General features: G+C 40.0%; 47 protein-coding genes, 2 long non-coding RNA genes, 2 other non-coding genes and 1 pseudogene across 96 annotated transcripts; 29 read left to right on the top strand and 23 right to left on the bottom strand.

Annotated features, from left to right (window-relative positions):
• Positions 1 to 17,529: 17,529 nt before the first annotated feature.
• On the bottom strand, positions 17,530 to 18,868 carry LOC121502376 (uncharacterized). Of its 2 annotated transcripts, none has more exons than XM_041775777.2 (2): positions 18,468 to 18,868; positions 17,530 to 17,949 (listed from the first exon to the last, which is right to left on the bottom strand). In XM_041775777.2, exons 1-2 carry the CDS (start codon positions 18,726 to 18,728, stop codon positions 17,869 to 17,871), a joined length of 342 nt encoding a protein of 113 aa, XP_041631711.1. In that variant the 5' UTR covers positions 18,729 to 18,868; the 3' UTR covers positions 17,530 to 17,868. The 2 variants fall into 2 exon arrangements, with proteins under 2 accessions (XP_041631711.1, XP_070140865.1); XM_070284764.1 differs by lacking the exon at positions 17,530 to 17,949 and adding an exon at positions 18,290 to 18,406.
• A 5,496-nt stretch (positions 18,869 to 24,364) lies between these two features.
• On the top strand, positions 24,365 to 29,882 carry vri (nuclear factor interleukin-3-regulated vrille). Its single transcript, XM_017176602.3, has 3 exons — positions 24,365 to 24,891; positions 26,402 to 26,779; positions 26,983 to 29,882. The coding sequence occupies exons 1-3, from the start codon at positions 24,747 to 24,749 to the stop codon at positions 28,728 to 28,730; spliced, it is 2,271 nt and encodes a 756-aa protein (XP_017032091.1). The 5' UTR covers positions 24,365 to 24,746; the 3' UTR covers positions 28,731 to 29,882.
• Positions 29,883 to 30,018: 136 nt separating this feature from the next.
• Positions 30,019 to 34,403, bottom strand: LOC108081457 (carbohydrate sulfotransferase 11). 2 transcript variants are annotated; one of them, XM_017176647.3, is made up of 4 exons: positions 34,196 to 34,403; positions 32,866 to 33,420; positions 32,739 to 32,794; positions 30,019 to 32,283 (listed from the first exon to the last, which is right to left on the bottom strand). In XM_017176647.3, exons 2-4 carry the CDS (start codon positions 33,345 to 33,347, stop codon positions 31,487 to 31,489), a joined length of 1,335 nt encoding a protein of 444 aa, XP_017032136.1. In that variant the 5' UTR covers positions 33,348 to 33,420; positions 34,196 to 34,403; the 3' UTR covers positions 30,019 to 31,486. The 2 variants fall into 2 exon arrangements, with proteins under 2 accessions (XP_017032136.1, XP_017032137.1); XM_017176648.3 differs by having other exon boundaries at positions 34,200 to 34,403.
• Positions 34,404 to 35,956: 1,553 nt separating this feature from the next.
• Ncoa6 (Nuclear receptor coactivator 6) lies at positions 35,957 to 47,814 on the bottom strand. The gene is made up of 6 exons (XM_017176566.3): positions 46,778 to 47,814; positions 45,487 to 45,670; positions 44,082 to 45,425; positions 39,343 to 44,010; positions 38,631 to 39,158; positions 35,957 to 38,568 (listed from the first exon to the last, which is right to left on the bottom strand). Exons 1-6 carry the CDS (start codon positions 46,790 to 46,792, stop codon positions 38,507 to 38,509), a joined length of 6,801 nt encoding a protein of 2,266 aa, XP_017032055.1. The 5' UTR covers positions 46,793 to 47,814; the 3' UTR covers positions 35,957 to 38,506.
• A 128-nt stretch (positions 47,815 to 47,942) lies between these two features.
• Positions 47,943 to 48,691, top strand: cype (cytochrome c oxidase subunit cyclope). 3 transcript variants are annotated; one of them, XM_017176517.3, is made up of 3 exons: positions 47,943 to 48,085; positions 48,293 to 48,472; positions 48,528 to 48,691. In XM_017176517.3, exons 2-3 carry the CDS (start codon positions 48,300 to 48,302, stop codon positions 48,589 to 48,591), a joined length of 237 nt encoding a protein of 78 aa, XP_017032006.1. In that variant the 5' UTR covers positions 47,943 to 48,085; positions 48,293 to 48,299; the 3' UTR covers positions 48,592 to 48,691. The 3 variants fall into 3 exon arrangements, with proteins under 3 accessions (XP_017032006.1, XP_017032008.1, XP_017032007.1); XM_017176519.3 differs by having other exon boundaries at positions 47,993 to 48,085; positions 48,296 to 48,472; XM_017176518.3 differs by having other exon boundaries at positions 48,072 to 48,142.
• Positions 48,692 to 49,016: 325 nt separating this feature from the next.
• LOC108081364 (acylphosphatase-2) lies at positions 49,017 to 49,961 on the bottom strand. The gene is made up of 3 exons (XM_017176516.3): positions 49,651 to 49,961; positions 49,322 to 49,448; positions 49,017 to 49,269 (listed from the first exon to the last, which is right to left on the bottom strand). The coding sequence occupies exons 1-3, from the start codon at positions 49,712 to 49,714 to the stop codon at positions 49,155 to 49,157; spliced, it is 306 nt and encodes a 101-aa protein (XP_017032005.1). The 5' UTR covers positions 49,715 to 49,961; the 3' UTR covers positions 49,017 to 49,154.
• Positions 49,962 to 51,141: 1,180 nt separating this feature from the next.
• Positions 51,142 to 60,990, bottom strand: fusl (transmembrane protein fuseless). Of its 3 annotated transcripts, none has more exons than XM_017176601.3 (5): positions 60,682 to 60,990; positions 52,366 to 53,501; positions 52,141 to 52,293; positions 51,900 to 52,083; positions 51,142 to 51,813 (listed from the first exon to the last, which is right to left on the bottom strand). In XM_017176601.3, exons 2-5 carry the CDS (start codon positions 53,095 to 53,097, stop codon positions 51,476 to 51,478), a joined length of 1,407 nt encoding a protein of 468 aa, XP_017032090.1. In that variant the 5' UTR covers positions 53,098 to 53,501; positions 60,682 to 60,990; the 3' UTR covers positions 51,142 to 51,475. The 3 variants fall into 3 exon arrangements, with proteins under 3 accessions (XP_017032090.1, XP_070139592.1, XP_017032089.1); XM_070283491.1 differs by lacking the exon at positions 60,682 to 60,990 and adding an exon at positions 60,368 to 60,443; XM_017176600.3 differs by lacking the exon at positions 60,682 to 60,990 and adding an exon at positions 57,994 to 58,313.
• Positions 60,991 to 62,025: 1,035 nt separating this feature from the next.
• Positions 62,026 to 65,861, bottom strand: Acsf2 (Acyl-CoA synthetase family member 2). 2 transcript variants are annotated; one of them, XM_017176599.3, is made up of 3 exons: positions 65,615 to 65,860; positions 62,353 to 63,805; positions 62,026 to 62,292 (listed from the first exon to the last, which is right to left on the bottom strand). In XM_017176599.3, the coding sequence occupies exons 1-3, from the start codon at positions 65,683 to 65,685 to the stop codon at positions 62,026 to 62,028; spliced, it is 1,791 nt and encodes a 596-aa protein (XP_017032088.1). In that variant the 5' UTR covers positions 65,686 to 65,860. The 2 variants fall into 2 exon arrangements, with proteins under 2 accessions (XP_017032088.1, XP_070139591.1); XM_070283490.1 differs by having other exon boundaries at positions 62,026 to 63,805; positions 65,615 to 65,861.
• Positions 63,686 to 93,163, top strand: nompC (no mechanoreceptor potential C). Of its 4 annotated transcripts, XM_017176500.3 has the most exons (18): positions 63,686 to 63,815; positions 67,958 to 69,268; positions 70,853 to 70,954; positions 76,144 to 76,245; positions 79,085 to 79,201; positions 80,993 to 81,085; positions 82,337 to 82,550; positions 82,630 to 82,925; positions 82,989 to 83,291; positions 83,349 to 84,776; positions 84,845 to 85,381; positions 85,915 to 86,121; positions 86,250 to 86,943; positions 87,398 to 87,484; positions 88,801 to 89,012; positions 90,788 to 90,916; positions 91,597 to 91,705; positions 92,140 to 92,647. In XM_017176500.3, the coding sequence occupies exons 2-18, from the start codon at positions 68,885 to 68,887 to the stop codon at positions 92,409 to 92,411; spliced, it is 5,286 nt and encodes a 1,761-aa protein (XP_017031989.1). In that variant the 5' UTR covers positions 63,686 to 63,815; positions 67,958 to 68,884; the 3' UTR covers positions 92,412 to 92,647. The 4 variants fall into 4 exon arrangements, with proteins under 4 accessions (XP_017031989.1, XP_070139588.1, XP_070139589.1 ...); XM_070283487.1 differs by lacking the exons at positions 87,398 to 87,484; positions 88,801 to 89,012; positions 90,788 to 90,916 and having other exon boundaries at positions 92,140 to 92,360; positions 92,515 to 93,163; XM_070283488.1 differs by lacking the exons at positions 87,398 to 87,484; positions 88,801 to 89,012; positions 92,140 to 92,647 and having other exon boundaries at positions 91,597 to 91,695.
• Positions 89,012 to 308,409, bottom strand: Hel25E (ATP-dependent RNA helicase 25E). 2 transcript variants are annotated; one of them, XM_070283492.1, is made up of 9 exons: positions 308,265 to 308,409; positions 307,790 to 308,046; positions 307,495 to 307,718; positions 307,223 to 307,406; positions 307,036 to 307,154; positions 306,273 to 306,404; positions 305,814 to 306,216; positions 305,684 to 305,744; positions 89,012 to 89,021 (listed from the first exon to the last, which is right to left on the bottom strand). In XM_070283492.1, the coding sequence occupies exons 2-8, from the start codon at positions 307,986 to 307,988 to the stop codon at positions 305,731 to 305,733; spliced, it is 1,275 nt and encodes a 424-aa protein (XP_070139593.1). In that variant the 5' UTR covers positions 307,989 to 308,046; positions 308,265 to 308,409; the 3' UTR covers positions 89,012 to 89,021; positions 305,684 to 305,730. The 2 variants fall into 2 exon arrangements, with proteins under 2 accessions (XP_070139593.1, XP_017032038.1); XM_017176549.3 differs by lacking the exon at positions 89,012 to 89,021 and having other exon boundaries at positions 305,614 to 305,744.
• Positions 101,455 to 101,525, top strand: TRNAG-CCC (transfer RNA glycine (anticodon CCC)). Its single transcript has one exon. It is a non-coding gene; the product is annotated as a tRNA-Gly (tRNA).
• Positions 117,397 to 122,546, top strand: LOC108081377 (uncharacterized). 5 transcript variants are annotated; one of them, XR_011444321.1, is made up of 7 exons: positions 117,397 to 117,530; positions 120,124 to 120,358; positions 120,408 to 120,489; positions 120,572 to 120,723; positions 120,784 to 121,503; positions 121,571 to 121,742; positions 121,987 to 122,151. It is a non-coding gene; the product is annotated as an uncharacterized lncRNA (long non-coding RNA). The 5 variants fall into 5 exon arrangements; XR_011444322.1 differs by lacking the exon at positions 117,397 to 117,530 and adding an exon at positions 118,912 to 118,928; XR_011444319.1 differs by lacking the exon at positions 117,397 to 117,530 and adding an exon at positions 122,532 to 122,546 and having other exon boundaries at positions 120,007 to 120,358; positions 121,987 to 122,477.
• Positions 144,965 to 161,672, top strand: H15 (T-box protein H15). The gene is made up of 7 exons (XM_017176643.3): positions 144,965 to 145,159; positions 145,628 to 146,053; positions 148,980 to 149,470; positions 149,779 to 149,912; positions 158,032 to 158,317; positions 158,989 to 159,233; positions 160,504 to 161,672. The coding sequence occupies exons 2-7, from the start codon at positions 145,747 to 145,749 to the stop codon at positions 161,048 to 161,050; spliced, it is 2,010 nt and encodes a 669-aa protein (XP_017032132.1). The 5' UTR covers positions 144,965 to 145,159; positions 145,628 to 145,746; the 3' UTR covers positions 161,051 to 161,672.
• LOC138929527 (cilia- and flagella-associated protein 410-like) lies at positions 155,746 to 157,125 on the bottom strand. The gene is made up of 3 exons (XM_070288961.1): positions 156,967 to 157,125; positions 156,422 to 156,882; positions 155,746 to 156,359 (listed from the first exon to the last, which is right to left on the bottom strand). Exons 2-3 carry the CDS (start codon positions 156,755 to 156,757, stop codon positions 155,985 to 155,987), a joined length of 711 nt encoding a protein of 236 aa, XP_070145062.1. The 5' UTR covers positions 156,758 to 156,882; positions 156,967 to 157,125; the 3' UTR covers positions 155,746 to 155,984.
• On the top strand, positions 207,449 to 208,076 carry LOC138929633 (uncharacterized). Its single transcript, XR_011445864.1, has 2 exons — positions 207,449 to 207,698; positions 207,759 to 208,076. It is a non-coding gene; the product is annotated as an uncharacterized lncRNA (long non-coding RNA).
• mid (midline) lies at positions 215,322 to 222,274 on the top strand. Its single transcript, XM_017176514.3, has 4 exons — positions 215,322 to 215,783; positions 218,003 to 218,474; positions 219,794 to 220,079; positions 220,427 to 222,274. Exons 1-4 carry the CDS (start codon positions 215,594 to 215,596, stop codon positions 221,252 to 221,254), a joined length of 1,776 nt encoding a protein of 591 aa, XP_017032003.1. The 5' UTR covers positions 215,322 to 215,593; the 3' UTR covers positions 221,255 to 222,274.
• On the top strand, positions 281,246 to 282,313 carry LOC108081455 (uncharacterized). The gene has a single exon (XM_017176645.2). The coding sequence runs from the start codon at positions 281,342 to 281,344 to the stop codon at positions 282,311 to 282,313; it is 972 nt and encodes a 323-aa protein (XP_017032134.1). The 5' UTR covers positions 281,246 to 281,341.
• LOC108081456 (mitochondrial import inner membrane translocase subunit Tim21) lies at positions 282,354 to 283,361 on the bottom strand. The gene is made up of 3 exons (XM_017176646.3): positions 283,164 to 283,361; positions 282,687 to 283,105; positions 282,354 to 282,629 (listed from the first exon to the last, which is right to left on the bottom strand). The coding sequence occupies exons 1-3, from the start codon at positions 283,291 to 283,293 to the stop codon at positions 282,453 to 282,455; spliced, it is 726 nt and encodes a 241-aa protein (XP_017032135.1). The 5' UTR covers positions 283,294 to 283,361; the 3' UTR covers positions 282,354 to 282,452.
• On the top strand, positions 283,451 to 285,221 carry LOC108081434 (zinc finger protein 271-like). Its single transcript, XM_017176616.3, has 2 exons — positions 283,451 to 283,543; positions 283,601 to 285,221. The coding sequence occupies exons 1-2, from the start codon at positions 283,536 to 283,538 to the stop codon at positions 284,934 to 284,936; spliced, it is 1,344 nt and encodes a 447-aa protein (XP_017032105.1). The 5' UTR covers positions 283,451 to 283,535; the 3' UTR covers positions 284,937 to 285,221.
• cl (thioredoxin domain-containing protein 17 clot) lies at positions 285,577 to 286,684 on the top strand. The gene is made up of 3 exons (XM_017176617.3): positions 285,577 to 285,863; positions 285,951 to 286,032; positions 286,430 to 286,684. Exons 1-3 carry the CDS (start codon positions 285,719 to 285,721, stop codon positions 286,581 to 286,583), a joined length of 381 nt encoding a protein of 126 aa, XP_017032106.1. The 5' UTR covers positions 285,577 to 285,718; the 3' UTR covers positions 286,584 to 286,684.
• On the bottom strand, positions 286,600 to 289,120 carry Vps52 (vacuolar protein sorting 52). The gene is made up of 7 exons (XM_017176615.3): positions 288,884 to 289,120; positions 288,220 to 288,821; positions 287,949 to 288,164; positions 287,732 to 287,887; positions 287,559 to 287,677; positions 287,375 to 287,495; positions 286,600 to 287,308 (listed from the first exon to the last, which is right to left on the bottom strand). Exons 1-7 carry the CDS (start codon positions 289,026 to 289,028, stop codon positions 286,679 to 286,681), a joined length of 1,989 nt encoding a protein of 662 aa, XP_017032104.1. The 5' UTR covers positions 289,029 to 289,120; the 3' UTR covers positions 286,600 to 286,678.
• Elp4 (Elongator complex protein 4) lies at positions 289,433 to 291,162 on the top strand. Its single transcript, XM_017176548.3, has one exon. The coding sequence runs from the start codon at positions 289,699 to 289,701 to the stop codon at positions 291,034 to 291,036; it is 1,338 nt and encodes a 445-aa protein (XP_017032037.1). The 5' UTR covers positions 289,433 to 289,698; the 3' UTR covers positions 291,037 to 291,162.
• Cap-D3 (Chromosome associated protein D3) lies at positions 291,250 to 301,204 on the top strand. The gene is made up of 7 exons (XM_017176541.3): positions 291,250 to 291,956; positions 297,630 to 297,916; positions 297,979 to 298,797; positions 298,868 to 299,031; positions 299,107 to 300,290; positions 300,350 to 300,612; positions 300,692 to 301,204. Exons 1-7 carry the CDS (start codon positions 291,251 to 291,253, stop codon positions 301,085 to 301,087), a joined length of 3,819 nt encoding a protein of 1,272 aa, XP_017032030.1. The 5' UTR covers position 291,250; the 3' UTR covers positions 301,088 to 301,204.
• On the top strand, positions 292,123 to 293,022 carry Cox11 (Cytochrome c oxidase copper chaperone COX11). Its single transcript, XM_017176550.3, has one exon. It carries the CDS (start codon positions 292,236 to 292,238, stop codon positions 292,959 to 292,961), a length of 726 nt encoding a protein of 241 aa, XP_017032039.1. The 5' UTR covers positions 292,123 to 292,235; the 3' UTR covers positions 292,962 to 293,022.
• On the top strand, positions 293,276 to 295,895 carry LOC108081387 (glycosyltransferase 25 family member). The gene is made up of 2 exons (XM_017176543.3): positions 293,276 to 293,632; positions 293,692 to 295,895. The coding sequence occupies exons 1-2, from the start codon at positions 293,427 to 293,429 to the stop codon at positions 295,346 to 295,348; spliced, it is 1,863 nt and encodes a 620-aa protein (XP_017032032.1). The 5' UTR covers positions 293,276 to 293,426; the 3' UTR covers positions 295,349 to 295,895.
• Positions 295,844 to 297,437, bottom strand: Coq6 (ubiquinone biosynthesis protein COQ6, mitochondrial). Its single transcript, XM_017176547.2, has 2 exons — positions 297,418 to 297,437; positions 295,844 to 297,359 (listed from the first exon to the last, which is right to left on the bottom strand). Exon 2 carries the CDS (start codon positions 297,348 to 297,350, stop codon positions 295,929 to 295,931), a length of 1,422 nt encoding a protein of 473 aa, XP_017032036.1. The 5' UTR covers positions 297,351 to 297,359; positions 297,418 to 297,437; the 3' UTR covers positions 295,844 to 295,928.
• tomb (tombola) lies at positions 301,144 to 301,984 on the bottom strand. Its single transcript, XM_017176551.3, has 2 exons — positions 301,827 to 301,984; positions 301,144 to 301,764 (listed from the first exon to the last, which is right to left on the bottom strand). Exons 1-2 carry the CDS (start codon positions 301,978 to 301,980, stop codon positions 301,199 to 301,201), a joined length of 720 nt encoding a protein of 239 aa, XP_017032040.1. The 5' UTR covers positions 301,981 to 301,984; the 3' UTR covers positions 301,144 to 301,198.
• On the bottom strand, positions 302,097 to 305,680 carry LOC108081388 (glycoprotein endo-alpha-1,2-mannosidase). Its single transcript, XM_017176546.3, has 5 exons — positions 305,552 to 305,680; positions 304,905 to 305,481; positions 304,239 to 304,834; positions 303,165 to 303,393; positions 302,097 to 303,095 (listed from the first exon to the last, which is right to left on the bottom strand). Exons 2-5 carry the CDS (start codon positions 305,265 to 305,267, stop codon positions 302,823 to 302,825), a joined length of 1,461 nt encoding a protein of 486 aa, XP_017032035.1. The 5' UTR covers positions 305,268 to 305,481; positions 305,552 to 305,680; the 3' UTR covers positions 302,097 to 302,822.
• A 79-nt stretch (positions 308,410 to 308,488) lies between the features above and the next one.
• Positions 308,489 to 312,373, top strand: Lam (Lamin). Its single transcript, XM_017176542.3, has 4 exons — positions 308,489 to 308,631; positions 309,226 to 309,707; positions 309,853 to 310,556; positions 310,615 to 312,373. Exons 2-4 carry the CDS (start codon positions 309,233 to 309,235, stop codon positions 311,314 to 311,316), a joined length of 1,881 nt encoding a protein of 626 aa, XP_017032031.1. The 5' UTR covers positions 308,489 to 308,631; positions 309,226 to 309,232; the 3' UTR covers positions 311,317 to 312,373.
• A 438-nt stretch (positions 312,374 to 312,811) lies between these two features.
• Positions 312,812 to 316,460, top strand: Oscillin (glucosamine-6-phosphate isomerase Oscillin). Of its 3 annotated transcripts, none has more exons than XM_017176623.3 (6): positions 312,812 to 313,131; positions 313,994 to 314,098; positions 314,159 to 314,286; positions 314,531 to 315,072; positions 315,376 to 315,441; positions 316,181 to 316,460. In XM_017176623.3, the coding sequence occupies exons 2-5, from the start codon at positions 314,001 to 314,003 to the stop codon at positions 315,427 to 315,429; spliced, it is 822 nt and encodes a 273-aa protein (XP_017032112.1). In that variant the 5' UTR covers positions 312,812 to 313,131; positions 313,994 to 314,000; the 3' UTR covers positions 315,430 to 315,441; positions 316,181 to 316,460. The 3 variants fall into 3 exon arrangements, with proteins under 3 accessions (XP_017032112.1, XP_017032111.1, XP_017032113.1); XM_017176622.3 differs by having other exon boundaries at positions 312,813 to 313,131; positions 315,376 to 315,436; XM_017176624.3 differs by lacking the exon at positions 315,376 to 315,441 and having other exon boundaries at positions 312,817 to 313,131.
• Positions 316,461 to 316,708: 248 nt separating this feature from the next.
• LOC108081370 (uncharacterized) lies at positions 316,709 to 318,073 on the bottom strand. The gene has a single exon (XM_017176523.3). The coding sequence runs from the start codon at positions 317,807 to 317,809 to the stop codon at positions 316,811 to 316,813; it is 999 nt and encodes a 332-aa protein (XP_017032012.1). The 5' UTR covers positions 317,810 to 318,073; the 3' UTR covers positions 316,709 to 316,810.
• A 498-nt stretch (positions 318,074 to 318,571) lies between these two features.
• On the top strand, positions 318,572 to 319,999 carry LOC108081369 (uncharacterized). The gene is made up of 2 exons (XM_017176522.3): positions 318,572 to 318,860; positions 318,980 to 319,999. The coding sequence occupies exon 2, from the start codon at positions 319,135 to 319,137 to the stop codon at positions 319,840 to 319,842; it is 708 nt and encodes a 235-aa protein (XP_017032011.1). The 5' UTR covers positions 318,572 to 318,860; positions 318,980 to 319,134; the 3' UTR covers positions 319,843 to 319,999.
• A 2,021-nt stretch (positions 320,000 to 322,020) lies between these two features.
• Positions 322,021 to 323,208, top strand: LOC108081368 (transforming growth factor beta-1-induced transcript 1 protein pseudogene; annotated as a pseudogene).
• A 1,557-nt stretch (positions 323,209 to 324,765) lies between these two features.
• On the top strand, positions 324,766 to 345,716 carry Ret (Ret oncogene). Of its 4 annotated transcripts, none has more exons than XM_070283536.1 (7): positions 324,766 to 324,984; positions 329,848 to 330,290; positions 339,984 to 340,762; positions 342,563 to 342,728; positions 342,796 to 344,504; positions 344,663 to 344,803; positions 344,868 to 345,716. In XM_070283536.1, exons 2-7 carry the CDS (start codon positions 330,212 to 330,214, stop codon positions 345,714 to 345,716), a joined length of 3,723 nt encoding a protein of 1,240 aa, XP_070139637.1. In that variant the 5' UTR covers positions 324,766 to 324,984; positions 329,848 to 330,211. The 4 variants fall into 4 exon arrangements, with proteins under 4 accessions (XP_070139637.1, XP_070139638.1, XP_017032083.1 ...); XM_070283537.1 differs by lacking the exon at positions 324,766 to 324,984 and adding an exon at positions 327,945 to 328,037; XM_017176594.2 differs by lacking the exon at positions 324,766 to 324,984 and adding an exon at positions 327,957 to 328,094 and having other exon boundaries at positions 339,987 to 340,762.
• Positions 333,130 to 334,887, bottom strand: cona (corona). The gene is made up of 5 exons (XM_017176598.3): positions 334,711 to 334,887; positions 334,255 to 334,332; positions 333,885 to 334,184; positions 333,646 to 333,821; positions 333,130 to 333,569 (listed from the first exon to the last, which is right to left on the bottom strand). Exons 1-5 carry the CDS (start codon positions 334,822 to 334,824, stop codon positions 333,524 to 333,526), a joined length of 714 nt encoding a protein of 237 aa, XP_017032087.1. The 5' UTR covers positions 334,825 to 334,887; the 3' UTR covers positions 333,130 to 333,523.
• A 979-nt stretch (positions 345,717 to 346,695) lies between the features above and the next one.
• Positions 346,696 to 349,276, bottom strand: Mcm10 (minichromosome maintenance 10 homolog). The gene is made up of 2 exons (XM_017176597.3): positions 347,952 to 349,276; positions 346,696 to 347,888 (listed from the first exon to the last, which is right to left on the bottom strand). Exons 1-2 carry the CDS (start codon positions 349,129 to 349,131, stop codon positions 346,696 to 346,698), a joined length of 2,373 nt encoding a protein of 790 aa, XP_017032086.1. The 5' UTR covers positions 349,132 to 349,276.
• bur (GMP synthase burgundy) lies at positions 346,774 to 355,617 on the top strand. 2 transcript variants are annotated; one of them, XM_070283539.1, is made up of 10 exons: positions 346,774 to 346,795; positions 351,932 to 352,039; positions 352,135 to 352,439; positions 352,686 to 352,986; positions 353,053 to 353,149; positions 353,337 to 353,706; positions 353,767 to 353,954; positions 354,013 to 354,419; positions 354,497 to 354,688; positions 354,755 to 355,617. In XM_070283539.1, the coding sequence occupies exons 2-10, from the start codon at positions 351,950 to 351,952 to the stop codon at positions 354,854 to 354,856; spliced, it is 2,052 nt and encodes a 683-aa protein (XP_070139640.1). In that variant the 5' UTR covers positions 346,774 to 346,795; positions 351,932 to 351,949; the 3' UTR covers positions 354,857 to 355,617. The 2 variants fall into 2 exon arrangements, with proteins under 2 accessions (XP_070139640.1, XP_070139639.1); XM_070283538.1 differs by lacking the exon at positions 346,774 to 346,795 and adding an exon at positions 349,541 to 349,894.
• LOC121502517 (small Cajal body-specific RNA PsiU2-38.40.4) lies at positions 352,470 to 352,606 on the top strand. The gene has a single exon (XR_005991035.1). It is a non-coding gene; the product is annotated as a small Cajal body-specific RNA PsiU2-38.40.4 (non-coding RNA).
• On the bottom strand, positions 355,573 to 356,485 carry LOC108081405 (uncharacterized). The gene is made up of 2 exons (XM_017176564.3): positions 355,925 to 356,485; positions 355,573 to 355,843 (listed from the first exon to the last, which is right to left on the bottom strand). The coding sequence occupies exons 1-2, from the start codon at positions 356,345 to 356,347 to the stop codon at positions 355,613 to 355,615; spliced, it is 654 nt and encodes a 217-aa protein (XP_017032053.1). The 5' UTR covers positions 356,348 to 356,485; the 3' UTR covers positions 355,573 to 355,612.
• A 384-nt stretch (positions 356,486 to 356,869) lies between these two features.
• On the bottom strand, positions 356,870 to 362,065 carry mAcon1 (Mitochondrial aconitase 1). The gene is made up of 4 exons (XM_017176559.2): positions 361,927 to 362,065; positions 358,041 to 359,678; positions 357,474 to 357,977; positions 356,870 to 357,414 (listed from the first exon to the last, which is right to left on the bottom strand). The coding sequence occupies exons 1-4, from the start codon at positions 361,957 to 361,959 to the stop codon at positions 357,226 to 357,228; spliced, it is 2,364 nt and encodes a 787-aa protein (XP_017032048.1). The 5' UTR covers positions 361,960 to 362,065; the 3' UTR covers positions 356,870 to 357,225.
• Positions 362,066 to 362,172: 107 nt separating this feature from the next.
• LOC108081401 (5'-3' exonuclease PLD3) lies at positions 362,173 to 363,862 on the top strand. Its single transcript, XM_017176561.3, has 2 exons — positions 362,173 to 363,529; positions 363,586 to 363,862. Exons 1-2 carry the CDS (start codon positions 362,306 to 362,308, stop codon positions 363,853 to 363,855), a joined length of 1,494 nt encoding a protein of 497 aa, XP_017032050.1. The 5' UTR covers positions 362,173 to 362,305; the 3' UTR covers positions 363,856 to 363,862.
• Positions 363,863 to 363,901: 39 nt separating this feature from the next.
• Positions 363,902 to 364,532, top strand: LOC108081402 (NADH dehydrogenase [ubiquinone] 1 alpha subcomplex assembly factor 2). Its single transcript, XM_017176562.3, has one exon. It carries the CDS (start codon positions 364,010 to 364,012, stop codon positions 364,460 to 364,462), a length of 453 nt encoding a protein of 150 aa, XP_017032051.1. The 5' UTR covers positions 363,902 to 364,009; the 3' UTR covers positions 364,463 to 364,532.
• Noc2 (Nucleolar complex protein 2) lies at positions 364,478 to 366,943 on the bottom strand. The gene is made up of 2 exons (XM_017176560.2): positions 365,867 to 366,943; positions 364,478 to 365,807 (listed from the first exon to the last, which is right to left on the bottom strand). Exons 1-2 carry the CDS (start codon positions 366,887 to 366,889, stop codon positions 364,533 to 364,535), a joined length of 2,298 nt encoding a protein of 765 aa, XP_017032049.1. The 5' UTR covers positions 366,890 to 366,943; the 3' UTR covers positions 364,478 to 364,532.
• Positions 366,944 to 367,007: 64 nt separating this feature from the next.
• Positions 367,008 to 369,546, top strand: Nbr (exonuclease mut-7 homolog). The gene is made up of 2 exons (XM_017176606.3): positions 367,008 to 368,932; positions 368,995 to 369,546. Exons 1-2 carry the CDS (start codon positions 367,171 to 367,173, stop codon positions 369,120 to 369,122), a joined length of 1,890 nt encoding a protein of 629 aa, XP_017032095.1. The 5' UTR covers positions 367,008 to 367,170; the 3' UTR covers positions 369,123 to 369,546.
• Pld3 (Phospholipase D family member 3) lies at positions 369,538 to 371,524 on the bottom strand. Its single transcript, XM_017176607.3, has 2 exons — positions 370,145 to 371,524; positions 369,538 to 369,880 (listed from the first exon to the last, which is right to left on the bottom strand). The coding sequence occupies exons 1-2, from the start codon at positions 371,360 to 371,362 to the stop codon at positions 369,620 to 369,622; spliced, it is 1,479 nt and encodes a 492-aa protein (XP_017032096.1). The 5' UTR covers positions 371,363 to 371,524; the 3' UTR covers positions 369,538 to 369,619.
• Positions 371,525 to 371,745: 221 nt separating this feature from the next.
• On the top strand, positions 371,746 to 372,983 carry Coq3 (ubiquinone biosynthesis protein COQ3, mitochondrial). The gene is made up of 4 exons (XM_017176637.3): positions 371,746 to 371,877; positions 371,938 to 372,117; positions 372,178 to 372,710; positions 372,772 to 372,983. Exons 1-4 carry the CDS (start codon positions 371,849 to 371,851, stop codon positions 372,891 to 372,893), a joined length of 864 nt encoding a protein of 287 aa, XP_017032126.1. The 5' UTR covers positions 371,746 to 371,848; the 3' UTR covers positions 372,894 to 372,983.
• On the bottom strand, positions 372,903 to 373,609 carry Mpp6 (M-phase phosphoprotein 6). The gene has a single exon (XM_017176638.3). It carries the CDS (start codon positions 373,469 to 373,471, stop codon positions 372,974 to 372,976), a length of 498 nt encoding a protein of 165 aa, XP_017032127.1. The 5' UTR covers positions 373,472 to 373,609; the 3' UTR covers positions 372,903 to 372,973.
• Positions 373,610 to 374,696: 1,087 nt separating this feature from the next.
• On the top strand, positions 374,697 to 376,790 carry E2f2 (E2F transcription factor 2). The gene is made up of 5 exons (XM_017176515.3): positions 374,697 to 375,194; positions 375,264 to 375,373; positions 375,641 to 375,899; positions 376,051 to 376,390; positions 376,457 to 376,790. The coding sequence occupies exons 1-5, from the start codon at positions 374,826 to 374,828 to the stop codon at positions 376,558 to 376,560; spliced, it is 1,182 nt and encodes a 393-aa protein (XP_017032004.1). The 5' UTR covers positions 374,697 to 374,825; the 3' UTR covers positions 376,561 to 376,790.
• A 708-nt stretch (positions 376,791 to 377,498) lies between these two features.
• Positions 377,499 to 381,698, top strand: del (deadlock). Of its 2 annotated transcripts, none has more exons than XM_070286000.1 (3): positions 377,499 to 377,714; positions 377,784 to 379,007; positions 379,077 to 381,698. In XM_070286000.1, exons 1-3 carry the CDS (start codon positions 377,568 to 377,570, stop codon positions 381,555 to 381,557), a joined length of 3,852 nt encoding a protein of 1,283 aa, XP_070142101.1. In that variant the 5' UTR covers positions 377,499 to 377,567; the 3' UTR covers positions 381,558 to 381,698. The 2 variants fall into 2 exon arrangements, with proteins under 2 accessions (XP_070142101.1, XP_017032119.1); XM_017176630.3 differs by having other exon boundaries at positions 377,500 to 377,714; positions 377,784 to 379,025; positions 379,077 to 381,697.
• Positions 381,699 to 381,966: 268 nt separating this feature from the next.
• On the bottom strand, positions 381,967 to 383,956 carry pths (probable ATP-dependent RNA helicase DDX47). Its single transcript, XM_017176636.3, has 3 exons — positions 383,671 to 383,956; positions 383,355 to 383,613; positions 381,967 to 383,152 (listed from the first exon to the last, which is right to left on the bottom strand). Exons 1-3 carry the CDS (start codon positions 383,875 to 383,877, stop codon positions 382,056 to 382,058), a joined length of 1,563 nt encoding a protein of 520 aa, XP_017032125.1. The 5' UTR covers positions 383,878 to 383,956; the 3' UTR covers positions 381,967 to 382,055.
• A 397-nt stretch (positions 383,957 to 384,353) lies between these two features.
• Positions 384,354 to 394,086, top strand: Dap160 (dynamin associated protein 160). Of its 2 annotated transcripts, XM_017176587.3 has the most exons (12): positions 384,354 to 384,465; positions 384,721 to 385,182; positions 385,293 to 385,703; positions 386,210 to 386,652; positions 386,713 to 386,986; positions 387,050 to 387,197; positions 387,254 to 387,520; positions 387,578 to 388,492; positions 388,953 to 389,216; positions 389,315 to 389,588; positions 389,732 to 389,905; positions 393,674 to 394,086. In XM_017176587.3, exons 2-12 carry the CDS (start codon positions 385,019 to 385,021, stop codon positions 394,030 to 394,032), a joined length of 3,693 nt encoding a protein of 1,230 aa, XP_017032076.1. In that variant the 5' UTR covers positions 384,354 to 384,465; positions 384,721 to 385,018; the 3' UTR covers positions 394,033 to 394,086. The 2 variants fall into 2 exon arrangements, with proteins under 2 accessions (XP_017032076.1, XP_041631578.1); XM_041775644.2 differs by lacking the exon at positions 388,953 to 389,216.
• Positions 394,087 to 394,089: 3 nt separating this feature from the next.
• Positions 394,090 to 425,174, bottom strand: Nhe2 (Na[+]/H[+] hydrogen exchanger 2). Of its 23 annotated transcripts, XM_070285572.1 has the most exons (23): positions 425,022 to 425,173; positions 424,723 to 424,884; positions 417,023 to 417,522; positions 415,191 to 415,425; positions 413,120 to 413,383; positions 410,845 to 411,044; positions 410,628 to 410,748; positions 410,202 to 410,340; positions 409,914 to 410,131; positions 409,559 to 409,851; positions 409,372 to 409,497; positions 408,868 to 409,055; positions 408,127 to 408,265; positions 407,542 to 407,556; positions 406,314 to 406,370; positions 406,096 to 406,182; positions 405,942 to 406,023; positions 404,919 to 405,041; positions 403,844 to 404,059; positions 401,608 to 401,820; positions 400,217 to 400,577; positions 398,777 to 399,049; positions 394,090 to 396,738 (listed from the first exon to the last, which is right to left on the bottom strand). In XM_070285572.1, exons 3-23 carry the CDS (start codon positions 417,398 to 417,400, stop codon positions 396,249 to 396,251), a joined length of 4,218 nt encoding a protein of 1,405 aa, XP_070141673.1. In that variant the 5' UTR covers positions 417,401 to 417,522; positions 424,723 to 424,884; positions 425,022 to 425,173; the 3' UTR covers positions 394,090 to 396,248. The 23 variants fall into 23 exon arrangements, with proteins under 23 accessions (XP_070141673.1, XP_070141706.1, XP_070141768.1 ...); XM_070285605.1 differs by lacking the exon at positions 424,723 to 424,884 and having other exon boundaries at positions 425,022 to 425,174; XM_070285667.1 differs by lacking the exon at positions 425,022 to 425,173 and having other exon boundaries at positions 404,919 to 405,011; positions 424,723 to 425,014.
• Positions 425,175 to 426,155: the final 981 nt, after the last annotated feature.

Below are 426,155 nucleotides of genomic sequence, written 5' to 3'. Positions count from 1 at the left end.
CAGACAATTATCGAGGGGAGAGAGAGGTTAAACAGAGAGACACTCAGGGGGTGAGAACTGGCACTGTGGTCACAAAATGAGCTTTAATTAAATCAATTAAATTTGAGTGTGATGGAATTATAGCACTTTGAGTTTGTGATAAAAAATTAACACAAAATTTCCATCAAATTAAAAATACAAATCGAAATATAAATTAATTTTAAAACCTGCACTTGTAATTTTTAAAGAAATCCTTAACATTTTCGCAAAAACGGTTTCCAACATCTATGATAAGTATACTTATTAATATTAAGTATACGCCTGATGGGTTTTCCAAAACCATTGTAAGTTCATTTCTTAACGCTTATATTTAAAAACAATAATATTCTTCGGTTAACTTAACTACCCAAACTTCCTTACTTGTTAGATTTTAACTCCTAATTTCTCTACTTCTGCCCACTGTGCCACGGTTGGTCGCGCAGGAATTGCGGCAGACGGCAGCCGGTAGACTGGTAGATGGTTGAGTAGGGTGTCGGGATCGGGATCGGGAGTATCGGGAGTAGTCGACGGAGTCAGCAGGAGGAGGAAGAGGCAGCAGTGTTCCCGGCAAGTGAACGAACTGCTGTGCGTAAGTGTGCGAGAGAGGGTGTTGTTCGATGGCTATGATGATGTGGATGTGACCGTGGAAATGGATGTTGCTTCTGGTCCCTCTTTGCCGCCGTCGCCGCCTGTGAGTGTTGTTGTGACTGTGGTTGTGTGGCTCCTGCCCAAATGTCATTGCACGATGGCGACGCCAGCCGAAGACTTAACCTTGAAAAGTTTAACTTCGCAATAAAGGACGAGAGCAAGAGAGCAAAATGAGATGAGATGAGAGAGCGGGAATGCTTATGAGGGGGGAAATAGCGACGCACACGTACTATATTATTTTTTTAAGCGTGTGAGTGAGCAGACATCTAAGCATGTAGGCCCGTACAGTGGTACCTCGGTAACTGAGTAATTAATTTTGGACTGGAAGAATTATTTTCATTTATTATTTCTTTGAATTTATTTAGTATTTCATATAACCTTAAGCGTTTCTTTTAAAATATTTCAGTTTTATAATAAAGATATCATTTAGTTAGTCCTTTAATCGAAGGATACCTGTATGCATATTTAGTAGCAACTTGTTTTTAAAAACAATCGTTGACTCATGATCTTCCTTAGGATATAAATATGCATAAACGTAAACCTTCAACCATAAAGCCACCCATGTCTATGGTTTCTTAATTTCGGGCCAAAATCTAGGAAAACCGCTCCAAATGGCCCAAAGATCATCGAAAGATTCGAAAGAACTTGACGGGATCACAGGGGTGAAGTGGAGTGGGCTAGCTGCGAACTAAGCGTCAAAACATAGCGCAGCATATCAATTGACTTGGCCAAAATAAAAAGAGAAAGCGGGCCCCGTTAAAGAACACGAATGCCAAACAACGGTAAGATGGGGAACATAAGCGGCGTAACATAAAAAATCCAAAGCCAACAGGCCAACAAAGAAAAGAACGAAACTGGGTCGAGCGAGCGAGCCGGCCGACATCAAGCATACGACACGTTGCCACTCAAAATCCAACATCCAACTTGTTGGCTCCGTTCGCTTAGCATTGAACTTGTTCGTTCGCCGTTGACTCTGAAAACTGAACTTTGAATAAATTGCAATTATGTTTGAGCTTCAACTTCAGGCTTTTTAGAGACTTTAATTAAATAAAATAAATGTGCCTTTAATCATGTAGATTTTTGAAATAATACTTTAGATAGACCAACAAATTTATATTATTTTAATATTTATAAAGTTAGTTATTGTGATCTGCAATAAATGCTCTTTTTTTAAAATGTAAATTAAAAGATAGTTACAATTTTTTTTATTTTATATTTACAGGAGAGATATTCCTCTTTCTGTGTTCTATTAAATTCTGAAATGCGCCAAAGGCTCACCAAAGTTGCTCTCTCGCGCTCTCTATCATTCTCTTCTGTCGCTCTGAGAACATTTCGAGACCTCTGCCCGCGTCAACGCCAGCTGCGACTGCAGCGTCAACAGCGACGCCGACTGAGACTGAGCCGGCCTGCAGCCAACAACAATTTTCAGTTTCGATTCAACAAACAACAACACACACACGTCAGCGGCAACAACAAAAACTGCTCGAAGATTCTAGCCACGAAAAGTGAAATTTTGTTTTGTGGCCAAGAAAACAAAAATTAGCAAAAACCGAAAAGGAAAGGAAAGGCGCATAAACCGAAAAACAAAACAAAACAAAGCGCAATATCGAAAAGATCGAGAATTTCATAACGGCAGGCAGGCGGCGGCCGCGCCTTTCGTATTTTTGGTAATTTCTTTTGTAATTTGTGGCGCAATTAATGAAATTGAAATATGCAATTGCTCACATAAGACCGTTTGTATGTATGTACGGATGTTTGGGTGCAGAATTTTAAGAGACGCAAATAAGCAGCATATACTATATAATATATACTAGTATACGAAATAACCCAATAAACAACAACACGCCGCCGGAACAAATACGAAAACACATTAAAACGACGCGATCAAAACAAAAAGCCAAAAAATTCGGACAACAAAATCAGGTAAGTTTTAAGGATAGAATTGGTTAATACCCAGTAAGTAATGTCCAATCAAGTTTTATAGAATTATCTTAGAAAGAACTAGGGTTCATAACGAGATAGGATCCCGATCCCATGATCCCTATCAATGATCATATCATTAAAAAATTATTTAAATAAAATTGCCATCACAGCACAAAGATTCATTTTACTGATACGTTCTACTAAGTCACTGAAATTTATGATTTATGATTAAGAAAATCCAAGAAATAGTTATTTTTAAACTCAGGTCTTATGACCACAAATGTTTAATGAAAATGTACCAGTTTTTGATCAACGCAGTATCATTGATTCATTGAACCATTGGTAATACCCCATACTAAGGCCAACCAAATATAAAGTATACGTTATATACCCAACAAATTAGAGGGTATAGCAAGCAAGTCTTTTAATTTTTGGCTGCGCACTCTCTCCCCCTTTCTCTCTACCTCTCTCTCGGACTTTCTTCCGCTCACAATTACTGCCACGATCACGGGCGTGATGATCACGACACATGTGACTCACGTTATCCGAGGCCTTTTGATAGACACACTCGATTGTTTTGCAGTTTTTGTTTTTTCTCCTCTTTTTGTGCGCTTCATTCATAAACTTTAAGGTTTACGCGCTGCTCTTCAGATAAAAGCGAATCAGCGAGCAAACAAAGTACACAAAACTAAATACAGGTGCGTTTCCCCGTGAGACACCGAGATAGAGGGTACCATTAGAACGCACTGCATTTCAGAGGGGATTTTTGCAAAATTGCGCGGGATTTTAAATGCGGAAGTCATCGCACTTGGACAACAACAACAACTAAAGTAACTATCGCCAATAAAAGAAAAAAACGAACAACAACAAACAGTAATTGCAATTACAACTACGAAGTTGCGTTGGCGGTCACATCGCTCGCTTACATACATACTATATTATTCGTATTGCAACTGAAAAGTTGTTTCTTTGTTTTACCGTAAACTTACATACACGAATGTGTATGTAAAAAATGTATCTATATAAAAATGTATCTATATAAATGTATATAGATACTTAACTTTGTAAAATCATCGTTGAGACAAGAGTTGGTAGGGTAAGCGAAATTTGTAATACCCTGCAGGATCGGTTACAGAGGTAGTTCTTCTTTATCAATGTCAAATTTAAGATTCTTAATTATTTTTAATTAAATAGTAAAATTAAATAAATATAATTTCTAATTTCTAACAAAGAATTACATATTGTCAAAATAACAGCGATTTTATGCTTTTAATATTCAGAAGGATCCTCCTATAACATACGAAATCTCATTAAAAAATCACAAAAAATATACAAAATAACTGTTACATAAATAATAAAAATAAAAAACATCGTAAAATGTATTTAAGCTTGCCAATTGACAAGTAAATTTAAAAAAAACACAAAAAAACTTTTCAGAAGTGTATAAAAATTTAACGGATATTTCGACGCACACACCCACAAGAGCAAAGCAGAGCAGACAGGAACACCGAGAACACTGGGAGTGAGAAGGAGAATAATGATGGATGGCTGGAGAGGAAGAGGGGGCAGTCGGTCTGACAGACAGCAAGTGCAAGCGTTCCACTACTCACGCACACACGTCGCGTATCTCTCTGTATGTGAGTGGGGGTATCAGAATCTTTTTTTATGCAATCTCCGGTTGTATTTAAAACCAGAATGGCATGTCGCCGGGTCTAGACCATGTACATAGACGACATATGTATTTACCATTCAAGACAGTATATAGCTTAATTACCTTACACTATATATAGTTTTCGACTGGAAGAATCCTTTGTAGTGGAGCTGAATGGCTTTCAAGCTAAGCAAATATTATACAGGCAAACATTTATGTACCTATATCGATGACGAATTTCCGGTTATTCGATTCTTAGGACGCTGAATCACCTTCATAATTTGAGTGTAACTGAAAATATTCTGTGGGATACCAGAGAAGGAACTTATTACTGTAGATCCAAAGTGAGGACAATTTAATTCCATATTCTCCGAATTTCAAGAATCGTGTAATTGAACTTTACTGAAAGCATAAATCTTAATAATCTGCAAAGAGGTTAAATTGACATGTCACTTTCTTGGTTTTATCCATCCTGGAAATAAAAATTAACGGCTTATTCTTTGTGTTCTTTGGGTACTTCTTTTGTTTTAAACCGAATTAATGAAGAAAATTCTTTAAAAAAACAAAACTACCCCACTTGTTTCCGAAATGCTTAGCAAGCTTAAGTTTTTTTCAACGTACATTTGACACCCCAGTCTAAATATAGTTTAATAAAAATGATTAACTATTAATTTGTGCGTCAAGCTGCGAAAGCCACTTAGCAAATCGACGCATTTAAAAATCAGATTACGCATGACATTGGAAGGTTATATAATATTAAGTATAGCTTCGATCATAGCAACAGATCGTTTTTGGGCTAGAATCATTTCTAGATTAGTAACGAATCCGTTTCGGATTGCCCATTTAAGGTGATGAATATTACGCCAAATGATTCATTCGAAGATTATTCATAGATTACTTAATTAACGCCAATTAGAGGGAAACGTTTCTATATACAAACATATGTACATATATTCAAATGTGTAATCACGAACGTAAAAAGTGATGCAATAATATAGCTTGCAATATAAAGTGAGCGAGTTTGCTTTCCCCCTTTGACCATCCTTGAACCCAAATGGGGTGTTGTTGTGAAATTAAATCTTATTTTGCTGTCTTATCGGTCAGTTCTTCTGAAATCCTGCACTCGTTATTTGATAAAATTTATAGGGTTTTCCAACACAAACAAAAATAATTGATTAATCAGTTTTATAATTTTAATTTAAAATTTGATTAAATCATTTTCATTTTTAAAAAATATGTTTTTTTTGCTCCACTTAATTGAATAATTACACTTTAAATAAAAAATTGGAATCTAGATGTTATTAAAAATATTAAAATAATATTTTCTATGTTTATTATAATTTAAAACCTGGTATTTCCGATATTTAAATATGATATATATGCTAAGTAATTTTTATTTTCTGTGCAGTTTCGGTTTTTTTTCGAATTACTTCGGTATAAATGTTGAAACAAAGGCCACAGCTGACGGCTGCAATTCTCCCCCATCCGTTTGTTTATTTACATACGCATTTATGTACAAATTGGGTGGTGGCACTTATCGGGAGTGATAAGGCGGAATGCATTCGTAATCGCCGTACGGCAACAGACCCGGAGTCGGAGCCCTGAATACATGGTATACGGGGGTGTGTGCAGAGTGCAGAGGGTAGCAGAGCAACCAACTGTTGGCCATGGGCGATAAGCCTGTACTAAACCCCGCGAACAAACTCAAATATTGAAACCAGCCAGCCGTCAAAACAAACCCAAGAATATATATTACCATTAAAAGAAATCTAAACAGAGTTTTGGCTTTGTTTTTTGATACTCAGATCTCATAGCTTCTTAAAAATGTTGTGAATACTAAATGAGAGTCATTGGGATATACATTGATAAATATTGAAAGTAATGAAAATTGTCATAACAGTAAACCTAATGCTTCTTTTTTGATCTGAATATATACATTTTTAAGAACCGCATTTTGAAGTACCTTCCTAAGGGCTTTTATCAACCTGTAACTGTCTCAATTTCTGCCCAAAATGGAGGCTTGGCAAGACCGAAAAATATATCATAAAACTGGATTATGTCAGATTTGAAAATCGATGTATTTTCAGTTAAAATTACCCTTTCGAAATGCGATCAGCAGGCGAGGAAAAACAGTTGTTTTGTGGGTTCGAGAGAGTTGGAAAGAGATTAAGTGAGAGAGGCCGGTGTTGTAACAGGGGAGCGGAACAGAGACGCCAGCGTAGACGCCCCAACGGCAAGAAACGATCTCAAGGACAGTTTGTGTATCTGTGTGAGTGCAATGTTGTGTGGGGTCAGGCAAATACGAATACACACACGCGGCAGGCGAATGTGAATGGCAGAACAGAACCAACAACGGCGAGAACAAAAACAAAACGCACGCTCAGTAAAAAAAATGAATTGAAGTTTTTTCTTTTTTCATTTTTTTTTTATAACTCCCCACTCATCGGCTGGGCATCTGAGTGTGGTGTGAGTGTGTGTATCTGTTTTGCAAACAAACTGCGATCGGTAGGTTCAAGGCCAGCGCCTCGAAGGTTCAAAACAGTCTCCGTTCCAGACAAAAAGAGTGCTCGTCGCGTATTCATAATCGCTTGCCTGTGTGTGTGTGTGCTTGTGTATATACCACGCCCACATGTGCATATGCGAAAGCGAAACTTATCGCCTGTCGCTTCTCCGATTGTCGCTTATGTAATACAATCCTTCATGGGGGTGCCCAGTACGAGCACGAAGAAGTGGAAGAAGAGCAACACTCAGTCACAGGGTATATACAGTGGGTACTACTTGATCTACCAAAGAATTTCCATCAGTTTTAAGGATATTTTTAGATAATTGGACTAATTAATAGAGTATTTATAAAAGCTTTAATAGTTACGCCAAGAGATAGGCAACACATTTTATGACCAATAAGGATCAATATTATTTGTATCTCACTAATTAATAGATTAACAAAATTATGTATGTACGCTCAATCCTCCGAAGGAAGTCGCACTGTACTCTGATGACAAGACAGCATTCTAGATTACATAAAGAGCAAGATCGGCGGATCGAGGCGAGCGAGGAATGTGCAGCCCAGAACGCAAAACTCCCTCTCTCTGTCAACCCCCCACCCGCAATCCCTCTGCCCACTCCGACCCTCGGTCACTGGCCACACAGATACTCTCGCACACACACACTCACAAATATTAGCACCATTGCGTATGCCATTTTGGCCGTGGGGCTCTGTGGGAGCGAGTGGGACAAAAGGTCTGCGAGAGCGGACAGAGCAGCCGCCGGCGGCTTCGCAGTCGCAGCGCTGCCCGCAGAGTTAATGCACTCAAAGAGAAGTTCAAGGCTGAACGAATCAGTCGTTGGCTTCACTCGCCTTGCTCGCTCTTTCGGCGCAGCCCCTATACACACCGCACACTCGAGTTCAAGAGAATGACACTAGGGGTTAATATCATTCAAAGAATGTCAATAGAATTCACCAATCTAAACAGATAATTAATTTCGTTTTTCGCTTATCTATTCTAAGGTAAACAAAGAGAAAGAGAAGAGTATTAGGAAAAGTTCAAATTTAAACAGAGTTTTTAGGTAGAATTTGTCTAGGATGATTAATAAATTCAAGAATATTTAAACCTAATTTCCTTATCTTTTTTTCTTCTTTATTATTTATTCTTTATTTTTTAATAGATTTATTAGGCAAATTTAATGTTATTATTTATTTGTTGCTATAAATTTCATACTAAAAATATTGATTTTATTTTGTGCTATTATCTTACCGCCTACTGTATGCGTATGCTTGTGAGTGGGTATTCCAATAAGATCATTTCGGTGGCGAAGCAGTAAAATAAAAACAAAAATGATACTCGCATTATTGTTGTATAAATTAGCACAGCGCCCAGTCTGTGTGTGCATTATAAAAAAAATGCGCAGCTGGCATCGTGGGGTAGTCGCATTTTCCTCCGCTCCACTCCGCCTTCTTTCTTCCCTTCACTTTTCTCCTTGTTTCTGTGTGTTTTCTTCCTCTTGTTCTATGTAAAGTATGCAGGGTAATGTAATATGTAAGTCTGTATCTGTGAGTGAGTGTAGGCCCATAAACTATGGCGATAGTAAAACAGTTGAGATATTTATGCATACTTAAAATTAAATTGATATGTATATGTACACAGAACAGCGGGTATCACTCTTCCTCCCCTTCTTCTTCTGGTGCGTAAACAGGCTTAAAGTGGGGAATAAGTGCATATTATCACACATGACATGACATCCGTAAACTGCGATTAGGCTGGTCTTTGGGTGTATTTAACTTAAGAACACTGTACTATTTATTATGTTTTTATATATGAAGATTACGAGGAGATAACTAAAGATATCTGTAAAAGTTTCATCATAAAATAATAAATATAACAAAGTAAAATATATACATAAGTTATTGCTTCCTCAAGTTAAATGACTTTCTTATTATCATGTTATTTAACTTTAAACTCCATTTACTTTTCGTTTAAATATTATATTTTACGTAAGAGCCTTACAGTAATATTACCCCATAAATAATATTAACACCTTACGTCACACGAAAACAGGTTTTGTGCTAAATACAAAAACATTTTATTTAAACATTGTAAATATCGCTGAAATACGTCACACTAAAAAGTAATGTTCGGCTCAAATTACTTAATCAGAACTTAAGGAAATGTGTGAAGTAGTCATTAAGTAATTTGTAATTATATATACTTATTTAAAATAAATTCGAATTACCCGAAAAAAAAATATATATTTAACTTACATTTTGTCACAGAGTTGCAGTTAAATATGTTTTACATTTAAAAATAGCAAGACCTGTTGAACTAATATTTAAATTTCTATAATTAAAGAGGAGATATTGGCAGTTTCATTAATTATATCCGACAGTTGAAGAACCAGCTTAATGGAAATTTATGAGTAGCCAGTTTACTACGTATGTATGCAAATTGGCCAACGAGAATGATGTAAATTCTGTTAACGATTTTGCAATCTTCGGTTTCCTTACAAGCAATTTCCGTTTTCCTCATTTCTTTAGTGTTCCCGCTTTTCACCTCTTGAGAGCTCTTTTTTTCAGCGCAGTGACATCACATGCATTTCCCATTAGTCAGCGAAAAATGGCTAATTAAGCGAATGATGAGTGAAATAAATTCTCGGAAGAACTTTTGCATAATCGAATAATTTTTGACGGGGGAGACAAACACAACACTGCGATTATTAGGATAAAGTTCAAGTGTGTTGCAAGCAGAGTTCAAGTTTCTCTCGTCAGAGAGAAAGAGATATAAAGAGAGATCGTTTATGACTCGTATTATTCATTTTGTTGGTTTTTGTGTCTGCAACTGCTGCGCAAATTGCTTAACAGCGAGGCGAAAGAGCGAGAGATATGACCAATCAACCTACTTAGGGGGGCTTGGGGGCTGCTGCCTGCTGTTGGCGCTCTAAATTTAGCATTTCTGAAGAAGAATTCTTCTTGTGTTGAGCAAGGCGCTGCGCCGTTGGCATTTTGCTGCTATAAAAGGGATAATACGTATACAGCCTACTTGACAAACGTAGATACATATATACATACTTATAGCTACATATATGTACAATATACATACATATATCAGTGTGCTCTGCGATCCTATTCTGGCGTGCATTTCGTTTTCATTCTTATTCCTCGTTTATTTCGTAATAATCGCAACATCCGCTGGCATCGGTTTCGATCGCGACTCGGGACTTGCGACTTGGGTTGGGTCTTCTTCCACATCGTCCTCCTCCTTCACCTTCATCTCCTTCACCGCCTCTTCTTTCATTCTCTCAGAGTTCTCCCTTTGTTGGCAGAACGATCTCGGCGGCCCCTCTTGTCTTCTTTGTCCGACGTTCTTCTGGTTTCTTCATAGCCTGTCTTCTCGGTATTTGTGGGTGTGTGAGTGTCTTTTTTTTATCACTGTTGCATTATATAATTGTGATTTACGCTGACAGTTTTATATAACCCATGGGGCGTATGCTCTATGCACTGTGGTTTTATACACATTACGTATACGCAGGGGATGGCTTTGATTGTTTAATTAGTATTATCAAAGGGATTGTTTTGGGGTATTTGGGAAGGATTAAGTAAAGTGATTATATTTAAAAGTTCATTTCTGATTCGATTAAATTATATTTTCAAGTACTTGTCTTCTACTTTTTACCATAATTTTTAATTCCCCATAATTGTCTTGAACCAATTCCTGAACGGAACTTCACTTATTTTATTCATAAATACGTTTTCACCCATAAATATAGTTCTTAAATCTAGTTGCGACCATTACACCAAAGGTTCCACGCCAAGTTTGCAGCTATTTGCAACCAGGGCAAGCACGACATTTATCTTAATTGAAGATCGCGCGAAAGTCTAAGTGCAAATAAGCGGTTAGAGTTTTCTATTTGGCAACAACAACAGCAACAATGAGCAGTAGCAGAAGCAGCGGTAACTGTGGCGGTACTATCAACAACAACAACTTGGCCATGGCCAAGAGGAAAGCAATTTGGAAAGTTGTAACTTGCCCGAATGCATAATTCATTGGGTTCGACATCGGTACAGGTACGAGCAGTACTCTCCGCAGTACAGTTGACACATTAGTCGTAGACAAAAAGCGTTAACAATTGCAAATGGTTGGCCAAAAGAATCCACAAAGAGTGCGGGCCAACAAGATAGCCAGATTGCACTTTGAAAAATATCATGATCATATTAGAGAATTTAACACAAACACTAACCATTTCTTTGGTTAATTATTAATTAAAGAAAAAACTTAAACCATATAGAGATAATATCTTCAAACACTACTTAAAGATCTTTATTTATAGAATATATACTTTTAAACCTCAAAAAACAACTTCTAGGCTTTGTTTTGAAACTTGGGTTTAGGAACATACATTTTTTAGATTTTCTACATTTAATTCGGGTGTTTTTTTAAGTGTGAAAGCAGCAGAAGCTGAAGAAGTTGTCAAATGAGCAACAAATGAAACGCATTGTGCAAAACTTTTACTCTGTCGGTGGCCCCGCGCTCATATTTGTTTAGTTATTTGCAATACTCTGGCAGAAGGTATTTTTACTATAAATTGCCGTTATCATAAATACAAATATTATGTCTAAACCAATTTAAGAGATTAAATATCTTGTACTTTTAAGGCTTAATAGTCAGGGAAACTAATAAGATAATAAGATTTAATCAAATTAAAAGTTCAATATAAAGTAGTTAAATTTGTATATCCTAGAGATGCATTTCCAGCACCTACTAAGCAAGAGTATTAGTTTATTCGATCTCCCCAAGCATTAACGTTTTTCCTTCTCAACGTTATTCGTGCAAGCTAAACTTTTTGCCCATGGTCATTGACATCTGGACATGGACTTGAACATGAAACATTGGGCCACAATGCGAGGTGGTTGCTTCTTCTGCCAGAAGAAGCTCGCCAGCTAGCTAGCAGTAAGAAGCAGAAGCTGAAGAAAGAAAATTAATTAAACAATCAATTGGCGTAACACTTTCTCTTCTTGAACAATAAAAATAAAAATAGTAAAAGATTTTTATGTGGCTCGCTTGGCGCGTTGCTCTGTTCGTGGTTGGCCGTCTTTAATGAGCCGCAACGGGCGAGGCGTGAGTGAACGTTCTAAACCGGTGTTTAAGCCAGGCCAACAAGAAGCTAGCGCACGACACGATGCACTGGGGAAAAATATATATATTTTTATAAATTACATCTTTCTAATGCCGAAACAAAGCTCAGGAATATAATTTATTTCCTAATATAATTTAATTTTTTGAGAACAACAATTTGTAGCATACTTTTCAACGCCATTGAAAAGGATTTTCAATCTCCAGGAAGAAGACGAGACTTTACAGTAAATTAAATTTTTATAAATTAAATATTTTCTTTAAAAAAAGTTATTATTTTTCTTTAACATTTTACTACTTTTGTAAACTTTACCTTTCATAATACTCTGGCATTGTAATAGACCCAATCTCCTGAGATCTTAAATCTCTCTCTGAATAATTTTCTTACCTTCGTAATGATTTTCTCTCCGTGCACCTACTGAAGTTTTCACCCATCTGGAGTTGAAGAAATGTAGAACAGTGCAGAAGAGAGTGCCGGAGGGAGCAAGCAGTGGAGCATGTTCGAGACGAACCTGCATGAAAAACGGCCACTAGGTGAGCAGACCAACTGATCGCGGCTTTTAATGCTCTCTCTCCGAGAGCAACCGGTTTCTTCTGCTCTGAATTCAAAATTCGGTTTGTGTGTTGCGAGTGAAGTTCGAAGAAGTTGTGTGTGGGACAGCGGGAGAAGGGGCGTCCGAAAGGGGGAGTGGCAGTGGGGGGGGCAGTGGAGTAAGCGATGACGCAGCTTGTTACGTTCTTTTGCTGATCTTGCCTCCAACTCCAAACAAAGAGAGCGAGCGAGACCGAGAGAAACAGAGGGGGCTAACACAAATCCGTTATTTGACCCAATTCTAAACTGGAAATGAACGAAAATGAACACCGAAAAAAATATGATACTTTTGTAAGAATCGAATTGAAAAGGTTTTTTTTAAAAGGGATGCAAAAATAGTGAAAGTATTAAAACTGTAAACTGATTTTGATTTATAATAATGATAAGAATGAAAACTAGATCGGGAATTAACATTTAAAGTGAGTCAGATTATGCTAGGGGATTGGAAGAATTGGAAGTGGAAGAAAATAAATAGGAAAAATGAAGTTTAATTAGGATTAGATTTTACAGATATTAGCAAACTGACTGTTATACAATATAACCAAATGCTTAAGATAATTTATTTTTAAAAAACATTTTAATAATATTTTTGGTTATTATTATTCATAAATTATTAATAAAATCCATGAATATATACATATAGTCCACAGGTGATAATATAGGTTGTATAATATAATTTCAATATAAAAGTAATTTCTTTCGGTGCATTGAGCCCCAAAAGAAGTTGCATCGAGAACAGCACTCGCGTGTAAGTATGTGTGTGTCTTCCGAGTGCCTGAGTGTTTGTGGGTCTTGCGTGAAAGTTTCATAATTACATGACAGTATCTCCAGTCTTCGTTCCCTTCTTTTCCAACATTTTGTTGGTTAATATCGCTGCCTCTGCCTCGGTCGCTGCCAACGTCGTGGCCCACTTCTGCGGAGAAAGTAAGAACGCTGTGCTCACCGCTCCGTGCTTTCTTCATTATCATTCTTCGTGTAATTGATTACATAAGACAAAGGGGCCAGAAAGAGAGGTGCAACACACGAATCTTTCGAATGCTGTGTGTGCGCTCTTACGGTGTTTTACTTTTTTCGGTTCTTGGCTTTTTTCGGGGGTTCTCAATCGGGGGCCTAACGGTACTGTGGCCTAATATTGTAACACACTCGTTTGTGCCTCTAATAATGTCGTTTACCCAATTCCAAAAACTTGTTTAGTTAGCGTTTGTTCGTTCTGGCGTAGCATTCTTCTTCCCTTTCTTGCCCTTCTTCATCGTCTGCTTAGCTCACCTTTCTTCCCTTTCCCTGTTGCGTTTATCACTGTCTTTTCGTTGTGTATCATTTGGTTTCTTCGCAGCCTGGAAATTTTTTGGGTAGGTGGCATTACATAATTGCTTGTCGGCTGTTTTTTGGGGCCTGCTTGCGGCCCGCTTGTTTTTTGGGTTAACTTTTACGGATGGTAATTTGGGAAGAATGTTGGAGTTATGCCTTGTAGAAAGAAGATTTGTTAAGAACTTGTGAGATAATGCTAATGCAATGGGTTCTAGTCATTAGCGGTAGAATTAATATTGGTGTCAAGTAAGCAATGATTTAAATATAAGGTTTATTCTTCAAAATGTAAATATTTCTATGTATAATATAAGAACAATATAGAAGATTACTAAATTCTAGTCATGATCATGAAAAGTCTTTCTTAAAGCAAAACCTACTATACCAAGATCAAAACCTACTATAACTGAAATACCAAAGATTATGCTTTCCAGAAAATTAATATTCTTGAAGAATGGGATTACCAAATCAACCTTAGGAGCTTTTCACGATCTACGATCACTTAACAAGCATTCATTACAGGTTTCTAATCTCCAGAGATCTCCGGTCTTCATTGAAGCCTGACTTTCTCCATGCGAGAAGATTCTCCGCATTTCTCTGTAATGCACTAATTGCTCGGCGTAACGCTTAAATTTCTATAGCTCACGAAGTGCGATCGACAGGTTGACAAAAGCTAAGCTCCGTCGAAAGGTTTTCCCAATTAGAAAGACTTGTATTTTGACGACAACTGGCATTATGTGAAATTCTAATAATTTCATTACGAAAATGAAAAAAAAAAAAAGAAAGCAACACAATTGTTGTTGGCGCAGCTGCAGCGCTGTCGACTTCTGCGCCGCCGCGTGCATTGACTTTCCCATTCTGCGTATGTATTTGCTTTCATTATTCTAATTTCGTTGACCAAAAACGAAGAAAATAATGCTACAACAGCCCCAGAAATTGTTTATCAACGGCGCTGAGTAAATAAATGAAAACAAACTCATAAATGAAATCAAGTTGAATGCACACACACACACATGAGCCAGTAAGCGAGCGCGTATAACAAAAATTATAAAATTTTATTATATGACGAATTTCTTTCGGATACTTATAACAACAACGCAAAAGTTGCACGATAAAAAGAAAGCAGAAAGCGTCCGCAGACACAGACACAGACGTTTCTACATGTGACGCGTGAGTTCTGCAAAAAAGAGCCTCTGGGGCTCTCTCTCTCGGTCTTTCAATCTGTCGATCCCCAACCAACCCGTCCCGCTTGCACTCTCTCTTTCTCTCTCTCTCTCTGACTCTCTGGGGAGCTTTTTTTGGCTTTGCAATCGATCATTGAACTTTGGTTGTGAAAACTAGAGCAAGACCCAAATTTCTTCACCAACTTTGTTGCCTCTGTGCATCCACAAACACACTCACAGGTGGGGTCAAAATTTTAGGTATTAATTTGTAATTTTATTTAGAAAATTAAATTTATAAAAATAAAATATAATATATTTTTGAAAATAGAAATGCTGTAAGCTTCTAATTTTATGATAATAACGTTGGTTTCTTTAAATCGAAAGATCACAATGTTGCTGAATAAGAAATCCATTAAAATATTAAAAAATATTTTAAGATATAAAGAATACGATATTTTAATCGTTTTAAATACATATTTATAAACTTGTCTTTGTTTTTATTAATTTTTTTTTAAAGCTCACTGTATAGTATTCTTTCGGCCCCAACTGTATTACACATGTGTGCGTTATCAGCTTCTCTTTGGGGCTCCCACTCGGCTATGGCTTTCTTTCTTTCTTTCTTGCTGGCTTGTTTGCTGGCTATTACCGCTTATGTTAAGTGATTTCTCAAGTGCTTTGTCTTACGGCCAGTAATGAAACCAAAGAAAAAACCAAATGGATTTCTTAGCCGTTCTGATAAGGACCCATATGGGTGAGCGTTAATGTGTCACAAGGTGAAACGCAATAAGACTCCCAAATCAAATAAATTTGTTATAACAAATCATAAAGCAATCTGTGAATCATACGAAATGGGGTAAACTAACTGCGTTTCATAATCGAGTATGTTTGTCTATCATTTATGATATGAGGAAGGAGAGAAATCACATTGCGTATACTTGATAAACTATGGGGAAAGTAAATAATTGTTTTAATCAACGTAACACTCGAAATTCTAAAAAAATCAAAGGGATTTAGTGTTCTTAGAAATAAATTATTTTTATAATTTTTATAGCTTCTAAGACATATTAAATAAATTTTATATATATGTACATTTTTGAGTATAAATAAATTTCTGAACAGCTGCAAGTGATTTTTTTTACGTAAATGTATGTTCTTGGAATACTCACATTTATTTGTTTAATCTTTTGGCAGATCGTTAAATTGCAAAATATAGCAAACAATAAAAAAGTGAAAATATTTATATTTTATTTGTTGCTTATAAAATGGAAACTTTTACTTTAAAAGTTTAATTGAATTCCAAAATACAAACCTTTTACTTAATTAAGCTATATTAAATGATAATACACTTTTTATAATATCTAGATCTTTAGCAAAGATAATCTAATAAATCCAAATTGACTACAATATCTTTCGGTATAAGCAGTAATTACTATACTGGAGATTATAAAAAGATTCCTATCTGTTAGATAGTATTTTCTATATCTAAATATCCTTAATAATATTACTCAATATTCTCATTATTTTATGAGAAGAGCTCAAAGATCGCAATAACCCGATGATTCACATACATACATATATCGGCCTTATTATCTGTCTCTGGGATTAACTGTTAAAGAAAGTCCACAACATTTTTGGGGTTCTGCATAATAAGCGGGGCCGCCGTTATCGGCGTGTACAAAATTTCGGTTTCGTTTGCCGCTTAGAACGGACTGATATACACAGGCGTATCAAAAGTTGGTTTTTTGGGGGGCGGGGATTACCCTGGTTACTGGTATTGCGGGGTCGGGGTCTCCGGGGCCTTTCACATGTGTGTGCGAGACGTTTCGATGCCTGATGGTCGGTGTGTGAAAGTTGTAAGCTCCGCGAGAAGAGAGCCAACTTACTGTTTTTTTTTTCTGCCGCTTCCGAGATTTTCGAGGGCGGAGGAAGCGTGCGTGCGAGCGAGAGGGCTCTCCACTGCGTGTGCGTTTGCGTCTGCGGGAAGTTCATTCACATTTGCACTCATTACGCGGCCAACGTTGGCGTCGACGTCGACGCAGAATCAGACGGACGTCGCGGCTGCCCCCGCACGCTAAAATCTAGAAATTAACGCTGACCAAAAAGTAAGGCAAGGCGCCATCTAAAGGGGTGCTCTCGGTGGGTTTTAGAGGGCGGATTGTCAGAATTTTAATATTTTTAATTGGAATTTAGATAAAATTGTTAATAAATTAAAAAGAACATAATTAAATTGAAGTTCGTAGGGTTTTTCTATCTTTATAACGTTTGATTCAAATTACATTCTATAATTCAGTCACAATTTAATTGGAGAAAGTGAAAAAATATATTTATTGTTCTTTATTATTTTGTATATACAGGTTAAAATATACTTTGAACCTTTTCTAGATAAAAGAAAGCTGTATTTTTCCATGGAATAATTTCTATTTAATATTGCGCAGCCAAATTATGAATCATCTATTTATTGGGAATCTTTAAGCAAAAAATTTGATTATTGTATACTTTTTTTTAAAGTAGTATGGTATTATACAAAAATAAATATAATTAAAATCATTTGTATGAGAATATTTATTGATATATTCTGAAATATTAGGAGTGACCTCAATTTTAAAACTATATTTAACAAAGTTTAATTAAAAAGTTAACAAACTCTTCTGCTCTAAGTAGACACCAGACATTTATTCATTATAAATACAGGAGTGCCCCCGGGACTAATGACTTTAACTCGAAATCCAATGAAGGGGAAAATATGGCTAAATATTTCCAAATCAATTAAACTGCGACTTGACCCCTTAGCACTTGCACCCCTCGTAACACCCCCTTCCTGCTTTGGGTGACGAAATGCGGGGCCCTAGCACGCTTCTCATCACGTTGCCGCTTACAGGTGTCCGATTGATTGCCGTATACCTGCCTACACGTCTCCCTCCAAACAATTGTTGCTCTTGGCGTTCATTCGTTCGTTCGAATTCGTTTGCGATTCGTTTGTGTGTCATGTAATAGGCACAACGAGTAATGTGACTTTCGAGTGCGCTGCAGAGAAAAAAATATAAAAAGTACACAGAAAACAACAAGTCACCTTATTGGGTGTAGATTCTTCTGATTATACTTTATCCAAATAAACAGTTTAAGAGTTTCCAAATATCTGACCAAAATTATAGTAACCAATTTATACAACTCAATTAAATATACTACATTTTAAATTTTAATTTAAACAACAAAAACAAAATCTAAACCCTTACAATAATTTTCTGTGTGCACTCTGCACTTCTGTGGCAACGTGCCTGGGGCCATATACAATGTTTATCGTTTGAAATGGTGTAAGCACCGCCAAACAACCACCCAACCGCCCCCCTTTAACCCCTGAAGACCCCCATCAAACGCTCAGTAGGCCAGGCAGAGGCAGAAAAAGCAGTCACTTGGAGGAGGTTCGAGCCCCAGTGTCACGTTTGCCGCTCACGTTTTCCCAGCAGCGCTGCCAGCGTCGCCGCTTCGAACAGGTTGGATGTTGCATTGGGGTCTGTGTGCCAGCGTAACACTTTGGGACTTACCTGGTCTGGAAAATGTGAGCCGGCCCAGGTGAGCCCGGTGAGGTGACTCGACTCGACTTTGGCGGCTGGCGGGTGACGTCCATTCGTTGCTGTGGTAATCACACGGGCCGCCGCTTCCTCACGTTGCACGGCCAGGAGCAAAGGCATAAACAGACGCAGAACCACTGGCAACACTAAAGGAAAAGCGGGAAAACCGGGTAGCCGGAAAATTGTGATGATGCTGCTGCAGCACTTTGAGGTCAGGTTGGCCAACGGCGTCATGGAAAATTTAGTCCAATAGCGGGGAAAAGCGTCGTCTTTGTTTTGGGTAATTAGGTGGAAATGCTTTCAGGCTACAAGAATATAATTCTAATGAGCATAATGAATTATTATGGAACTTATTAGTTAACTGATATTTTCGATTTCCGGTAAGAAATTAATTAATTGTTCTTGTAATATTTATCAAGTTTATTGCAAAGGTCAAGGACTTGACAAGTTTTGTAAGAGGTAGTGAAGCTGAGTAAATTTTCCAGATATAAATAGAGAGAAAAGAATAGGAAAAGATGTGAAAATAATTTTATTTTATAGGGAAAATAGAATGATATTGAACACTACAATCTTTTAATTGCTAAAAAAGCTATGCATAATTTTTATATAATTATTTTTCTGACAGTTAGAAGGGGTTAAAAGCTGTATTAGAAGACAATATTCTATAGGTTGAGGTTCAGTTGAAATACTGCCAAAACAAATATTTGTTGCCTTCTAAAACATGCTAACAAATATTGTCAATTGCTAAAACAAAATAGAATCAAAATAAAAACTTGAAAAAAAAATACATTTGCTCAGCGGCTGAGCGAGCGAAATGACATTGCAATAATTACATAATGATTGCGACTTGAGACGGGCCTCACAGCGGCTGATCGTTCAGAACAAAGAACGAGTCCGAATGTAAGTCAGCATTCAATAATAAATTAAAAACAATATTATTTTAATGCAGATTTCATCATACATATGGACATTCGTGTTGTTTATATAAGTGTGTGGATGTTTACCTTTCCAAAGGCTGGGTATACGCAGATTGAATTAAATATTGAATGCTAAATAAAAAACTAATTAATTAAGAGCTTGATTACTTACTTAGCATTTAATTGTGGAAAATAAAATGTAATAAAATCAAACCGCATTTGAGTGCAATTAACTGGAATTATTAATATGGACTTTCATCGTCTCGCTAGCAGGCCTGTTTATCTTCCAAGTGCCAAGTGCATTTCCTAGAAAATTCTTTTCCTAAATGACCTATACCAAGATTAGAGACAATAGCCAAACAAAAAGGGTATGTTGGAATGTATGTAAAGGCTTTAAAAATACCCTATAATTTATATATTAAAGATTGAATGATAAACAACCCTAAGAAGTACCTTTATTACCTTTATAGCTTTATAATTATTATTTTATAATTATATAATTTAACAGAACCTTTTCTCATATATTTCATTTATTTGTATTTCCATTCCCACAGAGCATTTCCCTATTCGTTCAAATTTCCCTTCTAATTCGTTCCCGTTAAAACGTAAGAATTACATACTTTGACAATTTCAACTACAATTACAGCAGCGGCTGGCGAGCACGTTGCCAAGTAACAACAACAAGCTTGAAAATTGAAATCAATGCATTTCAGCGCCTCTTTTTCCTACCCTCTTTACCCCTCAACAGTGTGCAAACAAAATTCTTGCGAAGATTTGCATTTTTCTAGACGAAAGCCCCCCGCAAGCACCCAGCATCGATAGGAGGGTGTTATGGAAAAAAATAATGTTATTACAGCAAAGGAGCTGGAACAATAATATTACAGTGGAACGAGGCTAAAGGCGACTTTAAATCCAGCTGAGCTTACTTGTTGTAGTAATGCGTATACGTAATATTACTTATACGCTGTTAAGGTGTTGAAAATATTAAGTATACGCAGTGTAGGATTGATCAGTTTTCTAATCGGTTTTAAAAGCAAATATTTTTAAATTATTGTTTTAGTAATGCGTATACGTAATATTCCTTACATGAGGAGTAAAAAAAATAACGTATGCGCAGTGTAGGATTTTAATATTATTATAAAGCCATAGATGTTTTAAAACAAAAATTACGATAAATTTAAACATAAATTGGAAGTTTTTAAATAAGTAAATTAAGGCAACCAATTAATGTTCTAAAATTAAAAAAGCTTTCCTAATATTACCAGAATTAATATAAAAATATTTCTTATTTTAAATTTGTATAGCCCGTTTAACACATTTCCTATTTCGCCAATCTCCACTGTATAATCGAGGGAATTCTAAAAACAATCGCAATAAGTGGGTAACACGTTAATTTCCATTTGGCTTGCGTAGCCCCGGACTCGAGTCGCCAACATGTGAGCCGTCGAAAGCCGCTAACCGGGAGCGTTGCACTGCCCGCCGCTGCTGCCAGCATTGCAACGCCGTCGCTGGGCACATTTTCCGACACGTGACGACCGCTCGAGTGTCGAGCGTTCAGCGTTTACCGCTGAGCGTTTTCCCCTGTTCGCCTTTCGGCGGCGAGTCAGCAGCGGCAGAGCGCACGCCTCTCCTCTCGCAATGAAAATATAAATAGCAATACAGCTTGACTGCTGATGTATGCAGGGGTGGGTTCTTTCTTTAGTTGTTGCTGGAAATTGCAACGACGACGACTGCGAAGGCTGAGGTGTTTCGTAACACCTTTTAGTGTTACACACACCCGCCTCCCTTCCTTGACTGATTACCTTATAGTTGTGTTGGAACTGAAATAGCTGAAATGTTCTGTGTCGGCGGCGAACACTCTTACACAGAATTTGATAAGGGCCAGGCCGGCCAGACTCTACGTATATTTGCATACTGATAATAATGGCCGGGATTCGAGACTGGGTCTGGTTCAAAAAAACGGATGTGACTATGGGGCTTTGGGGGATACACACGATTGGTTGGGACACGTGAATCCAGCAGCTCACGTGGATATCTCGGAGCGATCATGTAATTGGGGATTTGCTCAGCGATGATCATAGGGAATTAGTATCAAGCAGCAGATCGAATGAGTTGCTAATAGTTAATCCAGATTGCACTAGTTTGGTAACTGAAGCCAGAGCATTAATTAAGAGTGTTTAACATATACAGTGAGCGGGTCAGTTATACTAATAAGATACAAGTGGGTATTAAAAAAACGTTAATTTAAGGTCTGATAAACTTGTTAAATATAATATGATCTCGATAAATACCCCCACAAACAATTGTATAATCAAATAGTTCAAGAAAATAAAGGTATTATCAAAGTAGAGAAAAAGCCAAAAAAATCTAAAAATATGTAAGCTGAATTTTGAGTTTTTAAATATTGAAAAATATCGTAATCAACTTTATATCAATATCGATATATTTCCAAAAAATATCGGAAAACTAGTATATAAATTATTCCTTATCAGATTTTAGTGGCGCGATATATAAAATAAAATAAAATTGAAATATCGAATTTCATATATCGACTTTTGCTGCATTCATCGATATAGTATTAATTTTATATCCAACAGGCAGGAGGCACACTTACAGTATGCACAGAATGTGAACAACTACCATTCTAACATACTTAAATAAATGTCATCATATGTCACTATTATGCATTTTTCCTTATCTCTAACTTAAACAAATATTTCCCTTAAGTAATATATCAGTTATTGCAGCATAAAAACAACCGAGTTTTACATAATAAACCACCGATAGCATTGCAATGAAGTTTTCCTGGTTTAATAATAGAACTTTTCCGGGGAAGAGAAGTAATCCAAAAAAGATAAAACCATGTACAACACTTTATCAGGCTTTGTTATATGTATTTCCTCAATTACTCCTTGGTTTTGTATACATTACTGTGTTTTTTTTATGACATTTTGTAATCATCCTTGAGACCGTCGTCGTCGTGTTAATGCGAATTCAATAGAATTCATTCTTTCGATTGGCCCCTGTGTTTATTGTGAGCTTTCCTCTATTTGTGATTCAGCGACGATGGCGGAACTTACATAATGTGTCCCGACCTTACTTTTTACTTCCAAGTCGTCCCCTTTGTTTGTCATATGAAGTGGCTTTGTTTATACAGCTATTCTGGGTCTTGTTCCTTTTGTTTTTAACTGCAACTAAGTTGATAATGCGCTTGATAAGCGTATCTCAACCCCAGGCCCAAGTGTTTAATTATAATTTATATAAGCTCTAGAATGGTTTTGTAATGCCGCACCAGACAGTTTGGTGGCTGCAAAGATATCGCCGTGACTGGGTATTATTTACTTACATACCTTGTTTAGTGTACAAACTACAAATATCCAAAGTTACAAAAGCCACGTGATCAATCGAGGGGCACTACCTCTATCTCTCTATTGGTTTTCCGAAGTTCACGGGGACTAACTATATTTTTTAGTTGACTGCTTATTTTGCCATAATTGTTAGTTGGAAGCTATATATGGAGTTAAGTGTTTGGTCTAGACGGCAGGCAGGGATTTTTTATGAATTTTCCAATTGAGTATGGGAAAACAAGAAATTTATTTTAAGGTCAGTCATAAAGTCAAGGGTTTTTAATCTGTATTTAATTCCATGTTAAACTCTGAAATGGAAACCTAAATCGTATAATTACTTTTTAGAAATATTTAAAACATACAGTATAGTCTTCTTTAAATTTTAATAAAATATATGTAGGCAAGATCGCCTTAAATAATTTAAAAAATATATACCAAGAATGCCTTTCCGACACACGCGCAAATAAATTATTATTTCACATTTACATATATTTATTTTGTAATACCTAAAACTGTGTATTCATCAATTTTTTTGGAATTCCATATGGCCACGCTTATTACCATAATGATCTCTTGCTGGCACTTTTTTATTAATTTTTTTCGTAGCAATTACAGAACTGCAACAACAATTATGTATCTGTATGCAAATGCCAAATTCGTAATTATTATATTTTACACTTACAGAGGGTATTAAAAAAATGGTTATTTACGTATTATATTTTATACATATTTTTTAAATATACTTTATAAAGTGTTATTGTAAATTAGGTTATCTTATAACCAAAAAAGAATTTAAAATTATTTATTTGTATTATAAAATATATTGAGGATAATATACATTATACATTATATTAAAACCTTGTACTTTTTTTATAGATAATGGTTTTTAATAATTTGGAATATGAAACATACAATATATTTTTAGCCTTAAAAACTCTGTAGTTCTCAAAGATATCACTTCAACTTCCAAGTGTATTCCAGGTTTCGGTTCTCCCAGTGTTCCATTTATTTCTGGTTAATAATATGTTTGTTGTTTTTGCATTTGTATTTCTCTGAACATTTTGTGTAAGACGCTTGCGTCACCATCAATTCCAATTGGCACACACACACACAGACACACAAAGCCACAAGCCGAGAATCCGAATTGGAATCAGAATCAGAAACAGAATCAGGCTGAAAACTCACGCGGCCAAAGCTAGTCACCTGTGTATGATATGTGCGAGTGTGTGTGTGTTTGAGCGTCAAGAGCGACGTCGCAACCCCCACCCTCCCCAGACCTCATCCAGCCAAATCACGTTCTAGTTTCGAATGTGCAGCTCAGAACGATTTCAGATTGCGCGCTCGCTGATTACTCAACAACGGCAATGTGATCGCTTGCAATCCAACTCGAACACCAAACCAGGTCCGATTGGACGCCCAGTTGGGAAATTTCACTTTTACCCGACGCCAGGCAACCAACGAACACGTCGCAGCAGTGGTCGCAACAGCGGTCGCAGCAGTAGTCGCAGCAGCGGTCGCGTGTAGCGTGTGCGTGCAGCTCAACGTGACCGAGCAGCCAGCAGCGCAGTTCGGCGGAGAAATGCTTTTACAAGTCCAAGCGAAGTTTGTTAAGCTCAATTGCGATTCGGCGTTCTATCGAAGCGGTTGTGCTAGCTCTCGCAAAGCAAACACAGATACAAAGATACAAAGAACATATACAAGGCAAAATCCGATCGGATCGAGATAAGAGTTCCGTTTTTCGTTCGGTCGTTTCGAGAATTCGTTTAAAAGCATTTCGGCCAAGTGCACTAACCGCAGAATCGGCGCGCTAGCCAACAAAGCCACAAGAACCATTTGAAGAAAGTCTCCCAAAAAAATGAGAGCACATAAAAAGTGATTCTAAAAGTGATTAATTATCAAGTTGAAAAATATTATTGAAAAAATAAATTTTAAAAAAAACATACATTTCGCTTAATGAACGTCATGCCAAAAGCGTAAAAATAAACATTATGTCGATTGTCTGCACGCTGGAGCAAAAAGTGAACTTTTTCAAGGCGGCTGCAACGACCAAGAATCTGTTGATACTCAAAAATAGTACGGATACCAATTACCAGGATAACACCAACTCCAACAGCAACAACAAGCAGATACAACGTAGGTGCCACAAACAACAGTTAATAATACAGTGTTCAAGAACAATAACACAAGCAACACGCCAAAGTTTGCAACGCAAAACAAAATTACCCAAAAAAAAAAAAAAAAAAAAAATAGCAGTGAAAACATGCGGAGAAAGAAGGGGGCTCCGCTTAGTCATTTTGTTTTTGTGAATTTTGTCAAGACGCGCGAGACTGCAGCGCTGCCGCTCTCTCGCTGCCTCCCTCGCTCGCTTAGGGGTTGCCGGCAGCTGCGCGGCCAGCGTCGACGCCGGCAGCGTCTGGCCGGAGTGCGAGCACATTGAACTGTAAATGCCAATTCGATGGTCACGGTGAGGGTGAGAGACAGAAAGAAGGAGAGAGTAGAGTAGAGTGGGGGAGAAGAACACACATACGCACAGAGGGCCACAAAATCTGCGAGTGTGATTTCTTGTTTACGTTGCGTCTTTGTGTCTGTGTCGGTTCTATGTTCTTTGTTGTCCCCCGTCTAATTTTCGCTCTCATGCTCTCTCGGTGATTCTTGCATCATTGGCCGTAATCATTGTGTAAATGCTTGCGCTAAAAACGAAAGCAAATGCTTGGGGAGCAAGAGCAATGGCGGCCGTGGGGCAAGGGCAAAGGCAAGGGCAAGGACCATCGAACAAAGAGAGTTCTCTGTGTGCGTGTGGCGCTTGTTTATGTGTGCTTGGGCCAGACAAGATCGCATTAGACATTAACGGGACTTGGCATCTGGACTGGAACTCTTTTTTCAGGCAATTTTGCGATAAGGGAGAACTACTTACTATATTTACCTGTATTTATTCGCCATGTGTGACATGAAGCGAGATAAGAGTGCTTTTGAAAGAAATGCCATAAACAAAGTGATAAGTGAGAATTGTTATGGTGGCAGGAAAAGAGATATTCGGCGTAATCTTTGATTTCGATTTGGGAGCAAGGTCTTATTTGTTTATTATTATTTTGTAGTTGCCAAAAAAAGAAAACAAATAAAAAGCATTGCCTGCCTCTAGGCGTAGGAAATGAGTCGCAAAATGGGGTTATTAGTCATTAAACAAGAAAAGTAATAGTTTTTTTAAATTAATTTGAAGATACTATTTAAAAGGAAAAGTATATGTTTATAAAAATTATAAATATTTTATGATTCACATAAAAGCTTATATAAAGTTAAGAATTTATGGGAAAATGAAAATAAAAGATATGTATACTGTGCTGGGAACTTTAATCAATCCAAATTGTTTTTATGGCATCTGTAGAACTTTATTAAAATTTATTAAAGGAAATAAGTTATAAAAATTTTTTTTTCTTACGAACTCTTTTAAAAAACAGAAAAGACTTAATAAATTGGTAACATATAGAACGTAAAATACTATGGCGTTATAAATAAACATTTTAGGAACAAAAACTTAATTTAAAATACAACAAAATAATACTTAGTAATATTAGTAATAATATATTTAATTTTACAAAACAATACAAGTTTACTAACCAACCCACCTTATTCTCTTCCTTTACAGTTCCCCGCGTCCAGCAGCATCACAGCAACAACAGCGGTAGCAACCTGCACCAGCAACACCAGCAACACTTGCAGCAGACACTCGCCCAGTTGCAGCACATCAGCCAGCAGAAGCTAAACGCCGGTGACTTTAGTCCTTACGGACCACGCCCTCATACCGGAGGCAAGGAGGAGTCGCTTCTGTTGCTGGCACCGCCAGCCAAGCTTTATCCGGAGGCAGCAGTGGCAACAGCAATGCCCGAGGTGCTCAGCGCCACGCCCACTAATAGCCACAACAAAGCCATCGCCAGCGCCTCGATCGCCATGATGAACAATGTCCGCTTAACCAACATCTCGCCGACGCTGTCGATGAACGGCAGCTCCAACGAGGCCACTAATTGTGAGTAATATTTAGAGATTGCAAATGCGAAATTCTATAAATTCCCGAGATTTTTTCAAAGAAGAATGTCGAGTAATTAAATATAAAATTAACTATTTAGTCAAAATTCTTTAAAAAAAAATTCTTGGGAAAGAAAGCTTGAGTTTAAAACTTTTTAAATTCTAAAATCCAAAACTAATTTCTACAACTCTTCTCTGTTACAGTGCATCCCCTGTCCATGTACGGAGGTTCCATTAGTCCGCAGTCCAATGACAGCGGCATGTCCGACAGCATGGGCAAGTTTGCCCCCAGGAACGGCTACGACGACAACATGATGGGCAAATCACAGAACGGCAATGGACCCCAGTCGGCCATGACAGCCGCCCAAAAAGAGCTCTTCTCACAGCGGAAGCAGCGCGAATTCACACCTGATAACAAAAAGGACGAGAGCTACTGGGATCGGCGGAGACGCAACAATGAGGCGGCCAAGCGAAGCCGAGAGAAGCGACGCTACAACGACATGGTCCTCGAGCAGCGCGTCATCGAGCTGACCAAGGAGAACCATGTGCTGAAGGCCCAACTGGATGCCATTCGCGACAAATTCAACATCTCTGGCGAAAACCTGGTCAGCGTGGAGAAGATCCTGGCCTCGTTGCCCACCAGCGAGCAGGTGCTAAGCAACACCAAGCGCGCCAAGATTAGCAGCAGCGGTGGTTCCTCCTCGGGATCCTCGCCCTCAAACAGTGGCTCCGGTGGTGGCTCATCTCCGGGTGGCCACAGTCATAGTGGTTACCCCGTGGGACCGCCACTCTCTCCGCTGATCTATGGACCCAACGCCAATGCCCGGCAGGAGGCTACAGTGAAGAGTGTGCATCACATACAGCATGCGGGTGCCCCGCTTCAGGTGCCTCCAACACCACCGCACATGCAGACCTTAATTGTGCCCACGCCCCAGCCCCAGCAGCATCTCTACCAGCCACAGATCCCGCAACAGCAGCATCAGCTCCCTCCTCACCAGCCACAGCACCCGCAGCAACAGCAGTCGCAGCAGCAACAGGAGCCCAGTCCAAGTGCTGGGTCAAGTTCGCCAGCCGTCTCCGATCCGCACAACCGTCCGCCCACCAGCACCATCGCCAATCTCCAGGTGCAGCTCCAGCAGGCGCTGAACAGGAATGTGCGACCCGAGGATTTGGATAGTCTGCGCAAAGCGGTGGCCGCCGGAGCCCTCTACAATGCGGCGGCTGTTGTGGGAGCCGCAGCTGCTGCTCCTCCACCGCCACCACCCGCTGGATTATATGTCCCAACGCCCAGCGCCTACAAGGATCACCTGGAGGCGGCGGCAGCTGGCTCCCCCTGGAGTCACAGCGTCGAGGCTGCCGTGAGCAGCAGTGCCGTGGATGCGGTCAGCAGCTCATCGGTGGCCGGCAGTGCGGCCAGCGTGCTGAATCTATCACGGCGGGCGTGCTCACCCAGCTACGAGCACATGCTCTCCTCGACCACCTCCTCCTCCGCCCTATCCTCCGCCTCCTCTTCGGGTGCCGTCTCGGGAGACGATGAGCAGGAGCACGAACCAGCGCACTTGGCTCCTCTGCAGCTCCAAAGGAGCAGTTCCCAGCAGGGCAGCGATGCCAACAACTGCTTGCCGCTGAAGCTACGCCACAAATCCCATCTGGGAGACAAGGATGCGGCGGCCACGGCTCTGCTCTCGCTGCAGCACATCAAGCAGGAGCCCAACTGCAACAGGGCATCACCGCCGGCTTGGAACGATGGCGGTGACAACTCCAGCGATGAACGCGATTCTGGGATCTCTATTGCCAGTGCCGAGTGGACGGCGCAGCTGCAACGCAAGCTGCTGGCCCCCAAGGAAGCCACCAATGTGGTGTCCAGTGCCGAGCGCGATCAGATGCTCAAGTCGCAGCTGGAGCGCCTGGAGTCCGAGGTGGCCAGCATCAAGATGATACTGGCAGAGTAACTCGGCTTGGAGTGGCGAATTCGCAGGAGCTGGAGCTGGAGCAGGAGAGAGAGCGAAGAGACAGAGAGACTTTGAAGGGATCAAAGTAGCAGGAGCGGAGAGTACAGAGTTGAGAGTTCCATGGCGCCAGTACACACACACACAAGTTTTAAACATAAGCTTAAGAGTATATATATAAATATGGGAGTCCAAAAAGAGTGTTAACTATTAGATATCGATGAATGCTTGTCCCTATCTCTATGTATAACCTGGCTTAGACGTATATCTATCCACTGTATTGAGTCTTGTATCTTGTATCTATTTATATGTGTATGTTTAACTATATAGATCTCGTCGAACTCGGAGCTAAAAAATCCTTAGGGTCACCCACCCACAAGTAGAATTTCATATTTAACCTCTATTTGCATAGCTATTCACATCCGGTGACCTCTTGTATGCATCCCAAGTTTCCTTAGCACAGCGGAGAAAGAAGTTAAGTTACTGTACATATTACACAATTAATATTACTTACTATATATATATATATATTATATATATAACCATACGTATTCCTATCGTGTACATAATTTTAGTTGCAAGCTAAACTTATTATTATTATATTAAATTAGTAAAGCAAACATATACTTTATATTTAAGGAAAGAGTAAAGCACATAAAAAAATGAAAAAAGTGAGAGACGAAATAAATCTGAGAAGAATTAAAAAATATTTACATAAATATATATTCTGCAATAAATAACTTTAAATATCTTACCTTAATGTTTGTCGTTCTCAATTTATTTATTGTTTGCTGCTTTGGTTGCTGTCACAGCGCTTTAACTAAATGTTATGAAAAAGTTTAGGAAACACACAAAGCATATTAGCTGGTAGATATTATTGATTCAACAGATGTATTAGTGTCGAGCATTCACTTTTAAAGTTGTATTAAATGCTAAAGCATAACCATTTACATTTACATTAAAAACAAAAAACAACAAAAAAAACAAGTGAGGAAGCACACAAGAAAAATACATATGATTATTACTACATTACTATGAATATGAATATATGAATATTTAAATGATGTGAATCTATACCAACTAAATATATATATATATATAACTCGTTTGTGTTGATCAATGAAAATAAAACTATTTATAATGATGAAAAGAAGAGTAACTGAGTTTTATTGAATTATTGAATCCATTTGCAAATGACTCATGATTATCAGTTGCATCACGGTCGCCACTAAAAGAAATTACATCACTTTACAGTAAGTACTTCCCCCTTGTTAAGTAAAAACATTCTAGCTGAGTGGTAAAGAGATTATTTATTCTTAATGTTGCCTTGTTATTCGTACAACGAAAAAAGTTTTGAAAATTTAAATTTATTTAGAATAATATCGTGTTGTTGTTTGTTTGTTTTATCATTATTCGAAATACAGTATAAGTATAATAATTAAATATTCTCTGTCTTTATAATAAATCCTTAAACATCACATGAAAAGTTTTTCTTGTTGTTGGGTTTTTTTTTCTTTATAATTTTTAAATACTTTCTATCCTTTCTTTGGTATCATTCGGTTTTTGGTTGTCGAAAATTTGAATATCTTTCGTTTGTTTCGTTATTAGCCTAGGAAAAACGAATCTAGTCCACAAAAGTTATAGACTTAGATCAAGACCTGTTTATAAATTTCGTTTATACATATATATAGATATATGTATATATATAATAACTTAATAATAGTAAGTACCATATGTTGTGGTTTGGTTGAGGGCTTTGGTATCTTATCTTTGGGTTGGGATCTTGGTTGTAAATATATGTAAATACAGAATTTTCTTTGGTTTAAGACGATTTCTCACTTTGTGTTTTCTTTTTTTTTTGTTTTGTTTTTGGTTGTATATAACTCCCCAGCCTTGCCTTGAAGAATAGCTTTTGCGATATTTTGGTGTAGAGGTCTGTATATATATATATATATCCTTTATCTATATTTAGTATATATAGTTTTCGTTAAGTTTTCTGTGTTCTGTTTTCGATTTCGTTCGGTTTGAGAGTGCGCAACTGTAAATTGTAGGTACTTATTAACTAACTACAAACACAACACATGCCGCCACGCCATGTAAAATTTCAGGGGGGGGGTTCGTCTTCCGAATTTTGGTGGCTGAAAAAATCCATCAAAATGCTAAATGTTCTAACTAAGTTTCCTTGGGTTCTCCTTCTTTACTTGCTTTTTTTTTTGTTTTTTTGTTTTTTTTGGCATTATCTAAGAGAGGTCAAGAGTGTTTTTGTTTTACTTTTTGGTTTTGCGTTTTTGGAAAACGTTGATTTGGCCTTAAACTTTTTGGTAGATTTGTTAGCTTCGGTTGGGTTCTGTTTATAGTGTAAGTGTTTGTGGCCAGAGTTGTGTTTTGTAATTTTCACTAATTATTTTTTGTTAAAATTTAAGGAAGTTATTATAGCAGTTTTGGGTGAGTGCCCCGTTTTGAGCATCATTAGGTTTACTTTCATAATGAATACGGTATAACGACAATTACTTAGAAGTTTCTCTATCATATAAATAAGTTTTAAATAAAATAATGCTTATGAAAAATAAACTACAATTAATATAAAATTTTAGAAACCTAGACTAAAAAAGATCAACTGAAAAACCCTATTCCTTACCCACAACTCTGGTTTGTGTTTGTGTCGAGTGTTTGGTTCGAGTTTTCGTGTAAAAAGGTACATGATAAGATTGTTTCACGACTCATCACTCCCGAGCTGGCTTGACTTCTAGACTCCAACTCTACGTCACTTGGTTGACATCCCCTACATTGCCCGCCGAAACGGAGACCGAGGCCGAGGACATGGTGGCCGTTGTGGTTGAAGCCTGGACAGCCATCACAGCTGCCGCCGCCGTGGTCTGCTCCTGACTCCAGGGATGCACCATGTCATAGTACTTGCGGTAATCATAGTCAAACAGCTCGAAGTCGATGCGATATATCTTGAGCAATTGGTCCAACGTTGAGCGATCGAGATCGGCGAAATAGCGCTCGACCAGGACCTCCGATTTAACGCCACTGCGCGCCTGGTTGCCAATCTTGCGCTGCTTCCTCTGAGGCAACTTACCCAAACCCAGCAGCAGCGATTCCAATCCCGCCTGTCGAATAATAAACTCCGAATCGCGCTGAAATGTCTCCGTCTTGCCTATGATGGTGAAGTTGACGCTGCAGGGCGTACAGAAGCTGTACACAGGAGCCCAGTGCTCGTCGAATCTCTTGCCCGCTGCATGTTCAGCGATCAGGAAGCGCACAAACTCCTCAAAGGTGGGTCCACATCTGGGCCAAGGTCCGCCCAGCTGGCGATTTCTATAGCGATGCACAATCTTGGTGCCCAGGGCCTTATAGAAGGTGTTCTTGTTGCCCTCCAGTTTGTTGCGATAGGCGCTCAGTATCCGCTCGAAGGGATCGCGCACAAAGAGAAAGGATAATGCACTGGGCAGGAGTTCCATTAGCTCAGCGAGCTCCGGCCGAGGGAAACGCTTTCGCGCCAGCTCCAGGGGCTGTGTCTCTGTGCGCTGCAGATACTTCACATCGTAGCCAGCTGAGGGAATAAACAATAATTTAAGATAAAGAAATGTATTAACTAGCAATAATGCTAAGTTATTCTGTAAAGGTATTAATTATAAGGCTACTGGGGCCTATAAAAACTGTTTAGATATACTATAAAAAAAGAGTAGGTTGCAGGAAATAATCTAGATTCCATAAGAGGGCTTTACATATTTATAAACGTAAATTCTGTAATTTTCTATAATTTTTAATTTGAGAGGGAGAAGGTATAGGATGGGTGATGAGCATAGGAGATAGTAGGGCTTTATAGCTAGAAAGTCTGTACTTTAACTGACTACTTTTTTCGAAGTAGCTTGTAAATCTATTTTACTATCAGAAGGACAAATTTACGAAGTTATAAGTACGGATATGTATATATATATAAGTATCAGAAATTTTAAATCAAAGTTCTTGCTCTGTACTCTAAAGGCGTACCCCTGAGATACCTACCAAGTATATTAAAGTAATACATCCACGTGCTGCTGGCTGCCTTGAAGACATTGCACCTAAAAAAAACACATTACAGCGTTAATACACATAATAAAAATAATATTATTAATAATTAAATTCCACTAACCAAACAAGATTGTTATGGCCCGGTGAGACGAAGAATTCCCAGGGATTCGGTGGGTACTTTTCCTGCAACTTATAGCGTTCGCAGACGGCGGCCAGGTGTTCGCTTCTCCGCTGCAACTCCCGCTCAGTGCGACTGTGCAGCTCCTCGGAGTACTCGTAGACGGGATTCAGAGTGCTCACAGGCAGCGACGGCGGTGGAGGTGCCGAAGGCACTGAGCTGGAACTTGAGTTGCCGGCGAAACCCTTGCCCTGCTGCTTGATGAGCAATCTCTGACGCTGCAGCTGCTGTCGTTTAAGCTTGAGCTGTTGCTTTGAGGGCTCCGCGTCCGCCTCCAATTCGGCAGCGGTGGCCCGTTCCCGATGCTCGTAGGCATTGAGGGATTCGCGGAAGAGAAAGGCAAAATAGCAGAGACCCACCAGGACACAGGCACCTATCTTAAGATAGGTCTGCAGTCGTCTTCCATAGCGCAGGCGGATGAGCATTGTTTCTGGGAGTATTTCTACCACGACGGCCTGTGGCGAGATCTAGGCATGTTCTAAGGATGTGATAGGGGTTCTGGAAGAGGATTAATAATTAATATTTAAGATTAGAATTAGATTAGGGACTAGGAAATATTTTGTGGAGAAAACTTCTTTCCTAATTAATTAGGAAATATTTTATAGAGGAAGCTTCCTTCTTTATTAATTAATTGGGGAATATTATATTGGGAAAGTTTCATTATATGTTCCAGTTTCCTTTGGCCCCCTTGGCGCATACTTAACGTCTTTTCAAGGCACAAAATATAAATAATAAACCCAGTTTGCAGCTTTCTGCTTTCCACCCCCCAAAAGCAACTCCTAAACTTCCTTTTTGGCGCTTTCGCCACTTGTTGGTGTGTATACACAGCAAACTACACACACACACTCGGCGACACACATTCCTACTCTTGGCAAACTACGTCATAGCCGCACACAGACACCCAAACTGGGACACTTGAGCGAAAAAGAAAAAAAAAACTGAACTGGCAACAAACATACACTCGGAAAGTAGGACGTCATCCTTAAGCGTCAACACTTGCCACTGCAGTTGCCGCTGCACGAGTAGCTGCCCCTACTTGCTGCCTGTCGAGGAGGGGGTCATTTGCTGGCCGGACTGGGAATTGGCCGCTGATACATATCTATTTCCTAGCACGAAGGCTGTAAAGTATTCACAACACCTCTGAGACCACTTGAGGGGCATTTATAGCTGCCCTGGACGACCCCCGTTGTCGCCAGGACGCCTAGTTAACCCATATGTCTGTCTGGTCCTCTTTAGCTCGATGGGAAAGTAATTAGCTTGCAGGATAACTCACTCACTTGGCAGCGCGACGGGCGTTTTAATTTTGATTGCTATTTTTCGGTGGCTCCCTGCGCGTGTATGTATATACAGCACTGAAAGCCTATGGCGCCCGCTCCACGCTACCCTCCTCCGCCTGCTCCTCCTCCTGCGGCTCTGTTACGTGTTGCGTTTGGCTTCGGGGCTCCTGCTGCCTGCTCCGCTTCTGCCGTGCTGCTCACGGCGGCCACTCGCTCTCAACTGCCAGTCGGCGGCTGGCTGCTGGTCCTGTGTTCTGACTCTGCTCCTTCGGAAGCCGACAATCCCAGGCATAGCGCCTGCGCAGGGAGAGCTGCCAGAGTTACACTGGGTCGGCGGGAATGTTGCTAGCTGGCCACCGGGTGAAATCACAGGATGTTCCGGGGCTTTTATGTGATCATCAACAGGGGCAGAAAATAATTTTTTATTTCCATTTAAAAGGTTAAAGATTTAACACTTTAAAAAAAATTGTAATGATGCAAACCTAACTCTTTATTTTTTTACTTACTCAAATTTTCGAAAGTTTCTTTATATATTTTAAAAATTTATTAAATTAAATTCTGATCAAGAATATATATGGGAAATGACTCCTTGATAGACTAAAGATCTGAAATATTTGAATTTAAATATTTATCAATATATTTTTTATTAGATAAATAGATAGTTTCTTGAACAAATCAAAGCATTAAAAATCTATAACCAAGTCAAAATAACATAAATTTTAATTCTAAATGCTTTTTTTTACTATTACAAAATTTAATTTTTGAAAAAACTAATTTTTTTTTAATTGTTGAAATTTTTAATGATGTAACCCCTTATAAAATTTTCATATTTTGAAAAAAAAGTAAAAATGTATTTTTTTTTTAGCATGGCTAGATAGATTCGCCTGTTGATGTTAATTTATTGTGTCGGAAATGACTCCTTCGCTGCGTTATTCTTCTAAAAGCTTATATTATATTATTTTTAATAAAGATTTTAAGTTGAAAAACATTTTTTACAACCGCAATGCTTGAATAAATTGAATTTTTGATAGCTCTCTTACCTTTGGCTATCAGCTTCCATTCCTTGTTGACTTTCGTCTTGAAACTGAGATTAAAATAATTAAAATCTTGATTGTGTCGTGGCCTTTCGGACGGGCTTCTATATTTCTGGGATTTCAAGTACTAAAAAAACCTAAACAAAGAAATTTTCTTTTTCAAAGAAAATATTCCACAAATATTTATAAAAGCCAAAAGTATTTTCATCTGCGAAAAGAAAACAACTTTGTTTTATTTTTTGTGTATATTAAATCTTTGTATTTTTTCCTTTTCTATAAATATTTTACTTTAAAGTACAAACAAATTATTAATAATAAACTTCTAATACTACGTTTTTAAGACACTTTCGTTTTTTGTTGTTGTTGTTCATCTTGTGTGGTTTGTTTTTTCTTTATACTCTTTCATTTTGCATTTGCATTTAAATATATATATTATTTTGTTGTGTGAGTGTTGCTGTTTCTGAAGCGCTATATAAATGATTTATCCATTTTTATACAACTTTTCCATTAACTTTGCTGAGTGTGTTTTAAATCGGGCTTATTGCAGCTGCTCTCGGTTGTTGTGAGTGTGTGTGTGTGTGTGGTTGTTGTGGCGGTCCGAAGAAGTGTGGTTCAAACAAGGATCACTAAATATGCTTCAATTTTCGACACTGGCTGGATTATGGATTCCGGGTTCTATATACGTCTATCGGTACTATATGGTACTATATGCAAGTTATGCTAGGGGCTTACATTTTGTTTTGTTTTTTTTTTTTGCCTTGCTTTAAAGTAAACATGTACAAAGTATCAAAAGAACTATTTTATGTAGCAATCATCATACAATATATATAAGATAATAATAATATTGAACAATATATATATATATGCGTGTGAAGAAATATATATATATATATATAATGTTGTTTTGTTTTGTGTTTTTGTCTAGCGCTTTGCCTTGCTTTGCTTCAATTACTTTACTCTTTGTTTTCCCCTATTTGTTCAAATAACATTTAGCAAAAATAGAGCCTGCCTTATATACAATACAACTTTTTTTGTTTTCTTTTGTGTGTGTGTGGTTGGTTCTCCTTCACGATATTCCCTTTTAGTTTTGCAAAATATATAACATTATATACGGTTTGTTTCTGTACTTTGTATATATATAATATATATATATATATAATATGTTCTTTTCCATTCACGACAAATACTAGGCGACTGATTCTCAATATTCTCCATTCTCCACTCTTTCTACGATCTCATTTTGTATCTTTTTTTTTTTTTTGTTGGTTTTCCATGTGTTTTTCATTTTTTTCTGCTTGGTGCTTTTTACACTTTTGACTAACTTATTGCATAGGTTTCGGGTTTCCATGTGCATTATATATATGTATATGTATATATTGTTGGTAAAGAATTCGCCTTAAGATTACTGTGTGTCCTTAGGCTAGAGCATTTAAAACTAAAAAACAAATTTTTCGAAACAACGCAAGCTTACGGAAACTATATATAGGCTATAGATATATCTGTATATGTACTGTTTATATTCATATTTTATAAGGTTACAAAAAAAGGTTCTATAAAACCTAAAAAATAAGGGTGCACGTGAACTGCTCTGATCTGCTGGATCCAATGGATCAGCTTTTGTTTCTCTTTTCCTATAAAATTAAAGACTTTCGACTTGGCGCAGCGCGTTAAAAGTAGGACAAAAACTAGGGATGTGCATATATATCGGGAAAAAAATCGATCATCATATGAGAAAATATCGTACATTATTTATGTATCGAAATTTTAAATATCGAAACAGTATTTCACTTTAAAATATCAACACATTTTTGATTTATCGAAATTTTAAATATCGAAACATTGTACCTAACTTTAAAATATCGATACAAAAAAAATGTATTTTATTTGTCGTTTTCACCGATAGCTTATATTAACCCGATATATAAAAGATAATATCGATTTATCGGTAAAATGTCAAATAATATATCGATCATCGCATTATATATTTTACCTTATCGATAAATCGATATTTTCTAACTTCCCTAAAACAAACTAAGCCTAAAAATGGGGTGTTCATAGGTTGCATTTATATAAAAAAAATTAAAGAAATAATATTTACAGGTGGAAATCCGATTTAGAAATTAAACTATGCCTGGTTGAGAGAGAGAGTGGGTGTGTGTGTGGTGTTGTGTTTCAGCCAACTACTTTGCCTAGTTTTTTTTTATTCTACTTGTTAGAGTTTAGGGGAGCTTCTCGAATACGTTAACGTTTACTCAACTAATTTGTTCAATTTTCCTCTTTTCTGAGCTATACATTAAATTGCCTGTTTCACTTGACTAGCAGATCATTTCCAATGGTTACATTTGGGGCGAGCAGTGGCGGTGCCAGAGATGAGAGATATATATAATAGGTTCGAAAAAGAAAATGTAAATGAAGTTTAAGCGGCGCTTGCATCCGTCTGTCTGTGGGTGAGTAGTGTGTGTGTCTGGGAGTGTGATGTTGCTCGCTATGAGACGCAACATTATTGCAACTTGTGGCTACCACTAACTATACAAAAGATCCTCAATCGGAAACTAAGAAGCTAAGAACTACAAACGAAAGCGTTCGGTATCAGTATCAGTGCATGTGATATATATATACAAGTAGCCGATCGTCTCCTTCCTATGCCAGCTGGGGCGAGCTGCTGTTGGCGGAGCGCTGCTCATCAGCTGTCGTTTCGCTCGCAAACTCCTGGAAACTCAAGCCCAGATCGTTGTTGAGCTGCACAATATTTAGCATGTCGCCGGCCTCGCGCCAAGTCTGCTGCTGCTGATGGTGATGATGATGAGGTTTTCTTACCAAGCCGCCGCCTCCGCCACTGTCGTCATCCTCCTCGCTGAGTATATTGTTCAGACAGAGGTTGAACTCATCATAATCCACAAAGTTAGCACAGTCCAGGGCCGTGGCATTGGCCAGCTCTGGCATTAGCACCTCATCCACATCGGCGGCGCTGCTGCTGCTGTGGTAGGACAGCAGGTGATCGGCTTCCTCCATGTAGCCACCGGCTGCTCGCGCCAGATTCTCGTACTCGGTCGTCGCCTCTTCACCGTCCTCGTCCTGCGCCTGGGCTAAAGGAAAGCTGCTGCTACTGCTGCTGCTGCTGCTGTGATTGATCTCCAGCTGTTGCTGCTGCAGCTGCTGCTGCTGCTGATGCGGCTGCTGTTGCTGTTCAAAGTCTTCGAAAAGCTCCAGCAGATCGTCTTCATGCGCATCGCTCGGATGGTTCAAGCCTTTAGCCAAGGCGCAAAACTCTGGTCACTTGTAGTCACGCGACGTTCTTCTTCGACGTCCCTCGATCAACATGGACTCGCCAATGACTAGGAAAGGCAGTTAAATTATAAATAAATATATTTATTTTATTATTATTATAATAGCTCACCTGCACTGCGCGTCTTCCGCCTGGCCTCGGCCACGCTCTCTATACTCCCAGCATTGGCATTCGCTCCTGCCTTGCCTGGTGTGCCTTTTGGCTCGGCTGCCGCCGCGGCTGCTGCAGCAGCTGCTGCTGCATTGCTACGACTGTAAATGATCTTATTGGCCGCTGCACTGGCACGCACACTACGCCGCGTGCCAATCTTCTCGTCCGTCGGCGAGGTGGCAGAGTTTACATTGTTGTTGGAGGCTGGGTTCGTGGTGGTGGTGCTGCTGGCCGCTGCAGCTGTGGCTCCTCGGGTGGCGTGCACTACGCTGGTACTGCCTCCGCCAATGCTGTTGTTTTGGCTGGTGACCACCACAGCTCCGCCAGGCGTTGTTGTGGGGGCTACAGAAATGGGCACACTAGGACTGCTGTTCGCATTGTGATTGCTGTTGGCGGCAGTGGGATTACCACTAGGGGCTTGAGCCTTGCCTGTTCTGGGTGTACCCGGTGGCGGAGCGGTGGCATTTAAAGCCAAGTTGTTGGGGGTTTCTAGAGGGAGAAGAGGGAAAAGGAAGATTAGTATTGATATATCAAACTCTTTTGTCATCCCTATGTGCTCTAATATTAACCCTCGCCGATCAATATGCAAAGCACCCGGCTATTATTATCAACATTCTGCTAGAGTCTAGACTTTGGCTAGACTCCCAACCCTTTAGGTCAAAGTCCAACTTACTGTGCTGCTGCTGATGTTGCTGCTGCTGCTGGGCATTGCGTCGCGTCACGTGCTTCTCTACTGCCGCTGCTGCTGCATCGCCTGCCTCCACCTGGGCCTGCTTGGAGTTGCGCACCTTGCCGGCCACCTCGATCAGTGGTTCATCCGAATCGGATGACTCAATCTCCATCTTCTTGGGCAAACCACTTGCAGCAGTGGTGTCAGCTTCTCCCACATTGTTTGTAGACACGGTGACACTGCTGCCACTACTAACTCGAGGTCGCTTCATGTTGCTATCGCCCAAGTCGGAGGCATCGTTGCTGCTGCCACACTCAGACTCCTGCCTGCGCCGCTTGTTATTGTTGTTGTTGTTGTTGTGATTAGGTGTGGGCGTTAAAACCCTTGGGCTGGCGGTGGAGGAGGAGGCGCGGGATAAGCTCTTGACAGTGCTGGGTGTGCTGGCTGCGGCTGTAGCAATGGCTGCGGTGGGTTCAGGACTAGCTTTCGGCGCATCCAAGGGACTCTCCAAACGACTACTGGCTCGCGTTCTAATCCTCGGCGTTTCCCCATCCACCTGGGCAGGTATCTCTATAGAAATGGGTTGCAGTGAAGAGGCATTGGCTTCGTTGGCTTGCGGCCTTTCCTGCAGCTTCTCCTCCTGCTTGAGCTCTCCTGCTTTTGGCTCCTCCACTTTGGGTTCCACCTTGAGCACTGGCTTATTTGCTTGTTCCTTCTTGATGGTCAATAGTGGTGGCATCTCCTCCAGCTTCACCTTCACTTCAGTGGTCTTGACCCCCGGCTGCTTGCTCTCTGTGAGCTTCTTGATGAGATCATCGTGTTCGAGTATATGGTGTTCGCCATTCAACTTGACGCTGCCTAAGCTACTTGTCTTTGTGATTGTTGTGGCTGCCACTGACGACGTGGTTACAGTGGCCAGTGTCGTCGCTGCTGGTAGCGAGTTCTCCAGGCTGTTGAGGAAGACCGACCCACTGGAGGCGCTGGCACATTCACTGGTCTCCTTTATCATCGACGACACTATGTCCTCGAGATCATCGGGAAAATCACCCTCCATCTTGGCCAGTGCCTTTTCAATCTCATCGTCTGCTTGCTGTTTTTGTTGCTGCTGCAGGGAAACCACTCCTCCAGGAGCTCCAACTGCTGTAGAGGCTACTGATACCGTCGTCGAGCTGGGCGCCATCACTGACGTTGTCACCGTCATGGCCGTCGTAGGTGTGCTTCCCTGTGATTGTGGCTGCTGCTGCTGCTGCACCAAGGTTCCCGCCTTGCTCACCTGAATGGGACTGCTGGAGGAGAGCTGATGGGGACTCTTCTCGGACAAAGCATCCATTGACTCAATGCCGCTATCCTCGCCGCCACCATTGTTGCCATGACCGGGTGTTCCGCTGCCATTGCTGGCTGGCGAGTTCCTCAGAGTGTTGGGTAGCGCTGCTGGCGAGGAGGTAGAGGTGGTTATAATGGACGCTGATGTGGAGGAGGTTGAGAGTGAAGCAGCAGCAGAGACGGGCGCCGAGGCGGAGGTGGCCACCACCACCACTGCAGCACTGTTGACCGCGGTCATGTTCGGCATAACCACTGGCAACTTTCTATCACAGATCAGCTGAGTCGTTGGCGTGGTGCTGGTCGTCGTTGGAGCTAGTGTTGCCGTTGCCACTGCTGCCTGAGCTGAGACTATGCTCGGAGCCTGCTCGCCTGTGACCTGCGGCGTCGTGACCTTGGTGATCTCCACACGCTTTAGGGTCGTCGCACTGGGCAACATGGTTACGGCCGCCGCCAGTTGTCGCTGCTGTTGCTGCTGCTGTTGTTGCTGCTGCTGTTGTTGCTGCTGCTGTTGCTGCTGTTGTTGCTGCTGCTGCTGTTGCTTCTGTAGCTGCAGCTGCTGCACGGCTGTGATGTATGGCGGCGGCTTATGGTTTTTTGTCATCGGCTTGCCACCCACAATGGGTGTAATGGTGGCCGCAGTCTTGATTGGATTCTTCATTGTCATTAGCCGATTATTGTTGTTGTTGCCGCTGTTGGCATTATTGTTATTGTTGTTGCTGTTGATGGCACTCAGGGTGATGCTGCTGGGCAAGGAGGTGGCTATCTTGCTTAGCTGCTGCTGCTGCAGGGTAGTGGTCGTCGTCGGCGTGGTTCCCGTATTGGTGGAGCCCACAATGAGCTGAGGATCGCTGAGCGATTGCTGGGCCTGGGCTTGAGCCTGAGCCTGGGCTTGAGCCTGAGCCTGCGCCTTGTGTGCCGCCTCCACAATAGCACTGATTGTCAGCCCATTTTTGCCCGCCACAATTGTGGTGGTCTTGGTGGTGGTAGCTGCTCCAGTCTGCAGGGGCATCGCTGGTGTAGCCGTCGTCTTCTGAATCAGTATAGGCAATCCATTGACATGAGGCGGAGGCGTGAGCTTGGCCTGCTTGTCTCCGCCATCTAAAAGTAGCTGCTGCGGCGGTTGCTCGCTAAAGCTACGTTTCAGCTGACGTTCATCATTGATGGTTCCCTCCTGGTTCTGTCCGCCCTTCTTGCGATCCTTGCGGGTGTTCTTCACCACCACATGGTTCTTGCCACGCAAACGGATCTGCAGGGGAGGGACACGAGGCTCGTTTAGACCTGGGACAGGCTGGGCTTGCTGCTGCTGTTGTTGGAAGTTGGCGTAGACAGGATGATGTTGCTGTGGCTGCTGGAGCGGCTGCTGTTGTTGCTGTATCTGAGTTGCTGGCTGCTGCAGTTGTTGCTGCTGCTGCATCTGAGTTTGCTGTGTCAGTTGCTGCTGCTGCTGCTGCTGTGTCTGCAACGTGAGCAGCTGCGTCTGCAGTGGCAACTGTTGCATGTGATTGTTGGCCACCAGGGGCAACTGCTGCTGCTGGTTCACTATAATCTGTCCCTCGTAACCTGCTCCAGCTGCTGCTACTGCCCCCGTCTCCACCTTGTCCAGCTTCAGCCGCAGCTTGATCTTCTCCTCCGCCGCCTTTGTCTTGGCATTGCCTTTCGCTCGCTCTCTTTTCGGCTTGGGCGTGGCAGGATCCTTGGCCTTACGCTCCTTGACACCCTGCTGTAGCTTCTCTCTTAGCAGATTCGGCTTGGCCTTCTTATTGGGCGCTCCAACAGCAATTACTGCATTGCCGCCACTCACTGATTGGGGTGAGTTCAAGCCAATCAGCGGAGAACTGTTGCTGGAACGTGGTGAATTCTCTCCAGCAATCAAGTTGCTGTGGTTCGCCTTCGACACGGGTGTCTTCCTGGCCCTGCCTGAGGCTGCCGATTTGTTAGACGCCAAAGAGTCGCGGGATCTCTCCTGGTCACTGTTGATGGCCATAGGCAGCTGCTGTGCCGAATTCGAGTCCTCTTCGGAGAAGAGATTGTTGGGCAAGAGCATGTCATTGGCCGGATTGAAGTTGAAGTTGCCCAGGCCACCGCTGGTGCGGAATGGCATCTGCGAGGTTTCCTGTTCCGCCTCGGTGTCGCTGTCATCGCTGGCCATGGGTTCCATGTCGCCGGTGTGGGGATTAATGATGAATTGCTTTTGGGGAGGCCTTTGCTGGTGTTGCAACTGCTGCTGTTGTTGGCGTTGAACCATTTGCAGCTGTTGTTGCTGCTGCTGCTGTTGTAGTTGCAGATGTCGCTGCATTTGCTGCTGGTTCTGGCGTTGCTGCAACTGAGCAGGAATTTGCAATTGCTGTCTCTGCTGTTGCATTATCATTTGTTGCTGCATTTGTGGTTGCTGCTGCTGTTGGAAAGGCATTTGCAGCATTTGTTGCTGTTGCTGCTGCTGCTGTTGTTGTTGTTCCATGGGCGCCTCTTGCAGCGTGCTCAGAGCTTCACCCACATCCATCCCCACCGCCGATAAATTGTCCTCGATCAGATCCAGGTCCAGATCCTTGGCATCCTGCAGCAGCGATTCCAGCTCGTTTTTATCTTCAAGACTGAGCGTCGAATCCAGATCACAGTTAAGAGTAGGCAGCAGGGCATCCAGGTCGTTGGTGGTCAGGGCATCCAGTACGGACAGCGATATTAGGGAGTCCACCTGACCCTGAGCCTGGCTCGTAGCCTGTTGCTGTTGCTGTCCCTGCAGTTGCTGCGTCGGCAGCGTTGGAGGCGGCAATTGTTGTTGCGCCTGTGGCTGTTGCTGCTGCAGCTGCTGCTGCTGTTGTTGTTGTTGTTGTTGACCAGGCAGGTTGACTTGCTGCTGCTGCTGCTGGAGATTGTACTGCATCTGGTAGCGCGTGAACTCCTGGAAACTGCTCTTGGTGGCCGAGTCCATGGGCTTATTGATACCGGCGAGGGGCCAGCGCGAGTTGGCTGCCGCCTGGTTGTAGTCTGGCGGTGGCGCTGCAGGTACATGGTGAGCGGTAAGCTCGCTGGACGCATTGGATCCAGGCGCAGGGGCAGGCGACATCATTTGCGGTTGCTGCTGCTGCTGTGCCATTAGCGGACTGTGCATCGAATGGTGACTGGAGGCGGGCGAGAGTGCAGGTCCCAGGGGCGATGCTCCACTCATGAACTGTTGCTGCTGCGGTGAAGCCTGCGGCATTTGCAGGCTCATCAGGCGCTGCTGCTGCTGTTGAGGATGAGGTGGCGGTGGGGCCAAAGGCAGTCCGCCAGGTCTTAGTTGCTGCTGCTGCTGTCTCAGCTGTTGCTGCTGTTGTTGCAAGGGACTCATGCCCATGTTGTTGAAGCAATCTGGTGGGGCAAAAAGCAAGAAAATTAATACAGATTCCTTGGGGAGAAAGAAAATAAACTGAGGCACTTACCAGGTGCAGGCTGAAACTGCTGCTGCTGCTGTTGCTGCTGCGGCGGCATAAATCGCAGCTGCTGCTGCCGCTGTAGTTGTTGCTGACGCAGGGCCACAGCCTGCGGAGACATTTGCTGCTGTTGCTGCTGAAAACGGTGCGGGGGAGGTGCCTGCTGCTGCTGCTGAGTATACAAATGATTGCCATTGCCGCTGGGACTGAGCATAGCCTGCTGTTGTTGCTGCTGCTGCATACTCCGCATCACAACGGGCGGCGGGCAAGGAGTAGCCGACGCCCCTTGAGGCGTTGTTGGGGAGGAAGGCACCACCGGACTCAGCACATCGCCCATGAGGAAATCGCTTGGGGTCGCCGGACCAGAAGAGCGCATCGGAGAGTTCATCAACTGCGCTCCACTCGGACTCATGCCGATCAGCGGCGACTGCTGCTGCTGCGGAGACTTGAGCTGGTTCGGATTCGACATGGCATTGCCGTCGTTCTGCAGAAGATTCACCAGCAGCGGCGACGATATGGCAATGTTATTGCTGCCCGTCGACGTGGCCGTGGGCAGCGGATGCGGCTGATGCTGATGGGGTTGCTGCGTATGCGCAAGTTGATGCTGATGCGGATGGGGATGATGGGGCAGCGGGCTGGAGACGGGAACAATCGCAGGCTTGGCACTTGCGCCCGCTATGGCAATAGATGAACTACCGCTGGCAGCTGTGGTACTAGCAGCGGCCACCGTGGCAACTCCCAATCCCGGATATGGCGGCGGTGGTGGCTGGATGAACTGAGATTTGCTGCCGGGCGGCGTCGTCGCCACCGTCGTTGTCGTTGGCGTCGTGGGTGTTAATTCGCCATTCTGTGACGTCTGCGGTGGATTCTTCAGCACCTTCAGCGTCACGTTGGGCGGCGGTGGCGGACCCAGGCCGCCCGCCTCCCGACCTTGCAGCACTCGCGCCTGCCGCATGCTCTCGAAGGGAAAGTCTCGCGGCACTCCCGCCGTTCCAGAGGGCGAGGGCAGCAGCAGCGGCACCTTGCCCTCCATCGGGCACACCGTATTGGGGGACTTGAACACCGGCGGCGTTTGCTGAGGTCCCGGAACCTGCTGCTGCTGCTGAAGCTGGAGCTGCTGCTGTTGTTGTGGAGGCATCTTCTGCAGAGCCGCTCTCCTTTGCTGGAGTGAGATTGCATCGCTGGAAACATTCTGCGGCAGTTGCACAATCCGCTGCTGCTGCTGCTGTTGTTGCATGTAGGCGGAGGCCGCCTTGCTGGTGCTGGGGCCATCGAAACCCGGGGCCAGAGCCACCAGACTACTCTTGTTGCCGGAAGACGAGCCAGCCGCCTCAAGTGTCTCGTTTACATTATCTGCGGGCAGAGTAAGGGGACGGTTATAGGGGAGTTAAGGAGAATATCATAGAGAACTCACCCTTGGTTATCTTAATATCTTGTCCTCCAACTTTCAAAGTTATCACAGAATCGCCCTCGAACTGCACGGACTGAATGTTGAGGGCGCGCAGCTCGGGATTGCCCTCGGCGGCCAGTTGGCGCAGCCGTTGCGCTGCATCCCAGGGGAGCGACACCAATATCCGCACCAGTGACGGTTCAAGCTGCTGCAATGGTCCGAAATCGTTGGTCATTTCGCAATTTTACGGCATTTAATTAACATTTAAGGAGCCCGCAGGAAGAGGAAGAAAAGACGGGCCAGTGAAATTGGCTAGAGATGGCATACATTTTATCGATATATCGAAACTAGCCACAGCTGCTGCAGCCCTGGCGTACACACACACAAACGCACCGAGTCGTGTATTGGAAAGCACATTGCTACAGCCAAACAACGTATTTAATATTATTAAAAACATTCCCAATGTAAGCTAGAAGATATAAGCTTTGCCCGCTTTATTGGTTTTGCCTTGCTTTTAATCCAATTTCCTTGTTTTGGGCAGCTGCCTCTGGGCTCTGTTGCGTGCGTGAGGGAGATGGCTATAGGAGACTCATTGGAAATTCCAACAACAATTTGTTCAACAACAGGCAATAATCTATGCGTTCAGCTTGAAGCAGCCCAAAATTAAGTAACCATAGCGCTTTTCAGCTGACTGCATTTCCACGCGCGGCAAGTGGATAGGGTGAGGGGGGGTTGGGGGTGCCCACAGGTTGCATTTTCACATGCGTTCGTGCGTTTTCCTACGTCTTTTTTTGTTATCGATACCCCGACGTCGTCGCCATTTTTCTTCTTGGCCTCTTGGAAGGGTGTGCGAGAGTGTGTGTGTGTGTGACTGTGTGGCGAGAGAGTGTCTGTGTGTTTGTGTGAGTGTGGCAGAGGGAAAAGGTAACCAAAATACTTGCCCAGTATTAAGGCGGGGGGTAACAAAGGGGCGGGCCGATTAATAAAATCACAAAAATGGAACAAAAAGAGGAACACACACATGATGAATGCATGCATGTTTGAAATGGGTAACTGATGCTGTTTTTGTTGCCCGTGTTGTGGTTTTTGGTGGGAGAGAGATTGCGTGGGTGACGCAAGTGTTCAATGGGCGACCGCGACCCTTCCTCCCCCCGCCGCAACCAAACTCAGCACACTCCAAGCCCCCCACCCCACTCCCACGCTCAGTGGATGGGATGTGAAGTGCAATAATCGCAGATCAGCTGTTCGGCAGAAAACGTCGAGAAAGGGCAAGAAAAGGGCCTCCGAGAAATGCGCGACTTAACAACTAACTCACCTGTTTAAGTGGCATATCATCACACGACAATCGCACGCGTCGTAGATTTAATTGGTAGAACGCTGCTCAATTCTCGCATTTAGCTTTTATGTCCCCGCCGCTCGGGGAAATCGGTGGCAGATGATTCAGGTGGCGTCCTTTGCGTTTAAACAATTGCATGTTTGCATTACACACGAGATTTTTTGTATTTTTCGGGAATGGAATTGTTTTCGATCCGATCCGCCGATTTGGGATCCACCGTACATGTATATGTATGTGCAGCTGGGCTCACTCGCTAGTTTTTAACCTCTGCGACTTTGTTTTTGGGCATTTTCCACCGCTGCCACTTTTTTCTTTTTCCTTTTTTACTTTTTTTTTTTTAGTAGTAGCCTCACTAACACACTTGCACACACTGGCACACACCACACACACACAGTGACAACGTGCGGGGCGCGGGCAGGGCTCCGCTGCTGCTTTGCTTATTCGGATACGGATTTTCCTGCGTCACTTTTCAGGCGCTCTTGTTGCCACAAATCGCGCTTCCCCGCTGGCTGTACTATGTTCAGGGGCTAATTAATAGGGCTCTCGAACTTATTGCGCCCTCACTGTTCTCCATTTCACGCACGGCAGCCCAATAATATTGCTTTTCACAGGCGCTCGAAAATTTTTCTCGCATTTGGGCAGCCAATTCGGGGCATAATTTCACACGGTTCGCGTGCGCTGAAACACTCGGTGGACGCACTCGGATGCGGCGGAAGGTTCGCGGTAGATTTTCAGCCTATTGCTGTCGCTGGGGCGATGTGTTTTTGCTGTTTATTTTGTACAAAAAACTTCGAAATTCCACGAACAATTACAATAACAACCGCCATTTGCATTCAGTGGTAGCCATTTTTATTTTCCAGCCGGTGTTGCCAATCGGTCGCGTGCGGTAATTTACTAAATTTCCCCGAATTCTGTGTTTCCAGGGCTGCACAATAAAGGGTGTTGATCAGCACTGGCTTTTATCGTGACTTCTGGCAGCGCTAGTTCATAAGGGTTCTAAAGAGATTCATAGGTCAGTCATTTGCGACTTTCAGAGCTTTTTGTTTTAAATATCATGCTTGCTAAAATTTATCGTTAAAATCTAGAGACATATGCATTAAAACGTGAAAAGAGCGATATGGCAGCGCCAACGACATGCATTCAGTGTGGCCAGCTGCTGGGGAAATGGCAACGCTAGACTAAAATATCGATAAAAGTATCCGCAGAATTTGCAATTTTTTTTAGGAGAAAAGCAAAAATTGCATCTGGCAACACTCATCTCTGAGGCACTGAATATTTTCTGCAAATGTGAGTACATAACTTTACCCTTTTAAACAATTTGCAGACTATTTTGGAGTAACACAAGTACTTATTACATTTTAAAAACAGCCCCTAGCGACAGCTGATTATCGCGGGCGACTGTCCTACCCTTTAACCCTGTTCTAAGCCAACCCCCTTCGAGCACCTTACGTAACTGGTTAAATTCTCATTTAATTCCTTCGATTTTTCCCACAGCAGCGACATGGCCAATCCTCCAGCAACCTCCAGCAGCGCCGGACCCGTGCTCCGCGGCCTCCACAATGCCTCCATCAAGCGCAACCTGGCAATCTCCCTTGGCTTGACCGCCATCGTGACCGTCGCCTTCAAGCTGTTCGTCAACGACCCCAAGAAGGCCGCCTATGCCGACTTCTACTCGTAAATATTCTTGGCTAATGATCTAAAGATCTTTTATTAATGGTCTGCCTTGCAGGAAGTACGATGCCAACAAGTCCTTTGAGCGCATGAAGGCCGCCGGTCGTTTCCAGTCCTGTTAGGAACCCCAAGCACCATGTAGTCTAAGTCAAAAGATGTTGCTAGAGCAAGTGTTACGCTTCTGTATTGAAAACTAAATAGATTTCAGTCTACGTATGTGCACGAAGCTGTTTTAATGTTGGCTATAAAGGCTTCCAGTTGCAGGGGAGTCCTCGGTGCAGGTTTTAAGCAGGTCGAAGCTGGTGAGGATTCTGTTGTGTGTTTCTCTAAACGTTCAATTAAAAGGCTTCTGTAATAGATACTTAACACTGAAAAGAATATATCAATTTAAAATGAGCCTAAGATTACTTTTTGATGACAGAAATTTGTACCAAAGAAAATGTAAATGTTACAAGTCATTAATTTCAATATGAATCTATATTTCGATCATTTAATAATTTCCTTTTTAATTTCAAGGCCTTCCTGGTGTATTATATCTATCAAAAAATTTAAATTTATTATAAATTTCTTTATTTTTTACTCGATATTTACAAACTTATAGAAATAATGCACATAACAAACACAAAACTGAGCCACACAAATCATCAATTTTATATAGATGATTGCTTGGTGTCGGTAAACACATCTAAAACCTAATGGCAAAGTCCTTGTAGTCCAGTCGGCTGAGGTTGCCTTGGTTCCGGAGTTCGCAGCGCTCGATTTGGCAGCCGGGTGAGCCTTCGCTGGACAGCCAGGTGATCCTGCGGGAGGAATATATTAAAGTAATAGCTCTAAGTTCACTGCAGTACCCACATTTTGTCCACCTCCTCCTTGGGACCCTGCATTTTGCCGACAATGGTGCCCTGCTTGCTGTTCTTTACCCAGCCCGTGATGCCCGCCTTGGTGCAGCGATCCCGGGTGTCTTTCGTGAGATTCAGGCCTGGCGGATCATCAGAGAATAATATATGCTCATATTATATTATTTAGTCTAGCGAAAGTGGAATGGGGCGTGAAACCGAGTCAAGGCCAAGTGGGGGGACCCAAAGTAACCAGCTAGCTACTGTGGGTTATATTTTTAGCTTTTCTGCACTTGTTGCCTTGGGTTCTGACCCCAGGATCCTTGATCCTCAAACTGTTGGCACCTTGCACATGGCCATAGACCTCAAACTCCAGCGTAACCAGCAGCCGGATGTCAGGAATGCCCATTTCGATTACCAAATGTTAACTTTTGGTTATGTAAATTTTACTGAGACTTTGAGTCGTTTTTTAGTCTAGCTTTTTAACACTTTTATTTTGATTTAAGCTTATGCAGAGAAGGTTTAATTTGATGTGCACACACTGGAATCCTTATTTAATTTTAAACAATTTTTTCAAGCGGAAAATTTGTGGCGCTCGCGATTTTGATATTCAGCAAACCGTCGCAAAATTCAAACTAAAATGCCAAGTTCCTACAAATTGGCGCTCCGCTAGCATATCAATTGCTTTCTATTTTGCGTTTTCGATTTGTATTTGCGTATTTATTTTAGCCGTCCTATGCATTCTGTCTCTTGCTTTTAGTTGTTGCCACGGCTTCTCTTGTTTTTGTTGTTATTTGTTTAAAATAAAAATAAAGAAAGGAAGGAATGAGATACGAATCTTTTTGGGGGTTTTGAGTAGCCTTTTGGTAAATGCACTATATGGGGTTTATTGAGGAAAGTTGGGATCGAAAGGAAAAATCTAAACGATCTAAAAAATATTGAATATATCGTAAACATCTATATACAAAAATTTTAAATATTGCACTTAATGTTAACCCAGCTATTTCATATATAACTTATTTATTTTCTTCTTCAGTTATTTTGGTACGGTTTAAAAAACCGAATTTTAATTTAAAGAAAATTTATCACAGTAACAAAATATAGGATATCGAATCTCTTTTGGGTTTTACAATTAGAAAAGTATTTTGATAAGATCCCGGTTAGTTTCTAAAGGGTTTAAATATATATAAAATAAATATTATTATATTATACATATTCTAAATCTTTATAAATGAAATATACCCTCTTGAAGATCGCTTTCTCTACTATTATTTATTTCTTTCCCAAGTGCGCTGTCGTCTCATGCCAGACATGCCCTACAGGTGGCTTTTATCTTTGTACTATATATTCTGCTCAATATATTGCTCAATTTAGCCACAAATTTGGCATTTTCTTTGCCTTCTAGAAAATGTACTGACCCAGAACAATGCAGAGACTTTGTTTCTGCCCCCTTGATTTCGCTTTCGCTATATAAAAATCACCTTTTTGTGCGATGCCAGGAATGACAAGTTCACAGCAGGCGTATTCGTTGGGCCATGAGACTTTTATAAGGCGAGACGACACTAAGTATATTATTATCTGATTTGTATATTTTTCAATTCGATGAAAGGGAAATTTAAATTTTCAATGCAAAAAATGTCTACTATTCACGAGTGTTGTCCCTGACTAGGTATTTATCCTTTGCTATTCAGATAAGATAGATCAAAATAGGCAAAGCGGAAAACCAGAAGATAAATATATATATATAAAATAAATATAATCACTTCCCATTTATCTTAAAAAACCCCTAGTTAAAATAAGATTTTATAGTATTTACAATCTTTTATTTATATATATATTCTTGTGATATATGAAAATATCAATGTACAATGTTTATACTCGTATTGTTTATTAACTTAACTAGCTGTGAGTGTGTGGGGTGAGTGAGCCTTCGTCACCAGGTTAAAATTTTTGATACGTAAACCTGTTGCGGAAAATGCAAATATTATTCTTAAGGTCTAGGATCGTTCTGTACAGGTCTAGATATTATGGAACTACTACACCGGGAGACTACGGGGATAATAACTAAACATCGGACTCTTAAGTAAGCTCGGTAAGATTAGGCTTAGGCGATTATAACTAGGTTAACATCTAGACATAGAAACGATTTAAAGGGTGCCCCACAAGATCACTAAACGATCTGCACGGCGGAATGTGGCCTCTCGATGAGGCTGCTCTGCGCCTCCTTGTCCTTCTCCGCAAGCCGGCCCAGCGAGGCGTGCTCTGGCTTTAGATAATAGTGCGGCGGTGGCGGAGACTTCGAGGACTCCGCGGAATGGGCAGTCTTCTTCCGGCGTTCGCGGAGGAAGTGCAGGCGCACATAATTGATGGGTATATCGACGCTCTCGGCGCCTACACCCTCGCCATCGATGAATACTCCGCGCACCAGGATGGAGTTGGAGCACTTGATGGCAGCCAGCAGCAGGAAGGGAATAAGGTGTGTCAGCCAGAAGCTCAAGAGCTTGTTTTCTGTGAAAATGAAAACAGGAAAACATTAAAATTTTAGAAATTAAATCAAGAGAAATTGTGGCAAAAAAACCCCTTTTAATCCTCACCTGGATACAGATACACATCCAGCAGATTCCAGATGCCGCGCCAGGCATTCACCGCCCCAAAGAATGTCATCAGATAATAAATGTCGCAAATTATCAGCTTGAAGATGCCGCTAATCCGACGGCACACGTACCGCATCAACGGATGAATCAGGAAGGTGACAGCCACCGTGAGATAGCCAATCATCTGTAAATAATTTTCAGCTTAAGATACTTTTCCAGGAGATAATAAACCAGTACTTACCAGCGAACCCCAAGCGGACTTGGCCTTATCCCGGGGAAACAAGAGCAAGTCAAAGATGCCCCAGACACCGCGCCAGGCGATGACCACCAGGCTGCCAATGACAAAGACCGAGAAGAGAGTGTCCAACACATACAGGCCAGGTTGATGAAAACCCTGGAGAGGAATGGGAATTAATTGAATTTCAGGATTAAAATTAATTCAAGAAAATTGTAGACTGCAACTCACGGGTATCTTGAACATGGTGTCCACCTCGAAGTAATCGCTCTTGTGATCCATGGTCACGGTATAGGGGGCTGCGCCCAGGTTCCTCAGAGTCCTTGTGGCCACTAAGAAGATCAGGGCGATGGCCGTGACCACAGAGACTATGATGAGGGAATCCACGCTGGTCAGCCAGTCGCAGAGTAGCCAGGCACCGCGCCACATATTAACGCAGACAATTCCAAAAATGGCGGTATATATCCGCGACACCGTATAGTAGGTGAGGCGCCGCCTATCCGGATGGATGTGCTCTTTGAAAAAGTTCTGCGTTATGGTGAACACAAAGTGTCCCAGGCCGCCAATTAGGAAGCTGGCCATCGCAGACAGAGGCAGGCTGTTGGGAAAGAGATACACGCCCATCAGCTCCCAAGTGCCGCGCCAGTAGGCGATCACGCAGGGTGCCACCACCAGACAGGAGAGCATCATGTCCAGGATCTCGAGCAGGAGTTCATGGAGATCCCTTCGCGGAGTCTCCGCTTCCAGGCGCTTGTTGCAGGCAGGTGAGTGTGTGTGCTGGGGCAGGTGTGTGCTTGTGGGATGCGTTCCAGGATGTGCTGGATGTCCGGCAAGATGCAGGTGATGATGCTGCAGGAGCTGCTGATCCGTTGCCTGGCCATGGCAATGAGATTTCTGCCCCTGCCGGCTGCTCACTATGATTGGCGTGGGCCCCATTGGCGTGCCCTTGTCCGTGGCCAACATGTCTCTCTGTATGTCTGAGTTTGTGTTTGATCTAGGGTCGGGATCCGTCAATGGGTTCCCCTCTTAATTTCGCCTAATTACTGGCAATTGGCACTCCGGATATTTTTAGGCTGGGACGACCTGGGCGCTCCTGCTCACTGCTGCGGTCGGTGGCGGCTTTAGAACTGGCGGCGGCTGTGGTCAGGTAGCTGGGTGCATTCCGTAACCGGAGAGAGAGCACATACACGGGTCCTCTCCGGAACCGTCACCGCTGCATCGCCGCTGCGGTGATAATAATCTGGCGCTGATAATTAAACCGTCTATCTGGGGTCTTCTCCGCTCCTCCGCCTGGCCTCAGTTGCATAATCCGCATCCACTGTCACAAGTACAACCACATCCACGTCTGCGTCCACGCCATTTGCCGTCTGGAAGGGGATAAGTATAGGTATGGTATAAATAAATGCAAAGAACCATTAGGAGCTTAAGCTGCTAAGCCCGTCTCCTTATCACATTTTTGCACTGACTTCAATTCCGGTTATCAATCTTTGCTCTGCGACAAGTCAACAAAAAATGAATCCTAATAAATGTTTTATAGTTTATTTTTAAGTTTTTATTCTTTATAGTTTATAGTTTGTGGCAGCTGGCTGAAAAAGCGGCTTATCGCCATCTTAGTAACAGACTGACTGTTTCCAGTAAGATCTGGACCTTGGGAACTGTACTTGCGTTTTTAGTAGTAATATTAAGGCAGGCTTAGTATAAAGAATTAAGTGATAACTTGTCTGTCATCAGTCATCTGTTGCTGATTAATTTAATCTTTTGTTTTATACAACTAGGGTCTTCCTTTATAGTATTCAATATTAATTCAGGGTTTATAGGAAGTCCCAGATTAAAGAGTCTTCGAGTTAGTTACTTGATTATCAAGCGTTCAATAGACTTCAGTCAAAGTATTGATAAGTAAATAATAACAAGATTATAAATATTGTTAAATAAATATCTAAACCTTATCCCATTGAAGAATATTTTGTAAATTAAATGTAAAAATTCAACAGAAATGGGTTGAAAATCGTTATTACTGAAGAAGAAAATAATGAACCAGACATATCATGGATGGAAATCAATATAAAGATATAAAAAATGTAGTTTAAAAAGTAAAGATAAGTTAAGCGAAAATTGTCAGATATTATTTTGAATAATGTCAATGTTATTCAATATTTTAAATCGCGATATTTATAGTCATTATGTTTACTATTATTAAAAATTGGAAATGCTGAATGCAGGAAAGATAACGACTCGTGATTTTAAGACAAATGACCAAATCCCATAAAGAGCACAAGAACTCGTCAAGTGTCAACTGATTTGGCTTAAACTACAACATACCCAAGCCAGTTATAATATAATTTTTATACCAGTTATATTCTTTTAATACCATTCAATTAAGATATTAAAGCTTCAAAGATTTCACAACACAAGGTGCCGAAAATTCGGGGAACTTTCCTCGCATGTGACTCATTAAAGCATTCCCTTAAGCAAATATTTAAGCATTCATGGCAATCTCAACAATGGCAGGCCTGGGAATCCTTTATTGTCTTCAAATTGGATGCTATAAAAACACAAAGAACAAAGAATCTTAAACCAGATGTCCCACATTTTTATGGAGAGATCACCTGAGAAAGAGAGAGAGTCACACGGGACTCTTTTACTGATAGCTCAACGTCAACGTGACAATTGTGCGTTGAGTGGCCCGACACTCGACACTTAAGTCCCCTTCGGGCTTATCTCAAGTGACTTAATAGATCCAATTGAAGAGCCCACGAGAGGCACAAGTCCAGGAGCAGCTTTGATTAAACGTAACCAGTGAAAACAAAAAGCGAAAGTGATCCGCCGACAGTGGCAGTGCCCATCGAAAGTGCCGGAGTCTTGAACTTGCGGGCCACTTGAACTTGTCACTTAAGGGGCCAGGTCAGGGGCACACTCGTGTCCAAGTGGAACGAAGGGATTCCGGATACGGATTTGGATTTGAATTACAGGGAGGCCAGGGAATAAGGCAATGTCATAATAGTCAGTAGACAGTATGAGTGTTTCGTTTTTTTTAGCTTAAAAATAGCCTTTACTCTTAAGTGAATTGGTGGGGGTTTTAATTTAATTTAATTGTTGTCATTAATTGAAGAGACATTTAAGGAAATTGTAGGTATCTATGTTTGGGGTTTAAGGTTCTACGTAATTTTTATTCCATAAATTAATCTTGAATTAGGAAATATAGATAGTTAAACCAGATAATATAATATTGTAAAATAATAGTGTAAAGTATAAAATATATTTCCTAAAAATGGTATCATTCAGGGATTTATACGTTGAAATTCAATTAAAAAAAAATTGCTAAGCTTATATTTTAATTGAATTTCAAAGAACAAATCTCTAAATCTCTCTAAAAAAATCTCTTAAGTGTGAGGCTTTGCACTCTTTTTCTAAAATTTAAATGCTGGAATAATTAATTCAGCTGTTACTCATATTTATACATTTCTCGTAAGTCTCTCAATTATAAACTGGCGGTGTCTAATTAGTCGTCGCCCCCATAAAATTAGTGCAGGATGTTTGTGATTTTCGCGTTTTGCTTGCTTGCTTGTCTCTGCGATGGCCAACGCGGCGTATGCGCGATAATTAAACACACAGAACTTGCGCAAGGTCCAAGAGCGGGTACAGGGATGGGGACTCTTTTTTTTGCCGTTTCCCCTTAGATTGCTGTTTGGGTCAAGCGCATTCGCATTTAAAACCGAGTGCTGGATTTGCGGGCTAAATGGACAGCCCGCTGGGCGCAGCAAGACTTCCTCGTTTTGGGGGATTTCGTTGATGCAGCAATCTAAATTGAGATCAGAGGCGGAGAACAGAGAGGCGAACAGAGAGGGATCCCTACAGAATTCAAGTTCAAACTCCCCAAGTGGGCCAAGTGACTGCGTTCCAATGATGCTGGATGCAAAATGCAAATGCTGCATGCCCCATTTCGCTGCCACATTGTACTCCAATTATGTCGGCTAATTGACAAAGAACGGGTGACAATTCAAATGCCAAATTGGACCACTGTGCGACTCTCTCCCAGTTCTCAGAGCTCGGTTCTCAATTTTTTCGCAAGGTTCTCGACAAAGTTCCTCCCGCGAGAGTTACGACTTCTGGGCGGCCGCCGTCAGCTAATTAGATTTGCCAACGCATCTGTATCTGTCTCTGTATCTGTATCTCTGAGCAAAGATAGATAGCTGGCTGGATAAGGCCAAACATAAAAGTACCTTCCCCTCTGGCTCACTTTATGATCGTTTATGATCGGCTTGTGATTGCTAATTTGCCTTTGACTGATTTGAGAGCGTTTCTAGGCGCGATAATGGCTAGTGTATATCTCTTTACAGCTCGCCTATTGTTCAATATTTACTTGGTTGATTACCAGCCTTTAAGTGCTCGTTTTTTTGTTCGCTGTCATTGTCAAGTTGAATAATCGGTCGATCTAATTTATAAATACCTATAAATTTATAAATATATACGGGAAAACCTTTCGGCTGTATTGATCTTCTAGCACTTTATGATTGTAACACTTAGGATCTGAATGGGGAGTTCTTAGAAACTGCGGCAACTGGATAGTTAAAGTTAACAATGAGGAGGATTTAGCTTTGGAAATATTCAAATTAATTATAAATGGTTCTACATAAATCTGTTGTTAAATATTTGGTTTTAAGTTAACTTTTATTAATAAGATAACAAGCTTTACACGAAAACCTTAAATGTAAATTTGGCGACAGAGCCTTGAAAATACTTTTCTATATTTAAGAGAAATCACAATAAACTTAGCAACGAACCATAAAATCAAGGAACCATAAATACAAATTTTAACGGTTAATTTTTCTATTTTTCTCAAATTATAGCGTTTTTTTCTGATTGGCTTCGCTTAGTTCTTAGTTCATTCTTAATATAAGGGCGAATTCTACTTGTTTTGCTGGTCAATTTTGTATAAAAATCATGGAGATTGTGTTGCAAAAAATCTCACATGTGCGCACATATAATTCCCAACTGGTTCTATCATTCCCGGAATGAAGTCATAGGTATAGACAGTGGCGAGTGTGTGTAAATGTTTGTGCTATTATGTGCTATAAGAGGTATTAAATGATTCTAAATATATGTTATTACAGAGTTACTTATCCTAAACGAAACTCAATTTCTTCTAAAGTCAAAAAAATAAATATCCTTGTATAAATTACCTTTAAATTAAAAAAATCTAGAAAATCTTTCTAAATATAATAAGCTAAAGCTAATATAGCTTATATTAGCTTAAAAGGAAAACTAAATTTTTTCATTTGGCCAAGAAAAACTTAAGTGAAATCATGTTGCTCCCAAGTGCCAAATAAGAATGAAGCCATAGTCGTTTAAATTAAAATTTTTAATATTTAAAAACATTAAAAGCAGCTCTTGGTGTTTATTTATCAGCCGGAGAAGCTGAACTTTAGACTTTAATAAAACAAAATAATCTATAAATATCCACATAGCTCTAAATATAGAAACACAAGCACACGTCCCTATTTAACTACAACCTATTCATAAACGAAAATCTGTCACATTTCCCATAATAACTAAAATATATTTTTACTGCCAGTAAAATCAAATTAAACACTCTTATATTTTCCCAACAATCGCGCCACATTTCCCAATTGCTTCGATTAGATAGAGTCGCCGAATCGAATAATCGCCTTATCAGTTATCGATTTACAAAAATATATTACAAAATTGTATTTTGAGTGAGCGGAAAATGCGTGCAGGCCAGAGAGATAAACACAACAAACACACACACATAACACTCGCACACACCAAGCTGGCACACACAGGCGACACGACAGCGATGGACTGTAATAAATTTATGCAAAAACAAAAACATGGGATTACCGTTTAAAATTAGCAGAGCTTGCTGCCGCCGTTGTTGTTGTTATTTTCTTGTATTTTATTTATTATTATTATTTATGTTTTTTTTTGTTTCTCCTGCTGGGTGCGTGAGTCGCGAGCTAAAAAGCTCGGTTTTATTTTTTTTACTTCTACAACAAACACGCAAACACACACCGGAAATGATTGGGTTTTATCGAATTGCTTCGATTACAAATGGCTTTTAATTTTCGATATTCGATTTCTGGTTCGTTCGATTGGCTTCGATTGCGAGACCGTTAGACGTAGACGTCGGCCGTAGATGTTTGATGCCCGAATGCGCGTAGCCGACTTCTGGCGCTACTATATATATGCCTATACTCGTAGGAATTGGCTAAGCTCGGTCACACAAACACACACTCACACCTTCTTGGAGGGGCGCACAATCTAGTTTATTTGCACGGTTGTTTGAACTCGGCGGTCCGACGAACTGACTGAACTGTGTTTTGTGTTTGCCCGCCGTTATATTTCGTTCTGATCACGATCACCTCGTCGTCAGTCGCCGGTGGCTGCAGAATCTGAACTGGAAGCCCGGGGAACCGAACTAAATCTGCCTCGGATTTGGGTCTACGGATCGGACAGATGAGCGAGAACTGAGCCCCCGAAAAAAGCCCCATAGCTTTGGTTTATCACATCCCTTGGAGGGTCCCCCGAGCCGTCGAGTCTAAGTCCGAGCTTGAGCTTGGCATAAAATACCGCCTAGCATCGATAGCGATATCTTTTCTATAGATTTTCAAAATTTTCCCATGAAAATGTCTTTGTTTCTTTGGTATTTTCCAACAGTTGTGAAACTGAAAACTATTTTCTATTTATAATTGTGCTGGAAAATATTTTAAAATTGTCAGACCTAGTAAGAGCTTTCCCTCAGCGATATTTCGATATATTGTATGTAAGCTTTTCTTTATTTTAGAAGGTGACAGCTCTTTTTCCTCTGTTTAAAACCACCGTATGTAAATCTTTTTAATTCATCAACATTTCTAAAATAATTTAAATGCATAACATTCCTTAAAAAAATTATATAAAATCCACAAACATTTTTATTCCGTTTTAAAAAAAAGTTTGACTTTATAATAAGCCATTGATTGAGGTTGTTTTCTATCAGGTGTTCCCTGATTTGTTATAAATTAATTTGAAAGTGATACATTTGCGTCAACAATATTATAAATGCAATATTACAAATTATACAATAAAACGTCACAAAATCAATAGAATTAAATTAATAAATAATTTATTCAGTGTGAGAAATAGTTCAGAGTGTCTGGAAAATGCTTTAAAAATCCAATTTGCGCATCAATATTGGGGAAATCTCATGAAAAAATCATCATTCGACTTTATTTTCCAATCAGTTTATAATTGCTTTCGGGCCTCTCGTAACCAATTCGAATGCGAACTTAAAATTGAAATAATTTCGTACTTAATAAAGTCATAAAAAAACGTTGCAAGTGCAAATCTATAAATATTCAATTACGCCTGGGAACTGGAAAGCTTACTCTAAATCATGGAGAGTTCATACTTTCCCTTCCCGCATCGAACTCTTAATTTATGCGCGAATAATTTTAGATAAGAAAAATTAAATATTAAGATTTCCTTGTTAAGAAATAAATTCAATAAGCAACGTTTTGACAGTTGGAAGATTTATCATGCGATTGAAATGAGTTTCCCACTCGGTAAATAAAATACAAATAATCCTCAATCTGTGAGCGTGATTAGATTTCCACGGATGTTTATGGGTCTATCGTGATTTTCTTTGTGTGATTATCACAGATCAGGCGTCACAGATATATATTTTCTTAATGCTAATGGCTATTTATGGTTAGACCTTGAAAATGCCTTTGATAGAGCAATTGTTTTGCCAAAAAATAAGTTGAAGTGCCTGCTGTCTGGGCTCAAATGGTTATCAAATGATTTTATCAGTGGGAAAATTGGCCATAAGTTTGTCACAAGTTTGAGGCAATTAATAATTCCATTCATAAAATAATATTCAAATTATTTACAAATAATTATTAGTAAACATCTGTATATATGAATAATGTATTCATTTTATTAGCCTTATGGAAATTTTTATATAAACTTTATGGTTATTCTTTGAATATCAAGCACTCAATTATTATTTACATTTATGGCACCATCAATTATCAATTTTATTGGGCAAAAAAAAAAAACAGAATCCTAAGATATGTTTACACAAAAGTAGCTCTATAAAAAAGTAGCTCTATACAAGAACTTGATTATAAAATAAACAAAACTACATCACAGTTCACACATGTCTTGGAAAATAACCACTATTAAATATAATCTTTTAATTCCGACAAGAAATTGCCCAATTGCAGGTATATCTTACCTATGTCCAGATAGCCACTATCAAATTGGTAATATAATTGAGAAACTTTGAGAGCCTACTGATACGTTTTTAAAGCCGGTCGCTATATTACTAACCTACCACAAAAATCAACTAGATCCAACTAGAGACATAGTTCGCAGAAATTCGATTTGCTTTTTATTTTGTATATTTATATTTTTCATCCGAGATATTCCAATGTCAACGGAGCCAGGTCAGAGCTATGCAAATGACCTGGGTCTAATATCACCGAAAAATCACCGAGTCACTGGATTATTTATTAATTTTATTAATTAGTCCAAGCAATATTTACATACGTCTCTCTTGAATACGTCTCCGTTTCGAACTCGTGTTGATCACAAACTGAACTGATTCGTTGCCAAATATTTGGACCTTTCGTCAGGCGTCCAACTCGGCGGCACAGCAGCGTTATCGCCGCCAAAACTGATAAGGCCCGATCCGAAAGGAAGGTATTATTATGGGTCCATTCCACTCCCGCGAGCTGTTTGACTAGCCTCTATTTCACTTGGGCAGTTTGACGATTAGAAATTAATGTAAATATCGCTTGGAAGCCGTCTTTTCTTGCGTAGTTTTCCGCCATAATCGCAGAATCGATCCGATTCCCGTTCTCAGCCATAATGTCAAATGGCAGAATAGGCTGCTATCGGGGAGGGCATTGCGAAAACACAGACATAGAGGCCAATCAGGCGGCGTTGCCGGGTCGTAAAGATCGAACAATGACTGGCCCATCGGCTCTACGATGCTACGATTCTTTGATTGTTTCGATTCTACGATGGGGTTTCGCCTTTTCAAGCGTTTTAAAACGCGCGAAAGTCGCGTGCAAGTCGCTAGCGTTTTTTGCGCGTCTTTTGTCGCCTTACATTTTTGTTTAATAATTCAATTCTTTTCTTATAATTAGGACCTACATATATTAATAGTTTATAATAATAAACATTTTTATTATGTTTATATATATATTTATATTTTTTGTATATTTATATAAATATAAAATATTTTTGATTCCCCAAAAAGCTTGAAATGCTATCAAATATAACTTTTTTATTTACAATTTTTACCTATAATAGGGATTGTTATTATTAGTTTAACATCTTAGAAGTTCTATCGTTTTTTTTGCTTTACATTTGTTTTCTGAATTATAGTTTAGTTATATTTTCCTAAATTAAAACGTTGATCGACATTTGAAAAATTCGCAACAAATTTATAATCTTTTCTTTTTGGATTAGATATGCCCTTTACATTTTATAAGTAAACACAGCGAATGTTTGTACAATATTGTAATATATATTACAGACAAAAGAACGCTATAAAATAAATTGTAATCAAACAGAATGAAATCCTATAAGTAAGCTACAAAATATTTAATGAAGAGGCAATAAGTATGCTGTATAAATAAATAAGAAGGCCACAAAATGTGAGTTCTGTGTAAAAAAACCAACTGCAAAGTATTTATCAATAAATATTATGGTTAAATACTCGTTTAAAATCATTTTTATAAATTCTAAATTATTTAAAAACAATTTTAAACTTAGAGATTGATATTGTTTGTTTTATCTTCAACTAATAAAATACAACGAACCTTTTTTTATATAAAATCTTAATTTATTGTGTCGATTTCTAAAAACTACAAGTAATATTGTTTACTAATTCTCAGCTCTGGCGGTCTTGTGTTTCTTGTCCAGACTTTCCTTGAACATCTCCACCAACTTAAACTTCTGGATCTTGCCGGAGGTGGTCTTGGGGAATGCTTCGACCGTAAACACATATCTAGGAATCTTGAAGTGGGCCAGCTTGCCCTTGCTATAAGCCTTCAGGGTCTCTGCGGTAAAGGAAGAGGGATCAACGCCCTCGTGGAGGCGAACAAAGGCGCAAACCTCCTCGCCCAGTCGCTCGTCCGGAACACCGATCACCTGGAAACATAAGGTAATTAATTTATTTTTCAATTTATTTAACCTCTTCAAAATACCCACATGAGCTTCGATAATCTGCGGATGAGCATTGAGGAAATCTTCAATCTCTTTGGGGAATATATTCTCGCCACCACGGATTATCATCTCCTTGAGGCGGCCCACGATCCTTCCATATCCGTTTTCCTCCAGTATGAACTGGTCGCCGGTGCGTAGCCATCGATCTTTGCCAATCGTTTCCCGTGTCTTATCATCGTCACCGTGGTAGCCCAGCATGGTGGTATAACCGCGAACGCACAGCTCCCCGGGCTGGCCAAAGGGCACACACCTGCCCTCGGCATCCACCACCTTGGCTTCAATGTGATCCTGCAGGTGACCCACTGAGTTTAGCACAATATCGTCACTATCGCCGGGCAGGGATTGGAAAATGACGGCCGTGGTCTCTGTCAAACCATAGACACTGTGGACGGTCTCTACGTTGAGGACTTGTCGCACATCCTTGATGAGCTGCGGCGACACAATGGCTCCGCCAGTTATGGCCTTCTTGATCTTGCCGAGGGGAACCTGCAGCTTTCGTTGAGTGTTGACCAGATCCACGTACATCGTGGGCGTGCCATGGATCACAGAACACTTTTCCTTGACGATCGCTTGCAGGGAATCCTTGGGGCTGAAGCCAGCGGCCGGAAGTACCAAGGTGGCACCTTTGGTTAAGCCTGCCATTATTGTAATGACAACGCCAAAGGCATGGAACAAGGGTACTTGTACACAAATTCTCTCTCCCTCCAGCTCATTTCTATTGCCCACATGAATGCCATTGTTCACAAAGTTGTTATGGGAGAGGCACGCCGCCTTGGGATTGCCAGTGGTGCCCGAGGTGAACTGAATATTGCAGCGGGACTCTGGCAGGATATCCTGCTGGATCTTGGCCACCTCCTCGCGCTCCGACTTATTGGCCAGATCCAGAAGATCGTCGAAGCGGAGGGCACCCTTCAGGCCATCGTTGCTGTCAATGATCACGGACTGCAGATGGGGGAACTTCTCGCTGCGGATCCTGCCGCCATTCGCATCTGCCAGCTCTGGACAGATGCTCCTCAAGATCTCGTAATAGTTTTGCGTCTTGAATGTCTCCGGTGCAATGATGGCCTTCACATTGACCTTGTTCAGACAGTAGGCCACCTCGGGTCCCTGGAAAGCGGGATTGATGCCCACCGAGATGAGTCCTGCCCGGGCGGCTCCCATCATTCCTAAATACCAGTGCATGTAGTTGGGTGCCCACAGACCCACGGCATCGCCTCGCTGTAAGCCCAGTTTGCGGAAACCCGCTGCCAGGGCATCCGCCTCCTGGATCAGACTCCGGAAGGTGTAGCGCTTGCCCTCGTGACAGGAAACTATGGCCTCCGTGTCTCCGAATTCCGCTGCCGAGAGCTCCAACTGGTTGCCAATGGTGCGATGAACCAGGGATTCCTTGCCCACATGGTGTCTGTGACTGATGAGGATGGGCATCGACGTGGAGATGCTGAAAGGAAGTAAGCAATAAAAGGGATTAAATGAAGATATTCCTTATAATATAGTTTACCGATTTATATTGACTTTATTTAAAGCTTTTTTAAAAAATCTTTATTGGTTAAAGTGTATAATGATGGCCATTCTGATGTGGATTCAGCTCAAGCTGGGTTTTGAATATTCAAAGCTTTGCCAATAATTAGTCTTCAACCAGCTTAATGTGATTAGTCTAAGACGAGGTTTGATATAGTAAAGACGTGTTTTGAAAGTCTATACGTGTGTGATATTAAACAAACCTTTGTAAATGTTAATTAAAACAGTAATATAAAATATTAAAATTAATTAAATACTGAAATAAAGAAGAAGTAAAGTAAAGAAGCAGTTGCTTAAGCTTTTTAAAATATTCAGAAAGTAAATTCTGGTTAAACTCGTAAGCACTTCTTCGTACAAACTTTAGAAATAATATTTAAACAATTAAAAGTGCCAAATAATTAAAAACTAAATATATTTATGAGTGTTTGATAGTTCTATATACCCTTAAAAAATCAATTTGAGATCTTGATCCAGTGGCTTAGTCAGTACTTAGCGGCAGGTTATTATGCTTATAATTTTGTTTTTACCTTATATTTATCTCCTGACTCCTGACTTAATTGATTTTTTATACATGAATCAATATAACCTTGAGCCTAATCAGAAAAAGATATTGAAATGACCAAAAACAAGTCCCCAAAAGCACACACAAAAAAACTTTTAATCATTTAAGAGTCAAAAGGTTGATTAATGATAATAACAGGTTTTAATTATGATTGACTTAGGGGTTTCTCTCTGTGCAATTAAGGAACTTGAAAATATTTATTTATTTTACATATAAAATAACTACAAAATAAATGTAAACAAAATGAAAATTTATATTTCATATATATCTGTTAAACATTAATTCTAGTAAACCCAAAAACTACAAAACTATTTTTCTACAAACTCTATTACGTGTCAAAGAAACCGTTAATGTATTTATTAAGGTTTATTCTCCTGCTAGTTGGGTTTGTATTTTCGCTAAGTGTGAAAGCTTTTGTTAAAGGCAAAAAGCTTTTAAAAATAATAATAAAATAGTCTGCCTATATATAAACGCGTATGTTATCACTTGATTTATTATTTGCCGGCAGACAGATTGTGCTTACGATTTGTAAGCGTGCCTTTGATACCTGTGAAATGGGTGGAGCGTGCCGCAGAATGTTTTTGAAAATATATTTTTATATACATATAATTATCAGCGAGTAATTACCGGTTATTACACCTTACAGCTTGTTTTAATTAAATCAAGTTTAATATATATTTTATATTTTTGTAAAATCTGTTAAAAAGTAAACATGAATTATTATTATCTGTTGACTTGGCACTTGACTTTGCTGGCAGCCATAAATTATCAAGCGAGTGGAAAATTCTCAAAGCATTTTAACGTATCTCTTGAAAGTCACCAAAATTAATAGACGATAATTAAATATTTGATCAAAAATAGACACTAGAATCAGAGGAGCCACGCCCCCTTAAGCTGGGCTTTCAACTTGAAGTAAACTTAATTGTTTATTTAATTTAAATTATGTTGAGACCTTTGTGGCAACTGTACCCCTCCTCCATCTGGAATCTAAAATGTTACGCAATTCTCCACCCAGAATTCTGAGGGGGATAAGGGGGGATTTATAGCTAAAAGAAAATTAAATGCTGCGCAATTAGCTGGTGGAATATTTTACCTTTATTAAGATAATAGATAAAACCACAAATGACCTTGTGGTAGAGATAAATATCCTTGAGGGTCCTTGCTTACCTGCGCATGGATTTGAGGCCAAGGTGCTGCCTCAGCACATGCCTGGAGAGGATCTGCAGCTTCCTGTTCATCTTTACTGAATATATATCACAGACTTTCACTTGATCTTATATTTTAAATCTTGTATATTAATAATTGCTCATAATATGTCCCGTATGCACTTCCACAGGTTCTTAATTATTTATTGTTAATGTGTTTTTTTCTGAGGAACGTCCGCAGCCCGGCGAGTTCTGATATCAACTGAACGGGGAGGTTTTTTCAATAGTCGTCCGCTGTCGTCTCTCTGCCTTTGCTGCTGCCTTTGTGTGTGGTTTTGTGTATTTTTTTTAATAGTCAGACACGATCTTTGCCAGAGTTTGTTTTGCTTTGTGTTTCAACAGTTTTATTTTGTTTGCCTTTTTATTTTTTTTTTCTTTCTTTTGCCTCGGTCACTGTCTCTGCCTTTGCCAGCACGTGTGGCTTTTTTAGTTGTTGGTTTTGCATTTGTTTTGTGTTTATATTTTATTTGTTGCGCTATTAAGTTTGCTCGTCTGGTTAAGATTCGAAGCGAGCAGAGGCGTAGATAAGGGGGATTGTGCAGGTATTTATTTAAATTATATATTTAAACTAAATTATATATTTAAACCAGCTTTGGTTATACATTTTATAACTTAATATAGAAAATATATCATATAAATATATAATAAAAATATAATTATAATTTGTATTATTTTTTTTTTCTCTGTAATACATTACCATATATATTTCTATGGAACTATGTTTTACACATTCCAAAATTTCAATTTCTTAATATTTATAATTTTTTTTCTATTTTATTATAAATAATATATTTTCCTTCTTAATCCCCTTTCTAAAATACTTCTGCCTACGCCTCTGTTAATGTTTGAAGCTTTTTTTCAGTGTGGCGTGATTCGCAGTTGTACAATCTCTCAGGAAAGTGTGTTCTCCCACAATTATACTATTTCGCCAGCTATGGGAGAACGATTTAATGAAAATGTGTTAATAATAATATAATATAATATTGATAGAGATTTCTTAAAGCTTTTGACAGCTGTGTAATATGATAGTGTGGAAATCATTGATAAGGTTCTAGTACTGACTGATAGTCAGTTTCAATGGAATTGCTTCTGGTAAACCCATTCAAGTGGTTATTGATTGTTTTGTTTATAGGCAGTAGAAGAGGGCCATCGAAATGTTTTTAAATAACGAAAAACAATGCACAAAATATTGTTTATTGCTAAGCTGCATACTTAAAAAATACTATTGTATTTTTGGAACTAATTAATCTGATAAAGTTTATGTTTTTACAGAGGGGTCTCATGATTGCCATGTTTGCGTGTGCTTTGGGTATTGAAAAGTTTACTTTTTTAATCTTTTTATTTTATAACTTAACTGATAAGAGAGCAATCCCCAATCGATAAGAAAAGTTACTGAATCATTGACTCCCCGGCATCCCTGATAAGTTGGCAGACATAATTCGCTTGGCTTGGAAGTTTACTTGATGTTATCACAATACTTAGAAGGGGTCTTATCAAACCACCATGAAAAGGAGCGTCTACATTTGCGGAATAGCAGACTTCATAGATCTTTATAAGAATTTTATTCGATTTTTTAAATTGTACGCATGTAACCCTTATAATGCAATATGAATAAAATCTAAACTTTAGATTCTAAAGGAATAATTAAATATTATTATTTATTTATATTAATGTTAAATGTTTCTCAATAATTCAGATAAATGTTTATATAAAATAATAATAATATAATAAATATTTACTGAACGAAGACTGTCACTAAAGATTAAAGCTTATTTTACAGGTCAGATTTTTAGCAATAGTGTAGCTTCAACCAGCATAAAATTCCCTATTTAATTTGAGAGCATTGTTTATATTATTAAATTCTTTAAAATTAAAAACTGAAAGCTGACCGGCAACCAATGGTTAACCTTGGGGAGAAGTTTTAAAAAATCACTTAAGATAAATTAAGCATATCTTTGTCGAGACCCTGTGGAAACTCAATTAGGTTTTCCCATTTGGGTAATTCTAACGAATAAAATGAGTCCCATAAGACACGCTAGCAATAAGCAAAGAAAGGGTTGCCAAAACCCGTAAGAATTCCGGCAGTAATATGTACAATTTAATTCGAGCTTGATATATTTTTCTTTTTCCCGATTACTCCAAATTATTTACATTAAATCGCGTACATTTTTCATTAAAATATTACAAGAAATACGTACAAATACTAAACTGAGAAAACCAAATATTAAGTTTATAATTATGATAATTTACCTGTGGGATTCCCACGACTAATCCATTCCCATCTGTACTTTTGGATTTCCCACAGCCACTCAACGACGATAAGAGGGAAACCCCAACGAAGCCTGAGATTTTGGCGCGAAAACTCCGCTTGGGATTGGGGATTCAACAATTGTAAACAAACGCTTGCGCGGATTGCTCCTTTGGCTCTTTTTCGCGGTAGCGTCTTCGTCCTTCGACGTTTTGGGAGCTTCGTCGTGTTGCCACGCTACCAACAACCGAGTGGCAGGCCGAGTTTTCCTTGGGAAAACGGAAAAACTCTGAAGCTCTGAAACAACTACTGAAAACTGGCTGGCAGGCAAATCAGAAACTCGCAGACGCTCGTGGCAAACGGTTGTGCTTTATACTTGTTGTGGCTACCAAAAAAATTCAGAAGGAGACTCTTTTGGCCAAAAAAAAAAAAATATATATACATATATAAGTATAAACAGGGAAGAAAAAGGGGGCACTGCCGTTAACGCACACGCAACCGAAGCCATAAAAGGGGCTAAACATATAAATTTGTGTAGTAAAAGTGAAGAAAGCGAAAGAATCAAAGTGGAATAATAGCAAGCGGATGTGTTGGAGCAATTTTCTGTGTGTGTTCGAGTGTGTTTCGTTGTGTGTATGTGTGTCTCTCTCTGTTGCTGTTGCCGTTTGTGTTGCCAATGAAAATGCAAATTGTTGGTAACAAATATTGGTAAAATGCGGAGGCCGTAGGAATTTGTGCAATGCGAGTGCGAAGCAGCGGAGGAGGAGCCGCCAAGTATGCAATCCCAATCCCAAGCCGTATCCCCGAACCGAATCAATAATAATACAATAATAACCGACCGATATTACAAGGATAATGGCAGCATAAACCAGTTAACAGCCGAAAGTGTCTTTGTTTAGTTTCCCAACCCCCCGAAACCCAGCATAAAAGCCCTCCCCCCATGATCTCCGCTTGATTTCGGAGCAGAGATTCGACCACCCAAGGATGTCGCAGCCCCGCGCTGGCCGTGGCGGTCGAGGCGGCGGCGCTGGTGGCGCCGGCGTTGGCCGCAAGACCCCCTCCTCGCTGACCGGTCCGCCGGATGACTCGGCCACGCCCAGCGAACGTGCAACGCCCGCCAGCAAAGCCGATTCCGATCCCAAGGACGACAGCTCCAGCAATGGCGACAAGAAGGACATGGACTCTTTTCCCGCCCCCAAGCCGCCCAGTGCCGGTGCCTCCATACGGGACACGGCCAACAAGGTGCTCGGCCTGGCCATGAAGAGCGAGTGGACACCCATCGAGGCGGAGCTAAAGAAGCTGGAGAAGTATGTGGCCAATGTGGGCGAGGATGGCAACCACATACCGCTGGCCGGAGTCCATGACATGGTGAGTGCTGTACTGTACGCCGGTTTTTCGCGGTGAAAAAATAAATAAAACAAAATTTGTAAAATCAATTGTCAAGCAGAGAGAGAGCGGGATTCAGTATCGAAATAAGTACAGGAACAGGTATTATGCACTGAGGAAAATTTGATAAAAAACTGTTTATTTTTATATGAAAAAGCTGAGGGGCCATTAATTTCTAAAATATTTTTTTAAGCTTATGATTTTAGCTGAATTCTTTCCAATTAGCTCATATTCATATGTAATATTTTCTAAAATAGGTTTGTTTTTTTGTAGATTTTCTTTTTTTTTTCATTTACTTATTTAACTCAGGGCTTAATAAATAAATATTTTACAAATAATAATAGTTAAAATTAATACACAAAAAACGAGACTCGACTATATGTCAAATCATATTCATGTTTTGTTTTGTGAAGCCATTTCTTTGGGTTTCTATGTAATTTAAAAATTACTAAAAATTCCCCAATTACTTTTAATAAATTCTAAAAATTAAACAATAATTTATTCAAGTGTATTTGTCGGATGTACAAACGTCGCCCTTATCAACGTCGGCGGCATTTTCCGATTTCTGGTTGTTTACCAGCCAAAATAACGACACAGAGCCGCGCACAGGAGCTGGCGGCCAGAAAACAGAGCAGAATTCAGAGCTCAGAGCACAGAAAATAAAAGTCAGAAAGCAAAAAAAGCAAAAGCAGAAAGCACTAGCAGAAAACGGCGAACGAGCAGAGAATGTTATTTGATAGCGCGGCCCAAATGTTTGGCTGCCAAGGCGATGGCTTTTCCGGGACTGCCGGGAGTCCTGCCACAAGTTGCGCTGACTACCAGCCGACCGATAAACTCATAAAACATCGAAGAATTGAAGCGCTTCGATTTCAATTTACCATAAACGGTATGAAACGGAGAAGTCGTTGACATAAAATTAGCGTTGCGACGTCGACGGAGCCCCGCTAATGAAATGCGGCGAGGCGAAAAAAAAGGGTTGATGGGGTCTGGGACTTACCTTGGATCCCAACTTTCTGTCATAACTTCAGGCTGTGTCTGTTCTAGCCAGACTATTATTGTTTTTACAGTTATTGTTTTTACTTGATTACAGAATATTTATTTTAACATTAAACTTCAATCCATTTAACTTGCAACTTTAGTCCTTATCAATCAGTTTCCTATGCATATATTGTATAAACATTCCCCCCATTGATGTGAATTATAATCTAATTAATTTCTTATTAATGAACTTAGACTGCATAGTTGGGCCTAAAAGTATTTTAATCAAATTATGAATTGTTAAAACCATTACATGACAATTCAAAAATTAAAAGATTTTAATATTATTTTATAACAGTTGTTTCTACAATTTGTAAAACAAAACTGACTAAAGAAACTAAATTATAATTCATATTAAAAGGGAAGTAGGGAAGTAACCAAAGAAGATTTTCCTACTTTAAGAATATAAAGAAAAACCTGAGAAAATAAACCAAAAAATTATCTGTACTATCAAAACTTTTCCACCAAAAACCCAGTTAAATAATAAAGTTAGTTAAATAAATAACCCCAAACCATTTCCTTTTACAGAATACCGGCATGACGCCGCTGATGTACGCCACGAAGGACAATAAGACGGCCATAATGGATCGCATGATTGAGTTGGGCGCCGACGTGGGAGCCCGTAATAATGTAAGTCTTGGACCAGGTTTATTCTGGGAATAATTTAAAGCTGCTTGGACTGGCCACCTGCCTGGTGGGTAGCCAAATATAGAAACAAACCCAGCTGTTTTGAAGCCAACTACTGTGGCGGCAAACAAAAGCCGCTAAAATTGTGTCAAATCAATAAAAACCGCATAATTAAATCTGAAGCGTCGGGGCGTCGGTGGGTGAACCCGTACATACACCCACGTCTACGCAGGATTTGCACGCACTTAATACTTGAATGCTTCAATATTGCCGGACCTCAATGGGTCAACCGAACCGGGCTTGGCCAACGGGCTCTGGAGGGCCAAGAAAAAAAACAAGGGAAAGAAACCACAGCACGCGAAAACCCAAAGGGGATTTCCTAAGGGTTTTTGGGAATTGAAAGTGAGGATTTTAGTTTGTTTTTATAACTGAAAGTTGGTTAAAATTTATTTTGGGAAAAGTTGGAATGTCTTTTTAGCCAAAAATGTATTTAAAATATTTAAAAGGACAGTCTTTGATATTTTTTATTAACATTATAAAGACAATAGGAGGTAGAGATGGGTATCCGTTCTACTTTCTTATATAGAAAATAAATAAAGCAGCAGTTAGTGCTACCTTTGCTCTCTATATTTCTTAGATAGTTTTTTTAGAAGACTTGTTATTTATTTATAAATCCCTCAAGCTATCAAGCTACCCATCAAAAAGTTATGTTAATAACTTTAAGCCTTCAACTATTTACCCTCCGACAAAAGCAGGTTAACAAGCGAAGATGAAAGGTCAAAGCTGATGTTTATCCTGATTTCTAAGCCCATTTGCCATCGTGATTATTGCCAATTCTCGTTTGGATGTCAGCAGCGACCAGGTGGCCAGGCCATTAGGCCAAGTGACCAACAATTGGCCGAATTCGTTGGCCAGTCTTTTGCATGCCGCAATTACTTGGCACGTTTCATTTGGGCTTCATCGGGCTTGGGTTTTTCTTTTCTTCACATGTCCTTACGCCTACAAACAATATTTTTGTAGCGATAAAAATCCTTGACCTAATTACAAAATAATTGTTGCCAAACCACCTAGGCTCAGACATGGCGAATTGAATTACCAAAACAAACACAGAAAAGTTTAATTTTCTTAGGGAAAACCCCCTCTTTTCCGTTAAAGAGTGTGTGTGTTTTGGAGAAAATGTTAAAGCTAAATTTAGACATGAAACTCAAATAAAACATGAACAAGCTGGAAAATACAAGAAATTAACCATGAAAATAACATGAAGAGGGGGGCCAGGTATTAAATGTTATGTCTTTGGGGCAGGTAAACTCTTTTTTAAGGTGTATTATAGAAAGTCATAATTTAATGCTATTTTTTTGTAATTTCTAAGCTAAAAATTGTTTCAGGTGCCTTTAAGAGAATTGGAACTTGTACACAGAAAAAATGGTAGAACGAAAAAATCAAGAATATTTTTCTTGATTTTTTCGATGTGGTGGATTAAAATTTTTAAGTACGATTCGGGGTTAGACAGTCGAGTTAATCCCGTTTCGGGATTAAATGACAAATTAAGCCTAAAAATTCTTGAATCAATCCCGTTTCGGGATTAAATGGCAAATTAAGCCTAAAAATTCTTGAATCAATCCCGTTTCGGGATTAAAATTACCAATTAAGCCTAAAAATTCTTGAATCAATCGCGTTTCGGGATTAAAATGACAAAATGAGCGTAAGAATTCTTGAATTAATCTCATTTTGGGATTATAGAGGCATAATAAGCCCAAACATTCTTGAATTAAGCCTAAATATTCTTAAAAATTTGGTGAGAGCAGCAAATCTATTTTTAGCTCAGAGAGAGAGATAACATTTTTGCTCTTTCCTTGAAACTGTATGTATTCGGGTTCCCGACATTAGCTTTTGATTTGACTCAGTGGCCCAGTTGGTAAGCGGACGGTCTGTGATTTCTGAGACATGGGTTCGAATCCCGACCGGGAACTAGGAAAAGTAAGTTTAAGTGGCTTTAAATAAGATTTATACATTAATATAATTAATTTAATAACCATTTGTAGCTTTATAATTACAGATTTAAATAAAAACTTCTCTTTCACTTCTCACTAAGAACTTTAGAGGGATTAAATCAAGGGTTTTTGGGATTAAAATAATTAAGAATTTCGGGGACTAAATCGAGAAAAAAAAATTTTTTTTTTTTAATTAAATTTAAATTTAAATTTTTAAATTAAAATTTAAGAATTTTTGAGATTAAATTAAGAAAAATTGGGATTGAAATTTTTAAGGTTAGCGGGATTGAATCAAGAATTTTCGAGATTGAAAAAATTAAGTATGTTCGTTCTTATATTAAGAAAATCCGACCTTAGCTCGAAATCATGCCCACTTGGGATTGATTTTGGCGACTTTATCCCGGATTTTTTTTTCTGTGTAGATATCGAATTGTATGATTTCAGGTCCCAGGAGATTTTAAGTTACCAGGGTTTTTTGGTTTATTTAATTATTTAGAGGCATCTGGCTGACGGTTTTTTTTTTAGTAATCTTATGTTTTAGTTACATTTTCCTAATGTATAATTACATCATATTCATTTGATTAAATACTGCTCCTCTCCTTTAGAAACTAACCTATTTTCAAGAAGCTTATCACTAGGCCCTACCTTATCCGAATCATTAGTCTTATTTTTAGTTAAATGTCACGTCGTGACCAACTCAGATAATTTCAGTTTACTGCCCGCCCCTCTTGGCCCTAATGAATTAAAAACTCTTAGCTTTTGTGAGAGGGAAATGTTTATTGCATTTACAATTCGCAACTTATCTAACTGTCGGGCAACGGGCCTAAGTAATACCCACTCAACACGACATATTATGGCCATTATAAAGGATATACGTGCATGATGTAACGACGCGGCTAATTAACATTTTTAACTTTTCAAGGAGTATTTTTTTAGAGGCGTGTTTTTAGCAACACCTCCTTTGCAACTTAAAAGCCAATTAATCAAGCACATGACTCCGATGTACGCCCTGAGCCTGGCCCAAACTCCATTTGACCTTTTGCGAGTGGCCAAAAAAATACACAGAGACCTCGGACGTTGGGCTGTGACTTCCGCTACATTTTTATGGCCCTGTAATAGTGGTGGTGGTGGCGTCATTAATATGCAATTTTAATTAAATTCAAGCGGCGTACTTCACGCAGTGACCTCTCCTCCTTTACATATGAGTAAAGCGATGACAGCGTGAAATAAAATGTGGAATAAAAGAGGGATTCATTTGTCAAGAGCTCCTAGAGTGCGTGAGAAAATCTATTCTCCCCTACCAAAAAAAAGGAGAGAAAGAAACAAATTAATTAACTCCATTAGTGCACATGCAAGGATGTGGAGTAATCCAAAATGAGCTCCGTAATGAGGACTTGCAATTATTCTAGAGCACCCCTCAGGAAGGTGTGTGACATCGGCCCAAAATGACTTCATCAAGGTGCCAAGAAATCCACGTGCATGACACAAACACACACACACACACACTCCTCGAGTGTGTATCTCTCTTCCCGTCTATAAACACTATAGTAAACACCCGCAATGAAACTGGGTCGCCCCACCTCTTGGACTTCACTAAGGCAAAGGCAAAAATGTGCTGGAAAATTTGCGCTTCCGTTTTGGTTTTGTTTCCGGTTTTTCCTTGCCTTTGCTCTCCTTACCTTTCCTTTTTCCCAGCAAACACAGCACGAGGCTCCAAGTCGAGTTGCGCTCAAAAGTATGCAAAACAGCGCGTGAAATATTATCTGTCTACCTTGGGCCCCTTCTTGAGCGCCAGTCCACTTTGGCCCAGAGTTTACTTAGGCTTTTCTTTCGGGCCAACTTCTTGGATTGGCTTTCTGGACATGTGTCAAAGCCGTCGACTCGGAACGGCGGGCTGTATGCAAATTAGCAGGAGCTGCGGCTAGAAATAGTCGCAAATAAACCACAGAAAAACCACGAAAATTTCGCACGAAACGAAGCCCACACACACTTACTAAATGGGGGAAAATCCCATGGGGTATTACGTGGGTCTTAAAGGAATATAGAAATATGGAAATTTGTGAAAAATCGAATGTTTTTTTAAGATTTTCGTTGTGGCATCGTTAAACCGAGAGTTAATGTTAAATATGCCTCTTCTTGCACTTAAATTCCCTTTAAATTTGAATGAATAATTAAAATAAAGCTTAGCCGTTGCTCTGAGGTAAAATAATATACAGCATTATTTTAATAATTTTTAAGGGGTTTAAAATCTATAAAGTACTTCAAACACTTAGCTATAATTACTTTATATTAACCAGAAGGCTTTTAATTTTCCACAAGATGACTCATTAAGTTAAGTTTTTGTTTGTGGAAAGGATAAATTAATGTAATATTAATATAATAATAGAACAATAAATTATATTTAAACTGTAAACTAAAAATTCTTATTTTGAATAGCTTAAAATTTTCTAAAGAATATTAAATAGTTATTTTATTACAATTTTAAACAATTTCCAGTCTTATGCAAAACCCTATGCGACTGTACTCCATTTAACACATACTTCCCCTTTACCTGAACCAACCTGATGACAGGGCAAAAAGACCTCTCCTTTTTATCCAGTTACCAACATATACACACACACACACATATACATATATACAAAACCAGTTCACTTCCGTTTTTGGCTGAAAACGATGGGGAGGCTTAGTTATAAATTAAGCCCATGGCCCGGGCTGGGCACACGGGGCGTATGTGTAACACGTTGCGTTATGGCTTATTATATAAGGCAATAAATATCGCCGCATGCCCCAATTCACATGTGAGTCACTTGTAGTGATTTTCCCCGAACTTAATACTCCATGTTAGACGTTATCTTAAAGTACTTTTCTTTTCGCTTCGTTACGTTTCGGTGATTTGTTCAGGGTTACATTTTCCTCTCCTTTTTTTAATTTTTTTTATTTTTCGGTTTTCTTGGGAGCATTTGATGCAGTTTTTGCATGTGAGGCTCTTGGCCATTAAGAGGGGTTCGTAAGTGAAAGTCCGCATGCAAGATTGTGGCTTAAGTAATCAAGCGCCGGCCAAAAGCCACACCTCGCATGCAAAAAATCCCACTGACTTTGACCCATTGAACTGACCCAGATGGGCCAGTGTGAGGGCGTGGGTTTCCTGCCAATGAATTGCAATTGATTTCTGCCACTTCTCTTCTCTCTCTCTCCTTTCAGGATAATTATAATGTGCTACACATTGCGGCAATGTATTCGCGTGAGGATGTCGTCAAATTGTTGCTAACAAAACGCGGAGTGGATCCCTTCTCCACCGGTGGCGTGAGTATTCCTAGGGTTCTTTTATATAGTATAGATAGTGTATTTCGAATTGGGGAATAATTGCTCTAATAGCACAGGAACACAAAATTAAACTTTGTGAAATTTCCACGAACCATTTCAAGTTTTCCATGATATTTGGGTGCTCCTGAGTAAAAGTCCCATACAAAATTATTTTCCATCACCTACAGGTTCCGCGGTATACCTAAGAATACAAAAAACCTATGTTTGACGACATTTTGAATTACGTGGCCTATATAATAGGACTTACCTTTATTATTTTCGGTAGGACCTACTCTCAATACATCACGGCACTACTAAAAAATAGTCCCAATCGTGGACCATTGCCCATGTCTTTGGAATTCGACGCCAAAGTTGAAACTCCCAAAATTTTCAACATTTCTGTGATGAAAAAACAATTCTGAGAATTAAATCTTATATGGAACTAATTTTAAATATTCATTGAATCTATTGTTCATTGTATTCTTTAATTTCGGTTTAAAGCGTTTGCATGAGGACATTTTATTGGATTTAGTAAACGAATAAAACCGCTTTTTTGGTTTGATTATCTACTACTATTTTCTGTCAAATTTCAAATAAGTCAAGGCAACCTATAAAATAGTAGTAGATATGTTTCTTTTTATATATAATATACATTTAGTTTTATATTAAATAAAAAGGTCTTCCGAACATAACATTTTTAAGACAGCTTAGTAGCCAGCGATAATCCTTACATATTTAAGTTTAGTCAAAAAGAAAAAATGTATAATATATATAAAAAGAAACATATCTACAACTATTTTATAGGTTGCCTTGTCTTATTTGAAATTTGACAGAAAATAGTAGTAGATAATCAAACCAAAAAAGCGGTTTTATTCGTTTAATAAATCCAATAAAATGTCCTCATGAAAACGCTTTAAACCGAAATTAAAGAATACAATGAACAACAGATTCAATGAATATTTAAAATTAGTTCCATATAAGATTTAATTCTCAGAATTGTTTTTTCATCACAGAAATGTTGAAAATTTTGGGAGTTTCAACTTTGGCGTCGAATTCCAAAGACATGGGCAATGGTCCACGATTGGGACTATTTTTTAGTAGTGCCGTGATGTATTGAGAGTAGGTCCTACCGAAAATAATAAAGGTAAGTCCAATTATATAGGCCACGTAATTCAAAATGTCGGCAAACATAGGTTTTTTGTATTCTTAGGTATACCGCGGAACCTGTAGGTGATGGAAAATAATTTTGTATGGGACTTTTACTCAGGAGCACCCAAATATCATGGAAAACTTGAAATGGTTCGTGGAAATTTTTGGCTGTGTACCTGTGTAGTTAGGCTCAAATTTCTGCAGTTTCAAGTCAATTAATTTCCGAGATTTCTGTCAGCCTCGATTCTTGGGCAATTTGTGGTCATTAGACGCATACTTCAGGTGGCTTTAAAAATATATAAAAAAAAAAACCAAAAGGTCAGAGTCAAGCGCGGAGATGCAACTTTGTGGCTCGCATGTTGCATGTGACTTTAGCGGGCACCAGCAATTAACTGGCGACAAGGTTAAGATGGTAATGTCTAGGCCCCTCTTAGAGGCACTGCACTGCCACTGCACTTTAACCAAGTCGACTAAGAGGCGACCCTCTTCAAGGTAAACAAATTTAAAGGAGGGTTCAATGTAGTGGTTACCAAGTAGCTTAAATTTTATTTACAATTTTCCAGGGTTTACACTCTTAAAAATATTATTCTATAAGAAAAATTTAATATTTAAGAAAAATCGCCATTAAAATACGAAAAATGATTTACAATTAAGAAAAGGTTTTCATGATTTTTAAATTTTCGCTGTACATGAAAATTATATTTAAATTGAATTGATTTGATTTTATTTATTACATTATTTTCGAGGATTTCAAAATGCTAATAATTTCGATGACGCATTTTTTTGGCACCTTTAATACCTAAGACAATACAATTTATTTACTTAAAAAATGTTATTAAAATATGTATATTAAACATAAGAAAAGTGTTATAAAAATAATAACCTGTGCTAGCATTAATTTACATTGAGACATTTCAAATACCGCAAACGTCCCCTAGGAACCCCATAATCTTCCTAAAAATAAACCTATTTAGGATAATCACTATGTCGAGTCCTTTGCAGGCAATTATTTTGTTTTCATTTCTTTTTTTTCTCTTCATTTTTTTCATGTCGCCATTAATTTGGTTTTTCTTTATTCTTCCGCGGCCGCAATGGGTTCAAGACTTGGTGACGTAGGGGGCGTGAGCGTTGCCAAAATTACTGATGGTTATCAGAAGAGAGCTCTGGGGGCGAGTGGAAGCGAGACGGCCAGATGCCAAAACTTTTGTTTTAGCAACAGCCAACTTTGAAGTGTTCCATTGGCGTGTGTGTGCGTGGCTAAGGGACTCCACCAGCACCTCCACATCCTCAGCCAACACCTGGCCTATGTTGCCTACACCTGCTGCTGCTCCACACCCCGCGGGTTGCTTACCTCTCGCTCTTGCTCGCAGCAGGAGTCGTCCTTTATTATGTTTTTTTTTCACTTTTTTTTGGGGGGCTGTCAATCTGTGATATGAGCGAGAGAGAGGAGAAAAAGAAAAATGACACGAAATGTGCTTATAAACGCAAAAACGAGCCACTTGCCTATTCAGTAGCAAATGGGATTTTGAAGCGAATGGGAACAACCAGTTTGCTGGCTTTCAGGTGCGAACATTAAGAGTAGGACCCAAAAAACACACACAAAAGTGTGATCTTAGCCATAAGTGCGTTGGCAGTGTTTACTGTATCCATTTAAGTAAAGATATAACTAATTAATAATCTATATTTTCAGTCGCGTTCGCAGACTGCGGTCCATTTGGTGTCGAGTCGGCAAACTGGAACAGCCACCAATATCCTGCGAGCTCTTCTTGCGGCTGCTGGCAAGGATATTCGCTTAAAAGCGGACGGCGTAAGTGTGACTATGTATGCCAAGTTATCTGTGTGTTTGAGTATCAGTGTGTGTGTGTGTGCTGGAGAGCCACAAGTGTTGCCAAAACCAATTGATGCCGCGTTATCTCCTCTGGGCCATGTACAAGTTCGCTACCCAAAAAAGTGAGTCCCTGTAAAGTGAAGTACTCTCGACTGCGGTGCCAGGCAGTGCAAACGTAAACAAAGACTTAATAAAAATCACCAAAATAAAATATATATAAAACAGTAATAGCAACAACAATAGCATCGAGACGAGCTAGTAACATAAAGCAAACAAAATTTGTGGAAAAATCGATATGCAAAACCGACCAGGGTAAATGCATTTCGACTGGCTGGTAATCAGAAAAGGCAGAAAAAAATAAGAAATAATATTACACTGTAAGGAAAAATAACAGAAAAGGGTTCCTAAATAATTACAAAAATATGTTAGTGTTATTTTTTAATAATAATTATAATTATACTGATAACATAATGTTTTATATAAATTCCGAGTGCTGAAAGTCCTTAAAGTAGTTCTTAATTTCTTATAGCTTAAAAAAAACTTATAAATTTAATTATATTGATACAGCATCTATTATTTAAATTTCTAAATCCAATTAAATTTTTTGCTTAGTTAGTATTTAGTAAATATTAAAAACAAACTCCAAATGGAAATAATTGAACAACAAGTTATCTTCACTTTTTCTTTGCTAAACTCGTTCTTACTTTAAACTTACTTATCTTGATCCCATATTCAATAAACTAAATTAAATATTAGTTATTTGGTTTCTACCCAAACTCACTCCCCTTTTCCCTCACTGTATCCATGAGAAGCTCTCACCGCAGTCGCTAAGGTTAGCCCCGAGACGGCGTTGAATTACCGTCAGCGTCGTCTTCGTCTGATTAACTTGCAACGGCGGGGCAGCCGAAGGCGGAAAACACAGAGGTGCTCCTGCAGAAGGTGAAGCTTCTCCCCCCCCCCTCAGGAAAATCTCAACTAAAATGCGGAACTATTTGTCGCATCACGTGCACGGGTGCAAATGCACGGGCGATATTTCCATTACGCACGCGAGGAGAGCGCATAAATTTCCACCGAATTGCCATCGAGTGATTGAGAGAGGGGGGCTGAATATTGGGGGAGGAAATTGGGGAAAATCGTGGAAATCGGGTGCCACCGATTGATTGTCTAGACAATGGGCATACTCTGGCTTGCGGCAAATGGCAAACAGCAACTTGATTTAAATCAATTAGAGAGAGGTGGAATGGCACTGTCAGGCGAAATTACCCGGATGAAGTATTTAGCTTTCGATGCCATTCACAACAGTTCAGTTCCGTTTCGATTCGATTTGCTTTCCTTTTTCTACGCGCACCTTATCCCTGAATATATATCCTGGCAGGCCTATGGCGAGGGCGCTCAACTCGTTGCCAACAACAAACAACAAATAACAAAGGAAACTATACCGAAAAAAAGGGGGTCAAGTCCCTGTACAACTTGATTTACTCGCCTCTGTTAGAGGTAGATAGGGATAATGACTCCCCGTCACGCCCACCTTTCCCCTACTCCTCCCCTCCGCTGTCAGTTTCAAAGTTGAAGCGCCAAAGTTGCGAACTTGGCTAAAAATAGGCGAGGAAGCGAGCGAAACATGTAGCCATTAACACTTGAGGCTCGAATTGGCTAATTGGTTATTTATGATTATGTGTTGTGAGTCTGTGTGTATGTGTGTGTTTGTTGTGGTCGTCCTTATCTTAATTATTTGGCATGCCCCCCATAACCTATCTCTCCCATCGCTAGCGTGGCAAGATCCCATTGCTCCTGGCCGTCGAGTCGGGAAACCAGTCCATGTGCAGAGAGCTGCTGGCGGCACAAACGGCGGACCAACTAAAGGTGAGTCTATCAGCGAGCCAGAGAACTAGATCTCTGTGTTATTTGGAGCTTTTAACACCTATAAATAGCTTGAATATAATAAATGACTTTTCAGCTTTTGATAATAAAGGTTTTTGACAGCAATTAAGCGGAAAGTTTGAAGAACGGAAATACCCTTAAAATATAAAGCAATATATTTGGGTTTAAAACGGAAAGGGATATTAGAACTCTTTAAAAAGTGTCTAAAAGTATGCCATGATTTGTGATTCCTACACTAAAATTCGTGGTAGCTCTTACACAACATACTTTTAGATACTTTAAAATTTTTAAAAAGTTCTTTTTATAATCCTGCAATTTCTAAAATCATTTTCCGTTACGCCAATCAAAATGTCTCCGCTTCGACAACCGGAAAATGTCCACCTTAAAAACCTTTAACTAAAAAATAATGCAAATATACTTCACAAACTACGCACTCAGCTAAAACCCCTGAAAACTAGAAACACATATCAAACTGTAAGGCTTAAAAAAACCTCCACGAACTGCCTATCAAAGTGTCCAGCCAAGCCAAGCTGTCAGAAAATGTCAACAAGGCTTTTCAAGCCTTGAACTGTCCCAGAGCCCAGGCGTGTAAATAAATCAAAAAATGCAAATTTACCTGCCTCAGCCTACGCACCTGGGCCACTATGCACCTGAAAAGTGCAACAGTGCGCGACATTGGCAAAGTTTGTGCGATTTTCAATCAGAAGTTGAAGTGCAACACATGCCAAGAGCAGTGCGTGTTGATTAAATTAACCAAACGTGGGGCCAAGGGTTCAAGTTAAAGTTAAAGTTAAAGTTGACTTTGGCCGCTGGCTGAACACGCAATCAGCCGGCAAAAGCAGCCACAAACTGGGTCACCAACTCGGGTGAAAACGCAGTGAAAATTGGTAGTTAAAACTGATTTGCATAGACCAAAAATAAAATGTGTTAAGGGGAAAAGCAGTTGTAAACAATACATAATACAAAAACTCTATTATTTTTATTTAAACTTTAATAGTTATTTAATTTTAATAATTCTTTCCATAAATAAAAAGACCTGGCTTTACAAATGCAAACCAACAAGACTTTGGCATATTTAAAAAATAATGAATTACTTTTTCTAGAAATTTGGTAAAAGAAAAATAATTTCTTCTTCAAAATTTTAAAAATTAAGAACGTGATTTAAAATGTCCTTCGTTCTTTTTTCTTTAAGTGCATGCCATCATGCTCAACTTTCCTTCCCTTCCACTGCAGGCAACGACGGCCAATGGAGACACGGCCTTGCATTTGGCCGCCAGACGGCGGGACGTGGACATGGTCCGCATCCTGGTCGATTATGGAACGAACGTGGACACGCAGAATGGCGAGGGGCAGACGCCGCTCCACATTGCGGCCGCCGAAGGTGATGAGGCCCTACTCAAGTACTTCTATGGCGTGCGCGCCTCAGCGTCCATTGCGGACAATCAAGGTGAGTCTTTGCGGTTAAACTAGGCCAAGGGTAAAGCCAGAAATTAAGAAATTATATTACTAATTATAATCCTTTAAAGATCGCACTCCGATGCACTTGGCCGCCGAGAATGGGCACGCGCACGTCATCGAGATACTGGCCGACAAGTTCAAGGCGAGCATCTTCGAGCGCACCAAGGATGGCAGCACGCTGATGCATATTGCATCTCTCAATGGCCATGCTGAGTGCGCCACGATGCTCTTCAAGAAGGGAGTCTATCTCCATATGCCCAACAAGGATGGCGCGAGGAGTATCCACACTGCCGCCGCCTATGGACACACGGGTATCATCAATACCCTGTTGCAGAAGGGCGAGAAAGTAGATGTGACCACCAATGTAAGCTGGAGGAAAACGTATTTCTTAAAGAAAAACTTAGATTTATATTATATCCTTTCACAGGACAACTACACGGCTCTGCACATAGCCGTGGAGTCGGCCAAGCCCGCCGTTGTGGAAACCCTGCTCGGTTTTGGAGCAGATGTCCATGTCCGGGGTGGAAAACTCCGCGAGACCCCACTTCACATAGCAGCTAGAGTCAAGGATGGCGACCGGTGTGCCCTCATGCTGCTAAAATCGGGAGCCAGTCCCAATTTGACGACGGATGATGCACTTACACCGGTTCATGTAGCTGCCCGCCATGGCAATCTGGCCACGCTGATGCAGCTGCTGGAGGATGAAGGCGATCCGTTGTACAAATCAAATGTAGGTAGAGTCTAGAAGGAGGAAATATAGATATTACAAAATACCTCTCTTTTCCAGACGGGTGAGACCCCCCTGCACATGGCCTGTAGATCCTGTCACCCGGAGATTGTGCGCCACTTGATCGAAACGGTGAAGGAGAAGCACGGTCCGGACAAGGCCACCACGTACATCAACTCGGTGAACGACGATGGCGCCACGGCGCTGCATTACACCTGCCAAATCACCAAGGAAGAGGTGAAAATCCCCGAGTCCGACAAGCAGATTGTCCGCATGCTCCTCGAGAATGGAGCGGATGTCACGCTGCAGACGAAGAACGCTTTGGAGACTGCCTTCCACTATTGCGCCGTGGCTGGCAACAATGATGTGCTGATGGAGATGATCTCCCACATGAATCCCACGGATATCCAGAAGGCCATGAACCGTCAATCTTCCGTGGGCTGGACCCCTCTGCTGATTGCCTGCCATCGAGGACACATGGAGCTGGTGAACAATCTTCTGGCGAATCATGCTCGAGTGGATGTCTTCGATACGGAAGGCAGGTCGGCCCTGCATTTGGCAGCGGAACGGGGTTACCTGCACGTCTGCGATGCCCTGCTGACCAACAAGGCTTTTATTAACTCCAAGTCCCGTGTGGGACGCACAGCCCTCCACCTGGCAGCAATGAACGGGTTTACGCATCTCGTAAAATTCCTGATCAAGGATCACAATGCGGTAATCGATATCTTGACGCTGCGCAAGCAGACGCCGCTCCATTTGGCAGCGGCCAGCGGGCAGATGGAGGTCTGCCAGCTGCTCCTCGAGCTGGGGGCGAATATCGATGCGACGGATGATCTGGGCCAGAAGCCCATCCACGTCGCCGCCCAGAACAACTACTCTGAAGTGGCCAAACTCTTCCTGCAGCAGCATCCCAGCCTGGTGAATGCCACCAGTAAGGATGGCAATACCTGTGCCCACATAGCCGCCATGCAGGGATCCGTTAAGGTGATCGAGGAGCTGATGAAGTTCGATCGATCGGGTGTGATTTCGGCGCGGAATAAACTCACGGATGCCACACCGCTTCAGTTGGCCGCCGAGGGTGGACATGCGGATGTGGTGAAGGCTCTCGTTAGAGCTGGTGCCTCCTGCACTGAGGAGAACAAGGCAGGCTTTACCGCAGTCCATTTGGCAGCCCAAAATGGACATGGACAGGTCCTGGATGTCCTTAAAAGCACGAATTCCTTGAGGATTAATAGTAAAAAGTTGGGATTGACGCCGTTGCATGTGGCTGCCTATTATGGCCAGGCGGATACGGTCCGAGAACTGCTGACCAGTGTTCCGGCGACTGTCAAGTCGGAGACGCCAACGGGACAAACTCTATTCGGTGATCTCGGCACGGAATCAGGAATGACGCCTCTGCATTTGGCAGCCTTTTCCGGCAACGAGAACGTGGTGCGATTGCTCCTCAACTCGGCGGGTGTTCAAGTAGATGCGGCGACCACAGAGAACGTAAGATTAAGGATTACTCCTTTATACATAAGAGACTTTTATTAACACCTGAATATCCTTTTTGGCAGGGCTATAATCCACTCCATTTGGCTTGCTTCGGCGGACACATGTCAGTGGTTGGTTTGCTCCTGAGTCGGTCGGCGGAACTCCTCCAGTCACAGGATCGTAACGGCAGGACGGGCCTGCACATCGCCGCCATGCATGGCCACATCCAGATGGTGGAGATTCTGCTTGGCCAGGGCGCGGAGATCAATGCAACCGATCGGAACGGTTGGACGCCACTGCATTGTGCTGCCAAAGCCGGCCACTTGGAGGTGGTGAAGCTGCTGTGCGAGGCGGGTGCCTCTCCGAAATCGGAGACCAACTACGGCTGTGCCGCCATTTGGTTCGCGGCCTCGGAGGGACACAATGAGGTCCTGCGCTATCTCATGAACAAGGAGCACGACACCTATGGCCTCATGGAGGACAAACGATTCGTCTACAATCTGATGGTCGTCTCCAAGAATCACAATAATAAGCCCATACAGGAGTTTGTTCTAGTCTCGCCAGCACCTGTGGATACGGCTGCCAAGTTATCTAATATTTACATCACTCTTTCCACGAAGGTGAGGTGTTTTTGGGGGATTTCTTATTTTATTATTATACCTATATTTAAATAATTCCTGAGATCCTTAATGGATATATGTAGGAAGTAAAAATTCTCTGGTTGGTTTTCTTGACCTTTTCTGTTTAAGTAATTTTGAAGAAGTATTTTTAGTAATTTTGTTTTTAATTTTTAAAACTCTTTATAGGTTTTATTTATTTTTATTATCTTATAATTATTATGTTCTATTTTTAAGGACAATTTTAAAGTTAATTTTACATCAAAAAATATATATTTTAAAGGCTGGTTTTATATTTCTATAAAAGACAAGCAAGTATTAAAGGTTTTATAAACAAAATGCATGTTAGTTTGCTTCTGTGTGCTTAGCCCAAAGAACTTATGGAGAATGTTTAAGCAAGCTTGTAAACGTGGCTCTTTGTTTAGATTTATGTATATTTTTAATATATATAATTATAATTTTGACATATTTTTTAATAATATATTTTAAATTTAGAAATCTCCACTAATATCTTAATATGTAATTCATCTTCTCAGGAGAAAGAACGCGCCAAGGATCTAGTTGCCGCGGGCAAACAATGTGAAACCATGGCCACAGAGCTCTTGGCTTTGGCAGCTGGCTCGGATTCGGCGGGGAAGATTCTTCAAGCCACCGACAAACGGAATGTGGAGTTTCTAGACGTTCTGATAGAGAATGAGCAAAAGGAAGTGATTGCGCATACGGTAGTGCAGCGTTACCTGCAGGTGAGTAAAATATTTTAAAAATAATAAAAAGTCCTCAAAATTAATTACTTAGTTATCCTTTAATGAATACTCTTTTATTTTAAATAATAAATCTTCAATATAATCACTATATTTTCCTGTTCTTATAGGAACTCTGGCACGGCTCCCTGACCTGGGCTTCCTGGAAGATCCTCCTCCTGCTGGTGGCCTTTATTGTCTGCCCGCCCGTTTGGATTGGCTTCACCTTTCCCATGGGCCACAAGTTCAACAAGGTGCCCATTATCAAGTTCATGTCGTACCTCACCTCGCACATTTACCTCATGATCCACCTGAGCATCGTGGGCATAACGCCCATATATCCCGTCCTCAGACTGAGCCTGGTGCCCTATTGGTACGAGATCGGACTGCTGATCTGGCTGAGCGGCCTGCTGCTGTTCGAGCTGACGAATCCCTCGGACAAGTCGGGATTGGGTTCGATCAAGGTGCTGGTGCTGCTGCTGGGCATGGCCGGCGTGGGCGTCCATGTGGCGGCCTTTGTCTTCGTGTCCAAGGAGTACTGGCCCACCCTGGTGTACTGTCGGAATCAGTGCTTTGCGTTGGCCTTCTTGCTGGCCTGCGTGCAGATCCTGGACTTTTTGTCCTTCCATCATTTGTTCGGACCCTGGGCCATTATCATTGGAGATTTGCTGAAGGATTTGGCCCGGTTTTTGGCCGTCTTGGCCATCTTTGTGTTTGGCTTTTCGATGCATATAGTGGCGTTGAATCAGAGTTTTGCCAACTTCTCGCCGGAGGATCTGCGCAGCTTCGAGAAGAAGAACCGAAATCGTGGCTACTTCAGCGACGGTAAGTCCAAACGTTTGCTATGCTTGATTCCAGTCTACTTTTCAATTTTTTGAGTTGGAAACTTTTCCCTCTTGTTTTTGTTTTTATTTTCCGTTTGGAATGTTTCTTGCAAAACTTCCTCTTTTTTGAACGTTCACAATGTGTCTTGATAAGTATCTGTGTCTGCCTTGAATGAACCAAAAAAGCCATCTAATCTGTGTGTGCTCGATGTTTTCACGATATAAGTAAATAACAAACCAAAGAACCAACAACTACAACCACATAATACAACAATTGCATGCTCAACAAGTACAAATAAAAACCAACCCGAACCTCCTCCAACCTTGATGTCGTAACCCCTGAAAAACCTTCAACCCCCGAACCCCAAAAACCGAACCCGAACACGTATTAATAATGTTCTTCCTCTGATCTTGACTCCAATCTCCGATACGTATCCAAAATCCAAATGGAACAGATGACATGCCCACGCCTCGACCTCCGCCCGCGGAGAATTATGTCGATAGTCGCTTCAGCGAATTCCGGCGAAAGCACAAGGACGACCGTAAGTCTCCTCCTTCCTCCCCACCCCCAAAAAAAAAAGTCACCAAAAAAACCACTCTGCAAAATCCTCCTGCATTTGCATGGTCCCTATATACATATATATCTGGGGCCTGACCCTTAACCCCCCTAATACCCCAAACTAACTCCGGTTCCGCCCATTTGGAATCGGACCCTGCCGTTGCCGTTGCGTTGCCGCCTTCGATGTTGTGTGCGTAAAGTTTTATTGTCGTTTGTTTTTCCAGTTGTTCTCCAAGTTTGGAAAATCCACCATCCGCACACTCGCTGCTCGAAATCCCCCTCTCGCCTTGCTCAGTTCTTTCAGTTCCTTTCGTTTTGAGGCATGTTCCCGCGCGGTGAATCCTCGATGTTGTGGATCTGTGTGTTAATAATAGGTATCAAAAAGCTAAGAATTATTTTTTAGTGTGGTTTTTTATGACCTATTATTGTATTTTTTATGTAGTTTCTTATTTGAATTTGTTTTTTCCATCTTGATTTGTAGGATTTAAGTGGATAAAAGTTTAAAAATTTGTTAAAATATTATTTTATTTTAAATATTTTTAAATAAAGAAGTTTTATCTATAGGTTTTGCTTTAATTTATTTCTTACTGTTATTACCATATGCGTTTTAATTATTTTAAAGTTTTGATATATGATTTTATATGTTTAATTCAATTTAATTTTTTTTTGTAAAATGTATAATTACTTTTCTCTAATGATTTTATCTTCTTTTTTGCGTTTCTTAAGCGATTTTAGTCGATGTGTAACTCAAATGATACCCATTAGAACCGTGTACTTAAACCAAAAACTGCATGTTGATGTTTAACCAAGTCAAGTCAATCAATCAATCAATCAATCAGCATAATCTGCCTGCCTGGGGCTTTCAGCTTGCGCCGCTTGCCCACCACCAAAAATTCTGCACAATCGAAACAATCGAAACCGATCGAATCGAATCGAATCGAAAACGTAACCGCTACTGGAAAATCGGTATCGATACCGATAGACTCGATATTCGTGAGACCGTGCGATTCGAACTGCTCAGCTGCTGCAGCTGCGAGATGCTGCTTTTGACGTGTTTAAACGCACTCACCCGCACTCTCCAAAAAAAAATCCACCAATAATATTGTAAACTTTCCAAATAATATCCAACAACAATATCCAAGCTCGCACAAACGCCTGTGCCAAGCCGATAAATATCCAAATATATATTCGTATATGTGCTAAAAATATATATATATTGAGCTAAAGCAAAGCCCCCCAAAAGAATAAAGATTATTGAGAGAGAGATTGTGAGTAACGTACTGTTCGGACCCATGTTAGGACCCATGACGCCCTTTCTGGCTTTCGAGCGTCTCTTCTTCGCGGTCTTCGGACAGACGACCACCCTGGACATCAATCCCATGCGACACTTGCGTCCCGAGTGGACCGAGGTGCTCTTCAAATTTGTCTTTGGCATCTACTTGTTGGTGTCTGTGGTTGTACTCATTAACCTGCTAATTGCCATGATGTCGGATACTTATCAGCGCATTCAGGTTTGTATCCCCCGACTCCACCACTAATCAGTATTTTCTCTCTGCTTTTCCCTCCTCTTTTCTACGCTTTGTGTTATCTGTGTGTGTGCGCTTTAAACCCCCCGCGAAAAACCTCGAAAACAACCCCAAAACTGACCGAAAATTCAATCACATTTGGCCACAAAACCAAAACTGGGGTTGGTTGATCGGACAAATCAACGTAACGAATATCGTATATATCGTCGCATCCACCAACCCGGAACTGGGCGTCCGTTATCTTTTTATTTTTCAAAATAATATCCACGCGCCGCCGGCCAATATCCAATGCGTGCTGTCCGGGGGTGTCTCTACCATAAAACGTATTCCGTATTCCGTATTGTATCTATATCTGTAAATGTATCTATAAATGTATCTGTAAATGTATCTGTAAATGTAATGGGGGCACCGACGCGCAGTGCGCATGCATCCGATAAACTCATTCGAGTTGTTGTTCTTCGCCGTGTTCGGACAGACGACGACCGAGCAGACGCAAGTTGACAAAATCAAAAATGTAGCCACGCCCACTCAACCGTATTGGGTCGAGTACCTGTTCAAAATTGTCTTTGGCATTTACATGTTGGTGTCGGTGGTTGTGCTCATTAACCTGCTGATTGCCATGATGTCAGACACCTATCAACGCATCCAGGTAGTATTGCTAAAGGCGCTTCCATATAATCCCACTTATGACCTCTATTTTATTACTTAATCTATATTATTTAGCTGTAAGTTAAGTATTGCTTATATTCATTAACTACTGTATACTAATCTTCAAGTCTTTTTCAGCGGGGAAGTGGGAGAGGTGAAGTTATTATATTATCTACAAAGATTTATAAGCCCAGTATTCGCCAGAGTTTCAGAGCTTTCAGAATAGATATTTGTTGTCCGTTTGTTTTTGAAAATGAGCCACTAACTTACAAAGATATAGATATTTATCTTTAATAGGTTGTATCTTATAGTCTTGACTCTCGACTACAATATATTAGCTACCAGCTGTAGTTTATATTCTAAGGGACCTTGGCTTTATCTGTATATCCATCAACTGCCCAGACTTGCATCTTCCAGGTTTTTTCAGGAACTTTTGAATTATAATTTATCTAAGGGATACATTTGTTGCAAGCCAGCAAAGCTGTATCTCAAGGATGGAAGATGTAGCCTAAGCCAAAAACAAAGCCAAAATCCTAGCCAAAACCTTAGTTAAAACTCAAGCCTCGTTTTAGTTTTATTTTTAGAACAGTTCAGACTTAGCTTAGTGTTGATTAGAGCCTAAAAGTATGTCCTGCTTTTGTGACCAGTGTTAAACAAAACCAAACAAAAAGAGTGTGGCCAAAGCATGCTTTTGAAATACTAATCGTTATAAATATATAGAAATTGTTGCTGCATGTCGTCTATATTTGTGCCTGTGTTTGTCCCTAGGACTTAAGTCTTCTCTCTCTTCACAGAGAAAGAGATACACCAATAAAGCGGCTAGGTTTTGTATGTCAATTTTGTAGTTTATTTAGAGCTAGAAACTCTCCTAGAAAATTGCCATCCAAAACAGGCTTCTAGATTTGTGTATCTCTATTAATAATTACCTGATTTTCGCAGCTCTTAAGTTACGTATATTAAAAAAAACCTGTAAATTCCGAGGCTTTAGTTCACAAAAACTCATCTCGTGTATACCTTTGTTCTTGTTCTCCCCAAAAAAAATATATATCATGTCATATCATCGCGCACCTGCTAAAAACAAAAAACATACAAAAAAACCTATGAAATACTAGGCCCAATCCGACATCGAGTGGAAATTCGGCTTGTCCAAGCTTATACGCAATATGCATCGCACCACAACAGCGCCCTCGCCGCTTAATTTAGTTACCACCTGGTTTATGTGGATCGTCGAGAAGGTCAAGGTAAACTCTCAGGTGACAAAGGCCGCCTCCCAGCCGCTGTCGCTCTATACTATATAATATCCTGTATACTATATACTACTATATCCTGTACCCTGTGCCTATATCCTGTTTCTGAATCTGAATCTGTTGACTTTCTGTGCAACTACCAGAACCGAGCCTGGAAGACCGTAGTTGTTGCTGACCTTTTCCCCAACCCATTTAAAGCAATTTGGCAACAAACCGCAATGAGTTCCACCACTGTGACTGCTTTAAGTGTGTTGTTTACCTGTCGAAAAACACACCTGTGGCACCCTATAGCACTATTTCTTGATTTCCAAAAATGCATTAAGTGATCGAAAGAAGATTTACAGATTTTTTATTGAATAAAGGGTTATTGATATTGGTTATATATACCTATAATTTTTTGCGGTATAATATTTTATATTTATGAAGTAAATAAATATAAATAATTCCCCCTTTTCGATCACTAACTGCATTTGTACACCAAATGTCCTGCACTTGGCACTCAACTTGCTTTCGATGTGTTTACCAAATATGCTGACTGCGTTTATGTTGTGTCTCTTGTCTTGTATGTGATCTATGTCCCGTGTCTAATGCGCCTTGATATAACCCACAAAAATCTGCAAATCTGCAAACCTACAAAATCCTGCAACAATCCTGCAATCCTCGCCAAATATCAGGCACGCATGAAGAAAAAGAAGCGTCCAAGTCTGGTTCAGATGATGGGAATACGTCAGGCCAGTCCGCGAACGAAAGCCGGGGCCAAGTGGCTATCGAAGATCAAGAAAGGTGAGACAAGTATGTATCGCTGCTGGGCTAAGCCAGGCCAAGACCCCGTGTATCCTGGGAAAAAAAAAGAACAAGAAACCCATTCAAGGGGTTTGGTAGCTAACAGCGTGTCAGCCCAAGTGTAACTCTCTTTTCCATACAGTCTGTCTTGCTTTCTTTCTCTACTCTATACTCTTTTCTATACTTTCTCTAAACTCTGAACATTTATTGGCTCGCTCTAGCTCCAAATTCTTTCCTTTCATCTTACGACTTTTCTTTACTTGCATTGAGAGAAAATCGCCGGGTGTTTTTACAAGTTTTCCTTAATCAAAAATAAGAAATCTCTACTGTAAATTCTGGAAATAATTTACCTAATCTCTGGCGATTTCATCTCAGTGCATCTTCTTGGAATATAGTAAGCCAATCTAATGATATTTTCCCCCTAAAATCCCCAGACTCGGTGGCCTTGTCTCAGGTTCATCTGTCACCGCTGGGATCCCAGGCCAGCTTTTCGCAGGCCAACCAGAATCGCATCGAGAACGTGGCCGACTGGGAGGCGATCGCCAAGAAATACCGCGCTTTGGTGGGCGACGAGGAGGGTGGTTCGCTCAAGGACTCGGATGCGGAGAGTGGATCCCAGGAGGGCAGCGGCGGTGGACAGCAGCCGCCGGCACAGGTGGGCAGAAGAGCCGCCATCAAGGCCGCCGCAAAGGAGACCAAGAAATAAATCAGAACAACACACCCAACACCCCGGACACCGACACAGACACACTCTCTCTCTCCACTTCCTGCGTTTTTGGATTGGCTAATTAATCACATTTCGATTGCAGGTCTAAGCTTCAACCTCTTCAACTTTTCTTCCAACTATCCAACTATCCTGAACTCTCCTCCTCTCTCTTCTCTTCTACTCGACTATCCCAGAGTCTGTCCTTCTGTACTCCTAAGCCTAAGTCTAAGTCTAAGTTTAAGCTGTCACTTTCAGGCATGTCCTTATTCTCTATGTAAGGAAGCCCTCCCGAAATCCTTAAGCTAAGCAAGCACTTCCTAAACTAATTTTAGCTAGAATATTGAAATTGTTTTGGGTAACTTTCGACATTTATTTTGATATTTCCCATTTTGAGTGTGTCGGCGATAAACGATTAACGATAAACGAAACAACAAAACAAGTTTTCCATGTTTAAGATTTTTGAAATAAAAATAAAAGTAAGTGCAGTCGCCAGTTTTGGAACTGACACCTTTTTTTAACATCTCCTAGCCCTTTTTGTATTAAGCTGACAACTCCCGCGTCTACCGGATCGACCATAGGCTTAATTATAATTAATTATTGTAGCTTTTAAGTCTTTAACTATAGCTTCAAAGTATAAATTTTATAAAAAAAAAAGAAACATATCGCATGATCTCATTGTTTTCCCGGGTAAACTTTGTCGTCCAGTAACTACATCCAATTTATTTACTAAGCTTGATTCATTTTTTATAAGAATTGTACGCCTAAAAGAATTGTTAATTGTACTTGAATGTAAATAAATAAGACATATTTGAAAATAATTGTAGATTTACTTTACTTTTTTATTATTCAGGAATTTAATAGAGATTTTTAAAATTCTACTTTCTCTGTTTTTTATCATTTTTATAAAAGATGAGGACTTTGTTATTATAATAATATAATATATATAGATATGTATGTCTTAACTTAATAAAAAAAATTATAGAGTTTTGTTGTTGAATTTTATACAGTTTTTTAAAAGCATTTAATCTGAATTAAAGTCTAGTAAACGAATATTCTATTTTAAAATTTTTGAAAAATAACTTCACTTACAAAAAATATTTATAAAATAGTTTTTAGCAGCTTATTAAGTTTTTTTTAATGTTTTATATAAATTATTTCAAACTTTTTAGCCAGTGTACAGTAGCCTCAAAACTGTTCCTTGAATGTAAAACTATTCTACTTTCAAGAGTTCCTCACCAGATGGCGCTTAAAATTCGTTGAACTAAAGTGAACAGCGCCACCTAGCCTTTTGAGAAACGTATAAGGTAGAACAAGTTAATAAGTCTGGCAGCATTGGACAGATACGTTAAATTTGAAATTAAAAACGTAAATTGTTACTTATTTTAATCAATAACATTTTTAAACTTTTTTAAAATTTAAACCTAAAAACCAAATATTTGTATCTTCATTTTCGCTTTTTCATGTTAAAATGCAAGTAAAAATAAAAAAAAATATAAAAAAATTACCAAATTTATTATATCCGGCAAGAAATATCCCATTCAAAAGTTCATCCGTTTCTTAAAAATATTAAAAATATTACTTTTCAGTACACATTTCTAGGACGAACAGGAAACTTTTACTTAAATTCACCAAAAAACTTATAAAAATTCCTTTAAGCCTTGTAACTACCTCTTAAAAATTGTTTAGAGTCTTTGCTTATCTCTGCTTAATTTATTTAATTTATTCCACCAATAGTCGCAAGCCAGATTAACAGATTACAAGGAGACACGGCAGGCAAGGCTTACATTAGCTGGGGAAACTGGGAAAACAGAGAGAAAAAGAGAGACAGAGCGACAAACCGCATCGGCAAATTGACCAAGGTGTTGAACTTCGGAAATTGCTTTTTAATTTGGCTCGAAGCAGCGGCTGCAGCTTGCTGGCTGTCACGATTGCAGGTGTCACAAGGTGTTGAAAGGCTCAAGTGGTCACTCGTACTTATATTGTTGCACTTATTATTGTAAATAATTGCCCAAAGTTGCTGCAGTTGCAAGCATGATCGATATAAACCGAAACGCAAACGAGTTTTGGCCAAGGTTTATGGCCACAAGCCAGTGTCAATTTAGTCTGCAATTATTTCAGTTAATAAATTCAAGGATTTTGCAGGGGAGATAAAAACTAAAGAAAGATCGATCTTGGCCACTTTTTCGGTAGCTCTTGGCCCTCATAATGAATTCAAATTCAAACACAAATCGATCTGAGGCCCTGAGATGTTGTCCATCATTCATCAAAGGTGGGATTCCTCTGACCAGGAAGCATCCGGGCCAGCAACATGTGTGTTGTGCGGTGTGTGTCGGCACAGCAGGTGACATTTCCAGGCCGAGATCGGGGGAAATGTAAATAAATGAACGAACACCCATATATGCAACGCGACATGGAGCAAGTTGTTCCTGGGCTTGTTATGTTTATGTTCATGTTGCCCGTTTGCCGTGTTGCCGTGCCTGTTGCTGTTGCTTTGATATACAAAACACTTTTTCATATCGAAATTTGTGATAGGCCGTGATTAATGGCGAGCGACACAAACACTTAATTTGACGCCAGGCCCGTAGCTGGCGCCTTTGGGGAAATGGCACCGATCCCGACGAGAAACTACACGGTTGCACAGGGAGAAATAATGGTAGGAAATCTATTAATTTTTAAAAAATGTAATTCTTTGTTTTTTAAACTATTTATAAAATGTTTCTTCTTTTAATAAAGTTGTAACAAAATTATAAAGATAAGTATTTGGGTATTTTTCCAGTGTAAAACTCGAATTTGCTGCTGGTTTAGCTGGCGGGAGAAACAATAATCTCGGGCAAGATTAATTATTGTAATCACATCAACAGCAGAGCCATGCGAACGGATTCGGCTTCGGATTGGGAGTCGCATTCGGATTCAAATATTTGTATATACGGAATGGGAGTCACAGGGAAACGAGCAAGAAAATGATCAATGATCATCAGACGTCGCGTTCGTTCTCTGTTGATTTTTATAGCGAACTGCGATCTCTTCGGGGCCTGGGTTACACATTTCATTGGCTAATCAAGATGCTAATTTGAAGAAGATTAATTTGTGTGCGAGTTTCTGACTCGCCTGCCTACCCGCCAGGCATACATATAGCCCAAGATTCGACTCGCGAGATTATAATCTGGCTAAGCCAGAGGAAACTGAAGGCTTATTATTAATACAGGCCAACAACACAGCCCCCCAAGAAATGTGTCTTGTATTTAATTAAATATGCGAGCACTTGAAGAAATTAATCAAGGAATTTGGAGTTCCAAAAGAAAATATATAATTATAATTAAGTTCTACAGAAATTCTAAGAATTTCTCAGTGAGAAATTATAATATACAAAATATAAAATATAAATATTAACATTTTTCATAAAATATATTTATAAGTATATATTATTTCCAGTGTTTTTGCCATTTAGCGTTGCTAAAGAAATTAAGAGAGACTCGACTCGCTGAGAGTGTGTGCTTGTTGCCATCCCAGTGACACGCAGATTAATTGAAATTTTATGAGTAGCGCAGACGTAAACAATCAGCGAGACCACCTTTGCCAGCCCCCTAAGGTCATAGGAGCGAAGCGGGTCTCTGTCCGCCAGATCGCGTATCCCAGGATCGCCGATGCCGGTCCGAGGCGACTAACTGGTCAAGTCGGTGGACAGCTGTGGCTCACCAAACGTGGCCAAAAGCTGCTAGTGGCATTATGAAATATGGCCCACAACCATGCACAGTGGGTTGGTATACAAATATTCCAGGAAAATGGTAAGAAATGCCAATATCATGGTCTTTTTAATAGGGATTTTTAGAGATTTTAGATAAATTTAAAGCCAAAATGTCAAATATGATATAAAAAGTTATTTATTAAAATATATTATACAATTCAGCTTCAGTTAAACGTCATATTTATATAGAAAACCTATAGTTAATTACCACATAGTCCCTGATTATACCACTGTTCCTTCTTGATCCTGCTGACGCGATCGCCACGCTAATTGATAGACTGTGAAATGATTTACCAACGCCGGGAAAGCCAAGCTGCCAAGCGTGGCCAGGTGGGTCAGCAGCAGACCTCAGCACCAGCTCCAGGTCCCGGACCTGGTCATCACTTCTTGGTCGGCTTTCTGTTTGGTCTTGGTCTTTGGTTTGTGGCCGCTGGAAAGGAGGCCTTGCACTGAACTCAGGCCTAAGTGAAAAGTGTTAAAAAGCGCGACTCACGGCCGGGGCTGAGCAGACAAATGAGCAGCGGCTCTTGACATTTGCGAAATTTGAAATGTCAGCCGAGGGAATGGGAAGCAGGAGAGCCTGCTCCCTTTGACGAAGGTCCCGAGGATGGGAGGTCTCGGAACCCGGATCGGTTGCGGAGAATTTAAATTAAAACCCAAGGTGAAAGGTTATTAATTTGCAAGTGGAACTGGGGCGTTGCTCCAGCTCAAGCTTAATATTCGGATCTCTCCGGCTCATTTGGGTTAATGTTGAGGGTACTTGGTCTGGGATGATGATCACGATGATGCCCGCGGCGTTGTGACAGACAGCAGTTGAAATCTGGTGGATTTAATTAATAAGTGTACTTAGGGAAAGCTTTTATTTTGAGTGAAGAAATTAAGGCGATTTCTTGCTAAAAGTGTGGGACATTAACATTATATAATAATACAGAAAATATTATTTTAGCAAAAAGAAGGCTTGCTGTTTAAACTAGAAACCCTTTTCTAGCTCCCTTAGCAACCCCTTGAGCTATCCATCGATCTTTTAACAATATTTTCCAGCTCACAGATCCCACAGATATCTATAATATCAATATCTTCGGCATCTCTTTGTTACTGGCAGTTGAAGTGTGAAATTTGCTTAGCCAAGACCCCATAACTCTGGCAGAGATCAGGGATCGGATCCCCAGCTCTAACTTAGGGCCCACGGCCTGGGCTGAGTTAATTCGAGGAACTCTCTGATAGGTAGCCAGGCGAAATGCCAACGAGCCGTGGCCATTTCCACTTGGTAACGGTAAGCGAGGGAAAATTCAGCACGCACGACACACAAAATGTGGTGGACCCAGGGGGGTGGCGGGAAAATAGCAAAGGCAACTGTGTTGTGACCATAACTTATGCGCAAATGATTCGATTTGGAGGCGTACCGAATGCAGATACCCCGTGCCCAGCTACCCAATAATGGCCGAGTGGAGTGGCTTCCTCTCTACCGAAGAAGCTGTGAAAGTTGCACTGCGAGCCGCAGCGGGAGAAAGAGTGGCAAATTTGTAGAAAATTGAATGCCACCTTACCTTAGTCATCATCGGTAGCCGGTAGATGAGATGGTGGAAAATATGAATCCAAAAAATAACAACTGACCACGTAGGCGGCACACGGATGCCGATGTGTAATTTTTTGTGAATTTATTTTATTTGGCAACCGTGAATTCACTCGAGAAACACTGAGAAAAAAGTAGTAAATGGTTTTTTGTTAATATTTGGGGATTTATATTTAAGATATTTTATATTAATAGAAAATACAAGTAAGTAAAGCTACAATTTATTGACTTTTTAGGGAAGAAACTATTTAAAAATGACTTTAAAATATATTTTGATTATTTTCAACCTAACATGAGTTTTCAATTAATTTGTAATGCATTTAAAATTTCAAAATACTCCATTTTATATCAGTTAAAAATTCGTTGAATTATTATTATAGTATTTGAAATAAATTAAAATAATTTTCGCTTGCTATAACCAAAGATATTATAATTAAAATTAGGGAAAAATTATAATAAATCGATCAATATATAACTTTTAAAATTGAATATTTAAATAAAACATTTGAATATATCACCAAATCAATTATTTAATTTTTAGATTACCTTTTCTCCAAGTGACTTTAAAAATCCGCAAAAAAAAGAGTCAGAAGCATCAGCAGCAGTCCCAGAAAATCACAGCAAAATAATTGGCAAGTGGTGGGAAAGATTTCTCCCTGGGCACTTCGTCTAATTGAAATTCCCATGCTCATCGCTCAGCGCCTCTAATGGCGACCCCAGCTGCCACACACACACACAATCTGAATCTGGCCGGGACCCAGGCCAGGTTTGGGGGCCAATTTGAGCCAAATCGTCCAACGACACGCACTTTTGGCCAAATGCACGCACTCGTGGACTAGAAAAAGCCAAAAAGGAGTGGGACTTGGTGGGTTGTATAGCCACGGCAGGACACAGGGCCACCACTCGACTTGCATTCAACAGCCATTTTTGGTGCTTTTAATTGTCAGTAGCCAGTGTCCAGTGACCAGAGAGCCCTTCTCTATCTGCTCCGATTGCTGCATGCGAAATGGTTCTCATGTGACCCGAGATTTTAATGCTGCTAACGAAATTTAATTGGCCTCTAAATGATTTTAATTGTGCCACTGATGTTGGCCATAAGTTACATCGCAAATGGCCAGCCATTCTAGATGCCGGACTGCCAGATAAAGCCATCGATGTGTTGCTCTTGAAAACGGTGCTGAAAAAACAGGAACGTAATTGTTGGAAATTTTCAGGAGTTCTTAAAAGCTTTTATTTTCTTTTTAAATGTTAACTCTTTTCTTTTTTTCTTTAAAATTTTAAAGTCTTTTGTTTTATAAAATTTAATTATTACAGATTTTTATACCCTTGCAGGGTATTATAATTTCAGTCAGAAGTTTGCAACCCAGTGAAGGAGACGTTTCCGACCCTATAAAGTATATATATTCTTGATCAGCATCAACAGGGGAATCTTTCTAGACATGTCCGGAAGAAATCGATTTTTTGGCCATTTTTGCAAAAATTGCCAAAAATTTTGATTTCTTAAAATTTTTAATTTGGTATGCAGTTTTTTTAAATTAATAAATACTAACACAAAACTGCTTTCCGAATCGAAATTAATGCATTTTTGGCTTAGTTATGATATATTTTAATTGTTACCTGCAAGGGTATACAAACTTTGGCTGGCCAAAGTTAGCTTTCTTTCTTGTTTTAAACTATTTCTATCCTTTGTGTTCTTTATGATCAAAATTATGTACCTATAAATTAAAATGTATAATATTTGTTACTGCAAAATGCACATCCTTTTCATTATTTATAAAATGTGTGAATTTAATGAGAAAGTTTAAGGTTTTTTCAACCTAAAGATACAAGAATAAGATAAGTATAATTCCAAAGATACTTGGAAAAGGAGATACTTTTGTCTTCCAAATAAATGATATTCCAATAGACACAAAGCTCTATCATCTCTTACTTCTTGGCCATCATTCTAAACTTTTTAGCTAATTTATTTTTAATAAAATAAAATGATTACCTTAATTATTTAACCACTTATCACTCTTCAACTCAAACTCTTTCTAAAAAAATACCTAATCTCCCTTTATTAAAAATAAATATGATAATACCTAAATACTTAGCCATCTAAGACATAAAAAAATACACTACAAAGCCTTAAGTAACGATCAACGCTGGCGCAGGTCCTCAGATCACCAGATTGGTCCGCATCCGCTATTGCAGAGGTATATCCGCGAAACATCCGCACCGACATCCGCGTCGGCGTTCTCGTCGCTGTCTTTCATTTCCTTTGATCTTGTAGCGCCGATCAAATCGATCAAATGTAATTTTCGCAGCACGAACGTGCGGCATGGCCAAAGGAGGAGGCGGCGAGCCTTCCTCTCCACCAAAACCCAACGACGAGCGCCAACTACAAGTGCCAGCAGAGCCCTCTGATAGCTTCACCTACCCCTCGCCTAAGCTCGTTCCTGTTGCGGCCAAGTACATTTACACCAATTGCACTGATCGATCTGGGTGTAAGTTATACGCCACGGCAGCAGCGACCGTGCCAAATTCTTAATAGTTGGCGGGCCTGCTACGAGAGCAGGTCTTGGGTAAGTTGGGGAGAATCCACCAAGGAGTCAGTCAGGAGAATTGAGAATCCGAGAGACGAGAACCGAGAAGCGAGATCTGAGAGTAAACAGCCAGCGACAGGGCCAAGACCATCACGATGGCGTTTTGTGGTTAAACTTGGGCTGGGAGTTGAGCCTAAGCTGGCAGTGGGGAGCTGCACTGGAAGAATCTTTTACGGAAGTCTTAAAATATTCATATTAAAATTAAAATTAATTAAACTTTGAGATACATTTGATATCGCATATATAAAAATTCGATGTACATCCCTCGAAATAAGTTGTGTTATTTATTTTATTAATATCCTAGTACGACAAGGGCGTTTTTATATTTATTGCACAACTTAAGACTATGAAAGTTTAATATTTTAAATATAAATATTATTTATTAAATACGTTCCTTTTTCTCAGTGCAAGAACAAATCTTGGTCGCTGGCGGTTTCGCTATAATTAAGGACTTTGGTGTAATTTGTACACCTATTTAGGATCGCGTTGATTACAGGCCGGCGTTTTATTGCTTTTGACACCTAAAGGGAAACCGGCTTTAACCCGCTCTGCCTCCTCTTAACCCCTTGCACTGGGTCTTGGCCCATTTGGAAGCTGTGCGAAAAGCAGAACAGAACTCCCGAGAGACGAGCGAGTGAGATCCCTCGATTGGCGCACACTGAAGTGGATTTATTGGCTGACGTGAGTGTTTAGCGTTGACGGCATAGAACAAAAGGAATCGCCAGTTGGCCTCAAAGGCCTCCGGCAGCGGCATCGGCACCCAGTACCTCCTTCTCATGCCTTACTCCTCTCCCAGAACTCCCACCATTTGCAGACCCAATCCTTGATATCCTCATTCACCGGACATCCCCCATTATCACGCTCAGCTGGGCCTTTGGGAGAGCTTTTATTGAGGTCTTCGAAGGAAATCAAGGCAGCCAGCTGGGCGACAAGCAGTTTGAGGAGTTATTCTTTTGAGTTTTAGGTTTATAAATCAATTTTTTGTATTTTTATTAAATATTTTATTTATTTTTATCCTTTTTTAATGAAAAATATCTGCATAATCATATGTAAAGGTCCACTCTTTTTCTGTTAGTATTTCTATTTGTTACAATTACTTTATACTTTATGTTTCCAAATATTTCTGCCTCCCACAACGAAGCATCGGTGGTTCAGTGGTAGAATGCTTGCCTCCCACGCAAGTGGTCCGGGTTCGATTCCCGGCCGATGCAAAGGATGTACTTTTTTTAGTTTTTACATTTAATTTGTGATATTTTTTTTATGATTTTTTATATAGAATATATATATATATATTTTTTTTTTGTATTACCACTTCATAGCTGAAACAAAGATCAGATCAGAATTAAGGCTTTGTACTAAGTCTGCTTTTATTATTTTTATGGCTTTAAATATTAGAATTTAAATACAAAATATATATTGTATTATTTTGTAATTAAGTTAAGTTAATTTTAATGAAGCTTACATTTTATTGAGATTTTAATACATAGGGTAAGGTGGGGTAAAGCCGACAGTGTGGGTAAACCCGACCCCCCTCTGTTTTCGAAAATCGGAAGCACTACGCAAAATAATATTAGTGTTGTCGTGTAGAGCATCGAAAACAATGAAAATGGTGGTATGACACCATTTTATTAGTCAACATTGAGATGGTCAAACGACGACAAGTTTGTTTTCACAATTTTGACTTTCATTTTTGTGCATTTAGATTGGATTTAGATTCTTTGAATAAAGTCCTACAAAGTGCATATAAGTTTGGTTCATTTTTTTTCATAATTTCTTTTTTAATTGCGTTTTTATGAAAAATTACGTCGTGGGGCAAATCCGACCTCTAAATAGTGGGGTAAATCCTGCCGCAAAAAAAGCCAAAAAAACAACAATCACACAAAAACCATCAACATCGCAGCCAACCAGACGTTCAACTCGAACCAAAAAACGCCAGCAAGCTATTTGAGTAGCGAATCAGATGATACTGATTAATTATTTTGCTATTTTCATTTTTTTAATTCTATTATCTTTTATTACCATTATATAACATAACTTTGATTGATATATCATTGCAAAACCTATATTTAGGTTATATCTGTACTAAATCAACCAAAATCATAGGCGGTCGGGTTTACCCCATCATTTTTGAACATAGCAAAAATGAACTTTTTCGTAAAACGCTTGTATCTCAAAACTTTTCAAAGGTATGAATAAAATGCTATGCATAGAAAGTTGCGCAAAGGTCTAACCTTTAATTTGGTATATATAACGACTTGATCCGATGTAAAATAAGCATTTTATAGCCAAAACCATTTACTAGGTCTGCTTTACCCCACCTTACCCTAATATTTCTTATTATTTAAATATCTTCGGGAGATAAGAGGATAGGCATTAATGGGGTTCGTCCGGCAAAGGGCCTACATAAAATTCTTTCCTTTTTAAAAGCTTTGATAGTATTCATCTACAATAACATTTAAAAGATATAGCTTAAAAGTTTTATTATAATTTAATCCCCAATCTAAATAAAAAATAACTTTATTTAATATCAACTTTTGCTAAAAAGGTCACTTGTTGTGAAGGCCACCAAGAGCAGTCAATCGTGGCCCAAAATAATTAAATACCAGACACCACTCAAATATTATTCATTATCGCGTTCGCAGTGCCAGACTAATAGTGGTAATTTGTCTAGCCAAAAAATGAGCGGGCTAGCCACAAAATTTATATCATAAATAATTTGTCAGCAGTTTACCAAAACCCAAAAGCGAGAGATAGAGAGAGCCAGAATTATTGGCGGCAATTAGTTGCCAATGGGCATTGCCACTGCCAATTGCAAAATTCGAATGCAAATCGCATGGCGTGGGCGCTGCGAAAAATCCGAAAATCAGATGCCGTCGATGATGGTTATCGGCGTGAAAAACAATCGCCCGTCGACTGACTGACTATTGAAAGCATTTGTCGTCGCTATTTTTCGGGGGCGTTCCGGGTGCCAGAAATTTCTGCGGAATAACGCCCACGCAAATTAACGGCTGCTTGAACAAATTGCTTTGACACTTTTTCCAGCGAACACTGAGCTGGAGCTTGGAGGATGTGGATGGGGACTTGGATGGGGATTGAGTTTGGTATTGGGGTTCTCGAGATCGCAGCGGGTGAGCCAGGCTTTAAGCCCGGCTTCGACACTTGAACGCATGCGCGGGCAGCTTGAAAAATTGCGGATATGTCACACGATTTTATGGCTATATACGGGGAGATCCCAAGAAGCTGCAGCAGCAACTGTAGAAACTGCAGCAGTTGCTGGACTGTCTCCGCAGGCGAATGCTAAATCATCATAAAAATGTTGCAAATCGCAACAGGACTTGCCTTGCCATCGGTCCTCCTCCAAGCTTCTTACTCTTGCACCTTGAAACCTACCTTTAGCCTACCTTTACCTCATCTATACCTCACCTTACCTTCACCCTTACCTGTTTTGTGATCTGTTCTGGACAAAACAGTCAAAGGCATTCCTGATTACTTGGTGGGGCAGGCTAGACAGTGGTGCAATTTGCATTCATTTGGAATCATTTGAGTTAAAAAATATATTTTAAAATATTTAAAAATATATATTGCATCTGAAATGTTTATAAAATGGTTATACTATGTTATTTTTTCACGAGCTTTTAATAAATATCTAAACCTAATCTTGATTGATTTCCATTTATTTTAAAGCCGATTACTTAATAAATAGTTATTTAATCCAAACTGCTAGCCATGTAAAATTTTATGACTTGAAATGATTTTAATAAGGCATTCGTTTCATTTGCATATAAAGTGCCTTGCATGTAAAGGAAATTTATATAAGGCAAACTGGTTCATGTCCACAAAAAGCGATTAAGTGTACATATAGTGTGAGTTAACTTGATTAGAAAGAATCAGAGCAAATATATATATGAAAATCAGAGAATTATAAATATTCTTGGAATAAAAAATACAATAAATGATATCTGAGCTTGTGGATATTAATATATAAATTAATGTATAACCCACTTATCAATTCGAAAATAATTCAATAATTTTTTATTATTTGTTTAAGTATATTATTTTGCTGAAAGCTAAACGAATGAATTTATTCTTTGAGATAAGACCTAACTGACTTTATAATTAAGATTTTATTTTTTTAATATACATATTTTTTATTTAAAAGAATGTCCAAAAACTTAACTCCATAATTGAGATTTTACTAATTACATGTTCGGGGTTTATAAATAAATCAATCCTCTAAAATTGAAGCTTGGACTTCTTTTTAAAATATTCAAAAATATAATACGTGTAATTTATAAAGTTTTATATATATTTGTTTTTGATTTTTCCAACCTTTATTTAAAATATACATATTATCTTGTATTATTGCCTTCTCAAACCCCAAACCACTGTCCACGTTTGTGGCCTTCCACTTAGTAGGCATTCCTGCTGCTCACTTACGGCAAATGACAAGACGGTTTCACACCTCGGGGAGTCTTCGCCCAGGGCCCCAAAAAGCCCTCCATATTTTCCCCCGCATCTGGGGGAGCATGTTCATCCAACGATTTTGGTCTAAAAGCTAGCACTCGTCGTCGTGTGCAGGAAAATCGAATGAATCCCAGAAGGGAAGGCGAATGAATGCTCCTTCCTCAATGTAGATTATGCAGTGCAGAGAGTGGCGGTGTGGCTTACTTGATTCGCCTGCGGGCTGGCACTGCATAAAAGTTATGTATTAGCGCTTTTATTGGTGAAATGCACATGTTGCATGCCAACTGCCCATTCGCATTTGCCACATTCCAGTATTGATGTTGGTAATTAAACGCGCTCGATCTCGAGGGGGTTCTTAACGCAAACGCAATGGAAAGGCAACGCATGCCATCTGGGGAAATCTCGGGGGAATATCGGATGGGAATATCGCTTAGAAGCGGAAAATAAAAGCTCGCTCAAGTGGTAATAATAAATAGTTGGAAAGATACTCAATCCCAAACACGTTGATGGGCAAAAAAGAGTTATCAAAGCTGTTGTTGACCGAATACAAATTACACACGGGACGTAATTTAAATTCGCAAATGAAGTTCGGACAAGCGAGGTTGTTTTGGGCACTGCAAAAAATATATATAAGTTTAATATTATTTATTATTAAATTGCTAGAAAGGTATAAAAAAGAAAGAGTTACTACAATAATTATAAGTTACTGGCGTTTCTGATCGGAAAATGCTTAAACTTTAAGGTAAACATTTTGAAAGACTTTGTTAGGGACAAATTTCTTATGTAAAATACTTCAAAAAATCTAAATAAATTATTGACACCTATGAAAAATATTTAATTAAATTTTTTATTAAATTTTGTTCTTTAAAATCTTACATATTTATTTTCTTTCTGTGCCATTCATCTTTCGAACCTTGAAGCTGCAGCTTCTCAGCTCCTCACTTCAATCAGTAATCACAAAAAAATTTTCTGGCTGCCAGCGAGGAGGAGCGAAAACCTGTACCACGTTTGGCGGCAACTTGGCAAAGGCAACTGGGGCCTCCACACCCTTGGTACATCCCCCCTCTCCCCATGATACGATGGCCGGCATCCTTTGAGCCTTTTGCCAAATTACCGCGCATTTAATTTCCACTTTGATGTTGCATGCGGCAGGCAGTTTGCCACAGCCTATGTGTTTGGGCATTTTTTCTTTCAGCAAGCGAACTGAAAAACTCTCAACAACAACCACAAAAAAAATGAAAAATAAAAAGGGAGAAAAAATCCGATTTGCATGTAAATTTTCCAGCTCATCTCTCGATTTCTTGGCCGCTGCTGTTCGCTCATAATTACGGGGCACCAAAAAAACGGAGAGCTTTGATTTTTGGGCCCAGCCAGAGAGTTCAATTGTGTGTGTGGGCCAGAATTTATGGACACTTTTTGATGGCCCACAGACGACGTCACAATGCCAGCGGCTGTATTTTCGTATATTTTGTATATTTTGGAAGATAGCTCTCCTCCACTCCACTCCACTCCACTCCACTCCAATCCACTCCTCGGCGAAGCCGTTGACAACATGTTGTTGGCGCATTTCGAAGCGGTATTATGATAATTTTATGGCAAATCATTTTGTTTACAATTTTACAGCCCCACGACCAGGGCGGCACGCCCAGATTAAGACAGCCTATGTGGGCGGTGCACAAAAGTGCTGCGAATGATTATCGATTTTACATGGCAAATTACAGGTTGCTAAGCCAAGTCAAGCTTTTGCTTTGAGTGTCAATTTAGATAAACATTTTATCTCATCGGTAAGCAAAGTGAATTTAAGCGTTTACTATATAGGTTGTATCTGAATGGGTTTAGTTGGGGATTACATACATGGTTGGTGGTCTATAAAATGTGGATTAAAATGGGGTTTTTTGAGGTGTAAGAGGTGTTTTTGGGTAAACTTATTTGTGGTAATTTGTGAAGTTAAATTGTAGTTAAATTAATAAATAATGGGAAAATAATACTGAATTAATTAGTGGAATATATAGATCTTGTAGACTTATGACTGGTCTTTGACTAAGTACTTCTTGTTCCTTTTGAAATTATTAGAAAATCATCTGAAAGATATACAATTATTTTAAAAAAACCTTTATATTATTATAGCTTAACAACAAATTTTAAGCCTTTGGTAAAAATATTTGAAATATTGTTTTAAGAATTATTATAAAGCCTTTACCTATGTAAAAACATTTTTAAGTTTACAAAATAAACCATTAATTTCTATTTAAATTCATTTTTTATATAAATAATAAATACTTTTTAATTCAATACTAAACCTAAACAAAGTTTATGTTTTATGTTCTTCTTTTTGTCTTCAAAAACTTGTATGTATTTATTATTCCCCCAGTTAATCCCCTTCAAAGCCTCTCCATTTGCCAAAAGTTTTGTGAATATAAAACCCGTCGGTGGATCATCGCCTGGCGATTTCTGGTGGCCTTCTGGTCACCTCCGCCTCCGTAAAAACTCAGCTCGAAACCGGCCTCGAAAGTGGGCAGAGCCACACAGAGATCCACTCAAAGAGGAGCCACTAAGCCAGGCCAACAGTGCAGCTACTCTACCCAGACAAGTACATGCCCCCCGATCTGGTTTTATTTTTTTTTTTTGCTCGCCAAGTCGAGAGGGAGGTCTGCTTGTTGGTCCAACACTTTGGTTTTGGGAACGAGCGCTAAAGAGCTGCTGATGCTGATTTGGAGAAAAAAAAAGTAAACGAAATACGAAAAAACGAACCAGAAGAAGCCACCCGAAGACGAAGACTGCAGCAAACCAGTTCCACGGCGAACGAGTTGTTGGCCAGCGAAGATTACACTTAGTGGTTATTTCTCCTTTTTTGGTTACTGGCTTTTGGCTTTTGGCGAGCCGAACGAATCAGTGCCAATGAGCTTGGCATAGAGATGGAGACGGGGCCCAAGAGCAACGCCCACCAAAAGCTGAGCCGGAAAAATGGCTGCTTATAAATGTTTTCAAGTTCAATGAGGGCCTCAGTGCAATTACCAGCCAACAACTCTGATCGATCTTGCATGAGCAAATTGGTATTATATCAGAGATACCATTTTGGTTACCATTTTGGGGCTAAACAATTATTTTAAATGCAGAAAAGCGAGCATAATTTTTAAAGGTTGAGTTGCTGGGAATGGTTTTTGAAATATTATTGAATAATAAAATACTTTAGTTATATTTTATGAAGCTTTAAAAACATATAAACTACTGTACCTTAGATGATTTTTTAATAAACCTTTATAAGAAAATAATAATAAATATTTATCACAACTTGTAATGTTATTCATAGCTATTCTTTCTGTATGACCTTTCTTCTCTTGAAGATAATGAAACAAGATCTGCCATCAACTTACTTGTTTTTAACTCCAATGAAGCGGAAAACCCTAAAAGAAAATTCTCTCCAACCCAAAGTATACAATTAATTTTACTAAAATTACCTAGCTCCATTTGTGATATCCCTGAAATGGGATTACCCTAGCGAAGACACACCACTGATGGATGTGTGTGCGTGTGGTTTTTCACACTTTTTTACAGTACTTCACGCCTTGCTGCACTTGTCTATAATGTCTAGGAGTGGGCGTGGTTAGTGTCATTTCTCTGGCAATTTGGTTCGCTTCTCCGGGGTCTGGGTTGTGGGATCTGGGATCCGAGCTCAGCGATGCGAGTCCCATCCAATTTCCCGCTGAAACAGAAACTTTCTTTACAATTAAGCACGCTTTCTGCCCAATTTTTTAAACCACGAATCGCCACGGATCTCATGTAAAACGATGCCACATGTGTGCGTATCCGTCTCTCCAAGTATCCTAAAGTATAAGTATCTGTGACTGCTCACGTTAAGCGGAAGATCGGTTTTGGCTCGCTTTTCACTCGGAATCTTTTTGGGTATCTGTCTGTCTTTCTTGGTGTTCTTTTTTTTTTTTTAACAAATATGAAATTATCTGAGCTGGGGGAAAGTATTCGTTGTGGTTTGCATGAAATTATTTTGGATTTTCTTTGGTTGTTACAAATATGAGAGGGGTTTCAATGAGAGAAAATGCATTAAACTGTAATGTATTGTATTGTCTTGCATTTATTAATATTATAAAATTTGTTTAGCTTAAAATCTTTGATATTTTCTTATAAAATGAATTCCTATTTCTTTTTAAAATATTATAAAAGTATATTAAAAGTATCAATATCATAGTTTCACTCCATTTTTAAATCCCCAAAAAATCCTTTAAAAATATAAAACCAATATTTGCTTGGTGTACACTCATCCTTTTCCCTTTACTTGATCATAATCTCGGCTTTTCCCTTTCGTAGAAGAGGTTGCATGCCAAAAAACGTTCCCCCCACTCCATTGTCAATTTGCATACCAATTGCATTCGCCTGGCCACACGTAGTACATATGTACATATATGTCAAAAAATGTGAAAGTTTAATATAGAAAATGCAGAGACCGTAGACCCAAGTGGCGACCAAGCCAAAGCCAAAGCTCCCTGCCAGGCGGAATGCCAATCCATTGACTGACAAGGACAACTCGTGTGCGACAGTTGACAGCTGCTGCCTGGTGGCTGCCACCGTTTGAAGCCCACCTCCTCCTCCTCCTACCTCTCCTCTGGCTACTCTGCTACTCCGACTCCCATCCTGGGTGGTCGCCACCACGGGATGTCCACCGTACAGTAGTCCCAGATGGGTGGCTGCTGATGGGAGCAGAAGTGGTGGCGGGATCAGCTTGAATGGCGCCAAGCGGAGCTGGACAAATGACAGTGGACGACTCTGACTGCAACTGATGAATTTATGCGGAAGCCGCGATGAGAAATGCATTTTTCATAATAAATTGAAGGCGAGTGGGGTATGGTGGCAGACGCAGGGAATATCTGATTTTTCAATTAATATTTATATAAAACAGTGGCTATCAGTAACATGTAAATTTGTGCCTTTATTTAAAACATTTCAATGAAAAGTAGAATACAAAAATATGATTATTATCATTTTAATCAGAGTGATTTCCGACCTTTACATACCTTATCCGGTGTAAATAGAATGTTAAGGAAAGTTTTATGTAAAGTTTTATTTACTTTAACATAATAATTAATATAATATTTAATACACAGAAAAAATTCTGGTGGGTTAAATGAACAATTTCTTTTGGTTGAATAACAGTAAACCTACTGTATATGTATTTTGTTGTTGGATTTGGTGACTGCACGACAGTTTATATGACAGTCAATTACAGTCACCCTTACGTACGAGACTCGGTGTGTTTTTTGTTGTTGGCTTTGCGAACTGTCGTGACTGTCAGCTGCAGTGAAAATACTGTAGGTTTTTCGTAATAACTTTTATGTATTTTTTGTTCTTTTTTGGTCTCGGCTATGTATTTTTGCATTCCCGAGCTAAGTAGCAAATAAATTATAAGCTTTATCGACAATTTTTTTTAATTTTATTAAATTTTTTATTAAAATCCAGAACCTTCTTGCCCACTAAAATACTTTCTGGTATAATTCTGGTATATATTTCTAAACTTCTAGTATTATGCAAGCGTTTCTTGAAAAAACGATTTCGGGCACACTTAAATAGGTTTTACGAAAAAAAAAATCTATTTTTAGCTCAGAGAGAGAGAGAGATAGATATATTTTTGCTTTTCCCTTGGTATTGTATGTATTTGTGTGGCCCAGTTGGTAAGCGGCCGGTCTGTGAATTCTGAGACATGGGTTCGAATCCCGGCCGGGGATCAGGAAATGTAAGTTTACTTGGCTTTTAATAGGATTTATACACTAATTTATATAATTTAATAACCATTTGTAGCTCTATAATTACAGATTTCAATAAAAAATTCTTTCACACAATGGGTGCAGTTTCTACAGTAAAATAGTGTATTTCACTATTTTCGTGGTTTGGCGCTTTTTAACCGCAAAATCGTGGTTCCATTTACTGTAGAGCAGTACATGTTACGTAACGCGTTACGTCGTTATACTGCAGCGTACAGTCCATGGAACCCAAGATTTAGGTTGTTGCCTTTTAACCCACGAAATGGTTGGATTTACCCACGATAATTTTTTCTGTGTAGTATATCATTTTATGTACCTTTTGCAATCTTTTTTTACAGTTTTCAGAACCTTTTTTTCCCTCACCCTATAGTTTCATGTTCTAAAATATATCCCTTCCTTAATATCTTATTGAATATTCACTCAAATATCTTTTCGGGAGGCCTACGTATCTCCAGTAGTGGGCAATAAATTTCCACTAAGTGGAGAGGGGTTTAAAAAACAAACTGTCAGACATTTTTATCAGCAATTAATCGTGTTAATCAAATGCCTTGTCAGCATCATTTACCAAGAAACGGATTTACGTAATGCCCGGCGATCCATTACGGCTAACAAGAGTTGAGTTGAGCCCGGGAGTTGAGTGAAAAGCTCTTTCGAAACGAAATGAAACGCCATAACCGATGGCCAATCAATCAATGACAGAGGCTGAAGTTCAAATTGAAGCCAACTTAGTGTTAGAAAGAAAACTCATTGCACTCGCCCCGCCGTTGTACACCCTCCACGAATGCCATACAAATTGTTGAAATTAAGCGCACGAGTCACCAACATGATCACAATGGCGTGAAAACAAGTCAAAGTTGAGTTCGGTGCTGACTGCGTGACCGAAGATTTGATGTGGGGGCCTGCAGAGAGAGGAAATTTGGGGGTACTTTAAGTTTTTTGGGAATTAAATAATTTTTAATAATAAGATAAAAGAGTCTTTTTTGATAGTGAATTTAATATAATGGCCTTAAATATTTCAAAGACTTTTTAAGACTTGCGAGATAGTCATTCTCTCCGCCCAGCCTCTTCAAGAATTGTATAGACTTTAAACCTTCATTTCCCTTAGTGTAAAGTTCAAATCAAAACTCTTGGCCAACACTGGCTTAGGGCCACAAAAAGGTTTTCCATGCTCGTGCCAATAGAAAGCGGCTGTCCTTATCGCGGGCCCCTCATCTCGAGTTGTCATGTCAACGCTTCTGATTCCGATTTCTGGCTGCATTCCCCACATGTCACAGGGCTGAAAGTTTCGAGACCCAAGACCGCAGATTGATGCCCCCGGCACAGTGGGATATCTCCGAGATACATGGGTCGCATACGCATCTGAAAGATACTTGGGATGCCTGCCTGATGCTAACTGATGGCTGGTGGGCCTGGCAGCTCCTCAGTGTCAGCATCAGTCGACCAATATCATCAACCACGTCGCAGTCGTCAGCGTGATTAATTTGCTGGTCTTGTAACTTGCGACTTGTAACTGCCAACTTGGCTGGATCCCCTCCCCCAAACCCTAAACCCTTTCTTTCTTACCTTCTCGCGGCCGCTGGCTGGCATTTATTAAATGCGGATTTAGTTAATGGGCTATTTTTGGTTGGATGTCGCTGTCGGGGCCATAAATCAGTCGGGCCCGAAGTGCGGGTTTCGGTCAGGGCTTAGTCCGTTAATATGCAATGATTAAAAGTGTCATTTGTTATGGCTTCGAAAATGGATTGAATACAATGCCAAATGAGCTGGATGGCTTTGGTAGCAAAAAGCTAATGTTGGCAGAACCTTGGTCTACTTTTCAGAAAGCTAAGCTCAAAATATTAAAAATCAAACACGAATTTATCAAAACTTATTTATTTATTTGGCCAAGCCTCTCCTTTATGTGGTTCTCTCTAAAAATAATGTATCCAGTTACCAGAAGCTACTGCGCGATTTTTGGTCAATTCTTTCATTGCGCTCTGCAAGCGTTCCATGGGGTCTCCATAAGAACAAGCCCAAATAGCGAATATAATTAGCAATAAGGCGAAGCCGGGTAATACGGAGTTGCATATCTGAAAGAGTATAATCAATGGCTTCCACAAGATGTTCAGTATTTGCTGCTTCCGATTGGCAGAGATTTCCGGCGAAATTTCTGCCAAATCTTCTTGCAAATCTTCTTGCAAATCTTCCAAATCTTCCAAATCTTCCTCCAAATCTTCTTCCAAATCTTCTTCCAAATCTTCTTCCAAATCTTTTTCCAAATCTTCTTCCAAATCTTCTTCCAAATCTACTTCTAATTCTACTTCCAAATATTCTTGCAACTTTTCCATAATGACTTTTAGGTTTTCATAAACATATATCCATTGAGTAGTCCTCGCCTGCTGTTCAATATTAGTCTCAGTTGTGGCCATATCTTCTCTTATGGGTGTCATTTCCAAATTAGCTTCAGTTGCCTGGTCTAGCCATGCTGGCCCTGTAAACTGCGAAATTTCGATGGATTCTGATGGTTGTACTAATTCCATTATACAAAATTTGATTATATAAAAGTCACTAGAGTTTAGAAAATGTCAAATATTTCCAAAATTTATGTAGTAAATTTTACGTTGCCCTTTCGACTGAGTAAATAGAAATAATAATGCTGACCAAAATGTATACGAGTCTATAGTACAAGGAAATGAAGTATAAAGCCTAGACTTACTTAGGGAATATCTGAATAAAAAACAGGCCTACTGTTTAGCAAGATTTTTATAAATTTCTGATCTACTGAGTTTCTTATTTTATAATAATAAATATTATTATAATTTACTTAAAATCTAAATGGACCTTATAAGTAAACCACTCAAAAAGCAATAGCAATCATTCCTTAAAAAAAATTTAAAAATAATATCTATATCCCAAGTGATCATGGGAATCATTTTCATGAAGTTCCTTATAATTTTATTGTCTCCATAATTAATATTCCGCAAATGACGCAGCGAAAAACGGAAACAATTTGTCGAAAGGCTCTTGCAGCGTTGGCAAACAAAGCGTTGCAAATTTCATTTTTTAAGCGTCAGATCTGCCAAAATAATATTTAAAATTAATGCGGGGACAGTTGCTGCTGCACCCACATGCTGTCGATCTCTTCACACCTGTCCGAGAGAGGGAGAGAGAGCGAGAGAGTGGTATTGTCAACATGTGGTCAGAAATTCTCAACTGGGATTCCCCGCTGGGCGCCGTTTTTGTATCGAAATCTTTTTGGCAGGCACTGTGTGCGTTGTGTGCAAAACAAAACGACGCCGCTTTGTCTCCTGTTGTTGTCCAAAGTGACAGGACACAAGGCAAAACACAAACATACGAAGGACAAAGAGGCTGGAGGACAACGGGAAACAATCCGAAAATCGAGAACGCAAAAAACCAGAATGCAGAATGGAGAATCGAAAGGCAAAGTGGCAATTTTTATGCCCCGAAATGTGTCCATAAATATAGCTAGCCATAAGTATGGCTTGTTTATTGTGCCCGCTGGTGTTTCAAGCAGACAGACGAGGTCAAAATAGTAGTGCTGCAGATTGGGAAATAATTTTTGGGCAAATTTAAGTTTAAGAAAGAAAGTTTAAGAAATAACTAAGTCAAAAAAGCGTTAAATTTAATTCAAAAAATTTTTTTATGCAAATTTTTTCAAGGATAACTAATCTGTAAACTGAATTTAAATTTGTAAGAAATCAAAAGTATTGTCAATTTTTAAAATTTTATATTTTATGTACTTTAAATATCAGAAAAGTTAATTTATTTTAAATTAAAATTTTTAAATACAAATCATTGCCATATTATTTAACTTAAACTTCCTTGTTTTCTAAATCTCACTCTTCCTATAATCTCAACCGCTGCTGTGACCCCTTACACATGGCACATCCTTAAAGGATATTTACTTGTGGCTCTTGTTGCTTATTAATGACTTCGCTTAGGGTCTCATTGTCTGGAGATTCGCCGCAAACTCAGCCTCTCTGCCTCAGCGGATGTAGTGTGTGTGTGTGCTCCTTACCGCCCCCCTGTTGACCGTTTTGAGTCCTGTTCGAATCCCGTTTGAATTTAGCCGCTAAATTATCGGAAATAACGGTTCGTTCGGGCCGTCCACTAACGGTACCCAATGGCTACTGTGCGCGCGCCGCTTTTAACTCTGAATCTTTATTATCCTTTGCGGTTAGGGAAAGGATTCCCAGTGTCCCACAGGTGAAATCCATGTGAATGAAAGCAAATAGCAAAGTTACCGAAGGGAGTTGTGGGAATAAGGAAGGTAGGCAGGTTCTTTTAGGAACAAAGAAAAAATCTGGTTAAATTAATGATTGGTTTCTCGTAAGGGTTTTTATATAAAGGAAAATATTTGAATATTTTTAAGTTGTTTGTTTGTTTTTCTAATCACAAAAGCTTTTAAATTTATATAAAAATGGCTTATAATATTTCCCCAACCCTTACTGGTGCAAGACATCTCTCTCAATACCTTTGGATACTTTTTAGCTCAATATCAACATTTCAATCTTTATAAAGTTGATTAACAGCAACCCTTTTCGGAGTTTCCCCTTTAAAAAAACCTTTCATTTTATTCATAAATATCACATGCAGCTAATTCAAGTAATCTGCATTTATTAAGAAACACTTCATCACCCTTTCGACTGAATTATGTTCGTTATTTCGGTTATTTTACCTTTCCAATTGTGTAATACATGACGGGAAGCTAAAGGGTAATATATATACACTTTTTGGTTACTCAGTTGCCCCTTTTATATCGCGGCTGAGACCTTATCATTCACAATTTATCGGGCCGCGGAGACGTTTGGTGTCAAATTTGGGTGTTGACCATATGGCCGTGTACATGGCAATCAACGCCAAATTATTTCTTTTGTGTGCCACCGCAGAACGCCCCACATTTTGGAGTGGAGTGAAGTGGAGTGGAGTGGAGTGGTGCATCCTTCCTTCCTTTTCCGCTGGACAACGCCGTTGCGGCCGCCTTTGAGGCAGCTGCTCTGGCCCCGGCAATTATTTCAGGTAGCCATGAGGAATGCGGTGTGTGGTTCTATCTATGCTATAATTTTCGGCTTGCAAGGAAATCGAACGGTAAGGCTGCACGGATAAAAAATATGGAGAGGTTTAAAATAAATATTGAATAAATAAATACCCAAAGAAGTAGAAGAAGAAATCCTTATAAATGTATGCCTAAATCTATAGATCCTTTCTCTATTATTTTAACATTTATCAGGCATTTAAACTAACAAAAAATCCTTATAAACTCCTAACTAAAACCCGTATTACTTTTCTCCCAGTGCCTGGTCAGGTCGCATATCGAAGGCGACACCTTGCGCCATCATCGCTCGGGTAGATTACCACTGTAAATATTATTAAGCGCGATTACAATCGCCGCGGCAGACGAAACCGTTCATTAAAATTATTATGCGCACATACAATATAAATATAACCAAAAAATAAATACGCTCATATCAGATTCCGTGTGTTTTTTTTTTGGGCCAAGTTATTCAACCAAGCTGCGCATGCGCAATGGAATGGGCTCCGCGATCCCCGGAGATCGCTTGATGGAATGAATGGCTCCCGGGGCTGACAATGGACGATGGGACATTTTACGCGTAATTGACAAGCTTTCTGGGGCCTTGCTTTTATGCGGCATTTAAACCGACTAATTGCAGGCCGAAAAAAAAACACATTTCCCTCCATGTGAAAAGTTTGTCGTCCCATGTTTAATTATTTCCACATTTATGTAAATAGTTTTCCCTCCCGAAAAAAGGTAGAAAAAAGGTAACTCGGAGCACTGTTATGCGTACAATTAGATGGCCGAAATTGTTGCGTGTGTTTAGGTGCGCGTGAAAAAAACACAAAATTACCTTTTAGGAGCCTTTATTCAGGGGCCCAATGGATTCGTAAATTATTCAACAAACTGTCACGCAATATTCCCAACTTTTTGTTGGAAATCAAAGCAAGAGCGTTTAGCCCAGGTGGACCACACATTTGGCCAATTGAAAAGAATGGCAGATAAATCCACAGACACACACGAACCCCCTTACCCCTTAACCCCCAAAACCCTATTAAATGTCCAACAATTTTTGACAATTAGCGGCGCTTTTCATGTTCATTTCGATTTACGTATCGAGGCCTCCGTCATATTGACAATTTGAGCGCAAATTTGTTTCAACATTCAGCGGCTCGTCGGCGGTTCAGCGATTGAAAGCTGAAAGCCGATTTCGGATTTCTGATTACCGAAAATGCCTCCACGCAAATGTATTTCCATTGTTAACGAATCGAACACTTTTGACATTTAAATGACATTTGAATTGGCTTAGAAAGCAATTGGCCAGGCCGACGCGTCGCTCAAATGGGCTTTCGAAGGCAAAAGGCCCAAAAAGTGTGAGCATGTTGAAAGCCAAAACGGTGAGGTACATTTCGGTGATTTGGTAAGATGAAAAAGGTCTAAAAGAAGGTCACAGATGATAGATTTTATAACAGTTTTTTCAGGAAATATTTGTACAGTTTTACTGGAATTCTAGTGTTCTTAGAAGCATAAGAAAATGTAAGGCTTTAATGACATATTTCCACCATTATTTAATTTGGAAATTACACATCGATCTCTGTACCGTCTATATAATTACCATAAAAATCGCCAACCATTGACGCATTCAAAAGTGACTCAAAAACCTCCAAAAGAAATGCTTTCCCCTTTGCAGAAAATAAAAAAGAAAATAAGAAGCCAGAGAGGAATTCATCGTAAAATCTTAAGCCATAAAAATTGTACGCAAATTGTTCCGAAAAAAAAAATACAACAAAGAAGCAAAAAGCCGAATCGCAGATGGCATAATGAATATTATCAATTTCTTTTGAAATTTACTGCCAAAATGCTTAAGCATGGCGTCGATTTGCTTAAAGAAATTCCATTGGCTGGCCTCTCGGAAACTGAAAAACCAGAAATAAAGGAGATCAAAGCGAATGGCGGGCGGGCGGCTGGTGGGTAATTTTCAATTTTCCACAATTACAACGAACAACATCGGAGGGAGGCTGCGTGTTTTGCCACAAAGTGCAGATAAAATTAATTAAAATTTAATTCAATTCAATTCACTTGCGCCAGCGCAAACACAAAGAGATTTATCGCTGATAAACGCGCCTAGAATGGCCAACTTTTGGCCGGGCCACAGGAGTGGGGGAGTGGGAGTGGGCCAGGAGGTGGCGCACAAGATCAATGGATCGGATCGCTGGCAGGCCCAGAGTGGGTTCGGGTCCATTCGCCCGGCGCAATGGATCACGCCGTTGATTAATTCCCTGTTGTTGGCTAGGCCGGCCATTAAAAGGCCATAAAATTATTAATTAAGCAAGTGCACAAGGAAAAGCCACTTGCCAGATTTATGGCCCAACAGCAGCAGCAATGGAAAATAGGGGGGCATGGAATCGGAGTTCAATTCAATTCAAGGAAAATATACGAAATATGAAAAGCATTTTTCCCCTGTGTGTGCAGTCGCATTTCCCGAGTGCCGCCTCAAGCATTATGGATTTTTAACGAGTTTTCAATTTATTTGCGCGCCAGTCGCGGAAAAATCTTTCGAGTGCTTTTCATACAGACACTCGAGCATCATCAAGTGGCTTTTCCCTATATCGGGCATGTGCGTTGTATATATGTATATATCTCCTGGCATGTTGTTTATTTCATTTCAGCAACTGAATCAGCAACTAGTCAGGGAAATGGTAGCTGGAAAACCTCGAGCATTTAAAGGTAAATACAACCAATTTTCAATGTTAATTAGCCAAAGATACAAAAGCCGGCCCGTTCAAATTTATATGGCATAACCCCGTGGGCCACAATCGTGCCAGCAAATAAAAGCCGCCAAGACCAAGAAAGCGGCAAATGCAATTCAAGTCAAGGAAAAATCCAAAGTCTCTGGGCGTAAAAACAGCAACAATAGTCAATAAAACATGCGGCAAATCATGTTTATCGCATTGATTTATGCATTTTTAATGTGTTCGGTGTTGCTTATCGGCAATGCGCCTAAATCAACGGGGTTCCAAAAAAAAAAAAAAGGAAAAACCAAACCGAAACCCCCGAACACACTTTCACTGCTATGCCAAAGTCGGGCCTTCCTCCGCCAAGGCATTGGAGCCATCCCAAAACTGCAATGTATATGTGTATATAGACAGTACTAGGCTCGGGAGAGACGGCTTGGCTCTGCTCCTCGCTTTGAGCCACGTTAATTTTTAAATCTCACCGCCTGATTAGTTCGCTTCGCGCCAAAGAGCCAACGCCATCTTGATTAGACCGCCGGTTTTGAAGTCGGGATGCAGCTGAAGTTGCCAACGAACTATGGCAAAACTGAGAGAAAAATGCCATTGGAAAGGGTTAAATTCCTAAAAAAGGTTTATATATTTAAATTATAACAAATAACATTTATTTAAAAAGAAACTAAGGACAGCAAAAATGTGTGTATATAAAAACGTTATTTTTTATGTTGGAAAACCGAAGTTTCAAATGAGCTTAATTAAGCAAAAAAAGCATTAATTTCAATTTGGAAAGCGGTGTTATGTTAGTTTTTATTAGTTTAACAAATCTGCATACTGAATTTAATATTTTAAAAAATTAAAATTTTTGTCAATTTTCGAGAATTTTAACGATGTAACCCCTTATCAAATTTTCAGATTTTGAAGAAAATTTTTAAAAATTGTATTTCTTTCCGAAATGGCTAGGAAGACTCCCCTGTTGATGCTGATCAAGAATATATATGGTTTATCGGGTTGGAAATGACTACTTCACTTCATTGACATCGTATGACTGAAATAATAATATAATTTTTAGTCCTACGTTTATATTCTTATTTAAAAGTTGACCCATTTTTATATTCTGATATTATAAAAATAATTATTTCCAGATTTTATTGCCAGTGTTATAATTTTTTGTCTTAGCCCAGCACAGCATCAAAGGAGGCCGCCTTTTGCCGCTGCCTTTTGTCTTATTAATAATTCACATTAACGCTTTGCGAGTGCGGCCAGGTTGCCGCCCGTTTTTGGGTTGCCAAACTCCCCGAACTTGGTTGGGACAGGACAGAGAAGAGGACCCAACCGTGGGCCAGTGTGGCCAGCCCCCTTTAGAGAAGTGAACTTATCGGGGATGCTGCATCTCAAGTCGCGGTTGGGGCCTTTTCGAGTCGCTTGACATAAATGCCGAAAGCGCACGAAATGCGAGCCGGTCTCAAATAAATGGTCAATAAATAAGGTGTGAAATAGCCAAGTGGGCTGACCCAGGACCGGGGACCAGCTGAATCCGAAACCGTATCAGTTTTGCAGGGCAGACAGTCAAAGCTGCAATGAAGTGCTTTAGATATTTAACTTTCCATCCTAATGTTATTTATTTTAATTGGCTAAAGTCCCTTAGGGTGATGTGGAAATTACCAAAAAGTCAGCAATTTCTATATTCCCCTCTTTGGTTATGTCTAAAATCTACTGAAGAACCCAATCCAGGGAGTTTTTGAAATATAAACCAAATAATTCCAAATTTAAATAACACAAAATAACATATATACATATGTATTTGCAATAATTACCTATCTTTTTGAAGGATGTGTACAGACTATGATCCGGAGTCTTGCGCCCGATGTTATTCATTTTGGTGTCTGGGATTTGGAGCTATTTTGTTAGCGATCAATGTGGCACTTATTATACTTATTAGCCGCGGTTCACAGCCAATTCTTTTCGGGGAACCTGCCATTTTGATAGTTCAATTCGCTTTCGGCATATTGACTGCCTTAGCCAGTATCATCGCTGGAATTCTATTGCTTCTAGGAATGAGCCGGGTAAGCTATCAGAGACAGATATTTTTAATATATTAACATTTTTTATTAGGACAACCGCAAGTTGTTTAGAGTTGGAAAGATCATGAGCTATATAGCGCCTATAGTGTATTTCTATTTAATTTTTCCTATAGGTAAGTAGCCACAAAAGATGATAAAAACAAGGTGTTATTTTAATAAATTACAATAAATTTTCTCTCTTCTATATACATATAGTGGTTCTTGTTATAGGCGTGTTGAATCTTAGTGAGTACAGGGATGAGCGTTGGCCTTAAATTATTGATTCCCAATACAAATAAAGGAAGATAATCATAATGTTTTTACCTGTAAAATTTCTGTGTTGTAATCCCTCGAAAATTTCAAAATATGTGAGTATATTAAGCTTTTGTAAATTGTTTTTAATATGTTTCTTTTTTTATTTCCAACAGAATGGTAACTTTTTCAGATCTTCAAAGTTTCAGTGACTAATATCTGTAGGTACAACTAAAGTAAATCCAAAGTCGGTTAATTGTACAAATGGGTATTAGACCGATACTAAGCTTATAACTAAAGAACAACTTTTATAAAATATATACATACATGTCATATACATGCCTTTATTTTTAATTTCTAAACTGAAATGTCGATCGTTTTCCATAAATCACACACGTCTGCACCCCTTTTCTGGGTGATATTTCCTGCTGGTGATATTTCCATTTCATTTTTCGATTCCGGCGAACGTCTGTCACATTTGCACGCCGTTTGGTTTGTTTGCCTGGCTTCATAATTGCCGCAGCTAGCAGGGATTACCAGTGTCAGGCCCCCTAATTTGCATATCCAAACAAGGACAACAATGGCGGAGGGAAGCCAAATGCCTGGCTAAATTATGACAGTCGCGCATGTGTCAAAAAGTAAACAACTCGTCATTTGCATAGGCAAATTAAAAAGTGGTGGTTCTTTATTGGCCTCAGTCGAAAGGTAAACAATTTCCCTAGGCATTAGCTGGAAAGGGAATCCTTGAGCCCCTCAAGAGATTGGATTGGATTGCCATTTCCTTGCCGGAACGTGCCCCAGCCTGTTCGAGAGAGAAGCGAGCTGTCCGCCCGGGTTTATGGCCGCCAAAGGTGGATACGCTTTCAGAGATCCTGACACGCTTAATTGCCCCAGCCGTGAGTGTAATCAAGGCGAGAGCCATCCGGCCACGTGTGTCCTTTTGATTAACAAAGGGTTCGCCAGCCTGCATTTTCCACCAGATTCGCTCGTAAATCTAGCCCAGAAATTAATACGGACGAGGGAGCAGTCCAGTGAGCTCCATTCATTGCGGTCATGTAGCGTCTTAGCCGCATATCCCTTAAATGATGTACAAAAGGAAGGACCTTATGGTAAAGGGTCGAATATTTGATGATGTGTAAGTATAACTGCTAAGTAAATTTATAAGGATATGCATTTTATATCGAATGCATCTTTTTATTTAATTTCTTATTAAAAATGTGCTTTTAAAAATATAAAGAAATTGTAATAACTAAATTCTAAAGCAAATAATACGGTTTAGAGCTCAATAAATGTCATAAAATTCATATTCTAAGCTTAAAATTTTTTTAATATACTTTGGGCTTATTAAAATATTTTAAAATATATTAATATATTTTCAGAAATTTTAAATACACTAAAAATGACCCTATTCCTAACCACCTCAAATCCCATCATACCATATGTTCACCCTCCGTCCGAGTGGAATATAAAAAGTAGCTCTGGATGAAGAAATACGAGAAAAAAAAAAGAAAATGCCTGGAAAATCGTAGAAAAAAAGGCCAAACGATGGCCATAAATGGATCAACTCGCCAGTGAGCGCACCTGAGGCCACGCAGGATGGCAGGATAACGGAGCAGCACCCCATCCTGCCCAAGAGCAATAATAGCCGGCGAGAGTGCCGCCGTTTTATGGCCCAAACATGCGTCCACATTGCTGTCAGGAGGAGGGTTTCCGCATTCGCATCCACAACCTCAACCCTCGCCAAAGTCCTTCGCTTCGGTTTCAGCTGCAACAAATCAGTGCAAGGATTTTTTTACGATTAACTGCGTAATTGAGTCGTTTGGCTAAAGACGCCGCAGCAGGAGCAGCCACAGGACAAATTCCGGCCAGGGTAAATTTAATTAAACTGTAATAAAGCAAATCCCACTTCTACTTCCTCCGGCAGCCCCCCGCCCCTCGTTATGTAATGAGGGCTAAATCAGGCTTAAGCAGCCGCCCACTAAGTAAGCAGAAAAAATTGACATAAAACTTGTCTTTCATGAAGTGGGGCTTGAGGTGAGCTCCCCGGGTTTTGGGTTGTGGCAAATAAAGCCATAGGCCAGCCACCCCCCCCCCCCCCGCCTCGATATGGGCAAATTGAGGCAGATTTATCAAAGACAACAACAGTGGGTGCCATAAAAAAGTTTATGTCTGGCGAGGAAGGTGAGTACGAAGCGGAAAGAAATTGCGGATAAGCACCAAAAGATGTGCCAGGCTAAGAACAAAAAAAAAGGGAGAAAAAAAGCGGGAAGGGGAGAAGAAAATGCAAAGCATTCGTCGAACTTCGGGTGGGCGGAAAATGGCAGGAATATGACAGGCGACAAGGGGGGCAGGTGGGAGAACTGTGCCGTGGAACCGCAAAATGGCTGCTAAACTGACAAGCGAACTTTATTATTTGTATTTTTTTTTCGCTTTTCCTCTTCTTTTTATTTATACACCGGCCAAAAAAATTACTTAATTTATTATAAAAAATAATTAAAAGGGTTTTAGAAAGCTTTTTTCTTACAAATTCGAGCCAAGCTTTTAAGATTTTACGTGTTTTCCAACTGACTAACCCCCTTAAAATATATATTTATTACTAATATAATAACCAAATTTAAATAAATTACTTTGCATTTAATTTTTAATAAATTTTAAATATTCAATCATTTAAATATACAGATAATTTAATCGTTGACAAATATCACTGAAAAATTAAGATGAACTTATAAAATTTTTCTGGGTGCACAAAATAAGTTGTTCTCCTTTTTTTTCTGTAAAGTTTCCGGAGTTTCCACCTCACTCCACTCACGGCCAGGGATTTGTTTCAATATGAATGTGGAACGTGGCGCTGGAAGGACGCAGCTGCTCCGGCTAAATTGCTTTGCATGCAGCGCTTAAGTGGCAAGTGGGTGGATTTCATGTGGGCGGGGCTTTCAACCTAAGGTCTTTCCAGTTCAATTTGCTGCGAAAGAAATCGCAATGTGTTTATGCGTAAAGATGTGTGTGAAAGAGCATGAGATACATAATCTGAGATACTAGACAACATGGATAAAGATACAAGATGGTCAAAGAAGGGATATCCGAGAATTAAGATTAAAAAACTGAATTAAAAACTTTATAATTAAGAATGTTCGTTCAAAGTGACCCTAATCTTAATACCGTTTCCAAGATGCATGCAGTTGTATTATTTTCTAAAATAAAATTACAATTAATTTTTACTTCCCTTATAAATAAATACAAATACTTTGAATACCTTTTGCTATTGTAATTTATTCCCCAAGAACTGGTGTAATAACTGCCTTAAAAGTGACCTAACTTCTCACAGCCCCCACTCTCTTTGCATACGCTTTATGACACTCGGCAATTAATGCAGATTTGCCTTGCCATTTGAATCTTAATTGCTGGGCCTTTCGACACGGCTGACATGTGGCAACTTCCTTGAATTATGCAGTATACTAGGCTATAGTGTCTACCGTACAGTTATCTCTCACTTGGCCATAATTTTGTACGCTAAGTTGGCAACACTTTGCAGTTGGCAATGCGTGTGTGCCATTGCCTTTGTATGTTTATTTTTTAATTGCCGCAGCTTTTCAATGGAAATTCAACTAATTACAGACACGCAGCAGGCTGGCAAAATTGTTGATAATTAACAGGTTTTCTCTCTCCGACATCAGCAGAGGAAGTTTTCTTCTGCGAGTGTTGAAAAATGCATTTCACATTCGCAATTGCAACTGCAGTTCACAATTGCATTCACACACGACTGACGCCGCTCTGGAAATGGATACCCATGGGTAATTGTCGGCGCATAATGAAGAGTCAAAGTGCTGAAATTAAGAGTAGAGGCGTATACAGGGTTTTTGCATCGAAATTATGTCATTATTTCGGTCAGAATTAGTTTGAAGAAATATTTTTTTGAGACTTTGTTTGGAAGGAGGTCCCAGAAAGGGTCCCAAAATTATAATATAATAAAATAAAAGCCCCAAGAATTTACTAAAATTATTAAACATTCAAATTCAAGGAACTTTTAGCGAAATTATTCAAATTTACCATCCGACATCGAGCTAAACTAAGCACAAATGATTAAGCAGCTATATCAAACCCCATAAATAATCTCCGATTCCCTTGGACTCTACATATTTCCTCTGGCACATTTACACACCTATCAAAAACAGCTTTGTCTCCGCCGAGACTCTCTCGGAGATCCGTGACCGAAATAAGCTGTCAAAATAGGAGAAATCCCCAGCAGATGTATGGCAACTTGCATGCTGGTCAGTGAACACCACAAACCGCACATAAATTAAATACTCTTGGGGCAAAAAAACAACCGAAGAAAAACTCCAGACTGAGAAACGTTTAGTGGCGCAAATTAATTGAGCAACATTAATTTCGAACCGACCGAAAATAACTCACACGAACGCCAACGAAGTCGAATTAATAACCGAAAATTGTTGAGTCCCAATGGCGGTGTTTCACAGCTTAGAATTTTTTTTTAGGAAAATGTGGCCACATGCAAGTCCCCATGAAAAAGTCCAAGCACCGGAGAAGGATGGAGAGGCAGGAGGAGCAGGAGGTGCTGGAGGAGAACCAACCACATTTTTTGACGCCTGCTGCCCGGTGCAAGCGAAGCGACGCCAAAAACTTCATTTACAACTTAATTTGGCGCCATCAACGGGCTGCTGCTGCCTCTTGTCCCGCCGCCCAGCTCCGCCGCCGACTGCCATAATTATGGCAAATTAAATGCAAAATGTGTTTAATCTTAAAACTCCCCGCAAAACGAACCACGAACGTTGAACGTCGAACGCTGCACAGGTTCTGTTTTTTTTTTTATTTTTGCACTTTGATTGCGCTGTAAATTTGTCTGCAGCTCACCGCTAGGCAATTTTCGTAGGCCAAACAGGATACTAGTAGTGTATATTAGCTTGTGCATTAAATTTGTTAAATATTACATAAGAATATAAGGTCTTAAACTCAAAAAAATAACTTTTAAAAAAGCAAGGATAATCTATAAAAATATTAAAGTATTCAACATGCCAAAAGTAACCTCGATAATAATATTTTATAAATTATATTGAAAGTATTTCCATCTTTAAAATATTCCAGAAAAGTTAATACAATTTTAAACATAATTTTTAAGCTGTATTTAAATAAAGTATATGTTTTAATTTTCTATTTTTATTATTTCTAATAAACCTGCATTTTTTTTACAATTTTCTCCAGAGTATCTGCAACTCCCTAGGTGTAAAAGCTTAAAATTTTCCTATATATTCCGGTTGGAGTTGCCAAGAATCCCATGGACGTCGTCGTGCTTATAGTTGTTGTCGTCGGTAATTATAGCGGTCGGCACACTAATCAGCGTAATGTGCGAGCCATAACTATAGGCAAAAGTCAACGCATGAACAGGCAGAGGCAGAAGGCGGACCTGGAAAAGCACTCGACTTTGATTGCACGCGAATGGTGGCCAGGGCGACCAAGGAGACTGACTTATTGAAAGGCGGCGAGGATACACCGACACCGAAACCAAAACAATAAAATACCCAACTAATTAAGGCTGAGATGAGGCCACAGCTGCCATGACAGGAGGATCGGATCTATATAGAGTCTGCTCCCATTCTCGGTGTATAATTTATGGGCAACTTCACAGGCCAAGCGAGAACATAAACAGTCATTTTTCCCAAACCCAGGATCCTGGCGATCGCTACGAGATCTGTCACTCCCCTTTCAGGAAAAGGATCGTCGTTGCCGAGGTTGGGCAACAATTGACTTTGAAACACAATTGCAGGCAGGGTGTGTACTGTGTACTGTGTGTGTGTTTTGGGCCATTTTATGGCATTTGCTCATTAGTGCAAATAGAAGAGGGCATTCATTGGGGAGGCCCGAATTCACGGGAAACTTGTTTGCGGCTTTTTGTTCTGTATTTACACAGCTTGCCAAAAAGGCAACGATGAAGGCCAAAAGGTGTTAAACTGGCAAAAACTCACTCCGATCGGTGGGCAGTTTTTCCGAGATGAAAAGCTGAAAATCTCCCTGTTGTTGTGATCTCTTGTGTGGTTTTTCGGGTCCCGGCCACTCGAGAGTAAACAAAGTGTCCCAGGGTGATGAACAGCGTGCCACATTCATTTATCACAGTTGGACAATGGACAGTTCTCTTTATATTTTTTTTTGGCACGATCTATTGGGATAATACTTTGTTTTTTGCTTTGCCACAATGCGGTTAAAGTGGTGGCCTAGTATGTTTACTTACTTTAAATATATTTTTAAATTACAAAAAATATAAAATTTCCATTACATTTAACTTTCAAATAACCCTTAACCTATAGATACATTTTACAACCCTCTGTATTAAACAGAAGCTGCACCTTTTTGAAATGAATTTAAATCGACCTTTGTAGTCCCGCCTCCTTTTTTATTCCCTATAATTTTCAGCTTGAGCTCACCCACGATCTCGGGACTAAATGATCTTTATCGCATTGTCCTTGCCTGGTTTTATTTTGACCGCGACTTGCCAACAAATGAGACTAATTTGTCAAAATGACCGGTGAGAGAATTTCTTTTTTTCGAATTCCCCTCCAGTTTCATTCGGAAATTCCTTTCTTTTCAATTTCTTATACGAATTCCTGGGCTGCAGGCATGAAAATCCATTTGACAGGCGTGTGGGGCTTGTTATTAATAAGTCCTGATCCCGATCCTGTCAACTTATGCGGCACATGTCGAAGGCAGGCAGGCAGGCCAGCAGGAAGCATTCGGGAATACCGTTGGCTGGACAGTGATTAAGCGAGAATTAAATGTCAGGCGGTAGCAGCAGATGAGGGATCCAGATCCCCAGATCGCCCAGATCGAGATCGGAAACGGGAAGGGGTACACGATCCGGCCACTAGGCGTGAAGAGTTGAGAGAAGATCTTGACTAATATGCTACGCCCCGAGCCACGATCACCACCAAGCCACCAACTGTTGGCAGTAAGTTTTGCCAGAGAAAGAGACCAACCAAGAGACCAATCCGAAACCAAAACCAACACCATATAAAATATGCAGAAAAGTGGAGAAAAAAGCAACATTTTAAATGCGAGACGTCAATCAACGCAGCGTCAGCTTCCAACTGCCAAACTGCCAACTGCTAACAAAGGCCAAAAATGAAATGATTAAAAAAAGATTATAAAGTTCGCCAGCAGGGTGAGTGCAGAGAGAAAAATATAAGAGGAAATTTGAAAAATTACAAAAGATAAATTAAATAAAAAGGTATAATAGAAAAACTGATCAGAAAAATAATTACTAAAAATACAAATATGTAAATGGTAAATAAGTTTAACAATGTGTAAGTTAGTATTTCTAAGGACAATTCTTAATAATAGGTATATATTTAAATAAATTAATTAAAATAAATGTCATATTTGAAGTAATTAAATCTTATAATATGTTCAGTACCAAATAGTTTTTTAAGAATTAAAGTATGCTAAATATATTGCCCCATCTGTTTAACAATTGCATAATAATTGTTTCCAATGTTTCATAAATCTAAAAATATTTTAAAAATAAATCTAATTTCACTGTGCACGCTTATTCGATGGGATATACTATATTCGCTTTTATGGCTCGTCGTTCACTCAACTCCCGGGACTCATTAAGCAGCCATGACGAATGGAATTGAAACTGATATATGAATGCCCCGACCAAGTCTGGATTGAAGACACTTACGATCGCCTTATATGGCAGCTGGTTTTGGCCCTCGTTCACTGTACAGTGATCACTGTTGGCGATGTCAATCGACTGGGGTGGTCTCTCTCTCTCTCTTGCTGATTTTCAGGTGACTTGGCGTGAATTTGTTAACTTTTACTGGGGACTTGGATGAGTTTCAGTTGGGAGATTCGGGTGTGAGTTCAAAAAGCTAAACAGAAAAACAACATTCAGGTTTATTGTTTGCTTAACTTATGAAATTAAAATGCTTAACTTGAAGAATGTTTGTGGAAATAATAATTAAAATACACACATTTTTCTTCTACAAATGTGACTTATCTAAGTTTATTGTATTAAATAGTTACAGCTTTATTAAGCTACTTATTTTCTAAATATTTATTCACCCAAAAAACAAATAATTCCCCCTCATCTCTTCATAAAATCCCTGCTCACTTAAGCCTTCCACTAACTCAAGCTGTTGTCCGGCATAAATATTTCTGCGCCATTTTCCACATCAGGAAAAAAAACTGTCCTCTAATGTGCCTAAGCTGTGGGCTCCCAAGGAAAAAAACCCAAAAAACGCAAGCCAAATGTAATCAAATCAGGTAAATTTGTCATAAAATACCACACAACACAACACGATATCAACGAGAAAGGAAAAGATGAAGGAAAAACTAATTTTGAAATGGATTTCGTACGCAGTTTTGAGCACAAATGGCCCAGGACTTTGGACTCGGAGTCGGACTTGGTCTTGGTCTTGGGTGTCCTGCAAATTATGCGAAACCATTTCGAAATTGAACGCATGACAGGCAGCGCCATACCCTAACCCACAACCACACACACACACATCTCCACCTTCCCTTTGCCTTGGCATTACGACATTGGTCAGCAGAAAACTTGCAAGTCAGGCGTATGGTGGCCGACTGTGTCCTGCTGCTGCTGCTCTCTAATAATAAAACAGCTCGGGACAAAAGAAAAACTAATAAAACAAAAGTTTCCCCATTGCCCTCGACCATTTGTTGTTTACCTTTTTATGTTAAATCACCGCAGCAATAACAAGAACAAGGATATCGCATATATAACATATGCGACCCGTGTCTGGACCAATAAGCGGTCGCAAAAAGATGAACTTTCTTATACAGTTGGGATTCGGTAAGGTGAACTTAAGTGACAAAGATAAATAATATATTTTAGAATGTGTGAAACTTATATTGCTTAATTTTATTCATCAAATTTAGGTACAAGTATTTTCTACATTATAGAAAAGTTAACTTGAAAGGTAAAGAACATTTTTTAAGTTAGTTGAACATATTAAAATATTTAAAAGCCTTTAAAACTATAAAAAATATTACTAAATATGATAATACCTATTTCCCAACCTATTCTTAAGCCTAAGATTATTTTTAAGTTCCAGTATCTAAACCTATAATATATTTGAATATTGGCTTACAATAAATAATATACCAAAATTTTGAATAAAATCCTTTTGTAAAAATCCTTGTTTTTTACTTACAGAACCTCCCCTGTACTCCCATCCTGTGTCCACCTTTTCGAGATCTCCGCTTGGGTTGTTTGTGGCCTGGGTTCGTGATTTGCTAAACTTATGAAATTACTTTACGTGTAGCCCCGGCATATCACCTCATCCCACATGTGGCCTAAGCCGCTCAAGTTTTTTGGCCCTGTCCCGGCCATTTGGTCAATTCCTGCGGCTGTCATTGTGCTATTCCAACGCCTTATCTCTTCAGGATTTACATAACAGCCGTGGGAGAAGGGGTTCCGTTCCCCCTGTGTTCATTTTTTTTTTCTATCTTTTGGTGCAAAAGTTTTACGCAAGTCCATATGTTGGATTAGACGATGTGTAAGGGAGAGAGGAAAAATTCCCATAAATAGAAAATCACATTAAGTTTTCTGAAAACTCTGCTGTCCCCCCATTGTTTGCATATCCACAATTTCTCTGCAGATAAGCATTGCCAAAGTTTAGGTTTATGGCCGCCACGTTCCTTCCATCCTCAAAAACTTTATTCCTTTCTTGTTTTATAAAATTTTTATTTCGTTTAGTTCTTGCGGTAAGTTTTGTTCGATGGTCAAGCTGAGATTGCTAGCAAAATATATAAAAAAAATTGCAATTCAGGCTGGTAAAATTTTTAAAATATTTTTCTTGAATTATTCTGAATAAATACTTGTTTTTATTATGGACTTGATACTTTTTTCTTCAGTATTTTCGCCTGCCAAAAGGATACGCTTTCTTAGGCCTGACTTTGGGCAATTTACGAATTGACATTCTAATATTTCTACGCAATTTACGCAGAGAAAAACTGCATGAAAAACCCCTTCAACTGGGTTAATAAAAACCCAATGGAGCGTTTAGAAAAAGCAGTTAGTGGTTCCCAGACTTTGATTGAGAGTCAGGAGGCAAAAAAAAGCAAACAGGGAAAATAAGAAAAATAAGAAAAACCCAAACAGTTCAATAACGAAAACTGTCGCAGGAGAGGAGGCCTCTTAATTTGGGCAAATATCTCTGGCAGCGTGTAATATTGACTACAAATGCATGTGCAAATGTTGCCACGGTTTGAAAGGATTCCAAAGGATTGTGGAATAGCAGCGGCTGTGACAACGTCGATTTCCCCTACCCCCCTTTGGCCGCCCACAAATCGCAGCTTGGTAAAAAATCAGGCAAAGCAATTTAAGCCAGAAAAGGGTGTCACATGTGGCAAATGACTTTTGCGTGTGGAAATGACAATGATTTCTGCTATGTAGACAATAACGAAATGCAAACAAAGGACAAACAAACGGTATGGCAGCGTAAAGGCGGTGGCAGGACATCACGGCAGGACGAGTTCATAGAGCGACATTTGCATTTGCCTGCCATATACGTAAATGAAATTGCGAGTTGGCTGGGAGGAAGGAGGGTGAAAGAGGAGACAGCCAGCAACTTCAAATTAGTTTTTGGCCTCAAAATAGTTGTCGCTGCCAAGGAAATGATTAAGCCACCAAAACTACCAATTCCCTGGTCTCGGTTAGCACTGGGAAAAATCTGTAGAGGCTTTTAAATGACACAATGAGGAGCATTTGAAATTGATTTATTTATTTATTGCTTTCTCAAAATCTATATTTTCTTAATTTTTGAACAAATTAAAGCTTTAAAACCTTATAACCCTTTAAAGATATAATAACTTATTGTCTGCTTCTAATGCTTCTAAATAAACCCTTTTAAAAAATCTAAAAAATTATAGTTAAAGCCACATTAAACACATATGTACATTGCTTATACTTAGTTCCTTCCGTCTCCCCAATTTCTCTCTCTGCTTAGCCGCCCCATCCTGTTTCCTTGGCAGGACGCGTCACATGTTGGCTCATAAAGCTGTCACAAAATGACTTTACAACTTAATACACGGACATGGCCCAGAGCTGGGCTTGGAGCTGGCTGGCGGATCGAGCTGGAGACATAGACATCAATCACATTGACTGCCGCAAAATATAAACGTCAGGCCAAGTCGGTGAGGGGGCGGAAATCCCCTTGAACACAGCTCCAAGAATGGCGTGATACCAGCTCCTCATCCGCGGACAGACGGACAGCTGGTGTCCCTCTAGATGCCATTAGGTGGGAAACATTATTTTGACCGCAACGAGCACCAACTTTTTGTTTAGAGACCGCGGCCCGCGAAATTGCATCTGGCAGCTGTCTAAATGTCTCGCGCACTTTTTGCGACATTTGTCGCGGTCTAAAAAGGATCCAAGGATTCGATTAAGCGGAGAAAAACAGACGGGATATCAATGGAAGGGATATCAATTGTCGATCTGCCAAATTTCCAGGCTAATTTGATGTCGTGGTGGCATGGAAATTGAGAGGTTCAACTGTTTTTAAAGTTTAAAAGAGGATAAAAATGCATTTCGATTTTTATAGGGATTTTTCTTAAGGATTTCTGTTATTTTCTTTAATTGCAATTAAGCCTCTCTCTTATAAGTTTTGAGGATAAAGTAAAATAAGTCTACTTTTAACTGAAAACCCCAGGACAAAGACCTTTGTTTTCTGAAATATTTCAAATCCTTGAAAGAGTTTAATGATTTGCTAATTTAAATTAGTTTTAAACATATTTAGGATACAGTTTTCCCCTTTTATTTTACCAATTATTTAATTACATTTAACATCAGCCGATGTTTAGCATATTATTATCTTTAAACACAAACCAAATTGAACGCAAATAATTGCCAGTGGTTTTTCAGTATCATTTTCCCTTGACAACCATATATTTCAACATCCATTATCCAATTGATTTTACAAGGTTCAGCACAATGGGCACTTGGCAATTTGGCAACAATAGACATCGACATCGACAACGACATCTACTTTTTGAAATGGCTAATTTCGCCACTAATCCACGTGTTGTGCATACATATATTTGTCGAAATATAATGAAATCGGGCAATTAGCTGGAACAACAAAGCGGCAACCAGACGACGACGCGACGATTAAGCCAAATGATGATTAGTAACCCTCGGAAATGATTGTTTCCTTTACATATATATATTTATTTTTCCATCGTAATGGCCGTCCCATATCGCACATTTACACTCCTCCAATGGTGCTCGTTGCATGTCAACTATACAGATACTATAGTATATATAACTTGATAAATAATCAAAGTCAGGGGCGGAGTTAGATTGGGGATTTAGTGGGGTGTATTGGGAGTAATTAGGTTTAGTTAGAGGAGAATTTAGAAAAGGTAACTTAGGTTAAAGAGACTTTAGAGATAGTTTCCTCCATTTATATAAATTAAAGCCAAGTTGTTGATTAAACTACAGTCAGTTTATGCATTTTTAAAGCTTTAATTTATCAAATAAAAACATATTTAATTATATTTAGACTCCCAAAGCTATATCCTTCTGAAAAAGCCCTAGCCGAGCCCCTGATCAAAACCCAAAACACTGAAACCCAAAATTATCGAAATGCAAACCGTTTGCGCTCTAATTACATGGCAACCTCCAGCGGCAAAATAAAATTGTCACCTGATGGTGGCTGGTGGGGCTGTTATTGTCCCAAGCCGACCATGTGTGTGGGAGGCCATTGTTTTACCCCTGCACGTAATCCCAGCAAATATAATTGCCATAAAAAGCAGAGAATAAAACCACGAAATGAAAAATTGTTTGCGTGAATTTGTTAAAGTTTAGAGCTTCATTTTGCATTGGGCCCACACACTAAAAAAAAGGGGAAAAAAACTGCGAGGCAAAAAGCAAATGTCGCGCACGAACTTGGCCATAGTTAATTGCTGCCTGGCTGCACCTGCTCAGAAGAGGGCGTGGCCCACGCCCGCCCCTCCTTTTCCTTTCCCTTAAAAAAAAAAATAAATAAAGTCGAGCTATTTGAGCTCGCTCACCAGATCCCGTCTGATTGCATCTTTTGTCGCATGGGCCAAGCCCCGAACGGATCGTCGGACCAACCCAGTCCATGTAATTTGCCATTGACAGGTTCATGTTGATTTTTATTTTTGTTGGTGGGGGTTCCAGGGATAGCCGACTGGATTCAGGAATATGTATATATATATATATAGGTGTATGTTAGAGTTGTGCATACATTGCATGGCTTTCATATCCGCATCGCGTGCTGCATGTCAACGCGTGTGTTCCAACGTAATTGTCGCTGACTTGGTGGCCATTGCCAAGATGGCGGCGTCCTCCGCATCCAGGTGAAAGGACCATGGGCTGAGGGTCTTGAAAATGTTACTAAAATCCTGAATTATCATTATATTAAATTTAGAATTACATGGAAAGTGAGGGAATATTTTATAAAGGTTTTAGAATCAAGAGTAATTCATATTTCTATTTAAAATGTTATTTTTTTTAATTTCAAATATTTTTATATATAGTCTAGTGTTTAAAAAATATTTTTTAATATTTATAAATGGAAAATATTAGACTCTTCGGTGATTTCTATATAAATTTAAGATTAATATTGTTGCAGATAAAATATTACTTACACTTCCTCCATCAATCTATTTTATATTACTCTTCATAAAATTCCCAGAATTTTCTTTATAAATTTCACAAATTCTCATCCCTAATCTCCCTAGAATTTCCCCATTTTTATTTAGATTTTCACCTCTCCCGCCCACTGTGCAGTGATAGCAATTTGCGCCGCCTGCATCCGAGAGGAGCCGGGGAGCGTGCTTAGGCGGAGCTTTTGCACCGCCCTGTGATTAATTGCAATAGGCGCTCGCTCGGCAATGATTGGTTCCTGGTAAACTTCGCACTGTCATGCCATCGAACGTGGACACGGAATGCAGATGCAGGAGAGATGGCGGCTTCTAGGAAACCAAAACCAAACAGAGATCCAAATCCCGAACCCAAACCCAGTCCCACAGAGTGCCAGACAAATCAGCGTCAACTTGCTTAGTTCCTGGGAGACAGAACGGAGCTGAGTCGGGCCGATAAGATCACCTTGTGCGTGGGATGCGACTGCTTCGGATGGGGGAAAACTCTCCGCCTTCTCCTCGTTGATCTTTCACACCTTGCGCTGCGCCTGGCATCAGCTTCCTCTGCAAGTGAACAAGTCGCATTGTTGTCAAGATTTCCATTGTTTTCCGCACTTGGCGTTTTCCTGGGATCGGTTATGGGTTATGTCCTGGCGATATAAATCGCATTAATCACTCGGCTAGGGGACAATAGGCCAGCAAGGTGTGATCACAGTTTTGACAGCGGCAATGACAAGAGACTTTTATTTTTTATTGGCCAAGATGAACAACCTGTGTCCGTGTTTACCCCGCTTCTCGATTCAATAGAATACCTGACATAGTCGGAGCTGACATTGTGTCTGCCCTTTTCCTTTGTTTGGTTTCGGTTAAGATCTCTTTATCCCCTCCATCCTCCTCGAAATCCAACTCCGAGTCATTCGATGGCAATTTATTAATATTTAATAAGCCTCGACGAGAGTTTGGTGTTCTCCGTTCTGTGAGTTCTGATTGCTTCATCGTGTGGGTGGCTTCGATGTGGGCACATTCTTCGCTTCCCATTGATGACTCTGATCCGATCTCTGTGTGTGGTTCTTCCCACCTCGGGTTCTTCTTATGATATATATTCTCTGTCTACCAAAACCCCAGAGAATACGGCAGCCAGGTTCTTGTTTGCTTTGATCTAACCGTTTTGTTTATGTTGAACAAGCAATTTGCAGTTATGACAGAGGGAAAAAATGGGGGAAAATGCTTTGATAGAAAATGTAGAAAGTAAACTATTCAAATAATATTTATTTTATTTGGGTTAGACTTTAATTTAAATAAGAATTATTGTACATTTGAATGCTTTAAGTCATTCTTAAATTATGAAACACAAAAAATATTATTAAAGCCTTTCAAAAACCCATTCAATGGTTCGATAAAGAGCTAATTTCACAGATTTCTCTTAGGTTATAGGTGCTCTACAATTTCCCTCAGTGCACCAATTAACTGTCGCAACGTATATCATCGACAACAGCAGCAGCAGCAACAATTGCTGCAAGTTGAGCTCATAAATTTTGACAGCAAACGGAACGCGTGTTAATAATAATTTCAATTGCCGCCACCACCATTTGATCTTCTCCGCCTCGGTGGGGGATTGGGGACTGCAGAGATTCCCTCGGCCAGGATGTGGTTTTACGCCAACGATCGTTAATCTCCTGGACTGAATCGGGAGTATAGGATCGGTTTGGAGCTAGCACATTTGATGTGGCAATTACCATGTGGCAGGAAACAGTCGTGCGGCCGAAAACAAATGCATCTGCATATCTACGTATCTCAGCCATTTGTATCTGCATCTCAGCATCTCGGCATCGGCACTGGCATGGCAACATGGCAACATGGCAACAGTGGGCGTGCATCATTGGCAATTTTACCATATTATCAACGCATCTGTGAGCCGACAAAGTGTTTTCAACGCTTTCGGTAGTTGGAACAGCTTGGGAATGTTGCTGCTGCTGCGACTGCTGCAACTTGCTGGTTTCCAAGTTGCAACTTGGCTGGCTGTTGCAGCTGGTAGGCGTTGCCGGAGCCTGCGAGCCGCGCTTCGATCCCGATTCGATTAATTTTCGCATTAAGCCCGGGCACAGCTCCGCCCTGGCGATGGGCAGAAAGGATTTGCTTTGAATACACTGCAAATGAAAGGGGTAGCTTTTGAGACAAATAAAGATTAAGAAAGATTATATAAATAAATTATATTATATCATATTATATTATATAAATTATCTCTATAATTTATATATTTTTTTTAAGTATCTATATATTTAATATATATTTTTCAAGTGCACAATTCTTCGCAGTTGTGGGCGCAGTAATGAAATCAAATTAGGCAGAGATCTCCTTGTTGCTGGCGGCATAATTGATTTGCTTTGCTCCTCTGCCTGCTGGTGATTCCAATCATTCCGATTCCGAATCCCAAACTGTGACTCCCTCGCCCAAGGATAATTGCTAGTGTCCTTGGCTTTTGTATAGCATCGCTGCAGCACCTGCGCCTTCAGGTGACACGCTCCGCTCGCACTTCGCCAGCTCCTATGGATGCTCAAGGATGGCCGTAAGATAAAATTGTTTGCAATTATTATTTTTCTCTCTGAAATCAAAATTGAAACCACATATTTCAAGCAAGAACAACCCTTTTATTCCGAGATGTGGAAGCTGAAGAATTCTGTAGTGGGGTACCGATAAGAGAGCCAGTAAAGTGGTAATGATTTAGAATATATACCCATTGGACTCATTGCTAACATTTTTATTTATAAAATATATTTCCATTCGCACACTGACCATTACTCATTTGTATTGTTATTTTTCGAATTATTATATTATTATAATTTTTTTTCTTTATAAAAAGTACAAAACCACTTCTTTCTATTAAACAATTATTGACACAGAATGGTTTCAAAATGTGAACCAACTTCGGGAACGCATGACTAAAGATCATCGAGTTGTTTTTCCCTTGCGCTGTCTTTTGAGTCGGAACAAAAAATGTCCTTGGTGGGGATGTAAGTCAGTTATTCTTCAAAAAGTTATGAAAACCAACTTCGGGAACGATTGATAAAGTTCTCATCGAGTTGTTTTTTCCTTGCGCTGTCTCGCACGGCAGGTCGAACTCCGGCATTGGCAAAGCTAGTCCTGTATAGATCGTCAACATTGTCGGTTTCGTCAAGGTCCTGCTGGGCAGCGATTCCCACCAGCAGCAGCCCGAACACAATTCCTAGCCCCAAAAGTCGCAGTGCGTGCATTGTGAAGTACAAGAAGAAACTGAAATCGAATTTGAAACCAAGTACACAGAAAAAATGGTAGAACGAAAAAATCAAGAATATTTTTCTTGATTTTTTCGATGTGGTGGATTAAAATTTTTAAGTACGATTCGGGGTTAGACAGTCGAGTTAATCCCGTTTCGGGATTTAATGACAAATTAGGCCTAAAAATTCTTGAATCAATCCCGTTTCGGGAATAAAATTACCAATTAAGCCTAAAAATTCTTGAATCAATCGCGTTTCGGGATTAAACTGACAAAATGAGCGTAAGAATTCTTGAATTAATCTCATTTTGGGATTATAGAGGCATAATAAGCCCAAACATTCTTGAATTAAGCCTAAATATTCTTAAAAATTTGGTGAGAGCAGCAAATCTATTTTTAGCTCAGAGAGAGAGATAACATTTTTGCTCTTTCCTTGAAACTGTATGTATTCGCGTTCCCGACATTAGCTTTTGATTTGACTCAGTGGCCCAGTTGGTAAGCGGACGGTCTGTGATTTCTGAGACATGGGTTCGAATCCCGACCGGGAGAACTAGGAAAAGTAAGTTTTAATATAAGATTAAGATTTATACATTAATATAATTAATTTAATAACCATTTGTAGCTTTATAATTACAGATTTAAATAAAAACTTCTTTCACTTCTCACTAAGAACTTTAGAGGGATTAAATCAAGGATTTTTGGGATTAAAATAATTAAGAATTTCGGGGACTAAATCGAGCAAAAAAAAATTTTTTTTTTTAATTAAATTTAAATTTAAATTTTTAAATTAAAATTTAAATTTAAATTTTTAAATTAAAATTTAAATTTAAATTTTTAAATTAAAATTTAAGAATGTTTGAGATTAAATTAAGAAAAATTGGGATTGAAATTTTTAAGGTTAGCGGGATTGAATCAAGAATTTTCGAGATTGAAAAAATTAAGTATGTTCGTTCTTATATTAAGAAAATCCGACCTTAGCTCGAAATCATGCCCACTTGGGATTGATTTTGGCGACTTTATCCCGGATTTTTTTTTCTGTGTAGTTCGAGCAAGAACAGCTCTTTAATTCCAAGACGTGGAAGCTGAATAATTCTGGAGTGGGGTACCGATAAGAGTGAGAGAAATTGATTAAGACTCATTTTTAACATATTTATAAAATATATTTCCATGCCCCACTGGCCACTGATAATTTTAAGAATTTTTTTATTCTTTTTTTTGTTTTCTTTATAAGTACAAAATCACTTCTGTTTATTAAACATTTATTGACACAAATGTAAGGCAGTTAAGTACGTAGTGCAAAGGGGTCTTCAAAAAGTTATAGAAGTTAGAACCAACTTCGGGAACGATGCATAAAATTCTCATCGAGTTGTTTTTTCGTTGCGCTGTCTTTCGGGTAGGAATGAACTCCGGGATTGGAAAAGCTAGTCCTGAATGGATCGCTAACATTGTCGTTTTCGTCAAGGTCCTGCTGGGCAGCGATTCCCACCAGCAGCAGCCCGAACACAATTCCAAGTCCCAGAAGTCGAAGTGCGCAATGCATTGTGAAGTACAAGAAGAAACTGAAGTCGAACTCTCTCGATAAGTTAATGCTTACTGAGTGGCTTACTTGGCTTAAGATCATTTGTGGAGTTTGGTTTCGGCTTTTATAGCACACAGAGAACTCCAAGTTGTGCAAGAAAGAGTCATTTTTAGCTTCTTTGTCTCAATCGGTTTACTTCTGATTGTGAATAATAAATATTTGCTTTTACTGGCTCGTGTTTACTTTACTTAGTATACTTAATATGTATACTAAATCTTCGTTTCACAAATTGAAAACAAACGCTAAAAATAAATAATTTATATGTTTCTGAGAATAAGTGCTTTATAAGACATTTTGATAAGTATAAATAATATTTATAAACGCAGAAGTTAGTATGGTTGGAGGACGATTTCTTAGGCCTCAATTCCGGTCTCACAATCCAGCGCTCCAGACCAGGAACTCCGAGAGTCGGTGTGTCCAGTACTTGGATTCAGCTCTTGCCCAGAGACCACCACCAAGTTGAAGCCAGAGCAGCCTATTTATTCCGAGATATGGAAGCTGACCAAGACGGAATTTGCTACCGATAAGAGAGCCAGTAATGTTGGCATGCGATAATGACAGAGAACATTTATAAAAATATATTTGCATGCGCACATGGAGCCATGCTTATTTGTATTGATACTTTAGAATTTATTTTATTCATTGTATTTTATTATTTTTTTTTGTTTCCTTTATAAGTACAAATTCACTTCTTTCTATTGAACCTTTATTGACACAAATGTAAGACAGTTAAATTCTAAATGGGAACCAACTTTGGGAACGACTCTCCAAATACTTCTTATAGAGTATTTTTTTTGGTACCCTGTCTTTCACGGCGGATTGAACTCCGGCATTGGCAGAGCTAATCCTAAATAGATCGCCAACATTGCTGGTTTCGTTAAGGTCCTGCGTGGCAGCGATTCCCACCAGCAGCAGCCCGAACACAATTCCAAGCCCCAGAAGTCGTAGTGCGTGCATTGTGAAGTACAAGATGAAACTGAAGTGGAATTCTCTCGATAAACTAATGCTTACTAAGTGGCTCAAGCACAATTGTAGAGTTTGGTTTCGGCTTTTATACGATTTTGCAAAAAGCACAGAGAAAGCTCCAGGGGAATGTAATCCAAGTGGTGTAAGTGCTCCAGGAAAGAGTCATTTGTAAGTTCTTTGTGTTAATCGGTTTAATTCTAGTTATGAATAATAAATATTTCCATTTGCTTCTCAGAGCCTTTACAAAGTAAACTTAATATATATACTTAATAATATACACTTAATATATATACTTAATATTTTAAAAAATGTATACGTTTCTGAGAATAAGTGCTTTATAAGACTTTTTGATAAATACAAGTAATATTTATAAACTCAGGAATTAGTATTGCTTGGAGAACGCTTTCTTAGGCCTCAATTCCGGTCTCACAAACCCAGCGCCCCAGACCACGAGGAACTCCGAGAGTCGGTATGTCCAGTACTTGGATTCAGCTCTTGTTTTCTTTATACTTATTATTAAAATACACATCTTTCTATTAAACATTTATTGATAAAAACATAAAGGCGATTATTCTTCGATAAGTTGCAGATCACCAAAATATTTTCCAAGTTCGGGAAAGCTTTGATCAATCCTTGGCAAATGTAATTTTTGATTCCTGAGTCCTTAGTGGGGAGGCAACATAATCGTTTTTGCTTATCTCTGACTCAAGGATAATTTCAAGTGTCCTTGGCTTTTGTATCGAATCGCTGCAGCACCTGCGCCTTCAGGTGACACGCTCCGCTCGCACTTCGCCAGCTCCTATGGATGCTCAAGGATGGCCGTAAAATACAATTGTTTGCAATTATTATTTTTCTCTTCAAAGGATTAAGGATGCAGAGAAAACCCAAACAGAAAAACAAAACAATTCGCTACGCAATTTGTATGCAACAATAAGAGGATGAAGACAAAAAAATCTCTGCTCTCGAACGGAACACACATGTTGTTTCGATTTCGGGCGGCAATAAAATTGATATATCCTTTGGCACAATATGGCCACCGCCATATGCATTTAGATGGCCATGTCCTGACACGGCTTCCACGGCTTCCGTGGCTTAGTTTCCGCAATTTTTTCCCCTCGCTTATTGGCCATTTAGTGCACGTATGTAGGTAGTAGTCGTAGGCAAAAGGAGCAAACGCAAGGAAAATAGTGAAATTTGCCCAAAAATAAAAACTAATGGCCAGCGGGGACACCGGTACAGGATTCATCCTACGACCCACGACGACGACTTTGCCGTAATCCCGTCAAAGCGTAAACAAAAATTTCGGTTATATAGGAAAGCTGTTCCTGCAGATATTTACTTGATTGGCTTTTACCCCTTCTCCGAGTTTGTATTTCTTTGCCGGAATTGGTTTAGTCATAGATCTTTGTTTGTACATTTTTCCAGTGTTGTTCATAAATAAGTTTGAAGTGTCTTGTTTTGATTTTCTGGTTAGGAAAGCGTCATGCAGGTACATTATGCAAATAGCTCAAGGTACAATTTAGGGGAATCTGTTTTTGTTAGCAAGAAGAGCAGGGCTATTTTTTCAAAATTTTTTAATTAATAATTTGATGTACTTTAGCTAAAGTTGGTAAGAATATATCAAAAATATTAATGTTAAAAATATTTTTTGAAATATTTGAAATACCATTTGTACCTTACATTTTAAAATTTATTTATTTTAGCAAATAATTAAGTATATATAAGTATAAACTTAATCTTAATCTCTTCATTCCTTCTTATTTAAAGCTTCATTTGTAAATGAACTACCAAAATATAAGCTTTTCTAAGCAAACAGATTATAGAAAATTCTCTAAACATTAAAAAAACCCCCCTCCACACTTCTATCAACTTAATTACCTACAAAATTTCTACAAAAAACTATTTAAAGAAACGACTATTTAGAGAACACGCCCTCTTAATTTCATTAAATCAAATTCAAATTGCCCAAGAACCGACAGAAACCAAACCCAAAAACAAAGCGATTGCAATTTTTCACTCCCCCCCAGGAAAATATATAGAAAAACAAGGAGCGCAGGAGCCACAAAATAAAACAGAGAGAAAAAAAAACAGGAAAGTTGAAAAAATATGGTGGCATATGCAAATGAGATTTCAGGGCAGGAAACAAATCATTGAAAAATTGTCACCGAGCCGCGACAAAGCAAACAAAGCGAGCAAAGGGCCAAGGGCTGGGCCCAGCCCCGTCTGAGTTCCTCCCGGAATCCCGCTCCTTTCCGGGGTCTGCCTAGCTCTGCGAGCTGTGAGCAACTCCCTCCACCGATCTGGCCACCATCAACATCACCATTAGTGGCTCAATTGTGCGCCACATCGGCTGGCAACCACGAATCGCATGCAAATGAAACCGCAGCCACAAAAACAACGCAGACACTCGAAAAAAAAGGTTTAATTTAAATATGAAATACATTTTGAGGGTGTGCAATTTATTTTATTTATAAAAACCCCTTTAAATCTTCACTTATATCTAATTTAATTAGCAGAAGGGGAAAAATATTTATTAGAAATATAAAAAAATTTGTCTGGGAGCTCGAAATGGGGTCTTAAAAGAATGTACAATTACTTATTAACTTATTTTTATAAATATAAATCGATTTACATTTAATTAATATCTTCAAAACATATTTTGATGATTAGTTAATGTATTTTAAATAAATGTCACAAGTTTACAAAGTTAACATGAATTATTTAAATTTTCTTATTTAAAATTATTCCTTTTACAATCATTTTAAAACGTTTAAAAAAATAATATTCAAGATTAAATCTTTGTAATATATCGTAAAATAAAATTTATATTACATTACATTTATTTGCAAATAAAATTTAAAAAAGGATTTCTTATACCTTACAAGTTTTTCTCAGTGCCTGGACAAAAGGACATCATCCTGGGAGGACGCAGGGCGCAGCTGACGAATTGTGAAAAAAGCCTGTGACGGAGGGAAACAAGATGGTGGCTCCACCACCACCCCGACCCTCGCATGCCCCCTCTTTTTTCCCGTGGTCTCTATATAATTTTCTGCTGCGTTCACACGCCATCGTCGCATTTTTTTTTTTCCTCTACTCCGTCCATCTTTTGTTTGGTTCTTTTGGGCAAACATTTAAATTAAAAACATTTACATACGATACGAAGGCGGAGAGATACAGGAGGGCTGAGGGAGGTGTGTATGTGTGTGTATGGAGGAGTGACAGGAACCCAGATATTCAATTATGATTTTTCAATTGGAGGACTGCGAGCGCACGAGACACTTTCTCAGATAAGTCGCTGCCAGTCGCAGGATGTGAGGGGAAGTCCGGTCCTGGGATCGTAATATTGAATGTATTTCAAGACTAAAATTATTTAAATTTTAAGGAAATTTTTGAAGATATATATTTCTCTTTATTTCTGTGAGAACTTAAATGCATAAATTGAGTTAGGAAAAGAAATTTAACCTTTTTATTTAATTTGAGTTTAATTTTCATGTTTCACTAGATGCAATACAAATTATATAACTTGTATCTTTTTTAATTAATTTAATATTTCAATTTAATAATTTAAAATAAAAATAAGAATTGTAATATAGCTTAAATATAATTTATTATTAAAGGAATATAATTATTTGTATATAAAATAAAGTAATTTTAACATAAAATCTTCGAAAAATATCTTTAAACTAAATTTAATATTCTAACATTAACAAGAACATTGTGTTTAAAAATACATTATATATATTTTTGAAATTAATTTTCCTAAAATATATATTTTTTATAATTTAATATTGGTAATTTTATATATTTTTAATACAAATAAACAAAACGAATACTTTCAATCCACAAAATAAACCCACTCGTATAACTCAAAAATGTATCTCACTCATTCTCAAAACCCACTCAACTCTAGTGTGGTGAGTAAACGAAACGAAATGGAAACGGAACGCAGTTGAAAAGAACCGTAAATTGTTCCACCAGCAACCAACAAAAAAACAAAAAAAAAAAAACTCCACTCACCATGGCAACAACAAAAGCAACAAAATATAAGAACTGTCAACAGCCAAAAACAAAATGACGAATTTATGAACTTCTCTGCGCCGTCTCTTTCGCTCCCGCTCTCTCTCACTTCCGCGTGCGAGCGAGATAGCCAATGCACTCAAATACCGCTCTCCACTCAACCGTCGACACTGGTTTTATCTCGCTTGCACTCATGGAGTGCTTATGGCTGGCTTGCTAGCTAGCCGGTTTGAGTGCATGGGAATGTGTTCGAATTGGAAAATGGAAAGGGATTTGGGGAATGGGAAATGGAAATGAGTTATATGCCCCGGCATCGCTGCTGGCGTCGGCGTCGCTGCCGGCTGCATGGGAATGCGACAGCGTTTGTATGACCATCTCGCTTGCACGACCAAATCGCTCAAATTGTCATAATTGAAAAATGTCTCGTTGTTGGTGTTGTTCTTCCTTTTGCGGTTTAACGTGAGATAGGATTACGTGACGTAAGGGAGTGACGTAATGTAGGATATATATTTTTGTATGTTTTAAGGAAAATATGTTTGGAAAAATTAATATATTACGCTAATTGAAACGTTTTTGTTACGGCAAATGTCTACGTAGTGAGCTACGGTGTGGAAAACCCTTTACTACGTCATAACGTAATCGACATCAGCTGTTGTTGTTTCTGTGTTTTGGGGGTCAGTTGACGTTGCTGCCTCTGCCAACGTCGCAGTTGACGTCGCTGTTAGCTTCGCTGTAGTTGTTGCTTTTGTTGTTGATTTTTGCGTTGCGTTTTTGCTTTTTTGTTTTCTTCTCAGTGTGTGTGTTTTTTTTTCGGTTTTGGCTTTGGCTTTGGCGCTTTTGGCGTTTTACATGGCGAAAAGCGAATTGGGATTCATTCAATGGTCAGCTGCGTGACTGTGAAGCAGCGACGGCGCTCCGGCATTTCTATCTCTCTTTTTCCCTTATTCATAAATCCCGGCGAGAAAATACGGAAAAATACGGCGAAATACGAAGATAAAGTACGGACGTTAAAACTCGAAAACTCGTCTAAGTAAAAGTGTTTCGAAGCAAAGAATACAGCAAAGCAAATGTGGTCTATTACAGAAAATTATTTAAAAAGGTTAACAAAAGTTAAAAATTAAGTAAACTTGGAAACGTTTTAAAAAAACACACATTTTTTACAATTTATTTCGATATTAATATATTTTAATACAATTTAGAAATAAACAAAAATTAAGGCTGTTTACAAGCCAGTAAAAGTGTTTGTTTACAAAATATCTAACTTGATGGCATTGTAATTCTCAAAAGGATTAAAATATCTAAAATCTTACATTTAAATATCTAAATTTTAAGCCTGAAAAAGGTGATATGAAAAGGCTTGATAAAAGATTCCGTTTATGGATTAAAATGTTCCCATAGCTTGCCCTTTTGTCAATAAATTTATACCAAAATATTCTAAAGATATTTATAATAAATATGTAAAATATATTAATTTGAAATACAAGTTTTTGGGGCTAAAACTGCAAAGATACAAGGCCTGAAATAATATTATCTCCACATAATAAATTTTAAATCAACTTTCAAACAGCTGATTCCACACCCAAAAATGTTATGAATACAAGGAACCAATTTAATCTACCGAAATCTAAATAAATTCTACAAAAAATCGGGAAAAGAGAAGAAATACAACTAAGTATCGGCCGCAAAATGCTTTTGAGCAATCAGCCGGCAAACGCGAAACCCCAGCAGCAAACGCAGCCTTCGTCGCCGTCGCAGAATTTCAAGTCGAAGCTGCAGCAACAAATTGCTAGTATAGCCAACGGCGGCAGCTCTCATCATCATCATCAGAGCCACCAGCATCAGCATCATCATCATCCGCTGGACAATCATAATCATCATCATCAGGCGCAGCATCAGCACAACATTTCCTTCGCCACGGATTTCTCAATTGCCGCGATTATGGCGCGCGGCGGAAACGCCCCGAGCAGCCGGGAACCTTCAGAACGGAGTCTGAGTGAGTAAAGTAATTTCCAACATCCCCTAAAATAGCCCAAAAAACTGAAGATACTCCATATAAATAAATGGAAATTGGCATAGATATTTGCTCCATTTTTTGTATGGGAAATCAGGAAATCATTGGAAGTTGCATATATTAGTGAGGGGTAATATATAGATTTACTTATAATTTTAATAAACTGAAAAAGAGCTTCAAAAGTTAATATAATAATATATAAATAACAAAGTTTATAGTTAAAATTTTAATACATAGGTTAGTCTAAAAGAGATAGCTAAACGTATTTCCTTTAATTCCTTCTTAATTTTTAATTATTAATAATAAATTGAATATGACAAAATTTTGTCTAGTTCTAAGGTTTCCTGCCTAAAATAATACTTATTTATTAATAATGATTATTGAAAATAATTTGTTTAATTCAACAACTGATCATTTATAAAGGCTAAGCCTTAAATTGATTGCTTTACGTTAGCTTAACAATTATTTACTTAACTAAGGCCTTATAAAATAACATTAATTCTACATTATTTAATGATCTTGACACATTATACTATTTATTATTAAAAAATAAAACCCCAAAATGGAAACTTATCTTATTTATGACTTGAAAAGCAAAACTTCAAGTATTCCAGGCAGTGAAAATAAGACAAAAAATTAATTTGCTTTCCCATCTTATAATCCTTGGCCATGACTAATACCAAAACTGGGTTAAATACAACACCAAGTAAAATAATAAATATGGTTTTCGCCGAGGAAAGCCCCAGCTACCATATTTTCTAGCTGCTGACGCCAGAAAAACAGAAACTCAATTAATCGATTGCTTAATACTCATACTCATTTTACGCCGCTGAAAAAAGTGTCGCAGCTGCATTATATTTCTATATTTTCCGTATAATTTTTTTCCGCCATTTTTCCTGCTGTATATAAATTATATATTGATGACAATGCAACGTTGATGACTTGATAATTGCGGCAAATGCGCGGCAATAAAATAATCAAAGCCTATTTGAATTCACGCGGCGGTGAGTGGCAGGGCGGGGTGGGATTTCAGTACATGACAGCGGGTCTGACATATATATATATGGTGTATATACGTGAATGCAAAACTATTTAGATGCCATAATTGGGTAGAGACAGCAGCGCAAACAGATGCATTCATTTGGCACATACACACACGCGCGGGAAATTAACATACGAAATTGCATTTTGTGCAAATAATTGAATTTTTTGGCATTATCTGTAAAATGCATCTGGTCGTGAACTGAATTCGCGTTTGTTCTCTCTGTGTTGCTGTGGCCGTAACGACTCATCAGCGGCAACATGCAACATGTTGCCGGGCAGCCAGCAGCAACTCCCACATATTAACTGGCCCCACTTTGATGTCTCTCTTGGCCACATCTATAAACACTGAGAGATTGATTAGGTATAGGAAACTAGGAGCATTGGGAAACCAGTTTTCGAAAGATTAATATTAAATAAAACATCTGAAGTTTAGTTATATTAAATATAATAAGATTTATCAAATGGTTTGGTATTTGATTTAAATATTTTCTAAGATTGTTTTAGGTAACACTCTGGTTTTTAATATATTTCTAAGCTAAGTCATAATTTTTATAATCAAAGCTTTTAATGAGTTGTGTTTATCTTAACAATTTGCATTTAAATTAATTTACTAATAGTTGTCAGCACTCATTACCTTAATTTCGATGCTAATTAAGCGGATATAACACTACACCTGGGTTTTATAAGCTAGCATTAAACAGCTTAACAGTTTTACAATTTTTAAACATTTGTTTTATCTATTATAAGTTATTTAATAAAGTTCAGAATATTATAAAAGTCTTTAATATAAGAAGTAATATAAGAAACTAGTTTAAAGAAAAGAAAGTTTAAGCAAAATTTGTATAAAACAAGAAAGGAAGCTAACTTCGGCACGCCGAAGTTTGTATACCCTTGCAGATTGGTTTTCATATTTATATTATAAATTATAATGCCGAAAACAGACACTAAACGGAGTTTCATAACATTTTACCTATACTTATTATGTTTACAGTTTGACAGTTACAGTTTACATTCCCAGTTTTACATTTTCTCTACATCTACGGATCACTTCTATGGCAGCTATATGATATAGTTCTCCGATTTTCATAATATCGTTACCAAAATTCTGAAATAATACTAAATGCTCATGTCTCAAAGTAGATGAAAATACGTTGAAAAACAACGAAGTTATAATTTTTTCTATCGTTTTCCCTATCGTTCCTATGGCAGCTATAAGATATAGTAGTCCGATTTTCATTAAATTTATACCAAAATTTTAAAATAATTCCAGAAGCTCATGTTTCAAATTAGATGAAAATACGTTGAAAAACAACGAAGGTATAATTTTTTCTTTTACTTTCCCTATCGTTCCTATGGCAGCTATAAGATATAGTAGTCCGATTTTCATAAAATTTTTACCAAAATTCAGAAATAATATATAATGGCCAAATCTAAAAAATTGTGCAAAAATGTTGAAAAACAGCCAAGTTATAATTTTTTTTCTAAAAATTTATCGAACATTTGTATGGCAGCTATATGATATAGTCGTCCGATCCGGCCCGTTCCGACATATATAGCAGTGAGAGTATATAGAAGACTATATGTAAAGTTTCATTCAGATAGCTTTAAAACTGAGGGACTAGTTTGCGTAGAAACGGACAGACGGACAGACGGACAGACGGACAGACGGACATGGCTAGATCGACTCGGCTGTTGATGCTGATCAAGAATATATATACTTTATAGGGTCGGAAACGTCTCCTTCACTGCGTTGCAAACTTCTGACTGAAATTATAATACCCTGCAAGGGTATAAATATTACACATTTCCATTTATTTCCTACATTTCTCATATGTAATCTTCCCATATTTTTCTCTTCGTGCAGGTCCCGCATCTGTGGAGCGATATTCCGGCCAGGATGCGGACGATGATGTGGATGTTGACGTTGATGTGGTCGACTGCAGTGACTCGGAAACGCCGACGGCAACATCAGCAGCAACTGCCACAGCAGCGGCGGCCGCAGCAGCTGCAGCAGCAATGCAGGCGCAGCAGCAAGCGCGTCAGGCGTTGCGTGTTGCACAGCAACAACAACAGCAGCAGCAGCAGCAGCAACAAAGGCAGCAGACACATCACCATGCCACAGCAAACAAGCAACAACGGCAAGATCACAATCATCACAGCAGCAGCAGCAACAATGGCAACATCAGCAACTCCAGCAACAGCAACTCGAGCAGCAACAATAACAAATCAAGCGGACATCGAGGGCGTTCAGCTGCCGCAATTGGAGGCGCTGCCACGCCCTCGCCGCCACCGCCCCCGCCGTCGCAGAGTCCCGAGGAAAACGAACGCCTGTCGCCAGAGGAATCGCCAGCGCAGGTAACCATATAAACCAGACACTAAGGGAAATAGTTGTACTTAAAGGGAGTTATAAAAAATTCTAAAAAATATATAAGGAAGTACAGGAATTCCCTTTCATCAATAGCTTTAAAAATAAAAGCTTAATTTACCAGAAAATAAATAGGACAAAGTATGAAATAAATCTTATTAAATTTTGATATTATATTGAAGTCATTTTTTTCTGTGCTTTTTGAGAATCGCGCATCTCCTCAAGCGTTTTTTACTAAAATCTCCTCCTTATTCTCTCCACCCTCTTTTTCTTTTCTCCCCTCTGGCCACGCCCACAGCAGCCCACGCCCAAGATAGTGGGCTCGTGCAACTGCGACGATCTCACGCCCGTTCAGTGCCACCTGGAGACCAAGGAGCTGTGGGATAAGTTCCATGAATTGGGCACTGAAATGATCATTACCAAATCGGGCAGGTGAGTAGAGTCATAAAACCATAAATACATAAATTACAGGGGCTTACCACTAAGTGAGTTAAGGGTTTCAAAAAAACTACAACAAGAAAATGTAGAAAATGTAGAAAATGATATTTTGCATGCCCTGATGCCTTCATGAATAGTACTTAAGTATCAAAGAATCACTTTGTGGTAGGCTTTTTAATGATAAGAGACATGTAAAGCAGACAAACTTGTGATTAAGATACATTATAAACTACAGAAAAAGGTATATTATTAAGCAACTAAAGTTCTTTAATTATATACTCATATAAAATTCTTTAAAAAGAGTACAACTTAGTCTCCAAGGGAGCTAAAGACTTGCACAACTTTCCATTATTATCCAAGCAATTTGTGATATTCACTTATCGACTGAAAGATATTTTCCGATAATCGATCACATTTGTGTTTGCCAAATCCCCGGGCAATGCACTTTGTGCATTTTATTTCATTAAACTTTCGTTGGAATTCAATTTGCCAAAGGCCTCTGGCCCCCCAGGTGAAAAAAAAAAACAACACAACAACGATTGGGGGAGTGGCACGGGGCAGTCCGGGTCATAATCATAATGACGCCTTCCTCCGGCTATCGGCCACCAATCAAGCCCACGACGAATAGTCCTCCAACGGCATAACAATCAATATAAAACTTTAATGCGCCTTTCACCCATCGACCATACAGCCGACTACCGGCCACGCCCCCATTAACGCCCCCCTTTAGCTCTTAACTGGAAAATATCAACAACTTTTCGGTTAGTTCTCCTCATTTACATGCCCAGCAATATATTTATTTTTTGTTGTTTGATTGACAAGGCATCGAAATAATTTGCCGTCGATTTTCGATTAGCAGAAAAGCCAAAGAAACACAAAAAAAAAACACGAAAAACACCTCGTTTCGTCAGCTGTTTTTGGCTCGAAAAAGACCCTAAAAACAAGCACATATACATACACTTGGTAAAAAAAAATACCGGGTTAAACGACTTTTCATTCGCAACTCAACAAAAGTTGAAGAAATTATTGCTTGACGATATATTCTCGATAGGATTCTCGGGCGGGTAAAAAGGGGGGGCGAATAGAAGGCAGCCTGAAACATAAAAGTTGTATTTTTGGGGGTAGAGGGAAAGAGTATACTTTTTGCTTTCTGTATTCTGTGTTTTGTAGTTTTTTGCCTTTTTACCTTCCCCTTTTCTCTTTCTTCAATAACATGCGAAATGCGCATTAGTCGCTAGGTGGTAGTTAGGATCGGGATATCTCTCTCCCTTCTCAGTTGTTTGGTTTATTTTTGAGGCTATTTTTAGAGAACAGGGAAGTGATGGAATTTTGGTAGAGAAATTAAATATTAAATAATATTTGCAAGGTTTTTTAAAAACTTAAAATTAGTTTTCTCAAATTTAATAAGAAGAAACTAGTAGATTTTTAAGTATCAAGACTTAAAAATATGTTAAAAATATATTTGGGCATAAGAAAATGAAAAATTATATATTTTTTTGGATTATCTTTTAATCAAAATTATTAGAAATAATGTATAAAATAGATGTATTATTTAAATAATAATTAAAATAGGGAATTTTCAAATTTAATAGACCGAAAATCTTACAATAAAGGCCTGAAAAAGTGGGGTACCATCTAGTCGACTATTGACAATCATAATGCGTTCATATTTTTTATTGTTTTGCCTCCGTGTTTTTACTTGTTTTTCCCCTGGTAACTTTTGTTTGTTTGGCTTTGGTGCTGCCCTAAACCCTTTCGCTGGACGTCAACAGTTGGGCCCCAAAAAGAAGAATATCTAACTGCCTTGCCAAGGCTTCTTTCCCTGCCACCCACTCGCTTTCCTCACCCGCCCGCTGTGCGCATTTACGACACATTAACAAATTTACTCCTTTGCGAGGCTACCTCCCCCCCTGGGGGCCCCCAAGAAATCCACACAAAGTATAAATTGCAATGTAATAGCTGCCGATTGTCGCGCTAACAACGCATTTGCATGTCCTTTGGCTTTTTGGGCCCATTTCGTTTCGTTCGTGTTGTTACGTTTCTGTTTTTGTTTTCTGTGTTTTTTTTGCCCTGTAATTAGCAAAAGGATACCGATGAGCGGTCGACACTTATTTACATTTGTGCGGGTTTGACGAACGCATGCAACACCATTGCAAAAAAAAAAAAATAAAAAACAGAAAAAGGTTGAAAAATACAGCAGCAGCAGTAGCAGCGGCGGCATTATAATCCCCATTCCCTAGCCCGATATCCATTTATGTCAGCACGTCGTTTGCTAGCTAAACATGTCCACGAAAAAATAGGGGCGGCAACACCAAGTGGGTGTGGCCATGCGGGACTCTGTGTTTTTGTTTGTAATTTTTTTATGTGAGTGATACATTTTAAATTGCAAAAATATGGCACTGAAGTCGAGCGAATGGCATGTCTTGTGGCATTTTGTCATGGGGAAAGGGGTTTGGAGGGGAACTATCCAGAGAAATGTTTGACTTATATGTATTCCAAGACTTGTAATTTATTGTTTTGTATTTTTTATAAAAGTATTAACTCTTTATAAACGTCTTATCCTCACTAAAAGATGTCTTAGGCTTAATAAATGATAATAATTTAGAAAGATCTTACACAAAAATATTAATAAATTTATTTGTTAGTACTAAAACAAATGTGTAGGATCCTTATAATCGTTCCTTTGGTTTTACTTATATTTCAAGACTTGTATTTAATTGTTTTCTATTTTCGTAATAGGTTTCTTAAGAGTATTAACTTATTTAAGATGCTTTAACCTTACATAAAATAATATTAACATTTCCCCAACCCAACTTCCTCAGCTCTTCCCTAATAAACCCATAAGTTTTCCCCCTTTTTCCGCTGCACTGTGAAAATGTTGCCTCCACATGCAAATGCGCATGCGTGGCTCTCATCAGAACGAAACCGTGAAAAGTGCACAAAAACCGCCTCGAATTGCCAACAAACATACACATTTGGTGGCAAAAAGTCTTTACTTTTGTGGATGATTTACAACCAAAGCAAAACGAAAAGGCAAAACACAAAACTAGATATATTTCTTTTACCTGTTACGTGGTCTCTCAGGTTAGTGGGATTCTGGCCTTTGTTGTGCGGTTGTTGAAATAAAATATCACGTGGTTTGCGATTTTGTCACGCTGTCAGCGGTTTTGAGGTTGGCATTTTCCTTAGAGAGAAAAACAAAAGGCAGGAAAAGTCAGGCAGCAGTCTGAAAAGGCGGGCTAATTGTTTGACTCCGCCGAATACCCGGAGTTTGTCAATATTTTGCGACAAACTCTTCACGCATATTAGGGCCGTGAATTCCTTGCCCCGGCAGGACATTCGAGGACAGTAGCCTGGCCCCGAAGGATGCATGGCAATTGCAATTTCCACGGTGCAACCCCTTGCAGGCCAACACCTAGCATATATATATACATATATTTTTCTCTCTCGATTTTCCACAACTTTATTAATAGAGGCAGCTGATCTGGGCCAAGTCGGGGATCATTTATCAGCTGGGAATGGTCATCGGAACAAGTTAATCTCCCCTCTGAAGGGCAGGAAAGGTGCACTGGGCCTGAATTATGAATTAATCAACTAATAAAAGATAGCCAAAACTGGGGGAGTGTTGTCAGCCGGCGATAAGATCAAAGTTATATAGTATTTTTTTGGGGTTGCTTTTTAGTTTCGCTTTGTTTTCTCTTGCTCGTCGTCGTCGCCGCTAATTTGCATTTTATTAATTTAGACCTTGCGGCTTAATTTGCTGTAACAAAGGTGTTGATAATGAATTGGCCGTATATGCCAACATATTCCTAATTGAAAGCAGCCAACAGCAGCAACCCCGAGAAATATATTCCGGCCACGACTACGTCCAGGGCCCTGGCAAATGGTGTGTAAACTTCATAATTGTAACCTTTGGCACCTAAGCTCTGCCGCCGCGTCCAAGGGAAACTGAGTAAAAGCCATTTCCCTAATTTTCCCATAAACAAATACATAAAATCCACACTTAGAAGCTTGGCCCGCGGGGCAAACTAAGCTCGACACAAAACCAAAAAAAAAAATAAAATAGAACTGGAACTGAAACTGGGCAGCGGTGTTGGGGAGTGGCTCTCGCCTTGGCTGCCCTCGGGCTGCTCTCTCGGTCTCATAAAATGTATGTAAATGCTGGAATATGATTTACGACATTTCCGCCTATGTAGCAACGCAAAAAAAAAATATAAGCGCGGGGGCTGCTGCATTAGATATGGCCCATAAAAACGGGGCGTGGCTGTTGCCCGGACTTTCACACATTTATGAGTCCCATTAGCAGGTCGCTATATATGCGCAAAAACCCCAAAATAAAAGGGATAAATATTTCGTACAAGAAGGAAAAAGAGTTTCATTAAATAGGAAACACGAGAAAGTAATCGAAAAAAAAGTATGAGTTAAAGAAAATATCGATAATAAACGTAATTTTTAAACGTTGTGAAATGTGTATATGAAAACAAAGAGGTTATTTAATTTTTATACCCTTGCAGGGTATTATAATTTCAGTCACAAGTTTGCAACGCAGTCAAGGAGACGTTTCCGACCCTATAAAGTACATTTATTCTTGATCAGCAGGGGAATCTTTCTAGACATGTCCGGAAGAAATCGATTTTTTGGCCATTTTTGTATAATTTTATAAGGGGTTACATCGTTAAAATTTTTGATTTTGATAAAAAATTGAATTTTCAAAATTTTTAAATGAAGTTTGCAGATTTATTAACTGTAGAAAATCTTGCACAGAATAGTTTTCCGATTTAAAATTAATGCTCTTTTGGCCGAGTTATGATATTTTTAATTTAAAAAAAATCAAGAAGTTTTTTAATATAAAAAATCCGATTTTATAATACAAAATAATATTTTTCTAAGTCAAGGAATCATTTCCGACCCCATAAACCATATATATTCTTGATCAGCATTAACATGCGAATCTTTCTAGACATGTCCAGAAGAAATCGATTTTTTTGCCATTTTTGCGAAATTTGATAAGGGGTAACATCATTAAAATTAGCAAAAATTGCCAAAAATTTTGATTTCTTAAAATTTTAAATTTGGTATGCAGTTTTTTTAAATTAATAAAAACTAACAGAAAACTGCTTTCCGAATCGAAATTAATGCATTTTTGGCTTAGTTATTATATATTTTAATTGTTACCTGCAAGGGCTGGCCAAAGTTAGCTTTCTTTCTTGTTATTCTTTATATATACTTGTGCATTTCCCCATTATTTTTTTTAGAGCGAAGTGTTCCCTTTCCCTTATTATTTACACCTCCTTGAACTTAGTTTCGTTACATTTCGCGAGTTAAAAACAAAATGGTAGCTTCCGGTTTGTTGGCTTCCGTTTTGAGACCCAAGTTAAGGTGGTCTTTCAGGCTCGAGTGCAGCTACTGTAGAGTGCAGAGTCCAGAGAATATATATGTGTATCCATAGACCGCGGTGAGCTAGTCAGTTATCCGTGCAGATATCGAGATAAGCGGAACACGTTAAATGCCCGCTACAATGGTGCTAATTGCGGCATGCAACTCGTAAAAGTTCAGCTGAAAAGGCTTACAGCACAAATTACAATTACAATTACAATTACAGGTGGATTCGTTTTGGTCTCTGATTGCGGCTGTGACTGACTGCAATAAATAGCATAACTCGGCCATAACAGTCAGGGCCCAGATGTTGGCTAAAACAATCGTGGTGACACTCCCCCAGCACAACAATAATGGGCTGTAAACATAACTCGAACAAACAAGACTCGTAATTCAAGTGGGCTAGAAAGGTGCAAATGGAACTAGAAAGTAAATCTTCAATTAAACCAGCTTAGCTACAAAATGTATATTCGTGTTACTTCAAATTAAGATATTACATATTAAATTTGTTTTTGGTTTGAGCGCCGAAACATACAATTATGTTCACAATTTTAAGTTCAAAAAACATTTTCCAAAACATGAAAATACTTTTTTCCTGTTTTGGAAAATGTTTTCTAAACTCAAAATTGTAATTTGGAGTAAGTTATACTGCGTATAAAAGTAGGTTCTGTGTTTCTGAGGCTTTTCCTTCTAAGTGGGCAGCTTCACTCTATCTTGAATGGCGCGGCAAAGTACCTCCAGAGTGGAGGCATCCATTTCTCTGACCAGGGCCAGGGTTCCCATTAATAGGCGAGCGTTCCTGTCCCTACACTGCAGCTCGGGGCCAACTTGATAATATTGGGATATATCGTCCTTGAGCTCTTGCTCCCGGCGGAAGGTGATGGCATCAACGCAGGCCGATGCCGAGGCAATGGCCTTGTCTCTGGGGGTGGTGCTTCTGTTATTTCCGGGTTTTCGTTCCGAAGGAGCCAAGCACTCCCTGAACAGCCACTCTAGGCACCACCGCGGCACCACGATGGCACGGTATCCTTGCCAGAATCTCGCCGACCTCCTCCAAAAGTGCCCCTGGAAGTAAGGGGCTAGGCTTTAGCATACGTCCTGGTTGGAAGAGGCTGGGGAACAGTTACCTGATCCACACTAGTCTGATCGGGAAGGATAACTTCCGGCTCTGAAGAGAGTAGCCGCCGCTCCTTGTGGGTTACGCGTTGTTCGTCCAGCGTCTTGAGCTGCGGCAGAATGCGCAGTACGCTGGATCTATAGTTACCGCCAGCTGCTACCGAACAGGGATTTTCAGCAAGGATAAGAGAGTTCAGAGATTTGGCATCCTTAAGATGCTGAAGTTCTTGGAGGTCTGCTATTCGGTTCTTTCTTAAAGAAAGATGATTGAGATGAACGCAATTCTTTAGCGATTTCAGCGAGCTGATCTCATTATGTCCCAAAACCAAAACTTCTAGTAATGGCATCTGAAGGATTAGGGTTATATCGGATAGCTGACAGCCCCATACATTAAGGGCCTTAAGTTTTTGGATCTCCGACGTCTTAGTCTTGCTCTTTACCAAATGTTCGGATAACTTATGTTGTTAAGAAGCTAAGGAAACAAAAGATTTGTGAGAAATGTATGTACCATATATACCAGAAATTAACATTTTAAAATGGGTAATGCCAAACTCACCTCAGAATGTTATTAGAGTTATTATAAATATGTAATTATATTTTAGATAACTTTTAGAAAGATTGGAAAGTTTTGTAGCTAGTTGTTATTTGTTCAAAGCGTTGAGTTGAACTGATCTTTGGGAATTGATTGTAGACCAGCTGGGTGTTTCAAGGCCTACTTTAGCTTAGAAACTTATAATTTTGTTTAAAAACAGCATACTATGTTCTAGGGATTTTTAAAAAGAATTATTTACATTAGTAGTCCCTCCTAAAAGGTTAAAGTTCTCCCTTAATAATAACATTTGCCTTAACAAATGTTGCACAATTAATTTGCCAAAGCAACTGAAAGCAAATCAATTATAATTAACCCAAACACAACAACACGGAGTTGGTTATGATACACAGTAGACCGTCGCTTAAGACAAATGACAAAAAAAAAGCTGGGACTGGGGCTGGGTCATTAGCGTCATTTACACTTACCTGCGGCCACAGAAACGAAAAGGAGTTTTCTTTTTTATTTTATGGGTGGAAACGGAATGGGAGGAGGCGGAAGGCACACACCCCTTAGACCGCCCGCTGAGTGAATGTCCTGCGTTCAGGACGACGACATAGCTTGCGGAAATGTGTCAAAAACGTGCTAAAAGTCATAAAATTAAATATGCGTCTTATTTACATACTCTGCCACCTCACCACCTCTTTACCTTTTTTATTTTCTTGTTTTTTTTTTGCTACCGCAACACAATGGCGGTCAATAAAAAAAATAGTTCACGATATTTCTACGTTTTTGTGTGAGTTTCTGTGGCAAGTTGAGGTATTAATTCGACGTGTTCTGAGTATATAGGAAACAAGTATATAATATAAGGCCTCGATCTGAGGATTATTTTAATGTAAATATTAATTTTAATAAAAAAAACTATTATTATTAATAATTAAGTAAACTATTTTAAGGGGTTTCATAGGCAAGAACTTGTAGTAGTTGAAATTTCTTGGCACAAATTCTTTTTTATATTTTAAATAGTTTTAAAATATTTAATATTTTTATTAAATAATAAACATTTTCTTTTAAATTTCTTTCTAATTTTAGACGCATGTTTCCCACCGTTCGCGTGAGTTTCTCAGGTCCTCTGAGGCAGATTCAACCTCCCGACCGGTATGCCGTTCTTCTGGACATTGTGCCACTGGATTCGCGACGTTACCGCTATGCCTACCATCGCAGCTCGTGGCTGGTGGCTGGAAAAGCGGATCCACCGCCACCCGCCCGCATCTATGCCCATCCGGATAGCCCCATCAGTCCAGAGGCGTTGCGCAAACAGGTCGTGTCCTTCGAGAAGGTGAAGTTGACAAACAACGAGATGGACAAGAGCGGACAGGTGAGTCAAGTGGAAGAAAAATATGGCTAGAGCAGGAAAATCTAGGTGGGAAATATATAAGCGAGAGGCCATTCCAAGTTTATTAAAGTATTATACGTCAATTTAAAACTCAAATGTAGCAGAAAATATTTTAAAAACTTTTAATAATTACCCAAAATAAGTTTAAGAGAAACATCCAACCCAAAATGACTTGTTTTCATTCTTATTTTCCACCAAAACCTCCAGGTTTTTGTGCCAATTTATGTTTTTAAACCATCTCAGAAGTTGGTTATGAATATTTTAGGCTGAGAGACAAACACATAAACTGGCGGCATTGTCTTGCACTTGGCGAGGACTCAGGATTCAGTGGGTTCAAACGGGTTCAGCCCGAGTTGCCAAAGGAATGCACATATATGCAAATGGCATTGGGCTCGACGCGCACAAAAATGAATGAAAATTGTTGGCAATTTGGTGGCAAGCAGCAAGATCTTGTTGGCTACCGTATATATATATTTTTTTTTATCACTGCCATAAAGGATGTGGATGGATATATGGATGCGAGGACAGTCAAAACAACCGTCGACTACTTTTTTATGGGCGTACATTTTTTATAAGGCCGGGCCACAACAAACGATTCGCATTCGGGGAATTTCCACTTCAAGTTTTTCTCCTCTCTCTCTCTCGACTTGCAGGTCGTGCTGAACTCAATGCATCGCTACCAGCCCCGGATCCACTTGGTGCGGCTGAGCCATGGACAGAGCATACCCGGCAATCCCAAGGAGCTGCAGGATATGGACCATAAAACCTTCGTTTTCCCGGAGACCGTGTTCACGGCCGTGACGGCCTATCAGAATCAATTGATTACGAAACTGAAAATCGATTCGAATCCGTTTGCGAAGGGATTTCGCGATTCGTCGCGTCTCACCGACTTTGATAGGTAAGTTGTTGCCCCATTTACTGATCTCTGCCGGGCTCCTATAGAGGTAGTTGCTCCCGTTTTCACTGTTTATGGGGTCATGTCTGATTTATGGCCTAATTTATGGTGCCCCTGCTTGAGTCGTAAATGCGATTCGGTAGCCAGAATCAGAGGCTCTCAGAGTGCTGATTAGCGAAAATGTGTGAAAGTGTTCGGTTGGATGCCATTCCTGGCAGCAACTTTAATTAGCGGGTAACGTGCCAGGAGGCTGAGTGAAGGGATCAAGAGGAATATAAGTCGATTCTGACATAAAAAGAAGCTATAGTTCCTTAAAAAATAACTTATTAAAAGTTTATTCAAACTTAAAAACCTTAGTAATTATCATGAACATTAGATTAAAGTTATTTATCTCCACACATTTGATCCACATTCGATCTCTGAAAGCTATTGCCACTCAATTAAGCCTGGAAAAAGTTAAAGAACTTGGCTTGGCTGCTTGGAGTTTGGCCAGAACCCGATGAGCAACTTGTTGGCTGCCGCCACTTCAGTCGGGGCAATAACATAATTACGTTGAAAGTAACTGCCAATTGCCGACACTAAACAACAGGAACAACAACAACTACAACAACAGCAGCAGCAGCAGCAACAACAACAAACAGCAACAAGAGCCACACATTCACTCATTATTTTCGTGTTTTCATTTCATGTACGAATCGGCATCAAAGTTAAAAGCGCCGATCTGTAATTTACGCCACTTAAGCCGCCGCCGTGCCGGCTACAACAGCAACATTGCTCTTTGAGTTGCTGCTGCTGCTGCGGCTGATGTTGCTGCTGCTGCTATGTTGCTCGTGTTGCTGTTGCTGGCGGCTGAGCATTTGCTGTCTTAATAGTCGCTGCAATACTTTGAAGTCGCTGTCGAAAAAAGGGCAGCAGCAGCAGCCCTAAAAAAAAAAAAAACTAAAAAAAAAGGGTAGCCCGCGGCCTGATCCTGTCGGGAGTCAGGGGAACATGTTGCCGAAGCTGCTTTGCAGACAACATGTTGCCAAAGCCAGGAAATGTTGCAGGAACAAAGGGAAATATTTGTAGAAGAGCTTCTTATTTTAAAATTTAATATTTAACTAAAAGAACAATAAAAAAGCAACATATTAAAATATTTTAAAATGTTTTGGAAGTACATTAATAAATTATTTATATTTAAAATTTAATTTAAGGCTTTCTGCTATGTTTAAATGCTTTACAAAAGAGCTTCACTTTCTACAAACTGAATATTTTACTCATTTTCGTATTCCAGAGATCCCATGGATGCATTCTTTTTCGACCAGCATATGCGAGCAGCTCCCCTGCGCTTTTTCCCCGATCCCCTGATGGCCCAACTGACGCCCCAGGAGGCAGATGCCGCCTCCTTGGCCCTCCTGGAGAAGGCCCGCCAGCATTTGCAAATGTTTGGCCGATCGCCGTACACGGAGATGTTACTACCACATTTATATCAGCGATCGGCAGCGCCACCACCTCCACCACCCGCTCCCCACCTGAGCGCCTTTCAGCTGGGAATGTGGCAGCAACAGTGGCCACAGCTGACGGCTGGATTTTTGGCTAGTGCCAATCAACAGGCGGCCTTGGCCTTGGCGGCGGCGGGTCAGGCCAATAGGACACCACCTCCACCACCGGCGGCAGTGGCGCCACCGGCACCAGCCACGCCCACATCCTCGTGCGGCTCGGCATCGCCGGATCTGAGAATTAGGCCGCAGCTGGGTCACTATCCGCAGCGCTTTAGTCCGTATCAGGTGCCGCAGCATCAGGCCTCGCCACCAGCCTCAAATCGGGCAGAGAGTCCTTAGAAAAGAAATTGATAACTAAACCACCCAAAAAAACTACCACTAAATCCCTAACCCCACCCCAAGGATAAGCCAATGTGGTTCTTGAAACTTTGATAGTTAAAAAGAAATTTTATTTAATTTTCTCATCTTTTAAAAAGATAGTTCAATGCCAAGTTTTGATTTTTAAAGAATTTACTAACATAGAAAATTGATTTATTTAATTTTAAATAATTTAAATATTTAAATTCCAAGGATTCATTGACCACATTGGTGTACCAAGCGAAATGTATGTGCAATGTTGTTGAAAAAAATATGAAAGTAATATCCATTATCCCCTGTAAATAACATCCAAAGATACACATTCGATGTTGCATGTGATGCTAAGGATAGAAAACCGTATCCACCGGTTTCACTGTATTGTAATTTCTCGTAGCATTATAACAGTATTAGTTAATTTAATTAGGCCTAGGCAATAATATATGCAAAACTATTCACAAAAAACTTTTGCTGTGTATTTTGTGTTTCGTTGTCTTTAGCCTCCCCCCACCCAAATGTGTGTTCCTAAAACTGCAAATTATTGTGAGAATTCCACGCTGAATTAAATCCCCCTTAGACACTCCCCCGTAAACCAATGCAAAAAAACAATTACTATAAACACTTATTTAAATCATGTGCAAAAAATTAAATAAATGAAAGATAAAACAGAGAAGGAGCGAAACTGAATAAACAATTTATAACACAAAGCGTGCAATTTATTTGTTTGAACTTTATTAATACTAGTGTTGTTTTTTTTGCGCCAACATGCAATGGCGCTGGACAATAAATGTTTGTTTTTTTTTTTTCAAAAAAATATGGCCAACGATTAATAAAGTCGGGAATAAAGTCTGGGCTTGCTGCAATGGCAGTTGCAGTTGCAACCTGCAGCAGCAGCAGCGGCAGCACGTGATGCGCAGTCGCGCATGGCCACACTGACATTTGAGCAGAGGGCAATGAAATATAATTTATAGAATTTTGTGCTCTTTACGAACGTCTAATTAATTACTAGTCCATGTTTTAGCTGCTGCCGCTGCTGTCGAAAGGGTTGCATGCTGCTGAAGTTGCACGCGACATGCGTCATCAATTTCTAATGATGTATGTCTGCTCCATGGACGTTTGTTGTTAATTTCAGTTGCCCCGCTCTTACACGGCCATTAACATTATAAAGTGTTGTTTATTAATACAAAAACAAAACAAAAAAAAAAAACCGTTTCACATGGCAAAGAGATAAAGGTAAAGTTGTGAATGGGAATTTGAGTGAAGCTAAACTCTAGAATGAATTATTTAATAAACTTAATGGGAATAAAGTGAAGCAGTAATTTCCGACCTCAAAAACAACACATACCTATATATTCTTGATCAGCATCAACAGGGGATTCATGCTTTCTTCTCGTTGACAATCCCCTCTACCAAAAATCAATCTCTCAATCGTCGCTAATCACCCATAGGTGATATACCACACACAAACACAAGCAAGCCAATCACATAGATACAATATTTAATAACTTAATTTTGAGGCCCATAGGCCACGTTCAAAAATTCAAATGGGCCTCGGTAAAAAAGAGGGTCAGAAGCTAAGCTTTGACTCGGGCGGGCGGCAACATTTAAATATGGCTTACATAAACCCAGAGAGCTGAGGCCTTTTTACCTAACCGATAACTAACCAATAATTATACACTTTGTAGCTTACAATTAAAAAATCGTTTTTGAGCCAACGAGCCAAGTTAATTTCTTCTCTCGGCCACTTTCCAAATGTCTTAATTAACGGAGTTCACATACCAGGTGGCTGGGCGTTTAGGAAAACTGTGAGAAAGTGTCATATTGTTATGAAAAATAAATATATCAACGTTTTTCCCAACAATAATTACAAGTTTAACGAGTTTTTTGTATTGGTAACACAGAAACTGGCAGTTCGATGGGTTAATTATAGGGAAGAGAAAATAATTAAAGAGTGATTTTGGGAAAGGTTTTGGTTTTGGGGAAGGGAATTTTGTTTTTAAGTTAAAAAGAATTTTTAAAAAATCTACCACCTTTCGTTTCTCTAATATATTCCTGCTTTGAGACATAAAAACGTTGTTATCTTCCTTGGCAAAGCGTTAAAAATTGTGTATTCCCATTATAAACACAGAAAAGGCTAAGCACTTCGGGTTTGTCCATGAAGATACCTTAAATTTTCTCACTCACTGCGACAAAGTCGTACACAAATTATCTCGCCACTAAAAATTTGCCTAATTTCCAACATAAATATGAAGGAGACTTATCTCAAGCGACCGATCTGGCAGGCTGACTAATTTTTTTGTGTTTCTTTTTCGGGGCACGGGACAGGAGCTACAAAACACCCCCAAAAAAATTAGGATGAGTCCTGGGATCTTGACCAGGCGACGGCAGGCGCTAACAAATTTATGTCTTCTTCGGGCTTAGACAGCATGAAAGGTGCTACTCAGGGCGAGGGTGAAAGTCAAGGGAGAAACACATCGGAAAACACAGAGAAAAAAAGGTAAAGGTAAAGGTGGACCCCGCTTAGCTCATTACACACAATTTGCAGTTAGGTGCGAGCATATAAATTCCTGTGGTGGCCTTATCAAAAATTATGTTTACCTTTTATCTAAATTATTTTTGTACAGCGGTTTCTTCTGGCAGATAAATTGGATTTATTTGCAGTAGCTCTAGTACCTTGATTTCTTTTGAAAAATATATATTTAAAAACAATAATTATCTTTCTTGTTCATGGCTAAAATATCGTGATCCACTTAGGTGTTTTGATGCAATGACAACTACACATTTAATGACGAGGGCGGGGCCCGTACACATTAGCCATGAACATGAGTTAATTATACCATAAAATTTATTCAATTTATCAAAGAGCCAACATGGAACAAAAAAAGAAAAACAACGCTATAAACGTCAGCATGTCAAATGAAGATACCCAGTGTACATTTAGCTCCATGATTTGGCAACTTTTTGTGGCGTTTTCATTTCTGAGTGGTATATACCACAGAGTGGCTATGAGATGATAAATGATTGTTATTGGATGAGAATTTTAGAGAAAAGAGAAGTTCTAAAAAATCTAGAAAACAAAAGGTACATATTCAAGTTTTCTTATAGGAAATATAAACAGATTTATTACAATATTCTTAAGCACTCTAATTACTTTTTAAGCTATTTTTAAGGTTCATAATTAGCCCAATCACAAAATACCCTAAAATAATATACATTTTAATTACGGGCTACAGTACTGGTTTAAGTACTTCTTAAAATCCAAAAATGAGTTTTAGAAAGCCACCAAAGTGCTGTGCAAACTAGCCGGTATTATTAGGCCTCAGGCGAGGCCTGTTTAATTATGGTAATTTGAGTGCACATACACACTTTTGTATATTAAATAAAGAGCCCGACCGAGTGCAGTTTTTAACAAGAGAGCAGAGAGTGTGGAGAAATTAATTTCACGACACAGAAATGTGCCAAAGGCCCCTTGGCCTGGCCAACAACAAACGAAGCCTACATCACACTTCAACACAATCGGGCAATTTCATCGAATGCCATGGCGAAAGCGGGGGGGTTGAGCTGGGAGCGGGGTGTCTGGATGATGGCCCCAATTGCATTTCACGTTGCGCCAGTGAAAATTTCCACCTCCCAGTAGTAGCTCGTCCTGCAATCCTGCGATTCTGGGCAGGCAAGCAGGCAGGCAGGCAGGCATGCATGTTGTGCTTGTGTCTGTCTTTGTCTGCATATTGAAAAGTTGCATGTTTAAGCATATCCTTGCCAACACTTTCCAGGCTGGACACACTAACTACATGTGCTATATACTTTGTATGGGATATATATTTATATCCAAGGCGTCGTCCGTGTCCGTCCGGGCATTGTTCCGGAAGTGCTCGCAGTTTAAAGCTTATCGCTGCAATTTAAGTTGCTCCTGCCAGGGCTAAGAAATAGCGATACCCAAGGATTATGACTAGGAAGAGGGGTATGAATGTTATAGGAAAATATATATATATCAAGACATTAGCTTATCGTGGATATAATTACATAAATTATTATTATAATAATCAAGTAAATACATAGAGTAACGAAGATGTTAACCAACTCTTTCTTAGTAAACGTATTCCTAATTCTATAAATGTAATTTCAAACCTATTAACCATCAAAGTAAACCCCTAAAACCCTTTAAAAATACATTCCACCCTATAAAAAATAAAGAAATTATCCCTTAAAGGGTAGCAATTAAACCACAACTCCGGATTCCCTAACCCATTTAGACGAAAGTAATGCCATTGTAAATTAGTTTCGCAATTTCGTGCACGCTGCCGCCTGCTTCTGAATCGTTCAATGAACTTGCCGCAAAAGGAGGTTGTGCTTTTGAAAGGTTCATTAGCAGCTGTCAACCGGCTAATGAAGTGCCCAAGAAAAGATCCTCAAGATAATCGGGTAAAATACTATATATATTATATGGGCTAACTGTTGCCAGCAAATGAACTGTCTGCTGATTGATCTACTGAAGTCTTCATCAATATCAGGCAGGGAAAACTTGACAATTAATAAATGACAAGTCTGCATTAACAAATGCAATGAGGCTATGAAAAATGTACATTTCATTTGGAGCCAGATGCAAAAACACCAGCAGAACAACACACACACTCAAGCGGCGAAAGTATCTGTCAGATATGAGTGTGTACCAGTCTCTTGGTGTTGACATTTGAGAAATTTGTAGCTCATCTTTTGCTTGCATATCTGGATGCCAGGCGGCGCACAGGCCAAAATTCAAGAACGGAGACAAAAACTTGCCACTAATTACAAACAAGCAGAGACACACGCTTCCACACACACACACACACAGCTGGAGTGGCACATTTGCACATGCGACCGCCCAGAATGAAATGTATCTTGCGGATATATCCAGGCATCTGCTGCTGCTTCGTCAGCCTCACCAACTTGGGGTTCTGTGGGGGCGGCGTCAGCTGCAGCCGACTTAATTGCCAGGCTTATATCGTTATTGGCTGTAATAAGATGTCAACGCTGCGCCAAACAATTTTCCGCAGTTCCATAAAATCCGAAAACGTCGGAGAATTACGTGTATCTGAGGACCATGTGATGTATCTGTGTGATGATTACGTGTATCTATTACTATTTCCTTTTATAAAAAGCATCTGGAAAATATTATATTGATAGACATAGCGGAAATGTATTATATTTAAGCAGTTTTTAATTTTTAATAAATTATTTAAGGAATTTATAATATGTGAAATATATAATTTTACAGTTTCTTAATATCTAAGCTTTAGGTCCCCTTTTAATATAAATCTGCTAAATCTTAATTCTTATTAATCTTATTATTTATATAAACAAAATCTTGAAGAAACCCCTGCTTAACTTTTTCGACTAAATATTCTTATAATTTTCCATCATATCTCTTTTTTTATCACTCGCACGCGCTTCAATGGGCCACGAAGTGATTTTAATGTCCGACAGGTAAAAATAAAAAACTATATTTTCCATCATAAATTTTCCTAGATCTTTTTTTCTTTAGTGGCCTTCGCGTTTTTCGTCGCCTTTACACATTTTTTATGGCCTGTGAATTATGTGCGACGATGCATGGAAAATAATAATCAAAATAATCAGCGAGCGAAAAAAAAGGCCAAATAAAATTTAATATTAATCAGGTGCGAAATATGCGACAAGCAGATCAAAGTGTATGATATTTATATATAGTTTTGGGATCGAAAAGAAAATATCTACATATGTATAATATCTGAATTTTTAACTTTTGCTGATAATATTTTGATTTTTCTTATAAATTTATTATATTTTTCTTTAATTTAAATTTTATTTATGCAAAACATATAAAATTCCCAAGAAGTTTACACATTTTTAAGATATTATACAACATTTTATTAAAAATTTAGAAGGAATATGTATTCACAAGTTTAATTTCCATAAAGCAAACACATTTTTCTAGTTTTGTCTTATTTTTACACACTTTAATTTAACTAAAGATGCTAAATAAAACCCGTAGGAAAATCGAGCAGGGAATTTCCATGCGAACAGCCACTGCGACGAATGCGAAATGAAAGCGAAGGAGCAAAAAGAGCGCAGGAATGGAGAAAAGCCCCAGACGACGGGTTTTTTGAGTGAGTGCAAAACTTGCTGGCGGCCATTTTGGCGGGGGGAGGCCGAGGCCGAGGTGTGTGTGTGCGTGCGACAGAAAGAGAGATAGAAAGAGAGCCACTTCCAGTGAGAGGGGAAACTGAGTGCAAAATTTTGAGTGCTAAAAAGCGGATGATTGAGGGCGTTTCTTGGCGAAAATGGCAGCAGAATGTTGAAAGCTCTCTAACTGCGGCGCGCACGCACTCCAAGGTAGGGGAGAGCGAAAGAGAGGGCAAGAAGCTCTCAGGCGAAAGAGAGGGCCTGATAAGGGGCTTGCAGGTGGGGGTGGGTGGGCGTTGAAAGAGAGGGTGGCCGAAACAAGATGGTAGTTGCAGCAGCAGGAAAGCAGACAACTTGCAACTTGTCCGTAGCTTGTTAACAATTGCAGCACTCAAATAAATGAGCCACAAGGAGCTGGGATTGAGTGTGTGTGTGTGTGTGTGTGCTGGTATGTAACTGTGTGTGTGATTACACTACGAAAAATAAGAACTACATCTAAGTTAATAATTAAAATTAGAAAGAAAAGTTTTTGTGTTAAAACTTGGTATAGATTTGGAGTTAAAGAATCATATTTTTGACTATTTTTCGATCCAATAACTTTTTTAATGGAATTTTTCTACAAATGTACTTATAAACTCTAAACCATTAGGCAAAAATTAATTAATTTTGAAGAGTTGAAACCTTAAATATTGTCTTTAAAGTACACAACATATAATAAAAATGATTTACCTAAATAGTAGATTAATTATTGCTTATACTTTATTTTACAATTTTTCTAAATTTTCTTTTTGTGCACGAAGAAATTAGTTTTTGGCCCAAGAAGAAGCAGCAGATGTTGCTGCCTTACTGTTGCTGTTGCTGCTGCTTGTTGTTGCTGTTGCCGGTGCTGCAGGCAATATACTTAATTAAAAGTCGCACGAGACAAAAGCCGAGCAAAAACCGATTAAAAAGAGCAAGATTTTTGCCCAACTGCTGCAGCCCTCTTCGAAAACTCCTCTCCTGCAACCTGCCACCCTTTGATTTTAACCCCCAGGGGAGCACTACCTCCCCCTTCTTTCCCTTCTCCTGTTCCGCCTTTCACTTGCAATTGTTTGTCACTCAACAACGTTGTTTCTCTTTTATTTTCCCTTTCAGTTGTTTTCTTTTTTCTCTTATTTTTGGCAGGACTTTTTTTTAGTTAGCACATCAAAGCGTCTTTTCCTCTGTGGTTGTTGTCGTTGTCGCCGCCAATTCTGATTATTCACATCGATCGGAATTCGTGAAATTTTCACGAATTGACACTTTTAGCCACTTGGGTGGCTCATGTCGCTGGTTCTAAATTTACACGCACCTTGTGCAGCTGCAATTGTTGCAGTTGCTGCTGCTGCTGCGGCAAGTAGATGTTGCGACGACACAGGGCCTGATGCAATGACAAACCAATTGATTCGATCGAAATGCCAACAATTTATTCACTTGTGCAAATGTATTTTGTGTGGTCTAAACAGTGGCCAAGAGAGGTGAAATCGTGGGAAAAAAAAATAGTAAACACAGATTTTTCGATGTGTTAGAGTAAGATTAACCCTCTAGTGCCCAAGACCGCCTCTAGACGGGCAATGTTAAAAACACCGTTATTTTATTATTTTCATTCCTTTTCACACGGTTTTCCGTTTTTTCTAATTCAGGAAAGTCCAAAAATTAAGTTCGTTGCGTTTGGAATACATACTAGAGCTAGCGCAAGCTGCTGTATTCATTTGAAGTTGAAAATTTGTGCAAATCGGACAAAATAATTATTTTGTAGGTAATGCGACATGTAAATACTTTTTTTTAAAATTCGAAAAAAATTAGAACAAAAAATTGTACTGTGTTGCTGACAGTCTCAATGACATTTACAATAAACATTTTAACAAAAAAAATTTTTTACCTAATTTTTTGTTGGCCTATCTTTCCAGAACTGCCTTCATGCGGTCCAAGGTTTTAGTCGTATAAAACTCGATCCGAGCAAAAGTAAAATTTTTTCCAAAACAAACATTCACTTTTGATACATACTGAATCCAAAAATAATTTTTTTTTTGAAAAAAAAAATTTGGGCACTAGAGGGTTAAATATTAATCAAATTAGCGCTTGAATTTTAATTATTTAAATAATAAAACAAACTATTTAAATAAATTGTATTGCTTTTTGAAGAGCCATATAAAACTACAACCAATTTAATTAGCTTATCAAATACACTAATTTAATGAGTATTTTTCTATTGCTAAAAATTCCACGAATAAAAGTCACAACCCCGAAAATAATCAATTAAACTAGCCTCAAAATGACTTTTCAACTTTGTTGCCGCATTTTTCCCGCCGCTCGTGTTGGCCCAAAGGCACCTGTTCCGGTGTTTTTTTCTTTCTTTCTAGAGGACGTCATGCGGTTTTTCCAGCTAAAGCGGCTACAGATCGATTCCCCCTGAATTTTATAGGGCGCGTGTTGTTTTGAACTGTAGAAGCCAACGGTAGGCATTAAATTATAATAGTTAACAGTCGACTTTAATTAATTACATAAATATTTGTTCAAAAAGCCAGTGCTGCCGCTCTCAATGGAGAGACAAATTGATAAATGAACGTTGAGGGAAATTTATGTGCATTTTCAGAGCGATATTCACCTGCTCCACCAAACGAGGGGGAAATACGAGAGGAAAACACATGTCAGGATGATGAACACTCCTCCGATGTCTATAAATACTTTTCGACTCACACAAATCGCGCTTGATTAATGTCGCCCAGTTAGTGCAAAATTAGATGAGAAATTGTCAAATGAAACATTTATGGCCACTAACCAAATAAATTATTATTTATGCCTCTCGCAGGCAATGTGAAAAGTGACAGGCAACAGCACAGCCAACATATATACACATCCATATGGCAATATCGGATTTCAAACACGGCCATTAAATTATTATGAAAATGTTCTGCTGCTTATTTTTTCCCCCTTCTATTTCTTTTTGTTGTGTTTGTGGGTCGTTTTGCGCACGAGTTCTGGAAAATGTTGCCATTGAGTTTTGTACAAAATTGTCAAATCTCCAGGCCACACAGGTGGCCAGCGAGCGAATATGAGAAAGCCATGCAGTATTAAGCAAGCAGGTGGCATACAGGGTGCTAAGGTGGTGTGGGATGTAACAAAAGATATATATGTATATCTAAATATATTTAGCAATCAGAATGTTTTCAAAAATCGTATTTTTACGAACCTCATAAGTATTTTTATAACAGATTATCGCTGAATTTCTACTTGAGAATTTCACGTACAATTTAATAGATTTTAGAAAATGTTCTATAATATTTAAAAATTAAGTAATTCATTTAATAAAATTACTTTAATCATTGTTTCCCAACATAATTGCTCTATAATCCCTTTCACTTCCATCTACTAATATTAACACCATAGATAAAACTTCAAATTTCCGGCTAATAAAACCTAGTTTACAGCTCTATAAACTCACTCTCACTTCAATTCAAAGCCCACCTATATTATATAGCTGCCATATCCTTATTGAAGTGTATAAATAACCGACTTGGACCGCCAACGCTAATGAGCCCGTCGAAATTTATGACATTCCAGCGGAAAGCAGAAAAGGCAGCCTGTTTGTGCCTCGCATAATTCTCACACTTCGACAGGCCACCGAAAATCCAACACAGAAACCGAAACATATTCAAATTGAATGCCTTCCGCGCCCCCTTGTGATTGCCAACACATTGGAAATGTCAAATTTAGTTGACAATTAATAAATTATGCCAACGGAGCAGGGCGCTTAAATGGCGCCACATCGGGGGGAGCACAGGACGTCACATTTTTGTATTGTCATTAATTTTAAATAATTACGAAGAGAAACAGACCGAGAGAGAGGAGAAATCAAAACATTCCCCATTGGGTGGGCCATGTGTGTGAGCTCCCTTAATTAACTGAGAGTCCCAGATCCTGGCCACAAATTGTTCACACTTCAACGTTTTCCTTGAATCTAGAGGGACTTGCCGCTTTCCCACCTTCTGGCTTCCCCAAAGCACTAACCATATAACATATAGACTGGTCATTTCATGCCCTGTTCCTATCTCAGTAGATGAAATTTTATTCATTCGAATATATATGTACATATGCAACACACTTCACTGCTGCCACTGATTTGAATTGTAAACAAATATGAAATGTATGCTGAAACATTAAGAAATGTATTATAACATATAACATTCTTATTTTTATCATTAACCCAATAGCGAATATGCCCATATTGTTAGGGTACCTAGCGCGAAAAGTAGCAAAAGACCAAATATTCTTGCTGGCCCGAAATGAAACGATCGCACACATGCACCCGTGTACGTGAATGCATGAACACGCATACATGTAAAGGCCTGATGCTAACAGCTGACAGCTAACATGGGACGGGACGCTAACAGCTAAAATCTAACAGACGGTCTGTCGCTAACAGCAAACAGTTAACATGGGACCGCATGTTAGGAAATTTTTGTGTCCATTTTCGTTGTATGAAATGACCAGTCTATATGTTGTATGGTTAGTGCCCAAAGGCAGCCACGTGTTTGAATTTTGTTTCGAAAAAATCTCCTCCTCAGAGCCCCAAGTTTTTTACTTTTTTTGGGGCATCTAATTGACATGTTAGTGACACATGTGCTGCCGCAGAAACATTTTCAGGGCCCCGAAAATGTGCAACTCCTGGGCGAGGACCTCACACGAAAGTGTCAGCGTAATACGAGTCGATGATATATGCTTAGGGAGCCACGGTTCGTTAGTTGGGAATTATTTATACGGAAATCTTCTGACATTGACAGAGAGAGCCAGTCAGGAAAGGAGGGGGAGCTTTAGCTTTAGGTTTCGCGTAACAAAAGTCAGGAGAAATGAGGTGGCAATGAACTTGGAAAGGCGATTCCAGGGAAAGATCTACAAAAAATGTTTAAAAATGTAAAAGGTGGGTACATTATTAATAGAATATTTGAATATCTAGAAAATATATGAAACATGGAAGAAATTATAATTTTATTAACATTAAAGTTTTGCTTTAACTATTAAATGAATTCAAACAAAGTTAAAACCCAATACCCCGTAGATATTCGAATTACAAGCAAGCTCCTTTTGATATTAATTAAATCGAAAAACAATCTAATCCGAAAATGCCTATAAATAGGGCTTAACTTCCTGTGTAGGCTATATAATTTCACTTACAAAACCCCGCATTGCACACTTCCTCTACGTTTGACATTCGACTCGTAACACTCGTAACACACACCCCTCATCTGAGATCCCCCCTTAGAGACATTCAACCTGACCAACGCTCGCTCATCTGCGGTAATCCCAAAACAATCCCCGCTTTTCATAGACCATTAAAATTAACAATTATGTTGTTTCCGACGGATCTACCATAGAAACTACTCTGGATGGGAAGGGAAGCGAAGGGGAGTGGCCCGGCTAAGCCGCATTATGCGCAATGCCAAATCCGTTTCTAATTTTTAAAAACCAGTGAAGTTCCGGACATCGTGCGATAATCGCCAATGGAGCGCCGGGTGTTTGGTGGCTATATCTTAGTTATAACTAAGCCACTGACACCCGCCCACTCACTTACACACGCACACACGTGTCATGTCCGTCCTGCCGGTTGTCTGTCTTTCTGTTCCACTGACAGCTACAAATTGTGCCGCAAGCCGGAGTTTACACTGAGTGGAAAATGTTTTCTTGGGGATTTATTTATATATTTTAGAAATGTAATTTCATTTCTGAGCAATATTTGTATCAATAAATAGCTTTCTAAATATTTTTCTTTTGATGCCAGCTTTTTTTAAGTCCTATTATTAAGTTCCTTGATCTGCGGCCTTAAATACACATATAAAATATTAAGAAAAATAGTTTTTGGCAACAGTTTGGTTCTGTAATAAAATCCAAGTAATGTACGACATGTTTCCACTTTAAATAAACAATTTAAATTAGCTCAACCCGATTTTTTCCAGTGCTAGTTGGCTTGGCTTTGCTTTTGTCTTTTTGGTGGGTGGGGCTTTTGGGTTTGGACACTTCCCCGGCTCTTGCATAGACACTTTACTCTCGCCTCGCCTCGAAGTGGGCCCCGAAAAACAGACAGAGAAAAAAAAAGTACGAGTAAACGTCAACGCCGACGCCACGTTCGTGTAACTTTCAGCATAATGACCCAGACACGTGGCTGTCTAATGTGGCCAGGAGGAGAGTGAGAATGTTGGCCCAGAGAGATAAACTCCCCGGCAGACCAAAGGGGGAGGTGTCTCTACAATCCGCCGCCATTGTTTTTCAACATTTTTATGGTAAAATGTTAAATGAGCAGGACGAAAAGGGGAAGATTTGATTGTCTGGCCCAAGCCACGCACTCGTTTTTAATACATTTTATTGCAATTTGGGACCTCGGCTGGTGGGTGCCATCCTGTCAAGGATTTGCTCCGGATTTCGGTGCAATTAAATGCGTGCCAAATTGTTAGACTAATTGAAATTGCCCCCAGAATATCCAATTAAACTAAAAGCATCTTCTGATTTCTAGTTGCTGGTCGCTGTCTGAGATTGGTGTGAAGTGTTTACTTTAGTGAGGAGAAGTGGTTTCAGAATGGTCAAGAGAGGGGAGTTGCTTACTTTTACCTACCTAGTTAATAGTTTCCTGAACTTTAATACTAGTTTATTTATATTTTTTGTTAAGGTTAAGGGAGTAAAAACATAATTACCCTTCTCGAGAATCTCTAACAAATGTATAATAAAAACTTCTACATTTTCGTACTGTTAATATATTTTATATTATATTTAGTAATTACTTTCCTGCCGAATCCCTTACCTATTTCTTAATTATAAACAAACCGATGTCCCATTGTCTTCTTGGCTTCTTTTCTATGACTTCATTAGCCTGTTTCCCCGCCTCTTTGCCCTCCAGATGAGTTGTCATTGATATGGACAATCCATCAATCATACATCGAGTTCGGGTGGTGGTAGCCTAGATTCTAATCTTCATACTTGGGCCAAAAAGTTAATTTACTTATAATTGCCGAGTCCGAGAGCGAGTTGCCTGCTCGTTCGGTCAGTTCGGGCGGCGGGTAATGACTTGTAATTCCGCTAATGAGACCCCAGAGCCGATCCAGGGAGGGCACCTGGTGGCGGTGTATCCGTTGGTGTAACATGTGTAGAGTAAGTGTGACGCTGGCGATAAGATAGATAGATACTAGAGAGTCTCTGGAACGCTGCCCGGAGTCGAGCATTTCAATTAGAGCGAACGGAATCGGGAATGGGGATGTGAGTAGTGGCGGGGAACTGGTCCTCCACGGATCTTGTCTCTCTCTCTCTTCCTGTCGATATTAACGCGCAATAAATTAGCACAAGCATCGCGGCGGCGAGGTGAGAGAATGTCTCATCTCAGGCATTTCCCCTCACGTTTCTCCAACATTCTCCCCGCCACCAGAGATTCTCCTCCAATCCATCGGAATCGCAAAACGCGTCTAGCATGCAGAGGCAGTGTTAGCGTGCGATGCGGTTAACATTTCTGTCCCTCAAAGGCACTCAAAAAAATTGTAGTAGCTCTATAAAGCCCCTAGAAATCTTTGAAAATGCTACGAAAAAGGTCTGTATTTTATATACAAATTATTAAAATATAATAGTGCTCATCCTTTCCCATTTACAAGCCGGAATAGAATACGGAAATATTTAAATTACAATTATGATAATTACTACAATAAGAAAAACTAAAACTATATAGCTTAATTTGCCATATTTAATTTTTATTATATTTTTTTCATGTGCACTTGCCCACTTGCCCGCTTCTCAATCTCGATGCGCAGCGCATAATCTCTTCCCGACTCTTTCGACGGTTAATTTCAGTTTGAGATAATTATAGAGCGGCTGACACCAAAGGCGGAGGCTCTGCCCCTTGTGCCCCATCGAGAGTTGGTGGCAAACTCTGCCGGTTGCAAGGTGCCGTCGAGAGGAGGACAAGGGACCAGGGACCAGGGAGTAGGGAGTAGGGAGGCCCAAGGTGGCATGCGCTTGCACGCGCTTGAATTTATTATTAGCCATCGTCCGTGGCTATCTGACCGATTCCAGGGCCCGATCCCGATCCCGATCCCTACACCGATGCTGCCTCCGATTCAGCTTCGAATCAGATCGCGGGGCGTTGAGTGTAGTAAGTGATAGTGGGCTCTCCGGAACGAGAAGTCGAGCGGAATCATCAGCAGCAGCCGCCAGTACGTAATTATCCATGGGGATGGGTCGAGGGCATATTGAGTATATGCAAATGGTTGTAACAACTAGAATATGGCGTGATTACAGGACGTTTAGTCGGGGTATAGGGGATTCATTCAAATCCAAGTGGAAATTGTATAAAGAAAAAAAACTGGGAGGTAGGAATGTGAGTTAGCGGCAAGTAGGGTTTAATATATAGCTTTTAAAGCAGCTTTAGCAGTTTTAAACAATTTTTAATAATTAAATAAAGTATATATTTAGCAAGGACTGGATTTTAAAAGTATCTTTTACATGAAAACAAAGTAAAATATTTTCTTAAAGACCTTTTAAAAGAGTATTTCCGCATTCCACAAGATATCTCTTACTAATATCCCCTTTCTTATTATTTTCCCGTATCGGGTGCATGTTTTATTTTGTGTTTCAAAAGCCAAAGCCCAAAATACCGACAGATATCAAAGTCATACGCAACCACGCCCTCATCGCTGGCATGTTGATCTTCATCAAGATCGCCCCGAAAACGGGACTGAATGGGCCAACTTTTGCCTCCATAGAAGCTAATCAACAATTTTCTCACCTCTTTCCCGGTTGGGATAAAAAATAAAGAAAAAACTAAGAGAGAACTCTGCGGTAGGCGTTTGCCTTGCTGAATGTTCTGTCTTCAGAGTGGACCCAACCAACAGATTCCCCGATCTCGGATCTGGGATCTCCTCCGATCTCCGACTTTGCCGGCAATTTGCAGCCGCCTTTGTTTTAAGCCGCGCTTTTTCGATAATAAGACCCCAAATTGAGGGCCGAACCTGTTGCATGTCGGCAAATCGGGTTAATCGATTTTAAATCGCTTTTATGTTTTCATTTTGATTCATCGGACCCAGGGTCCCAGGTCCCCGGTCTAGTTGTCGGCAAGATTAATCTGCTGCAACTATTAGAAGTTCGTTAGACCATCTCTCGCTTGAGGTAAAAACAAACAATAAATTCTAGAGAGAAACGGGGTGAATTTGTCGCGTGAAATATGGAGAACGATTTGGTCTGCGGTCAGCGGCAATTTAAATCAATTGGACTCGTTAATGGAAATTTATTCCTGCAGTCGCAGGACCACACATCCGTGCCTGTGCCACCAAATAAAACAGAAACTGAAGCTGAAATATTGATGGACAGGAGCTCTTGCCTTGTGCCAGCAGGTAGGCTTTATTTGGCTCGAGTATTAATAGCTGCCCGATTTTTGCTGATTTTTCAAATCCACAAGCTGTTATACACTTAAATAAATATTTTGAGATTTTGTAGGAAATTTTATATATTAACGAGAAAGGAAGATAACTTCTACAAGCCGAAAAATAGGATTTCTATTAAAAGAAGACTTCTGACTAAGATTATAATATCCAGCAAGGAAAAATTACTGGCTTAAAAAAGAAATTAGTATTGTACATAAATATCAATTTGAATTTGTATCTTAAAACATTTCTTCAAGTGTTGCCAAGCTCTCTACTCACAATAAGACAGTCTTGGCTTTGGGCCCAATCTCTGCTCTGCCTTCGCACATGTAAAGCTTAAAAAATTACGTTTTCTCAATAAGTTTTGATAAAAATCAACATCATTTGTGTGTTGGCACAGTTGGGGGGAATTCCGATATGTGGTAGCTGCTGCCCCCAAAAAAGCAGCAGCAGCCACACTCTGCGAAAAAAGGGTTCAACTTGAGTGGTACCATTAATGAGCTACAAAATAATTAAATAAATATTTTAAAATATAAATATTCACCTCATAAAATACTAAATTTAACTAAATGATTTCCTAAATATTTTTATAAATTTATTCATTTAATTTATACTCTCTAAATAAACCCGTGTAGAGTAACCACTTCCATACTTCTCATTAGCTTACGCACACTCCTCTGCGAATTGAAACCAGTTAAAACGACAGACTGATCTGCGGATGCTTTCTCCCGCTGCTCCTCCCCGACTGCTGGGAATGGGATGTTTTTGTCAGCTTAAGTTGGTAACCGCTGAGCCAGAGCCACCGTCATGGGGACCACATCTCTCGTGTCTTACGCTCGTCATTTGCGCGATTTTTAAGCTGATGATCAGCGACAAACGATCTTTCACTGGCAACATGATGGATTCATACCACCAACAAATTTGCCACTGATGAATGGATTTCTGTCCGTCTCTCCCCCACCCCCTCTGATCCTCCCCGGCTACCCATCCAATCTGATCCAATCCGATCCGCACAGAGCTGAAACAGGGCGAAACGAAGCTGCCACCAACATGGTGGAGATACCTTGTGCAGCTCCTGGAATGCGTAGCAAGTTGGAGCCAAACAAAGTCAGACATCAGTCGGATGAGTGTAACGCATTGTAACAAATTGGACTGGCATTTGTAGCGACAGCCAGACGGGATTTTTTTTTATTTCTTAGCCGGGAGATGGGAGTTGGTTGAGTAGGGAGAAAGGAATGAGGCTAACGAAGGTTGGTAGTGGTTGGAAAGAGGGTTAATACCAAGAGAAAAGGGATTCAAAGTTTTCATATTAAGAAGTTTAATTTAGGAATTATTTGGTACTATTATTTTATTTAGAAGACAAGTACAGTGGGTTATATTTAAAGCCTTTTTCGCTTTACTCCCCACAAAATTCATTAGTAAACTTTGCTAAAGTTGACCTAGAATTTAGATATTTATTTATTTATAAATTGTATAAACATTTTTCCCCAGTGTCTAAACAAGAGCCGTCTTAACCACTTCGAGGTGATTGATTTGCTGAGGTTTTCCTCTAATTGGTGACCCCATTTTGCTTGGCAAAGACCACCGACCGACCGACCACCCATCTGGCCCTGTGTATAATGACACTTTTCTTGAGTTTTCCGTTCCCTTTGATATGGTAATAAGGAAAATCCCCTCAAAAGACACCGGCAATTGTCAATTGATATACGAAGAAGCGATGGCTGTCACAATGAGTGATATGGAAATGGAAATTACCAGCACCAAGACACACCACACACTCGTATAATCGCCACTTTAGTCAAATGTGTCAATCAGTTTTTTTTTGGGGGGGAATATCCCCATCTCTAGAATTAGTAACGTTTCCAATTACTAGCCCCGGAAAGCACCAGGCTCGCGTTGACGTGTCAGAATTTTCATATGCATGTCAAGTGTCCGAAAATGATTCCTTCTTTTCCCCGCAGGAAAAACCACAGAAAATCACGCCCCTACAAAAAGCGCTCTGCTGATTATTGCGCTTGTGATTTCCCTTTTTGATTCGTTCGCCTTGTCATGTCAGTTTTGACACTTTCCGCGCTGGAAAAACAAAGGGAAATGCTGGTTCTGCTTAGCTTCAATTAGGCGGAATTGAGGGTTTCCTTCACACCAGTAGGGCAGCCTCTGAATCTGGAATCGGAGTAAGGATCGTCCGTTACGGCATTATAATTGCCATTGGATTAGCTGTCAGCCGGAGGCTCTCTTTTTTGGTTGGCTGTTTGATGTGACATTGATGTGTCAGCCCGTTAAATGAGCAAATATGACAGGACATCAGTACTGGCTTGTGTTTGCGGTTGCCTTTTCGTTTTTGTTATTATATTTTTTTGAGGGTTGCTGCGCCTTCTTGGGGGATGTTCAGATGAAATCACATCACACACACATCACCCTGCTGTGATGATGAGTTGCATTGTTTGGCCGAGCGACTTTCTCAGGATTTGTCACTGATTTTGAGTCTGAATTTGATTCTGATTCTGATTCTCTGTTGTTATGGTAAAACTTGACTGCAGTCAATTCAGCCTTGACATTGACTCTCTGAAGGCAAAAGTTAATTGGAGTTCAAGAAATCGGTATAGCGAAATTAACAAAGTTCTTGAACCATAGGGATAGGTTATACATATATAAGAAGGCATACAATGCCTTGTAATTACTTGTTTTTTTAAATTATTTCTAAGTTAAAAAGGTCAACAAATAATAAGGAAAATATTCTTGGGAAAAAATATTTTTATTTAGAAAGAAATATGTATGTTGGTTTAAAATGATTTCTAAGACTTAAATGTATATATTTAACTTCCTAATTTTATTATCTCTTACAGCTAATTCCCTTTACAAATTCCCAACCTAAATCAATAATTCAGATATTCGTTTAAGCCACTGCACCCGCCACTGGCCCTTTCCCTTACACATTCCCCCTTTTCCCCCGATTAAAAGCATATTAGATAACTTGTTCCGAGGCATGAAAAATAAAGCAGAAAATTTCGATTTCATGGCGATAATCATGAATCGTGATTTATTTAGCGGAACAGTTTGTCAGTGCGGTGGCGTTGGCCCTAGGGCCGAGAGTCCATTTCAGTTGCGACTCCGGTTCAGGGGCGGAAAAGGGGTGGAAGTGGCCGTGGTTGTTGACTTGTGAGTGCTTTGCACCCGGGCACCGGGCACAGGGAACATAGAAAACCCAGGACACGAATACGGACATATACCAGGGTATGCACTGGGAAAGAATTTATATCATTTATAATTGATTTGAATTGTTAAAAACTAAACAAATTTATTTTTGTAATTTATTTAAGGATAATTGTAAAATCAAATTATTACAAAATATATGTTTTAGGTTAAAAAAAATATGTAATCATTTGTTAAAATTCGGTAAAAAATAATACAAAACCATGAAAAGATATTTTTAATTATTAAATGTGAAAAATATGAATTGTGAATTTTCCTGGTTAAAGTATGATACCAAACTTATTTCTTTAAAAGGATTAATTTATTTTTTAATTAAAATTACATTGAAAATATTATTCAAATATTTTTTCTCAGTGCCTGAACTGTAGTTGCCTGGGTAAAATTCGCGCAACTATTTGTGAAATTCGGGTGGAACATAAAATTGCGTTATCTATGGTCTCATTATCGTCAACAGACGGCGGGCGAGGATGCAGACAGGATACCAATCCCAATCCCAATCCCAGGCCCAAATCCGAGTCCCGTCCGGATGCAGTCAAGTTGAAAATTAATTTTGTCACAGTTGCGCATCGGCGGAAAGTGTCATTATGGATATCGCGATATATATTCCCACTCCTACTCCCTCCCCCCCACCGCCCACCGCGTTGATTCCGTTGATGATGAGCCTGTCGTCCTTGTGTCTGTTTGTATTTCCGTACATTTCGTTACGAGTCTTTTTGAGTTTAGCTGTGTGTTTGAGGGTCGCTTTTGGTGTTGCCAATTGGTAAGGATAGTCCTTTTCCTCTCCCCCTGCTTGTCTTTTTTTCCCATCCCGCAAATTGAAATTAGTTAGTTGTGGCAGACGGCCAGTCGCGTGATTTGCTTCTTTTTTTAACAGTCGATTTTTAAGCAATTCGATTTGCTGGCAATTTGTTGGGCAGACTTTGGGGTAGGACTTCTAGGGATGTAGAATATGTTTATATACAAAACGCCTACGTGGGAATTTGTAAATTAATTTAAATGAAAATTGAATTTTATTAGCTGTGACAATGGCGGCACGGTTTTTAACTAGGCGTGGGAATTGTGAACTATTTTTGGAATCTAGGTCGCTATTTATATATTAAAGCATTCATAAATCTATAATGATCAGAATATATATAATTTATATGGTTGGAAATGACGTCTCCACAGTGTATATATGTCAAGTATATCCTTTCCCCTACTTCCCCACCTCGAGCTCCCTTTCTTAACCCACCTTTATGAACCTTAGCTTAACCCCATTGAACTCAAGCTCCCTTCCCCCAAGTCTTGGCTAAAAATCAAAGAGTTTTCCATCAACAAGTCGGCCGGAAGGGAAAATCCGCTCAGCCTTGACGGCCCGCTGATGTCGGCTCGTGAGTGAGAGCCGGCTCAAAGAGCTGGCAACTACTTTTCACTTTGCACTAATCGCATTTAATTTGACAGATTTACATAAGGATTAGGCCAAGGGGACAAAGAGCAAAGGGGCCAAGACAGCGAGGCAAGGGGGTCGCTGCTAGTCCCCGACTTACCGAGGTGATGGAATGGCCTAAGTACATATTGATGACTTGACACTGACTGACTGTCAAATGTCACTCGCTTAGAAGGATTAATCTGGAAGAGAAGATATGGCCACGAAGGAGAGAGACACTGACTTTTTTTATGGGCCTCAAGTGGGCGTTCAAGCCCGGAGAAATTCACACTTTTGTCACGGACAGTTGACCCTGTGCCGAGAACAGAATCGAGTGAGTGTATATACGGTATATAACCCCATCGATCCAATGCGATGCGAGCGGATATTGATGACACAATGCAGCACATTAAGTCATTCAATTCGAAATGTTGCGCAGCTGTGACGATTTTTAGCACCAGACTCGGCGACTACCGGGCCGAAGGCAGCAAATCAACGACACATCAAGCGCGAAAAACAAGGGGTTGGGTTGGGTTAAGTCCGGTTGGGAGTCCGGCACTGAGAAAAATGTGCAAGTAAACAAAACAATTAAATATAAAAAATATAGAATATGTAAAATAAAGAGAAATGCTTGAAGAAAATCCTACTTAAAATAAGTAGAACACAAAATCGTTGAAAGATACATTTCTATAATTACTTTTGTCAGGATATCTTTTGAGCTGTTATTATTTTCAGTATCTTATTGCCACATTTAAGTTTTATTTTTCTTTCAGTGCTATGTAGTAGGGGTTTCCGAGACAGACTCTGCATTTTGGGGGCGCGGCGGCGACTTCATTACTCTGCGTCATTAGGCACTCAAATTGTTGCCATCGTGTTTAACTCTTTCACAGAATACAGGGTATTTGTAGAGGTATATGTAAGGCAGATTCTATTGAAAGACAGATAGGAAAAGAGTCCCAAGAAGTACGATTAAACCAAACCCAATATTTGAAGAGCATAAAAAAAAAAAACAAAAAAATATTTAATTTAAATAAAAGTTGTTTAAATCCAAAAAAAAATCTATATCTGAAAGGTTTTAGCTTCTCAGATCCTTACGCAATTTATTAAATTAGAATTTCCTTATTTTAATAGGTATTTCCTAGTCTTAATCCCTTCCCCACTCTTTCTTCCTACTTGTTTAACTCTTTCGATGAAATTGAAACGGTTGCGCTTCAATGCCAAACGGAAGTCGGCGTCAGCGTCTAAGGTGCGTCCATCACCTCGCCATTCTCTCGATAAAACCACCCTCCCCCCTTGAAATCCCCCACCACTGTCCTGGCCCATCTATGAAGTGACAAAAGGTCGCGCTTGGTCAGCGCCAGGTTCGGTGCCATTCAGTCAATCGATCGATCCATAACATTATCGACCCGCTGCGAACTGTGCTAATATCGTCGAGTTAACTGCTGTGCAGTTGTTCGTAATTTGCTTTTAATTTTTATGACCGTTGCACCCTTTTTTTTCCGCCATTCAGTGGAAATTGAACTGGTATTGGTACACGGAAAATAAAATTATATATAAATTAAAGAAGTGTATGATTTCATTTATTAAAATTAAATTAAATAAATCGCGAAATATTTATACATTTACAAATTATAACGATTTAATAATGATTTCTTAAATAATCTTAACTAGCTTTCTGTGACATATCAAAAGTATTTTTAAAATAGATTATAAATAGCTTACATTGCATTTTATATATAATTTTTTTCGGTGCACAAAAACAAAAACTGTTGAAGCGTTGCCATCAACGCGCCGCGCTCTTTGTCGCTGCAAATTAAGAGCGCTAATGATCGATTTTATAGCTGGCAATCGATAGAAGCTATATCCATAAAAGTGCCAAAGTACACATGCACTTCTGTTGCATGAAAGGGTTCAAAAGGTTGGAACTTTCTATGGGTTTTGGCTTTGGCGTTAATGAGATGTCCATATGACATGTCCAAGGGTTTGTATTTTGGGGGTTATATATGTAAAAATATAGTTACGAGTTCATTAAAGACCAGACATAGTTTATTATTTTTATACCCTTGCAGGGTATTATAATTTCAGTCAGAAGTTTGCAACGCAGTGAAGGAGACGTTTCCGACCCTATAAAGTATATATATTCTTGATCAGCATCAACAGCCGAGTCGATCTAGCCATGTCCGTCTGTCCGTCTGTCCGTCTGTCCGTCTGTCCGTCTGTCCGTTTCTACGCAAACTAGTCCCTCAGTTTTAAAGCTATCTCAATGAAACTTTGCATATAGTCTTCTATATACTCTCACTGCTATATATGTCGGAACGGGCCGGATCGGACGACTATATCATATAGCTGCCATACAAATGTTCGATATATTTTTAGAAAAAAAATTATAACTTTGTTGTTTTTCAACATTTTGGCACCATTTTTTAGATATGACCATTTTATATTATTTTTGAATTTTGTTAAAAATTTTATGAAAATCGGACGACTATATCATATAGCTGCCATAGGAACGATCGGGAAATTAATAGAAAAAAAATTATATATTCGTTGTTTTTCAACGTATTTTCATCTACTCCGGGATATAAGCTTATTTTATTATTCTAGAATTTTGGTATAAATTTCAAAAAAATCGGACAACTATATCATATAGCTGCCATATAAACCGATCGGTAGATGTATACAAAATGTAAAGCTGGGAATGCAAAACTGTAACTGTCAAACTGTAAACATAATAAGTATAGGTAAAATGTAATGAAATAATATCAAGGGTATACAAACTTCGGCGTGCCGAAGTTAGCTTCCTTTCTTGTTATTATTATTGTTGAAACTTCTTTCTTATTTTCTTTATTTTATTTTACATATAAATTCCACTGGTACCTGAAAGCCCGACCTAATTTCTTCCAACTCTTCTGAATAAAGTTGTTCACTCTATGTCAAGTGGAAATCATATTAATATTGATTTTTATATGCCCCACTTTGGACACCTCTACTATAGTTTTTCTTTTTATAATAGATAAACCCTGGTCCAGCCTGGATTCAATCAAAACCCGTTCCTTCGCAGCTTCTGGTTTAGTTTCGGTGTGTGGCAACCGGTTGGCATTCAAAGTTTCGATTAAATGGCATTGAAACTCTAGGAAGTTTTCAGCAGGCTCGAGTAGCTAGAGCCCCTAGAGGAGCACGATAGTCTAATTTGCAAGACACGTACCAAAAATTAACAGCAGACTGTGGCCACAAGAAGGGGAGAACTCTGTCTGCCATCATTTGCATTTTGTGCAAAGGAGCAGCTGACAACTTTATTTCGTGGCCATGCACCAAAATGGCCTCAAATTACAGGCCCCCAGAAGAAGCTTCAAGTGGTGGAGCCTGGCTTTGGCAATAGAACTAGATTTTGGGTCCAGATGAGAGAGGAGCGAAGTTGCCTGGGAGTTAGCGCCCCATTTATCATATTTCCAGCGTCTGTCTGCGACTCCGGTTGAATGACTATGTCATGAGGTTGGATTCCTTAACCATCTATCTTGGTCTCTATTGCTGAGAGATCTTTTTGGTACCCTAAAAGAGGGTTTCAAAATTTTTCAGAGCCTTTCAGTCTAGTAAACTTTAAATTTAAGACAAATTGAAGATGTATTATTTCAATATTAAGTGTTTAAAAATGTATTTTATGAAGATAAACCTTGAATATGTTCTATATATTTAACTTGAATTTCTATATTTGAGGTATAGTGAGTCACTTACTTTAGCGAACCTTTAACTTCTCTTTTAGCCTTGTTAGAGACCGTCTTCACCCATTGTGGCTTACTGGCGCCCAAATCCAGTTCTGAGACGACGGCTCCTCGTTGAAATCATGTGCATTCGCTTGTCTGGGCCTTCACAAAGAATTTGTGTGTGGGGTCCCGAGAAGAGGAGCGAAACTGAGCGAGAGATGGGAGGGGGGATGGATCTCCTCCAGAGCTCGTCTCCGTTTCAGGTCTCTGTGTCTGGAATCCAGCACACAATGGGTGGTGGAGCGCATTGTGAACGCCACTTAATTACACGGAAGTTTGCCCGAACTGAACCGAGTTGCAGCAGTTGCAGTTGCCAAGCTGCCAAGTCGCGTCATCCGGCTCACTGGCCAAAGAGGGAAAAGTGGGAAGTGGAGTGAAGAAAAGGGTAACTACTGAGCCAGATTTAGGGCCTTCAGATCTGAGCCCAGTTCAAGGTTGGCTCAAAAGGTAAGACGATACGCCACGGTTACTCGCTGGGTGGTGATGCAAAAACTAATTGCAACAAGGTTGCACAAGCACTGGTGAAAACAATTTTTATACGAGAGAGAAAAATAAGAGAAATAGAGTCAAGATTTAGTAGTTAATATACAAAAATTCAATAAGGTAAAGATGGGAAAACTTTTCAAAAATATTTAAAAATGGATAAGCAAAGAAAATGCAAATTCCAGAGGATTAGATCTATTATACTTTAATATATTTCCACTTCAGAGATTCAAAATCCCAATTAAGATACAATTAACCCCTGGTTTCTATATTTTTTGTTTCACTATACTATTTTCCCTCAGTGATCTACAGCTTCGCTCCCCAAGTGTCCCTTAAAAAACACGCATATGGCGTGCCAAGTGCAACAAGCCTCAGTGGAGGCTGCTGCCAATAAATCAGCAAATATTTCAGCAATAATTCAGAGCGAGAGGTGCTAGCTTGTTGACGATGGTATTCACGCCTTGAGCACGCGTCTCCCGGAGATGTTCGCTGGATCTTCAGCTTGAGATCGGGATCGGGATCAGGATTGGTATCGTAATTAATAAGAGAACCAGGAGAGCTAGGAAAGCATACGAAAAACGAACGGCGATTAATCAGAATATCCAGCTGCGCGTTTGACATTGGCTTAAAATGTAATGATTTAGTTGCATATTCATAATTAACATGCAGCCTGAATGAGTCATGACTCATAAGACTCAGACCCAGTCACGATCGCACCTCGGGGTAGACTCAGTCGTCGTCTCATTAACTCTCGACTAAGGCGGCCTTTTGTCTTTTGCCAAGTTTTTCTTTGGGGTTTTTTTTTGCCTAATTGAAAGTCGGCTTTATTTGAAACGCATCTTCTTTTTTTTATAAGGTATTTTGTTTTAGGGTGGAGCCAAAAGTGGCTTGGAAGTTTGCCGAACTTGGCCTGCAGTGCACGAGGAGTAATTCCGGTGTTAATTTGTACGCAAGATGCCCATCAATCATGGGGCAGGGCAGGGCAGGGACCATCCGCTCACAAGTTTTATTTTTGGGGGCGTTGGCGGCTAAACTTTGAAGGAGCAGCCCCTGAAAAAAAACTAACCAATCGAGCTGGGAACGTGAGAAAAATGATTGGGCTAAAAATATGGACATTAAGCTTTGAAATTAAGCAAGATGTTTAATAATATGTAGTAAAGTTATGGCTAGAAGTTCAAATTTCATGTTTTTGGAAGCTTTTTTGGATGAAATTTGTTCAAAAATTTCTAATAATAATATCTAGAAATAAATTCTGTTTAAATTAGAGCTTTAATCGGCCACACCTTTTCCTTCCAACAGCAGCTGTTTTCGTGTCAATGACAATATGACACTGCCACACACAGCAAACCCAACATTCATTCATGTAACTCGAATGAATCGCCTTCCCTACAGAGTCGCAATCAAGCCAAAATAATTAAACGCTTGTCAGACAAAGCAGAACAAGCTGGAGGAACTACATATGAATATACATATATTCCTACAAATCCCCTTCTCCTTCTCCTAAAGTCTGAGGCCCACACACACCGAACTGAAACGAAAACCAAAAACAGTTTGACACAATGCCGCGATAAATTTGCTCATCATTCACTCATTCAGACGGTAAGTCATTCACGATCACACCTAAAAATACACAAAATAAAAGCAGCGCGCCTTCCTCCTCATCGGTCTTGGTGAAAAACTTGCGGCAGCCAGCGAGGCGTCAATGGAAAACTCCCCGAGGAAAGCTAGCCAGTCGAGGCGACAATTTTCTGGCTTCCTCATGCCAATTTGTGGTGATCATTCATGTAACCGTAACAAGATCATTTCCCCGATGTCTTGTCCTGGTGTGTGGTAAAGTGTCAACATTTACAATGTACAAATGTCAAAGATGACAGCGGACAGAATGCTGGGGGGAAAAGAGTAGAGGGGTCTTCGGATATGGGGCAGAAAAATAGCAGCAACTGTGGCAGGTCTTTTTTTTTTTGGGAAATTTTTGAAGGCACGAATGGTATTTTGTTTTTATACCCTTGCAGGGTATTATAATTTCAGTCAGAAGTTTGCAACGCAGTGAAGGAGACGTTTCCGACCCTATAAAGTATATATATTCTTGATCAGCATCAACAGCCGAGTCGATCTAGCCATGTCCGTCTGTCCGTCTGTCTGTCTGTCCGTCTGTCCGTCTGTCTGTCTGTCCGTCTGTCCGTCTGTCTGTCTGTCTGTTTCTACGCAAACTAGTCCCTCAGTTTTAAAGCTATCTGAATGAAACTTTGCATATAGTCTTCTATATGCTCTCACTGCTATATATGTCGGAACGGGCCGGATCGGACGACTATATCATATAGCTGCCATACAAATGTTTGATAAATTTTTAGAAAAAAAAGTATAACTTGGCTGTTTTTCAATATTTTTGCATCATTTTTGAGATATAGCCATTTTATATTATTCCAGAATTTTGGTAAAAATTTTATGAAAATCGGACGACTATATGATATAGCTGCCATAGGAACGATCGAGAAATTAATAGAAATAAAATTATAGCTTCGTTGTTTTTCAACGCATTTTTATTTACTCTGAGATATACGTTTTTTTTATTATTCTAGAATTTTGGTATAAATTTCATAAAAATCGGACAACTATATCTTATAGCTGCCATAGAAGCGATCGGTAAATGTATAAAATATATAAAGCTGAGAATGTAAAACTGTAACTGTCAAACTGTAAACATAATAAGTATAGGTAAAATGTAATGAAACTCTGTTTTGTGAGTGTTTTCAGCATTTAAATCTATAAAATAAACATCAAAACCAATCTGCAAGGGTATACAAACTTCGGCGTGCCGAAGTTAGCTTCCTTTCTTGTTAAACTTCAAGTAGGGGAGTAAGTTTCTTTTTAAAAAATATATAGAAAAAGTTCTAATAATCTCTATTTTTAATAGTACAAAAATTATATATATTTAATATTTTAAATATTTTCCGTAACTCTAAAATTCTCTTTAAATTTTCTCTCGAAAAATTTTCTTCAAGTGACTTTCCCAGGTAATAGTTACATCAAGTTAACCTTTTAATTACGGGCCATATGCTGCACCCACTTGCTTCGACTCGATTTGATATTATTCTTATTTGTCTTGTCTTGTGTTTTTTGCATTTCCATAAAAAATTACAACTTTTTTCACTTAATTGTTTCTGTCCCCCCTCTTTTTTCAAGTGAAACTGACTCTGGGGCATGTCAAACAACTGTCAGTTAGTTCGTCAGCGGCGTCTGACGACGGGGAAAAGGAGAATACGAGAAAAAAACACAGAGAAAAAGCGAGGAGAAACAGCAGCAGCAGACTTCTCCGATCGACGATCATGATCTTGGCATATGATTAATTTGCATTCGTTTTATTCTCCTTTGTGTCTGGCTTTGTTTAAACAATATATTGACTCATAAGTTTGTTGATTAATTCAATTCAATCAATAAATCACAAATCTGTTCCACACAAAAAAGAGAAAATTCCCAAAATAAAAAAAAAATCAATATATATATACAGAAAATATCCAAATCGGAGACAGAGAGCTTCAACACCGTTGGCAGTGTTGAAATATTGACACCACAGGTGATTTTATATGGAAGTCAAGGGGTCTGGTCAGTGTGTACCTTAGATATAGGCTCGATCATCTGGAACCTTTTTCTGGGGATTTAAATCAGGGAAAACAAGAATAATAATGACTGATTTTGGGATGCGGGCTTAGGGGTCAACAGAGAACAGCGGAAGTTACCTAATGAGGTTAGTTAAGTCATAGTTAAGTGTGTGTTTAAGGGGTTAAAAGGGTCTACAGGCATACAAAATTCACAGATATAATTTACATAAATTTATTAGCAACCTGAGAATTATTGCCAGCTTTCCACAAACCAAAAATTACTTGCATTTAGTTTGTTTCCCAAGAACTACTATTAAAGTAGTTGACTTCCCCGAAAATCCAATTTACTGAGCCAGCAGCTGCTTGGTCTCCCTGATTTTCCCGGGAAAAACTGGAATGAAAAATCGGCAATGAATTTTTAAAGACTTGCCAAAGTCAGTCGCCTGTCGCAGGGCTAATTTTCTCGCGATTTTGCATTGAAATTTTGAATAATTCAAGTGGCGCAAATTGTCCATTGTCCACCTGGTGGCTTCCCTGACCTCCTTGCTGCCCCTCTCTGCCTCTGTCTGGTTATATAACGCACATGACAGTGTGACAAATTTCACATAAAACAATTGCCGCGGAGGCGGAGGCAGCAGCAACAACTGTCGCTAAATAACAAACGACAGGCAGTCAACGAAAAAATATTTAATTGAATTAAATTGTTCGGCATGTCGGCCGCGGCTGTTACCAATCGCAATTGGCCAATTTGGCCTGGCAAAGTAAGTAGAAATTGTTAGCCAGAGGATAGTCAAGTGCCCCTCTAGCCGAAAATGCAAAAGAAATTCCCCCGTTTTAGATGGAGGATTTGGAGGCGGTTGTGGATGTAGAAATGGAAATGGGAAGTGGAAAGTGACAGGCGAGTGTCGCTTTTATTGTTTACTTTCAATCACTTTTCGTCACGAATTCGTTGGATAGGAAGAGTAGCAGCATAAATAAGCAAACAATGCCCCCCGAAATGGTGTATTTCAATAGAAATGGGAGGGACTTGGACTTGGAGATGAGAAGAGCTGGGACTCTGGTCATTTGCATGAAGTCAGGGGCTTACGCTAAGAGTTTTTGGGAGGTTCAAAAATACAAGAGAAATAAAAACTGAGTTAAAAATAAATGTATCAATTACTTTTACATTGAAGAAATATTTTAAATAAAATATCACTCTCTGAAATGTATTTGAAAAGTTTGTAAAAATATAAATTCCATTAAAAATATGTTTCTTTAATATTCAAAACCCCTCCAAAATGTTTTTAGATATCCCTCTTAAATCTCTGCTAGCCCCACCCCTGCTTAGTAAGCAAATCACGGACACATGGCTGACTGACTGCTTTGTGGACATTGTTGACAAATTGCACATAATGACATTAAATTGAAAATGATTGTGTGCAATTGTTTTTTTTACCCATCTCACCCCCATCTACCTAGCTCTTTTATTTTCGTTTTAGCCATCTCTTTTTGGCTCACACTGACCAGCCGCTAAATAAACACGAGACGAAGGCGTTTTGCGTTTACGTTTGACGCACAAATTAAAATTAATGGCGGGGCATTGGTGCGTAAAACACGGCACAAAAAAGCGAAATTCAAGCCCAGCACGATACATCAAACACACACCACACCCACATAGAAAAAAAAGGAGAAAAAATTGAATTGAAAACAAAAAGACAGCAGCACAACACACGTGCGCCCTATAAACAGAAGCTGCACTTGAGATCTCTTGCCACCGGATGGGTTTTTCTGATTTTGGATTTTGATTTCTTGGACGTATGCCCCTGGATTTCCACTTACAGGGAAAATCGTTTCACTTTGCCTAATGTGCAATTAGAAAACGCATTTTCATTAGTTTTATCGCTGGCATTTAGTTTCAGCTGCTCCTCTCGATAAGCTTTCAATGGGGGCCTCCAAAGTACGCGAGTATCTCAAAAATGCGCTTAATTTTGCTTATCGGTTTTTGGTTTTTGTTAGGAAAATTAAGAGGAAACTTGGACAGAAAAGCAGATGACTAAAAGCATTTGGCGTCTGTAATGATGATGATTATGAGATGTTGGCTGCCGGAAGAGCCTGAGAGGGTGGAAGCCATGTGCTGTAAGTTATGGATCTATAGGAAGTCTTCCAATAAAATTAGGAAAATAAAGCCTAGATTGATATACATTACAGGTAATTTAATAAATATACTCTTAATTATTTAGTAGAATATTTAATAACAAGGTATTTTGTGAGTTTTCTCGTTTTTAACAATATTAAAGCATCGCTATGCTAAAAATAATTCTTCTCAATATTGTATGCTACTTCTAGACCTCATTATTTCACTATCACTCTCCAATTTGAATTTTTCTGTAAAACAAAACCCAATTTCATAATTTCTAGCCTGCTTACTCAACTCGTACACTCTCATGAACAATTTCTATGCACTCAATCATAGATCAATCGCTCGAGCAACCGTTTTTTATTCGCGTTTTTAGCATATAATTTCCACATTTACTTAATTACAGGCATCTGCTGCTCCAATCGCTGGCAGTATGCCATTTTCATTTCAATTTCCCGCCGAGAGTTCATTGTCTTCTCAGGCTCAGCAGCGGCTACTCTCACTTTGGCAATAACATATATGTATATATATATATTCGAATACGAGTACGAGTATAAAGTCAAAGTCAAAGTCGAACAGCTTTCGCCAAAGTAGTTGGCAAATTAGCAACAGCCACCACAATCACAATCGGCAGAAAGTTTCGTTATTTATTTGCGGCCATAACACCAATGTCCGCTCAATCATGTGATCGTGTGAAATGATTTCGATCATTGGCCATCTATCACTGCTTCGTTTCGTTTCGTTTCGATTCGTTTCTATAATGAAACCCAACGGCTGCCAACGTTTAATTAACTTGATAAATCGTTTGTAAATTTCTTAATTATTACGTAGACCCCTAAGTACGTTAATAATTTAAACATTTTTGCCTTGCCATTCACCTTAGCCATTCATATTCATATTAATATTCACATTTTATTAATCTCTAAATGTGTAATTTATTTAATATGCGACGACATACGAAATCGTGGCTTTGAATTAGTCGCCAATGTCGCTAATTGTTTATGAGGTGCACACCAGAGCGAGGCAATTATATGCATATCTATTGATATATCCAGTATACGCTATTGAGAAACTGTTAACAAGTTAATTAGATAATTGAACAAAAAAAAATAATACAGCAAAAAAAAAGCCAAACGATTTGCGATGTTAGCCGAGAGAGACTCGGAAATTGCTCGCCGTAATTGGTCATTCCAGTAATTAGTGTGTTTAGCCTAGTCAGGCAGCTAGTTCTAACTGCTAAGCGCTGCTAAATACACAGTTGAAGATGCTTTGATTAATCGCAGCGGGTTTACTGTTACTCTTAGGTAATAAATAGATATTACTTGGAAGAGAAATTACTCAAAAACATGCATGGGCTATGACTGATAAATAAAATAAAAAATCAATAGGGAGTGCAAACCCTTTTCAAACTTTTGATGGCAGCTACTTTAAGTTTTGCCACAAGTGCAGCTGCCAAAAAGTTCGACGAGGAAGGACAAGGAAGGATGCCAGGGTGAGTAATTAATTAAAAGCCAGCCCTAAGAGCTCCTCTCGAGTGAGTTCCTGGAGCCAAACTGCCTTACTAAGCGCCTTGTGATCCTTTCTTAATTGAAAAATGTCGTCACACAAAACGAAGGCGAATGGCAATGGAAAGCAGTAACATTCAGCAAGGAAAATCCCTGTTAATCCGGCACTGAAATTGGAAAAACCTTGGCTAGGAGACAAGACAAGGAAACGTGGCTCGTAAAACTCTCTTCCTCCCTCTTGAGCCTCGGGAGACATAAAATTGGACAAATTATGTAATAAATGCAACATAAATTTTGGCTTTGCTCCGCTAATTGGAAAGCAATGCAGCAATATTCCCGAATAGAACCATTTACGGATGCTAAGCGGAGCTCAGAGCCTGTATTAGCATTTCCATTCTGATTCTAATGAGAGTGCCACAGGGCAGGGCTGGGCACACAATCAAAAGTGTCACAATATTACACTTTCACAGACAAACGCGCAGCGGGAAAACAAATCGTTTCGACTCCGGGATGACTCACAAACAACACCCAGTCCCCGGGTCCAGCTCCAGACTCTGTGTCTATAAAGTATCCGCGTTTGGATCTCTCATTCATAAATCGCCCCCAGCGTTATCGTATCGCTCCGAAATCGTTTGGGGCTCACAAACACACACAAAAGAGGTCGTCACACCTTTTGGAAATCAATATCCGGACAATGGCATTCAACTTCCCCGGGCGACGGTCTCCCATCCACGGGCTTGGTACCATAAAATTTCTTTTCAGCAGTTTCAGCTGACACTTTTTATGGCCGAAAAGTTTTCGTGAAAAGTTGGAAACTGGCCGCGACAAATGAGACCGCCCGAGTTGGACCGCCGTCGTCGCATTGTCTAAGCCAGATGCTGGTCATCTGTTCCGGGTCCCCAAAACTAAAAAAAAAAAAGAATAAAGCTCCAAGGGAACCGGGCAGTGATGTCAACTATTGGTTAGAAAAAAGCAATGAAAACTAAATAAAATTATTAAAGGAAGCTAAAATTAAGCAATTTTCTTGAACTCTCAAACAATTTGTATAGGTAAAGGTGATTTTTGAATTATAAATTTTTTCAATTAATTTATCTACTTAAATAAATATTTCTTCAAAGTAGCTAAAAACCAATCCAAAAAACCCTCTAAAGACTCACTTCCATCTAGAAATCCCCCAAGTAAGCACCACTCTCCCTAGTAACCAAAAGATTTACCATTTATGTCCCACTCATTTGCATGAAAATTTGTTGAAAAGACATTTAAACGAATATCGAAATATCAAAATATCGAATGCCTTGGCCATTGGCAAGCGGGGAAACGGTAATTTGTTGACCAGTTTAAATGTGTTATTAGCACCGTTTATATGCAAGTTACGCCCCTAAGAAATCGGGCCAAGCACTGATGGATATCTAAGCTGGATATCAACTTAGCTGGATATCAATTCTATAGCCGAACCATAGATGGAACTGCCCTAATTTATGTATCTGGATGTGGGCATTCAACGGCAGTGTTATGTCTATATCGGTGTCTGTTTAAACTGCAATAAGCGAGTAACTAAGACTGATCTATGAGCGGGCTTAGGTTAGGGATTTAGTTGAATATTGATGGGATTTCTGTTTTTTTGTCATCTGAAATGGACTGAGCTGTAGATAAGCGGGGGCTAAAGCTTTTTCTTTGACCATATTCGTTCCAAAATTGAGCAGTCTTAGGAATAAATATTCAGCGATAAGTGTTGAGCTCTGGAAATTGGAGACAAGTCTTGGTTAAGAGAGAAATTACCAAAAGTTAAGAGTGATCTTGTGATTAAAATTTGTAATATTATAGTTGAAAGGAATGTTGTCAAGAATTATAAGAGGAAAGTGCCTTAAGTTGCTTTATGTTGATCTCAAAATTGTCTTTTTCAAGGCTTTATAATTTGTTAATTTGGTTAAGAGGAACCAACCCATAAAACCCCTTGACAAACAAGGCAACCCCATCGAGTTTGTCACGCTTTTCAAATGCCTCAACCTCCAGCGAAGAAAAATAAAAAAACAAGACCGGCGGGATCGCGATCTCCAGCCAATTGTCTGTAGACAAATGCAGCTGGAACCATCTTTTACATGCAAATGGTTGTGACTTGGGGCTATAGTAGAAAAAATAAGCCAACCCAACCCACAAAACCCAGAGACCAAACCCAGAAAGTCACCGTCACAGTCACAGTCAACCGAGTCCCACTGAAGCCTCGTAAATTTGCAGCTTATTGGCAATAACTGCAAGTGGCTTGTTAACAATTTAACACGTCTTAATCGTTAAATTTGTGGATGCGCAAAAAATACTACGACTCGCAGTCCGTCTGAGACTCTGCTGAGTCCGAGTCTGGGTCTGAGTCTGAGTCTGAGTCCCAGTCCGAGTCCGAGTCCCAGAGCCTGAAAGGTGAGTGTTGCGAATGCCTGCTAAATGCCAAACGCATGACACTTTTGTAGGTGTGAATGCCAAATGGGTGGCTGGTGGTGGGGACAGTTCTGAAGGTTGAAGCAGGAGGTAGGCTCCCGACTTAATGGCAAACCGGTTGCCGCCGATTCGGTACCACTTCGATCTGTTTTAATAATGATATTTTCAGGCTCAGATGCGGATCTCCAGCAGACTCCGAGCCGGGTTCCCGTTTGTCTCCCCATCCAAGTCAGAGGCAAACAAAAGACTTAAGTCATAAACTTTATGACATTTTGCAAAGATCTCGCCAAGAATGTCATCAATGAAACAAATCGATTTGTTTACATGCCAACGTCTCCGGTGGAGCTGAGTGCACTGAGAGAACAGGAGTTTGAAGTCAGTAAATAAACTTTATGAATTATTTATAAAAAGCAAAGATAAATATTTGTATTTCAAGAATTCAAAGTTACTTCTTTGGGGAGGTGATACCCATGGCCTAATCTTAGTTTTATGCGGATAAATCTATTTTTTTTAAATTTATTCAAGGCTAAGTTTTCTAATTTAAATATTTTTAGAAACTTCTACTTTTTAAATTATATACAAATGATTTTAAATGTTGTAAGACTATTTCTAAACTATATTTTTTGCTTTAATATTTTTTTCTCTGCCTTGTTTTAGCCAGTGTCGTTGGCTGTCTGGCCTCCGTCTCTCATTGGCAATATCGATTTGACTCCTTTTGGCTGGGACCCTGTCTGCCACCAAGTTGCTGAATTTTGCTGGCTCTGCCTCTTGGCTTTGTCCACACAACAATTCTGAGAAGATTTTAATCTTACTCACTGCAGTCGCAGTCGCAGTCTGGACTCCTGATTCTCCCCCTCTTCTCGAGGCAAAGGATATCGGGGCATTCGGTGTGCGGTTTATGGGTTTTCGTGTCTGATAATTTTCTGATTTTAATGTGCGAAATTAAACATCACATTTTTCAACACGAACGTTTGCAAAGCGTGTATGGATAACTCAAAAAAGGAAGAGGGGCTCAAGGAATAGTTCAGAAAAATATAATAAAATTTGAAGAATACCTATAAGGAAATACAAAACAAATGTTTTTAAAAGGAAAATCATGAAAAGATTAATGGTTTCCCTAAATATAAACCTATTACTATTCTTCTAAAAATTATCCCCCAAAAACATAACCAATCAACTACCAAACTCTTCCCTTTCCCTTGTCCCTTATTACCAATGTTAACATATGTAAAACCATAAGTAAAAAAAAAAATAACTTCATCGCTGGCGTAGCTGTCACAATTTGTAGAAAATTAATTCCAAGTGGCCAAAGTAAATAAACAGGCACAAATTATGCCCAAATTAGCAAACAACCAACCACTGGCAGAGGCCAGGCCAGTGCCACCCCCGGCGCGTATCCTTTCGGGCGGCGTATCTATCAGATACGCGTTACATGTGTAGCACAAATACAAACACAATTACAATTACGGGGGACAAGTGACGGCAAAACGGGCAATAAATACAAACCGCATAAAGCGGTGGCCTAATCCTTCGAGCTTGTGTAGCTGTATGGTGGGTGGTTTTGGCTGCAGACTGGAGTCACCCCCCGGGGTTATTTATACACAGACACACACACACTTACACCCCCGAAAATTCAGCAACAGCAGCAGGACCAATTACTCAACATGATTTCAATGAAATTACCGCACACAAAACAAAGCCAAGCTGGTTTTGAAGGAGAGAGCTTCTAACCCTCAAACATAACTGGATGGGAGGTGCACTTGTAGAAAAGTTTAAGGGATGTTTTATTTTTATTTTAATTAGAACAAGAAAGGAAGCTAACTTCGGCACGCCGAAGTTTGTATACCCTTGCAGATTGGTTTTGATGTTTATTTTATAGATTTAAATGCTGAAAACACTCACAAAACAGAGTTTCATTACATTTTACCTATACTTATTATGTTTACAGTTTGACAGTTACAGTTTTACATTCCCAGCTTTATATATTTTTACATTTACCGATCGCTTCTATGGCAGCTATAAGATATAGTTGTCCGATTTTTATGAAATTTATACCAAAATTCTAGAATAATAAAAAAACTTATATCTCAGAGTAAATAAAAATGCGTTGAAAAACAACGAAGCTATAATTTTATTTCTATTAATTTCCCGATCGTTCCTATGGCAGCTATATCATATAGTCGTCCGATTTTCATAAAATTTTTACCAAAATTCTGGAATATTATAAAATGGCTATATCTCAAAAATGATGCAAAAATATTGAAAAACAGCCAAGTTATAATTTTTTTTCTAAAAATTTATCGAACATTTGTATGGCAGCTATATGATATAGTCGTCCGATCCGGCCCGTTCCGACATATATAGCAGTGAGAGCATATAGAAGACTATATGCAAAGTTTCATTCAGATAGCTTTAAAACTGAGGGACTAGTTTGCGTAGAAACAGACAGACGGACAGACAGACAGACGGACAGACAGACAGACGGACAGACGGACAGACGGACAGACGGACATGGCTAGATCGACTCGGCTGTTGATGCTGATCAAGAATATATATACTTTATAGGGTCGGAAACGTCTCCTTCACTGCGTTGCAAACTTCTGACTGAAATTATAATACCCTGCAAGGGTATAAAAATATTGTCAGACCATAAAAAATAGAAAATCAACTTAAGATAGCCTTAAACTATTGATGAACAGAATTTACTTAGATAAAGTAATGTTTTTCATACGCACATTTCCTTCTTTTCTTAAAAGAAATCTAAACCTAGAAAACAGTAACATATATTTTGTAATAAAAAATAATTTCAAAATAAAATTTTTAATTTTTTCAAGAATATAATTTTCGTTCAAGTGCATCAACAGCAGCAACCCAACATCAATCTCAATAACAATTCATAATTCATGTTTAACATGCGCCCCCGTTGTTGAGCAATTTAGCAGGGAATCCACCCAAAAACCACCCCCCAACCTTGCAACCATTCAACCCTCCAGCCACCCCCTCGCCACCACCTCAAGTGGCCCACTCATCCTCTCCCCGCAGACGCATAAATTGTTGATTGTTTGTCTATGCTGTGGGATGTATTTATGACACTCGGGGAGTGAAGTCAACTTGTTTCTTTTTCCCATTTTTTTCTTTCGTGTACGGAACTCAATAACAAATGGCACCCCAATGGGGTGGACCGACGACAACTCAACTCCGTCATCCATCCACCTGCCACCCTCCTGTTTGTGTGCTCCGTGCTGCGATGATCATCCCTAATTGGTGTTGAATGGAGTTTGCCTTGTGGCTGGTGAAATTTTCCGCTTTCTGGGGTGAAAGGTGGTAACCCTGAAAGGATGCTGCCAGTGTCTGTTTCACTTTTTTTTCGAAGGGGGCGATTTAAGGGATGTGCATTGAGGATTTGCCTTTTGCCAAATCTCGCGGAAGGGCGTGAAACTTATTAACATAATTGAGATCTTTGTTTGTTTTGGTTTGGGTGAAATTATGGGTGGTAAAAATGAAATTGGGGAATGAATTAGATGGGTTTATAAAGGGAAAAAACCATTAAGGATTAGTGATAAGAGAAAATATAGAATTTATACATTACAAATTACAAGTTATGTTTAATATTAAAGTAATTTCCTTTACTATAATTTTAAGAAACTTTCTTAAACCCATCTCACATTTTATAAACCCTCAAGAAAACCTGTTGCAATTGTCTGATAATTTTAAAAGTCTGTTAAATTGTATTTTGCCAATTTTAATTTTACAATTTTATGTGTCAGTTTTATGGACACGAGTTTAATTTTCTGATATTTGCATTGCGGACAAGGGGCCGCCAAAGAAATCGCGAGAATGCGACGACAAACTCCACAGGGGAGCTGGGCCTCTGAAATTAGCATACGCTTAAGTTATAATTTAATTATAATTTATTGTTTTTAAACGGAGATTTTATTTATACACCCGATCGAACGTTTTGCGGCCGCGTTGAAGTTCGACTTGTGGGCTGCTTTATGAGCTGTAAAAATGTGGACTTTATGGGGCACTTAATTTGCCCAAATAAGGGGGACAGAATTAAGCAGAAAGGAATATAAAACGAACCGATGAGTGGCAAGAGGTTTTCCCCCTTCTCCGGAAAAATATGCCACTCCCACACTGACGACGGCCAGTGTGACCATGTGTGACCAAAAAAGCAGGCGAAGAGCGCTGCCAACTGGCGGCGAAATATATAAAGTGCCAACCGCTGCCACCCAATTACCAAATGACATGACAAAACCGCTTTAAGGCGTCGTCGTCCATGTCTCCATACAAAATTGCAAATTAGGAGAGCCCCTCCAACCGTCAAGTGGAAAAAATTCAGCGAAATAACAAAGCAAACAGCCATAAAACTTAAATGCCAAGAACAGAAGGAGGATTACCATGGAGGGGACGGGGAGGTAAACTGGAACAGGAAACCGGAATTGAAGCAGAGATAACTGCCAACATGGCGGCCACAGGAAGCAGGACAAAGGACGAAGGAGGGAAGGCTATACAAAAAATAGAAACAAATAACATAAAATGCAGGCAATAAAAAGCAGCCAAGCAGCGAGCAGCGCGGAAAAGCATGAAATCTAACAGACAAAAATGGTAAAAGCAGATAGAAGGCAGTCAAAAATGGAAGAGCATGAAGGGAACGAAGCTTAGATACTCTGGAGATTGTTAAATAAATTTTTAAAAATATTAAAATCAATAATTATTAGATAAAAATAATAGATTTATATGTTTAAAATCATCTTAACTTTATTTATACATTTTTTGTTGTATAAAAAGCTCTTCTTTGTATTTTATAACTTCCATAAAGGACTTCTCCGGCTGATGCCAACCCATGTACCCCTCCTAAAAAGCAGGGCATGACACATAAAAAAAAACCGCGTCCTGCTTGGGTTTTGTTATACTTTTTTTTTGTGTGAGTTCGCTTTCGCTTATCTTTAACTGCCATCAACAAGATGGCAACTTCCGTTCGCGCGCCATAATGTTTTCTCTACACAGCAACGATCCTTGGCACACACACACACACAAGTCACGCACAGCGGAATAACCGGTGGGGGGGGGAGGTGAGTTGGGGAAATGGTCACCAGGGCGTGTAATTGAGTGCTACAGGACCCTTTTAACATTTTTATTTGCACATTAGCGAGGGTGGAAATGGCGAAATTTGCGCCCAAAGTGACAGAGCGTTGAGTGTGGGCGGCGGCAGCGTCGAGAGGATAACGATATCGCGACGGGCATGGGGTTGGCCTTCTGTGCTAACCATTTCCTTATTTCCTTATTGACTTCCCGTTACGACTGTCAATATGTTGTTTGGACCAAAGTCGTAGACAAATTTGTTTGTGGTTCTGAATGCGACAGTTGCCGAAAATGGAGAATGGGGGAGAGCTTAGAGCTCGTAAAAAGGGGAGTGGCTGGATACTTTTGGGCTTCAAAACATATGCCAAGATGTCACAAAGAACAGACAACGATCAATTCTTATTGAAAGGGATATAAAAATTAAGGGGATGGTGGAAAAAGTTAATTTAAAACGTTAACGAGAGAGAAATGGCAAGGAAAATGTGTTTTAAAATTGATAATTCTGATTAGTCAAAATTTTAAGTAAAAGAAATACAAAATTATATTTTTTTAAAATTGTACAAAAGGAAAAACAAGAAAACCTATAATGTAAAGGAAATAAAGAAGAGATATACTTTATTTGAGAATTCTTCCTATATTCTGTTAAAATCCTTTAACCACGCTACCAAACAAATTCATAAATACATAAAGACAAAAGCTTTCCTGGTAAAAACCCAATTCCATAGCTACTACTTCCCCTTATTTCCTCTTCTTGCAAATCTTTAAAAAAACAAATTCCCTTTTCGCACCACATTCTGAACTACATTTTCCGCTCCATTCCGGGTAAAAGCAAGGCCAACACCATTTTCCAGATAAAAACCAGGGGAACCGCAATACGCAAAAACCAAAAGTACGGGGCCAAAGGCAGACAGAGCGGACCCTTTTGGCCCATAATTCAAACGCAATAGGCCAAAATGGCAGCCATTTTGGAACCCTTTTCATACGCGGCGTATGAGTAACATGCGGAATGGCATGAATAATTCCAATGCCGCACTCGCAAACGCAGTCGCAGCTGATGATAAAACACGAAAATGGGCAAACATAAATCTAGAACGAACACACAATACACACACAGAGGCAGAAGATATGCCATAAACAGCCCAGCTAGGAGCCTTAAATATTTTACTCTTTATTAAAGTGAAGCGGCAGGAAAATGGCATGAAAACCACCCACACTTTCACTGCCATTTCTGAGCCAGAGACAACATTTACATCAACAGCAGTTGAAGCATCAGCTTCCACTCAGCTCGTTTCGCTTCTCGTGGTCGTTTGGGCAAAGTCAACTTTCGTTTAGCTTGTAAATAGCTCGTTTTCGCAGACTTCGTAACTCGACGCCATGTTAATATATAACAATTAATCTTAACTAAAAGTATCTGACGCCCACCAAGGACTCCTTGGCATTGTGTTTGGGGTTTATGCGGTGGAAATTGAAGAAAACTAACTTACGCTTTCTTGAGCTCAGAATTCCCAACTTGAACTTGGTGCGGATTCTACTACTAAAAGAAGGATATATTCATGCCGAAAAATTTGTATTTTTAATACCCAATCTTGTCTTAGTTTATTTTTAATATATTTTTAAACGTTTAAATAACAGCAAGCCCCGCAATTTTTTTTTTTAATTTTACACACGCATAAACCTTTTATTTCAGGCGCCTTTTCTGCATGGCAATGAGCTTCACTCGGACCACAACTACAACTACAGGGACGCCATGTTGTTTAACCCCCCTCTCCCCCTCCAGACATACACACACACACACCCACCCAGACTGACACACAGACAGAGGAACACTTTTTGCACATTACAGTGTTAATGTGCCTCACTGCCGCAAGTAAAAACCCAAGTAATTTAAGCAAGTCTCGCACAAAAGGACACCCAACCAGCCACCCAACGCCCACCGAAAACGAGGGACAAGGATGGCAAGGACTCAGTCTGTGTGTGGGTGTGTGTGTGTGCGTGTTAATGATTTTTTGCACACAGCTTCACAACTTGACGCTTTGGGCTTGTCTGCGTTGTAGCTCCTTGCCTCTCCTTTCCCCGGGACCTTTCTCTTGTTTCCTCTCTCTCTCTCTTTGGAATCCTGGCCCTAATATTGCTTTACATATATGTATATATGACGTGTGTGGGTGTACGTTTTTGTAGGGTATACTATATATATAGAGGGGCATAACTTTATATGGGTTTCAGGGCTTGCCACGTGCATTCAACGCTTGGGGTTTTCGTTGAGAATCCTTCGCATTTTTATGGCCGCTTCCGGTCACTGAGATGATAAACGGAATTAAAAGAGGAAAGTAAAGGAAAGAGGAATTGTATATATTTTTAAAGGATATATATTTGAGAACTGAAGGATTTTTGATTTTTAAAAGGGAATTAAAATAAAGTCAGATCAGATAAGAAACCTTCTTTCCGAAGTGAAGCTCTAATTATACAGAATAAAACTTAAAAATCAAAAGTCTGTGATGAAAAAAGAGGTATACATTTGAAATACAATATAAATAATAATATTTGGTATTATAAAACAATTACCTTTGATATTTGGTTAATTATTATACGACTTTAAACTCGGTTTATTTTAAATCTTTTATTTTTGTGACTCTAACCTTAAGAACAATTATTTATTCAACTTGGTAGTCTAACTATTCACATATCTTAAATCTCATTGCTTTCCTCAGACTTTCTAAAAATAGCATAAGCCCACTTTTTGCTCCCGTTAGCCGCATAATTCCCCCAAAACTGTACCTTACGCACCCATTAAAATGTACAGTAAACAACCTAGTTAGCCAGCAAAGCCTGAAAATTTGGGTTTAAATATTTTTCTCCCGGCACTATCAACACATTTTCATCTCTGGCAAACGCAAAAATGGTAAAAGAAAACCCTGGCAAGTCACGATGTCAAGACCAACGAACGGAATGTGTCAAGTGCCAATCAAAAGCTCAGCGGGAGATGTGCATTAACCTTAACCCAACATCCTTGACGGTTATTTCTTCATTTGCAGGTTGGTCAAGAAAAACTGTTTATCATTTTTTGGTGTTTGCCTAATAGAGGCGTCACCTTCCTACCTTCCAAATTTCCAACCATTATTAATTACTCTATTTTCCCCCTCTGGCTGGACGAGGGAAAAGTGAAGGAAAAGCGGAGAGGGCAAGTGCCGCCCATTGACTTTGAGAGCTGACCGCTCTCGGGCTTATTACATTTTAATTGTTTTACAATTTTGTTTTTTTCTGTTGGGTGGCGCCTATTAGCATTATTATTTTTTTCTGTTTTTTTTTTTTTTTGGTGGAACCACGTGGTGCAATTCCCAACAAATGGTGGCGGCGGCAGCGTCTGATTTAAACCATAAATTATGCAGATAAGCATAAGTGTCGGTCGGTCTCTATGCATGTCTGCTGTTTATACTTGTCTGTCTCACAATTTTTTCGCTTTAATTGTTTTTCGTTGGTCACGGTGGTTGGGTGGCGAATATGAAGGGAGGAGGTGGGTTTAACCACCATTTTGTTAAGTGAACAGTTTTTGGGTGTATTTTTGGGCTTGAGAAATGCCAGGTAATTGTTGCAATGTAAGGTTAAAATGAGGTAAGCTTTGGGTTAATTGCAATATTGTAAAACACAAATTGTAATTTGTTTAAATATAATAAGGTTAAATATTAAGAGATTTATTTTAAAGATTTTAAGACTAATTTTTCTTAAAAATAAAACTCTTTAAAGACTTTTTAGAGTTTATAAAAATATTAAAATAATTTCCATTGTTCTAAAATAATATTCACCTTATCCAGACTAGACTTTCTATTGTAGATTTTCCTGTTAGATAGAATAATATAACAATCTCCAGGAGCAGGCAAAACTTCTCGCTGATTATGTAAGCAACTCAGCGCCAGGCAACGAAAACCAATTTAAAATTCACAGCACATTTTCCGCTGCTCAGTAACAATATTGTCAAAAAACACACACACACAGAGACAGAGAGAATGGGGAAATGCCCAAGAAATGAGAGCAGAAGGAAAAGCTGGGAATGCTGCTGCTTAAAATTCCGTGAGCATCGTTTCACAACTTTCCAACTTGCCAAAAAATCGAACGGAAAAGGAGAGAAAAATGCAGGAGCATAAATTCCCCAAGGGCGAGAAAAAGACAGCCACCATCCAGAGAGAGAGTAAGAGAGAAATAGATAAAGAAAGAGACCGAGAAAATGTGAGGAAAATAAATGAAAATGCTCCAGAGCTCGTTCACAAGAGTGCTTACGGCATCCGCAAGGAGCTGTTGAAGTGGCAAATTTGCGCAGAGCGTCGCAGGACACTGGCCCTTTTTTTTTCTTTCTCTTCCCGTTCCCCCAACACCAAAAACCTCCTTCTGCCGCCGCCATTTTCCCCCACAACCCAGCCCCCAAGACTTTCCTCGTTACTTACAACAACTACATGCCAGTGTCAACACATACTTGGCCATTCAAGTGGGCAACCCCAAGGAAGCTGGAAGCTCTGGCGACGCCATATTTGTTTTGATACCGTTACTTGGGGGTATTGCGATTTTTAGAAGGGGTTCGGAGAGGTAATAGAGGTGTTATTAAAGGACCTGTAGGATATATTAAATACTATTGATCAATAGCATGAAATGTATATAGTCAGGCTTTGTAAGTCCTAGAATGCAAGATACCTTTAAGATCCAGGCATTTGTATCTTTTGCTTTTTTAATCTATAACGCTCCTCGTTTATCCCCAAAAATCTAAGTGAAAGCATTTAGGACTCATCGTAATGGCAGGGTATCCCCAGTTTCCTTCTCCCAAAGACCAAATTTCTCTTTCCTTCAAGTCACCCTACGACTTGCCTTTCTTTGCCGAAAAACACATTTTATGACTCTGACATAAAAGCCAAAAGACACCAAATGACATTTGTGCTCTCGTTCCCTTATTTTGCTCTGTCTATTTTTCGCTTTGTGTAATTAACCCGTTTTTGTTTTTATTTTTATATTTCTCTTTTCCAGCTATCTTGTACTGTGAGACAATAAACTTTTGTGACAAAAGGCTTTTAATGGCTTGGCGACAAAGTTTCGCCATTTTTTCGCAATTTGCCGCCACAACAATTTGCGTTTAATTAACCAAAAGTTTTGCTCCAACCCCCCCGAAAAAAGCGTTTAGGAATGAACCTAATGAGGGTGGCTGTGGAAAGTTTTTGCCTGGCCATAAAATTAATTTTGATGAGCTTCCAGCCAAGTCGGTTTGTCATAGGGGTTAATGACAAACGAAATTTGTGGGAAGTAGGTTTCCACGAAAATAGCTAAGCCCAAAATCAAATTAAACCATAAAAGTTCTTAAAAAAAAAGTAAATACCCATAAAACTAACAACCCTCCAAACAGTTCAGAGATCAACTGTAATCGGAAAAGCGGCGTGTAAATGATGCCATCATAATATTTTGAGCAGCATCAGCGCAAGCCACATCGGTTACAAGGGGTTAATAAACCAAAAAAGGGGGAAAAAAGGGAGGGATTCTTCCCTAATCACATTCGACTTGGCGGCGGCATAAGGTGCACATTACTCATAATGCGAGCGTGTGAGATTCCGGGTGTATTTTTTATATACACCTCCGAAAGTGGAAAGCGCCAACTGGCGCACTAAACTCACTCACTCACCCCTGGGCTCATCCTTCTTTGAAAGTATCTGTGTCCGTGTAGACCCCCTGAATTGGGTTCACAAAAAGTGCACTGAGAAAACAGGTTTAAATATAAAATACAATTTTCATCGCAATTAAAATTATTTTCATATTTATATAAGCATATATAAAATTGTTTAATACGCTAAAAAAAAGTATAAAATATACAAAAATGCTATCAGAATTTTAATTTTTAAACCCAGTTCTCCTGATTTTTTGTCAGTGTTCTCCCTCTCACACACACTGACACTGCCACCAATCAGCCTAATCGCTTTGGTTGCGCCGCAGAGCTTAACTTTTGTTGATGTTGCTGCTGCTGCTGCTGCTCCTGTTCGTGCTGCTGCTGCCTCTCTGTTGATGTTGCTGCTGCTGTCGTGACTTGTTGTCGCCAAAGTTGAAATTGTCCTGATATACACACTCCTATATACCCAACACTCACTCACTCCCCCCGCTTTCCAAGCCCAGACAAATGATAAGCCAGCCCCAATGCCGCCCCTCATCATCATCATCATCATCATCTTGGGCCGCTTTTCCCCTTTGCAACACGTGTGTCGCCATATTTGCTTTTATTGCTCTGGTTCCGTTTGTTTATTATGTGATTTTCCATATGGCCAAAAATGCTGTTTCTATGTGCGTGCGACAACGACAACGACGACGCTTCGAGTTAATCGCACACACACAAATTTTTATGTTAATTTTCATAAATTTTATTGTCGCCCCAGAAAAGGTCTTTTTAATTAGTTTTCCTGTGTGGGATTTATATTTATTGTGGTGTGGGGGAGAGATGGTTGGAGCTGCTGCTGCGGTTTTTTAAGAGTTGTAAGTCATAAAGTCGAGAACAAGCAAATATACACCAAGGCGGCGGCAGTCAAGTGTCAAATTATCCAAAGGCGCTTGGGGAGTTGTAAACGTTTAGTCAGCGAGTGGGCTTAGCAATAAAAAAAAAAAAACATACAACAAAATAAAAGAAAGGAGGAAAAACAACTAAAAAGGGGCATTTCCTCGGAGGAATGCCGCGCGAGAAAGCCAAGGGAGCTAAGTTATTACATTTAGCGGGCACTAAAATGTCGAACAATCGCTATAAGGTGGCCTTTAACAAATGGGAAATGCTGTAAAAACACACCGAGAGCTGTGTAGATCAAAATCGTAAAGATTACAGGAAATTTGATATGAATTTCATATGTTTTTTGGTAAGAGTTTGCTAATTGGAGTAGGTTTAGGAATTTATTATACGAAAATTTAAGAGATTTGGGGTTCGAAGAGAATATGTAGATATTGTATTTAAATAACACGAAATATTTATTTATATTTATTATTATATTATTATTTAATAATCGTAAAGATTCAAGGAATTTTGAAATTAAGTTCACATGTTTTTGGAAAGTGAATTTAGGAATTTATAAAACAGTAAAAGAGTTTTAGACTTAAACAAAAAATATTTCGGTATTACAAATTACCAAAGAGAAATTTATTAAATATTGAAAAATATTTATAAACAATTTCAAATTAAAGTCTAACTCCTAGAAATAAATTAATAAGCAAAATCCAGGCAGACTGTCAAAGGGAAAATTGTCTACTTCAGCTAAATGTGTGATCAATCATCTCTGGATTTCTAAATTTCTGGGTGGCAAATCTAGGGGCACACACACAGAACGGGCCCAGCAGACCCGACCCAGATCGATCACCCTGTGATTGACATTGCCACAAACAAACAAGCTAACAAGGATTCACAATATTTGAATAAGGTCGCAATTGTAAACATTTCCGCTTTTGTTTCGTCTCGAAAAGTGTCACAATTGAAGCACCGCAGCTGTTAGTTGATCGAATTTTCGGTACTACTATTATTTATTATTATTATTATCCCAATGATAGATGGTTCGAGCTATTTGAGTGAGTGCGCGGCGGCGGCGGCGGTTAATTTATCGAAAGGCAGCAGGAGCCTTGCCGGCGACTAATGTTATTACCAAAGAGAGTTCAGCTTAATCATTTCATCTAATTGCCCTGCGGCCCCGAAGACTTGACCGATGAAATAAAAAAGCGCTTAAAAAAAAAAGAAGTCTGAAGTGGGCCCTGGGGAAACGGGACAAGCCAATTATGCTGATGGTAAACAAATTGCGCACGTACCACGTTCCAGGGCATCAAAATTAGTACAAAAAAAAAAAAAGAGCACACAAAAACCAACAGAAGAAAGCAGCAGACATTACAGGAGGACACGCCAAGCCTGTAACTGTAACCGAACTGAGCTGAAAGATCTAATTACGCTAATGACACGAGTCCTGCGTCCTGTGCCCTGCGTTCTGCGTCCTCGTTGATGCAATTAAACGTTTCAATTGAGCTGCGTGCAATGACGACATAAGGTCAAAGTCAGCCCAGCTCCAACGAGAGTCAGCTGGCCAAATGAATCGAACGCAATACGAATTCATTATCCTTCGAAAACGAAGCTAAATGCAACGAAAACCATTTCAACTCGGGCTTCTGTTGGCACGCAAGCTCTCAAAAAAAGAATGGTATTTATTTATAAAAGAACACTGAGGGAAAGATGGTGATAAACACCAATGCCTTTAGTGCAAAAACTCTACCAGCATATTGTTAAATTAATTGTTTATTTATAAAGATTTTCCCTTTCAAGAACTTTGCCAAATAAAGCCTTAATTTTCACAGTGTCAAGGAACCCTGCGTATAGCCGTTTTCTGCCTTCACATTTTAAGCGGATTTAGCGCCTGTTGACGCCTCTCAAATTTCTTGAGACCGCACACAACGCTTCATTAGCAACACCTACCAAAAACACCGAAAAGAGGGCACTATACATATATCCTTTTTTGGCCATTGCATCATCAAAGGGTATAGAGGGAGGAACAAGCCGAAGAAGACGAAACCCTAGACGTGCAACACACACACACCAAAAACATTTCGAGGGCGTTGCAAAAGACCTCACATGAGGCCAGGAGATTAAGGCTTCATTGGCTTCATTTGAATGAAGGCGAACGTGTGAGTAAGGATAAATGATGCCAAGGGTAACACAGGATATGTACTTAAGGTTTTTGCTTCGAAATATATGACAGAAAGTTATTTAAATATAAAGAAATTAAATATTTAAAGTCTTAAATAAATGACTAATAAATATATAACATCAAAATCCTCAACAATAAATATTAAATGACTCAAAAAGAGGATACACCCCTTCCATATCAATCCCGAATCTGTCACAAAGCCAAGAATGGCAACCGTCTTGGGCACAACCCAAAAAAAAAAAAGAAAGAACAGCATCCAGAAAACCACACACAAGCGGCCTAATTATGATTGATGTGGCACCGATAGCACCCTGGGCGAATCTATGGAGTGCTCATTAAAACCGCATCACAAGTCTAACGAACAATGAAGGGATACATTTTTGAAAGGATACTGTCTCGCTCAAAATGCAAATCAAATATGAAATTTTTTAATATTCTGTTGGCACAACACAACAAATTTCAATATAATGCCCAAGGCGAGAGAGAGAGTGAGGGACGCACAGGCAGAGCGTGGAAAATGATCTATTGCCGAGACACCGAGAACAAGGACCCTGAGCCTGATCTTTTTCTGGGCAGATGCAGCAGCATCTTCGAGAGTTTCTTCCCCTTTCCCTTACAATTTGAATTCAATTTAGAGCAAACGGTTCAGCTTGACTTGACTTGTGCCTTGTTTGTCACAGAGAAAAAGGACATTTGGCTTGTTTGTTTCTTTACGTCTCCCTCCTTGCCTTCGGTTAAATTTATGACAAAAGGACATGTGCAACCTTCTGCAGGCTGCCCCGTTTTCTATTTTTTTATGATCCTCAAAAACCACCATTTTGTTAAGATACAAAACTCCCCAACACGGGCTGCCATTAATCAACCGCTGCTGCACGTGTTCCAGGCGCTAAGAAGTCAATCTATATAATCTATATAAATGCCAGGACTACCGCCCATTTTCCTGGCTTAGAGAAGGACCTGCAATTAGACGCCGCCCTCAATTATGTTGTGCAATGAATGAAAGTGAGATTGCGGCAAGTCCAAAGAGGTATCTCTGGCTGTGTGCAGGACTTCCTACTTTCACACTTTTTCGGCAGGATTAGGCTGTGTGCACCTGTGTACAAAAAAAAATATAAATACCTACATGAGGCCGAAAAGGATAATTGCACCCCTCACTGAGGTGGGTGTTGCGCCTTTAGCGGCTTAGCTAGCCTTCGGCAAACAACTTAAATGCTGCTCGGCGGTCGAGTTCAAATGGCAAAAAGGATATGGGACCTGTTGTAATTGACACCTTAGAGTCTGAGGTCGTCCTGGAGGAGGCAACCACACTGGTGGACGATCTGTCAAAGGTCGGCCTGTCTTTGATGATGCCCCCAGGAAGTGGCAGAAATTCGCAGAAATTGCCACTACAAATGTGCCGCTTGGAGGGGCACATCTAGCAAGGATTAGCATAGGGAAATTATGAATAAGAAGGGATCCTTTTTATACCCTTTAAAACTTACAAAATATTTTTACAATTTAAAATAAACCAAACCTTGTATACACACAACCTTGTACTCAATTTCAACATCTTTCTGCTCTTTAATACCTTATAAAATGTATGAAATTTCATCATTATTTCGCGATTTTCTCTCCCTGAGGGATTGGGCAATAATTGCCAGCTTCAAGTGATCCCCTTTCGCCTGCTTCAATTATATGGACTCTTTCTTGTCTGGTTAATCTCCGACATCTTGGAGCTGGAGCTCCATCCTCCAATCTCCAAAGTTTGCGGATATTTCGCAGCTGCTTGCTGGGATTTGCAATGTGAAATCGGCAGCTGTAATTGGGCCATAAAAAGCGAAGAACTCTGTGGCAAGAGCCGCTTCCAGCTGGCTATGTAAATTTAGTGTTAAGGTGCACAAAAGGGGCGTGGCACAGGGCGGTTAGTGAAGATTAAGCTCCAATTGCAGTGAGGAAAATGAACAAAAAATAAAAAAGGCCAACAAAAAAAACCGAAAACCAGGCGTTGCCCGACAATGACATAAATTTTTTTTGAGTACTAACCCAAAAAAATAAAGGGGGAAAACAAATAAATAAAACAAAAGGACCAGAGGGGAGGACAAAGGGTGCTTCAAGTTATTTAACAAAATTACGCATCGTTTAAGTTGTGATTTATGTGGCATAGACAGGCCGAAAACCCTTCAGAAACACCACAGACACAGGGCCAGACCAGAGATTGAGGCTCGGATTCGGATTGTTAATGAGTCAAATTACACACATATATATACGGTATATAGTGCACACTGTGGTTGGGTTAAGGATAAGGGGGAAGGAGGAAAGGGAGGCTGCTGAGTGGCCGCCGAAAGGTGTGACAATTGTTACTGCGCACACAGATGCACTGGGAGAAAATTAAGCACAACAAAACAAATTGATTTTGAATAGAAGAAACCAGTAAATTTAAAATTTATCATAAAACAAAATGTACAAAATAATTTTTGGCTTTATATGGTATTTATGTAATCTTTGAAAATCAAGTATTTCCTGGAAAAAAATGTTTAAAACTTATTAAAAATTTTCTTATATATAGAATATATATTCCGTTTAAGTCTTTATTTATAAAATTAATTAGAGTTCTCAAGTCTTTCCTCTATTTTCAAGTGTAAACATTCAACAAACACACAAAATCCCATGCAAAGAGCGAGAACTAGCAAAGATTTATGGCAAATGCAAAAAGGAATTCCCAGAAAATTTGCAACAATTCCTTGCGGTCCAAACTCCCTTATTTTCCACACCAACTCTCTGTGGTTTTTGTTTCCTTTTTTCGTATATTTTTTCAGTAAACAAATTACACGAAAAAGAGAGCCCAACTTTTAGCGGAATTGCTACCGGGCCACGAGGAAAAGTAAGGGGGAAAATATTTGAGCCCGGTAGCCAGTGCGGGCATTTATCAAAGCGTCGGCTCCGGGTTTTTGAAGATGCACCCAAAACAAGGAGAGAAAAACACCAAGCCAAGTCCCCAGGGCAAAGCCCAGAAAGCAAAACCCAACCCAATGAGTTTCATTAATAAATTCCAGAACAAAACAACCAGAAAAATACATACAACAAGCACACAAAACCGGTTGCCGCCGCCCAGAAATCATACATATATTTTTTTTTGTGGGCGTACAACTGAAAATAATGGAAAATATTTGGTAAATATTTGCAGGCTGGCCAGGACAACAAAAGATCCTGGCCACAGGACATGAGGGAAATGCGTGAAAGATGCAAGATGATTGGCAAATGTCCTGGCCAGACAAAGCGGCACCGAAAAGCGGGAAATGCCTAATGTGATTTGAGAATCTTAAAGAATTTACTTTATAATTAAATTTTAAGACTTTAAAATGCTTAAAAGATTAGTTTTATATTTTACAAAATATTTTAAATTCATGTAAGCTGAAGGTATAGAATTTCTTCCATGCAAGGCACACATGTTGCTTTAATTCCGCCTTATAAATAGAAACTCTTTAGTGCTTGGCTTGCTTCCGCTTTTAATGCTTATCGGGCAGATTGGAAATTGAAGCAAGTGCCAAGCGGAAACTCACCGCTGCTTCCTCGTCTTTCACCCCCCAAAAAACTGAAAATGAGTATAAAAACGAAATAAAAATAAAAACATATAATATGAACACGTGCCCCCCACTTGAAACCCTCTTGATAGAGAACCCTTTAAAGCCGAAGCCCCGCCAAGTGAACTTAAGAAGCGGAAATGCTGCAGACAAAGGGAAACGAAGGGAAACTCAAGTGAGCAAAGTGAAAAATGAAACAATTCCAGCGAGAAAATGGAAATTCAATACAGCTCAAAACATTAGCTATCTCTTATTAGTCATCATTAATCTTGGCATTACAAAAAAGGGTAATTATTTTTAATATTTTGGGTATATTAGTGTGATAATTATTTTATAAAAAAAATAAAAAGATATAATCTTGGTTAATTTCAATGTTAGCCTCTTCAATTTATTAACTTAGAAGTAATATTTAGAAGTTAAGTATTTCTAAGCTGAATTTCAAGCTAAAAAAAATTATTTTTATAAAGAAAATCCTTAAATAATATAGAGAAAAATCCCTGAAAATTCAAGTACATGCTTTTCCTAACTAAATCATAGCATAAATCTGTCCTTTTTCTCTCTCTTCTCGCTGACCAGAGATAATTCCTCAAGTCTCCTTGCGGCCAAAATCAAAGTGAAAGTGTTCGATTACCCAAAGAGATCGTTAAAGATCGCAACAGGACAGCAACAAAGAAAGGAAGAAATATGTACAAAACCCCCATATATACTATAATTTTGCCGACAAAGCCAAGGGCCAAGTATTTCTCTCAAGTACTTGATGTTCAGCATAACAAGGAGAAAGTCAAACGAGGGCAGTTAGCCGCACTAATTAACAAGCAAAATTGTTTATTTTTACAAGTGCCAAGTGGCCTTTCGGCTTTCCCTTTGTTTTCCCAACTTGTGTGTTTCCTCCGCTGGCTTTTTGACATTTTGGTGACATACGCGACTGCCACCTAAAAAAACACACACTCACACACACATATGGGGAGGAACACACAAGACGCATTTCCCCGGGTGAAAGTGTCACAGTGACATGCCCACTTTGTACAAAAGAAAATGTCTCAAATTACTGAAATCACACATCAGGACACAGGATAAGCGGGATTAGTTAGTTGGGACCTCGTTGGATTCTTTCCTTTAAATTGGCGTAATGAATTTGACGAACTGTCTGTCAGTTGGTGCGTTTTCCCAACGAATTTTCCTTGGCTTTTTATTAGCAACTCAACTTTGGCGTTCCAGGTTAATTGGCACTGACAAAGGTCTTGACTTGGGCCTGGGAAATCCAACGATTTGTTGACATCTGTAAATATTCCGGGGAGGTGAGCCCTGTCACAATATGGTAATTTCAAAAATATGCGTAATTATGGCAATACGATTGTATTGATGGGGCGTTGCAATATATAGAGGAGATATCCCGGATCCCTGTTATTTGTTTTTTAATGGTTCCGCTGCAGGGAGTTTAAGTTATTCGGTGGTTGGTCGCCATAAGTGAAGGTTTGCTTAGAAAGAGGTAAAAATAGAGTGAAGGTAGAGCGTAAAAGGGTGGAGGGTTGGTTAGGTTTTGAGTTGTTTATAATGGGTTCACAAATATATTAAAATAAATAAAAATTATTGTAATTTATTTGCTTCTTTTGATAAATTTTCATTTTAAATTTATTAATAAAATTTATAAATATTCCAATTTAAGGAAAAGGTACTTTTATGAAAGGCCAAGTTCTTATTATTTATTAATAAAAACAAGGCTATTTACTATTATTAAATAATGTACTTTCAATAATTTCAACATAAGAAATTTATTTTTAATAATTTTACCTTTTTTTAATTATAAATGGATTACAAATTCAGAATTTATTTATTTATGAAAATGTAATTGCATAAATTTTGAGTTAGTACTAGATTCTCAAATGTATTTTTTAATAAATTCTGTTTTTCTTTATATAAAATGTGTTTTCTAATAAATGAATTAAGAACCTTTAAAATAATAAATACAAAATTTAATTGATTTCAAATAAAAATTAACTCTCAAACTGCATAAAACTGTTATAAATATTGCCCGCATGAGATTGCTGCGGGGTAACCTTGACTCAAGGTCCATGTCCTTGCAAATAAATAAATGGGGAAAATGGTAAGAAAAAAAAGAAGATAGAAGGATGCAACTGCACAAAAAATCAGCCAAATCAAGCCTCCAACAACAAACACAGAGTCGAAAATAAACTCACTCAAAAACATCAACCGAGTAGGAACGTGTTGGAAAACAAGTGAAACACACTCAGAAAAATAGGCAAGACGAGGAGGCAACTTGGCAAGGGCAGAGAGACAGAGAGGAGATAACAGGAAATGGAATGCGACGACACGGCGAAAAGTTGTCTGTAAAGGAAAAAAATACACAGAGCGTAAAAGAAATGAAGAAAAACCGCAAGCGAAACGTTGGCACTTCATAAATGCGCCAGAGCGGGCGAGCAGATACAGATACAGATACAGGGCGCGAGCAGGCCGGCAGATGATGTGCGACAGAGAGGGTGAGTGCGAGAGAGCCGGCGAAGCGCCGACATTTTTAATTGTAAATGAGTTATGACGCGCTGACAAGCTCTGTCTCTCTCTGTCCCCCGCTGCTTTTCCAATTGGAAATCGAGAGAGCGCTCACTCCGATGACTTTCCACTCGACCCAGTATACAGCTGTCCTGCTTGCACTTGCCTAGGCCTGGCGGATGCAGATACAGATACACGGGCCGCTAGAGTGTTGTCCCGCTTGCTCTGCCGCAGGGTAGGCATGAGGGAAAACTGGTTTCCCGAGTTTTGCCTGCCTTCTGCCGTCGGACGTCTTTTTTGGCTTCTCAGCGGCAACACGTTCCTGACACAATTCAGTTAGCCGTCGCCTGCCAACCGTTGTGCACACACACGCTCTCTCCCTCCGCGCTCAGTTTAGTTCGCGTGCGCCACACACAGATACAAAGTTACAAAGATACACACATCTGTGAGATACTCAGCCTCCCAAAAAGATATTAGATACAAAGATAGAGATACACAAGTGTTTAAATAGTGAAAATGCAGCTATTTTCCTGAGTGCCAAGTGTGTTGACAATACCAAAGAAAAAATCGAAATAAATTGAAGGAAAATATCCTAAGCAATAAGGAACTCGAGAAAACCGCTGCCAAAATGTTGGTCGGTTCGCATCCGTATCTGTGCAATGGAGCCCCCGCTGCCCCTGTGGCCGCTGCCACGACACAAACCACAACAACGACGGCGGGCAGCAAAAGTGCCGCCGGCTCAGCAACGGATTTCTCCATAGCCGCCATAATGGCCCGCGAAGATGCCTCCAGTCGGGAGTCCTCCATTCGCAGTGCAAGTAAGTTGAAGATACATTTGTTGAAATTAATAATAATATAGGAAAACAGTTGGAAAATGAAGCTAAGATTTGTGTAATATAGTAAAAGACAATTGAATTTTATCTTAGATATATGAATTTTAATAAATTACATTTGTAGTTATGGAAAGAACATCATTTAACTTTAAAACTGGTTTAAAATCTGTTTTTAACATCCTAAAATTCAGAAATTATTTATAATCTTGCTAAAATTAAGTTTGTTTGATGTTAAAGATGTCTTCAGTTAAGTTTTCTAATTAGTTTTGTTGTTTTTAGCTCAATATGCAGTCCCAAGTAGTATCTTTGGAAAATATTTATCATCGTTAGCTTACTAAACTTGTGTTTTTTAATTTACTTCCCTTTTAAATCTCAAAAAATGAGTATAAGAAAGGCAAGTCCACTCTTCGAAGTGTGCATTTAATGTCCTAAAATCCATAAGTGTTTTTGATAGTAATTTGAATTTTTTTTTTAATTACGAATACCAAGTAAACAATATTTTTTTTAATTCTTTAAACCAATAAAATGCATTACGTGCCTTTGTTACTTTATTTCATATTTATTTTCCACTTCAAAATACATGTGCAAGCTAATAATATTCATAAATAAATAATTAAAACCTTTTTCGTGAGATTCCAATCACTTAAATATAGAAATCCCACACTCTTAATGCGCTTTTAAGCTCATTGAATGACAATTGCTAATTGATTGCACAACAAATCTATTAAATACATAAATATTGCCGCTTTGGGTGCGCAGAAATCGATTTAATTGCCATTGACAATTAGCAGGCCAGGCGGCGGTCATATATAACTAGTTTGTTCAAGTAAATAGAGAAAAAAAAGCGTCGACACTTGCAACAATTTGCCAGCCGACGGCATCCGCAATTAAGCCAAGCCAAAGATCGCTGCCGATAAATATATACACAAAGATACAAGCTGTATCTGAAAGATAGCTAGACACACTTGCGCTCATTTATGGCCGATAATATGCAAATTGTGCACAGCATCTAATCGCGTGGAATTCACATTTCCGTCGGGGGGACTACTCCAAACAAAAGCGGCTAATTATGTTAATTAATTTTCAACAATGTGAAGCTTCATTTTATTAATTTTACGAGGCGCAGAAAATTAGCGACGGCCGCAATCAAAACAAAGTCAGGGAAAGAAGCAATAACTAAAATCTTTAGCCATACTTAATGATCTTTTAATCAAAAAATATGCAGCTTATTAAGTTTATTTATTTATATGCCTTTCGGTTGTGTGTATTTAAATATATATAAATTTTTTTTGTTTACTTTCGTGATTCTTTGGTCGTTTTCCGTTTGCTTAGTTTGCATTTTAACACCTACCAACGTCTGGGCTCAGTGCGAAATCGGGCTTATTGGTTCAGCTAATCAGTTGGTCTTTGAGTTGAGTTGAAAGCGAGAAGAGGGCTTGAAATTTCGCCTAGGGCTGACCCACAAAAAAAATTATTCATCAAGCACACACCTTGAAAGGCAGTACATTATCTCTCTGTCCAGCGTTTATGCAATGCGACGGCTACCTCCCGCGAAACCCGCTAAAAAGAGCAATCGCAGCTAGAGTTTCGGGTTGTTTAATTGCCAATTTGTGTTCAGTTTGCCAATTAAGCGCGAGCGGCCGTCTCATTGTCTCATTGTAACGCGAAGCGAAGCGGAAACTCCAAGAATATGAGACGACTCCACGCTGTCTGCCGCGAAGGGAGCTCTACCACAGCCACAGTTCAATGTTGTCACCAGCGGCAGTAAAACGGCCTTAGTTTTTGGCCAAATAAAAGTGGAAAAGTGGCTAAGAAAAAATTTAAGAAAATGTTGTACAGCAAACAATGGAGAAATTGTGAAATACAAGAGCAAAGTGTAGTTTTAAAGGGTTTAGGATATTGTTTAAAAAAGAAAAAGTATTTTATACGCAAACTCAAGTTGAAATTCTTTATAGATTTCATATTATATAGTTTAAAGTTAATCCGAAATATTTCTCCTGTACATTCTTTTTTTCAATACTTGAAATGCTCCTTTAAGTTTTAAATACAACTTAATTAGATTAAACTCAGTTTTTATTCTTTTTTAAAGCTCTCTTTAATATACTTTTCAAGTTTTTTAAGCTAGCTACTTTTCCTCTTTATACTAAACCCCTTAATTCCCGATTTAATTTTCAATTTTCGCTTTGCTTTCTTTGTCATTTAAGGTCCCATTTCGGTGGAGGATGAGGTTGATGTGGATGTGGTTGATTGCAGCGATGCCGAAGAGCCGCCAGCAAAGGCTCGCCGTTTGAACCATCATCAGCATCACCATCACAGTCACAGTCACAATCACCACAATAACAACAACAATCACAGCAACAACAACAATAATGTGACACACAAGAGTCGGAACAGCGCCGGCGCCGTGACTCTGACAACAGCAGCAATTCCCTCTGAATCCCAACTAAACACCAGCTCCACCAGCAGCCAAGGACGCTGCTCCACACCACCCCAATCCCCCGGTACAGAGGACAGTGAGGAGCGTCTAACACCGGAACCAGTGCAAAAGGCACCCAAAATCGTTGGCTCCTGCAATTGCGATGAACTGAAGCCAGTGCAATGCCATCTGGAGACCAAAGAGCTGTGGGATCGCTTTCACGAGCTGGGCACCGAGATGATCATCACCAAAACGGGCAGGTAAGCATCCAAAGAGAATCGAAATTATCTAAGCAACGAAGCAGCCACCCATCCATCCGTCCATCAGTCTCCAGTCAGTCAGTGCAGTGCAAACAGGCATTAGTTTAAACGAATGGAGCGACGTGGGAGAGTTTTGGTGGGGGTGAAATATCAATTTAACGTATTTTTAATTATATAAATTATATAAACTCTCATTGAACTCAAATTTATACTAGGAAAATCTATGAAAATCTATATTTTTAAGATATTTCCTTTGCTGATCACTCTTTCTAAAGATTTCCCACAATATCATTTGCTCATCACTTTTCTTGCAAATTCTTTTATTTTAAAAATGTCAACTGTCTGGGCCATTATAGATTTCCTTCTTACAAATGACATTCTTTGGCAACACCATAAATTGGCAAACACCAAATGGTTTGCAATGTCAACAATAATTTCATGCCATCTCAGGGACCGCTTGTGGGGTCTCTTCGATTTTTTTCTATACCTGCAAATGCTGCTGCCGAATTTTCTGCACCAAAAATATCGTAGAAATGTTGAGGAAAATCAGAGTTATGGGCGTTGCTGTTGTCAGCGGGTAGAATGGGAACAAGTTCAATCCCAATCACCACGGGTTGTCCACACCTTGTGCTCCCACATAGATATACATATACCCAAGCAACTCTGACCACACACACGCATAGAGGTACAACGCACACCTTAATGATATTGTAAAAATCACACCTCAGAGTCGTAGACAGTTGGGCAGCCATCAGGGCGGTCCCAGTAACGAAATTCCTCGCCCTTTTTAGCCCGAGGTTATGTCACCGGCTTTGGAGGGACATTAAACCACAGGATACACAGGCGAGATAGTTTCATTTTACTTTTTTTCAAAGCGACTTAGAGGTAGGAAGAGTTTGGCTTTTGTGTTTATTGTGTGCACTTGTCAAAGCAAAAGGGAAATGGGGGAGAAAATATTTAGGAAATAATGTGAAAGAGGAAAAACCTGCCCTTAGCTGGGGTTATAAATTTCAGATTTAACTAGCTGTGTGTGGCGGAAAACCCTAAGGTGAATGAATGGGTAAAGGGAGTATCTAATCGATTGTTTTGTGTTTTTTTTAAATCTTTTTTAAATCCTTTAACAATATTTTGATTAAAATGGTTAGAAATTAAGCCTTTATAGACATTTATAAACAATTTAAATAGTAAATACAAGTATAGAATTTTAGCTCTTTGGATTATAAATTCCAGACTTAACTAGCTGTGTGTGGCAAATACCCCAACCTGAATATCAAAAAGAAGAAAAATCTAATAAAATCTTTTTCTACCTTCCTTTTCAGACGCATGTTCCCCACTGTGCGCGTGAGTTTCTCGGGTCCGCTACGTCAAATTCAGCCCGCCGATCGGTATGCCGTCCTCCTGGACATTATACCCATGGACTCGAAGCGGTATCGGTATGCCTACCATCGGTCCGCTTGGCTGGTGGCCGGCAAGGCCGATCCCGCCCCACCAGCCCGCCTCTACGCCCATCCCGACAGTCCCTTCAGCTGCGAGGCGCTGCGCAAACAAGTTATCTCCTTCGAGAAGGTGAAGCTGACTAATAACGAAATGGATAAGAATGGACAGGTGAGTTGCGAGAACGCCAAGATACACGTTTATCTGAGATACACCCAGACATACTGAGAGATGCTGAGGTAGCGATTAGCGGCGAGTGCTAAATGATTGATAATTTTGCAATGTGAATACATAAATATCAAGATACTAAGAGTTGGAAAGACTGCTGAAGGTTTAATTTTAGTGGGAAAATACTCAGTTGTAGCTTACATAATGTTAAGTAAATCTGAAAGTCAATTAAAAGTATCTTTAATACCCAAATCAATCATTTTTCTAACTCAAATTTAAGTGCAAAATGTCCAAACTCCCACAGAAATACTACAATAAAACCCTCTTTCTTTTCTCTAATCTTTTTCCAGATTGTTTTGAACTCTATGCATCGCTATCAGCCCCGCATTCACTTGGTTCGTTTGAGCCATGGCCAGAGCATTCCTTCGAATCCCAAGGAGCTTCAGGATTTGGATCATAAAACCTACGTCTTTCCGGAGACTGTGTTTACCGCAGTCACGGCCTATCAGAATCAGCTGATCACCAAGCTAAAGATCGACTCGAATCCGTTTGCCAAGGGTTTCCGTGACTCCTCGCGGCTAACGGACTTCGATAGGGATCCCATGGAGGCTCTGTTGCTGGAGCAGCAACTCCGTTCCCCCCTGCGTTTATTCCCCGATCCGCTGATGCAGCAGTTTGCCGCCCAGCAGGGTGATCCCGCTTCGATGGCGCTGTTCGAGAAGGCCCGCCAGCATTTGCAAATGTTCGGCGGCAACTCCCCCTACGCCCAGTTGATGATGCCGCAGATGTACCAGGCGGCAGCAGCAGCGGCAGGTCCTCCACCCCCACCCCCCGGACTGGGAGCCTTTCACATGTTCCAACAGCAGTGGCCTCAGCTGACGGCCGGGTTCCTGGCCAGCGCCAATCAGCAGGCGGCCGCCGCTCAAGCCGCTGCCCAAGCTCAAGCGCAGGCGCAAGCGGCCGCAGCTGCTGCAGCAATGGCTGCCAACAGGACGCCCCCACCCCCGCCCACCGCGTCAACGCCGTCGTCCACCTCGTCGGGATCACCGTCGCCGGATATGCGACCGCGTCAGTATCAAAGGTTCAGCCCGTATCAGCTGCCCGGGGGTCAGGGGCCGCCCTCCTCGGCTGCCGGTTCACCGCCGGCGGTGACGCCCTCGCGCAGCCCCGCCCACTAGGTGGTAGCCGCCCCTAAAAAGCCCTCAATTTCTTGCCAAGAGCAGTATTAAAAAAAACTATAAACACTGAGGTAAAAAGTTGTGCTTAAATCAGAAAATTAGTAAAAAAAAAAAAAAAAGTCGAAAAAAAATATTAAAAAAGTGAATGAAAAAAGGTTTTGTCTAAAAAGTAATATTAACATTTTGTTTTATTTTTAAAAGAAATAAAAAAGTTAATATATTTTTTGGCATCTAAATTTGTTTTTATTAAAATTTTTGTTGTACTTTTAAAATTTCTTGAACAAAAACTGTATCTCAAAAGTATCAAGAAAAAATATTCAATATAAATTTAAAGCCCATACAAATATTCCCTTAAACTACCAAGATTTTCCACCACTTTTTGCCTCAGTGTATGCAGTAAACTAAAAGAAAGATTAAAAAAAAACTTCGTTTAAATGTTGTAAATTATTTGTTGTTTATAAAGAAAGCTAAAAACAAGAAAACACTTTTCTCTATTTGTTGTAAAAATTTTGAATTATTTTTAAGCTGTACAGTTGTCTTCTCACATTTCCCCTTAGAGAATTTTTTACATAATTTAGTTTAATTTATTGTACAAATGTTTCATAATATTGTTCGAAAACTCATCTCAGTGTAAAGTTAGAACAAAATTCACTCAAAAGTTTAAAGAAAATAAGCAAGAAAAAAATTATATATATAAAAATACAAAAAAACTCAGCACGATTTGTAAACTATATATAGCTATATAGTGTAAACATTAACCGTTAGTTATGCTATTACATCTAATGATATATTTATAGTATTAACAATAAATTCATAGACGCTTCAGTTAGTTCTATTTATGCGGCGAAAGCGAGAAGATTTATTTAGCATAAATTAAAGAAGAGTAAACCATAATCTGTATTCAATGTGAAAAGCTAAAAACAAGTGAAAAACACGGAAAAAATACTTCAAGAAAAATTATTAAACAAAAAAATTACAAAAAACAACACACAAACAAAAACAAAATAAAAAAAATAAATCAAAAATGAATAAAAATATGTGAACCAAAAAATCTACAAGATCTTTTTAATTTCAATTTTTTCCTATAGATATTTTCAGCTACAAAAAATAGGGATTATTTTAATAATATTTAATATTATTACACTTTAATGCAGGGTCTTTTTATAGCTGACATATATTTTGAACAATTTCCCCTTCATCTCCAGTTTCCTTTTGACTCAAATTACCCGATACTTTTGTTCAATAAAAAACACGAAATGAAATACTCCCCATAAATTACGCATTATAAGGCCTCTTCACAGCTATGCAAAGTAGCCAGAAATCCTGTTTCAATTTCTCAGCCAACAATCCTTGACGCAGCAAACACATATCCTGTTCCACATAGGCGTAATTCCTTGGGTGCAAGTGTCGCCTTGCCGGCAGAACAAATTGAAAATGTCTGAGAGAAGCAGCTAGGGGAGAATCAGATACAGATACAGATACACAACTACAGCTTCAGATACATCTACAGCCTCAGCTTCAGTGTTTAACGAATGCATTTTCATGGTCACTCAAAGTGAAATTCATTTTCTCTCACTCTCTGTGTTGCCCAGAAAATTCGATTGACACGCCAGCAGCAGCAGAAGCAGCGGAGTTTTGGGAGTTTTAAGTGGAGTCTTGATGGATGATTGGGCCGGGTTTTTGGATCTCAGTTTTCTGGTGTGGATAAGCGTATGAAAATTGGGAAATTTCCATGCTTCATTCTATGGTTTCCCCTTTTTGATTGAGAGCCCGAACTAATCAGAAATGATTGGCCAAACATTTTTGATAACTATATTCAGGAGAGAGAGAGAGAGAGAAGGGCCCAAGCTCTTTGCCTAATTATAAAGAAATTAACTTGGGGGATAAACATCTCGTGGAGGAATATATATAACCATACACTTCCTCTAATTATATGGTGAACTCATTGAAAAAGGTGCTATCGGCATTTGTCTATCTGGCACCTTTTACCAATTGCCAAAAAAAATTATACCTGCTGCAGATATATCTCTGATGAACGATCTCGGCCCTCCAGTTAATTACAAACTAATCACAAAAACAAACAAAACATTAGGCTATCGCCAGGCGGTGATCTTTACAGGAGCCACCACTATACTATACTATATACATATGTCAAATGTCAGGGGCTAATTTATAGGCCGCCGCCACAGATCCATGTAGTCCAAGTGTCAAAACAAACAGAGAGCTGCGCCGCCTGCCCCGCCACTGAAAATGGTAACAAACTCATCATTTGCCAGATGAGAAACTCTGGTTTCTGGGGTCTTGCCTTGGCTCCCTTTGGCATAAATTTCCTTTTTGGCGTTTTTCCTCGTCGTTTTCGTTTTAATTTGAATGTAAATGATGCTGACGCAGCTGTGGATCTCTTTCTCTCATGTATATATATAAATGGGGAAGTCGGCAGTCTGATGAGGAGCAGACTTGTTGTGGGCTAAGGTTAAATGTCGGGTGTCCAACAAACAGTGACAAAATATTTAAATTCTGGCTGGCTGCCTGCTGCCGAAGGGGCGTTTGTAAATATTTGAGCCACTTAATTGGAGGGGCGTGGGTGGGCTGGGCCCAAGCACGGAATTGATTTATGCCGGCGAAGGGAAATCGATTTGAAAATGAAACCATTAAAATTCAACATATTTTTCAAGTGAATTATGGGTTAGAGTTCTGTAAAAGAAACTAAATGGGGTTCTTTTGGTATTTATTTAGGAGTAATTGAAGCTTTGAGCTTCTTTAAATAAATAATTTAAGAAAGAAATAATATTCATATAAATAAATTATAAAATATTCTTTCGTATCTTTTTAAAATTCTTAAATTAAATTTAAATTAAATAAATTGTTATTCTTTAATCCAAGAAATTAAATTCTTCAGAATGACTTTCCAAAAAGCTTGCCTTGCCACGAGCTCGCTTGCGTTGCAAGTTGAACCGGCAATCAACGGGCCGCCCTGCCACGCCCCACTCATTAACCCAAACATGATCGGGCAAAATGTCTCTAACGGTAGATGGGCGGCCTAGGGGGCGGGGCACGTGCGCCCAAGTGCCGCGCCACGTGTGCCCAAGTGTGTGCGGTGTGTGGTGTGTGTGCGTTTATGGACGACAGCCGTGACATGGAGAGGTGCAACCAAATCCCTTGTCACCTTGGCTTGGCGCCACGGTGAAAATTTGTAGAAATTAACATTTTTTGTTTGCCACTGTTTTGTCATTAAATGAAATTGCATAAAAATCAATAGCAGAAATTATTACAGTGTGGTTTCGATGGGGTGGAACGAAGTCGGTTGTGATATTTGTTATTATAGTAAGAAAATGTTTAGGAAATATGATATAAATACTTCCCACCCGGAAAAATCGAACAGAATATCGATTTCAAGTACATGAATGTTAAACATGTTAAATTATCGATATTATAAATATATCTTAAATATTCTTCTGATATTCTTACTCTATTTATACTTTAAATAAGGTAGACATTCTTGGTAAACTTTATAAAAAATATATAATAATTGTTGTCACAGATAAATAACTATTTTCTCAAGTTCTTCTTACAAAAGTTCCCCTGTACACAAAACAAGTGCGAAAAAAAAAGCGCTGAGAGTAGCTGAGTGTCACAGAGTGCCGCTGATTGTCGATGATGATGTGCAGGTTAGAACAGAACCCAAAGAACTTTGAACTCCATCCACTAATTCCAGCTGGCTAGCTGCCTCTGCTCCTCCCGGTAATGACTTTATAAACACACACAACCCGAGGTACGAGAGGGTGAGAGGTCTACAAAACTGTCCAACTGTCAGGCTGCGTTGACTAAGTAACATGCTAGACTGGACACACAACGAAATCAATTAGATGGATATATAGAAGCCGATGAGATGGAAGTTGGGAAAATCGGAGAACGAAACTTATATATCATTAACAATTTTCATGTCATATCTTCGAAGGGGACTGGGAACCTTTGTCCATCAGCTTGTCACTGTCCCAGCGAATCAAACTTGTCAAAGTCATCAAATATTCAAATACATTTTACACATGCAACAGCAAACGCAGAGGCGAAAAACAAAATCCCAAACAAAGTGAGGAAAATACGTTTTCGGGGGTCAAATTGTTTGTAACGCCCCCACATAACAGTAATTGCCGAGGAAAATTGATTTTTATATTATAATTGGGGAGTTTTCCTTGCTGGATTTAAGCATTTTGGGTCCCATTAAAATCCCGAGAAAGGAAAACCAAAACTAAACCCCGGCTGTCCCCGCAATGAGAACTTAATGCCGCTCGAAATGAACATTTTTGCGGGCCAAAATCTCCTCTTTTGGGAATACTATACATGTGTGTCTGTCTGGGTCTCTTCTTGTATTTTTGGCAATTGATTAAAAGGCTTAACATTTGAGACTCAATTGCCTCGTCCAGTCTGGCCTTTGTCTTGCGGTTCGGTCGGTCGGTCAGTGCTTTGGCCTTTCCAGAGGCAGAGACCCCTGGCATTAGTTGGAAATTAGTGCGAAATGAGCAAATTCTGTTAAATCTTGGGTGCTTAATGTGTGACTTTATGGTTGGCTAGGAAAAATAAACATGTGTGAGGTTGTGGAACTGGGAGAAGGGAAACTGAATTTGCTGTAGATTACTTTTGTATTTTAATTTAATTTAAGAGAGTATAGAAAATACTCTCTATTAAATAGAAACATACAGAAATATCTGTAGTATTAAAAAGATACATATATTATTTCTTATACTGAAATACAATTTATATTTTAATTTAATAAATATTCCGATAAAAATACTCTTAAAAACACTCAAAGATTTCATTGTTTTAATACCCAACCATGACTCTTATAAAATATGAGTTAAAAACAACTCCCGTCGCAAACTTTATGCAAAATGCCAACACAATAAATTTGATAAACAATTTGTATATATACATATATACATATTTTTTACCTGTGCATTGGCAAGTTGAAATTTATTGATTTCTATGATATACGCTGACATTTTGATGAAACGTTGCCATTGAGTGCAGATAAGCATAAGATATGAGTTGTATGTGAACGTTATGCGATACCTTCAAAGCAACGAAACGAAACGAAACGAATTTGTAAAATCAGAAAACGTGTTCTGGCCATGTAGCATGCAAATGAAACACACAAAACAGCAAATAAAAAATCAAATTAACTTCTGGTTGGATTGAACACTGGCTGCTACCTCGCCCCTCCACCAAATGACATAAAACTAAGCGAACAGAAATTCACTTCATTAGCAGCTCAGAGAAAGGTAAGTTAAGGAGAAGTTGTAAGTAATAAAAAAAAAAAAAAATCTGCGGGCTCGACACGAATCTGTTTTTTAATTGTTTTCTCTTTCCTTTTTTGATTAGTATAAATTATGCAAAAATCGTTAATAAAAAATAAACACAGAGCCAACGACTTGAATGATTTATGTGTATGCAAAAAACAGCTGAGGAAGAAATAGATTGTGTCGCATAAATATCTGTGTTAATAATGTCTTAATAATACTGTATAATGTCTTTAAGCTCAGGCAGAAGGGCAGGGCCAAAGATACTCTTTAAAAACGCAGTCTTGAACTTGGTCAGCTCTTTCTTACAGTTTCACTCAAGGTTTTGGCCAAGACTACGCCCCCAAGAGCGACAAGTGCCAAGTAAACAAGATATTTTTGTTGAAGAAAAAGGTTGAGAAATTGCACAGCTATATGGCACAACCCCTGAAAAATTACCCACATTTCCCATGTATATACATATAGATGTATCCGCATCGTTAGCCGAATTTTCTGTCATTTGCCAATTTGTCGTGTGTGTGTGTGTGTTCCCAACCAACCACCAACGACAGTTTTTGATGGGAATATATATGTTACATATTTTTTTGGTGGGTGCTGGTCCCTGGAATTATTGACACCAAATGACATTTTGCAAGTATGTTGCACTTGTCTCATTATTACTGCCACATGTGTGTACGTGCCACACGACTCACGAGGCTTTGATGTTTCTACCGAGTTCGGCACTTGTCATTTTTATGGCCAAACATATTTCCCAATATGTGTATATATCGCATGTCTCCCGACGTGTGCGTGGGAACAGCCAGAGTCTCTTTTCTCTTATTCTGGGTGTCGATATGTAATTGCTAATTTTGTTATATGATCTGTATTTTTTGGGGGAAGTGCACGGTAAGGAAAATTGTGGGAAAGTATAATTGAACTTTATAGGGAAGAGAGGGGTTACTTTTCGGGGTTTCAAAAGGTATTAGTTATGGAATATTTGAAGAAAACTTGTACAGAATTATTATTTAAAGGTAAAGGGTACATATATCTTTTTTAAAAGCCATTCACTTTTAATTGCAGCATTTTAAACATAATTTAGAATTTTAAATTAAATATAGAGACCTCTAAATTGTTCCCTTTCTCCTATATTATCCCATTGAAACTGATATTTTCTCTCAAGAACCAAGGAAATAAGATCTATATTTTCAAGTGCAGGATATGGTTATAGAGTTGGGTCGCTCGCCTAACCCATCCATAATATTTTCCCTGGCTGTTGCCAAGCAGTCTGCACGTTCCGAGACTTTGAAGTTCACAATTGCAACCGCACAGAAATGTGCCACATGTGGCTGTGTTTACTCACTACTAAAATAATGGAAACATGTTGTAAAAAAGTATAAATTTACTATGTAAACAACAATGAAATTGTGTTTGCCTCCCACTGAATTATGAATGGAGAAGGCACAGCAGAAGATAGTACTACTACTACAGTAGGGGAAATCATTAAGTAGATGTTTATGTTTCTGGTCGCTTTCATGTGGTCGTCGTCACATTTTGTATTTTTTTTTGGGGCCTTTGATGGGTCCGTCGGAGAGAGAAACTGTCGCCTCTGATGTGGCAGCAGAAAATTGCTCATACGAACAGGAAAAAGGCGCAATTATGGTCAAGTTATGGTTATGCCAAAGGCTGTAAAAATATCAAATTGGGGGTGGTCGTGTTCTATATACATACTGCTACTATACTATATATATATCGTCATGTATTTCCGCTCCTGCAATTTCACCATTAGACGCATAATCAAGTTGTTAACAATTTGTTAGAGAGCGCCGCCCTGGCTCCGCCTCGAAATCACGGATCCATGAATTGCGTGCCCACGCATAACGAGAAAGTCCAATAATAAAATATGTATGTACAAATAATTTGCCATGCGTAATTTGTGCAAATAATATGCGTAATTGTCGTGATGAGAGTGGAGGAGGGGGCTCCCTTCGGCACAACATCAAAGCTAATGGCCACATGATGTACACTTTTTTCTTCTTTAAATGAATCGAAACCGAAAATAAACAAACTGAAACGAAGCTAAATAGTGGCTGCCCTTTTTTTTATTGGGCACAAACAATAGTAAAATGAAATTTAAGGCGGCAGGCGACAAAGTAAACACCATAATAAATGGGGATATAATTTGGGGAGATGAGCAGCGAATGGGGGATACTCTAAAGAGAATGGAACTTCGGGAAACAAACATCCATGAAACAAAAACCGACTCGTGAGTGATCTATAGTTTCTAAAAAAATAGGTAAATATTATATATTTTAATAGTATTCTAAAATTTGTTTCAATATTTCTTATTTTAATCATTTTTAACTCAAAAAACTTTAATACTTCAAATTTTCCTTGTGAAAAACCACATGAAAAGCCTGCAACTCCCCATCATCATGAATGTTTAATGAAAAGGGGAATCTAAAGCTAGAACGGAAGTACTTAGCCATAATGAAAACATTAGCATATAACGCACAGCTCAATTTCGTTCAAGTTAAGTAAGTAAATCAAGTAATTAGGATAGCTGCGATTTTTGGTACCTACATATATGTGACCTGTGACCTTGCCTGAAGCGTCAAGGCTACTGCTAAAACTCAGGACCCATTAACTGCGTGTGGCACTTCATTATGGGCATTTAGAGCATAACAATACAGACATTGATTGGGCCTAAATGACTTTATGGCCTAGAGTGTCCTTGAGATGCAAACAAGTAATGGCAAAGGCAAAGACAAGGGCAATAGCTATACTACCTCGCTTACCTTGATTTTTAGTGTTTGACATTTGACACGCGCATTTACAAAAATTAATAATGGTATACGCGTGGTCCGTTGCCAAAAATCGAAGGATATATCCGCGGGTGTCGTCGTCAGCGCTTGTAAAATTTTATTGATTCCACATTGTCTTCCGATATACTCATGGATATTGAGGCATTGTCGAGTCTGTGTCGGATTTTAGGGAGACTGTTTAAGTAGTCGTCGTCGTGCTGCTTCAGTTGAGGGACACGCGACAGGAGCTGGTGACAAGTTTTTGTCTTTAGCTGGGAAAGTTTCCAAGGATCTACGGGGATCTCAAGGACGCACTGCCGGACGTGCGCAGTTTAGCCTGGAGCTGGGAGAGACAGAGAGTCCTTGGAACACTCTCACATCAAAGCTGTGGGAGATGTCAGGGACAAACATATATCCTTTGGGGGGAATTATAGAGGACTTTGCTGGCAGGGTAATCGTATATTTCAAGGTGATTTATGTTTGAAAATACTCAAAGGAAATATTAGTATTTTATTTATCAAATAATATATTGAAAGCCTGTATTATAAATTTAAGTTTAATCTTAATCTACTTTTTTACAATTTTTTACTTAAATTTCCCAAGAACCCCTCACAAATCCTACTCCTCTTTTATCCAGAAATCAAGTTACACGTGTTTCCATCATTCACACAACACATCATTCAATCAAAAGGATCACGAACAAGGTTAAATCCAATCAAGTGCTACCTGATATCAGTCTCGCAACGCCCTTAAACCGAAATTCTCTTGGCTTTTCGACAGGGATCAAGTCCAGTTTACCAGTTTCTGATCGCACTTGTAAGATGCTGTGATTAATGGTCATGAGGCCCAGTTCTGTGGACAGCTCAGAAACACACACACACCCATTAACACCGGGGTGTAGCAAGCCCACCGAATAAAATACATATAAGAGCCACAATAAATGGAAAATAGAAGAAACTACAACCTGGTGGCAGGAACTGGCTGGCTTCCACGAACCAGACACAATTGCCAGGCCACGTTATTAATTACATGCATTAATTTCTGGCACAGAAATCGAGAGACAAGTGATGCAACTGCACGGTAAGAAAATAGGTTATAAAACATATTTAGAAATGTTTAAAATTATTTGTTAGAAAATTACTACTAAATAGGTTGCACTTTTAAAAGGAAAAATATTTTACCAAAATAAATAGAGAGACAAAAATTATTTCATATTATTATATATTTATTTTTTGATAAGAAAATAAACTCACAAGTTGTCCTCTAACTGAAGATTCTAATTCTTCAAGCCTAGCATTCCTTAATTTATATTTGCTAGATTTTATTTTGTCTTTAGTTAATTAGTAAATAATTCTAACATGTTGTAGGATTTTTAATTCTTAATTCATTTAGAATAATTTTAAATTTCTAAGATTTTTAGTAAGATATTTAAGAGCACTCTTTTAACATCAAAGAAATATCCTTTAATTCCCCTATTTTCTCTCTGTGAACTCCAGTTGAGGCCCAAAGCCAAAAGCCAGACTCGAATGCAGGCGCCACTGTTGATGGATTTGTGGCTGGCTGCGTGGTCCGCTGATGAACAGCCGTCTAAATTATGGAACGCTTGTCACCCGCTGCGAGTGCCATGGGTGTGAGTGTGAATACGAGTGTGAGTATGAGTGTGTGCGAGTGTGGCAGATCGACCCCACAACAAGCCGCTCACCAAGCCATGTGAACGGAGGTTTTGCCAAAAACAAAAAAAAAAAAGTAAAAAGGTGGCGGCACCGACAGCAAGGTATCCTGAGCTCAATTAAAGGTACTAAAAAAAATACAATGTTACTGGTAAAGGAAATTAAAGGTAGCTTATTAAAAGTAGAAGCCAAAGAAATATATTTTTTTCTAAGAAAAATTTAAATTAAGGTTAAGAAATAGAAAAAAAAAAGTATTAAAATTTAAGTAAAAACCTTTTATCTTCCATTTCAAGTCACCTTTGTTAGTTTAATATTTATTTATATATATTTTGTGCCCTGGTTTTATATATTTTGTAATATTCCAAGTAATTTACGATTATATTCAGTTAATTTTAGATCAAAGGATCTTGTAATGAGCCTCTAAAAACATTTCCCCCTTCAAAGTAAACCCATGCAAATTCAAATTACTGTAGGTATAATTTGTCATATTTTATTTTAAAAGTGACACAATCGTTAAACACTTGCAATTTATATTTATTTCCACCCATTCGACTATGCCCAACCAAAGTATAGTATCTTGAGTGTGGGCTATGCAGCGATTTGCAGCCGAAAAAAACAAAAAAGAAAACCCAAACTGACACATACACATACTATATATCAAAAAGCCGCCATGTCGTTAATTTAATTTGTACAATTTTCAGGCAAATATTTTCCACACTACCGCGAAACTGCCAATAAAGCCCACGCAACTTTGTCGGCCAAGCGAACAACCAGTCTTGGTTGGTCGCCTAGAAAAGCGGCTACTACCACTAGTGTCAGTTATAGCGCGATTCGCGAGCATAATGCAGTGTATATTTTGCCATCTCTTTCTGGGCAAGATACTTATATTGACAACAAGTTTTTCCAGTTTTCTTTACTTTTTTATAACCATTTTTCGGGCAAATAATTTTCATGTGCGCGCGCAATTTTTCATAATAATTTTTACCAGGTTTTTGTCTCTTCTTTTTTTTTGCCAGTTTTCCTGTTGTTGTTACATGTACGTTTATATTTATTTTTACATTTTTTACGATTCTGTTTTTTATAATTTGTCTCGAGTGAGACTCTCTTCCGTTGCAGAGAATTGCAGTCGCTGCAGTTTTTGGCTGCACGCTCCATCCGTCATACGATCGGCAGGGGGATATACATATATACAACTATATATGCCTTGATTCATGGCCATAACTGATGATATAAGAGAGTGTGTGAAAATGTTTGACTCAATTCCTGGAATTACCTCAATACGAATCGGAAGCGCTGGCTTTTTTTTAATATTTATTTTTTTTTTTTTAGCCGCGTCAGTAAGTCTCGACCGAGTTTTATACATATTTTTTTGGGAACCTTCAAAGTACGAGAGTATTTGTTGTCTGACCCAGAAATGCGTTGGAGATCAAATGCAAGACCCCGGATCAACTTTGACGCGTGCCTGACTTCGCGGAGGCATGACTGTGGGGAAAATGTGTCCATAAACGATTTCTATACCCTATAGCCTGCATTTGTGTCGCGTCATTGTTGCAACATCAGCGCAAACAAGCAAGAACACACTTCAAAAAGCCCAACAATGTCGAGTGCTAATAAAACCCACTGAGAGGGCCTGACTGACTGACAATCTCAACAGCGATCGTCGTGAGTTATTCGAGAAGGCTAATCCCGGCAAGGCACTGGGAGAAAAGTTTAGATGTTTTAATTATTTATTTATACATTAAACACACTTGAATCGTTGCGGTAAGAAGTCAAGTTTCTTCTTTTGTGCGCTATAATATTTTTGAGACCTCTTTGAATCTTTCCTCTGCATGTCTAGTCCCTTCATAGGTATTTTTCCTCTCAAAAAATCGACTTAATATTTTTTCCAAGTGTAATCTCCAGTGTTAGACACTCGGGCGTATCCGTATATATCTGGCCAGTGTGTGGGGAGCTGAGCTGCTCAACAAACAAGCTATTTAACACCGCCAGAAATGCTGAGCCAGCGCCCGTGACTGGGCGAAATACGGGGATACATGGGCTTCGGGATAGGATGGAACTGGGATTGGGATACCCGGGGGCAGGGCAGGGCTGTACAGAGGAGGCGGCATTCATCGGGGAATATATATATATACTGGTCACAAAAGTGTCGAAGATCGAAATCAGCAGCAGCAGCAGCAGCATCGACGGAGAGTCGCGGAATTGATCGCGTCGATTAATTTGTCTTGCTCCTCTCAACCTTTTTCCACCACTTTTTTCTCCACCTTTTTGGCCACGAGAGCATGAGTGTGCAACTCGGGCTGCATCTCAAATGGAATGCACTTAATCACGATTAGTTGTAATCGATAAGCGAGAGCCCCGGCTAATAATGCACTCTCCACGAGGCTTAGAAGGTATTCCTATATATTCCCATAGATGTACTTCGGGTGGTCTCTCGATCCATTTGCATATGAAAAAGTTCCAGCACTCAAATGGCTAACCAATGATTTCAACATTATATTGTCCGGCTTTGTCCGCATCAGCTGCATGATAAATGGCACAATTTATTTAAATCAAGCGACCCGTGGAGACCTCCGGAAAAAAAAACAAAAAACAAACACCATATTCGGTTAATAATTTGTTCATTTATCAACATTTGTTAGCAGCGATTATGAATGACGTGTGTGGTGGCTCCTCTCACTCTCTCAAAATCGATTCAAAACGAATTTCAGTTCATTCATAAAACCTTGTTTCTGTTTTGTATAATTTTATGTCACAGCGGGTTGGCTTGTTAGGTTAAGGAAAAATGTATACAGCAGAATTTAAAACCCCAAAAAGAACCTTTAACTAGTTTTAACTAGCTCCTTCAATAATTATATGCAACCTGCATTCATACACACCCCTTCCTGGCACCCGAATTACTTAAAATATTACCCCAAAGCGAGGCCAGTTGACATTTTTCCTAATTCCGTGTCACCTTTTTACACACAATCAAATCCAAAGGCTCACAACGGTCAACACGCTAATTAAAGCCACGCCAAAAGGCTCAGAAATAATCGTAAAAAGGAAAAAAGGACTTTGGGTCCTTCAAACCCATTTGAAAACTATTTTTATAACGTACTAATAACTGCAAAACTTTCACTGCTCGTTTTTTTGCCACCCAGCAGTAGCTTTTATTTCGTGTTTCACTGCTGTTGGGTATTTTTTTGTTGTTGTTGTTCTTTTTGTTATTAATTAAATTACACCCCAGGCATTTTACAACATTTACAGCAAATTACAAATGCCCAGGCATGGGCACGCCGCGAAATAGGAGAAGAAAGGGCGAGTATAGGACGGGCGGTTGTAAAATAAAAATATTATATCACCAGAAAATAATGTATGAGAAGGTACGAGGATGAGACTAACGAATAAGAGATACCTAGTACAATATTAAAATATAATAAAATATTACATTAATAGGTTATAATAGCAAATACTTATAATACGATTTACCTTTGTTTTACCTTCTTAAAAACTAACAACTAAACCCTCTCTTATCCTATAAACCTGGGTAATTCCTAGTTCTTAGACTTGGCTTTCCTTTTTCGATTTCGGTGGCTATGCCTAAAATATACGAGACTTCCCCGGTTGGCAGTTACCGGTTACCGGTTGCCAGTCCGTGGGTCCAAAGGCATATCCATGAGTGTTAACACTCATAACAACTGCTAAAGCCCATTTTCGCATGTTGGCAGCTTATAAAAAAAACAGAATGCAGCGCTCGGAACCATAGAGCCATATAGCCACACATAGCACCCACTCCTACTATATATACATATACATATATAGCCATCCCTTTGCCCTTCATCCCACCGAAGGTGTGTGCAAGTTTCCAAAAGAGATTTTGTGGCCGCGATAAACACGCGCCCAGGCACAAAAGTGTAAATTAAGCCGCAGACGCTGTGGCGAAGAAGTGATATACATATACAATGCAATAAATATTTCTTTAAATTATTAAGAAAAAACTATTTTTATAATATTTAATAAGCTAATTTAATTAATAAACTTACGTTTGTGTCAATTGTTCAAGATATACTTTTAAAACTCGAATTCAAAATTGTTTTAAAAATAAATAAGTTAATAATGCTTAATATTCAACGAGTTTTTGGGTACGTTGAAAGCTTACATAAATTTAAACAAAATTAAATTTACGTTGTAACAATTTCTTATTTTATTAAGTACGATTTTTAATAACCCCATTGCTCGCTTAATTTTTCCCTGTGTACTCAGTCGTGTGTGGGCCCAAACTCCCTGGGAAACGAGAGGGAAAAGCAAGCGGAAAATGAAAAATTATGAGTTATGCCTGGCAAGGACATGGCCTGCTCAAGCTTCATTTACTAAGCCATGGAGTCGCAGTCGGCGTCATAGTCATAGTTACAGTCATACTCAGGAGTTACACTTGAAGTTAATTTGTATCTTTACTCAAATTAAAACAATTATAATAAGAAATTCTTTCTACACCTATAAAATATTTAAATCTTAATTGAAGTACTAAACAAAATTACAACCAAGTTCACACTTCTTTCTTCTATTTCTCTCAGTACATTTATTTTCTCAATAAAACTTTATCCCCAGTGCACCGGTAGACATAGACCCAAGGCCTATGAATATATCCTGGAATGGTCGGCCGGTCGGTCGGTTCTGGCTCCGGTTTCCCGGCAATTGTTGAGCTGGCCCAGTTAGCGTGTCGCTCATTAGCATGAACATTTGCTGGGGAATTTATGGTGTCCATGCCACATGCGAAATGTGGGTTAGCAATGCACATTTGCCGTGGCAATTTTATGCTCATCAGCGCGGCATTTCTCAGCATTCAACGCATTCAGCGCGTTCAGCATTCGGCCGGATGACGGACTCATAAATTAATTAATTTTCGGTGTGGCTTTCAGCGCGTTATCACCGCCGCGAGATCGCCGCTCGCAATTGTCTGTATATTGTATATCTTAACGTGAGATATATATCCCACAGCCCCAAGGGCAGCTGCGATCAATAAAACGAATGGTTAAGACTCATTATCGGAGGGCAGTACGACGAGGATCCCTATCCCTCAGGGGATAAAGGATAATCGGGGCGAAATGCACGATATGGCAAGTTCAGCTGGCCAACGTGTTGGCCGCCGTAACTTGATTCTTATGCAAACAAGACCCGGAGGTTGTCCGACATCGTGTTAAAAAACTTGTTCGCAATTAAACGATGTCCTGCCGGCAGGCTGACTGAATGTCTGCCAAGGAATGCCCTTTCCTACGGTTTTTCGTTCCCTGAAGTTGGAGCACTGAGAGAAATTATACATAAGTCTGGTTTAAAGCAATATTTAAAGATGTCTATAAGATGTATCTTTCGGATTTTGCTAGGATTCTCATCAGTTTCACTGAAATAATTCCTTTTTTTTAGGTTATCCCCCATAAAAACTTGTCTTATTTATATATTATTTATCCCCTAAATTCATTATATTTCTGAAATATTTTCCACACCTTTTCCTTCAGTGCTTGGGCCACGCATGCGCGTTTTGGGACTTGTTCCACCTGGCATCCTCTTGCCTTCGCCTCACAATCGTTTCTTCTGGGCCTCCTCGACCAGACAAAGGTTGCACGTAAATGACCCAAGTTATCATAAATATGTCAAAAGTTGAAAATTAAATGTACAACATGCTGAGTCCCTCCGAGTCCCACTCGTGCTCCATTCCATACCATTCCCTACCTCCACCCCCGCATTCTTTATTGATATTTTTGCACTTGTTTACATTTTTTTTATTTAAAGCCACTCACCGATGCTCGCGTACGCAGGACCACACGTGGCGCCATCTTGTTTATGATAAGTGAAATCCTGTTTGCAGACCGTGATTCCAAGGCATTGGTGTGAGTTTCGGGATGATTGAATGCGTGTCGCGGTTTATGAGTCACAGGGTAGTAAAGGTTCTAACCGAGAAGGAGCTCTGAAGGGAGACGAGGGTGTTGAAGTAAGGACTAAACTATAAAATGGGTAAACTTGAAGAAAGAAATAGCCTTTAAGCTTATATGAGACCTTCAAGTTTTTTAATTTACATTATTAACAGAAATGTAATTTATTTGAACCTATAATTTCCTATAAAAAATAAAATTTCTTTTACTCTTAATTATTATTTTTAAATAAGTTCTATCCCAGTTCCTGTTACTATCGACTTTCTCCCCCCAAACCAAAAAACCTCAGCACACGCACTCCTAACCAATCCCTTCCCACAGTCCCTTGCATGCTCGTAGGGAATGTGCTCCTTGAGGTCCGTGCAGAAAATAACTTTGCGATAATATTAAATTGCTGTCAACAGGAAAATATGTTGGATGGATTTTCCAACTAGCACTACGGCCTGCAATTGATTTTCTGTCAGCGCGGCACAATCAAAATGGGGGGCAAAACACTTTTCCAAGTGTTGATTTGTGTTATATGGTAGTTTCTTATCAACAATGCAGTCTATTAGGCATTACCCTGGATTGACTGACATGCAATTCGCTGGGCGGCCTGGGGAGGCAAACAAATAAACGGCCCGACATCAAAGGTGCAAGTAATTCCAGGTCTTTTGTGTCGTAAAAAACACAGGGAGAGAGGCAAAACATGAACACAACATAAAATAGAAAATATTTCTGGGTGCCAGGGCGCCAAACTATTAACGGAATAGGATTAAATTTGTTAATGCCTTTGTCTAAGCCATGTGCGTTGGCAGGTGGGAAAGGGTTAAGCGCAGGAGCAGCTGAACTCCCAAAATAAAAGGGGTTAAAATGTGTTTATTTGTTTATGGGGCCCCCCCGCCGATTAAAAGGGGTCTGGGTTTTGGGCTTGCGCGCTATATATAGCCCCGATATAGGGTATGTCCGGACGACTGCCGTTGACTAATGTCTCATTTGCATGCCAAAAGCAGTTAACAAGTCTTGCCTCGCCGCCAGTTGGCAGTAAGAAAGAAATTATGGCTTGTCTTGCTTTTAAAAACAACTTAGTGGATAATACACCCCTAGTGTTAAGCCAGGCGGAGTCCAGGGCATCGGCATCCGAGCTCATACTATATACTATATATGGCACTAAAGGGTGGAGAGGAGCGCACACAGCAACGACACATTCATTTCCTCCTCGGCGCGCCTCAAGTGTTGTCACCTGTCATAATAAGTGCGGAAGCAGCAAACGGCAAACAAAGAGACAGCCAGAAAGAAGGAAAAAGTGTACAAAATGTAATAAGAAAATTTACAAAGTGTGAAAAACGAAATGAAAGATACCCTTTTACAATAGAAGAGCTGAAGAAAGCGTGAGATTTGACAAGGAAACACTAGTTTGAGGGAACAAAAAATACTATTTATTATAATTATAATATTTATTGTATTATAATTTATATAAAATATATTTTTAATGTGTTTTCAAGTATTCACCTGTCGCCACTCGTTCAATCATTAATCACTTAAAATTTCACTCAAGCTTTAAATGCAATATGGCACTTCAAGGTATTTATAAAACTAGAATAACTAGAACAGATTAGTTATACACGGTTATTAAAAGATTAGATAAGCTTAATCTTGGAATTAAATAAGCATTAAACCAATCGTACACGAGATTGAATAATATAAATATTTATTTTTAATTTAAATATTTCAAGAATAATTAAAACATTAAAGGTTATCTAAAAGTTTTACAATTTACCTTGAGGTGTTGAAATTCTACGAGTAAATGATGACTGGATATTTAAAATTTCATAATAGCCTATATTTTAATCAGAAATAGTTATATAATAACATAAAATAAAATAATATTAATAACATAAAGGAAAATACTTTTTTTTTTCTATAAAAAAAAGTATTACGATTTATTCATGTAAAAATTATAAGCTCCCTTAAGTGTTTCTTAAAAATAAACTACAATTAATTCTTATTTCAAATAACTTTTCTATAATATTCCCAGTAAAGAAAGTGCATCCAAAAATTTGTAAGGCGGCCCAACCGACATTGACGTTGCTGCCGCACTGCAACTTCTGCAACTTTTGCTGCTGCTGCTGCTGCAGTTGCAGTGGCTTTTGCCTCAAGTTTCCAATTCATTTTCATAATTGCAGCAAATGTAAATTGCAATATTTTTTCTCATTTTTCTCTCTCTGGCCTTTTCTTTGGCTCTGCATATGCGTGTTGCACTTGAATTTGTTGGACTGTCGCACTTGAACACTCGAAACACTCGGAACACTCGTCCGATCCGAACCTGTTCCACGCGCAAGAGATGGATTGCTGTGTTTTTCTGATATTTCTTTTCTGTTTTTCCTGCCTTTTTGTTGGGGCGCTGAAACGGAACCGCAAATTATTTTAATTTGCGTTAAATAATGCAACGAGGTGAGAAAAAATTAAGAGCATTTCTCAGAGTCAAAACTGGAAGAGATCGCGGCTGAAACTCATTTTCTGTTAAAAATAAAATATAAAGAATGACTAATATTGTTTGGATTTACTTTTAAAATAAATTTATAAGCTCTTATATTAAGCATTTAATTTATTATAGTATAATTCTCCTTTTATACCGGCAATCTTTTATTGTAATTACCATTTCCTTAGGGGTTTTCTTGATATTTTATATATTCTTATTAGCATGTATCATTTCTATATAACTTTTATTATACAACATACTTTGACCCAGCTCATTAGCAGCCCCTTTAAGCCCTGTTTTTGCAGTTGCCGTTTCAGTTGCAGTGTATCCTGCCACAAAGTTAAAAGCGCCGACCTGTAATTTGCCAGCAATAAGGCGGCGGCGCAATAAACTCAATTTGTGCTGCTCGATAAAAGCCGAGTGCCATGTCAGGAGATGCATAAACAGCAGGGATAAAATAAATAGGAAATTTATAAAGGGAATATATAGTTAATACTAAAATTAAAGTTGCGAAAATAGAACATTTCAATTACATAAAGAATCATTTCCTGCCAATTGCCAATATTATCATAAGGTCAAAAAAGGAATTTTAAATTTTAATATTCAATGAAAAATATTTCTAAAAGTCTCTTCCATTTCTTTTCACTATATTTTACTGGTAATATAAAAAGCATTAATTATATGAAATATAAATGATCTTTAAACACTTTTATGCCTCATTTATAACATCAGAAAAGTTAGTCAAAAAGATCTATTCATTTAATGATAAGCATGAATTTTTTATTTATTTTTCTTCAAATTTCTGTTACCATTTTCCCCTATAATCTTAACCCCAACTGTGGTTACTTGTACATCTGCATGTGAAGTGAGCAAAGTGTGGTTGTAACGTGTTCATTTTTGCTCTGGGGTGCTAAAAGCCGCACAATTCAAGCGCAAAAACTGCGCGAACCAAGTCGAAGTTGGAACTCTGTTTAGCTTTTGACAAGTTGGAGCCACTCTTGGGGGCCAAGGCGTTGCCCAAAGTCCCCGGCATTGTTATCTTTGCATATATATCTACCGATATATTTTTGTGGATATATGGGCTACCGATCGGCTACACAATTTATGCACGTTTCTTCGATCATAACTCTTAATTAGCAGCTTGGAAACCTTGTCAACTGTGTTGACTGACAAGTCTTTTAAGATTTCGGCAATCAACAAACAAAATCTACAAGCCAAAAATATTTTGTGCGTAGGCCAGAGACAAGTGAAAGGTGTGTCTCTCATAGAAACAAAAAATAAAAAATAAATAAATTAGAGATACAGCTATGAGAATCGATGCTGAAAACTAGAAAGGAAAACTGAAACTGATAGTGAAGACTAACCTAGAGATACTATGTGCAAAAAAGTTACTTTTTTAGAACATTTTAATAGTAAAAGTAGGTAAAAAGTAATTTTGTATAACAGTACTTATATTTATTATATATTTAAGAGATATTTTTTTAAGTTTGAAAGCAAAATAAATTAAAAGATCGTAAAAGAAACCATGGTAATTTGAAATAACTTTGAATCCGCATACAAATTACTTAAAAATGTAGTATGAACCTTTGACCAGAGATTTATCTTATAAATAACAATACTTACTTACTTACTTTAGATTATGATTTCAGACTTAAATAAGATAAGACCCTACATTATATACAAAATACTCCATTGTGTAACATGATTTAAAATATCATTTCCGAATGATTTACAGGTGAGATTTGTTGTATTGTTTTGTCTAAACTTTACGACTATCTCCCCTTCTAAGCCCGATCTGTTTGGTGGCTATAAAAACCTGATACTTTTAGCCCGAGGCTAACCCACACGCAGACACAATGGCAGCACAGTGAATCGAAAAAAAAAAACCAAAGCCACCCACATGGGGCACAACATCGAAAAGAGCCGGCTGACAAACGCTGATCGATTGGACACCGAAAACAAAATCATAAATCCATATACGAGCCATAAACTTGAGGCAATTATTTTATGATAACTCGCAGAGGTGAGGCCCAGAAGAGGGAACCATCGAAATAAAGTCCATATGAAAGGACGACAAGTTGTTGTCGGTCTCTCGGATTCAATTGTTGCAATCGTACGCTCAGTCATCAATCATAATTTTCAACGATCAACAGTTTTGTAGGCAAACGTTTTCATGTAAAGTCTTAAATATTTTCACACCTTATAAACAATGTGCAGTCACGATCTGTGGGAGTCGAGTCTAATGCGGCTATTGTCCGCCACAATTCAAGCCAAGCGACAGTTGGACATGATTCGAGTTGGAGTTTTGTATTATTCTCCTACTTTTCTAGCGAATTATGACGTGCTTCGGCTGGGATGATCGATCGTTGAATGCCTCGGTTATGAAATTCTCTTCTATTATTATTTTTTTTTATTATTGTATAAGGGACCGTGAATCACGTCATAGATGAGTCAGAATATTGGAGGATTTCTTTCGTTGGTTGGATGCCTAGAAAGTCGCCTTTCACTTGGCCATACAGCGATTATTGGCTGACTTTGCCGACTGACTGACAGCTTCATTAATACCACTCAAAAGGTGAGTTATGCATGGCGATAGGACTAGAAGTCGAAGGTGACAAGTGTGTTTGCTTATGAATTTTGACAGGCAACGAGTTGAGAGCTCAGTATCTATTTTACACTGGAATTTTAGTTACAAATATTTAAGGAACATTTGAATAAATTAGTTTGAAGGGTTGTCAGTTTGTTAGAGTATTTTTAAGAGCACAAAAAACGTTTACTTTTGTGTTAGTTACCATATGGGGACTTTAAATTAATTTTAAATATTATAAAAATGGTTAAAGTCTCTTGGAAAATCTTAAAAATATCCCACATATGTTTTCAAACTTATTTATTAGTCCCATAAATATCACCCTTTTATTCTTCCTGTGTAGCATGACTTTCCTCCAAGCTAGCTTGTGTATTTAGACCCCTTTTCAATAGCTGCATACACATTGTATTTTAGCATTTAAATTACACTTTGTCTTATGCTAATCGAGGCAACCGTCAAACAGTCTTCGTCGTGCAATTTATAACCAAGTTTTATTCAGAAGTGACAACCGAGTGCAGCCAGTAGCAGCCACTGAAGGTGAACCCCGAACCACTTGCCATTCGGTGGTTCAATGACATATAAGACCTCCAAAGATGCGGCAGACGAGAGACACCTACACCGAGCTCGGAAACTTAAGCAGCTTCCAGAGTTGTCAGCGCAAAATAAGACAAATGTTTCAATGGGGAGAGACATTTTTAAAAGAAGAGATATTTCTTAAAAATTAAAAAATAAATGTATAATACTCTCTCCCCACCTCAAACGCTGTGTGGTCCAATTAAGGAGGCTGGCGGGTCTGGTCTTCTTCGCATCTTTTTTCTGTCTGCCTGCCACCAAATGTGCGAATGATGCGTGAATCTCTTGAAGCCGAAATAAAAACTCACAACTCACAGGAGCGCTGACTGATGGGACCTAAGGCTACAGGCTGTGGCATTAATTGGAGTCGGGCCTTTCGGCTGGCGTATATATTTTATCGCTATTGAAGCGTTTGGCGTTAATTAAGACAAAATCAGGCGAAATTTTTGTCACATTCAGCTCCTCCTCCTCTCCCTTTACGCTTTTTTCTGCTCCCCGTTGGCCGTGATTAATTGTGCCCTGTGCTGCCTGCCAACTGCACACAAGTCTTCTGTTTAAATATATATGGCTTTCCTCTTTTTTTTAATATAAATTTTCCTCCCTTGGATTGTACTCGCATTTACGGGCAAGAAAATGAAAAATTAGTCGAGAAAATCTGGCGAAATAAAATGTCGTCGGCGACATTTTGCAAAGAGATTTTGCCGCCGTTCCTTAGAGTGTGTGGGTGGGTGACTCGACTCGAATGCTATAGAGAGCTGTATAGAGACTTGATCCAACATATATCCACTATATGCCCCCATATATTTGGCTCAGCTTCTAATCGTCGCGCATTAGTCAGTGCGTTTTGTGGGTTCCTCGCAGAGGATAGAAATTTAAGTGGGTTAGGTTAGGGAGACAGCTAGGATACTCTTGAATAAATGTTATTAAAAAATAAGTAAGATATGTATAACTATGAAATATAAATATTTAAGAAGCTTAAGAAGGTAACGAAGTTGCGTCTCAAAAAGAAATTAAAAATCTTTAAAAAATAACCTATCTACATTTTCAAGTCATTCATTTACATTTGTCTTTAAAACATAATATCTCTTTTATAAATGTTGTTTATATTTTCCTTAATTTAATTTCAAGATAATCTTTTCCTTTCCTTTAAAAACTTTCCTCTAGGTATCCCTTATTGTAGCGTCCTTCAAAGTCTTCTTAACTCAACCCATTTCCTCCTAGCTGCATTCCACTCTATACTTTATTTTTCTTATATTATATCCCCCACATTGCTGCAGCCATATAAAAAGATCAAAGGAGGTGACATTTTGCTGTTTGCTGACTTGGTTGACACATCAACGCTTCTCTATCGACACCGCGAATGCGAAAATACTACAAAGGCACTTTTGGACACCAAACAGTTGGCAACGCTCTGTACCTAATTAATGTGCTTTTAATTATGAGCTGTAAAAAATTCATGACTTGGCGGCAACCGCAAATGCTTAGCGGAGGCATTCCATCCTGTCCTGACCGCAAACAATGAGTGACGGACGGGGGCTCACAGTGGTCGTCCGAAAAAGGGTTCAACTCCTCTGCGACACGTCACTTGTAATAACAATAACTGCTCAAGACAGCCCAAAAGTAACACATCCGCAGGAGGACATGCGGGGCTAAATGGTAATGGACAGGCCCAGTCACAGGATCAGGAACAGGAGACAACCTGGCTTGTTAGCACACGACACGCTGTGGTCAGCAAATGAGCCGGCAGCTGACCAAAAAGGGGATACAGCTTACACTTAGGGGAAAATGGGGGGTTTAAAGTAAGGAAATATAAGAAAAGAATAACTTGTATAAGAACAAAATATCGAAATCAAAGTTAAAATATTGAATTAATCGATATTATCGAAAAATAGTCGATTACTTTAATATTTATTATTTAATTCAATTTATTTGTATCTTTTTTCTGATGATATCGGTTTCATATATTAAAAAGAATATTGATTCATTGCACATCTATCGCAACGTCAAGGTATGGTTATATATCAGTTTTTGCATCGAATATCGACATAATATCGATTATCGATTTTGTCTGCCATTCCTAGAGTTTCCTATTCAATTTTCTAGCAATTCTAATTAATATTTATATATACTTGATCTTCTTATTTAATTTATTCTCACATTTTCTCTCAGTTTATTGCAACATTGTAGAGCTGTCCTCCCCCCCTGTTGGCCCCTTTGGCACACCGGTGTAATTGTCGTGTCAATTTTGGGTAAAACAGTTCCATCTCCGACTTGGTCTTGGACTTGTGCTCGCACTTGTACTCATTCCGTACCGTTGTGCGTCGGTGTCAAATTTTAAACATTGATTATCTGGAGACATATTCAGCAATTAGCAAATCAACTCGACTGTGGGCTGCAGCCTCTTCTTCTCAGCCCGGGATTGGATCGACAATTACCAAATGTGTCAAAAGCATTGGCTTCGTTTTGGGTATTTGTTAAGTTTTAATATGACAGCAGATGGACAAGGCAAATATTTTATCAGCCGAGCTGGAGTCTCTTAGCAATTTGCATACACTCGAGAGGCTGTCTCTCTCTGTGATGTAAGAAAAAAAAAATGGAAGGAAGAAGGCTCCGATAATATATACACAGGATAGAACACACCCTGATTCTCTCCCTACGGACATGTTTAACGGTTCAATTTTACACATCATTTAATCGCAAAACAAGTTAGCTCGCCCTGTTTTGTCACTCAATTTAAATTTATACAAGAATGGCAATGCCAAAGCCGGTGGATTGATTTATGACCCACTCGCTTCCGTGAACCTTTCACTTGACAAGATTCCAGCTCAGTGATTCCGCACTGGAAAATCACAAATTACAAAGTGTTAACACACACGAAAAGAGCATCAAGACAATGCCCAACATATGTCTAAATATATTTTGGGTATTGTTGAAAATTTAAATGAGAAGGGTAATTTGCATATACACTTTTAAGGGTAATGCTTTTGCCAGAAAATTAAAGCCAAGAGTTGAGAAAACTATTTATCTTTTAATGGTTTTTTATTCTTCTTGGTATATTTTTCCCTTGGATTAAAATATTTTCACATTATTTTTCTTTTATTTTTGATACTTAGCCTGAGGTGTTGCATGTTAGAACCTAGTAAAAACCCTCAAGAAAACCCTCTGAAAGTGATGAAAGCCGCCGCCAGTTCACACACACTCCCAAGACATTGTCTGTCTCAGAAGTTGCAGCTTTATGGATATATAGCGGGTTATACAAACATATATCCCAACATATCTATATATCCACACGATGGGACTTCGGGATCGCATTGACAACTGAAGCGTTATCGAGGTGCATGCAATTTACTCATCATCACAGATGGAGAGCTGATAGCGGACATGTTACTCTTTTAATTGATGCGAAGATGGCCCCCGGAATGAGTTATGACTGCGACTAATATGAGGCGCTGCTTGTGCGGCAATTACCAACTGGCAGCCAGCTCCGAACTCGGAATTCGCACTCGAACTTGGCCAGGATGGCCAACCATACAGGGCCTATGTTGAAAGACAATAATGCTTAATAATGAGCTGTAAAGTTTATTAATTGCCACACAACGTTAGGGGTTTTCTCCACTACACTCCTCTCAGCCCTGCCCTGCTCGACCGTCCTGCTAATGAGCCATTTGCGTGTCGTCGATTTATTGCATTATTTGCACACAAACACAGGCAGAGAGACAGATACGACACCGGGCACAAAAGACACATTAAAACTAAATTATTAAAATTTTCGCAAAACTGCCGGGACATATGTCGTCTGTTGGAGAGATGTCCGAGTTCATTGGACCCCTCCAAAAGGATGATTATCAGAGAGAACTAAATGAAATGAAAATAAACTTATTTTCTGTTTGAATTTTTGTAATTTTTGGAATGTGAAATTGGAAAGATATGTTGGTTTATCTAAAGGTTCTTTATAATATATTTTAAGAAACATTTTTAGAAAATTTAGACACATTTTCAAGGGCCATTATTCTATCTCTTGTCGAGTCCAATACAAAGAAATCTACAAAATGAATTTTATTTTATTAAAAATTCTCTAAACACCTTTCAACAACTTTGTCACGACTTCTTCTAAAAAACCTTTAAATTTCATCCAAGTTAAAGCTATTTCCCTATTTACTTCGTGACCCTGTTCTCGGTCTGTGGGTTTTTTGCCCTACTAAAACCAAAACTGAAACTGATTTCAAACTTGACTGATTTTAACAACCAACAAAGTCAAGAGTCATTGAAGCATGTATGGCGATTTACCCCGTTAATGAGACCATAGATAACAACGAAAATCAACTGTCAACTTTGGACCAAAACAAAAAGGAAGCTTCGCTACGCCGCTGATTAAGTCAACCTTCTCCGCCATGAAGGAAGAGTTCACCGCCCCTTTTTACAAGAACCCCCCTTAAAAAGGAGTCCAAAGGGGATAAAATGTGCGAAATATCACAACTTGGCACTCGTCGCGGGCAGGCAGGCAGCTCGAAAGTTACGCCGGATTAACAACCCTTGCTGGGAATGGGTTCTAGAACGGAACCCTCCTCTTCCAGAGATATATGTATATGGCCAACCCCCGGGTGCCTGCGCAATGAGAGCAATTTATAAAATTGTTACGCTAAATAAATTAAAGTTTCACTTTTAAAGTATTGGGCGTGAAATTGAGATTAGCCGGCACGGGGGATAAGGGAATTTATAAGAAGGGTAAGTGTGAGTTTAAACAAAAAATAAAAAAACAAAACAAAGGCAAAACAAAGGCTTTCCACGTGCCAAGGGAATAGGCAGAAAAACGGGGAAAGTGGGTCAGCAAATATATGTATACAAAATTATTTTGCAGTGGGAAAGCGACTACAATTAATTGATAAATACTATATCTTTAGAATAACCTTAAACTCCCACATAGTATTATATATCAAAATCCATTAATAAATCAACCAGAAGTTAATTTATACTAATGCCAAACCTCTCCTCATTCGATATTATCTCAACAATCATTAGGAATTTGTCTGCTGTAGGTACATACTACACATATACGAGGGCGAGATCCTTTACCTACCCGAAAGTCAATCTGAAAAATGCACCTTATCTTGTTCGACCCGAAATTCTAATCAAACAAATTCTCACCTTGCCGGTGGATGTTGTTCGTGACGATGTTGTTGCTTCATGTTGCTGTTGCTGCTGCTGCTGCTACCCTTTACCTTTTCTCGATTGTTGGTGGGCGTGTTCGATGTTGAACGTTCTGTCGGCATAAAAGAGGCGGCGGCATCCACAGCGGCAACATTTCTGTGTTCTTCACTCGTTTTTTTTTTCTGAAGTTTTTTTTTTCTCCTTTGTCTGCAGCCGCATTTAACTCGCGCCTCTGTCTGACATGTGAGAATTTGCCGTAAATCAACCTGTTGCTGTTGGTGCTGCTGCTGCTGATGTTGCTGCCTTGATGTTGCTGCTGTTGGTGTTGCTTTTGGGCAGAGGTGGTTAGGGGAAATATTTTTAGGGGGGTTCTAGGGGGAATACCTTCTTAAAATTATGTATTAATTAAGTTGTATTACTTGATTTAATGTGTTTTATTAATTTATTTTAATAAATAGCTTTTTTTCAAACAAAATAAATTTTAAAAATTCTAAATAAGGTTATTCTTTTTTTTAATAACTTAGTAATATAAGTCTCTTTAATATTTTAAAGACTTTAACCTAAAGAAATATGATTTGAGATTAATCACAAAATAAGTTTAGCTATTTCTAAATATTCCTTACAATTTAAATTAAAATAAAGCCCAAATCATGCGTAAGTATTTAAAATGTTCTTTAAAATATTGCTAAATAGATCGAACTATTTTTTATTATATATTTTTTTTTAATATAAAGTAGCTTAGAAGAAGTATAACTATAAATTTCCCCAATTAGTTTTAAAGAAAATTAACCCCTTTAATAAGTAAACCCCCCTTTAGTCACACCCCTGCTGCTGCCGCACACGTTTTTCGGGCTTATGAAGTGCCACCGAGAAACAGGTTAATCGATTTTAAATCGGTTTCGATGTTGTTTTGATCGCCAAACAGCCTGTTCTAGTTTCTTACTAGTTTGCTTTTGTTTTTCTTCTTAGTTTTCCTTTGTCTTTTTGACGTTTGAACTTGATTACCGGTGATTTTAATAATGATGTGCCTGCTGTTGCTGCCGCTGCTGCTGCATGCATACGAAATGATCGTTAAAGACAGTTCATTAAGTCTCGACCGTGCAGGTTGATGGAGAACGGGTCTGCTTTCTGGGATATATATATATATATATTGGTGGGATCTGGCTAGATCCTTACCCGTTTCTAGCCATATTAGCCACTTGGCTAATTAGCTGTTAAACGAATTGCCCATTCATTCCGCTCTACTTTGAGTGGCTTGCCAGGAAGATTAATGCCTATCAAAGGGGACTGGGACTGAGAGTGGAGAGTAGTGAAAGGTAGAGCTTAGCGAACATTATATAATTTCCTGTAATTGTTTAAAATATATCCAAGCCGGATAAGCATATACTAATAAATTGTTATAAATAAAAGCTATAAGTTTCACATAAAACTGGAAACACTTAAGCCTCGAGTCATAGAGTCATCATTCGCAAGTGCCTGCCCACCGATCAGCAGCCCACAGAATATGCAACATACAACATAATTTTCCGCCACATTGCAGACAACACACCAAACCCCTAAAAGACAAATAAATAAAAACAAGTATAAAACAATACAAAAAACCGGGGGGGAAAGGCTATATAAAAGCAAAGGAAAAGTGGCCGTAAAGCAAAGTAGAACAGAGGATGCAGGATGGGCAAGATGATTTATTTGCGAACTCGTCTGTTTGGTTCCATTTCAATGCGAATGACAAACGCGACGATGACGATGCGCCGCAATGAAGTTGGCAGTCAAGCACTTAAAACTGCAGTAATTGCCGAGTTGCAGTTGCAGCACCAAGTTGCAGCAGTAGCAAGTTGCAGCAGGAAGTGCGCGGCGCGAATGCAGATCATCGCAAAGATCTTGGAGAGATCCCAGAGATCGCAGATTGCAGACACAGATCACTTTACACAGCTCAGCGCCGAGTGCAGTCAGCCGCATGTCAAATGATGAATTACAAGCGGAAGAGAGACATTTCGCTGCGGCGGAGGCTGAGGCCACAAACACTGGGCTGTCTTGGTAGTCAGCCGGAAAGTGCACTGAAAATATTTTGGGGGGGACTGTGGGAGATACTACTATATTTTTGCCATAATTTTGAAAGGGATTGAATGGGGATTAACTTTTCATCTAAATGTCAAGTGTAATCCAGTTCAATTTGTTTTAATTTTCGGTCTCTATTTTTTTTTACTACAAACTTTACCCACATATTAATTTTTAACCTTAACTTTACCTTGACCTGTCTAGAATTTCGTTCAGAAAATCTTTTTGAACATCTCTCTGGCAATACCCCAAAAAGTAGGCTACAATATTTAATCACCGTTAAATTCTATTAAATATTTTTAAATTATATTTAACTTTAAGTGTTTTATATTTTTGTGATTATTAAATAATTAATATTAATTTTCTGGCATAATTCCAGTAAGTAGACACTATATAGTTTATTATTTTTTGAGGATCACCAATGTTTTTCCAAGTGCACCTGGTGGGGCCTCCAAGAATCAGTGGCAGACTCAAGTGGCTCACTTCATTGCTCAGTGACAGGCGCGCTTCTAGTCGCCACACACACACTAGCTATCTCACACACACACAACCCATACACACCACACACACTCGCGATGCACACACATACTAATTACCTAGTTAAACTGTCAAATTGACAGATGACAGTTTTTGCCTGCCCAATGGCAAGCAACACTTTGTCTGTCAGTCAAAGGCAAGGCGGCCGACCGGCCTGCTTTTCCTTTCTCAGCTTCGTTTTGTTTTACTTCTTATTTTAAAATTCCTTCTCACTCTTTCAGCATTTTTGCAAAATATTTATTTGTCATATGCGTAAATATTATCCGGTCCCCCAGCCGCCCATTCCTGTCAAACGGCTGTCTGTTTTCGTTACAAAAAATCATAATTAGCCGGCAAGAGAAGAAGGGAGACCTTCGCAGAAGTCGACTTTGTGGCAAATTTGCACTTTGATGCCAAAGGAAAATATGAAAATAAAGAAAACCGGGAACCAGACAATGCCATAGCTTCTGAGTTGACAAGTGCTCTATTTAAGTATTAATTATGCGAACGTGTGAACAATTTTAATTGGGTGTAAGGCTGCCGGTGAATGCAAAGTTTTGCTTTCAATTGCAAATACTCAATTTGCCCCGCTTTTTTCTCTATTTTTATTTTGTTTTTATTATAAAGTTTGTTTTTTTTCTTCCACGACATGTAATTGCGCGCTTTTCTAGCCACAATTAAATTGTCATAGACATGACGCAGCATTATGATGGGGCAATTATAACTGTCAGATCTGACAGCATTACGGCTCTCGTGGCCAGTTTGCAATGCGATGAGAGTTTCTGCCAACGGGGGAGTCGTCGTTGTATTGCAATTTTCTGAAAACAAATTGTGGATTTTGTTTTAGCAGACCACCCATAGAGCTAGATTTTGCAAGAGTTTTGATTTAAGAAAATTCGACTTGAAAATTGACAGCTGAACTCAAGGGAAATTTATATATTTAGAGGTCAGTAATAAGTTCATTATTGGGAAAGGAATCCAGAAAACTTAACAAACCAGTAATTATAAACCCTCCTTACATTTAATTTATATTCTTAATACTTTGACCTGCTACAATGTTGCGAATTGAAAATCGAAATCGAAATCCTGGCCTTGTTCAGTCCGATTTATGGCCAAACATTAATAAGCTGTCAACACATGCGTTAGGCAGAAAAAAAAAATATGCTTAGCACAGCAGACCCAAAAAAATGCGGAGTGTTAAGGCCAGAATTCCAGAGGATATCGCCTGGGTTCGGGTCCCCAGGTACCCAAGTTGTGTTTTCAATTTCACTTAACAAACTGCATACAAGCTGAACGCTAATGAAGGCTCATAATTTTCGTATGGCACAAAACAATTTGACAGTTTTATATGCGCTTTTAATGCCCAAGAAGGTATTTGTGGCTGTTTCTCCGTTTTTATAGAAGCATTTCGAAAGGATGTGCGTATAAGCTGCTTTGCAACTGAACCTCATCGAAGCGAAAAGTTACACTAAAGAAAAATATATATTTTGGGTCACTTATTAACAAATTATTAAAAAATTAGATTCGACTTACATGATTTTCTGTTATAACCAGTTGGGAATTATATAGACATTTTTTTTAAATATGCCTAAGATTAGGCAAATTTTTATTTAAATTTGTTTTTTTCTATGTAAAATTAAGTAATATAATTTTGGGCAATTTTCTGTAGAATTTATGTATTATACTTTTAGAAAAGCAAGCTTTCTGTTATTTTAAAAATTGTAATAATTATTTTCTCCCAGTGCAGCTCGTTGGCGAGACCCCTAACATTTGCATACCCTCGTTTATATTTTGATCGATCGTTCGACATGCAAAAAGGCCAACTGCAGGTCTTGGAGACTCAGAGAACTGAGAGCTCGAGAGCTCAGAACTCAGAAACCCAGACCGAGAGTCGCTGTCTTTTTGGGGTCCGTGTTCGCTTTTATTAATTTTTTGTTTGACTTTTGCTTTATGGCGTGTTCATTGTGGCCAAATGCTGTCCGTCTCCCGTTGCCGTTCGCGGCCATTTAACTGATTATTGGGTCCTGTGTCCGTCGCCCAGCAGGTGGTTTTCACTGTACGCCAAGGCGTCGTCGCTACGTCTGCCTCAGCGGAATATCGTCATCGATGGAGCAGTGAAAAATGCTTCTTTATCGAAGTCCCAAAGCGGAGAGAGATGGAGAGAGAATAATTCCACCCACGCCAGAGAAATCAAGAACCGAAATACCTTTACCCTGCTATAATTGTGCCTGGTTAAATGTCTCGATAATCCGCAGATAGCAGAGATAGCTCTGGCCTCCATCTCGGCCACACCCTTTATGTTAATCATAATAAAAACATCAACGTGAATATTTACAAGCCGCCCTCGGGCTCTCAGGAGGTGTATAGTGAGATCTCTTTGGAGACCCTTGCTCAAATCCCTTGGAATAGTTTGTCTCGGTTGCCGGTTGCTGGCATTGCAGGTTGCAGGTTGCCGGCTGATGTTGTAACTGCTTAAGTGCAACAATTTTATTTGCAGCAACAGTGCATGCAACTCAACTTGAACTTGAGGCATGCGAGTGAATGGCACTGGGAAAAAAGTTTGAAGTTTGAAAGAATATTCAGGAAAATATGGCTAAAAATAATTTAATACTTCAATAGTTCAATTCAAAATCGTTATTAAATGTGCCGTAATATATACTGCATTAATTTATTTAAACAGAAAATAATGAAGATAAAACTTTAAAGTATTACAAAGTAATTCCAAGTTAAAAATTAAGTTTAAAATAAATGTTTGTTTCAAGTTTATAAGTTTTAGGAACACAACATTTTTCTCGCAGTGCTCACAACACTTTCTAAATCCCCTACATAATCTCTCTATTCCTAGTCCCGTCACATTAATTATGCAACAAAAATGAACAATTAATTACAATTATTTCAAGTTTTTTTTGTAAGTGTGCGATTTCCCCGCTGCCTTCGCCCATATATATCATCTCGTTCACATTTTGCTTGTCTGTCAGTTGGTCGTCCGTTCGTCTGTCCGTCCGTCCGTTTGGCGTTTTCTGTCTGAAATTGCCAACATGCCAGAGATTACCAACTGTCAGTTGAATGTCATGCCAATGGAACATGCCGTCAACTGAAGTGTTGAACTAATTTAACAGCTGTTGAAAAAAAATATATATGCTGCATGCACCACATACTACATACAGTACTCGTACTCTATGCGGCACACACGGCGTATGTGTAATGCAGCGAAGAAATTAAACAGAAAAAAATATGCAGGCTGCAAAATGTGAAATTGAAATGAAAATGCAGCAGAAACAGCAACAACAAAAAATGTGAAAAAAACGTAAAAGATACGAAAACGAGCAGCGAGGAAAATGATTGAATTTAAGTGCAGGGCAATTAAAATACTTGCTCAGTGTACGGCAATATGATTGCAACACAATTAGCTGCACATTAAAACCATACGATAATTAAGGAGTACATTCCGGTGGAGAGGATCGTGGTGTGGGGAAGGAGGGGGCAATGATGCGGGTAAGGGGATGGGGTGGTGCCAGGTGATGATGACCAGCGGGCATATCCACACATTTCCACACTCAGACACACACGGCCCACGCCTTTGGTAGTCAAATGAAATCAGCGCGACGACGTCGCTGATATATGTGAACGCTATCGAATACACTGGTGAAAATGGGATCAAACAATTTAAAGAAAATAGTTTCAGGAGTTTTAAGAAATTATAATAAACTAACTGAAGACGTAAGATACATAAACAATATTTTAAATTATATAATAACTTAGGCTTTTAGTCCAGAAAATATATATTGCATTTAAATCTAATAATATCACTGTAAACTATGCTAAAACCAAATGGGAATTATAAAGCAAAATAAAGAAAATACCAATTAAATCAACCATTAAACAAAATCAATGCTTAAACAATATAAAAGACCCAAGAAAATTTTCGATGCTAAAGATAAAATTCTAACAAATTAAAATTGAAAAAAATGTATTTTTTTAAATAATTAAAATGTTTGGGAATTACAAGTTTAAGAAAAAATTTAAAAGAATAAATCCTATATATATATATTTTTTTTTTTAAGAGCACTCTCCCTTTCCAAAATGCTTAATTTTTATTCCAAAGTTTTCACTAAGCCAGGCCCACTGTGTTTTTGATTTAAAGAGAGATGTTTTTTATTTCTTTCAGTGCATCAATCCGCTGCATCCGCGGCATTCCTCGCCAGCGTCGCAACGGTGAGGAGCGTGGATCGTCGTGTAATTAGAAAATGTTGTGCATAATTGGAATTGTAAATGAGCTCCGGAGCAGCCCGGGCTCAGGAAGTAGGCAATCTTGGCCAGCAGCAGCAGCAGCACCATCACCAGCACCAGCACCAGCTGGAGCAGAAGCACCTTCCTCCGCTAACGTGTTCGTGTTTCGCGCTTTCGTTTAAATGTAAATTATACAATATTTTTGCACATTTGTTTCGCAGTGTGTTTGCGCCGCTTTGCTGATTTTTATCTGCAGTTTAAAAAAAGGTTTGTGTTGTTTGTCTGCATTGATGTTTGCCGTATGTAAACGTTGATTTTAATGATGTGCCATGAGACGACCGACCGTCCGGTGCATCTCGTGATATTTCCTTTCATTTCATGCGGGATAACTCAGGCATTTTATTAGCCGCTGAATGCTGAGCGGAATGACCAACTCCGGTTGACTAACTTGGCTAAGTTGATATGTCTGACATGGCCGCGGATAGCTCTGCGGCTTAGACGCTCTGCTGCCCAGCCAGTTTACTTGGCCAGCCTCAGCTCCGCATTAATTCGATTCGAAATTAAACCGAACATGATTTTAAATGTTGATTTTTACGTTTTAATCGTCGCGTTTATATTGCCATAAAACTGAAGAGAAAAACCTCTCGACAGTCTCTTACTGTAAAAGGTATTCAAAGCAGGAAAAAAAAACGGCAAGCGTTTCGTGTTACACGGAATTGGAAAACATATTAAAATTGCTTTTGGGAGCGCGTTCAAATCGGAGAAAGGAGGTGGATAGATGATACCCGTAGATGATCGATAGGGGAGCTGGGCTATTGGGTTTCCAAAAAGTCCCATAAAGCGTTTAAAATTCTTTCAAAAATTTACATAAATACCACAATATAAACAAAGGAATGGCAGCTTTCAAATGGTCACTGAATTTAACTGCTAAATGAGCGTTAAATGTTGGAAAACGAATTGTTTTTTTGGAATTTACAAGGCATTCAATTTTGTAAAATAAGGAAGGGGAGATTTTGGAAGTTTCTAAAATGTTGGTTTTAAATTTGGGAACTTTGTATAGGGTTTGGAATTTGGCACTTTAATTATCAGCAAACCCCTGCAATCCATCAACCCACTTAATCGAAATGACACTTCACCTTACATTGTAAGCTCCCGCGATATATCCAATCACTATCTCTGATCTCACAAGATGCCAAATATCAGAAACTACTTCGAAAATTGAGATTTTTTACAGCTCATAAATCACTAAACACCTGTAAAATGATTTTAATGCCACAAGGCAAGGAAGACATACCAACCGATATACTCTGGGGGGCTATAAAGCGAACCCGATTTAAGCCAAACAGTTACAATTCTTCGACAATGCCACACCAGGCGAGAGAGTTAACCCATGAAAAAGGAGTAGGAGATGTGGAAAAAACGACTATGTTTTTTATGTGCAACGAGCAGCGTTTTGTTGAAAATATCATTAAAATATCAAAGTTTATCACCTTGCCACACACGGCCCCGGCGTTGATCCGATGTAAGATCTTTCACACAAAGCACCAACCATGAAATATCGGCGGATGGCTCCAATGGAGCGCGGAGCCCGCGGGGGATAGTTAATCCGTTCATTAGGTTTACGGACATAAGCTCGTGTTGTTTAGTGAGGCGTTAGAAGCGAGGCACAACAATGGACCGGGGACCCACCTGGGCCCGGGGTCTCACACGAGTGTGATACACTTGGAGAAAAAGGTTAAGTTATCTATACAAATAATAATAAATATATATGTATGCAGGATATTTTGCTAGTGATTTCAGAGCACAACTCCTATAATATTACTATTATTTACAACAAATTACTATTATTTTTGACATTTTTCTCTCCTTTTTTTCTTGAAGTGCACACGTCTTGAGCAAGATTAGAGCAGGGGAGGGGGAATCTCTCTGAATGACAATGACAATGAGAGGTGAGTTTTGAATATGCTTGACAGCCTGACAGCTTCTCTGACTCTGGGCCGAGCACAATATTTTGACATTTTTACTGCCCGCTTATGAAAGGCTAAAAGAATTCCCCAGTTGGGCACACATCTCGAGTCAAATTAACGTTTCGGCTTTTAGTTTAATTAAATTCTAATTTATTGCATTTTATCGTCGCTTAAAGTGTGTTTTCATGTTTGAAAATTATGTCAACGTTGCCGCATTTATCTTACAGATTCGATCACAATTTTGCGCAACGTATTTTCAACTTAGTTTGCATACGATTTGATTTCTTTAAGCAAATTAACACTTTATATTGTCGAAAACTTAATAAACATAAGCTGATTAGGAAGGAGAGGTATATGCATAAACCTCTGCAATGGTCTCGACTTTTGTCAAGACTAAGCTGCTTATATCAGACAATAGTTATCACAATATTATGACTTGATTATGGCGAAAGACTAATTTTTATTTGTCCAAGAACTTTTTCGTCACGAGGTTTTGCTCTGTATTATGTGTTAAGTTGCCCCTCAAGGTCGCTTAAACCTTTCACATTGATATGGATTGGATGGGAATTTTCATTGAACAATAAGAGTTTTTTTTGTCCCGAATTGGATTTCATAATTGAGGAGCAAAAGTCGTAAAAGAAGAAGTAAATAAAGACCGTAACGGTAGCAGCTCAAGCGTAAGATTAAAGTGTGTTTAAAGCCGGAAAAATATTATAAGGAACTGCTTTAACTTGACTTTTTGTTATTTAAAGTTTAAAGTAGTATAAAAATATTTCTGAAATATCTAAAAAGTATATTTCTCTATTTAAATACTGCTTAAACCCAACCCTTTTTAACTCCGGCGACCAACACTCAATTTTCTAAAACTCAGATAAGCGGCGACACGCAGTTTTAAAAAAGATTTGAACGCAGTTAGCACAAGCGAATACATATGCGAGTGGGGTTGGGGGGCAGTAGGAAAAAATGTGGAAATCATATGAGCCCCAGGGATACGCGAGGAAAAGAATGGGTATAGGAAAAAGGAGGAAAAGGAGCTGCCAGGATAAGTTTTGCGCACACACACGCTCCCCGAGCCAATTAAACGCGCGTTATCTGGGCGAAATTTTAAAGCGTTGATACATAAATCCTTTCGTTAAGCCCCGCAGCGTTCTTGACAGCCAAGGCACATGCTAACATGCCATTTTCCACACCACCCGGGAAAACTCCCCTCCCAAGCCCAAAAAAAGGAGCGCGCGAAACTTTTTCGAAAGAGTTTTTCCTCTCGGGCACTCGAAGCTCTCCAGCTCGGTTTCGGCTCCCTTAAGGATAAGCCAGTCCGTGGATGTATTTTAAAATTCAACTGTGGCTTAGCATGCGCATCATAAAATAAATTTTAAGCGCAAGTGGCGCCATTAAGTCTGCTTTCAACTTTTTTACACCCACTGCGCGGAAAACGAGCTGGCGGGGAGGGGTTTAGGGAGAAATGGGTTAATGCTGGGAGCAACAACGGGACAATGTTAGCCATATAATGTGTAAAAAGTTTATCAAAACCCTTTCTGCACCCGAAAAAGAGTAAACGGGATGAACATATTTATATAAATTGAGTGGAGCACAAGGGGTATTCAAGATGTTTTTAAAATTAAAATTAAATAAAAAATATATAAATAAAATGAAGAATAATGATTTTTTCTTATATTATTAATCTAAATTATTTATTATTTGAACCCTAATAATATTAGAACACTCTTGGTATTAAATGGACTTAATATTTTATTAAATTACAGAGGCTTGAGAATTTTTATTTGGTATAAAGGCTTTTGTTAATATTAAAATAAAATAATAATAATAAAATAGATCATAAAATAAAATACAGAATAAAAAAATTATTTTTTTTTTTAATTTTAATCATCAACCTAATAAATATAAGTTAGCAGCGAAAGATTCTTGAAAGAGTTTTTCTTACTTGTTTTACCTTAATATTTTTAGTTGTTTTAGTAAGTAACCAATCATTCCATTATCAATATCCTTTGCTAATTGACTTTAATAAATCATTTAATTTCTCAATAATTAATATTCCCTTCTAAAAAAAATCTTTTAATAAAAAGTGAGTCACCCTAACCCTTTATATACTCAAAAACAAATACATTTTCGACAAATGCTTCCCCATTTGAGTCTCTGTGTGTGTGTGTATTGGGGGGAGGGTATTCCACCCACAAACAAAATGGCGGCACCACATAACACAACATTTTTTGGCTACCATTTTCGTGCCGCAAAACTTTTCGACGCGCTCTTTTACAAATTACCAACAACTTTAGTACGTTTTTTATGATCGACCAAAGCGTTTATGTTTATCTCCCTCACCCGAGAGTGTGGGTGCCAGCTAGAGATACAGATACATAGGGTATGTACATATATAGGAGATAGCAATATATAAGTACCAACGATGATATATTGTCGAGGAAAAACTAATTGAAATTGCAGTTAATTAGCCTTGAGGTTGTTTATGCTAGAGTGATACTCTCCCAGCGATATCCCCGCGTAATTGAATTCCACTTCCTTTGGGAAGCCAGCCTGAGCTCGGCGGCAAAGTCGATTTTTTAATTAAATTTTTTCGCCAAAGCCGGCCTCTTTGCAAAAGGCCATTAAGAGCCGCGTTCTGACATTTATATTGACAGCCAATAATAGACAACATAACTACGAGGAGCCGCCGGAGAGAGAGAGAGGAAGCGGCCGAAAAACTGGAAACTGCCAACTGGCCCGGCGTCTGGTGTGAAATTAAAACCCTTGCGGTATGGAAATGAAATGCATGTGGCAAAACCAGTAGCCGAACGCCTGGCCAAGGCGGCATAAATCTTAACAGAGATTTTCACTGCGGCCAATACCGATGTAATACACACAGATGGGGTCAAAATAATAATAACTTTCTTACAAATAAATTGGAATATAAAAATACAAAAAAAGACAACGAAGATTTAAAAATATTAAAGGTACGAAATACGACTAAGATCAAGTAAATTTTAATTTAGAAAATACTTTTCTTTTTTAATCAACTTATTATTGAAATTCATAATTTAAAAACTTCAAATAAAAGTAAAATCTTGGCTCAAATATTCATTTAAAAAATCCTTAAAAATTATATAAAAATTCGCTGGAATTCAAAGTTATTTTTACTCATTTTTCGATTATAGCTTTGGTCCTATTTTAATAACCACAACTGTATTTCCACTGTAACCACGCGAAATGACAATTGTGTCAGCTACTGTATCCTGGCTCACCGTTCGTATAATCCTCCGCGTCGACAAGCTGCTGGGCCGAGATGGCGGCACCAACTTAGATGTTCAAACTAGCGAAATAAATTATTTTTATGCATTTGCATTTTCCAATTTTTAACACCTCCGGGGGTCATCAAGCGTGGCCAGCCAAGTCGAACGAACGGATGATGTCCAGACGATCTACGCTCTAGCAAATCGTAATTACCAAGGAAGTTACTTTAAATAGTCGAAGAGTTAAGTGTCCAGTAAATAAATATAATATATATTTAAATAAAGAATAAAATTAAGAAATATATGGATCTTAAGATGCTTTAAGGAATTTTTAAGATAAAATGCTAATAATATTTCTGGAACATATACCTTTTTTGAAAGAAAATCATGGCATATAGAAACCTAATTGCTACATTATAGGGTATCAGTAAAGTGGCAACAGATATCCAGGACTTATGACTAGCTTGAGGATCAAAACCTGAGACTCTGCACTGATCGGCGGCGACGGAGCGACCAACAATTATGCGGCGTGCTGCAAGCAAGACAAGCAGCCAGGCCATGTTGACGTACCTTTTGGGCATAAAATTGAAATCCCGGCCAGGATGCGAGGCAGCCGCCGCCGTTTGGCATTAAATTTGCCACAACTTCGACACACAGCAAGAACACTAAGCAAAAATATTCTAAAATATTATAAAAAGCTTAGAAAATATTAAAATTTTAAATACAAACAAGAACTGAAGTAAGATAAATAAAGTCTATGTTAATAAATTCTATAAAATCTTATTTTTAAATTCTACCCCCTACTTAAACCTCTTTTGAATATCCCTATTAATTTTTGGTATTTATTTCCAGTGTCCAGCAGCAACACTGGAGGAGAAGGAACAACAGGAACAGCAACATGAGCAGCAGGGCGATGGCAACGACAGCAACATACAAATTTATATGGCTGCAGGGCATGCTGAAATTATGCCATCAAATTGGTATCAACAGCCCTGGAAAAGCTACAATAGCAGCAACAGCAGAAGCAACATCCACATGAGCGGCGTTTTAGACTAGGATGTTCTGGTTTTTAGGCCTTACATTGCAGCGACAATTTGTGGGCAATGTGTAAAGTAAAATGTGGCTGGGTGTGAACCTAATGCAACACAGCAACACCATCCCAAGTGGCAGCAGTAAGAAAACTGCCAAGAGCTTGTAAGCAAATTAGAGCAAGTTGCTTTTGCAATAAAAATGCGACTCTAATTGGTTTGATATAGACGTTATGCCTAGGCCTGGTCATGAAGATGATGTTAAGAATAGGGAGATATTTTAAATATAAAAAAATATTATATTGAACGTGGCGCCAAGGAGTAACTTTAATAAAAAATAGGTATTTCAAAGATATTGCTTAAGTTTTTATAGGGATTTTTTAGAGATTAGGACTACCTTTTTACTATAAAACCATTAAATAAAATTCTGAATATTTTTTTGATGAAAATATCAGCTGTGATAATTCCAAAAGCCTTGTCACTTCTGACTCATATGCCTTTAAAGCCAACAAAAAATGTTGTAAATACAGCAGGTCATTTCAATAAACGAAGGGCTCTTCTCTCTCTCTTAACTTACACCAAAAAACAGCCTGGCAAAAATTAAGAGCACAGAAAATAATTACGCACTATTGCCATAATTTCATAACAGGCAGCGGAACGGCTGGAGAAGAGAAGGCATCGCCGCATCAGGTAACATGAACCTGTCGGCAATCCACAGAGCCCGGGCCAAATGGCGGCAGCGAATGCCTCAGAAAAGAAGGAGTTGCACCACAATCAACGCCCCACATGAGCAGATCAGGCCCGTATGTGAAGTGAGAGAAATATAGCCTAATAAATAATAGTTTAAAAAATTATTTAACGTATTTAATGCTCTGTAAAATAAGAATATTTTTAGTATTTAAAATATAATTGTTGCTAAGAAAAGTGAAGTTAAATTTGATACTTTCCAAAAAAAAATAGACAAGACTTCAAACATGTTGTACAAAAAAGGAATTTACAAAATATTTTAAGAACGATAACAATTTTTTTAAATGATCATACTTTGAAATTTTTTCTTTCAGTGCAACCTCCCGAAGACCATAACATTTGGCGGTCCCAACAGAAGTTATGATGGGGCCGTGCCCGGCGGCGGCGGCGGTGGATCGCTCTGGTCCTGTCCGCCTCAAACGAGGATATGGATGGCAAGGGATGCGATGGGATGCTGAGGATCTTTGCAGATCTTCACACATCTTGGGGTATCTGGAAGGGAGGAGGAATGGACCGGGAACGGTTTTGGCAATTGGCGCGGCCTTTTTAGCCCTCAGCCTGAAATTGGTAGGAGTTGATGCGTTGATGCAATTACACCATAATATTCACACTTTGCGAGGTGAGAAAATTGCGGGCTATTAAAAGATCATAATAACGCGGCATCGGCATCAGCATCGCAGAAGAGAATGAAGATGAAGATGCTGGAAATTGCGACTGCCACGGAAGCGGCAGATGATACAAGTATGCGAGTATATATCGGGGCTCCTTCGTTGCCGACATTTATGACAGGCTATGAAATAATTTTTTTTTCTTTGCACCCCTTTTACTTCTCTTAAAATTCTTAAAACAAAAGAGGAATACAGCGCAGCATCTTTTTTTTTGCAGCGACAATGTTGCACATATGTCAAACTGGGGCGCTTCGCTTGATTTAGAACTGTGCCAAGTGGCGTTCGCAGAAATTGATTTTAAAACCGCTTTCAAAACCATAAAAATCCCATTGCCATTCTCATTGCCATTCCTGTTCGAAATTCATACAAAGTTCGTTTTTTTCAGCAGCCGAAATCGTTTTCGCAGAAGACTTTGTGCTAATAGATTTTAATTATATTTTTAATACAGAAAGAAAAAAAGAACATAAATCCTTGGGTTATGTATGTTTTTTAGTGGTGTTTTTTGTTATTTTATCACCTGGTCTATAGCACCAAAAGTAAATATCTTTTTTGGGTCAAAATAAAGATGTTTGAGTTTGTATTTTATATATGTATCCTTCACTCCAGCTATGTAATACATGTATATAAATAATTATAGATATATTTTATACGAATTAATATTTTTTTAATATTTTAAATTCCTTTCCTAATTGCTTTTCAAAGTCTTAAACAAATGCACCTACCATGACACACCCTCCAAACACTTGTCAAAAGTGTAATCATAAAAATTCCCAAAAAAAAAATCTCATTGTCTTGATAAAATCTCTAAAAAACCAGTTGCCTGGGCCGAAGATTCAAAGTGTTATCTCAACGATCGTCAGAGACACCACACAGGCGAGAGATCGGGCATCGATATTTTAACACAATATCAAATTACGAACGATATTCGTTGGGATCGGGGGCTAGGCAGGTGCCGGAGTGAGCATCCCAGGCGGCCTTTAATCAAATCAACTAGTTAGCGCTCATTTCAATACATTTTATGATTATTAATATTATATGATTATTCCCGGCTTGATTGTCGCTTTGTTTGGAATCGTTTTGGAATCCAGACCCGAAACAGCCAACACGCAGAGATGGGGAGAATATATCAAGAGTCATTAGAATTGTCAACGCATAAATTAATTGCTCGTAAAGTGGCAAAGTTATGGATATTGTTTCAGTTTTTGTCTCTGTCGATTGGAGAGTCTCTCTGAATTTTTTTTAGGTTTGTTTTTATAATTATTATATTTATTAAAAGGCTTTCGTGTTGGCAAAATCCCAACTGACATTCACACTTTTGTATAATTAAATTTTGTATTAATAATAATTGCAATATTTATATTTTTTTCTTACTCTTTAATTAAAGGCGCAAAGCGTTGATTGGCATATGCAAACTATAAATTCAGATAAGACTCTGGCGAAAATTTATTGCCTTTGTTAGAGCTATTTCCGAGCTAAACACATGTCTTTTTGTGCCATTTGATATGCGGAAAGATTGCCGATTGAGACGCACATAAATTAGCCGTGTGTTCTACATATATAATTAAGTAATCTAAAAAACTGGCCCCATCGTCTGGCATAGAAATTAGATTAAAACTGGATTGCAAAACACATCAGCGAAGCCATCAAAAGCATTTAAACCTGCGATCTGTCAAAGAACTTTGATATGCGAATGAAAACTATGATTAAAAGATCTTGACAATGACATTGTTGAATGGTCATTATGGAGATGGAATATGAAGAAAAGACTTTATTTTGAATTGTAAATGAAGAGTAGAGAAAGGGAATTCAAGTCAGAAAATGAGATAAAAATCAGTTAGTAAAAAGAACCCTTTGATGGTATTAATATAAATTTTTAACTTTATGATTGACAGATTTTTGCGACCTATATTTTTTATTTATCTATTTTACTATTTACAATACAAAACATTAACTTTATAATTATTTTCTTTTAATTTCCTCCAGGTAACCCATCAAAGTCTTACCGTTTCACCTTTAATTCGCATTTCACACACAAAAAGAATCGCATGAAGCAATCAATTGTCCAACTAAATCGACATTTCAACACATTATCATGTATAGTTGGAAAAACAGCATTTTCCACACTCTCACACACACACATTACACTAATCAAGATAATTGCACAACACAGTTTCCAATGCCGACAATTACGATTTCACGCGCATTTTGCCACGCACAATATTTCCCATCTTCTCAAGACTCAAAGACTCTGGTCTTCGAGAGAGAGAGAGATATTTGTTTGATAGATGCTACCAACACGGCTGCCGATGCATTCGACATGGCCAAAAATGCAGCGTTAAATGCCTGAATTTATGGAATTTTGATTAGCAGTCAAGAGCGAGTGTTAGCAGGCAGTTCCAATTAGTGACACGCCGCTGGACATGGAGATGGTGATGGTGATGGAGATGGTTCAATCGGAGTCTGGCAAAAATTACGACTACGTTTCAATTATTTTTCCTATTTTATTGTTCACCTGAGGATCGCACCTACTTTCCTGCCCCGATAATTGTGCATAATTCAAGGGGTTTATGCCGCTGTCAGTGTCTTCAGCAGCCTCGAGTCTCGACAACACGTGCAACATGCCAACATCTCTCTGAAAATCTGTGGCACACAAATTAGCTTCGTGCTTAATGATTGCGTAAATGGTTGCCGGAATGCATGTAGCTGCTGCCATTAACTTGGTAGCACCACAAAGCCCGAAGAAGCCGCAAAAACAAAAAAACGGGCTTACAATATGCGGGATATTTTCACTTTTAAATTATGAAATCATACTTGCAATAAGCATAATTTGACTGGAAATTCTTTTGAATAATATAAAACGTGCGGTCTTACTTTGATCAGTGTTTTTTGCATTAAAAATTAAATTTAAAAAGAGTTATAAAAAATGCAATGTTTTTTGTGACACAACAAAATCACTGCATACTTTCTAGAGACACATCTGTAAATTTCTGGAGAAATGTTTAGAAATCTTTAATAATTGTTTAATTTAATCTCTTAAAAAGTTTTATTATTTGGAAGCTCTTCATACTATACTTCTACTATATATTTAAAAATCTATAAATAAATATTAAAAATTCAACATAAATTCCCAGCAAATTCCTTTACCTTCACACCAATATTCCTTCGACGCTTTCAAATTATTCTCCGACACGCATATCCTGGACATCCGCCGAGAAATACCTCACGATTTTTTCGAGTTCTACCAGGCCTGGTTTTTTTTATATATATTTTTTTTTATAAATTGGCCGAAAGGTGCCTATGTGTCTGCCATAAAAACGAAAAGCCATCAGCATTGACCCAGTCGCCAGCCGCCAGTCGCCGGTCGCCAGTTTGTGGCACCGTCATCGAAAGAATTGGGAGAATCTGAGGTATCGGGGCATTGTCCAGACATATTGAAAATTAAAGCGAGCGCACGTTTAGCCGGGGGCCAGGAACAGCGTCATAAGCTTCAAGGAGTTCCAATTCTCCAAGCTGCCCCAAACTGTCCAAAAATGGCCAAGAAACACTTTTCAGATCATTGATCATCATCTCACACACAGGGCCCAGAAGAAATTGTGATTATGATTCATAAGCGTCGACAACGGTGTAGAGTTATTTGCGTACACTGAGAAAATATATACCTATATATATACAATCTTAGGAAAATATAAAGGATTTGCTTTTTAACTTACAAACTCTATACAGAGGAAATAACGCCAAAAAAAGTTGGGAATTATTGTGAACAAAATTGAAAAAACTTTATACACCAGAACCACTTGGGAATTATTGTAAACAAAGCTCTTTTTCTTTATATTTCTACATTGCAAAAAATATATTAATTCTTTTTATAAAATTAATCAAAAGTACTTTCTTTTTCTCCAGTGTCCAGACTCTGTTTTGTTTTTGGTTATATTCGTAAATTACCGGAATTACCGGGCTCTCCTTTGCTTTTTTTATTTTTTCATGGCCCAAAGCAACGGCCAACACCTTAGAATCCGTTGGCGTGTCGGCGGCGGCGGCAGCGGTGTTCTTTTCTTGTTTTTTAGATAAATGAATTTGCGCTACTTCAAGCGGCTGCCGTGTGCACCAGACACCAAGGAGAGGATGATACACGCACAGATCGCCAGACCAGACCCAATGGACCCTCCTCCTCTCTCCCCTTTTTTATTTTTTAGTCGGAGCCATCAGCGGCACTGCAGCAGTTCGTCAGCGGCTGTGATTGAAACACTCAAAACCAGACCGAACCGAGAGAACCCATCCCAAAAAAAAAAAAGTGTGGTCCCAGCCCAGTCCCATTCCCAAATGCCGAAACCCGAAGCGATACCCGGCTGCAATTATACCGAAAAACCATCCATAATTATAGAGCGGCGAGATATTTCGAAGTTAACACTTTCGTAGCATGGCTTTGGGAACTTGCTGCAGGCAAATTTTATTGATGCATCACAATTTAATGTGCACTTCAGACTGACTCTCTGAGGTATCCGGATAGCCGCCTCGGATCGGATCGGATCGGATCGCTGGACAGATCATCATCAAGCAGAATGTATACGGGTATCGTAATTTTTTAATAAACATTTTTGGTTTTCTTCAGATTTTTCATGCTGTTGATTGGTATCTCTCGTGTGCGTATGTCAAGGCACGCAATCTGCTTTAGTTTTTTTTCCTCTTTTTTTTTGGGTTACTTTTTTAACTGGACGCTCATAAATCGGGGTTATGTGGTAAGGTGTTATATGGCAATTGAGGTTAAGTTTTGGAACATGAAAAATGTGTGTCAGCGTTTAATTCGGAATGGGAGTGTGCAGCTAATGAAGTGAGGGAAATTCTTGTAAATTAGTCGGAATAAATTGGAGTAAAATGAGGCACCTGAGGGAAGACTATACAATGTTTTCATTAATTCAAAATAATTTAGGAGATTTTTTCAAATTGCTTAATTCTTTATTTTTTTTAAATATTTTATAAAGAAGATACATTGTTTGAATGATTTTTTAGGGAACAAAATTCATAAATAATAATGTTAAACAATAGAAATTCAATTATCTAATCACACTTGCTTGCAAATATCTACTAAAAATAATGTATATATTTTAATTTAACATTAAAGAGTCACAAGATTATTCTTTTCACCATAAACCACTCCTTTTCTTTAATTTTCCAATAAAAAAATAAAGTTAAAATAAACTTTACCCAATGCATATGGTAACCGACAGCTATAACTTTACCCAAAAATATATACGTCAATCTCTCTGAACCAACCACACAAAAACCCGTAATAAACAATGGAAAAGCAATAAAAACAATAAAAACTTTAATCAAATTTACTTCTGACACCAAAAAACTTTATCAAAGTTCCTGAAAAAAATGGTAATGAAAATAATAAACTTTACAGACCGGGAGAAGGGGGACTTAAAGCCACAACAACTCATTATTTTGCATATCACACGTATTTTGACATGACCATAACCAGCGACAAATAAATTGCAGAAAACCCCGGGTTAGGGTCCTGCTACCATTTGACCACCAATGGCAATGCATTGCAGCCGCCACAACATTCTCTGGGCCATAAATCCCAGCCAAACTCAATAATTCAGGGCCGGGAAAAAGCGTCGAAGAAGTTAAGGCAATGCACAAATCGAGTAACGCGAAAAAAGCGCGTAAAAATCGGTGAGGAAATTTATGGAGCAAATAACAACGGGAGATGACAAGGGCCAACACAGCAGAGGCCAAGCGGTCAGCAGCCACCTACAGTTCAATTTGTTTCGACCTGGTTAAGAGAGGGGTTTACAGAACCCCGAGAGTTTCTCCCCCTCCAGCCAACAGCAACAAAAAAAAATAAAAATGGTGATAAATATTTGCGTTTCATTTGTGCCTTGTGGTCGGAACATATATAAATAATATTCGCACGATATATGTCCCCTTGGCAGGCAGATTCAGGGAGTTCGGTATGGTTTTTTCTCTACTTTTTTATTTTGTTTTATTTTTCTCTTTCTTTTTATTTGTGATTGTATGTCTGCGCAGGCGCGAAATCGACTAAACTGGCGCCCCCGGGCCAAAATGTGCCTCTCGCGCCTCCTTAACCTCTACGTGGGCGCCGCACAAATGAAAATAAAAGCAGGAAAAAATAAGGAAAGTATGGGGTTTGCAAGGCCCTACCTCAAATACTCTTGTAAATAATTTAAAAAAGTATTCCTAAATAAAAACAAGTTCATTTTGTAGATGTATTTCTAATATTATTTCAATAACATCCATGATATCGATATTTTATCGTTCAAAACGAAATTATTCGATATGTCAAATTGATCAAAATTTACAATTATTTTAAATGAAATTCCGCGTTATATTTTTATCCATATTAGATCAACATTTTTCATTCATTTAATTTTAAACAATTTAAGATCCTTTTTAAGCTCCGAAAATGCATAAAACTCCCCTTTAATATAGAGTACCAAGCAAGCACACAAAAAAAAACTTGATATGAGGAATTTTCACAGCTCAAAAACTTAAGCAAACCGAATCCCGAGCTGAGCTGGCGAGTCTCTCTGTGCTCCAAGTGTTTGCTCCAACTTGATATATGCGCTGCCTGCTCATAAAAATGTCAAAAAACTGTGTGCTGCATATACGGGGGTATTGTCCCAACCATTTCAAGCCACACCATGCAGTCATGGCAGCCACTACGGTTGCTCGGGATGAGGATCAGGAATGGGGTTTGGTTTAGGGATCGGAATCGGGATGTGCTGCGCATGCGCGCATATTTCGCTTTAATTGGCAAGCACAAAAAAAATAAAAGAAGGAAGAATCTGAGCAACCTCCAACGATGACGCTAAATGTGCCAAGCACACGCACACATAGGTGGGCCAGGGACCATGACCAGGTCCAGTTCCAAGCCAGAACCTTAAACCTGGAACCTGGACCCGGGTTTGTTTAGCGCCTTAAGCGCATTTAATGTGACACAGAACGAACAGGATAACGACGACGACAGCAGCCGACGAGGGAGCAGCCGCAGCAGCACGTGACACAAAGGTGGATGCGGTGGACGAGGGCACTGAGAGAAAAATGGGGTATTCTATAAACAGAAAAATATTTGTTAAATATAAAGAAGTTTGAGATGCCTATAAATAAATAGTTCTTTAGGATTTTCCCATAGTTAAATTAACAAAAATCATCTAGGGTTTTTAACTATTATTTAGTTTATTCAAAAATTTCCCTCAGTGCTGATGAGTTGCAACCATGACTGTGGATTGTGGAGGACGCATGCGTGCCAAAAGCAAATTTCACGCAAATCAAAATGTCATAAATTCGTGGCTTATGCCTGGGATCTACCCGCCTCCTTCCACGCCACACCGATAGCAACCCTCTCTAGTGCTATATTTATAATGAAAATGATACGTCTGCGCATCGCAGTTCTCTCTTACTTTGTGGAGACAAAGTAAAAAAAAATGAAATAACAATAATAAGAAGAAGATGGAGAGTGCTAAGGGAATGACAAGTGCTAAATTGGCGCGCGAATTTCAACATGTCGTCGCCGGCAGTAACAAAGACACCAAGATGTGGGTGTCTTTATTTTTCTAAAAATAAATAGTAAAGAAAAATGGCATAGGAAAACAAGAAAAAATATATATTTAAATTATTCTTTATCTCCAAATAAAGTTCCTTCTTTAGGTGCCCAAAATTCCACAAGGGGAATCCCCAAATCTGTAATCCCAGCCATATGTTAAATAAAGGCAATATGGCAGACAAAACTACTCAGTAGTCTTGTGTTAACATATTTCCCACAGCCCCTCTCCATCTTAACCATCACGTACTGTACCTTCTGTGTAAGGAATTACCCCATTAACAATTTAACAGCCTCAATTTGAGGCGGCTTCTGTGTGTGCGAACGCAATTGGTATTGCCAACATGGCAATTGCACATTAACGACATAACACCGTTATAACGGCAGCACACCTCATCGGCTCATTGGATTCCCTAACCCCACCCTTTCCACCTGCTTTCCACCTGAACTAACGCACTGATTACGCCGATTATGCATATTGATCGGGAATTGCCGTGAGCACGTAGCAACCATCATTCAGTTGGAGGGTTTCAGGGAGAAGGTACATACCTACCTATAGGTGGCAAGTGGTGGTGTTTTTTGGTGCCATCAATTAGTGCAAAATTGTATACACAAGTTCAAGGACCTTGCCTTAACATATGGGAAGTTAAGAAGGATTCCATTAAAATCAAACAAATCAATATAACAAAATAAAATAAAACCATTTTTTACAGAGTTAAATCTTTAAATCGATCCCATTTTTTAGTGCCTTTTCCTCTCTTGTGACTTCTCCAATTGATTTTCCAAGCCACAAATATCATAAATATATTTTTATATATTTTGTTTGCCACTCAAAAGCGGCGCCATAAATGCTAATGAGGAATCTTGCCCATAACGCGTATTATTACTTTTCAGTTAGGTTTTCTCTGCGTGTGTGAGAGCATTTTCTTTCATTGCTTTATGGCAGCCACATCCTGCGGGGCCCGGGGTCCCAGCGGGTGGAAAATTCCCCACAGAAATTTGTTCTTCAATTTTATGTTTGTTGGATCACTCGAACACAATGCCTTTTTAATTTCGATCGGCACTAGGATCCATGTAGCGACTTTTATATTTTTACAGCTCATCCATGACGACTTGAAGTGGCCGCCAAAGTGGCTCGGAAAATATGGTACTTTGCCTTTTTAATGTTCGTTTTTTAGCCATTTGATACTTTTCTTCACACTTTCCGCTTTAATGTATATTTTTTTTATATATTTTTTTCTCCTTTTCTTTTCTTTATGTTTTCTGTCAAGCCCGACTGCATATTTTATCACATATTTCTGTGGCCATAACTATCATTCCTTTCTTCTAGCTGCTCTTAATGTTTTCCACACTTCTGATGGATATTATAAATTCATTGATTGGGCTTTATGATTCCGTTTGAAGACATAAAAAGCTGTATAATCGAGAAGATCGCAGTTATGACAGCGCACAGGCTGGTTTCTTTTGAAGATGGCTTTTTAATAATCGTGAAAAAAACTGAACATTTAATTTAGTCATTTTTTATTTTGGTTGGAAGATTGCCGTTGGGTTTCGTCTTTTGTTGTTTTATTATTTTATTTTAGATGGGACTATTTAATTTAAAAGCTATATGATTTTTTATCAACATTAGGTAGGGTTTTTTTACTTGAAAAAATATATTTCTGTTTACATTTTACCTTATACCATTTTTTATATCTACTTAACTTTAGTTCTTTTAAATTTATATTAATTTAAATTCCTTACATCATCTATTTCATCTACATACAGTTTTTCCTATTCCAAAAATCACTTAAAATTATTAAACAATTTACCAGAAACCCCTAAAATCGCATACACTTGACTGTGACTCAACATAATTTATGACACATGTGTATTTCTCCCCTCAACCTGCAGCCAGAAAAGTGAAAAAAGAATTTCCCACCCATACCCCAGAATCAAACCGCATGCAATTGATATCCCGATGTACATATCAATTTGCCACACACTCGCAGGACATTAATTTTATGCCTATATGTGATTAATACGCTCACCGAATTCCACCCCAAAAAAAAGGAAAAACTCCCCTGATTTTTATATGATGACAAATCCCCAGAGGAAAACCCGTAGGACAAATATCAATAATTGCCGTAGCAAGTGCGAATTTTATGCCCCAGAAAAATAGGATAACCTAATCAGTGGCCTAGCAACAAAATATTTTCCCAAGATTTCCGCAAGACCCAAAAAGGTTCCCAGGGTCAGAAAAAGTTGTTGGCAAATTTTCAAAACAAATTAATTTGCACTCAACTGCAGGTAGCCAAAAACAAAACCAAAAAAGTGAAACCTCCCTTGTTGGAAAAAGTTCAACCCCAGAGAGAGCTCATCAATTAAAATTTAACCAGCCTGAAAGTTTCTTCTTCGCTCGCTCCGTTCGTGGTTCATCAGAATATTAAGGATAATTACATTTTAATCATCTTTATTGCTCTTTCACAAGTTTACTGTTATATACAAGACGACGGGGGTTTTTGCATTATATATATGCTCGACTTTACTGGCCACAACAATTAGGGGTTGGCCGGGCCCAATGCGGTTGGGCTTTTTATGGGGGGGCCAACAAAAAACAGGCCGAAAGGCAACAACAAACAAGCCAGGCAAAGACCGCAGACATTTTTCAGAAAACGGTAGCAACCACAAAATTTCATAAAGTTTTCAGTTTTCAGTTCGTGTTTGCTCTTTTTTTTTGTGCTTTTTTTGTATTCTTGTTATTTTATTCTTCATCGTGTGCGCTTCATCAATTGGTAATGAGCAGAGTAAAGTGGTGGGAATGCCAGAGGAGGGCCAGGGTCCTTTAAGGACTCCAGAGCAGGCACCAGCTGTTGTCATTTACTTTGGAGCTGTTTGAACTCTGGACTCTGGTCGGTCACTCGAGTCACATTCCATTTAATTTGAGTTTTGTGAGTTGAATTCAATTTGGGAAAACTTTTGCAAGGAAAACGGGTCCGAAATTGATTAACACAAGATGGACAAGGGTTAAAATGTTGAAAGTCTGGGAATAATTTAGGAATTTGTGATTTGAATTAACTGCTAAGAATATTTGTGAAATAAAAGGGATAGTAAGGAGGTTTGAACTAACGATGTGAATACTTTTGAGCTGCAAATTGTAAGAGGGATAGAAAGTATATTTATTATCTTTTAAATACAAAAAGTCTTATAAGTATACTTTAAAGACTATGAATTATTAGTATGTATTGTTAGAAGTGACAGAAATATACTTTGGCCAGTTTTTTGTACCCAGAATTTCCTATTTCTACGGCTCTTCAATTGTCCTCCACTTCTCCAAGAAAGATTTACAGAATTTTCCCAATAAAAACCCCTTGGAAAATCAATCAATAAAATTTTAAATAAATTAGAATATAAAAGCACAGTTAGCTTATATATTCTTTGCCTAATATTTACGGCTCTGGCTTAGGGTCATAAATTAGCTGAATAAACTAATCAATATATAAAACATACATATATTCAATTGAAGAGGGAATCTCTCTTTCTCTCTCTCTTGGTCTTGCAACTCATCCTTATCTCTGGCAGGAGCTGCTGCACAAAAATTGAAATCAATTAAAATGACAACAAAAGTGGCCATAAATACTCATGTCCAGTTGCGCTGCTTTTTATGGCCGTGTTGCCATTGCAGCAGCATCAGCATCAGCCTTTTGGTTACTCTGGCAAATCTAATGAAGATTTACTTTAGGCCATAACACACATGGTGGAGGCGCTTAAGTGGCAGCAGCAGCAACGCAACAGCAGTAGCAGCAGCAGCATCAGACGCAGCAGCAACACCAACCAACAGCACGGCGGCAACATCGTGGCCATTTATTTGGAATTTTACATTTTACAACAGCGAGTGAGTGTGGGAGGCTTCGGGCTCCTGGTGTCGCAGATAGAGATGCGTGGTGTCTAGGAGTAGGAGAAGGAGCAGGAGCACCAGCAGCAACAGCAACAAGCAATTATAAGCGTTGTACACACAGCAATCCTCGCCCTTTAGACCCCAAAACCAATTCCAATTCGAATCTCAGCCAGCAATTTCTAACAGTGGCAATAGCTTTGGCGACAGTCCCACCGAAATTCCCCCACGGTTTTTGGGGGCGTTACAGGGTATGCACTGAAGAAAATACTTGGGTGGGGATTGTATAACCAATAAAAAATCATAAAAAAATGAGCCTCAATGGTTTCTTTATTGAAATTATAGTCTTAAAATTGTTCTAGAAAATATAGATATTTTCCTTAAAAGTTATTATTTAAGCTCTAAATTTAATTATTTATTATTATTATTAATAATAATATAATAAATTCTAAACTAAATAGAACTTTAACTTAAACAACCCTCTTATGTTTCTATATTATAAACTAAAACAAATTCCTAAAAATACTATACAGATACATTTTTTTCCTTATTTATTTCACTTTAAGTTCTTAATTGTCTAAATTTAGACCCCTTTTTTCTCAGTGCCTGTAGCCATTGGCATTGCAGCACATAAAGTTCGATTTGTTGTTGCAACTGCTGGTGCTATTGCCGCTGCTGCTGGCCGTTGCTGGATTTATGTGCACTATATGCGGTTATAAATTCCAAATACATGAACGACTCTGCTTGGCCAGATCTATGCGCCAAATTGCAACAATAGCCAGCCACAGCCACAGCAGCAGCATCATCAGCAACAGCGGCAACAGCAGTGACAGAGTTTTCTTTTTGCCATCCTAATCGGCCATCGGCAAATCGGTATTTTGCGATGAGTTTACCAATATTTATACCGTGGAATAAAGATATAACATGGGTTTAAAAATTAAAATAAAACTTGAAATAATTTAGAACATATTAATTTTAAAGTTTACAAAATAATTAAGATATCTTTGAAGTACTTTTTGCTATGAAGAAAATATTTATAATATCTTAAACGTAATATTTTATATCTAACTCAGGTTGACATAATTATTTATTTATAATTTATTTCAAATAATAAATATATACACAGTAATCTAGAAATCGTTTCCAAAATCAAGAAAATCCACTTGGCCCTTTCAATTAGAAGAGAAAAGCATTGGAACGCACTCTGGAAAATGGCAAGTGATTCTTCTAAATTGCTTCGCTGCGCAATTATTTCAATTTCGACTGAGGCGGGACCGAAGCCAAAAAAACCACCAAAGCATTCTCCGGATACGGATTGGGATACGGAAACCACTTGCAGGCACTTCTCCGGAGGCTGGTGGTGGTGGCGGTGGTGGTCGTATTGTCGTTATTTGAGTTCCTTGGCTCATAAATCAGTTTGCTGCCTTTTTAATCCGGTTTAATTGCTGTTCGTTGGTCAGACTATGAATGTCGCAGGGACTAGCATAAGGATATAGAGTGGAAACGGGACAGCAGCTCTGTTGTTGTTTTCGAGGCGATTAAGAGAGCTGGAACACGTATCACAGATGAATCTCCACTGTCCTAAGCACTTTTTTGGCCATTATAAACGTTGTACGCAGTCCAACGTGGATTTACCTTGGTCTTAATGTCACCGCAAGGCCATAAAAAATTGATTTCAATTTAAGAACATTTAGTTTAAAGTTAAACTAGGGGTTCTTTATAAGAAAACTTTTAATAACAGATATTTTCAATTATATATTCTGGAATAGCACAACACTTTTCATGCCTTATTTTTCTTTCCCAAAAAAAGTGTTCATGGCATTTACTTCCACTTTATAATTTTGACATAAATGATCCCTAATTGTGGTTATTTTGTACTTTTTAGTTTAACCCAAACCGCATTTATTTCTCGATACAATTCGTTTATGAGTTATCCATCAATAAAATGTTCAAATTTATAATTGCAGCCAAAAATGTGGTAAACGCCTCTTTACAAAAAAAGTGGAAAAGTGGTTAAAGATAACTTCCGCTTGGAAAAAGGTGAGAAAAGTATTGAACAAAACATGAAAATTTGAGAAAAAAAAACGGTTTAAGGAAAACCACAAAATTACATGCATCTGTTTAAATGGTTCTCTTTTGTTATAATTGCTTCAGGCCACCCCAAAATATGGAGGGATCATGAAGTGCACCTGGAAAAATTAGACTTTAGTTTTGAAACAAAACAACTTATATGTTTATCTACTGAAAAATAATAAAAAAATCAAAATTTACTAAAAATATTGAGAAATAACATACGTATCAAGAAATAACACCAAGAAATGATATGAATACAAAGCAAAATACAAATAAATATAATAATATACAAAATTTAATTACAAATAAATAAGAATTTTAATAAATTACTTTGTGATTTAAGCAAACTTTAGTACGATTTTATTATTATGTGGGGACAGCAACTGGCAGATCATTCGTGGACACCGCTTATCATGCGCCAGCTCCCGGGCGAGCCGTTTAGAAAGTGGCGCTGCTGCTGCTGTCACTTTGGCAACTTTAACAGGTGCTCGCTAGAGGGAAAAAATACTACACCATTGAGTACCAACAACAAAAAAATTAAAAAAATAAACAAGAAACAAAAAAACGCGAATCGAAAAAAGTGGAAAATGAAAACTGCAAGCCACCGAAACAAATGCGGATAACAAACTGTCAAAGTTTTACGCTTATTACCAACAGCAGCATGGCGAAAAAAAAAACGGCGACAGCGGCGAAGGAAGTAACAACAACTGAAAAATTGTATGACAGAGTGTCCTCTCACCTCCAACTCCACTCCAACTACACCTCTTCCCATCTCCCACACCCCCTGGCCACTCTCCATGGATTGTTTGGCAGGTTCCAGGGACCACGAACCTGTCCGGTTTTTAGTTGTCTGCTCCACTGCCCAGCGGGATGTATTGGCGCCTTTGTGGGTGTACTCCAAGCTCTTTTTTCATAAACTTTTATATGAAAAATTTTACTGAATTTTATAAATAGCGTGGTAACTGAAGAGATCCCTCACTGAGAGATTTGTCTAAAGATTTTTTTGTTCAAAGATTTTAAATGCACATAACAAGAAGCTACTTTTAAGCAAAGAATTCAAAGAAATTCTTAAAATTTCGCTAGGTTTCTAAATCAGTTTATCGCGGAATTCGTACTTGGAAATTAAAGGCGAAATTTCTGCAACAACCCGTAGAAAAGTCTCTAAACTTGTAATCTTTAAGCCTTGTAATCTGTAAGCCTTTCCGAATAACCTTAAGCTATATTATTAGACAAAAAAAAAAAAACAATATTTAAGAAAGTCCTTGCAACTAATAAAAAAGAGGGAACCCCACCTACCGCCGCACAATTTGTATTCACAAAAAACGCTGGCAAAAAGTTGTAAACTTTCAACAGATATGGCGTGATTACAGTTGCCTCTGGCTGGTGAGTGAGCGAGTTCCGGAAAAGTCATTTATAAAATGGAAATTATACCGCCCAAGTCGAGGACAGACGCCGCACCCACACACAGAGAGGCACACTGGCTTTTCTCGAGCTCATCAAAAAATATGCTGGCACACACACACACACTGACACGGACAAAATGGCGAACCAGAAAGGAGGCGAAACGCACTCACACAAAAAGGATATTAACTCAGGGACACACACACAGAGAGAGTCGCAGAGTGGTAGGAAAAATGAGTCCCATGTCTTTCATTAAAACTTTCGGCAAATTATCGGGTAACATATGCTTGCGGCTTGATTGTCAAATATAGTTCACCGAAAGGAAGCTTCCTCCATCTCTCGACATCCTTGAGTGAAACACACACGCATACAGAGGTGTACATGTGTGTGTAACACATTTCCACTTGAGTGTTGTAAGGGGAATTTGCCAGAGATAGAGACATGAACTCCATATAAATATTAAAGCAACTTCAACGGACTCTTTGCTCGCTGTTTGTGCTTCCCTTTGATTTCCTTGGGGAGCTGGGCAAAGCATCAGGGAAAGCGTTCGCATTTCCCCTTTTCATTTCCAGCATCCAGTAGAAGGGGTGGCAGTTTCCCGCACTGGCATTGGGCTGAGCTCAACAAAAGGAAAAATATAAAACAAAACAAACCAAAAAGGATGTAAATCCGCGCAGGCGTTGTAATATTGTTCAAGTCGACCGCATTGAGTGGAGAACACAAAACACCCTTGAGTGAGTCGGATAAATTAGCTCGACATTTTTCGTAATATTTATCTGACTAATAATGGAATAATCTTGAAAATAATGGAGTTATTAATAATAACAAACTGGTTCAGTTTTATTTCTTATTTAAGATATCATTTTCAGCTTACATTTTTAAAAAAGTAACTATCTTTTCTAATTTCTAAATTCCTAATAAATGTTACTGTGTTATTATTTTCCAACTAAAGTATTTATATGCTCTTAAATCCTTTCAGAAGATGATTGATAGTTGCTTGCCCCATTTACCCCAGTTTCCGGTCACCTTAAAGTCAACTTAATTAACAGAGTAACAAAGCACCCAAATTGCAGGCTCCCATCCCTCTTCACCTTCCTCCCAACTTTTACACTCGGTTTTAGTTAGTTTTACCTCGGCAGAGTCATTAGTAGTCCTATGTTAATTTGGTGCGCCTAATAAACTGCTACTTTTTGCCAGCGCCCGACACCTGGCGCACACAGAGAAAGGCAGGGTGGAGCTACCATTACAGCCACCCAAAAGCAACACCCAAACTCATGCCTACCCCCCCAACCCCAACCCCAACCCCAGACCCAACTGGCATTCCCAGTCCGCTGTGAAAGGTTGGTGGCGCTGTGCGAATTTGCCACTTCAACAGCTCCTTGGTGGCAACACGGTCACGTACGCGAAACGAGTGAAAGCTGAAATTTCGTTGAAAAAGGATATATGGGCACAGAGCTGGCATTGTCCTGGGGCCGTGAGCTGAATTCCAACTGCGAAAGAGCCCACCTCCCTTCCTATCTGTCTGCTCGTCTGCCATCTTGGCTTCTTACATACACACAGACTTTTCTTCTTTTTTATTTATTCCTCTTTCCCTTTTGCTCTCAGCCTTTTCTGTAAAATGGCGTGGCAATGTCGAGAAAAAAAGGAAAAATAAGAAAAAAAACGCTGAAAAATTATTGATTTTTTTCTTGCGGGAGTACTCTTCTTATCTTGGCCTTAAAGACAGCACACAGCCAAACTAATTTTAGTCCAACTCTGTGCAGCTGTCAAGGATCGAGTAGAAGCGAGTACGTAACTGTCAAATTGTGATTCACTCTTATTTATTCATCATTTTATGTTAGTTGTGACACCGCATCAGGATGCCAGGCCATCATTTTTACCACACATTTTTAATATTCACACAAAACACATGTCAGAAAGACAGGCAGAAAAGTCAAAAGACCAATCAGAAAAACTTTTGTTACCCAACAACAACCTGACATGTCACGCGGCCAAAGCGGGGGAAAATAAAATAAACATTCCAATCAAATGTACAAGTTTTTCGGTTAACTAAACAAAAACTAACATAAATGGGAAACTTTTGAAGGTGACAGTTAAATGACAAAACCAGAAGAAGTCTTTATTGTATGAGTTCAATGATAGTTGAGGAGGCCATTTTACATATTACGTAATATTTATTATATTATTTTTTCATAAATCTCTAAAACTTTTGTAATATTCAAAGATTTTAAAGTTTGTGAAAGGGTTTTGCTGATTTTAATAATTTTATTTATATTTTTAAAATCTAAACTTAAAAATATAAGACTTTTCTGTATTTCAAAATATAGTATTCATTTTTAAAATAAGAATTCGTCGCAGTTTCTTCTTCAAAAGCTGTATAGTCTTCGCTAAAATCCGAATAAACGCTTTGGAATTCTCCTGGTAACGGTGTCAGGTATTGCATTAACTTCCTCATTAAATTTAATAATTTTCTTTCTTTTCTCTCGCCGCTCTCATCTTTCGCCAGTGCAATTATGTACGTATAGTATATTCTTTTTTGTTTCTTTTTTAGTGCCTCGCTTTCAACACTCTTTAAAATAAGCGCATTAAATGCAAAGCTGCAACTTCCGATTTTTACGCGGTACGCACGAAAGGTTTTTTTTTTAGGCTCAAAACCAGTTGGCAGTCTTAATTATGAGCAAATGTTGGTCAAGTTATGCGACCGTTCTTTATTTTCGTACATATTTCCCCCCTTTTTGCTGCCCTCAAAAAGGCTCACTTTTCACCTCAGAGCTTTGTGGGCACCGAATCGAAATCCTATAATTATGTGCAATCAATACTTTTGCAATATCGGCTTAAAGCCAAAACGGATGTGTATTGGCCGGGGCTGGGAGGATGGGTTATTCAATCCCGAGACAGAAGACCCAGGCAGTTACTAATAAAGCGATTGGAGGAGCACCTTGTGTCTACAGGGAGGAGAAAGCGAATTAAGGTTCACTTAATGCGGAGAGTCTATTTCGATTGAAATATATTAGTAAATAAATATTAAGAAATCAGAAATAATTTCAATTTCTAAGAAAACTAAAATACCAACTAAATAAATGTAAAATATGAAATGAAATTGTTTCCAAAAACAGATTAATAATCATTTAGGTTTCCCTTAACAACAACTTTTTTCTTTTTCATATTTAAATACAAAATTGAATTAAAAATTTTGTAAATTTGACTTACCGAAATTTATAAGCACTTCAGTTTAGTTTACACTTTATTTTCATTAACCAATACTGAAAAAAGATAATTAAAAAGAAATATGTGAATTAAGGTACACTTTTTTTTGTTTTGAATGTAATAAAATATAATATAATAATAAATAAATACTAATAAATTCTAAATATTTTCCCTTTTAAAGTAAGCCCCAATTACAAATAATTGTAAAACATTTTATGGAGTGATTTCTATAAATAAATAAATAATAAAGATTTAGGTGCCCCTAAGCAACGACTTTTTTCTTTTGAATTTTGAAATTTAAAATTGAATAAAATAATAATTTTATTAAAATGCACTTTAGTTATTTTTTTTTTATTTTGTTCACCACTGAAAAGCATATAATTAAAAAGCAAATCAGAAAGAAGTTAAGCAGTATATTTAAGTCCCCCCTAAATAGCGTTTTTACTCTTATGAATTTTGAAATTTAAAATTGAAAAAATTATATTTATTTTTTAATATACTTACCGAAATTTAAATACACTTTAGTTAAAATTAGGAAAAATGTAAGCAGTGCAAAAAAAATAAAGGCACAGACGCGAACCATGTTTTAAAACTAGTTTTACTTATCAAAGTTTTGCACCCATTTATTTACAGTAAATATACTACCGAAAGAATTAAAGGATCGCCTCCCCAGGTTCCTTCTGTAAGCTATAAATGAAAAAAAAAAACCACAAAAAATGTATATATTTAAATTATTTTATTGTTTTGTTGTATTATCATGTTTTTCCAAAAATCTGGATAAATACATGAAGCTTCGGCAGATGCACGATAATTCTATTACGGAGACTGCCAAGATTATTTAAATTCTGGAGGAGATTGTGACTAACATTAAACATTAACATTAAAAACAGTCATTTTTTGGATTAATTTTAAATTTTAGTAGATCTACTGTATTTTCTTATTTATAATGAGTTTAGTAGATTTTCTTACCTTTCACCCAATTTACAGGTTGCCTGGCAACGTAGCTCACAAATGTGTGTTTTCACAACATTCAGTTGACAAGTGTCGAGGAGCAGGTGTGCCTTTTTAACTTGCTAAGAAAATCAAAATGAGATTTATTCCGCTGCATACGACCAACACGGCGATCGTGTACAAAAACTCGCTGTGCTCCTTCGCCTCGCTTATAGTCCTGGCTTTCATAGCCCTGTCCGTGATGATACCCGTCTTGCTGGTCTCCCTGCTGAGCCCATACTCTGGGATCTCTGAGTCGAGAGTCCTGTACGAGCAGCCCAATGTGGAGTTCAGCTATCAGTACATATTCGTGGGCACGGCTGAGGAGGATGGCGAGCAGGAACTGGCAGTGGCTTGCAGCAGCTTCAGCGATTTTAATGCCCAAATGGGTGGCTATACCAATAGCTGCAGTGCCACCAGATATTGGACCGAGGATGTGGACTATGACACGGTGACGGACCGGGCGCATTTTCAATTGGAGCTGCAGGATCCCGCTCGCCTGGTTAGCTTCAATTTGCTGGTCTTCTTTGAAGCTCAGCTGCAGCACAAGTGTGATCTCTCGCCGCCCTCCGTGCTGGCCCACCAGCTACAGATTCCGCTAGCCGCTCGCCTAAACAACGGGCACATCCAGCTGAAGGGCGAGCTGCAGCTGAAGCAGTACGTAGAGTTCACCTGCCCCTTTCCGGGGCGCAACATCAAGACGCAGTTTCGACAGGTGCATATCGACACAAATGCCAGCACTGCCGACATTGGCCAGTACAAAATGGAATCGCTGCTAGCCCAGGTGAAGGCCAATCCTGCCTATTTCCAACTGTCGGTGCAGGAGACTTACTACAGACCTACTCCACCCCGGTTGGAGCCTGGCCTTGTCGTGGAACTGGAACTGGATGTGCTCCAAGTGCCCGCTCGCTATCATCTCAGCATTTGGGAGCGTCTCGGCCAGTTTTGGTTGTACTTTGCCTCCTTCTTTGGCATCTCGTTTTACATCATGAACAAGCTGAAGGACTTTCTCTTCGGTCGACACATCCTACGCTCGTGGGAGATCATACCCTGGAAGAAGCTATACTGACACGAATCGGGTGCCATCCTGGAGATGGACAACTTCTCGATTGGCGAGTGATTCCCAATGCAAATTCATTGTCAGTCAAATAATAAATATAACAAATGTACAGAAAATTTAAGTTCAGAAAAGGGGGCGTTCCCCTCCCTTATTTGTCTTGGCTGTTGGACATCAGGGCCAGGTTGCCAAAGGAGGGAGTAGCGGACGAGGACGCGGGCTCGGGGGTGGGATCAAAGGCGCGATTATCCTCCAAAATAATGGTGGTGTGGGGATAGTGGTCTAATTGCACAAATAAGTATCGGTATTCCAGTTTGCCACAGCGAGCCTAAGACAGGGCAGTTATTTAACAAAAAGAAATATATAACAGTGTAAGAGTCCTTACCCTCCTGGACTCCAGTTGAACCGTTGCCTTGTTTCTCAGTCCCTGCACATAGAACTGCATCCGCATGTGCGGCTTGCCATTGCGCTCGTAACTGGAGTGCGCCACATGCTGCCGGCGTCCGCGGCGCGAAGTTTCGCCGAATCCCTTGATGGGCGCCCCGATTGCGTCTTGCACCCGCGGATCCTCGATCACGCGGCTCAGGGCATCAGCATATATGTTATTGGGACTCTCGCTGGAGAAGAGCTCCCGGAATATGGCGAAAAACATCACGCAGGTGACACCCAAGCCGGCCACAATAATGGCCGTATAGCTGGCCGTCTTCGTGTTCTCTTTGATCTTTTCGCCGATGGGACGCACATCGGTGGAGACCTGTGCGTTGTCCTGAGACTGCTGGAGTGCACCGCCACCGCCACCAGATTCTGAATAAGTAAATCCAATAAGGTTTGTTATTTCTTGCAATGTTAGAAAAGTACAAACCCCGCGTTTTTTCTTGCCGCAATGGCGGGGTCCAGTGCATCAAGGCTGCGCATTTTAGTTGCGCCGAGTTATTGCAAAGCAGCTTTTGTCGCTGGCACACCAAATTACGCAATAAAGCCAGCCGTGACATTGCCTCAGCTCAAATTAGTTTGCTGCAAACAAATAAATGCACTTTATGAAAAAAAGTGTTCCAATCAGCTGTACCTGGCGATTACAATAAAGCTATCGTTTATCGATAACGTCACATTTCGGTTTCATGGTATTTTTCACGTGCGAAAAGCGGTCATACTGCGTTCAACGAAAACCAAAACAAGCAATTTTGTAAACAAAATTTGGAATACAGTTAAAAAAAAGCTTAAAAAGCGTAATAAAATGAAAGTGTAAGCAAGAATAGTAATATCCCTTTGAAAAATAGCCTTTTAATAACTAATTTTCAGGCAAATCTGCCGAGTTTGCCTTGAAACCTCGGAAGCCTTGGTTAATATCTTTGATGGCATCCCAGACAAAAGGATTTCCATAGCGGATATGATAACCCAGTGTACTGGATTTAACGTTTCTAGGGGGGATGCCTTCCCCAAAAGTATTTGTTTGCCTTGTAAAGAAGATGCGACCAATGCCTATGAAATAAAACAACTTTACGAGACCAGCCACCGGGCCTTCTGCCAGATTAAAAGAGATATCAAGGAAGAGAAGGACCTTCTAAAAGCCGAAATTTGCAAAAAATCAAACGTCGAAAGCACGGAAGCTGTAAAGGTTCATTGCGAACTGAAAAATGAAGATATCGAGTCTGAAGCAGACGAGTTCCAGGGTCAAGTGAAGAACGAGCCTATTGAAGAAGATGTATTTGAGGAAGATCCCCTCCATATTTTGGATTGTGAGCATCAGGTCGACATCCAAGTAAAAATAGAAGAGTCCCATGATTCCTTTCAAGCAGATGATCAGCGTTTTGGTGATACTCTTGGCCACGAGGAGAAGGCGGAACATACCCTAAAAAATATTCGGGAACGGCACAAGTGTCCACATTGCCAGAAGCCTTTTAAAAATTATTCAGATATGGAGCGACACATCCGATCCCACACAGGAGAACGGCCCTATAAATGTTCTGACTGTCCGAAATCTTTTACACAATTAAAATCTCTTCAGATTCACATCCGATTACACACGGGAGAACGACCTTACACATGTTCCTATTGTCAAAAGTCTTTTGTACGGCTCGAAGGCTACAAGCAACATATGAGAATCCACACAGGAGAACGTCCTTACAAGTGCACCCACTGCGAAAATTCCTTTGCACGAACAGAAAACCTTAGGCAACACATTCGTAGCCATACAGGAGAACGACCCTACAAGTGTCCGCATTGCGAGCAGTCTTTTTCACAAATCGGATCTCTCAAGATACACATCAGAAGACATACTGGAGAACGACCCTACAAGTGTTCAGATTGCGAGAAGTCATTTGCACAAAACTGCCTTCTTCAGCTACACCTGAGGAGCCACACTGGAGAAAGACCCTTCAAGTGCACCCACTGTGAGAAATCTTTTGTACAAAGTAGCGCTCTTAAAATACACATCAGAAAACATACTGGAGAACGACCCTACAAGTGTTCAGATTGCAAAAAGTCTTTTACACAAAAAAGCTCTCTTCAGCTACACCTGAAAACCCACACTGGAGAAAGACCCTTCAAGTGCACCCACTGTGAGAAATCTTTTGGACAAAAAGGAACTCTTCAGAAACACCTGCAGATCCACATTGGAGAACGACATTTCAAATGAACCATCTGCTAGAAATCCGAACCCACATAAGAGAGAAAAACCTTACCAGTGTTCAAAGTCAACCGGAACCCTTAGGCAAAACATCCGTCAGAAACACAGAAGAACAACCTTGGAGTGATCTTAATTTGTTTTTATGCATGTTGATTATGTATTTTGGTATTTTGCATTTTTTTTAATATCTGCTGCTCTATACGTTTGTACATAAAATATATTAAAATAATACTGTTAATTTGCTAATCTGCTGTATAACAGTAACTACAAGAAAATGTTCTGGCCAAAGAACTTGTAAGATGAATTGTTCAAATATGATTTCTAGGCAATTCCAAGGCACCCTTGGCGAGTGAGCCTCCGGTTATGGAAGTTATTCAAGTTTAGCAGACTTGAAAAGTTCGCCAAATTAAAAAGGTATGGATTTTCGATTTTCTTGTTTGTAGTAGAGCCTGGAAATTAAAAATATGATCCATATAGAATTTAAATTATTCGCCTTTTCTATCTTAATTGATTTATTTCTAAAATTGTTTAGAAAAATATCAAATTCACTAAAAATCGTTTTCTGATTATAGTTATTTTTTCTAGCTTTTTCTCAAAAGCTCTTTAAGCTTTTAAATTTTGTCATCACTGCTGAGAACTAGTTACTTTTGGTTCGGAACGTCACTCGGTGATAAAACTAAAAACTTGGTGATAATTCACTTTAGAAACGAAACAGAAACTTGTCAATCACGGCGCTCGTCGGTCGTTTATTTAGACGCTATTTCGCGGTAGGTCCTAAACTCAGCAATATCATGGTGGTGACACACAACGTCAAAGGTTACGAGGAGTTTTCCAAGAAGATGGAGGAGCTGGAGAACGGCAATGAGGCGGTCCACGTACTCTTTAGCGGCGGCAAGGACGAGAATGGCCAGAGTTGGTGCCCCTACTGTGTAAAGGGTGAGATATACATATAGTGACACCAATGCGGTTAACCGCTGGCTATCAGTTTTCCCCCAACGCCCACCTAATGCAATCCGTTTGCAGCGGAACCGGTGATACACGACGCCCTGAAGAAGGCCCCCGGCAACTCACATTTCGTTCATGTGGATGTGGGCGAGAGGAGCTAGTGAGTAGTTTATTATATATTTATGACACAGCTGCGGTTGAGTACTTGTTCCCTAGGGAATTAATAATGGTATTGTATTTGTATACATCAAAGAATATTTCAAGGTTTTAATGAATGAAAAGCTTTTTTCCCCCTTTTTCCCATTTAAATGAAAAACAATTAGTTTACTTAATAACCAAAAATCCGGTTTTATGAAGCTAGTCATTCCACCTCAGCTGTTTGTGTTGAAATAACCATCCAACTGCTCGTTTACACATCGAGAACATTCTTGATAAGCAAAAACACATCAAACAACGACCGATAAATGACCGAGCAGGCTTTACGATGCTCTTGAGTTCTCTTATCATTTAACCATTGTCAAGCATAAAATAACTCTTGTTCTTACCCTGTTTTTTAGCTGGAAGGATTTGAACTGCCCCTTCCGCAAGGATCCCAACACGCATCTGATCTTTTTGCCCACTCTGCTGCGCTGGAAGCAGCCGCAGCGCCTGGATGGCGAGCGCTGCTCCAACCAGGATCTCGTGGAGATGATGTTCGAGGATGAGGACTAAGTTGCTGTGCCTGTCGTCTACACTTATGCCTAAATATATTTTGGAAATCAAGTCGAAGTCAAGTTGGAATACATCAGAATTAATTAAATCGTCCCTCAGTAGTTGCTCTTGTATTTCTTGATCTCCACCATCACTACATGGATGTTGGTCAGCTGGGCGCGGGCATTGGGCGTGAGCAGCTTGTGGAAGCGATGATAATATTGCACCAAACTGGCCAGAGCCAGTTGCAGGAGTTGGGAGCCCGTCAGCAGCGAGGGAAACGACAGGAGCACCTCTCTGTTCAGCTCCTCTAGGGATTTCTTCCAGTTGGCCGAAAAGCTGGCCACCAAGGCCAGACTTCTTCGCTCCTGTTTCCTCAGTTCATCCATCTGCTCCTTCTCGAAGAAATGCTCGCATTCCTTTACAAACTGTATAATACCGCCAAAGTGTGGAGCCAATATTTCCTCCACATATTCGGCACTGCGGGCGTTGAGTTGCTCCCTGAAGGCCTCCGCCTCCTTGGAATTGTCGCGGGTGTGCTCCATCAAGACGCCCAAAACCAGGTCGTAGTTGTTTATCAGGTAAATGAGCTGATCCTTACGCGTTGGGAATATGGCCGCCATGCGAAGTATAAAGCATTCCACTTCGTTTTGGAGTTCCAGGAGCAACCGGCTGACAAGCTCATTGGGAAAGTGCTCGGAGATACCCACGATTGCAGCACTGAACTCTGCATAGCGTCGGGTTATCTGAAAGGGAATGACAATGCATTATATTTGCTTAAATTCTGGAAAAAACCTGTCTTTACAACTTACATAATGTGGCCCCAATTCCTTGTTAAACTTTGTGGGATCACAGTCGTGTATGCTCTGAATATTTAGGCGGAATACCAGCTCCAAACGTGGCCAAATCACAGACTGAAGGGAGTCCCAATATCTGTTTACGATGAAGGCTTATAATTATAAGAATTAGGCAACCCAAAAGTATATAATAACTTACTTATCCAAAGCGGGCACGCAACGCTTGTGGCACATCAATTGGTAGCGGAATATGAGATGAATGCACAGGAACATGGCTATGGTGTCGTAGCAGTCGTGTATGGAGGTTTCCAGATTTTTCTAGATATAATATATAGATATAGTATTTCACACATTCTGCTATCTTTGACTTACAATCATTAGAGTTAAAGTTTTGCCCATTATTTGATTAAACAAATCTTGGGCCTGGCTGCCGCGGACCATGAAAAATTCGGTGACAAACAGATACTCTCGACAGGCATTATCCACAAGGGCGTATTGCTCCGAACGGAACAGGGCTTCCACTGTGTACTGCAACATTAATTGAGTAAGAATGTATTTAAATTGTAAAACAAAAGTCCACAAATCTTACCCTATTCTTAAGCTGTGCATGGGGAACTATGATGGGCGCCTCCAGCTGCTGGTTAAGTATATCTCCCCTCTTGCCAATGGTGAAGATGGTGCTCTTGTGCTTCAGACTTGTGGTCTTGGAAAATAAACCCTTGGAGGCATTGTCTTCGATGCCCATTAGATCATCTTTTGTGCAGGATTCCTCAAATTTGAGACTCGTCAAGCGGGTAGAGTAACTCTGCAAATAAAATCTATAAAATATATATTCACAATATACATTCCTTTCAGCAAACCTTAAAATAACTGTAGTAGATCTTGCTCATCGTATCGATATATTCGCTGCATATTTCCTGGGCTACGTGCCGCTCGTTGGACAGGATAAACTCGAAGAAGAACTTGTGCTTCAGCATGGCATTCTGGGGTATCTGGTAGTTGGTCATGGGCTTGCGGAACTTGTAAATCTGCTCTAAAAGATACGCCCTAATCTTGGACATGGCCTTTAGTCGGAGTTTCTGCAGTACATCGCTCACATCGCTGGTGGATTTGGACTCCTTGAAGCTAAGCTCCTTCACCAGCGACAACTTATGATTCAACACATTCAATTGGCTACTGAAATCTCTTTCGGTAACTGGAGTTTCCATGATTATATTGATCATCTCCTCGGATACGGCCATGTCCTCAATAAACTGTGACAACTGGGCCTTCACCGACTGCCGGTTGGTTAGTTGTAGGGACATGGACACGGATTTCCTTTGCAACTGCGTGATCTCCGTGCTTATGTTGTTCAAAACGCTCTGGAAGCTCATCAGCATATTCTCCATTCGTTCCAAGACGTCGTCGCAATCGTTTATCTGATTGTGCAGATTGGCAATATTCTGGGATTCGGCTATATAGTCTGGATTTCAATATATAATTTAGTTTTCATTTAAATATGGATTATAGCAGTGTCCCATTTACCCTCAATGGACTTGTTCTCCACCTCCTTGAACTCCTTTTCAATCTGTCGCGAATACTGGCGCAGATCTGTTGTGTTCTTCAGGATTTCCCTCACCTCCTCGTTGTCCAGCTGTTCCGTCATCTGCGGCGTCGTTACCTCGGCCATTGTGAGGCGATTTTAGTGGCAGTTTTTCAATTGTTTTTCCCAATTTTTCTCAACGTATGTCATCAAAACGCAAAAACAGCTGTTTTTTTATCGGTATGTGGAAGCTCTGATTGACCATAACGGTGAATGCCAGTGTTGTCATTATATTATTATCAAAACTAGCTACAAAAATAAAAGCTATTAGGAATTATAACAAAGCTTTTTATTTTTTAAGGAAAAATAAAATAAAATGTTTAAAATGTATAAAACATGCGCCTGTAATTTTTTTTAAATTTCTTTTATTTAGATTGTAATCTAAAATATATCTGTAAATATGGCTCAAATAACTTATTGTTCCACAAGCTTATATTTGTTATGAGGTATGCCTGGCGCAAGCTGTTTCTTTAATAATTTAAATTTAATATAATTGAATATAGCCAGATCCGTTCTAACCGATACTAAGCTTTTTCCCCACCACTAATCCCCCACGTTTGCAAATAAACAGCTGTGAGAGCGGGGTATCGGTATCGATACCGAGTGTGTGTCGGAAATAGAAGTTTACGCGTTCTAGCGCAGAAAAAAGGGAAACACTGAGAAGACGAAGGGAAAAGCGCCGAGAAAATAAGGTTAGCCAATTCAGGGAGACTAGCCGAGAGCCAGAAGAGCGATACCGACATCGGCGGCGACCAACATGACTAGTTTCCGCAAGCGCACCGTGCAGAAGCCAATCCGCGGCACCCGCACCTCCCCGCACACGGCACAGGTGATCACCTCCAGTGGCAATCCCTACTTGGACGTGGTCATTGGCGGCGGCCTGCCCATGGGCTCCATCTGCCTGGTCGAGGAGGACCGCTTCATGACCCACGCCAAGGTGCTGGCCAAGTACTTTCTGGCCGAGGGCGTGCTCTCCAAGCATGAGATCTTTCTGGGCAGCCTCGATGACATCCCGGCGGAGATGCTGCGCCGCCTGCCGCGTCCGCTGACCGATCTGGAGACTGAGGTGGAGCAGCGCGAGGAACAGGCAGGCAGTGGAGGTGCCGAAAATGGATTGCGAATTGCCTGGCGCTACAACGATCTGCCGCTGGTGAATTCCGAGCATGCCACTGCCAAGATCGGGCACCACTTCAACCTGATGGAGCAGATGGACTCGATGATGCTGTACTATGCCAACACCACCATGTGGGACGACAGCCACAAGGAGCCGGACATTGTCATTGCCGAGGAGTTCTCCAAGAGCAGCTCCCCGTCACTGGAGCAGCAGCCCACAGAGGATGCCCCACCCATTCCCACCCTCGCCGCAGAAGAAACCGGCGCCGCTACCGAGGAGAAGGCCTCAGCCCAGGAGGAGGGGATCGCCGCCAACAACAACAATAACATTAACAATAACAACACCAGCAGCGTCGCTACCAACACCACCAGCACAAAGACGGATGGCAGCCAGCAGGAGCCGCCGCAGGTTTTCCACAATCCAAGATACGGTGGCCTGCTGAACGACATCCAGCAGCTGCTGCGCGACGAGAGCTTTGTGGCCGGTACCAAGAAGAACCTGTGCCGCGTATGCCTCACCTCGGTGGGCTCGCCCCTGTGGTACGATGAGAACTTTGGCGAGGACCTAATCAAGTTCCTCACCCTGCTGATGGCCAGCGTGCGGAACTGCAACTCGGTGTGTCTGATCACCATGCCGATGCACCTGATTGCCAAGTACGATGCCAGCCTGGTGCCCAAGATCCGTCAGCTGGTAGACTATGCCATCGAGCTGGAGTCTTTCGCTGGTTCCGAGCGGGAGACGCACCCGGCCTTCAAGGAGTACAGTGGACTGCTCCATTTGCACAAGATGTCGGCGCTGAACACGCTGGCCGTCCACATGCCGGACACCACGGATCTGGCCTTCAAGTTGCGGCGCAAGAAGTTCATCATTGAGAAGTTCCACCTGCCGCCGGAGCTGCAGGAGTCGCCCAAGCCGGATAACTGCAGTGCCGGCCGCCTCCTGAGCAGCAATTCCAATGCCACGGTCTCGCTGGATTTCTAGCTGTCAGCGAAATTAGAAACTAAGTTCGCGTATGTAACCACGAAAAAACAACTAAATTGCATAATAATAAGCCAAGTAAATGCATTAATATATCAGCCCTGATTTTGTACCAATTTTGAAAACTAACCGCTCTTCTGCTCTTTTCCATATATCGTTTATCGATTGTTCCACAGCTGATTGGTGGCTATCGGGGATATGCGCCAAAAATGTAAACATGTCCGAGTTAAATAGCATTTTTAGTGATTTAAAAGTGAACTATGTGCCGCAACTGCAGTGGGTGGACGTTGAGGAGTGGCTGTACGGCGAGGAGGCTGACGAGGATGTGATGAAGCAGCGGGCGCACAAGTTCTGGGCGCTCGACATGTGCAAGCAAAATCTCTCCCAGCAGGAGGCACAATTACAGTTACTTCGCGATTTGTCGGGAGTCATACGCTCCATGCGGAACGATAGCCAGGCCAGCTACAGCAACACCCACGACAACTGGGCCAACATCATCGGTGTGTCGCCAGCAAATGCATATCTCTCGTACATCTACTCCCTGGTCAGCCTGGTCACTGCGCCGGAGCATGTGCAGCAGGCGGCACCGGGGAAGCTCAACGAATACATCAATGTGCAGCTGGCCCTGAATGCTGTGAGCGCCTATCTTCTCACACTAACCATTCCGGGGGCCAAGAGCTATGGCGTCTTCGACGAGGATGTGATCGAGCATGTTCTCAAGATCTTTAAGCTGTTGGAGCAGAATGCCGACCGGAGTGTTAGGGCCAACACTATCTGGGTGTTTTTCCTGACCATCTGCGATGATCTGAAGCTGGTCTTTCGCTATGTCCACTTCAAGGAGCACCTGAAGCCGCGCGACAGGATCATCCGCTGCCTTATGGAGATTCTCTACATGAACTTTAAGCACGGCTATCAGAATTCCTGTGAGTACCACTTTCTGCCTAATTATTATTATTAAAAGGTTAAATATTTAGGGAGTTATTTTAGTTTTAATTCAAGACATTTATTTTTAAAAATATTGCGGAAATCGAATATAAAGCACTCGATAGTTTTTCGGTTTATTTTTGCCGAACAGCTGATGCCGCCTGGTGTGTACACACTGAAACACACCAAACGCCTTTTGCAAGATTACACAAACAAGTTGAAAGTCAATGAAAATCTCTAAAAGTTAGTGCGTAAATATTATAAACAAATAGCTGACGATGCTACGCAGCCTCTCCGCCCTTCGGGGGCAGTGCCAGCAGCTGTTCCGGAGCTCCATCCCGCACCAAAGCAACGTACAAAAGTCTGCACAATTTTGGCGCATGAAATCCACAAATTCGCCCGAGGAAGCTGCCCGGAAACTGCGATCCAAATCCACACTATACTATATAACAGCCGGCGGAGTGCTCATCGTTGGACTAAGCTATGCAGCCGTGCCTCTCTATAGTATCTTTTGCCAGGCATATAGCTACGGCGGTACCACTTCCCAAGGCCATGACGCCGAGAAGGTGGAGCACATGGCAAAGGTGGAGGATCGGGTGCTGAAAATCCGCTTCAACGCCGACATCGGTTCCTCCATGCGCTGGAACTTCAAGCCCCAACAGTACGAGATTAAGGTGGCACCAGGAGAAACAGCGCTGGCCTTTTATACGGCCCGGAATCCCACGGACAAGCCCGTAATTGGCATCAGCACCTACAATGTGATTCCTTTTGAGGCGGGTGCCTATTTCAACAAGATCCAATGCTTTTGCTTCGAGGAGCAGCAACTTAACCCCCACGAGGAGGTGGATATGCCCGTGTTTTTCTACATTGATCCGGAAATCACTGCAGATCCGGCGCTGGAGTTTTGTGACACTATCACCCTGTCCTATACGTTCTTTGAGGCCAAGGAAGGCCTGCAATTGAACTTCCCAAGCTATGCGAAACCGCATGCAGCCACGGCGTAGGAATAGATGTTCTTGGAGATCATTTTTTTGAAGCAATAAATGTTTTGTTATATATATTGTACGTTTCTCAAGGATTTTAATGCATAAATTAAATATTTCCCAGATTTTAATATCTGTGCAGCTTTAAAAAGAAAAGGCAAAATGCTTTAAATACAAATTTGAGAGAACTAATCTAATTAAAAACAAACAAAAATCATATTTCTTAAATAAACAATTCGATAAACAAGTTCAAACCAAAATAAATCGATAACTCCCAATGCCGCGCAACATTTGAGAGCCACAACAGCTGTTGCAGTTTGAGAGGCTCTGCATTCAGCATCTGGAGCTGGAAGGAGAACCAAATTTATTAATAGATAACGCTGATTCTCCGGCATCTAGTGCGCTGGGCGGACGCTTCCGCTGCCTCCGATAGTGATTTTTGACCCCCTTAACCCGCCATGTACTGAACCAAATGACGTGGACGCGATGAACAAGCGACAAGTGTTTTTAGGCCTGCTCCTGGCGAGCGCCTTTGTTTGCATTTGGGGATCGGTGGAGGAGACCGAGGAGGATAATAGGGAGCTGCCAACCATACTAATAGCTTTGCTAGTGCGCAACAAGGCCCACACGCTGCCCATGTTCCTGAGCTATCTGGAGCAGCAGGATTACCCGAAGCACAGGATTGCCTTTTGGTAAGGTTCAAGCTTACGCCAAACAGTGAGTTAAGCATTAAAATTCCGCCACATCTCAGGTTGCGCTGCGATCATAGCAATGACGACAGCATAGATGTGCTGCAGCAGTGGCTGGAGCACACGGGTGAGCTCTATCACGGTGTTAATTACGCTTTGGAGCCGGACGAGCTGAGTTATATCAACGAGAGCTCCCCATACGAGTGGCCGGCATCGCGTTTCAAGCAGTTGATCTCCCTGAAAGAGGAGGCTTTCGGTTATGCTCGCGATATTTGGGCTGACTTTGTGTTTTTCCTCGATGCCGATGTCTTTCTCACCTCCAAGGAGGCTTTGAAAACGCTAACCCGTCTCCGTCTACCCATTGTGGCACCCATGCTGCTCTCGGAGAGCTTGTACTCGAATTTCTGGTGCGGCATGACGGAGGAGTACTACTACAAGCGCACCGATGAGTACAAGGAGATATATCACTCGAAGAAACTGGGCAGCTTTCCAGTGCCCATGGTGCACACTGCTGTTATGGTGGACATGAACTATAGGGGAACGAGAAACCTCACATTCGACAGGCACAAGCTGCTGGAGATGCAACGGAGCAGGGGACAGGAGCCACTATACGAGGGACCAGCGGATGACATTATAGTGTTTGCCATATCCGCCAATAGTTCGGGGATTCCCCTACACATCTGCAACGACATAAACTTTGGCTATATCCTGCAACCCCTGGAGCCGGGCGATACCTTGGATAATGATATCCAGCAGCTGGTGAATATCAGAAGCCTCATGGTCACCGATCTGGGCGCTGTGCCCCCCGAGCTTGACTACTTCAGGGAGCTGGTAAAAAAACCAGAGAAATCAAAGCTCTCTTTGGATCGCATCTTTATGATCAACCTCAAGAGACGTCCCGAGCGGCGTGAGAAGATGGAGCGGCTCTTTGAGGAGCTGGGCATCGAGGCCGAGTACTTTGAGGCTGTGGATGGCAAGGAACTAACCGAGGAGCGACTGCAGGAGATGGGTGTAGGCTTTCTGCCCGGCTACGAGGATCCCTATCACCATCGGGCCATGACTATGGGTGAGATTGGCTGCTTCCTCAGCCACTACAGCATCTGGGTGACTATGGTGCGGAAGGACTTGAAGGAGGTGCTCATCCTGGAGGATGATATACGCTTTGAGCCGTACTTCCGCCACAATGCCGTCCGGGTTGTGAATCAGGCCAGAAGCGTGGGTCAGTACGATCTCATTTACTTTGGCCGCAAGCGCTTGAAGGAGGAGAGCGAACCGTGGGTCACGGATGCCGATAGCCTCGTCCATGCCGGCTACTCCTACTGGACATTGGGCTATGTTCTGTCTCTGGAGGGTGCCCTCAAGCTGCTGGCAGCCAAGCCGCTGGAAAAACTCATACCCGTCGACGAGTTCCTGCCACTGATGTTTAATCGTCATCCCAACGAAACCTGGAAGGAGGCCTTTCCCAAACGGAATCTCGTGGCGCTCAGTGCTGCTCCTCTTCTGCTTTATCCCATCCACTATACAGGGGATTCTGGTTACATTTCCGACACCGAAGACTCGGAGCAAATCAATGTGGCGGAGAGTGATGAGGGAGAAGCTAGGCTGAAGAGCGATCGCGAGCAGGTTTTCGCCCAGAATGAGGTGGAGCCGGAAGGCGTCGTGGATCAGCAGCAACCGAAGCTAGGCGAAAGTCTGACCAAGAGCCATCAGGAGCTCTAAATTCCATGCCATACTAGGGGTAATATTTTGCCAAATACCACAAAGTGCCTTAAATCCAAAAAAAAAACCCAAAGCCACCAAACAAAATAACAAATGTTAAATTAGATTTAAATTTAATTAGATTTAAGTTTAAGTTCTTTTTGGGTAAATATTTTGTGCAATGTTTTTCAAGATTTTATATTGTAAAAGGTTCCTAAAAAGCAGAGTTTAAAATTTTAACAAAAAACGAATTCTTGAAGAGTTTAAAGTTTTACAAAAAAACGAATTCCAGAGGGATTTATTGTGAGAAAAAAACTCATTTAGGTTTTGTTTTCAGACTTCGATCCAAAGCAATAATACAACGAATTTCATCTGTGTCAAAAGTAAATGTACATGGTTCCTGTTTCATTAACTCATTTGAAATCAACATCCAAGTTGCATAACCTTTGAACCCAAATGCCAACCTTATCTTAAGGACTAAAACTAGTATAAATACCATTGACATAGCCAATTAAGTAGGTTTTAAACCCTCGATATAAAATCACTTTATTCCTCTGAAAACTGTAAACACTTAAGCTTTAATTTCCCCATTGTTCAACCACTACTGACCCATTGCTCCCCGCATGAACATGTTCTTGATGGGCGGCAGATTCTGCGTCAGTTGCAGACCCAGACTCCTGAGCATAACCACCGGACTGAACTGCGTGGAGTAGATCGTATGTAGACCATGAACACCCAGCATGATGGGCACATTCTTGGCCAGGCACTTGCGTTCGTACTTGATGAGATGTTGCTTGTCGCCCAGCTTGAATCCTGCATATGCTCCTGCTGCCAGGGATTCCACCAAAATCCGCACATCACTGAATCCCAAATTTACGCCTTGTCCAGCCAAAGGATGCACTCGATGGGCGGCATCTCCTACGAGAGCTGCTCCACTGCAAACGTAGGAGGAGGCATGAAGGAAGCCCAGCGGAAAGGTGGCACGCGATTTGTCTTGAACGCCAATAACTCTCGGAGGATACTGCACTTGGTGCTGGCTGGAATTGTGGCCGAACAGGGAGTTCAAAGCCTGCACAGCCTTGTCGGCCAGCTCCACGCGCGGATACTGCCGGCAGAAGGCTTCGTTGAGGGCATCTACGAATTCATCAGCTGGCAGGGATTGCAACTTCTTGGCCTGCTCATTCGTAGTGCTCCAGACCAGAGAGCTTAGACGATCGGTTAGGGGCAGCAGAGCCACCGGTCCGTTGGGCAGGAATCTCTGCCAAGCCACCGAGTTGTCGCAGGCGTCTTCGCCCAGCTCCAGGGTGGCCACCAGCCCCATTCTGTTGTAGTTCAGTGAGAAAACATCCACGTTCATTTCCTTGCGGACCACAGAATTGGCGCCATCCGCTCCGATGAGCAGATCGCAAGAGAAGCTCCGTCCGTCCTGCAGCTGAAGCTCGGAGAGAGCAGCACTGTTGTCCTTGGGCAGGCGTACGCTTTGAATCCTGGCCTTGTTCAGGATCTCCACATTGGTAGCCTCCTTAACGCGCGCATAGACCGCATCCAGGATGAGATCGTTCTCAATGATGCAGGCCACATCGCTGGCAAAGTTGTCGTGCTGGAACTGTATCAAAGCCTCCGTGTTGGACTCCCACACCTGCATCTGCTTGACGGGCTTATACCGGGCTCCCTCGATGTGCGGCCAGGCATCTATGGACTTGAACAGCTCGATGGAGTTGCTGTTGATGGCGGATACGCGATTCTGGTAGGCGCCTGCTGGATCAAATCCTTTGAACTCAGGAGCTCCCTCCAGCAGCAGCACCCGCTTGTCGGCCAAAGTGGCATTCCTGGCCAGGGCGGCGGCCAGAGTGGTTCCCACAAGTCCACCGCCGCCAATGATTATATCAAAGTGCTCTGTAGCCGGCGACTTGGTGGACTCACAGCGGCGGCTGGATGTCACATTGCTGGCGGTTTTGGTGGCCAGGATGCGGAGCTGTCCCGCCGACGCCACAGCGCCTTGAATCCTCAGAAAGCTCAACATGTGCGCGGGCTGCTATGGACAATAGTTTTAGTTTGATTTACACAATTATTTAATTATTTTCGCTTGCCGTTCGTTCGAGTGTGACCAGCTCTGATCAAAAGACAGGGTTGTCGAAGTCCTTTTTTTATGGGCTGGTAACACGGATTTTTAATTTTTTTTTAACCTTTTTTTGTAACGTATTTTTAAGCTTAATTAAATTAATTAAAATTAAATTACTATTAAATAGTATAATAGTAAAGAAAATTTATATATTTAAACATTTTAAAATCCCTCCTTCAGGTGCCCCCGCCCTGCATACCAAATGCTTTGAGCTTTTTGGGGAAATAGCCAACGAACATAATGGTGATGTCTATGAGACCCTCACGCTGATCATGCGCCAGACCTTTCCCATGCACGTCTACACAGACAGCCCCAAGAGCGTCGGTGCCGGACGTCGCGGAGGCGCCATGCAGAGCGGAGAACACATCTCGGATTGGTTTATCCAGCTGATCGAGAAGTACCCTGAAATCCTGACCCGAATCCTGCATTTCTACATCGAGTGTGTGGTCTCTAATCCCATCAAGGCGGTAAAATCAACCAGAAATTAATCTAGAAATGTTCACAAACCTTCCATCCAACTTTCTTGCAGTGGAAGGGCAACGACGAGAAGGTCGCCATTGGCTATGCGGCAAAATACGATCGTGTGCTCTTCGCCAAGTGTAATAAATCCTGTGCGGATTACGTCCTGGAAGCTGTCAAAGCCGACGATTCTGTGGGTATTCAAACGCGTGCCTTGGATCTAATCGAAAGGATTCTGCTGCAACCGAGCGAGGTGCAGTGGAGCATTTTCCGGCACGATGTATCCAAGGTGCCAAGGGAAGTGCCACTCCTCACAGAAGTCATCCGCTGCCTCAACGACAGGACGTTTACGGTGCGCAAGAAGGCGTCTCAAGTGCTAATTCTGGCGCTTAAACAGGGCTCTCCCATGACCACGAAAATTCTGGATGAAAGCATTCGATTTGTCCAGTTCGAGGATGCGGATGTGGAGGCCCTGACGGAGCCATCGGTGGAGCAGCATGAGCTGCGTTTCGAGAAGCCAGGAATAGTACAATACGCCTTTAGTTTTGAGGGGCATGAGGAAATCGAAGTGGAGATCAAGAAGATCCCACAACTGGTTTATCAGAGATTCTTGGCCGCGGATAATGGTCTGGCCCGAACCGCTGGCATTGCTCTGCTGGAGAGATTGGTGCTCATCAATCCCCTGATTATATACAACACTAATTTTGTGAAGGAAGTCTCCTTGCTGGCTGTAGATCGACTGTCTTCGGTGAGGAAGTCGGCTTTGGATATGGTTGAAACCCTGCTGGAGGCCTTTTCCAATTGTTTTGCCTTGATTTGCGTTTACTGCCGGATCTGGGCGTGCCTCATGAGCGACGAGGATGTGGCCTTGCAAAAGCTGGCCGTTCAGGTGAGAGATTTTTTTCTTTTAGCTTTACTTTCCTCATTATTTATCCTGGTTATTAAACCAATCCTCATAGAGTTTCGATCGAATAGTCCTGAAAAACATTCAACCCTTGGAGTATTCAAATGAAGCCAAGCACTTTATGCCCTGGCGCATAATCAGTACCCTGCTAGTGACGCAGCCCAGAGCTTACCTGCAGGAAAGATTCGCCATTCTGCTGGAGAGGGAGACCTTTGTCACGTAAGCATTGCACTTGTTAAAGAGAGTTAAGGTGTCTTTTTTTTGAGATTTTGACTTCTAATTCCAATTTCTCAGACCCAAGCTGGTGAACATTGTTATCTCGCATCTGTCCACTTCCATGGCCACCGATGCCTGGGGACTGCTACTCCTCCTGTCCAGCCGTATCACCAACAATATGGATGCTCTGATTGGCATCTTCAATGGTCTCTCCTCGTACAACATGCAGTCGAATCAGTCGCTCGCTCTCCAGCTTATCATCAGCTGTCTGGGGAACTTCTCGAAACCGGCGTTGAATCAGCTCTTCCAGCGTCTTCTGACAGCCCTCAGTACGGGTAACATTTGGTTGTCTCTCATCTCCACGGCCGTGAATCTGTTAAATCAGATTCATCATCTGTCCCTTAGCCAAGCTCCCTCGCTGGATGCCGAAGCCCCGGATTGGCAGCTCAAATTGCTGGAGGATCTAACCGAGGGCATACAGTCGAGCGTCGAGAACTTTCAGGATGAGCATGTACGTCTACAGTGTCTGTTGGGTGCCTACACAGAGATCATAGTGATGCTGCCCTTTGATGCAGACAATAGGATTGTGGATTTCGTTTTCAAGTACCTGCAGGAGTGCACCAAGCTGAGTGAATCTCAATTTGATACGGAGAATGAGCGGATGACCAACTGGATGATAGTGATATCTGGACGCCTGAGTCTGCGGGACAGTCACCTGGCCAACAGGGTATCGAAGCTTTACCGGCTTATCCTAAACAAGAACGACAGGCCGCAGATAATCAATACCACCCTGGTGGTCTTGAACGATCTGGGCAAGAAGCACCCTTCGATTTTGGAGAGCAACTTCAAGTGCATTTTGGCCAAACTACATTCCAAGTTCGCCATGACCCGAGTCCGCACTTTCCGATGTGTGAAAGACATTATCCTGTCGGGAAACATCAAGTTAAAGGGCCCTATACTCGTATCCATGCTGGCATCTCTGGTGGACGAGAGTGCCGAGGTGGCCCGCGAGGCAGATGCTTTTTTCATTCGCTACAGGAGACTGTACCAGAAGCAGTTGTTTGAGCATTGCCTCAGGGAGTGTCCCTTTGACTTGAATGGGCTGGCTTGCTTGAGGGGCGTGAAAACGGATGGTAACTACAGATCACCGCTAATGGGTGAGGAAATGACAAGGAATCGTAGATTGCTATATAATCACATCATGTCCTCGTTGGAGGAGAACACGCTCCTGCTTTACTTTGGACAATTAAAGCTGTTGGCAGGTGCGTCTATTTTAATTTTCTAAATTTGTATTTTCATTTAACTGAATTTGATTTTCCAGAGAAAACCAAAGACGAAGCCTTTGTCAACACTCCTGGCGCCATGGCCGTGGTCCAGGATATGCTCTTCATTATGCGTCGCATTTGCTTTCGCACCAAAAGCAAAGGCAAAGAGAAGAGTACCCGAGGTGAGGGCGACGAGGATGGAGAGGATGAGCCTGTGGAGGCGCCGCCAGCTCCATCAGCCGAGCCAGCACCAAGTACTTCAACAGGGAAAGCACCCGGCAGGGGCAGAGCAAGAAAGACTGACTCCTCGGAGGAACCAGTAAGTTTTTATAAGAAATTCTTTTAGGGAGGGAAATTTGGGGAACAATTTAAGCATACAATTCTCTCTTTGCTTGCAGCTCAAACAATTGGAACGTTGCCTACGCTATGTAGAAGAAACCCATCGTAACCTTAAATCCAAAATGAACAAAGACCTAAAGCATTCCTTTGACAATTTTTGCCGGGCTTTGGCCATGAGATTTCCCCATTACATAGACTTTGCCCAGCCGGCACACTTTTGGCAGAAATACCGATCTGGAAAGGGTCCAAAAGAGGGTAAAAAGAAGCGACGACGCTTGACTGACAGCGACGAGGACGAGCACGAAGAGGAGACCGCAGAAGAGGGTGATAGTGACAATGAGATGCCGCTGGATCGGCACAAAGCCACACCAGCAGCGGGAACGCGTTTACGACAAAGGACAACCAGCTGCGATATGCTTGTTACGGAGCTGATCTTCCAGCCGCCCGATTGGTAGCCTCCTCAACCGAGTTATTTAAGAAGTTTTGTAAATAAAGCTGATTTAAGTCTTAGTTTATCTTTGTAAATATCTTTATTCTTTCGATTCACTAAAATGACTTTTCTAAAATTACAATTTATACATTTTTTGAGAGATCTCCTTGTAGCAGTTCTCAAATTCTATGATGGTCAGACGGCCCACCTGGTCATGTTCTAAACCCAGCTGCTCGGCATCAGAACCCTGAATGAGGGAGCATACCAGGTGTGCAGCATTGATTTGCGGATCAAAGAGGTTGTGGGTTTCATAGAAATTTGTGTTCGGCGGCTCGATTACCGTTGGTTTCACTTCAGCAACCGGCAGATCCTTGGCAATATCCGGAGCAGCTGGAACCTCAATGGTTTTCATCCCTATTATGGGTAACTGGGGTGACACCTGTTGAAGTACCACATTGAAGGCATCCGGAGCCATGCGAATTATATTTATAGGTGCAATGGCCGCCGGTTGCTGGGCCGGCATAATGGTAATGGGTATGGAATTGCTGGAAGCCGGCGGCACTGGTATATTGATGCCCTCCTTGGCAGCCGCTGCCGCTGCCTTGGCACTCATGGCAGCCGCTCGATCCCTCTTCACGGCATTGGAGTTCCTGGACGGGGTGCGCGGCTCCACGGCCATTCGCTCCTCGGTGTTCCGGCAGCCTGGTTAAGAGAGAGTCATGGGATTCTAAATGGAGCTTAGGAGATATGGATATTTAACTCACCGACGCAGCGACAGAACTGTGTGCAAACCATCATAGACTGATAGCAATCGCAGTAGTTTTTGATGCACTGCGAACGCTTGCAGCAGCATCCTTTGGCTGTCGGTTGGGCGCGGCCCTTGCCCTTGGCAGAGGCTCTCTTCGGGGTTTGAGACATGTCTCTAGGATGCTTTTTCTTTAATAAAAAATTCTTGTACAGTTCACGTCCTGATAGCTTTTTGATTCTCTTTGACAGTCTGTCAAAATCAAGCAGAGTTGGGGAGTTGTCAAGCAATCAAGCAAACAAGTGTTGGGTTATTTCCCAAGTAATAAAACAACTTTTTGCCATGTTTTTTGGCACTAAACTATTAAAGCTTAGATAAATGATTCATTCATATATTATTCATGGTAATAAAGTTAAAATTTGTTCAAGTACCAATCGTTCAACAAGTGTGTAAGTTTAAGTTTAAGTTTAGTTTATATCCGTTATAACATACGATAATTTCCTTTGGTGTCTACATAATATGGCATGGCATTAAGTTATGATATATTGTTCTCCTCTATATGTCCTACAATAATTGAAAGCTAAGTAGTATTATAGATTTAATAAAAAAAAGTACGTCTGGCTCTAGAATTACTCATTTAATTGATATCAATTTTAATTGCTTTCTTTGCGTTTTTATTTTAGATTTCGTCGGGGGTTTTTTGGCAGGAAATTGAAAAGCTCGTTACTTTCTTCCAACACTTTTTTGAATTTTCTGCAAAGAAACCCCGACGCTATGATGATTATCAAAATCATTCCCTTGATTTTTCGAATTATTCGGAATTTTTATAAAATATCACTATCAAAAAACGATATATATATATGCGTCTATATAATATATAGGTAGTGTATATATATGTGTAGCAGAAGACTCTCGTTAACCGTAGAAAGTAATTGTGTATGTGGCCTGCAATTGTTGCTATTGCTTCTCTAAAGTAACTAGGATTATTTTCTCCGTTTTTTGGAAGTTCCGCCGCCTAGCATATAGTCCCATTCAGCAGCTCGTAGCAGTTCTGGGGCGAGGCCGGTGCAGCGGCTGCCGCCGCCTCCTGGCGCGTCTTCAGAAAATTACCCACCCAGTGGGCCGTGAGATCGAGATACTTGGTTCGGGAGCCGGGATTATAGTCCAGGAAACCGGCACGCGGCATAACCTCCTCGATTTGACTGCCATCGGGCCAGTTGTTGTAGCTGGCAATGTTTATGAAGCCCACATGGTTCAGGATGGCCGTTCGCCAAGCTACTCCATAGTACTATAGTGATAGAAGATTACGTTAGTATCTAGGAGCTTAAGCAACCGATAGGGAGATGCATTAACTTACCCTTCCATTGCTGCGATGCCTCTGTATGTCGCCATGTCGCGGAAACTTGTTTCTCTCCGCAAATCCTGGACCCACTGTCGGCACAAATAGCATCTTGTAGGATAAAGCAAACGACTTCAGATAAGACCAGTTCTTCCAGGTGCTGGCAAAGACAGCGCCATTGCTGGGCAGCTTACTGTAGAAGCCATCGAAACACAACCGACGCAGGACATCTGCATGACTCTTGAGTCTAATAATATATAACAATATTAGGGATCTTAATCATTATAAGTAAGTAAAAAAAAGCCCTTTTGTTTGTATTATATTTTTATACCCTTGCAGGGTATTATAATTTCAGTCAGAAGTTTGCAGCGCAGTGAAGGAGACGTTTCCGACCCTATAAAGGGTATATTCTTGATCAGCATCAACAGGGAAATCTTTCTAGACATGTCCGGAAGAAATCGATTTTTTGGCCATTTTTGCAAAATTTTATAAGGGGTTACATCATTAAAATGTTTGATTCTGATAAAAAATTGAATTTTCAAAATTTTTAAATAAAGTTTGCAGATTTATTAACTATAGAAAATCTTGCACAGAACAGTTTTCCGATTTAAAATTAATGCTCTTTTGGCCGAGTTATGATATTTTTAATTTTAAAAAAATTAAGAAGTTTTTTAATATAAAAAATCCGATTTTATAATACAAAATAATATTTTTCTAAGTCAAGGAATCGTTTCCGACCCCATAAACCATATATATTCTTGATCAGCATTAAAATGCGAATCTTTCTAGACATGTCCGGAAGAAATCGATTTTTTGGCCATTTTTGCAAAATTTTATAAGGGGTTACATCATTAAAATTAGCAAAAATGGCCAAAAATTTTGATTTCTTAAAATTTTAAATTTGGTATGCAGTTTTTTTAAATTAATAAAAACTAACACAAAACTGCTTTCCGAAATTAATGCATTTTTGGCTTAGTTATGATATATTTTAATTGTTACCTGCAAGGGTATACAAACTTTGGCTGGTCAAAGTTAGCTTTCATTCTTGTTATATTTACTATACTATATCCTAGAGCAATCCTCATGTCCTACCTTATGTGTCCAATGAAGAAGGCATCCAGAATCCTTCGCAATCCGTCTGGCTCCACCAGCGAAGGCGTTCGGCACAGCAGCCTGCCCAGGCTATCACTCAATTTGTAGGCATTGCTCACATAGAGCACTGGCAGGGCGACACCTCTCGACTGACTCCACACCCTGTAGAAGCCGGGAAGACTAGCATACGAGGCAATCTCCTGCAGCTGTTGACGCACAAACTCCACGCTCTGGTTGCCTGCAGCACTCAGTTCGAAGGTCACGCTGAGATTGTGCTGCGGCGCCAGTTCCAGTATCTGATGTATTAGCGCCGCCTCAGTTGCCTTGCCGCCTGTGAAGCTAAGGATGAGCACTCCCACGCCACAGCTTCGTATGTTCTCAAAGTGCTGGGCCAGCAGGGAGTTACTGGGCTTGTACAGACCCAGAGCTGGATAGAAGGCTGTGTTGAGGATTCTGACTGGTCGCGGCGTGGTAAGGGGCACATCGTTCGGGTGCTCGGCAGGCGGCGGAGGTGGCTTCTTGGACTTGTACCAGGGCACGGGGGCAGTGTAGAAAATGTGCACAGCTGTGGTCACCACATCCAAGGTGGTCCTTGACTAAGGGAGAGAGAGATAATATGTTGATAATTTATACTATATAAATTAGAAGTTTCCCAGTTTTTACTACCGCTTGCTCTGCCTCATGGTCCCTTTGCTGCTGCTGCTTCATCAGATCCATCTTGCTCTGGATGATGCGCGCCTTGATCTTCTGCTCATCATACTTCTCGGGCACAATCACTCCTCCGCGGTCCCTTTGCGGCTGAAGTAGGGACACGGCCGCCGCCACCACTGCTGGCTTCTCCGGCGTCTGTTCCCCCCCACCGGGCCTGTAGGCACGGGCAATGAATCGCTCGTCCAGCAGCAATTCGATGGCCGCATTGCGTCCAGTGGAGCCAAGCACTATGATGGTGATGACCAGCAAGCCGATGATGGCAAACAGGAGCAGAATCTTGACCTTACGTCGCGTTTTCACATATTTTTTGAGCAGCATTTTCGCACGTGTGCATTTTCTTACATTGTTTTTTTCGCCTCCTGTTTTTCCACCTCCTTTCGGGGCAACCCCATCTCCTTCATCCGTTACAATGCAGCTGCCGGAAGCTCCGAGCCATTGCGCATGTCCTGAAACGGACACACTAAACTATCCAAGGGAAGTTCCGGATTACGGAAACAGCAGGGAAAACCCTCAGAATTCCTCAAGTAGGTTTCTTAGATTTTTAAGAAATTTGTTTGTTTTAGATTTATTGGGATAGGTCTAATATAAAATATAAATATTACTTGCTAAATCCATTCCCATATTAGTAGCACACCATATTCATCGACTTTTGTACGTCAACACATTGTCTGAATGTTTTTTTTATTTAGTAATAAAGTAGGGTTGTTTATAAAAAGATTTTTTGCGGTTTGTATTATTCGAAGTGCATTCTTGTCTGGTTCCTAACATGCACCTCCGACCTCTAGCGTCCCTCAACTGAAAAGTACAAAAAAAATAAAAGAAATTAGAAGCTATTTGTAGAAATCCACGCTACTCTAAACTTACTGTATGTGGACAGATCAATCTCAGCCGGCAGCTCGCTAATGTTCACATCGAATCGATCCTGTACTTCGTTGAGTATCTTGGCATCGTTCTCGTCCGAAACAAAGGTGATGGCCAAACCCTTGGTGCCGAAGCGTCCAGCACGGGCCACGCGATGCAAGTAGGTGTCCGAGTCCTCGGGCATATCATAGTTGAAGACAATGTTCACGCGCTCAATGTCCATGCCGCGACCAAAGAGGTTGGTGGCCACCAAAATGCGCTTCTGGAAGTCCTTGAACTGCTGATAGCGGTTCAAACGCTCCTCCTGATTCATGCCGCGATGGATGCCAATGGCAGGGAAATTCTGTTCCGTCAGCAGCTGGGCCAAGGCTGTGCAGCGTTGAACCGACTTGACAAAGATTACCACCTGAAAGGGAATGATAATAGTAAACATACTCGATCCTTGTAAGCCGTGAGACTAACCTGATTGAACTCAAGCACATCGAGCAGTTCGAAGAGCTTCTTGTTTTTCTCATTCTCCTTCAGATTAACGTAGTGCTGCTGCAGTCCGTGCAGCGTCAGCTTGGCCTCATCGTCCACGTAGACCTCCATGGGCTAGATATATCAAAAATAGAATGGGGCGTATTTTAAAGGGGGGGAAGAAAGGAATCGAACTAAGACTAGGCTCGCCTCGGCACATACAACAATATGTTTAGATTTTTCTACATACGGCCACGCTACCACCACATCTCATCAACTAGACTCTCTCTGAACTGCTCTCGAGGATCGAGGAGGATCAACAAACAAGTGTGCGGATACAGATGAGGATTCGCTTTGCCTCTGCCAGGTCGGCGACGTCGTTTCAGCTTTTCGTTGATTTATTTTTCTGATTTTGTACCGGAACATTGCGGCGGTTTGTTAAATCATTTTGATTTCAATTGATTGGCTCAGCGGTTAGAAGAATTTTATGCTTTCGCTACGGTTTGTCTTTCACGCGTTTAACCATTTAGAAAATGGTGTAAGGCAGTCATCAACTAACGCGTTTTCGTTTCGGTTTAAGCTCGCGCAGAGCTATGGGACGTTTTCGGGCTTACACGATTAACCATTTGTAAGATGGTGGTTGGCTTATAACATGGAAATTAAGGTCGGTAAATCGACATCGGAAATAATGACTAATTGTCGTGATAGCGGTGGATGCGAGGTGGAGAAGTACGAGCATTTTGGTTATAAACACGTTGATATTTACATCTTGCATAAACTTTTTGCAAACGGGACGAATGTCCTTGCTCAATGTGGCAGAGAACATCATCACTTGCTTTCCGTGAGGTGTGCTACGGAAAATCTCTTGAACGTCACGACGCATATCTGAAATTAAAGATTTACAAAATTAGAGCCAATTTTCAAAGGGGTAAGGGGGGGATAGGGAAACCTACCCAGCTGCTCCAACATCTTGTCGCATTCGTCAAGAACAAAGTGCTTCAAGTGCTTCAGATTGAGTTTTTTGTTGCGAATCAGGGCTAGAATACGTCCGGGAGTGCCCACCACAATGTGCGGAGTGCCGCTCTTGAGGGTTTCCTCGTCCTTTTGAATGGCAAGACCGCCAAAGAACACGGCAACCTGCAAAAAAAAAAACGAACGATAGAGGATTATTAGTTGATCGATTTTCCACGTTTAACACAGTTTTATATAATCCTACAAGACTTACCTTAACTGTTGGCATGTACTTGGAGAAGCGCTCATACTCCTTGCTGATCTGGAAGGCCAGCTCACGGGTGTGGCACATGACCAGAACATGGCAGGTGTTGTTGTCCGACGGCTCCAGCTGCTGGAGTGTGGCCAGCACGAAGACAGCCGTCTTGCCCATACCGGACTTGGCCTGACAGAGGATGTCCATGCCCAAGACGGCCTGCGGAATGCATTCGTGCTGAACTGCAATGACACAGCGTTAGTTGTGCGACTGTACCTGCGATCACCTTGCGGTGATTCTCATGCGTACTCACCCTCCGAGGGATGCTCGAAGCCGCAGTCAACAATAGCACGGAGGATCTCCGGCTTGAGCAGGAAGTCACGGAAGCCGGAACTGTGAATGGATACATAGGTACCCTTGACGTCCTTCTTGGGTGCCTCCTGAGTCTCCACAGCCGTGGTCTCGGTCTGCTCCTCATCCTCGTAGTCGAGAAGATCGTCGTTGTCGGCCATTCCTGTGCTGTTTGGCTGGGCTTACCTAAAGACTCTGGCTATAAATAAAGTGTAAAAGCTGCGGAGTAAATGGGGTCGCGTGAGTAAGCAGTTACATTTACATGTGTAAAAAAGAAAATGCGCGCAGAAAAAATGAGGAGCCGGTGCCGGCGTACCCTCCGCCATCTTGTTTTTTTTTTCACCGCACCGGTTTACATGTATTTCGAGATAACACGAAATATTATTTTCACACAGTTTTTCCTTCAACGAAAATAAGTGCCCAGTGGATAAACCTACCTTTTGCACACGTTATTCGCTTTGTAATAAAACTTTTAACGCGATTTCAGCAAAAATTTATACACCAACGTGACGTACAGAGCAAAAAAAAGTACCAGAGTGACCGAATCGGTGATTGCAAAAATGGCAATGCATACACATTTATCTTTTTACACCAATGAGAGATTACCCCTTAAAGGCGGTTGGTCACACTAAATTAAGCCTTCGTGACTGAATGCGATACTAATCGATAGTCGGAAAAAAACACCAAGGCTCCACCTCTAACTATCGCTAGAAAACGATTTCAATTCCAGCGTCTGCCGCGTTTTTTGCAGCAAAATATTTGATTTTACATTTTGTGCCTCCTCCGATCGTTTGCAAAACACAGGTGAGTGTATCTGCTAATAGTAGATTTTGAGGGTTTGCGCAAAAAAAACACTAAACAACCGTAGGAAGCCGCGGGAAAGCTGCCAGGCAATTTCACTCAAACTCGAAATACCCCCCGCCTGCAGCTGCGGGAAAATGCCGCAAATGATGAATTAAAACCGCCATATTGTTGAATTTCCTGGCTCCTATCAGAAGATATTCTCGGTCTTTCCGGTGTAATTGATTAAATCGTTAGCTGCAGTCAGTATTAGGCTGAGGCCGCGCCTTTTGCCCCACGCCCATAAACAAACGCCGCAAACTCACTCACTCCACCGCTTTTTTTCGTCCGCTTTAGTACAGTCGCTTGAGTGGAAATCGTCGGCGTGTGTGTGTGTGCGTGCGAGAGAGAACGAGCATAAACTCGTTTCGTTGCTGCTTCTGTTTTTGAGCGTTTTGTGTGCTTCCACTTTTTCCATTTCGGTTTCATTTTCTGTTTCTGTTTGGAATTTTATCAGGCGGGTCGCACAGCTCGTGGCGCAAAAATAACATATTTCAGTGTATCGAGGTCACCGCAACTCACGTGTTATTTGTTGATTTCTTTGCCCCCCCACAAAAGCCTGAAAATGTCGAGCAAATCCCGACGTGCTGGCACCGCCACGCCGCAGCCCGGCAGTACCTCGACCCCGCGGGCGCCATCGGCGGGACCCCAGCAGCACCACCAGCAACCGCCGCCGCCGTCGTCGTCGCAACAGGCCTCCAGCCCGCTGAGCCCCACGCGCCACTCGCGCGTCGCCGAGAAGGTGGAGCTCCAGAACCTGAACGACCGCCTGGCCACCTACATTGACCGCGTGCGCAACTTGGAGACGGAGAACTCCCGGCTGAGCATCGAGGTCCAGACGACCAGGGACACTGTTACTCGGGAGACCACCAACATCAAGAACATCTACGAGGGCGAGCTGGAAGAGACGCGTCGCCTGCTGGACGACACAGCCCGGGATAGGGCACGCGCCGAGATCGACATCAAGCGTCTGTGGGAGGAGAACGAGGAGCTGAAGGCCAAGCTGGACAAGAAGACGAAGGAGTGCACCACCGCCGAGGGTAAGTTGAGAGGCTGAAATATTCCTATTTTTGTTTGGAAATTTAGGAGCTGCTGCTCCTCTGATTTATTTTCCCTCAAACCGATCAACCCACCCTAAGACCGAAGCCCGGATTATTAAATTGATTGATTTTCCCACCCCTCTAGGCAATGCCCGCATGTACGAGTCGCGTGCCAGTGAGCTGGGCAACAAATACACCCAGGCGTGCGCTGATAGGAAGAAGGCCACCGACGATCTGAACGATGCTCTGAGGGAGCTGGAGAAGCTGCGCAAACAGTTTGAGGATACACGCAAGAACCTGGAGCAGGAGACGCTGTCCCGCGTTGACCTGGAGAACACAATCCAGAGCCTGCGCGAAGAGCTGTCCTTCAAGGACCAGATCCATACGCAGGAGATCAACGAGTCGCGTCGCATCCGCCAAACCGAGTACAGCGAGATCGATGGCCGCCTTAGCTCCGAGTATGATGCCAAGCTGAAGCAGTCGCTGCAGGAGCTGCGCGCCCAGTACGAGGAGCAGATGCGCATCAATCGCGATGACATCGAGAGTCTGTATGAGGACAAGATCCGTCGCATGCAGGAGGCCGCTGCCCGCACCAACAACACCACGCACAAGTCAATTGAGGAGCTCCGCAGCACTCGTGTTCGCATTGATGGTCTCAATGCCAAGATCAACGACTTGGAGCAGACCAACGCCATGCTTAATGCCCGCATACGCGAGCTGGAGCAGCAGCTGGACAACGATCGCGAGCGCCATGGCCAGGAGGTGGCCCTGCTCGAGAAGGAGCTCATTCGCCTGCGTGACGAGATGGCGCTGCAACTGCAAGAGTACCAGGACCTCATGGACATCAAGGTGAGTTTGGGGTTGAAGGGGTTTCATGTCTTGTACTATTAATCATTTCCCTCTCAAGGTCTCTCTGGATTTGGAAATTGCGGCCTACGACAAGCTGCTGGTCGGTGAGGAGGCTCGCCTGAACATCACTCCGGCAAACACTGCCACCGTGCAGTCTTTCAGCCAGTCGCTACGCGGCAGCACCCGTGCCACGCCCTCGCGCCGCACTCCCTCCGGTGCCGTGAAGCGCAAGCGTGGCGTTGTTGATGAGACCGAGGATCGCAGCTTCTCCGACTTTTACGTCTCGGCCACTGCCAAGGGCAACGTGGAGATCAAGGAGATCGATCCCGAGGGCAAGTTCGTGAAGCTCTACAACAAGGGAGCCGAAGAGGTGGCCATCGGCGGCTGGCAGTTGCAGCGTCTGATCAACGAGGGTGGTCCGTCGACCACCTACAAGTTCCATCGCTCGGTGAAGATCGATTCGAATGGCGTGGTGACCGTGTGGTCGGCCGACACAAAGGCCTCGCACGAACCGCCGTCGAGCATCGTGATGAAGTCCCAGAAATGGATATCGGCTGACAACACTAGGACAATCCTGCTGAATGCCGATGGCGAGACTGTGGCCAATCTGGATCGCATCAAGAGAGTGGTGTCCACGCACACCTCCTCCTCCCGTCTGAGTCGCCGGCGCAGCATCAGTGCCGTGGATGGCAACGAGCAGCTCTACCACCAGCAGGGCGATCCGGCAGGGCAGACCGGCGAAAAGTGCGCCATTATGTAATTGCAGGAACCAGACAAAAGCAAAACCTAAAGAGAGAAGGAAAAACAAAACAAACACACACCACCACAAGCACACAGAGAGATATGTAGTAATCAGCTAAGTTATTTTTTGTGGCCGCCCAGCCAGTAATTTAATCAAAACCAATATTTGTATAGATCTGCCCAAGCAGCTAAGCGATAATTTCCGTTTCGTCAACTTTCACTAGTGTTCTCCTCACCCTTTCCAACAAATTGTAGTTTTTAACTCTTACTTCTGACGCGATTTCTTTACTCGTTTATTGTTTATCTCAGTAAGCCAGCTTTTGTAATCTTTATATGGTATAGATGACCCATTTCTATGCCACATAGAACTTACAAGTTTCCACCTCCGTTCTTTCACTTTGATGTATTTTTTTGTGACGTTAAGAACTTTGAAAATATTGCAAGAAAGAAACAATATTTTCGATGGACTTTCGCATACTCCCCTTTCTATAAGAAATTAGTTTTGTAAGCTTTAGATCCGGCAATGACTTCACAAACATCGAGAGGGCCAACCAACAACACAGGAAGACTAGATCCAGATCAGCAACAAAAACAACAGAGAAAGAAGCTCCTGCAGACAAAACACTTATTTATTTAAGTATTTTTTGTACAATCAGCATAAAATACAATATACATTATACCTATACACATTTATATATAGAACATAATGACAAGAAGCCAGCAATATATAATTTTTAGCCTTGGCCATAAGGGTATTCTCGATCCCCCTACCGCTTTCTCCCGGGTCAAACCGGTTTGGGGCTTCCTGCAGCCATTCTACAAACATTACAACAGAAACAATAACAACAACATAAAGTATGTACAACAATAATTAACAGCAACGCTCAGCGATCCGTCGCATTTTTATGAGTGGGCGTGGTCGCGTTTTACGCCGGCCAAAAACAAATCCAGCGCCCACACAGACTACTTTGTACACAAGAGAAGATGATTGTAAACGAATCGAAACTACTTTTTAAGTATGTAATTTCTATTTTATAATAATAAAAAATAAAGAAAACCATGTTTAATAAAAATAACACGAGATGTTTATTGAAAAGCAGGGTAATACTAGAAACACTACAAGTCCTATACCTTGGAAGGACGTTTTAATTGTTTAAAGAAATTACAATTATCGTGTAAGTGTTGGTTCTATTAGCGTAGCATCCTGATGCTCCATCCTATATACCCTTAATATGTCAGACATTCCAGGGTATTCATTTCACTTTCGGCCCTTTTTTTTCCTAATTTCTTTTGCGTTTTCCTTCGCCGCGTTGAGTTATTTTTAGATTTTATATCCAATTCCAAGTGTATATGTGTTTGTGCACTCGATTGTAACCAATTGCTTTGAGTGGTTTATCGATATCAGAGAAATTCGATAAATAACAATTGAGCGTAAAAAATTGAGAGTAAAAACCGGCTTTTTGACTTTGTGCTCCAGAGGTGGCAACTCTTAAAAAAAAAACACTCATACGCAGTGGGGGAAGTTCATTCAACCGATGCAGAAACCCTGACTGTAAAACCCCGACCCTTGTGATAACAAAAAGTATCTCAAGGTTTTCGCTGCGCCTCTGCTGCATTCTGAGCGTTCGAAAAAGGCTCTTTATCAGCGGCCAGAGAGTGAATTCGTAACCACAACCGCAAAACAAACTCAGAACTCGAGTTGCCGCATAAATTGCCAGTCGAATTGAACGATTAAACAGTCACAGTTCGGAGCTCAGAGCGAAAGAAACACTACCGCATATTAATAATAATAATAAATAAGCAGCAGCTTGCATTCTCCAGTGCTTTGTTGAAGGTGAGTAACAAATTTTAGCCGTGAATTCAAGTACAAAAATCGCGTTGCCAAGTGAGAACGAGAGTGTTTTCCATTTGGGGACAACGCCATAAATGGGTTAATTGTTAATAATTGGGGAGTATACGATGAGTGGCTTATCGTTCGAGTACAACAATAAACAAACGCAGACACACACACATAGTAACTGTATAAGTAGAACCCACAAAAGTTGAATGAGAAGTGCTATATATGTATCTGTATCTTATCCCAGCCGAATATCAACATCTAATCTAAATCCTGGTCAGTGTTGCCACACGCTGGGCAAGTCAATATTCTAGAGTGATAAGGTGGTCTGTTTTCCAGTTCTAAAATAGCTCACAGCTGTTGATTTTCTGCTTCTGCATGAGAGTTTCGGATATAAGTACACTGTAAACAAACAAGAAAAGAAAGAAAATGTGGAAAATAGTAGATTAATATTTATCAGGATAATAATAAAATTATAAATAATAATAATAGTATTGAAATTTATGTCATTAAAGGCATTAATCCTTATCACTTGTTTTTGTTTACTTTGGTACGTGATTTTAATATATAAATATTATTGTAAATGTATTGTAAACAATGAAAATACATTTTCCCTTATTATATTTTATTCATTTTTGAATTAGTAAAGCCTTATTTATATTATGAAAAATGTTATATACTAGAGAAAACATGGGGAAACTGCTAGTTTAATAATATTTTAAAATTAAATAAATATGTTGTTATAGAAAAAAATATTACATTTCGGTTGTAATAAAATTTTAAGTTTGGCTTTATTCCCCTTAAATCTTAAATAAATAAACTCATTAAAAATTATTAAATTAAAATTTAATTCTTTCAGCTAAATCATGAGGTTGGTGATATTGGAGACAAGCGATTCGGTGGGCAAATGGGCCGCCAAATATGTGATGAAACGGATTAATGACTTCAAGCCAAGCGCCGATAAGTATGTATTATTGTTATTATCTTTTCTTTTGACTTATTGACAGAACAAACTGTTTTTCAGATACTTTGTTTTGGGCCTGCCTACGGGATCCACTCCGCTGGGAATGTACAAAGAACTGATTGAGTTTTACAAACAGGGAAAAGTCTCCTTTCAGTATGTGAAAACCTTCAACATGGATGAATATGTGGGTGAGTTCAGGAGAGGTTCATAAAGGTTCTTAAATTCAAGAATGAAGATTTTCGAAGTTGGTTAAGTTGATTTATAACTTATTTCGTAATTAAGTGCTTAAATTTGTTAGAAATATTTTATTTGTCTAGAAATATTCGTAATCTAATCCAATTCTAAGCATACCATTCCGAAACCTTTACTTTGAATGCAATCAAAATAAACTTAAAGATCAGCTACTAATATATCCCTCTATAAACCCCATAGGCCTGCCCAGGGATCACCACGAGAGCTATCACTACTTCATGTGGCACAACTTCTTCAAGCACATCGATATCGATCCCAAAAACGTGCACATTTTGGATGGCAATGCCTCCGATTTGGTGGCCGAGTGCAATAAGTTCGAGGATCAGATCCGGGAGGCTGGAGGCGTGGAGCTCTTCATCGGCGGCATTGGACCCGACGGACATATTGCCTTCAACGAGCCCGGTTCCTCATTGGTCTCCAGGACCCGTGTGAAGACCCTGGCGCAAGATACATTGGAGGCAAATGCCCGGTTCTTTGACAACGATATGAGCAAGGTGCCCAAGCAGGCGCTCACCGTGGGCGTAGGCACCGTGATGGACTCCAAGGAAGTGATGATTCTCATTACTGGAGCCCACAAGGCGTTCGCCCTGTACAAGGCCATTGAGGAGGGTGTGAATCATATGTGGACAGTGAGTGCCTTCCAGCAGCATGCCAATACCCTGATGATCTGCGATGAGGACGCCACCTTGGAGCTGAGAGTAAAGACGGTGAAGTACTTCAAGGTATGCCCGCCCTCGATTGCCTCGATTTTTTAGAGAAACTTGTGCTTGAGTAGCTTGCCTTCCTTGGTGTTGGTCTGATAACCCCAAGGCACATTTATAGTTCTGCAAAAAAACCAATACTAATTTAAGTGCTTATACTTATATGGTTGTTGATTAGGTTTAAGGACTTGCATGTAATATACTGGCTTACAGGGTTAGACTTTGATGGTTAAAAGGTTGATCGAAACTATATACATATGTATATATATTTTTATATATATTATTTTATTGACTGGCTGACTGGCCACTCCCACACTTCCACAGGGCATCCTCAGGGATCTAGACGAAGGCTCCCAGCCAGAGGGCTACATAAACTGATTTTTGAGTAAGGTATCTTTTGATTTATTCAAATTTACCCCGAAAAAACCAAACACTTTTTACAAATGCCATGATATTTTTTAATAATACTTATTAATAGGCATTAAACTATGCTTAAAAATAATTAAATATAAGACTGTTCCTGACAACATAAATAAAAATTGTGCTAAACAAATGGAATTTGGAAGGAAGAAGACTGCCTCTGGTCCCTTAACAAAGGTGTTTCAAGCCTCAAAACAAAACAAAAAAAAACAAAAAAATAAAATAAAAAAAAATGTACTTATTTTAAGAGACAAACAAGAAATAAAACTGAATTTTATTTGTTATTAAATTTACTAAGCATAAAATGTTTATCAATCTGCAAAGAGGAGTATGTTTTCTTAGATGTAATATAATTGTTATAAGTTTACTTTAAATTAGGTTAAAATATTTACATTTTTGTAACTAATGTTTATTCTAATTAAGTTTTGTGAAGACTTAAGGTTACTAGTATCTAGGACCTCTGACTCAGATTATTAGGAATTATATCCGTAGATAGGTCTTTAGGATCTTACGTTATCTTACGATTTTAAAATACTATATCTTTGTGCGATATTTATTTAATACACGGATAAGTAGCTTATGACAAACTTATTTAGATAAGTTAATCTATATATATACTAACCTTTAGCTACCTAGTCTTTAATAATATATATTCTAAATCAATTCAATCAATTCTAAATCGAATCTAAAAAGTATTACATATTTTCAGAGCCTGATGGACGTTCACTCCAAGCTGATAGAACAACAGCAACCCACGTAACCCGAGGGAATAAATACAATAAGAGATCTGGCAACGAATCAGATATCCTCAAACTCGCATTTTACTACTTTCATTGTTTATATATTTTTAAAAATATATATGCTCTACTTCATTATAGTATTTCAAATCATACACAAAACGAATTTGAGAAAATGTTTAATTTTTACTCTGTAATTAAAATATTTTTGTAACAAATGTGTTTTAATATATAAATTGCCTTAAATTTGGAGATTTTTTGACTGTGCCATATGAAAGGCAATGTTTTAATAATGGTTTTTGGGGAAATAAAAGAAAGGCTTTCTTGAAACCTAATGGAGAACTATTAAAATAAATTTATAGAATTGTTTTTAGTTTTGCAATGAAAAATATCTTTATTTAGATTCATATTCCATACTTCAATCTTCTCTTAATTAATTTTTGTTCAATTATAAATTCAGAATTTCTTAAAATATTCATAAACGAGACTTAATTTAAATGTATATTTTAATATTTATGTTTTAATTATAGTCTGTTTTAAACAATTAATTAGTAAATGAAAGAACTAGATCCGTGGCTAGGCCCAGTATAAGGACAGCCCCTTCAGCTCTTGCCCAGAATCTTGTTGTCCGTGTAGACAAACTCCTCGTGATCCTCAATAAGCCGAAAGAGCTCTTTGGCATAGAAGATGGAACGCACGGACTCCTCCAGGATGAGCTGATGGTTCTGGACTGCCCTGCGCACCTGTTCGTGTATGAACATGGCCTCCAGCCGCTTGGCTCGCTGGGTCAGCCGACAGGCCTGGTTGTTCCTTAGACGAGCCTCGCCAGCCGTAAGGCGACCCTCCACGGCGGGCTGGTGGCGGGCTGCATTGTCGTGGTAGCTGCAGATGTCACCGATGACCCCGGCATTCACATTGAAGATGCCCTCGGCGGCACTGATCACGGTCCGGCAGACCGCCGGCGTGCAGATCATCTCGCGTTGCAGATTTTCACAAATCATAGCCTGCAGCGCCGTTTGACGGGCGAATTTGAGGTAGCCCCGCCGTACATGTCGCCTGCCCAGCTTCTCACGCATCGATTTGAAGTAGAAGACCTGGGTTCCCCACATCTTGCCCTTCAGGGGTCGGGGATTCTTGCGATCTCCTCGTTCCTCGCGGAACAGCTGTCGCTTAACGCGCTTTAGGCTCTCTGTCTTGGCTGACAATCGCTCTGGCTGAAGGCAGCTGTTGACCTGGTGCCACACCTCGGTGGGTGTGCTCAGGGCCATGGCACTGGTGCTGCACCAGTACATCTTGTGACACATGCCGTTCATCAAATACAGCTGCCGGATGCACTCGTTGAGGAAGCTTCGCTTCGTGGGACTCTGGAAGTTGGGGGGATTATTGATCACGTAGTGATCCCGCTTGTACACCACACAGTAGCCGTATCCCGGTCCAGGTCCTGGCTCTTCTCCGTTCAGCATTCCCGGCTTCTGGTAGACAATCAGCTGCTGGTCCTTGTAGTCAATCGGCGAGTTGAAGATGAAGATCTGGTTGTGCTGCGCCTCCTCGTTGGGAGTGCGGAACATCAGCAGCTTCTTGGAATTAGCAGCTTGGTCCATGACTGTTGGGCGTTGAGTGATAAGGATGCGGTTGATTCGGGAGGTTTATATACAGAGTTGGGAGACAGGTAGACAGGTATCCGGTGAGACTCTGGCCTGTACGTTCCTGCAGGATGGATTCCTTAGGGTTTTCTTGGGCAGCTTAGGTTTTCTCAAAATGGAAGCCAAGTACGGTTCAAGTTCTACCTGACATGTGAGCTTGGAAATTCTTATAGATCTATATAGTTTTACCTTCATAACGACAGATGTTTTCAAGGTGTTATGATCTTAGTATTGTCCGCCAATTTGGAATATTTATTCTTAAGGAATCAGCTAAAATTAACAATTGGTATGCTAAAGAAAGTTTATGATCTAGCATTGCATATATGTACAAAAATATATTACGAATAATTTATATGCATATATGCATATTATATATATGTACATATAGGAGCTATAACTTAAATGTAGTATACATTATTAAAATATTAAAAACTACCACAAAAAATCATTCCGAATTGAGTTTGATGCTTATTAAAATATGGATAAATATATATTTAAGGAATTCAATTTACATATAAAATGCTGATTTGTTAATTAAAGAATAACTAGCACAGCAAAGTATTCCGAACTGAAATTAATGAATTTTTCGCTTAGTTATGATCGATTTTGGCTTCGATGCCAAGATCCTAAGGCTATACAAATTTCGGCTTGCAGAAGTAAGCTTTATTTTTGTTGTCATTAATTTGTAACAAAAATATTTCCAATTTGCAATAGCCACAAAACAATGTCAAGTCACAGCAGGCCATGATTTTCAATTAATCAGATTTACCTATCGAAAAAATACCCTATACATTTATCTTGACACCAAACAAAATAAATTCAAATAGTATTTAACACAACAGTTCTTAGTTACTTTGTTTTTGTTATTGTTCTAAAATTAGAGAATGTATTTGTGAATAAACCTGAACCTAACGAAATCATAAAGTAGTGTCACAAAATATCATTTAAAAGTTTGAATCTTCCCTAAGGAAAGTCAAAACTAAAGGGAATAGGTCTCAAACTTAAGCAGGTAATAAGCAATTATTTGGGAGAGTCTATAAGAAAGAATCCCTGAAAAGGATTTGAAATGTTTTGCAGCCAAGCGGATAATATAATCGAACTTGTCAACTTTTTCTTAATCCCCACCAGGTGTTTAGGGCCATAAAAGAGCAAGGCGACGCGCTTGAGCTGCCCTAATTATCCTTCAGGTAAAGCTCGTCAACAGGTAAAGGACCGTCCGCGGAGGAAGAAGAACGGAGAAACCCCCTGCGTTTCTCCTTTTTCTGGGCATATAAGTTTGAGGGATGAAGGATTGCAGCTGTCAGAGGCAATCGAACCACGAGATCGGCTACAACATGGGTAATGTCATGGATCGCAAGGTGTCCTGTGCGGAGGCACGAGTCACTGGTGCCGCAACGTCACCGACTACCCCTACTCCGCTGGCTCACAAGGAGCCGGAAAAACTGGTGGCAAAAAGCTCGGAGGAGGAACCAACGCCACAGCCACAGATGGCCTCAAACTTGACGTTTCACCTGTACTCCTATCGCCAGCAAATGGGCTGCAAGAAGCACCAGGTGATGAAGTGGGCCACCTCGAAGCTGATGCTCACCGAGGAGCTGCTCAAGCTCCACAGACAGACAACGTCCAAGTCCTGGACAGATTTCGAGCTAACAGACGACGAGGAGGACTTTGAGGATGTGGAGAACCATGTTCCGGCACGGGATAACAACGACAATGATGATCTTCTAGCCCAGGAGCTTTGCAATTTGAAGAACTATCGCTTAACACTTAGGGGCACCATACTGGAGGTGGCCCAGGAGAAGATGAAGAGGCGCGAAAAGAAGAAGCTGAAGCGTTTGAAACGCCGCACTCTGATCTCCTCCAAGAAGCCCAGCAACAAGGACAAGCCCAAGCTCTGGCAATACCCGAGGCCATCGATGCCACTGCTGGACGACGAGGAGGAGGAGCATCGGGAGCAGGACGCTCAGCCGGAGGTCATTGTCATCGACTAAGACGCACTTCAGTTCCCAGTTGATAGTTCCTAAGCCTAAGCTAATCTAGTCGTTGTCCTCGTTCTAATTTGTAAATAATTTGTATTTATCTGATAGTCTGTTCTATGGCCATTAAAATGGTTCACACACAATATAAATATTCCGACACAAATCGCAACTCGTTTGTTGTTAATTGACCAACTGACGACGACTGGTTCTGGCCTGGCCCAAATCAAAGTTCAATGCGCCCGGCGAGTGTCCTGCTGCTGCATCTGGATACAGGGCTTGCCGGGTATTCCCCTGGCACCGTAAACCTTGCTGCATAATTAAAATGTCGCGTAATTGATTGCGACTCACGTTTGCAGCGTCCTTTTTCTGCTTTATTTTGCTCCTGTTTCGGTCCTGGACTGCTTTGGTTTTTGAACCTGCTCTGGTTTCACCGACAAATGGCAAACAGGGCTTTAATTAATTTAGTTTTTCGTTATTTATTCCACAAAGCTCGTAATACCACACAAACTAACATTCGTATAACCCAATTCCTTTGGTAATTTACAAGCCAAAAACCCAATATTTCCCCATAATCCCCATCGGTTTATCTGTGCAAATGTGTGTCATATTATAGCCCCTAAATCTCCTCTGACAATTTGTCAGACTCTGCCACAACTTGTGATAAACTGTTACCCCTTTTTTGTGGGCCACTCTTGCCCCCTTCCCTTGGCCTAATCTTATCTAGCAACTAATTAAATTTACGCATAAAAAAAGGCACGAGAAACAGGGCAGCATTCCCAGTGCAGTCGAGAGAACCAAATAAATTATTGTGGGTCATGCAACGAGAGGGTTTGCAATTACTAGGGAAAAGTTTGAAGTTTGATGGGTGTATTTATGTGGCCCCAAGGAGCCACTCTTTGAACTTGTCCCAGTAAGCCAAAAAAACAAGGTTGCACCACTTTGAGCAATTAAAAAAGTGCGAAAACCAAATGCAATTATCGCCATATTTGTCGGGCTTATGTGGCATTTAATAAAAATAATTATGAGCGGAACAACCTGGTTAAGGCTATGGGCGCCATGTGGAGCTGGTTAAGGATGCGGTTATGAGCTGGGCACGCACTCCGGCATACGCAGACAGACGCCTGACACAAATTCCCTTTCAAGTTACACAACAAGGCTGTCCGGGTCTCCAGCACTCCTCCGGCTCTCCATGTGGAAATGGCTCCCGAAAGGGGCTGCAATTTCGAATTCCTTGCAGCGCATCAAAGCGCACACCGAATTGTGACATGTCCTCGGCAAGCCACCCACTCCCATTTCTGGATGTCCAACCACCAGCCACAACCTCGCCCACCCACTGCGTGGCCACCACAAACAATGCTGCGTTCCACCAAAATGGCCATCAAGACGGGAACAATAGAAGTGGCACATACACCGAGAAAATATGTGGTTAATTTGGGCAAAGTCAAAGGAATATATTAATAAAGTTAACAAGATAAGATAATTTAGAATTACATTGAGGTTTAAGGATTATATATTGAATTTAAATAATTATAAATATTATATTATCATAAATGTTCCTACTCTTAAACATTTTATAGAATTTCCATTTATTAATAGAATGTTTCTTAATTATAAATTATTAAAATAGCTAATACTATCCATTTTATTTTCTCCAGTGCAACTTTTTTTTATCAAGTTGTGTAAGTAAGTCCTTTGAAGGAGTCAACCACCCTTCCTGCTTCGCCCTTTCCCTGCCACTTCCACGCATGTGTAGCGGTTGTTAATTGCCGGCTGGCTAAGCGGAAGCTTCTAAGAATTTCTGCTTTAATTAAATTTTTTAATAAATACGTAGGGAAAACAATTTATTAATTGCAAAACATTTTTAGCCAACGCCTGGCAGGAATGGCAGCAATTCCCGGGTTTGCTTGAGGAAATGCACCCTTAGCTGGAGCCAAAGATTTTTTCTGTTCAATTTCCTAATGGTTTTTGTTTCGGTGTGACTAATTTTGGAGTTCGAATTTCCAAAGAAATTGAGGCTATAAATTATTAAAGAAAAGAAGAACCACCACCAAAAAATATGAAGTATGGGAATAAATTAACTGAAAGTAGGCGATTTTTTGGGCAACCAAAAGAGTTTTCTTTTAAAAAACCAAGTAGTCCGTAGAAAGGCTAATCAAATTTCCCAAAAGTCTCAGTAGGTAGTGCTAATCTTTAATCCAATTGTCAAACCTGTACACCCGACGTCCGGTGGCAATATTTCATTCAGTTTTCGAGTCTTGCTAAATTCATACGTTTTTCATTCGTTTCGTTTTCTGTATTTATACAAAAAAAAAATCATAAAAAAATATTCAAAATTCTACACAATAAATAAGAACATAAAAGATTTTTTTCTCATCGTCTGCACATCTTCTTTTTTGTTCAATAATTTTTGTTTGTTCGTTTTACGTTGCAAGTAAACGAGAGAGACTAGACACAGGTGAGTCTGCAATCTGGCCTGCAACCTGGACTGCAATCGTCTCTCTCCCTGGCAGATTCCAATCCCAAACCCGTTACCGATACCCATAGCCAAGATGTCTGGAGAAATTTTTTGTCACAAGTGCAAGGAGGTCATCACCAAGCGCATGATCACCGCCCTGGGCAAGACCTTCCATCCGGAGCATTTCCGATGCCGGCATTGCGAGGAGCAGATCGACGATGCCACCTTTAACATACAGGACGGCGAGCCGGTGTGCACCAAGTGCTTCACGGAACGCTACACGCACACCTGTGCCGGCTGCAAGAAGCCCATCCTCGAGCGCACCATCTCGGCCATGGGCGAGTCCTGGCACGAGAATTGCTTCCGCTGTGATGGCGCCTGCAAGAAGCCACTGGCCAGCCTGCCCTTCTATGAGCGCGACGGCAAGGTCTATTGCCGGCAGGACTACGAGGAGCTCTTTGCCGCCCGGTGTGCCAAGTGCGACAAGCCGATCACGGACAATGCCGTCATTGCTTTGGACACCAAGTGGCACCGTGACTGCTTCAGGTGCAACAAGTGCGAGAGTCCGATCACCAGCCAGACCTTTGCCCTTGACGGCGGCAAGCCCGTGTGCACCTCCTGCAACTATTAAATTGATCTTTGTAACATGCAACCCAGCAACATGTCGGCCAGATACGAATGGCTGCCTATTTAGTAGGTACCAGCGTTCGTAGTTAGCCATTCGTCTCTGGAGACCGTTAAGTCAAACAATTTCGGCCGAATATTAGAAGACTTAGAAATCCTTAAGAACCCATAGAAGCCTTTGCTCACATCATAGTCCAAATTATCCAGAACTCAAAGCAATTAATGAGAACACAAAGCCACCACCACAACAAAAAATAAATATGTAAAAAAAAATGAACCATAACCAAAACCCAAAACAATTTTGCAGTTTTTCTTTCATAATTTCTAGCAATTAAAAGGATTTTTAATGTTTACTTTATTATTCATTACCTAAACTTAATTGTATCATGTCCTGTGCTACCCGGAATTTAATCTTGAATTGGATTTAATAGCTCTTAAGCTGGTAACCCCTAAACTTGTTTTCCAAATAAACTAACCCTTAATATATCGGCGCTTCCTTCTGATAAGTGGTGATTGGGTTTGGCGAACGGAAAATACACCCACGGCGCAAGCGGAATTATCTGCGAAGTAGAAATGAAAACAGCGGGGGCGTCGTGGGCAATTTCAAGGGTAGACGATCAGCTTTATCTCGCTGCATACATGATACTAAGGACTAAGCTTAGGCAGACGGAAAGCTCAGCCGGCAGAGGTGGTACAATGGGCCGCGTACCTAAACACCTTAAGTTCCCACAATTTCCAAGAGATACGTTGCCAGCTGAAACCCTTTCACAATTCTAAGTAAATATTGAACGAAATGCATTGCCAGAAGCTGTGCTTGACATGAGATCATGTTTCTTAATCTAAAGGTAATGCCTAACCCCAAATCAACATTAAAAAAGATAAATCCGTCAAAAGATCATATTTATCTCGTTCATATGCTTGCACACAGTTGCAGTTAAAATATTAGTACTGAGAAAAAGATGGATTCTTAAAAACTTATTTATTATGTTTATTTTGTAATTAAACCTTAAGTATTTTACGGTTTAAACAATAAGCAATTTATTTTGACTAGTGTATGGTATCCTCGACTTGTAGAAACTTTACGTAATCTTTATTATATGTATTATTTATTAATTATTTAAAATAACCTGCTTAAGACTACCAGGTAATGCTCAAATTAACCCTTGAATTAACTCAATTAAAAAACCCAAAAACCAATTAACTCAAGTAAAACCAATATTTATCTCAAACTTTAAGAAATATTCCTATTATTGTGACCAAATATGTATATGAGCCTTAACGGCATGTCGACCACCAGAAGAGGTGCAGCGGGAAATGGAAAATTCAGCCAAGGGGGGTGTCTCTTCATCGTCGTCACTGTGGAAATTCACGAAGCGCGTTCGTGTGACAGCCAGCAGCAGCAGCAGCAACATGTACGGCAGCCACAGCGACATTCGGAGAAGTTCCAGTACGATTTCGTGGCTTTCTGCGGCTTTGGAGTCGCCGGCTGCCGGTTTCGGTTTCATTTTTCGAACGGAGCGCGTGCGAAGCGGTTCGGTTGGTCTCTCGGTGGCTCAGCGATTTCCCACAGTCAGTCAGAGTCGGTGCCGGTCCCGGTGCCGGTGTGTGTTTTCGCGGAAAAGCTACCCAAAAAATAAAAAAAGCAACGCGCAAAAGGTGGCTAATTAATTGCCTAGTTAAACTGTCCCATAAATAGCCCCGGCTGTCATTTCGGAGCCGCAACCATACGACAATTAAGGAGTCTGCGAAAATCTTTAAAGCCGCAGCTGCAAGACATCCATAAATTGCGGCTCGGAAAATCAAGATCGTGTTTACGTTGTGTTTTGCGAGTTGCATGTTGCAAAAACTGCAATTTATTTGTGCAAACTATGGCCAGATTTTCCAGATTGGGATTTTCCAAAAGCAGGCAATATCCTCACGTCTGGTGGCACTGACAACTCAATACGAAAATCGTGTAGATCGGCAGCGGGGATATAATTGAGATTTAGCACTGTGCGTGTTTTCCTCGGATTAGACAACTCGACAATTTGTGAATACAAATAACTGCAGGTTATTGGAGAGAAAAATAACCATAGGTAAAGATTTATGAAGTGGAGAAAAATATTTTAAATAAAACAAAGTAATAATAGAACTTTATCAAGTGAAATATTTAATATTATATTGTTTAATTTAAAAATTTAGGTTTAATATAGTTAATTTAAAAAGAAACCTGAAAAATAACATTCCAATCTTTTGCTTATAAATTCTATAATTAAATTAATATTAGAAATATATTTATTATAATTTAATCTCCCAACTAGACAACTATTTAAGCCAACTTAAAACCCAAACAACATTCATCAATTAATACAAAATGCCAAAGTTGACGGCTTTACGACTCTGTCACTAGCACAGGTGGAAACTTACTGATTAAAATGTAGATATTTATCGCTATTAATATATAATTGTAATTAAAAACTATGTATTTTTAATTACTTAGATGACAGAAGATTAATTGAATACATATGCAAATAACAACTATCGAACGATTCATTTACATATTACAAATTGCTATACAAGTACTCAGGTCTAAAAACTCGAACAATAAGATCAATTAGAGACTGTTTGTTATGGTTTTTTATTGGTTTTCGTTTGTTCTGGCTCAGTGGTAACATCACGCATACGCCACCTTGACAGCTTCGACTGAATTTCAGGCATTCCTGAACCCTTTTTCGTGGAAAGCAAACAAGAACTCTAAGCTCGCAGGCCGAAATTATTGATGCTACACTCGCATTCTTTTCCAATTTGCCAATGACTGAGAATGAAAAAGAAACACACAGAGTCGAGCTCAGGCACACAGTGAGCGAAAAATATAATACATATTAGTCCAGAAAATGATTAACAATTTCAGTTTTAAACGTTTAAAAATATTTTAGATATTAGAAGCCAAGTTCGTCTCTTTAAATTAGTTTATATTTATCTTTAAACTGAAATTCTTGAGTTACATTTGATTGATTTAAACGAAATAGTATTTTGAGTTGTATAGACAAATGTTTTTAAGCAGAATAAAATTATACAAGCCTTTTGTTACAGTGTAGTGAGAAAACATTGGGGGGCAGTCACTGACCCTTTTTAATTGCCAATATACCTTGAACTCGGAATTGGGAAATATTTGCTTATTTTCTTCTCACACGGAACCTCTTTTAATAAAAGATTAATCAGAACAAAAACCAAATTATGACAAAGAAATAAAAAATAAATAAAATAAATATATTGTAAACGTAAGCTAAGTAAATCTTTATTTAATTTTAACTAGAGCAACAGAATAATTATAAATAATTTGTAAAGTATTTTTTTAAATATTCCTATTTTATGCAAACTGTTTAATTTGTTGTTTATATTTTTTAATTTTTTTTATTAAATGTTGTCCCTTTGTATTGATTATATATTTACGAAATAAACTTGAGATTTAAAATAATTTATAATAGTGTCTAAAAGTAGGCAAAATTAATTATGATCTTAATCACAACATAATTTTATAAATATTATTGAGATTTTTTACATTAAACAAGGCTTTGGCACCTCCTCATGGGAATAATTATTATTTATTACCTCCCAAACAAAATTTTATTAATCAATATAAACCCATTTATCGCAGTGCTGCGAAACCCATTGGGGGGCAGTCACTGACACTGAAGAACCTCCGCAGTCGTACTTTGACTCTTGCGGTCGTCGGTTCGACGTTGGTCGTTAGGCATAAAGAAATGCTATAAGTTTCATATGGCAATTGCCTTTTTTGGCGCAGGAACAGAGACAACAGGCGGCCGGCAGACGACGCACCTTAAAAGTGCGGCGGGGATCGCCTGGGTCGCGACTCAACCTTTAATTGGAAAGCACAGCCAGCCTTCCCAGCGAAGGCCTTTCAAACTCCCTCGAATTGGCAACCAGTTTGGCTCTTTTGGCTTCCCACCGTATAGTAAATATATATGTACGTGTGTAGTTTATATAGCAAAGTGTAGTGCGGATTGTGTGTTTCGCTGCAAAGCCTCTTTGTGTCAGTCGTGTGTCATTAGCATCCGCCGACTGAGCTCCCAGTGTGTCAAAAGATTTGAACTTTAAAGTGCTCAGGTGCTGAAGAGCTCAGACTCAAAAGTCAAACTCAGAGACTGGGACAGGGGACTGGGGAACGGAAAGTAGACAGCGGACACTTGGACTGGCAGACAGTCCGACAGTCAGTCAGTTGGTCTATCGGTCGTTGGCAGCACGGAGAAAAATATTTAAAAAAATAATACGGAGTGTAGGAGAAAACTTAGAAGGAAGATACGGATATTAGAAACATTGATTGTGGATTTTACTGAAGTTAAAAATGTTTCTGTTTTATTTTTTATTTTCTAAAAATACTTCCTAGACTTATATATTTTAGATATTTAATTTTTAAATGTTTTTTAATTTATTTATCTCTTTTTTCTTTTGTAATATCGATATTCACCCCCACCCCTATCTACCATAAGTGTAATTGAGCTCCCTTAATTAGCTTCGATATTTTTGCACAGTGTATGTGAATTGCTTATCACGTTGTTTGACTTTGGGGCTCGTTTGAATTATGCGTGCTATCTTCCATTGCCATTCCATTCCGTACCCTGGGCCAGCGAGTAATTCACGCCGCAATTGTCTCTTTCGGGTTCTTTTTATCACACCTGCCGTGCACCGCTGTATACCACACACAGTACCTACACACACCGCACACCACATACCAAGTGGAGTGCCATGGAGTGGAGTACTCCACGAAGAAGTGTAGGGTACACGTACTTCCACTTTGTGGCTGCTCTTTTCAGGGCACGTCCTCCCCATCGAGTGTGTTTGCCTTGGTACTTGCATAGAATTCGTTAGTTTTTTGGCTAAAGCATTTTTCTATTCTTTTTTCTTCTTTTTTATATATATATATGTTTTTTTAGTTAAAGTAAACAAATTAGCTGAGCTGTCGGGTTTTTGGGTACAATTAAAGAGCGTTAACTGAAGCTTGGTTATTTTGTTGATCATCCTTGAAATTTAAGTCAAACTGTTTAGTAAACTGTTCACAGAGTTGGGGATTATATAAAATTTAATTTGTATTTACAAATTATTAAAAAATAAAAAGCAAATTCTTAAGGTTTTGTTAAATATAAAATATCTTTATCTATAAGCAATATACTAAAGTCTGAATATTGTATGGATTCTTATAATAATCTTCACAGCCTTAAACATTTCACATCTTTTTCTCATATTTCCCTATTAAATTTCTTAATTAAAAACCCAGTCTCACAAAAACGAATAAACTTTTTCTAATACAAAAACCAAACACAAAATGAAGTAATCTTTCAGACAGCCAAAAAATTACTTGCCCAAATAATTTAATTAAATTATTCCATTTAAAAACCAATTGAGCCAACGCAAAGGCGATTCGACATAAAATGAATTGGCAAAAAAATGCGATTAATAACAATAAATAACAAGAAAGGATGCTAACTTCGGCACGCCGAAGTTTTTATACCCTTGCAGATTGGTTTCGATGTTTATATTATAGATTTAAATGCTGAAAACACTCACAAAACAGAGTTTCATTACATTTTACCTATACTTATTATGTTTACAGTTTGACAGTTACAGTTTTACATTCCCAGCTTTACATATTTTATACATTTGCCGATCGCTTCTATGGCAGCTATATGATATAGTTGTCCGATTTTTATAAAATTTATACCAAAATTCTAGAATAATAAAAAAAGCTTATAACTTAAAGTAGATGAAAATACGTTGAAAAACAACGAAGTTATAATTTTTTTTCGATTAATTTCCCGATCGTTCCTATGGCAGCTATAAGATATAGTCGTCCGATTTTCATAAAATTTTTACCAAAATTCTTAAATAATATAGAGTGGCCATATCTAAAAAATGGTGCAAAAATGTTGAAAAACAGCAAAGTTATAATTTTTTTTCTAAAAATATATCGAACATTTGTATGGCAGCTATATGATATAGTCGTCCGATCCGGCCCGTTCCGACATATATAGCAGTGAGAGCATATAGAAGACTATATGCAAAGTTTCATTCAGATAGCTTTAAAACTGAGGGACTAGTTTGCGTAGAAACAGACAGACGGACAGATGGACAGACGGACAGACGGACAGACGGACAGACGGACATGGCTAGATCGACTCGGCTGTTGATGCTGATCAAGAATATATATACTTTATAGGGTCGGAAAGGTCTCCTTCACTGCGTTGCAAACTTCTGACTGAAATTATAATACCCTGCAAGGGTATAAAAATAACACACCAAGCCCGAGGGCTTTAGACACCCCATGGAACCAAAAAGTGTGCGGAAAAGAATCCAAAACAAAATCAATGGCAAATACAATAAGCCCCTCACCTGGCGCTGGCCAAAAATAGCAATCCGAAAAAACCATTTAATAACAATATCAATAATATTGTAATCCCAAAAAAGGAAATCAAAATCGAAGCTCATTTTGAATTGCAATAATCAGAATTCGTAGACGCCGCCGCGGCTCTTGAGAATTTTGTGCGGCATTAAGCGACTGATAAATTATATTTGTTAAGTGACGAACGGGAGTGTGGGCGCCGCTATCAATAAAAATTAGTTTTATTAATAACAGAGGAGCCCTCAAAAAAAAAAAAAAAGAGTCGTTGGATACTTGTTTGGTTTTTGTTCCATTGAGACACAGAGAGAAATAATTAAGGATTTTTATGATTAAGGTTATAAGATACTTTAAACTTTAAGAATTTAATAAATTACTTATTTTAAGACTAAAATTTCTAGTTTGAAGTTATTTATACCTATTAATAATTATTTTCCCTGTGTAACATATTGTTCTTTAATTTTTTTCATATTTTCTGCTCTGCTTTGGCACATTTCGCACATTAATTGATAAATGCTGCTCTTATCAATTTGTGATCTGAAAGTAATTAAGTTCACGAACCGAACGTGGCTAATTGCCAACAACATTGGAAAATAAAAAAGAAAACAAACACTGAACAACAAAAACAAAAAATATAATAAAGCAAACAAAATAAAAAAAGAAAACAAACAGAAACAGAAACCATTAAGAAGTAACAAAAGACCATAAAAAAGCGTTAAAAATGTGCAAATATGTAATGTGCGTGGTGAGACAACAACAACATCGCAAGAAACTACAGCCCCAACACCATAATTAACAATTGCACGAGTGAGCGAGAAGGAAGAAAAGTGGCAAAAAGACATCAACAGACTTTTTCCAACAACAACAACAACAACGATAACAGTAATATTTACAAAAGCTGATCTGAAATGGCGGTTTCAATTACCGTTATTCTTGTGACTTTTTTCACAATTGCCGTGCAGCTTCAACAACAACACAACTGTGCGGGTGAGTAAGGCAACAAAAAACAATTTCAAAGTGTACAAATAATTTTAATTATGAAGTAACGATTCCGAAAAATATAACACACACACAATGAGTGGATTGAGTAATTCTCGTGGAATTGTGTTTGATCACAAGACAATTTGGGAATTGAATTTATGCTGCTTCAGCAATGAGAATAATTGTTAATATTTATTTAAAAAGGCTTGTAAGGCAGTGTAAAATTCAAATTAATATTTTCAAACTAACTTTGATATATCAGGATTTATATTAGTTTATTCCCTCTTTTTTTTTGTGTCAGTAATTGCAATTTTTAAACACCGCAATTTAACAATAAAAGTTTTTTATTAGCACAAAGCACTTAAACACTTAAAATCCTCTAAAGTTTTACAATGTCGGTGAATAGTAAAAATGTGCCAAAAAGTACGTGCTTCTTAAAAAGATATAACTGCAATTTTAATCTTTTTTGGCAATATACTCAGAAAATATACTGGCAAAAAAACTTCGTTTTTTTACTAAACTGCAAGTAAAGCATTTCTCTTAATTTAACACCCAAAAATAAATTATCACCTAACTGAAACCAATTTCAACTTTAATTGTTTGATTAACTCAATTCCTTTCACTTTCAATTGATTTATCAGTGTTGAGTTAGCCTCCCCCTAGGCGTTTCACCTGGTTTCTTTAGCAAATAAAGAGCTCATAAAAGGCAATTACACTAATTTGCATCGAGTGGCGGTGCACAAATCCCGCAGATAACTTGAACTCAAACAGTCGCCTCGTGGGAATGCAACTGAAGATATGGAGTAATGAAGTGGGAACCCCCTTTTATGACCCCTTTTTTTCCAACGCTCGTTCGGTGCTCTTTTATGTGCTCCATGCTGCACTGGTTGGTCTTAGCTTAGCTTCGGTTTTAATTATAATTATATGCCATCGGAGTTCTACGAGGCCCACAAGGTTTCAACGGACACAGGTGTGAACTGACGGCCCGACAAGCTTGCTGGTAAGCGATATGTTTCGTGGGCCCAACAACTGAATTACTGACTGACAGAATGACGGTGATGGACTGGACTACCGACAGTTCCCCAGAGGCGCTCCATCAAAGTCCAATGTAGATAATGTATTGAGAAAAAATCAAGAGGAGATTGTTGGAATCTCTTCGAAAATCTTAAAAATTAGAAAAGTTCATAGAAGTATTGTTTAAATTATAATAATTTTAATAAAACCTCTTTCATTTATTTTGCTAAATATTAAATATTAATCAGAAAACAGTCATAATGTAGAGGACCATTTAATTGTGGAACAAAATACTTGGGAATTATAATATTTTGTATATTATTAATTCCTCTCTCCATTACCTCTTTAAAATCATTTTCATAAAGTTTCCTATAATAACTTTATATTAAATTAGGATTATTCCTAATCCCTGATACTAAGAAAACCCCTATTTTAACCCTCAGTGCATGACGTGCTGGGCCAGCACACGCCCAAAAAATTATTTCATCACGTTGCAAAAGACATATCAAATTTTTTTTCGGGGGATGACTTGCTCCCTGCCTGCCTCACCATTCCCGCACAGCTGACACTCGGAGGAGCACTTTGTCCCTGTCAAGTTGAATGCAACGCGCCTTCCTTCACCCGGTAACCAGTATCAGTCACCGGGCGGGTCAAAGGTGTTGAAATACGCCGGCCAGCAGCTGTCGTTGTCGCCGCCTGAAATTCATGAATTTATGTGCAATCAATTAAGTCAATAGGTGTGTGCCTCCGTTGACTTTATTTGTATTTTTATTTTATGATTGCCTTCAAAGTTCGCTTGCAGTGTCTTTTTTGCACTCAGCAGCAGCCGCCGGCTGTTTCATGACTTCAATTAAAGTGTTTTGTTTAATGGCAGGCTTTCAGTTTGGCCAGTAAATCTGAACATAAAAATCTATATGGAAAATATAGTAAATGCTATAAATATAGGTGCTGAGTAACATGTGTTTAAAGTCAACAATCTTAATGACTTAATTGGTAGTGAAAAAGAATAAATCAAAACGGTTTTGAGCTATTTACATTATAAACTTTATATTTTTAAAAAAGCTTCTTCAACCACTTCAAACTCCTTTAATTCCCAGCCAATTTGTACTCCATTTCCTATTGAAATGTCTTAAATTTTATATCCAATCTTAAATCACTTTAGGTGCCACAAAACTTTTGCAAAGTATTTCATATTTCCCGCACACATGGTTAGATTTATGAGCGAGCTTGACACATTTATCACAAGACAGCCAAGGTTGTTGGTTAGCGCCTTCGTCTTGTAGGGTACTTTGCATAACAAAATATATAAAAAAATGTATAAAGTAATGGCAAAACGAAAAGCAATTCGCAGTTATGAGATCTGTCTCCGTCTCTGCCACTGTCTGTCTCTATTTGTCACGCCCAGAATTCTTACTTTTTTTACTATTTGCCAGATCCCAGAAATAGTAGCATGATTCAGCTTAAGAAATCGGGTTTATAATGCATTCCCATTCAGCTCCTTGAGCTTGGGAGACTGCAATCTGCATTTTACTTATACAGATTTCTTTTTATAGGTTTTCGGTTTACTGATGGAGCCAACAAGTATTTACATAAGAATAGTATATCCTTATGGGAAAATTAATTCAATTAAGAAATTTTTAAAGCTGAAATACCAAAGTAATTATTTTTAAAGTTTTAAAGTTATAGTTTTCTTTATTTAAAGAAATATTTTGTAATGGGAAAGCTAATGAAATAATTATAAACAAGAGAGGAAGCTAAGTTTAAATTAAAATTAAGTTAAAACTACCAACTTTTACTTTTACTTTAATACATTTTTATGGTCTTGAAATTATTTCGTTTATTTATTTTCAGAAAGATTAAATACGTGAACAATTTTTACATGAAGCTTGTTAAAAAATGACCGTAAAATAAACATTGTTTTTCAAAACTTAGATTTTCTGCTTTTAGAATAAGTAATTGACATTACAATACTTTGATTTCTGATTTAAAGTACTTCATAAAAATTGTTAATCGTGGTAACTTCTGTATTTTCACTAAAAATATTAATGTTAAACTAAAAACACAACATATTTCGTATAATATTTTAACTGAAACATAAAAATTGGCTGGAACTTTGCGTTCTGGCGGTTCTTATACCAGCATGAAATACCTTCAGTGGTAAAGAATGATTATTTATATGGAGGAATTCCTTAGAAAACACAAATAAGCTTCTAATCGGAAGGCTCTTAGTTGCCTAGAGCCTCTTTCAGCCTCAATTGCTCCAGCCGTTCACTGTTTAGAAATAAAATGAAAAAAAGTTAAAGAAATTGAAGAAATGTTAAGTAACTTAAAATAATAATAGCCTTACATGGCATCCTGCTCGACATGATTCAACGTTTCAATCTCCTTCATCATGGCGGAGTGCTTGGCTTGATGCTCCTTTTTCTTGTTGGCCAGCTCCGACTTTTTGGCAGCCGTCTTGTCCAGTGTTTCCTGCATAGACTCCTTCGCTTCGTCGATGGCTTTTCCTAGGTCTGCGTCTTTCTAGAATTAAATAGATCATTTTCAGGCTTTGCACGAGTGGTGAAGAGGGTGCTCCCTACATACCATAGTGGAGTACTGATCGTAGCGAGTCTTCAATTGCTCCGCCGTGACACTTTTGACCTCTTGGCAGTGCTCGTCATAGGCCTGGTGCACGTTGCATTTGGCACCGAGCAGTTCCCCGAGTTGTCCCACCAGTTCCTCGGCCTTTGAATTCACCTGATTGAGGCTAGGCAACAGATTCTCTTTTTCGGGGTAAGGATCCTCGCTGGCAGTCGAAACGCAGCCGTAATTATAGTCCAGCAGTTGCTTCTTTACCTTCTGGAGCCTCTCCAGCTCCGCTGCCTTCTGCGCAGTATCGGCGTTCTGCAGCAGCGGCAAAACGGAAGTGCAGGTTACACACGGAATTTTCGCAGAAACTGCTCATTTTACTTACCACTATGGCCAGGTTCTTTTTCAAGTATTCTACAAACATTTCATGGTCCAAGCGAAGTTCCTGCTCCTTTGGAGTTTCCTGTATATTTTCCAAGTTTGTGCGTTTTTTAGACATGGTTATTGTTAGTTTTGGTATTCACAAAATGTATATTTTCTGTATTTAGATAATAATAAGTAACAAAGGACGCCGATCAGTCGGTTCAAGAAAGCGATTGGTGAAGGAGCTTATCGATACATTTAGTGTTGCCAAAGAGGCACAAGCAGTGTTGCATAATGCCAATAAGTCACTATTTTTGGCAATAACGCTGAAAATTCAGTAACTTTGGAATTCATTATATAGCCGAAATCAGAGGCAACAGATTCATCCAGCTCCGCTGCTGCGCAGTATCGGTGTTCAGGTTACACTCGGATGCAGGTTACACTCGGAATTTTCGCGGGAAATGCCCATTTTACTTACCATTGTGGCCAAGTTCTGTTTTACGTATTCTACAAACATTTCATCGTCCAAGCGGATTTCCTGCTCCTCAGGATTCTCCTGGATATTTTCCAAGTTGGTGCGTTTTTTAGGCATGGTTGTTGTAAGTTTTGGAATTTTTTATATTAAGTAAATTATAGCAAAGGATGCCGACAGAAAAAAACAGAATTCGCGATACATACAATTCGCGATCGATACATTTAGTGTTGGCCCAAGAAGTGTTGTACAATGCCACTCACAAATTTTGGCCATATCGCTAAAAATTCCATAACTTTGAAACTTTATCCAACTTTATTCTTTTTTAAAACGAATCAGGATAAATGTATAAAAAGCTAAAATGTATATTCTCTCTTAGTACTGCTGTCATCTTCTCCTTTCAAAATAAAGGCCTTGCTAGCATTAAAGCTAAATTCCTTTTAATAGGCACCTTGACTAATTATAACCTCTATTAATTAGCATTAATTAGCATACATTTTAAGAAGCTTTGACTTTGACAAATGCATTTGGACTCGCGAAAATGTTTTCAAACTCACTGGCAACCGCAATTAGTTAAATAAGCAATCCATCTCCGGCACGCCGAGTGTCACTAAATGTCACTAATTTCTGGTTAGTGGTTTTAGTTCTAGTAACTTGAACAGGAGCGTCACTCGTCCCTAGAGACTCCAAGACAAAGTCTTTGAAGTTCGCTTTGGTGACTTCTAGTCTGCGATTATTTCGCAATTTCCTTCCATGTTGCTCTTTCTCAATGTTCTTTTTGTGCTGTGACTGTGCACTTCTTTGTGCTAGGACTAAAGAAAAAGGAAAAACCATACTTTAAATGAAAATTACATTTAAATCGATAACAACAAATTGTTTCTTTGAGTCAGAGATGCCCTTAAGGAAGGGTGCATGGCTAGCTGGACACAACTTCTGAGAAATTTCTGGGTTTACTCATAATCTGTTTATTAACTACATTTTAAAAAAATATTAAAAACATAAATACAAGTCTCAATTTAAATGAGAAACTTTCAACATTATTTTTATTTGCATATAAATTAATAAAAATACTGATACAGTATCTTTAGCTTATATAAATATTTTTAAAAACCTTATAGTCTATTTAAGTTTATTTTTTTTATAATTTCCTTTCATAAAAAGAGCATTTAAAACTCTTTGGTTTGTGCTGTTACTTGCTTTGAATTCAATTTACTTTGGCTCTCGGACAAAGAGAAAATATTTCATGGACAGAGACAGGAAATGCAGAAAACATTCAAGACACTTTGTCTGCGCACTTGGATCGTTCAGTGAAAGTGGCAAGGCACTGGGGGAAATACTTATTTAATAAACCAAATCCTGGCAATAACCACCGACAGAGACCAATGCCAATGTTTCCTAAAGAAACACAGGAAAAAAGTGCTACAGCACCACAGACACAATTGCAGTGCCGGTGCCAAGGAAAATAGAAAAAGCACGTCTGGCCCACACGACGTATGAGTAATGAAAAGAACAATGAGCTGGGAAAACCTAGCACAAAAAAGAAAACCCTGACAAAGACAAAGTTTTCATTACGCAGCTGTAGACAAATATATAATGTGAGTCCGGATGCTGGAAAACACGAAATTAGAAAACAAAAAAAAGCAAAAAATGAGTCATCCCATAACAAGGACAATAAACCCCAAAGTGAACTGTAAACAGGCAAACTGACGACCTAATTCGATGGCAAGTCAATTAATTGGAGGAGATTAATTAGTTTATGCGAAACTAGTTGACATTTCATCCAAAGGCCGCGCCCCGATTCGCCGAGTTTGAGTTTCGAGTCTCAGTTACCTAGCCATACCTTACCTGCCCGGGCCAATGGCCACCAAGTTCAGGTACACGGGCCCAACTAATGGCCATGCCAGAGACCGAGTCGCCGCCCATCAATTGTTGACAGTGCCGCTGTCATTAGCGCTTCTTTGGCACAGAGAAAAAATGTGGTTAACTAACTTAAATTTAGGAAAACCTTTTATTTCTATGGTTAGTTTAAACGAACTGTTTGATGGAGTATTTTAAGTTGCTAAAAACATTTAAAAATTGTTCTCTAATCTGCCTTGTCTTGGATATTCAATTTGCCTTCCTCAATGAACTCTACGAATCTTTCTTAGTTTTAAACAAATTTAAAACACTTTATGCCAAATTATTTAAAGCTTAATTATCCTAGAAAATATATCAAAAACATCGTATGAATATAAATATTTTAATTTTGGAAATATAATCGCTTCCCTTCATTTTTTTAACTGTATCAACTCCCTTGAAGTCCAGTCACCCTCAGGGATAGTCTATCCCAGTTTTATCCTGTTTCTCCCCCATTTTTAAGGCCATGTTTTACCAACTTCATCGCTTTGAGTTTTTAATGCGCCATTCGCTGGCTTTTTAATTGTCTGCCTAATAGATAACGTAATAGTCTTAGTCCTTCCCAGTTTACTTTTTTTTCTGTTCGTCCTTTTAACGGTTGTTGACTGTTGATCAGCGGTTTTAAGGGTGGTTTGGAGGTTTTTAAACACCCGTTTAACCCCACTCACCTGCTCGATTTTTTATGGGCTTTTAAGACAGACAGACCCTTGGGATTATGGAGGTCAAGTTAAGCTCAAATCAAGAACTGATTGAAACAAATCGGTGGAAGAGGATTAATAAGGGGCAGATAAAAAGGATTTAACACTTAGTTGAAGTTCTTAGCTGAATTATAAATTAATTTTAAATCGAAGAATTAATATTGGTTTCGAGCTTAAAGTAACTACAAATTCTAAAATACCTAATTCTAAAACTCTGCCAAACTTTCTTAAAGAAAGATGATATCCAATTTCATAACCATGTTTCACCCAAAATTCTACATTAGATTGAAATTCCTCCAATATCCTTAATTCAGACACTGAATTCTCAACTCAATTGGCAACCAGGAACTTCACAAAAATACCAAGTGAGGGACCTCCACTAAAATAAAGTGATTGCTCCCCACCAAATCAAGCCTCACACCTCACACCCGGCATAGAGGGAAATGTAAACAGTTGGAATAAATGAATAAAAAGCCGCTAATTGGATACCTCCGACCCACCGCCAACCATCCACACTAAATGCCTGTCATAATTATGGCCAAGCTTTCAAGAGGTAACCAAACACAGCACACTCCACCCTCCAACTGAACAAAAAAAAAAAAAAAAAAAAAAAAGAGTGTGGGATTGGGAAATTTCCTGGTTAGTCCTCCTTGATATGGCCTTTGGCTTATAGTACACATTATAAATAATAAAATGTGTTCATTACAATTGCTGACGCTCAGGCATGCGAAAAATGCTGATAAAATATGTAGATCAGGCACACACGCGCGCATTTATAATGACATTTTAAATGCGTGTTTTTTGGCGCCCCTCGAGGGACCTAGCCACCCACAAAAAATATATTAATGCTGTCAGCGTTCTTGGTAAAATATGCGTGTGACTTGTGGAGGAGGAAAGTGTGGAGAAACTTGAATCCCTAACAGGATTATGCCAGCTCTCATCCTTAGCTGATTCCCAGCAAACGATGGCGCCAGTCCTGTTTATGGTTGAAACGTTGGCCCCTGATTAAGTACCAAGTGCTTCACCATAGAAGTATATAGGGAAAATGGCTCCAAGGCAACGATTCTGGTGCACACATATCACACTTTGTTTTTAAATAATGGGGAAGAATTAAAAAAGATTTGTAAACAGAGATTAAAGGAAAACTGAAAGGGGTTTGCATGTCCTTAGAAAATGGCAGTCATGGAAAATAAATATAATTATGGTACGTTAGGAGAAAGAAAGAAGTTTTCAAGAATATTTGTTAAGTAGAATGAAGTAGGAGTTCTTTCGGAAAACGGCTCAACTTTCCTTTTTGTTTTTAAATTAAATTAAATTATTTTACTTTACTTTACTATTATTTAGATTTACGAATCCTTTCCCTTCTCATTCCTCACATTATTTAACATCAAACCCAACTATTTATAACTCTTATTTAAACAGTTAATAACCTCGATAAGAATAATGACATACAACTCTCTACCAAACATAATTTGATAAATATATTAACTTCCCCCTCGACATAAATCAGTTGAACTTCAATGCGTTTAATTTCTATCTATTCAACCTATTAAGGCCATAACATCCCCCACTCCCCACTTATTGAAACCATAACATTACAAGAGTTCGTTTGCTCCACATCGTGTGGCATAAAATTGGGCGTAAGACCTAACTACACAAGCGACAAGGGGCGAAAATTTGTAACCAATTATGCTTGGGGTTGTATTTTTTCCGCCAAACAAAAAAAAAACCCGACCTTATCGCTATCACAAAATCAATACGCAACTTGATGACGCCGACACTCCAATGTTCAGATGGTAACAATATATATAGATCCAAAGGAGAAAACAGAGACAGAGGAGGGAACAGGCGTCATTTTGATAACCCATATGCTAATAACTAATATCTGTATTATATTTATTTATCGCTTGTTTTGGACTCTGACTCGTATGCAAACACACGACCGACCGACCGACCACACAACACAATCGTGTGTCATTAGGATGGGAATATCTTATCGAATTACGCATACGCCCTGTTAGATGGGGTGTTGGGCGGCCAACTCTTTGTCTCCCTATTAAGGTCAACTCGGACTTATTAAACTAAATCGTTTGATTGGATTTGATGACGACTGTCGAGCGTGTGTCGCTAGCCCTCCTCTGATGCTGATGATGATGATGGGCAAACAAACCCCAAAAAGTGATACCAACCCTTGGGAATGGATATATATTTTATGTGGAGGGGTAGGCACTGTGGTTTGGATAAAGTCTTGGGAATTTGTGGAAATTTTTGCTTAAATATATTCAAGGAATTTTATAATAAACTGTAAAAAGTACTATTTATAATATTTCAGTTAAATTCCCAAGTTCGTTAATAAACTTTAAAGCAAAGAGGCTTTTTAATTTAAATAAATTGTTGTTAAATATTTCTTTGTCTTTTACTTTTATATCTCAATTTTTTCAACAAATGAACCTCAAACCACTGACTAGTTTGTTCAGGATATGAATATCAATCCTCAAATGGAATCGAAAAGCCGCCTCTACTTCCACTGAGTGGGTCAATTGTGGCAACCACTTGTGGCAGCACCACTAACCCAAACACTTCACCCACTTTAGCCCCAACCCCCCAACATGACGCCATCGGGACATTAACTGGATTTTTCCAACCCTCTGATTTTCTCGAATTTTTCCTCTCATTTTCCCACAGCAGCCGCCGTCGATGTTTACTTTCCCAGCACGTCAGTGAAATTCAATCTACCCATCAACGAGGAATCGGAAAGCATCTTCTCCAAGATCCCGCTGGCCCAGTTCCAAGTGCGGCGAATGGCCAGCAATCGCCTGGCCAGTGACTACATCTACAGTCTGGAGGATAATGGTCTGCTTCGGATCAATAGCTCGTCCGGGGAGATATATATGCGAACTGATTACAAGCCTCTGAATGTGAGCACTCAATATGTGGTGACCGCTTTTCCTCGAGATCAGCCGGATCACGAGCTGCTACCCATATCACACCTCACGCTGGAGGTAGTGCCGCAATCCCTGGAGGATTACTGCTCCGAGCTGGAGCACATTTGCTTCTGGAGCCGAGCCAATTATAGTGTGGCCGAGTCGCAGGGTCAGTTTCGCCGGCGAGACTCCTTTGAACCCGTGCTTATCGGTGCCCTAAACTCGCGGGCCGCCAAATACCTGTGTCCACAAGTCTCCCTGGATTACACCCTGACCGCTGGCAGCTCTCACTTTGCATTAAAGCAGAATCGTCTATACACGAGAATGCCCCTGGATCATGACGAGTTAAATGGCTTGAATGCAAGGGCAGGACAGCTGCAGGTGGGAATCACCTGCACGGTGAAGCTATCCGCGCGGGAACAGAGGAAATTCACGCGCAGCTTCGATATCAAATTACTCGATCGGAATGACAACGGACCCAAGTTGCAGGAGAGCGACTCCCGGTTCGATTTCTACCTGGATCAGCCCTACTTTCAAGAGGTGAGTTTTGTGAGATTTTTGAGTGATATTCGAGGGGCTTCTGGGGGATGAGGATTCGCAGGGAAGGGAAGACGGGGCAGACCCTGCCCAGACATTCGTCTGCCGGCTGTCTGGTCGCTCACTGGGTGCGGGCTTATTGAATTCGTCCATGATGAACGCCCCCTTGACACGCAACCAAGGCAGGTGCACTCATAGAAAGTTTTATTATTTTAATCCTCTTAAATATTAACCGTTGTGTCATTTGGTCTTAGGAATTTTAAAACCAATTTTGGAAAGTATTTTTCATTTTGAAAATAAAAATACAAATTAGAAAAGGCTAAAGGCTATGCTAGAAAATATTAAATTTGCCTAAAATGTTATTAGGAATTTAAATTATATTCAAAAAATAAACCTGTTATTATTTAATATTTAAATATCTAAAATAAATCCCAAATTTTGTGTGAGTGCATTAGAAAACCCCATCAAAAGGAAGTCTCAACTCCGGTCACCCTGCCATTATTTGGCCATTACCACGTCTGGGTCCGACCACATCTTTGGGGGTTGAGCCCGCACCGCCTAATAGTTAAAGTTGGCCACAACCGCGACTTCCTTCCGACTCCAGCTCGCCCCCAGCTCTGCCGCTCATATGTTGCCATTAAAAACGCGTAACGTTTATGGGCTTTTATGATTGGAGCATGACAGACAGGAAGGGAATGGAAAAGGACCAAGAGTTGGAGCAGGAGTTGGAGCACGAGCCGTAGCTGTGGCTGGAACACAAAGAGGACGAACTCGCTGCGCCAAGTGACTTCAGCGGGGGAGATCCCTTAAAGTTGCCACTGGAGTAAATTATGTTGTCGTGTCCGAAACAAGCCAAGCCTATCCCCAAGGATCTGGCGAACTGTGTCAGTCCAGGCTGCAGATAGTACGTCTGCACCTCCTCCTTCATACAAATGGAGTAATTGGTTCTGCACTAAAGTCCGACCATTACAAATTGCGCTACATTCAAATTATGTAGCCACAATAATGTACATTTTATTTTATTTCGTGGAAATACATGGCGACAATTCCAAGTCCATATAATAAACTGAACAAAAGCCTGTTGCCATGAGGTGTGGCTGGGAGCTGGGTTTGTCAGCTATTAGATTGGAGATACACAAATTCAGATAGTTAATGGTTTTATCTAGGAAATTAAAGCTAGAAAAAATATAGGATATTTGAAATTAATTTAAACGCTGAGCAAAAGTTGTTATGCATACTTTTGGGCCCCTTTTTAATGGATTTAAATCAGAAAAACTCATTCTAATAAATTTTCTAATTGAAAAGGCTGAATAAAATAGTCCAACCCGAAACCCTAATTACTTATTTTAATTAAAAGTTAGTAACAATAATATTCCCCATAGATTTAGTCCTTTCTCAGTTCCTAACACAATATATTCACTTGAGAGGTTTACATCAACCCAATTATTATCCAAATACAATGTCCTTCCTACCTTAACTTGACCCACCATTCCCAACTTAAGCCTAACTCCGCCACAGACACCTTGCTAATGACCTTTGCCCCGGGGATGCATTAAAAGGGTTTTTGGGTTGGTTCTCCTCCTCCTCCATTGGGTGGGGAATGTCAGGTCCCTGCAGGTTGTGTGAAACCCCAGCCTGACCTTGTGCACAAATGAAAATGCTAATCACCAAGAGCGCATCCTTGGAGGGCAGCGTGCTGCAATTTGCCATGGGGTGGCCAAGGTGCCAAGTGGAATTTAATTAGCGGTGGTCAGTAAATGCTAATGAAGCAACCTCTAATTTGTGCCCTTCCCCTTCTTCTAGAGCATGGCGGCAGGTGAGAAAGTCATCTATGTGGACAAGGACACGCTGGCGGCGAATGCCCACTTGGTCTATGCGGTTCACAATGATTCATATGGTCTCTTTCATCCGGTTTGCCACGCCTACGAGGCGGATCACACGGGCAGGCCGCACACTATTGTTAGCTGTCGTAAGTATTAAAAAATTCTTTAGGGAATAAATATATAGAATATATCATATATATTCCCCTTTTCCAGAACTCCACTTTGTTCGCAGCGGAATGCTCCGTGAAACCCCCTACTGCGTATCCCTGGAGGCCCGGGACCTCACCATTGTGACCCACAATGAGCCCATGTCTGCCACGGCCTACATTTGCTACCACATAAACCTGGAGAATCTCCACGCGACAGATCGCGAAGAGTTACCCCAGGCGCTTCCCTTAAAGCAACAGCAACGCTTCGATAATGATTTCGGCGGCGGAAGATCCCGGGGTCCGGTATCCGTGGATTACGAGAAGGATGTGTCTGTCTTTCGAACAGCCTCGTCCTACTACCGAGTTACCCAGCCGGAGAGCTTCCAGCAGCTTATGCGATCCCGCTCTATTCGATTCGATATCGTGGAAGATCGAAGTGGAGCTTTTGGCATTACCCAGACATCGGGCATTATCTATGTGAAGAATCCCAAGGCTTTGGAAGAGGCCCCCGAGACGATATACTTTCTTAACGTTACCTGGATAGACAAGGAGCGACTGTCCCATGTCCGTGTGATCAACGTACACCTCATCCATGGAAGACCGGATAACACCAGCTGTGATCTAAAGATCAAATCAGGATCACAGACCTGCGCCCAAGTCAAGTACCAGTCGCAGTGCATCCGCTTTTGCGGCCTAGCCACCAGCGGAGGATCGTGTGAGTGGCGTGGCTCCCATGCCGCCATGTTTAGCACCAAGTTTGGATCGTGTGTGCCCGAGGCCCTACACTGTCCTGATCACGTTTGTGATCCCTTGGAGGAACTAAACCCTATGGCCTGTCCCCAGGACTGTACTTCGCAAGATAACTTAATGGGCGCCCAGATAAGTAACGACAACAAGTTGGGCATCTACAGCGGATCGGGAACCTGCTTCTGCGAGGACAATGGCAAGTGCTCCTGCGCTCCTTTGGATGCGGAACCCAAAGCCAAGAAGCCGCGCAAGCGAAAGAACGAAACAGATCCGGCGGAACCTGTGCTAGAGAGGAGAGGAGGTGGCTTGGGAGACGCACCGCAATCCCTGCAGGATCCCCTGCTTCTGGGTGTACTTAACGTAGCCGGCTTTGAGTGCGATCGCTCCTGCATGTTCTTCGTTATTAGCTGTCCCATGGTCTTCGTTCTGCTGCTTCTCGCCCTGCTTATTGCCCAGAGGAAAATGCTTAAGCGGCGGCTGGGCAAGGAATCGATGATTCCTAATGGCAAGCTCTCCCTGCCCGAGCCCTGTGACGGAGATCTGCCCCTGATGCCGCTCCAAGGTGGTTTCAAGTTCGAGAGCGGCGATGCCAAGTGGGAGTTCCCCAGGGACAAGCTCCAGCTGGACACTGTCCTTGGAGAGGGAGAATTCGGGCAGGTCCTAAAGGGCTATGCCACCGATATTGCTGGTCTGAATGGAGTCACCACGGTGGCCGTGAAGATGCTCAAGAAGGGCGCCAACTCTGTGGAGTACATGGCCTTGCTCTCAGAGTTTCAGCTCCTGCAGGAGGTCTCGCATCCAAATGTCATCAAGCTGATGGGTGCCTGCAATCAGTCCTCGGAGGCACCACTTCTGATCATTGAGTATGCGCGATATGGATCCTTGAGGAGCTACCTCCGTCTCAGCCGGAAAATTGAGTGTGCCGGCGTGGATTTCGCCGATGGCGTAGAGCCTGTCAACGTAAAGATGGTGCTCACTTTTGCCTGGCAAATCTGCAAGGGAATGGCCTACCTTACAGAGCTGAAGGTAATTAAGATTAAAACCAAAGATTAATTATTAAATTCATTTAGGAATAAAATGCGTAACGCCTTACGATTTCTGAAATTTTTGGAAAGAAACAACCTTCATCAAGTACCCTTCTCTTTATTAAAAATTTAAATTTTGTATCTTTTTATTATTCATAGTTGGTTCATCGTGATTTGGCCGCCAGGAATGTTCTCTTGGCCGATGGCAAGATATGCAAGATCTCTGATTTTGGCCTGACCAGAGATGTATACGAGGATGATGCCTACTTAAAGCGTTCAAGGGATCGTGTGCCTGTAAAGGTAAATGCTATTAAAAATTCTATTCCCACAAAAACTGTAAAAATAATCCCCCTTCCATTTCCAGTGGATGGCACCTGAATCCCTGGCTGATCACGTCTACACCAGCAAATCAGATGTCTGGTCTTTTGGCGTACTCTGCTGGGAAGTGATAACTTTGGGAGCCTCACCCTATCCTGGCATTCCGCCACAGAATCTTTGGTCCCTGCTAAAAACAGGATATCGAATGGAACGACCAGAGAACTGCTCGGAGGCGGTGTACTCCATAGCACGGACCTGCTGGGCGGATGAGCCCAATGCCCGGCCTTCGTTCAAGTACCTGGCCGCCGAGTTTGAGAAGCTGCTAGGAAACAATGCCAAGTACATTGATCTGGAGACGAATGCCGTCTCAAATCCTCTCTACTGTGGGGATGAGTCTGCTTTGATGAGTTCCTCGGACTTGGGAGAACCAGAGTGTTTGGATCACCTTTGGTGTCCGCCCAAGATAGCCTACGATATCCATGACCAAGGTACTAGCTATGACCAATCGGAATCGGAGATGCCAGCGCCCTCAATTGTTCCTCCAGGCTACGATTTACCACGTCCCCTAATCGATGCCACTGCCAAGGAGCAGGTCCTGCGTTACGAAAACGATATGAGATTCCCTTTGAACATACGCAAGTCCAGTTGCTGCTCACCCAGCTACAGCAACATGAGCAATGGGGCCACCGCCTTGCCGCACTATTCGGTGCCCGTTAAGCGGGGTCGTTCTTATTTGGATATGACCAACCGGAGCCTTATACCCGACAACCTGGACAGCAGGGACTTTGAGAAGCATCTGTCCAAGACTATATCTTTTCGGTTTTCCAGCTTGCTGAACCTTAAAGAGACAGCGGAAACAGGATTAACAGAACAGCTAGGAGCGGAGGCTGTCTAGGAAGTACTTTCCGAGGCCTGACCTTGTATAGTTTCCACTTTAATTGAATTTCCTTTTCATCTGCGCCTGCTTTTCAGTTCAAAATGTTTGTTGATTAGTTTTAGTTTAATCAATTTAGTCTCATAGCTTTATTCCGATGCCAAAAATAAGGGATTCTAAACGAATCGAATGCGACTTCGAATATAACCCAATATTTAGAGAAAGAATTAACCAAAGAAAGCATAATTTTACCATAAAAATATATAAAACCCTCGACTTGCCTAGGTTAGTTGTAGGAAAAAATAAGTTTTGTACAAAACATAACATACATTCTCCATATTTTATACATATGTATATTCAAGCCTTTGCTATATATGTATACTTAAGCTTCCAAAAGAGCTTCAAGATAGTGCCTGCTTGCTAAAAGGTTTTATTAAAAAATATATTTGATAAAATATTATATGTAGAACTAAGAAACTAAGCACTCATGACCAGCTAAGTGTGATTTATAATTTTATAAACTTCATTAGGCATTCTCAGAGTTTATTTATTATTTTTAAAACTTTATTTAATCATTCCCATAGTTCATTTATAATTTTTAGAACTTCATTAAACATTCCCAGTATTCATTAAAATTTTTTAAATTTTCATTAAACATTCCGAGTTTATTTATAATTTTTAAAAATTCATTAAGCATTCCCAGAGTTCATTCCAGAAAGTCATTGATTTCGGCATTCAGCCACAAGTCTAAGGTATCAAATTTATTAAAAGGACCTTCACAATCATTAAGGCGTACACCTGGTACATCTCTTATATATTTATAGCCCGCACCAACAATCTCTCATAGGCACAAAACTTATATTTAGATAAAGAAAGCCTTGTACTTAATTATTTATGCCAAATAGCCATCAAAAACAGACTGTAAATATTTGCTAATAAACTTTAAAATACATAAAATACACATAAATATTAAAAAGTAATAGTCAAAGTCTTGCCTAGATTATTCCTCGTCGGGAACCAAAAGATTAAGATTGGCACTGCTGGCAACGCTGCCCAGGAAGCACTCTTCGTCACCGCGCACGGACAATGACTCGCGACCGGTAAGCACTTTCTTTTCGCGTATCATGGCCGCCCGTTCCCATTTGGAACCCTTGCAGTTCTTGCAGCTCTGTTTGGGTAGTTTAAATACTGTTGCCGTACGATTGCCACAATCTTTGCACTGGAAGAAACGCTTCTCGGCATCGACCACCTTTAGGGGATGTTTCTCCTCCTTGCAACGATCGGCGGCCGAGAAGGCGGTGTATTTGCACACCTGACAGATGACAGCCTTGCAGGGCATCTTGTAGGTGCTCAGCATCTTCTCCTCCATGGCCTCCTTGCGTTCCAGCTTGTTGAAGTACTCCTCCTGCGCCTCGCGCTCTCGCATCTCCACAAGATTCGTGTGCGTTGAGGTGGCTGCCATAATCTTTTCGATGCGAGACTTACGCATTAGTTCGCGATCCTCCTCCTCGATCCTCTGGCGTTTGGCGCTGCTGGAGAACTTCTCATTGAGCTCATCGATGGCCCGTCTTTTGCCCGATTCCGTGCCCCTTGTAGAGTTGGGATTGACTTTCTCGAGTGGCTTTTTTTTTAGCAGCGCTGCTGCCTTTATTTTGGCACTCGCCGCCTGCCTGGGGCCCACATTGATCTCGAAGGAAAAGTTTTCGCTGCCGGAGAGCTTGGGCGTCAGGCTGGCGTCGAAGGAGAAACCGCGATTCTTGAACTTATCCGGCACGGGAGTAATGGGAGTGGTGGGGGTGCTGGGCGCGGCTCTGCTGGGCGTAGTCCGGTTGGGAGATCCACTCGTACTGGGTCCTCCACCTAGAACCTGACCCTTGGCCGCCTTTTCCTTTTCAAAACGCTCATTCTCCGCTTTTAGCAAACGCAAACGCTCTAGATCTTGGTAGCGCTGCTTACTGGAAGCCTCCACACCTCCGGCCAAGCGGGAAATGGGTCCAGTTCGCTCGGCATATGGAACTTGTTGCATCTCTGCTGTCTTTGGCTTTGAGGCATGATCAACCGCATGGGCAAACGGCGAGACATCGTAGCCAGCCAGTTTGCTCAAACGATCGCGTTCCTTGTTGATCAGCTTGGCGCTTTTCTTGGCCGGCACAGCGGTGAAGGCTTGGCCGCCATAGAAGACTTCATTTTTACCTATTTTTAAAAGATAAATTATAAATTTCAAGAGTATTAAAAAGATAACTTTTAAACACTCACCCAACACTTTATTCCTAAGCTCATTGAGGCCACGTCCAGCCGTGGCTGACTGCAGCTCGGAGCGGCGGGACATCTTGCCGTACTCCTGCTTGACATGGAACACACAAAAGTCGCAGTCTGTGGCATTGACCACCGATGTGCACTTATCTCCGTTCTTTTTTGTGGCCCGACAGGTGCCCAGATCTTTGCTCTGTCCCAGGATCATCACTTTCTGGGAGGTGTCTATGGAGAGGCAAGCCACATCGGAGCTACCGGCTTTCCGCTCAAAAACCGAGGGATTCAATACTGCCAAGCACATGCCCTCCGCCGTCTTCCACAGCGATTTGTGAGCCTCCCTAAAGAGGAATATCGATATGGTCTTGATTTCGCCGCGCAGATCGGACAGTTTCCATGTTGAGAAGGCATCGCCCTTCTTGGTGTTTTTCACGGGACTCTTGGAGACGAGAGCTCCCGCAATGACCCAATCTTTTGCCAAGTCACCGCGTTCAATGTGAAAGGCCACACCAGCAAAGGGCACCGATTTCCTGCCAGCCATGCGCTCCTGGAGCAGAGAGCTCGAGATCAAGGGATTAATCATGCGCAAGCCGAAAACCGGATCCGTGTAAACAGCGGAAGCGGGAGCACTTGGCTGGGATGAGGAAGCCACGGCAGCAGCAGCTGTGGGTGGCCTCTGAAACGAGCTGCTCACCACGGACTGGCGCTTTATGGGATTGTGGGGATTCTTCAGCGGCGGCTGTGGTGTGGAGGTAACAAGCTTGGAGCTACTCGCCTTCAAGGCCTGATCCACCTCCCTGGCCACCCGGGACTCGTGGGCGTTTTCCCGCTTCTGCTTAAGGCTCTGGTTGATGTCACTTCCGTACTCATTGTACTTGCGCTCCAGGAAGTTCTTGACTTCCTCGTCATCGGACGAGTCCAGCTCCGGCTCCTTTGTGCGTACTTTATCATCCTTAATGGGTTTCTTCGCGGGTTGAACTGTTTTCTCATAACTAAAGGCATCCGCGAAGCTGCTGTCTTCCCGCAGTTTGGGTACTGCGTTGGCCAAAGTGGGTATTTTCGGGGTTTCCGTGTTCGCTGCGCTTGCATTTTCGTCTTCCGCTGCGCCCAGCAGTTTCTCCAGGGCCAGAATCTCGTCTTCTTCGTCTATGCTGAGATCTGGCTGCGACGCATTTGTAGGACTCATCGAATCGACTTTGCTTTGGGTTTTTCACGCGTTTTAATAAGTTTTTCCAACGAGTTTTCCTAAATCCGCGGACACAAATCACTTTTGGCGGGCTGAGTGTGACCGCATTAATTCAGTTCTACAAAACGGCCACCTAACAGAAATAACCAACACTGACCTGCTGGAGAGGGCAGTTCGTATCTGCTCTAGAAAGTTTGTGTTTTTTAAATATAATGCACAAATTTATAACATAATTTAGGTGTCGAAATTATGCATGATTTAATTTGTTTTTTAACATTTATCTTTTATTTTAATTAGTCATACAAAAAAATATCTAGCCGATATATCGTTTTGGTATTTTTTGACTTTCCATTCACACTTCCGTATTTTTTCATTTAGCCGCAACCCACATATTTTCGCTTCCAAGTTCCGGTCATACTGCTCGTCAATAAGTCATCTTTCGGCTTTAATTCACGAAAAAATTGCAAAAAAGGAAATAAAAGAGCCCGAAAGCTGCCAAATAGCAGCCGTTTAAGGGGCCGAACAAGAGTGTGAAAAATCGTGGTGCAAAAAGTAGCCTGCATTGCCAAGCAGCCGCGGAAAAGCTGAAAAGCAGTAGAGGCAGCAGCCGAAGAAAGAGGAAAAGAGTGTGTGAAGAGAGAGGAGCGCCCGGGGGACGACGACCGCCAACAACGGATCGCGCACTAGTGTTTAAGCCTAAAGTTTTCCGCCCGCGCCCCGCCCACCTCTGGAACCGCCTGCCAGGCCACAGAGCAGAGAGCAGGTAAGACAGGACGATGGGAGATCTGGCGGAGATCTCTGGACTCGGCCAGGCGGCGCAGCAGCACCGCCACCCACACCGCATTGCACCACCCCACCGCTCACTCCATTCTTAGTTGTTGTGTGCGAATATTTAACGGCTTTAACCGCATTTTTGCAATTTTCGCTGATTTATTTTGCAAACATTTCGCATCTCGTGGCCATTTTGTGGTTATAAGCGCCGCTTGCAGGCGGCTCCACGTGTATTGGTGTATGTGTGTGTGTTTCGTCGGTGTATTGTGGCTTTTTATTGCCTATGTATTGGGTTACAAGCACACCACGAGGAGGCCCTCCGTTATTATTATTGTTGTTGTTGCCCTGATAACCTCTGGCTTGTTATCAAAAGATAAGGCAAGGGGGCGGGATGGAGCAGAGGAGGAGTGGCAGCGTGCAGCTTACATCACAGGCTTCGCATTGCATCGGTGACCTAATGCACCCTTAACCCCGGGAGTCGCCTCGTTTTGCTCGTTGTGAAAAATCTAAGAAAACTTGCAGAGTTGCCAAGGCGTTTGTGTGTGTTTTTTGATGTCTTTGGCCGTTTTTTGTTGTTGTTTATTTTTGTGTCATTTTCCTTGTGCATTTTCTTGTTTCCTCTTCTCTATTTGCTTTCTCTGTTTTCGTTTATCGTACGTTACGCACTTCTCTTCTTTCTACGCTCTCTAGCCGCTCTCACTCTCATTTGCCGTTACGCTGCTTACGCTCTTTTCTGCATTTTCGCCTGTCATCTGGCGGTCAGTAGCCGGCAGCCCCCCACCCCACACGCCTTCTCCTTCTTCTTCCCCATCGGCATTCCCCTTTCATCGCAAATTGTATTTTATAATATACGAAATATGTACGAAAATACAGGTCTAATTCAGTTAGACGAAGATTCTAATACCCTTTCTTAGGCGTGATATAGTAATAATAACTATTATATAATAAACAAAGTTTGAGATTCATATTAAACAATCTTATAGGTTCTATTAGTTAATTTAAGAGATATGTCATTACCTGACTGTAGAAACCCTGTTTTACCTTAAAATGTATTTTTGTTGTCACGAAAACGCGGTTAAATCCAGTTAAGAATTTTGTATAAATCAAATGGAAATATTTCTTTCTCCATTGCCAAACGTCTTGCCAAATCCTTACCAACCTTTTGCAAGTGTATACTAGACATATACGCCGCCGCGCCACGCCGCCGCCGCCGCCGATTTTTGCCTTATTTGACGCGCCGCCGCCAAATTATGAAAATAACGGCGCGCCGCGGCGCGCCGCTGGTGCGGCATCGGCGCAGCTTCAGCGCGGCCTTCAGTGTCATTGTTCTTTATAAAACTTAAAAAAAAAAAAATAACTCATTAAAATGGCCTTTTTGCCTTATTTGACGCGCCGCCGCCGCCGGTTCTTTCTGACTACTACGCCGCCGCCGCCGAGTCATTTTGACCTCTACGCCGCCGCCGATGCCTTTAACCATCGGCGTAAACCTCTAGTGTATACAAATCACAATCGCCGTCACCACACAATCTCAACTCATTTTTCGTAGGCGTCGCCTGTTTTTGGCCTTGCTTTTTTTCGCTTGCTCGCTTGTATTTTTCGCATTGGAGTTTTCTTTATACTTTTCCACTTTCCCACCCATTGCTGAACCACACATTTCAACGTTCTGTGACGGAAAATTGTTTGCCAATGTTTGTTGTCTACCGTAGAGCGTCCTCCAGGGCCCGCTGCATGTTGAATGTTTCTGCGAGTGCTCCACAAGATATTGCCGGTATGTGAGCCACTCTACCCCCTACACTAATCCCACCAAGAACCCTTAGCGTAACCTCCAATTTTTCCCCACCTCCTCCCAGCCCAGCCCAGTCAGCTTTTAGCCTTGTGTCTTTAGATTCAATTGCAGCAGCAGCCACAATTGGAGCATAAATAAGCGATAGAGGCGACCCCAGCAAGCCAGTCGAGATTCAGTCTTTGTTTTGGCAATTACCAACCAGAAGCTCACACTGACACACTCAACATTTTGCTCTTTTTGCAGTGCTGCAACGATAAAGAAATGAACTCAAACATATTTCTGGGCACAGCGGAGAACGGCCTGCGGCATGATAAGGTTGTTATACTCGATGCGGGAGCACAGTACGGCAAGGTGAGCTCATTGCATATTTTTATAATTACCACCAAACTCTCCTGAATATAAATGCTTCAATGATCTTGTACTAATCTCGATGGTCTTCATCCCAGGTTATCGATCGCAAGGTCCGAGAGCTGCTTGTGGAATCGGACATCCTGCCACTGGACACGCCAGCGGCCACGATACGCAACAATGGCTATCGCGGTATCATCATATCCGGCGGCCCCAATTCCGTTTACGCCGATGATGCGCCCAGCTACGATCCCGATCTGTTCAAATTGAAAATACCCATGCTGGGCATCTGCTATGGCATGCAGCTGATCAACAAAGAGTTCGGAGGCACAGTGCTCAAGACGGATGTGCGGGAGGATGGCCAACAGAACATTGAGATTGAGACGTCGTGTCCACTGTTCAGGTGAGCACCAGGAGAATATAGTATTTAGTGGTGGCAGCAACAAGAAAGTGCTTGAGTTAATTGAGTCTAGTTAAGCGCTGATACAATGCTGCCAGAGAAATCTCATAACCAAGAACAGTTCAGTTTGGTTAAAGTCTATAAACTGATCTACACGTGGTTTAACATATCATATAACATATCCTTCCCTGTGTCTTATGATCTTTATTGAAAGTTTCTGATGATAATCTTTATCGTTTCTTCCCACAGTCGCCTCAGTCGCACACAATCCGTACTGCTAACTCACGGTGATAGCGTGGAGCGGGTGGGCGAGAAGCTGAAAGTTGGTGGCTGGTCAACGAATCGCATCGTTACAACCATTTACAACGAGGTATTGCGCATCTATGGCGTCCAGTTCCATCCGGAGGTCGATCTCACCATCAATGGCAAACAGATGCTATCGAATTTCCTGTACGAGATCTGCGAACTTACGCCCAACTTCACCATGGGCAGCCGGAAGGAGGAGTGCATACGGTATATCCGAGAGAAAGTGGGCACAAATAAGGTGTTGGTGAGTAGAAAATGGCATTTCAACTCCACATAGAGTTGCATATCTAAATCTATACCCTTTTTGTAGCTGCTGGTCAGCGGGGGCGTGGATTCGAGTGTCTGTGCAGCCTTGCTACGCCGTGCCCTGTATCCTAATCAGATAATTGCCGTGCATGTAGATAATGGTATGAATTAATGGGATAAATTGAATCTTCAATTAATTAATGTAGTTTATTGCTAGTTCACAAATTAGAAAAAGGTTTCCCTTCTTGTTATGTCGGTTTTTAATCGCTTGAAATTGAAATTTGAGGCAAATTTATCTATAAGGTTTTTCTTTAAAGACATTTGATTAAACTCAAATTATATTCACAGGTTTCATGCGCCAGAACGAAAGTGAAAAGGTGGAGCGTTCGCTGCGCGATATTGGTATCGAGCTGATCGTTCGCAAGGAAGGCTATACGTTCCTCAAGGGCACGACGCAGGTGAAGCGGCCCGGCCAATACTCGGTGGTGGAGACGCCCATGCTCTGTCAGACTTACAATCCGGAGGAGAAGCGCAAGATAATCGGTGATATATTCGTCAAGGTGACCAATGATGTGGTGGCCGAACTGAAACTAAAGCCCGAGGAGGTGCTACTTGCCCAGGGCACACTCCGGCCAGATTTGATTGAGTCTGCTTCGAATATGGTTAGCACGAATGCAGAAACAATCAAAACGCATCATAATGACACGGATCTGATTAGGTAATAATTTAAATTAAAATATTTTCAAGTAATTAACTCACTTGAAATTATTCAAAAAAGGGAACTCCGGAATGCAGGACGTGTTGTTGAGCCACTGTGCGACTTCCACAAGGATGAGGTGCGCGATCTGGGCAACGATCTGGGTCTGCCGCCAGAGCTGGTGGAGCGACAGCCCTTCCCCGGTCCCGGGCTGGCCATACGCGTACTCTGCGCCGAGGAGGCTTACATGGAAAAGGATTACTCGGAGACTCAGGCAAGTTAACCAAAGAATAACCATAATTTCAAAATCTAAAAAAAAAAGATTACTTCAGGTCATTGTACGGGTGATTGTGGATTACAAAAATAAGCTGCAGAAGAACCATGCTCTGATCAACCGGGTAACGGGCGCCACCAGCGAGTCGGAGCAAAAGGATCTGCTGCGAATCTCTGCCAACTCACAGATCCAGGCCACCCTGCTGCCCATCCGATCGGTGGGGGTGCAGGGCGACAAGCGAAGCTACAGCTACGTGGTGGGTCTGTCCACCAGTCAGGAGCCCAACTGGCAGGATCTGCTCTTCCTAGCCAAGATCATACCACGCATCCTGCATAATGTGAACCGGGTATGCTACATCTTTGGCGAACCCGTGCAGTATCTGGTGACGGATATTACGCACACCACCCTTAATACGGTGGTGTTGGCGCAGCTACGGCAAGCCGATGCCATTGCCAATGAGGTGAGATTATCTCTATAGAGGGTCTTTAGATCCTAAAGTAAAGGATTTTGACTAATCGTTACCTTTTTTATTTGTAGATCATCATGCAAGCTGGACTGTATCGAAAAATCTCACAGATGCCTGTCGTTCTCATACCCGTGCACTTTGATCGTGATCCCATCAATCGCACGCCCTCCTGCAGAAGATCTGTGGTGCTGCGTCCATTCATCACGAATGATTTCATGACGGGAGTACCCGCTGAGCCCGGCTCCGTGCAACTGCCATTGCAAGTGAGTGTATCCACGAGCTTTGAATAGGTTTATTTTATTCATTAATTTCCCTCTCCCCCTGGACAGGTCCTTAATCAAATTGTGCGCGATATATCCAAGCTGGATGGAATCTCGAGGGTCCTGTACGACTTGACAGCCAAGCCGCCGGGCACCACCGAGTGGGAATGATGCGTTAAAGCCAAACCAACTTTCAACAGCCATTTCATAGCAGTAGACGAGGGACAAACAATAATCAAGCAACCAACCATTAAGCGGCGGGCGCTCGAGAGCCGATCGATGGAACGATCCTAGCCTTCTCGGGGGCCAAGCGCAGCTGCTCCTGCCTTCTAAAGAGACACGTAAAACGAGAGCAATTGAGATACACAACTAGAGGAGGGAGGAGAGTGCCACTTCGCGATGAAAAAGATTGAAAATAAATTCAGGTTCATGTAATATCGATCGTGTCTGTGTAATTAAAGCGAAATTAAACCGTGGCAAACAATTTGCCTCGATAAAAATAACAATTATAATAATACATTATGTACATTTTCATGTTTTGTTCCTTTTGTGAAAAGGAATGTGCACACACACACCCAAACACGTAACCAACAACAAGAAAAACAACAATTATTTTACGCATTTTTTAGTTATACATATAAATAAAAAATTATATATATATTATATACAGATACAGATATATTAAATAATTGCAAAACAAAATCAATTCTGAAAATTGTATAGAGGAGCAGAGGAGTGTGTGTACCGGCAAATGGCATAAGCAAAAAAAAAAAAAGATTGTAAGAGTACGAAACAAAAATATTCTAAGCTAAAATTATGAATTGTTATATAAAAAAAAAACGTCTATATTTAAAGAATGGCATGCAACCAGGAAAAAAACAAAGCGATTATGATGATACAAGAAATGTAATAAAACGAAAAAGCTATTTAAACGTGTTTCGTTTTCGGCTTTGCCTTCTCCACTCCGCTGGTAATCTTTTGCATCTTCTTGAAGGATTCATGCGACAGAATCAAGTTGCTGCAATGATGATTCCTCAAAACATCAAGCGAGGCCATCTTTTCACAGAATTTAGCTTTACATTTGGGCTTTTCCTTAATGGTTACCTTAGGCCTCGAAGGAAGTTTTTCCAGAGAAACATCCGAGGTGGGGGCCAGTTGCTAGTTGGGGAATTTAAAGAGTTACATTAAAAGGGAAATAAATTAATGAAATGTTAATAATTTATAATCATTACAACTTACAACTTTTTCTCGAGAAAATATGTGATTCAGGAAATTCAATTGATCCTTATAGAACAGCTTAGACTCGAAATCTTCACCCATAGACTTGGCCTTCTGCTCTTTGACACGTTCCAGGTCGACTTTATAGCGCAACCTGTGCATCTGATGCTTCCAGAAATCCGGCGGTGAATCGGCTTTCATTTCAGCAGCGATTGCCCCCCAAATGTTGGCCTTGTGACCGAAATTGAAAAAGTCCTTGTGACACTCATTCCACAAGCATCTGTGGTCGGCATAGAGGGCTATCAACTTTCGTTTTACTTTAGCACTTCTCATAAGCCTACGACTGGGATTGAACAAAACGCCGCTGTCACTTGATGACGTCTCGCTAACCTCAGAGTCTGTGACAAATGTTAAAGATGTTGTGCTAGGCTTTCCGTAATTCATTGTGCTATTTTTGTAATTTTGGTTTACTGAAATTTTAGCATAAAAATAAGTGAATTACAGATTTATATAAGTAATTTTAACAAATAATTTCAATTTCCGTTGACATTACAATTTTACTCATTCAAAGGTGAAGTAAAGTAACTGGGTATAACGTCAGAGTGTAACAACTCCCAGTAGCGTTTTTACGCAAAGTAACTTATAATCGTAGCTAGTCTTAAGGACATCTTTAGCGCATCCTGTTCAGGCCAGCATATAAGTAAAAATAAAAAAACAGAGCAGACATCAATTATTCTCCATCCTGATACCAAAACAATTCCCCGGCTAATTGATATTATGCTTTATTTTCCACTACATAATAATACAATTATAATATCAACTCGCTGTTAGTGGCTTACATCTTATAATTGATACAATTAAGATAATCAATGTGAAAATAAAGGGGGACATGGGGATGTATTGAGAGATGTGGCTCTTATTGTCCGCTTTAAGGTTGTCTTTGTGTAAATAAAAGAATCGTTTAAATACATATTACACTTTGAGTTTTATTCGCTTTTAATCATCATCTTTTTATCATCATCGTCGAGGCAATCTGCCGAGCTTTCAGGACAAATTCGCAAAGAACAAGTATATAGCAAGAATTAAAAATAATAATGTTGTGTGTATAATTATAGGTATATATAAAAACTTTTACAAATTCTCGCCATCGCTCGCGGTTACACTTTCGAAAAAACAAGAACGTCACACTTTTCGGTTTACTCAAAAGAAAAATATCAAAACAATTTGCAAAAAAATTGAATAACAATACCATAAACTCGATTGCTTGCGTTGAGTGTGAGTGTGGGTCTCTGCTGGGACAGAGGGTTCTTAAGTAGCCACGCTTACTGGGCCAGCTCCTTCATGCGGTTAAGGGCGCTGCCAGCCTTGAACCAGCCAATCTGCAGGTCGTTGAGGGTGTGGTTCAGCTTGATCTTCTCGACCTTGTCGCCGTTCTTCACCTCGCATTCCACGGGCTTGCCGGGTGCCAGGGACTTCAGGTTGAGCAGGGAGATCTTGCTCGTGGGTTGGATCTGTCAATTAATTGAATTTATAAATAAGTTTGCTTTCTTTTAAACTCTACAAAACATACCTTATCGTAGTCAGCGGGATTGGCAAAGGTCAGAGGCAGCATACCCTGCTTCTTCAGGTTGGTCTCGTGGATACGGGCAAAGGACTTGACAATGATGGCGCGGCCACCCAGATGACGGGGCTCCAGGGCGGCATGCTCGCGGGACGAGCCCTCGCCGTAGTTGTCGTCGCCGACGGCCACCCACTTGATGCCGTTGGCCTTGTAGTCGCGGGCCACGTCGGGAACACCACCCCAGGAGCCATTGCGCTGGTTCTTAATGTTGTTCATCTCATTGTTCTCGTAGTTGGTGGCACCGATGAACATGTTGTTGGAGATGTTGTCCAAATGTCCACGGTACTTCAGCCAGGGTCCAGCAGCGGAGATGTGATCGGTGGTGCACTTGCCCTTCACCTTGATCAGCACGGTCAGATCGGTCAGATCCTGGCCGTTCCACTTGTCGAAAGGCTCCAGCAGCTGCAGGCGCTGCGACTTGGGATCCACAGCAACCTTGACATTTTCACCAGACTAGGGGAAAAGAAATAGGAAATAAGTACGATACAAACTTAAGAGAAAAAAGTGATAACTCACTGCGGGGGGAGCGGCATAGGTGTCCTGGCCGGGATCGAAGCCCTTGGCGGGCAGCTCATCACCGAAGGGAGCCTTCAGCTTGAACTTCTTGCCATCGGAGCCGGTGAGCTCGTCAGTCAGGGGGTTAAAGTCCAAACGACCGGCGATGGACAGGGCGGTGACCAGCTCGGGGCTGGTGACGAAGCAATGGGTGGCCGGGTTGGCATCGTTCCTGCCGGTGAAGTTACGATTGTACGAGGTGACAATGGTGTTTTTGTCGCCCTTCTTCACATCCTGGCGATCCCACTGTCCAATGCAAGGACCGCAGGCGTTGGCCAGCACAGTGCCGCCGAATTTGTCAAACACCTCCGAGATGCCATCACGCTCAATGGTGGCACGGATCTGCTCCGATCCGGGGGTCACGTTGAAGGGGATCTTCGACTTCAGGCCGTGGCTCATGGCATCCTTGGCGATGCTGGCACAGCGACCCATGTCCTCGTACGACGAGTTCGTGCAGGAGCCAATCAGACCCACGCGAATGTCCAGGGGATAGCCGTTCTTCTTGGAGTTGTCGCCCAGCTTGCTGATGGGATGGGCCAGATCGGGAGTGAAGGGTCCGTTGACATGGGGCTCCAGGGTATCCAGGTTGATCTCAATCAGTTCATCGTACTCGCAGTTCTTGTCGGCGGACAGGACCTTGCCCTGGTACTTCTGAGCCTCAGAGGCGATGGCACCGCGTCCGGTGGACTTCAGGTAGTCGGCCATGCGCTGGTTGAAGGGGAACAGCGAGGTGGTGGCACCGATCTCAGCACCCATGTTGCAAATGGTGGCCATGCCTGTGCAGGAGATGGAGTCAACGCCCTTGCCGTGGTACTCGATGATGGCGCCGGTGCCTCCCTTGACAGTGAGGATATCGGCTACCTTCAGGATCACATCCTTGGGCGAGGTCCAGCCGCTGATCTTGCCGGTGAGATTGACACCAATCACCTTGGGACACTTCAGCTCCCAGGGAATGTCAGCCATGACGTCGACGGCGTCAGCGCCACCGACACCGATGCACAGGCCACCCAAACCACCGCCATTGGGCGTGTGAGAATCAGTGCCGATCATCAGCAGGCCGGGGAAGGCATAATTCTCCAGAATAATCTGATGGATGATGCCGCTGCCGGGCTTCCAGAAGCCCAGACCGTACTTGGCGCAGGTGCTGGCCAAAAAGTCGTACACCTCCCTGTTCAGGTCCTTGGCACGAGCCAAATCCTTGGGTCCACCGACCTGGGCCTCGATCAAATGGTCGCAGTGCACCGTCGACGGCACAGCCACCTTCTTCAGGCCGGAGGAGATGAACTGCAGCAGGGCCATCTGGGCGGTGGCATCCTGCATAGCCACGCGATCGGGACGCAGACGCAGATAGGATGTGCCGCGCACGATGTCCTGGTTGGCCGGATCGTCCAGATGCGAGTACAGCACCTTCTCGGAGAGAGTCAGTGGCCGGTTGAGGCGACCACGGACCACATCCAGGCGCTTGTTCAGCTTCTCGTACGGCAGGAATACGTCCGAGTCGAACTTGGACAGCGCCACCTTGGAGGCGGTGTAGCAGGAGGCGTGGAACTGGCGAACCACTGGGCCATCGGCCACCACATGCTTGCCCAATCGGCACACCTGAAAGGGGAGAGAATTATAAAACACATTCCAAAAAAATGTTTAACATTTACGTAATTCAAATTTTAATTATATAAGGAGGTAAAGACTTTTAATCTTCGACTTCTTTTGCAAAAGTAATTCATTATAATGTCGCTCATATTGGAACGTTAAACTATCATTTTATATATCGAATTCAGCGCATTAGGTTTCCTCCCAATTTATTACATATTATTCCCCTTTCAATGTCAGAACAAACAAATCAAGATCAAGCAATTAGCACTTTGTCAGAGAACATAATTTAATCGTCATGAAAGGTACAGTAAAGTCTCCCTAATTTCTTCCAATTATGTTTATCAGTTCAAAAATATTTGTCTGGAGGACAGACCGTTCTCCTGCTGATTTGATTGATTCGATTGTTTGGCAGCCGTAATAAAAACACTTGATTATCATGTCACGGGCCCTCTCGACTTTAATTAGATTGGAGCTGCTTTATCAGGAAATGTACAAATCTCAATTAGCAGTGATATTTAGAAGATGATGACGATTCGTACAAAAAAAGCAGAGATTAAAGGTTGGACTAAAAATCAAAATATACTTTGATGATTAATCTAAGTACTGCAAAAAATTAGTTCATATGATTTTTTGTTTGGTGATTTTCCTAGTTATAAACTTCATAGCTTACACTTCTGTGTTATCTTGGTTTTATACAGATTTCTATTTTTAAAGATATTATACGAAAACAACAAAAATAAAACTTTTGACAACGTGCACTTGGTAAGCGAGTGTTTTATTTTGGGAGCCATAAACCTTAGCTACTTAATTTTAAGTATCTATCTGGGAGGTTGTCTCTCTTTATCAGTTTGTTTTCTTTTTCTTGAAATTCTAGAAATATTTAGGGATCTTATGGAAATTTCATGGACTCAGGTCTCATTTGCTATTTTTTTTTTTTTAATTTACTGGAACTTAGTTTGTGAACTCTCAATAAAATAAGTTCATAATTCAATTCGTAAAACAACTAAAAGTTTTATATATAAATAGAGATTAGATTTAGATTATTCTTAGGAATTTATGACCGTTAACAGAAGCTATGGAATTTTTTTTTTGAAGATTTTAATAAATAAAAAAAAGTCACAATAAATATATTTATTTTTTAAGGGTATTTTAAAAATGTATACTCTCTTTTTTTTAGTTATCTGAAAAACTCATATTTTCTACAATTAATTAATAATCGTAAAAAATTTTATAAAATGTATTTCTTGAATATTTGCAATTTCCCTGGTATTAAAAATATATGACAGTTTGTACTACCGCAAAAAGTATTTATCTGCATTAAAAAAAACGACAAATAAACAATTATTCGAGAACTTGGCAATAATATTTATAAGGTAAAACAGCTGTGAAAAGCTAAATAGTTTTTGCATAGATAATGCCCGCTTTAAGTCCCCTTAAATAGCAATAAATTACAAATTTGTTTATAACTGCAGCCGCAGCAATGCCTTCGAATTAACCAGAGCCACGTGACGCAGGCAAACAAGAGGCAAGAGAGAACAATTACGTCAAATAGGTCATTAACTTGTTGGCAAGTTGGCGAGTACACAGTACAGTGAAGCCTTCTGGCCGTGGAAATGCCCCCACTCGACGAGGGGCAATGCACGCTCCTCGCTGCTGCCCCCACCTGTGCGCGTGATGTGGGAGCTGGAGAACGGCATTAATTTAAGCTATAATTTAGTACGGACCACTATCGGAGGAGTGTATGTAAGTAGGCCTGTCACAGATAAGACGGAGCTGCTGCTGCCCCCAGAAGATATATGCTAGGGACTCCTGGTTAAATAACTGCTTATGTAAATGGCCAGTGCATCCGGACCGCGGCGAATCGCTGCTAATTGCTGCAAGCTCCCCATTTCGCGGATGCTCCAGATCTCTGCCCTGGATGCGGGGGGCAGGCGCCGCAGCCTGAGGCGGGAGCCGAGAATCACAATCACAACGTACGTACACTCGGTTACCTAACAACTTTTGATTTCGTTTTTAGGTTAGAAAAGCGCTGTGCGCAAAAAATTCGCGACTCTTCGCTGTCCAACTTCCTTTGCTAATTGCTTAAAATCTCCAAATGGATTGCAATTAATTTTTCGCGTATTTTTTCGCAGTGTTCCAGTCTTTATCAGGGGGTCACAGCACAGCTTTGATTTCAAGTGTTTATATATAGTGTTTTTTTTTCGTAGATTTTCGGTCGACCGGAGGGGGCGGTTGGCTCCAGAACGGAACGTACCTGTGCCTGGGCGCTCATCAGTCTCGCAGCCATGGTTCGCGTCCTTTTTAGGCGATACTCAAATACGTGTGACACTCGATGGAATTGATATTTAGCGCAACAAAATTTTCAGCCCTCTCAGCCGGAAGATTTTAATGCGACAAACTTAAGTCGCGCCAGTGTTACCGTTCTTCGGCTCTTCGTAAAAACCTTAAAAAGCGTTTGAATAAAGCTTCATTAAGCCAGAGGGTGTCGCGGACTTCGCCGCTTTCCAACACTAACCGGTCCGTTTGTTTGCGTGGGCGGGCGACAATTTCCAACAACTGTGCGAATAATAAATAAGTTCGGATGGGAAAATGTTTGGCCCAGGGCAGTCGGCGTTAGTCCTGACCACAGCACAATGTCCGAGCGTCGAGGTGTGCACGAGATACCCGGGGAGTACCAGCCAGTGCCCCATCAGCCCAGCCTAGGAGGAGAACCAACTGTGTCCTCTTCGTGCTGCCGGCGTCCCAATTGCAACTATCAAATCCGGGATGGACAGAAGGTTTGCTGTTGCTGCGGCCACGGCTACATCATACCCGTGTTCATACTCTTCGTCCTGGTGCTGATTGTCCTGCTGTTGCCGTGGGAGACCATCCACCGAAACGAGACCGCAAACAGCCCCGTGCCCGTGGACACTCCGTTGCCATGCCAACTCGAGCTAGTGGAGAGCCTGCCTGTGGGTTTGAACTACAGCAACTATGAGGGTAGTCACCCCCGTCTGAGGAGCACCTTCGAGGCTTGGCAGCTGCTACTGGGCAGGGCAAAGACCTCGCTGGACATAGCCGCGCCCCACTGGACTCTGCGGGGCGTGGACGTCAACGACAGCAGCACTGAGCCCGGCGACCACCTCTTTCAGCGCTTGCTGGCCAACGGGGATGCTGGCAGGCCGAAACTGCGCCTGCGAATTGTGCTAAATCGTAGCCAGGACAGTGTATGGCATGCTGATGCCCGAATCCTGTCTAACTACGGAGCAGCGGATGTCGTGGGAATTAACTTCCTGCAATCGAAGCTATGGCTGGCGGACGGCGAGAACTTCTATCTTGGCAGCGCCGACATGGACTGGCGTTCGCTCACTCAGCGCAAGGAGCTCGGTGTGCTGGGCAGGAATTGTCCACATATGGCGCAGGACCTGGCCAAGATATTTAAGTCCTATTGGTACCTGGGAAGCAATGAGGTGCCTGAATACTGGCCCTGGATCTACCACACGCAAATCAACCAGCGTCGACCGCTCCTCCTGAACATAAACAAGAACCACACGATGCGTGCCTATGTGGCCACTTCCCCACCTGGACTATCGCCCACTGGCAGGAGCCTCGAGCTGGATGCCATCATAGGAGCTATCGACAGGGCCACCGAATTTGTATCCATTTCTTTGATAGATTACTCACCAATATTGAGAACCGGCAAGAAGGTGGAATATTGGTCCTACATCGACAATGCCCTGCGGAAGGCTGCTTTGGAGAGGAGTGTGGCCATCAAGCTGCTTATTTCCTGGTGGAAGTACTCGGATCCGAGCGAGGATTACTTCCTGAGATCTCTGCAAGCGCTTAACAAGATGCGGGAGGAGGTGGACATAGAAGTGGCAAGTGTAGCTAAAATATTCCCAAATACATTAGCTTATGGTATACCTTATTTTAGCGCCGCTTCGTGGTGCCCACCAACGATGAGCTGGAGAAGATCTCCAGCGGAAGGGTCGCCTGCAATGCGTACCTGGTAACCGATGAAATAGCATTTATAGGCTCTGGCAGCTGGTCGGGCGAGCATTTTATGTATTCAGCGGGAATGGGGCTTCTCCTGCAAGACATGGACTCCAACAACAACAGCCTGCGCACGGATTTGCTGGCCATTTTCCAGCGGGATTGGTTCAGCCCCTATGCTGTGCCCCTGAAACCGAATTTGCGAATTTGAATCCAGCTGTCAAACAAAGCTTTGCAACACTGCCCACCAGCCATCAGCTGTTCATGTCATAACAAACGCCAGATCTAACCTCAATCTTTCGAAGCTAAAAAATAAGTTACAAATTTTTGCTACTCTCGAATAAAAACAACAAATAAAATAAAGCATGGCCAACAAGCCGACACGCGATGTGCTCGGCATTATCTTCCAGAACTTTTGGAAGTCCCTGAAGCCGCGTCAGTTTCGCGGAAATTACATAGGCGAGGACTACTTCGGCAACAAATACTTTGAGATTCCCGCAAATCCTTCGATCGGCAAACGCAAGCCCTCGCGATGGTTTGAGCCGGCGGACAAGGATGCCTTCGATCAGGAGCTCACCGCTGAGTGGGAGGCGTGGCTGCGGGGTCGGCGCGAAGAGCCACCCACACGGGAGGAGCTGGTGAAGAACCTCCAGATCATGGACATGAAGAAGCGCAATGCCGCCGAACTAGAGGCCACCTACGCCAAGGGCAAGGACGACAAGGCATTGCCCAAGCAGGTGGAGGGGCCCACCATTGGCACCTTTCCAAAATACAAGGAGTACGAGTTTATTCCCGGCAAGGAACCGCCCGAGAAGTAATTGGCATAATGGAGCTTGGTATTTTTAAAGAATTTAATGTGTAAATATAGTTAAATGATCTTAAAATGTTCTACCAATCGTTTAAGTCCAAGTCCTTAACTATATCTACGGCTCCACCGGCCTCGTCGTAATCATCACCGGCAGCCGCCTCCTCAGCTGGCTGGGATTTCTGCTTCTCTGGCTTCTCCTTCTTAGCCTTCTTGGATTTTGGCTGCTCCACCTCTACTTCCAGTTCCTCCTCCTCATCTTCATCATCCGAACCGATAGGCAGACCATCATCGCCCTCATCCTCAGAGTCTGAGGGGAACAGCTCCACCTCGCCCTTCTCATTGCGCACCGGCACACCCTTCTTAGCGGGTAGCTTCTTTAGCTTGGGCACATCGTAGTCCGCATTGATCTCATCCGTTTGCGCTGCCTGCCGGCGCTTCTTAGTCTCGTGCGTCTTCAGCCAGCTGGCGTAGTAGATGTCTAGGGGAGTGCGTTTCAGGCGGAGCTGCTGCTCCCAGGCGGCCACCGCCTTGGCGTCCTTGATGTCAAAGTTAACGCTGCTCTTGCTGCGCTGCTGCTCAATGAAGCGACCACTCTCCTGGACCTTTTCCAGCAGTTGCTTTAGCTTGCGCGAATAGTTGGCATTGCGGCAATCCTTCAGGTACGCCTTAATGGCCATCACGGTGGGCACCACCAGATCGCTAAAGGCCAGCGAGGTGGACTCGTGGGCGAGGTACTCCAGTAAAAGGCCGCACACCTGCTCGATCACCTCATCCCGGAAACCGTTCTCCGCCAGCTGAGCTTTGTTCAGGCGGAGGACACAGGTGAACTGCAGAGGTTTCATGGACACAGCCGTGTGCTTGCGATTGAATGTGTTGCTCTTGAGGACTTCCACTATTAGCGGCAGCACAGGCACATATGTGTTCGTCTCCTTGGAAAGGGAAATGAGCGTCTGGAGACAATGGAAGCGCAGCGGGAAGTACTGAGCGGTGGGTATCAGACGAATCACACCGGTGGCAATGGTTACCAGGGGATAGACCAAAGGCTGCAATTGCGGCTTGTTGGCACTCGCGCCCAGGAGATCCGCCCACAGACGCAGCGAGTTGATGAACTGCCAGTTGTACACCGCCTGGAAGCTGTCCTTCTTCTTGAGGATCACGGCATTTCGTAAATGAATGGCCAACTGTCGGATGTAGAGAAAGGCGTGCTGGTAGCTGACGTTCAGGTCCAAGGCGAACATCTCCACCAGCGAGCGACGCATGAAGTTAATCCCGGGCAGCGTGTTTGGCGACACGAACTTTGAGTTCCTCACATAGGCCAGATACATGGCCTTCAAAACATGGTTTAGCATGGTGGCCTGGAAGAGATTCCGAACTTTAAAGAGAGATACTCATTGGGATTGTGTTTACAACTCACCTGCTGCTTCCTGGTTATCTTCAGGATGCAAAGAAAGGCAAGCACTCGCACGGTTTCATCGCCCGTTGCCCAAAGCACGATTAGGCGCTTGAGGATGGTCTTGCCGAGCGCCGTAAAGGGCACCACCATGCCAGCCATTTGATGTAGATGCTTGAGTAGCACGCCCAGGATATTGGCACTCGACACCTGCTCCACCAGGCGGATCAGATCCGTGAGATAGTAGCGCAGGCAGCCGCGCACTTTGACCCACTTCTTGTGCTTGTGCAGCGGCAGGCTGCTGTTGGGTTTCACGCCCAGCACTCGAATGATGGCCGGCTGTAGATGAAGCACGCACAGCTGGATAACTCCATTGAATGCAGCCGCACCCACGACTTTAAAGGCTGCAGCATTGGGTTGATTCTCCCCGCCATCGGCCCCGTCTGCCGAGATGCTAGCTAGGGCCGAGTTAAAAGCTTGGATCACCTTGCGCACAATGTCGATGGAGACGTTGTCTTGGCCCAATTGCTGTTCCCACTGGCGCAGCAGGTTGAGGGTGATCTTTTGGGTACCGCCTGTGCTGGCCTCATCCTCCTCCTCGTCCTCAAAGTCGCTCTCATCACTGGCCACGGCCAAATCGTCGCTGGGCTTGTGATACTTTTCCTCGTTCTCCTCGTCGTCATCGCTTCCTTCAGCAGCCGCCGACTTGCTCTTTCCTTCCTCCTCATCCTCGTCCTCTTCCTCGCTGTCTGACAGATTAAAGTCCAGCAGCTTCTTGTCGTTCTTCTTGAGGAAATCGTAGAACTCCGGATCAATGTCCTTCAGTCCCTCCAGCTCCGCCTTGTGGCTTTTCTTTGCTCCTTTCTTCGCGGGCTTGATATTCTTAGCCGGGGCTGCTGTTTGCTTGGATTTCTTGGCTATCGCCTTGGTTTCGGGAGCTTTTCCGGCCTTCTTGGCCACCGCCTTTTTAATTGCATCCTTCTGCGGCTTCTTTTTGCTGATTCCCGGCGCGGCTTTGCCCAAAGTTTTAACCTTTTTCAACTTCATTTTTCCCACGAGCTAAACCCAAAACAAAATAAACGCACGTGTGCCGCGCCAGGGTTGCCAGATGCAAATTTGTCTTTTCCCCTAAAAATCTCACAGCTGGCCACACTTGGCACTCTCAGAAACCACATTGCCAGACCTAAATAAAATATCCAAACGCTGAAAAGAGAACCCGCCCGAGTTGGCAGCTCCATTTCTTGTTGTTGCGACTCGCAGGCTTAGTTTTTATTTGTTGCAATTGCCATTTTCACTTGCAGTTCGTATCGTGGCCAAGGCGGTGGAAAATGGCACGCAAGAACCACAATTCCCACATGTTAAGCGCCATACCCGGCGGCATGGAGTCAGACGAGGAGGAACTGGAGGTCCTGATGCAGTGCCTGAAGATCAAGCGCTTGGCAGATATCACAACAGGTGCCGGGATCAATGGTCGGAATTTCGACGCCACACTGGACGCCGAGGCGGAGGAGTTCTTCAAAGTGTTCCGCGAGAAGTGGAACATGTACAGCAAGAATAAGTCGCCGCATTTGCGCCAGGAGTTTGGCAAGGCGCTGATGAGCCACCCGGAGCCGGCCCTGCTGTTGGCTCTCAAGATATTCGCCAATTGTCCCGACAGCAGCAATGTGAAACCGAAGAGCTTGTCGCATTTCGTGCTGGACACGGTGTGCAAGCTACATGAGGAGTACCCGGAGCTTATCGGCGAGGAGGGCTGTGATCCGAACACCAGTATGATTGCCTTTAACTTTGTGAAGATGTCGGGCCTGCTGAGCCTCAACAACGCTGTGATCCATGCCTACAGCCTGCGACACATACGGGAGCTGTTGCTGCCCCATTTGCGCGAACTGCTGGAGGCGGGGCACGTCAAGGAGGTAACTCAGTGGGCCATAAGCTTGCAGCTGACGCACGAGTTCGACATGATGGAGCTGGCCTTTCCACTTATAGCGGTGGAGAAGCTTCCGCTGGCCGAGGAGTACCTGGACCATGCCACCGAGCAGCGGCTGCCGTTTGTCAAGTTTCTCGACTCGCTGCTCCACAAGGAGAAGCCGGTGATCCAGCTCTGCGAGGATCTCCTGGGGCGCTACAAGAATCTGAAGATCTCACACAACGTGCTCAGCTATCGGCCCATTTCTAAGATTGTGGCGCGGCTGGCCAAGAAGTACAGCTTTGACGACGCCGTCACCCCCAACTACAAATTCACGAAGACGTGCAGCTACCTTCATTACCTCTACCGCGAGTACGAGAAGGCACGCATCAATCTGGCCAGTTTTCGCGAGCTAGTGAGCGTCCACGCTTACGACTATGCCCTGCGCAAGGACTTTGTTAGCTATTTGGCCGCCGCACAGGCCCATTCAGAAGCTATCTATTGGTATAGGCAGTTCAAGCTGAACCCCAACGATTGCCCGCTGGAGATCAAGTCGCAGGTGTCGCGGAATGGTTTTACGGAGGCGGCAAATCGAGAGTCTGATGGCGGCAGCGAGGCCAGTGGCTGTGATATGTACCTGACCATGGACCTGCCGGACGAGTGCCTGAACATTGTGGACACGGCGGCGCAGTTTGAGCGTATGTTGTTCCACCTGCAGAAGGAGCACATCATTTATCTGGACTCGGAGTGGATGCAAAACGTGTGCGGTGACAGCCCGCTGTGCCTGCTGCAGATCGCCACCGGGCACAATGTCTACCTGATCGACTGTCTGGCTCGGGAAAATATCCGTTCGGAGCACTGGCGCTCGCTGGGCGCCAATATATTCAATAACGTCAATATCCTGAAGGTGGGCTTCTCCATGGTGAGTGATCTCAGTGTCCTGCAGCGGTCCCTGCCGCTGCAGCTGCGCCTGCAAATGCCACACCATTACTTGGACCTGCGCAATCTGTGGCTGGAGCTGAAAAAGCAGCGCTACGGGGTGGAGCTGCCCTACGGCAATGTCAACCGGGCTGGCGATGCCCTCACCGATCTCTCACTGGTGTGCCTTGGCAAGAAACTGAACAAGTCGAATCAGTGTTCAAACTGGGCCAATCGACCGCTGCGTCGCGAGCAGATTCTTTATGCAGGTGAGTTTGGAGCTATGCTTATCCTGTGCAGGTACTAATGCGTTCCTCCTCCTCCTTTCCAGCCATCGATGCCCGATGCCTGCTGCTGATCTATAATACACTCCTGGCGCGTGTGTCCTTCATCAATGTGGCCATTGAGAAGAGCATTGCCAGCAACAATTTTCTGAGACGCGGCGCCAACGTCAAGTGATGAGGCCTGCAAGGATCCAGATGGTGATTCGACGACAAAGGCAGCGCGCGTTCGCCCGTTCGCCCAACCTAATCTAAGTGCAAACATTAAATTTGAAGAGTATTTAGCGTACAATTAGCGAGGCAGCTTAATCGGAGGCACTTTGTACAAAAAGAAAAAGTTACAAATCAAAAGCAACCGACGATGGATTACTGACGACAAATGAATTTCCTTATTTTGCATTATTTACTTTATAATATTGTTTATATTTCCCTGTAAATATTATATACACTTGCATTATTCCAATTATTCATACAGAGTACACATGTATTATTTTTTGTATATTCTGTTATGTGGTCGTGCAACGAACCCCTCATTATTTACTCTCTCACGCATAATCAAAACTGAATAAAAGCAATGAATAAAATTGAAAAACTTGTGAGGAGTGGATGGAATACTTTGAATTCGGTAGAAGATTAAAAGTTTGTAAAATTAACAAATAAAAAAAGCATGTCTGCTCATTTCAGCAGGTGAGCATAGCCACTGTTCCAGTCCCGCTCAAAGACGTCGCGCAGGTCGCTCCTTAGAGTCTTGGTGTGTTCTGTCTCGTGGGTTTCGCTCAACGACAGACCAATGCCGGCGGTGTTCGTAAAGTAGTCGCCACTCCAGTTTGAGGTGCCTATGTAGGCGGTTCGGTCGGTGACCATGTACTTGTTGTGGTTGACCCGGGCGTAGGGGATCTTCTCCTGACTCTCGTTCTCGGGTACAATAAAGCGGCGCTGTCAAGGGAATATATGTTGAATTATTGATAATATTTTGAATATTTTAAAATATACCTAACATTTTAAATATAAAAAATATATATTATTTAACAATTTTTTACAATCTAATTAATGTACATCTCTTTACCTAGGGCCTTCCATTAAGAACAAATAAACATTCATTCTTTTAAATTAAATAACTTTTTTAAATTTACAAAATGCATCAACAAAATAAGAGCTTAAATTGAAGTGTGATAACTCTCATATCCCCTTTCAACTCACAATTTGTATATCGATGTTGTCCTCTTTGGAGGCCAGATCCTGCAGGGACTTGAGATACTTATCCTCGCTGGGATTGGAGTGCTTCCACCAGGAGATGAGCAGCTTCACAGCCACGCCGCGCTCCACAGCCGCCCGACGCAAGGCATCGTCAATGAAGGGCCAGTAGTGATGCCGCTCATCATAGATGGTCAATGGATAATAGTCCATCACGGCGATGTTCACATAGGTAATAGCCGAATCAATAATGCTGACGATGGCATCGAGGTCATCAGTTCGTCCATAGGCCGAAAGGCGTGGCGGTGAGCTGGAGATGAAACCCTCCATGCTGGTGTTCTTGTTCACATTTATCTGCATGGGGGACTTGAGGTTGAAGTTCGTATTGAGTCTCCAATCCCAATTCGGAATTCGTGAATCCTTTGTGTGCCCCAGAATCCAGTAGGCCTCGAAGATCTTTCGTATATCAATCGTCAGCGCGCGACAGTTTGTGGCGAGGACACCCATTTCTTTGACCTGGGTGAGGGCCCGCCAGTCCATGTTGGCGCTGCCCAGGTAGAAGTGCTCATTGTCCGCGATCAACAGCTTAGTATGCAGAACGCCGCCGCCGAAGAACTTGGGAAACGACACGCTTACCACCTCGGCAGCTCCGTTGCTGGCCAGTTGATTGGTGTCCATATTAGGCGACACACTGGATGGTTCGCTCTGGGCTATGCGGATCTTGATTCTCGGTGTGCGACTGCCGCCATTTCCGTTGGCCAACAGCCTGGCGAACACGTCCTCGCCCGGCTGTGTGCTGCTGTCGTTCACTCCAGGCGTGTCCTCTTCTTTCAAAGTCCAATAGAAGGAACCAATGTCCAAGGCTTCCTTGGCGCTGTCCAGCAACTGGAGCCAGGCCTCATAGGTACCCAGGAATTGCGGGCTGCCGGCAGGATATGTCAGGTTCAGAGGTATCGTCTCTACCAGTTGGATGTTGCAGTCATACTTGGCGTGCAGACCATGACCTCTGCCCCCACGCCACTGCTGGAAACGTGGCCGCGGCTGGAAATACGACGAGCCGAGAAAAAGGAGCATGAACACAGACACCGTTAGCATCTGGGCAGCCGCTGGACTCTCCGGCACCGGCTTCGGTCGCTCTTGCTGTCCGTCCTGGGCGGCCGGAGCGGGGGTGGGGCCACTTTCCACATCGGAATCCTGGTTCTCGAGCGTCTTGTATTGGGCCATGGTGAAAATGGCCCTGGGATCGACGATTAGCGGCGACAATGGCTTGCTTATCTTTATCGATATTGGCAGGTGATATAGTCGCCGTCGCTATTCTCTCTTGAATAAGCGGTAAAAGAAGAATGATAAAGAACCAACGATCGGAGCAGCTACGGAGAGAGTGTTTTGTTTCAATAGACCCTCTCTCACTTTTCGCCAAGGGGCGTAGTCAAGGGGGTTTATTAAAGTCAAGTGCCCCCATTATCATCAGCTTTGTTTTTAATATAGTTATGTTTTTCTTTAAATTTCTTAAAAAAATTAAATTATAAGAAATTAAATTATAAAATTTTTATGTTTTTATAGTAATTACCGCTTTTCTTTTGTTTTTCTAACAAATCTCAGCCAGACCCCTTAAAAAAAGCTTCTAACGGCGCCCCTGCAGACAACAGTTGCAGCAAAACAAAGTCAGCTGTTCATCTGTCAAAGCTTGTTGTTGTTGCACTTTTAAAAATGCTGAGAAATACGTTTTTTGCCACTGCGTAAATTAAAACAAAGAAACTATAACAATATGATATTAACTTACAGTTTTTGAATTCCAGAAGGCTGAGGCAACCGGTGGCAGGTGTTCTGGCGCAAAGTTTCCCGAGGAACAGCAGCACAACGACGACGACTCTTGATGCCGGCACCGAGAAGGAAGTCCGGCATCATGAGAGTCAGGCCTCCGACTGGTGGAATCAGAACGGATCCATGGGAGCACTGCATGCCCTAAACGAGATTCGGTAAAAACAACCAAGTTCCACTTGTAAGGAGTTTGGGTAACAATTTCTAATCTCCCACAGAGTTCCCTTCATCAGAGATGGCATCGTATCGCGCGGCACAGTGGAGCCTGGTTACGTAAATACCACAAAAGTGCTCAAGGGACAGCGAATCTTGGAGGTTGGATGTGGCGGCGGCCTGCTCACCGAGCAACTGGCTCGGCTAGGTGCCCAGGTTACGGGCATCGATCTTGGCGAGAAGCTCATTGATGCAGCCCGCGATCACCTGAATAGCTGCAGTCCGGAACTGGCCAGCAATGTTGTATACAAAATAGAGCCGGTAGATCAGCATGCCAAAGGCAATTGCGAGTGCTACGATTCTGTGATTGTGTCTGAGGTGCTGGAGCATGTCGAGGATAAGATAGGACTGCTGGAGGCCAGTGTACGCACTTTAAAGCCTGGCGGATCCATTTTTATCACCACTTTGAACCAGACTATCCCCTCTTGGTTCTGCGGTGTTATTTTAAGCGAATATGTCCTGAATCTGGTGCCCAAGGGAACGCATCATTGGGACAAGATGATTTCGCCACTGGATGTGCAGCGTATCTTGGATACAAGTAAGCTTTACCTTTGACGAGGTGCACACCCTGCAACCAACCCTTTTTAATCCCTTTACAGTGAACTGCCAGACGGTACTGGTGAATGGTAGCACTTACGACTTCTGGAGCAACACCTGGCGCTGGATCAACAATACCCAAATGTGCTACGCCCTGCAGGCGGTCAAGAATAAGAACGCCTAAGCAAGAGGATCCACTTGATGTCGTATATTTTAGTTAACTAAGGGCTAGGTCAGTGTTTGTAACAACTAAAGAGTAAACAATTAATCGTCATCCTCGCGGGGCTTCTTGAACTGCTGTTTCGTCTTGGGATGATAGCCGGGACTTCTGGCCTGGTCGTCGCCGTGCTGCTTTCGCTTGAAGTTCTTCTTGGAGCTGAACTTCTTGGCCATGCTGTTGGTGACGGTGGGCGCCTTGTTGGCGTAATAGGCCTTGGCCATATCCTTGTCGGAGACCTCCTTGGGCTGCTCTGGTTTCGAATGGGCCCGCTTCTCCGCCAGTTCCTGTTCCATCAGCAGTTCGATTTCGGGATTCATGCCCCGAAAGCTAAGGCGTCCGTCGATGAGGCCTTCGCATATGGAGTAGCTGGACTCCACGATGAAGTTGGAGCTGGAGTTGATCATCTTCTCGTTGATCTCGTTGGAGTACAGTGCTCGGCTCTGCTCGTCGTCCGCCTCCTTTTCCACCTTTTTCTTGGTGCGCTGCATGAACTTCATGTCCAGGACACCACGCGAAAGGCGCGGCTTAACTTTGGAAGGCATTTTGCTAGTGTGCTAGGTATATTTAATATATTTATATAGAACACAATGAGCTGCAACCCCAGGCACGTTTATTTATTTATTTTTTTTTTCAAAAGCAGAATGTGTGAACAAAACAAAGGTGAAAAAAGGGACAGTGTTGAAAAGCGACTAAAGGCTCCGCCAAGACAACGTGGCGCGCCCTCGTGTTTTTCGATATTTAAATAAATATTTAAATTATATTTCAATATAAAACAAGCTTAGTAGGCTAGTTCCTCATTTTGGCACTTATTGGAAAACATAAAATATCAAAAATATGCCTAAATTAAGGAGTACCTTAAACCACCACAAATTCAGCAACTCTCACCTAACCAAGCCATGTCGGGAAAATAATTTTAATCCAGGTGAAATCTTTCAAAACAGGGGTAACTTATTGACCATGATACGGTTTTATGCTGGCCACGAATGCCTTTGGAATTGTCAGCACGAAGATTACTATAAGCAGAGCAAACAAAAGGAACTTTGGGGCTGGATAGCACGCCAGTTCGGGGGCAGACTGTCTCCATCTCACGTTGAATACCATATGAAGATTTTGCATGCGAAGGCTTTGTGTGTATTTAAGCGGATGGACAGATGCCGACGGCTGGGAGTTTGGTTCCCCAGACCGACCTTTGACCTCCTGGATGAATTCAATTTTCTGCTGCAGGAAGAATCTAAATCTATATCCAATATTACTGCTCAAGAAACTCTACAAAGCCATGTAAAATACTCTGCTATAAAGGAAGTCCCGTTTAAGGATGACCTAAATGAGTTCTGCTTCAATTTAAAGGAAGAGCTGAAGCACCTGCCGCAACACACTAGTCGGGAGATTCAACGAAAAATCTCTTTGATCTTGAATACTTCAAAAAGTGAAAACCAATTATATAAAATTATATCGTCCTGAACCTTGCATCCTTGCGCTACCTTAACTACGGCTCCTAAATGAAGAATTGAAGAATTGAATGCCGCTCAAAGTTGGATGAATTGTTTTCCGTAGAAAATTGAAAAATTCTGAACATGCTATGCGAACACAACTGAAGCAGCCAAAAGTCAACTAGAAGAGCTGAATTCCTCAAGCTTACAAAAATATATATGTAATAAAAGATTCGAAAAAATTGAAATTGCGTTGTTCAAAATCAATTAACAGTGTTGGAAAGTAAGCGGGCATATCGATAGCACGATAGAGTGTTGCTAAAAGGCGGCGTCGCTTTAGCACACTACTCGGGGGTAGAATAGAGGGAGAATGAAAAAAGTGACATAAATGGCGGAAACCTTCAGCGCCAACATTTGTATTTAATTTGGACTAATTTCGCACTATTTCGTGTTTCTTAAGTATTGAATGCAGAGTGCAATCGCACAACGAGTTACCAGAACGGAAAAATTGTCTTCAAAGCGACCGCAGACCATGTACAAACGCAAATCGACGACTATTGTTAAAAGAGACAGCAGCTCCGCAGCGGGCTCCTCCACAGTGGTGATGATGGGCGGAGGTGCTGGCGGTTCCGGCAACGTGGACATGGACGAGCCCCAGACGCCTACCAAGGTGTACGAGACCATCGGCATGGACACATCCCAGGACACGCACACGCCCCTGAAGTCTCCGCACTTGCAGCCCGGACAGCAGCGTTCCGTGGGCTCGCTGGTCTTGCTCACACAGAAATTCGTGGATCTCATGAAGGCGAACGGCGGCACTATCGATCTGAAAGCGGTAGGATGACACACGACCCTAAAAATACCATGCCTGAACCACGCTTTATACTCCTCTCTTATATCGCAGGCCACCAAAATCCTGGACGTGCAGAAGCGGCGTATATACGATATCACCAATGTGCTAGAGGGCATTGGCCTAATTGATAAAGGCAGACACTGCTCCCTAGTGCGCTGGCGGTAAGTTTAGCATAGCTCATTTCCATTTTAGCCGCGAGCTGGAAAAATTAGGAAAACTGTGTGGGAAGATGTTTAACTTGGGTTTTTATAGAAGACTTTCAGGGGACATTATGTGTAACTTCAATCGAATGAACTGATAGTGGTTCTTCTTATCTAAGCCCTCATCTTTTGTATATGAATAGCGAGAACATTTTCATTTGGTGTAAAAAATAACCTTTAAAGTTTGTAATTCAAAGAAAATAGAAATTGAATATTTATCTATTTCAGCGGTGGGGGGTTCAACAATGCCAAGGACCAAGAGGAATACGAGGAGGCACGTGACCGGACCAATCACTTAAAACTGCAAGAGGACGAGTTGGACAAACAATTGGAGTACGCACAGCGCAATCTGCGTTATGTAATGCAGGATCCAGCGAATCGCTCGTATGCGTATTTGACCCGAGACGATCTGCTGGACCTCTATGGAGATGATTCTGTATTTACCATACCGAACTATGACGAGGAAGTGGAGATACAGCGAAATGAGGTAAGTTTTATGATTAAATTTATTAGTTAATATGGTTTGGTATGATAATTTAGGCTTAATTTAATTAAATAAATAAAATAAAGAAATAGTAAATCCATAACTACGAATTTCGAATAAACTTTACCTTTAACCCGTTTACTTCTCTCTGCAGAACGAACTGAGCGTATCGCTGGATAATGGCAGCACCATTGACATTCGCTTGGTGACCAACCAGGGCAAGAGCACAGCGAGTCCTCACGATGCGGACGGCTTCTTCGACTACCGGCGCCTGGACACGCCCTCGCCCTCAATGTCGTCACGCTCCAGCGAGGATGGCAAGGGCACGGGAACCACGGGGAACGTGATCACCGATGAGCACACGTACTCGTGCAATCCCGACCTTAAGGATGATATAAAAGTGCTCGAAAACGAACTGACGGCTAAGATAATATTTCAGAATTACATGACCGGGCATTCACTGCGACGTTTCTATCCCGATGACCCAAATCTAGGTGAGTTTCTCCCGTAAATCTCATTTACACCTGCGATTGCTAACCCCTTTTTGTCGCGTTGTGCAGAAAACCCGCCACTAGTGCAGCTGAACCCACCCCAAGAAGACTTCAACTTTGTGCTGAAAAGCGACGAAGGCATCTGCGAGCTGTTTGACTTGCAATGCTCCTAACTGCGCGGACGGGGGGATTTTCACATAATATCGACTGTACAACTACACTGCAAATGGCCGCGAGCATTGTGCAAATATTTATGATTAGTACAATTCTGACCTTTGATTTGTTTATATACCGTGTAGAAATTTTAATTAGCTTAATTCCAATGTAATTTCGGCAGATTAACATTAAATACAATAAATTCTTTACAGTGCACCCATCATAGAGGGTGTAATTGCTTATAAAACACCTTTTATAACATAAAACCAAGGACTTTGTTTTGAATTTTGGTTTTCGGGGAGTTTTTATACAACTTTGTTGAATTTAAAATAGTTTTAGTAGCGAAAACTATGACTGGAAGTTCGGTAAGTATTGGTTTTTATTTTAGAAACAGAAAACCCGCTGTGGACCTTGTTTCTAAGAGATATGAGATAGGTTAAATTCAAATTAAATTCATCATAAAATTGTAGTCTCTATATAAATGCACACAATACTTTAAGAAATATTATTATATTACAAATATTAGAATAAACTATAAATAAAACCTTTATATACAGGTAGATGTAAACAGGAAAAGATCACGATCGACGGCAAAATTTCTAATCCCCTTGTCAGAAAAATGCATATTTAATAAGATTATTGTTTACACATAAGAAAAACTTTTATAAATTAATCAACAATCACATTTGAATTAATGTTTTTCTTTCGGAAATTTGAAATTAAAAATTTAAAAACCTTATTAGAAATATAGCCCCCAATGATTTTTGCCACCCATATGTTTCCCTGTTTTCTCTCATTTGGGTGTAGCTTGTTTTTTAGCATAATTTTTTTTTTTAATTTTAGCAAATTTTTTTCAAAAATCTAGCTAATACGGGCGCTCATCACCCTATCTCTACACGCGCTATCCAACACTACCCGGGGACGCCATAATTAACTCTGCATGGTCACACTCTCAAAGTACCGCAAACTTTTGCAAAACGTTGCGTGAAGAATCGAGTCGACAAAACAACGCTAAAGATTAGGAATGCGAAAACGTGACAGGTTAGGATGCTGGCAACAGCTTTTAACCCTAGTAGGCCCCGGATCGCTTTCGGAGAAGCAATGGGTCGATTTATATAAGAATTACCTGCGCAGCTGGAACAGGATTTATTACCTCAAGCTCGACGACGAAGTAAGTGCCAATTTTTCTTCTTTTTTTTTCTTCTGATTTTCAGATGAATTTCTTTTTTTACACCAATAGAAAGATCTTCCTGCTGCAGACCCTCTAATCGAGCGACAAAATGACAAAGGCAGGCATCGTTATCCCATGGCGCCGCCTTCTACTCCCTCCGTCAATGGCATCAAGCGACGCAATTCTCTGGCGTCGCCTTCTGCTACCTCGTTCAGTCCCATCAAACGCCGCAATTCCGTGGCAGCGCCATCATCTCCATCATTTTCGCCCATCAAGCGGCGCAATTCCGTGGCAGCGCCATTATCTCCGTTATTCATTCCGATCAAGCGGCGTAATTCTTTGGCACCTCCACCAACAGCAACTCCCACCAAGAGTTTATATATCAAAGGGCAGGACTGCGATCCGTTACTTCCAACCGTAAAACGTACAAATTCAGTGACTGCTGACGATTTCGATCCCAATAATCATGGAGATATGTTTCTCAGCCCCATTAAGCGCAGCGACTCTGTTCTCAATGAAATCGAAATCGATTGTGATGCTTTCAATAGCCACGACTTAATGGCATTGAATCAATGGATGAAACCAATTAAAATAATCTCCCCTTTGGCCCCCAGTCCCAGGCGCCCAGACACGGATCTAAAACCGAATCCTAAATATTCAGTTTTTCCTACGACTCCCAATCGCATCAAGCGTAGGGACTCCTCAGTTGCTGGTCCGTCGGGGTTCAAATCGAAAAGCAAGCCAAAAAACGTTGGAAAGATGCCAACTGTCGCGGACGAAGAGCTGGAAGACGAGATGCCGCTAGCGGCTTGGAAGAAGTATAGTGCTCAGCGTAAAAAGCTAAAGGAAGGAAGCCCTAAAAATGGATCTCTGCTGCTTAAGCTTGAAAAAGATATTAAAGTTGAACTGCCAATAAAGCGAAAGAGGGGTCGCCCCTCGCGGGAGGAGAAGGCCAAGCGGTTGGAGGAGGAGAATGCGCTAAAGATGATATATCAAACTTCGGAACCAATAAAGAAATCAACTACAGATGGGGCGATGCAAGATCTGGAGCAACAAGTCCGAGCTCCTCAGACACATAATGCACGTAAAAAGCAGCAGAAGCAGCGGAAAACCATCTCGCAGACCACTATAAAACTTCCGCACCAGCTGACTCAGTTCCACACGTATGCCAAGTCACCCAATCAGAAGCCAACAGCCAAGCCACCCAAAAAGAAGCCAACAGCCAAGCCAAGATGTCAGTCATCGTCTTCAGTCACCGATCAGGATGGAGCGGACATTGCCATACTATCAAATGTTGTCGTTCAACCCGCTGTAAGCTTTTTTCTCTTCATTAAGTCACGTAACTCCTTTTCCTTCTCACAGATCTTAGATGAAGATGCGGTCGCACCGGCCCACATGCCAGCGGATGCGATAGATTTGAAAAATCCATCCACCAAGCCTCCTGAAGATAAAGTGGGGGAGAAAGGATATAAGAAGGAAGAGGCAGAGGATGAGAAGGACGTAGTGCGGATAAGAAAAAACGAACGTTCGATGCTTAAAGAAATCTCAAGCGATCAAGATGAAGATGTGCAGCATCTCATCCTCCAGGAAACGGGCTTGTTTTTCAATGATTTGGAAGCAGAGGAGCAGCTACTCGACGATTGCATGACTTTAACCAGCCCAGTAGGTGGCGAGGAGGGTGATAGGAATGCCCTAGAAATCGACTTTGACATTGACCTGCTGGTTAGGGATGAAACTGTGGCTAACCAGATCGCGTTGATCGACTCGCAGACAGAGATGTCCCTCGATCGATGTCTTGAGGCAACTGACAACAAGCCGCCCAGCGAGACTCCACCGAGTCCCAAGACAGCAGTCGAAGATCAGCTCACCCATACTTCCGAGTTCTTTGAGAAGCTACCTAGTCGACCGACCGTAGATGTGAGTGCAGACCAGTCAAACCTACTGTGGCCTTTCATGGACGAAGGGGAGGTGCTAGACTATGAGCCTGACTACGATGTGCTCACGCTGGAGGTCTCTTCGGATGAACTGGAGGACGAATGCCCCAGTAAGTCGAAAGGAGAAACCAAGCCGAGTGAAAACAATTCCGAGCCTGTAAACCAGACCAATCTGCCAAAGGTTCAAGCGGAGCCTCCAAGCAACCAACCCGAAATTCCGATCACGGAAAACTTGAGAAACTTTCGGATTCCAAGGCTAGCACCCGAGCTGCTCAAGTCACAGCCTGTCGTGATGCAAACTCTGTATTTACAACAGGATGAGAAACAGCAGAGGGAGAAAATAAAATCAGTGCCTCCGCCTGTTCCGCCTGTAGCCGAAGACATAAGCAGAAGGCGAGAGGAGGCTAAGGCTGCCAGGCGTCCAAAGGAAACAATGCCGCAATTTGCACCGCCATATCGCCCCACTCGCGAAGATCCTGTGGCCCCAGACTTGTCGCAGCCAATGTTTGGCCCCCAGGACTTGGCTACTCCTCCGTTGTTTGGTCCCGAAGACTTGGCTCCGGTTTTTGTGCCTCCCAGCAATGGGGAAAAGTCAAACTATGGGCATCTTGGCGAGGCTAGGCCTTGTAGGGAGATGCCCCCCGATGTATCAGTCCAACAGCATCCTCCCGGGGCCTCCCAGTATGTCCCACAAAACTTGGCCACCGCCGAAATGTTACCTCCCAGACATCAAGGCCTTAGTGCTAAACACTGGATGACGGAGATCTTTGGAGTCAAGTGCCTCAATTATTTGGGTAACAAGTGCCTGGTGGCTTACTGCGATCACGCGACAAGTCCGGTGGGCGAGGTGGAGAGGCGCCTGCTCAGTATGACGGAGGAAGCCCTGGTTAGTACTTACCGACAGGCTCTGCGCAGTTTATACATTTTCGAGCGGTACTTCAAGTGCTTTGCGGATATCTTTGAGCGGCGCAAACTTTACAAGCATCTGCTGCAAATGTTGGCCAAGAGTCGTTATTATCAAAACACAACAGTGCCCATTGTCAGGCATGTTTTTCGAGCGCTCAAGGTTGCTGGTCTAGAGCGGGAGGCCACGCATTGCCTGATGACCGACCTGTGGATTCCAAGCAAGGCACACAAGTTCAGTGAGTTGATGGTGACAATATTACAGATACTGGAAGCAGGCAACTGGCAGGATTACATCGATCAGCTGGTGGAACTGCACGAAACATACAAGTTCCTGTTGTCCGAAGAGTTAATGATACGGATTATGACATGGGCAGATGTGACGAAGAACGAGGCCCTACAGAAGAAGTCCATGATGATGCTGCTCGCTGACATGACCAAGTATGCCCGATCTCCAGCTCTCAAAACCCTCGTCGACAAGTTCTCCAACCTGGAAACAAATTCGAATCTACAACAGACGAGTGCAGAGTCCATTCCAGCGCTTTCTCGGAGATCTCCGGCGCAGCAGCAGCAGCAGCAGCATCAACAATCGATCTGGAACCTCAATGCAAATCCAAATCAAATTCCCGATTTCATTCCGCAACAAGATCGGCTGCCTGGAGCAGCTTCCTCTCTCATTAGGATATCTTCCGCTAGTGGACAGCCGCCACAGTATCCAGCATCGTTCTGGAACCCTAATCCACAACCGAACCAAAATCTGCCTGGAGCAGTTCCTGGTCCATCGCTTATAAGGAGTAATCCAGCTCTAACGCCACACTGGAGCCACAATCCGAATCCAAATCCTTGTCGCGACCTGCCTGGAGCAGGTCCTGGCCCCTCGCGTGTATGGAATGCTCAGTTACCTGGAAACCGTCAAGGGCAGCAGCAGCAGCATCCAACGTCGATCTGGAGAAGCCAAGCAACCGACGATAATACGTTTCTTAATTTTCCCTCTGGGTTTCAATAGGATGGTTTTTCTTACTTGAATTCAATGTAATTTTTCACCGACTTTTTTCGTTTCCTCTTATATATTTTTGTGACCTTGGGGCAGACCTTTGCAGCAAAATTGACGATTTTGATAATTTCTTGTTTCCATTAAATAAATTGATATTTGATACATTTATGTAATAAATATATTTGTAATCAATTATATGATTAAAATAATCTAATTTCTATTTATTAGACAAGTTTTTGGTGGGTCTGAATAGATTTTTAAACTGGCTTTAACTTTACGCATAACTTCAACAATTTAGCTCTGATCGAAGCTTTGACGAAATATTCCTATGATGTTGGACGTTTTTAATAAAATAATTAAATTTGCAGGCATTGTTAACCTTCACATTTCAAAACAACACATTGAAACCAACACAAATATCTACCGTATAATTATTTTTTTTTTGTTTTATTATGGAATTAAAGTAGCTTTAAATAAAATCGAGTCTTAAGTATATAATGCATATCAAAACTATCTTCTTGGCTTGCCACCCTTGTTCCAGTTCTTTTTGCCAAAGCTTTTCTTTCCGCCACCACCACCACCTCCTCCCTTGGCACCACCGCCACCCATGGGCTTCATGCGCTTTCGGGCACCCGCAAAGTGCTCCGAATCATCATGGTTGTCCCCGCCGCGCTTGTGCCCACGGCCACCCTTGGTATCCTCCAGATCCTTCAGCTCCAGCTTGGCCGTGCGCTGAGCCTCAGCCACGCGCTCTTGGAGAGCCATCACTTCGTCCTCCTCGCACTTGTACAGAGGCAGCTGCTTGCCCAGCAGATGCTCGATGCGTTGGTACAGCTCGATGTCGTACTGACTGACCAAGGTGATGGCCTTGCCCGAGCGTCCCGCTCTCGCCGTTCGTCCCACCCGATGGATGTAGTCCTTGCTGTGCGTGGGTATATCGAAATTCACCACCACATCCACATGGGGGATGTCGAGACCGCGCGAGGCCACGTCCGTGGAGATGAGTATGGAACGGTTCTTGGCCTTGAACTTATTCAAGGCGGCCAGGCGCTTGTTCTGGGACATCTGACCGTGGAGGGGAATGGCGGCCAGCCCCAGGGCCCGGAGCATCAAGGCAGTCTTCACAGTGTTGTTGCACGTGCTACAGAATATCATAAAGCTGTTGCCCGCCAGTTCGTTGAGTATGTGCACCAAGTACACGTCCTTGTACTTGACCGGGATGAAGAGGTAAGACTGCTGCAGCTGCTCCACCGTCTGATACTTGTTGGAAACCTCCACCTTAACGGGATCCTTGAGAGAGGCACGCTGCAGCTTCTTGACCTTCTTGGTCATGGTGGCGCTAAACAAAAACGTGCGTCGCTCGCGTGGCAACACCTTCAAGATCTTGTCCAGTTCCACCTCGAAATCCATATTGAGAATACGATCCGCCTCGTCCATTACCAAGTACTTGATGGCCTTCAGATTGAACCCTTTCATGTTTTCCAGGTGATCCACAAGGCGACCTGGTGTGGCTACGATAATGTGCGGCTTCTTGGCCAGCTGCAGACCCTGGGCCACCATGTCCATGCCGCCGACAACCACGCAGCATTTGATCCCAATGCTGCTTCCTGAAAGAGCGTAGAAAGAGCTCCAATTAGATCATGTTTTAATATAGAAACCCGGAATAGCTTTTGAAGGTACTAAAGCCTCAGAGGTAGTGACGAATAAAGAAATAATAATTTCATATTTTCGTTTTATAAACAAAATCAAAACAGGTTTAACATCATTGTGGGGGTATTGATAAAAATGCCATAAAAATGGGACACTCACCGAGAGCCTCGAACTGCTCGCCGATTTGGAAGGCCAGTTCACGTGTGGGCGTCAGTACCAGGGCAAAATATCGCTGCGGGTTCTCGAGGAGAGCATGTAAAATGGGCAGAGCGAAGGCACCTGTCTTTCCGGAGCCCGTTTCGGCCAGGCCTATCACATCCTTGCCCTGCAAGGCCACCGGTATGGCCTCGCGCTGGATCTTTGAAGGCGCCTTCCACTTCAGTTCGTCGCAGGCCTTGCACAAAGTCTCGTTGAGGCCCTACAGAGCACAAGGATTATAATCTCTAGAATAATAAGTGGGTCCAGGGCAACGTACGAGATCCTTCCAGGTCAGCTTCTGTTCCTCGGCTTGGTCATCATCATCGTTTTCCTCTTCCGCGGAGCCACTTGCTCCATCTTCGTCGCCACTCTGTTGCGCTTCATCGCTGCCCTCGTCTTCTTCCTCCTCCTCGCCACTTAGGTCCTCCTCCTCTTCGTCGCTGGTTTGCAGCTGCGCCTGCTCGTCTTCTGAAGTTTCCGACATTTCGTTACATGAAATTGGCCAAAAATTCCGCTGCTCTGATATTACCAGGTCCACGTGGTTGAAAAGAAAGAGACCGTGGCCAAGCGGCCCAAGTATAACCAAAGAAATCCAGTGGGGAAAAAATGTGGATTTCTTCCTGCTCGGCAGCTGGTCACACGGAAATATTTGAATTCTTTAAATAAATATTTAAAAATTCGGAAAGCTTTTCTATGCTAGTTTTTTTCTAGATTAACAAATCTGCATACCAAATTTAACATTTAAGAAAATTTTGCTGATGAGCATGTTATATTTACACTGTTATTATTATTAAAAAAATTAACAATGTTTTAATCAGTTGGTTTTAAATAATAAAATTCTTTAAATATATAAGAAAAATGTTCTTTTGGGTGCTTCATCTTAATCCACTTAATTTTTAAGCTGCGAAGTAAAATATTTTGTAAATACAATCTCGACATTAAACTTATCGATAAATTTGTATTATTGCCATCCCTGATGAGACGTTCTCTGCATTCCCCAGGCCGGTCACACTACCGACTATTGATTGAAATAAAATTTACGCAAATACAAAAATTTGTGTTCCAATGCAAAGTAAGCTGCCGGAAAAGCCATTCAAATTAGCAGATAATGCTGAGGCCGACGCGCTAGCAGTGCGGTTCGTGTTGGTGCATCGCTTATCAGTTGTGGGTGGCCGTCGGTCGTTGGCTGGCACGACGAGTGAAAACGCCTACTGAGGCGAAAATAAAAACGATACGATCGAATTGACACGAATTGCTGGTGCTTCTGGCTGCATTTTTGAGTTTCCAGCCAGCTAATTTACGAATTTCGAATTGCATTACCTTGCAGGTAGACCATAAAAATCCATTGTGAAAATTTCGTGGGGTGGTTGGGAGCCAAAACGGATACTCAATAGGCCAGAGTCGTCGTAGTAAAGAGAGCGGCAAAGAGAGCGAGCGAAGAGAGCGCGCGGAGCATGTATTTGATGTGTACTCAGCAGCAGCGGCCGAAGAGAGCGCACTAAGCAGGCGAGAAGCGAACACCCACACAGGCAGCAAACAGGCGCCCACTTTCGAACGTACATACGCAAGGATACGGATAAGAGGCAGAGGAAGCGGAGGCGGAGCTTAGCAAAACTAGGATAACGATGAATCCGGCTGTGGATGCGTGGGCGGTGACCCAGCGGGAGCGGGTCAAGTACCAGGAGCAGTTTAAGGCGCTCCAGCCTCAGGCGGGCTTCGTGACCGGAGCCCAGGCCAAGGGATTCTTCCTGCAGTCGCAGCTGCCGCCGCTAATCCTGGGCCAGATATGGTACGTATTCCTCAGATGACTCACGGGGTCTTTCCGGACTGATAAGAGCTTGTTGTTATGCTCATTCACTTATCCGCTTTGCCGCTGTTCTGCTTGCTTGTTCTATTTAGGGCTCTGGCGGACACCGACTCCGATGGCAAGATGAATATCAACGAGTTCAGCATTGCCTGCAAGCTGATCAACCTAAAGCTGCGTGGCATGGAGGTGCCCAAGGTGCTGCCGCCCAGCCTGCTGGCCTCCCTCAGCGGTGATGGAGTGAAGACGCCCTCTATGACGCCACGCGGCTCTACCAGTTCCATGAGTCCGATGGATCCGCTCAAGGGAATTGTGCCCGCCGTGGCACCAGTGGTAGCTCCTCCGCCAGTGGTGGCCGCGGTGGCTCCTCCAATTGCGGCAGCGGCTGTTATTTCGCCTCCGGGCGTTGTGGAAGCCAAGTTGCCGGCTGGTCCCACGCCGCCCTCCAGCAACCCACCAAGTCGCCATACATCCGTCTCGGAGCGAGCGCCCTCCATCGAATCTCTGTAAGATTTCCGCTAAAAAATATTATTTATTTGGGGGGTAAATTTGTAGATAGTCATTTTTCGTGGGAAGCTGTGGGTTTAAGTAGGTCAAATTTTGCTGGAATTGCTTATTTTTCTTAATATTAGAGTATTTTATAGGTAATGGGGGTTTTTATGAGCTCTTATCGCTTTCTTAAACTGAAATTGTGACAGAGAAATACAGGGCTTGGGCTTTTTTTAATTTTATTAAAATACCTCTAAAAAACACTAAAGATAGCAGAAATTGAGTATACGATCGTGAAGCCTATATCACTTGTTAATATGTAAAGTTTGTTATCTTTAAAATATTTATCAAATTTAATGCTTAAGGGTTAGAAAGAGGGTCGTTAAGTTTTGAGGAAGATAAGAATAACTGATGATAAAAGGAGTGATAAATAAGTATTTATAGAAAATAGGGGCCAAAGAGATAAACCAAGAAAATTTAATTTAAAATACAAATCCCCTTTCATTTTTATACCCACCTACAGGCAAGGAGGCGACTGGGCCGTTCAAGCAGCTCAGAAGCGCAAATACACGCAGGTCTTCAATGCCAACGATCGCACTCGTTCGGGCTTCTTGACCGGAGCCCAGGCCCGCGGAGTACTAGTGCAGAGCAAGCTGCCCCAGGTGACGCTGGCCCAGATTTGGACGCTATCCGACATTGATGGCGATGGACGGCTTAGCTGCGATGAGTTCATTCTGGCCATGTTCCTGTGCGAGAAGGCCATGGGCGGGGAAAAGATACCAGTCACTCTGCCCCAGGACTGGGTGCCGCCCAACTTGCGCAAGATCAAGTCGCGGCCGGGCTCAGTTTCCGGAGTGGTGTCGCGCCCTGGCTCGCAGCCTGCCTCCCGGCATGCCTCAGTGTCCTCGCAGGGCGGAGTTGCGGGAGCCGTAGATGCTGATCCGGCAGCCGGTTTGCCAGGACAAAGTGAGTTCTAGAAGGCTTTTATTTTTGTGAAATTTGGTTTATAAGTTTATTTTTACACAGCTTCCTTCGAGGACAAGCGAAAGGAGAACTATGTAAAGGGTCAGGCGGAGCTGGATCGCAGGCGCAAGGTCATGGAGGATCAGCAGCGCAAGGAGCGGGAAGAGCGAGAGCGCAAAGAGCGTGAAGAGATAGAGAAGCGCGAAAAGGCACGCTTGGAGGCCGAGCGTAAGCAGCAGGAGGAGCTGGAGCGACAGCTGCAGCGTCAGCGGGAAATTGAGATGGAGAAGGAGGAGCAGCGTAAGCGGGAACTGGAGGCCAAGGAGGCGGCCAGAAAGTAAGCTGAATCAATTAATGAAATTATTAATTATTTATCAATTACTATTCTTTTTTTTCTTAGGGAACTGGAAAAGCAGCGCCAGCAGGAATGGGAGCAGGCCAGAATTGCTGAAATGAATGCACAGAAGCAAAGGGAACAGGAGCGTGTCCTCAAGCAAAAGGCACACAATACCCAGCTTAATGTCGAACTGAGCACACTTAATGAGAAGGTAAGCATTTAAACCACTAAAATTTAGAATTTTTATTGATGGTCTTTCTCCTTCAGATCAAGGACCTTTCCCAGAAGATCTGCGACACCCGGGCTGGCGTCACCAATGTAAAAACCGTCATCGATGGCATGCGCACTCAGCGCGACACTTCCATGAGCGAGATGGCCCAGCTAAAGGCTCGCATCAAGGAGCAGAATGCTAAGCTGCTGCAGCTCACCCAGGAGCGGGCCAAGTGGGATGCCAAGAGCAAGGCCAGCAATGCGGCTATGGGCGGCGAGAATGCCCAGCAGGAGCAGCTGAATGCAGCCTTTGCACACAAGCAGGTGAGCTGGAAGGGAAAAATCTTCAATTATATATCCTTAATCCCCAATCCTCTCTAGCTTCTCATCAAGCAAATTAAAGACAAAGTGGAAAACATTGGCAAGGAGATCGAGTCCAAGAAGGAGGACATCAACTCCAACGACATACAAATGACTGAGCTGAAGGCGGAACTCTGCGCTCTGCTCAACAAGTGCGAGGAATTGTACAAGGAGTACGATGTGGAGCGCACTTCGGTCCTGGAATTGAAGTACAATCGCAAAAACGAGACCAGCACAAGCTCGGCCTGGGATACGGGCGCCTCAAGTGGTTGGGGCGAACCGGAAACGGCCGCTGCGGATCCCTATGCCGGCCTGAGCAACGATATCGGTGCTGTGACTGCTCCCGCAGCAGATCTCAGTGGACCGGCGCCCGAGGGTTTCGCCAAATTTCGAGCTGTCTACGAATTCAATGCTCGCAACGCTGAGGAGATCACCTTCGTTCCAGGCGACATCATCTTGGTCCCATTGGAACAGAATGCCGAGCCTGGATGGTTGGCTGGCGAAATTAATGGCCACACCGGCTGGTTCCCCGAATCCTATGTGGAGAAACTGGAGGGTGAAGTGGGTACCTCCATTGCTGCAGCCGTTGAACCGCAAGTCGTGGCCCAAGTGGCATCGGTGGTGGCGGACACCTACAATGACAATATCAATGCTGCTGCAGAGCCAACTGCCGATCTGACTGCCGCCGGTGATGTGGAGTACTATATAGCCGCATATCCTTATGAGTCTGCCGAGGAGGGTGACCTGAGCTTTGGCGCCGGTGAAATGGTGATGGTCATCAAGAAGGAGGGCGAGTGGTGGACGGGCACAATTGGCAATCGCACTGGCATGTTCCCCTCGAACTATGTCCAAAAAGCGGATGTGGGCACGGCGAACACAACAGCAGCAGCAGCAGCAGCAGTCACAAGTGCTGCCGCGGTCGATGCCTATGAACAGGTGAGTGAAAAGTTAATAACCTGGCCTTGGTCTTTACAGTAGATATTCTTAAAGGGCCGACAGAAGAAAGCCTGAGATTAAGCTAAGCTTGTTTGGATTGGAAATGTTAGTTTAGGTTTTCATTTTTACGGAAATAAGTAACATATTTTGATTAAAGAGAACAGTACAGTTAATTAAGGGGGGGGGGGATATACATGTAAAAGGTAAAAAATTATGATTTTAAACTAAAATTTCCAATGCAAACTTGCTTAAGTGAGGCCCTATGTAAATTATATTAGTTTGACCCATAAATCTATATACTATATATACAGACCTAGGTCACAGCCTCCCCAATAAGTAACCCCAAGTAACCCAGAGTCGTTTCTAACCGTTGTTTCCTTCATCATGTCCATCTACTAATACAATGCTTTTCATGTGCTGTGCTTTTGCCACCGTTATCGTTACACTTGCACTGACTCAGGAGGCGACGCTAAATGGCAACGCCACCTACGCCGCTGCTCCCGTTGAGCAGCATGAACAGCAGCAACAGCAGCAGCAGTTCCAGCCGTTGCCCGTTCAGGAACTTAATGATCAGCCAGGCTCTGGAACTGGCACTGGCGCGGAAGAAGCGCACGAAGACCTCGACACGGAAGTTTCCCAGATCAATACACAGTCCAAGACACAAAGCAGCGAGCCGGCCGAGAGCTACAGCCGACCCATGTCACGCACCTCTTCCATGACACCCGTAAATAGTTGTTGACACAACCTGTTGATCCTCCTTTCATGCTGTATCATCCAATTGATCCCTTCTCTTTCTCCTCTTCTTTTGTGATAACCTTGCAGGGCATGCGGGCTAAGCGTTCGGAGATTGCCCAGGTGATTGCTCCTTACGAGGCCACCAGCACTGAGCAGCTTTCGCTGACACGTGGCCAGCTAATCATGATCCGCAAGAAGACGGATTCCGGCTGGTGGGAGGGTGAGCTGCAGGCCAAGGGCCGAAGGCGCCAGATTGGTTGGTTCCCGGCCACCTACGTCAAGGTGCTGCAGGGTGGCCGCAACAGTGGACGCAACACGCCCGTCTCGGGCAGTCGCATCGAGATGACCGAGCAGATCTTGGGTGCGTATTTTTATACAAATTATTTTTATGATTTTCTAGGTTCGTTTGAGAACAAATTCGCTGAATACTCTATTCATTATCATATTTATTAACAAATTTGTTAACAAATTTCAACATTTAAACATTTTCTACTCCTCTTCCAGACAAGGTCATTGCCCTCTATCCGTACAAAGCACAAAACGACGACGAGCTATCGTTCGACAAGGACGACATCATCAGCGTGCTGGGTCGGGACGAGCCGGAGTGGTGGCGCGGCGAGCTGAATGGCCTGTCCGGCCTGTTTCCCAGCAACTATGTGGGACCGTTTGTGACGTCCGGTAAGCCAGCGAAACCTAATGGCACCATCAAGCAGTGAATCTCCATGACTGCAGTTCCAGCTCTCTATCAGCCAAGCTCTCTAAATCTAGACATTCCCTATATAACACAATTATTATTACCACTATTATTATTATTATTATTATTATTATTGCAATGATTATCATTACTATTTACTATCATTATCTTTATGATTTTTGCTATTCGAATAAGCCATGCCTTGTCGCTATCCAAGATATACCCTCTTATGTTTAGTGTGAATTTTTGTTGCAATACTTCCAAGATGTGTGTATCTACTTGTTAATTGTGTGATTATTTAGTTTTTAAAAGGGATTTATTTGTAAGTTTATTTGCTTCTGTAACCTTTATATATTTTTTGTGTTCGCTTAGCCAATCTCCCTCTAGTTTTAAATAATTTTGTGTATTTATTTAGCCTGTCTATACATTTATATATCCCGTATTTTTTTTGTATATATAAAGATAAACCAATTAAATGCTGTACCGATTTCAATTACTTTTCTAAACAGGAAACGTATAACGAGTCATCGGCTTTGGCCTCTAAGCGGCACCGCTCGCACACACAAAAATCTAAAGAATATTAATATAAACAAATCTACACGAACGATTCTCCCCCGGGGCATCGGGTTAACTCTTAAGATCAGCATCTGCATCGGCAGCATCCTTCATATATCATTCGTAAAACTACCAAAGGAATTAGTGGCTGAATGGCTGACAGTATAATGTTTTCCACTTGCTCTCGCTCGAACATACCTTAAAATTGTTAAATAGAATTAGTAAGGAGATCTCGGAGATCATTCACAGAATCAAACATTGCTCTCATGTTCAAACGAAACAACCGAGTCACATTTTTAAAGGGCTTACAAACAAAGTAATCTCAGCATATTGAAGAAAATTTCAAACAAAAAAAAATACAAGCAACATAAGGATATCAAAGGACAATTTTCAATTTCGTTGTACTAATAGATGTGTTAATCGAAATATTCAGCAGTTTTTTTCCCCCAAAATACGCCGCATATATATCGAAAAAAACTATAACGATGGTTTTCTGTGTTTTCCAATAATATCCGAATATAGCAACTCTGTATATATACTTCAAGTGGCAAGGAAAATGAATTATTGTTAACTAAATATTAAGCATATGATGACCATTCTCGTACATACATATATCTTAGTGTGAAAACTATGAGGACATTAGGTATAAACTCGAGAGAGAGAGAAAGGAGGAGGGGCAACCAGTATTGATAATATTAATGGGCTTAAATACTTGACTTGATTTAATTGATTTTACGGATTACTGTCTAATTTAAGCGCTTATCTCAACTGCCATAATTGTATTTATTTAATGTCTATTGTGTCTTTATAACTGAGGAATATAGAACTTGTTTGCCGCTAGTTTCAAGCTGAATCTGTAAAAATAAGGAGTATGTACAAAAAACAAATAAAGCGCGCTCGATTGAAACAGAGAGACAGCCAAGATATAGTCACTTATTATATGATATAGGGACAACGTTATGCTGTTCGAATCTGTTTAAAGCTAGTTACAAAATCACACACATATTATATATATTCTATACGCTATTTCGTACACACTGTCGAATGCCTTTCAACCAAAACCAAAAAACAACCTATCAACTAAAAACTAATAACCAAAACGATCACCTTACCACATGGATTAACTTAATCGTAACTTGTTATTGCATACCACAACTATTTATGCGTCTATAGCTCTATTATAAACGAAACCAAAGTAAAAAAAACGAACAAAAAAAAAAAAACGTTATTTAGCGGAGAAATTCTAAAAGCATTAACAAAACACACATATTTATGTAGCTAATGTTGGGTTGATTATTGATTCTATCATATATATGTACTAATGAGCCACAAAAACTAAGCATATACCACATATAGTACTATATACATGCATATTTGTAGAGCAGGTACTACCGATTTCTTTAGATGAAAAGGAAAAGCGAAAGTCACATACATTATACACCTACATATAATGCTCGCTCATATATAAGCGTATTTGTTTAATCGTTACGAAAGTTAATTAATGTAAAACCAAGCTTAAGAACAATTACCAGGAGAAACCAAACCCCAAATGCATTAGCACACACTCACAAACACACACCTTACACACTGAGAGAGACTCACTTTAAACGCGAAATGGTGACCATCGATATATATATATATGAATATATATTTACTTATATATACAAGGAAGACACATCTTCGGCGAGGAAACAAAGTGAATTCTTTAACAAAACAAAAAAAAAACTAACAAAATAACTTAAAGCATATTGAAATATATCAGTTTCAAACCATAATTAGAAGAACAAGTAAATAAAATAAAGAATAAATTATGAAAAATAAACAAATTACACATATTTGGTGCAATAAATGTATAAACTGAACTTCAAACAAAAAAGTGTCTATATTTACTTACTATTTATTAGGGAAGGTAGAAAATATGAATATATTGAAAAAGTGTCGATTTAAAATCGATATATAACGATATATTTGTGCAATATGTCGGAAAAAGGCGCACAAAAATTAAATATCTTTTTGCTGAAAAGAAAAATAAATTAAATTAGATTTCTCTAATATCTTTAGATATTTAAAAATCCTATATATCAAAGTTTACGATATTTTCGATATCATACGAAGTAGTAAAGAAGCCATTTCCGACGCTATAAATATGTTTTCTTAATCAGCATTAAAAGGCGAATCTTTCCAGCCTTTCCCACAAGCAATTTTTTTTTAATTTAATTTTAAAAAATGAACAAAAATGTAGACTTTTTAAAGTTTTCATTCAGTATGCAGATTTATTTAACTCTTAAAAAAAACAAGAAAGAAAGCTAACTTTGGCCAGCCAAAGTTTGTATACCCTTGCAGGTAACAATTAAAATATATCATAACTAAGCCAAAAATGCATAAATTTTGATTCGGAAAACAGTTTTGTGATAGTTTTTATTAATTTAAAAAAACTGCATACCAAATTTAAAATTTTAAGAAATCAAATTTTTTGGCCATTTTTGCTTCTTTTTGCTTCGATTTCTTCCGGACATATCTAGAAAGATTCCCCTGTTCCTTCACTTAGAAAAATATTATTTTGTATTATAAAATCTGATTTTTTATATTAAAAAACTTCTTGATTATTTTAAAATTAACAAGAAAGGAAGCTAACTTCGGCATGCCGAAGTTTGTATACCCTTGCAGATTGGTTTTGATGTTTATATTATAAATTTAAATGCTGAAAACACTCACAAAACAGAGTTTCATTATATTTTACCTATACTTATTATGTTTACAGTTTGACCGTTACAGTTTTACATTCCCAGCTTTACATTTTCTCTACATTTACCGATCGTTTATACGGCAGCTGTATGATATACATAGTTGTCCGATTTTAATAAAATTTTTACAAAAATTCTGAAATAATAAAAAAGCTTATATCTCAAAGTAGATAAGAATATGTTGAAAAACAACGAAGTTATAATTTTTTTCCTATTCATTTTCCGATCGTTCCTATGGCAGCTATAAGATATAGTCGTCCAATTTTCATAAAATTTTTACCAAAATTCTGGAATAATATATATCCTAAAAATGATGCAAAATTTTTGAAAAACAGCCAAGTTATAACATGTATCGAACATTTGTTGTACAAATTTCGGCTTTCCGATGTTAGTTTCCCTTTTTATTTTCCCTTGATACCTACTATATGATTCCCCAACAAATTCCGTCCCTAGAAATCAAGCATCAGCAAGATCAAGATTCCAATCCAAATGCCAATACAATCCAGAGGTTTCCTCAAGATCCCCATCCAAATTTAAGCGAAAGAAAAGCCAATAGAATCCAAAGATTGTGGCACCAGTGGCGGGGATACCAGGAGGAGCCGGGCGAGGAAAAGCTCCAAGGCACCATCCAGGCGGTGCACATAGGCAAGCGGAGCGATGGCCAGTTGATGGGCTGTGCCTATTTTCGTTTCGAGTGCACCGAGCAGATGGCGCAGTCCATGCTCCAGGATGAGGACAATCGCTTGGTGGGCAGGAGCGTCCTGGCAGACTGGCAGTTGCCCAAGAAACGACACATATCCTGTTGCTGGTGAAGAGACGTGTTGGATCCCCAAAATCAACCACAAATTACTAAAATCTCTAGTTTTAAATTATTTCGTTTTTTTCCTTTTATTTTGTATTTTTAGTAAAATTTTTTCTTATTTAATATTTAAAATCAGTTTAACAATTTACAATTTCTTTCTTTTTGGGTTTTTCTTTTGTGTTGTTTTTAGCTCTTGTGTTTTTAGTTTTAATTTTATTTTGCGCTATCAATATTTGTTGTATTCAATTTTTTGAAGTATGCACAACTTAAGGCCTACGGTATGAAAATTGCAAACACTTTTGTTCGATTTAGTTTTATCAATTGAATTCAATTTTAGTTTCTTTATGGACCTAAGCAAGTAAGTTATTTATGAGCCACAGCGTTGTCCAATACTTAAATTGTTTAGGCCACAATCCGTTTTTGTGAAATCAGCTTAATTTTTGTGTAATACAGATTGCGAATAATTCAATTTAATATGGGAGAACCTACTGCTCATATAATGGTAACACAGCTCTGATTTATATTTCCTTTTAAAGTTTTCTAGATTTTCTAGATTTTATTGAAATGACAATTTCCAAGAGCTTGTTGTGGCGTCTCCTGAAGCTGTTTATTGTCTTTCGGATCGAAATAAGTAGACGAAACCAAGGGGTTTGGATTTTCTGCGTTCCAATTCGAACTGATCTCTGTGGTTTGCATATTCAGAAGGCAATTTCTTGGATAGAACATAAACTACTTAAGACATAGGTTTAGAATGGTTAAATTATATTTAGAAAATACAAATATACTGTATATATCGTAGTAGGTAGGTATTTCCACGATTTTCTTTAGTTGTTTGTCCCCGCAAATATTTTGTTTAGGTAGGTAGGAATCCCAGAAACTATTTGCTCTTCCGGTTTTATTGGCTACTGTGTGTGTGTGTTCCCAGTTGGCTTCGTGTTTTCTAATGCGCCTTTAGATCTACATCAGCATTTATATCTATATCTTGTGTTTACTTTACTTTGGTTTTCTTTAGTTTTGAGCATATTAATCTTTACTTTTATGCTTTGGTTTAGCTCAATCCTAGTCATGCACTCTCACACTCGCTCCGTCTGACATTTCCACCTTCAGTTAAGTTACATTTTATATTATTTATCGTTCGTAAATGTTTACAAAAATAATTTATAAATTACATAACTCTGTTCATTTACCTTCTTCGCTTTTAGTTACTTTTAGTTTGTGTATACATTTTAAGGTTTTCCACAGCGAAAGTTTTCCTCAACTGTGACTGTTCTAAATACAAAAAAAAAATATATATATATTATAATGTTTTACAAATGCATTTAAAGTTTATTTCTACGACAATGAATGCTAACTTTTTAGCCACAGTTTCAGTTGGGAAAAACTTTCATTTTAGTTTTGACTCTTCGGCTATTTAGAAAATAATTACTTTGAGACAGGGACCCCTTTGAGCCTGCTTTTAATAGTTATCTGAAGTTGGGCATCCTAATTTATGAACTAAAGCTAAAATTGAACTAAACTCTGCGCTTTTAACTATTTTATCAAACTAAGTACGCTTGGTAAGTACTGTTTTTAGCAACACATTGTCAAAATGCGATCTAAATTTTAGTACACTTTTGGCCTAAACTAAAACAAACAACGAAATCAACTTTAGTGCGTTGGCTTAATATGAACTTTGGCTATGCTTTTTGTTAATTCATTAATTTACTTGCTTGCTATATATTTTTTGGAACACATCAGCTGTAATCACTAAATCGTTTTATATATATAATTCAAGTGCATATATATACGTAGTACATAAGAATAACTAACAATTGTTTGCGACTAAATACTAAACACAAAACTGGAAGTTAAAGGTTTAAAAGCGACTCAAGAAAAAAAATTAATTAGTGTTTCAATAATATTTGGTTTTATATACAATTTTCACGCTATTTTCCGCCTAAACTAAGCTGCTTTTTGACTCTTCCGGTTTGGTTTTAATTAATTAATTAATTAATTATAAAGCTTTCTTTAAAACCATTTCTCTTTTTTTCTTGGTAAACTATTTAGCAACTCTTTCTTTTTGTGTGTCAACTTTGGGCTTACTAACTAATCATATAAATGTGTGTCCGGGGGCTAGTAGAACATCTCGTAGGGGAACAGGCTTCGACGCGAACGTGTCGATGGCCTTGGTGGCTCCTCTTGCTCCTCCAGGGCGTCCTCTTCCACGTCGCCATCCGTACTCGATACTCAAATGATGCTCTCGTCGTTGTTGCGGGTCAGCCGAATGCTAGTCGTGGTGGTGGTTGCTTCCGATCCCGGACTAGAGCCCGGCCTCCTGCTCGGTGCTGGAGTGGTAAAGGTGGTGACCACAATGTTCTCGTCATCATATGAATCAAAGTCCTCATCCTCGTCATCGTCATCGTCGTTCTCCTCCGAATCCGTTTCAGAATCCTCGTAATCCAACAGCGCCTTGGTCACCTGATTCTTTCTTCCGGCCAAACTCACTGCTGCTCCGCCCACCGCTCCGGCGTTCATGCGTCGGATCTGGGCACGCGGCGTATTGGAGGGACGCGGCAGGAGCGGCTCTCGGCCACTATGGATCAATCGCTCGCTGTTGGCCGCACCGCCGGCTGCGGCGACGGACAGGGGTGCTCCCTCCCAGTCGTCCGTGTCCGTCGGCTCGCAGAGGGACTTGGAGTGCCCGTGCTGGTACGACGACTCCTCGGGTATTGTGTCTCTGTGGGTGGTGGTCGTGGCGGTGTCGATGTTGTTGATGTTGTGTGTGGAGTGTGGTTCGGTGGTTTGAAGGTGGAGGGAATATGATGTGAAGAGAAGGCGTAGAAAGTTAATGTCAAAAGTTGCGATCAATTTTGGCTAATGATTCGGTTGGGTTCTGGGACTAGATTAGGGTTAATGGTTAGCATGAGACTACGGCTAATTACGGCTAGGTCTTAATTTATGAAAAAGTAAAGTTAAATAGTAAATCGAAGCACATTTTAAGAATCACATTTATTTTAAAGCACTACGATAGGCAAATTAAAATGGAGCAAAAACATGGAGGATAAATAGTTTACGGGTAAGCGTATAAAAGGGGAAGACGAGTTTAAGGCACAGTTTATATATAACAGTTCTACATTATCTACAATTCTGTTGTTTCCTAAATACAATACAATTTCTTTGTTGTCCGCTCTTGGGATTTTCATTATTTAAAGTAAACAATCAAGAGATAATAAATAGCAATTAGCACAGGAGATTAGTGTTTTAAAGGTGTGAGTTCGGTTAAAGACAATATAAATAAATAAGATGGATAACGCCAGTCTTGCTTTTCAACACAATTTTAAAAGAGCCTTGGGCCAGGTCCTAGAAATTCGTATGACGTTATACACGTTACTTATTATATTATCCTTGATTCAATGGTTAGTTGTGCCTACCCCAGGCACACACGTTTTGAAAGGATACTTTTTGTCTGATTGATACTTACACATATATGGAGTTCTTGTGTTTAAAGCCATTTAAAGATACACATAGAAATTTGTGTCTAAGGAAGTTATCACAGGTGCTTAACTGTATAACAGTTTGCGTGTGCGTGTGCGTGGTGTGCGAGTGTACTTTGTGTGTGTTTTTTTTGTGCATTTAGTGGGTGTTTTGCTTAGCTAAATAAGTGCTCTGGTTCTGTGCTCGTTTTCGGTTTCGGTATTTGGCTAATCAGATTCAATTGAGACGCCGCTAAAAGTATATATAATTTTTCGTCAAATAGTTTGCCAATGAATCAATCTGGTCAATTAATAGTCAAAATTCAGTTATTAGTTAGACCTTGGTTTGGTTGTTATTTTCCTTTTTTGGAATTTGATTGGGAATATAATCACAAAACAAAGAAACACAGCACGGCAGGTAAATTTTTTTGTTGGTTATTGTTAATTGTTTTTAGAAATTGCATTGCATTAGCTTCAGGTTGGGTTAAATATTTCTTAGGGATGGAAATATTGCAGAAAAAATGGTTACATAGATATACAGACGCACATATAGGACAATCCAAAACATAAAATTGATGTAAGACATGGATTTGGGTTTAAATACGAATTATATAACAGTGGTATAACAGTTATATAACATAAGACTCGTAATTTGGTAAAAAATTGTTCCATAAGGGTTTTTAGCATTTTAAAACTGTTATACACGAATTATACAATGTTATACAAATACTGTTATACAACGTTTATACCTAAAAAACATGCAAAACGAATAAAATTGCAACAAAAACTGAAACATTTTCAGCAGCCCAGCATAATTTTAAACTTTTTGAATGATAGTAGCGAGTTCCTGGCACTGAATAGATCACCAATCAAACAACATCCTAATTTGAAAGATATATACAGTGAAAATTTGTGGGAGGCCAGTTCGAATCTCAGTGATTTAAGTGAGTGCGAATGAAGCTTGAATCCAATTGCAAGAGAATTTCACGGAAATCGATTAGGTTTAAAGAGAGATAAATACCAATTTCAGCTGAGATGAGGAAGAAGGAGATCGCTAGCAAAGTTTTCAAACCTACAAGGACTGATACTGATCGTTACTCTACAATGATATGCTCTGATCTGTGGCTTTATATACAATATATGTACTATATATATATATAAAGATCGTGTGGTTAGTATTCAGAGTAAATATATGTACGCTAGTATATGTGTTAGTTTAGCAGTGTCTCTTAGTTATCAGAGTTCGAAATTCGATATAATGGCCGGTTTGGATTGCACTCAAGACATTTTTTCGATTTTTACTTTGGATAGTACTGGATGGTGGCGCTATCCTCCGATCTTGGGGATGCGGGCGTCGAGTTAGTCGCACTGCCCGATGTGGTATCTGTTGAGTTGTTGGTGGTGTTCTTGTTGTTCTTGGTGGCTGTCTTTACTGTAGTAGTTGTTGTTGTTGTTGAAGTAGAAGTAGAAGGATGTGGAGGAGAAGGAGTTGTGATCTTGGCTGACTCTAGTAAATTAGTGGCTCCCGGACTAAATTGCAAAATTCTACTGGGCCTGCGTCCAGTTGCAATGAGTCTGTAAAATAATCATCACAATAAAAGACACAGACGGAAGAAGCTCAAACGACAGCAAAAACCCACAAAGCATATATAAGAAGGCCAAATAAAATGTGATATTTTGAAGCACACTTATGGTCGTTTTTAATTTAACTTAAAATCTTTAGCAATTTGTAAGCAAATTTAAGCAAGGTTTCACTTGGCGGAAAAGGGTGCAACAAAAGACGATTCAAGTGGATATTAGCAACATTAAAGCGGGAAACTTTGAGAACCAAAATTCTTTTGGAAAAGTTTTGGGCTTGAAGGATAAGGAAGTTATAATGGTACACATCAAAAGGGAAGGAAGTCTTTTATCTCATTTAAAGCAAGTCAAGAAAAGTCCATAGAGGAAACAAGTTTGTTCTTTCGACGTCTGAGAATTTTAAAGCCAGATCACACTGTTGGAAAACCTCCTAAGCTAAATTATAGTAAATTGCATTGAAGCGTTTCATGCAAAAAAAAGAATATATATAAATATATATGTATGAATATATAAAGAGACCTAATTTTGGTTTGAAATAACTTAATATTTATTTCAAGGGCATTTCAATTTATTGTATGGTGTTCTGAACTACTTTCTAATAATTCTACGAGGCGCTAAACAAAAAATTAGTTTTAGCTAATGAGTTAAAAATTAAAACATAAACAGAAAACGGTATTATTATGTTTTTTTACTATTGTAAATTATTGTTAATATTTACAAGCATGTAATGGAAGTGATTTTGAACTGAAATGGGTTTAAAGATAGGGTTTAAGTATTTCATCCTGATTATAAAATGGTATTTATTAAACATTAATGGAAAAGGAAGGTTAAAAAAGTGGCTTATTTACATTTCATGACATTTACTGATTATTTTTATTAAAAACTAAAATGTCTAAATAATATATAAAATATATTATTATGTTTTTATGTATATAATACATTTTTTGAATATATTATAAATGTTTTAATATTTTTAATAATAATAATGGTATCTGAAATTTAATTAAATTATTTCACAAAAACCCTCGCTGAAGACCCATTTCAGTTACAAATAAAAAAACCCCAAACACTAGATGAATACCGGGCACAAAATCAATGGACACAGACAATTAGGTGTAGTTTTTTTTCATTGGTGTCTGACCAGGTGGAAAAAGAGAAGCTTACCCGCTTAGCTCCAGCATGGAGCCCCTGCGCACATTCCTACGATGACTGGCCGTGACCGGAAACGGTCCCGAGTGGCCATCGGGACCAAGTTGGTGGCTGCCAGCTCCGGCCCCGGGTCCGGCGCCAAGCGAACCCGACGAAATTGACTGGGAGCGCTTGTCCAGACGCGGATTGTGCATGGAGGAAGTCGATGGGACAACGGACGGTTGTCCGGTGGACAGAGGCACAACCATGGCATCCGAGCTGCCGGCATCCACGGTTCCCGAACTGCCGATGCCTACGCTGCCGGCCTTGGAGCTGGAACTCTCTCGCCGGAAGAGACCTATGACGGACTTGGGCTGTTTAGGCTTATTTATACCACCTTTATTTTTTGGATTTGGATTCGTCGTTGAAGTTGAAGTGTTTTTTTTTACAGGGTGTTCGTTTACAGTGGTGTCGATTTGTGGTTGTGGTTGTGGTGTGGGCAACAGTTACCGAAGGAAAACAATGCGGGGGAGAAGAGAAAGAAAAAGGAAAAAAGTTAAGGAAAAATCACAACGAAATCAACGTAGAAGAAATCACAAAAAACACACACAATATAGAAATGGGGTGCAATTTTTGCCATCGGTTTGGTGTTAAAATTTTTGTTTCGCTTTAGTGCTTTTAATGGAAACGAGTAAACCATATATACACTGATACGGATATATACTGACGGATCGATATATACAAAACTAAGGCTACACAGAGAAAAACTTGATTTAAATTATAGAAAAATGCAAATTTTATAAGATAGAAAGAGCTAGATTTTAGAAAGCATTTTTATAAATTATGTTTGACTAGAGATTATCGGAAAAATCGATATTTTGATATAAACCGGGCTGTTTGCTCCGCGATTTTTGTGCGATAATTTTACAATTTTAATTATTTCGAAAATATAAAATACAAATAACAAACTACTATTTTTTTTTTCAAATTAATATTGTGATATTTAATTCGATATATTTTTCGATATTTCGGACTTTTCGTCTCAATATATTTCCCTAGTTTTAGCCCTGAATTAAAAGGCTTAATTTCAGCTCTTCCTAAAGTTATTTTATACGAATATTATCATTTAAAAAAACTGTATTATAATTTTATTTATTTAGAAAACTTATTATAGAAACCCCTATTTTTCTCATGTTTTCTCTCTGTGCAGCCACCCGGTAATCAACAGTAATCAACTGAGGACATGAATATTCAATATGGGTAGGAACAATCATAGAAGAGAGAGCGCCCCAAGTCCCTCAATAACCAGCCGGAAATTGTTATTGTGTGTTTGTAGAAGGAAAAACAACTCCCTCTTTCCCAATCCCCCTTCTAAATACTCCTGCCTGAAAAACCTAGCTCGAAATGTAATTGAATGTATACATTACCTAGGAATGTTGCACTGGGCGAGTTGTAGGCCAAGTACTCCTTGTTGGAGGCCCAGGCCGGGAACTCGTTCTGCTGCACTGCATCCGTACACTCGTCGCCCTGCCGCTTCCACGGCAATTGGGATTCCGTGGCCGTGGGCGTGGCCACGCGTCTCTCGCCATCGGATTCGCGGGACAAATTGCGATCCTCCTCGGGTATGGGATGCTCCGCCACTAGATAGCAAATGAAAAATTATAGGAAAATTCAAATAACCATCGAAATGTTGGAGAAATTTGTTTTTGGGAAAAATCATTCTAAAGGCTTTTGCATGCAGCTCTGGCACTGGCACTCGCTTAAAGCTGTTGCTTTTGGGGGAGGATTTTTATTTGTGTTGGCCAAATTTGGGGAATATTGTCAACAAATTGGAAACAGAAAAACGCAGTTGATGGAGAAAGAACACAGTCAAAAAGGGCAAATAGACAAACAAAGTGCGCACAACTCAAGGAAAATTGGAAAGACATAGGAAAAGGAAAATAAGAAATAAAAACCTAGTGTTTTTTTAACCAGTAAAGGAGTCCAAGATCATCATCATACAAATACAGAAATCACTAAGACTTTTAAAATTATAAGTTTTTGCCTCAAATAATTTATTACATTATTTTAAGGGCATTAAAAAAACTAGTGATTTCTGTGCGACTCCCGATTATATTAAACATTAATGCTATTCATTATTATAATTTTTATTATTATTACCTAGTACCTAAGTTTATTAAATCTAAATAATCTTGAGTTAAAATATGTTATAATCGAAATCTGTGTAGAAAAAAAGCTTTTTCAACATATTTTGATTCTATAAAACCTGCTTTTATAATTTAATATAAATATTATATATATATTTTTGAAGAACGACAAAAAATATAACAAAATAAAATTTTATAAAACTCCAGAATCGACTTCCACCCATTTATTTATGTTCTCCCTTAAATATTATTTAATTTCTTGCTTATTTATTCGATTTTAAGGGGACAAAAAACGTAAAGGTAAATAAAAATTCACAAAATTAAAGCAAGAAAAAATTTGGTCATGCACAAAAATGCCATGCTTTTTTTCGACGTTTGTATTCGTTTTTTTTTACAGTTTAGTAATATCGAAATTTTTGTTTTAAAATGTGACGACTTTTCAAATTGGTTTTAGGTAAGTTGATGGTTCTAAAATGCAGGTAATTTCGAGCTTTGTTTTTTGGCAATAAGTAACTTGGCAACTGCATTCGTGGTGGACTTGAGACTAGCGACTACCAATCAATGGCGATTGCCTTCTACGAGCAATTTGACGTTAAACGACGACGCACGAACACAATGGCAATGACAACTATTGGTAATTAGATGGGCAGCTACGTCTAGGCAACACTTAGCATGGCTAAATAGGTGTATCGGATTCAATCGAGTTAAGGAAAATAATAGTATTAGGCACTAAATGATTAACTCAAATGGATTAACTCAGAACGGAACGGAAGAAACGAGGTAATCGCGCAAAGTGCTGAGCACAAAATACGATTGATATTCAACTAAGCTTAAGGCACTCTATAAACGAGTTAATGACTGTCTTTTTATGAGGTCAAAGTACACGTAATGATTGGTAAATGGAGCGAGAGGTGTAATTGTGGGCGAAATTGGGTATATCACAAATGGTTATTAAAGTGGGGGTTCTATCATTGAGAAGCTCAATTAGCACTAGACTAGACTTTAGGAGTGCTAAAAATATACATAAGCACTTTGAACAGAACCTAAAAGTATTCTGTGATTATCACAGGCTTTAAATATACATAAATATCCCAAATTTCTTCTAAAGTTTGCTATTTTTTAATCTATAAAAATGTACAGCATACTTTTAAGCAACGCTTTTAATGATTTTAAAGCGATTCCTTTGTAAGTCCTTATTGATTTGATCTTAAGTTAAGACAACTCACAGGATTTTAAATATCATTAGACTTCAAAAATGATAAAAAATTGTTTAAATATGTAAATTAATCCCTTATTTCTTTTAAATAAATTATTTAGACAGTTTCCCTACATTGTTTTAAGCAGAATTTTGAAATGTTTCATGACTCTAAGTATAGTATATAAATGAGTGAGAAGTGCGTGAAGCTTTCTATCCAAAAACTGTTTTTGAAATGTTGTAAATGTTGCTGATTTCTTGTGAAACATGATCTGAGCTGGTGATTCTGATGTGGATCTGTTTTGTGTGAGATTCCTTTACCAATGCTCTGGTATGAACGATCCCGCCGCCATGGCAATATCAGCTCGGCGGCCGTGGGCCCGACGGCCTGATCCGGCGAGTCTAACTCTGGTTCCGGACTGTCGTCGACCCGCGGCGCATAGTGCTGGACGACGATGCGCGCCTTGGAGGCATCGAAGCCGGGCAGGTTTTGGATGTGGGCTATCAGGGAATTGTTATTGGCGCGATCCGAGTCAGCTAATCGTAATTGGTATTTTTTTTCGTATATTTTTTCATTCGTTTGCGCCCAGCAACATTTTATTGGTTTGTGTTTTTGATATTTTTTAGTGATGTTTTTTTTTTCGAAATAATTGGGAAGGCATAAAACAAGAAAAAATATATATAGAAAGTTCGTTGTTATAGCTTTTATTTAGGTTCTCCTTAAGAGTTTAGGTTAAAAAAATAAATGCAGAAATACAATAAAAAACAGAAGGTTAACAGTGGTTAAGAAAAATCAACTGAAAAGGACTAGCAAAGCTTTCTTTGTGTCTTATTTATTATATTTATAATATTTACCTACTACAAAAACCTTGTTCAGTCTACTCAACTAGTCGATATATATATATATATGATATGTACAGATACTTGTAAAACCTTTTGAAGATTGCTTTCATTTCTTTTTGGCAAAGAAAAGTTATATATAAAATGATGGCATTTTTGTGTGTACTGAACAAAACAAATAAGTCGAACAAGTTTTTTGGTGGTGGGCGATGGAGAATATATATATCAGATATTGCCATATGACTGATCTGATAACAAGTTGAATAAAAGAGGAGACTTGCACAGATAATTTCTAGAGATTTAAAATCTCTAAAAAAGCGCCAAAAAGGGTGCTTCATTTATTTAAAGCATACTTTTAGACACCATTATTAAAGAAATTTTACAATAAACTAGAAATTTGTGTTTTAAAAAAGAGGAAACCAAAAACCACCTAAAAGGGCTGCCTATGCTCAATGTAGACAACCTCTCACAAAACTCAAATGTTAGTTACAAAAAATAAAAAGTGTTAACAAATACACACGCATGGGGGCTGAGGGAGAGTAATGAGAACACTTACGTGATGATTTGGCGGTGAAGGTCAGGCCATCATCCCAATCGTCGCTGGGGCCAACAACATTGATCTCGTTGGGATTCTGTTGGCAATCGTCGGCTGTTTCATTAAGCACATTGTTAATATAGTCTATTTGCAGTTAAAGTTGGGTTAATTTTAGCAATTATAAAAACAATGTTTGCAGGCAGTAGATTATGGTGAATGTCGGTGTTATTGTTATTATTATTTTTTTGGTTTAGTGCACAAATTTTGGTTGAGTTTTTTCGCCAATAGTGTGTGTGTGTGTGTAAGGGTTTTTGCATGTTTTTTTTTTGTGTAGGTTTTTTAAATTTGCCATCATTTGGATGGGTGAGCGATGCGGGGAAGAAAAAGAGAAGGTTTTGGTAGAAAACAAATTAGTTACCAATTAAATACAAATTTGTCCAATCATTTTTCCGGTTATTAACTTAATTTTGAGGAATGATTTTTGAAGAAGTTTGCAAGGTGTCAATTTTACACCTGGAAAACTTCTCCAGCATACACTTAATAAACAGGGGTGCCTTAGAAATTAAGTGAGGCTTAAAAATATTTGTTTAATTTGATTTCAAAAATCTTGTTATTTTCTAAGACACCCCTGATAATTTAGAAACTAATATAAAAAGGTTTTTAGTAGAGTACTTTACATGGCAACTAAATAATAAAGTTTGGGTGATGAGTTAGGTTAGTATGACGCATGAAACTACTTTTAAAAAACTAAAAGTCACTACTTAAGAATCGTAAAGACAGCGGATTGTTATAAATATTTTTTTAAAAAATATTTAAGCTGTCTGGACAAAGGATAATAAAATAAAATAGAAAGCTACAAACAATTCGAATTGAGAGATTTTCTACGACATGGTTTTGTTGTCTTTTCAATTTTTGATTAAAGATTTAATTGCTGTTTTTAGCGTCATTTACCTATTTCTAATCTACGATATTTGTTAAGTGAATTGTGAGTATGTCTTTTTCTGTAAGATTTTTTTCGTGAATGGTTTGAACTCGAACCCGTACCATTGGTGAGCTGCTTGGTGGTGCCGTTCTGTTGGAAATCATGGAACGAGACATGATTCTGCTTGACATTCTCCTTGGCCTCCTAAGGATAACGTTAAGGATATCCATTAAAATAGGATTCTTGGGATACATATTTATGCACGAGATGCCTCACCTTATTGCTGGCCCCACGTTTGCTGCGCTTGTGATGCTTGCGATCATTGAACATGCGCCGGAAATTCATTTGCATTTTGTAATTGACCTGCAAAAGAGAGGAGAAGAGTATTATTGTAGTTTTATTGTAGCTTTTTGACAAGTTTCTAGCCAAATTTGGAGAAGCAAGTTATTGCTGGTTGGTTGGTGTTTTATTTTGTTTTGTGGCTCTCTACTCACCTGTGTGGACAAATCTCTGTCATCTACTGCGTGTCGGCTATAACTAAGACGACGGTGCTGTAAAAACATTGGATGGAGCAAATTAGGTTTCAAAAATCATAAAATGCCAGCTCAATGATGTAAATATAGAGATAGAGATGTAAGTAGCTTAGGAGTTACTTTAATTGCAGTATAGGACAGATACAAATAGTAGGGAGTAGTATATAAAGTACGATTAATTTGCACAAGAACAACAACTGAGTAAGTGTAAACGGCCTTCCAAACATTTGTACATCCTATGAGTAGAGATTAACATTGAATCAAGTGCTCAGCCTATTCAAAATTCTTTCATCCCATAAATATTATATTTCTTTACGGTGAACACAACAAATATAGGCAGACAAGATATTTATTTTGTGTTTGGTGTGGTTTTTTGATATCAAAGTGCTGTATTTAAAGAATTTAGAATAAATAAAATATATTTTTGTATTTTTAATTTTAAAAATTCGGATAATGTAAATGTATTTTGATGAAATTTTACTTGTTTTAATTGCGAATAAAATATATTTGTTATAAATAGTGTTATTGGTAAGTGTTTACATTAAATTTTACAATAAACATTGAGGCATTGGCAAAAAAATAGTAGTAGGAATATTAATTAAAGGTAATAAATATTTATTTTAAAATGGTATTAATTTACTCAAAAATTACTTTAAAAATTGGCAACTCTTTATTGTTATTTTCTACTTTTTTATTAAATATTTAAATCAGGACTTTTATATATCTCTGAAGAACCCAGCTTTATATTGTTTTTTATAGCCAAACAAATTTAAAAGAATATAAAAAAATATATATAAATAATTTTTGGCCTTTTTTAAGTTTATAATTCTCACTAGAAAAATAATTTTTATATTAAATATATTGCATATAAGGAGTATACTTTTTAATAGCCCTCCCTAATCATCATTAATATATGGTTAAGGGACAGAATTAAGCTTTGCGTTCTCTTTAATAAATTAGTTTACCATTATTTAAAGATTAACATATTATCAAGACACCAATTAGAAGACACATTTAGAAGGTTGAACTAAAAGATTTTTTGCAGTCAAAGAGTAAGTAGTACAGACACACAACGTGTAACATTTAACAAAGGTTTCATATTTGTTAATTCGAAAGGAGCTTATCAAAATGAACCAAGAAACAGATCAAATTAATTAGAACAGAAACCAATGAACCAATTTATTCGTACCATTTGTATTGAAGCCTTTATATATCGCGATATTTTTTTTTTCAAAATTATCGACATTTGATCGAAATTTTGTTATATTTTTTTTAGCACACGAAAGTTTGAAGCGGTTTTGATTTATATTTTATTGACACGTTGTTGTCGAGAGGTTGAGAGATGTTGAGTTATCGAAACAACGGGAAAGAAATTAAATAAACGATTAATTACAAATATATCGATATACATATATCTATATTATTGATATGTAGAGTCAGAGCGGTTTGGCCATCAATATTCATAAATATTCAGAGCAAGAAGCGTTGAGAAAGTGTGTGAGAAAACTAAATGCCCAAAGTACAGAACATAAAGTATAATTCGAAAGTGATTTTACAGTAGAACTCGGCATAACACGACCCTTTCAGTGACAGTTTGACAAGTATCAAATATTAATTAAAAGAAACGGGAAAGGCAAAGACTTTTGGGCTGCGTGAATAATCGTTTTTGGAGGGTATAATTAAGGTTTAAACTGTTTTTGCTATATAGAATATCCAACCAAAATTTTATTATTGCAAGAGAAAGATAGGATAATATATAAGCCATAGTACATACCCTTCTATAAGGCTTCAGTTCTTCGGCCAACAGATGATGGATCTTGGCATCAGTCAGATCCTTCTTGGATGGATTGTAATCCAGCTCAGCCATGTCCAGATTACGTGAACAAGTATTGTCTAGATTTGTCAGACTGGGACTAAAAAGGTGAATCGAATGTGTTAGTATTTAAATATTTCAGTGTATAAGATAGTACATATTTAGTTGAAGAAAAAATATAAAAAAGTGGTTAAACGAATTTCAGATATAGGCAGAAATATAATGTTAATAAAATAACAGAGGTGTCACATTTAAATCTATAGGAAAATTAGTTAAATATTAGAAATACCTCTAAAAAATAGCTTTACTGAGTTTATTTTTATTTATTATATATTAATTCTTTTATTTTACTTACAAGGAAATATTTTTAAATTCTTTTAAATTAAAAAAGAGTTTCAAAGAGTTTTTACAAATTTTTTTTATATATTAGAAATTAAAATAAATATTTTAGTAAGAGTTAAAAATTATTTAACTACAGACTTTTGTGACACCTCTCATTACGTTGTGTTTGTCAAGTGTTAGTGGCCAATTTTTGTTTAAAAATTATACTTTTGTGCAGTTTCATGCTACAGTTCCCGTCAAATTGAACTACATTTAATTTCGAATTTATTTCGTACTCATGCAATATATATATATACGATCATTTCGGTGTGAGTACAGGCAAGTGTATCGATATCGATATTCAATCCAAAATTCGTTTACCATGTGGTGTATATGGTTGGCGGTGCCCACCTGCCGCCAATATAGTTATTGGTATAGTTCCGGAACAGGGCGCTCATCGACTCAGTGCCCGTCATCTGGCCAATAGTCGATGGATTCCGTCTCATTACCTCCATGGCATCGCGCATTGTCAGTTTGGAGTACGTCTCAATGATCTTCGGCTCAGCGCCCTAAACAAAATTTTATACAACAAAAGTTTTAAAGAAAATGTTAATTTTGATATATATATAAACTTATTACTAAATATTATCTTCTTCGTAGGAGATCTTGATAGACTTTTTTCTGTTGGAAATGCTTGCATCACGACGCTGCATTCCAGTTCTTGAATTCTGCCCATCTAGCGAACCCCTTAACCTCTTACTCTTGTCCAAATCACGCTCATAGCTTTGCATGGGAATGCGATCCAGTAAATGGAACTCATTCACCTCCTGGATGGCAGTTTAGGTTGCTATATTATTTTTAAAAACTTAAACTACATAAATATACCTTGAGATCTCTGATCAGCAACGGGCGAATGAAGCGATTGTCGAAACGCTTGAATTTATCACGCACATTATAGTTGCCCGTCTTGCCCACAATATCCTCAATGCCAGCCATCAAATGGTCCATGAACTGGATAGAAAAAATATATATTAATTTAATTTTATATTTTCCTGTTTGAGGATAGACTCACCCTTTCATGAATACGCTCATTCATAGTGGGCTTACGCTTATTGGCCCGCTTCACATTGAGTATCTTGACCAGCGGCTTGATGGTGATGCCTTGCAGGAAGACAGTAAAGTAGATCACAGCTATTGTGGTGGTCACAAACATATTCTTCTGCTTGACCACATTCTCATCCACCAGTAGCACCAAGGCGAAGGCCACAGCGCCACGCAGACCGCCGTAAGACATCACAAACTGATCCACGCGGGATAACTTGTGTAGGCGGAATCTATTGGCAAGAGCCGAGAGCAGGATGACACCTGAAATTAAACAAGTATTTAATTAATTAGGTAAACTATTATTGTATTTTTTAAATACTTACCAATCACACGAAACACTGAACAGAAGGCAATAGTGAGAACCACAAACCACGTATTCCATACGTGCATATTATTGACAGTGGCAACGCCGAGGAACATAAATATGATAGTTTCCGCTGAACTCGACAACATCTTCAAGGCATATTTAACAGTCGTGTGCGACTTTTGTGAAATATTTGATTCCACATAGTTTTTCATTGTAATACCACAGAATGTGATGCTTTTTTGTGGGGGGAAAAGCATTAATTAATCAAATATTTATATGAATTTTTATAATATTCTATACTCACGCCAAAATGCCGCTCATGTGAAAGATTTCCGCATTGAGATAGGCCAAATAGGCCATTACAAATATGAAAATGGGTTCTATGACACGCACATGATCGGTGAAACGGGTCACCAGACCAGTGAGGAAGCCCCAGATGATGCCTAGAAATACAATAATTTTATAAATTTAATATAAATAAGGGTATATAATAAGTCTAAAGTGTTTACTATTTTTTTAAGAATTTTATTTGATCAAAAGTATGCTGAAAATTTTATTTTCTGACACATTTTCTAATTATTTTATTAAGATTTAAGAGTTTAACTAAAAACTAAAAATCTCAAATATTCTATCATAAATGTTCAAAATTCTATAAAGCTTTTCCAATAAAATTCCAATTAATTTTTGTAAAAATAAAATCCAATTAAAAGCACCTAAAACACCCACTCACCTATGGCAGTGCCACCCAGAGCAACCACAAAAAATGAACCCACGCCGCTGGCTATGTCCTGGGCGATGATTTTGTCCAAGCCAATCTCATTGTAGGACTCCATCATGTGGTACATGACGACCTAAGGGCGGGGGGAAAGGCAAACATTAATTGCTTCGATATTACAACCAATATCCGCGACCGCAAAATCTCATCAATAAACCCAAAGCCCTCTCACCGTAACGGCGTCGTTCAGCAGGGATTCGCCAAAGACGACAATATACAGGATCTCGTTGACGTGTATCTCCTCAAAGACGGCCAGAACAGCCACCGGATCCACGGCGGATATTAGCGAGGCGAAGAGGAAGACGTCCATCAGGCCGGGAGTCTCGCTCTCCCCGTAAATTCCCATCATTCCGCAGGCATAAAGGGAGCCACCTTCAAATTAAAATGCAGGAAAATCAGTGAGTGCAGTGTAATTTATTTTCCAACCCATTAATTTCCCAGAGTGCTGCTCCTTTGGACTTGAACTTAATTAGATACCACTGCCAGTCAGCCAATCGATGTGGCATTGACATTGCTGCCAGTCGGCAGGCGCCAACCAGGCTTGTTGTTTTTCAAAATGCATCCCCCAAGTCACTTAAGTCAATTGATAAGCGCCTTCTTTCCCAGAATAATTTAATTTGCCACAACGCAAATTGAATGTTTGCCATAATATTGCCAGTGCGGCGGCTCTTTAAATTGGCTCCACAAATTGATGCAGAAAAACAAATATTGTAAGCCTGGGAAAAGCCTTCAAAAAGTTTCAATTTGTGAATGGTAATTTGTACACTGAGATAACCTAGTTTTTGCCTTTAGAAAATATGTACTTTGGTGAATAATTCCTCAATAAAATGATGTTTGAAGATAAAACAATAAGAGATTTTGTGCGTGCCCTTACGCTTACATTTTAATAGCTTAGTTTTCGCTTCAACGCAATATTATTTTAATTTTTTAAGACTTAATTTTTCAAAATTTCCTCAGAATGAATGATAATCGACAACAATTAAAACGTAATTTCACAACAATAAAAGCCAGTTCAAAATAATTAAGGCTTATGCAACTCCCTGGCCTTTTGTTTTTATGTTATTACATAACAATAATAAAATATCTGACGCGGACGAATGAATAATGGCTATGGAATTTCCACTTTTCCGAATGAATCGCGAGAGATAAGTTAACAGAGCGGCGTTGTCGGCTTTCATTGTGTGATATGTAATCCAATTTGTTAAGCATAAGTAATTGCCAAGTCTGTTTCGTTCGCTTCTGGGAGCGGGTAAGTGTGGCAACTCGAGCGTGTATCCCCCGGATTCGCTTCGCGTTTGGCGGTGGCGCGATCATTCATCTAAGTGGCGGCGTCTCCTCCGGAACCCTTTCCACTGCATCAACCGGATTTTGCCCACGGACTCTCTCCCCCTTTTGTTTGTCATCGGAGCCCATCAACATTAGCGGTGGCAGCTTCCCCCATTCACATCAATCGCATGCTTTGTTACACTCTCGTGTAAATCACTTCTAAGCGGTCATCTAGTTGGGGGCGATGATGCTGCCACGCCCCCTCGCGTGCCGGTTTAATTTATATATATGCACTTGCAATAAAGTATATCAAGTATAATGTATAATATGTTTCGGAAGATGGGGTTTTCTTTAAATGATTTTATGACTTTTTTTTAAAGAAAAATACTATTTTAATGGAGAATCTTAGGATCTGAGTTTGGTATTGGTTAAAAAATATATAAAAAAAGATTTTTACTTTTACCAAGGATTTTTTTATATAAGAGCTTAGCTTTTTTGTGAGTGTAGCATAACAAAAAAAAACCTTAACGATTGTCTTATTTTATTTTTAGCCAACACAACAAATGGCTCCTCATTATTTCAATGCTTTTGGTTAACATACAACGGAGATGGAAGTAATTCCAGTGATTCAGCTTCCATTTAATTACTGGCATTGAGCAACACCTTTTTTGTAATTGTTAACTAGTTGACAAGTACTATTTACATATTTATTTGTTTTAAGTATAAGCTATTCGCGCTTGAGAGGAGTTTAAATATTGATTTTGGCACCTGACAGTTTTGCCACAAATTATTTGTAAAAAAAAACTTCTCTTTAGAAAAAGGCAACCTAAACTGTTAAAATCCTTTTGCCAATATATTTATTTACTTTACTCTAATACAGAGTTAATAGCATTTAATAAATTAAGCCAAGTTTACTCTACATTTACCAATGGCCCCACCTAAGCAAACAATATATTTTATTGACGACAACTTCCATTGGCCGTTTTTCAGCCTGACGGACTTGGATGGATGGGATTACACGGAATGTCGTTGGCCCGAGGCGACCCTCTCCTTCAACCATCCATCTCCAACATGTCTCCACCCTTGTTTATTAAGCCATCAAACTCTAAACGATAGACAGGACAATTCCATTTCCCCCAAGGACAATGACCGAATCCTACTCAAGTTTCCGTTTTACTCACCGATGGTGGCAATGTTGAAGATGGTACCGACCACGGCCATCAGCAGGATAGTGCCCAGGTTGTCGAAGAACAATCGATTGGGCATAAAGTAGCCTGCGTCCAGGATAATCGGTGGCAGCATATAGAAAAAGAAGGTATTGGGCGTCAGCGGAGACACGGCAACATCTGTGCAGAAATACAGCACCACGCCAATGACCACGCCCACGACAATTAGCAGGCAGGACTCTGGAAATATCAGATGCAGCTTGGGCGTCATATGGAAACCTGCAAAACATTACAGAAAAAGTTGTATATAGTAAGTACAAATTATTACTAGATAAACAGGGAAATTCTGCAACGCAATTTGGTGTAACTACAAGTGTGTGTGGGAGGCCCGAAAATATTTTCCTTAATTACGAAATGCGCAGCCATAAAAGCGAAAATATTCTCCCGTTCGTTTTCGGAATGATGGGGAATTTGCATGCAATTTCTTGGTAGCCTTTTTTGCCCTTTGACCTCTTCTCCCTTTGTTGTTTTCTGCCATTTGGCTTCTAGTCCTTTTTCTTTAGGAAATATTTTGGGTTCAAGGGCAGCCAAAAACCGTTGGATAATTATGCTTCGTAAATAAGGTAGAAAAAATAAAGAAAGGAGGAAAATATTTGCACAAAAAATGGTAAGGTCTTAATTTGCATTTTTCTATTAGGAATTTAATGGATGAAATTTAAGATCAGGGATAGGAAATATTGGAATTTAAGTATTCAAAGGAAGGGGTCTTGATAAAATGTTAAATATATTAGATACATTTGTAGATAATGTTAAATATTATATAACTGAAGCTCCCCTATATCTCTTCAAAGGACTTTCAGTTATTCCGCAATTATCCTTGACAATTAAATTCAACCCACATTAAACTTGCATAACTATCTCGCCCCTGAAACTTAGGTTCTTAAATAACATTTCCCTCGCCAGCAATTCTTATCTGGCCGTAAACACTCCCCTTCATTTCCTCGTTAAGTGCCAAGCCTCTCCAGTTTACAATCGGCCTTCGTTGAAGTTCACTTTTTTAACGGCATTCGCAATGATTTAAGCGCTATTTTCGGGCCTGTTGGGCTCTCCTGCCCGCTGGCCACTGATTCAATTGCAGCGGAAAATTTCGCTTCGGCCGGTCGCACTTGAAAATAGAAATTGTAATGGAAAAACAGGGACCTGGCGCCAGCGTCCTTGATGGGTGTGTGTGCGGAAAATGGATTTTCACTCTCTCTAGCCAAGGTTACGGGCAGGGCCACTAGATAAACCTGTTTGCCCCGAGGCCCTACCAAAAAAAAAAAAAGAAAATCTGAAAATCAGAAAAGGTAATAAAGTCTCGAGAGGCTTGGAGTTAAATGATAAATGCACAAGCCGCTTTTGGCAGGCCCAATTGTTGCTCGGGGGGAGGGCAGGGTCAAGGCCCCAAGTTCTGCGGCTTGTTGCACACGCGTGGTCTTATGCAATGTCCTTCGGCCGGGACTCACATTCACACCCACGGAACAGACACATACGGTTACGTTACGTCGCCGACGACGACGACAACGACGACTTGACGCAAATCTGCATGACGATGATGGCGTCGCCAGTCGTAGGAATTACATAAACCATATTGATTTTGCCTGGCAACAAGAGCTCAGGGAAAATATAAAGACACCCACGCCCAGAAGCAGGAGCAGAAGCAGCTCTGGCTCCAAAGGGAAAAAGGAAAAGGAAAGGATGCGCGACGCAGCTAGGGGAAACCTCATTTTTTCTGTAAAAAGCACTGATTGTCCGCTGATTAGGCAACTTTACTTTTTTAAGGTTTCAGCTTAGTTTCTGAGGTTAAATATAATTAAGAGATATTTTTGTTATAGACTTTTCAGTAATTTCAGCTCATTAATGAATCATTTATCTTTAAGTGCTCATACTTTAATGGGCCCTAAAAACAACTTAAATTATTTTTGCATATAATTAAATATTGAACATTTGACAAGTAATAAAAATAAGAAAAATATATTATGCAAATAATTACTTTTAAGCTCAGTAAAAAAATAATTAATTTAAATAGAAACACTACTTTACTTACCAATCTTGGCTATACTGGCCGACAGTATCCATATACCAATGATAAATGGCGTCTTAACCCGGCCAAAATCCACGCTTGACAGTTGATACCGGGTCATCTTGTGGCCATCACTGCCATGGCCATCCTCATCCTTGGCCTTCTCATCCTCACCAGATTTCAGTGGTTCGGCACGTGGCAAACGCAGTGGGGGCGTGGTCTCCATCAAATCCATATCCAAGGCGGTTGTCTGAGGCAGCTGGTTTTCGGGCAGGAAGGAAATGTAAAATAATTCAGGCATTAGCGGTTTTATAATTGGCAAACATCAGTGTAAAAGAGAGGGGAAGAAGATAATTGATAAATGCGCTTTAGCGTTGTGCTGGTAAATTTCCCAATACCCGACAAAGTAAATATCAAATATTTACATGTGGCCTGGCTAAACTGCGGAAAATAAAATCCAGATCCCAGACCCCAGACCCCAGACATGACTGGTGCGATGGGAATATCGGGGTTAAGTTCCTTCATTTGTGGGTAACACACGCCATCGAAAATTACAATCAATTCCATTAATGACGCATGCGAGCAAGCGAACAGAACACGGAGTGTCAGCGCTTTTCTTTTATTTTATTTTGTTTGCCGACCGAATCGTCAGCGTTTCCACAATGTCTGAGCATAAAACTCCGAAACAAACCCATTTGAAATGTTGAACTAGGTCAGTGTGAGGCACTTGGCATGTTGTATGTCAGCGGTTCAATGAATATTAAATCGCGCACTGAGGTTAATCAGTTTGATACTACTTTCTAAAGGCCTTGAAATATATTTGTATATAAATGCTAATTAATTGGGGCTTCCCACAATTATAAATGGGGCTTCGTCTACAAGTTCATTATCGATATCTATTTATAGGGGCAACAGAAACCTTTTTTCCCTAAACAGAAAGTGGGTTTTTGTAAATCAATCTTTAAGCAGAATAACGATAAGAAATCATGAGGTTACTGTTTAGATCACTTTGGTCATGGGTTGAAACTGACACTCCATCAAAAAGGTTTTCCTTTTACAACTCATAAGTTAAAGGTGAAAACCTGCCACTTTTACTTCAGCTTTTATTTAAAGCTTTTAATTTGGATGTAAAAAAAATCAAGTATATGCGAAAAATTATTAAAGTAATATTTTAAAATTAAATTTATTTTCCTATTGAAGTTTTTAATCTTTGAAAAAATAAATTCAAATTTGTGTAAATATTTTTTCTAAACCTAAATCCATTTAGAAAGCTGACAGAACCTAACGTAGCTTAAAATCTTGAATTGCCTTAGACAAAGTTCGAGTTCACACAACATCTTGAGATGTTTCCCACATAAACTAGTCGATATTTCATTAGATTTATCAGTAAATTGCTTCAATTAAGAGTTTAGTTTATGACACTTGAAAGCTTAACTAGCAAAAAGGGAAAGTAAAGGCAGTAAATCTCTCTTTAATGAATAATGTATGAATTCAGTTAAGAAAAATAACGATATTAAAGATATAAATAAATCCTAAAAAACATCAAAGACAATCCAATAAAAAATGAAGTAAAAGTAAGCAAAAAACATAAATCTCGAATATGTATAATTCTACATAAAAAGTTGATTGATTCTACTCTTATAAATTCCCATTAAATTTTATAGTCCCCTAAAAATATTCGCTTTATCTAAAGCTCCACTGTGAAAGTGAAGTCCTTCAGTAAATTGCAATCCAGTAAAGAGCTCTCGTTGCACACAACGAACACCGGATGTGCGGTAATGCCAGACTTAATGGCTGTTCAACCGGATTTGGAATTTTGGATCTCGGATTTTGGCTATGGCTTTCAGGGTACTTACATTTAGCTGGGTGACCGCATCCGTAGCCGCAGACGCAGCACTATCCTTGCCTGTACCCACGTTTACGGCACTCGTGTTGGGCCGTCCCTGGGTAAGTCCAAGGATGAGGAATACAAAGCCAAGGAGCAGCATCCTTTTGCTCCAAAGTCCACCCCTCAGTCGACTGGATGTGCAGGTTGTTGGTGTTCTTGTTCTTGTGTTTTGTGTTTTGGTTTCATCGCTCGGTGGAGGTTGTTCCGCAATTGGATCGGGATTAGCTAGCTGGGGATATCTGGGAGGGATTTTGTTCCTCCAGCAGGCACGCCTGGCCAGATTCATCTGCTGTTGCAGCGCCGGAGTGGCACTGTCGTAGTCCTGCTCCGTGCGTTGATTACTCATTGTGTGTACCTTGGGTTCCTCCTCACTTCCCTGACTATGATCCTGGCATGCTAGTTAGTGTCCTTCTATTGTGGTTAGTTTCTCTTCCTTTCTATTCCGGTTTGCTCTTTGGTTGGGTATCTCTGCAAGGAAAGAGTTTAAAAATAATGTTTATTTTCGATTTTTGACTTGATTTTTTTTTAACACAGCGCCTCTCACTCGACCGACCTGCCGCAATAACCAATTGAAACTGGTTAAAACCCACGAATTTAACTGAGCTTGAAGACTTCTGGATCAAAAACCAGACCCATTCAACGAAAAATCACACGTTTATATTTGTTTTTTAATTATGCATCGGTTTCTAGATAAATCTCTTTGATTTTGGTCTTTCTTTTTGGGGGCACTGTGCAAATATAAAATGTGCTAAAATCGAAGCGCAGTTTTCAATTGATTTTGGCACGTGATTTTCTACAAATCCAGACTTAAGTGGGTGTAGATTTAATTTATCAGGTGAGTAAAGTATTCAGAAAATAGATCATTCATTAAATAATATATTTATATCATATATTATATTTTGAAATATTATTATATTTTATTTGTATAGTGTTATCAATATGGTTATAAATATTTTATATCGATAATATCGATATGTTTTGATTTTTTGATAATTAATGTATACATCAAATTCGCCGATATTTTTATTTCTTATAACATTTAATTCAAAAATAAAATAATGTAAATGACTTAAGTTTTAATAATTCCTGAATCTCTAACAAAGTTGAAAAAGCTCCCGTTTATTTCCAATGTTAATTCGCAATCTATTTGCAATAAGTCAAGTTAAATTGCCATTATTTACCCACTTGGCCATTTGGTTTGCTTTAAGATCTATAGACTATATAAATTTATATCAAGCATTTCGATAGACAATATTGATTTTTCGAACTGGTTGGATCCAGTGCACTTAGCGCCATGCGAAATTAGCGAGTTGATACCAATCGTAAACATGGCAATAAACCAGAATAAACGAATGTCGAGTTTCTGCCATCAGTTGGTCCTCAGCGCTCGCGATAAGAACTGATTCCAAGTTATTGGCGAAATTAAATTAGTAGAAGCAGCAGCAAGGCTTATCTATCGAGTGTTTAAATAAGCGGAATATAAAGCAATTGGCCCCCGCAAGTGTCACACATCTCATTTGGGAAACTGATAAATTGGAGGGCAATGTACCGAACCGATTCCTATGTAATTTTCCAACTCGAGTTCCCTTCGCGTAATTGAATCTTGTTATTTGTCGTTATATAAAATTGATGACCAATTTACTTTTGTTGATCTTGCTGTAGGGCTTTGAATTTCCTGGGATTTTCCTAGATTTTACCACTACTAAACCCATTTTTGGGGGCGACAAGTGGTGATTAGATTAGCGACCACAAAAGTTTCAAGTTCACTGACTTCGATTAACGGCTGTTCACAGTTAACCAACTAAAACCAGCTTAAATTGAATCGTTAACACAATTCCCCACAAAATCTGCCTGAATACAGAGTGGCATTAGTGCAAAATCGCTTGATATAATTAATTGCTTAACCAAAGAACAGTGGAGATTGTGGAAAATAAGCTCGATAAAGGTTGTGGAAATTAACAAGATTAAACTGTTCAAACTTAAAGGGTTTTTAGGGTTTTAGTTAACGTTTTTTAAATATTTTTAAGTGAAAATTATAAATATAATGCTTCCATTCTGCTTTCCTTTTAAGCAACAAGAAATAAAAAGTGAATAAAAAACTTTATGACGCCTAGAGGAAGCCCGTCTCAAGTTTCTGTTGCAAGGCTACTCTTTGACTGCAACTTCCTTGAAGTTGCAACTTCCTTGAAGTTTAATAAATAATAAAAGTGCATACAACTTTTTGCATTATCAATTCAAAAGTTTTTTTTTTTTGTTTAGCCCCACTGTGTGGGAGAATCTCTTTCTCTGTCTCCTCAGATATTGCCACAACTCTGACCCGAGAGTCCATGGCCAGAAGTCCTTGAGCATGAATGAATTGCGCCACGATTTAATTGATTTCTTCGCACATCGCCGGCCACCAGACACCCCGCAAAATGTGTTAATATTTAATTTGAGTTTACTTTATGCTTCAGGTCTACAGAGTCCCCCCTTTCGCCTACGCCCCTGGGGCTATAGACGTGAATCGGATTGACGCCCCTTGCACCCTTCGATTCTGCTCAACCATAAATTTTTGTGTTAATTTTGGCCAGTGCGGGCGGGCGACTAATTCCCGATCCAAACGTAAATATTTGTGGCAAGGATTTTCGGTCTTTCATGGCCGGGGGGTTCAGTTCAAGTTTAGCTGGCGGAAACAATTTATATTTCAAAGGTCAAACGATTTTCGAAAAGACCTATACTATATAGATTGGCGAAAAATAACCAATTGAGCATACCAAATACGTACATATAATATATATAATGCATGATGTATATTTTGGCCAGATACCAAGAAAATGTATGGTATCTGTCCACGCTAAATGTAGCAAAAGAAAATATTGAAAAACGTCAGAATAATTTATATTTATCTTTATAATACAAGGCACTGTACCTGGAAAAGAAAGATTTGCATTGACTGAGGGAGCGAAACCTTGATATACTTTTTGTATCCATTCAAGTCTTATTATAAGATTATTCAATAATTTTCAATTTTAGTTTATAATGCAACCTAAAAATTTAGCATTTATGATGGTACTTTAGAGAAGAAAAGTGGAACTGTATTGACTGTACCCTTTAAAATATGGTAACACTAGACTTTGTAACTTTACATAGAACTGTACCTTCACTGAATCAAGTTGCTCTTGTAATGGCTGTACCCAAAAAATAAACCCTAAACTTCTAGTGGTTTTGATCGATTTTATTCTGAAACTTTTTAGCAAAAAGAACACCAAAGAATTTTGTTGTTCCTGCTTGTCACTCTGCCGCCCATTATTTTCAACTCTATTTTGTTTGTTACCCCAGGTTCCTGAACTTTGCCCCGTTCGTTTTGAGGTTACACTCTCTGCAGCAAATCAATAACATGCGCCACAATGGAATATGGAAAATGCCATCACAATTACAGGGCGAAATTATTTATAAACAAATCAAACTCAATTGATTTGTGAAAAATGCATCAGTGACTGCTACAACAACAACAACAACAGCCACTGCTGCAGAATACAAACCGGTGGGAGGCCACTCGAACTGGTTCAAGGCGATTATCCGAAGCGCCAAAGTGGACGACTGTATTTAACTTGGCCCATAACTGAGCCAGTGCATCTGGCAGCCAGACCAATTTAAGGCAAATAATATCGTAAAATACTTATAATTACCAGCAGATGCACAAGTACATGGAAATTTCGTCGATGCTAACTTGAATAATGACTGTTTACGAGCAAAAAAAAAAATAGTCAAATAAAAGAAAAGTTCATTTGGATCGGTTTCCTGCATCCGTGAATAATTTTTACTGCCGCGAACATGTTGCAGCAAAAATAGTTTTTAATAGTTTTTCATATTAATTCTCTCGATTTTATTCAGTTATGCAAAACGGTTGAATGCAGAAGCAGATGCCAGGAGGTAGCCAACAGGTGAGATGTTATCTAGTTTAATGGGCTCAAAAAAAAAGGGAAATCATTCCAATAACAAAGGCATTTAATATTTATTGGAATTATGCAGTCCCAGTGCTCAAGCTTATATAGAAAATATTATTTATTTACTGGCACGACTTTTGTTTCTGCACCTGTGTCAATGCAATGGGAATGCAGGTTTGTATAAATGGAATTTAAAATTACAGAATTATATTTTCATGACTAAAGATATTATCTCAAAGGTGAGTAAGGTGAGTACTCTTTGAAGTGATTTGATCAATTTCTAAGAAAATTATATATTTATATATAATATATTTTCCTTTTTTTTAATGAATTTCTTTAATTAAGAGTAACGTAAGATTATTAGGGCGAATTGCGATGGTTATTATGAAACATTTATTAGCAAAACAAGGGCAATTCTCCCTTAAATTGAGAGAGAAACTTATCTTAGCGAATCAGAAAGAAACGTTCACATATCAGAATTATATAAAAATTACCGCTAAAAATTGTACTTATTTAAATATAGAACACAAATTTTATAAGTGTAGTTTACACTTTTAATTAATTTCATCTTACATTTTAAGTCTCAAAGGGGTTTTTTCACTGAATACCCATTAAAATTGCTGCCACATTCCTCATCCTAAACCTAATTTAACTTGACATGTTCAATTACCAAAGTCAATTTTGCTCAGTTCAAGGAACATTACACATCAGACTCCCCATCATTCCAAGCTCATCATCTTATTTGGAAAACATTGAGGGAGGTATTCCGTCATGTGCAGACCCTTTTTGGCCACACACTCACACTTGCAGCCAAAATAATAAATGCTCATCTACATAAAAGAGTTGGAAAAGTAAATTTACATACATGCAAATATATGATATAAAAAAGAGAGTCAAAAAATAAAAGGGAAAAGCTACAAAATGAACAGCAAGAAATTGAGACAAAAATCATTTTGCGGTTGCGACAAATTTCTGCCAGAATTTCGGACGTGGTTTTGCTCACCGACTGACTGACTGACTGACTGACAAGTGGGATTGATGTTGGAAACCCAAAAAAGAACTCGAATCACAAATGGCATTGAAATTGCCCGTGGAGGGTTTCGTTATATTCGTTGATATATATATACTCGTACGCACAATCATATATATTGTGTTAGGGACCCAAGAGGCGCCATCAAGATGGTCGATAAGGGTGTCCACCCTCCACTGGGATTCCTGATTTCATTGAAAACAGGAAATACTGATTGCAGACTTTTGATTTAATGTGCTAACTCATGTTTCATTATAATGTGTAAGTACCTGCATAAAAGGCAAGCCAATTGTGATAATTTAAGAAATTAAATAATAAATTAATAAATTAAAAAAGAACAAGAAAGGGCTGAAAGTGATGTCTGAGGTTTAGAAATTTGTTGTCTAGGTGCTTAATACAAAGTTTTATATTTAATTAGAATCGCTGAAATATAATTACATTTTTTATTAAAAAATCACAATTTTATGAGCTCGAGTCTAAAAATATAAAGCTTAGGCCGAGTTCAATTAAATTTTGATAAAGAACATCTTAGTCATAAAGTACTTTCAGCTGGGTTTAAATCTTTATCTTAAAAATTCCCAGAAAAACATACTAAAATTAGATATAACTCTACCTTAACACCCGTACTTTGAACGTGCCCAAGTTCACTTTGAAATTTAAGCTGACCACCATAACTTTAAGTTGCCCTACTTAAAGTAGGTCTTATAAAAACCTAAACAATTATTTTAAGCCCACTACTTAAGTGACATTGACTTTTATCTACAATAAAAATTATTTTCTACAATGAGATCACCTTATATAGACTTTTGATAAAATATTTCCTACATTTGGTCAGCCCCGAAACTGGACGTAATTATAAGCTTAAAAATCGATTTTATATATTTTTTTCCTAAGGTTTCCAAATGGATTTTTTGGCAGAGCTTTTGGTGTGTGGCTACTTGAGATATTGTTCAACTGATAGTAAATATGAATAATTTGCCACAGAATTGCGTATCACAAAAAAAAGGCACTATTACATCGATTTGTGGTCAAGGTCTCTAATGATTACGACTCATCATAAATCAAATATTTTCGTTTCCGTATACAAGGGCATGTCAAATTTTATCAGATGGAAAAATATGTGTATAAATAAGCGTTAGTTTTTGTGGTTTATATTGTCAAAGTGATATAGACACTAGTCAGCAGGTGTGACATTTCTTTTCGACTTTTTTGATTGATGGAGCTCAACAAGCCCAACAAAATATGTAATTGGAATTGATTCAGCCCCTAACAATCATATTTTTCTAGGAAGAAAACCATGACACATTTTACCGCGTAATTATTTACACTTGCTGCTCAGTGTACTGACTAATTGGTATCATTTTTCCAACAACTACTGACCAGAGGTAAATGCGTTTAATTTATGGAAACACGTTAGATAACAAACGTATAATGTTTACATAAATGTTCATAGATACATCGCAGCTGTATCTATGCCCCCGCTCGGTCATATCTTAATTTATTGGCTGATAATTGATAATGAAATCAAGTTGATTGACGATTTAATCCCAATAACACATTTTTTAGACATTTAGACCGACGCTCTGAGCCGCATATAGATAGCTATCTTGTACATATGCACGTTTATTTATATAGGCGCTATGTATGGACTATAAATATTTGTTTATGCATGTTTGCTTGAATATTATGGGGGTCTGAGTCTATACTCTAGACGGAAGAAACACGTTTCCCGACCGATCAAGCCAAGGCCACCTGAGTCATTTATTATTATTTAGAAATTTTTAAAATACATATACACAGTACGTATGTAATTCTAGGTATTTTCGCAAGTAGTACTTCTTTTTAAGGAGTGTAATAATATTTATAATATTGTTATTATAAATAAATTTCTATATAATAGCTACTACCATCCATATAATTATTATATTAAAGGATAAGAATATATAAAATGTTTTTCCATAGAAATACATTTTATTCTTATTTTGTATTATATTTATCGAAGTACTGAAATTCTTTTAAACTTAGACTTAACTCTCAGATGCATTGTAAACCAAGAATTCAAAGATGGAAACTCAGAATGTGATGACTCTGCAGAAAAAACATCCAATAAATACAGAAAAGAGCGCGAATGGCATAAAAATATGTTGCTATGCTGTGTCGTTGTTATCAGCTTGGCAACAACGAAATATGTAGACTAAAAAAGCATTACATATGTTTATACTAGAAATATGTACATATATACTACATACATATGTACAAATGTTCATGGGTATTTTGGAATGCGAAACGAATGAGAACAAATAAGTAGAGCAGAGCGAATGGAGAAGGGAAAATGGGTGGAAAAACAGAGCCGGCAAAAGACCAAAATAAACTCAAGTGCACTTTTGCTAGACGTAAAAAATAAATAATAGAGGAAAAGTGCCTGTCGTTGGAAACGTGAAAATATAAAAGATGGCTAAAAATAACCAAGAAATACATAAGCCTCACAGATTTTTTGTTGAAACTTTTTAAACAAGAAATGTTTACACGGAAAGAAATATCTTTTATAAAAAAGTATCTTAACTATAAAATTTATTAAAACAATTTTCCACATTTTCCTTTTTACAAGCGAACATTTCAGGAGGTTATAATAAATAAAAAAAATTATAGAATTTTTTTTTTAAATTTATGGGTGTTTCATAATTTTTGTTCAGTCTACTTTCTTTTACGCACATTTCTCTGGTTCTTTCTGCCTGTTCCTTTTCCGCAACAAATCAGCCGGCAGCTGTTCTTTCTTTTCCACTATTATTCGCACTCTCTTTGCCGCTCTTTGGCTTTCCACAGTCTCTCTCTCTCTGTATCCGTATCTGATTCCCGATTTTGTTTTGATCCGCACTGCAGACGTGTGCAAATAAAATAATGATTTCTAATTTATACCCAACAAAACGGCACAATGCACATTAATATTTATTGGCGAACCAAAAAAGGCGCACTACATTCACACACAATATAGGAAAACACACGAAACTCGCCTCACGAAGTACTGGAAAAACACAGCTTGCTTTCGCTTCCATTTACATTTACTCAAATTTTTAATAGTCGGAATAATTTCCAAATAGATAGGAAAACTCGATTTTCCGCGACCGACGCAAAAAGTATAATGCTGCGCGCTGCGGCCGAGAACTGAATGCGAGAATCGGGGGAATATATTTTGAACCGAACGAGAAATCGAAATCGGCGCCGATTGCAGAGGTTCCAGCTAACAGAGAGCCTACAGAGCGTGGGTATGTTAACCGGCAGACAATGCGGCACCCACACAGCCCTAACAGCTGTTAAAAAACGAGTGTGAGGAAAACATGCCGAGGAAAGTGTGGAAGAGAGGCGGCAAAGGAGGGGAGAAAATGCACATAAAACCAAATGGCTAGAAAAGAATGTGAACGAAAATATTTGGCAACTGTTTTGGCTTACAAAATAGTTTGTATTTTTGTGGTCATTAAAATACAAAAATTAATAATAAAGTAAATAAACATTTTTAAGTTTATTTTTGGCCAAAGAAAAAAGCCGTATTAATAAGATGTATAAATCTTACTTTAAAAAATATGAATAAAAGCTCAGACTCATGCCACGGATAACGAAAAACTTAAAGACAGTTGTTTTAGAAGAAACATTAATCGTTATAGTTATTCAATTTTAAAATTCTATTGAAATTATTATTTTCTACATTAAATGTGTTATTATAAAATTAGTTAAGAAGTCATAGAAATAATATTTTCTACCAAAAACGACAAATGAAGAATATCAAGTTCCTTAAGCCTTTTGCAAAAACTATTGCATACCCCCAGGGGCCCATCGCCGACCTTATAAAGGCCGCCAATTAAGGACATGCTCAAATTCGAACGATATCGTTTGGCAATTTCCTTTGCATTTTGTGTCCAGTCTTGTATAGTTAATTGAAATGAATAATTGAGGCAGCTGGACAATGAAGGCAACCGCAAGCGACGGCAGTGGCCAGGAAAATCGAGTTTTCCGCAATGGAAATTGATTTTTTCCCTGGTTGGCATAACAAGGCTCACTTGGCTGGGTTTTCTCTGTGTGAGCAAGGCTAACGACACGTTTGTAATTCCTTGATAATTGCAAAGGGCAACGAAGCAAGCACTTTCAGTGCA

Source organism: Drosophila kikkawai, chromosome 2L (genome assembly GCF_030179895.1).
Source record: "Drosophila kikkawai strain 14028-0561.14 chromosome 2L, DkikHiC1v2, whole genome shotgun sequence".
In the NCBI taxonomy this organism is placed as follows: domain Eukaryota; kingdom Metazoa; phylum Arthropoda; class Insecta; order Diptera; family Drosophilidae; genus Drosophila; species Drosophila kikkawai.
The sequence above is the reverse complement of the archived record's forward strand: the minus strand, read 5'-3'. Positions and strand labels throughout refer to the sequence as shown.

Coding starts and splice junctions, on each gene's coding strand:
- LOC121502376 (XM_041775777.2), bottom strand. CDS start 18,728: ATGACGCCGTTGGCCAACCTGACCTCAAAGTGCTGCAGCAGCATCATC. Junction 17,950..18,467: donor GCTCACATTTTCCAGACCAG/GTAAGTCCCAAA, acceptor TTTTCTCTGCAG/CGCACTCGAAAGTCACATTA.
- vri (XM_017176602.3), top strand. CDS start 24,747: ATGTCGATTGTCTGCACGCTGGAGCAAAAAGTGAACTTTTTCAAGGCG. Junction 24,892..26,401: donor CAACAACAAGCAGATACAAC/GTAGGTGCCACA, acceptor CTTCCTTTACAG/TTCCCCGCGTCCAGCAGCAT. Junction 26,780..26,982: donor CTCCAACGAGGCCACTAATT/GTGAGTAATATT, acceptor TCTCTGTTACAG/TGCATCCCCTGTCCATGTAC.
- LOC108081457 (XM_017176647.3), bottom strand. CDS start 33,347: ATGCTCATCCGCCTGCGCTATGGAAGACGACTGCAGACCTATCTTAAG. Junction 32,795..32,865: donor GGCCATAACAATCTTGTTTG/GTTAGTGGAATT, acceptor TGTTTTTTTTAG/GTGCAATGTCTTCAAGGCAG. Junction 32,284..32,738: donor GTATTACTTTAATATACTTG/GTAGGTATCTCA, acceptor TTATTCCCTCAG/CTGGCTACGATGTGAAGTAT.
- Ncoa6 (XM_017176566.3), bottom strand. Junction 45,426..45,486: donor AGATATTAAGATAACCAAGG/GTGAGTTCTCTA, acceptor CTCTGCCCGCAG/ATAATGTAAACGAGACACTT. Junction 44,011..44,081: donor GCAGTTTCAGCCTGCACCTG/GTAAGTGCCTCA, acceptor TTGCCCCACCAG/ATTGCTTCAACAACATGGGC.
- cype (XM_017176517.3), top strand. CDS start 48,300: ATGGCCAATCCTCCAGCAACCTCCAGCAGCGCCGGACCCGTGCTCCGC. Junction 48,473..48,527: donor GCCTATGCCGACTTCTACTC/GTAAATATTCTT, acceptor TCTGCCTTGCAG/GAAGTACGATGCCAACAAGT.
- LOC108081364 (XM_017176516.3), bottom strand. CDS start 49,714: ATGGGCATTCCTGACATCCGGCTGCTGGTTACGCTGGAGTTTGAGGTC. Junction 49,449..49,650: donor GGTCTATGGCCATGTGCAAG/GTGCCAACAGTT, acceptor ATGATCCGCCAG/GCCTGAATCTCACGAAAGAC. Junction 49,270..49,321: donor AAGGAGGAGGTGGACAAAAT/GTGGGTACTGCA, acceptor TTCCTCCCGCAG/GATCACCTGGCTGTCCAGCG.
- fusl (XM_017176601.3), bottom strand. CDS start 53,097: ATGTTGGCCACGGACAAGGGCACGCCAATGGGGCCCACGCCAATCATA. Junction 52,084..52,140: donor AGTCCGCTTGGGGTTCGCTG/GTAAGTACTGGT, acceptor AATTATTTACAG/ATGATTGGCTATCTCACGGT. Junction 51,814..51,899: donor GGATGTGTATCTGTATCCAG/GTGAGGATTAAA, acceptor TCATTTTCACAG/AAAACAAGCTCTTGAGCTTC.
- Acsf2 (XM_070283490.1), bottom strand. CDS start 65,685: ATGAACAGGAAGCTGCAGATCCTCTCCAGGCATGTGCTGAGGCAGCAC. Junction 63,806..65,614: donor GGCCTCAAATCCATGCGCAG/GTAAGCAAGGAC, acceptor ACTTCCTTTCAG/CATCTCCACGTCGATGCCCA.
- nompC (XM_017176500.3), top strand. CDS start 68,885: ATGTCGCAGCCCCGCGCTGGCCGTGGCGGTCGAGGCGGCGGCGCTGGT. Junction 70,955..76,143: donor ACGTGGGAGCCCGTAATAAT/GTAAGTCTTGGA, acceptor CTCTCCTTTCAG/GATAATTATAATGTGCTACA. Junction 86,122..86,249: donor TAGTGCAGCGTTACCTGCAG/GTGAGTAAAATA, acceptor CTGTTCTTATAG/GAACTCTGGCACGGCTCCCT.
- H15 (XM_017176643.3), top strand. CDS start 145,747: ATGCTTTTGAGCAATCAGCCGGCAAACGCGAAACCCCAGCAGCAAACG. Junction 146,054..148,979: donor ACCTTCAGAACGGAGTCTGA/GTGAGTAAAGTA, acceptor CTCTTCGTGCAG/GTCCCGCATCTGTGGAGCGA. Junction 149,913..158,031: donor ATCATTACCAAATCGGGCAG/GTGAGTAGAGTC, acceptor TTCTAATTTTAG/ACGCATGTTTCCCACCGTTC.
- LOC138929527 (XM_070288961.1), bottom strand. CDS start 156,757: ATGCCATTACTAGAAGTTTTGGTTTTGGGACATAATGAGATCAGCTCG. Junction 156,360..156,421: donor ATCAGACTAGTGTGGATCAG/GTAACTGTTCCC, acceptor CCTTACTTCCAG/GGGCACTTTTGGAGGAGGTC.
- mid (XM_017176514.3), top strand. CDS start 215,594: ATGTTGGTCGGTTCGCATCCGTATCTGTGCAATGGAGCCCCCGCTGCC. Junction 218,475..219,793: donor ATCATCACCAAAACGGGCAG/GTAAGCATCCAA, acceptor CTTCCTTTTCAG/ACGCATGTTCCCCACTGTGC. Junction 220,080..220,426: donor AAATGGATAAGAATGGACAG/GTGAGTTGCGAG, acceptor ATCTTTTTCCAG/ATTGTTTTGAACTCTATGCA.
- LOC108081455 (XM_017176645.2), top strand. CDS start 281,342: ATGAGATTTATTCCGCTGCATACGACCAACACGGCGATCGTGTACAAA.
- LOC108081456 (XM_017176646.3), bottom strand. CDS start 283,293: ATGTCACGGCTGGCTTTATTGCGTAATTTGGTGTGCCAGCGACAAAAG. Junction 283,106..283,163: donor GCGGCAAGAAAAAACGCGGG/GTTTGTACTTTT, acceptor TTACTTATTCAG/AATCTGGTGGCGGTGGCGGT. Junction 282,630..282,686: donor TTCAACTGGAGTCCAGGAGG/GTAAGGACTCTT, acceptor GCCCTGTCTTAG/GCTCGCTGTGGCAAACTGGA.
- cl (XM_017176617.3), top strand. CDS start 285,719: ATGGTGGTGACACACAACGTCAAAGGTTACGAGGAGTTTTCCAAGAAG. Junction 285,864..285,950: donor GTGCCCCTACTGTGTAAAGG/GTGAGATATACA, acceptor ATCCGTTTGCAG/CGGAACCGGTGATACACGAC. Junction 286,033..286,429: donor GATGTGGGCGAGAGGAGCTA/GTGAGTAGTTTA, acceptor CCTGTTTTTTAG/CTGGAAGGATTTGAACTGCC.
- Vps52 (XM_017176615.3), bottom strand. CDS start 289,028: ATGGCCGAGGTAACGACGCCGCAGATGACGGAACAGCTGGACAACGAG. Junction 288,822..288,883: donor GGAGAACAAGTCCATTGAGG/GTAAATGGGACA, acceptor ATTGAAATCCAG/ACTATATAGCCGAATCCCAG. Junction 287,678..287,731: donor AAACTTTAACTCTAATGATT/GTAAGTCAAAGA, acceptor TATTATATCTAG/AAAAATCTGGAAACCTCCAT.
- Elp4 (XM_017176548.3), top strand. CDS start 289,699: ATGACTAGTTTCCGCAAGCGCACCGTGCAGAAGCCAATCCGCGGCACC.
- Cap-D3 (XM_017176541.3), top strand. CDS start 291,251: ATGTCCGAGTTAAATAGCATTTTTAGTGATTTAAAAGTGAACTATGTG. Junction 291,957..297,629: donor GCACGGCTATCAGAATTCCT/GTGAGTACCACT, acceptor TCCCTCCTTCAG/GTGCCCCCGCCCTGCATACC. Junction 297,917..297,978: donor TCTCTAATCCCATCAAGGCG/GTAAAATCAACC, acceptor ACTTTCTTGCAG/TGGAAGGGCAACGACGAGAA.
- Cox11 (XM_017176550.3), top strand. CDS start 292,236: ATGCTACGCAGCCTCTCCGCCCTTCGGGGGCAGTGCCAGCAGCTGTTC.
- LOC108081387 (XM_017176543.3), top strand. CDS start 293,427: ATGAACAAGCGACAAGTGTTTTTAGGCCTGCTCCTGGCGAGCGCCTTT. Junction 293,633..293,691: donor AAGCACAGGATTGCCTTTTG/GTAAGGTTCAAG, acceptor GCCACATCTCAG/GTTGCGCTGCGATCATAGCA.
- Coq6 (XM_017176547.2), bottom strand. CDS start 297,350: ATGTTGAGCTTTCTGAGGATTCAAGGCGCTGTGGCGTCGGCGGGACAG.
- tomb (XM_017176551.3), bottom strand. CDS start 301,980: ATGTCTCAAACCCCGAAGAGAGCCTCTGCCAAGGGCAAGGGCCGCGCC. Junction 301,765..301,826: donor ACAGTTCTGTCGCTGCGTCG/GTGAGTTAAATA, acceptor TCTCTTAACCAG/GCTGCCGGAACACCGAGGAG.
- LOC108081388 (XM_017176546.3), bottom strand. CDS start 305,267: ATGCTGCTCAAAAAATATGTGAAAACGCGACGTAAGGTCAAGATTCTG. Junction 303,394..304,238: donor TTCTTCATTGGACACATAAG/GTAGGACATGAG, acceptor ATATATTATTAG/ACTCAAGAGTCATGCAGATG. Junction 303,096..303,164: donor GGCATCGCAGCAATGGAAGG/GTAAGTTAATGC, acceptor CTATCACTATAG/TACTATGGAGTAGCTTGGCG.
- Hel25E (XM_070283492.1), bottom strand. CDS start 307,988: ATGGCCGACAACGACGATCTTCTCGACTACGAGGATGAGGAGCAGACC. Junction 307,719..307,789: donor CTTCGAGCATCCCTCGGAGG/GTGAGTACGCAT, acceptor GTGTCATTGCAG/TTCAGCACGAATGCATTCCG. Junction 307,407..307,494: donor AGTACATGCCAACAGTTAAG/GTAAGTCTTGTA, acceptor TTTTTTTTGCAG/GTTGCCGTGTTCTTTGGCGG.
- Lam (XM_017176542.3), top strand. CDS start 309,233: ATGTCGAGCAAATCCCGACGTGCTGGCACCGCCACGCCGCAGCCCGGC. Junction 309,708..309,852: donor GGAGTGCACCACCGCCGAGG/GTAAGTTGAGAG, acceptor CCACCCCTCTAG/GCAATGCCCGCATGTACGAG. Junction 310,557..310,614: donor AGGACCTCATGGACATCAAG/GTGAGTTTGGGG, acceptor TTCCCTCTCAAG/GTCTCTCTGGATTTGGAAAT.
- Oscillin (XM_017176623.3), top strand. CDS start 314,001: ATGAGGTTGGTGATATTGGAGACAAGCGATTCGGTGGGCAAATGGGCC. Junction 314,099..314,158: donor TTCAAGCCAAGCGCCGATAA/GTATGTATTATT, acceptor ACTGTTTTTCAG/ATACTTTGTTTTGGGCCTGC. Junction 315,073..315,375: donor AGACGGTGAAGTACTTCAAG/GTATGCCCGCCC, acceptor ACACTTCCACAG/GGCATCCTCAGGGATCTAGA.
- LOC108081370 (XM_017176523.3), bottom strand. CDS start 317,809: ATGGACCAAGCTGCTAATTCCAAGAAGCTGCTGATGTTCCGCACTCCC.
- LOC108081369 (XM_017176522.3), top strand. CDS start 319,135: ATGAAGGATTGCAGCTGTCAGAGGCAATCGAACCACGAGATCGGCTAC.
- Ret (XM_070283536.1), top strand. CDS start 330,212: ATGGCGGTTTCAATTACCGTTATTCTTGTGACTTTTTTCACAATTGCC. Junction 340,763..342,562: donor ATCAGCCCTACTTTCAAGAG/GTGAGTTTTGTG, acceptor CCCTTCTTCTAG/AGCATGGCGGCAGGTGAGAA. Junction 344,804..344,867: donor GGGATCGTGTGCCTGTAAAG/GTAAATGCTATT, acceptor TTCCATTTCCAG/TGGATGGCACCTGAATCCCT.
- cona (XM_017176598.3), bottom strand. CDS start 334,824: ATGCCTAAAAAACGCACCAACTTGGAAAATATCCAGGAGAATCCTGAG. Junction 334,185..334,254: donor AAAAGAACCTGGCCATAGTG/GTAAGTAAAATG, acceptor CCGCTGCTGCAG/AACGCCGATACTGCGCAGAA. Junction 333,822..333,884: donor ACGATCAGTACTCCACTATG/GTATGTAGGGAG, acceptor ATTTAATTCTAG/AAAGACGCAGACCTAGGAAA.
- Mcm10 (XM_017176597.3), bottom strand. CDS start 349,131: ATGAGTCCTACAAATGCGTCGCAGCCAGATCTCAGCATAGACGAAGAA. Junction 347,889..347,951: donor GCTTAGGAATAAAGTGTTGG/GTGAGTGTTTAA, acceptor TTTTAAAAATAG/GTAAAAATGAAGTCTTCTAT.
- bur (XM_070283539.1), top strand. CDS start 351,950: ATGAACTCAAACATATTTCTGGGCACAGCGGAGAACGGCCTGCGGCAT. Junction 352,987..353,052: donor TGGGCACAAATAAGGTGTTG/GTGAGTAGAAAA, acceptor CCCTTTTTGTAG/CTGCTGGTCAGCGGGGGCGT. Junction 353,707..353,766: donor AATGACACGGATCTGATTAG/GTAATAATTTAA, acceptor TATTCAAAAAAG/GGAACTCCGGAATGCAGGAC.
- LOC108081405 (XM_017176564.3), bottom strand. CDS start 356,347: ATGAATTACGGAAAGCCTAGCACAACATCTTTAACATTTGTCACAGAC. Junction 355,844..355,924: donor TATTTTCTCGAGAAAAAGTT/GTAAGTTGTAAT, acceptor TTCCCCAACTAG/CAACTGGCCCCCACCTCGGA.
- mAcon1 (XM_017176559.2), bottom strand. CDS start 361,959: ATGGCTGCGAGACTGATGAGCGCCCAGGCACAG. Junction 359,679..361,926: donor TGATGAGCGCCCAGGCACAG/GTACGTTCCGTT, acceptor CTCCCCTTTCAG/GTGTGCCGATTGGGCAAGCA. Junction 357,415..357,473: donor ATCCCGCTGACTACGATAAG/GTATGTTTTGTA, acceptor ATTAATTGACAG/ATCCAACCCACGAGCAAGAT.
- LOC108081401 (XM_017176561.3), top strand. CDS start 362,306: ATGTCCGAGCGTCGAGGTGTGCACGAGATACCCGGGGAGTACCAGCCA. Junction 363,530..363,585: donor AGGAGGTGGACATAGAAGTG/GCAAGTGTAGCT, acceptor ACCTTATTTTAG/CGCCGCTTCGTGGTGCCCAC.
- LOC108081402 (XM_017176562.3), top strand. CDS start 364,010: ATGGCCAACAAGCCGACACGCGATGTGCTCGGCATTATCTTCCAGAAC.
- Noc2 (XM_017176560.2), bottom strand. CDS start 366,889: ATGAAGTTGAAAAAGGTTAAAACTTTGGGCAAAGCCGCGCCGGGAATC. Junction 365,808..365,866: donor AGATAACCAGGAAGCAGCAG/GTGAGTTGTAAA, acceptor AATCTCTTCCAG/GCCACCATGCTAAACCATGT.
- Nbr (XM_017176606.3), top strand. CDS start 367,171: ATGGCACGCAAGAACCACAATTCCCACATGTTAAGCGCCATACCCGGC. Junction 368,933..368,994: donor CGAGCAGATTCTTTATGCAG/GTGAGTTTGGAG, acceptor CCTCCTTTCCAG/CCATCGATGCCCGATGCCTG.
- Pld3 (XM_017176607.3), bottom strand. CDS start 371,362: ATGGCCCAATACAAGACGCTCGAGAACCAGGATTCCGATGTGGAAAGT. Junction 369,881..370,144: donor ACAACATCGATATACAAATT/GTGAGTTGAAAG, acceptor TTCCCTTGACAG/CGCCGCTTTATTGTACCCGA.
- Coq3 (XM_017176637.3), top strand. CDS start 371,849: ATGCTGAGAAATACGTTTTTTGCCACTGC. Junction 372,118..372,177: donor CATGCCCTAAACGAGATTCG/GTAAAAACAACC, acceptor AATCTCCCACAG/AGTTCCCTTCATCAGAGATG. Junction 372,711..372,771: donor GCAGCGTATCTTGGATACAA/GTAAGCTTTACC, acceptor ATCCCTTTACAG/TGAACTGCCAGACGGTACTG.
- Mpp6 (XM_017176638.3), bottom strand. CDS start 373,471: ATGCCTTCCAAAGTTAAGCCGCGCCTTTCGCGTGGTGTCCTGGACATG.
- E2f2 (XM_017176515.3), top strand. CDS start 374,826: ATGCAGAGTGCAATCGCACAACGAGTTACCAGAACGGAAAAATTGTCT. Junction 375,195..375,263: donor GCACTATCGATCTGAAAGCG/GTAGGATGACAC, acceptor CTTATATCGCAG/GCCACCAAAATCCTGGACGT. Junction 375,374..375,640: donor TGCTCCCTAGTGCGCTGGCG/GTAAGTTTAGCA, acceptor TATCTATTTCAG/CGGTGGGGGGTTCAACAATG.
- del (XM_017176630.3), top strand. CDS start 377,568: ATGCGAAAACGTGACAGGTTAGGATGCTGGCAACAGCTTTTAACCCTA. Junction 377,715..377,783: donor ACCTCAAGCTCGACGACGAA/GTAAGTGCCAAT, acceptor TTACACCAATAG/AAAGATCTTCCTGCTGCAGA. Junction 379,026..379,076: donor ATGTTGTCGTTCAACCCGCT/GTAAGCTTTTTT, acceptor TCCTTCTCACAG/ATCTTAGATGAAGATGCGGT.
- pths (XM_017176636.3), bottom strand. CDS start 383,877: ATGTCGGAAACTTCAGAAGACGAGCAGGCGCAGCTGCAAACCAGCGAC. Junction 383,614..383,670: donor AGCTGACCTGGAAGGATCTC/GTACGTTGCCCT, acceptor TGTGCTCTGTAG/GGCCTCAACGAGACTTTGTG. Junction 383,153..383,354: donor CGAGCAGTTCGAGGCTCTCG/GTGAGTGTCCCA, acceptor ACGCTCTTTCAG/GAAGCAGCATTGGGATCAAA.
- Dap160 (XM_017176587.3), top strand. CDS start 385,019: ATGAATCCGGCTGTGGATGCGTGGGCGGTGACCCAGCGGGAGCGGGTC. Junction 387,198..387,253: donor TGAGCACACTTAATGAGAAG/GTAAGCATTTAA, acceptor TTTCTCCTTCAG/ATCAAGGACCTTTCCCAGAA. Junction 389,589..389,731: donor GATGACCGAGCAGATCTTGG/GTGCGTATTTTT, acceptor CTCCTCTTCCAG/ACAAGGTCATTGCCCTCTAT.
- Nhe2 (XM_070285605.1), bottom strand. CDS start 417,400: ATGAGTAATCAACGCACGGAGCAGGACTACGACAGTGCCACTCCGGCG. Junction 409,852..409,913: donor TTCAGTGTTTCGTGTGATTG/GTAAGTATTTAA, acceptor GTTTAATTTCAG/GTGTCATCCTGCTCTCGGCT. Junction 405,042..405,941: donor CACCAAGCAGCTCACCAATG/GTACGGGTTCGA, acceptor AACTGCAAATAG/ACTATATTAACAATGTGCTT.